The sequence below is a fragment of the Vulpes vulpes genome, chromosome 11, assembly GCF_048418805.1.
Source record: "Vulpes vulpes isolate BD-2025 chromosome 11, VulVul3, whole genome shotgun sequence".
NCBI lineage: Eukaryota > Metazoa > Chordata > Mammalia > Carnivora > Canidae > Vulpes > Vulpes vulpes.
This window is the reverse complement of record NC_132790.1, coordinates 58,016,979-58,557,005: the sequence shown is the minus strand read 5'-3', so window position 1 is coordinate 58,557,005 and position 540,027 is coordinate 58,016,979. Positions and strand designations below refer to the sequence as shown.

Genomic DNA, 540,027 nt, shown 5'->3' with positions numbered 1-540,027 from the left:
CTGATGCGAAGCTCAGCCTCACAACCCTGAGATCATGACCTGAGCTGAAATCAAAAGAGTTAGATGCTGAACCAACTCTGCCACCCAGGTGCCCCAGAGTGATTCTTTTAAAATATAAGTTGGATCATGTCCCTTTTTGGCTTGAAACCTTCCAAGTGCTCCCCATTCCTCCCAGTGTAAAAGTAGAAGCCCTTAGAAGGCCCAGCAGAATGTGGTCCCCATTACTCTTGTCCCCTCTCATTATCCCTCTCCCTTTGCTCCAGCCACATTGAATTCCTTGCCGGTCCTCCAACACACCAGCCATATTCCTGCCGCAGGGCCTTGGCACCGCCTGTCCCCTCTGCCTGGAATCCTCTTCACCAGGTATCTCCAAATGGCCCACTCTCTCACCTCCTGCAGAGCTTTGCTCAAATGCCATTTGCCCTGTAAGATACAAACTATTTAAAATTTAACCCTCTCCCATTCCTGAATTCCCTTACCCTACATACCTTCAATATACTATACAATTCACTTCTTACGTTTATTATAGTGTCTCTTTTCTTCCTATTAGAAGTTAAGCTCCACAAGCGCAGGAATTTGGGGTATATTTTGTTCACTGATGATTCCCAAGTCTCTAGAACACTGCCTGGCACATAGTAGGTGCCCAATAAATATTTGTTGAACAAACAAAATAGCAGAGCAGTATCTTCTTTGCTTCATAGACTTGAGTGTGTCTCCTCCTTCAGAGGAGGGTCTGAGGGCCAGTTTCCTGACAATTTCCCCACACCAAGCACTAGACTCTGCCTGTGGGGTGGGACTGGGTGGGGGTGAGCATTGGGATTTAGTCCATGTTCAAATAAACATCACAGTTACATTCACAAGCAAGTATACCATAAAATTCCACAAATGTAATTCTGGAAAAGTAACCCCAAGTCGTCCCATATCATCCTGGGATAACCAGTGGGCCCAGACACCCTGTGGTCTATCACAGCATCCTGAAAACCCTGCATAGTCAGTACTGTCTTCATGGCATGATGTAAGCATGCACACTTGCCATAGCCACTTCCTTGGGAGAGGCCACCTTTGCTTTTCCTCCGGATGTGTCTGGATTTGGGTCCAGGACCCTCTGGGGGGGGGGATTCAGGTGGGCTTTTTTCCAGCCCTGGCAAGCATCAGGGGCATGCCCTCAGAACAAGAGCCTGAGGCTGGGCTCTGTGACCACCAGGCTCGGTAGAGGAGGCCAGGTAGGGGACATTGGTGGGGACCGTGCATGTCCATCCAGCAGGCACTTATTTGTACCAGGGAGCCAACCTCTGTTATTTCAGGGAATTCTGAAGGAGACTGCAGCTCCTGACTGTGGAGGTCACAGAAATGAAGGGATTTGCTCAAGTTCTCACAGAAAGAAAGAGCACAGCCAGTTTAAACAGCCGCTCATCCTGGTGCTCTAGGACAGCCTCCAAAGACCATGGGGGTGCAGAATAAACTGCCTGCAAGTCACTTACTGGAGCTTGCCTGGGTCTGCATTTCTGGGGGAAGGGTGGGGCAGGGCAAGCCCTGAAGCACTGGGGAGCCTGACAGTCCTGAAAGTTGACATTCATAGCTTTGATCCTCCTCCTCCCCGGGCCTCTAGAGGTGGTAGTGATGAGGGAACAGGGAACAGGGAAGTAGAGGTAGGCAGGACCCTAACACCAGGTCTCACTAGGTCTTCTCTTTCTCCAATCATCCCAGAAGTCCCTTTGCCTGCACCCAGCCTCACACACACACACCAAAGGCAGGATGGTCAGGGGATCCCTGGGTGGCTCAGCGGTTTCGCACCTGCCTTTGACCCAGGGCGCGATCCTGGAGTCCGGGGATCGAGTCCCGCGTCAGGCTCCTGGCATGGAGCCTGCTTCTCCCTCTGCCTGTGTCTCTGCCTCTCTCTCTCTCTCTCTGTCTATCATAAATTAAAAAAAAAAAAGAAAAAAAAAGAAGGCAGGATGGTCAGCTGAGGTGGCAAGATGCCTGAAACTCTACCATAGGACAACACGGCTTTGAGCATGCGTGGCCCCTCTCTGTACACTAACTGAGCCTGCCAAAAGTTCTGTGAGTCACCAGGATCTCAGGGCATCTTGCAGAGGTAACTGAGAACTGGGCTTTGGGGAGGGTAATTAAGGCACCTACCCAGGGCTGGGCCCACAGGGGGCCTTGCTTGTTTAGGGCAGAGGGAGCAGAAGCCAGCAACCCTGTGGTTGGGTACAGAGCCTCTTGCTGGGCCCTCCACACAAAGACGCAGTCATACTCCCTGCAGAGCCTTGCACCCAACAGAAGCAGGCGGAGTGCCTCACGGCCTGTAAGAGTGGGAGGGCCAGACAGAGGAGGTGAGGACAGTCCTGGAGTTCAGTCTGAGCCACAGGGCAGGGCAGCAGCCTGGCCTCTCTGAGCAGGGCACTGCCCAGCTCTCTTTTCTGGCAGAACCTGGTCATATGTGCCAACTCTGAGTCAGCCACACCTAACAATCTCAGGCCAGGGAGGTTTCAGCTTGGGCCAGATGCCAGAAGACGACCTGTGTGGGGAGGGTTCAGGGTATGTAAAGGAAGAACCTGGCTGCAGCCCCCACCAGAGGCATCTGGGGCAGGGGGGAGAAGCTGCGGTTCCACATAATGCCCTAGTTTGGAGCCTGGGGCTCAGAGCTGGGAGGTGACGTGGATAAATAGGAATGATGCTTGAATTGAAGCCAAGGCAACTGCTGGTGTCAGAATTTCTTCGCATTTCTGCCTGGGAAGAGGAATAGGGCTGGAAGAGTCCTGATGTACTGAGTAGAGGGGTTTGGAGGCCCCCAGGAAAGTCAGAGGCTCCCAGAGGGCAGGCCTGAAGGCATATGTCCTAGCCTAGATGAAAAGAGAGAGAGAGAGAGAGAGAGAGAGAGAGATGAGGGCAGAAAAGAACCCCCTCATCCATCCTTCCCCCATCCCATCCCCCTGGCTTGGGCTCCAAAGTCAGGCCTGCCAGTGTGGACTTGCTCATTCCTGACTGGAAAGGAAACTAAGGAGGGTCTGACAGGCCTGCCAGGGCCAGAGAGTACTCCTACTGAAGAACAGGCCCACCAGAACAAGTGCCAGATAAAGAGCTAGACCCTGTATGTGGGTCAGAGAGGGGGCTCTCCGAAGTTCCTAAGCCCTGACCCAGTCTCAGTCCTCAGAACAGGAAGACCTGCTCTGTGGCTTACATCCCTACCTGGGGTATTCAAGACCACCTACACCTGATTGTACCAGAAAGAGGAGGGGTTAAAGCGAGCCAGGCTTCTCCTCCAAGAGAGCTCCAACTGACTTCTGCCAGACTTTCAGGTTGGCTTTATTGGCCCAAAAAGCCCGGGTGATTCACTGGTGGGCCCAGCACCCTTCATCCTGGGAGGCCTTCTGGGGGTTCTTCCAAGGGACTCTCCCAAAGGGTGGTGGGCAGCAGGATTCCACCTGGGGGTATATGGGTACCCTATAAAGAGGGTGTCTGGGTTGCTATAGTTGAGGGGAAGCCTCCATGTAGGGGGCTAGGGGCCCCTTGTTCAGACAGCCCCTTGGAAAGCCACCCAAAGAAGGGACCCTGGAGATGTAACCCACCCCTAGGTCCTGTCCTTCCACTCTGCTGTACAGATCACCAGAGATTTGCGGTGTGAGAGGCTCAAAGGTGAGTTCCCTGCACCCAGCTGCTGTAAGCTTTCCCTGCCTGCGCCCCAGCCCCCACGAAAGGCGCTTCTGGGGTCAGAAACTTCCATGGAGAGAGGAGGGGCCCCTCCTCAGGACAAGATCCAGGCATACCTCTCTGAGGACCTCCTAACCCATGCCCGTGCACCCATTTTGCAGAAGGGAAAGCAGAGATCCGGGGAGCCACAGCTGCACGGCCGGACGCCCGGGCCCTGTTTCACAGCAGCTCTGCCGGGCGTCGAAGTTACGCGGTCCCTCTCCCAGAACGACGCCAGATTCTTCCGAGCATCACCCCAGACCCGAGAGGCGCCCACAGGTCGGGCGTGGGCCGGACCGCCCGCGGTAATGACGGGGCCCACGGCCCGCGGGCGGCGGCGGAGGAAGCGGGAGGCATCCGGCTATTTCTGGCCGGGACGCGCCCACCAGATCCCCAAGAGGGGCGGGGAGACGCGCGGGTTGGCGCGCCCGGGGGGCGGGGCGGCGTCCCGGGCCCACCCCCGCTCTCCTCGCCGCGGTCTCCTCGGGGCCCTCCGCCGCGCTCCGCTCGGCCCCGCGCGTCCCGAGGCGCCCCCGCCCGCTGCGCCCGTCGGGCATGGACTCGGGCCGGGACTTCCTGACCCTGCACGGTGAGTTCCCGGCGGGCGGGCGGGCAGACCCTGCAGGGCCCCCCGCGGAAAGGCGCCTGGGCCTTGGGGACCCCCGCTCCTTCGGCCGCCCTCCGCCCCGCCCCGCCCCGGGCCCGCCTCTCGGCTCTTTGGTTGCATCGGGGAAATCTCGGCCCCGGACTCTCGGGGTGGGACCGCCGGGCAAGACCTTGGCGTCTCCGCGCTTGTCCCCCGGATCTGGCCGGAGGCGGGGGCGGGGGTGGGGTACGGGTGGGAAGACTTCCCTGAAGGCCACCCCCGACCCCCCGACCCCGCTGCAAGGATTCAACCTTTTTCTGGTCTCGGAGGGCTGGGCTCCACGGTCCAGCGGGCACGGAGGGCCGAGGAGGGACGGTACCGCGTCCGTGAAAAGCCAAGTTCTCCGCACCCCGCCCGCGCCCTTGGAGAGGCTCCCCAAAGCCCGGGCTTGCCTGGCCGCGTCAGGCCGCGCGGGCGTGGCGGGGTGGGGGGTGCGGGGGTGGCGGGAGGAGGTGGGAGGTGTGCGAGGTCGGCCGAGGTCGGGCTGGGCGGCAGTAACTGCCCCGCGCGGAAATCCCAGTCAGCGATGCCCAAGCTGGAAGCGGCAGCCCCATCCTCCCTCTGCGCACCCTCCTGGAGGGACTGAGCCAAGTCTCACCTGGAACTGCCTGCAACTCCACCCTGGGTCTGGCCGAGTTCTGTCCCTCCGACCCACCACCCACCGGGTAACAGTCTGGGTGGGCTCCTTGCGGTAACGCCCTCCTCCAGGAGAAAGAGCAGCAGTGGCTTCCCACTGCAGGGCCTGGACGTCTGGCAGGTCAGGACGGCCCAGCTGGTCTGGCATCTCTTCGCTCCAGCCTGGGGACTCACTCACTCGGAAGGATGTCCTGCGCTCCTGCTTCCTGAGATCATCTGCCGTGATTTTGCCTTACGCAAATCCCTGCTTAACCATATCTCCGTGTATTCTAGTATCCCTGGGGTTGGAGACTTCAGTGCCTACCACCTATCCATCTAAATCATACATGGAGGTATTGGGAAAGGGAAAGGCAGAGCTCTCCAGCTGCCCACTAGAGACCCCCTGGAATTCAGGGGAACAGGACATGTTCTTTTCAGACAGCCCCTAGTCTGCCGTGTGTTACCTGGTCTCCATGGCCCAAAGAGATCTTGCTCAGTGCCCAGAGCAGTTATCCTCCCACCAGTAGCTTGGGCTCCTCAAGGCAACCTCGTCCAGCTGGGTCATGGGATCCCTGCCCCTTCCAGTGCTTCCTCTTCTCTCTTCAGACCAGAGGTGTCCTTAGTGCTTTGGCCAGACTGGCAGGAATGGAGTCTGGATGGCTCAGAGGACCACAGTGGAGACCTCTCCTTTCTCTCTCCATCATTTAATTAGTGCTGTCTCCTCTGCTGAGTGCCACCTCGTCTGTGCCTGTCTCACACTCAAATCTCCTAGAAGCCCTCTGGTTTCCTCTGAACCAGCTCATGTTGGAACGGGCTCCATCCTCAGGAGCCTCATCTGTGCCTTTGTCATCTTCCCTGGAGAGGAAGCTATGTGGAGACACTGTGGCGTGGGTCTGGCCACATTGGCCCATTCTGTTTGAGACCTGCCTCCAAATGCCTCACTCTGTCCAGCCTTTCCTGTGGGGCGGGCAGGCACCCTAAGCTCTTTCCCTGAAGGCCCTGCCACTTCTAGCCCAACACCCAGAATTACCTCCCTTAAGTGCCTTTGATCCTCCTGTAGACCAGATCAGGGAGCTCTAAGGACCTGCTGAGGAGAATTGATGGTAGGAAGGAGTGGTCATTGTGCCCTGTGCTATTCCAAGGTGTCCACACTTCCACTGGAGAGTCTGTACCTCTTGCGTATCTGCACCCAACCACGCTATCTGGCTTGGGCAGTCAGCAGACTGCTGCAGAGAGCCCCCCACCCATCTACTGGCCTGGGGGGCTATAGGGCCTCCCTAGTCATGAGATGTCTCTTACATCCTCACCCCAGATGCAGGTAGATGTGGTGTAGTAAATAGGCATAGGTTCTGGAGGCAGACTGAGTTCAAGCCTTCACATTTTCATCTTAGATAAATTCCTTGTTTTCTTTGTGCTTCAATTTCCTCAGTGAAATAGGAGATAAGGACACTACCGACTTCATAGGCTTGCTGTGAGGACTGAATGAGGTAGTACATATGAGGCAATGGGAACAGTGCCTGGTGCTCCATCGGGCCTATATTTCTGCAGGAGGTTCAGCCACAAGTGATCATGCTCTCTGTGTTCTTGAGAGATGAAGGGGCACCATAAGGGAGTCCCTTGCTAGGAAAAATGTGCCCAGAACAGGGCTCAAGTATCAAGGGGCTCCTTCTGGTGTCTCAGAAGCCCTCAGACTGATGCTCCAGTCCCCTGGCCTCCTCCCCCTACTCCACTACCTCTGCTGTCTCCATCCTAGCCAGGCCTGTGCTGGGCTCTCCAGGAGGTCCCCAGATGTGCCCAAAAGGACACTGCTTCCCAGGCCCTCCCCTCACTGAACACAGCCACCTTCACTAACTTTACTTACACCAAATCCACCCTGCCCCACTGTAAAAACTGGCATTTGTAAAAGTGGAAGGCAGGCTGTAGGGGAGGCCTCATCTTGGACCCAGGAGACCTGAGTTCCAGACCTCATTTTGCTTCTCTTTAGGTTGTGACCCTGAGCATGCCCCCTTGCCTCTCTGGGCCCTTTTTTTTCCACCCATGGCATAGCAACACCCAATTTACAGGGGATGTCATGAGGGAAAAGCACAAATGGGCATAGGAGCTCTAGTTTGCAAAAAAGCCAGCGCCCCCAAGAGATCATGGTTCCAGAGCCATCACAGCAAGTTGGGGTGGCCAGCCCCCTACCCATTCAATTATGTTTCAAAACTGTCTCTGGGGTTCCAGGTTCATACCCCACAGACACACACTGATCCACACTGATCTTAACATTTTGTGCCATAGGGCCACTTTGACAGTCAGAGGAAGCCTGTGGCCCCCTCCTCAACGTCATGTTTTTAAATACATAAAGTAAAATACAAGAGAATTCAAAGGACGCAAATTACATTGAGGTGTGATTCTATCCATAGGTCCTTGGCGTGGGGCAGTGTGTGTGTGTGTAGGAGGGTGTTCTTGGTCCTCTGGATGAGAACCCTTGTGTGGTTCCTCTAAAACAGGTTCATCTTACCGTCTGCCTGCCCACCCCTAAAAGAAGAACAACTTGTTTGTGCCTGTATTTCAGCCTATCTACACTAACACACGTTCTCATGATTTATTCTCTGTGGCGTGACCTTAGGCAAGTCACTCTGCGCTTCAGTTTATTGTTAGTGTTGCTTTGCTTGGCCGAGCTAATGGCTGGCTTTGCCGGTGACTCACTGCCAGCGCTGGTGACTGGAGCAGCAGTGAGGCAAAAGGAGGCACTGTTCAGAGGCAGAGTAAAAGAGAGGGGTGAGTCAGGCCTCTGGGTGGCGTCCTGACCTTGGCACACAGTAGGGGCTGGGTGCATGAAAGAGAAGTTGTAACTTCCATGAAAGGTCCCACTGTTTCCCAGCGCACTGGCAGCCCAGTTTTGTATAAAGTTGCAGTGGCTCTCATCTATTTGTCAAAGCAAGCCTGCGTTAATGAACTCATTTTTAAGACCAGCCTTTTTTAAAGAGTTCCATTCGTATTTGGAAGCTTCGAGATTACCCCACTCGGGTGGAGACACTGAGAGAAGGAAACGGGTCTGCCTGTGAGGCAACAGCCAGCTGAATTACAATGAATTCGTTGAGTAATTGAGGCAAAATATTTGGCGGCCTTGGTGGTCTGCGCCAGGCCGGTCCCCCGCTCCGTCTGACCCCGCCCCATCCTGCCCGCTTAGTCTGGGCCACCCAGGCCGCCGCCGCCGCCCCCCAGTCTCGCCTCCTCGGCTTCGTCTCGCTCACGCTTGGGGTCCTCCGCCCGCCCCTACAGGTGTTTCGAATTCGCGACTCGGGCTCCGCCCCCGCTTGGACACCGCCCCTGGCGGGGCACCGCCTCCGGAGCCGGGGTTCAGCCCCTGCCTGCCCGAACCCCGCGTTTTCAGTGAGGGACCCTCCCCCGGCTCGCCCCCGGGCCCCGGCTCGCCCCCGGGCCCCGGCTCGCCCCTGGCCGGTTTCCCGAGTGAGGCTCGGCCTCCACGTGACCTCCCACTCGCGGCCGCCTCCCCCGGCTGCCCCCGCGACCTCCGGGGTCGGGGCTCCGCCCCCTGCCCGCCCTCTGGGCTCGGGCTCGCCACTCCTCCGCGTCCTGGGCTATAGATTTGTCCCGCCTCGCCTCTTGGGTTCTGGCTCCTCCTCTCACCGCCTGGAGGCCGCCCTCGCCGCAGCTCCCGGGGGCAAAGGTCCTGCCCCTCCCGGACCCGCCACGTCTCCCAGGCTCTGCCTCCGCCCCTTTCAGCCCAGATTTCTCTCCCGCCCCGCCTCTCGGGCCGAGGCCCCGCCCCTCCGGGCTGGCCCCGCCCCTCCGGGCTGGCCCCGCCCCTCCCGGGCTCCGACCCCGCCCCTGGCCCGCCTCCAGGGCGGTGGCTCCGCCCCCGCTGCCGGGGCTTTCTGGAGGCTGCGCGGTCCCGGGCCGGGCTCGGTGGCGCAGAGGCTCCGGAGGGCGTCATGCAGTGCCTGGGAATCCCGAGCCGCAGCCGCTCCAGGGAGCGTTACCTGCAGGAGGAGAGCCTCAAGGTGGCCGCGCTCAATGGGCAGAGGCTAGGTAAGGCACGCTGGGGGCTCGGAGCTCTGCGGGGAAAGCAGCTGGGGCGAGATGCAGGCTGTTCCCGAGCCCCGGGCGCTGCCTCCCATCCTTGGTTGGACCTGTTTAGTACTTCTGTGAGTGTGAGACCCACCGCGGGGCTGTGTTTGCAGGGGTGGCATGCGGGATGTGTTTAGGGGGGATTGGTTGCTCCCCTGATCTACCTGAGCCACTCCGAAGCCCCCCACCCCCTTATTACCCCTAATGCCGCCTGTTTACAGATTTCTGAGGCACTGCTAGATATATGGCTCAGTGTGTTACTGGTATGACTGTGTAGCCCAGTGAAATGATTTTCCGAGACCATGTGATCCGGTGTGATGCTGTGCAAGTGTGAGTGACAGGTGTGACAGTGGGTTGACCTGGTGTGTAACCTAGTGGTGAGCCTGCCCCTCGTGTGGTACGTGGAGCCGCTGTGTGGCAATGATGATATGTAATGCTGTGTAACCAAGTGTGTGACATTGTGACACCAATGTGGCAGTGTGCGATCCAGGGTGATGCTGTGTACTGTGTGTGACTGTGGGAGACAGACGGTGGGTGCCCCAGGTGATTGATGCTGTCCTGTGTTACAGTGTGGGTTATGTGGACTTTCTGATACTGCTCTTTGTGACATTACTCAGTGTGCCTGAGTGGTGACTTGCATAAGGTAATGTTAATGTTTCGTAGCACTAACCCTTAGGCAGGCTTCTGACTCCACCATGTAACTTCCTAGAACCTCAGTTTCCTCATCTGTAAAATGGGAATAATGATAGTGCCTTCCTCAGAGGGTTGTTGGGGGAATTAAATACCTGTGCTAAAAACAGTATTTTATTCAAATACTGACCATTAATGTGACGGTGGCTGCTATCATTATCATTGTGATGTCCTGGCACTGTATGTTGAGATGGCAGTGTGTGACTGCGTAGCTGTGTATGGCTGTGGGCTCCAGACCCAACTTGTCTCCATTGTGCATCGCCTTTGGTATAGGGGCAGGACTCCTGGCACCCGCCTTGGCCTCCTCTTAGCACCTGCACACCCTCTGCCCTCCTCCACATGGCCACCTCACTGTGTGCGGCTGCCTGAGCAAGTTGGTGAGGCTACAACGTCAGCCCAGGGGCCCCTGAGGTCAGAGGCTCTGCGTCTCTATCCTTCCACAGGAGGAGAAAGTACTAAAGCTGAGTGAGTGGGGCTGAGCGAGGGGTGCCCATGGACTTTCTGGGTGCTAAGGGAGCAAGGATGGTGGGGCAGGCAGCCCAGAGGCCTCAGAAATAAATGGGCCACACAAATGAGACTCAAAGATGGGGGTGCCTGCCCAGGTTCTCTAATGGCCCAGAAAGCAGTGGCTATTATCAAGGCCCACCTTGGGGCTGAGGTACGTGTTCCGGAAGCCATGTCGGCAGCCGGGGGACTTATCTCTGCCTGACCGCAGACAAGGCCACAGCCTGGCTCCGGGACAGGATGAACATGTCATCTCCCCATGGTGTTTTCCAGAACCGGAGGGTGGGGTTCACCTACTTTCTAGCCCCCTCCCCTGCTACCATCTGTGTCATTGGCAGTGGCTTGTTCTAATGAGTGTCCCGCCTGGGGGTAGGGAGCAGGCAGGGGGTAAGGCGATGCCTTGCCTTAGGAAGGACATGGAATGTCCCAGCAGAGGCTGAGGGACTCTCTCCTAGCATCTGGGACTCCCATCCCCTTCCTGTTGTTCCAAGTGCTAGGGACACAGCCAGCAGTTTAGGGTACCCTGCAGGAGCCCCCTTCTCTTCCACTGAACATCCCTGGCACTGAATGGGGGATGCTCACACTAAGACAGAGGGGTCTCCCAGCATTGTGGAGAGACCTGGGACAGAGGAGGGAGGAGGCCCACAGACGCCTCTTGCCACGTTGTTCTCACCCAGTGCTAGTGGGGGAACAGAGGCACAGGGAAGGGAACTGCCTAAAGCCATGGGGCGGGGCGGGGGGTGGTTGTTAGCACTAGGCTCTGTCTTTAGTGGAGGCAGGAGATTTGAGAGGTATAGAGAAGATATGGGTGGCTGAGGCCTGGGGAAGCGATCCAGAAGGTTCCATAGGTCTTGTGGCTGTGTGGGTTTGGCTGGTCTAGTAGGGGCAGTGGGGACATGGATGAAGCTGGATGGCTGATCAGGGGCTGTAGACCTGGGTTCAGAAAAGAAGAGCTTAGAGGCCTTGTCACAGGGCCCTCAGACTGGACCCACACGGTCCCTGATGTCAGCGCTCTGCTGGAGCCGAAGGACCACATGGTTTTAGTTTTGGGGACGGAATGAAGTGAGATGGCCACCTGGATCCAAAGAGAGCTGGCTGCTGGACTGCATCTGGCTCAGCTAATAGATATGAATCTAGATGCATCTATTTCTATATTATACTGATGAATCATTAAGGTGGGGAGTGGTCTCTCCTGGATCCCAGTTGATACAGGGTCTGCTTGGGGATGAGGGCTCCTGGGGGCCAAGCCCAGTGCCCCTTCAGTTCCTCCTGCTTGGTCCTGTTAGGACAGAGGGCATTGTATCTTTGGGAGTCCATGCCATAGAGACCAGCCCAGGTCTCTGAAGACAGCTGGGCAAGAGAGGCCATGCAGCCAGGGTTCTGGTTGTCACTTGGGGCCCTGGGCTGGGTCCTGCCTCAGACACTAAGAGGGCTGCAGTGTGCCTTAGGACTGTTATACCCTGAAGGTCCCAGACCCAGGACATTCAGAGACAGGGTGGGCAGGGAGAGCCTGGGGCATCCCAGCAGGCCAAACCCAGGCCACAGTGGGCTCATTGGTCTCTTCTCAAGCAGGTGGAAGTCAGGGTGGGGTAGCAGGGGTGAAGGTGGCAGGGATGGGCCCAAGGGTCCTACAGCAACCATAATGTTGACACCAAGAACTACAACTGCTGTTACCTCCAGACCTTTTCTGTTCTGCTCTGCCTAATATTTTGGTCCCAGCTTCCTTCAGATCACTTTCACCCCTAAGTGTGACCAGGAAGGGCACAAACTTTGTTTCGCAGAACCAGGCCATTTCCTAGGTGTCTGGTTCCTCAGGAATTGGATATGCTTGAATTAGCTGCTTCCCCTTGTTCCATTCTGCTGTGGATGGCAGGTCACAGTATATAAAGTGTAGCCTTGAGTGGGGGGGTGTCCTAAGGTTTGCCTGGCCTTAATTGGCAATCAGAGATGACTTCCTGGAGGAGGCAGGGCCTCCAGGATCACGTTGGAACATGGGTGAAGGTGGGAGAAGGGGACTGAGAGCTGAGGACAAGGCTGGTGGGAAGTGGGTCCCTTCTCAGAGAGGGTCCAGAGGCAAGAGGAGCTAGAACAGGGCCTGGGGCATCAGGGACACCAGAGGAAGTGGCATTTCACCAGCCCTGCCCCCTAGGTCTCCAGCACGATGAGGACCTACATGCACTGCTGAAGGGCAGCCAGCTCCTGAAGGTGAAATCCAACTCATGGCGGAGAGAGCGTTTCTACAAGTTGCAGGAAGACTGCAAGACCATCTGGCAGGAGTCCCGTAAGGTCATGCGGACCCCGGAGTCCCAGCTGTGTGAGTGTCCCTGGGGCTGCAGGGTGGGAGCAGAGCGTAGGACCTGTGCTTGCATGGGGAAGCCAATGCTGGTTGGGGCCGGGGCCAAGGAGGTCAGTCCTGGACCAGGACCACAAATAGGGAAACCCAGGCCTGTCCTGGTGGTGCCCAGGTTGGTCACACAACCAGGACCAGATACAGGGAAGCTGAAGCTGGCAGGGTTTGGGCGGGCGGGTGGGGGGGGGGGGAGTTAGTTAAATCCCCCACAGGGAAATTGAGGCCTAGTCTGGGCCAGAGAGGGTAGTCATTGAGGACCAATCTCGGAGATAGGGAGGCTGCTGGACAGTGTTGTCTGAACTCATGGGGTATCCACCCAGACAGATATGGGAAGGAGGGAAGTTGGGTAGATTAGGACTCCAGGTGTAGTGAGACCAAAAGCCAGGCCCAAAGTCCGGAGGCAGATAAGGCCCTTCCTGGTTTCAGTGGCCAGGATATGAGGTGGGGCCACAGGAGGCAGTTCCTCCCTGGGACTGGGGCCATAGCAAAGACGGAGGGTGGAGTAGAGAGAGGCCATAGCTGGGCAGTTCCCCTCAGGATGTTGGGGCTGAGGGTTTTCTGAACCCAAGGCTGAGGCCTGCAAATGGAGAACACCTCCAGCAAGGCCTCACAGAGAAAGCTGTACTGACTAGCTGCCTTTTAACCCAGTGCCCTAAAGATTTTGTAAAATGAGACGCCCACGCTACATCTTTACTTGGTGGGAAAGTTTTAGACAAACACTACCCGAAAGAACTTTCTTTGATAATGGAAGCGTTCTATTATCTGCACTTGTCCAGTAGGGGTGCCACTAGCTACCTGTGGCCATTGATCACTTGAAATGTGACTAGTGTGACTGAGGAACTGGATTCTTAGTTTTACTGAATTTTAGCTACTTTATATTTAAATAGTGCATGTAACTAGTGACTGTTGCATTGAATCATGCAGAAAGATCATTGTAGCTGGATTTCACACAAACCCGATCCCCCTTGGCTGTGATGGGTAGGGGCAGGGGCAGCCCACTGGGGAGTGTGATCAGACACAGATGACAGGCTCTGGGTGGGAAGGGGGACAGGAGGAAAGGGAGGTGCCCAGGAAGGGTTTGCTGGGTAGAAACCTGAGAAAGTATCACTGGCTGGCCCTATGGCCTGTAGCAGGGTCAGAGGGAGGCAGGACAGAAGCAGGGTCAGACGAGGATTGCTGGGCTGGGGCTTTGGGGGTGTGGGCCATGGATGTTTTCTGTGCAAGGCAGGGTAGGGTTAAAGTGGATAGAGCCCGAAGTCCTCTCACACAGCATGGGAGTGACCCAGACCTTGCCTCTGCCTGTCTGTGGCACCAGCCAGGCTGCTTCATAGGCCTCTGCCCTGATATGGGGCTTCCTGTCAGATGCTGGCTGGGGAGGAGGCAGGGGTAATGGCATAGTAGGAGTGGGCATCTTGCTCTCTGGGCTCTGGGGATTCCTGAGAGCCCCCCCACCAGGCAGGACATGTGCATGGTTCCCTGCATGTGCCCAGCACTTGATGGCAGTGGGCATGGGGGCAGAGACAAGAGCAGGGGCCCTGGGCTGGTGCAATGAGCCACCCTCATACTGGGACAGCTGTGAGCGCCACAGGGCAGGAGGGCATTCCAGGCAGGAGACCGGTGTGAGCAAAGGTGCAGCAGCAAGAATGGGGAAGGGGTGGGAGTGAGGGCTCTGAACCTGACCAGAGGGGCCGCCAGGGTGACAGGTGCGGGGTCAGGTAGCAGGTGGATTCAGGTGAGGAATGTGGCTCTCTTCCATGTCGGAGACCCCGAGACGGCTCTCAGGCTGAGCAAACCCGTTGGCTGCTTCCCTTCCCCAGGTAAGCAGTAAGACTGTTGTCCCCAAATACATTCTACCCTTGGGGAAACTGAGGCCAGGTGAGGTGGGAGTGGAGCAACACCCCCAGTTTTCTCTGCATCTGCTCCCTGCTTGAAGTTTCCCCTGATCCTGCCACTGCTATGCTCACCCCGCACTGGCTCCCAGAGGCAGACAAGGCATTATCAGCAGTGTAGGCATCTGGACTTTCTCTCTGTGCGGGTGGGGGTGCTGGCCCGGGCGCTGCCCGGCTCATGTTTCCTCTCCCCCCTCCGAGCCAGCCCCGGGCAGGGCACAGGAGACTGGATGAAGCAGTGATGTCCCCTGCACCCCAGATGGCCCAGGGCCCAAATGGCCCCCTCTCAGAACCTGCCCAGGCTGGGTGCATGCCATACACGTGGGACTCGCAGGTGGCTCAGAGGCCTCTGGGCACTCAGGGTGCAGCAGGCTTGGGGAGGATAGGTGAGCTTGCAGCTGGAGCTAGTCTAGGACCCAGGACAGATGGATGTGGGTGACTCAGGACATAGGTGGGGCAGGGGCAGAGCCTAGAGCTTGATGCTGAGCAGCTTAGCATGAGCCCAGCGGGTGAGAATGGCTCCCTGGAGGAAGGGCTCCCTGGGGGCCCGCGAGAGGCAAGGTCTTGCTTGGAAGGCTTGGGTATGATAGGAAGTCTCTCTCCCAGTTCCTAAGGACAGAATGATGTACTCTCTCAGAGCCCTAAGGGATACCTCTTGGGATCCTAGAGGACGAGATTGCCTTCCCGCAGCTTTCTCGCCAAGGGGTTCCCTGAGGTCAGGACACATCCAGACCTACGCAGGGCAAGGCCCTGTCCGTGATGCAGCACAGGCACTTCTCCCTGTGCCCCCACATTCCAGGGCCAGGGCTGCTGGAGGGGGGCTCCAGGCTCCTGAATGATTGGGACAGGCGCTTGGAGGCTCGCATGGTGCAAAGTCAGGTGCAGTAAAGGAGGCTATCTGGCCTCCTGTCTGTCACAGGCTCCAAGCTCCAGAACAGTCTCTCCCCATCTCTAAAAGCCCTGCCCTGCCCTAGTCCTCTCGCAGGGGCCCTACTCCCTCCAGGCTAGGAACAGCAGGACTTGGGGTCCCAGGTGTTTCTCTAGAGTCAGTCTGTCCCTCTGTCCCCCTGTCCCCCTCCCCGTGTTTCCCTGCCCACCACAGCTGTGTCTCACACTCCTCCACTTCAGTCCTTGTCCTCCTTCCTCTCTTGTGTTCCCACTTATCCATTCTCCTGCCACCCTCCTCGTCCCCAGACCCAGGCCTGAGCTCCAGCCTCGGCTCTGTGTCCCCATGTGGTACCTTGGCCACATCAGGGGCAGGGTCTGGCCTCACAGCTCTCTCTGCCACCTGTCCCTTCCTTCCAGTCTCCATTGAGGACATTCAGGAGGTGCGGAAGGGCCACCGCACGGAGGGCCTGGAGAAGTTTGCCCGGGATGTGCCCGAGGACCGCTGCTTCTCCATTGTCTTCAAGGACCAGCGCAATACACTAGACCTCATCGCCCCATCGCCAGCTGAGGCCCAGCACTGGGTGCAGGGTCTGCGTAAGATCATCCACCATTCGGGCTCCATGGACCAGAGGCAGAAGCTGCAGCAGTATCCTTTTGGTGGCAGTGGGTCCTGACCCAGCCCATGGGTGCTGACTCTGGTCATCCCCAGGGCAGCCTGGGTGTGGAAGATACCCAGCTTGGGCCATCATCCCCAAATGGCATAGGCTGCGTGGCTCCAACAACAGAGATGAATTTTCTCACAGTTCTGGAGGCCGGAGGTCTGAGGGCTGGGTGCCAGCATGGTCGGGTTCTGGTGAGAGTGGTCTTCCTGGCTTGTAAGTGGCTGTCTGCTCACTGCGTCCTCACGTGGCAGAGACACAGGGAGAGACACGAGATCTTTGGTGTCTCCTCTTATAAGGGCACTAATTCTATCACGAGGGCTTCACCTCATGACCTCATTAAGGCCCCCAAGACTCATCCCAAGATGCCATGATATTGGGAGTTAGGGCTTCAACATATTAATTTGGGAGGAACACAGTTCAGTCCTTAGCTGAAGGGAAGCAGAGAAGGTACCTGGGGTCCTGTTTGATCTACTGTGTGCAGCCCCCAATGTTCCCTCTCCTCCCCCCCATAACCAGCACAGAGTTCTGGAATGGCAGCAGCCTGCTTCAATGGGAGACTGTGTCTTGGCATTTTAATCTTGTTTCTTGGAGTTACTACATTTTTTCTCTCTGGGAATTTGGAAAGCCATGTGCCATTCTCTGGGGAGTGATTGATTTTCCCTGGGCTTCATGTGCAGGCCAGCCTGCAGGCTTAAAACTAATTCACCTCCAAATCTGGATGCACAACAACATGCTAGCCTATAATTCAAAGTGATCAGGCTTCTGGTTCATAGGATTAGGGTGGAACCGGCTCCAGCTCCTTTATTTTAATGACAGTTTTATTGACATTTAATTTACATACCATGTAATTCACCTGCTTAAAGTGTACACATCAGTGCTGGTTAGTAGTAAATTCACAGGCTTATAAGTAAATTTACAACATTTTCATCACCTTAAAAAGAACCCATTAGCAGCCAGGCCACATCTCCCCATGATCCCCCTGCCCTGGACAATCGCTAATCTACTTTTTGGCTCTGTATATTTGCCTTTTTCTGAACATCTCATATAAATGGAATCGTACAGTGCTTTGTGACTGGCTTCATTCGCTGAGCATGTTTTTCAGGTGCATCCGTGTTGTAGTATGACTCAGGATTTCCTGTGGTAGTATGCATCAGACCTTCATTCTTTCTTATGGCTGAACAATATTCCATGGTGTGGTTATTCCACATTTTATTTATCCAGTCAGCAGTTGATGGACAGTGGGCTTTTCACTCTGGAGCTTTTATGAATCAATGCCGCTATGAACATTTGTGCAGAAGTTTTGTGTAGTCTATACCTAGAATTTATAAGTCTTAACAGTAACCGTATGTTTAACCTTTTGAGTTACTTCCAGTTTCCCAATGAGGAAATTGACGTTCCCACCAGCAGTGTAGGAGGGTTCCAACTCTTTGCATCTTTGCTAAGGCTTGTTACTATTGTTACTACTTTATGGTAGTCACCTTTGTGGGTGTGAAATGGTATCTCCTTGTGGTTTCAATTTGCATTTCCTTGATAGCCAATGATGTCAGCTATCTTTACATTTGTTTATCAGTCATTTATAGAAATATCTATCAGATACTTTGAAGAAATATCTGTCAGATCCTTTGCCCATTTTCTGTTCTTTTGGGTTTTTTAATATTTTATTTTTATGTAATTTCTATAGCCAATGTGGGGCTGGACAACCCTAAGATCAGGAGTTGCATGCTTGGGCACCTGGGTGCTCACTCAGTTAGGTGTCCAATTCTGTTTTGGCTCAAGTCATGATTTCAGGATTGTGAGATGGAGCCCCACGTCTGGCTCCATGCTCAGTGGGGAGTCTGCTGGAGATTTTCTCCCTCTGCCCCGCCCCCTGCTCACACATGCGTGCTCTCTCTCTCTCTCTCTCTAGAATAAATTAAAAATCTAAAAAAAGAAAGAAAAAGAAATTGCATCTTCTACCCACTGAGCCAGCCAGGCACCCCTGTTAAGCTCTTTTTTAAATGGATCTGTCTTTTAAAAATTTTTATTGGTGGGAAAATCTACGTAAAATTTACCATCTTCAACTGTTTTAGTAGTGTTGAGTACATTCACATTGTCACGCCAGTCAGAACTTTCTTTGTCTTGTAAAGGTGAAATTCTATACCCACTGAACATTCTCATTCTCCCACCTCTAATCTCCACCCCCACTCCTGCCCCGCAACCACCCTCTACTTTCTATCTCTATGAATTTGAGTACCCTAGGGACCTCAGACAAGTAGAATCAGATAGTATTTGTCTTTTTTGCACCTGGCTTATTTCACTTAGCATTATGTCCTCAAGGTTCATCCGTATTATAGCCTGTGTCCAGATTTACATTATTTTTAAAGGCTGAATAATAATATTCCATTGTCTGCATGTACCATATACTGTTTTTTCATTCATCCGTTGAAGGGTGCCTGGTTTGCTTCCACCTTTTTGCTGTTTTGTGAATAATGCTGCTGTGAACATGGCTGTACAAATATCTCTTTGAGACCTTGCTTTCAGTTCTTTGGGGTATATACCTAGAAGTAGAGTTGCTGGATGACAGGGTAATTCTACTTTCACTTTTTTGAGGAACTACCATACTGTTTTCCATAGCACCTGTACTAGTGTACACTAACTTACAGTGCACAAGGGTTCCAATTTCTTCAAATCCTCAACACACTTGTTATTTTATGGATTTTTTTGTTTGATTTGGTTTGAATTTTCATTTGCATTTCTCTAATAATTAATGATGCTAAGCATATGTACTTTCCTGCATTTTCTCTGGAGAAATGTCTATTCACATCTCTGGTGCAATTGGTTTGTGGTTTTTTTTAAAGATTTTATTTATTTATTCATGAGAGACAGAGAGGCAGAGACATAGGCGGAGGGAGAAGCAGGCTCCATGCAGGGAGCCTGATGCAGGACTCGATCCCAGGACCCCTGGATCACACCCTGAGCCAAAGGCAAACCCTCAACCACTGAGCCACCCAGGTGCCCACCCCCCCCCCCCCGGTACAATTTTTAATTGGGCTATGTCTTTTGATTATTGAGTTGTGAGAGTTATTTATATATGCAAGGTACAAGTTTCATCATAATTATGCCTGTAAATAATTTCTCCCATTCTGAGGGTTCTTTTCTTTTTCTTGATATCTGAAACAAGAGGGTTTAGTTTTGGTGACACCTAATTTAGCTACTTTTTGCTTTTTTTTGCTTCTGATTTTTGCTGTTATATCTAAGAAGGGTTTGCTTAACCCAAAGTCACAAATATTTGCTTTTGTTATTTTCTTCTAAACGTTTTATAGTTTTAGCTATTACATGTAGGTCTTTGATTCATTTTGAATTCATTTTTGTGTGTAGTGTGGTATGGGGGATCCAACTTCATTTTTTTCACATGTAGGTAGTTGTCCTTGCACCATTTGTTGAAAAGACTGTTCTTTCCTCATCAGTTGTCCTTACACCCTCATCAAAAATCAATTGACCATAGATACGAGGGCTTATTTTCATGACTGTTGGTTTTATTCCATTTATCTGTATGTCTGTCCTTGCACCAGTACCATATTCTGGTTACTGTAACTTTGTAAGTTTTGAAATTGGGAAGTATGAGTTCTCCAAATTTGTTCTTTTTTTTAAATAAAAAAATCTGTTTATTTATGAGAGAGAGAGAGAGAGAGAGAGAGAGAAGGACCAGGAGAGAGGGAGAGAGAGAGAGAGAAAGAGAGTGAGAGAGAGAGAGAGAAAATGAACAGGAGGGGCAGAGGGAGAGTGAGAGAGGATCTCAAGCAGACTCTATGCTGAGCATGGAGCCTGGTTCAGGATTCAATCTCATGACCTAAGATTGAGCTCTTGGCTGAAACCAAGAGCTGGACACTTAACTGACTGCTCCACCTGAGTGCCCTTGTTCTTTTTTTGCAAGATTGTTTTGACTATTCTGGGTCCCTTGATGTTCCATGTGAATTTTAGGATCAATTTCTGCAGAGAAGCAAGCATGATTATGATAGGGGTTGTGCCGAATCTGTAGATCAATCTGGATAGTATTCCCTATTTAACAATATCAAATCTTGTGATTTGTAAATATGGGTATCTTTCCATTTATTTAGATCTTTCTAAATTTCTTTCAACATTGTTTTGTAGTTTTCAGAGTATAAACTATACATTTAAAAAAATTTAAGTGTTTTGACTCATTTTGATGCTCTTTGCTGGAATTACTTTTTTAATTTCATTTTCTGATTATTCATGACTAGTGTATATCCAGCTGCTTTGAGGGACATACTTTGAGCCCTGTTAGTTTCCTTACTTTGTGCTTTTCAGCATTTCACAGATTTTTAAGTATTTTTTTCAAGTCTACCTCTGACTGATTTTGAGCTTTTTTAAAAGTCTAATTCTGTAAGTGGTGGCTTATCCTTGGACAATCTTGTACCCTCTGGAGGCTTCTGTTGCCCAGCCTTTGAGATCATAAAATCATCCCAGCTTGCTGAATAGTAGTCAGCATGGGAACCTCATGTTCAGCTGGACCACTTTGAATTTGATTTTTTTACCTGCAATTCTGCTATAATTATTTTTTCATGTAAATATATACATAAAATGTGGAGTTTTCTTTTAATTTTTAAAAAAGATTTAATTTATTAGAGAGTGTGTGTGTGTGCTCACGTGTGTGCACGTGGGGGGGGGGGGAGATGGGTGTGTGTGTGTGTGGAGGAAGGGGCAGAAGGAGGAGAGAGAATCTCCAGGTAGACTCCCTGCTGAGAACTCGGAGCCCAAGGCAGGTTTCAGTTTCATAAGCCTAAGATCATGACCTGAGCCAAAACCGAGTCAGACGCTTAACCAGCTAAGCCACCTAGGCACCTCAAAATGACGTTTTAAAGGCCCACAAAACAAAACTCCAATATTTGGGTTTTCCCCCAATCTCCTTTTCTGCATTTCAATTTGCCTAATGATGCATTTGCCAAAATAGTGGAGATCATACATTTGTATCCACTTTCTGTGTACCATTATGTCATAATTATTTCCCAGTGTTAGTATAGTCTCCATAAAAAGCCGTAGTGACTGTGTAATATTCCCTGGAGTAGATGCCCTATAAGTTAGTGATCTATTCTTTTTGTGCTGAACATTTATTTTCAGTCTCTCACTACTATAAGTAACATTGCAAAGAACTATGTTCCTAAAACCTTTAGGTATTTAGGAGTATTTCCTTATCAATAGATTCCTAGAAGTGGAATTAGCAAGTACAATGATGTAATAGTTTCAAGCTTTAGCTGTATCTCTGCATCACATTGCCAAGGGTTGGACAATTTCCTTTGTCCAAATGGTGGATAGGAGTATCCGTGTCACCTCACCCCTACCTGCACTGAGTAGTATGCTTTTATTTATTTATTTGCTTATTTATTTATTTTTAAATTTTATTTAAATTCAGTTTGCCATCATATAGTATAACATCCAGTGCTCATCTCATCATGTGGGTAGTATGCTTTTAAATTGCTGATCTTATAGTTTAAGAAATTGCATCTCATTTGCAATTTATTAATATCTTTGATTACCAAGAACATTTGCAAAAGATCAGTTTGTGTCCTTTTCTCAATTATTAGGGTCATCCTCATGTTATCTGGATGGCTTTATTTCTACTTTACTCAACCCTCAGAATTATTTAAAGTTTTTATGGTATCAGTTATGTTGTTTCCTTTGTGACCTTTAAAAACCTGCTGACTTCTAAAATCCTGCTATCAATTTTTAAAAATTGTTTTTGTTGTCTTTGTTCTTCAATTTCTGTGGAATGTACCGTGGAGTTCCTCTTTCTTGGCTTCTCCAGGTCAAGTCTGAGGGGAGAGGGGCTGGAGGTAAAGGAGAAGTGGGGGCCTAAGTGCCCCAGTGTGACAGCATGATTCAGGCTTTGTTTTTGCCTGTGGTATCCTCACCTTCTGACCTGTGGCTTACAGTTTGCTGTTTCCTGTAAAATAAGTAAGTAGAAAAAAGACCTCTTAATAGGATGTAACATTTTCTCCAAAGAGGCCATCGGGTTGTGTCCCTGGAATGCTGATGTGCAGTACAGTATGCCTGGCCTGCAGGGAGCTTTGTCTATAGGTGATCTCAATCCACCTTGTTCCAGTTGACCCTGGGATTGAAATGTGGTTCTAGCTGGGACCTTGGGGGGTACCAGGGCTCCTGGGTTCTTTCCTTACTTCTTGCCCAGCTGGATTCACTCCTGCTTGCGAAAAGCTGACAAAAACAAGGACAACAAGATGAGCTTCAAGGAGCTGCAGAACTTCCTGAAGGAACTCAACATCCAGGTGGATGACAGCTATGCCCGCAAGATCTTCAGGGTGAGGCAGGGAGTGAGGGCTGGGCCTGGGTGGCTGTGGGCCCTAGAGCCGGGTTGGGACCATGCTCTGAGCCCTGCCCACCTGGCCTTGCAGGAATGTGACCACTCCCAGACGGACTCCCTGGAGGACGATGAGATTGAGGCCTTCTACAAGATGCTGACCCAGCGGGCGGAGATTGACCGCACCTTCGCTGAGGCGGCGGGCTCTGGGGAGACACTGTCCGTGGACCAGTTAGTAAGCTTCCTGCAGCACCAGCAGCGGGAAGAGGCGGCAGGGCCTGCCCTGGCGCTCTCCCTCATTGAGCGCTATGAGCCCAGTGAGACCGGTGAGAGCCTGGCTGCGGTCCCTGGGGTCACACGGGGCTGGGAGACCCCTGGGGAGACTGCAGCCCAAGTGTAGGGAGCTGGAGGGAAGGGGGATGCCTCAGTGGGCCCCAGGGCCTCTGGTCAGCGTTTGCCTGCCCCATGAAGGCAAGCAGATGGGAGACAGGGCCCCAGCATCACTACCCTTCTCCTGGTTCTTCGTCCAGGGGGGTTTGTAGGCTCCTCCCTCAGGAAATAGAGAGGAGGCTAGAAAAGCAAACCCTTTTCCTGCTTCCATCCTGGGGCCCTGTCCTGGGGAGGCATCAGTCTGGAGGCACGGAGGAGGAGGAGGAGGAGGAGGAGGAGGAGGAGGAGGAGGCGGAGGCGGAGGAGGAGGAGATGAGGCCCCACCTTCAGGGCCCTCACAGTGTGGGGGACCGGGGAGGAGACAGGGTCCCAGTCTGATGGCTGACTCAGACATACCCCCTCCGAGGGATATCTCGACCACCAGCTGAGGATGGGGAGGCAGGGACAGCAAGGGGCTCCCCTGCCAGGGCGGCGGCGCCAGGAGGGTCTCCTGGAGGTGGCTGGCCCCAAGGGCTCTGACTGGTGCCCGGCTCCTTTGCAGCCAAGGCGCAGCGGCAGATGACCAAGGACGGCTTCCTCATGTACCTGCTGTCCGCCGACGGCAGCGCCTTCAGCCTGGCGCACCGGCGGGTCTACCAGGACATGGGCCAGCCGCTCAGCCACTACCTGATGTCCTCCTCGCACAACACCTACCTGCTGGAAGACCAGCTCACGGGGCCCAGCAGCACGGAGGCCTACATCCGGTGGGGCCCGGGAGGGGGCGGGGCCGGGCGGAGCTGGGGGCGGGCCTGGGGGCGGGGCCGGGCGGCCTGGGGGGCGGGGCCGGGCGGAGCTGGGGGCGGGCCTGGGGGCGAGGCCGGGCGGAGCTGGGGGCGGGGCCGCGGCCTGGGGGCGGGGCCGGGCGGAGCTGGGGGCGGGGCCGGGCGGAGCTGGGGGCCTAGCCCGCGCGCCTACCCGCAGGGCGCTGTGCAAGGGCTGCCGCTGCCTGGAGCTCGACTGCTGGGACGGCCCCAACCAGGAGCCCATCATCTACCATGGCTACACTTTCACCTCCAAGATCCTCCTCTGCGACGTGCTCAGGGCCATCCGGGACTACGCCTTCAAGGTGGGCGCGCCCCTGGCGGGTGAGGAGGGCCGTGGTAGGGGCCGCCCCCCCCTCCTAACCTGCCCTGGGGCCTCCAGGCGTCCCCGTACCCCGTCATCCTGTCCCTGGAGAACCACTGCAGCCTGGAGCAGCAGCGGGTGATGGCGCGACACCTGCGCACCATCCTGGGCCCCATGCTGTTGGACCGGCCGCTGGACGGGGTCACCACCAGTCTGCCTTCCCCTGAGGTTCGCGGTGGGCATGGGGGCGTCCTGATGAGAGGGCAGGGGGACTGGCTGGGAGGCCAGCTGGCTGGGTCTTGACGAGCTGCTCCTCGCCTTAGCAACTGAAGGGGAAGATCTTGCTGAAGGGGAAGAAGCTTGGGGGCCTCCTGCCCCCTGGCGGGGAGGGCGGCCCTGAAGCCACTGTTGTGTCTGATGAGGATGAGGCTGCTGAGATGGAGGACGAGGCCGTGAGGAGCCGAGTGCAGCGCAAGCCCAGGGTTCGAGGGGGAGCTGCGGGGGAGGGGCAGCCCCGGGGCCTCCGCCGTCATGGGATGTTTGCCTTGCCTCAGTTCTCCGTGGCTGCCACTCAGACCCTCTGCCCCCCTCTCTCTGTCTGTCTCTCTCTCTGTCTCTCTGTGTCTGGGTTTCTGGCTCTCTCAGTGCCCACCCGCCCCAACCTCTGAATCTAACCTGGGCCTCCCCGTGGCCCCCAGGAGGACAAGCTCAGGCTAGTGAAGGAGCTCTCGGATATGGTCATTTACTGCAAGAGTGTCCACTTTGGGGGCTTCTCCAGCCCTGGCACCTCAGGGCAGGCCTTCTATGAGATGGTGTCCTTCTCTGAGAACCGCGCCCTCCGACTGCTCCAAGAATCAGGTGAGCCTCGGCCCTGCGTCCTCAGCGTGCTGGCCATCCCTCTGACCATTTGGACTGGCCAGGGCCAGGCCTGGCTCCACCACTTGGGTCGTGGCACAGAGCTGGCACACTCCCTACCATTCCAGATGGGTGGGCATGGGGTTGGGGGTTGGGAGGGGGGGTGCTTGGGCTCAGCAGGAGGCCTGCACTTCTGACCACCCACACCCTTTTCAGGAAACAGCTTTGTTCGCCACAACGTCAATCACCTGAGCAGGATCTACCCTGCTGGCTGGAGAACGGACTCCTCCAACTACAGTCCTGTGGAGATGTGGAACGGGGGCTGCCAGATAGGTAGGGGCTGGCAGGGGCCGGGAGGAGGCCTGCATGGGAGGGTTTCGGTCCAGAGGGCCAGGGGTCAGGAGGCTCTGGGGACCCAGCTGGGGCCGGACACGGGCTCTGGGGGCTCAGGAGCTAACCGGCCACCAGCGAGTCTGAAATCCCATTGTCAGCACCGTAGTCCTTTGAATTCTGGCACCAGGAATGGAATGTGAGGTTGGCGTGGGGGCCAGTTAGGGTGGCAGGAGGGCAGTGGGCATCGGAGTGGTGCCGGACCACGTTTCTGCCTCCCCACGTGACTCCGAGGCCTTCACTCTACCCCGGGTAGGCTGGGCTCCAGGCCCCGCCCCCCCACCCCGGGGCCAGCCCGCAGCCGCAGCCGTGACTGCTCTATCCTGCCTCTAGTGGCCCTGAATTTCCAGACACCTGGCCCGGAGATGGACGTGTACCAGGGCCGCTTCCAGGACAACGGGGCCTGTGGGTATGTGCTGAAGCCTGCCTTCCTGCGAGACCTGAACTCTACCTTTAACTCACGTGCCCTGGCTCAGGGGCCCTGGTGGACCAGGAAGCGGCTTAGCATCAGGGTATGGCCAGCCACAGGAGGGATAGGAGCCTGTGGGCCTCCCTCCCTGCTACCCCTGCTGAACCCCCATCTGTCCCTTGCCCCTCAGGTCATCTCTGGACAGCAGTTGCCAAAAGTCAACAAGAATAAGAATTCAATAGTGGACCCCAAGGTGACGGTGGAGATCCATGGTGTGGGCCGCGACATGGCCAGCCGCCAGACTGCTGTCGTCACCAATAATGGTACTTGGTGGGCCTCGGTGGGGCCTGACCCCTGGAGCTGGTGGCCATGCTGTTGACATGGTACTGGTACTCCTAGGTTTCAACCCGTGGTGGGACACAGAGTTCGAGTTTGAGGTGGCCGTGCCTGAGCTCGCCCTCGTGCGCTTTGTGGTGGAGGATTATGACGCATCCTCTAAGAACGACTTTATTGGCCAGAGCACCATCCCCTTGGGCAGCCTCAAGCAAGGTGTTTGTTGGGGAGAGGGGGTGACAAGTTGGAGGGGGCAGGGCCTGTTATCTCTTGGGCTAGGGCCATTATCCCTTGAAGCATCCTCATTGAGTGACTGGAACTCTCCTTGTGCTCTTTCCTGCCCATCCACCTGCCAGGATACCGCCATGTCCACCTCTTGTCAAAGAACGGAGACCAGCACCCATCTGCCACCCTCTTTGTGAAGGTGTCTCTCCAGGACTAGGTTTGGGGTTCTGGTTTTGGTGGGGGCTTCCCCAAGCAGGCCTGGCCCTCTGTCCACGTGTAGGGACAGGGCTGGTATAGCCGCTCCTGACCTCTCACTCGGAGCTAGAGGCCCCACACTGCCTTCAGCTCTACATATTGTCTGTGCTGCTGCCTCTCTAGGGGTCCCAGGAGCTGGCCTAGTCCCTGGAACTCTCCTCAATTCCGTTAGGAAAAACACTGCAGCCCTCTGCCCTCTGGCCTGGCCCTGGGTTGAGGGTTTTTATAAAAAATATAAGACTTAGGTCTGTGATCTCCTTATCTGAATGCCAGAAAATCCCTATAAAGAACACATGCGTGTGTGTGTATGTGTGTGTGTGTGTGTGTGTGTGTGTGTGAGTGCGCTGGAGCCCCAGCACCTCTCTCTCCACCTCCCCCACACTCACACTGTGAGTACGAGGGTAGTCTGTCCCCTTGGGCAGGAAGGACCAGCAAGAATAAACCCCTCTGTGGAAGATAGTGAAGAGAGCTCAGTCCTCTGGAATGTCCCAGACCATCCCCATCAATCCCAGAGGCCCCTTCTTCCCAGAGGTGGACCAACCCAACAGAGTGATCCACACTTGAAAGTTCACACATCACACCTTGTGAGGGCTACCAGCTTTTATTGACCGAGGTGGAGGGGGTGATCCGGGAGTCTCTGACTAGGGAGTGCCAGCAGGGTCTCCCCGGGGCTCAGGTATGTGTTGAGAAGGTACCCTTGGAGGTCCCGGCCATGTGGGTAGCACCAGCAGGGGCAGGGCCTGGGATCAGAAAAAGCCAAGTTGCTTTTTCTCCTGCTGCTGCCTCCACTTGGCCATGCTATAGAATTCTTCCTTGGATTTCCCAAAGATATCTTGGAAGTCAGAGTCAGAGAGATAGAACTGGTGGGGAGAGGGTACAGGGGAAGAGTTGTCAACTGATCCCAGAATCCTAGCCCATCCACCCAGTGGTGTTATCCCAGGGCTAACGGCTCTCCTCTCCCACATCTCTCTGCCTGTTATCCCATCTGGAACTCATATCTCCCAGGTAGCCTGCCCATTGCCCACCATCTGTGGGCAGTGCTCCAGGGGCCTCCAGCTCAGTTTTAGATGATGCATCAGTGTTGGGGCAGTGAGCGGCAGGGCCTCAGGCACCCACCTCCTTGTGGGCTGGGTCCACGCCCTCTGGCAGGTCCTCAGCAGCTTGGTGCATTAGCTGCTCACGGGACAGGCTCCCCTTGATGGTGGGTTTGGGGCTGCTGTGGTAGCTGCTGGTGCTGGTGCCACCTCCCTTGGAGTCAAGCTGCAGCTCATTTCCTGAGCCATCCTGGGAGCCCTTGAGGGTTCGTGGGGTCAAGGGGCCTGCCCTGCCATGGCTTGGCCCTCTAGACAGCTGGAAGTTGTTGAGTTCCTGCCCAGAGAGGGGATTCAGGCTGGGGAGATGTGGGGAGAAGTTCCCAGAGGGAGACCACACTGAGCCCACTGGCCCCCTTCCCCCACTGCAAACCCTGCCCCCCACCAGGGCCTGGCTCCTGCCTTGCCCATTCTTCCCTTCTGGATCATGCTGACCAAGCCTAGAACCCAGCAGGAGCCTGGGGAACCCAATACTCACTGCTGTGAGCTCAAATATGGCAGGTTTTGCTCCCAGGCCACCATCCACCACCTCCTCATAGGACTGGTTGTTCTGAGGGCAAGAATCAGGGCAGGGGCAGGATGGAGGGCACCACCAGGACCCAGGAGGGGGCCTGCGGACAAGACCAGGTCTGCTCTACCCACACCAGAGGTCCCCAGGCAGGGCAATACTTCCTTCCAGTTGGCTCAGGGTGGGCCCCTCTCCCTGAAGTAGGATGGGGCTGGGAGTTGAGGCCTCACTCACAGTCCACTTGTAGGGGTCCCAAGTGAAGAACCATCCAGTGAAGGTAGGAGGCTCATGGCCCTGCTTGATCACCACGATTGGCGTGGCAAGGCTCCTCCCTGCCGGGTGGGTCTTCAGGTATTCCTGGCCCCAGGTCACTGCCTCCTTCCACCCACTGGCAGCTTCTCCAAGCCACAGGAAGATCTGGGCCACAGAGGGGGCCTGGCCTTGGGCGAGTGCAGGGGCTGCCCAGAGCTGACCACTTCCTTCCCACCCCTATCCATTAAATGGTCTCATGGCCCCCAAACATCCCAGCCAACCAGGCCCACCCAGCAGGCTGGCCGCCATACACACACACCCACAGACGTGCTGGAAGGTCACAGGTATGCATGTATACATTCACTCCACAAGTATTTATTGAGCACCTATTGTGTGCCAGGCACTGTTCTAGGCACTGGAGATTCAACAATGAAAAAACGGGTAAAAATCCCTTCCTGCTCTTTATAGAGTTTTCATTTTATTGGGGAAGAAAAACAATAAGTAAAATATGTGCTATATTAGATGGAAAAAAATAAGGCAGGGAAAGAAGACTTGAAGGAGGGTGGGGGTGACTATAATTTTACATTAGAATCAGGGAGAGCCTTACTGAGAAGGTGACATCAAGGAGGCCACCGTGGCTATACCAGAGCAAGTGGAGGGGGGCAGAGAGTCGAGGCCACCAGGTCACGTGGGCTGCCATAAGGGCTTTGCTTTTGTCCTGAGATGGGAACACACAAGCCTCATCACCACATTCACATGGTGTCACTGGCACTGACGTAGACACACACACAGTCACTCGCTACACAGTCACACAAAGGAATCACATACACTCACATGGTCAGTCATTCAATTTGCAGCCACTATCACTGCCACAGTAGCCACAGGCACGTAGTCACCTGGAATCACACTGCTGTAAGGCACACAGACACAACTACAGGACGGCTCACAATTGCACTGCAGCCCCAGACGCAGCCAGTCCCCTGCAGCTTCACTGTGACACAGAGGTGTCCGCGGTCATGCAGTGCACCGTCACTCACGGTGTTACTGTGTCACACACAATCACACAGGCTCACCCGCGACCTGACATGGCTAGGAACCCACAGTTCTGCACACTCAACCCCAGCTGTGGTGGGGGTGGCCGCCTCACCTCCTGCCAAGTGTCCAGTAACATGATGTCATACTTGTCCAGGTCCTCTTGGCTAAAGAACACCACTTCTGTGAGGACCAGCTGACCCATCTGGCTGGAGCACTCAAACAGTCGTGGCTGGAAGCTGGAGACATCCTCGGGAAGCCTGGCCAGTGTGGGCAGCCAGGCTGTGAGGGCTGCAGAGAGAACTGCCCCTCATCAGCCTGGACTGAGCTAGCCCTGAGCACAGGGCCCCTGCCCCCAGGATGGGAAACGGCTTCTGGAGCGGGAGGCCTGGACCCTCCTCTGAGCTCCACCTATCCCATAATTTACTCCAGAGGAGGCTGGCTCCTCTCTGGGCCCCAGTGTCCCCATCTGCAAGGGGTGGGAAAGCATGTTATGTGACCTGTCTAGCCATAGCCAGCTGTGACACATGCTGCCCTGGGAATTCCCCTCTGAATGGGACCTGGGAAGAGGATGGCAGTCTTATTGGGACTGGGCCGTGGAGGGTGGGGAGGGAGCCTTGAGGAGGGGTGTTAAGCTGGGGCCCTGGCCACCACAGGAGGGAGGAACCCCTGGTCCTGGCTGGATGCTCAGGGGACTTGCAGGGGGTACAGTGCACAAACCCAGCCCCACAGACACTCACAGTGGCTCTGACTCAGCAGCCTCCTCCCTTGAAGGCCTCACCCTGCCTTGCCTTCTGATCCACACCCTGTCCTTTAACACACTCCATGCATGCTGTTTATTGACACGTCATGTTACACACACACACACACACACACACACACACACACACACTCAGCACCATGACGCCTGGGGACTGTGGCGGGGAATGTGAGAATGGGGCTTTGCCTTCTTGCCCTCTGCCACTGGGAAGGTCCAGGACTGGCCAATGTAGGGAGCATGTTTGGCCAGAAGAGGGCGCCACAACTCTGCTGGTCCTGGCATCTTCCCAGTTACCCAGGACTGCAGAGTGAAGGGTGGGCCCACTCTTCTGAGACCCCCTGGAATGGGGAGCCAAGAGACCTCAGTTCTAGGGTGGCCTCTCCAGCTTTCTGTGTGATGCTGAAGGTAGTCACCCACCCTCTGTGGGTCTCAGTTTCCTCCTCTGTGTAAGGATAACACCCTTCTCCCAACCTTGTTACCTCTTATTGCTGGGGTAGGGAGCCCGGCCCCCCAGGGCCTCCCAGAAGCAGGGAGGCTCCTGACCCTCCAGCACCGTTTCCTTGGTCTCCCCAGAGATGGCAGCGACCACTGTCCGCGCCATCTCACGCTGGTCACCACTGCAGCCCTGGCGGACAAAGCTGGGTGAGGCCCTGAATGGGGAGGGGTCTTCACCTCCACCCCCAGGGGACTCTTGGGGACTGGGCCTGAGACACAGGAGGCCTAGGCTGATGGCAAGGCACACATGAGCAAGCAATCTCCCCTTCCCCATTCCCAGGACTGGGACCTTCTCCTGGTCCAGAGAATGGGATTGGGGACCCCAGGCTCGGGGATCATTTGTGGTTTATTTTGAAGAGCAGAGAAAACTGGACTAGGCCTCCTCTTTTTCCCAAGAGACTCGGTAAGGGTCATGCTCCTTGCTCGAGGCAGGAAAGAGGGGAGGCAACCTGGGCCTGGCCTGACTCTGACCAGTAGAGTCCCAGACCTGCCTGCCAGTCTCAACTCCCTCCCCCCCACACCAGGCTCCACAGGGAACACTATGGCCTTTCCCCTGCTCTGCTCCTGGCCTATCTGAGGCTGGACATGAAGTCTGCCTCCCCTGTGGAGCAGAGCCATCCCTGCCTGAGGCATAAGTCAAGTGGTCAGTGTAAGAGGTACCTTTCCAAACCAGAGGTAACAGATGCTAGCTGTGACCAGCAAGAAGACGTCATTGGAGTTGAGAGCTGAGGCACGGGCCGGCACCTCCATGGTCTTGGTGTTGTAGATGTCAGTGCCTTGCACGTGGAAGAGCCTCATGGCAGATGCTGGCAGCCCCTTCCTGTTGTGCCCCATGCGCCCCTACAAGAGGGCTGGGCCTCAGGATGAGGCTGGGAGCCACCTACCTGTCTCAGTGATGGACAAACTGCCCTGGGGCCCAGCAGACTCTTGCTTAAAGCCACCACTATCTTCGAGACCTTCTGAGTATGGAGTGTGAAGACCTCGTCAGCCTAGGATAGGGAACCAGGCCCTTTCTAAATGAATCCCTCCCCCATCTCCAAGGAGTCAGGTTATGGTTCCTCTAGACCTTGAAGACAGAAAATGGAGACCCCAGGCAAGGTCCCACTCCCTTCCAATTCAACTTCTTTACCTGTGCTTCTGCTTTGTGGCTGACTCTGGGGAGCAAGTGAAGAAACTCAGGCGGGGGTCACCCTTGGAGCTCCTGGGTGTCTGACAGCACCAGGAGACCGGGGCGGGGGGTAGACTAGGTGTTGGGGCTGAAGAGAAACCTAGCCCTTACATAAGGGCTACAGGCACAGGAAGGAGCTGGGGAGTCTGCGGGAACAGCACCAAGGTGGGCCCTACCTGGAAGACCACCAGCTGGCCCTGGAGGATGGCGAGGAAGTGAGGGGGCTCACTGCCCATGGTAACATGCACCCGCACCAGAGCTCCATGGTACATGAGGTCCAGCTCCTCCGCGTTACAGTTCAGGGCTTTGATCTCACTTGTGGTGGCCTGGTGGCCCTGCAGGTGAGGGTGGTAAGGGCCTGGGGCAGCTCTTAGATCCCACTCTCAGATCCTCAGCTCTGGGGCTTGAAGGTGCCTACCACCCCCTCAGGCCAGCATACCTGCCACAGGTACAGAATATACTGGACGCGGCCCATCTTTTGGTATGTATAGAGGACAAGGTAGCAGTTGCCCGCATACAATTGTCCGTGATGCTTGGGGTCCATGGGTTGTCTGCATAAGTCCTGGATGCACCATACCTGGGGAACAGGGGAACAGTGGGCACAGGTGGCTCCTTCATTTGAACCAGCCCGCCCAGCTTGTGCCCAACCAGAGAGCTCTCCTCAGCCTAGGGGCAGGACTCATCTGTGCAGGCAAAGGCTCTGCTGGGCCACAGGCAGGTTAGGGGCGGGCAGGTCCTGGCACAGCTGCTTGCTGTTCAGGCCAGGGCAGAGAAAGCTGGGCAGACACAAGGCTTTGGGGCTCTTGGAAAAATTCTCTTTTCTCACGTGTCACTTAAAAAGACAAAGTTTGTTCAAAGGTTTAAAGGAAAATACTTCCTTACACTAAATAGTGTGATTTTCTGTTCCTGTGGGGAGAGAGCCTGGGCTCTGGAGCCAGGCAGATCCTCATCAAATCCCAGGTAGTGAGACCTTCCAAGCTTCAGCTTTTCCCACCTGTAAAGTGGGTGTAACACCCACCTGACAATGGCAGGAAACAATGCCTGGGCATCCTGTGCCCACACAGAGCCTGACAGCTCTCTCTGGGGAAGATGTCTCCTGGACCAGAGCAACCAGAATCCAAGTACACATGCCCCTGGGTGTCCCTGTGTGATGTGCAATTGTGTGTACGTGGGGCACTTTAGTGGCCATGTGGGTCACCTGAGGGCAAAGCCCACCCCTGTGTGCCTATCTCCTCCCAGCTAAGTTAATGCCCCTCACCTCCACCTGCCCAGAGGCGTCGTCCACCATCCTGAGCTGGGCCGCTAGCTCAGGCTGACTGTGCAGCTTACCCACATCCAGCCTTCCCCGAATCAATTCACCTAAGGGAGGGCGTAGGGTATCACCGGCATCCTCACCCCCGCTAACCTCGCCCAGCCCATCACTCCAGAAGGGCCTCTGGCGGCGCGCCCCACCCTGAGGCGCTTCCTGGGTGCCGCTCCTTGTCCGTCCCACTCCAACCCCCAGACCCGGCCCCGCGTCTGCAGCGCGCGTATCCCCACTACTCGGGCCCCGTCCCGCGCATTCCTCCCTCCGGCAGAGGTTCTGGGTGCCGCCCCGCCCGCTCTCATCCCGCCGAGGCGCTGGGTGCCGCCCCGCGCCTGCCCCGTTCCGCCCGCCCCCTCATCCCACGGAGGCGCTGGGTGGTGCCCCGCCCCGCCCCGCCCAAGCCCCGCCCCGCGCCGGCCCCGCCCCGCCGGCCCCGCCCCGCGCCGGCCCCGCCCCGCAGGCCCCGCCCCGCGCCGGCCCCGCCCCGCAGGCCCCGCCCCGCGCCGGCCCCGCCCCCCGCCCCGCCCGCAGGCCCCGCCCCCCAGGCCCCTGCCCTGGCTCACTCATCCCGTGGAGGTTCCCGTTCTCCGGCTTCCTCGTAGACCAGGCCTGGAAGAGCTGTTTGAACGCGGCCGACTCGGCGCCGTCGTTCACCACCTCCACGTTTGTGTAGGTCGGGTAGCCCTTGGCCTGGATGAAGGCCTGGGGCGGGGGCTCTGTCAGGCGTGCGGCCCGGGGCCCCCTCGCCGCTCCACCCCCAGGGCCCTGCGGCTCAGCCCAGCCCGGAGCAGCATTCGTTAACCGAGTTCATGACCCGCTTAAGAAGTTGGCTCCTCCGCTACCTACTTCTCTGAGGTCCCTGAGAACAGGCAGGGTCCCCTCAGTCTGCACCTCGGGAAGGGCGGGCCATGACAACACCCCCAAACCTCAGGCAGAGCCCTGTCTCCCTCGAAAAGGAGGGGGCGCCCAGTGCAGCAGGCTTCTCGGCCTGCAAAGGGGCCTTTCACATGATTTTGGGGTGCTAACTGGTCACCCGCTCCAACTCCTATCAAGGGTCCCAGGGCAGGCTGCAAGCCCCTATGTTTCCCCTCAGACCCCTGGGCAGAGCTGTGTCTCCCTCTTAAGATGGGGGCGGGGGTAGGGGGGCGCTTTGTCTCTAGGCTCCAGACTTTGTCTCTTAGGGCTCCCAGGGCAGGATGTATCCTCCTCCTGGCCCAAGGGCACCTCCCCTTAAAGACCCCAGGAACGTGGATGGCTCCTAGCTTAGAATGGTACTGCCATTTCTTCCCTCACACCCCAGGGCAGAGCTCCCCTTCCACCCCCAGGCAGCCCCCTTGAGCCAGGGCCCAACAGCTTCACCAGAGCCCGGCTGAAGGCGGCCTTTTTCTCTTGGAGGCCAGACATGCGTCCCTGCCACACATAGATCTTGGAACCGCCCTGATCCAGGATGTAGTAGTCCTGGGAGCAAGAGAGGGACAGGTCAGGAGGTGGTGCAGGCTGGGTTGGGGTTGTGGGTGGGTGGGGATGGATGAGGTGGCTGGGGGCAGGCCGACTCACCTCTTCTCGCAGCAGGTCTTGGGTTAGTGGGCAGGTGGCCAACTCCTGGATCACCGAGTCCTCCTCCTTCTCACAGACACTGGGGACAGGCATCCAGATGAAGGCAGCCCAGCCCCCGTGGGCCCTGCTCCAGTCCAGCCTCCTTTAGCCTCCCCGCCCCACCTCCCTGAGGCAGAAGGCATGGGGTCTGGGGCCCTGAGTTGAAGTCTTGACTTCACTGCAGCCTTGCTGTGGAGCCTCGGGTAGCTCCCTTAGGTAACCCTCCAGTGCCTTAGTTGCCCTATCTGTACAGTGGGTTTCTCAGAAGGGCAGTCATGCAAGACTACAGACTGGGCCCAAAGCCCCACGTGGCTTGGTCCAGAAAGCATGGGCCTTTCCTGGAGAGCTTTCTAGAGACATTGTTATTGAAATAATGATAGACATGCATGCAGACCCAGGCTATTCCACCCACCCTGCCCATTCCCAGGGTCTTCTCACTGGTAGAGGCGGACACTGGCCTTCTGCAGCTGGTTAATACTCTTGTTGGGCACGGAGGCAGGCAGGTTGCCCACTCTGCAGCCCAGCACAGCTTCCATGATCCTCATGAGGTCAGTGGCTTTGACCTCGTCATCAATCACACCAATCTGTGCGCGACCACCACGCTCCCTGTCCTGGAGGCTGCAGGTCAGGGCCAGTCCCTGTAGGACAGGACCTGGCCATCAGGGCTCTCCCAGCAGGCTCCTCACCCCCCTACTGCTCAGATAGTCCTAGATCCCTCCTGTCACAACTCAGCTCCCAGAAGCTGGAGTCGGGGAGGTGTTACCGTATCCTGGCATTCAAGGATACCACCAGTGCAGGGTCTGGACTCAGCTGGCACAAAGTAGGAGCTTCTCATATTGTAGTGGAGAACCAAGCCCACCTCTTGGGGTGGCTGGAGCATGGGCATCTGGAGGATCACCCTTCTCCCTGAGCCCTGCATCCCTTACCTCTCAGGGTAGACACTGACCCGCGCCTTCTCAGAAATGCTGGTCTCGGGCCCATTCCACTGGATCATCATCTTGCCCAGGTCCAGCAGGAAGATGTCACTCTTATTAAAGCTGTTCCAAGAGAGCTCCACCTGCCAGAGCCAGGAGGGATGGCCCAGGAAACAGGGTGTCATACCACCAGCACCGAGGCGGAGGGGTACCACAGCCTATTTCCACCCACATGAGCAGAGTCCACTTGTGTGCACGAAGCTGTGAGCAACTGCGTATATGTGTGACCAGTATTGTGGAGCACAGGCATGCCTCTGTGTGACCATGTGAGACCTTGAAGGTCACTCTGTGGGCGTAGCTGTGTGCATCTCTAGGCACGTGTGACTTTAGGTAATGCTGCATTTCACAGGGTGTATGTGATTATGACACTTAATGCATGTTGGTAGCTGCACAAATGTAGTTGTACATGTGTATACAACTGGGGTGTGCATATCCATTTATCCACATGTGTAGATATGTGTGCACATGTGCATGCGTATATCTACAGGGACACATCAAATGTGAACAAGTGTGTGAGCTCATGGGTGACAATGTATATATGCCTGAGTGGGGGCAGTGTGCTACCTGTGGATGAGGATAGTTCTCATCCAAACAGAGACACTCTGGGGAGTAAAAGGAGGGACTCTAATGATACTATGCAGGCAAAACCCTGCACTGTGTGTTTTCCCTGCAGGTCCAGGGAGATAGGGTCACTGAATCTGTGGGGACAGTGAGTGAGCCTGTGTGGGGGTGTCACAGGGCTGCCGTATACCATATAGACAGTAACGTGCACAAGTCAGGTGTCACCACTGACATCACAGACATCACACATCTGAATGTTCACGATACCAAATCCCTCCCAAATGGCAGCAATGTGTCTTGTTCCAAAAAGATCCCATTACTTGCCTGACAGATGGAAGTAATGGGCACTCTACAGACTAGGGTGGGCTTGGGGGGGGGGGACCAGTGGGAGACGCTGTGTGTGCCTGTGGGTGGTAAGGATGGTGTGTATGAAGAGCATGGGGCTGTGCACTCCCCACCCCACATCATGCTACTTCCCATTGTACTGCTTACAGGGACCATCCAGGTGCACCATTCTCTGCCTTACCTCCCCAGGTTCTTCATATGCCATGGGATGGATGAGAAAACAGGGTCAGAGGAGCCATGGTAAGGTGAAGCTAGAAGCTTGGCTCTGCCTCTGCTCTCCTCTCCTCATTTAAGAGAGGTCATCTGGGAAGGCTGACAGCCCATGGTCTCCTCCCCCTGCCCTGCCTCCACCCTCCACACTTCCCTATACTGCCCTACGCACATCGCACATCCTGACCTGAGCCCAAGGATGAAGTGGCATCCCAGCAGCCCTCACCTCAGTGGCTGATACGTGCTTCCTCCCTTGGATGTGCAGCAGTCGCTGGATGTTGTACATGTTGGTCTCCACATGCTTGAGGGCAGAGGCCAGGCCACCTTTCCTGTAGCTGAGGAGGGAATGGGGTGTCCTGTAAGACTGCATGTTGCTACGTGCAGGAGTGAGCACAGTTGTGAGCACATGTGTACACATATATCTGTGTACAAGTGGGGGCATACGGGTATCTGTCCATGGAAGGATAGACCCGAGTGAGTGGAATTTGGGCAACAGCATACATGTGTGCCCATGGACACATTTGCATGTTGGTGTGCCCACCTACCGGCCCATCCCATAGGACTGGTGTGTTTTCTGCCTGTGCTCATATAAACACGTCCATCTGTATACCATATGCATGTGTGAGGCTTAACTATACAAAACAGAAATGATCAAATATTGGCATTTTCCTATGGTTTAACCTAATCTATTGCAACTATTAATTTAATACAGATTTGAAGCAATTTACAGCCAAAGACATATTTTTACTAGGCACAGTAACATAGAGGCAAACTCAAAACAACATTGGTATCCACTCCTGGGTATATCCCCGAGAGAAGTGAAAACCCTGTCCACACAAAGCTTGTAGACAAGATGGATGTTAACTAAACTTAGGGTGGTGATCACGTCATAATAGCTGTAAGTCAAGGGACGCCTGGGTGGCTCAGCAGTTGAGCATCTGCCTTTGGCCCAGGGTGTGTGATCCCGGAGTCTGGGGATCAAGTCCCACATCAGGCTCCTTTCGGGGAGCCTGCTTCTCCCTCTGCCTGTGTCTCTGCCTCTCTCTCTGTGTGTCTCATGAATAAATAAAATCTTTTAAAAATTAAAAAAAATACTTGTAAGTCAAACCATCATGCTGTATACCTCAAACTATACAGTGATGTATGTCAATGATATCAATAAAACTGGAAAGAAACCAATCCAAAACATGTATACAAATATTCATAACAGCATTATCCATAACAGCCCCTAAGGGTTAGCAATTCAAATATTCTGGAAGTGATTAATGCATACACAAAACGGGTTCCCACATCACGTGTTGTATAATTCCATTTATAAAAATGTCCAGAATAGGCAAGTCTATACAGAGTGAGGGACGAAAGTGTTGGGTGGGGGGAGACAGGGAGTGTTGTGAAGGGTATGGGGCTTCTTTTTGGGGTGATGGTTGCACAAGTCTGTGACTATATGAGAAGTCACTGAATTCATACACTATTTTTTTTTAAAGATTGTATTTATTTATTCATGAGACCCAGAGAGAGAGGCAGCGACACAGGCGGAGGAGAAGCAGGCTGCCTGCGGGGAGCCCGAGGCGGGACTCGACCCGGGAACCCGGGATCACACCCTGGGCCCACGGCAGACGCTCAACCGCTGCGCCTCCAGGCGTCCCACATTCACACTCTAAAAGGGTCACTATGAGACCCGTTTGTAACTCAGGAAAGGCGTCTCCCCCAGCCCGACCCCCAGGCAGGGGGCAGGGAATCCGCCAGGCCTCCCAGCCACCCGCCCAGGCCCAGCACTTACAGGACGCCCGGACGGAAGTAGCTGCGGAAACAGTCGGACTCGTGGCCCTGCGCCTCCCGGTGCTGCACGGCGGCCCCGCCCAGCGCCTCCAGCAGGTGCTGCACGAAGGCGCCCGCCGAGCCCTGCGCCTCCGCGCCCGCCTCCTTCCCCACCCAGTAGTGCAGGTCGCTGGATGCCCCCTGAGTGGCCTTCAGGCTCCGGGGAACCTAAAGCACAGGTGTTTGTGGGGGGGAGGGGGGGTGGGGAGTGCGGGATGGCTTGCAGAAGACCCAGGGGTGGAGTGGACCCAGATCCTGGATGCTCTGACCGCCTTCAAGGGACTGGGCAGGTGCCTCCACCCATAGGAGGTTCAGAATGGGGAGGGAAGGCCGAAGAAGCCTCAAAGGCGGCAGCCCCCTCATGGGATGGACTCTAGGGCAGCCAGCCTGCCTCTTCCCGATGCAGAGCCTCATCTGCATGATCAGACTCCCCAGCCGGGCCAAGCCACCCCTCAGACAGACTCCCCAAATGCTCACATGGAGGACGATGTAGCAGTGTTCCTCAAAGAAGTTCCCATAAGCCCTTTCAGGTACTGGCACCATCCTCTGGTTCTGGGAGAATGAGACACCTATTGACAACTCGGCAGGACAACTCAGCCATGACCCTCTGGGGTGGGGTGGAGGAGGGAGCTCTGAGTTGGCAGGTGGTGGGGGGAGCCCTAGTCTCAGAGACTGCTGTGTCACCATCTCTGCTGTCTGGTGGTGCCCCTCACCTCAATGATCCATACGTGGAGGTCCCTGTGGCTCGCAATGGCTGGGAGGCCTTTGTTGATGTCCATCCTAGGCCAGGCGGGAATGAGGGAGGAAATGACAAAAGCTGGAGTTCTCATTCTCAGGCCCTGGCTGTCTGTGCTCTGTGCTCCAAGCAGGAACTCTCCCCACCTGCAGCTCTCCAAAGCACCAACATCATAGAACACGCCTTTCATCAGAAGGGCTCTATAAATACCCAAATGCCAGCAAACCAGGACAGGTACTGCAGACACTGGCACAGAGGCTTTGCAAGCAGGGACCTGGTTTGTTGTCTGTGGTTATGCTCTTGAAAGAGGGCCAAGCTCTGTGGGCAGGGATGAGTTTTGAACACAGGGACCTCTGCAAACAGGGAGTTAGAAACAGGTATGTAGACAGACAAGATCTGCAGCTAGGGACAGCCATGGGGAACAATGACAGGTTGTGCAGACAGGCAAGAGTTCTGCTAGTAAAAACAGATTCTGCAGCCAGGGGTAGGCTCAGCAAACAGGCTCTTGAAATGAGACTAAATCCTGTAGATTTTGTCTATGGGATTCAAAGCTGCAAACAAGCCTAGGTCTTCCAGTTAGGGGACAGGCTATGCAAAGAGGGAACACACAGGCAGAGAGTGATAGATTCTGTGGATAGAGAAAGGCTCTACATATAAGCAAGGCTCTGCAAACAGGGACGGCTTCCTCAGACTGAAGAAAGAGCTGCAACAGTCACAGGTTCTCCTGACAAAAATGAGTTCTGTGGTCAAGGACCATCTGTGTGTATCGGGACAGCCTGCAAAAAGAGACACAGACTCTATCCAGGGAAATTCAGACAGGCCAGGGAAACAAGCAAAGGCCATAAACACAAAAAAGACTCAAACAGCCACAGACTTGGCAGATATGGAGGAGCTACACAGACTGGGAAAGGCTCTGTAAATTTGGGTGAGGACAAACCCTTAAGATAGGGACTCTTTGCATAAGGGACAGACTGTAGATATGGACAGGTACATAGAAAGGATAGGCTCTGCAAACAGACGAGGCAGGTTCTTTAAGCAAGCAAAGTTTCTAGGCATGGTCAGACGCTGCATCCAGGAACAGCCTTGGAAAACAGACTCAAATCCTACATACAAAGAGATGGGAAAAGCTGGGCAAACACCCATCAATTCTGCCAAGAGACCCAAACTCTGAAAAAAAAGACAGAGGCTCTGCAGACAGAGGCTCTACAGTCAGAGACTTTGCACTTTGTAAGCCCACACATGCCCTGCAAACAGACAGGTTCTGAAACAATGACAGCCTCTTCAGAGCAGGCAGGGTTTGCTGAAATGAGCTGGCAGGGAAATCAGCTTTGTGTTCAAGCCCACGGGTCCTGGATCTTGAAACAGGACTGGGTCTATAGAGAGCCCAGGTTCTGCAAATAGGGACAGAGTTGATAGAGAAAGATGAATTCTGGAAAAGGATACTCTGTAAATAGGGGAAGGTTCTGCTAACAGTTATACGTAGAATTAAGAACGGAGTGTGTGGGCAGGCAGAGGCTCTGCAAACAGGGATGTGCTATGCAGAGAGACATAGCTGCTCCCAGACAGACACAGCGTCCTCTGACAGTGATAACTCTTCACAGGACTAGATCCTGCAGGCAGATATCGTTTCCATTCAGGGAAATTCAAATAGGATGTGCAAGCAGTTAAAAGCCCTAAAAAGATGTCATAGATTGTACAAATAGGGCTCAGATCCTGCAGACAGAATCAGACTCTGAAATAGGAAAAGACTCTGCAAACAGGGGCATAGTCTATGGACAGAGACACTTACTGCAGAGGAAATAGGGTCTGCTGATAGGGACAGGTACTGTAAACAAAGCTTTGCAAACAGGAGCAGTGTCTTCCGGCAGAAAGAGGTATCCCAGACAAGGACACCAGACAAGCTCCGTAGACAGGGATACGTTCTACGTGCAGGGCAGCTTCTGCCATAAAAGTCAATCTTATACATAGCGGAGTCGGGACATACTGTTTAAAAATACAGGTACAACCAATAAAAATTAATTTATTAAAAAAAATAAAAATAAATAAAAAAAATAAAAGGGCAAAAAAAATATACAGGTACTGGGAGACTCAGTCGGTTAAGTGTCTGCCTTTGGCTCAGGTCATGATCTCAGGGTCCTGGGATGGAGCCCCACGTCAGGTGCCCCTGCTCAGCAGGGAGTCTGCTTGTGCCTCTCCCCCTTCTCTCAAATAAATACAATCTTAAGAAGAAAAAAAAGACACATTCTGAAAAAAGACCCTGAAAAGAGCCTCTAGACCTAGGCTCAGGAAAGAAACAGACAAAAAGAAGTTTCTGCAAACTCAGGACAGACTCTGCACACAAGGATCGTCTCTGGAGACTGTGATGGAGTCTGTAGCAAGCAACAGGCTTAGCTAACCTGAGAGGCCTGGTAAATCCAGCAGAGGCGCTCTTAAATTCTGAAACAGAGCTGAACTCAATACAAACAGACCTGTGAACAGACACAGGCTCTGCAAACAGTGACTTGGCTCCCCCTTCACTCAGTACTGTGGTTCTGGGTGTACCTGGGAGAGCAGCATGGACTGAGAGGTATCTGGGGAGGAAGGGGCTCTCGATCTCATTACATCAGCAGACAACTCTTGACTCCCCCCAGGCTTCCCCATAGCAGTGCTTCGGAAACCTCTGTGGGAGGTCTGGTCATTCCTTCATCTGTGGAAGTTCTTTCTTCATCTAACCTAAATCCCGCCAGCTGCAGAGTTTGCTTCTTGCTGCTGTGGGGCTCCAGATTCAGAATCACCACTCTCAGAATTTCTCTTTCCTAGAGACCTATGGTGTCGGTTCCTCTCCGCTCCCCACCCCAGTCCAGCCCCGTCTTAGCAGTGGTAGGAACCCCTGAGGCTCCGCTGACCCTGCATGACTGGGGCAGAGGAGGTAGGGGGAGAGTTAGGGACTTGTAGAATCAGGGGCTTACTGTGACTTACGAAGAGTCACCTGCGTGCCTTGCACCTTTGTCCAGAGCCCCTGAGGGCGGGCTCAGGCCCCGGGGAGCTCGGAGGTCCCTATGGAATTCCAGGCCGTCTCAAAGAGGGTCACGGTGGCCTCTGGAAGCTTGGAGTGGTGAGCATGGCAGGGAGCTGCCTGGAGCAGGCCGGGTAGAGCAGGACCCTGCGGGGGCTCCCTGCTGGAGCAGAGGCCTCCGGGGGCAGGGGCCTGTCCTCTCACTTCCTGCCAGCTCCCAGCTGCCCCATAGCCCGCAGGTACTCAGTGGCAACTATCCATACCTACCCAGGGAGGGTGGAGGGACGGCGGGGCCACCATGGCTCTGAGCCCAGAACTGCTGTTGCAGTACCTGCCACGCTGTGTGACAGTGATGCGGGTGATGGGCAGCCATGGTGATCGTGTAAAGGTGATGACATCGGGGGACAGGCACAGTGACATTCAGTGGTGATGGACAGAAGCATTGTCCAGGGACAGCAGGCAGGGCACAGGTGGGTAGTGGCCAGAGGTATAAACTATGGGCTGCAGTCATGTGACAGAGTGACAGGAAGCCTGGCTGGCCACCGCACTGTGGTCACCAGTGACCCGTGGGGGACAGGAGAGTCAAACTGGAGACCAGAAGGCCGGGACTGGGCAGGGTCAGCATCACCTGCAGCAGGCGGGAAGGGTGCCTCGAATCCAGGTCCAGCTTACCTTGTGGGCTCTGGGGGCCTGAGTCCCTCACCCCCACGTAAGCTGGGTTCTGGGGGCTGGAGAGGGATTCTCACAGGGATCCCGGAGCACCTCTCTCTCCCCTAGGCAGTCTCCTTCTCCCTTGGGGTGGAGGGGGGCAGGGGGCGGGGAGGGCTTCCCTTCCCAGAGGGCCCCCTCTAAACTGCCAAGCCCTCCCACCTAGAGCCCCTCCCCCCTCCTTCTGGAAGCCCCTTCCTCTTCCTGGGGGCTCACCCCCTGCAGCCCAGGACCCCCTTCTCTCCCAGACACCCAGTTCCTTCTCTGACAAATTCCCCTCCCCCTTCCCCCATGCTTCCTCCTTTCCTGGGCCCCCCTCTGTCCCCACTGGGCACTCCTTCCCCCAGGTATCCCCCCTCCCCAGCCCCCTTCCTCTGCCTTCCCGGCCCCCAGCGCTCCCTACACTGTCCCAGAGGCCCCTCTCCCCAACCTCCCTGCAGCACCCCTTCCCTTCCCCAGTGCCCCCTGGCTCCCCTGGCCTCCCCTTCTCTCGCCTGGGCCCTCCTCACTGCCAGGTGCTCCCTTCCTTCTCCAGATGCCCTCTCCTTTCCTGGGCTCCTCCTCTCCCGAGGGGGCCCCCCTCTTCTGGAGCCCGGAGGTCACTTCCTCCTCCTGAGGGACCTGTGGCAGGCGGGACCCTGAGGTCACTCCGCCCGAAATGCAGGAAGTGGGGAGGGGCGCCGCCCACGGGAGTGGGGGTAGGGGGTGCCGGGCCTGGCCCCCAGGTGCTCCCACCCTGGCCCACGGAGCCTCCACCCGTACAGGATCTGCCACCTTCTCCCCATCGGTCGCCGGGGGGCGCCTGCCCTTCCTCTCCCACCGCGTGTCCACTCGCTGCCTCCCCGCGGGACACCCCAGACTCGGAGCAGACCCCAACCCCACCCCCGACCCTGGGCCCCTCACTGCCAGGCCTACCTGCTGCCAGGTGCTCTCTTCCTGGGCCAGTGGGCAGTGCCGGCTGTCCCCCAGCCCGCCCTGCTCTGTAATTCGACCCCTGCTCCACCGCCTGTGGGCTGGGCCTCAAAAGCACTCAGTCAGTCAGTCAACAAATATTGACTCAGCTCCCAGGCCGTGGTCCACAGGGCCACAGCTGGTCGGCCAGGCCTCACCTCCTGGGGACTGGTGGCCAGAAGGGCACGGAGGCCTGGGCTGCTCTAAGATGCGGGGTGTGGAATATAGGATCACTTTCCTGAGAGCCCGAGGAGCCCCTGATCTGCGACCCCCAGAAGGCCAGGCCATCCCAACAAACCTTAGGAGGCAGGAGGACCATGGCTGTTGGGATTGGGGGTGGCAATCTGGCTCCGTGAGACCCCGGTCACTTCAGGAGGTGGGGGAGGTGGCCAGGGCTCCCTCTAGCATCTCTGCTATCCTGGGCGCTCCCAGTTTGGCCTTGCTGCCCAGCACCGTCCCCCCCGGGGGACCCGGATACCCATGGTGGGAGAGGCCAGCCTGGCCCTTTCAGGGAAGACACCTTTCCCACACCTCGGGCTGCTCCCTCCTTTCCTTCCTGATTGTAGGGTGGGGCAGGTGCTGAAAATAGAACATTTCAGAAACTCCAGGAACAAGGCCACCCCTTACTGTCAGCCATCTGTCTCAGTCCTAGCCACAGCCCAGCTAGTGGGGCTCCTCTCCCAGGACATACTGCTGAAGTCTGCCTTTTGGCACCGAGCCTCTTTCCCCGTGTCCAGTCCTCGTTCCTACCTACGGCTCCCTGTCACAGAGAAGGGGGGACTCCAGGAAGTCTCGGTCCACCTGCCTAGTACAACCTCCTGCCAGGACGTGACTGCATTTGACAGAACTAATCAGCCCCTGTGACTGAAGGGATGCCTGTGTCACAGGACAGTTGGTCAGTCCCCGTGTGTGTCTGAACTCCTGTGTGAGCCAATGTCTGTTCAATCCTCTGTTCCTTTTTATGACGGTGTGTGTTTGGCTCTGCTTGTGCTTGTGCAGGCCTGTTTCCTGTTTTCCTGACCGCTTTGGTCCCCAAGCTCAGCAAAATCCCGTGTCCTCACTTCTCATGTCCTCACTGCAGATCCTCCCCTCCCTGCACTCTGCTTGGCCTTTGTTCTGGAACGCCCTGGAAATGGCTCTTTCCTAGTCACCGATGCCCACTCTTGCCACAACAGGTTGTTCCCTGTGTTCATCTTACTCTCCCTCTTACCACCCAGGGACCCTGCCGACCACCCCTTCCTCTGGAAACACCTCACAGGCCAAGAGTTCTCCCCAGCTCACTGGCCACTCTGCCCTCTCAGCTGGGTCCTTGAAATGTCAGTGGCCACACAACTCAGGCCGTAGCTCCTGTTCCTTGTCTGTTTTCTTCCCAGGATGTAAATGCCGGGGAAACACCAGTCTCTTCCACACCCACTCCCTCTCCTTCTGAACGTCCACCCCCAACTCACCCTTCATCCTTCAGCTGTCGGGTCACATCTCTCCCGATGCATCTGACCTCACACTTGACATCCCCAGTCAAGCCCCTCCAAGGCCAATAAATGTTATGAATGTCCCCAAACCTGGGGGCCATCCTGGGTTCCTCTCCTTCCCTCATGTGCACAGGGTGGCCACTAGCCAGTCTGGTTCATCTTGGATCCTGAACTTGGCTGGGCCTCCTTGCTCTGCTCTGGGACCCAGCCTCTCACCAGTTGGGTGGGAGCCTCTCTCTGTGTCTCCTGGTCTCTCTGGCCCCTATGTCCATCCTTGTCCATCCCCCCACAGTAGCCAAAGGGATCTCTTAACCACAAATAGATCACACCATTCCCCTTCTTCAAACCTTCCAGTGGCTTCCCTAAAATAAAGCCCCAAAGTGCCTCTCCCTCTGGCTGCATCTCCATTCACTCCCCCCATTTCCTCACTGTGCTCTAGCTATAATTTTCTCATTGTCCTTTAAGACACCAGCCTCATTCTAGTCTCTGGACTTTGTACTTGCTGTTACCTCTGCCAGAAGCCTCTCCCCGAAACCTTCCCATGCCTCTTTTTCTGCATTCTGGCCTCAGCCAGAATGACACCTGCCCAGAGGGGCCTTCCCTGACCATGTTAGCTAACACAGCATACTCCCCAGCCACCCGCCACTTTCCTCATCTTCCTACTGCTTCCAGAAGCAGATAACCTTACTGATTTGGATCTTTGTTCCAGGTGTGTGTCCCCAACTGCGGTGTGAGGTCCCTGCGAGCGGGGCCTTGCTTACTGCTGTAGCTTGCGTGTAGAATGGCGCCAGGCACACGATGGCTGCTTAATAAATATTTGTTGATAAGCTCCTGTGGCCTGCGTTCTGATCGCCTGGACCCTTTCTGAAGGGGAGGCCTGGAGTCGAGCCTTCCTTAGAGTCAGGTTCCAGCCCCAGTTCAAGTGCCCACTGGCTGTGTGACTCTGGGCACATTTCTCAGACTTTTTCTTGAGCTGACATGTCCTCCTGTGAGAGGGCAGGGCAGGTCACATCTTGTGAGCCGGACACCCCACCTGGTGCAATCCAGCCTCAGCTTAGTGGGGGCACAAGGACCTCTCCGAGGTCCCTCCCCAGAGTTCTCTGGGTCTCTGGAAACCAGAGACTTTGTATGTGCTCGACTGCCCGACTCCAGGATGGTGGGCATCCCCTGTGGCCTGTGATCCTCAGGGCCAAAGAAATGGCAGTGGCCCCCCACTGTGGGGCAGTCCCCGGGGGCCCAGATAAGCGCTCCGCTTTGTGTCTGGTGTGGACAATCTTCAGCTCATGGGATCACACGCATGACCCAGAGAGAGGAAACGAGGCTCAGGGTAGTGCTCCCAGGTAACCAGGGTGCTACAAGGACGAGGGGAAGCCCAGCCTCTCCCCACCTCCTCCCCTAAGCAAAAAGGGAGCTCGGCCGCCCGCTCCTCCTGCTCAGCCAGCACAGCCCTGCTCTGACCCACTCGTCCCACGGACCTCTTCCTGCCTCCAGGGACCCTGCGGCCCACCCCGCTCTCACCCAGCGGGTTCCCAGGTTCTCCCAGGTTGCCACTACTTTTTCCTTCAGGGCTGACCTGGCACCGCGCAGCCCCACGGTGACAGAGGTGGGTGTGGCCCCAGGGTCCCCGAGCCCCGCTTCTCACTTGGCCGTCCCAGCTCTCGTCTCGTCAGTCCCTCGCAGGGTGCTGCCCCTCGTGGACACCAGGTCCTGCAAGGGGTGCGACCCTCCGGAGAGCAGGGGAGGAAGGCTTGGCCGGAGTCTTGGACACGTCCTGGCCCCAGGAGAGCAGCCTCGGGCCCATGTGGGCTCCCTGTGACACGGTCCCTCGGAGGGCGCGGTGGTGGGAACCGCTAGGGCCAGACGAAGAGGAGTCTGTCGCTGTGCCGTGGGGCCACCACTCTGATGGGCCTCATGAGACCGAGGACAGCTCAAAAAAGAGCCCCAGGCCCCTGCAGACGAGGAGGTGCCGCTGCTTTGCGTTCCCGCTGCTGGGGATGTGTCACCCTGGCCAGTCGTGGACCCCCTCAGTGGGGACACCGCCTGGGCCAGGACCGGGGTGGGGGGTGGCAAGGCTCGGTGAGGTTGATGGGCAGTGTGACCCAGTGCTCTCACACGAAGTGGGGGATCCACTCTGCTCCCCACCTCAAAGCAGGGAATTGTCAGCCGGGTGTGGCCCTATTAGGACCCATTCCTCACCCCTGCCTTGAGAAAGGCCCCGCCGTGCCCGTGTGGGGTTTTCTTTGGAACTTTCTGGGTTTCCTGATCTTTTAGCAATGAACACATGTGGCTGAGCTTTCAGGTAAAGCAATACATGCCATTTCCCCAAAACCCTGCCTGTGGCTCCTTTGCCATACCTGGGTGTCAGACCTGAAACACCTTGGGGGACTTTCTTTACCTCCACAGCCAGTCAGAACAGGGGTTTGCAGCCCTTCCTGAAACTTTGAGCCCCTTGGGGCACTTAAAAATGTGATGCCCGGTCTCAGGGTTTGGGGTTTAAATGGTTTGGGGTGGACTTAAGGGATCTGTTTATGTAAGAGCCTTCAAGTGATTCCAGTGGCCAGCCACAGCCAAGAATCACTGAGCTAAGGGATGGGGCTGTAATAGAAGTTTGGGATGGAAAACTCTGGAGGCCACATAACCTCCTGAGTGCTGGAGGGCCCAGTATATTCTCCTTGGAGATCAGGCTGGTGACCATGCCAGTTGGTGGCTCTGGGCCTTGAGCACGGGCAGCCCCAGCACAGGAGACCTGCCATGTGAGCATTCCAGTTTCTCCAAGGACTCAGCTACAAGCCCCCGATGCACCCCCGGTTAGCTCAACCGTCTCCCCAGGCTGGCTTTCCCCAGCCATTCCTCCCTTCTGCTCCCCTCTCGGACTTCCTGTCCATTCTTTGGTCCTGGAATACAAATATGTGCTCAAACAAGAAAACATCAGGAGGTGAAATCTCAGTAGGCCCAAGTCCCAAAGAAGTGACCTCTTGATGACGTACGTTTCCTTCCCACCTATTCGGAGGGCCTATGGACATTCACTGGGACATCTCAGCTTCAGGGGCTGCCACGATTCTCAGCTGTTTGTCTGTCTGGTTGTGGGGCCGGGCTGAGGGCAGTGCCTGGAGTAGACGTCCCACTGTGAGAACGCGGTCTTGGCCATCCTCACTCTATGCCTGGCCATGCTTCAGCTGGTAACCGCAGCATTGGGCCAGCGCGCCGCGGGCTCCGGGTTTAAGAGCGCGCTCGGCACACGAAGCGGGTGGCTCCTATGGGGTGGGGCGGGGGCTGCGGTGCTCTCGGGCTGCACGTGGAAGCCGCCGCGCAGGGAAAGCGAGCCAGGCTGCTTCTGTCTGCGGAGACACCGCCAGGGGGCCTAACATCGAGCGGGCGGGATGGTTTTCCAGCCTCCCCTGGGGTCCAGGTCGGTGGCTCCCGGGATGCTGCGCCCCTGCTCCCATCCACCCAAGCCCTGCAGAACGAAGCAGGGGCCCCAGGAGACCGAGGCGCTGGCTGAGGCTGTGCAGGTGCAGCGGATAGAGCGCGACTCAGAGCGGGAGGCGCAGGCGCCGCAGAAGCAGTCCATCCACAAGAGGGCGCAGTTTCACGTGTTTATTTTTGGCAGGAAGGAAATCATTGCAACCCTCTCACCCCTGGAAACGTGCACATTCCACATGTAGTATTTCCCATGTAATGCTGGCTTGTTTGTCACATTCAAATGTCCAACAGAAATCCACGACTACCCAGGCACCAGAATCTCCACTACCGGGGAGGGGGCTGGGGGGGGGGGTTTAGAGAAGCTCCCTGGAGAAGGAACAGAACAGACAATAGCATCAATTTTACAGTGAGATAGGTACAGAGGCAGCCAACAGATTCTGCTCAGGTAACTGCTAGCACTTCAAGCCATCCACTCCTCTGGAGCCCCGGCATGCCAGCTGTCCATCACAGCACCTTTAAAAGCGGAGGCACAAACGTCACAAGTGTTTGTCCATATAGGGCTGTGTGGTTCTAGATTTTATTAGAGAGCTGTCTTTAAAATATAGGATTGCAAAATGTTGCCAGGTTATAGATTTACAGATTTCTTTTTTATACCAGAAGTTCAAATGCTGCGACCATGACAAGTCAGTGTCATCATAGCCTCTTCACGTCTCCAAAGTCACCTCATCAAAACTGCAGTGTCTAAGGAGCTTCCCCACCAACCATCGGCTGTTGACAAGTGGTCCTCCCCCTTAGGATACAGATACACTGCTTACAAACAGCTAATGGGTGAAGCCACAGACCGATACACAGGATTCCAGAGCAACAGGAGACAGAACAGTGACAACCTCAGATGTGCCCGGGCACCACCACTCAGGCCCGGCCAGAGATGTCATCCCATCATAGGGGCCTGAGTCCACAACCCAAGGTATCTTGGCCCAGATCTTAATGTAGAAAAATACTTGTCTGGGAGACTATATTTTAACCTGGTACACAAGAAACTCAGGAGGCTGGATTTCTCTTTTGGTTAGAGTGGGGTGGTGAGATGGTATTTTGGTAACATGGGAAGCATATGGCACAGAGAAACAGCTAATAGGGTTCATCAGGTTTTAAAGCCCACAATTTAATAAAAGGTAATAATTAAAAACAATACCCGTATTTACCTTAAAAAACATAAATCCCAAACATTCATCTCATTTCTTGGCCTTATGTTAGAATTCTATTGCTTCATTTACATGTAGATGGTTAAAAATATATAGAGAGATATAGATATTCTGATTATGTACATAAAGTAGAATAAAGGGTTAAAATAAAAATGGCATTTTGGAGTATGGTCAAATAAGGTGCACAGAATCCAGAACCCTCAGGGGGTCTGTTGGCCCCCCTGAGACATTCTATGTCTGCGATGGCTGGAACCGGGCTCCATCCCCAACAGTCGTGCAATGGCGCTCACGGTTTCAGGAACTACTAGGTGCAGTGTCTGGCTCAAGCTTGCCAGTGTCTTCACTCCCTCTCTCAGAAGTGGGACACTGTTCCTAGGTTCGATTCCCCTGAAATACTCTGGAATTTCAGTCCTCTCTGCCCCCTTTTCCAGAGAAGGTCTCATGATGCCAGCAGAGAAAGGGCAGGGGGGAGGGTGAAAGGCTGTTCCCAGGACTGATTTTTGTGTGGGTTTCAACACATGACAGACACTTGACTGCAACATTCAAGACATTTAAGGCAGTGGGTTCATTAATGACTAGTTTTCCAAATCAAGGTTTAGGGCATATGCAGATCTGCCATGTAAAACTGCCGTTCCCTGTGGTCATGCCTAGCATGGGGCCGTTTCTACTGGAACTGGCATGGGGATTACTGGATTCTGCACATGCAGAATGCTGGGGCACCTGGTTACCCCTGAATACTTCTCTTCCAAATGCATGGCAGTCCACAGCTGAAAGTGCTGTTTGGGAGGACGTGATTGGCAGCTGGCTTCATTATTTTGTAAATGAAAAGAAGAACAAAATTTTACCTCACCACCCCCCGACCCCCCCATCTCCAGACTTGTTAGTGCCAGTTGCTCCCACAGAACTCTGGCGGAGGCCCAACCCACAGAGGACTAAGGCAATGGTGCCGACATGAAAGGGTTCTTTTAAATTATTTTTAAGAGCAATACTTTATAGACTGTCTTGTCAAACGAGGAACATGGCACTGCTTAAAACAGCTCACTGGGAAAGGCTGCAAGGGAAGCCCTAGCCCAGGGAGGGCACCCTGCCTCTCCCCAGCTCAGGGCAAGGAGTTCCACATATGGACAGGTTTCCCTAACCCCGGCTCAGAAATAGGCTGTGCTTCAAGAGAGAAGTCCAGGAGCAGACCTGGGCCACATCAGTGCGGTGGCTGGTTGAGGCCAGGGGTTCTCAAGGGACAATAGTCAGCTCATCACAGTATCTGATGTTGACTGTGGTCTAGAATGAACGCCACGCCTGTGTGGTGTGCTGGCCCTTGAGTCTTTGTTCCCTTCTGGACTCCCACGGCCAGTGCCAGGGAAGGGGTACACTTGGTGCAGTCTGCAGGGGAGCGGGACACCTACTTTCCTGACCCTGTCCAAATCTGCAGCTTAGCAGTGAGCGGATTCTGAGCATAGGCACAGTGGCAAAGAACAGTGTAACAGCCGCTGGTCAATTCCATTTGGTGGCAGCGCAGTAGCAGCAAAGAAAATTCCCAAACAGCTCCGTGTGTATCCAGCTTTTGGAAAGGAAAAATTTAAAAATCAATACACAGATTTTTTTTCTCTTTAAATATCCAAGGGTTTCAGAGTTTCTTATAACTGCTCCACCCAGAACGACAACAACAAAACAAAAAACATACAGAAGTATGGCAGTAGTGTGAAAGCGGAAGTGACGATGCCACTTTTCAAGGGGGAAGTGTGACCTCAAGACAAAACTGTCACCATCCGAAATAATATAATAATATAAAAGTATCTATTGTTTCCAAAAGTGTTGAGCCACACAACCGTGGATACATTCCAAACTGGGTCAGTGATTAATGGAGACACCGCCATGGTCACCGAGACTCCTATCAGGAGCCTGTCCCTGCAGCACGCCTGTTGGGAGACAGGCTTCTATGACTCACCTCCATCCCTAGCCACCCCCCACCCCCCAGGTTCTAGAAAATTGTCATATTTGTCTTTTTTTAGAGAATCTAAGACAATAAAAGACTAAAAGATGTCTGGAAATATGTTGTGTAGAAAAATTAACTCTCAGCTTAAAATAACATTCAAAAAGGCACTTCATCCTGTAGGAAAGAGATTCTGAGTTGGGTCAGCTGCTCCCAGCTGGGATAGAAAGGGACAGGTTGTCTGCTTGGAGGGGGGTGGGGGTGGGGAACAGTTGATAGGAAGTCTCATAGATATCAAGCTTTTTTTTTTTTTTTCCATTTTTTTCTTTTTGGTATGTTTTACGAAAAGCAAATCCAGTAAAACGCATGTCCCTTTATGAAATCTGTTAAAAGAGTTCATTTTAAAATAGTTGTTTCTGTTCTTAAAAAATAAAACAGGTAGGTATGGCCACGTGGACCTCGTGGCCTGGAGCACAGAGTGTCCTCACTTTCCGCTCCCAGGGAGCTGAGGCTGGGTGGATCCCCGAGGCCAGAGGCTCCAGAGCGACCAGGCGGGAGGCAGGCAGAGGCCGGCGCTACCTATTGCAGAGTCTGTGCAGCATGCTGTACACGTCGTCTTCCCGGCTCAAGCCCTCAAAGAAGGGGATGAGGTCCAGCAGCTCTGTGTCCGTCATGTCATCGAACCAGGACTGCACAGGCACCTGGAAGACAGTGTGTGGAGGGGCAGCGGAACCGTAGCCAGCCCTGGGGACAGCTCCTAGCCTGGCTGGGGCCTCCGTGCTTTTAACTTTTTTTTTTTTGGTAAGGAAGACAGGTATCTTAAAAACCATCACCTGCCCCCCCCCCCATCACCATCATCACCATCACCATCATCATTATCTTGTTTGTTCTCCTGTCCCAACTAAGATTGATCCAAAAAGCAACTTGGTTCAGGAGGAAGGCAAAGTTCAGTGTATTTGCCTTTTATGTCTTAATGCTAGTTTGTGTGCACTTGCTCGTTTTGATTTCTCGCCATAGGAAAGGTAGCCAGAGCACAGAAATATCTGAGAGCTAGCCTTGCTCCTTGCCAATTTCAAAAGCTCTCTCCATTGTAGCCAACCAGCTTTTTCCACCTCACCTGGAGCCAGAGGTTACCTGCCAGCTACTGACACCCAGGGAGCCCACGAACAGAGGGCACAGGAAAGCATCCACTTGGGGTGCCATGTGCCATGCTGCACGGCAAAGAGAAGTGGAGAGCTTCCTCCCATTCTTAGCAGTGATCAGTTACAAGCAGAAGTATAAAATTTCAAGACAGTCTGAGCCATGGGCACAGACAGAATTTTCACTTAGTTTTAGAGGGTGGGGAGAGGTGGAAATGGGTGGTAGCCAGGGGTGCAAAAGAAGAGTGAGTTGTAAAGAGAAATTTGGGAGAAACCAAAGTAGTTCAAAAGTAGTATTTTGGGCACTTTTACAAATCTAAAGACTGCTCAGAGACAAAACAATTCATTGTATAATTTAGAAATATAAACTAGGATTACCCAAAAATGACTAGTCCTAGGAGAAGGGCAGGGGATGAGGGAAAGGGTAGACTTGGACACAAGACTTCTCTAAATTCATCTCTGTTGGTAGTTTTGATGTTGGAATCATGGAAATATGTTACATAATTGAAATAAGATTAAACCATTAAGAAAAGAAAGCAATAAAAAGTGAACCTAAGAATATATAAAGTTGATGACATAACCACACAGAGAATTATTTCAAGTGATTTTAAAAAACCTAGTGTTCTGCCAGACAGTTTTCCAAAAAACCCTACGTGCATTCAATTGTCTTAGTAGTGGTGACAATATCAGTACTGCTATTTGGAAACTACTAGATGTGTACTACAGAATAAATCAAATAGGGAATGATGTTAATATATTTAGGAACTAAGTTTCAGCACAAGAGGAAGAACAAAACTGAAGAAATTAAATAAAAACTGTTATAACATTGATCTGGAAAAACCAATATGATTTTATGATTTAATTTTAATTCTACAAATATGTATACTTCAGTTCTATCCAGTATAAAGGACTGGAAGCAAAGGCTATCTCAGGAACAATAAGAATCCACCCAAACTATCATCTCTAAATACCATTTCCATTAATAGGAAGCAGGCTCCACAAAAGTGGTTGATTCCAGGGCTGAGGCAAGAAATGGACAAGATGAGCATGGAGCATCTTGTTGCATCAGAAAACTGGAAGCATTCAAAGACTATTGTTATATGAAAGGATGGCCGCTGTCCAAAGGTGAACACTTGAGCATACAAAAGAATAACAAATGGATTAAATTATAACAATAAAAAAAATCCATGAGTTCATAATAACACTTAAGACAAATTCACTGGCTACTTTTGGAAGTTTGCTAGAGCACCACCTCACTATCTGAAGAGTGAAGAATTAAAGAAAGAGGACCAAGACTTTACCCTGACTTCCTAGTTCAAACATTCAAAGTGAATTTAGGGTAATCAAGTAATTGATGGGGGCAAGCTTGATTAAAAAAAAAAAAAAAAAAAAAAAACAAGAGTTCCAGCCAACAAATGTGCAAAGAATGGTAGAATTTAGAAATCATCATTTTGTAATTCTCAATGAAATAGTTGATGTAGGCAAGAGTATCATCAACAGCTGTTCACATTTTTAGGTGAAAGGTCGATGCGGAATTTGAAAACAGATGGAATGGGCTAACAACACTTGAATCCAAAGATCAATTCAAGATCTTTAAAAGCGGCACCTGGGTGGCTGAGTTGGCTAAGCATCTGACTCTTGATCTTGGGGTTGGTGCATTCGAGTCCAATGCTGGGCTCTCCACTGGGTGTGGAGCCTACTTAATAATAATAAATAAAGTCTTTAAAATTGGAACAACTTGACATTACAATGCATCTTGATGTGATTTCATGGTCTTGATGATAAAAAATTGAAAGATTTGAAAAACCGAACCTGCATTTAATCAAGTAACAGTGATCTAACTACTTGTTTAAAGGAAATATGGCAATTAGAAAAACACAGTAAAGCACCCCCAGGAGGCTGCAACCAGACAGATCCAGAAGAGAGGAAATTTCTACAGGACAAATAACCAGAATTTCTTCGACAAGTAAATAGGATGGAAGAAAAAGGGAGAAGGGAGGGAGAATTGCTAAGATTATACAAGAATTACTAGACACATTACTAACCAAAGCAGGGCTTGGACCTTGTTTGATTGAGTCAAACAACTGAAATGTAGGACAACATTTTGAGATGACGGGGAAAATATGAACACAGTCTGGATACTGGGTAATATTAAGAAACTGTTAGTTCTGTCACATGTGATAATGGAATTGTGATTATATTAAGAAGTAATCCTTATCTGTTAGAGACACATGACAAAATGCATTAGATTGAATTTGACTAACTCGCTAAAACGAACATGTTTAAATGTAATAAATTTGGAATGTTTACTCAAGTAATCATTGCACACTAGCTAACTGAATCTAGCTTGAACTCATTTTGTTTTAAGTGGAGCCACAGAGTTCTGGCTTCAAGGAAAGGACCCTGGGGAAGCTTCTGTTGAGTCTGAGAAGCCCAGGTTTGGGAGAAACCCTCCCCTCCAGGGCAGGCTGCCTGAGCTGTGGGCCAGTGTGGCGGGACTGAGGGCTTGGCCATCAGCAGCAGGCCTGGCTGGGTTCTCTACCCTTGGAAACAGGCCAGGAGGTGGGAGGCCATCTGTCTCTTGCTCAGAGAGTCATGCTGCACCCAGTAGCAGGTACTAAGGATTGCCACGTTCCAGGGAGTTTTATGTAGGAAATGTTCCCACTGCATACTTTTTAGATATCATTATGAGGTGGAAAAGCCTGGCAGGTTGTCTGAAGACCTTAACTGGGCTCCTTCTATTCATTCTTGTTTAAGAACTTCTGCTGAAGAGGTCATGCAGGCCTTCTGAGTCTATAGGAGTCATGAAGCTAGCTAGCTCCAGGAGGTTACTGATGGAACCCTTCTCAGTAACTAACATTAAAAACACCAAGATCCAGGCTCACTGAGCACTTACCCAATGCAGGCAGTGTTCTAAGGGCCTTCCATGCTCTGCCACACTGAATCCTCCAACCATCCTACGAGTCAGCAGCCCTAGAATCCCCATTTGAGGGGGAGGTAGCTAAGGCTCAGTGAGGTTAGATAACTTGGTCAGTGCCATGTAAGTCAGGGCACCATGCGTGGAGCTGTATGGGGAGCTGTGTTATCCCCCCTGGGGGCTACTTACTGCATTCTCAGGATGGAAGATGTATGAGGCGGGAGAATTGTCCACAATGATCACTTTGCTCAGCTCCCGGCCCAGGCGGCTCAGGTCCTTCACGTAGTTCCCACGATGGAAGACGCATGATTCTCTGAAGAGCCGGGCCCGGAACACACCCCAGCGGTCCAGCAGGTCGGCCACGGGGTCTGCGTACTGAAAAGCAGGGCACGGTGAAGGCAAAATGCCTGAAAGAGCCCACAAACCCTAACTACAGCTCCCAGATCCGCACTGCTTTTCTAGAAAGAGATTTAAATAATTGGATGTGTGTTAGGATCCTGGTTATTTTACTCTCCGTGTGTGTTAGATATCCCCATTTCTTCCACTTCATTGTTTGTTTGTTTCTTTTTTTTTTTTTTAAAAGATTTTATTTATTTACTCATGAGAGACAGAGAGAGGCAGAGACACAGAAGGAGAAGCAGGTTCCCTGCGGGGAGCCTGATGTGGGACTCAATCCCAGGACCCCAGGGATCACGACTTGAGCTGAAGGCAGATGCTCAACCGCTGAGCCACCCAGGCGTCCCTTCCACTTCTTTCACCTCTCATATCCAATCTATCAGAAATTGGTTCCATCTCCGAGAGTATCTTGAGTGCAAGAGTATCTGCATCTCTATATGCATAATTGGCACTTCCCTGGTCCCGACCTGTGTAACCTCTGGCTGGGGTAGGTGTGAGCTTCCCAAAGAGCCTCCTCCTCCCACTGTCTCTGTTGCAGCCTCTGTGCTTCATTGTTGTCAGGCCACTGGAAAACACGTCCCTTCATGCCACTCCCCTGCTTATAACTCCCATTCTCGACCTGCAGCCCCTGGACTGAGGCCTTCACTCCTTGGACCTGCCATACCCTACAGGGCTGCAGCCACGTAATTTCCACCACCCCTTGGCTCCAGCCCGTCCGTCACCTGAGGTGCACTGGGTTTGACCATGGTCAGAACCTCTGTACCCATAGAACATGCTCTCCTCAGATCTCTACACGAATATCTCCCTCTGTCTCCTTCACCTTTCAGGTCTTGGTTCCCTGGCCACCCGTATATCCCTCCCTTTCTGGCTACTATTGCCTCACTCTGGTCTCCTTCATGGAGTTGCTCACCACTCCCCAGAGATTACTGGGTTTCCTCTTCCCTGGTCAGGATGCAGGCCTTATCTGTCATGCTCACCATGATGTCCCTGGCATTTTGCACAGTGCCCACCTTATGGTGGGAGCTCAGGAAATATTAGTTTCATCAAAAATGAATAAGCAGGCAGGCTTTGAATCTGGCTTGTGTGGCATGAGGCCATGCTGCCCCCCATGGGTGCTCTGGGCAGCTGGGCCAGACCAGCCCCTGATGGCCACAGGACAGTGCCCAGACACCGGCTTCAATTTCCTTGGAGCCCAGGTGTTTTATAAGAAGGAGTGTGAGCCCTGCTTGGCCCTCTCTCATGGCCTGGAGAATTTTCCCAAAGCAAGCTGACCTTGATAACTGATAAAGAAATAAAGGGATCATCCCAGAGGGAAAATTTTCATAAATGAAGATGTCTGAAAGACTGGGCCACACGGAGCAGCTGGGCTGGAGGCAAGAGGGTAGAGTTCCAAAGCCAATGTGAGGCCAGGTCTCAGCACTGAGACTGCCACAGCCAGGTGTCACCATGGGGCCTGGCAATTTTTCTGCTGGGGAGGCAGGATGCCCCTCTGAGGCTGGAGGTGTTGGGAAGGCCAGCAGTAGAATGCACAGCAGCCCCCAAGAGCAGAGAAATCTCAGCACACTGAAGGATGCAGGGCTCTAGGCAGCAGCTTGGACTCTGTGGGAATGTCCTCCTTTCCCCGGAGACATCAGGAGCAGGCTGTATTTCCTGCTAACCAGGTGGCCATTGCAGTTTTCAGCTGCTAAGTGAGAAGTGCCCCATGGGTGCTAGGGGGCTGACTCTAGATGGAAACAGTGATTAATTTCCACTGGTGGTGGTGTACATCCTTCCAGGGAATGTCTGAGTCTGGGGGCTCCAGGCCTTGGAGATGGATGTGGGGAAGGTCAGCTCCACAAGGCTTTGTCTCTTTTGTTCTCTGCTGCATCCCCAGTGCCCAGGACAGAGCCCAACATACCGCAGGCACTAAGTAAGTATTTGTTGGGTGAATCCATCAACAAAGGAGACCAAGATGAGGAAGCAGACATTTAAGGGCTCTGACAGCATAGGGTTTCCGTAGGCTCCTGGGCAGTGGGCCAGCATGGTGGTGCTGGCTGGGAGCTAAGCCCAGAGCCAAGAACTGGGGAGTGCCCACCTGTCCACAGAACTTGTGCATCAGGGAGGAAAGGGCTGGAAAGTTGCACCTGGGAGCTGACGCAGCTGAGCCAGGCTGGAGCAGCACTGAGAGGAGGGCCGCAGAGACAGATGGAGGCACAGGTGGGAGCAGTTGAGGAAGGGAGACTGCACAAGGATGTTTGAGTGCTGGGGACAACGCCAAGGAAGAGTGTTTCAATTCTGCCAACCTCCCCCACGACAGCAACCCCCTAACCCTACCAATTCTCCATCTACCTGCACAGGTACTATCTTCCTGTTTATTTCTTTAGTTGTTACTTCAGTCTTCTCAGCACCCCAGAGCACTGCCAGGAGAGCCATCTCCACTACAATACAATTGGTCTTGGTGCCATTCATGGGAAAGAGTACCCACAGGGAAAACTGTCTTCCCTGAGGCTGTTTTTTTTTTTTTTTTTTTTAATAAGGAAAAGGAAGGTCTCGGTTTTGGATTCTCTCTCTACCAGCTCATGCTACAAGGCCTGGCAACGAGCCTGGCAGAATGTTGTGCAGGTGGGGTCCTCTCTCATCTCAGCCATGACAGAGAGATGGCCCAAACCAGGAATGCCCAGTCTGGCAAAGTGTGATGTCTGGGAACCTAGAGTTAGAGTCCCCAGCATGCAGAGGAGAAGGCAGGTGTCCAGAGCCAGGAATTGTCGGGGGATGGGGTGGGGTGGAGCTATATGTGAGTCCTTGCAGCAGGTCTGGAGATGAGTAGACTGTTAACCTGGGCTCCCCAAAGCTCAACTCTGGGGCCAGTTTAGAGTCTCTGAGGTGCCCTCGGAGACACTGGTGGTGCCACCCATAAATGGATGACCCGCCCCCCCCCGCCCCATGCCATCAGAGTCAGGATTTGAGAGATGGTGATGGCAAGGATTTCCTCTGAGGGGTGGGAGCCTATCCTTTCTCCCTTAGGCTCAGGACACACATAATCATATGGGGGGCAGTCCTGTGAACCTGCTAGTTCCTTTAACAGTAGGAGAAGGCAAAGAAACCACTCTATGTGGTTAGAGCCAGTGTAGACACTGGGTCAAAGATGTATTATTTTGTTACCATCAATAATTATGATCATGAAACAATGAATGTCAGGAGCACTTCGATGTGACAGTGCCTGTGGGGCATATGAAGCACAGCAGTTGCTCCATGAATACTTGCTGAATATGAGTCAGGCACTATGCTAATGCCCTTTACATGCATTATATCATTTATGCCACCCTATGATGTAAAGAGAGTTGTCCCTCATTTCTAGAAGAAATGGAGTCGAGAGAAGTGAAGCCATTTGCCCAATATCAGAGGGCTCACTAGGACAGTCAGGACCCTCCTTCGGCCTGTGCATGTCAGTGAATCTTGGACACTTATCCTTTCCCAAACTTGTGTAAGCTAATGAAGGACACAAAGGCTTACGCCTCTAGTAGTGGGTTGCCAGTCAACAGAGGAGACGCAGATGCCCTTTCTCAGTTCCACCGGACACTTTTGTGATATCCTGCATGCAGCAACTTCATGGAGCATTTGTTCCCAGGGCTCCCTGTCACCATGGTAACCCAGAAGCCTTTCAGGCTGGCGCCATGCACATGGCCTGCATCAATCCCATCTGGGGTGGGAACCTGTCACCATAGAAACCACTTCCCCCACCTTAACAGAGGGCTGCCTGACAGATAGGGGGTCGGGGTGGAGTGGCTGGAGGCACCCAGCTGGGAGGAGGATGTACCTTAGCCAAGCTGGCAGTAAAGAGCACACACTCGAAGAGCTGCCCCATCCTCTGGAGGAACTCATCCACGTGGGGCCGCTTCAGCACATACACCTGCAAAGGCAGCAAACAGCAAACTGGTCAGTCATGGCAGCTGCTGGGGGTGGCCTGGGGCCCACACCCACGTAGGAAGAATTCCTGAGAAGGTCACCACTTCCTGGCCCCAGCTCTATCTGCGGCACAGATCTCTCTCTCTCTCTCTCTCTCTCTCTATCTATCTATCTATCTATCTATCTATCTATCTATCATCTATCACCACTATATGAGGGCTGTGTGGTCAGATGTGGCACTTAAGGCCAGACACACTTCTCCGGCAGGGCTCCTGGTCTGAGTTTGGTGTAGACACCCCTCCCAAGGGAGAAAGGGTAGCTGACCATGGTACTATGGGTCTTAGGGATTTTCAGAACCAGTGAGTAGAAGAGTTGTGCCATGTTTGCGTGGAATGACTCATCCTCTCATGTGTTTCTTGGCATACATTCTGGGTCAGGCCCTATGTGGACACAGGCCACAGTCTGGGGGCTGTCCTTTTGGAGGTCAAGGCCTGACCCACTGCCTGGCAGCACTGGGACTGCTCCTGCTGCTAGGAGGAGGACTTCTACCTTTGACTGAACACCACCCTTTTTAAAAAAATTTTTTTTATTGGAGTTCAATTTGCCAACATATAGCATATCACCCAGTGCTCATTCCATCAAGTGTCCCCCTCAGTGCCCGTCACCCAGTTACCCCATCCCCCTGCCCACCTCCCCTTCCACTATCCCTTGTTCTTTCCCAGAGTTAGGAGTCTCTCATGTTCTGTGACCCTCACTGATATTTCCCACTCGTTTTCTCTCTTTTCCCCTTTATTCCCTTTCACTATTTTTTATATTCCCCAAATGAATGAGACCATATAATGTTTGTCCTTCTCTGACTGACTTATTTCACTGAGCATAATACCCTCCAGTGGAACACCTCCCTTGCTCAGAAGGCCTGGAGTGGGAGTGGAGGGCCCAGCAAAGCTGTAAGAGGTGCCTTCCGTGTCAGCTTGGGAAGCCATCTACTTGACACCACAAAGGTTACTCTGCTGGGGCTTGTACAGAAACAGATTACAGGGGACTTGAAGGTACCTATTCCTGGCCCCCAGCCAGCAATCAGGAGGGGCCTTCAAGCAGAGGGGGGCAAAGAGGAGGCTTTCCTAGAGTGGCTGCTGGGCTCTCTGCTCCTGACTGGGGAACCTGAACAAATCTGAGGAGACTAGGGAGATGGGAGAGAAAGCAGAGCTGGTGAGAGAAGATAGGGAAGGTGGGAGGAGGGAAGAACTAATTAAAACTTGAATAAATTCCATTTGAAATTAGCCACTTCCCTAAAATAAATCAAACTTATTAAAATTCAATTCAACTCATATTCACTGAGCCCCAGTTCTGTGCTCAGCCTGAAGAAGTTATAAAAATGAACAAAATGCAGGCCTCGCCCTTGAAGAGCTCACAGTCTAGAGCAGATACAAATAAAAACAAATCAAGATAAGCATGCATAATGGAAGTGGTAGTAGAGGGATATATTAAGGACAGTTAACCCCCTTCTCAAGGGAGGAGGTCACAGAAGGTAATATTTGGGTGAACAGGAGCTCATCAGGCTGATAAGAATGAGAAGCAAGCTTCCAGGCAGAGGAAATTGTATGAGCATGAGACTTGGTCTGAAAATACCTGGGGGTTAGAGCATGGCCAAGCCCTTCGTGATCAGCCCTCTAGAAGAGATGGGAGACAGACGTGGTTGAAGAGGAAGTATGAAAGGCAGCTTGGGAAGAGTATATGTGGGGCTGTGAATGGCAGAGGTTGCCAGCTGTCTATCCTGTGGAGTCACAGTGGGGAATCGGGGCATTCTGTGTATTGCAGAGGAGTTCTGCAATGAGCCAAGGCCTGGTGGAAACTTGTAGCCAAGTGAAAGAGTGGGGTAAGCACCCTCTGGCTGAGGGTGTAGTGAGGGGCCAGAGGAGTAGGACAGCCTGGGGAATGGTGGTGACAACAGGGCTGGGAGGAGCTGGGAGGCGGGGTAGGGGTGAGGGCAGAGCTTGTGGCTGTAGTAGCTCCAGGCCCCCACTTTGCCCATGAGACTTCTTGATGCCAGGGAATGGGTACAGCCTGTGGTCCTCAGTCTCCTTGGGAATAGTACTTGGAAAGCAAGCTTTGCTCTATGCAAACAGCAGGAGACTGATTTGGGAACTCTGATGTTGGTGCCTCTGGCAGACAGGAAGGTCCTGGGCCCAGATGCCAGCGTCCAGGCCCGCGTCCGCGTGCAAGTAACCAAGAATAGGCCCATTGGGACCTGCACAGCCTATCCTGGATTACTTGAACGAGGCCACGGCCTTCGCCAGGGCCTTGGTCCTCCTCTTGGCGCCTGTGGCTTCATTCCCTCAGGAGAGAGAGTTTCTGACCCCAGCCCTGGGGCCCTGGAGTATCTATTGCCATATGAATCAGCACAATCTCGAGGGAAGCTGGGGGTAGCTGGAGTGGCTCCTTTGAGAATGGGCTGGCCATAGCAGGTCAGGCCCTGAAGGTCATGCTTGCAGTTGCAGGTAAGAAGGATTAATTTCTCTCCTAATTCTTGCCATGCCAGTAGGCAGCCTCTCCTTTGTCTCACTACTTTGTAGCAGAAGCCAAGATAATAAATGAAGCCCTAACTGCTTCTTAGATGCTGAGTTAATTCAGCTGATGCTTTTGCAAATGTTAAATGCCCAAGTGCCTGCCTTTTGGCTCCCTGGTGGCTTTTAAAAGCATGAAGTGTGGAGACACTAGGGACAAAGTTGCCTTTCCCAGTACTGGCTTCCTGGCAAGACCTTCTGGGAGAGGAGGGAAGGGACCAGAGCATCAGGAAAAGAGACATGGGCCAGGAGGCAAAAGACTGGAAGTCTCATATTAATTCTTCCCATTATATGACCTTGAACCAACCCTTTCTCTGGCTAAGACTCCGTTTCCCCATTTGGATAATGAGGTGGCAGGGCCAGCTGATTTCCAAGGTGTCACCAATTCTGACACCCCCATACTCAAGGGCCAAAGAGACGACTGGCATCATTAAGGAAAGACATTTCTTTTGGCTCAAGCACAAGAGAGATTTTCCTTCCTGGGATAGAAACACATCAGGTCAGAGACTCTTCCCTGAAGACCCTGGGGTTGACAAGGAAGATGGTCAGACCATCCCTGTGGACCACCTGACAAAACCCCCTCTGCTCCTTAACCTCCAAGGCTACTTTTCCTACAATGTTCCAATATGTTCATAAATGAAGCTATTCCTGGGGAAGTGTCATGCAGATGAGAAAAAAATATCAGAGCAAAGATGCATGCCAATTAACTAGGGCATCTTTATTCAAATTTGTCTCATCCAAAAACACATCCTTCCCCCTTTATCCTTTGGGTTGGGATTTTGCTAAAGATTCATTAGAGAACATGATACAGGAGTGACAAGATCAGTCTGGAGTGGCTGGCATTGGAAATGGACATCTCTTCCCAAGATGCCACCATTAGTGGGTGACTTGTGACATTTTTCTGTTGCCTGCTAGGAGAGTAGCCGAAAGCATTTACAATGAGGAAGTTAATTAAATCATCAAGCTAGGCCAGTGGGGGATATGGAAACTTCTAAAAGTCTGAATCAAATCAAAGAACTATTTGAACTTGCAACCACATGTAATATCTACAAATAGATTTTAGCTTCCCTTAAAAACTCGGTGTAGAAGACATTCATCTGAGTGGGAAAAAAACCAGAAAACCATTGTATTGATTTTACAAAGCCGGCTCCCTTTTGATTCAGTCATAAAATTATTGATGAAATGGGAATTTAGAAATAAGTTTATAGGAAATGTAATTACTAAAATAATGTTAATTGCAACACAAGTTGAGCTTTGATTTCTTACCTGATGTATAGTTCCATCGATTTCAACCGGAACAATAAAATCAGCATTACTAATAGGCTAGAGAGAAAATAAATTATAATTAATAAATCTGAAAGAACAAAATAAAATTGGAACTTCAATAAGAAAAAGGCTGTCTGGGCCAATGTTTTTATTATTGGAAAAAAACAGTTCAGGCAAAGGATGTTGAAGTATGCTTTGGTCCCTTAAAATAAACACAAACAGGAAAGCACATTTTTTTTTTCCTATTCTGAATACTGTTACATTTTCAGCACCTTGGTCCAACCTTTCTGTCATTTTCCTGGCCTAAATGACAAAAGGTAGGGAAGCCTACCCAGGGAATGGGTCTTCCCAGTAACCCCAGCTCTTGCCTAGAGCCCTGACAGGATGATGTGGAACCACTGCTGGCCACAAGGGGGAGGAGGTGAGAACCCAATGGTCCCAGAGAACCGTGCTACTTGGGGGAAAATGATTTGTATGGGACCCACAGATGCAGGCTGCCCTGTGATGGGCTGCTCAGCAGGAGATGCTAAGCACATGGACACAAAGCAGGGCCACAGACATGTGGGGTGAAGTAAGAGGCCACAGGCCAGGACCTCAGGCAGTCTCCTTCCCTCTGGACCTTGGCTTCTCCTCTCTACCACAGTTACAGTATTGGGTCTGATGAGTGACCCATGGCTCCATCAGTCCTGAGCATCAGTGATTTCAGCTTTGCTGGGGACCAGCTCCTGCTCTGAGCAGCCCACCCTAGATTGCTACTGCTCTGCTCTAGGTAACACAATGCACACCCACAAACTTCAGTGTATTTAACAACATCAATGACAACATTAATGACACTTAAAGTCCAAATACAATTCTTTGATAGTCCTTGTGCAAGTCAATGCTGGGCTTACATACAGTTCTAAATGCAATTACACAAACAAGGTGGAAACTACTCAAATGAGAATCAATTACCCTAGGATAGGGAGGAGAGCATGTAGGTGGGGGCCCCTGGGCAGGGTTGCAGAGAGGGGTGTGTGGTAGAGTCTCTGGTTAGAATCTGAACTGGGATCTGTCTTTAAGCCCATCACTGTATACACACACATCATTCTTTGATAAGCAGACTGAAAACACATAGAAAATACTAGATTGTAGAACCATTCCTAAGTACTCAGTAGAGTACCTGAGCCTTAAGATTACAGTTTATTCACTCCTGTGGTTGGAAGGTCAAGGATGAATTCAGTATTTTACAATTTGACAACTGAAATAGAAAATCATGCTAAGAAATCCCACAAGATTGAAGGAAGAAACTCCAGCAAGGCATTAGTAGATTGTGAAATTGTATTCCATAAGGTATATTAAAAGAGAAAAAGCCATTGCCCAACTCAGAGCAAGCCTGAGCCTCCATCTCTTCTCACATGCTGGTGTAAAGGAGGCTGTGCCAAGCCATAGTTTTTAGTCTGGGTCTGAGAGCCTCTGAATTATACACCTGTATATTTTCTTTTCTTTTCTTTCTTTCTTTTTAAAGATTTTATTTATTTATTCATGAGGGAGAGAGAGAGAGAGAGATAGATAGATAAAGGCAGAGACATAGGCAGAGGCTCAAGTATCATGCCCTGAGCTGAAGACAGACGCTCAACCACTGAGCCACCCAGGCATCCCCATACATTTTCAAGGAGTGAGGTTCACAGATTTTGGATTTTCAAAGGCCTCTGAAATGCCCAGAATGCTAAAAACCATACATTTAATAAAGGTGGTTGTCAGAGGGAAAGTGGGTGAAAGAATGGGTGAAATAAAGGGGATTAAGAGTACATGCATCTTGATGAGCACGGAGAAATGTATAGAATTGTTGACTTATTATGTTGTGTATCTAAAACTAACACTGCTCCACTGGCCAGTTAGACCCCATTCCTCCTTTTACCCTTACCCCTCAACTCCTCTCCTGTATGTAAAGTATATTTGAGTAAAAAAAAACTGAATACAATAAAGAATAAGCTGCTTGCAAATATAGGCAGGCCAGGGAGGGAAGAAATGAAGACATGCTGTTCACATAAGCTCATAGTTTAATGCCTTTGGAGGCAGGAACCCTCTGTGCCCTCAGGCAGTCTGGCCAGCATTGCCCATACTCCCAGAGCTGCTTGGGAGCAAGCTGGGTAGGCTGAAAATGGCAAATGGCCCCTGCTCCAAAGGGCTTTCCTCCAGAGGAATCTGAAAAGTCCTGAGCAGCTTGCCCACAGGGGAGAAAAGGCTTCCAATGCTGTTCAGAGCTAAGCTGGGACGTAAGGTCATGGCAGCCATGGGACCAATCCTGGAAGGGCCCTCAAGGTGCTGGACAAGGAGGTGGCACTTCCAGGCTTCAGTGGCCAGAGACAGGTCATTTCCCACTGCTAGAGTAAGTGTGGCACCTCCTCCACTCTCCCAAAGGACTCACAGACAACTGCCTGGCCTTGTCCTGGTAAGGAAGGCTTCTGTTCAGGGAGAAGCAGGCTCAAGGAAGGATGCTTCTGACAGAGAGGTCTTCAGGTACATTTGATGGCTCTTCTACTTCCCAATACAATGGTTAAGGAATGGCTATGGTTCATGTGAGACACATACCTCATCATGGATGGTGCTTTCCACATCTCTTAGCAAAGGAAGGGGAGGAGTTGAGGGCTGAGGGTAAAAGGAGGAATGGGGTCTAACCGGCCAGTGGAGCAGTTTAATCTCCAGAAATATCCCAAGGAAAACAGGACCAAGACCCTCCTTCCTCTCCTCAACATACTAATCCTCTATTTCCAAACCTTTTTTCCAAAGTTGCCTCTTTGAAACAACTTGTTTCATTTCAAAAAATGGAAAGGCGGTTCACAAAGTCATTTCTTAATAGTGTAGCCACAGCTGTTCCTCCACAGATGCTCTCTGGTAATGTGTAATTTTTGCTGTCATTCTAGCAGGGAGGTGGAATGAGGAAGGAGACAGAAGTAAGACAGTGTGACATCACTGCAGCCCTACCCTCTTCAGGAGGAAAGTCACGCAGGTGGATGGATACTCATTTAGTTATGAAGCTAGTAAAAAAACAACCAAAACCCAACCAGCAACCTCCTGTGAAAAAGCTTGAAATACACAGCTGAATCTGTTCAGATGCTGCAACTCTGGAAGTCTTCTTTAGAGTTGGACATCTTTTAAAAACTGCTCTGGGAAATCTTCCAAGGTAGCAGGTTGCTTGACAATTTAACAGTGCCTCTCCTGCCCCTCCCAATAAAACATACAGCACTCTTCTAGCTACCTTGACAAATACACAGTGGCATCTTGGGGGCACTGGTGTATTGATTGCTGCTTGCCACCTGAAAAGTATTTGTAGGGGTTGGAGGCTTAGGGCTAAAGGCTTGAAAAACTCAAATCTCATAAGTAAGACATGTCTAAGTGACACTGGCAGCCCAGCATTTCCTCCAAACTAACCATGTAATATTCAACTACTTCAGTTAATGTTTACCAGAGTTAGTAAGCAACTGTTCTTGAGACTTTTTCATGAACAGTGAAGACATACACCAACAACTACAAAATGTCATCTTTTTTATTCTTCCTTTCCAATACAACTGTGACTGAATCACAAAGATCATGGATTGTTTATGTTGATTTACCTTAAATGAACTGTGCACCAATGTTTCATCTAAGTCAATGACCACACACTTCTTCCCATAGTCAAGCACCGTCACCTCTGGAAGGAGGTATTTAGCTGGTGGCTAAAATGAAAAAAAAAAAAAAAAATCAGTACTATTACCTTTATGTAAAAGACAAAACCAATGCCCTTATTATTGTTATCATATTACGTCTTTGAGGTTATAAATGAGACCAAACACTTAAATTCCTGATTAAGCACATCATGGAATTTTATTAAAAACAATAGAACTAAGTAGTTTGCAATGGAAGTTTTAACAAATACTGGGCCATTGTGTGAATGGTTATTTGAGGGCCTAGGCTTTGGAACCAGACAAGCCAGGGTTTGAATATCAGCTCTTTTTCTTGGCTCTAAGTTGGAATAATAATACCTACCATGACAGGTTGTGGGGAAGTGCCCAGCATTCCACCTGGCACATATATGGTACCTGCTACTATTATTTAAATGGGCTATACAAAAATAAATGCTCAATAGCTACTCTAACCATGCAGGCTCATTTCCTGGGGTCCTATTTTGTCTGAAATTCACTGTGGCACAAAAGTATATCTTACAGCTATACTGGAACCACACTGTTTTGTTTGTTTGTTTTAATGACTAACATTTTCAGAAACTTGAAGAGCACCTACAGACCCACCAGCAAAATGCAATCCAAACTGACTTCCAATAATAGGAAACAGAAATAAAAGTGGTTGAGGTAAAGTACCCTGTCTTGTGTCTGCCCCACTGCAGTATTAATATTGAGCGAGCATGGCACTGTTACCCCTTGGATTCTCAGTATCTGGAAGTTCAATTTTAATCTACACGCTGTGTCTTAATCAGAAAACCTATTTATGTCTTTGTACTAGCTGACTCCAATCTTATGATAAAGAGGTTGTAAAGAGCTAATAATCTGCTAGGTATCTTCAGCCAACTTCATTCTTGATTTAGAGTTTTATTTCTTTGGGCCTTGCCTCATTCCAGAAATGATTTGGTTTACTTTGTGGTGTATTCAGTATTCAATGTTAACTAGTTAATTCTCTATCTTGGAAGGTCAAGCTCTGTTCTATTATTTAATGCAAAACAAAACGCAAAAAACTGTGTCTCTAGCCACTGAAGAGCAGACAATTTAGCATGCTAAAACAAACAAGCGAACCCAAAAACAAGAAACAAGAAAAAAATGCAATCAAGAGGTAGTCCCTTTTAAATGGATATTTCCTTTCTTTGGTGGTGGGGGGAGGTTAAAATGAACATTAGTCAAGGATCCACAGTTAATTTTGGACGACAGGGTAGGTAAATTTGCAAGTGTGATGATCATCTTGTCTGGGCTGACTGGATGAGGCTGCATGTGGGTATTCTAATTCTACAGGGGCTCTCTCCAGTGAGTGTGGGTATTTCCTTTTGTCCAACATCATCCTGAAGAAAAAGCCTTCATGGATTCCAACTCCCTTGGCTCTAATTAAAGTTCACCAAGCAGTACTCCCTCAGCCAGTACTCCAAGTAGCACTGTGAGGAGATGTGCCTTAGACACAGGGCATGGGGTTTGGGGTCCTAGAAATGACTCTGTCCTTCATTACGAATCAGCAAGCAAGCAGGTTGCTAGAAAAATTAAACTTGCAAGAAGAAGCTTTGTATCAAAAAGTGTTTTGAAAAGGCAGGGCATGATGAGCTCTGTAAGTGAACAAAATAAGGAGGATTTTAGTTACTTCTGTTATTTGGGCCATACTAGAAAAGCATGCCTGTGCCTAGAATAAAATTAGTTTTAATTTTTTATTACACAATTATATAATAAAAACACATTCTCATTGTAAAGAACCCAGACATATAACAGACAACTCTTCCCTTTCCCGTTCTCCATTCCTCTTCCCAGATTCTCCCCCCTTTTAGTTTAGTATGCATCTGTCCAGGCCTTTCTCAATGCGTTTATATACTAAAACAACACTTTCACTTTATGTAATTGCTAGCCTGGAAAATAAGGCTCTAGAAATTCTATCCCTAGCAGATCTGAAAACATCAAAGATCTGCCAAAAGTGGCTCAGTTATTTTCCAAACCTGAGAATAAAAATTACTTTCTTAGCCTATTTAACCCATACTTTGCAAGCATTCTCTGAGCTAACAGGATGGAAAAGGCCTCACAGTACTACTGGAAGAGAGAAAAGAGGGAGAAAGGTGAGAGTCCTCTTAAGCAAGCTACTGATGTAGCATTTGTGCTGCAGAGAACAAGGCTGGGCTGGGGGCAATAGACAAGGAGGAGGTTCCATTAATCCTCAGCCTGCTTCCTAAATACATACAGCTTCTGAGCTTGGCTTTAGATTAATGCAAATTCTTCAGCCACTGGTAAGAATTCTTCTGGACAGCTCTGTCCTTGGAACATGCAAGGACGCTATATAATTGCAATAGTGCTTTATTATTTCAATTGATCTGTTCAGGTGATGCTTGAATTATTAACTAAAAATGTCCTGAGGCAAATTTTCTCTCAGGCCACCACAGAACTAGAGAAGAAGAGAAGCATTAGTTATATTAAGAAGAGCCTTTTCTATACAAACCTCTTGCTCCAAAGCACATGGAGGGCATTGCCAGGAGAGTGGAAGAGGTGGGGGTAGGGGGTGAAACCATGTGAGGGGAAGGGGGAAGGAAGGAATCTTGGCTTGCCACCCCAGGTATGGGAAGGGCCTTCATTCCAGTTTTCTTCCTTGTAGTAATAGGTCTGGAATTTCTCATCCTTGGTAGTGAACCCACAGCCATGAACAGTTAACTCTGAGGTTGTTTAGAGTACCCACCCCACTCACTCTCTTTTTGGCATAACAGATGGGGGCCAAGGCTTAGAGTCTGTACACTAGGCTTCCCAAGCCATAGAGTGGAGGGCAGAGATCCCAGGGCTTCTGTGGGAGGGGGCAAAGGAAACTCTAGACTATCTTTAATTACATTCGTTTCTGCTGATGGGTTCTTCATAACATCTGGTGTAAAAAAGTATACAACTGTTTATTGAAAGGCTTAGGCAAATAGCATAGACACCTGTTAGAAAACACATTTCTCTTCTCCCCTTTCAGCACTTTTATGGCTCAGATAGAGGTGAACCTTAGGACGGAGTGAGATTCGTGCAAGAGTGGGCACGGGTAGTCGGTTCACAGCCTCGGTAGCATTCCTCGCTGGGACCAAAGCATTTGAGTGACCACCCAATCTTCAGGTGGTTCTAAACTAGTCTCTCTGCTTTTTTTTCTTACCCTTCAATACCTGACCTTTACTGGACAGCCCATGAAGCTTCCAATAAGATGCATGGAGAGCCCCAAATCCCAGCTTGTGTTTGGGAGACAAACGAGTGGAATGTTTAACATCAAGTCCAGATAAAGATGTCATTTTCAAGAGGGGTACAAAAGCTAGATTAATCAATAGTGTTGAGACAACTGCCCTGCCACTTGGAAAAGGAAATAAAGCTGGATCACTACTTCATGCCTTACATCAACATGAATTCCAGATAGGTCACAGATTTAAATGTAGAGATAAAACCATTAAAATACTAGGAGAAAAAAATGGCTCACAGTCATAGAGTGGGGAGATCTTTCTAAGTATGACATAAAATTCAGGAGCCATAAGGATAAGATTAACACATCTGCCTATGTAAAATGAAACTTCTTTGTGGTCAAAATTATTATAACCAAGGCTAAAAGACATACCATAAATTTTGGGGGAAAGTCCTAATTTCCTTGAAATTAAAAGATAACATGGTATAACATCCAGAAGAAATGAATAGGGAAGAAGAAAGACATATGGATAATAAACCTGTGAAAAGATGTTCATCTTCATTCTTAAAGAAAATGCAAATCAAAGCAATGAACTGATATACCATTCTTTACTTACAGATTAGCAAAGATTCAATATTCAATTATAATTTTTTATAAATTTATTTTTTATTGGTGTTCAATTTGCCAACATATAGAATAACACCCAGTGCTTATCCCATCAAGTGCCCCCCTCAGTGCCCGTCACCCAGTCACCCCCACCCCCCGCCCACCTCCCTTTCTACCACCCTTAGTTCGTTTCCCAGAGTTAGGAGTCTCTCATGTTCTGTCTCCCTTTCTAATATTTCCCACTCATTTTTCTCCTTTCCCCTTTATTCTCTTTTACTATTTTTTATATTCCCCAAATGAATGAGACCATATAATGTTTGTCCTTCTCCTATTGACTTATTTCACTCAGCATAATACCCTCCAGTTCCATCCACGTCGAAGCAAATGGTGGGTATTTGTCATTTCTAATGGCTGAGTAATATTCCATTGTATACATAGGCCACATCTCCTTTATCCATTCATCTTTCGATGGACACCGAGGCTCCTTCCACAGTTTGGCTATTGTGGACATTGCTTCTATAAACATTGGGGTGGTGTCCTGGCGTTTCACTGCATTTTTATCTTTGGGATAAATCCTCAGCAGTGCAATTGCTGGGTCGTAGGGCAGATCTATTTTTAACTCTTTGAGGAACCTCCATACAGTTTTCCAGAGTGGCTGCACCATTTCACATTCCCACCAACAGTGCAAGAGGGTTCCCCTTTCTCCACATCCTCTCCAACATTTGTTTCCTGCCTTGTTAATTTTCCCCATTCTCACTGGTGTGAGGTGGTATCTCATCAATTATTATCATTTTTGGCAATCCCATACACTCCTGGTGAGAGTATAAATTAGGCTTTCAGAGGACAACGTGGCTTTAATCTATCCAAAATGTAATATATATTCTTTGATCTAGTATTTCCACAATTAGGAAGGGATCACAACAGGTACTATAATTCAAGTCCAAAAACATACATACATAGGAATATTCCTAAGAGAAGCATTTGTAATAGCCTAGAAGTAGAAACAAGGCAAATGCCATCAAGAACACATAAAACATTGAGGTAGATCATTACGCTCTAATATTTGGGAAGATGTTCAAGGTATATTGTTTAAAGCAAAAAACATCTTGCAATACTCTCATTTGTGTAAATACAGTTGTGTATAGATTTCTGGAAGGATACATACATAACACATATTGGAAGTGGTCATTCTAGGGAGTGGGACCATGTTGGGAGATTTTTTTTTCTACTTTATTCTTTCAGTGTTTTTTAAAACTATTTGCTTGAATCATTGCTTAGTAAAAAATCAAAAGACCAAGGCTGTACATATAAACAGAGTAGAAAGAAAATGAACCAATATGGGTATGGTGGGAAGTAGAGATGAGGGGCTCCAGCTAGAACTACTCTGGGTACCCACCAACTCAGGGGTACCTTTCATCCCAGGGACTGGAAACAGCTTTTATCCCAGGGGCTGGGAACAGCTTTCAGGAGGCTACAGGCTCTGGTTTGGGAACAGCACAAGCCTGGATTTCTGGTCCTATGATACAGTACCACAAGCTCACATAGGCTTCTCAAGCAGGTTCCCCATGATCTAGAAAGGGCAGGGCTACTGTGTTTATGTGACCTGCAGCCTTGACAGGCGGTGCAGATTCTGCAGGGGATCCCAAGGCTAGAATCCTGTGGCTGAGCTGGCCTCCAAATGGACTTGGGTTCAGCTGTGCATGCTAAGCAGGCAGCTGGAAATCACTCTAAGCCCATCAGTAGTAGAACTGCTTTTCTGGAGAATATCATTTAGTGATGCAAGTTATTTTAGCTAGGTTTTGTTTTTCTGCAAGAAATTTCAGAAACTCACAAGAGTTTCTAGAGTCTCATTTCTTAGGAAGGAGTCAGCGGTTTATTGATCTAACACTGCACTAAATTATACAAGGGATCTTTTTCTCTTTGGCTATTTTATTCTGGGATTTTAGAATATGTTGAATTTCTGGGGAAAGGGTCATTTTCCCTGAGTTTTGCTCTGACAAATGCTTGGTTTGGCACTTAATGAACTTTGAGCAAAACCAGTACCATAGGAGTATCACAGGTAGGGGGAAAGCTACTTTCACCTGTTTAATATAGGTAGCTTTTCAGGAAAAATCTATGTAACTACTATGTATAGTTAAAAGGACACCCCTGATGTCAATTCCACTGGGTAGCCCGCTCAAACACCGGATAAAAAGTCCTGCTGCCTGATCCATTTTTTTGATTAAAGTTGGTTTACCTGATGAAGCCCCAACTCCAGGCATGCTGGTAAAGTTAGAACCACTCTACAAACCCCTGAAACTTGTTAATGGAGAGTTAAAGTCCTGAGAAAAATGAAATTATCAAAAAGCTGGGGGGAGGGGCAATGTATTCCAATTTGTAAGTGACACTCATTACCAAATATGGCGTCAACTTGTACTAATGAAATCCATTCCTTTCAATGTAAGATTGCTAGGTCTCTTGGATGTTCCTAGAAAATACGTAGAGAAGTCCAAGGAGAGTTAGACAAACAGATTTGACTCAAAGAATCTGAATCAGAGACTCTTTATGAATTAAAGTATCAATTCATGGACATCTTTTAAAACAAGACAGGGATGTCCACTCTCACCACTGCTATTCAACATAGTTCTGGAAGTCCTCGCCTCAGCAATCAGACAACAAAAAGACATTAAAGGCATTCAAATTGGCAAAGAAGAAGTCAAACTCTCCCTCTTCGCTGATGACATGATACTCTACATAGAAAACCCAAAAGCCTCCACCCCAAGATTGCTAGAACTCATACAGCAATTTGGTAGCGTGGCAGGATACAAAATCAATGCCCGGAAATCAATGGCATTTCTATATACTAACAATGAGACTGAAGAAAGAGAAATTAAGGAGTCAATCCCATTTACAATTGCACCCAAAAGCATAAGATACCTAGGAATAAACCTAACCAAAGAGGTAAAGGATCTATACCCTAAAAACTATAGAACACTTCTGAAAGAAATTGAGGAAGACACAAAGAGATGGAAAAATATTCCATGCTCATGGATTGGCAGAATTAATATTGTGAAAATGTCAATGTTACCCAGGGCAATGTACACGTTTAATGCAATCCTTATCAAAATACCATGGACTTTCTTCAGAGAGTTAGAACAAATTATTTTAAGATTTGTGTGGAATCAGAAAAGACCCCGAATAGCCAGGGGAATTTTAAAAAAGAAAACCATAGCTGGGGGCATCACAATGCCAGATTTCAGGTTGTACTACAAAGCTGTGGTCATCAAGACAGTGTGGTACTGGCACAAAAACAGACACATAGATCAATGGAACAGAATAGAGAATCCAGAAGTGGACCCTGAACTTTATGGTCATCTAATATTCGATAAAGGAGGAAAGACTATCCATTGGAAGAAAGACAGTCTCTTCAATAAATGGTGCTGGGAAAATTGGACATTCACATGCAGAAGAATGAAACTGGACCAGTCTCTTTCACCATACACAAAGATAAACTCAAAATGGATGAGAGATCTAAATGTGAGACAAGATTCCATCAGAATCCTAGAGGAGGACACAGGCAACACCCTTTTTGAACTTGGCCACAGTAACTTCTTGCAAGATACATCCACAAAGGCAAAAGAAACAAAAGCAAAAATGAACTATTGGGACTTCATCAAGATAAGAAGCTTTTGCACAGCAAAGGATACAGTCAACAAAACTAAAAGACAACCTACAGAATGGGAGAAGATATTTGCAAATGAAATATCAGATAAAGGCCTAGTTTCCAAAATCTATAAAGAACTTATTAAACTCAACACCAAAGAAACAAACAATCCAATCATGAAATGGGCATAAGACATGAAGAGAAATCTCACAGAGGAAGACATGGACATGGCCAACATGCACATGAGAAAATGCTCCGCATCACTTGCCATCAGGGAAATACAAATCAAAACCACAATGAGATACCACCTCACACCAGTGAGAATGGGGAAAATTAACAAGGCAGGAAACAACAAATGTTGGAGAGGATGCGGAGAAAAGGGAACCCTCTTACACTGTTGGTGGGAATGTGAACTGGTGCAACCACTCTGGAAAACTGTGTGGAGGTTCCTCAAAGAGTTAAAAATAGACCTGCCCTACGACCCAGCAATTGCACTGTTGGGGATTTACCCCAAAGATTCAGATGCAATGAAATGCCGGGACACCTGTACCCCGATGTTTCTAGCAGCAATGTCCACAATAGCCAAACTGTGGAAGGAGCCTCGGTGTCCATCGAAAGATGAATGGATAAAGAAGATGTGGTCTATGTATACAATGGAATATTACTCAGCAATTAGAAACGACAAATAGCCACCATTTGCTTCAACGTGGATGGAACTGGAGGGTATTATGCTGAGTGAAATAAGTCAATCGGAGAAGGACAGTGTATGTTCTCATTCATTTGGGGAATATAAATAATAGTGAAAGGGAATATAAAGGAAGGGAGAAGAAATGTGTAGGAAATATCAGGAAGGGAGACAGAACATAAAGACTCCTAACTCTGGGAAACGAACTAGGGGTGGTGGAAGGGGAGGAGGGCGGGGGGTGGGGGGGAATGGGTGACGGGCACTGAGGGAGACACTTGATGGGATGAGCACTGGGTGTTATTCTGTATGTTGGTAAATTGAACACCAATAAAAATTAATTTATTAAAAAAAATAAATAAAAAAATAAAACCTAAATTCTAAAAAATAAAAATAAATAAATAAAATAAAATAAAATAAAATAAAATAAAACCTAAATTCTTCTCTAAGGGCACAGAGCTGTTTAAAAGGCCTTGCTTGATATGGACATCTCAAGTGCAAGTTTCTTTGGAGAGTCAGTCTGATCTGTTTCTTGTTGGCTGGCCTCAGGCGACGCGGCTCTGTTGTCAGAGCAGAAACAGTTGGGGTGGCGTATGTATGTGTATTTATGTGTGTATGTTGGAGGGGTGGGAGGCTGAACACTGGTAGCTACTCTCCCAAATTCCAGGGCTGAAAAGAAAAGCAGTGGCTCAAGGGAGTGCCCAGCTGAAACAGAGTTAGAGCAAAGCCAGCCTGTGGGAGTGGGAGTAAATCCTGCAATTTCAGGGAATGCAATGGGGGCAATTTTTTTCTCATCTCAGAGCCAGGGCCAAGTTCCCAACACTGCTGAGTAATCAGAAATGGTCTGCTCACCTGGGACAGGGCTTGCTGAGCCCACCAGGACAGAACCTGCTATACAATCCTATGTCTGGACAAAAATATGTTCTCATGGCCTATGGAGTTGGGGCTGAGGTGCTGGGGTGGGGAAGTGTGGCAGGTTGCCTTAGGTTATTAGCTTGGTTATTTTCCTTTGCAGAAAGAAAGGAAAGGTAAGAATTTGGGTAATAGATACTGGTTGCCCTGCTGTTCCTGAGAAAGGAAACTCTCTATACAGAACCTCCTGCTCACAGTTTTTAAATGTAACTTCATTTTTTAACAGAATGGAGCTGTTTATACCACATGCCTAAACTCAACATATGCAAGAATGTTTAAAAAAATCTTTTATATCAGTAGGCCCAAAGATACAAGATTCCATGAATGTGTAAATAAAATTGGATAAATATACATACACTTGGTATGGGAATGACCTGCCTCTGGTCACCCTAAGGAAAAAGAAAAAAGAAATCATTGTCAGGTTTGAAGAGAAGTAAGTAGATCATATACTCAAAAGAAACTTCAAAGCACTCTTGAGTACAGCAGCCCTATGATTTCCTGTTCTCTCTACCTTAGTGGCATTTAATGAACAGGAGGAACCCAAAGATTTTCCAGTTAGGGCACTGGGCTCCACTCTACCTCCCAGATACTCCCTACCTTGACGAACCAGGCTGGGTTCCTGAGGCTCCTTAATCATGTTTATTTAAGTGGTGCCTCCCTTGCTCCCAGGAATTTAATCCTTAATTGAAAAATAAAAACAAAAGCTCATATATTACTTTGAACCATTAATCCCTTTAATAACTGGCTTATTTCTTCTTTTAAGTAGGTTTTTCCCTAAAAAGACTGAGCCTTAAGTCAATACAATATGCAGGGAAAGGAAAACAAGTTTATCAGGTTATAAGGAACCCTCTTATACTGGTTTCTTCTAGAGGACTGGGCAGAGGGGACAGGCAAGGCTCAAGAAGTTCCCTCTGAGGCCATAGATGTGGAGCTAGCATTCTTTTTAAGGGGAACAGAACCTGTACTCACAGAAAGTATTAAAAAAATTCAGGTCCCAAGGTGGGGCCTCACCCATTCCTCAGCCTTGGAATGCCAGCCATTCCAAACCTGGTTGATGAAACATTTCATTTTAGCATCATGAAGAAATGCTAATAAAATAACACAGTTTTTCCATTATTGCCACTGGGCATTTCCAGTTTCTGTATTTCTTCTTTTTTAAACAGTGGGACTGGAGGCAATGAATAGCAGCATCCTAGTCTTTGGTGAAGAGATACACTGTTTCCAGTCTCCCACATATAAGGATTTGTGAACAGTATGTCCATCTTTACTGAGGGGGTCACTGGTGACAAAGGTCTCATGGGAAGGGGTCAAATCTGACTGTTGACAGATGCAGGTGTCTGGTACCTTTTGAGTTCTGGACTCTAAGCACGATTTAGCAACTTCTTGATTAACTGCAGCCCTAGTAACCACCTCTGCAGTGTAACAGCAACTACTATTTCCTCTCCAGATCATCTTGACTGCTCTTTCCTTTTTCAGGACACTTGGGGCTTGTCTTAAGGATTCTAAACTGTCCTCTGCCATTATTCAAGGCAGAGCTGTGCTGTTCTCCAACATGACGGCAGAATCAAATCAAATTCCAGTTTCTAAGAACTTCCATGGGGAAGTTCATTTCAGAAGCTCTTAAGTAATATTATATCCAACACCTGGATGTAGCAGCAGATCACTGCTCTTGGTGGGGAGACTTTAACCAGAAGCTCACAAGCCTGTTGGACCATTACAGAGTAGTTCTCAATTCTGGATCTACCAACATTCTGGGCCTGATAACTCTTTGCGTGGGAGCTGTCCTGAGCCTTGTAGGATGCTCGACAGCATCCTTGGCTCTTTTACTCACTGGATGCCAGTACAATGTCCAGTAGTGGCCATCGAAAATGTCTCCAGACATTGTCAAATATGCCCTAAGGGGCCAGAATCCTCTCCAAGTGAGAACCACTGCACTAGTGGGATGCTGCAAACCACCCCTCCACTCAGGTGCATCTTCAGACAAGCTGAGCACATCACTGGTAAAACAAGAGGTAACAGTAAAAACAACTGAAGTGCTTGGCAAAACACAGGCTAGGACTGAAGACACTACTCTGGCCAGGTATTTGGGCTGGAAAATTACCCTGGAAAAGTTTGCATATATGTGTACCTGTGTGCATGGGGTATGCATGTATTTGCAAGTATCCAAGCAATCCCTTTTCTCTGCCCTCTCCCAGAGGTCCCAGAAGTCCTCCATGGTCCTGGCCATTGGGGTCTTCTGGGTGCTGACTTCTTCCTGCCTCTGGCCAAGGCATCAGACCCATTTATTTGGGGCAACTGGCCTGCAGGTCCAGGTTGTAACTGTGATGGTGGTGACTGCTGCCACTTTAGGCCACTGCTGTGGAAGCATTTCTCCAGGGCAAAGTGAATATGTAGGATAGAACCCCAGATGCCACCTGTTGCATTCTGCCCACAGCCTTCCCTCTGCTTCTGACATGCAGAGTTCCAAGAGGAAGGGAGCTGGAGGCCAGCAGTAGGGATGGGCCTAGAATCTGTTTCCACATCTCATGCGCCTGGGCTCTGTGTTCTAGGGGTCCTGACCAAGCTGAGTGTGAGGAAGGGTACAAGGTCCTCTTCTAGGCCTCAGTGCCCCACTTTGACCCCGGTTCTTTCTGTGGTGTCTGGTCTTACAGACTGAATAGTCAAGTGTTACGCAAATGATGCATTACTCAAGAGTTAAACAGTTAATCTTTTAAAAAGCCATTTTGATAAATGTTAAGTGAAGGAAGTCCCATGAATGAACACTGAATCCAGGTGAGCTCAGTTCTGCCAGAAGAACTGCCTTCAAAGGCCTTTATGCTCTCATATATACAGCCAGCCATTCTAAGAAACCTGCCAGGGGTGCACCACCCTTGTCTCATGGCATTTCATCTACACCCAACATGGGGCTTGAACTCACAACCCTAAGATAAGAGTCGCACACTCCATTGACTGAGCCAGTCATGTACCCTGGCAAATACTATCTTTATTTTTTTTTAAAGATTTTATTTATTTATTAGAGAGAGAGAGAGAGAGAGAGAGAGAGAGAGGCAGAGATACGGGCCGAGGGAGAAGCAGGCTCCATGCAAGGACCCCATGTGGGACTTGATCCTGGGTCTCCAGGACCACGCCCTGGGCTGAAGGCGGCGCTAAACCGCTGTGCCACCCAGGCTGCCCAAATACTATCTTTAAATAAAACTTTTACTATGATAGCAGTGATTCTTCCCTTTTATCCTCTACAAACCTCAGGTACCAACTATGGTCCTTTTGCTAATGATGATTCTCTAAAGCAATGACAGTATGAGGAAAGCTCACTGGGGGAACACATCAGAATCTGGTGCTACAAGTGGGTTTATTTATTTTTTTTAATTTTTATTTATTTATGATAGTCACAGAGAGATAGAGAGAGAGGCAGAGACACAGGCAGAGGGAGAAGCAGGCTCCATGCACCGGGAGCCCGACGTGGGATTCCATCCCGGGTCTCCAGGATCGCGCCCTGGGCCAAAGGCAGGCGCCAAACTGCTGCGCCACCCAGGGATCCCTACAAGTGGGTTTACAATAGAATCTCATCATATAAATTCCACTAATAAATTTTTCCATACCAATGTATAATAAGGATTCATCTGTTAAGGCAAGTCATCTTTCATTATTTTTTCCTAAATTTTCTTACCTATTCTTGGATATTATTTCTTCTACATAAATTTTAAGTCTTATCTAGAAATATAGCAGATCTCTCCATAAATAAGAGCTACCATAGCAACACATTTTAATAATTCTATTTTGGAAGTATTTGGGTTTTCTACGTAAATAATCATGTCTAATGAAAATAAAACTAATTTCCAATCGTTTTCATATTTACACCAAGTGTTTCATTTTCTTGTCTTATTGTATTAGCCAGAAACTGCCAAAGATTTTACTATGTTATTTGCTGTGTTTATTGTTTAAAGATTTTATTTTTACGTAATATCTACCCCCAACATGGGGCTTGAACCTGCAACCCCAAGACCAACAGTCACTCCCCTGACTGAGCCAGCCAGATACCCCATATTTTTATTTTTTTTATTTTTTATTTTTTTTTAAATTTTTTTTGATACCCCATATTTTTAGAAGATAGTTTTTTTAAATCATGTTTAAATGGTTTTCTTCTATATATTTGTCTGCACTGTTGTCTGCACAAAGTTTTATGACTATTATATACTTCATGTATCAGACCTATTATTATTAGAAAATGTCCCTCTTTCTCCCATTTAATGTCTTTGACCTTGAATTTTGTTTTGTCTGATATTAATATTGCCACTTTTGCTTTCTTTTTATTTGGTCTTTTTAGATTTTGCCCATCTATTTTCTACCTTTTAAAAATCACTGTATATTAGATGTTGGGTCAGTAATTGGCGCTGGTATCCAAATAATTCCAGTTCTCTTCCTAGACAGTTGGTAGGATTGCATTTCCAAGTTTCTTGAAGTTAGGTGTAGTCATATGAACTGCTTTCACCGTAAGATGTAAGTTACTTCTTAGTGAAAACTTAAAGAGCCAGTGTGACTCACCCTTTTTCCTACTGTGACAAATCAATAATGGAAGCAAGGAGATGGGGCTTTTCTCAAGTCTAGTCTATGAATGAGGATAAAACAGACTATGTAATCCAATAATGGTAGCTATGAGTTACAGGTGGTTACTGAGCCTGTGCAAGGTAGCTAGTGCAAAGTAAGATGTGCTATAAGTATAAAGTATAAGATTTTGAAGAATTAGTAAGATAAAAAGAATATAAATCTTATCTCACTGATAATTTTTTCTATTGATTACATGTTGAAATAATATTTTGGATATCTTTGGTTAAGTAAAACATTGTTAAACTTGGTTTCACCTTTTTAAAATTAGTTTTAAAAATAAGGCTACTAGAAAAACATAAATAACATATGTGACTCACGTTATCTATTTATTAGCAAGTGCCATAGAGCAGAAAGCTCACATAATCCATGCAGCATGAGTGAAAAATATACTCTTATTGTTTTAAGCCTCTGAGGTTTGGGGGTTGTTACTACAGCATAATTGAACCCACACTGACTAGTACATCTACTCAGTAGTCATTCTTCCTTTTTCCTTTGTGAAAGTGCTCTGATTCTGTTGAGGGCAGGAATATGCCAGTCTAAATTCTTCCCCTTTCAGGCTTTCTTTGCTGCAGGAGGGTAGACGCGTGACAAAGTTCTGGCCAATCAACATACATAGAAGTCCCCTGGAGTTTTCTGTGAAAGCATTTACTTTCCACAAAAAGGACAGGCATGAGTAATGCTACTCCTCCTTCTCCTCTTCCCTTGAATGTGGATATGCTATCTGAAGCTTATGACTTTGAGATAATAAACAACAAACATGAGGATGAAGGCAAACATGCCAAAGATGGTGGGGCAGAAAAATGGAGAGACAAGAACAGAACAAACTTGGGTCCCTGATGGCATCATCAGGCACCTAAGCCAATCCCAACAACTGCCAGATGCAGGTCTTTTATGTGAAAATATAATCCCCTATTTGTTTAAGTTATTATTTGTCAGTTTTCTTTTACTTGCTGCCAAAATTGTCCTATCTGATACAGGTCTATTCTTGGAAATAGCATACAGATGAATTTGTCAAGCCAATCTGATATAGTCTTGGTTTTTTGTTAGGAGAATTTGGTTCACTAAACTTGGTTTCATGCCTATTCTTTATGTTAGGTTTACTGTTTTTTCTTTTTTTTCTTTTCTTAATTTTGATGGCTTGTTCACATTTCTGCCCATTTCTCCTTTTACTCCTTGTGAATTTTGAGACTCTGTTTTCATTTCTTTTTTTTTTTAAAGATTTATTTATTTGTGTGTGTGTAAGAGAGACACACAGAGAGAGAGAGAGAGAGAGAGAGAGAGAGCGCAAGTGAGCAAGCAGGGTGGAGGGGCAGAGGAGGAGGGAGAAAGAGAGAGAATCCCAAGCAGGCTCCATGCTCAGCATAGGCCCAACATGGGGCTCAACTGAAGATCTATTTTCTAATCGTATTGCTTGTTGCAGTTCTATTCCTAATGCTTGTATTTATTCCTACATTTCCTATAATTACATCATAACAGAGTATCAATCTCACCCAGATTTCTTTTTTCCCTTCTTTGAATCATTATGTGTCTGAAAATGTACTTCCTTTGCCTTAATAGATAAATGATATCTTGGCCACACATAGAATTTTTGGTTTGGAATTCTCTCTCAGTAGCCTGTAGATTTTTTTTTTTTCCATAGTCTTGTGGCTTTCAATATGGTTGATGAGAAGTCTGGTACTAGCATAACTTTCTTTCTTTTGAAAATATCTTGTTTTGGTAGCTTGCAAGGAGCACATACTTAGATATATGCTGTTGAAATTCTGAAAACGTAAGTGTAAAGAGAAGTCTTGCAGAACTCCTGTTACTTGCTATTAGGTCTCCTGGATGCCTCTTCCCACCCCCCTCAATTATTATCTCTATATCTCTGGTCTCAACTATAAGATATCTTTTCTACTTGCTCTTCTAGAACATTAATTCAGTTCTCAGCAGTGACCATCCTCATTCTCCTTTTTCTCAGTTTTTTTTTTTTTTACTGAATTTTTAAATTTAGACATCACAGGATTTCTTTTTTAAATTCTAAAAGTTACTTTTGTACTCAAAATTCATTTCTCGAAATATCATTTCTTGAGTTGTCTACTAAAGGTCTCTTCAGAGTGCCTGGGTGGCTCAGTAGGTTGGGCATCTGACTTCAGTTCAGGTCATGATCTTGGGGTCCTGGGACCAAGCTGCATTAGGCTTCACATTCAGTGGGGAGTCAGCTTCTCCCTCTTCCTCTGCCCCTCTCCCCACTCATGCTTTCTCTGTCTCTCTCTTTCTCTCAAATAAAACCTTAAAACAAAAAGTTCTATCTCTTCCACTAATTCTACCCCAGTAGGAGCCTCATATTCCAGTTTTTCAACTTGGACCTTCTCAGCAGGGGCAAATGAGGGAGCAATGCCAGACCCCACAAGGAACAATGTTTTCATGGTCCAGCAGAGCCCAAATTGATAAACCACAAGGACATGAAGAAAGTCCCTGTACTAGTGGGCTCCTTTAGGGTACAAGAAGTAAAAGCAACTCAGCTTATCAGTACAGGCCTTCCAAGGACCACACACATTAAGTAGGCAGTGGCCCTTTTCAAGGGGATTCACAGCTCTTGCTGGCTGGTGGACCTCACAAGACTATCTGCTTGAAGTGTCTGTCCTAGAACTCAAAGACAAGCAGGCATTTCCCTCTGTTGGCAGTTCCCTGCTTCTCACCAAGGACTAGAGAGGATGAATCCTGTGCCTGTTCTTTCCCCTGGTGATGTCAGGAAAACTAGAGGCCTTAATACACTTTCCAGGTTCTTCAAGCAGGCTCACCTGCGTTTATCCAGAGAGAGAATTTAAATGGCCAGAGCCATGTGCTCAGGTTATCACCTTCCCAGAATGCTTTTCCTTACACTGATATATACTTTTAAAATGATTTATTTTCTAATCCCAGAAGTAATTTAAGCTTATTTTGTGAAAATTGTGAAAAGAAAAAAAAAAGAAAAGTAAAACACAGAAAAGGGGAGAAAATCCAATATATGATCCCATCAGTCTGAGATAATCTCTTCATATTTTGGCATATACCATTCTAGTCTTATACATGCCCGTGTGTGTGTGCGTGTATGTGTGCATATGTGACTACATGTATACTTGTAAATATACTCCCCTACGAGTTTTTTATCCTGTACATGACATATTGTGAACATTTCCCTATGTCAGTTATATTTATGAAACATTATTTTTAACAGCTGCACATTATTTGATTGCATGGTTATTCTATTAGTTTTTTTATTGTCTATTGTTGCTCATCAGGTTGTTTACAATTCTGCAATATTAAAATCTATGCTGGACAGTACTCTATGGTTCAATCTTTGCACATCTATAATTATGTCAGTAAATAATTGCTAAGGTTTTAAGATTATATTGTCAAATTTCCCTCTAGAAAGGTGTAACCAATTAACATGGCTACCAATAACCCATTTATATCTTCTACCCTCTCCCCTTCTATCCATGCTACCCTCATCCAAATCCAAATATTATCTTTATAAATATCTTTAATAATTTGATAGATGGAAAAGGCCATCTCACTGTTTTAGTTTGCATTTCTTTGATTACTAACCATACCGAACATTTTTTCATGTTTATTGACCAATGGTATTTATTTTGCAAAATGCTTGCTCACGTCCTTTGCTCACACTATTTGGGACATTAAGTTTGATGGGTTTTGTGTCCTCAATCTCAACTATCTTCAGAATGAATAATCTTCTTTGTCTTTTTTTTTTTTACGGTTTTATTTATTTATTCATGACAGACACACAGAGAGAGAGAGAGGCAGAGACACAGGCAGAGGGAGAAGCAGGCTTCCCACAGGGAGTCCGATGTGGAACTTGATCCTCGAGTCCCTTTGCCTTTTTCAGTGATTGTTACCTGAAATTCTTTTTGTATGAATGCTGCAATCCTGCCTTTTTTTTTTCTTATACTTGTGTGACATCTTCTTGCTCATCCTTTTACTTTTAGCTGTTCTAAGTAACTTTGCTTAGGATACGTCCATTAGACAGCATGTGGATAGAGTTTAGTTGTGCTTTTTTTTTAATATATTGTGAAAATCTGACTTAAATTTTGTATCTGACGGATATAAAAGAATATAAAATAAATCTGTTATTAAACAAAGTAGTTAAATCCATTTATACTTATTATTAAGTATAAATGGTTTTTTGGTATGCCTGTTTTTCCATTTGTCTTCCCATGCCTTTCTCTGCTACTGGTTCTTTAGCTTTCCGTTTCATGCAGCAAGACAGAATGTTATAAAAATGTGAAGTGATTCTTATAACTCTCATCAAATATGTGCTTCAGTTGCTAAATGGGAATGACTGAGATATCCTCGGAGAGTGAAGATGACTTTTTTAAGCCATTTTAGATCTGTAAGTTAATGGCTGCACACATACTATTACAGACTCTTATTCAGGATGTTCACGAAGGATGGGACAGCTGTACAGCTACTGAGGCTCTGGTGAGTGCACACCTGTCCTCTGGCACTGACCTTCTGAAGCCCACCGTTCTCCTCCACCAGGGGCGGAAGCACGCTGGGGCCGCTGGCGGGCGGGGCCTCCACATTGTAGTCACGGAAGCAGCAGAAGAAGGAACTGAGGATTCCACGGCTTCTCTGCTTCTTTAAGCTGACGTTGCATTGGGATGCTGGAAAGAGAAACAGCACAATGGCCAACTGCAGCACGTGGTTGTCATGGTTGTCATGCAAGGTAAAAGCCCAAACGTGCAGCTGCCCCCCTAGAGCCCTGATACAAGGAGATCTACTGAGCACGAGAAGAGGAGGAGCCCCAGGAAGTTACTCTAAAGGATTGTTATTCCACATGGGATTCCTAGAGGGCCAACTGGTCGATGGAGTCAGATCCTGCTGGCTAGACAGTATTCCTCTGACCACAGCCCAGTGGGGGCTGCTGGCTCATTAACTGACCCATCCTTAGGGTCAGGCACCATCTGCATTCCTGAACCCAGCATACGGTCTTCCAACCAAGACTAAGCATGACTTCAAAACAGAGATCCTTTCAGGCAGAAGTCAGACTCTATACTCTCTGAGAAGTATTCCTCTGTGAAGGGTACCAAGAAAGAGTCACTTTGAAACCAGGTTCTTGAACACTCTAACTCCAAGACTAACTTCATTAAGAAATAAGATGTAGAAGGGAATAAGAAGACTCCTTCTTAAACTCTGTGGTTTGTCAAGAAATTGATGGGGGGGCTGGAGTCTTCCATTACACTTAAAATATAAACAGCAGATGTGGGACAGCGAACACGTGCTCTGGCTGGAGCAGGGCTGGCCTGGGAAAAGCCCATCCTCCTGAAAACCAGGGCAATCCTGTGCCGTGGACTCATTTCCCAGCCTGGACTAAGCCGCCCGAGGGAGTGATGTTATCTTTTCTGTTATCCATGTCTCAAGACGAGCTGCCACAAGTCAGAAATAAAAGGCAAAAATTAGTATAAGATGAAAAACACACCTTACGGGAGGAGAATGACAACCTGGAGGGCCAGGAACAGTGCCCGGGAATGCAGCCAGGGCTGTCCCACCACATACCATGTCTGGGTGGGTCAACAGTACTGAGCAGAAGCCACAAAGGGCCCGTGCTCAGGGTTAATGGGAAATTACCAATGTAGGAAATCACTGAGTCCACATGATAACTGTTGGGAGTTTATCTCTTCCCAAAAGCAGTTTTGGCATGATTCCGCTTTTTGTGTGCTTGAGGGATTTGTACAGCACCTTCACTCTCAAGGGATCATAAAACTTCTGCTAAATGTCTTGGGGTACTCTTCTGCCAGCAGCAAAACCAAATGCATTTACACGGAAATTCACATGAAAAAGGACTGAAAAATTTCTTGCCAGCAACCCCACAGGTGTGGATGGCTCCAGCCTTGGCTTGGGTGAGTGACTAAGTGTGAGTTTAAGGTCCTGATTCACTAACGAGTTTTAGCACCATAAACTCCTGGAAACGCTGGCTGTTTTATCTTCTTTGAGAATGTGTGGGTACACATCACAGGGCACCAGTCTTCTCACTTGGGGCCCCCCATGGCAGGCCAGGCCAGGCCATAGGGACCACTGGGCACAGAGGCCTTCCAAGCAGCAGAGGGCAAGGAGTGATAATGACCACTGTTTCCTGAGGGCCAGCGTCTAAATTCCAGTACTTTACAATCCTCATCTCACATAACCCTCACAACTACCCAAGGCAATCGACATTCCTGCTTCCATCTTACTGCTGAGGAAATAAACTAGGAAATGCATGTGCAAGGATCTAAACCCAAGGGGGACTGTTTCCAAAGTATGTGTTCTCTCTATGTGCCATGTTGAACAGAGTCTTGACAGACCAGGTGAGATCAATGAGGGAACATGCCAAATGGAGAGAAAACCACTGCAATAAACTCATATTTGGTATAAATGATTGCGGGGCATCTGGGTGGCTCAGTCTGTCGAGCATCTGACTCTTGATTTGGGCTCAGGTCACAATCTCAGGGTTGTGAGACGGAGCCCTGTACCAGGCTCTGTGCTGGGCGTGGAGCCAGCTTAAGATTCTCTCTCTCCCTTTCTCCCTGTGCCTCCCTACCTCTACAAAATAAATAAATAAGTAGTTAATTAAAAAAATATGTATGATTGGTTAAACTGTTTTGCTATTACTTTGAGTGCTTTGGTTGTTATGCCACACTCAAATAATTTAGTCAGAGGAAGAAATAAAACGGTCTCTTCCCTAGCTGATAGCACATTTCCCTGCAAGTAAACAAGCTATTTGTTCATGTCTCAGAGACACTGAGTAGCTAATGCTCAAGCTGGGCAGTAAAGAGCTCTGCAAAAAGCACCCCCCTCAGATCCCATTTTCATCCTCAGGTCACATACATTTTTCCCACAACAAACTAACAAATTAACAAATTAACTTATATGCTAAAAAAACAAAACAAAACAAAACAAAACAAAACAAAACAACCCTGACCCTGGAACCAGTGAGCTATTTACAATTTCTACCATTTGATGGCTTACTCATAGAAGCCACAAACAGAACTGTGGGAGTGAGTCCCTAGGAAGGCCATCACCCCCTGATAGGAAAGTGACAGCCCACTTGGAACCTCCCTTCTGTGCACCAGGAGGTGAAGCCGCCCGAAGTGGTCTCACTTCTAAGGCTGAGGCAGGGGCTCTCTAATTTTCTAATTGCTCTTGGACTGGTCTGGTGCTCTCAAAATCAGGCTAGCAAGGGAAATGAATAGAGTTGCTTAGGACCAGCATCAGCCTTACCCTACCCTCAGCACTCATTTGGTCCTGAAAGGGCTCAAGATGCTGGCTGGCTGTCTGGGTCTTATAACCCTACTGTCTTCCCCTTACAAACTGCTTTCCAGCAATTATCCAAGGCTTGGCCAATCCAAGCCACATGACTGGCTTAGGGTTGGGCATTTGACTCAACCTGGGCCAAGGAGGGTGTGCCCCAGGATTCAGGCTACAGCCATTGGAAAGGATGTTCTCTTTTTTGCTGGTTTGCCAAGTGGGTAGGATGTAAACCTGGAGCCCCTGGTGGCTCCTTTGCCACCAAGTGAGAAGCATCTATCTGAGCATGAGACAATGCAGAGGAAAAAGTAGCTGAGACATAGAGAGGGACAGATCTCTGACAAAACCTTCTGGGGACTTGGTTTCATTAAAGCCAGATCCTCCTGGAATTTTCAGTTATATAAATTATCTGTTTCTCTGGGTTTATGTTATTTGCGCTGGAAAAGTTTATTACTGAACATGTAAGCTCCCAGGCAAGGCAGTGTAGAAACAGTGGTGAACCACACAAGGCACCATCCCCACTTCATGAGCCTCAAGTCTAGTGCAAGAGAGGCTGGACGAGCAGTTTGTGTTTTGCAATGATGGCAGCACAGGGCACTGATGGGGCCCAAAGAAGGGTGCACAGTCCAGATTTGAGAGTGGGTAGAAGTGATTTCTTAGAAGAAGTGCTTTCTGAGCTGGGCCAATAGGTGCATAAAATTGTTGGAGGGGGCAGGGAAGTGGGGAAACAGCAACGTGCAAAGGGCCTGATGTGAAAGACAGCATAAGGTATTTGAAAAATCAGAGCAGTGGCAAGGGGGTTGGGGACATGGTTGATGATGGCCTTGTAAACCATGGTAATGAGTTTGTATTTGACTCTATGGAAATGGGGAGTGGTGTGAGCAGATCTGTACCACAAATGTCACGGTTTGACTTCTGTAACTGGGACCACTGAGCTTAAATTTTAAGTTGACGGATAGAGGCTATCGATTTGCATCAAAGAAAATACTGAATTTGCAAATCAGAGATATGGACCATTTCTGGGTACTGAATGGAAATCTCTTACTTAAAAACTGACTTTAAATACAAGTTACATGGAGATAAAAAATACACAATAAAGTAAAAAATATATATAAGTCACATGGAAAGAAAATGGGCTTTGGAGTTCTATTTGGGGTTTAAGTCTCACCCTGCCACTTGTTAGCCAGTGTGACTTCATCGACTTAAGCCACACCACTAATACAGGAATCTTCATATCTACCCTTGCAGAAAAGGCTGTTGTGTCGATGCAGCAAAAACACGCATATTTGTTCAAGAGAAAAGATCTACCAGTAGCTTAAAATATAGCAACAAAAGATTGATTGATTTTAGGTACTGATCAGTGTCTCACTGTGAACATTTAGAAGTTAGCATGTATCCAGACAACCGTTCTTATAAAAACAGCCTGGTTTAATGAGAAAACATGGAGGCAGACCCGTTTTGGTTTTGGGTATGTGAATTCTAAACTTAGAACTTGAAGTAGCTCCTAAAAATTTTACTTCCTATCCAGTGAAGGTTTCTTTGTATAATAATCATAATCATAATCATAATAATGTGGGAAACTAAACAATAAAAACCAGCTGCACATGTGAAGCTTAACATTAACCCTAGTACTCAGGCCTTTTCTTGGAACCCTTATATGAAATATGGTTAGAAAGAAAGTGTTATAATTAAAAACATGAAATGTTCAGGGGAAAGTCCACCAAGGTGGACAGTGAGGTTCGGTCCTTCAGTGGTATCAAGAGGACTGGTCTAAAGAGCTATTGAACTGTGCTTATGGCAACAGAAGAAAGGTGCAAGTGGATCCATCAGGACTTGGTATGCACCAGCCAAAAGAGGGCATTTCTAGTCATCCGCTTATACTTCCTGACCTAACTGGTCCCCTTCTGCATCCAGAAACTGAAATGTTGACCCTAAACTGCCAGTGTTTCTTAATCCGTGTGATAGCTGTGTATGCACATAACAATGTGCAATTCTTGGGTTCTGACCTGGTTTAGATTAAAGATGTGGGGAGGCTCTGGTTCCATCCTGAACTCCTAGCTTCAGACTAGGACCTCTGTGGTCTACAAAGACTCAGAGCTTCACATATTCACCTTTGTGAATACCGCGACCCATCTGTTCTTATCTCAGATCTGACCTGGAGCTCCCGCTGCCCCACACACATCCCCACAATGAAATAAGGGGTTCACAATGAAGACCAGAGAAGCTGGAATGTAGGTGGAAATGTTTGCTACTCACTGTGAATCCATCCATCCCCAATAATTCAAGTTTCTCCCCAAGCGAAGAAACTGCATCTTGGCCGCTACAGAAAACAAAGGTTTGCCTTTAATTTCCACAGTGTCAAACCAGCCTACATGCCAGCACAGAGGCCAGAAGGCCAAAAACTCAACAGAATTTCTAGGAGAAAAGTGACTTAACACGAAGTCTACTGCTAATGTGTCAAAGCACCAAAACCTGCCCTGAAAACTAGCTCCTTTCTTGTCAAGAAAGGTATTCCACAGCAGGTCTGTATCATTGAGTGTTCACAGCAGAACATTAAAAGTGTGTCCAAGCATCAATGTGGACACCAGTGCTGTTAAGGCCTCAAAACCACATATCGGAGTTTCCCAAGGAAAAGATGCTTCTTTGCACATGGGGATGTCAGAGCACATGAAGAGACCATGCAGCTGAATTCAAAACTATACTACTACAGAAAGAGCTGAACATCATTTTTTAAGGGGGGAGGGGGAGTTCCTCCCAATGGCCCAGCATTTAAATGAATGCACCCTTTCTTCTCTTGTAGGACTGGGCTGCAATCTCTGGAATGCATCCCAGGGCCGTGGTTTGGAGTGGGTGTCTAACAGGAAATTCTGGGCAGTCTATGCATACATTACATTCCTTTCCCACCCCGAAAGAGTGGTCAACAAACACAACTTTCCTCTGTTTGAATAAAACAGGGGGTGTAGGGGGCTGTTGGAGTGGGGAGAGGCCAGGGCACAGACCGCACAGAGTTCAAAAGCAGATGTGGCAGCTGAGAATCCAAACATCCTTTTCTCCTAGAAAAAGGACTTAGTCACCAAAAGAGTCACCTTTTGAGATATCCAGTCAGTCCCTATTCTAGTTCCAAGTGATAAATTTCCCCTGGCAATTGCACCTGGCACTCTGAAAGAAATGCACCTTTGAAAGCTCTTTTCCTGGGGCAGCCTACAACTGGCAATGGTGAGGAATCATAGGGAGGAGCAAGGGTGGATGGCTAAAAGCTGGGCAGGAGGAATTCCAATCTCGTCCTTCCATGATGGTACTGTGTGTTTCCCTTATACACTGCTGGCTCCTAACAGCCCTCATTAGTTTGGTGCCTTGCTTGCCAGAGGCCCTTGACACGGTACTGACTGGCCTTCCCAGTGTGCAGTGCCCAGATTACACCCCATTTTCCAGTGAGGAAACAGAAACTCAGAGCACTTTCAACTGTGCAGTGAGGGTGCTGGGGTTCAAAGCCACAAGTGCCTGACTGCTGCACTCTCAGCCTTCCCACTACCCTTCTCTGCCTCTCCCCAGTCCTCTTCTGGGTTTGGGGTTTACTTCCAGGGAGAAAATAGATATGAGGCCTTGTGCTGCCTGCCATTACTCCAAAGGTTGCACTTCTGAAAATTCCAAAGTGAGCCAAGGATACTCGTGGCAGGCCTATTAGGTAAGGCCCGACACATACCTAGGCCACTAAATTCTCCATGACTCAGGTTCCAAGAAGTGTCCCTGTGCTGGGAACACCCTCCTGGCCTCACCATGTCCCAGACCCCTGGCCAGAGGCCACACAGCTCCTAGGTAACAGGGCTGGACAGAAACCAGGTCTGTCAGAGTCTAGAATCGGAGCTCTCAGCCATCTCTGTACAGAGTTTGTTTTTCATAGCAAGAGCCCAAATAGGTAACAGAATAAAGGGTTTAAACAGAAAATGCACTTAAGAGGAAGTAAAGGTTAAAATTTTACAGTAATCAAACAAATGAACACTTAAACAGTGAAGGCCAGTTTTTTACCTATTAAATGAATAGAAATGATAGAAATAAAAACAGAGAGGCAATGGTGGTGAGGTTTTGATGGCCCAGGCCCCTTTGCTCACACGTGGCTGGTAACTCTGTAAACTGGAACAATCCATTTGAAAAGCAGAGGAGTGACGTGTTGAAGACTGTGAAGTATTCATGTAAACCATGTGAATGTCCAATAGAGTAGGAATGGTTAATTAAAGTCCCACTTAGCAGCTGGATAGAATACTGTGCAGCCACAAGAAATACCACTATGAAGATCTGTGGAGAAGTGCCCATGGTCACTGTCTGGTGAAGCATCTCAGACACTGCACATGCCCTATGCCTGTAACTCTGTCATGTGTTTCTGGACAAGATCTGGAACGTAGGCTCCAGGGGTACAGGCTTGGAAATCATCTTGCTCATGCTTGAGTCCCTAAGACAGAGGAGCATCTGGTATAAACAGGCTTGTTGTGACAGATATTTACTGAATGAATGAATGTATGAAAGGAAACAGAACAGTGAAAATGACTGAGATATTATTAGTAAGGAACAGCTCCTACAGTTGTTCAGAGAGAGGTCAGCTCAAGCAGCTCTACTTCCTGAGAAGCCCTCTTGCCCACAGCAAGCCTCTTCCTACAAACTGGTTTAACCTATGCCACCCACACATGGCCAACCCCCCCATCTGAGGAATCCAACTCTTAGCTTCCAGACATTTTTAGTGAAGGTAGCAATCCCTACTAATCCCTATAAAATAAGTTTATAATCCCTATAAAATAATTAGTACAAATTTTCAGAGAGAGATTATATAAAATTCACCAATATGTGCAGTAGGCATGGCAATCTCTGGATCCTAGGACTAGGTTGTTATTTTTCTTTATACTTTTCTATTGTTTCCCAATTTCTACTATCTACATCATGTTAATAATGGAAAAAATGAATAAACATTAAAAATGCTTGTTTCTACTTAAAAAATATATGTGAACATTTTCCCATATCTGATACTCTTTGACAACCTTACTTTGCTTGGTTGTACTGTATTCTACTGGGTAGATGTGTACCATACCATAATTAAACTAACTTTGGACATTTATGTTATATTCTTTAAAAAGGTGTCATGACAAATACTGCAGTTGGTTTGCAACAACAATGGTAGAACAATCTAGTTGTCCATTAACATGGGACAAAATAGAATAGGATCTCCAGTGTGGAATATTCTACAGCTGTTAAAAAGAAGGTTGCAGTTCCATCTGTACAGATACTAGCTAACACTTATGTAAGATGTGCCAGTTGCTATTTTATGCACTTTCTATATAGTGACTCATTGAATTATTTCAGTAATGTTATAATGTAAGGACTATTACTATACTCTTCATAGATGAGAAAACTAAGGCTCAGAGAAGTTAAGAAACTTGCCTGAGATGACATAGAATAAATAGAGTTTATTCAAGCACAACTACTAAGTAGTAGAGTCTGTTTAAACCAACTAATCTGTGCTTTTTAACTTCTGCTACTGATAATGGAGCACATTCTGAGAGTAAATGAGAAAAGCAAGGTCCATATGGTACATATAACATGCTACCACCAACCTTCAACACAAAATTAAATAGATTAGCAAAATAAAAAGCACAAGCATGTGTTTATTCTTACATGTACAAAGAGTATCTCTAGAAGGATTTATAAGTAACTGATTGCTCCATGGCGGAGAAGTGGAGGATAGAACTGGAAGGAAAGGAGAATTACTTTTTACTCTATTTCCTTTTAGTATCCTTTGAATTATGTATCACTTGTTAAAGTAATAATTCTATGTAATGTATCATGCATTATAATAAGAAACTCAAAAAATATTATGGTGAAATTAGTGTACATAATTTTATGTGCATGTCTGATTATTCCATTAGAAGAAATTCCTAGAATTGTAATTGCTAGGACCAAAGTCTCTGAAAAAATGTCAAGCCTCTTGATACCTGTGGACAATCTGCCACCTAGAGAGGTAGTGTCAAGGTATGCTCCCACCTGTGGGGTGTTCCACTGAGGCTGTGCCAACATGGAGCCTTTGCCAGTCTGAAAGGTGGAAACAGCAACCCTGTCGCTTTCATGTGTATTTCTTTGACTGCCATCCAAGTTCTATAATCTCTCCTATACCTTTTGGCCATTTCTATTTCTTCTTCAGAAACTATGCTTATATTTTTTTTTTTGCCTATTTTTACATTTTTTCTTTGATTTCTAAGAGTTCCTTTGTCCTATATTAGAAACATAATCCTTGGACTATTCTGTACTGGACTGTTCTGTATGTGGGAAATAGTCTGTTTTAGGCTGTTTGCTTTTGTTGATAATGGTTGTAGATGTGCAGGAGTTTTAAGTTTTTAGGGAGTCAAACCTAATGGTTTTTTAACTGATTCCTTCTCACACTAATATGATACATTATTCATTTACATTTTCTTTTAGTTCCTTTTTAGTTAAAAGTATCTTTTAAAGTAAATATTTTTTTCTATTTGGAGTTTATTTTGAACATAGTAGGATATATGCATCTACCTATTTACCCCCAAAGATTAAATATCCTAGGAGATCCCTGGGTGGTTCAGTAGTTTAGTGCCTGCCTTCGCCCGAGGGCGTGATCCTGGAGTCCCGGGATTGAGTCCTGCATCCGGCTCCCTGCATGGAGCCTGCTTCTCCCTCTGCCTCCATCTCTGTCTCTGTCTCTGTCTCTCTCTCTGTGTCTCATGAATAAATAAAATCTTAAAAAAAGATCAAATATCCTAATAATATTTATTTAAAATTCACCTTCGTACACTGATTTGGGCATTCTATTCTATTCTATTCTATTCTATTCTATTCTATCCCTTCCCATCCCACTTTATTCCACTCCATTCCCCTGCTTGTGCCCGTAATACAAAGCTTTGCTACTGTAGGTTTATTGTTTTATATTAAACAAGTCCCCCTTCATTATTTTTTTCAAAAATTTCTTGGATAGTCTACCCCTTTATGCTTCCAGATGAATGTCAGAATCACTTCATCAAGTTCTAAAAAAAATACCATTGGGATTTGGTTGCATTAGGCTCATAAAATATACATCCACTAATTCTAGTTACTTCCATTAAAGTGATTAAAGGAAGGTTAAAATGAAGAAATTAAAAAATCCATTTGTTGTGCCTTATTCCCCCAAATTGTGCCAAGATTAAAAATGGTCTTGGTTATCAGCTTAAAATAGACTGTTGTAACTATAAGATGTTTTATATGACTTCCATGATAACAATAAAAAATACATATAGATGAGAGACAAAAGAAAATGAGAAAGAACTAAAAAGCATGTCACCACAAAAATGTCAATGACATACAAGACAGCTAAAAAGAAAAAAAAGAGACTAAAAGTTACAAGACAGAAAACAAAATGCTATAGTGAACCTTCCCTATCAGTAATTAGTATAAATGTTAATAGGTTAAACTTCCCAATCAAAAGACACAGAGTGGCTGACTGGATAAAAAATAAGATCCAACTATATGCTGTCTGTAAGAAACCCACTTTAGATTTAAGAATACACATAGGCTGAAAGTGACAGGATAGATAAAGACATTCCATGGAAATGGTAACCAAAAGAGAGGAGAGTGGCTATAGTTACACAGTCAAAATAGATTCTAAGTAAAAACTGTCACAAGAGGGGTGCTTGGGTGGCTCAATTGGTTAAGCATCTGCCTTTGGCTCAGGTCTTGATCCTGGAGTCCCAAGATCGAGCCCCATGTAGGGCTCCCTGCTCAGTGGAGAGTCTGCTTCTCCCGCTGCCTGTCCTTCTGTTCCTTCTCTCTCTCTCTCTCTCTCTCTCTCCTTCTCTCTCTCTCACTCACTGTCTCTCAAATAAATAAATAAAATCTTTAAAAATGCTGTCACAAGAGACAAAGAAGAACGTTATCTAATGGCCAAAGGGTCAATTCACTGGAAAGACAATAACTATAAATGTGTGTGTACCCAACACCAGAGCAAGCAAGCATGGGCAGAACTGAAGCAAGAAACAGACAGTGACAAAATAATTGTAGGAGATTTCCATAATAGACACAACATCTAGAGAGAAGACAAATGAAAAAACAAGAGGACTTGAGCATCACAAGAAACCAAAGGGACCTACGAGGCATGTACAAAACACTACACCCAACAGCAGCACAGCACATATTCTTCTCAAGTGCACACAGAACATTCTCCAAGACAGATCACATGTTAAGTCACAAAACAAGTCTTAACATATTTAAGAAGACTGAAATCATACCAAATAACTTTTCCGACCATACTGGAATTAAACAAGAATTCAATAGCAGAGGGGAAATTGGAAAATTCACATATATGTGAAAATTAAACAACACACACTTGAAAAACCAATGAGTCAAAGAAGAAATCACAAATATCTGAGACAGATAAAAATGAAAACATGACACACCAAAATTTATGGGATGTAGAAAAAGTACAAAGAGGGACAGGTAGAGTGGCAAATGCCTACATTAAATAAGATAAACAACCTAATTTTATACCTCAAAGAATTGGAAAAAGAAGAGAAAATCAAGCCCAAAGTTAGCAGAAGGAAGGAAGTAATAAAAATTATAACAGAAATAAAATAAAGACTAGAAAGACAATAGAAAAAAATAAATGAGACTAAGAGTTGTTTTTTGGCATAGATCAACAAAACTGACAAATCTTTAGCTAGGCTAATTAATGAAAAAAGAAGACTTCAATAAAGCAAAAAAATGAAAGAGGAGGCATTAGAACTGATGTCACAGAAATAAAAAAGATTATGACTGAATCATAAAGAAAGAGAAAATCAATAATGAGTAAGGAAACAGAATCAGTAATAAAAAATAAAAATAAAATAAATAAAAAATCTCCCAACAAAGAAAAGCCCAGGGTCAGATGGCTTCATTGAAGAATTCTATCAAACATTTAAAGAAGAATTAATGCAATCCCTCTCAAACCCATCCAAAAAATTAAAGAGGATGGAACACTTCACTCATTTCATAAGGGCAGCTTCATCTTGATACCAAAGCCAAATAAAGACCTACAAGAAAAGAAAAGCATAAACCAATAATATCCCTGATGAATACAGCTGTAAAAATCCTTAACAAAATACCAGCAAATCAAACTTAACAGCATATTAAAAGGATCATGTGCATAAGGTGGGATTTATCCATGGGTTGCAAGGATGGCTCAATATATACAAATCAGTGTGATACACCACATTAACAGAGTGAAACATAAAGACCACGTGATCTTCAACAGAGGCAGAAAGGCATTTGATAGAATTCAGCACCAACTCATAATAAAACACGAAAAAATGAGGATTAAAAAATAATCTCAATACAGTAAGTGTTTTTATAAATATAGCCCATGGTTTTGCTGTTGTTGTTATTATGTTACAGTTAAACATATCTCTCCTATGAAATGCCCCTTCCCCTCCAAAAAGCCCATAGTTAACATCATACTCCAAGTGAGAAACTGAAAGCTTTTCCTCAAGGATCAGGAACAAGGCAAAGATTCCCATTTGCCACCTTTATTCAACATTGCAGTGAAAGTCCTAGCTAGAGCAATTAGACAAGAAAAGAGGTAAAAGGCACTTAAATTATTAAGAAAAAAGCAAAACTGTCTCAATTCACAGATAATATGATCTTATATATAGAAAACCATAAAGATCCCATAAAAAACCATTAGAACTAATAAATGAATTCAGCAAAGTTGAATACAAAATTAATGTACAAAAAATCTGTTGCATTCCCATCTGCCTACAATTAACAATCCAACAATGAAAAGGAAATTAAGAAAACAATTGCATTTTCAATAGCATCCAAAAAAGTGAAATTACTTAGGAATAAACTTAGACAAGGGAACAAAAGACATGTACACTGAAAACTACAAAATACTACTGAAAGAATTATAGAAAACACAAATAAATGCTAAGACAGCATGTGTTCATAGATTCAAAGTCTTAATGTTGTTAAAATGTTCACACTACCCATCTACAGATTCAGTGTAATCTCTATTAAAATCTCAATGGCTTTTTCTTGTTTCTTTGCAGAAATAGAAAAAAAAAACAATCCTAGAATTCATATGGAACCCAAATAGGTAAAACAATCTTGAGAAAGAAGAACAAAGCTGGAAGCCTCACATTTCCTGACTTGAAAACATTAGAAAGCTACACAACAGTATGGTGCTGGCATAAAAACCAAGAGAACAAAACAGAGAGCCCAGAAATAAACTCACACATACATAGTCAAATGATCTTCACAATCTTCAACAATGGAGTCAAGACTACAAAATGAGGAAAGTGTAGTCCCTTCAACAAATGGTATTTCTGGAAACTATATACCATCTACATGCAAAATAATACAGTTGGGCCCTTATATTATGCCGTACACAAAATCAACTCAATATGGATTAGACTTAAACTTAAAACTTAAAATTGTAAAACTCCTAGAAGAAAACATAGGGAAAAACACTGATCTTGGCAATGATTTCTTGGATATTGACACCCAAAGTGTAGGCAACAAAAGCAAAAACAGACAAGTGGGACTACAGCAAACAAAAGAGTTTCCACACAGCAAAGGCAATCATCAGCAGAGTGAGAAGGCAACCTATGAAATGGGAGAAAATATTTTCAAACCATATATCTGGTAAGGGGTTAATATCCAAAATACATACAGAACTCTTATCACTTATTAGCGAAACAAAACAATCAATCTGATTTTAAAAATGGACAAAAGATTTGAAAAGACATTTCTCTTAAAGAGGACCTACAATGGCCAACATGTATATGAAAGGATACTCAACTTCACTAATCATCAAGGAAATGCAGATCAAAACCACAATGAGATAATATCTTACACCTGTAAGGATGACCATTACTTTTTTTTTAAATTTTTATTTATTTATGATAGTCACAGAGAGAGAGAGAGAGAGAGAGAGAGAGAGAGAGAGGCAGAGACATAAGCAGGCTCCATGCACCGGGAGCCCGATGTGGGACCCGATCCCAGGTCTCCAGGATCGCGCCCTGGGCCAAAGGCAGGCGCCAAACCGCTGCACCACCCAGGGATCCCCAGGATGACCATTACTTAAAACACACACACACACACACACACACACACACACACACACACACACAAAGAGAAAATAACAAGTGTTGGCAAGGATGTGGAGAAACTGAACACTTGTGCACTGTTGCTGGAAATGCAAAATGGTGCAGTCCCTGTGGAAAACAATGTGGTCTCAATTAGCAGCACTGTCAGCCCCCAGAGGGCAGTGAATTCACCAGCACATGTTTACTTAGTGTCCACTATGTGTCAGATAGTGTTCTAGGTGGACAAAACTTATAAACACCGCTGCCTTCACTGAGCTTACTTATATTTCAGGGGAAGAGACAGACAGTAAATAAGCATGTATAGAGTATGTTAGGTGTTGATAAGTATTATGGATCAAAGTAAAGCAAGAAAGAGCAGAAAAAGAGGTGTGTGTGTGTGTGTGTGTGTGTGTGTGTGTGTGTGTGATTTCAAATAGCGGATCTGGGGGAAGACCACACTGATAAGGTGACACTTGAGCAAAGACCTGAAGGAGGCAGTGGCAAGCCTTCTAGAGGAAGAGCACTCTGGGCTCTCATGCAGCCAGAGTGGATGATGCAGGTGCAAATATTCTGAGGTAGGGGACATTCTGGCATGTTCAAAACAGGAAAGGGACCAATGTGGCTGCAACAGACTAATTGAGGAGACAGTGGTAGGAGCGGAGGTCAGTGGTGAGAGGCTAGGTCAGGTAGGGCTCTTCCTCTGATTAGGATGGGAAAGTTGAAACAGCCCATAAAAATGGCAGGCGTATGATAGAACTTAAATCTATTTAGGGACAAAGTCAGGTCCTATGGGGTTATCAGCCCTGAGGAACAGTCCTGGCTTTGGAGAACTATTACCCCTATAAGGAAGGAACTTCACAACTGATGTATCTTCTCCACATCTCCTTCTGTTACCCACTTTCCAATGACCTCCACACATATCCCACCCAGCACTCTTTCTGTAATGTTTGCCTACCCTTACCTGTCTATCAGCACCTGCCCTCCTCCCAGGACCAGATGCATACTTTGTAGGACCTGGTGCAAAATAAAAATTCAGAGCCTCCTAGCTTAAAAAGTGAGGATTTCAAGACAGTAACAGCAGAGCATGAAACCTAGTGTGGGGCCTTCTGTGGGGTACCAGAATGCACGCCCACGAAGCGGCCCTGCTTATTTCTATTCTATCCAAGAAGATAGATGAAGGCAAGGCCCTGTGGATGAGCCCTTCCTCCCACTCCAAACACAGCCTCAGTTAGAGGTGCAGGGTGACTGACAGCAGCCCTTACTACATTCTACAAAGAGCTGAACAGGTCTGGGTAGAACAGAGAGACCAGCGCAGGACCAGCAGTGGGAGGGCAGCCTTTCATAGGGCAAGGCAGCTTCCTGAGGGGGAACCTGGGCACTCAGAGAGCCCTAACAGAAATGTTTCCTGAGTACCTCCTGTGCACTGGGCTTGAGGGAACAAGACAACGATGGATGATGTGGGCAAGTATCCATAGTAGTTGGCTAAGGCTTCCTTGGACAGAAAAGTTCCTCAGGGGAGATGGGAAGGCAGGTGGGCCTAGAAAGATGGACAGAGGGGATATGGGGGGACTTTTATATGGGACAAATGGAAAGTTACAAGGGCAGGCAGGCAGTCAGTGTGTCTGGGGGGCAACGGGGAGGCCAATTTGGCTGGTGGCAGAGGATGTCCCACCAGGTAGGACCACAGCAGGGAGGGCCCTTAATCTGAGGGCAGTGTCTGTGTGTGTGTGTGTGTGTGTGTGTGTGTGTATGTGTGTGTGTGTGGTGGGGGTGGTGTCAGTGAATGCTCTGAGGAGGGACAGGATGAGAGCTGTGCTCTTGGAAGGCTTGTCTGGCAGTGTATGAAGGGCAGACGGCAGGCTCAGATCCTCCTCTAAGCAGGAGTGAGGGCAGGGGGGCAGGAACCTACCCAAATTAGCTGGGTAGAGCCTTCCGACCATCAGCAGTGGGTCTGCCCAGATGGACAGACACAAGAGGAGGTTTAGATGCACATTTCCAAGCAAGGAACTACAAATAAGAGAACTGAACATCCCTGAGACAAAGTTCTCTGGCAGGATGCCCCAAACCACGTGCATCCCGCAGAATTCCTAATTTTAGAAACCAGACTGGAACTTGTCTGACCAAAATAAACCTGGCCCTAAATATTTACTTTTGTCATTATTTTGCAATTGTGGAGGCAGGAAGATCAACACAAGCCCAGAAGGTTTTCCAGGTTACCCACCAGGATAATTCCTCATGGTGCCCTCTCACCCTTGCTGGAAAAGCTAGTAACTACAATACAGGGGAGTCTCCAAGTAAAAGGAAAAGCTGTTGGCACTGGGTCACTCGTCCCTGTTTTTTGGTCTTTTAAATATCAACTTTGGACTTCGTAACTATTTCGAATTCCTTTTTCGCATGGATAAACAAGCCTCTCAATCGTGGGAGAGCAACCACAAGGGACAAAAGAGCAAATGGCTGGCCTAGAGAAATTTATTTTCATCACATAAACAGGACACACAGCACTCCTTCTCTCTCTCTAGGCCAAATAATCGAAACAACTTTAGCATGAATCATGATGAACTCTGAATTCTTACCTCAAGAATTTTAAGGCAAAGAAAATTTCACCTTGGATGAGTCTGAAGTGTATGGTAAGAGACCTGTCTTCCTTATGCCCAGTTTTCAAACACAGAAACTCTTCCCTGATTCATTTTAATAAGAGAAAGGTAAAATAGCAGAGTGTGTTTGTGACGTTTGGATGAAAACGGGCATCAGCTCTCATGCATATGGACAGATGTTTTCAGGTTAATTTTGAAATTTCATCATCACACGTGTCATTCCTTTCCTACGATCATAGTTTTCCTGACAGCCTAAGTAAGTGATTTAAAACTGTCTGGATTTTGTTTTGCTTTGTAAGTGTGTTGTTTCATTTTAAAAAAATAGAGAAAAGCAAGGAATACCTAGAAGGCTTGTTCCCATCAACTAGCTAACAATTTAATAATTCAGATGGAAATATGCCATTAAATGTCACTGTCGGCAGCTTATAGTTTTAACCACACATTTTTAATTTCCATAAGTGCATGACTGTATAAGAAATTTTTTTAGTTATTTGCTCCTTAACCAGGAATCTTCTAGGGTGTATAATCTTTTTAAATGGAAAAAATATTAACAAACGACCCCAGGAAACCTCTTGAGATAAAAAATGCTTAAACCACATATTTCAAAATAAACGCCACACTTTGGGGGACTGAACATGGAATAAGTAGTACCATGTGATTCTTCCTACACAGAGTTCCATTCTGCCAAGATCAGATATTTTAAGAACACATTTGAACTATCAGCTGGGATGCAGTCCTCTGGAATTCTTCATGGCATCTTTAGGGTTCCCCCAAAGAAGACCCTGGGGCTCCTTCCTCCAGGTGACTACTTCCATACCTCTAACGGAACACCACCAGCAACATGGACAGTGACCTCAGCTTTCCTTTTCACATCCCCCACAACCAACCTGCTGCTAGGCACAGGCTCTTCTCCCATCTGCTCAGCCATCATTCTGGCCCACGCCACTACCCCACCCTCCCCGGGACCTGTGCAACAGTCTGGCTGATGGCAGGTCTCTCAGCACCCACTCTTGCAGAGCAATCTCTACTGAAATGCAGATGTGGTGAGGTCCTTCCATGCTCAGAATCCCTCAGTGGCTCCACCTAGCCCAGGCTAGGTTGCTGCAGTGTAACAAGAGATGAGGTAACACCAAACAGAGTCAAGAAAGCTTGATGAACTCACCCCTTGCTGTCCCTGATGGAAGGGCAGCCTTAGGTCATCTAATGCCCACAGGCTGGGACAGTCCTGCAGGCTCATGGGCTCTGAGGCTGGGCTGGGATGCAGCCTTGAAAGCAGTCCTTCTGCAGACATACTTCGATGCCCCAGGCCAGGCGGGGGCAAGGCCCTGGCTGGCAAGCAGGCTGTGCTCACAAGCCTCATTTTGCCAATCACTTGTTTGGGATATGGAATGCTCTTTCCCATAAATACCATGTGACAAAGAGTGATAAGGTGCCCATAAAAGCTAATTTAACCCATAACTCAACAGAGGTGCTTTTGTGAGGAAAAGGAGTAGCAATCTATTTAGTAAGGATTTATCTGGTACTAGATATAAGGATGTTTGCTAGCTCCTCCCATAAAATAACATCTTGATCCTCTACCTGGGCAGAGAGGGAGAATCTTTCCATGAGACAGAGCAACTGGGAACTCCCAACCAAATTCGTGTCCTGAGATCTGATTTCACTTTGGGTATCCAACTGGTCAGTTGCCCCTGCTTCAAGTACCTCAGGGTACTGTTTTTCAGGCCACTCAGTCTCAGTCTGGAGACAGACCCTGGCCTTCATGTTCCACAACACTGCAAGTCTGAAGACAGAATTCAAGAATCAAACTCAGGGTAACTTGTAGCCACTGCTAGATGTAGCTGCCCTCACTTTCCTCTCCATGGGAACTCTACGGGGCTGTCCCCAGCTATCTCTCCTCTCTAAGCACAGGTCTTCATTCCCCTTGCTTGACTTGAGAAGAAGTCCCCAAGCACATGTGAACTCCGCAGAGGCAAGGGCCAAGACAACATGGCACAAAAATAAATGGCTGTCCCACGATGACCAGGAGTTGTAATGACCACTCTTATAGGAGGTATGTCTGCTTACCACACTGGGAAGGCCTCAGAAAGTTGTAACAGTGGCACATCAGCTTTAAAGTTGTACACATTGTGTGTGTGTGTGTGTGTGTGTGTGTGTGTGTGTGTGTGTGTGTGAGTCAGTGGGTGGGTGGTGGTGGTGGTGGCAGTCATAGGGGCTGGGACTGCTTTCTCACACCAGCTATATTCCAGATGCTGATGAGGCACTGAGAGCTTAAAAAGAGTTAAAGAAAGAAACATTTCTGTCCTTGGAAAACATGCATACTGACGAGTGGGAGGGGATAGACACACACACACCCAGCTACCTATAACACCGCCTCTAAACGTGGGCATATGGACTATGGCTGGGGTCAAACAGGTCAGGCAGAACAGGCACTGGTCCCACACCCTCTCTGGGTCTCTTTCCGACTGTGAAAGAGACAGTGCCATGGGGCGTGTGCTACACCGGCCAGCCAAGCACAGACAGAGGGGTACTCCTCACATGGGAGCAGTGTATAGAATCCCAGACAGCACCTGTCCCCAACATCCTTTTCCTTAGGAGAGTCACTGAGCCGCTCCAAAGGGAAATTCTGTTAGCTGGTAAATAAAAGGCCTTGTGCTGGCCACCTCTAGAGGATGAGAGAAAAGACAAAATCATGGGTGAGAAAGTACGAGGATGGTGCTTTTGGCTCCCTCTCTCTCTTGCTCCTGTCATGAGGGTTCTGGTTCACTGAGGCTCAGAGAGGCTGAGGGACCTGGATGCCAGCCCATGGCTGGTGGAGCCAGGTCCATGGGGCTCAGAAATGCAGAAGGCAGTAGGGCTCATGGGGATTGGGGCAGGGAAGAGACTAGAACTGGGCTCAACTGTTAGCGTCCCCTTAAACTTGAGCTAATCAGGCCAAAACACTTGCACCCATCCATATGGCAAGGGGAAGGCATCCACATTAAATCCCTAGTGGCTGACAGCACCACAGAGCAGGGGTGAAAGGATGGACAGTCTTGAGTCAGGCGTTGGTCTTCCCTCCCAAAAGGTCACTTGTTGAAAATACCACTGTTCATGAGGACATTTCCAAAATGAAAATGCCACTTGTGCATGGCCCTCAACCATCCACAGACCCAAGTGAGAAAGAGCCCGGGCCTCCCACACATCTCCTGCCAGGGAGCCCAACAGGGCTTGTCTCCCCCTCCACTCTGATGTTAAAGCACCAGGGCAGATGTTCACAGCCTGCGGAAACACAGCTGATATGAGGGGGAGCAAAGTTACAGCACAGCTCAAGCTGCCAATTAAAAGGAGGAGAAGACTGCTTCCTTCCTGAGCAGTTCCAGCAGCTCACACCCCTGCTTGCCGCAGCAGATAAGTCAGCTCTAGAGAGAGCGGCCCTCACGGGTGCTCAGTCTCACCAAGACCTGGCACAGGTCACACAGCACTCCATCTGCTGGAGGGAAGGTCCAGGGAGCTCAATTCTGGCCACCAAGTGGGTTTAGCCCCCAAGACAGGGTGCTGTAGCACATGCTCAAAGACCTCAAATGGAGATATGAATTCCTGTCTTTCATCCAGAAATCATTTCTCAGGATTCAGCTAAATCCTTTCTGTCCTACAGTAGGTTGAAATTGAACGATACTCCCCATCAAAGGCAGCCACACACTGATCCCTGGAACCTGTGAAATGTTACCTCTATGGCAAAGGAAATTAGTATACTTGATTACATTAGGGATTTAGAGATGAGATTACCCTGGATTATTCAGATAGGCCCTGTATGTAATCATAAGGATGCCAAGAAATCAACGTAGGAAGTAGGAGATGTGAGAAATAACAGGAGGCTGCAGTGATGTGAGGAAGGGGTCATCAGCTAAAAAATGCAGGTGCCCCAGAAATCAGAAAAGGTCAGGAAACAGATTCCCCCCTAGAGCCTCCAGAAGGACCCAGCTTTGCCCACACCCTGACCTGAAGCCAGCAAAGCTGATTTGACTTCTGACCTCTAGAACTAGGAGGGAATATGAGTGTTATTGAAGCCTCTAGCAGAGCCTGAGAGAAGGAATCACCTCAGGGCTTCCATAACTCTCCACCCTCTTAGATGAGCTTTCTGGCTCCTGCCTGCTTTTGCCAGCTCCCTTCTCCAACCATCCTGTGGATTCTTTCACTGGGCTTACTCACTGAGGGGAATGCCTGCAAACCAAACTTCCTTCTCTGTCTCCCCTGAGGCCCTGCCAAGCACAGCTGCCAGAACCCAGGAGGGTCTCTGAGGGCAGAGACTGATGGAGAGCCCATCACCCTGAGAAAGGGGAGCCCTGGGCCTCCTTCCATTTGGTCTCTGAGGATCCTTCCTCTGCTGTAGCCTCCCACCAATCCCTGAGCTTCCCCAGGACCTGGTTTTGGATTAGCAAATACATATTGTCATCAAATCCCTCTGTAAAAAAACAGTCCTCCACACCTGCCCCGCCTATTCCTATTCTGGGCTCTATCTCACACTTCACTTTTAAAATAAAGATGGAGGTGAAAACATATTCAGAGATTCTGTCCTGTCATGTGTTAATTATTAACTTGAGGCAAAATTCTACAACTGCTTTTCCAGGGAAGGGAAAAGTTTTAAATTCTAAATTGAGGAAACTGTCTGGAATGTCCTCAGTGAGGGGGGCCTATCTTAAGGCAGACTCCTGGAAACAGCAAGGATACTCTGATCATGAGACCCTAAGTGCAGTTTCCCAAGGGTCCAGAGTCCATAGTAGAGTATCTTCTATAGAAAAGTCTAGTTTCCAAGCTTTAAAATATCAGTGGATGGTCATTTTTAAAAGGTAACTCATAAAAAAAAAAATAAAAAATAAAAAAAACAAATAAATAAATAAAAGGTAACTCATACAAGGACCCTAATATAAAACACTGCAAGCTGAGAAGAGCTGCTCTGTGGGGTGTGGGGGGCAAAAGGGGGCAGGAAGCACCAAATCTGATCCACTCAACCCAAGGGGGTTTCTGAGCCATCTAAAAACCACTGATATCACACATAATCTACTTGTATATTACGTACAGTCTTTTAAATGACAAGTATTCCCATTGACACAAGTCCTATTACAATAAATGGTGCTCCTGCCACTTCCACAGTGTCCCTGAGGGTTCTCCTCTCAACATTCTCTAGGCCCCGTTTCTCCTTCCAGAGAGGTAGCACAGCCTGTAGGAGGGAGGGAACAGTACTTTCTTCATGGTTCTGACTGGCTAACAGCAGCCGATCACATAAAGTTCTTAATGTTTGTTGGGTGAATGACTCAAATTGTTTCCAAGCTCCAGGCACTGTCATTTATTTAAGATCCCACCTGATGCAAAAAGACAAATGAGAAACAACTCTATCATAATTGAAGAATACAATTTCTTAGCGTCACCATAAAGCAATATAAGTTTTGGTCTATTTGTTCGTGATCATATTCAAGCAAGAGAACATGGGATGGAGAACTAGTAAGAGTACATGTTACATGAAAACAGAATGTGACTAGAATGACAGAATGAAGTTAGAATCCTCTAGAAATGTGAGCTCAGATGATATCTCCCAGGAGATGCAGACCACATTTATAGGCTGAGGGTGCTCCAAGAATACATTAAACCCAAGAAGGCTTGGGAACTATTCCACATGTGTCCCTAAAGGTGGTGAGACAATCTGGGAGCAGGGTCATGGCACTAAGAAAAGACCGGGCACATAGCACAGGGGGCCACATGGACCCCAGCCCGCCTAAGCAGACAGACATAGGGACTTCCAGAGCTGGCAAAGCCTTGGCTTGATGAAGTAAGCAATGGGAGCAGACTGCACAGGGGTGGAAGGGGCTTTGACAAGTTAGACTTTGAGGAATGTCCTGATATCACATGGATTTTTGAGTTCCTTACTAAAGGTATAAAGAAATGAAGTGGTCTGCACAAAGTCAGAGTTGGTTAGAGGCTGACAGAGACTATAACTTAGAGCACCAGGCTTGATCATCATCTGTTCTCTTACTCCACAAAGCAAATATGCATGCTAAACTGAGTATACTAAGCCTATGTTCCTTCTGGAGCACCCTTCTGTACATTTCTGGTTGCTCCCTGCCTCCGCCTTTGCTTCTGCTCTCCACCTCTCCTCACTTTATAAACCTGCCAGGCCCTTGCTAGACCCTAGCCCTTTATTAACCTTTTAAGGCCCAGTTCCATGAAACTCCAAAATTCTTCCCCAAAACTCCAACCCATATTTCTCTTCCTTAATTCCCTTTTTTTAAATAAAAATTTTATTTATTTATTCATGAAAGACACAGAGAGAGAGCCAGAGACACAGGCAGAGGGAGAAGCAGGCTCCCTGTAGGGAGCCCGATGCTGGATTTGATCCCCAGAACCAGGGATCATGCCCTGAGCCGAAGGGAGACGCTCAAGCACTGAGCCACCCAGGTGCCCCTCTTCCTTAATTCCTTCCGTGCCTTTGGGCACTTGCTCATCCAGTTCTTTACTCAATTTTTTACTGTCAAATACCATAGCACTGAATTTTACACTTTGCTTATCTGTGCCTTACTCAACACCGTATCCCTATTGCCTGCCTAGACACTCAAATTAAGGTTGAATGAATAAAAGAATGAAGGCTTCATCACTTACAGTTTGTCTCTAGCTGAGGACAGGAACTGTCCAACACTTCTTTTAACACTCCTTTGAAAGTTATAAATAAAAATTTGATGACTGAGTAACACTGTGTACTAAATAGAAACATTTAATAGTAAAACTATATCTAGTAAGTACACTGTGGTCTGGCATTTGCTGTAAGGCTACATTTTCAAGCAGATGACATCAATCTAATAAATTCTAAATTTATTCACCTATACTGTGATATGATTTAGGACAATTTATCAGCAGATCACTTTCTAAATAATTACAATGAGAGTGTCTAACACTTTAGAGCAAAAGATGTGCCATAAATATTAAACAGGATACATAAATGCTTTCTTACATTTCATTTGTATATAAACCAGAGTGGAAAACTCACTTTGCATGAGTAAAATTATTCATACTCTGCTAAGCTCTATTTTAAAAGTTACGATAATTTAGTCATGAAGTGTATCTTCTCTGCCATTGGACCGTGAGCTCCTGAAGAAAAAAAAATGAGTCCTTGTTCTATCCTTCCTGCATTTGTCCTTCCCTGTACTGTGCCCTGATCTCACCCAAACATAGGACCTTAGTGCTCAGTGTCTGCTGAACAAATGAATGAACACAAAAATGGATGTGTACACTGCCCAGTCAAGTAAATGTTCCATTCTTTTCAACTCCAAAGCAATGAACATCAGCCCAGGGTCACTGGGAACCTCTCTTGACCTAGGACACTAGAGAGATGTGATGAAGTTGGATAAAAATTGTGGCATCTCATGGGTAGAAAGAAGCAAGACACCTAGGTACAATACAAACTTTGTGACTTGTGCACCTAATATGTGGCACCTAGATGTTTCCTCTTTGGGCCTCAGTTTCTCTAACTGATCTCACTTGGCACTGCCTACCTGCCCACATTCCTGTCAGGATAGTTGTGCAGAACAAACACTGTGGTTTCTGGGGAAATACTCTGTAAACTATAAAGCAACATATGTGTTTCTTAGAGTTCCCATGTCAAAGCCACTTAAGCTGGGTGGCTTAAAGCAATAGGAATTTACCGCTTCACAGTTCTGAAAGCTAGAAGTCTGAATCCAGGTACCGGCAGGGTCGTAGGTCCTCCTTAACTTGCAGGGAGAATCCTTTGCTTCTTCTAGCATCTGGTGTTTGCTGGCAACCCTTGGTGTTCCTTGGCTTGTAGATGTACCACTCCAGTATCTGCCTCTGTTTTCACATTGACGTCTTCTCCCTGTGTGCCTCTGTCTCTGTATATCTTCCCCTCTTCTTATAAGGACACAAGTCCATTGGATTAAGGGCCTATTCCACTACAATATGACCTCATCCTAACTAATTATATCTGCAATGACCCCATTTCCAAATAAGGCCATGTTCTGAGGTACTGGGGTTTAGGACTTCTCCTCATGTCTTTCTATAGGACACAACTGAATCCACATCAAGCGCCATGTGAATAAAAGTATCACATTTAAAAAAAACACTGAAATAACATTAGGCTAGGTAATTCAGATGGATAACACTCCTGCTGAGAACAATGAAAAAAGCTGGAAAAATATTTTTAAAATTCTGCTAGAAATTATGGAGGATTATCAGGCAATGAAGAATAACAAAGCCAAGATTCAGAAGAAGAGAGAAATCCAGAGAGACAAGCCTGGAGTTTGGGGACACTACCTCCAAGAGTGCCTGTTTCTGGAAGAGCTGGCTAAGAGGCTGAGAGGCTGAGCAGTGCTTTGGACAGCCTGTGGAACTAGAGGATCTAAAATTAGAGTCTTATTCCCAAAGTACCATGCTCTGAGAGTAAAGGTGAGCCACAAGCAGACTGGTTCTCACAGATAGAAAGGCCCTCTCAATCTCGGAGACTGGATGGCAGTGATAACAGATTGCTGATGTGCTACCGGGCCTGCCAGAAGCAAATATAAATTCTCTTGAAAGTTAAGATAACATTGCTGAAGGCCTCAGGTTATTTCTGTAAGTTTTTCATCTATGATTTGACACTCAATCAAAAATAACCAGGTATATGAGTATATAAGACAATATGAATGAATTCTGAGTAAAACAACAGGCAACTGAAACACACTTATAAGGCTAAAAATAAAAGTGCTATCAGACACAGAGCTTTTTTTTTTAAGATGCAGAATTTTTTTTTTAACTATGCTTAGTATGTTCAAAGATAAAACTGAAAAGTTTCTCAGAGAAATAGAGGCAAAATAAAACAAAAGAAAAAAACATATAGAAACCCTGGAACTTAAAATAACTCACATTAAGAATTCAACAGATGCAGGGCCCCAGGGTGGCACAGCTGGTTAAGTGTCTGACTCTTGGTTTCAGCTGTGGTCATGACCTGAGAGTCCTAGGATCAAGCCCCAGGTCGGGCTCCATGCTCTGCTTCGGGATTCTCTGTCTCCCTCTGCCCCCTCCCCCCACTCATTTGCACACTCTCTTTCTAGAACATGAAATGCAAGAAAGTTTCAGGACATTAAAAAGAGAATTCAATAGATAGGTTTAAGACCAGCTTAAATATAGCCAGAAAAGAAAATTAATGAACTAAATGATGGGTCCAAAGAAAATACCTAGTTTGAAATTCAGAGAGACAAAAGGATAGGAAATAAAGATGGGAGAGAGTAAGAGATACAGGGGATGAAGAAGGGATCATAGATATGCAGTTACAGCCATAGGACAGGAAGGAAAGAATTGGGCAGAAGAAATGACAGCCAAAGATTTTAAAACTGAAAAAAAGACATCAAGCACAGATCTAATATCTTAAATAGATAAACCCCACACAAGATGAATAAAAAGAAAGCTACACCTAAACACTTTACAGTAAACTGCTGCGCACCAAAGACAAAGTGAAAATCTTAAAAAGCAGCCAGTGGGGAAAAAGACAGATTATCATTAAGGGACTTAAATTAGATGGACAGCTGATTTCTTAGTGAAAATACTGAAAGCCAAAAGGCACTGGAATATTGTCAAAGTACTAAAAGAAAATACCCAAATGTTTAAAGAACAAATAAGATCAATTTTGAATAAACTCTTAGGGAGGAAATAACACATATCTCACACAAATTCTTCCAGAGAAGAAAAAGGATGGCACTTCCCAGTGCATTTTATGAGACAGACTAAACCATAGCACAGATATTACCAAAGGGTAAAATTATACACAATCCTTGTCAGCAGCACAGATGTAAAAAATCCCAAACAAAATATTTGGAGATGGATCCAGCAATATATAAAAATGATAATACATCACAAGCAAATGGGTTTAATGCAGGAATACAATTTATCAAAGTCAGAAAAATAATCTGATAAAAAATTCAATATCCATTTACGATAAAATTCCTTGTGAATTAGGACTAGATAAGGACTTCCTGAATCTGACAATTGGTATTTATAAATAACTGTAGCACTCATCATACTTGGTGAAATGTTGAAAGCTTCCTGCAGAGATCAAGGACAAGACTAGGCTGCCCAAGTCACAAACTCTAACCTACATCATACTGGGAAAAAAGGAGGTATAAGAAAAGGGAGGAATCTCATTCATGGATTTTCTGACTGTGTGCATAGAAAATCCAAAATAATCTTCAGATAAATTTCTAGAATCAACAATTATTTGGGAGATAAAGTCAGTCTGAAAATATCTTTTGTGTTTCTAAACATCAATAATAAATATTTAGGAAAGGAAAAAGATCTAAAGTCATAATTTATACTGACATCCAAATACAAAATAGGAATAAACTATGATGTGCAAGACATGTAAGACCTGTACACAGAAAATTCTAAAATGTTATTTGGAGAAATTTTAAAGTCCATAAAAAATAGAGGGATATACCATGTTCATGGTTTTGAAGATTCAATACTGTAAAGAAGTCAATTCTCCCCAAATTGGTCTATAGACTCCATGCAATCTCAGAGAAAACCACAGTAGTTTTTGTTTGTTTGTTTTATGGAAACTAGAAACAGATAAGCTGATTCTAATAAGAAATGCAAAGAGCCAGTAACAGACTTGCTTCACTGGATACTAAAACTTAGAGAGCAATAGTAACTTAAGAAAATGCAATTTTGGCAAAAGAAAAGATGAACGGACTAATGCATTAGAACAGAAGCCCTGGGGCAGCCCCGGTGGCGCGGCGGTTTGGCGCCGCCTGCAGCCTGGGGTGTGATCCTGGAGACCCGGGATCGAGTCCCACATCAGGCTCCCTGCATGGAGCCTGCTTCTCCCTCTGCCTGTGTCTCTGCCTCTCTCTCTCCGTGTCTATGAGTGAATAAATAAAATCTTAAAAAAAAAAAAAAAAGAACAGAAGCCCTGAAACAGTTGTGGTCAGATATATATTCCCACACAGAGAGAACAATGTTGGCAGATTCCTAGAGCAACATCATTACTCTCTGTAATCCTGGACAAGGCTCATCCCCTGTCTGATCTTCAGTTTCTTCATCTCTAGCATCTATAAGCTGGACTGTGTCACAAAATTCTGACTTGAAATAAAAATAGGCAGATCAATAAGCATGTCCAGTTTGCAGTGTCTCACATCCACCTGAAAGCAAGACAATCTTCTAAGAAACCATTTCCCCTATGCTTTCTGGGAAAAAGAAAAAGCAGGGATTATGCCCTCTGTTCTGTCACCTACAGATTTTAGTCCTAAACATTCCAGGCAGTCTCAGTATAAAGGGTATAGCTTAGTGAGGTTTATACTATTTGCTCATTTAGGAGGCATACAAGGTAGAGGACAAATCAAGTAGACCTTGGTTTTAAAATACTACTTTTCATTTACATGTCTATCAAGTTTCTAATTAAACTATTTAAGCTCTTTGAATGTCAGTTATCCTTATCTGGGAAAGGACAGTTACTGTGAAGGTTAAATTGAATAATGCTTATAAAGCATTTAGGAGAGTGTCAGCACAGAGTAAGCATTTAAAAAGTAGAAGCCATGGGGATCTCTGGGTGGCTCAGTGGTTTTTTGCACCTGCCTTCAGCCCAGGGTGTGATCCTGGAGTCCCGGGATAGAGTTCCACATCAGGCTCCCTGCAAGGAGCCTGCTTCTCCTTCTGCCTGTGTCTCTGCCTGCCTCTCTCTCTCTCTCTTTATCTCACGAATAAATAAATAAAATCTTAAAAAAAAAAGTAGAAGCCAAAGTGAAATAAGCGGGACAGATAAACACCCTGGTGATTTTACGCACATGTAGAATCTTAAAAATAAAACAAATGAACAGACACACAGCAACAATAAAAAAAGAAACAGACTCATAAATACAGAGAACAGATGGAAAGTTGCCAGAGGTGAAGGGGGTAAGAGGATGGGTGAAATAGGTGAAGGGGATTAAAAGTTACAAATTTCCAGTATAACATAAATAAGTCACAGAGAAGAAAAGTACAGCATAGGGAATATGATATTGTAATAACTGTATGGTGATAGATGTTGGTTACAGTTGTCATGGTGAGCACCGAGGGATGTAGAGTTGTCAAAGCACTGTGTTGCATACCTGAAGTAAATATCAACTATATTTCCATTAACAATAAAAAATAAATAAAATTTGGAAGCTATTGTTGAAAAGATTCTAGGGCTGGGTGTTAGGGCTATGGTGATGATGAAGAGAGAATAACAGAAGTAACAGTGTAGACTTGTGAGGGTTTATCACAGAGTGCCTAATGTCTGGTTAATGTTTATAAAATATTTGTGGAATGGAGAGGTTACTCATTTACTAGGCTCTCCCAAATCCTTCAAGCAGTTAAGGTCCCTTGTTTATAGTGTCAGACACCCTTTGAAATGATAACCAGATTCCTAATACATTTCTGCTTCCCATTATTACTGAAGCCTGGGCTGGTTCCCATGTCCCCAACATCACACACACACACACACACACACCTGAAGACCTGGCTTCAGCTAAGATTTTTTTCCCCACCTTAAACACATGGGTACCCTTCCTGCCTCTTATGCTCAACTCGTGTCTGGGTAGCCTGAAGCCTGGCTAACACCTAATGGATTTACCTTACCCAGAAAGTCCTAATACAAAACCTACCATCCATAAAGAAAATATTTCACAACCAATAAGAGGATAGGTACTCAAACCTGTATTCCAGAACTTACACCTGAGGCCTGAAAACATCTGCCTGAAGGATGGTCAGGGTTGACTGCAGAGGGAGTCGGCCTCCTGTCCTCCAGGGGGAGCCACAGTACTCTCTATCCTTCCCTGCTGGGACAGTCCCATCACCTCTGGACCTCACCCCACCCCCCAAGACGCCACAGTGTACGTGCTGTCGAAGCAAGCACTCCCCCAAGCTACCCTAAATCAAAGTGCTTTAAAGTTACAAATGAATATGCTGAACTGTAATTAACTAAAGAGGTTTTCCTAATGACAGTTTTCCACTTGTAAGCATATCAGAGTCCTGCTCCTCCCTCTCTGTAGAGGGTCACACCTGCTACCCAGGTGTTTGGACACCTTCCTGACTCTCGCTACTACCTCTCCTCTTGCCCTTCCTAGTAAGAGAATCTGAAACCTTTTTGGAAATCTACTAAAATGTTAAAGAAAATTTCTTGACCTGCAAAGAAATCCCTATTATTTGTCAAAGGGTCTTCTTGCTGGATGTTTGGTGGAACAAGAAGCAGGTAATTTGCACCCAAGACAAAGAAGACTGTTATTCCTTCATCCCTCAGCCCACTCTGTTCCAGGTACACAGCTCTACTTTCCTCTCACATTCTCACTGGCCCTTCTCTGTGTTGTTTCCCAGTTCTTGCTGAGTAACAAAAGGGAGGTCATCGCTCTGCAGCCTCCACTCAAGTTCTTAATGCATTGAAAATTGTTACCAGAGCAGCTCTGGTGGCGCAGCAGTTTGGCGCCGCCTGCAGCCTGGGGTGTGATCCTGGAGTCCCGGGATCGAGTCCCACATCGGGCTCCCTGCATGGAGCCTGCTTCTCCCCCTCCCTCTGCCTGTGTCTCTGCCTCTCTCTCTCTGTGTCTATGAATAAATAAATAAAATCTTAAAAAAAAAAACCTTAAAAAAAAGAAAAAAAAAAAGAAAATTGTTACCAAAAGGGACCTTCCCAAGTCTGTGAAACCCAAAGGGTACTCTACTCTGACTTATTATTCAGTCACGTCAGCAAAGCACACTGTGGAAAAGTGAACGCAGCAGTCACCATAACCACATCTCACCCTTTGCTTTGATTTCCTGAGTACAGCAATAAACTGAGTCAGCCCATGATAAACTGTTTTGAAAGAATCAAGGGAATGAAGTGATTTAAATTACCTATATGCTCACTGGAGGCTCTGTGTCTGTCCCAGCACCCATGAAAGACACAGGACAAAATCACCACCTAACAAAGCTCTATTTACAGTCATAAAGCAGGGCAGAGGGCAGGACTTTGCACACAGGCAGGGGCCTCGACCTTGGAACCAGTGGAGTTGAGAAGAGCTATACCCACCGTCTCACCTCCCCCAGACATCAGACCCCACATTCATGTGTGCTGAGCTCACACCTCTCACACAGGGCCCTGGCCCCCACCCTGTGCAGTGCAGTAATTCAGCCTCTATGTATTTGTCTAGGACAGGACAAAGGGACATCTGTTTCAGTAGCAAGCAAACTTTTTCCATGGGAATATAGCACGAAATTTTAAAAATCAAAGCCATAAAAATAAAATATTCATTATATCCTACGACTGATTTTTCAATAATATGTTTGCTATACTATTGATGCACATTCTTTGTAAATACTATCTACTTCAAATGACTGAGAAATTTTACCAAATTACCTTTACACTGACTTTTCAGATCTCTGAATAGAAGAATGCAGTCCAGCCCTGAGAACCATAGATTCAAAGGGAATTCAGTAAGTAAAATCCTAGGGCCTTATGCAAACTATTGTATGGTCACTCTGTGTGGCCTAGAATAGTGTTAATACTTTATTCACACTACCTCATTTAATCTTTTACAGATGGGGCACTGAAGCACGGGGAGGGTAAGTCACTTGCTTAAAGTCACATAGCTAATTAGTCGGGCTGGGATTTGAATCCTGTTCATGACTTAACCACTCTTCCCAGAATACGAAGATAATGGGAATGTGTGGTACATTCACTTTGTGGGAAATGAAAGTTTAATCTTTAATCAGCGTAAGTTTGAAATCCATTGGCGTTAGTTCCTGGGCACCACGGTCTTGAATTCCAAGCGATGGTGACTTGCTCTCCCTTCCTTCCTTTGTTCCCTCCCCACACATGGGACTTGGTGTCAAGCCCTGCTCAAGGTCACACAGCCCCAAGATCCTGATCACAGAGCCCCTGGTGGGAAGGGCCAGACTTTCCCGCTGCAGGAGGAGTTAGAGAACTCAGGTTACCCATCTAGGACTACTCCTTTCCCTCCTGCTGCTGACTGAGAGAATACCGCTACACAGGAAAAACAGGAAGCTGGTAACCAGATATGCCAGAACAACAACCCCACTGTTCAGGGCCACTGGTGAGAAGCACAGACACTGCTGTGAGTCCCTAGGCCGCCTGCCTGGAAGGAAACAGCAGGCCTCAGGGCAGGGTTGGGCATGCCACAAGCAGTCCTGGGTTAGCAGTGCAGCTTTATTCTTCCTAACCAGCCACTCAGCCACCCTGCACAGTCCGCTCAGCCCTAGGATCTGGAAGGCAAGAAGCAGAAAAAGGAGCCCTGTTTACTGGGCACCCACCATGCCAGCGTTTGTTCATAACCATAGCCAGTCCCACACGTGGAAGGTGGGTCATAATTTCCATGGCATCAAAGAGGCTCAGAGAGCTTGTGTGATCCGCCCAGCCAGGAACATCACAGTCAGGGACTGGAGCCTGGTCTTGTCTACCTACAAAGCGCTCAGTTCAGTGCATTTTTCGTTACCCAATGCTGTAAAATTTCTCAAATTTAACAAATAGTATCTTGATTTTTGTTTGACTAATAAAATAAAACAAAAAAACACCAAAGAATCATAGCAGTTCCTATAAAGAAAAACTTTATATAAAATTTTTAAAGGGAAAATATAAAATAGTTGCAGAATTCACAAAAACTAAACACTGGGTAAAGGCTGTATAAAACTGAAAAGAAGGGACGCCTGGGTAACTCAGCAGTTAAAGCGTCTGCCTTAGGCCCAGGGCATGATCCTGGAGTCCTGGGGTCGAGTCCTACATCGGGCTTCCTGCATGGAGCCTGCTTCTCCCACTGCCTGTGTGTCTGTCTCTGCCTCTCTCTCTCTCTCATAAATAAATAAAATCTTAAAAAAAAATAGAAAAGAAAAGCCCAACACCACCCAATGGTAATATAAACAGAAGTACTAATCTCAAACTTGGAAAAATTTCAACCTCTTTATAATCAAAGAAATGCAAAAATAAAATCAATGTATGTGAGCTATAAAATTGGCAATTAAGAACTTTTAAATGCCACCACTGCTACAAGAATGTACTACTGTTGTAAGTGTAAATTGCTACTATCCTTTTGGAAAGCAATTTGGTAATCTGTACCAAGAGTACAGATGCTTTTCATACACTCCTTTACCCAGTAATTCCATTTCCTGAGTCTATCCTAAGGGACTAATTTAAAATATGAAAAGGTTACATGCAGCATTTTCTGCATTACTTATATGTGGGGGATAAGTGGAAAGCAGCTTAAATGTCATTCTAATAAGTGCTAGTATATTCAGTCAATAAAGTATTACACAGCCATTAAAAATGACAGTAACAGAGTCTATATTAGCAAAATGGAAAAATACTGTTAAATGCAACATTAAGGAAAGGTAACTGGGATAAGGATGTAAAGTGTAATTTATGTAAAATGAGGTTATGTCAGCATGTGATATCACTTTTACAAACAACAACAACAACAACAACAACAAATTACCCATAAGAGACTAAAAAGGAAAACGTCAAAAAGAGAAAAGAGGGTGTGTTACTCAAAATATTTTACAAAAGCTCTTCGGATAAGTTTATTTACATGCACTTGCCATATCTTCCACCTTCCCTGGAACATTTTTTTTTTAAACAAAATAGAACCATATTTGGAATAGCCTTGCCTGCTGTGATGGACATTGGCCCACTTGGTGGGCACTTACCAGATGGTGAGTTTCCAGAAGTGAGCCTCAGGGGCGGCTCACAGCAGCTCTTCCTTCATGTGGTTTCTACACAGCTTTTGTGCTGTTTTTGTGTTCTGATCCTACAAAGGTTACTTTTGTTCCATTAAGTACTGTGGTTCAGGGGATATACTGAGGGCTATGGAGGAAGACCATTCAAACGTAACAGTAAAATCCTTTTTAGGTTTCTCTTAAAATCTAAAAGAAAAAGAAAAACTGAGGACTTATTGTTTGTTTTGTACCTTATGAGCAGAGGGTTGCATTTATCACATGCAACAGTTCCTGGTTAACACTGTCTAGGCAAAAGCCCTGTATTTATGTTTTTATGCATTTTTTTCCTTTTATGCCTACAGCCCATTTCCATTCCTCTTGCTCCACAGAGAAATTTTCTAATGTGCCTGAGGTGTATCCTTATATCTCTAACAGTGTTTACAAAATGTGCAATGGGGGTTTCTGTGCACCTATTTTTAACTTATGGAAATATTAGTTTGTGCATCTCATCCTTCTTTTTTCCACTAAGTACTATGCCCTTGACATTCACTCACATTGCTCTGTGCACAGTGCTGAACTGCTGGGTAATAAACACAGTGAGGTGTGTATCCACTAGGGCACTGAATGCTGTGAACTCTCAGTCTGTCATCTCTTCACCCCCTTCCTCCTTCCTCAGCTCTGCCACTTGTCTGCACATGTGCTACATGTGGACTGCAGGGATATGGCCAAACATAATATTGAAATATCAAGTGAATATGAAAATTCTTTAGCCCTTTTATTATTTTTAAAGAAAAAATTGCACTTGATATATGTAGTTTATGAGCACGTATTTTTCCTGTATGCCAAGAAGTCTCTGTGATAGTTTTGATAATTAAAAATGTATAAATATATTCAATTCCCTTATCCTCTCTTAGAACTATTTTGAAGCAGCTGCTTTTAGAAGGGCCATAAGTGGTCACCTAAGACTCTCAAGGCCGAGGTCTGAATTCCAGAAATGTCAAAAAGCTGCTGCTGCTGTTTGATGACATGATTCTGTAATCTGGTATCTCTGAGGTCACACTTTGATCCTGAAATTGACACTCTGGGAGCCACGTATGTCTCAGCAAGTGCACACAGCAGGACAGAGTGAACGGAGGAAGGTTTTTAGCTGGGACAGGAGCAAGGGTAATGTCCCCACTGGACTCTGTACCCTGCCTGTGACCCCTACCACAATAAAAGCTATTTATGACTACAATTCTCTTTAGTCCTGTACTTGATGTTCATCAAAGCAGTTTCCCACAGACTCCTTCCTTTGCACCGCCTAACAATCACGTGCGGGACAGGGTAGGTGTTACCAACTCCTGGTTTGGAGGGAAGGTGCTGAGGCTCAGAGGGTAAAGCCACTTGCTCAAAGTCACAAAGGCAGCAAGGGGTAGGAGGGACAGTCCAGGCTTAGTTGATGTGATTCGCTCTTGCTCTTTCCCCACTACCACAGTGGGAAAGCACACCTGTGCTTTCTTTGGAAATCAGGGTTCTAAAAGCCTCTGCCTACCAAGGCTCCAATGATTCTTATCCTAGTGACTCTGTGCTCAAAAGATCATGTTTCTACCAGTCCCTCCCTCTCCTGATCCTGGTGAACCATGAAAGGAGGCAAGAGTGAAAAATGGGAGCCCCAAAGGGCCAGCTCCTCCCCTGCTTGCAGGCATCTTTTTTCAGAGCTGGAAAAGATCTTAGGAACCGTATCCGTCAGGGTTCTGGCAGGAAACAGATGGCACTCTCAAATTGGGTAATTTGAGGAGAGTTTAATAAAGGGGCCATTTATAAGGGGTAGGCAGGGAGTAGGGGAACCACACTGCAACGTTCTGGGACCAGTAGCAGTGCCACAGTTACATCCCTAGGACCAAAGCGGTGAGGGAAGAGAGGCTACTGGAACCTTGAGACAAAGTGCCCTGCGTAAAGGGCTGTCCGCCAGAAGCCCAGACACCAGGAGGAGCCAGGAGAATCAATACTTTGGTCCCACTCCTCCTCCACTCCTGCCCCCTATCTCCTGTGGGTTTTCCTTATAGGGTAAACAACATAACAGGGGCCAGGAAGCAAGGGAGCCCATTCATATAGTCCCTACTGGTCAGCTTCCAGATCACAGGGCAGGGTGGAGAAGGCTGGAGAGAGGATCTGAGGGACAAGGAGAAAACACCCAGCACAAAAACAAACTGATCCAACCCTTTAGCCTGAAAGGTATATCACTCCCAGGGAAAGTCCTGGCCTAGAAAATGGATGGATGAGCTAAAGAGCTGGGCTGGGAACTCAATCCCTGGGTGCCAGTCCACACTCCTCCACTCTCCATTTGACCCAAGAATTCCTTTTCCTACAAGCATGGCTCAAGCCTTGAAAAATAATGGGCCTTCAAATAAGCTGGAAATGATTTATTTCCCATTTAGGGATTGTGTATTCCAAAGTTACCCCTAATCCCTACCTTGACACTACTCCGCAATAACTTTTGTTCACAACTGTGTGCTACACCTTTGACACAGGAGTCAGAATCCCCACAATATAAAGGGACCAGCTCAGAATAAAATATCTTGCAGCAGGTATAGGCATGCAAACACACATGGGTGAGAACATGTCTGCAGTTCTGTGGTGAAGCCCAGCTGTGACACAAGAGGGGAAGAGCGAAGTCCCTCCGTCCAATCTCTCCATTCAGACAACCAGGCCCCCGACCTTCAGTGAACTGGCACAGCACCCTCCCACTCTACTTACATACAGAAATAGCTGTGCATTGACCCATGCGCTCCCCAGGCCTGGAAAAGTCCTCCAGGATATTTTAAAAATCACATGTTCTTCCAAGCCTTTTAAAATTTGACTAGAGAAGTAGTTGGCTAAAAAAAAAAGAGCAAATATCGAGGTCCTTTTTGGAGGCACTGTCTGAGCTACACATTCAAAATAAAAGATCAAAATGTCATTTGACTCTCAATTTCCTTATTTATTTTATAAACCTAGTCCTCTTTATAAAACAAGACAGTCTCCCCAATTCTTTGGATAAGAGACTTAGCTCAAGAAAACCATGAAAAGATTATCAATGATAAATCTCATGCATATATTAGCATGCTACATCTATATAAAATTAAAAACACCAGACAACTCTTGTTTAGCTTCCTAATTTTTATGTCCAGTAATTCCGTCTCTAAATGTTTCCTGAGTGTCTGTGTTTGGAGCTACTGGCAGAACAAAGTTCAGTGAGACGACTCAGAGTGGCAAGTGGGGACCAAATCCCAAAGGAAGGTTCTCCCATCTTTTTCTGTCTCTTGTAGGCAGTAAGGAGGCACTGAGCACTTCCAAACAGAGAAGTGATTAGACTGCATCACGCTTTGGCAAGTTATGCTAAAAATATGAACAGGGTGGGGATCCCTGGGTGGCTCAGCGGTTTAGTGCCTGCCTTTGGCCCAGGGGTGATCTTGGAGTCCCAGGATCAAATCCCACATCAGGCTCCCTGCATGGAACCTGCTTCTCCCTCTGCCTGTGTCTCTGCCTCTCTCTCTCTCTCTCTCTTTCTCTCTTTCTCTCTGTGTGTCTGAATAAATAAATAAAATCTTAAAAAAAAAAAGAAATATGTACAGGATGATGATGACGTGGAGACCCAGAGGCAGGAAGCCTCGTTAGGCGTCTGTTGTGATATTGCAGTCAAGATGCAAGGATGGACAGAAAAACCAGTTTTCCAGATCATAGAATGTGGAGAAGGAAGTGGCAGAGATTTGGACCAGGTCTACATGATGCAGCAGAGAGATGTGTTCTGGAATGTGGAAAGGAAGGGGACTCATGGCTAGACATGATTTCTTCACAAAAAGGGGGCTGAGCAGAAAGCTGTGAGCTGAGTGCCCAGACAAGGGTGAGCTGTGGCCTTCCTGGTGGCCTGTCTCAGAGTCTGGGGTGGAACACTGCTCTGGCCAGGGACTGGAAGGGGACCTCTCAGTCCTGACAGGCTCCTCCAATCTCATCTCTGTTCCAATGAGTCAGCACTAGGGTGAACTGGTTTTCCTTTGGCATAACTCTTCACACTGTGAAGTTCTTTCTTAGCGTGAGTGAGACAAGTACCCTGGGTCTTTCACCTGCTTGAGTGTCCTCTAAGGCTTGGTAGTGTGTACCTCTCCATCTTCTCCTGGGTGTCTGTAAAGTGGCCCAGTGAGGACCTTCCCCCAAAGGGAATTAGTGCTGAACAGCTGAAAAAAGAGCCACAACCAGCCTGACTCTGCTCAGCAAACTGGCCTTCCTCTCTGATTCAAATGAAAATGTCACATAATCAAGTTCAGAGTTAGTAAAGGGCCGTTCTGCTGGCAAGCTGACAGGCAACCAGACCACGGAGCCAACTTTACTGCCCAGAATTGTTCGCGCTCAGGAGATTTAGTGTACAGCTCTCCTGCCCTGGAGAGGCTGAAGGAGCAGTCCAGAAGCTAGCAAGTGTGTGGTACGGATCTGGCGAGGGAGGGAGTGCCACCCAATGACTTTATGTTGATACTGTTAGAGCTCACTCATGTGCTGCTTCTATGAACCAGTTGCCTGGTGGCAGTGGCTGTGGGAAGCTGGCTGGCGGACCTGGCACCAGCTGGAAGCAACTGCATGGAGTTGGCAAGAACTCTGCCCAGCAGTGGTAGTGCCCTGACCCATCGCAGCTTCTCAGCAGAAGAGGATGGATGCAGGGTGGACAAGAGAAAAGGGACAATGGGGCTTCTGTCCCAAGAGACTCTGAGCTTGTGCCCAGACTGCTATGAAGCCATCGCGTGGCCCACACTGAAAGATGTGATGGGGGTGTGACACACCCTCTGCTGTCTGCCTGCACAGCTTCGTGGTAACAAGGGTGCCCTTGCCTGGCTCTGGCATTCGACCCTTGGGACTCCGTTCTGCTCTTCATCTGCATCAGGAATCACACGAAGACCCTACAGCCACAACTGAGGAGATGGAGCAGCTTCATTCATCCAAGCTGCAGGCCTCTTCCCCACTCTCTGACCACAGGCTCTCATGTCCCGGGCTGCCAGGCAACTCTCCCCAGCTCCCTGTCCCTACCTCCAGGCAGCCTCACACCTCGGGGCTCAAAGCTATTTTGCGGCTGCAGTAGCAGCTGTAATAACAGCAACAAGGAGGCCTCTGGAGTGAGTCACTGATTCAAAGTATGTGCATGCACATTCCCTCATTTGTCCTGATAACTACCCCTCACCTCTGGGCAGCTTGGGACGGAGAGTGCAGCTAACAGCAGCTCCATTCTCCAACCATGTCCTCCTCAGGAATGCCAGCAATCTGACCAGCAGCCTTTTCCCAAGACCTTTCCTCCCTCCCTTCAGAGAACCCACACTCTCCACTCTGCCCTGGCATTACTACACTGGTGGCCCAGACTGGTGTGTGGCTCTCTAACACCCAGATAACAGGAATCACAACCCGCCCACACACACATACGCCCTCACCCCCATCTCAAAGTCTTAAACAAGTCAGGCATCCTTGCTTGGCTCTGGCATCTGACCCAGCCAAGCATCCTTGTCCAGCTCTGGCATCTGAACCTCAGGGCCCGGAGAGGCCCACCTGGGCCTGTTGCTCAACTTTAGGGTAACAGAGTTTCTTCGAACACAACTCTTGTGGTTTCAGTGTGCACAGTGCCCCTACCCCTACAGTTGCGCATGGCTCTGTGCCTGAAACTCTCTGATATAATGTACCAGAGAGGACCTGGGATCCATTAGCACCTGCCACAGCCACAGGTCTCTGTTGAGGAAAGAAACCAAAGTGTGTCCTATGGATAAAGGGTGACTGGGAGAAACTGGGGTGGCCTGGTGCAAGATGGCCTGACTGTGATGTTCCTTGTGAGTGGTGACTGTTTGACTCAAGACATCATCTCTTTAGGGAGTCTATGAGACACAGCAGTGGCAGCAGGGACAGCAGCCAAGGTGAGACAGTAGAGAGGGCAGTAGAAGCAAGAGGAAGAAAGAGCAAAGAGCCCAGTTTTGCAGGCCTAGAAGAATCCTTAGGGGAAGGAGCCCTGTATGACCAGTTCTTAAGTGCTGGCATGACAGTGGGTGCTTAGAGTTCCTGGTACATCCTAAATGATGAGGTGTTACTGGGCCTGCTGGGAAGTACAGAGACCCTGAGTGAATGGGGTGTGGGCAGATGGGACCCAGGCCTCACTTTCTCCTTGTCCCTGGGGATCTGCCCAAAGAGCTCTCATACCCTGACAAACTGGGTACACCTCCTAGAGGCTGAAAAAGCCAAAAGCCAGACTTGAATAGGAAGAATTATTACCAGAGGAACAGCTGATCTTCCAAGATACTAAATGCTGATACAGCCAATGATGGCTGCTCACCTGTCAAACGTTCCCTTGCCTCCCTTTCCAACAGAACTCTGATCTTTTCAGGGATGGCAGTGTGTGCAGCTGAAACTTCTCCCACACAGTCCCTTACACCTATGTGGCCACATGATAGACATCTGGCCAATCAGACATAAGCTAAACCTTTAGGAAAAATCTCCTGCTTTCCTGATCTAAGGATCGCCCCTGATTTCTACTCTACTTCTTCCTGCCTCAGATGTAGCAGCCATCCGCCACCATGAGGAGGAAAGTCACATGCCATGAACAGTGTAGGTAGGAAGGTAAGAGACTGAGTCCTTGATGATACCGTGTGAGCCCTGGACTGGCTCGTTCCAGAATTCTCATTGTGTCTGAGAAACACCTGCTTACTGATTTAAGCCACTCTTGGTTGGGTTTTCTGAGTTTTGCAGCTGAATGCATCCCTCACTGATATACCTGCCTAGTCATGGAGCTGCTGGTAAATGGCGCGGCTGGGTGCCAAGCAAGGTCTGCATAATTTCAGAGCCTACCTTGCTTGTTTTCCACTGGGCAGTACTACCTCTTGCTCTCAGAACAAGGGGTCTGCAAATTAAATAAGATGCTGTTTGTAAAGTGCCGGACACATCACAGCAGATGCCCAATAATTATTAGCTACTGTTATTACTATTAGTATGAGGCCAAATAGGCTCCAAGTCACTTCAAGCTCCTCTGTGTTAGATCTATGGCCACAGTCAAGAGGGAACCGAGAAAAAGGTATCTTTCTTTCTGAGAAAAAGAGAGTAAGGAGGGGTTAGGTCCTTGGGCCTAACGCTAGGAACAAAGGAGTTATCCACTGAGATGGGCTCCCATTCCCACAGCCTGCTTGTCCCCTGGGAAGGGTAGCACAAGTACAGAATGACCCTTGCCATCATTAGTGAATCAGAAGACTTCCTCTTTGTTCCTTCAGTCTGGACCCAGCATCTACCGAAACCAGACAAAGGCTCTGACAAGGCTCAATCAGGGGCATCAGGCATCCTGGCAAACTTATGCATTTCTCTTCCTTCCCCAGACACAGAAGTGTGTTTCCTGAAACCAAGGATATTGCTGCTTTTACAACAGAACATTGAAAATAATCCAGAAGTCTAATAACAGGTACTATTTTAAAAAGTGATGCTATGTCCACAAAAGAGAACAAATATTCCATAGTCATTAAATATGATATTCTTTAAGGGTTTTTATAATTTGGGAAAAATTCTCATGCTATGTGAAAAATAGCTGATATATTAAGTTATACATGTTATATTTCCCATGATCTCCTTATGATATTATACATATACGTATGTAAGAGAAAATTAAAAAGAAAAAGAAAAAAGTTAACAATGATTAATATCTTTAAGTTGTGGTATTATGGATGACTTTTTTATCTCTACACTTTTGTATGTTTTCTATGATTTCTTTAGCTTCTTTTATAACAAGAAAATAAGTTGAAGAAAGGGGAAAGTGTATTAATGATAGAAGTTGTGACATTGTTATTAGTATTTGGACAGGATATCTGTCTTCAAAACATGCTGTTTGCCAAGCATGCTGTTTGAAAGCAGACATTTTAGTGAAATATTTTTAAAATGGAAGACAGTCTCTGATGTGGCATTCCTCATTTCCCAGCAAAAGAAAAACACTGCCTCCCTTACTTGGGGCCTGGGTCTAGAGACACATTCTTTACCTCTTTGAAGCAGCTCTGATCTGAGACCTCTATCACTGGGGTTCCCTGAGAGAAAACCCTCTTTGTAAAAGACCATCTTTGCCAAGTTCACAGAGCACACATATCTCAGATACCTGGAAAGGTGTGGCTAGGCGTTTTGATGAGGTTGGGACATGATTTCTCTCCCTAATATGATGAAAAGTGAACTGATACTGAGAGACGTGTTTTCCCTGCAGTTCAGCTCGCTGTAGCTCCATAAGCATCAAGCTTGAGTCTTTGGAACTGGCTCTAAGCCAGCCAGCAAACCACCACAACCATGGCAAACTTAACTATGGAAGTGCTCTGGCCTACCTTTCTTTCTGTTTTTCCCACCCGAGGCATTTGTGTTCCTACATCACACTTTTTCAGCCTACCATTTCTTTCCTCACATCAAATACTTAAACTCAGTGGTCTGGAAGTAACAGTATCTCCACTAGCTTTCCTTTACATGTGACATAGCAGGTATTGACCTGGACCTGGATGCTTAGAGACGGAAAGTTAATTTTTCATCATGCACCCAATGGTTCAATATATTGTCTGGGACTTTGATCAAAGATCAGAATCCATCAGAGATAATACTAAAACCATTAATGAAAACTCATGTAGTAAAAGATACTCTTTTCATCCAAAGAAATCACGTTGTTCCATACAGTTTTAAGATTCCATTTCCTTGCACTCAGGAATTACCAGAATGCTATAAGCATTCTGTGAAGAGTCTCATTTGGATTTTTGGTATACTAATACAATGGAATGCTACTTAGAATATCAAGGATAATATTACTAAAACATGCAATCTGCATGAAACTAAAAAACTGAGTGAAAGAAGCCTTCCACAAAAAATATGTAATATTTTATTCCATTTATATGAAATTCTAGGATGAGGGGGAAAATCTAGGATGAGGGGGGAAAAGTCAAAACAGTGGTTCCTTACAGCAGAGTAAGGATTTGGATTTTCAGAATCATCTGTGACAGATGTAGAACTCTGTTTGGATTATTCAGAATCATCTGTGACAGATGTAGAACTCCCAGATTCCCATGAAGTGTTGTAAGTTTCCCCCTATAACCCCCATCTGGCTTAACAACACCATCAGTCATTTTTTCAGAATGTGAAAGTTCAACAGTTTTAAATGTTAAAACTCTGTAAAAAGCAGCATTACCACCCAGCAACAGCTCAGAGCTTTGACACTCTGAATATGGGATTTGTAATACATCTAACAGTACAATCCAGACTTGATGAAGAAAGAGTTGGCTAATAGAGTACAATAACATTCCAAGAGGAAATATTTACTCTATTTGAGCAACAACTTTTTCAAGTGGCCATAGGATCACAGACTGTTGGAACTAGAAGGGCCTTGAAGATCCTCTAATCGAACTCCTTCAAGTTGAAGCTAGGGCCTGTGCACCCCTCCAAGGGTGCATGACTGTAATAAAACCTTACAGTGAGGAGGATTGGGGCTCCCATCCAGGCTTCCTACATTTCTAGGTACCACTAAGTAACATTTATGTTAAAGCATCTGTCTCTCAGCCTTGTGCAAAGACACAACGTCTCCCACCTATCTAATGAATAAAATCCAAACCTGGTTTTTAAGGCCCTGGTCTCACCTTTCTACTTTTATTCTACACTCTCCAAATACCTGCACAGGCTCCTTTCTGCACCTGGGATACCATTTCTCCTGCTGAAGCCTTCTGTCATTGGTATTCAATATATTCCCTCCTCCATGCAGCCTTCCATGGTTCTTCTGACGTAAATATGCTGTCATTCTGAACAACCACACAACCACACCAGCTTGTCCCTTACTCTATTAGAGAAGGTATCAAATTCTGCACTCTATTATTGGTATGTTTGTTTTAGATCTTTCATTAGACTGCAAGTTTCCAGAGGACAGGGAAAATGCTTGACTCATATTAATTCATTATTCTATGGTACTTTGCTTATTAGTAGTGTTCAGGAAACTCAGAACAATTGTGCTCATAATAGATATTTCTTGTCTAAAAGACAGATTCAATGAAGGTTCAATTCACTGTGTTGCAGTAATTCTGTGTACAAAGAATTACAAACAAACTTCTTCCTCACTCATTCTCCCCAACACTTTGTTATGAGAAATTTCACATATACAACAAAGTTGTTTAAGGCCACCAAATTCTACCATTAACATTTATCTGACCGTGCTTACTTTATCACATATACATCTATACACATATCTCTTCTTATATTCATTAATCCATTTATCTTTTTTATATATTTTGAAGTAAACTACAGGTATCATTCTATTTCCTCTAAATAATTCAGGATGTGTATCATTAACGACAGTTCAAATTTCATTTTTTTTCTCTTGAGGCAAAATTTGCATTCAATGAAGTGCCCAAATCTTAAATGTATATACAGTGAGTTTACATAAATATACACACTTGGATTAAAAAAATCCTTACTCTGCTGTAAGGAACCACTGTTTTGACTTTTCCCCCCTCATCCTAGATTTTTCCCCCTCATCCTAGAATTTCATATAAATGGAATAAAATATTACATACTTTTTGTGGAAGGCTTCTTTCACTTAGTTTTTTAGTTTCATGCAGATTGCATATTTTAGTAATATTATCCTTGATATTCTAAGTAGCATTCCATTGTATTAGTATACCACTGTTTATACATCCCTTTTCCCACTGATGGGAACACATAGGCTTTATGTGTGTTTGTCAACATATATTTCAATTTCTCTTGCGTAAATAATTATGAGTAGAATTGCTAAGTCAAACAAGGACATATTTAGTTTTATTTTTTATTTTTTTTTATTTTTTTTTTTATATTTAGTTTTATAAGAAATGCCAGAGGGGCACTTGAGTGGTTCAGTTAGTTAAACATCTGATTCTTGATTTCAGTTCAGTTCTTGATCTTGGGTTATGCAAGCCCTGCATTGGGCTCTATGCTAGGAATGGAGTGTACCAAAAAAAAAAAAAAAAAAAGAAAGAAAGAAAAAAAGAAAAAAAAAGAAAGAAAAAAAGAAAGAAAGAAAAAGAAAAAAGAAAAGAAAAGAAAAGCTATAGTTTTCCAAAGTGGTTACATCATTTTACATTTCTACCAACACGGAGAGCGCCAAATTGCTTGTGGGAAAGTTTCTGATGTTGAATTAGAATTTTTTATAGACACAGGGCTATTCAGATTTTCTCTTTCATCAGGTGTCAGTTTTTTTTTAAAGATTTTAAAATTTATTTGAGAGAAGGAGAGGGGGAAAGAGAAAAAAAGGAGAGAGAGTACAAGAAGGGGAGGGGCAGAGGGAGAGGGAGAAACGGACTCCCTGCTGATCAGGGAGCCTGACATGGGATCTTATTCCAGGACCCCAGGATCATGATCTGAGCCAAAGGCATATGCTTAACTGACTGAGCCACCCAGGTGCCCCCAGGTGGATGAGTTGTATTTTTCAAAGAATTTGTAGAGTTCATCAAAGTTGTTGAATTTTCTTGACATAATATTCCCCCATTAATTTTTAATGTCTATAGGATTGATAATACTTCTTTTACTCTGGTTATTGGTAATGAGCCCGCTCTCATTACCTGTGTCTCAGAAGCAGAGACACAGGAGGAGGGAGAAGCAGGCTCCATGCCCGGAGCCCGACACGGGACTCGGTCCCGGGACTCCAGGATCGCACCCTGGGCCAAAGGCAGGCGCTAAACTGCTGAGCCACCCAGGTATCCCCTTATTTGGTTGTTAATAGTAGTTTGTATACTAAGACCCTAAAAATAACTGTTTCCTCTAGAAGTTTTCAAGTCCCATGTCTTCATCTACTTACAGATATAGTTTTCAAAGTTGCTAATCTGAATTAATTATAGGAAGGAGCAATTTACACTTTAAATGTTCTTTAAAAAGCATGCTTTGGGTTCCACCTTTGGTAGAGCCAATAAGCTCCTACAGGACCAATTCTCCCAGAAAAAAGCTATACACTCCAGACAAAATATAGAAACAACTACCTGAGGCATTGTAGAAAGACAAAAAAAAAAAAATAGGGAGATTCAGCAGCAGGGCTGAGATACAGAAGAAGGGAAAAGACACAGATGTGTTTCTCAATTTTATGGCTTTTAGTTTGGTGGCAGGCCACTGCCTGTGCCATGCTGAGTGGTTTAAACTCCAAGAGAAAGCATGCAGTCTTTCAGAGACAGATATTGGGACCACCACAGCCTTGGAAAGTAAAGAGGGAATCCCAGAAAGCATACAGCCAGAAAGAGAAAGCCTCAAATTCTGTGTAAAAACTCTGCCCAAATCTCCTGAGACAGGCGTGCATGGGGGGACTCTAAGCAACCTAGGTAAGGATAAAATAATTGAACCAAGAATTGAGGTGCTGCCCAATAACCAGGGTTTGCGGTTTTAGTTCAACCAAGGTAATTGCTAGCTAAGGTAAAAACCAAAATAAACAATAACCATCCCCCCAACAATAAACCTCCTCAGAAGAATATAGTAGAATCCAGAGTCTCCCTAATGTAGTAGTACAATGCTTAAAACATAATCTAAAATTATTAAACATACAAAGAAATAGGAAAATGCAGTCCATTTTCAAGAAAAAAAAAACAATAACAATCCCAAGATAAACCAGATGTTGCAGTTAGCAGATAAGGATTTTATTTTATTTATTTGACAGAGAGAAAGCACAAGCAGGGAGAGTGGCAGAGGGAGAGAGAGAACCAGGCTCCCCATGGAGCAGGGAGACAAATCCAGGGCTCAATCCCAGCACCATGGCATCATGACCTGAGCTGAAAGCAGACGTTTAACTGACTGAGCCACCCAGGTGCCCCGCAGATAAGGATTTTATTTTTTTAACGAATTTTTAAAAGATTTATTTATTCATGAGAGAGAGAGAGAGAGAGAGAGGCAGAGACACAGGAGGAGGGAGAAGCAGGCTCCATGCCAGGAGCCCGACACGGGACTCGATCCCGGGACTCCAGGATCGCACCCTGGGCCAAAGGCAGGCGCTAAACCGCTGAGCCATCCAGGGATCCCCTGATAAGGATTTTAAAGCAGCTATTCTAATTATGCTCAAAGGCATAAAAGAATATATGAAATATATAGAAAACCTTGGCATAGAAATAGAGACTATAAAAGAGGACCAAGTGGAAGTTCTCTAATTAAAAAATATAATATACAAAATTATAAAAAAAAATCACTGGATGAACTTAAAAGAATGGAAATGATATTGTAAAGCATCAGTGATCTTGAAAACAGACCAACGGAAATTGCCTAATCTGAAGAACAGCGAGAAATAAAGATTAAAAAAAAAACCACAACAGAATATCAGACCTGTAGGATAATATCAAAAAAGTCTATCATAGTGGTGAAAAGACACATGAAAAGATACCTAAGCGGGCAGCCCGGGTGGCTCAGCGGTTTAGCACCACCTTCAGCCCAGGGTATGATCCTGGACATCTGGGATGGAGTCCCATGTCAGGCTCCCTGCATGGAGCCTGCTTCTCCCTCTGCCTGTGTCTCTGCCCTTCTCTCTCTCTCTCTGTGTCTCTCATGAATAAATAAATAAAATCTTAAAGAAAAAAGAAAAAGAAAAGATACTTAAGATCACTCATGATCAGGGAAATACAAATCAAAACTACAATGAGAGATGTCTGGGTGGCTCAGTGGTTGAGTATCTACCTTTGGCTCAGGGCATGATCCCAGAATACCAGGATTGAGTCCTACATCGGGCTCCCCATAGGGAGCCTGCCTCTCCCCCTGCCCATGTCTCTGCCTCTCTCTGTTTATCCCTGATGAATAAATAAATAAAATCTTTAAAAAATACAATGCAATATCACCTCACATCTTTCAGAATGGTTAAAATAAAAAGACACAAGAAACAAGTGTTGGCCAAGATGTGTAGGAAAAGGAACACTTTTATACTGTTGGTGGGAATGCAAACTGGTGTAGCCACTGTGGAAAACAGTATGGAGATTCCTCAAGAGGTTAAAAATAGAACTACCTACAATCCAGTAATCATACTACTGGGTGTCTACCCCAAAATACAGAAACACTAATTCAAAGGAATACATGCACCCCTATGTTTATACCAGCATTATTTACAATAGCCAAATTTTGGAAGCAGCCCAAGTGTCCATTGATAGGTGAATGAATAAAGAAGAGGTGGGATACACACACACACACACACACACACACACACACACGTATATTTCAGCCATAAAAAAATAATGAAATCTTACCATTTGCAATGACATGGATGGAGCAAGAGAATGTTAAGTGAAATAAGTCAGAGAAAGACAAATACCATATTATTCCATTCATATGTAGAATTTGAGAAACAAAACAAATAAGCAAAGGAAAAATAGAGACAAACCAAGAAACAGATTCTTAACTATAGAGAACAAACTGATGGTTATAAATGGGAGGCGAGTAGGAGGATGGGTAAATAGGTGACAGGGATTAAGGAGTGCACTTTGGTGATGAGTACCAGGTGTCATATAGAAGTGCTGAATCATTATATTGTACACCTGAAACTAATATAATGTTGTATGTTAACTCTACCAGAATTAAGATATTAAATAAGTATATCATAGGTATAAGCATAGTCTCTGAAGAGAGAGAGAATGGGGCAGAAAAATATCTGAAGAAATAATAGCTGAAAACTCTCCAATTTTGGTATAAAACCTAAATTTATAGAATCAAGAAGCTCAATGAACTCTAAGCAGAATAAATAAAACCAAAGATAAAGATAAGAAAATCCTGAAAGCAGCCAGAAAAAAAGGATAAATTACATAAAGATAACAATGATCCCAGTGACCACTGACTTCTCATCAGAAAGCAAGGAAGTCAGAAGATGGTTAAAATAGCAGCTGAAAAAAAAAATCCTCAACCCAGAACTCTATATCCAGTGAAAATATCTGTCAAGAATGAAGATTAAGTAAATATACAGTATATTTGTCATATCTTTAAGTCAAAGCTTTTTATTTTGCCCTAAAAGTTGGTTAGCTATGTAGCAGTCAGCACATCAATTCACAGAACCTTTAAAACACATGTTTTAAAATACACATGCTTCAGCAGCACACATACTAAAAAGAACAGTATTTTTTTTTAAAAAATCATGTAAACTGGAGGGAGGGTAGGGTGCAGGTGGATCAACAAAACAACCTATCTTCAGTTTTTCCCTTTATGGTAAATAGTGGGTAAGAAGCTATTTCTATGTAATCTGATCTAAGTCTGGGAATCATTTACATTCCCAAGATTTCCTGGTCTCAAAAGTCTCTTGTCCTTCCTCCTTTCCCACACATGTGCAACTGGGCAAGTGAGGAATAGTTCAATTTACACCTCTTAACAGTATTCAGACCTAGAGACAGTATGTAGAACTATCAAAAGCTCACCTGCTAAGAGTCCAAAATGAAAGGTGGGCAACATATGAGGCACAAGAAAAGAAAACAGGCCAACATAGCCTGAAAGGACACATTCAAATTGGAGAATTAACTGCAAAAGTTTGAGACTGAGTCAATATTTGCATTAGAAAGCTCAACCTGAATTAACACATTTGTTGGACTTGCTAGTCCAGAAATAGTTCCCAAGAGGGCTCTGGAAATGTGACTTTCTCCTACACATCTGCTCTGACTTGTACAAGTTCTCTTAACACTTTTTAAAGCCGCTAAGTGTTAATTTTTGTTCAAAGAAGGATTACCAAACAACCTGTTAGCAATACAAAGATCCCCTTCATACTTGCCCTCCTTAAACCTAGAAGCATAGTTTTCCAAACTGTTAACATCCCAAGCTGACTGCCAAACACAGTTATTAACTAGAGTCTGACATCTAAACAACAGCTGTGTGCTGTCCTGCTTAAAGGACAGCCTCACACAGACAGTGACTCTCCAAAGGTCAGCTGTGTCCTGCAGCAGGAAGTCCACGCCATGGTTAGTGGCACATGCCGGTACAACGGAACAGTCTATGTTTGTCCCAATTCCCTTTCCTCCCTTTTGGCTAATCTTCATTGGTCATAAATGTTCAGCTCGCCTTGCACAGGAAGTGGGGGCCTTAAACTCCATCCTGCTCACTCGCTGCAGATCTTGCTCTTACACAAACTCTTTTCACTGAAGATCAGCTTAGAGTTACCACTGAAAATGGTGCTGATGACAAAGGGCCAGGAGACAAAGTAAAAACACTTGACTCAGAAGCAAAAACATTCAAAAAATATTTACTGTCAGGTACTGTTCTAGTCCTTTCTTACAATATCCCCCATCCTCTACTCCTGTAAGAGTAATCCCTTCAGGTTACTACACAGGGAAGCTGAAGTTGCTCACACTACTTAAATGAACTGCCCATGGTCACATGGCTTTGGAGGAACACTGCCAGACTACCCAGTTCTCTTTAACTCAAGTCCAAGGGTCTTTCTACTCTGGCAACCTTCAAAAGTACAAACACCCTTCAAAATTTCAACTAGATTTTAAAAAAAGAACTTGTCATATTGATGGGATGTAGGTGGAAAGTTGATTTAAAAATTTACCTGGAGGAGTAGATGCATAGGAATAGCTAATGTCATTTTAATAATAATAATGTGGGATTTTCCTTTGCAGATATAAAAAAATGTGTTATAAGGCTAATGCATGAGACTATGGTATTTGTTTACCCACACAGTGCCTAGCTGATAGTAAGTACTCAATAAATGTTAGCTATGATTATTATAATATGCTAAATACATTATATACTATCTTACTTAGCTCTTTTTTTTCATAGGGCCATTCTGAGGACAATTTTTTTTTATTTTATTTTTTTTAAATTAATTTTTATTGGTGTTCAATTTACCAACATACAGAAAAACACCCAGTGCTCATCCCGTCAAGTGTCCACCTCAGTGCCCGTCACCCATTCCCCTCCAACACCCGCCCTCCTCCCCTTCCACCACCCCTAGTTCGTTTTCTGAGGACAATTTTATTCCATATTGCATTATCAGGAAACTGAGGCACAGAGTTTAATAACTTGCTACAGGTTACAAAGTATGGACTATCTGGAATCTGAATTAAGGCTGATTTCAGAATTAAGGATGTTATTTCATGAAGAATATTAATATCAAAAGTCTCAAAGAATTCATATGTTCGCCAATAGGGGGCTTAGATAAATGAAGGTGCATCCATATAAAGAATATTTCCGAACATGAGGTAAATCTATATGAAAAGATGTCTATAATACATGTCAACAGAAAAAACATTGCACCTATGCACTGCATAGGTAAGATCTCATTTTTGTTGAACAATAACCATATATGTTGAGTCATGGTTGTTTGTGAATATACATGTGTATATACATACATTGTATACATGTATGTGCATATATTATATAAAGTTGTATATACATACATATATACCATCCTTATTCCCTATGGATGGGATTAGGATGGGGGAAATTCTTTTCTAACACACTTTGTATTGTTTCAATCTGTTATAAGTATGCATTACTTCTGTAATAAACCAGTAAGATTTTTAAAATAGCTCACTACCTAAAAAATAAAAGATTTTTTTTTTCAAAGGAAAACACTTCCATAAACAGGTGAAATCTTGGCTAACTGAAAGTGCAAGGGGTCCTCCCAAACAAGGAGTTCGGTACAGTCATTTCCACTGTAAAATGGCACTCCAGGCCTACAACAGAAGACAGTCTGGGCTTAAACACAGACCCATGTACACAAACAGCCATGTCCTAGCTTGTGGCTGGCCTGGTGTCCTGCACACACCTGTGTGTAGGAGTAGAAAGGCTCTTTTCTATGTAGTCATTTCTTTCAGACAGTGCAAGTCATCAAGAGTAGAGATAGAGAATTGAATGGCTGCTTAAATAAGGCCACAGTAGTCCAATTCTAACAAGGCTTGGTGAGCCCAGATGTAGATTAGTCTGGACTAGGATAGGTCCCAGATTTACGATAAGATACCTCCAGCAAGCAGTGGTGATACTGGAGAGAAGGTTATCCCTGGAAAGGAAATCTGGTACAGCCCACGTTTTCTAGGTTGACTGGTTGGCCATCCCCAGGTTGGGATAGCCTGGAACCGTAGTACCACATTCCAACATCAACCTGGGCAGTGGTGAAAATGGGAGAGCCTGGTGTGCCCACTAGTTAACTCTACTCCCTAAGGCTGGCCTTGAAACACAGTGAGTCACACCAACAGGCTTCACGTGGTGAAAAAGTGGAATCATCATCTGATGCAAGGTCTAGCTGGATGCATTTTGGATAGAATTTCCCTGAAGCTGTCTCAATAGCTAAGTGGCAAATTGTTTTCTAAATTCATCTATGAAGGGGATTTTCTCCTTCCTTCCTTCCTTTCTTCCCTTCCTCCCTTCCTGTTAAAAGATACACATCCCTCCCTCTGTCTTAGAACCTCACCTGAAACTTGGTATGACTCTGGCAGGAGACAGCCTAGTCACCTGCCAGGGGACAGGAAGGATATCCTGTGACAAGGAACCTGGGGACAGAGGGCCTAGATCCAATCAAGACTTTGTGTGCTGTCCCATAACCCACCACATGGGTGATGCCTGTGCTGGCAAAAGCTTGTTGAAAGATGCAGGCTTGAATTTCCCACTGATGGGCCAAACTTTGGACCTTTTATTATTTTTTAAAATAATTTTCATTTTTAGCAGAGCAGACAAAATCATATGGTTTAAATAAAATTTCTCAAAAATACTGAATTAAAAGAAAAAAGCACTACCCTGAGGTACACACTTCCAATGCTTTTAGTTTTTTAAAAAACCAAATAATATGTTAATATTGCCATTTCTTGGTTTATCTATTTATCCTTCATCTTTTAACTTTGTTATAATAATTTAGGTTTCAGCTCCTTTACACGTACATCCACCACATTTCCCCTTCCTTACGTTATTACAAGAAAGAAAAGCCAAGGAATTTACTGATTTTTTTCTGTGTACCATTTTCTTCCTTGTAGTTAACATTTCCCTTTTTATTTCATTTGTTTAATCTTTTCTGCACTTCTATTTAAATATTTCCAAACCTTGCATGAATTAACAATAAATATTATTTTCCAAATGGCCAAATACGTCAGATAATCTATGAATTCCAAAATGGCTAAGCCTATTTTATACACATTGGGCTTCTCTGCACTGTTTTCCTATGTTGGATTGTGTTTCTCTCTCCTTTTTTATTTATTTCCTCATTTTGCTGAAATATTTATTCTGGTTGTTTCCTAGAAAAGGATCCACAGGAAGCAAACTTTTGAGTCCTTGCAGATTTAAAAGTGTCTTTGTTCTATCTTTGTATTTGATTGAAAGTTCAGCTGAGTATAAAATTCTAGATGGAAAATTTTCCTCAGAATTGACTTTGTTCTGTTGTCTTCTAGCTTCCAGTACTGACGTTAAGAACTGTGATAGCATTCTGATTTTTATTCATTTGTTTGTGACAAGCTTTCCCCCTCCAAAGCTTTTATAATTCACTGTTTCTAGAGTTTTGAATGTTGATGACAAAATGTGTAGGCATGAATAATTTTTTTCATTTGTTGCATTTTTCTTTTTAAGCTTTTATTTTTTTAAGTCATCTCTACACCCAATGTGGGGCTTGAACTCACAACCCTGAGACCAGAAGTTGCATACTCCACTGACTAAACCAGCCAGGCACCCCTCATTCATTGCATGTTTTATTTTATTTTAATTTTTAAAAAGATTTTATTTATTTATTCATGAAAGACACAGAGAGAGAAGCAGAGACATAGGCAGAGAGAGAAGCAGGCTCCATGCAGGCTCCATGCTGTGAGACCAGATTCTGGGACCCCAGGATCATGCCCTGGGCCAAAGGCAGGCACTCAACCGCTGAGCCACCCAGGCATCCCTCATTGCGTGTTTTAATCTATAGCACCTTGACTTGATCATCAGTTCTGAAATTTCTCTTGTATTATTTCTCACATAATTTCCTTCTATTTCTGTGTTTTCTCCTTGGAACTCCTATTAGTCAAACACTGAAACTCCTGGATGTGCCACTAAAAATTTTTAAATATTATTCTTCCCCTATTTTCTTTTTTTAAAAATAAATTTATTTTTTTATTGGTGTTCAATTTGCCAACATATAGAATAACACCCAGTGCTCATCCCATCAAGTGGCCCCTCAGTGCCCATCACCCAGGAACCCCATCCCCCGCCCACCTCCCCTTCCACCACCCCTAGTTCGTTTCCCAGAGTTAGGAGTCTCTCATGTTCTGTCTCCCTTTCTGATATTTCCCACTCCTTATTTCTCCCTTCCCCTTCATTCCCTTTCACTATTTTTTATATTCCCCAAACGAGTGAGACCATATAATGTTTGTCCTTCTCCAATTTATTTATTTCGCTCAGCATAATACCCTCCAGTTCCATCCACGTCGAAGCAAATGGTGGGTATTTGTCGTTTCTAATGGCTGAGTAATATTCCGTTGTATAAACGGAATCTTCTTTATCCATTCATCTTTCAATGGACACGGAGTCTCCTTCCAGTTTGGCTATTGTGGACATTGCTGCTATAAACATCGGAGTGCAGGTCTTCCCCTATTTTCTCTCTTCATCTTTTCATTTTACCTTTTGGAAATTCCCTGATTCTGTTTTCCAGTCCTTCTGTCATACTTAACAGGTATTTAAATTAGTTCTATATTTTAAAAAAGATTTCATTTATTTATTCATGAGAGACACAGAGACATAGAGGGAGAAGCAGGCCCCCTGTGGGGAGTCTGATGTAGGACTCGATCCCAGGACCCCAGGATCATGACCTGAGAAGGCAGACACTCAACCACTGAGCCACCCAAGTACCCCATTAGTTACATTTAAAAAAAAAATTTTATTTATTTGAGAGTGAGGGCAAGCAAGAAAGAGCACACACAGAGGGAGAGGGAGAAGCAGATTTCCCGCTGAGCAGGGAGCCTGGTGTGGGGTTCCATCCCAGGATCCTGAGATCATGACCTGAGCTGAAGGCAGATGTTTAATTGACTGAGCCACTCAGGCGCCTTAAGTTAGTTACATTTTTATCTGCCAATATCTCTTCTTTTCTCAAATATGCTAATTCACTTTTTAAAAACTTTATTATGAAAAATTTCAAACTGGTATTCAAAATAATGCCTTACACATGTGTGCTTACACAGTCATTGTCCTTCCTCTACAGCACAGAGTGGTCCATATCTTCATAGGAGATATCATGTGAATAAATAAAAGTGATAGCTAGCTAAGGCCTCCCAGCTGCTGTCTGCCATCCAGCCATCAAGCTAGCATTCAGATCCCCCACATTGCTTAGGCCACAAAAAATATATATATATAAATATTTTTAAAATACTTATTTTAAAAGACCCTGAGGTAAGACTGTATATTTCAATCCAACAAAATTTTCCTGGGTCTCAGCCATTCCACAGCAGCTTCTTGCTAAGGCAAATGGAAGCCTACCAAGTGCAGAGGCAGAGTCAAGGCTTTCAGCCTGGCCTGGCCCACAGCAGCAACCTCCGGTACTCTCCCTAACCGTGTATCTAAAGATCCTCAGTTTGAGCAACATCTCCAAAATGTATGGGCAACAAATGAACTATTCTGGCTCCTCCTAGGAGATGAGAATGATGCATGGCCTAAAGATGGTTCCAGAAACAAACTGGTTTTCTAGTCTCTAGAAGCGTGAGCCTTACATTGTGACAAACACCAAGCAATCTATTTAAATCAGTCCTCTTTTAAAGAATATTGCACAACTCAAACAGTGCAATCTAAAAAGTATTTTTGTAGCACGGCATATCACTTGGTAGGTTCTCATGGACTAGCATCTTCTATCCCCCAAAAGAAATAAGCCACCGGAACTTGCATTTTAGCACCCTTCTAGGGCTCTCCTGTACTTGGAATCTCAAGTATGGCACCACTGTGTCTGGAGCACCAAGAAAGGTTAACTTGGCACTATGATTACAGCAAGGTGATGCTTTGGCAACCCTATTGGTTGAGTATTTTTATAGAAGAGTTAGAAAAACATATGATTTCAAAGATTAATTCAGATTTGCATCACTTTAGAGACTGAGGCAATCTTACTTTTAGCTTAAAAACATAGCCACTCTGGAAAACTGTGTGGAGGTTCCTCAAAGAGTTAAAAATAGACCTGCCCTACGACCCAGCAATTGCACTGTTGGGGATTTACCCCAAAGATTCAGATGCAACGAAACGTCGGAACACCTGCACCCCGATGTTTCTATCAGCAATGGCCACAATAGCCAAACTGTGGAAGGAGCCTCGGTGTCCATCGAAAGATGAATGGATAAAGAAGATGTGGTTTATGTATACAATGGAATATTACTCAGCGATTAGAAACGACAAATACCCACCATTTGCTTCAACGTGGATGGAACTGGAGGGTATTATGCTGAGTGAAATAAGTCAATTGGAGAAGGACAAGCAGTGTATGTTCTCATTCATTTGGGGAATATAAATAATAGTGAAAGGGAATATAAAGGAAGGGAGAAGAATTGTTGGGAAATATCAGGAAGGGAGACAGAACATAAAGACTCCTAACTCGGGGAAACGAACTAGGGGTGGTGGAAGGGGGGAGGAGGGCAGGTGTTGGAGGGGAATGGGTGACGGGCACTGAGGTGGACACTTGACGGGATGAGCACTGGGTGTTTTTCTGTATGTTGGTAAATTGAACACCAATAAAAATTAATTAAAAAAAAAAAAAAACATAACCAAGGAGTGAGAAAACACTGGCAGTATGGCTCAAATGAGAAAAAATTCATACCTCCCATTGGTGTTAGCCTGATAGTAAATGTCGAGAGATGTTTTTCCTGTTGTCAAGCCAACATGTGCCATAATGGGCATGCATGGATCTCCCAGACCCAAACTTTACAAAGCCTTAACTGCTGCCACGTCTGTCATCTATCACACCCTTCACTCCAGCACTAACACATCTTTTCAAAGCACCCTCTCCTCCACCTTTGGCTCTGCTCATCTGCGTGGTTACAGCCTGTTATGTAACTGCCACTTATCAAGAACTAAAATGCTGAACTGCTGTGTATTTCTTAAATTATGCAAAGCTTGACCTTATTGCTAGGAAATACCTGGCGTATTTTCATTGTCTTCAGGGGTCCAGGCAGCATTTTGAAGAGCTATTACCACCTTATTAGTCATTTCTCTGATCTGCACTCAAGCAACAAGGAAGGAATTGGTAACTCTTAAGGGTGATAACTGTGTTGAGCCATGAATCGTGCCTTTAGAGTCTCATTATTTCATCAGAGTTCCCATGAAACAATGATAATAACTGCAATCTCTTACTGAACACTTACTATGTGCCAAACACTGCTTCAAGTGCTTTACATGCACTCGTTATCCTCATTACCATCCTGTAAGGTAAGAATTATTTTTTATTTTCATAATCTAATAATTTTTTAAATCACTTTTATTCCCACTCTCTAGATGAGGAAACAGGCAAAAGGATGTCAAAGGTCATACTACTAGAAATGGTGGAACTGAGATACAAACCCAGGGAGGCAGTATGCTTCGTGCCTTTCCCTAATGACTATACAGACTGCTTTTCCATCTTGGCATACTGGCCCAGGGCTGCATGTGCTGGGATTTGGAGAGCTCTAGGTACATGTTTGGGTTTGGTTTACTTGGTGTCCTGTGGCACAGATAGTTGGCAGGCTGCAGAGACTGGGCATCTGCACTTCAGAAGGTGCTCAGAAATGCTCAGCAAGTGGGGTGTTTCCAACAAGAATTCCACTACACTTGATATGTTGCCAAGGTGTGCCTAAGAGTATTTTGAAAAATAATTTGGGTCCTGGGGCCAAATAGCCAAGCATGTCAAGGGAGGGCAGCTGCTGGAGCCCAGGCCAGTTTGAGCCTGGGAAGGCATGCAAACTATAGCACAGAGCTGTTGCTATCCCACATTCTGGATAGGAATCTGGTTGTGGGTTAACCCAAACCTACTCCTGACATGGGAAGCTTCAGAAAAGCATGAGTGTCTATAGGGGCAATATCAAGGAACTCAAAACAGAAAGACACAAACTCTATTTCTTAAAGGGTAATCTGAGGATCATCTATATCAACGTCATGTGAAGAGTTGTCTCTGTTTGTTTTGTTTAATGAGGAAATTCAGTCCTACTGGATCCCTACTGGATCAGAGTTTCCCTTACTGGGCTTAGAATTAGAAGTCTGGAATTTTAGAAATCTTCCCAGGTAATTCTAATATACTCTAAAAATTGATAACCATTACTTTGGATCTCTGGGGCTTCATGTCCGGGTATCAGAGAAAAACTGTATTTTATTTTTTTTAAACTTTTTATTTTATTTTATTTATTTATGATAGGCACACAGTGAGAGAGAGAGAGAGAGAGAGGCAGAGACACAGGCAGAGGGAGAAGCAGGCTCCATGCACCGGGAGCCCAACGTGGGATTCGATCCCTGGTCTCCAGGATCACGCCCTGGGCCAAAGGCAGGCGCTAAACCACTGCGCCACCCAGGGATCCCGAAAAACTATATTTTAAAAGCAAATTTCAATTCAACATGTAGTATTTAGGTCTGCAAATCACAGTTCTAGTCTCAGTTTTACTAATAGCTTGCTGGTTGACTATGGGGATGTCCCTTGGCCTCTCTGAAATCTTAGGCTCCTCATCAGTAAGATCACGGGACTAGGTTACTCCTAGCTCCAAATCCTGGGCTTCCACAAGTGTATCCAAGTATACTCAACACATCTAAGTGTTTATTGAAATGCAACTGGTGAGGTCCTAAAAGGGGTGGTCAGATGAGTACCTAGAGGGCCAAACATGAGTCATTATGGACTGGAGTAAGGCAACATGCCTTCAAATGAGGGGATTCTGAAATGGGATGGTCGCCCTAACACGGCATCACAGTGAGGGGACAAAGACCCAGATGTGAGGATGTCAGAAAGTGAGCTGGGAGAGAAATAAAGCATGTATAAGAAAAAGGAAATATTTGGAAATGAGCGTGGGGAAATAAGATGGTTCCATGTTAATGAAGCCCTTCAAAGTCTGAGGAGGGGATGTAGTATATGATGGAACCTACCAAGAGAAGTGACAATGGAAAGTGGAATTTGGGGAATATGACTGTGTTGGCTTAGGCAGGATAGGAAGGGTGGGAGAGGGGCTAGGGCAGGCCCGAGGCTCAGCTAGGGAGAGAGATTTATGACCCAGAAACAGGCTTATTGTAGAGATGATGTGGCCTTGACCTGGATCTATGGCAATAGGAACAGGAGGGGAAGGACATGTCAATGGGAAAATATCCAAGCCCCTGGGATTGTGGGTAATTCGTAGGGGTTTTTGTTTACTTTTTTTTGCTTTTTGCTTATCTGTAGCTTCTGTCCTCTCTGTAGGGAGCAGATATTGCTCTGTGCTAAGAAAAAGAAACATACAGTTCAGCATTTCCTCTGGGAATCCAGCAGACAAAGCTCCTACCCCTTTGCAGCTCAGCCCTTCCTCTTGTCAGCCCACTTCTCTTTAGAATCCCCTTTCTCATACTGTTTGCTCACACATTTGCACCCCTTTGTTCCTGCCTCCTGTCCCTTTACTAAGAGGCTTCTACAGAGCATTCCTTCTTTTCTGGATGATTCCTCTCAGGGCAAGCCAGGAAACTCCCTCTCTCTTGCAGTGGCTCTAGACCAGGCCTCTCCCAACTTTCTTCATCAAGCTTTCTCTGAGGAATTAGCCTTCTTTCTGGCCTGGAACCCAAACTCTTGGTATTTGCCTCAAAACCTTCTTTTGCAGAGTTCCCATCACCACTCTGGGGAAATGCTCCCATTCACAACGAAGACCACCGAAACTCCTGGCATCACAACTCGTACTTTCCCCAACTTCCACAACCATTTCTGATACTCTATGGCCACCTAGCCAACTTGTGTACCTTGAAACATGTCAAACTCTGAAACCCTACTTTGACCATGAACACCTGTCCTCTGGCTTCTTGGATGTTCATATTTCAACTCAATGTCCAGTCCTTAGCACTCTTTCTAATTCACTTTCCTCCCAAGCATCCTGGATTCCAAGGCCAATTACGTATATTGCCCTCATCAGTATCCTGAATTCTGTTATCCTCCAAAGCTCTACTAAGCCTTCTGTACCACCATATAACCTGGCACCAATTATGCATTCTGGTTCAGAAGAAGTGCCGTTCTACTGGGCCCTTTCAAAACCTTTGGTAGGACCCCAGTCAGCTTAGCTGCCCACACCCCATACCTCTCTCCTAAGGCCAACTCTATGAGAGAACTACTGTCCTCAAGACCCCTGTTCCACTTTTGGCACATGTTCTTTCCTCCAATTTCACTAAGAAATTGGCAGCTATGAGTTGTGAATGTTCCCTTCTCTTTGGCTCTGAACTTCTTCATATCTCCAATCAACTTTTCCTCCCTTCTGGGAAGAAATGTCCTGCTCCTTTAAGGTTAACTTCTGTGTCTGAGTCCAGGATCTCCTGTCTTTCTAAGGGATTTACTCAACGGATTGTTCCTTCTTTCTTATAGTTTTGAGCTTTCCTTCCTTCCTGGCTGTTCTCCACCAGGCAAGAAAAATGCTTTGACACTCCCCTCCCCAACCACCCTCTCATCTTGTGACTGCCAAGCTCTTGAGAAAGTTTTGCTATTTTTGTAGAAATGATGCATGTTCATGCAAACATTTTAAACAATACAGAAGAGCAAAAAGAAAATAACTATTACCCAACATTCTACCACCCATAGATAACTGCTGTTAGAAATTTGGTGGCTGGGGTGCCTGGGTGGCTCAGTCAGTTCAGCATCTGGCTCTTGATTTTGGCTCAGGTCATGATCTCAGGGTTGTGGGATCAAGCACCAAGTGGGATGAGCGCTCAGTGGGGAATTACTTGAGATTCTCTCTTCTTCCTCTCCCTCATGCACAAGCTCTCTCTCTCAAACAAATGAATAAATCTTAAAAAAATAAATTTGGTGACTATACTTCCAAATTATTTTCTTTGTATACATTCATATGTAAAAGTATGTATTTAACACAGAAGAGACTACAGTATACATACTCTTCTGTGATTTGCTTTTTTTTTTTTTTTTTAAGATTTTATTTATTTATTCTTGAGAGACACAGAGAGAGAGAGAGGCACAGACACAGGGAGAAGCAGGCTCCATGCTGGGAGTCTGATGTGGGACTCGATCTCGGATCTCCAGGATTACACCCTGGGCCAAAGGCGGCACTAAAATACTGAGCCACCGGGCTGCCCTATGATTTGCCTTTTTTTTTTTTTTTTAATCTTTTTTTTTTTTTTTAATTTTTTTTTAAAATTTATTTATTTATGATAGTCACAGAGAGAGAGAGAGAGACAGAGAGAGAGGCAGAGACAGGCAGAGGGAGAAGCAGGCTCCATGCACCGGGAGCCCGACATGGGATTTGATCCTGGGTCTCCAGGATCGCGCCCTGGGCCAAAGGCAGGCGCCAAACCGCTGCGCCACCCAGGGATCCCTGATTTGCTTTTTATAACCAATAGTATTTCCCTAGCTCATTTCCATGTCAATGTCCTAAGTTTTGTAGCCATAATAGTTAGTCTAGTGAATGTGACTAACATAATTACTTCCCTGTCCCATATTGAGTTTTCAGGTGTTTTCTGTTTGCCTGTTTGTTTTCTGCTGCTATAGATAACACTGTACTGAGTATTTTTGCATTTGTGAAATTATTTATGGCAAATTCCTTTTTAAAAGTATTGTTGGATGAAATATACTCACATTTTGTTTGATATACACTACAAAACAGTCTTCCAGAAAGATGATACGAACTTCAACTCCCATCAATAGTTCTCATTTCCCCAAACCCTTCTAAACCCTGAGTTTTGTTGTGTTTAAAAATTTTACCTAATATCAAGAATGAAAAAGAGGAGAGCATTATGGATTCTATAGACATTAAAAAGAGGATAGTTTGAAAAACTTTGTTTTGAAAATGTAGAGAGACGGACAAATTCCTAGGAAAAAGGAACATGCCAAAACTTATATGAGAAGAAATGGAATATCTGAATAGTCCTACATCTATTAAGTAAATTAAATCTACATTTAAAAACTTCCCCACAAAGGAACTCCAGGATTCCTTCCCCACAAAGGAACTCAAAGGGATTCACCAATGTATTCTACTCAATTATTTAAAGAAAAAATAACACTAACCTTACACAAATTCTTTCAGAGAAAGAATAAAGAGAATAAAATTGTCCAATTTGTTTTTTGAGGCCAGCATAACCTTGATACTAAAACCTCACAAGGACACTGAAAGAAAAGAAAACCACAGGCCAATCTCTTTTGGACATGATGATAAAATTACAGGCACGTTAATACTATAGTGGTTTATTTCCCGTTATCTTCGTAACTGAGAAAAATTCTCAATTTTAGTTAAGGGTCAATGAAAATTAAGAAGTTATATTTTTCACTAACCAAGTTGCTGGATTCTCTGAATTCTATTCATGGGCCATTTGGGGATCTGTGGACTCCAGGTTAAAAATCCCTTCACTGAAAAACCAGTGCTGGAGGCAGCCCAGGTGACTAGGGAACCAGAGCTCTAGTCCAAATGTTGATCCCACCAGTTCAAAGACTTAATGAGTGCCTCTATGCAAGGGATGCCACAGGTCTTCAAACACTTTTTCAGTTGATTTCTTTTAAGATGACTCCTTTTGATTTTGCATTTCACACATTTCTTTGTTCTCCTTCCAATATGATTTTACTTTGCTTAATATAAAGGACTTGACTAAACATTTCAGTTCCTTTATTCTCAAAATAAATTCCCATGATAACGGGGTAGAATTGGCAAATCTAGCAAATCATCTCTTTGATGCTACCCAAGCTATTTGACTACACATTTGTAAATAGAACATTTTAAGCCAACATAGACTTTTACAGCCAGCACTCTACACAAAGCCAACCTGACTCCAGACCAAGCACTCACAACACCCTTTGAAAGGTCACCTGAGAGAAACATAATAGGACTGGGGCGTGACCTGGCTCCAACCTGCATATCTGGCATAGCCTGAGTTAGCACTGAGATCACAGAATCCCCTCTGGAAAGCTCAAGTTTTTTTGGATATCTTCCTGAACACTCTCCTATTGGGAAAAGAACCAATTAAATTCATTAACTGCTTCTTTACCATTCTTTGGAATTTATCTCTATGTAAAGGGGGCAATAATTTTCTAAATTTATCTTAATACAAAAAAAATTTATCTTAATACTCAACCAAACTCCAGGATTAACATTTTTAATTATGAAGTATTTAAGCATAAGAGAAGTACAAAGAATAAATATAACCAACAACTATATATTAGGCTACCCAACTACCCAGCTCTAGCACCTCTTAAAATCTTGCTGTATTTGTCTCAAGAAATAATTCATAGAATACAAAACATTCAGTATACACCTGAAGTTGCTTATATAGCCTTCCTTGATTCCATTCCTTTTCCTCCCTCTTGGGAAATAACCACTATTATGAATTTGCTCATCATTCCAAAAGGATGTTTCTGTAGTTTTATAATATATACATGTATCCATACACTATAAACTATTTTTGCATGTTTTTGAATTTCTGTATGGTATCACACTGTAGCTAGTAGTTCCACATTATGGAATTTGCTTTTTCATTCAATGTTACATTTTAAAATTTTAGCCATGTTAACAGGTGTGGCTCCTGTTTATTCCTTTTAATTGCCTTATATTATTTCACTGTTGGCTTCCTGGGGCATCTGGCTGGCTCAGTTGATACAGCATGTGACTCTTGATCTTCAAGTACAGAGTTCAAGCCCCATGTTGGGTATAGAGCTTATAAAAAAAAAGTGGCTTCCCTTTGTTTCTAGTAGTTTCTAGAAAATGAGCACCTCTTAACGGAGAACAAGTATTGTTACTTGTTCTGATGCTGCTAAGTTAAATTATCAGCAATGTATTTCACTAGGTAGTTCTAAAGTATAATTAAGCCTTTTGCCTTGTCTGTGAAACAGCCAAATCTGATTCTCTGGCAATAATACAGAGCCTACAAAATCACTAAAATCTTTTGACAAACCCCTTTCTGTCTAAAACAGTTCACATGGATTCTGTGGTTTGCCCCTCAGAACTCTGACCAATACAATGAGATTCAAACATCTTTAAGAGCCTTTCTTAGCACTCTTTCTTTCCAAAACACCTCAAAACTCCATTTTTACCTAATTACACACCTAGAATGATAAGAGTGAAACCTATCACTTCTTTCAGAATTTTAGAGAGAAAAACTAGTAGATTCTTGGCCCTTACTTTAACTTCTCTCATTTCTTACTGTTCACAGTACACAAGTGAATATGAAGAGTGAAGAGTTAATAGTAAGACTTAAGGAAACAGAATTTGTTTTATAAATAACAGAGCATGAATTGTAAGAAAATGTGGCCTGTCAACTTGGGTGAGCCCTAGAACTTATCCTGTTAAATATGGTGCCTCTGGCAGAAGCAAGAAGCATCTTTTGGAAAAATATGGTTGCTGTTTTTCAGGATGTAAATTTTTTGAGCTTATGGTATTCTCCAAATATGACCTATGTTGTCTTTTTTTTTTTTTTTTTTTTTTTTATGATAGTCACAGAGAGAGAGAGAGGCAGAGACACAGGCGGAGGAAGAAGCAGGCTCCATGCACCGGGAGCCTGATGTGGGATTCGATCCCGGGTCTCCAGGATCGCGCCCTGGGCCAAAGGCAGGCGCCAAACCGCTGCGCCACCCAGGGATCCCCTACCTATGTTGTCTTTTAACAGAATCACACAGACTAGGTTTAACTTCTGGCTCCACTATTTGGTAGGTCTATATCTACATCATATAAGCAAGTTACTTAACCTCTCTGAAACTCTGTTTACACGGATATAAAATACAGATTATAATACCTACATCTAAAGGTTGTTCGAGGATGAAATGAGATATGCATGTAAAGTACTTGGCATACAGTAGGCATAAAATAAATAATAGCTTCCATGGCACTTTGTATACCTTTTCTTAGAGCAACATGCTTGAACACCTCAAATATATGGGCAGGTCTCATTCATCTGTGCATCTAGGCACCTGGTATGTGTGAACAACTCATCATGAGTGTTCAATAAATGTTTCTGAATAAAAGAATTAGAAATAATATGAATAGTAACAAGAAAAATGTTGATTAGACACTTATGTATTTTGATATGCACTATATGTATACACACATATATTACACTGTTTAATCCTCATTATAATCCTATGAAGTATTAACTACTATAAAATCAAGGCTCAGAGAGATTAGGTAACTTGTCAAATTTCACACAACTCATAATGATGAAGCTGGAATTCAAACCGAAGCCTATGCCTTTGAATGTTACACTGTTTACTGCATCCTACTCAGGCAGTACAGGAGGTGTCAAGAGAAATTGATGCTTGAGCTGGATTTTAGAGGACTAAGAATCCATCAAGCACATAAGGGAAAAGTATCCCAGTAAAGTGAATCAGTACATGTACAATGGAGCAAAAAATCACAGCATGTATGGGCTTAGCAAGTAGCTCATTACAGTGTAGAAGAGGGGTCCCTAGATAGGACACTGTAAAGGCGGTCTAGGGTCAGTCCATGAAGGGGTTATAGGCTATGAAACATTATGTTCTTATCTTGGGGCCAATGGGGTATCACAGAGAAACAGCGTTAAGCAGGCAGTAGCATGATCAGAGCTGTGCTTTAGAAATTTACCTCAAGCAGCCTCACAGAGGAAGAACTGGTATGAGAGCCCAGATAGGGGGTAGAAAGATAGAAAAGGATGTTAGCCCTTTGCTTGAGTTATCCTATCTCTGAGACTCTGATCATCTCTATATCATTTTCTAAGTGGCATGTTAACATTAGTGGCCAACACAGCTGTGATCTCTATACAAACTGGGTCACACTTTCTGGTTGAAGACTTCTTTCTCTTTTTTTTTTTTTTAAGATGTATTTATTTATTTATTCATGAGAGACACAGAGAGAAAGAGGCAGAGACACAGGCAGAGGGAGAAACAGGCTCCATGCAGGGAGCCTGACATGGGACTCAATCCTGGGACTCCAGGATCAGGCCCTGGGCTGAAGGCAGGTGCTAACCTACTGAGCCACCCAGGGATCCCTGAAGACTTCTTTCTTGGGAAAGTTTCACCTTTACTTACCTGGGGGAAAAAATAGAAAAAAAAATGAGGGTACCCAGTGAATGAGCTCAATCTGCCCTTTTGTTTCAGGTAGTATAAGTACTTCTCCCTGGCTCCTCCATCACAAACATCTGTGGATAGCCTGAAAGGTATCCCTCACAGGCTCTAGAGCCCAGGCCCTCTCTTCAGAGCTGGGGCTTCAGTACATTTCTCTGTTCTAGTGCTATTCTACTCCTTTGTTCTCTCAGACTCCATCAAAATAGTTACTATTTTTATACTATTGTATAACTATGGGAGACTATATTTTAAAGAAAAATGCTTATTTATCTTATCTTATACTTTTGTATTAGCTTTTTACAGAAGGATACTATACTCAAGATTAGAAGAAATTCTCAGACCCAAATTTAAATCTGAAAAAAAGAGAAAGATATACCATACAAAATCTGTTTCAGTAAGTTCCTAAAAAAAGACTGGAGGAAGTCATAGGTTTTGTCTTTCAGAGCCCCCCTCACTGCAAAATGCAGAGTAAATCTTCCCTGCCAGATTGTAAAATGTCTTGGTCTTCTCTCCTGCTTACATCATGACCAAAAATTTACTTCTGAGGGATGGCTGGTACCATATTAAGCTTAACACCACTTCACAATAAAGAGGTGATCAAGATTTGAGGAGAATTCAGAATCCAGAAATAGTCCTACATATATGTAGTCAATTGATTTTTAATAAAGGTTCAAAGGCAATACAATAGAGAAAGGGTGGTCTTTTCAATAAATGAGGTGGTAACAACTGCAACATCCATATACAAACACATCTCAAGTTTTGCCCTTTAGAAGACATCAACACCTCACACCCATAGGGTAATTGCTATAAAAGACCAAAAATAACAAGTGTTGGCAAGAATGTGGAAAATTTTGAATCCTCATATACCTGGTAGGAATGTAAAATGGTATAGCTGCTATGGTATACTGTATCACTGGTCCTCAGAAAATTAAACATAGAATTACCATATGATGCAGAAATTCCACTTTTGGATATATACCCACTCACAATGACTAAAAGATGGAAGCAACCTAGTGTCCACTGACAAATGAATAAGTAAGCAAAATGTGGTGGGGCACCTGGGTGGCTCAGTGGTTGAGCATCTGCCTTTGGCTCAGGTTGTGATCCCGGGGTCCTGGTATCAAAGACCCTGCAGGGAGCCTGCTTCTGCCTGTGTCTCTGCCTCTCTCTGTGTCTCTCATGAATAACTAAATAAATAAATAAAATCTTTAAAAAATAAATAAAATGTGGTATGCTTTATATACTATATATACAAAAATTTATACAATATGTATAACATATACACTAGCTATAAAACATATATACATACATATACAATACTGTTGACCCCTGAAAAACATAGGTTTTTAACTGTATGAATCCACTTATACATGGATTTTTTTACAGTAATGTAAGGGTACTTTGTCTTCTTTATGATTTTCTCAATATTTTCTTTAACCTACTTTATTGTAAGAATACAGTATATAACAAATATACAAAACATGTGTTATCTGTTCATGTTATTAGTAAGCTTTCCTGTCAAGAGCAGGCTATTAACAATTTAAGTTGTGAAGTCAAAAGTTATATGAGATTTTCAACTACGTCAGGAGGTCAGTGCCCTTAACCTCTGAATTATTCAAAGGTCAACTGACTATATGTGATGGAATATTATACAGCCTTAAAAGAAAGGGAATTCTAACACATGCTACAACGTAGATCAGCCTTGAGGACATTATAGTAAGAGAAACAAGGTGGCCATAAAAAGACAAATACTGCCTGACTCCACTTAGAAGAGGTACCCAGGATAGTCAAAATCAGAGACAGAAAGTAGAATGGTGGTTGCCAAGAACTAGGGAGAAGGGGAAAGGGGAGTTACTGTTTAATGGGTACAGTTTCAGTGTTGCAGGATGAAAAGAGTTCTGGAGATGGATAGTGGCGATAGTTGCACAACAGTGTGAATATACTTAATACTACTGAATCGCACTCTTAAAAACGGTTAAGATGGTAACTTTTATGTTGTGTGTATTTCACAATTTTAAAAATTGGAAAATAAAAGATATTGCTAAGAGAATGAAAAGACAAACCAAAGACTGAGAGAAAATACTTGGCAAAACATATTCAACAAAGAATGTATATCCAGAATATATGAAAAAACTTCTAACTCAATAAAAAGAAATGAAACCATCCACAGGGAGCCTGGATGTCTCAGTCAGTTAAGCATTCAACTCTTGATTTTGGCTCAGGTCAGGATCTCAAGTTCCTGGGATGGAGCCCTGGGCAGAGCCCCACATCAAACTCTATGCTCAGTGGGGTATCTGTTTGAGGTTTTTCTCTCTCCCTTTGCCTTTGCCCCTCCCTTCATTCACTTGTGTACTCTCGCTCTCAAATAAATAAATCTTAAAAAAAAAAAAAGGAAATGAAACAATCCAATTTTCTAAAATTGGGCAACAATTTGAACCAACAACTTAGCACAGAATCTATTTACATGGCACACAAGCACATAAAAAGAATCAGAATCTCAGCACTACTGGTTGTTAGGGATGGCTACAATAAAAAACTGACAGTGCTAAGTGCCAACAAGGATGCAGAACAACTGGACTGTCATACACTGCTGACGGAAATGCAAAATGGTACTACCACTTTGGAAAATAAGTTTTTTATAAAGTACAACACACACTTTTAAACTGGGGTACTTCCATACAAGTGAATGCTACCCAGCAATAAATACAAAGGAGGATACATGCAACCACCTGGATGAGTTTCAAAAGCATCAGGTTAAATGAAAAGCCAAACTCAAAAGGCTACATATTGCACGATTCCATTTAGTATAATATGTCATTCCAGAAAAGGCAAAAAACAATAGGAGAGAGAACAGATCATTGCTGGCAGCTGAGCGTAGAGGGAGGATGGCTGCAATGGGGCCCAGGGAGGATTTTGAGACTGATGTTAATATTCTCTGCCTTGACTGTGGAAGCGGTTGTATAGCTGCCTGAGTTTGTCAACATTCACAGAAATTTGTAACCTTGGGTTACACGAAGAAGACTGATTTTTATTGTATGCAAATTTGCCTCAGTATAAAAGCAAACTAAAAAACATTTCAAAAAGAAGTCAGCCCTATGGCAGTGACATAGAGTAAACTGTGGAGCAGAAAAATTACTGCTCGCCAATAACTGTTTAAACATCTGACAGTTAATAAGCCATAAGCTACTCAAATTGCACACTTATTTGATGACGGCTATGAAATATGTTTGTTCTAACCAAAACCAAAATGAATGTGTTGAGCTGTTTCCTCAACAAGAAGAAAGAAAATATGGCTCTTACTGAAGTCTATGGAATTAAGGTCAATGGTTTCTGACTTTAACATAAGTGAGCCAAATCCTTAGAACAAATTTAATGATATTCTAAGCATGGTAGCTGAGTCTTGGTCAGAATGCAGAAGATATTCTATACAATGTAAAGTACAGTATACATTCCTATTGGAACACTGACTTCTCTCTGGTACTTTCAAGCCATGTTAACAAGGTGGTGCAGCCTGTACTTCAAGATACCCTGAAATGTTTAAATGTTAAATACTAATTATGAAAAATAAGAATAGTATCAGTCATCAAATGTTAAGCCACTTCTCTTCAGTTTTTAAAATGCTTTAAGTACCAGGATTTAAAAACATTTTGGCAAATAGCCTTAATACAAATAATCACAAAGAAACCTTTCAGTTTTTAACTTGAAGCAGCTACTCAGAATCAAAATGAGCTATTACTTAGGTGATTACATAATCCTTAGCATCCATAAAGACCACTGTTTATTATGCCCTGGTTTCAGAGAACTATGCCACTAGTGTTTTCCGTCCTGATCCCAAATACAAAAATGTCCACATCCCAACCCAGTGCTATAAACAGTTCCTAAGCCTTTGCTCCATTATGTGATGTTATTTCAGAGCCATAAAGGCAAATATTTGTTTATTTTTATTTTAAATATAGCATAGAATATGCATCATCACTTTTTTGAAAATAGGAAAATATATATTAAAATATTAAAGGGAAGAAAACTATTTCAAGAAAGTAGATTTTAAAAAGAAAGGCCACTTAAAATACTGAATGTTGGGGTGTCTGGGTGGCTCAGTGGGTTAAGTATCTGCCTCAGGTTATAAGCCCAAGTTCCTGGGATCGAATTCCGCATTGGTCTCCCTGTTCAGCAGGGAGTCTGCTTCTCCCCCTTCCTCTAAGCCCCCTTCCCCTCCCACTGCTCATGCTCTCTAATAAATAAATTAAATCTTTAAAAAAATGAAAATACTGAACGTTAAATGCCTGATAAATCAAGATTTAAGATCTGGAAAATAAGTTAAAAGGTATATATCATATCTTTAATATCACTCAAGAGACTCCTTACATTCCCTGACCTTGGCACCCAAACAGTACTGACAGAGCAAGTGAAAAACATATATATTAAAAATATATATGTATATTTAAATCTAAAATCATTGGTGGCCAGAGTATTTCCTGACTTCTGCCAATTCCTAGCTGAACAATGAAAATGTCCAGTAAACCCACTGGCACTGTCACATATCCCACTTCCTCTGCCCACAACATCACTAAAAGAGAAAAAGGCTTTTACCTCACTTCTGGGTATATATCCAAAGGAAACAAAATCACCATCTCAAAGAGACATCTGTCCCAGTCTCATGTTGATTGCAGCATTATTCACGATAGCCAAGACATGGAAACAACCTAAGAATCCATCAATAGAGGAATAAAGATGTGGTATATGCCTATACAATGGAAGGTTATACAGCTATAAAAAAAGAAGGAAATCCTTCTCTTTGTAACAACATGGATGGACTTTGAGGGCATTAGCTAAGTGAAATAAGTCAGACAGACAAAGATAAATCCTGGATGATCTCACTCATATGAGGAATCCAAAAAAAAAAAAAAAAAACAAATTCATAGAAAAGGTAATCAGATTTGTGGTTGCCAGACACAAGGAGTCGGGGAGGGGGACTGGGTGAAGGTGATCATAAGGAACAAGCTTATAAACTCCCAGTTACGAGATAAATAAGCACTGGAGATATATCATACAACACGATGACTATAGTTAACACTGCCGTACGGTATATTTCAAAGTTGCTAAAAGAGTAAATCCTAAAAGCTCTTATAAGAAAAAAAGGAAGTTTTCTGTTTTGTAACTACACAAGGTGAAGGATGTCACCTAAACTTATTATAGTAATCATTTCACAGTAGGTATGTACCTAAGTCATCATGCCACATAACTTAAGCTTAAATAGTATCAGATGTCAATTATACCTCAATAAAAAAATTGGAAGGTAGATAAGTAGATAAGTAAATACATACATACCTACCTACCTCAGAATTAAACTCGAGGCTCAGTGGTCCCTCCTGAAAACCCAGTCCTGCCATTCCAAGGGGGGCTACTCTCCAACCTGGACAGGCCAGTCAAGTGCACTGTAGTGCAAGTTTCTGAAGCCCTAAAACCTCCTTCCAGAGCAGCCTAGACTTCCAGAGCAGGCTAGACTGAAAGCAGACTTTTCCAGTCACTGGCCAGCAAGCCATGTCCAGTTGTCATGAGTGCTAAATCCAGAGATACACTCCTTTGTGTTTAACCTATGAAGACATTTCTATATATTTAAATTGATGCTTTCTTGCTTGAGAAATAGTCAAAGCTATGAGTTTGAACATGCCTGCCAATCAAACAGAATATTAGATTAAAAATATATTTAAATCAGGATACTATGAACTCTGATCTAAAATTCTGGTGTTAAGACCAAAACTTATGAATGCATCTTTTTAAGATTATTTAAACAACAGTTGTCACTGAAGCCCTACTGATCTAGCCTTGATTTCATACTGAATTCATTACTATGTCTCTTTTTTAGGGGACAATCAAGATTCTCAAAGCACTAACTCACTTTGACTTTTACATTACACAATGTTGAAATAAACCTTTAAAATGACAACTTTCCAACTCCAGTCTTCCTTAAAATACTGATTTGGATCAGTCTAAAAGCTAATCAGGGGACTTCTGCTTCCAGGTACATGGAGTAGACATATTTTCTTCTTATTCTTTCCAAATATAACTAAAAACCCTGGACACTGTTTACAAAATAAACAACAGAAGACTCTGAAAGGTGGAAAGAAGATAGACCAGCTAGGGACTTTGAGACTTGAAATGACATTGCAGTGATGTTTTCTTTTTTCTAACAGCCCAGACTTAGCTGAAGAAGCTGGATAAAGCCAACACCAACAATTGTAGGCAAGAGTTCCCTCAAAAGACTATTCTTTTTTTTTTTTAAGATTTTTATTTATTTATTCATGAGAGACAGAGAGAGAGAGAGAGAGAGAGAGAGAGGCAGAGACACAGGCAGACGGAGAAACAGGCTCCATGCAGCAAGCCTGATGTAGGACTCAATCCCGGGTCTTCAGGATCACGCCTTGGGCCCAAGGCAGGCACTAAACCACTGAGCCACCCAGGGATCTCCAAAAGACTATTCTTTATAACCAAAGGATTGGAAAAGGGACAGCTTAGCAAGACAGAAAACTTTCAGATAATACTGCTCTACTGTAGCCAACTCCCCCCCCCCCACACACACACACAAATTGTAGTCCCAACCTCACCCGTGCCAGTAAAATCTCATGGGTACCAAGAATTCCACCCTCATTAGGGTGTAAGGAGGCTGGGGTAGTGTCAGAGAAGGCCAAGTAGGGAGCAGGGACTTTAATCCCTGACCACTGGTAAAGAGCCCCAGCCCCCCTCCACCATTCCACCTCCCAGAGGTGTCAGTGGAGACCACGTGGCCAGCTTGGACTTCCATCCCTACCTAGCAATACAGTACTCTTTGTCTCCCACTGGAGTGGTCAGAGGAGGCAAAGGAAGAGTCAGGGCTTTCCCATTACCCGGTGGTAATGAGACCACTCCCACTGCAGTTCAGTGGAGACCAGATAGAAGCCAAAACTCCCTCCTTGCCCAGAAGGGTGTCAAAAGAGGCCAAGCAGAGATCCTGGACTTCTGTATCTATCTGGCATAATGAGACAGTACTCTTCCCTCTCTGCTGGAGCGGCTCAGAGAAAATCAAATAAAACAGAAGGTTTAAATAAGATCCAGAGTCTCATAACATAATATGAAAATGTCCAGGTTTCAACTGTAATTCACTTATTAAACCAAGAACCAGAAATTCTCAAATTGAATGAAAAAGGACAATCAATAGATGCCAACACCAAGATGACAGATGTTTTACTTATCTGATAAAGATTTTAAAGCAGCTATTATAAAAGCAATTATGAACACTTTAAAACAAGTGAGGAAAATAGAAAGTCTCAGAAAAAAAAAATAGAAAGCCTCAGCAAAGAAATACAATATATAAAGAAAAACTAAATGGAAGATTTAGAACTAAAAAATACAAAACTGAAATAAAAGTTCAGGGGATGAAAGATACATAGTAGCATGGAGGGAACCGGGAACAAACCAATGAACTTAAAGGCAGGACAAATAATAGAGATTATCCAATCTGGATTAATAGAAAAGAAAAAAGATAGCATTGATAAATCCGTGGACTATAGCAAAAGATTTAATATTTGTGTCATCAGAGTCCCAGAAGGAGAAGAGAAACAACAATGCTGAAAAAGTATTTCAGGAAATAATGACTGAAAACATCCCAAATTTGGCAAGAGACATGCTCTACAAATTCAAGGAGCTGAGTAAATTCCAAGCAGGATAAATCCAAAGAAACCCACACCAAGGCATGTCAAAACTAAACTTCTGAAGACTAAAGATGATACAGCCACTTTGGAAGACAGTTTGGCAGTTTCTTACAAAACTAAAAATATTCTTACTCTACTACACAGCAATGGTACTCCATGCTGCTTATCCAAATGAGTTGAAAAGTTGTGTCTCCAGGAAAACCTGCACCTAGATGTTTATAGCACTTTATTTGCAACTGCTAAAACTTGGAAGTAACGGAGATGTCCTTTAGTAGGCGAATGGACAAACTATGGTGTATCTGTACAATGGAATATTATTCTGCACTAGAAAGAAACGAGCTATGAAAAGACATGGAGGAAGTTTAAATGCATATTGCTAAGTGAAAGAAGCCAATCTGAAAAGGCTACATACTATATGATTCCAACCATGTAACATTCTGTTAAAGGCAAAACTATGGAAACACTAAAAAGATCAGTAGTTGCCAGGGGTTGCAAGAAGGGAGGAATGAATAAATAGGACACGGAGGATTATTAGGGCAGTGAAGTTATTCTGTATGATATTCTAATGGTGGATACATGCCATTACACATTCGTCAAAACTCACAGAATGTAAAACACCAGGAATGAGCCATAATGGAAACTGTGGACTTGGGGTGATAACAACTGTGTCAGTGCAGATTCATAGATTATAGTAAATGTACCACTCTGGTGCAGGTATAGTAAATGTACCACTGATAGTGGGGGAAGGTTGTACCTGTATGGGGTCAGCGTTGTATGGGAACTCTAATTTCTACTCAGTTTTGCTGTGAGCCTAAAACTGCTCTTAAAAATAGCCTATTTTTTTATAAAATACATTGAGCAGAGTGAAAATGTCACATCAGAATTCGTGGGACATTGCAAAAGTAGTGTTAAGACAAAAATTTGTAGCACTACAAATGTATACGTTAGAAAAGTCTCAAATCAATAATCTAAGCTCTCCTCCAAGAACTAAGAAAAAGAGCAAAATAAACCCAAATCGAGCAGAAGGAAGGAAATAATAAAGAACAGAAATCACTGAAGTTGAGGGTGCCTGGCTAGCTCAGTTGGTTAAACATCTGCCTTTGGCTCAGGTCATGATCTCAGGGTCCTGGGGCTGAGCCTCCCTTCGGGCTCCTTGCTCAGTGGGGAGTCTGCTTCTCCTTCTTTCTCTCCCCCTCCCCTGCTCATGCTCTCTCTCAAATACATAAAGTCTTAAAAAAAAAAAAAAAGAAATTACTGAAGTTGAAGACATGAAAGCAATAGAGAAAATTAATGAATCAAAGAGCTGGTTCTTTATAAAGATCAAGAAAATTGAGAAACCTCTAGCAAGAACAACAAAAATTAACAATATCAAGAATGAAATATAATGTATCATTTCAAACCCTACAGGCATCAAACAGATAATATGGGAATAATACTATGAACAAATCTACATATAAATTTGACAACTTACATGAAATGGATTAACTCTTTAAAAAAAAAAAACCTATAACTTAGCCAATATGAACAAGATAATTTGAATCGCTCTACAACTATTAAGGAAATTGAATTTGTAGTTACAAATTCCCCCCCAAAAGAAATCTTCAGACCCAGATGATTTCACTAGAAAATTAACACCTATTTTGCATAATCTCTTCCAAAAAAAGAGAGAACATTTCCCAATTTATCTTGTGAGCCTGATGCCAAACCAGATTAAAGACAATGCAAAAAAAAAAAAAAAAAAGAAAACTATAGAACAATATCACCCATGTGAATATAGATGTAAAAATCCTTAACAACATATTAACAAATAGAATTCATCAATATAAAAAAGAATTATATACCTCATAAAACCATGCAGTTTATTTTAGGGATGGAAGGCTGGTTCAATATTCAAAAATCCATCAATATAATCTACCACATTAGCAGACTAAAAGACAAAAACTCACATGATCATATCAGTTGATGCACAAAAGTACATGACAAAATAACAACATTCACTCTTGGCAAAAGCTTTCAGAAAAAATAGAATACAGGGAAACTTCTTTAAACTGATAAAGATTTTCTACAAAAAATCTGCTGCTGGGGCACCTGAGTGGCTCAGTGATTGAGTGTCTGCCTTTAGCTCAGATAGTAGTGATCCCGGGGTCCTGGGATGGAGTCCCACATTGGGCTCTCTACAGGGATCCTGCTTCTCCCTCTGCCTCTGTCTCTGCCTCTCTCTGTGTTTCTCATGAATAAATAAATAAATATGAAAAAAGGGGGAAAAAAGAAAAACAACAGAACTAGAACAGCTACAATAACTTTTGAAAGAGAACAAAAATTGGAGGAATCAGTCTATCCGATTTCAAGACTTAATAATAGCTACGGAAATCAAGACTGCACAGTATAGGCAGAGGTCCTAATCTATGTACAGAGGTACACAGATCAGGAGAACAAAATAAAGAACCCAGAAAGAAACCTATACAAACGTGCTAAACTGATTCTTGACAGAGATGCAAAAGAAATTCAAAAGAGGAAGGACAGACTTTCCAACAAATGTGGCTGAAGTAATTAGAGAGTCAGAGGCAAAAAACTGAACCTAAGTTTCTTACCTTACAAAAAAAATTTTAACTCAGAATGGATTTTTTTTTTGCATCAGTGAAAATTCTTGCACATATACCTTTTGATGACGTATGAAGACATTTGTCTAGGAGAAAAACCCTGAAATAGAACTATACCTTTGAAGGAATCACCTATATTGTTGATGGGCTGAACCAACACCTGTTCCCTTCCATTTTTAATCATCTCCTGCCTCCCACAACAAAGGCTGGAAAAGCTGGAAACTCACTTTGTTGCAGCTAGAGGTGGCCATGTGACCCAGTTCTAGCTAAGTAAACATCAGCAAAAGTTTGCTGAGCAGTTCCTAGGAATGTTTTTTGCTTTCCAGGTAAAAGGGGTAGGCACGACTGGCACTGTCTCTTTTTTCTGCCCTGAAGGCGGCAGTGGTGTTTGGAGGGGTGGCAGCCATGTTACAACATGAAGGAAAGCCCAGACGGTCATGGTGATGTCAGTCTTGCTATCAATGAATTGCTGAGCGAAAATCAGCAGAAGCTTACCTCCAGACTATTTGTTGTTACATGAGAAAACACTCCTATTGGTTTAAGCCATAGTATAAGCCTGGTTTTCTTTTACTTGCAGCCAAATAGGTTCCTAAACAATTCAGTACTGAATTACTCTCTAAAAAGTCTGTGTTTATTTTATTCTCTAACAAAAGTCTATAAGAGTGTCCATTTCCCAAATCTTTTATTTACTTTGAATGTTGTCAGTCATTTAAATGTTTAAACAAGCTGATGTATGCAACTATTTCACACGAAGTAGAGGATCATTTCGTACATTTATTGAACCGATTTCCTCTTCTATAACTTCTATAATTCCTTGTTCCTATCTCCCTTGTCCACTCTTCTAGTGGATCTTCTTACTAATTTATAAGAGTAAATTTCTTGAAAGCAAAGCACACTTAGCTGAACTTACCGGGAAATCTGTCTCTGCATCTTTATACTATCAACCAAATCAAACACAACTAAGAAATACATCTTCCCTGACAGGCCAGGCTGACAGTGACAATCATGACAGTCATCTCTAAGTAGTGCACCACCATGTGGCAATGCGACAAGAAGTAATTCAACTCATGCAAAACACCATAGCCCAAGCTTTTTAGTACTTTTTTTTTTTTTTTAAACAAATCTACACTTAAAAGAAATGTTTACAGAGTAGTGGCACACCAGGCAGAGTCCTTAATGTACATCATCTCATTTAACCCTCCTATCAAATCCAAGAGCAGTATTTTTATTTGTTTCACAAAATAACTGATTAAAGTAATCATTCAAAACCAATAGTTTCTTTTCTACCACAAAAAGGTACAACATTCCAGGACCCATAAATAAAAACAAAAAGATTAAATGTTTACCTTAAATTTAACTATGTAAAATACATTGTGCCTATCTAAATATAGATCAACGTGCTTAAGCTAGAAACATTGCTGAACCTGTTTAGTGGTTAAGGAATCTGAAGCTGTTCCAAAGTTTGGCTCTCAAGTTTTTTGCCACATTGTAATTGACCTCTTTTTTTCTATTTTTTAAAATGAAAAACTGAATTGAGCACTATAATAATGCTTCAGCAAGAGGAACCTACTAGCTAGCCACTCCATCCGAGAGCAGCAAGTATTCGTCTGATCAGTTAACAATCTGCCAACCTGACACTAGAAAATAAACAAAATAAGCTGTTAAAGATAATAAAAGGTCGTCATGGGGATCCCTGGGTGGCGCAGCGGTTTGGCGCCTGCCTTTGGCCCAGGGCGCGATCCTGGAGACCCGGGATCGAGTCCCACATCGGGCTCCCGGTGCATGCAGCCTGCTTCTCCCTCTGCCTGTGTCTCTGCCTCTCTCTCTCTCTCTCTGTGACTATAATACATAAATAAAAATTAAAAAAAAATAAAAATAAAAAAAATAAAAGGTCGTCATGAAAAGCAACGTGAAGAGGTTGAATAGAACAAGCATTTGAGTATTGAGTATTTGTACATGGTTTGGATTTTGGTTTGATTGACTCTACTTTAAAAAGTCTAGCAGCTAGAGGAACAGAGAAAGTTGCGGAGGATCCTACTCCTTGACTCAGGCCGGGGGCAGCAGGAGGGCTGAAGCCCTGACAAATATTTCCTTGCTTTTATGCTGCACCTCTCCTCACATGAGCTCTCGATTCTCTCTCTGGCAAAGCACCACACAAAGCGCTCAATCCGGAGTGTGGGAGAGCACAGACATCAAACCACCTTAGTGCCTCCCACTAAACCTTCCTCAAGAGGACACACCCAGCCCAGTGCTTGCAGGCCAGGGCCCCAAGAACTGACAGCTCCCAATGGCAGGAAGGCCAGGCTACCTATGTGTTGCCCGCTTGGGCCCCAGGGAGGCAACCTGAAGCACCTTTTTTTTTGCATAATTTTTTAGCAGTTTTAAGGCACAGGAAAACGTCTGGGGGAGTTTGGTTTCTAATTCTACATAAAAGAAAACAAGTCTGCAGACATATAATGTTTACAGTCTACAGAAGTGCAAATGGGATGATAAAACCCCAATCTGACGGTACCTCTCGCAGTTTCTTGCATTTTCCAATGGGCTTGCCTAGTAGTCCCTGCTTAGAAAGAGACAGGGTCTTTTCTCCCACTCTACCCACACCCCCTTCCTCAGAAAGGCTGCACACCTCACCCCTTTGGCCCAGCAAGGATAACACATGGAAAGAAATGTGATTCTTTGCCAAAGTTGGCTGTGGCCAGATGAGGCTGGATGAGGGGAGGGTGCTCTGGTGGGCTGCCCCAGACATCAGTCTAGGTGTTTGTGGAGCACACATAAAGAGAGGGAGGCAAGGCTTTAGTCACCGGAACAGACCAAGCCAGATTCTTTGGCCCTTCAAAACCTCAGGACAACTGACTAGAAGGACAGTAAGCAGGGCATATGAGAAAGGGGTATATCAAGTCTCAGAGAGGAGCAGAGACACAAAGAAAAAGAACAAGAAACAGAAGAGGGTGATGCAGTCAAATATGCTAAAATCAAACCATGCACTGCAGCACAGAGGGAAGAGACACACCTGGCACCCTAAGGGCTCCCTGAGTGCCTGTTAGAGGCAGGCACTCCCACCAGGCTGGTGTCATTGAGACAGAACAGTCCAAAAGGGGGTAGGCTTAGGTACTTCCCATCCCCCCTTTCCTCCCCCCAGCACTTGCAGCACCAACTAAACACCCAGGCACACAGCCTCGATGGTGCACACATACACAGGACACAGGCAGACACACAGGCTTCAGTCCATGGACACAACGTATTCAGCCTGCCAGCCGGGTAGTGTAGGCACACGATGCACACACACAAACTCCCGTCAGGAGGGAACACACAAACCTTTCTGCAGGCTCACGCTCATGCAGATACACACATACCTACCCCACAGCCTCTTAGCTACATGCAAAACCTCTACAAAAGGTACATACAAAAACTCGTGGCCTGGCAGAAAAACATGCACTCATAACCTCTCTGGTAGGTGCACACACACCCTCACAATCTCACTTGGCGTGTGCACACACACTCACCACCTGTCAGGTGCTTAGCATACTCAGCACCTCTCTGGGAGGCGCACACCCCCCTTAACGACCTCTCAGTCTCCTGCACACACACACCTGCCAGGGCACACACACGCTCACAACTTCTGCGGCGGCCGAGCGCAAACCCAAACTCGCAGGCCGTCAGGGTCGCCGCCGCCAGGTCCCAGCCCGGCCCGCGGGCGCACCCCTCCCCCAGGCCGTGCGGGCGCGCGGCGGCCAACTCCAGCGGCGGCGCGGGGAGAGCGCCGCGCCCGCCCCCGGCCCCGCGCCCGCCCGCGCCCCCGCCCCCGCCCGCGCCCCCGCGCCCGCCCGCGCCCCCGCCCGCCCCCGCCCCCGCCCGCGCCCCCGCCCCCGCCCGCGCCCCCGCTCACCTTTCTCGCTGGCGCCCCGCGCGCGGCCCTCGTCCTCCTTGGGGTTGGTCACCTGGGTGATGATGGCCGGGCCGTCCATGGGTGCGCGGCGCGGCGGCCGCCCGCCGGCCCGGCCCCCCGCAAGCCAGGCGCGCGGGGGCGCGGCGCGGGGGGCGCGCGGGGCCGCGGGCCGGGGGGGCGCTCGCCGCCGCCGCCGCCGCCGCCGCCGCCGCCTGGGCGCGCCCGCCGCCCGGCCCCGCGCTCAGGGAGAGGCGGCCCGGGCCCGCGCCCCAGCTCCCTCCGCCGCCGCCGCTGGGCTGGAGCGGCCGCCGCCGAGTCACCATGAACCCCGGAGCCGCGCCCGGGAGAGCCGCGCACGGAGAGGCGGAGCGGGAGGCCGGGCGCCGCGGGAAGCGGGAGCGGCCGAGGGGGAAGGAGCGAGCGCCGAGCGAGGGCGGGAGGGCGGGCGGGAAGGAGGGAGGGAGCGAGGGAGAGGAGGAGGGCGGGCGGGTGGGTGTGTCCCGGCCCGGGGACCGGCCTCCGCCGCCGCCCGCGCTGCCCGCCGGCCCCGGGGGCGGGGGGAGGGGCGCCGGGTGAGACGGGGGGCGAGTGGGGGGCGCGGGGGAGGCTCGGGCGGACGAGCGGGGACGCCGGGGGCCCGGGGGCCCGGGGGCGGGGGCGTGGGGAGGAGTCTGGCGGGCGCGGGCCGAGCGGGGCCGAGCGGGGGCCCGGGGCGTGCAGGCGGGGTTCGGAGGGCCGAGGAGGGGCGCACGGCCGCGGGAGCGGGCTTGGGCCCTGAGGCGGGAGGTGGCCCCGCGAGGGGGCTCGGGGGAGATGCCGGGACCGAGCGGCCTGGGACGGAGGCGGTCGGCCAGCGGGCCTCGAGCACCCGTGCGGGGCGGCAGACGGGCCGCAGGGAGCGCGGGCGGCCGGAGGGGGCGTCCGCGGTCGGGGCCGGGGGCTTCGCGACCGCCGTGGGCCCGGGAGCCTGCGAGCCGGGCGGCGGGGCCTCGAGGACCACCCTGCTGGCACGTGGGGGGCGTCGGCGTCCAGGGGGCCTGAGCAACGGGCATTTCCGGTGCTCTGCAACCGGGGTGGGGGGGCCGGGGGCGGGCTGGGCCGGGCAGGGCGGCAGGGACCGTGCCGCCGAAGGACAGCCAGCCGCCGTCAGGCCCGGAGCGACGGCCAGAGCGCGCGCATGACGGGAAAGGGCCCCTCGCTCAGCCGGGGAGGGTCGGAGCCCTCGCGCGCTCGCGCCGCGGCGTTCCAACTTGGAAGCTACAGCGACAGCCCTGGACGCCAGGGGGCGGGGCGGGGCGGGGCGGGGCCGCGGGGGCGGGGCGGGGCCGCGGGGGCGGGGCCGCGGGGCGGGGGCGGGGCCGCAGCGCTCGCGCGCGCTCTCCGCCAGTTAGACGCGTCGGCAAGGCTTCGTGGGCGGGCTGCCGCCTAGAGCGCGGCTCCCTGCGCGGGGTTGCGCGCGCACTTCGGGCCTCGTAGGCACGTTCAGCCGCGAACAGCCTTAGGTGATGTAGTCGGTCCCTTCTCGCGCCTTCTCGTCTCCTGGAGCCCGGAGCCGGTGGTAGCGAGGTCGCGTGCTCAACCGGGAGAACCGGCGAACCTCCCCAAAGTTTTAAAGTCCGCTCCCGGAAAAGCCCTCAGGCCGGGGGCAGCCCGCAGACCTCACCTGTTTCTGCGCCAGGTGGAGCGCAGGGAGGGTCCCGCTGCGGGAGACAGCCCAGGGACCGGGCTCCTGAGGCCAAGCAGGTGGGAACTGCTATAAATAGAGTCGGGCAAGCCCCACCGCCCCCAAATCCAAGGCCTCAGGTGACATCCTGGCTCTGTGCGTGTGGTTGGGTCCTAGTGCCAGGTGTCTGGATGTGTGTTCATGCTTGAGTACCTGCTCTTCTAACGGCACCTTTGGGACCCCCAGTGATTGCCTGAGGTGGCCGAGACAAGAAGATTTAAGTGAAGTGCCCTTTTGGTTAGGAAGGCAAGCCCTAGAGTATGTGGCCCAGGCTCTAGGAGATGCTCTGTCTAACCCTCCCAAGTGCAGACCAGATTAGGGCCCCAGGGCATCCAGGACTACACTTGTTCCTACTTCTAATGATCTTCACATTTGTTAGGAGGGCATGGCCAGCTCAGGGCCTGGTAAACTAAAATGTCCTCTGGATTCAACTTTTTGAAAACTACAGAATTCTAAGAGGTCAGAGGGACCTTCCAGAGAAAGCTGTGCAGTGAGACATGGTTCTCTTACAGTTCGTAGTATATAACCACACAAATTAGTATCCCCGCTGCCTCCTTAATGCGGCATCCCATTAGCGAGGGCAAGGTGATGAGAGCATTTGAACTCTGACCCACATGCTTGAGGTCTTGATAACTTTTAGGTTGGGGGACTTTCCAGAGGTTCTGCTCACTTAGCTGAGGCTGGGAAGGAGCTCAGAACTCAGGCACAAGGCCAAAGAAGATAACTTTCATACACAGAGCCTCTCCTGTCCGGTCCTCCCTGAAAGAATGACTCCGTAGGACCCTCCAGTAACAAATTTCTCTTGCCTGCATCCTTCACTGTCCTCAGCTTCCTCCTGAAATGACCTCTAAAAAAAGAAAAAATTACCTTACTCAAGTTTTTGTCTCAAGCTCAGGTAAAGCAGCTTGCTATGTTTTAAGTCCTCCTTACCCTCCATATTTTGTTCATTTAAAGTTTCAGCTTATTTATTTTATAAATATTCATAGAAATTAAAGAGAAAAAACCACCACAGCCCTATCACTATCCTTAAATCAATCTATTTTTCTCTATTTCTCCCTGTCCTTGCCAATATGTTAACATAATTCTATGTAGCTATAAAAATATCATGGTTAAGGGCCGCCTGTGTGGCTCAGTCCACTAAGCATCTGCCTTTGGCTCAGGTCGTGATCCCAAGGTGGTGGGATCTAGCGCCCCCTGCTCAGCAGGGAGCCTGCTTCTCCCTCTCTGCCGCTCCCCCTGTTTATGTTCTGTCTCTCTCTCTGTCAAATAAAATCGTTTTAAAAATGTATCATGGTTAAAATTATAAAGTGAGCATTTTTCCATGCGGTAACATAATCATTTATAACTCCCATAATAAATGATTGCATAATACCTCACTGAATGAGTCTTAGATAAGGTCGTATCTTGGTTTGCTTGATAAAGCAATTCAAGAATTGCTGTTGGTTTAACTGGTTAGTAATGAGAAGAAAATACATTTATCTCAGTCTTTACACCATATCAAGATCAAATAATTAAATATAAAAATTCATAAGTAAATATAAGAAAATAAATATAGGTAAATGTTTTTCATATATCAGTTGGGAAAAGGCTAAGTGTGACAAAAATTACAAAGAAATACAGTTATTACAAAGGTTAAGATTGATAAATTTGGCTACATTTGTTCTTTCAACAAATATGTTTTAAAGATTTGAGGGAGAGTGACAGAATGAGTGGGGGGAGGAGCAGAGGGAGAAGCAGACTCCCTGTGGAGCAGGTCTACAGAGGACTCCATCCCAGGCCCCTGGGATCATGACCTGAGCCCAAGGCAGACACTTGATACTGAGCCACCCACATGCCCTCAACAAATATTTATTGAGTGCTATGTGTCAAGTTCTGTTTTAGACAGGATCTCAGAGTTTTCTGAAATGAGGATTAAGGAAGTGGGCTGTCATACTCTCACATGTCAGAGCTATGGACTGTCCCTGGGAGTAGGGGGGCTTAAAGCCTTCAAGTACGTTAGGCTCTTGAGGAATGGGAGTGAAACAGCCCCAGTGATCTGAGGACAGGTATCAGCCATTGGAGGTCAAAGCACATCAAGTCCCAGAGAGGGATGCCCAGAAACAGTAAAAGGGATCTAAGGGATCTGAACAAAGCACCAAAATGTCTGAGTCACAATTCCCAAACTATTATCATGCAGTGTCCTTATACCATAATGCACTATTTAATGTTTTAACTTCTTTTTTTATTTAAATAGAAAATTAGTGGATAACATTTAAAAAGACAAATGGAGATTGTAGGAAGAATAACAACCCTAAAAAAAGAAGAGTTGCCCAGAGTAGGGGGGTAGAGACCGTTATATGAAGGGCAGGGCACATAGCCCTAGAGCTGGCAAGTGTGGCTCCATGAGGCCAAGGACAGGAGTAGGTAGGAAGATGAAGGGTGTGTGTGAGGGCAGCCTGGCCTGGAGTCTCTGGGGTAGAGCCCCAGTGTGGGAGGGGACAATTGGACCAGAAGGTGGGGCAAACTGGTCAAGAATGATTTGGAGTGAGGGAGAGGCTGCCCTTGACAAAGGAACAGTGGATATGGAATGGGCAACTGAGGAGGCAGAGCAGAATGAGTGTCCCAGGTAGAAGGAACAAGAGCATGATTTCCAGCTTAGAGGCCAGGGAGAGCAGGCTCGGGAAAGAGTCCACAGTGGTTAGAGTTGAAGATCTCTGGTGATGTGTAAGGCTCATCAAGCAGAGGCTTGTGACTCAGGAAAGGTATTGAGGATTTCTGTACTCTGGGGGCAGTGGGAATGACATATTCAGATACATGTTTAGTAAGTTCCTACTGACTAGCAGACTGGGTCAGAGGCAGTGCAAGGGACAAGGAAACCCATGGAATGTGTTGCATTAATCCAGAAAGGAGATGATGGTGATGCTCTCTGGACTGGCCATTCCCAGCCTGGCTGGCCCCGTTCTCCATCTTTGAATCTCTGCCCTCCCGGCTCTGTCCTTGGTCAGCTTTCTCTTTTCTCTGCAGGCATCTCAGTCTTGTGTTTTGTGTCTTGTTACTTAGTTTCTATCTCCGTGCCAGCTTTCTTGGTCTTTCTCTAATTCTACCTGCATGTGCTTCTGACTCAGGGCAGCAAGTCTTACTGGGAAAGGAGTGGAAGTAGAATCTGGGCTGGGGGCACCTGGGTAGATCAGTGGTTGAGTGTCTGCCTTGGGCTCAGGGCATGATCCTGGGGTCCTGGGATCAAGTAAGTCCCTCATTGGGCTCCCTGCAGGGAGACTGCTTCTCAATCTGCCTATGTCTCTGCCTCTCTGTGTGTGTCTTTCATGAATAAATAAATAAATAATCTTTAAAAAAAAAAGAATCTGAGCAGAGATTCCTGATGGTCAGTCAAGTGGATACAAACCTGAGCCCGCCTACAAGTCTCTCTCTTGGGGTCACCTTGGGACCTAGATGAGTTTCCTCTGGGTAAGAGTTCTCTTTTACAGTGGATGGAGCCAGAGTTTTATCAGATCCCAAAAGGGCCTGCTCTAGCTGGGCAGGATAGGCCATACCCACAGAGGTCCTTTATATATTTATTCTCCAGGTGTGTATTTGGGTGCCTTCAGTATGCCCGGCTTGGGTCAAATGCAGGAGACATAGTGCCCTCAAGGGGCTCATAGCCTGATGGATGGGGTAGAGGAATAATCAGAGGGTGGCACAGAGTATAACTGGTTTATTCTCCTGGCAGTCCAGGAGTCCCTACAGAGGATATGATGCTAGCAAAATCATTTTCTGAGTCGCAGTCTCCCAGGTAAGAGACTTTTCCAGCCACAGAGAAGACTCCATTCTGAGGAGCAGTATAACATCATGATGGAGGAAAAGATTGGAATTTTGAAAGCCAGGTTGAGTTTGGCCTTTAACCTGTGAGTAATCTGGAGCCTTCCTGAGCAAGGAACAGGCACCATTCAAGAAACTTGTTCAGATCTGTGAGTAGAGTGAAAAACAATTCGAACCAGGCTAAGCAACAATGAAGCTCATGTAACTAAACCAGGGTTACGTGTCTGGGATGCAGTAGTCTGGGAACAGCACTCCTGACTCGAGGCTGTGGAGCTCCCTACAAGGAGGGTATGAATTTCCTATGACCTGGAGGATCAAGGTGTAGTTAGGGAAGCCAGAGGTCTTCCTTATGCCCAAGACAGCCTGTCTTGTCTTTCCCACGCAGGTTGCCCAGGACATCATTCCTTAAGGGCTCCACAAAAGCGCATCCTTTTACCTTCAACACCCATGTACCCACAACATCCTAATTCTTCCTTTCAAAGACCCCTTCCCCCATTATACATGGATTCCTCCAACCAAATGCCTATTTCCACTAACACTTGGGGCATCCGGGCCATCTTTGTTTGCCTTCTGCGGTCATCCCCAGGGACGTTTTCCATCTGTCCCTATGTGGGACCTGTGCAAAGCATCCTTCCCACTGACTCACAGTTCTCTGCCAAGAAGGCGGCCCCCTGATGAGCCAGAGGTCCAGTAGGTGAAGCCCGCCCCCTGGTGGTCCCCAAGTTGTGAGGTCCTTTTCATGTGCCCAACTGGATAAGAAAGTTGGACTCTCCTTGCCAGCTCCCTGGAGTGTACTGTAGGGCCCAAGGACAGGCTGCTCTCAAATGTGCCATTTTCACATGTTAATTGTTTTAAATAAAAGTTACCTTAGCAACAGCCTGTGTCAGAAGGACACTCAGACTCTCTGTCCCCCTGAAATCAGGAAATAAATCTCCCATGTGAAAGGTACCCTTCCTGTACCAGGGAGTAAAGAGACATCCTTATCGCCAGAGATGGGAAACTTAGAGCTCACAAGGCTGTATAAAGAACCCTTGTTACTTTTTGCTAATTTATTCCTCCAGCCCCCAAGTCGAAGTTCCCAAAGTTAAGTTTTCTTAACTTATCAATTCCTCACAAATGTATTATCTCTTTGTCTAAAAACTATAAGAAACTTTCTGCCTTGGTCATTTCTTTGGGTCTCAATTTCATTATTGGGCCTCCATGTACACATAAGAAAACTTTGGGGTTTTTCTCCCATAACCTGTCTCATGTCAAGTTAATTCTTAGTACAGCTAGCTAGAAGACCCTTGGACCAAGGGAAATTTCTTCCTTTTCTTCCATACCATAGCCACAGTGGGCCCAGTCGTGTCCCCTACTTCACCTAGCTGTCATGATTTGCACTCCTGTTCCACTTTTCACAGGGTATTAACAGAAAAGCCGTCAGGAATGTGAGGATCTGTGTGCTTGTCCCGGGAGCAGAGAGCAGGGGAATTGAACTGGGCCCCACTTGGCAGCCAGCCTTGGAATAGAAGATGAAGTGGCGTTGGTGATGATGTCCACTGGTGATGGAGAATAGGGTAGTCAGCTGGGGTCCTGAACGCAGAGAAGAGGACACCTGGTATAAAGTTGGTGGTTGGAAGCATTTGGAAAATTTGAGAATAAGACACATCCTGGTCTAAGACAGACTCTGGGGCTGTGAGGTTGAGATGTTGCATCTTCAGAGATGTTGCATCATCAGGATACCCAGAAATCCAAGAAGCCTTCCTAGAGGAGGACACGCTAGCGCCTTTCCTTCTACTTCCAAAATCTCAGGCCTGCCCTGCCCAGAGAACATGGGTAGAGTAAGGGGACACAGCCCTGTGCTCACATCCTCCCTGGGAGCTCTGGGTGGAGGGAAGGCAAGGCCTTGCCCTAAAACCCTGTTACAGAGGAATAGCTACTGGTGCAGAATGGGTAAGGCAGCCCTGTGTGCCCTCAGCCCACTGGTGGCAGGGGCTTGGGTTCCTGAAAGGACAGTCAGTCATAGAGTCCTAGCTTGATTTGGTGCCTGGGACCCCACACTTTTAGCCCTCACATGGATTGCCCCTCCAATGCCTCCCCTATGTCCCAAGGCACCTGGCGTCATCTCCCCAGGCTGGTAGAGGCTGTTCTTGCCTCGTTGATGGCATCTGGCTTCTCTTACCCAGGCTCCCCAGGCACTGGGCTCTGGCCTGGCCACAGGTACCCCCTTTATTCCCTCCTCTGTGTTTGCAGAGGCTGAGTTCGAGCTGAGATAGACAAACCCAGACATGCCCAAAGTCTGTGGCATGAGACATTTCATGGGCAGGTCCGGTCACAGACACACATCTTGGCACACACAGGTACAAGCTCATTTGTACTCAGGCTCATATACGTGTTGGGACACAGGGCACACACATGACAAGGCTGTCTTTGCCCAGGCTGGTTTCTTCCACCTTGGCATGCCTCTTTCTCTCCCTCTCTGTAGCCTTCTGGCTCTCCATGTCCCAACCCTGCCAAGCATTACCCTGCCCCTTCAGTTCCCCTTGAACCCCGCCTCCTGCCTCCTGGTGTTTTTTGGACATGATCACAAGTAAGAGCAAGGAAATGTCTGCTAGCAATTTCTATTTTTCACACAAACTTGCCCAGAGGCCTGGGTGGAGAGAAGGCTGGGCTTTCTGCTTTGGAACTGGGAGAAGAGGAGAATACAGGAAGAAAAAACAGATGTCAATAAATCAGCCTGTCCTCTGACACACCCCCTCCCACCCCTGGAGCCACACACACCTCCTTGGGTCCCCCCCCCTCCCCCGCCCGACATACTCAGGTGCACCCTGCTGCTCTTCATCCTTCTATACTGCTGTCCCAGAAGCTCGGCTAGAGCTGACTCTTGGGGCTCAAGACCCAGTGAATTGCTGGTCCTGCTCTGCTGCCAAGCCGGCCATGGGAGGCTCTCCCTGTGCTCCACACCTGAGTGCCAGGCTGGGGACCGGTCTCCACTGAAAGAAGCCACAGGCAAGTGCTTCCTCTCTCCAGGCCTTGCATTTCCTGGGAAGGCCATGCAGCTACATGATGCCTGTTGCCCAGAAGGAATGGGTGCAGACTAGAAGGAGGCACCTAGCCTGGTCTGAGCTTGGAGATGGGACTGAAAGAATAACATTTCCGGACAGTCTGTAATTGTTATAACAGTTTTTAAAATATTCAAATCAAAATGTTTTTGAGAAACAAAGATATGCACCACATGGATTTGGTCAGACCTAGAGAGGCCACAAAGCTCCTGAACATTTACTATCTCTGTAAATCCCCGATACCTCCGGGCAGGTGGGGAGGTGGGTGGGTGTCGGCCATCCTGATTGTTTACTGTATACCAAGCTCTGCATGGGTACCATGTATCCCTGAGGGGCACAGGCTCCTTCAGCTGCAAGGAATGGAGCTGGGGTGAGCATCCCAGAGCAGGCGCTCTGCTCTATCCAAACTTCAGAGGAATCCAGCTTAGATTCTGGAGAAACCCACCACCTGGCAGGCCTTGGGGATCAGTGGGTCCCACTGCCAAGCTCAGGAAACTGAGGCCATTCAGGATCAGAGCCACTCCAGACCAGTCCTCTTTACATTTGTCATGAATGTGACTCCCCTGTGTCTCTATCCCTGCTTTCCTTTGGGTCTGATCACTTGTCTTCCTGCTGGCATTTAACTAATTCTCTTAAACCTCAGTTTAAATTCTGAGGGTGGGGGTGAGGGGCGGAAAGTCCATTTGGCTCGGTTCATTACCATAGTTCAGGTTACTCTGGTTGGATAAAATTTTATTCCAAAGCTTAGCGACTTAAAAGAAACCCCAGAAATGTGTGTATGCATGTGATCTGCAGACATATTTATTTAGGGTAAGTAGCCCATGATGAGGGACTGAAATGGGCACTTTCTCCTACATTCTAGATAACGAGGCCTGAGACCCAGATTCCATTAGACGGCTGTTCACTAGATCATGAAGATATGACCTCAGGAAACCCAACTCACAACTGCAGACTGCATATCTGTGGACTGTTCCAAGAAACCTATGAGGAGATGGAGATAAATGGCAAGAAAATAAGACATAGCCCTAAAGCTACATCTTCCCTATGGTGCCTCTCCTTAGCATATGCTATTCCCTCTACCAAGAATGTTGTTCCCTGCTCTGTGCCTCGAGTAACTTTTCCCTGCCTCCCAAGGCCCAGATAGCAGGGAGCCTCCTTTTCTGGGCTTAGTGCTCCTGGTCTGTGCTCCCTTGGCCTTTGGACTGATTAATCTGGAAAGAGCAATTGCAGAGTGAAAAGGGAGAGGTGGCCTGAATGTCCCCTGAATCAGTCTGCAAACTGATTTAACACCTCCTGGCTTTGGCGGATTAGGCTGCACCCTCAGATGAGACCATTCCATTTGCAGCACGGGGTTCCTGCCTCTCACCTGGCTTCTCCTTCCTACCCACAAAAGCTTGATATGCCAAGAACATTTCCCTTTCCAATGCTGAAACACATTTTCCCTCTTTCAAAAGTTCATTCTAACTTTAAAGTCTCTTCTTTCCCCTTCAGTCATACAAACATGTTTTCTTCAACTGTGAGGCTCTGATAGATTATTAGACACCCCTCTAGTGCTGTGTATCGCTAAGACCAGAAAGCAGGAAGCAAGATTGCTTGAACCTCTCTAAAGGCAGCTAGAGAAATGCAGGACTCCCATGGGGCAAGGCTATCTGGATCACACCACTTTTCTTCATTGTTGAGAATGGAGACTGCATCCAGATTTAAATTGCTTTATTACTAAATCGATTATATAAGGACCATCTCTGTGGCTTCCTTGTTGCTAGTAAGCTGGTTTGAAAGTTCCAGAGGCAGAGGAGCCTGCGTGGCTCATTTTGCTGGATGTCTAACTCTTGGTTTTGGCTTAGGTCATGATCTCAGGGTCATAAGAACGAGCTCTGCATCAGGCTCTACACTAAGCATGGGATCTGCTTAAGATTCTCTCTCTTCTTCTCCCTCTGCCCCTCGCTCTACTCTCTCTTTCTCTTAAAAAAGAGAAAGTTTCCAGATGCAGCAAAATATTCTCCAGCACCAGCAATGGTTGTTATCAACAAGACCTCACTCAAAATAGACTCAGGAAAATAGCTCCAAGCCAGAGACTGCAAACTGGCAGCCTAGGGGTCCGTGCTGGTGGCAAATATGATTGGTTGTTCTTACTGTTGTTGCTTGTTTTCACTTGTACCATGCAGACTCTCAAAATGGATTTTTTAAAATAATTATAGCCTTAAAGAAACATTACAAGAATAAAGAATTCCCATATACCCATCAACTGGATTCCCTAAGTGATCACTTTTTAGCTCCCTATATTGTTATCATTTGAACCATATGAGAGTAAGATTTACCAGTAAACACCAGTAAATACTTCAGTGAATATTTCCTTTTTTTTTTTTTTTGAAGATTTTATTTATTTATTCATGAAAGACACAGAGAGAGGCAGAGACATAGGCAGAGGGAGAAGCAGGCTCCCTATGGGGAGCCGATGTGGGACTTGATCCCAGGACCCCGGGATCATGCCTTGAGCCGAAGGCAGACACTCAACCACTGAGCCACCCAGGCGCCCCTCAGTGACTATTTCCTAAAAACCAAGAATAGTCTCTTACATAACCATGTACAATTACCAAAACAGAAAATCAACATTGAGACAATATTATTTGATCTATAGACCTTCCTCACCTTTCACCAACTAACCTGTCCTGCCCTTTGTAACAAAAGAGAAAGTTTACTTTTTTTTTCTGGTCCAGGAGCCGATGTAGGGCCATGTTGTCAGGTTTCTATTATTTCCTTAATCTAAAACAGTTCCTTGGTCGTTGTCTTTCATAATCTTGCCAGTTTTGAAGAACAGAGGCTAGTTGTTTTGTAGAAAATCCCTGAATAGGTTTGCCTCTTGTTTTCTGATGATTAGATGCAAGTTATGCATGTTTGTCAAGAATGCTCCAGAAGCGTTGTATCCCTACCCGTGTGTCATGTGAAGAGGCCCATCATATTGCTTGTGGCGTTATTGGTAACATTCACTTTGATCACTTGGTTAGGGCAGCAACTCTAGGGGTTTGTCCACTGTAAATTTTGTCCCTGTGTATTTCCCCTTTCTAAATAAAAAGCATTTTGCGGGGAAGTACTTTAAGACATGTAAATATCCTTATTCTCACCAAATGTTTACCTTCCGGTTTTAGTATCTGTTGATTCTTGCTTGAATTGGTTACTGCCATCACATTTTCACAGTTTGGGAAAAGTGGGAATTTGTTTGAGTTGGCTTTTGTGTGTGTTTGGCATCTCCCCATTATTCTTTGAGCCCTTCTTTGATTTCTGGTACAAAATGTTCCAGGCTTATCTTGTCCTTTCCCTGCCCTTGTGCTAGAATCAGTCATTTGTCTAAGGAGCCTTGATCCTGTTTAGTGGAGAATACAAACCAGGATCTGGGTGCTAGGTGCACTCACTGCTACTGGGGTGTTATTGATTCTAGGCTCACTCGGTGGACACAGCTAAATAAATGTATCTGTCTTCATCTGTATCAATTTCTTTATATTAATCAAACTATCAGTCATCCATCTATATTCATTCTACTAAAACCATAGGTTTATAAGTGGTACCTCCAGTTACTAACACTGCACAATTATGCCCCCCCCTCCCATCTCTGTAACTCCCTTCTCTGACAGTGAGAAACTGGACTCCTGCTACCCATGGTCCCTTTATATACTCATGCTAGAAAACCCAGAAAGTAGCTTCAGAATGCTAACCCATTCCACTGCAAAAAACCAGCCTAACCAGAGTTCAGTATTTGTTCCATGTTCTCTCTGTCTTTTGTCAAAATACTTTATCTCACCCCCTTTAGTTCTTCCACCCCCAAGTTAGGGTCATTTTTTTCTCTCCTGTAGAATTTTCCCCATTCTTATTGATTTTTTTCTTTTCTTTCTTTTTTTTTTTTTTTTAGGTAACTCAGACATTAATATGGCCCCCAAAGTCAGAGGTATATGGAAAGGTACATCTAGAGAAGTGTCACTGCCCTATCTGTTGTACCTTCCCCCGAGCCCCACACCTCCACCCTGCTTCTACCTTAGCACTTTGGATAATCATTGCCATGTTTCTGCTCTGTCCTTTCTGTGTTTTCCTCTGCTGTACAAACAGCAAATACATGTATCTATTAATTTCTAATATTCTAAGCAAAAGGTAGCATACAGTAGATACTCACTTGTATCTTTCATTTTCACTTAATATAGCCTGCAAATAATTCCTTCAGTTTATAGAGATCTTCCCCCCCCCCTTTTTTTTCTTTAGCTGCACTGTCAAGGAGTAGCTTAAGGGTACATGCCTGATAACTGGGTAAAAAGGTAAACACATATGTAGTTTTGTTAGGAATTGCTCATTTCCTCTCAGGAAGATTGTATCGATTTGCATTTCCACCAGCAATGTATGCAAGCACCTCTTTCCCCACAGCCACAACAATAGAATGTGTTGTCATATTGTAAATTTTTGCCAATCTGCTAGGAGAGAAATGGTATCACAACATAGTTTAAATTTGTATTTCTCTTATAATGTGAGTTGAACATATTTTCACATGTTTAAGGCCCATTTAAATATCTATATCTATCTATATATATATATTTTAGTGAACTGTCTATTCATGTCTTTTGCCCATTTTCCCATATTTTTTAAAAATCTCACCTCCTCCATGTTTTAGAGCTCTTTCTATATTAAGGATATTGGTCCTTTATCTCTAACATAGATTGCAAATATTTTCTTCCATTTTATCATTTGACTTTGCTTATCGTGTTTTTCTCGCCAAGAGGAAAATTTTTAGTTTCATGTGGTCAAATTTATCAATCTGTTCTTTATTGCCACCAGATTTTGAGGCATAGTTAGAAAGCCTTTCCTGACACTTAGATTATGCAAAGATCCATCCATATTTTCTTCTAGTACTTGTGTGGTTTCGTCTTTTACACTTAGATCGCTGATCCATTTGGAGTTTATTCTCTTGTAGGTAGTGAGATCAGGATCTAGTTTTTTCTTTGCTCGTGGCTACCCTGTTGTCTCAGCACCATTTATTGTAAAAGTCAATCTTTGCCCTAGTGATTCAAGATCCCACCTTTATTGTGTATAAATTTTCCATATGTATTTAGGTTGAGTTTGGGGCTTTTTATTCTGTTCTGCTGGAATGTCTATTCATGTACCAGTATCACACTGTTTTAATTATAGAGGTTTTAGAACATGTTTTAATGTCTCATAGGACTAGTCCCTGACCTCTAGTTAAAGCTTTTTCCCCCCTCATTTTTTCTAGATATTCTTGCACATTTGTTTTTCTATATAAACTTTAGTATCAACTTGTCAAACATCATTAAAAAAATAATTTGTCTCCAAAAAAGTTCTCCAAATTTTGAATTAGCTCCTAAAATATAAGATGGGGAGAAAATATGAATTTCTGGTTTTTCTTGAAAATTGGGATGGTCTATCAACATGGGCATTTTCTTTCCACATGACAGAGCAATAGCTGTGGCCTTCACAAAGACCTGTGGTCTCCAGGGCTACACAGTGCCTACCACTCCCTCTGACCCCTCACCCCCGACCTTCACACATAGATGTTCCTACTGTGGCACTTGAGTTGGTGACACAAGCTTTAAATGACCAGGAAAATTATATACCATGTCTATCCTTTGTTATATATTTCTCTGTGTTACAATAAAAGGTTATTAAAGGGATTTGTGCCTGTTTTGTTCACTGCTGTATTTCCAAGGCCTAAGAAGAGAGCTTTAGGCATAGTTGGCACTTGGTAAATATTTGTTCAATGAATGAATTTTTATAGATAGGAAATAAGAAAAAAACCAAAATGTGTTCCTTCTTCAGGAGACTACTAAAAACAAATCAAGTAGAATCAGCACATTGGTGGGAGCAAGTTGGTACAACACTTACAGAGGGCATTTTGGCAATATTTCTCAAAATTACAAATGCACAGGTCAGTTGTGCTACTCTTCTACTTCTAAAAATTTTTCCTAACATATATTGGTATATGGACAAAATGATGATGTACAGGGTTATTTATAGTAGTAATAATAAAGGATGGGAAAGAAATGAAAATTTCTTCAAAAAGGGACTGACTGGGGTGCCTGGGTTGAACAGGGGTTGAGTTTCTGCCTTTGGCTAAGAGTGGGATCCTGGGGTCCTGGGATCAAGTCCCATATCGGGCTCCCTGCATGGACCCTGTTTCTCCCTCCGCCTATGTCTCTGTCTCTGTCTCTCTCCCTCTCCCTCTGTGTCTCTCATGAATAAATAAATAAAATCTTAAAAAATGGGGGGGGGGGGGGATTGACTACATAACCTATGGCTTATCTATACATCAAAGCAATGGAACACTATGCAGGTAATAAAAAGTAAGAATGTTCTCTTTCTTTTTAAAAGATTTTATTTATTTATTCATGAGAGACACCCAGATAGAGAGAGAGAGAGATAGAGAGGCAGAGACATAGGCAGAGGGAGAAGCAGGCTCCCAACATCCCTGCTAGGAAACTGATGTGGGACTGAAGCCACAGACAGACCTGAGTCAAAGGCAGATGCTAAACCTCTGAGCCACCCAGGTGCCCCAATATGAATGCTTTCTATGAATTGAGGGAAGAACACAAGGTGCAGAATAATACAAATAGCAGGCTGCCTTTTCTGTATAAAAGGAAAAACCAAAGATCCATATTTATATTTGTTTGTAAGTACATAAGGATACTCTGGATGCACTCATAAGGAACAAATAAAATTGTTAGGGGGATAGAGTAGGAGGGAAATCTCTCTCTCTCTCTCTTTCCATGACTCTGAGGAGTAGGTTTAAGCCAAATACTTATATATGCATACATAATGCATGTGTACATATACACACATGTATAAAAGCAGCTATTAAATGGAAAAGATAGCAGAGGAAGCCATCAGATCCTGGAGACCACAACTATTCAGCCAGGACTCTCTGTAGGGACAGCTGTTGGATGGGGTCACTTGCTGGAATTTCATCCAGTCTTGCTCAAAGATGATATATTACACATGTTAATTATATTTTGACAGAAAAGGCAATGAAATATATTTCTGCTCCTACTATCTTGCATTGAGAAACTCCCAGAGAGCACTTTACAAATTGACAGTCAATAAACCACTTCACCCAGTGGAGACATAGAGCAAACTCCAAGATGGAATGCTGCTATTCACGCCACAGAGGATGCCCCTCCCCCACAACGCTCCATGATTTAAAAAAAAAGTGAAATATTACAGCTAGTGAAATTGGGAATTTAGCAAAGAAAGAATTTATGGAGTAACTATAGTTCTAGAATGATAGAAAGCTATATCTTCTGAAATATTAAAATGCAAATTCAGGAAGTCTGCAGAGAATAACACAGATCTTATATATTATATAGGGTTTGGCACATGGCATATGATCCATGTGAAGTGAATTTAAAAAAAAGGAAATGTATTAAGCTGAGTGCTGTTACTCAAATAGATGAATCTGTATCTGTCATAGCATTTATCAAAATATTTTCAATTGGGGAGCCCAGAAAATAATTGGAACCACTACTGTGGCAGATACTAGTCTGGATGTACATACATCTCAATAACTTGCCTTTCCCCCTTTTTTGGTTTATAGTTTAATTTTTTCTGAGAGTGCCAGTTTCTTTGGAGTTATTAGCTTCTTTTAAAAATAATTCTCAAATAGCAAGCCATTATTCTGTTTTATCTCCTTGCAGGCATCTAACAACAAACAAATGTTAACATTCTGGTAGGCAAAATACTGGTGTTTCAGTTCAGTATGCTACACCTCAAGGTCATATATTCTAGGTAGAAGAATATTAACTTTCAAAAAAATTTTGCATAAACCACCTGAGAATAATGATACTTGTGTGCAGTGAAAGGAGTCTTTAGCTCATAGGCAGAGTATACAGTTAAGCATTTATACATTGATACCTGGACATAGACAGGGAAAAGAATCTCCATGAAATAGGCAAGAATGTAAAGAGCTCAGATTCTAAGTATGCCTCTGTTACTTTTCCAAGATACATTTCAAATGATTTGTCCAGTAACTGCAACACTGTAGAGGAAATGTTGTCAAGAGATAGCCATTGACTGAGTGGTGTTTCACCCATTGTTACAAAATGATTAAAAGCGAAATCTCCTTGACCACGGGATAGTTTTTGGAGGAGGAGTGGAGGAAATAGGTTACAAAACATAGAGAACAGCCTCATTTCAGGAAGGGTCACGTTCCCCAGGCCATTCTCTCGCTTTGTCTATTGTCCTGCAACTTGAAATGAGGGCCTGTTTTAAAAATTGCTTTTGTAAGTTTATGGTTGAAGTCTTTTGTTGTTGTTGTTGTTGTTGTTGTTCTTTTAAAAGCTACTTACTGGGGCACCTGGGTGGCTCAGTTGGATAAGCCTCTGCTTTCAGCTTAGGTCACTATCCCGGGGTCCTGGGATCCAGCTCCACATCGGGCTCCCTGCTGGGCGGGGAGTCTGCTTCTCCCTCTCCCTCTGTGTGTGTGCTTTCTTCCTCTCTCTCTCTCAAATAAATAAATAACATCTTTATTTTTTTAAAAGATTTATTTATTTATTTATGAGAGACAGAGTGAGAGAGAGAGAGAGAGAGAGAAAGAGTGCGCGAGTGAGCGGCAGAGACACAGGCAGAAGGAGAAGCAGGCTCCACGCAGAGGTGCCCCACGTGGGACTCGATCCCAGATCTCCAGGATCACACCCTGGGCTAAAGGCGGCGCTAAACCGCTGAGCCACCCGGGCTGCCCACAGATAATATCTTTAAAACAAATAAAAGCTGCTTGCTTTCTTTTCCCATTATTCCCACTAATTGCATAACTTCATTTCTTTGATTGTGCGACTCCTCGGCACTACTTCACTGACGTTTTGGGAAGTTAAATGTTTGTTCTCATGAACACCAAAAATATCCGAACTCCTTTAAAGCAGTTGTTAGACAGGCAGCCCTGACTTCTCCTGACCAGCAGGGGACAGTCGGGAGCCAGATTATTGGATTTCCACCCAATTAATTCATACTCTTGAGGGTTAGCTACTGCCTTCACTTTAGGCCTTCCCTTGACGCTTCCGAATGGGTTAAGGGCTGCTCTCCTTCCAGCCACCCGCTAGCAGTTCCTGGCTCAGCCACTCCTGCTTCACTTCACACTCGTGCCTCTTGGCTACTACTGTCTGGACACTGGGATCTTCTCAGTTTCTTGAACAATCTAGGCTCCTGCCTGCCACTGGGTCTTTGCACCTGCTGTTCCCTCTGCCTGAGATGCTTTTCTCTTCTTCTTCACCGAGTTATTTCTCCTTCTCTATCATCTCTTCCTTAGGGAATACTTCTATGCTACCAGAACAGGAAAACTTTTTCATTTCATGTTCCCATAATACCCCTTTTTTGGTATGATTACCTGTATTATTGTCTATTCGATTATTGTTAGTAACCGTAGTTGCATAGCCTTGCTGTAGTTTGCTGAGGGGTGGGATGTTAGCCTGAGAGACCCTGATTCCTCCCTGTGAGGACCCACTTCCACACCCAAACTCACAAGAAACTTCTGGGCTGATATCATGTTTCACAGTGAGAGCTGTGAGACCCCGACACAGGGGTCTCTTCAGTGACCATAAAAGTTGGGGGTGGCGGTTGAGGCTAGATGCATCTGTTTCCCTTTTCTGTTCAACTTTTGTTTTCCCTGAAATTAAGAATTGTCTGGTTTTCCCTTTTATTTAGTTTTCTCTGTGCTGCTCACTAATTCATCCCCAAACCTAGTTTAGACTGTTTGTATCTCCCTTCCTTATGACCAGACATGTCAGGTGTCCTTCAGCCCTGATTTCTTGATGAAGCAGCATCTCCCAGTCTTCTGACTTGCTCTCTGTATGCCTGGGCTCACTCTCCCGCCCACTACTGGTGGCAATGCAGAATGGCGCAGCCACTTTGGAAGAGAGTTTGGCAGTTTCCTACAAAACCAGACACAGCTGGACACCTGGGTGGCTCAGTGGTTGAGTGTCTGCTTTCGGCTTAGGTCGTGATCCCAGAGTCCTGGGATCGAGTCTCACATCAGGCTTCCTCTGCTTCTCCCTCTGCCTGTGTCTCTGCCTCTCTCTGTCTCTCATGAAAAAATAAAATCTTTTAAAAAATATTTAAAACAAAAACAACCGAACTCACCCTTACCATACCATTTTGCAATTGCACTCCTTGGTATTTGTTCAAATGAGTTGAACGTTTACATCCACACAAGAACCTGCACACAGATATTTGAGCAGCTCTATTCATAACTGCTAAAACTTGGAAGCAACCAAGATGTCCTTCAGTAGGTAAATGGACGTATAAACTGTGCTACATCCAGACAATGAAATGTTATTCAGTGCTAAAAAAGAAATGAGTTGCCGAGCCGTGAAAAGATGTGGAGGATATGTAAATGTATTTTACTAAGTGAAAGAAGCTTGTCTGAAAAGGCTATAGACTGTGTGATTCCAACTATGTGACCTTCTGGAAAAGGCAAAACTATAAAACTGTTAGAAAAAAAAGGAGGAGGAAATATTCACAACCTCAGGTTCGGTGAAGGGTCCATAGATGTGACACCAAAAACATGATCTTTAAAGAAAATAATCAATAAATCAAAAAATGAAAAGACAAATAGTAGACTGGGAAAAAATGTTTCTAAACCACATATCACATAGGACTAGTATCTAGAATGTATAAAAAGCTGTCCAAACTCTGCAGCAAAATATCACACAGTCCAATTCAAAAGTAGGCAAAAGACTTGGAGTGAGGTCTCACCAAAAAGGATATACTGTGGGCAAATAGGCCCATGAAAATATGTTGGGCGTCACTATCTGTTAGGGAAATGTAAATTAAAGCTGCAGTAAGATATTGCATCTATTACCAGCGAAAAGTAAAAATAGTGATGATACCAAATTCTGGTGAGAATGTAGAAAAACTGTATCTTTCCTATATTGCTGTGAAAATGGAAAATCGAACAGTTACTGGAAAGGAGTTTGCAGTTTCTTATACAACTAAATGTACGCTAACTGGATGACTCAGTAATTATCCTTTTAGGCATTTGTCACAGAGAAATGAAAACTTATGTGCCATGTAAACCTGAATACAAATGTCGTAATACATCATTATTTGTAATAGCCCCAAACTGGGAATGACCCACATGCCCTTCAGCAGGTGAATAGTCAAACAAGCAATACTATGTCCATACCACAGACTATTATAGAAATAAAAAGCTACAAACTGTTGATATATGTAACAACTTGGATGGATCTCTAGGGAATTACTCTGAATGAAGAAAAGCAATCTTGAGGGTTATCTACTTTTTTTTTTTACAATTAAAAGAAGTTCAAATATTCTTGTTTCTCTGATTCCAGTCAAATAAAAGTCACTCCCAGTCCATACAATGTTTGGCAAAACAAAATTTGTCTACACAGTTTCAACACAGTATTTGCAAACACCTAATGACAAGTTGTTTCCCACTTCAGACTTTGGAATATAGTTTCTTACTATGGTAAGCAAGGTTATGGATAGCACTTGGGCCAATGGGAAAAACCCCTATTGAATCCATATATTGTATCTATAGGATAGTACTAGAAAACTAGTGTTACCAGTATGGAAGCTAACTACCAAACATGAAATTAGGAATCTTCCTCCTCCCAATCTTCCCACATGGCTGAAGAAGGCTTTCCACACATGGTCATTTGTATGGAAGACTCATATGCAAAGTGGGCATTTCTGCAGAGAAAATAAAGGAACACTTTCTGTGAATAGAAATAAATCTGACTAGAGTGTACCAGTAGAAAGAAAAAAGAAGGTTATGTACTCTATGATTCCATTTATAAAACATCTTCTAAAAGACAAAATTATAGAGATGGAGAGTAGATGAATGGTTGTCAGAGGTTAGGGGTGGTAGGGGAGGGGTAGCATGAACAAATCCCTTTGTGGTGATTAATCTTTAAATTTTTTTTCGATTGAGTTATAACTGACATATAACATTATATTAGTTTCAAGTGTACAAAATAATGTGATGATTAATCTTGATTGTGGTCGTTGTTATGTGAGTCTGTGTAGGTGACCAAATTGCATGAAACTATAGATCACTCACACACACACACACACACACACACACACACACACACACACAAATCAGTGCATGTCTACTAAAGCTGATGAGAGGCGCTTGGGTGGTTCAAGAGGTTAAGCCCCCAACTCTTGATTTCGGTTCAGGTCATGAGAGCGAGCCCTACCTGGAGCTTGTGCTCAGCACAGAATCTGCCTGAGATTCTCTTTTCCTCTGCCCCTCCCCCCGACTCTCTGTCTAGAATCAATCAATGTTTTTAAAATAACTGATGAAATCTGAGTATGGTCTGAGTATTGATACAATGTAAATTTTTCCCTTTTTGATACTGAATGGGTTATAGTTATGCTAGATGTTACTATTGGGGAAAGCTGGGTGAAAGGTCCATGGAACTTTTTTATACTATTTTTCAGTTGCCTGTGAGTCTATAATTATTTCCCCCAAAAGTTAAAAAAAAAAAAGCCGATGGCCCAACAAAACAATTGAAGCAAATATGACAAAGTGGTGGTAGGTTCCCAGGCATTTGTTATAATCATGTTTGCACTTTGCTGAAATATTTCCCGGAATTAAGATAAATGGCATGGGGAAGATACTTCTTTTTTTCTTTTGTAGCAGTGGATTAAAAAATACCTAGGAATTATCCACAACCTTATAAGTCAACAGGATGTCAAAGCTGCCAACGAAACACGGATAAAGATCCCTGTTATTGAATGTAGTCCTAGACTGGCAAATCACAGGAAGGAGGGAAAGTTGAGGAGTTGCTGCATTATAGACTGACAGTTATTTTCCTCTTTATGTCAGAGATGGTGCAGGATGTGGAAACTGTCATAAAAATAGTTTTAGGAACTGGAGGTTTCTTGATGCAGGAAAGAGAAATTTTGTAGGTTATATAGCAGCTCTTTCTCATATGCTTCAAGTGCTGTCATGGAGACAAAATTGACTTTTTTAAAAAGGAGGCTTAGGACATATGGTGGGGAGGGTTGGTGAGACAGTGGAAGAATAGACAAATAGACTGGTGGAATAGAATGGAGACCCAGGAATGAACGCTCATACATATGATCAAATGACTTTTGAGGAGGATGCCAAGACCATTCAATGGGGAAAAAGACAGTTTTTTCAACAAGTGGTACTGGGACAACTTGATATCCACATGCAAAGAATGACATTGGACCCTTACCTCACACCACATACAAAAAGTCAACTCAAAATGGAGGATGAACTTCAAAGTGAGACCTAAAGCAAAAAAGACTCTTAGAAGAAAACATAGGATAGAAGCTTCCCAACAGTGAATTTGGCAATGATTTCTTGAACATGACACCAAAAGCACAGTTAACAAAAGAAAAAATAGACAAATTGGACTCCATAAGAGTGTAAAGATTTTATGTGTCAAGAGGTACTACTCACAGAGTAATTCTCCCACAGAATGGGAGAAAATATTTGCAAATCTTATATCTGATATGGGTTTTATACCCGCAATATATAAAGACCTCCTAAAACTCAGCAGCAACAGCAACACAAAAAACAACTCAATTCAAAAATGGGCAGAAGCCTTGAGTAGACATTTCTCCATAGAAGATGTATAAGTGGCCAATAAGCACATGAAAAGATACTCAACATTACAAATTGTTAGGAAAATGTAAGTTAAACCTACAATGAGATATCATCTCACACCCATTAGGATGGTTACTATCAAAAACAAACAAACAAACAAACAAACAAACAAACAAAAAAACCCAAAGCCCAGAAAACAAGTGTTGGTGAGGAAGTGGACACATGGGACCCCCTGTGCATGGCTAGGAGTATAAGTGGTTCAGGCACTATGGAAAATAGTGTGGTGGTTCTTCAAATAATGAAAAATAGAATTAACCATGTCATCTAACAATTTCGTTTCTGAGTAGGTTCCCAAAAGAATTGCAAGCAGGGTCTTGAAGAGATATTTGTACACTCATCTTCATTGCAGCATTATTCACAATAACCAAAAGGTGGAAGCAAACCAAGTGCTCTGCTGACTAGCAAATGGAGAAGCAAAATGTGGAATATACAGGCAATGGGATGTTATTTAGCTTTAAAAAGAAAGAAAGAAAACTCTGCAATATGCTTTAACGTGGATGCACCTGGAGGACATTATGCTGAGTGAAATAAGTCAGTCAGAAAAAGACAAACATTGTATGATCCCACTTATATGAGGTTCTTAAAATAGTCAAAATCATAGAGACAGGAAGTAGAAGGGTGGGTGCTGGGGTCGGGATGAGAGGAGAACAGGACCTCCTTTATAGGGACAGAGTTTTGGTTTCATATAATGAAAACCAGCTATGGGGATGGATTGTGGTGATGGTTGTGTAACAAAATGGATGTACTTAATGCCACTGACTATACCGTTACAAATGATTAAGATGGTAAATTATAGATTATATATATTTTATCACATTTTTAAAAAAAGGGATGCTTGGGACAAAAGGTTGGGGAGGGCTGGGGAAACAGAGGGGGCTCCCAAAGTTCAGGTAATGCTGACCATTGAGGGGAGGTGTGGGTGGAAATCACATGAATGCTCCATCAAATGGAATGTTTGACAGAAGCTGGAAGAATGTAATTTTGGGGATGTTGAAGAAAACATTTCCATAACGAATGATCTCCAGAATAGGTGACAATTCCAAGATTTAGATTCTAGATGTAACTGATATGGGCCAGACCTTGCTGTTAATGAAAGCATAGACAGAACCATAATGACGCATACCCAAGTACCTATACTTCGGCCAGAATCATTCAACCAAACGTTCTTGAATCCCCTCTTCGGCCATGGTCATGATTATATGCAGCTGCATGATTCCCTGTATCCATCTGGCCTGGGGATCCTGGGTGAGCTTATCTTCTAAGGTCCCTTAGACCAGGTTCTGGCATATGGTTAGGGGGTGGGGGTTGCCTCACCAATAACCAGGGCTCTCTTCTGCCAGTCACTTGTCTCTGGGCCCTGGCGGGGATGGCCCTCTGCGCCTCTTCTCTCCTGCTGGGTGTTGGCCCATGATCTGCCTAAATCAATAGCTCATCTTGTCAAACAAGCCCCTGTACTGTACACCTCACACGTCATCTGTCAGCCAGTTTGGACACGGCATGTGAACATGATAGACATTTGATATCACAACTAGCCTGGGGAAGTCTTATATGGAGAGTCTATGGATGGTCATCATTTCTCAGAAAAGCCTGGAAAACAGTCTATATTTCTGTTGTGGAAGGAGTTTCTAAATGTTTCAGTGATGGATATATAGTGTCTTAGAGATTCCTGTCCTGAAAATATAGGATCCCTCGAGGAAGCTATATCATTCACAATAGCTGGAGTGTGCAGTGTATGTTGTGATTCTCAAGTTGCAAGTCCCCAGACTAAGGGGCTAATCTTGCAGGGACTAAGGAGGGAACAGAGAGATCTGAGTTGTTCACCATTGAGTGCGAACCCTCATGTACAGCTGGTGGGAATGCAAATTGGTACAACTGCTGGAGAAAACAGTATGGAGTTTTCTCAAAAAATTAAGAATAGAGGGGCTTAGTTAGTTAAGCACCCAATTCTTGATTTCTGCTCAGGTCATGATCTCAGGGTTGTGAGATTCAGCATGTCGGGCTCCTTGCTGGGCGTGGAGCCTGCTTAAGATTCTCTCTCTCTTCCTTTGTCCCTTCCCCCACCTCTCTTTAAGAAATTAAAAATAGGGGCACCAGGGTGGCTTAGTGGTTGAGCCTCTGCCTTTGGCTCAGATCATGATCCCGGGGTTCTGGGACTGAGTCCCACATAACATATATAACATACATATATACCACATATATACCATATATAGACAGGTATGTGTGTGTGTATATATAATAGAATATCAGCCATATAAAAGAATGAGAGATTGTGATTTTGCCATTTGCAACAACGTGGGTGGACCTAGAGGGTATCATACTGGGTGATATAAATCAGACAGAAAAAGACAAATACTATGTGATTTCACTTACCTGTGGAATCTAAAAATAGAACAAAAGGACAAAAAACAGACTCTTAAATACAGGGAGCAAACTGGTGGTTGCCAGAAGGGAGGTGGAGGGGGGAATGGGTGAAACAGATAAAAGGAATTAAGAGGTACAAACTTCCAGTTACAAAGTAAAGAAATCTCAGAAATAAAAAGTTCAGCATAAGAAATACTGTCTATAAAATTGAAATAACATTGCTGGCAGATGGTGCCTACACTTAGACTGTGATGAGCATTGAGTAACGTATAGAATCATTGGAACACTATGCTGTATGCTTGAAACTAATATAACTCTGTATGTTAATTATACTGCAAAAGAAAGAATATGAGGGGCACCTGGGTGGCTCAGCAGTTGAGTGTTTGCCTTTGGCTCAGGGTGTGATCCCAGGGTCCTGGGAACCAGTCCCCCAATGGGCTCCTGGCAGGGAGCCTGCTTCTCTCACTGCCTGTGTCTCTGCCTCTCTCTCTCTTTCTCTCTCTCTGTGTCTCATAAATAAATAAAAAATTAAAAAAGCTAAAAAAAGTTATGTACACTCCTCTTATTCCTTAATAACACACTCCCCATGTTCCTTTGTGGGTGGGTGCATTTTGATGACTCATTTCTGGTTCGTGTTCTATGGGGCTTCTTGGAAGGCTAATTAAAAGGGAGGAGGCATGTGCCATCTTATCCTCCTCCTCTACTGTTGGCTTGGAAAGTTGCCATGATGGCTGGTACCCTGGTAGCCATCCGAAACCATGAAACAACTTTAAGAATGAAAACCACATGTCTAGAAAGATAGGAGCTGATCTCCTGATAATTCATGAATCTACTATATGAGACTGTGATGATCCAGACCTGGTCGTCTTTTGTGCGAGAGAGGAACTACACTTCTATCAGGTTTAAACCATTGTTATTTTGGATTTTTTTTTTCCTATGATATGGAGCCAAGTATTCTCTTAACTGATAAGGTGGTTATGAACGGATGTTGATTTGGAGGGAATTTCATTTTTCTTGATCTGTCATTTCTTAGAAAAAGTTTCTTGGAAATACTTTTTAAAATGCGCTCCCTCTCCCTGCTTTTTCATCTATTTGGTGTCTTTAAAGGGTTATACTTTTGTTGAGATTTGTTTTGATTTTTAGGATCTTTTTCAATTATAGAACAATCATATCAAATAAAGTGCAAAATGATCTTGACTAAACTCTGAGGCATAGCAGAGGTCTGGCAGCAAGCCCAGACGGCACAGTTTCAGGTCTTGGCACAGAGCTGGCGATACCCTCTTATATCCACTTCAGTTGGATGTGTACATAGAATGAATAGATGTGATCTCAGGGTCAGGCGGCTTTGCTGATGGATAGCTGCCAGTTGGTTTGATAATGCAGGCAGAGCTCTAAGTGAGCACTTACATTAATTCTGTTACTAAGCACAGTAACTTGATGAACAGACACTTTAAGGACCAGATGTAATCTGGTGGATTGAAAAACTCTTGATTGAAGGGGGAGGGGGGCTGACACAACTAATTGGTGATTTTTCTTCCTCTTAATTTTGTATCTTTTGATTCTTTTGAGGTTGTCCAGGCATTTTCCTGGCTTAAGGAAACAGGTTAGGCAACCTTAGAGAAATGTACTTAATTAGATGGTGGCAGGTCTTGTTAAGCCAGGAAGCATCCGGAATGAAAAAGCTTGAAATTACTCACTGGACCAGTGCCCTCAGAGTCAGGCTCATCAATGCTCTTTGCTGCACACAAATCTCTTCTCTTTCTAGACTTGCAAATTGGGATCTCTTTCCTAAGCAATGCACACTGTGCCAGGTGTAGTTTTACTGAAAAAATAATTTGCATATGCTTCCTTGTTACAAAAGAAATGCCTGCTTACTGTAGCAAACTAAATTCAGATAAGTAAAAAAAAAAAAAAAACAAACAACAACAACAAAAAACAATAAACAAAGCCAAAACACTGACAATCCCATCTACCTAAAGGCAACCATTTTTAATCCCTTGGTGTGTATCTTTTCATCCACCTTCTACACTCTGTGGTGTTTGTGCATGAATTTTCATTATAGGGCAGTAAATTTTAACAAATATAAAGGCAGTAATCAATGAAATAGGAATAAAATACCAGTAGATCTGCTTGGTACAGCCAAAGGCTTATTCTTGAGGAAGGCTAGTAAAGTAGATAGATCTTTGTTGGTCTCATCCAGGGGAAAAAGAGAAAAACACACAAATGAACAACATTTGAGAAAAGAACAGGGACATAACTAGACAGAGATGACAACTCTAAGAGAACACGACTAAACGTCTAAGGATGCTACCAAAACACTTCTCGGAAAATGCTTGGTGACTGGTGGGAACACGTGGAAGAAGTCTACTCATAACAAGGAATCCACCTCATTTAATTTGGGCACTTTTATCTTAATATCAAGGTCCTGGTGACACCTGGGGCCTCAGCAGCTGAGCGTCTGCCTTCGGCTCAGGGCATGATCCAGGGTCCTGGGATCAAGTCCCATGTCGGGCTCCCTGCATGGAACCTGCTTCTCCCTCTGCCTCTGTCTCTGCCTCTCTCTCTCTGCTTCTCTCTCTCTCTGTGTCTCTGAATAAATAAATAAAATCTTAAAAAAAATATCAAGGTCCTGGGTTTGGCTCTGGGCAGGTGAGTGATGCACTGAGAAGGTGGTGGCTATGGGATGGAGGCCAAGGATAGCGGACAGTTCAGCCACATTGAGGGGGTTGCTCATGCATGACTAGATAGACCTGCATATGCTCGTCAATGCTCATGAAGTACTGCATTCAAACTCCATCTTCAACATCCTAAAAAGGTTCAAGTTCTTCAATCAGCAAAGAAATTATAGACCAAACTCCTGAATCATTTGCAGCCATTTTTTTTATTCCAAACGTGTATTTTTGTAAACCTGCATTTCCCAAATAGTGCAAGTGAATTAGAAGTGACTGCATAGACTTTAATACATGTGACTTTGTAAGGGGTGACCCCTCCCACCAAAAGTCCTCAGCAGAAATGTATGTGGATGCATCAGTCAAGTTCTGGAAGTGAAGTTAGCGTGGGTGTCTGCATGCAATTAATCACTCTTAAAGCTTTTAAACTCACTCTGCCCATCACACTGTGCACATTAGAATTTTTTAAAAAAACCTTAACAAAGTCTGAAATCTAGATCATTGTGCTATAAAGCATTGCACCACATGGGAAATTTGTTCATTATCCCTCACAATGTGCTGAAAATCGGAAGACATTCTAGAAGATTCATCTTGGCCCTACTGGCTCTGTATCCTTCCTTTAGCCATTCATTTCAGAAAATATTCTCCACTGTGTACACCGCTGCTCTATACAGCAGGACAGCAGAACACCACATCCTGTACATTAGAGTATTTCTGAAGTGACACTCACTTTCTGCCTTTTCTTCTGCTACAGGGCCATTTCCTCTGCATAACCATCCTTTACAGTGCCTCTAATTCCCAGAAGTTTGAGTCAGGTGTATGTAGGTTTCACCAGATGCACATTTCCTTTGTGACCTATGTGTTACTGCATTCCCCTGGCCATAATTCCTTTTCCAAAAATAAAAGTAGTAGAATAACCTTTAAAAATTGACCCCGCTAGGGTTCTAACAGGTAGCATACAGCACGTGTATCTCTTGGGGGATCTATTACACTTCTGCATTGAAAACCGGTCCCAGATGTTCTCGGGAGGCCTGCTGGGTTTCTGTTTGTTTTTAATCCCTATGTCCTTGGCTCAAAGACCGTAGGCTACTCTTGATATGGTGACGGAGGACTTTCTATTGGATTTTCTACAACATTTATCAAACTTTGGAATACTCCTGGGGATGGAATTTTCACAAAGAGCTGATTCCAGATGTGTGCCTGTGAGTCACCATAAAGCCAGCAGACGTACTTCCCTTTTTCTAGCATCTCCTTACTCCTAAACTTTACAGCCTCTTCATGGTGACAGGTCTCAGACTCACTCTGGGGGATGTCCCCAACTCAGGAGTCCCGTATCAATTAAGCACAAGCAAATCAGTTTTGAACAGAAGGCATTCTCTTCCTAAGTTTTCACAGAGGTCCTTCTTTCATTTTTAAAAAGTGTCTCAATACTTCTGACAGTTAATGCCATACTGAATCCATAATTAAAAGCTGAAGCAGACTGAAGCTGAAGCAGCTGTGTAAGAGAATATCTGATAGGATTCCACAGTGAACCCATATAAGCAGGAAGGTTAGAAACTGGAATGCACTGTGGACTTTTAAAAGAATATTCTGGAGGAGTAACACAGATGCCATTCACCCTGTCTGCTTCCCCTGAGAGCCTCTTGAGAGCTTCTGAGCTGGGGTGGAGCTGGTAAAATGCCCAGTTGAGAGGGCTAACAGTGTGCTTGGCTTCTTTCTCACTGTGTTAAATGGCTCCCTGTTGCCCCACCTACTACTCAGCACCATTGGACATGCAGGGGCACCATCCTGCTCCAGAGAGACTCCTGGAGTGGCTGCCAGTGTTTGCTTCCAGTGAGGCCAAGTACAATTTTTAAAAAGAACTGTCTTATGGAATCTTAGTGATCCTGAGTATATGACTACTCCTGTGGGTCTACCATTCAGAATCAACCAGAGGCGAATAGATCCTGGCTGTGACACTGCCCACAGGAGCAGGGTGCGTCATCCTCGACACTACTGCCAATGTGTCTGCACCCCTTGTGGGAAGCGGGTTAGTGGCTATAAATGCATTTGGTCAAAGCCGCTGATGGAGCTGACCCAGGCCTACCACCTAAGAATCTTAAATGGTTTATTAAAGGACAACATGACACAGTGAACAAGAATCCAGCAAAGGAAAGCTACACATGGGGTCTCATAAAGGCTTTCACTCTCTACACTCTTCTTGAAGGGAGGTCTGGCTTTTCAGGCAAAACATGCCTGTGGTGTTCTCGGGGGACCCCGCAGCACCTAGCACAGCTCCTGGCCTACAGGGCCCCCGTAAGTATCCTTGAAATGAATGACTATGACCCACTCAAAACTGCCTTTGTTACTCTTGATAGAAGTCACAGGTGAACTCTTAGAACTGGTTTCTTTGCCTGCATCTGCCCAGTAGTCACCTCTGTGACTACCTCTGTTAGAAGCAACATCCCTGACTTCATTCTAAGATCAGCCTCATTCATGCCACTGACCCTCTGGGCTTTGCTGTCTATTCCCATATTCACCAGGAGGGGACACATGATACATACATTGTCTTCCTGCATCAGAGTCAATTGCATAATGAGAAACAAAAAGATGCTTCAGTTTCATGCCAGGTTCACAACTGCACGCCCGGTCTCCTCATGAGTCTGCCCCAACTTTAAATGCCTTTGCAAGTATTAGCCAAGTACCTGCACAGAAAAATCCCTTTCCTCTGGAGTTGTCTTTGCAACAATGTTCACAGACCCCCAACATGTTAGTTTCCAGCAAACAAGGCCTTTTGAGAAAGATCTTTCATCTTATTTCTGGCTTCATGTCCATTTGATGCCATCCGTTAAGTACCTGGGGCATCACTGGGCTGTAATAAGCCAGTAAGGACTCTTTGTCAGACCCTGTTCTTTGCCACGTTTTTTTCTCTCATCAGATGGTCTGTGGCGACAGCAGCCAGAGCTGCTACCAGTCACTGACTGTTCACTACGGGCCAGGTGCAGGGCTGAGTACACTATAGCCGTCATGTCACTGCCCTTTTAGAAAACCATTTTGCACTTAAAACTGGGCAGCAGTGCATCTGATAATAAACACCGTCAAATGGGGGGACTGGAAGGCCCCAACTCAGCATTCACACACACAGGGGGCGGGGCAGAGGTCACAGTTATGCCTAGATCCCTGTGCATCATTTCTTTCACAACATTTCTGGATGCCTCCCTGCGCTGGGGGTGCACTTCCAGCTCTCTTTAGAAGACTTCCTCTGGGCTATCAGAGCCATTCTGCCTCCAGGAACTGAGAGTGAGAAGTTTACACCTCCCCTGGGAGCAAGAATATAAAAGCTCAGCTCCCTCACCTCAGGTTGGGAGAACTCTGAGACTTAACTTGCCCTCCAGAGCTCCCTTGTAGGATAAGGCTGAAGCTACCCTCCACGGGATATCCTCTGAAATGGCATCCTTACCTGGCTTTCTCCCCTTCCCTGTCCTGCTTCCCTCATACCCCTACTGCAGTTTTCCAGGGGCACAGACACTCCCTTAATTAGTCACTTGCATGTAAATCCTTCTATCAGAGTCTGTTTTGGGCGAACCTCACTTAAGACACTATTTTAAAAACTAAAGACAGGTTGAATGGTCATCTCTGGGAAGAATCTGCAGTCACCATTAGCTGGGACGGCAAGAATGGTAGGGGAAGTGGAGACCTCTGAAGTCAACGAAAAGGCAACACATCACAGCATTCAGACACAAGTCTTTGCTTGGTGGGCACCAGCTTAGTCCTTGTGGTGTGTGGACTCCAATGCACGATGTCCGGGATGAGACGCCATCCTGAGGTTTACCAGATGACCAAATGGCCTTGCTCCAAGTTCTTATCTATTAATCCAAGTGGAAGGAGGGTGTGATGCCTGCTGTAGAGGTGATGCAGAGCAGACTTGTGCTAGGATCAGGTTCTTCCATCCAAGTTCCTATTGGAAATCTCCCAGTAAAAGGTACATATGAAAAGCTACTTACAGTTCTTTAGCACATTGCTTCAAACCTACTCCGGGCAATAAAGATGTGAATTGTCTTAAAGGTCTCACCACCACCACCGTTTATAATGCAGCACTACCAGCCTGGTGGATTCATCGCATGAGCTTTCTTCAGATTATTTCATCTCCAAGTCTCTTTTAACAGCAAGTTCCAAAGTACAATCAGATTTTTATCCTTTAAAAGGTGTATGAATGCACATGGACTTCCAAGCTTTCAGGCCAGATATCAGTGCTTGAGTGAATTATATAACTATTTAATAGAAATAACAAAACATCGATACAAATATAAAGACATAATCAGTATAAAAGGCTTATATTTATAAAAATACTTTTAGGTAACAGTTTTCCCCTGAGGGTTGACCACACATGTTGCATCCATAAATACTGCTCATCTCTGTAGCTTGCTTTCCAAAGTTCGGAGTTCATCTCTAAAAGGAAATGGGTGGTGGCTGTAGTCATGTGACCTGGCCAGAGTGGCTGCCTCAGGTTGGCTCCTGGGCTTGGTGAATTGAGGAAGAGAACAGCATCAGTGGGGCCTCCGAAAAATCTGGAGAAGATTCTTTCTTCCAAATATGGAAGATACAAAGATCAAGATACAGGCGAATGATTGGGTCACGTGACTGGCGTGGCAGGTCACTGGTTTTTCTGGACCCAGTCCCAACTGTCTTCGTTCTCCTTCCGGTTTTTCTCGGCCTCGATAATTTCTTTGTACCTTCGGCGAAAGAAGCCCATCTAAAAGGCAGAGAGAGGAGAAGCCAGGTTAGAATGTTGGAGAATCAGTCGTTCTGATTCCCTGGGTGAGGAGGAGGTATAACTTCTATTCACAGAGCTGGGAGGGCTTGGAAAATCCCTTAGAGTAGATTGATGTAGGAAAAGCATTATTGTGGAGCAATCTTTCAAAATGCATGGACTTCCTCCAGGTTATCTTATGATTGACTGTTCCTTGTTAAGTGCTTTAAGCGGAGCGTTTCCTGAATGGTGTGCCGGGGAACAGTAGTTACTGAGCGTTACTCAAAGGCATTTGGGAATAAAGTAGGTTTCATTCATGGTCAAAGAAGTTTGGGAAATGTTGCGCTCTTTCTTCCTCTCTGAGCTGTGTAATAATGTACAGGAGAACAGTCAAGGGTCTAATAAACTCTTAGGAAAGGATCTAAGAAAAAAAAAAAAAAGGAAAGGATCTAAGAAACTCAGGGACTTGACATTCCCTGAGCTCATTTGGCTTTCGATAAATCTACTCATATCCTGGGCGACATTCGCCATTGTGGGCTAATTGATAAATACTGCTCTAACATAATAGGCTTTTAAAAGTGTCTTCAGGTCTGCAGTCTAACATGCTGTCCCTCTAGATCTTTCTCTCAGACCTACAAAACACACAGGGCCAGCCTCAGAGCCAGCAACGTGAATTCCCCTGGAACTGGCATCTCACTGGATCCAGGATAGCAGTTCCCTTTAACTGAGTTCTGGAAAGGCCTTTGCCTCTGATGTCTTATGGTTTTTCATATACTGGAGGATGAGTTTCTAGCTGTTCTCACACAAGCATCACAGGTAAAACCCACCAGATATTTGAGTAATTTTGTAGCTCAGAGCTGACCTTCACTCACGCTCAGGGAGACCTGGCATGTCTTGTCCTTTGCTCACTGGCATTAGTGGCCACTGTTTCTAAGGTCAGACATTCCGTCGTGCCTCTGCCCTTAAGCCTGACCAGCAGGAGTAGTTTCCACCAGCTCCCTCCCTGGTGTGACAACCCTCAGGTGCATGGCCTACCAGATCTTCCCAGTGGAATGTGCCCATTTATTCATGAGACACACAGAGAGAGGTCGAGAAGAGGCAGAGGGAGAAGCAGGCTCCCCATGGGGAGCCTGATGTGAGACTCGATCCCAGGACCCTGGGATCATGGCCTGAGTCAAAAGCAGATGCTCACCTAGCCACCCAGATGCCCCTGCAACTGGTCTTACCACGTCTTTATTGGCTTCCTTCTTTTTCCTGTCTCACTTCTTTGCTCCAATTGGTGTTTCCTGAAGTTACCCATGCTCAAACCCCCACTTCAGTCGCCTTGAATGGGGGGATTCAAACAGCCACACACATTCGGTCTGCTGTTGGCAGCTCTGTGGCACTGCAGGTTTGTGGTACTGTTGCGAGCTTGTAACTCCCATGTTTAAAAATGCTCACGACCAGCAATTTCTGCAGCATGCCCATGTTCTCCAGCTCCTTCACCATGAACTGAGCGTCCACAGTCATTCTGATGATTAGGATTCTTTCCCCCCAAGAAGGGGCTGATTGGCCTAGCAGAAGATGAGAGCTGTCAAGGCAGCTGCCAGGAAACATCTCCACCCACACTGCCACGGGAATCCTGAGAATTTGCTTTGAGCAGAGTCAATGAAGTGTTTGGTGCAGTCTGAGTGAATGGGAAGAGGCTTTCTTCAAACAACTGGCAAGGATCTTGTGTTCTGAGCTTCAACCCTCATGTCCAGTTTTGTGGACACTGAGTTCCTAGCGTTTTCATCTCTGGCAGTTTCTTCTAGCATGTGCCAGAACCCCACTTTCTGAGACCCCCGCTCCACCTCCCGTGTGCACACACACTTTTCTTCTCCTTAAATCTCTACCGTCTTCTCCCTTCTGCAAGGAATGTAGAACAGGGGCTTGGTCTGGATGTTTTGGAAAACAGCCTTTGTTAAGGCCACCAAAGCACACCCACAGAAGGTCAGAAGAGCAACCCATGACTTACTGGAAATGTCTAAGAAGTTACTGCTTGAAATACCGTTAGGATAAAAATGCGGTTGACTGGACAAATGTGTCATGAGCACCTTCTGTGCTGGGGAGAACATAATCATGAGACTAAGCTGGATGTGGTACGGATGTAAGATTCTTTAGCTCAGGGCAGCCCGGGTGGCGCAGGGGTTTAGCGCCGCCTTCAGCCCTGGGCGTGATCCTGGAGACCCGGGATTGAGTCCCACGTCAGGCTCCCTGCATGGAGCCTGCTTCTCCCTCTGCCTGTGTCTCTGTCTGCCTCTCTCTCTCTCATAAATAAATAAATAAAATAAAATAAAAATTCTTTAGCACAGAACTCTGCCTGCTGATGGTGTGATGCCTCACAGGTTCAGTTCCAGGGAAGTAACTCATCTCTACTGGGGCACTCATCAAGCAGGGTTTCAACTGCTCCCTTGTTATCTTTCCCATTTGTCTTAAGTCTTAGGAACCCCCGGGGCACCTAGGTGCTCAGTGGTTGAGCTTCTGCCTTTGGCTCAGGTCATGATCCTGGGGTCCTGGGATTGAGTCCCACATCAGGCTCCCTGCAGGGGCCCTGCTTCTCCCTCTGCCTATGTCTTTGCTTCTCTCTGTGTGTCTTTCATGAATAGATACATACATTTTTTTTTTTTTTAAGTCTCAGAACCCCCGACAGGTAGGATTTTCGTATTTTGTCCATGGAACTGAGCATATCACCTGTACTTGGCAGCAGTGACAAACTCCAAAAATGCCCACAGTCCTGCATTCCTCGAATCCAGGCCCTTTACCATGTGACTTTGTGGTGGTTCCCATCCTGAGGCCAGGGCTGACTCCCACCCCTTGAATCTGCACCATGACTCGTTCTGACAACTGGATACTGTGGAGGGGATGCCGTGTCAGTTCCACACTTATGCCTCCAGAGGCCTCACCCCCTTCTGCTAGCTCTCGCAGAACCCTGCCTGGCCTCCATGTGAATGAGCTCCATCTAGATTAGAGTGCACCCAGCTGAGGCCCTGCTAGACCAGCCAAGCTCCAACTGCCTGCAGGTGTAGACATGAGTCCAGCTGAGACCAGAGAGTGGCCCCCCTCACACCCTGCTTAGGCTGAGCCCAAACCACAGACCCATGAACCTCACAGATATTTGTTGCTTTTAAGTCATTAAACTCTGGGGTGCTTTGTTATGCAGCATGAGTTAACTAGATACGGCAGTCTGTTTTTTGTCTGACGTACTGAATGAATCAACACCCACAGGAAGAGACGCAGAGGGGCACCTGATAGTTTTAGATCTAAGGAGCATCATCTGTGCCTTGTACTGCTGCACAGACTTTCCTTGTTCATCTCCAAGCAGGACAAAAGTCGGCTCACTTTCTCATGGCTATGCTAGCATAAGGATCTGAGATAGAGTGCGCAAACCAGCTAGCAGGGATTTGGAGCTCCTGGATTACACTGTCACGCGTAGCTAGCATATGCTCATGTTTCAGTGTTACACTTGTTATCAACAAAGTGAAGGCACCATTGTCTCCTGCAGGCATGCAGAGGCAAGCTCTCTTCTATCAAGTAGTGTGGTGTTAGCATTAGTCCTAAGAATCACCCTCCACCCCACCTCCGGAATGACTGGAACGCTGCTGCGAAATAGCCTTGCAAACTCCGTGCCCTCCTCCAACACCACAGTGTCTCAAGAGCTCTGTGCCCGGCACAACCTGTGTGTAGTCTCTTAGATGGAAGGTTGGAGCTGCCACTGAGCTTTGCCCTCCTTCTATGCAGCCCAAAGACCATTTCTTAAACCACAGCCTACTCTCATGGCTAAGGAGTCCTGGGTGCAGCAGTGCAGGCTGTGCCCCTCACATCACAGACATGTTAGATTTATTACAACTACTTTCCAGTAGATGGCAGTAGAGGGTCTTCTCCCCCCCACCCCCCCCCCCAACCAAATCAGCCGCGGTTTTCCAAATTTCCTGACAGATGGAAGTAAAGTTTCTGGCCGAGGCGGTGCTGTTTACTAGTCTGCAGAGAGGTGCCATAGAGTCCAGCGGTGGGTCTGTCAAAATAATACTGTTTCTTGCACGATCAAGCTAATTCCATTTCAGAAACAGAGCATATTACCTTTGTGCTTTGTTTATTTTTATTTTTTTTTTAAATTTTATTTATTTATGATAGTCACACACACAGAGAGAGAGAGAGAGAGAGAGAGAGAGAGGCAGAGGGAGAAGCAGGCTCCATGCAGGGAGCCTGATGTGGGATTCGATCCCGGGTCTCCAGGATCATGCCCTGGGCCAAAGGCAGGCGCTAAACCACTGCGCCACCCAGGGATCCCTGTGCTTTGTTTAGAGCTTAATTTTGGCTTTTGATAGACCCAAAGCCCAGGCTCTGAGTTTACCAAGCAATGGGCTCCCAACAACTGTGTCACCCAGGCCTGCCCACCCAGTGCCATAGGATCCACTCGGAGAGATGTGGGAGAGGGAGCCGTGGGTCCTGATTATTGCTCCTGCTCCAACTACCTCCCTGCTGGGCCACAGGGAAGCTCGCTGTCTGGCTGTGCCCCAGAGACCCAGGGCATTCTCAGACCTCAGCGGAAACACGACGACGACCCCTTTTTATGTTGGTCCCCAAACCAGACTCAGGATTGCAGCCTGTGGGGCACGCAACCTTGTACCCAGGACTCACGCTAAGGAGGCACAAGGCACAGAGTCCCCACCTGGGGGCAGCTGTTTTCCAAGAGTTTATGGAAATTTTGGAAAACTGAATGTGAACATTTTTATATTAAAGTATGGATGTATAATAAGACATAAAGAGTTATACAATTCCTTAAATGAAGATAAACTGAGACTTCAAAGACATTTCTCTCTCATGCAGGTCTTCCTTAACCATACACTCTCACTCTGGTTAGTCCTCACGATTACTTTGGGGGAAAACCTTTGAGATGTGCTGGGCAAAACCTGTTTTTGCGGTCGACAGAGCCCACTGGGAAATGGATCAGTGATGAGTTTAAGCTGGACCCTGCAGCAGCACCCATCCAGCAGAGTCAATGTTGTCCTGCACTTTTTCTGGAACCTTCCAGGGCCTGCTTTGCCACTTGAAGGGCAAAAGACTGTGTTTATAACTGTTCTGTCTGTAGTGGAGGAAACATTCATGGAAACCCTAGAGGAGGAGTGACTCAGGCCAAGCTTTGCTCAGCGGCAAACAGAGGCAGCAGTGTGCTTTCTGGCGTTTGTCTCTGTTGGTCCTGCTAGGAGCCTCCAGCCCCATAGAGCGGCTCCCTGAGCCCTCCTGACAGACTCACAGAACCTTGTGATGGAAACTCGTACCAAAAACCTCCCAGAAAACAAGGGAAAGATTTCCTTTGAAGAGTCCTAGTTGGGGAGGTACTAGGAGGGCGGCTTAAAACTTAGGAATAAAGGCAGCCTGGTCAACCTCTGGGGCCTGCACCAGCCCATTTCGGGGTGAGCGAGGGCCTAGCTGCACAGCTCCAGGCATCTAGCCTCCTGTGAGATCCCGGCCCCCTCCTTCCCTGGACTGTGGGTTGCCTCTTGGGTAGCCATTCCAAGGACCTCAGCCACACTCCTTCTTTGGACTAACTCGTGGCCTCATGTTTATGGGATCTCTTCAGTTCCCTGAGTATTTACACAGCATGTCTCTCTTGAGATGTTGACGGTGCAACATCAGCCCAATATTTACTTCCAAGCATAAATAAGTCCCCACTGAGTGTCTCTGGCACATGGTTTTGATTGAGACAGTGCGAAGGATGTTTGTGCGTGTGTGTGTGTACACGCGTGTGTGCGTGCATCTTCACCTTCTTTCTTTGGAAGAGAAGCAAGATGGATTCTTACAGCCTGGCTAGAGGAAAGGTGATAACCCAGTGACTCCTGGAGGGGCTGCCAGACCTTACACATCCTCTGGGCCATTTCACAGATTTATTTTCCTGCGTGTTTCTGCTTGAGGTCAGAAGAAATGCTCTCAAATAAAAACCATGAACCCAAAGCCAGCTTTAAAGCAGCAGGCTCCTGGAACAGGCCCAGCAGAGGGTTCAAGAGCAGTGAACACCCACCACGGCCGTCCTCCTCCCTGCCTGGGAAAAGGAAGAGCTAAGGGGTCCCAGCCTTCTGGGGAAGGGCCTGGTTACTGGGCTGGCAAGGTGGTGGCTCTTCCCTTTGCTCCAAGGCATCTGAGCTTGCAAAAGGGGCAGAGAGGAGCGAGGGGAAAGGTTCCTTGGTTGAACGTGGAAGGGGGGGATGAAGAGTGTTTCTCCTCCACTGAGGGGTGGCTTGTGTGTTTTGGCAAACTGCCCAAGGGTGGAGGGAGAGGGGTGAGGAAGGGAGGCACTGAGAAGCCAGGGCCCTAAATGAGGCTTTCTCTTCCAAAGGAAAAACAACCTCGAGTCTTCACTCTCTTGCCACTTGCCCCAGAGGCTGGCCTCGGGACCTGAAGGCACTTCGTAATGTGCATGTGCCCCACGAAGTTGCTATCCCTACTGGACAATTACACTTTCTTCTATCAACAGGCCTTTATGATTGTGGCAAAGAGACACGAGGCCCAGGCCCAGGCAGCTTCAACCCCCGTCAGGAGCTAAAGGAAAGGAGAGGGGAACTCATTTGGATTTTTCTCCCTTAAAAGAGTTTCATATTTCAAAGTTTTCTTCCTGCATGGTGGTTTGGCAGGCTACTGTAATCCTCACACATAAAGTTTAAATTATGGCTCCCAGTGTCTGCTAACATCCCAGCTTTGGGGGAAGCTGATTAGGATCCATTTCAGTATTTGAAGAAGGGTCTGGTTAGCTCGGAACCCCGGTTGTGGATTTTGTGCTGGAGCCAGGGCCTGCTGCCGCCAAGCTTGAGAGCGCCTGGGATGCAGGCGGCGGCGGGCGGACCTTCGGGAAGGTTCTGGGGTCTGCCCTGAGGCAGAGGTGGAGGCTGAGCGGTAGGCAGGGAGCCTGGAAGGGCTTTCTATTGTAGATTGATCGTGGATGAGGGGCATGTTAGTAGCACCATGGTGAGTGCAGGAGGGCCTAGGAGATGGTGGCACAGCCCCTTCCCCTGGCCAAGTCCTGCTCATCAATCTGGGTGCTTGGCTCAGCCACCATGTCTGGTCACTTAACCACATTTCCCAGAGGTCTTCCAGGCTGAGTAAGGGCTCTTTTGTTTACCGCTGTCTCTTTGCCCAGAGTCTCTCACCTAGTAGGAACCCAATACTGTTTGCTGAATGAAGGCACTAGCCATCTTTCAAGGGTAAAGTGTGCTGACCCACAGGCCTGTGTCTTACAAAGAACACATCAGCACAGCCACCGGCTTTGTTCCGTTCTCAGTACCATGCTATGATCTGTGGTTATGTGGCACATTCTGGGGAAGGACCATTTTTGGCTCATCAGCTTGAGGCAATGGCAAGCAACCATAGGTGGCAAGATAAGGGGTTCCTGGTCAGCAGTGGCAACTGGGTACCACTCGGTGGTTTTTCCCCTTGACGGGGATGGAAGGAATTATAGATGAACCATGGCAATAAGCCCAAAACCATAAAGACCTCCCATGGAAGCTAAATATTAGGCTGGTCTTTAGTCCAACTAATCAACAGACTTCTATGCACTGGATTGTCGATACAGTATCAGATTTCTATTCTATACATAAGGCATCATTTTTAGGTTACAGACACAGGAATCACAGTTGATAAGAGGTCTGTTGGTGAAGTTTCAGGAATATGTAGGTCTTCAAAATAATCCTACATTTTGCTTGCCATTTTTAACCTCCTATGGTCATCATACTTACTAGTTCACTGTTGAAGAAAGATGCTTTTCTTTTTTTTTCTTAAGATATTATTTATTTATTCAGACACACACACACACACACACACAGAGAGAGAAAGAGAGAGAGAGAGAGAGAGAGAGAGAGAGAGGCAGAGACACAGCAGAGGGAGAAGCAGGCTCCATGCAGGGAGCTAGATGCTAGACTTGATCCCAGGTCTCCAGGATCACACCCTGGGCTGAAGGCGGCGCTAAACCGCTGAGCCATCCGGGCTGCCCGAAAGATGCTTTTCTTAAAGAAACTCCCTCTGCTAACTTACTTCCTGCATTGTAGCTTTGCCTAAAGAGATTATCCACTCTGCATTCTGAGTGTATTCGTGAATGTTGCACCAAGATTAATTTTTATTCCCTTTCCCTAAAGAAGCTCAATTGTGATTTTATCTATGATACTATGGAAGAGAGGTGAGGTTTCAAATACTTTAAAACAACAGTGACTTTCAAAGAAAAGATTAAGAGTTTGCCCCTATCTCTGGCCATCATGAATGTGGCAGATAAAACGTGGCCCTAAACCCTTTACCCCTCCTCCTATTAGGATGTGGGGTCTATTTCCCCTCCTTTGAATCTGGGTTGGCATGTGACTGCTTTCACCAACAGAGTATGGTGGAATGATGCTATGCCAGTTGTGGACCAGGCTTTAAGAGAACCAGCAGCTTTTACCATGCTCTTTTGGGGCCTACACTATCAGGTAAGAAGTCAGACCCCTCCCTGGGGAAGTTCTGGGTCTACATGTAGAGGGAGTGGGCCTCCCAGTCATCCTCACCAAGTGCCAGCAATGTGAGTGAAGCTGTCTTGAACTCCTCACGCCACCACTTAATGTGACTCCACTTAATGTCATTGGGAGCAGAAGAACCACCTAGCTAAACTCTTCCTGGACTCCTAACCTATACATTTGTAAGAGGTAATATAATGGCTGTTCAAAGCCACTCAACTTGGGGGCAGTTTGTTACACAGCAGCGGCTAAATGGTACAATATAAAAGCCCATGATGTGGGCAACAGCACCACGAACAACCATGAAGCCCTGCTGGAGTGAGCATCTTTGTGGTATCTGCCTAATTTCCTTCTTTTATGAGATTCAGCCCAACTCCCATCCTACCTCCCCAAAGTGCCACCTTGTATCTTTCTCTCACTTAGCTGTTTGGATCAGTGGGAGATATGTGACCCAAGCGGAGCCAAATTCTCTCCCTGCCAGTTTCCTGCCTCCAGCCACAGCAGTATACATTCTCTCCCCTAGACTTGCAGACTGGGATCAGTCTTTGGCTGGGACTAGAAGGTCCCTGCCTCTTGGCAGGAGCAGAGGGCAATCATTTTCTTCTGTGTGCAGGGATGTGTGGAGAGGCAGGTCTGTTTTGGGAGAACATGATGCAGGGCTGTAGAGAGGCAGTAGTGAGGGGCTGCATGGGACAAAGGGAGTGAGGGGAAGAGGGGGTTGTCTGGCTTGGTTTCTGGACACTTTCTGGTTGCAGATATACATGTTTCCTTTGGGGTCTATGCATACCCTTACATCCTTAGAATTCTCTTTCTTGCTTATGTGGCTGTGGATGGATTTCTGGTTTGTTGGTTGTTGTTATTGTTGTTGTTGGTTTTTGCCACTGAAAAAAAAAAGGGCCTTGATGATGCCTGAGATAGTATGTTTAGCCCTGGAAACTGAAGGGAAAGCTGGCCAGACCAGTGAGGTGACAGGAATATCCTTTTGGCAACCTTCCCCCTGCTATGTGAGGGGAGCTTAGAGTGACTCAAGCCCATTCTAGTCTCCTATAGGCACCACACACTCAGAATGTCTCATACCAAGCAGCTCCTTTTCCAAAATGACTTCAGATCCTGCCTTCCTTCCTCTGACTAAGGGAAACCATCAATTGTCTAAGCTAAAAGCAGTGAAGGATGGCTACTTTCATTCCTTCCTGACCTCCCAGCCCAACCAGCCACCAAGTCCTACCTGCTCTAATGTGCTCCCCTCCCCTCCACCATAGTGATGGCCCTAGCGAGGGGAGGGGAGCACAGATTTGGCAATACTACTGCTCTACCTCCAGGCCCCCCATGCTTCCCCTTTCTCCTGGTCAGTGGGTGCTGTCACAGCCCTGGTGGACGATCTCACTGCAGGTGGCTGCCCTCTCATGACACACCTCACAAGCTGCTTGCCACAACACAGCTTTTTCACCAACTCTACCTTCTAGATGGAATATCTCTCTGCCCTTCCCTGCCTGGAAAACTCAAACCACATCCAAGGTCAGACTTGAATGACACCTCATTTGTGAAATGTCCTATGATTTTTCTCAGGTGCTTCTAAGTGTTAATTAAGCTCAGTGCTAAAGATTTTGCCTGTATCTTCTCGATACCTCAGGCTCCAGGTTATGGTCTCCATTTTACTGAGGAGGAGACTGAATGTCAGAGAGGGTGACTCTCCCAAGCTGCACAGCTGGCGAGTGCTAGAGCCCAGTTCTTGTGCACAGCCATTGGCCTAGCCTGCAAAGTGCTCCTCTCACTTTCCACATGGTACTCTATGGCCTCTCACATGGTACTCTGTGGTCTTTCCATTCCCCCTTGGTGTGAGAGATTAATGGTACCTTATTCTCAGTTTCCAGAGAAGCTTGCACATACTCATCATACTCTATTATGTCATAGGTCTGTGTGCTGCATGGTGAAGGGCAGGGAGGAGTCACAATCACTGATGTATCTGTGTACCTACCCAGCATTTGGTTCAAAGCAAGTGTTCAATAAATGTGAGCCAAAATGAAGTATGGCTTTTGGATGATGAGCAAAGTGGTTTTGAGCCCCATGGCATCATTCAACTGCTTCCTTAAAGCTATTTTAGACCACTGTCTTCCACCTCATTAGTAATGGCAAGACTTTGTCTGTGGTAATGCCGCCACTTAACTGCCACCACTCTGCCCTCTTTCCTGGTCCATGGTAGATGGTGGTGTCTGCCCTCTTGGGTCTTGGCTCTTTGGATCACATATATCTGGGTGACATCAGGGTCCTGGCCACCCCATGACAGCCATCTCCTACAACTGCATTCTTTAAATAAACACAGCAAAAGCAAAGCTAAGCAGATGGTAGGTGGAATGAAGCAAGTGCATGTAAACAGAGGTGAGACATACACCTGAGTGGCAGAGCCAAGAAGGGTGGTCAAAAGGAGGGCATTCTTGTTATGAGCGGGAATGGGGCATGGCCACAAAATTCCCCACTCTGGCCCTGTCTGGTCTCATGCACCCAGCTTTGGAGGACAGAGGATTACTCTCATCTGAAGGGCCCAGACAAAGGCAGAAGGAAGAAATACACACACACACACCCCAACCAATGCCCTTACGGTCTCTTCAGATTCCAAACACTGAGCTGGCTTTGTTCTTTGCCCACAGACCAGAGGCAGTCTGGGCAGGAAGTTGGAAGAGAGAAGGGGGAGTTAAGAATCTACTGGCCACATAGATTAAACAAACAACAAATTGGCAGATTAAAAAAAAAGGTTAATATCCACTCCTGGCAAATATATAGGAAAATGGACACATGCTGCAGTGCTTGTGGGAGGGTGAATTGGTATCACCTTTCTAGAGGCAATTTGCAGTATGTAATAAAAGGCGTAAAGTACTCTTTTTCTTTGACTCTGTAATTCCATTTCTAGGGTTTCATCTTAAGCACAAAATGGAGGATTTGTGCAAATATTTGGCTCTTAGGATATTCACTATGGCACTCTTAAAGGAGGTGTGAAACCAGGAGCCACCTAAACTCCTGTATCACAGGGCTGGACAAGGGCAGACCTTGCAGCTTCATGACAGGCCTGAGAGTGGGTTTTTAACAGTATGGACAGATGTTTACAATACTGTGTTTGGGGAAGAATAGGCTTAGACACAGTACATTAAAAGCATGGGAATGTTAGATAAGCTTACTTCAAGTTGTGTGCTCAATATTTTTCATTAAACCTCCAGACCCTTTTTCAGGTGATATAGCTTTAAATTTAAAGCAATGAGTCCCATTGTCAGTCTGAAAAATGTGTAATAAAACACTTTTTTTTCCTGTTTCTAGACTTCTCAGATAAAAGTATATTTAATATGCTTTTTTTCAGATTAATAATTGAACCCACAGTTTTGACTTTAGAGGTCTTGTAGCTCACAATATATCGAGTATATTACTGGAAAATTTAACATCCCTATTCAAAAATAAGTAGGTGCTATGAGAGTACTTGGTCTACATCTTTATGCAGCGAGTAAGGTCAAGAAGAGACAACACTTTCATCATGGTTATTCTGAGATGTGGACTCCTGAGTGTTTTACAATCTTTTTTTTTTCTCTTCCTGACATGCTACAATGTTGGGTCAATAAAAATTATTTTGCAATCTCAGAAGCTAATTATTTGAATCTAAAGCTTTTGTCTATAATGCTGTAAGAGGCCATTTCCGCCTGCCTCTGAAACTGCGAACCCTGGAAAATCAAGGCTTTGGGAACAGTAGGTCCCACCTATGGTTCCTGGTGCTATCCTAGGAGCCAGAGACCCAAGACCACACACGGGCTCCACTCACCTGGAACATTACTGTCCAGTGGAAGAGACATACCTTCACTAGATAATGACTCTGAGGTTGCTACTGATGAATATAGAGGCTCTGAAGTAAAGGGACTCCAGATCTCTGAGAGTGTGAGGCAAAGAAAGCATCTCAGACTTGGGATGAGGACATTCCCTTCTTCTCGAGAAAGTGACAGGAGGCAAGAAGGATGGGCAGGTATTCCCTGGTGAAGGAGGCAGGGGAAATCTATCCCTTGGTTCACCTACAAATGAACCACCAAGAGGTTGGGAGAATGGTCCACTCAGCTCCCCAGGCAGAACTCTGGACAGTTAGCTCATCTCAGCTACCTGAGTAAGGCAGAAGCCCTTTTCATAGTCTACATGGGTAAAGAACAAAGAATTGCCCTGCAGTCCCTTGCTTTTTTTTCCCCCAAGGAAATGGTGAACCATCCCAGGGTCCACTGTGCCTCCCCAGGCTTCTGTTGGTGTGGAGTCAGGCTCCCACCTTCCTGACAGGACCAGTGAAAGAATGGAGTGAGGCTGAGATGTTTAAATGGTTATGAGTGGCCTCAAGAGGAACCAAGATTCCATTCGAGCCTGCAGGGGGCCCTGCCCTCCCTCCACTGTACCTGCACCATGAAGAAAGTCCTAAGAGGAAATTTCTTCCAAGAGAATTTGCCTCTGGTGAGGCAGGAAGACTGTGCACCTATGGGTGGGGGCTCCGTGGGGCCCCCCACAATCGCCAGACTCACCTTCCAGAGCAGCACAGCCAGCAGCAGGAAGATAAGGATTCCCACCAGTAAACTTATGGCAATGATCCACCCCACGACGTAGCCACGGGGCTCCAGATTGTGCAAGGCTTCGAAGACCACCTAGGAGGCAAAGCAGAAGGAGGGGAAGATGCTCAAACACAAGTACTCATCGCGTGACAGAGCCCGGCCTGGGCTTGATGTCTGGAGGGAACTATAGGTGTGTCCAGTCTGTTGTTACCAGAGTAGATTTTGGTTCTATGCTTTTCTACTTATAGACTGATGGATTTTTTTCCCTACGAGCATCAGAAAAGGCACTTGAAATCCAAGCCCCAGTTCTTGAAAGGGTTGTAACAACAAAAAGCCTGACCAATATCATGAAGCGAACATAAGTGTGGTAAAGGTCTCAGAGGACGTGCTCCGCTCTTGATTCAGGCAACAACAGTCTCTCTTTTATTATGGTTTTGCAATGAAGGACATGGACATGCCCTCCATGTAAGACAGGTACTCTCCCCAAGTGTTCACTTCAACAAGTAGCTTAGCGCAATCGTTTGATCAATGCCAGTTTCCTGACAGGCTGTCATTCCACAAGGGCCAGGACACCATCTGTCTCAGGTCTCATGGCAGCACCTAGCACACAGTAGGCCCTCACTACTGAAGCGCCGGGCTCTGGTTTCCAGTGGGAGCCATATGCATCCTGGCCCCTGCCACAGTGAGGCAAGGTTCCCCAAATTTTATGGAAGCCCGGTGGTGTGTGGGTTAGCAGCCTGCAAGAGCTAACCGCGTGCTTCTCTTCCTCGCCCCACATCTAGTGACACTGCAGTGGTGGTCTGAAATGGGCCACGGGCCAATGTTTACACTGCGGAAACTGGCAGACGAGTCAGGGCCTCCCACTCTCCACCAGGGAACTGATTGCTTAATACATATTAATGCTAAGTGTACCCTTCGGCCCTGTTTTAGCCTCACTGGACACCGTGCAGTTTGGTTTTATAGAATTCAAAGCATCTACTGTGTCCTCGTTGCCTGGCAGCTTTCCCTAACATCCACTGCCCACTCGAGCTTGCTGCAAAAGAGACAGGACTCACAGTGCTGGGCGGTCATCATCTCCCTCGGCTGCCTGGTTGGCCCATACCCAGGTCTTTGTCCGAGCTGGGCCATTCCATCCTTGGGGAAAGCCTACCTAATCCTAGCTGGATGCTGGAGGCCAACTGAGGCTCTGCCTCTGCCCGGAAGCCTTGCTTCTCATGGAGGAGCCCAGCGGTCCTGCCTCCCCCTGCTCAAGCCATATGTCCAGCACCATGTATGTCCCCTTTTAGGGCCTAGCTCCCAGCTCTCTAATTCTTCCCAAATAGCTCTCTGTGTCAGGCTCGGTGCTTTACTTGTAACCCCCTGACTAGTTTACACAACAACCCGAGGACGGCTTCAACGCCCGTTTTACAGAAGGGAACCATGGAGGCCCAGAGAGGAAAAGCCTTTTGCTCTGTAGCTTAAGTACAGAGTCATGATTTGAACTCAGGTCTAGCCAACCCCAAGCCCCTAAATCTGAGCTTGCCAATGTCACACCACGGAGTGCCTAAGCTGATGGTGGCTCTTCTTAAAGAATACTCGTTGGTTAAATGGATCATTTGTTGTCTGTGTCTGGGTGATAAGGGAAGCCAATGTGAGCATCTCTATCTCACTGTGTCTATCCCTACAGCTGGGGTAGGAGGGGAGTTGTGCACCGGGGGCTGGAGGAGCTGTGGTCATTCATGAGGCATATGACCTGCCACAGTCACACCTGCAGGCCCTAAATCCAGAACATTATCTCAAGGAAAACCAGGCAGAGCAGAGACCATCCCTTCCTGCATGGGGACAAGTGAAAGATAATAACTACAGACACAGTTGTCATTCTGGGAATGGAAAGGAGGCCACCCTGTAGCACATACTCACTGACTGTGTGACCTTGGGCAAGGTACTTTACCTCTCTGAGCCTCATTTCATCTGCACAATAGGGGTAAAATAGCACCTCCCTAGAGAATTCAAGATTACTATGGACATAAAGCTCTGAATCTAATACCTTGCAGAGCCAATCCTTGACAGATAGAAAGTGATTTTTCTATCAGTGCTGACCAGAAGATGTTTTTGAGGTTGTACACAGTTGGCTAGTCTTTAATTTTTAAAAGCCATTTGTTGATGTCTAAAATACATAGAGAAAAAAAAAATAAAAAAAATAAAAAAAAAATAAAATACATAGAGAAAAGTGAACATAACCCAAGTGCATGGCTCACTGAATTTTTATATACCACATGCTAAACATACACGTGTAATCAGCACCCAGATTAAGAAACAAAATATGACCAGTCCCCCAGATGCTTCCTTCCCCCTCCTTTTCTGCTAACACCTGCACAAGGGTAACCACTAATATGACTTCTCAGGGCCTAAATTAACTGCACCTGCTTTTGTCCTTGGAACATTTGGAACAGTACAGTGTGAACTCCTGTGTCTGGCTTCTTTCTCTTAATGTTGTGTTTTGGGGAGCATCTGGGTAGCTCAGTGGTTGAGTGTTTGCCTTCAGCTCAGGTCATGATCCCGGGGTACTGGGATCGAGTCCTGCATCAGGCTCCCCGCAGGGAGCCTGCTTCTCCCTCTGCCTGTGTCTCTGCCTCTCTCTAGGTCTCTCATGAATAAATGGGTAAAATCTTAAACAAAACAAAACATTATGTTTTGGGGAGTCATCCAGGTTGTAGCGTATTTATCCTTACTGCTGGACAGAACTGTACTGTGTGAACACACTACAATCTATTTATCCATCCTATCCTGTCACCAAGAGTGGTTTTCAGACACTGAGCAGGGGGTAGTGGCTTGGAAAGGAGCTGTGAATTCTGTCTTCATGGGCCCCTATTTCCTATCTGGTTTAGATTGAGAGGTCCCTGTCTTTATTTTATTTATTTATTTTTTAAAAGATTTTATTTATTTATTTTTTAATCATGATAGACATAGAAAGAGAGAGGGGGGGGCTGAGACACAGGCGGAAGGAGAAGCAGGCTCCATGCCGGGAGCCTGACGTGGGACTCGATCCCTGGGCTCCAGGATCATGTCCTGGGCCAAAGGCAGGCACTAAACCGCTGAGCCACCAAGGATCCCCGAGGTCCCTGTCTTTAAAGACAGATTGGTGCCTTTGGGTTCTCACCCCTAAAAAGCTGTAGATTGAACCACCTCCCATATTCAGAATCTCTCACGGTGTCTTGTACAGATGAGGCAAGACACTGTGGCCAACAGGCACGATGTTAGGCAACCAAGATCCTGCTCTCAGCTCCCCCCTTGTGAAATGGGGGTCTGAAAGGGAAAATCAGATATAGTGTTGTGAAAGTAACGCAAGTCTGTGAACCTTCCTGTCGACGGTGAGTTGCTGAGGCAGGCCGTGAGCTCAGTGTGGGCCAGCTGTAGTCCAGCTCCTTGGAGAGCCCCAGTGGCTTCTCAGGGACGGTGCCAGAAATCTGCATCCCCGCAAAGCCGCGCCGGAGGTCTGGTTTTGCGGATACAGACACAGCTGAGGGTGTCCACTGCAGTTTAGTCTAGCAAATTCCACAAGAATGCCCTGTCATTTCCCCAGAATGCGTGTTTAATCCTTTCTTATTTTTAGTGATGCCGTTCATCTTCTCGGGTGTGTGTCTCGTGCTCTGGCAGAGCTGGCCCCCACACGTCAAGACTCTAGTAAGTTCGTGTAGGAGAGAAAATCAGAGTGTCCTGCAGTTTTAAGAGGTCCCATCTTGGAGCACCTAGGTGGCTCAGTGGTTGAGCAAACTGCCTTTGGATCTGGGCGTGAGCCCGGGATCCTGGGATGGAGTCCTGCATTGGGCTCCCTGCGGGGAGCCTGCTTCTCTCTTCTCTTTCTATGTCTCTGCCTCTCTGTGTCTCTCATGAATGAATAAATAAAATCTTAAAAGGAAAAAAAGAAGAAAAAGAAGTCCCATCTTAGATAAGACGATTTCAGGAGCCTTCGGGAGGATTCCCTAGTGTTAGGAGTTGTCTTTCTAAAATGTAGGTCTTCTGTTGCTTCTCTACTTAAGCTATCAATGGCTTCCCTTTACACTGAATACATCATCTGGGTCCTGGGGCTCTTTACAGTCTGGTCTCCCTCCTACCTGGCCAGCCCCTTGCAGAGCAACCATTCACATCCTAGCCAGTCTGCGTCATCTTGCCTCTGGGACCCGTGCTCTCTGGCCTCTCTGCAGGCTGCTCTGGCCATCTGGAATGCCCTTCCATTCTTGTCCATTTAGCAAACTCCAATATTGCTCATCTTAAAAATGTTCATACCCTTTGGTCCATTCATCCTGTACTTGAAAATTTACTCAAAGGCAAAGAAACATAAAACAGAAAAAGTTTTGTTTTCAAAGATGTTCACTGAGTAATTATTTATACTGGTACATAATAGAGATTTCCCCAACGTCTAACAACACAGCAACAGATAAGTAAATAGGTAATTATGGTCAACCACAAAGTGGAATACCATAGAGCTATTAAAAAGGATGATAAATCTGGCTGTCCAAGTACAATTTTCAAAAAGCTGAAGACATGCTGCTCATACAAATAGAGAGCGAACACATGTTAAAGATGGATTTAATTCATTATTGAGGGAACCAGCAGGATGGTGAAACTAGTTCAAAGAAGGATCTGAAAACATTTGTGGAACAGACATGCATATACACACACATATGCGAGTGTACACACACAAGAATGCTGAAATCAGATACAAAACTGGCTAATGTCCCACAGGGCGATGAACTATAATCTTTGGGATCATATTTTCTGCCAGACAGAAATCATTTTCACCTTTATTGGCAAAAGGCTTTATAACTTATTAGTCTTCTACAATCAACTTGTAACTTCAGAGAATCCAGGCCCTAGAGAGTTAGGCAGGCGTGCTACACCTTTTCTCAGATTTCAGTGTGTCCAAGATTCACGTAAGGAACCTAGTTACAACGCAGATGCTGACTCTGTGAGTCTGGGTTGGGACCAGAGATTCTACATTTCAAATAAGCTTCTTGGTGATGCTAATGCCGCTGGTCCATACTTTGAGTAGAGAGGGGCTAGGGAATGCTCCAGTCTACCATTGGAAGGACGTGCAATCATCTTTTTACCTGATTTCCATGTTTTAAATACTTTTGAAAACATGATAACATGGGAAAAATGATAAATGTTACAATGTTAAGTCAAAAAATGAGAATATCAGTTTAATATTTAGAAGGTATCAGCTTTGTAGAAAGATGGTAGGAAGTTTCAAAAGTACACAGGTGCTTTTTGATATGGGCATTTTTTTTCTTTTTGTTAATAAATTTTTTTAAGCTGAGCATTTTTTTCCTTTTAAAAAATTTATTTAAATTCATTTGCCAACATATAGTGTAACACCCAGTGCTCATCACACCACGTGCCCTCCTAAATGCCCATCACCCAGTAACCCCATACCCCCTAATTTAGCATTTTAAAGCGAATTAAAAAAAAAAAAGACGAAAAGGAAAGACACTGCTTCAACATCTCCTATTTCAAGAAGCCTGACCCATTCCTTTCTTTTTGGCAGAATTAGTCATTCTCTGAGCTTCTGGAAACAGCAATCTTCAACTTCTTTTAGCAGAGAAGACCTACTGTGCTATCCCCATGTCTGAAACAGAAAAAAAGTGGAGGTTCTCTGGTTGTAAAGAAGGTAGGCAGCCAGAGTCCAGCGTGCTCGGCCCCCTTCCCAAGTCTGCCTATCTCTACCCCAGAGCCAGTTTTAAAACAGTTTTAAAACCATAGCTGAGTACTTGGCAGTCCTGGCTCCAAGTCCTTCTCACTCTGTCAGGTAATGATGGATCTTCCTGCTGATGGACTCCAGTGCCCTGTGAATTCTTACAGAACACGGTTTCGAATGCATGTCCTCCTGTCGCCTAAACCAGGATCATGATTCATTATGTGATTCATGAATGCACAGATTAATACATTCAATGTCCTCTTGGCTATAATATGAGATGAAGCATGAATGTGATTCAGTCTGCAACAAGACATCTGGGGTTTGAAGCTTGAGTCTCTGAGCGTCTGAGTGTGCTTCCCTTCTCTCTACCTCAAAAATAGAGTTGCAAATGTTATTTCTTTGCAGGGAGTTCTGGCCATCCATCCATCTGCTTACCCACCCACCCACTCATCTGTCCACCCAACCATCTGTCCATCCATCCCATCCATCTGTCCGTCCATCCATCCATCCATCCATCCATCCATCCATCCATCTATCCATCCATGCATCTAACAAATGCGTACATAGCAACTGCTATGTGCCAGGCACTGTGGGGGTTCTGTGATGAATCAAGCAGGTGGTCCAGGCTCTCACAAAGCTTCCGGCTTTTAGAGAATACTGACCAATTAGACCCATAAATGTGAAATTATAATTTTGTAAACTGCTCCGAAGGAGAGGTTCACGGTTATGAAAGATTCTGAGATAGGCATGGCAGTCAGAAAGAGTTCCTAGAGGAACTGCGTGAGTGGAGAGTGACGAGTCAAAAAGGGAGGGAGGGAACAGCATTCTAAGAAGGAGCAGCATGTGCAAAACCCCTATGGCAGGAATATGCTTGGTAGGGGTGATACAGGGCCAGCAGACAGTGGGGTTGGAGCAAACAGAATCAACAAGAAGCCAAAGGAAGATGTTCAAGATGAAGCTGGACAGATAGGAAGAGCTGGAGGCTGTGTTAAGAATCATATGCTTTATCTTAAGAGGAATGGGATTCCAATGCAGGGTTTTGACCAGGGGAGGGACATGGTTCGCAGTATGCCTGGAGCACTTAGCTGAGAAAGGACTGTAGATTAGGAGGAAGAGCTTCACGTGGTGGGGTGTGTGTGGGTTCACGGAATAAACAACCTGGGTAGCAGGGCTGCAGGGGAAATGGTGCTGGGGAGATTTATGGTGCTTTTCTGGTATGAAAGGAGGTGAGGAGAAAGGGAAAGAGATTGAGGATGAGGAGGAGTCTCATGGTGGAGGTTGATAGGAGGCCAAGAGATGGGGAGACAGAAGTTCTGAGCAGTGAAGGGATGGATGATGGCATGGCCATGGACTGAAGCTGGAGGGCTTAGGCGCCAGATGTTAATTAAGAATACATAAGAGAAGGAGGAGTTGAGGATTTGTCTCAACAGAGGTTCTGAGGAGGACAGACGTGAGGCTGGGGACACAGCTGGCCCCGATACCGGGCATCCTGCCTGCTGCTGTAAAGTTTCATGTACTTGAGGTTGGCAGGCTAGTGTCAGGGGACCACCGGGAGCCAACTTCCAGTCTGAGGCAGCTGGCAAACCAGAACCAGAGAGCTCAATTCACTTCTGTGTTTTCTGGAAACTTTTACAATCCTACCACTGCAAATATGCCTAATGTCATAGCTGGCAATGCTCAGGTCTCTGTGTAAGGCCTGAGGACATGACTACAACAGGGTGCCCCGGTCCAGGACTCTGCTGGACAACGGCTGCCAGGGATGAAGGGACCTGCAGTCAGCCCTACCCAAAGGGAGCTTCGACCTCAGACCCAGTCGGTGGAAGGTCAGTTACAATGGCAAGAGGCTGTCTGCGGTCAACATCACACACGTCTCACAGAAAAGGAATTTGAGTACAATAAAAAGTAGAAAGGGAGGAACATCTGGGACAATGAAATGACATTTCCACCTGCTTCTGATTACATCTAATAGCCAGTGAGGGTGTGTGGGAGGGAGGACAGAGAAAGGGCTGTGGGGGCTGGAAGAAGTGCTCCCCACAGAGCCATGCCTTAAACTGCTCTCAGAACACAGTCGTCCGGGAGCACACCAGCTCAGGGGAGCAGGGACACTTATGGAGACAACATCAGTGACCAGAAAACACACTGCTCGTTTGGCAAGATTGATACTGTCCGTCTATGCTGTGACAGACAGACATGCCACGCACACCGTGGCTGCCAGGCGCTGGGTTTCAGAGAAGCCTTGCCCCATTAGCACACGCAGAGGAATGAGCTGGGCTGGTGCTAATTCCTTTGTTGTTAATAACGGGTCACATTTGTTGGGGAACTTACTGAGTTCCCGACATTTCGTTGAGGAGTTTATATCCACTACTGCCCATAATCCTCACCACCGCTCTTTAAAGGGAGGAGGGGGGAAAAATTAAAAAAAAAGAAGGGGATCCCTGGGTGGCTCAGCAGTTTAGCGCCTGCCTTTGGCCCGGGGCGCGATCCTGGAGTCCCGGGATCAAGTCCCACGTTGGGCTCCTGGCATTGAGCCGGCTTCTCCCTCCTCCTGTGTCTCTGCCTCTCTATCTCTTTGTCTATCATGAATGAATAAATAAATAAGTAAATCTTTAAAAATTTTTTAAAAATAAAGGGAGGAGGGGAGGATAGCTCATCTATCTCCAGCTATCTTGATGAGAAGCTGTGCATCTGGTGAGGGCCCAGGCCACAACAGGAAGAGCTCCAGAATCAACAGACCCTCTAGTCTGCACACAATGTGCTTCCCAGGCTCCCGGAGCCACGGGTCGCTCTGAAGACCAAGGGCCAGCTGCTTACCACCCATGACTGTGATACCTACCACCTGCTCAGAATGGTGTTCCCTTTGTGTGTGGGCACAAGGCCATGGGCCAGCATGGGGCAGAGGAGCACGGGATTAAGGAAGACTCAGGACTTGCAAACAGGCGCACCCAGTAGCCAGTCCTGGCTCTTCGACCGACACGCTGTGGCACCTCAGGTTGGAAGGTCTTTCCAAAGCCTCAGTTTCCCCAACAGGAAACAAGAGTCATGATACCTGGTTCAGAAGGTCACCAGAGCTTATCACATCAAACACCAGGCACACCACAGGGATTAAATACCACCTTTCACAGCAGAATTCTCTAGAGACAAGGGGTTCAATGAGGGAGTACAGAGGCCACCAACGGAAATGGGAGGTAAAAAACTGGGGGAATTTGGGGGTACCTCAGCCCTGATTCAACCAAACCATGTTTCAATTTAGGAGTGGGTTCCATTGTTTTCAAAAATAACATCAGTGATGATGATCATGATGGTAACCAGAGAGCACTGATTTAGAATAAACTGGCTGAGACCCTGGAGGTTTTGGAGGAGGGAGAGGCTTATTCTTCATGTGGTTCATCCTGTCCTTGGTCATCTCTTTATGCCATGAGAGCCACTATTAAGTGAATGCCCACATGGATGCTCCAGGCAAGGGGCTTTGTATCAAGATGTCACTTGATCCCTCCCAACTCTTTCGGACAGGCATTCCCTACATGTGACCAGCACAAACTGCAACATCTTTACTGATATAAATCTACATGTCCATTTCCATCTCCTCTGCCACCATCATCTCTTGTCAGGTAACTGTCACAAGCTTCTAACTAACCTTATTTTCACCTTTCCTTCTTCCAATCCACTAACCACATGGCAGCCTGTGATTTTTAAATATACAGTTGACTCTTACATCACAAGAGTTGCAAGAGTTGGTTTGACCTGTGCAGGTCTGCTTCTATGCGGATTTCTTTTCAATAAATACAGTACAGTACTATAAATGTATTTTCTCTACCTTATGGTTTTCTTTTTCTTTTTTTTTTTTTTTTAAGATTTTATTTATTCATTCATGAGAGAGACAGAGAGAGGCAGAGACACAGGCAGAGGGAGAAGCAGACTCCCTGCAAGGACCCCGATGTGGGATTCGATCCCGGAACTCCGGGATCACACCCTGGGCTGAAGGCAGACACGCAACCGCTGAGTCACCCAGGCATCCCTACCTTATGGTTTTCTTAATGACATTTTCTTTTCTCTAGCTTACTTTATTTGCGAATATATAGTATGTAATACAGATAACATAACCACATATGTGTTAATTGACCGTTCATGTTATCAGTAAGGCTTCCAGTCAATAGTAGGCCATTAGTCCTTACGTTTTTTGGAGAGACAAAAGTTATATGTGAATTTTTGACTGCCACAGGGGTCATTGTGACCCTGTGTTGTTCAAGGGTCAACTGTGTATTGGATCATGCCATTCCCTACTTCAAACAGAAGCTCTCAGAGGCTTCCTTTTGCTACTGCCCCCTGGCGTTACATGGCGTGGAGTTGCCTATGCGTTCCCCTGCAGATATATTCACTGTTCCCCGGGGGTCTTGACACACTGGTCTTTGAGCAGTGAACATAGTGGGCTGTTTGGATCTTCAAGAAGCTCTTCCCTCAAGCTGGGGCACCTCTTTCCATTCTTGGCAAGCTAATTCCTTCTCATTTTCTATATCTCAACTTCTTCAGAGAAAGATTCTTTGACCCCCTTAACAGAGAGCAGGTTACTCCCACAGAACTAACCTCAATTTGAAATGAAATCCTTTTTTGCTTCCCTGATTACCATCTGTTGTCCTCTCAGTCATCTCTGGGAGTAGAGGGACCATGTTTATTTTGTTTCCCATTGAATTTCTACTGCCTAGTACAGCACCTGGCTCTTAGCAAGCCCCCAATAAGTATTCATCAAATAAATAAGCAACTGGTACGTTAAGAAGTAGGACTCCTCTTTTGGCAAATGCTGAGATATTACTTAATTCCTTATAGTTAATAACTGAATTCTCACTTGTTGGGGGTGGTGGGTGAGGGGGAGGACCACCTTTGGATGATGGTATATGATGGGGATGGTGGTGACCTTCTTTTTTTTTTTTTTTTTTTTTTAAAGATAGCTTTTTTTTTTTTTTTAAATTTTTTATTTATTTATGATAGTCACAGAGAGAGAGAGAGAGGCAGAGACACAGGCAGAGGGAGAAGCAGGCTCCATGCACCGGGAGCCTGACGTGGGATTCGATCCCGGGTCTCCAGGATCGCGCCCTGGGCCAAAGGCAGGCGCTAAACCGCTGCGCCACCCAGGGATCCCTGGTGGTGACCTTCTAATGACCCTCATCTGCAATGTAACTTGCTGTTCAAGGAGGGAAAACTTTCTTGCCATGTAGAATGTAATTTTAACTGTAACTGGCCACATAAGTGTAAAGCACATGTCATAATCCACTTGGTGACTGTAACAACTGTAAAGCTCACACCAAGAAGCAGTACAACAAAAGGACGCTAAGAGGCATCTTTTGGAGTAATCTCTGTTTACCATGTTAAGTGATGCCTCTCTGGTTGAGATGCCCTGGCTTGCACCTTTGGTTGGGAGGCTGTGGTAGGGTACAGAACAAAGGCAGAAATCTCCAGCAAGTAGAAGCTTTCTCATAGTATGGGTGGGGAAACTGAGGCTCACAGAGCCTACCTGCCACCCAAAGTCACACAGCTAGAATGTGAGGAAGATGGATTTGAATCTGGGCTTTCCTGACTCCCAAGGGGAGATGCAGTGCTCTGTATTCAGAGGTCTGACTTCTCGAAAGGGCCAAGCCTGGGAATTGAACTGAAATGACTTTAGAGAAAATGAACCTGCAACTTGCTGTCCTGATCCATTAGTGTTTGAGAGGGCAGATTTTTTTAGGAGTGAAAGCATGGCTGTGATCCCATGGCTTCATTGTGGGGTCTGATTAGGGATGAGAGGAGAAAGCCCCTACTGGGGTGAGGACAACCAGGTCCAGTCTGAAGGAGCTGGCTGGGTTCCAAGGCCACCTGGGCGGTTTTTAATAGAGATGCTTTAAAACAGGTCAATGATTTCCTTTCCATACTGGATACTTTGCATTTGTCCAGGCCGTTTCACCCCCCTTGGCTCAGTGCCTTCCCCAGGGTCTGGCTGGCTACAATGGAGAAGGGGAAGGAACACCAGGATGGGACTCAAAGGTTCTGGGCACTGTTCTTGGTTCAGTCCCTGTGAGATCTTGGGCAAATCATTTCTTCTTCCGAAGTATCAGAGGCCTTGTGTTCAGTAGAGCAAGAGACTAGTGGCTCTAACCCAGGGTGGGAGGCAAAAGGGAATCTTCGGGCACTTGTTAGAAATCTGACCTATCTTCCCATCTGCAGAAGGGATGCTGGTGGCAGTGAGCTGCGCGAGGGAGGTGAATGCCAATGTGGACATATGGTTCGCATGCACCATGGCAGACGGAGAAGAGCCCCAAACATTTGCCCTATCAAATAAGCAAGGAAACAGCACTCATTCAAGCACACGCTTTCTTAAAAAAAAATAAAAAAGCAAAAGAGCACAAATACTCCTTAACCATCTTTGGAGAAAGATTTTTACATTCCCTCACTAAGGTTGCAGCTTGCCCAAAAGAATGGTCTAAATGATTGAAAAGGACTCTGGCTCAGAGGGATGCCCTAAGAAGAGCTTGGGAATGGTTAGCTGGCCCAATGTTGAGCCTCAAGGATTGGAGAAGCACAGGGGAGGGGACACTTGTCACTTTTTAGAAGTTCCGTGATGACCTCCCTCCTAGTGCTGGGGAATCCTCCTCTGTGTGAGTCTCAGGGCAATGGTGAGGCAGAAATGTCAGTGATCTGCTTTCCCTGGGATGTGGTGTCCTGGCGACAGGGACCTAACCTCAGCTAGTGAAAGCCTCCTGCCTGACTCTGGAGCAAGGGGCCGAGAGAAGCTAGGCACATCTGTGTCCCGGGCACCATGCCAGGTTCTTCCTGTGGCCTGACTGAGCCTGTGGTCCTGGCTCCTTGGGTTTCTTAATTCCTCTCCTATCACTAGTCTGGTTCTCCAGCCTTCTTGGCAATTCTGGGAGCCACAATAGCCTCTGAACCTACTGTGATTCTGCGGAAGAGAGACAGAGCCAGTCCCTCTTACTTGCTCCTAAGATCTCAGCCTGGTACACAGTCCACATGGCAATGACTTATTCGTCTACAGATTTATGTGTGTATCATATTTTCTGCTATTTGAAAATATCAAGGAAATAGGTTTGCTATGTAATTCATAGAGGCTTCTCACCCAGCCTGGGAAGGGAGTTGGGGGCGGTGGCTTGCAGTCGCAAAGCCCATTCTCCAGATTTTTGGTTTGCCCTGTGGGAGTTTTTAGCTTTAGTTGTTGGCAACTCTCCCTGAAAAGTAAGAAGGGCTGGGTGGAATAAGAATACGAGATGCAGCGTACTCTTGGCACCTGGAAACCAGTATGGAATGCCACCTCACTGGTCTCACCTGGAACTCTCAGGTTTGGATCTGCACACAGATAAGCTTGGTGTGGTTGGTCTTGGACAAATGCTAACACATGACCTGGAAAGTACTCCCACGTCTATTTATCAATAATCAGGGCAAATGCTTCAAGAATCTATTACATATTTCTAGGTATTCATCCAAATGCTTTGTAAAGCACCACTCAGACCATAAAAAGAAAAGATCCACAAGGTCACAGGAAAATCATTTCATGTCCCTGTTGATGAAATTTACCACCGTGTACACCTCATGTAGTTACAAATCAGATTTCTCTTCTTGCCCATACCCTGTTCATACCAGCTACAGGTACACTTCCTATTCATTCCAAGGCCATCAAAATTTGGTACCTAATCTAAAATCTTGTGGAATTTTGCTTGGTTTAAATCTGGTGGCTACCCTCCATGGAAATTTCCCCTCAAAAAGACAGTTGACAGAGAGCCAGGCATTCAGAAGACTCATGCAGGAAAGAATGTGTTTGTTCTAAAAAAGTAAACCTTCCTACTCAGAAAAGATTTCTTTTTTCCTGCCAGGAAAGTTGAGAACAGATTGTAGGACTTCATCTTAGCTCATGGATTGAAAAGGCAAAGTCCTGGAAAGGAGGGAGAGTGGGACATTGTAGGATTCTGATGGCTGAGTACTAAAGAAAAATCAGTTGAAATGAGAGCTTCTTCCAAAGAACTCTTGATAATGAAAATATCACCATAGTGCTCAAAACAGAACAGTAATTGATGGAAGTGGTATTTTGGGGGCGTACAGATGACTCAGAAGCCAACAATGGGACGTTAAGCAATGTCTTCCTGGATCCCACCGTTCAGTGTTGTCATCGAAGGCAATGTGCCCAGTGATTTTTTTTCATCTACACAAGGGATTCCACCTGTAGAAAACCTGCTAAATTACATCCATTTGCTCTTAACTGGGAACACTGTGGTCTACCCAAATATTCCAAACCTCTTGTGTTGGGCATGGATTGCATTCTAGAAAACTCTTTAACCAGAGCTATGACAATGAGCGATGAATTACGATCTCCTTCACTTCTCAGGTGAGAGTCTGAATTAGCAGTGCAATGGCCAAAAGGCAGGGAGGGAGAGGCAAAAGCCAGCTCCAAATATCCAACTGCCAGAAAAACTCCTTCTCAAAGGTGAGAGATGCCAATGCCTTTCCTTCTCATCCCATTTGGTTTCCGTTATTAAAATTAGCACCTGGTCAATTCCTTGGTATGAATAGAGGAGTCAAGCTCCGCATCTGATGGATGGCCCTTTCCTGCATTCAGCATGCAATGTCCAAGCCCTGGGGCAGCTCAAACATCCCACCTCCGGAGCTTCACAGATCCACATTCATTCTGTACCAGCCAACGCTCTCATCTCTTGTTCGCTGCACACAGGAGCAGGCCTGAGGTTTTGAGGTGGTCCCAGAGGCTTACTGTTTATGGTCTTATAAGAGTGGGCTCTGGTCTGATCCCCATCCTAATCTTCAGATGCATGGTGTTTCCATTGTTGATGGGAAATAAGTTAACAACCTTTTCTTTTTCAAAAAAGAATTTTTTAAATTGGAGTTCAATTTGCCAACATACAGCATAATACCCAGTGCCCCTCCCGTCAAGTGCTCCCCTCATTGCCCATCACCCAATCACCCCAACCCCCTGGCCACTTCCCCTTCCACTACCCCTTGTTCATTTCCCAGAGTTAGTTAGCAACCTTTTCTTTATAGCTACATAATCTCTATGAATTTATCACATATGTAAATTTATCACAGCAACAGGGATGCTTCCAAGAGTCCCCGAGAGAAGGTGAATTCCAGGGAAGGAGCACAAAAAAGTAATGTCATTGCCTAGCTCAGTGGCAAAACCAGTTCACAGGTTGCTGTTTCCCCTTTCTATCTGCCTAGGATCTGAGTGTGGGTGTCAGGGATGTGCCTCCCTGCCCATCCCCGAAAGCCAGTAAAGGGCAGTACAATCCCAAGGCCACACTTCCCCTCCAGTCTCTCTCACACCCCGACGTCCAAGCTTCCTTGCTGCTGTGCCCTCCTATGTCTCTGAGGCCTGCATCCCAACTGCACTCTATGGAGGACAAGGGGTTAGAGAATGAAAGAAGGTTCTAGGCCTTGGAAATTTGGATGTGACCTCTTTAAAGTTATTTAAACAACTTGTTTTTAAAACATCCAGTGTTTATCCATGAAGCAATGTTATGGGGGGTGGCACAGATGAGATTTCAGGGAAAGGTCTGAAAAAGATAAAAATAGTCTTGGCTTTCTGAATGGAAATTCAAGCCCTGTCAAGGGTACTTCCAGACTATTTTTCCTTTGGCTGGTCATAGCAGAGAGCTTTCACATAATGATGGCACAGTAAAGAGCAATGCTATCACAAGAGCAGACGGCAGAAATTCTCCATGTGGGCCTGGAAGCCAAGGCAGGCATGGTCTTGGGTCTACCACAAATCTTGGCTCAGAGACCATCTTTACCCTCAAATTCTAGCACCAAGCCACCCAGATTTCCCCACCCTCTAAGGAGTGCTGTTCTAGGGGTGGCTGACTCACCGTCATCTCTTCTGGGTTCCCGTTGGCTATCTCCACCACCCTCAGGGCAGGGTCCACCTTGACCTTGGCGCGGGTCATAAACTGGATGACAGATGAACTGTCCTGTGGAGGAAACAATACAACTCAGACTTTTTTTTAGCGATAGTGGTTAGGCCTTAAGGTACTGGGCAAAACTGAAATTCTAAGATTCCATGGGAGACGGACAAAAATGTTATCACTGAACCAGATACCTTCCCATCCCAGGTACCTACATAAGCAGAATTTTACAGTCTCTCTTGAGAATTCTTTCATGCCATGGTGGGTGCTGAAAAATGGAAGTTTTGCCAATCATCAATACATGCAAGCTTGTGTGCTGTGGTTTCCAAGTGGTAAGAGCCAGATACTTGGATATTGATACTGACATATTCACAAAGAGTAGAAAATAAATAAAGCTGTTTAATTGTGTACAACAAATCCGGGCCTGGCATTCCATAGAAGGCATCTGATTTCTATTTCTCAAGCATCTTCCTTCTCTGACCACAACCCTCAAACCCTTTACATGAGTTACTTTTAACTCTTTCTTTACCCTTACAGGAGGGTGTCTGGGGGTCAAATCCATTTCACATGGAGAGAGGGTACTGGGTAGAGGGAAGGAGAAAGGGAAACATCTGGTTTTTAAATCAGGCTGTGGCCTGAGAAGCAAGGGGTCTGGGGTGGGTGTGGGCGTGTCTAAGACTCAGGAAGAGTCCACTAGCCAGATGCCGTCGCAGGCCTTGGTGGGGGTTCAGATCCAGATAATGAGAAAATGGTTCCCAGGCAGGGATGCAGGAGGAATTTAGAAAAGGGCAAAACTCTGGCTCCGGAAAGGGTCACGACCTTGAGCCAGTGGTACAGATGGTGCTATACTGACCGCAGTGGAGGAGCAGCCTGGCTTCAGGCGTGGAAACAGAGTGCAGGCTACTGGAGTGTTCCGCAGCCCACCTGCTGGGGGGAGCTGGAGCTCTGTCAGGAAGGTGTCTCGTAGTTCACCCACCCACATCTCCTCAGCCTGCCTGTCGCACACGGAGGCACAGATCAGATGCCAGCTTCCACCCACTTCTGGCAAAACCTACCCCCCAGAAGTGAAAGCAGAGGACTCTCATAGGAAACCGTTCTGAGGGAGCCCCCCACTCATCTCTGTCAAAGAAATCACAGAAACCTTCCTGGGATGACACATGGGGATGCTACTTTGTGTACTTTACCTGGGACTTACGCACTAGTTCTTATTCTTAAACAGCAATAAAACCAATTTTATTCTTACTTTTATTTTTTTTTAAAGATTTTATGTATTTATTCATGAGACACAGAGAGAGAGAGGCAGAGACACAGGCAGAGGGAGAAGCAGGATCCCTGTGGGAAGCCTGATACAGGACTAGGTCCCAGAACCCCGGATCATGCCCTGAGCCAAAGGCAGATGCTTAACCCATGAGCCATCCAGGTGCCCCTAAAACCAAATTTAAACGCTTCTTGGAAGCTTGTCACTCAAACTGCTCCAGTGAGCTCTCATGAAGCAGTAAATAATTTTGTATGCAAATCGTCTTTTCCTGACTTAACAGTTTTGCAGATTTGTGGCTTTATGTGTCAGGATATACTGTGTTTGCAAGCTTGGATAATCATCATCTTGGATATTTATACAACAATAACAGTAATGACGATGGTAACTGTCAGAGTCAAAGGCCGAGCAGATGAGCAGCCTGCCACAGGACAGGCCCTTGGTGGTTGTAGAACACTTTCAGAGAATCTGAAGCCTCTGTTAATTTAAAAAGGCAGACCTTACATTTCAAATGAAAACTTGTTAGTTAGGATCAAAACAATAAGACCTCAAATTCCCTTGTCTGGTGCTGAATCTTGAGGTCAAAGGAAAATAAACACAACCATAGACACAGGCAAACCACAGGGCTGGAGCAGCTCCATAACCTTTGGGAGGCCAGAGGGCTCCCAGAGCCGGCCAGAGCTCACTCCCCAGGGGAGGTCGTGGCTGGCTTTGGGGCACTGACATTCTGCATGTCAAGCGCCGGGAGCAACTGATGCCCCATCTGGTTCCAGGTCGGCCTCATTTTAGGCTTTCCTCAGCACCTGGAATTTCTGGTTTCTGCAGAAAGGGCACTTGCAGGGAGAGTGATCCTCTAACATCTACATATGACACCCCACAGCTATCTCTTGGGGTGCAGATTGGGCTGGATGGCCCTTGGGAACAGCAGTCCAAACTAATTTCCCTGCAAAGGAAATCAGAGAGAACTGTGCACAGCTTCCCCTGAGTGCGTGTGGGCTGCACCAACGACAGATGGACAGTGGGCGAAGCATCCTGTGTCCCCTCTGCCTGAGATTTCTCAGGTCCACATGCCACTGCCATGCCTAATTTAAAAACTAACGTTGGAAAGACTTTTCTAAAGATATTCATTCAGGTTTATACTGAACACATTTAGTTTTTCCAGAGGAAAATAAATAGAATCTCTGTGGCTAACATGCATATTTTATCTTCACAAGTGATTATTTTTAAAGCATCTTGTTGGATGTGGCCTTTCAGAGTCAGCAGCTCTTATGTTAAAATAAAAATCAGTGAATTCATATGACATTTTTAAAGAACCACTAATTCACTGACTGAGGTATTTTTAAATGAGGCACTTTTGATAAACTCAAAATAGGAAAGACAGAGTCATCTGAAATTCAAAAGTTGGACTTCTCTGAAGGTAGGTGTTGGCCAAACAAAGGACTGGTAAACAACCACCCATGGGTCAAATCTGGGCCTTTGCCTGTTTTTGTAAATAAAGTTTTATTGGGACACAGCCACACCCAATCATTTGAGCATGGTCTATGGATGTTTTCACACTACAATGGCAGAGCTGAGCTGTGGCAAGAGACTGTATGGCCTGTAAAGCCTGAAATATTTACTACTGGCCTTTTACAGAAAATGTCTGCCAACCTCTGATTTAGAATTGGGTCCGGAGAGCAGAGGTACTGGCATCACTTGGGAGCTTGTCAGAAATACAGAATCTCAAACTCCACCTCCCAGGAATTTCCATTTTAATAAGGTCTCCAGGTGATTTGGATGCAAGCTAAAGTCTGAGAAACTTAAATGTGCAAACAAAACACCTGGTGAGCTTATGAAACTGAAGATGCTGTGTCTGAGTCATAGAGCCCAAGATTCTGCATTTCTTTTTTCTTTTCTTTAATTCCACATTTATAATAAGTTCCCAAGTGATGCAGATACTGCTGGTCCTCAGACCACACTTGGAACAGCAAGGATCTGTATCTCCCACCCTCAGCATCCTCCAGCAGTGAATTACCAATGGCATTTGCCAGAGAAGTTTTAGAAGGGGCAGAGTTTCTGAGAAAACCCACTTCAATGCTTTTAAATTCCTCAGGAATCACCTACTTTTAATTTATTTTTAATTTTTAAAAAATATTTTATTTATTTATTTGACAGAGAAAGACAGAGAGATCGAGAGAGAATGAGCAAGCACACACAAGCAGGGGAGAGGCAGGCAGAGGGAGAGGAAGAAGCAGGCTCCCTGCTAAGCTGGGAGCTCTTTATATGGCTCAGTCCTAGGACCCTGGGATCATGACCTGAGCTGAAAGCAGATGCTTAACCAACTGAGCCACCCAGGTGCCCCGGAATTACCTTCTTCAATATTTCTGTGTTCAGCAGCATGTAAATGTCTATAGTACGACTTTCTTCTTTAGCAAGTGCACTAAGGTTACAGTGAATTGTTAGGCAAGAAATTCCTGGTTTTTCACAGTCCTGAAAAGAAAAATCAGAGAACTTACAAATGCTATTAAAAACAAAGACAAATGCACAGCAGTTTATGGAGCAGAGTGGTCCATGAGGTTCTATTCTGGTCACTACAATAGCAGGCATTCCCAGGAATTCCACAGTTAGATGCAATCATCATTCCTTCCTGCCACCAGAGGGCAACAGAGGGATTTCCTGCCCAGCAGGCACCAGAACATACTTTCAAGTCAAGCAAATGGGAAAAAGCCTGGTTTACCCTACCAAAAAATTGGATTTCACAAGGAGAAATAATCGTTTTTAAAAATAAACACATTTACATATTCCGAAATTATTTTCCTTAGAGTTCTGAACACAAGATGTATTTCCTTACGTTATGTAACTTTTGCCTGTGCAGTGGCAATTATACTTTCATGTTCCTTTTTCAGGTAGAGCAAATAAGAGGGTTAAGAAGTCATAGGACTCAAGAAAACATATGAGTAAAGAAAAGCACGTTTGACCAAGAAAACACGTGAGTCACCAATAGAAATCTAAATTCCAAATTAAAGTTACAAAAGTGGAATTCTTCTCTTTTCTAAGGTAGGATCCAGAATGTATATACATAGATTTATGATGTTTCAAGGGTGAGGTAAGACTGTCAGCAGATACAGAGTCCTGTCTAACAACTAGATATCACTGTGCCTAACAATTCTAAGGGCTTTCAAAAGTAGTTGTGTCATCAGCACTAGGTAAGTAAAATAAAAAAAAAGTAGGTAAGTAAAAAAAACATAAAATACAAAACAAAACAAAAAACCTGGGGGGGGGGGGAAGAAAAACCCTCAAACCCAAAAAACCACCCCCATATTCCAAGTGGCAAACAGTCCTCCTTTTTTTTTGGTCAGGAAAAAAAAAGAGAAAAAAAATGTGAGCAAGATGTGCCCAGCTTGAAATAAGGAGCTAAAGAGATGTAACCAAATATATGGGGGAAAGGAGGCTTTGGGAAAATATACAATTCTATCTTCAATACCCTCACTTTAAAACAATGGAGGTAAAACTTATACATAGTGGACAGAATTAATCTTAAGGGCCCATCTTGATATATTTTACATGTCACACCCAGATCAAGATGTAGAACATTTCTGGTACTTAAGCAGGTTCCCTCATGCCCCTGCCTGTTGCTATTCTTTCAAGAGTAACCACTATCCTAACCTCCAACATCACTGCTAGGCTTGCTATCTGAATGTCATATAAGTGAAATTTTATATGTGTGCTTTGGCTCCAGCTTCTTTCAGGCATTACTATGTCTGTGAGATTCCTTCATGTCGCTTTGTGTGGTAGAATTGTTCATTACTCTGTAATATTCCCCTGTGCGGCTATGCAACAATTGTCTACCCATTCTCCTGTTGATGGGGATCTGGACTGTTCCTAGGTTTTACTATAAGAAGATTGCTATAAATGTTCTTATCCATGTCTTTTGGGGGATAGAAATACTCATTTCTCTTGGGGATATACCTGGGAGTGGAACAGCTGGGTCACAGGATAGAGAGATGGTTAGTTTAGTGGATCCTACCCAAGAGTTTTCCGAAATGCTTGTAGGAAAACCATCACTCTTGATTAGACTCATACTAGTTGGAAAAATGTTTTACTTTGTGTTTGGTGGGTTGCAAAGGTTTTCCTTTTGCCAGGCGATGGAATTTGGAATGTAAATTTAACACTTTGATTGAAACCTCAGGCTGAAAAATAGGAGTTGACCGCAGTCCTTGTGACTTTATACGCCAATTGATGAAAACCAGATTTGGGAAATAATAAATGCCAAATAGAAAACTGGCCTCTCATCTCAGACTTGCCTTCCTGGTGAGGACCACCCATGTTAACCCAACTAGTAAGCAAATTCTTACCAAGACTTTTCTTCCAGACTTTGTGAAAAAGGCAAATATTGTATGGAAGATATTTTCTTGCTCCTGAGGGATGATGCAGGGGGTTGGGTTTTTCTGGAAAGAACAGTTTCCCTTCTCTTGGCCCACCTGAAAGTGAAAAGAAATCGATCAGAGTGGTCTGACCCAAGAATGAAATCATAAGCTTGCAATCCCTTCTTGCAGGGGTGATAACAAAGTCATCTCTTCCCCCTCATCCATTGTCCAGGGGACAATATGGCTGCAAAGCTGAAGGGCAGGGTAGTAGAATCAACCAGGCCAAACAATCCTAAGTCCTTAAATAATCAAGATGAGATGGCATACAACATGCAAATGAGGTATGACTAGGAGATAGCAAGACTTTTTTTTCTTATAAATTTTTTTTATTGGAGTTCAATTTGCCAACATAAAGAATAACACCAGTGCTCATCCCATCAAATGCCCACCTCAGTGCCCATCACCCAGTCACCCCCACCCACCACTGACCTCCCCTTCCACCACCCCTAGTTCGTTTCCCAGAGTTAGGAGTCTTTCATGTTCTGTCTCCCTTTCTGATATTTCCCACTCATTTTTTCTCCTTTCCCCTTTATTCCCTTTCACTATTTTTTATATTCCCCAAATGAATGAGACCATATAATGTTTGTCCTTCTCTGATTGACTTATTTCACTCAGGAGACAGTGAGACTTAAGGAACAAACCAACCTTATACTTTACGGTTTCTAAAGCACATTTATAAGCCTCCTTGTAGCTACTCTCTGAGATAAGCTTTCATGCTTTGTCCAGATGAAGAAAATGAGACTCAGGTTAAGTCATTTGCCAACAATCACAGAGTTCAGAACCCAGGTTTTGAAGCCAGGTCTTCTGAACCCAAGCCTTCATGCATGGTCCACTGCCAGAGATTTTCAAACTGTGTTCCATGGAACTCCTAGGGTGCTGTAAAACCCCACAGTCATCTTCCTAGAGAGAAGAGGCACCTAGCAGGACTTCTCTGGGCCCCATTCTCTGCTCTAACTAGAGGAGCAACCACATATAATGTCACTTAAAATGAGGGTTCTACTCCAAAAAAAAAAAAAAAAAAAAAAGGTTGGGCAGTCACCACACTGAGCCATACGGGAGCTTATATGCCCCTGAGCTCTTGGTGAGTTATCTGATCTTGCTTCTGATGGCAGTAGCAAGAGTGCTGAGCAACAGCAACATTAAAAACAAAACACATTGAAACAACAGTGTATGGTCTTCCATGGTGGTTTCTTTAAGAACAACACTATTTTTGATGCCTATACTGAGGAAATGTTGATAAAACCTCAAGACTTCTTTACCTAGATCATCACACCACACTGGTTGTGGCCAAGGACCAGATAGAACTTAAGGTCAAGTGGTAAGAGTCATAATTAGTAATTTATAATTTAGGATTGTGTTTATAACCCCATTTCTAACCAGAACTGTCTGTTTAAATCAAACAGTTGATTATTATTTTTAATACCCTTGAGGAAAACATAGTGTGTTTGAATTTATATAAGAATGTTTCAGCTTCCCACTCATGGTAGGGAGCAAAACTTAAAATTTTTACATAAACTTCTAACTTAGGCCAACAGTGCTAGTCTTTTCATGATGAACTATAAAATAAGACTCCCAAATGTGCTGCATTAATCTCAATTTTATCTTTGGTCTAAACACATATGGCAGGATCTACTATATATGCCTAAAAACAAATAAGATGAAAATCTATTTCCTCAAACTGATTATTAGAAAAGAGAGTGTAGCCTTTACCAATCTCTCATAGTTTAGGATTTATTATTCTTTAAGAATATCTCATAATTTGGGACTGTCTCAATTACTTTATTGGAATCATAAAATCTGGGAAGACATGTCAGTCTGAAATACTCTCAAATCAATACTGGTTTTGGCTGCTTTTAGAGGTCATGAGAGGGAATTAATGGGAAGGCAGAAATGAGATTTAACATAAACTTAGGGATTATTCCTGGGGTGCAAGTGTGTCAAACCGTGCTAAGTATTTTAAAGCTCATTTTGGAAAGCAAAACAAGTAGTGAGGATTATGAATAATCACAAGAAAAATGAGAAAAACTGCTGCAATGTTACACAAATGAGCATTTGTGCTTTGCAATAAAATTTCAGCAAGAAGCCTGGATTCAAAATGTACTACATTTCAAATTAATTAGACAAATTCAAGATGATATGCTCTGGAAAACTGTGGACTAAAAAGTGGCTTCATTGTGATATACACTGATCTCAAAAGATATACATCTGTACAAAATCATTTCAGGAGATGTGAGAATGGGAAGAGTAATATAAATTAGTATATTATTCTTACATAATTTTAGGTATGCAACTGCATGGTTAGGTTAAATATTATAAGTAGAGATTATTTAATTCATGTTTCTAACTTCTTTTATTGAGGTAGAATTTACATTCACAAACATGCACAGATCCTAAGGGTCTGATGAAATTTGACAAATGAAATCACTCACATCACCACCACCCCAGTGAAGGTATAGAATCTGTCACTCACTCCACAAAGTTCCCTCTGGTCTCCTAGTTCATTCCCATCTCCTACCTCCAAGGCAACCACACTTCTCATTCCTACTATGCCGGCAAAAAAAGTGTTAAATGTGCCTCATTAGGGAAGTGGGGGATTGTGTTATTTGAGGGTTACCCTCCATTTAGGCAAACAGGGCACACCGTGGATGGCAAACATTTCATTCATCGAGCATTTGAGAATTTTAACACATTGTGCCCATGTTCTTAATTCCAATCACTTTTTGCTCTGAAGCATCCTCCACTTTCCCTGTCTTCGGGGTGGACATTTGCTGAGAGGCCACTGGGAAATGGTCCTTCTGCAGCCCGGGCAGAGGGTGGGGGTGGGGGCACATTCCTCTGTTGAGATGACTGGGCCTGACCACACAAACACATTGGTCTGGGTTTAGAGAAACAGAATCTCTGAGTCTTGCAGGATGCATTCGTCCTTAATTAAAATCAGGGATGGGGGCAGAGTTTCTCCTGGCTCTGCAGATTGGTGCTTCAGAGTCTCTAGGCTGGGAGAGAAAGTGTAGGATCGAGTCTCAGCTCAGCCAGTTTCACTAGCTTCGGGTGTGGGGAGCCTGGCACTGTGAAGACCCCCTCCCCCCATAGATGGGCAGAAAGCTGAGAATGGCAGGGTGAGGAGGGGGTGAGCAGCTGCCGAAGGCTCAGGGCATGCCAGGTGGGGCAGAGCAGAGCTTAGAGCTTCCCTCTCCTTTCCCCTGGAGTTTCGGGGGCTAGTGAATGGGGTGCTGACAACCATGTGATGTTATCCCATGTGACATCTGATCTGCTCCAGTGGAATCTGGAGAAGGGAAATGGAGACTGAGTCTGTGGTGAATGAAAATCTCAGCCAGTTGTGCTCCCGACTGTGGTTACACGGGAATCACTTCAATGGGGGGGGGGGGGGGCATTTTTCTGGGAGGTTTAGGGGGTTCCTCTTTCAAAGGCAGAATGAAGGTTGCTTCGTGCTACATGGGTCTGATTCCCACCAGCTAATCCTGCTGCAGGCGCTCCCTCAGCTAGAATTGAGCAACTCAGATCCTGGCCGGGTCATAGAAGGGAAGGATTTTTCTATGTTGGATAGATATGTATGCGACAGTCGCAGTAACACCTAACACTTGTGCAGCCCTTACTATGTGCAGGTTCTGAGTGCTTTACACATACTAGCTCCTGCAGTCCTTGCCTCAGGAGGGGAGTACTATTGCTAGCCCCATTCTACAGATGGAGAAACTGAGAGGCAAGGGGAGGCCAGGTGACTGCCTGAGGACCCCTGTTAGCAGGCCATCCAGCTCCAGAGCTGGTGCTTATGACCACCTCCCTGCCTCTCAGGTATAGAGGCTGAGGATGGGGTTGGGGTGGGAGTCATGGATCAGCAAAAGTGGAGGAAAACCAGACCTTCCTGTTCCTACCTAGGTCAAAGGGAAGGAAGCACTAGCCTAGCAGCCTAGAACGCCAAGAATCCTCCATCCTGACCCATTTCTGCCACTGTGGTCCAAAAAACAACTCCTGGCCAGAGTGTGGGAGATAAAAGTGCCTGCTAGCTGGGGGGCCAGGCTGCCTTGGGTTGGAAGGGGAACAGAGTATCCTGGAATGTGGTTTCTGGGAGGCAGCCTGCAGGTCACACAGTTCCTTGGCCTCAGCTGACAGATAAGGAACCAGAGGCCCGGAGTTCCAGACCTCATCCAAGGTCATGCAACTGGTTGCTGGCAGCAGAAAGCACCCAGTGAAGGATTCCTATGGGACAGATGGTCTTGATGAACACTTGACAGTCCCGGGTGTCAGCCCTAGCTCTGCTTCCTGCGAGCCATGCCAGTTCGGGTCTTCAGGGCCTCAGCTCCTCATGTAAAATTAGGATGGTGGCCTAGGTAGTTACTAAAGTTGTCCTCACCTGCTAATTCCATACTTTGAGGACTATCTGTGCATTTTGTAAAAGCACGGGGCCATCCCCTCTCACATTATGCAGACAAGCAACTGCTGATCCCCCCACTAGCTTGGTTCTAACCACGTTCTTTGCTTAAAATCAAGGGGAAGTACTGTTTTCTTTTCATGTTGCAGACAATCCAAACACCACAGTGCTCATTTCCATGGCTGGCCAGGGTCTCTGTGGCCACTACCCCCTGCTCATCTCTGCCCACTCACTTCTCATCAATTTTCCAGACTATCCAAGTCCACATGCTTCCCATGACATGGCTGCTTATCTTCTAGGACCTCTGGGAGCTGGACGAGGTCCATGTCTATTGGAATGTGAATAAAAGGACTTCACCAAAAACACAACACAAAGGACACGACGATGCAGGACACAGAGTCAAGGCTGGATTCTGCCAAGGCAGCTATTGAGGGTTTTCTGCTGGCTTTTGGTCTCCCCTGCTCCCCTCATCCCGACCCCAAAGAAAACATTATGTAAGTCAAAACCAAGAGATGGTGGTGATTTGGGAAACTGTGAGGAGCCCAAGGAGAATGTGGACATCACTTGGTGGCAGGGTCCGGGTCAGTCTCGGTCAGGAGGGTTCATGGTCAGAAGCCAGCATCTAGAGCTTTTACTTTAGTAAAGTCTTTAGACTTTCCAGGCTGTGGTGGTCCGATCAAGGGGCTGGGGAAACAAAGTATTTCCATGTTATGGCCGAGTGATAGAGGCCTGCATAAAGTCCTCAGAGTTGTTTGGTGACCTAGAATTAGAGAAAGGACACAGATCTCCCCCACTGGAGGCCCAGAACAGAGTAGCCCTAATGAAGTCTTTGTCCCTGGGCCTGAAGACTTGAGAGACAGAGAAGTCCTTTGATCTGTCTTCTGAGTCTCATTCCCCAAGCATATCATCCTGGAAATCAATTCCAACTGCTTAAGGCCCCATCCCTGTGCTGAGTTCAGATAAACGGGAATAATACTGGCTAACATTGGTACTATTCTAAGAGTCATGCACTGAATCTATATAATACCCACACAGAGAATACTGCGATCAGTAGGGTGACCATATCATTTATTGTCCAAACCAGGACATTTTTTTTAAAAAGATTTTATTTATTTATTCATGAGAGTTAGAGAGAGAAAGGTACAGACACAGGCAGATGGAGAAGCAGGCTCCATGCCGGGAGCCCGATGTGGGACTGGATCCCGGGACTTCAGGATCACGCCCCGGGCTGAAGGCAGGCACTATACTGCTGAGCTACCCAGGGATCCCCAAAACCAGGACATTTTTTAGAATAAAGTGGGGGAGTCAACCAGATAGACTAGTAAGATAGAGACCTCTATTAGGGATGGCCAGGCAAACTGGGACATCTGGTCTCCTTAATTTTTATCCCTGTTTTACAGATGAGAAGACTGAGGCCCAGAGAGGGTAAGTAGCCAGCCAAGTACCTAGATGGTTCAACTGTGGAAGGAACACCACCTCTGAAGCTGTCCCCAGCTGTCCCTTCCTGTTTCATCATCCTTGGGCACAGGCTGCACAGCCTCTGTTCCCCACACATTTGGATCTTCATCTCACTGTCCATCTGCTCACAGCCCTCAGAGCAGCAGTCCTGCTGCCACCATGACTCTTATCTACAAATTTCTCCCTCCGCCAGCAGTCAGCCTGTCATGATCTGCACTCTGGACTCAGAGGAGGTGGCGCTTCACATGGATCTTGGAAGATAAAGAGGACTTCCAGAGAGCAAAAGTGATAAGGGGGAGGTAATTCCAGGCAGGGAGGAATAGCATCTGTGAAAGCACAGAGGTTCCAACAGTAGACTTGATCTAGAGGGAGCCTAAGAGTTCAACATGGCTTAGGTACTAGATGAATGTTGGGTAGTAGTGGTGAGAAAGGAGGCAGGAGAGGTGGGTCTTGGACACAAAGGAGAATCTTGCAAGCAAATCTTAGATTGGGATGGGGGGAAGCACTTACCCAGATGGCGATGAATATGTCTTAAAATGAAGGAACCACTTTTCATCCTGGGCATGTGGTATTACTGGTTTGTGTTTAATAGGCTAACACATAAATGTCTCGTTTCTACCAGCATCAGCCCATTCCTTGACCATCCCATCCAGGAATGAGAAAGCTCACCAAAATGCCCCTGGCTTGATGTACAAAGTGGACTTCCCTGAACACAGTACACGGCCAATACAAGAGAAGTGTGGGGGATTAAATTGGCATGGGAACAAAACTCAAATGATGCTTGAAGTCTTGACCAATGTGGGTTTTAGGGGAAGTTTGATTTAAAAACTCTGTTGAATTGACTTGGATTAAAGAGGGTACAGGTTCATTTTTGAATAACATGTGTTTCATGTTAACTCACATTTATCTGTTAATCACTGGCTCTGTGTTCTCTGTTACATCCTCGGGCCACTTTTTCATATCGTATTACACCCATCACAGCTGATGGCAACTGGGTAAACATGACCTGTCCTCTGACTTACCACCTGCTCCTCCAGATTCACACGCCCCTTGAGTTTGAAAACCCAGAGAATGTTTTGAATGCCTACTTGACTAATTCAATTATCTACTGCCTAATCTTGGAAACAAGTATCAGAAGATAATAGGCCCCCTTCGGCTACAGGAGGCTCAACATTTACCACAGTGGCTTTGGCGATATTAATTTTAGGATTTCAAGGTTTTAAGTAAAAACAATACTTATATAATGATTGAGCAATGATACCAACTGGTTAATTAGGCTGACCTAAGATGTTTACTGACAGAAAGATAAATAAAAACTATGTATTTTCCATTCAGCAAAATATAAACTGTGATAATAGTCTTTTCCAGTCTTAGAGAGCTCCTTAGCTTATGACTTCTTAAATCATGTTGCTTTGATTCACTATTGAGTGTTTCTTAGTATTGACCAAAGAATGGGAAAAGAGGATAATATTTTACCAATAAATCCTAAAACAAATATTTTTCATGTATTACCATTCATTTTGAGTCTTTGTAATAATAATAAAGATGCAGAATAATGCAGAAGGGGGGCTGCTCAAAGGCTCCATTTATTTACTCTAATTTTTCAACTGCAAGAACAATCTTAACAAAAGGGCAGAGAAACCAATAACACCCTGGGTACTTCCTCCTCACAGATAAGCCTCGCTTTAGGTTACTAATATATTTGAAAGGTTGAAAACACAATTTTTGTATGCATGCATCATTTTGTGTAAAGGAAGGATTTCTCAAAGGCATCCTCTGGGAGACCTTCCTGGAGCATGGATTCTTTTGCTTTGTGCAAAGGGCCCTTGTGTATCAGTTCAAATTCTGATTTTCTGATATTTATGTCTGTGTGTAGCTAGAGAGTCCAACACATTCATACAGACAAACAAAAGGCAAAACACTCGGATGATCACAACAATATGAAGTAAATTAACAGGAGGCTCCGGCTTTGGCTAGTCCCTCCTCACCTTGATCCTCAAATCAAGAACATGCTGTTTCTGAACTGAAAAAGGTAAATAAGAGCAGAGCAGCAGTCTGTAAACAATAACCCACCTCCAAATGGGCAGAGATGGGGATGGAGCAAGAGGAGCAAGGAGTTTAAGAAGGACCTGATGTCAGGATGCCTGGTTGGATCAGTGGTTGAGCATCTGCCTTAGGCTCAAGGCATGATCCCAGGGTCCTGGGATCGAGTTCCGCATCAGGCTCTCCACAGAGAGCCTGCTTCTCCCTCTGCCTATGCCTCTGCACACAGCTCCTGCCCCGTCTCTCATGAATAAATAAATAAAATCTTAAAAAAAAAAAAAGACCTGATGTCACTGAATTTCCAGATGGGCAAAGATAGTCACTTTAAAAAAAGCCTGAAAAGATCATAAATTTCACTTGAGATGTCTCCTCTCTTTCAAATTGAAAATGATCCTCTAAATAAAATGCTTGCTTCTTCTTACCGTCTCCCCAATCCCTTAAGGTCACCACTGCAGTGAAAGGTCAGGGTGTTACTGAGACCAAAACTGAAACAGGAAATAAAAGGGCAAAGCCTCAGAATCAGTCTTCCAGAGTGAAGGGAGAGCGTAGTCCATCATCCGGTTTTGACCTCTGTATGAGTCTGCCACTATTTTATAAAATATTTCACTTCTTATGATAAAAGCCAATGGTTTTTCCCTTTCAGCAGCTCCAGGGTTTGGCGAAAACAATGGTGTTCCCTCCCCGCTCTCCCCACACCCTTTTCCTCTGGGTGTGGCCAGCCCATGGGCTGAGAAGTCAAAAGTGCAGGCTGCCACCAGTGCTGCCCTGTAAAACAGAATTCATTTACATTTAATCACAGCAAGACTAGTCTTCCTGATGAGGCCCATTTCTCAAGCATGGGGATGGCCTTTTCCTGGAGTTAAAGGGATACAGATGGGAAGTACTTTCAGAGAAGCAGTGACACAAAAGAATTTCCAGATGCGGTCAGATTCTCTTTAGTGAAAAAGTGAGACATAAATACATTATCTGAGCGCTTGACATGCATGCCAAAAATGTTTTCCTTCCACAGATAATGAAGCATTTTGGAGAGAGAACAGTCTGTTGATTTGGGTAATAAATGAGTCAGTAGCCCTCACGTTGGACACAACACAGCCCTGGGAACTGATTCAGTTTATCTAGATTCTGGGTCCAGCTTAGACCCAGCTTATGGTAAAGAACAAAGTTCATCTCTAGTTTACATGAAAGGATAAAGTAACACACCTACTGATTCACTGAGTTATTGCAGCATTTATTAGACCTATCACTTTATAATTATCCCTTTATCAAAAAGCAAAGAGGTGTCTGATTGGCTCAGCCTGCTGAGCATCTGTCCGACTCTTGGTTTTTGCTCAGGTCATGATCAGGGTCATGGGACTGAGCCCCACATCAGGGTCTCCTCTCCCTCTGCCCTCCTCCTGCTTGCAGGAGAACTCTCTCTCAAATAAAGAAGTAAATAAATAAGTAAAATCTTAGGGCACCTGGATGGCTCAGTCAGTTAAGTGTCTACCTTTTTGGCTCAGGTCATGATCTGGGGTTCCTGGAATCCAGCCCTGCTTCTCCCTCTCCCCTTGCCTCTCCCCCCAGCTCATGCTCTCTGTCTCTCAAATAAATGAAATCTAAAAATAAATAAATACAATCTTAAAAAAAAGAGTGAAGAACAATTTTCTGATTGCCGTCTGTGTAGCCATCTGTCCTAACCTTGCACACAACTTTCTGAGAGTAGATACAATCAGAGCAGTAAAAAGAGAAACCTTAAATCCAAAGTTTCAAGACTTCATGAGAGGCCTAAATAAAATATGCTGCCACTCCCCAGTTTGGATCATTAAGGAGATGTGTGAGTGAAGCTGGTTCCTGGACAGCTGGGGAGAGAATCACTTCTCAGTGTCTAACAATGTCGAGAAAGTTCCTTCCAGTCAGAAGAAATGTGGTGTGGATGTCAGAGAGGAGTTTTCCTGTTTTGGGGTTTTGGAAGCATCCACAATTAGTCCTGGGCCGGTGACACGAGAACCACGTGTTACCGATGAGCTCTGTTTATCCTCAACGAGATTTCCTGTTAGCAACTTCAGTAACAACCCCTTGCCCAGCAACGACAGGGCTCTGTGTCATGTCGCTTTTAAGGAAGGAGGGAAGTAAACTGCATAATCGTTGACTTTCAAGGGGACCAGAACAACCCCGCACGCAGCACAGGCATTCCAACTGGCCCACACACCGGTGATGGAGAGTTAATGCTTCCAGATGTCACAGCGGCCCCGGAGCACCAGGACCCCGGGCTCCTTGATGAGCTGGCGTCCTCGATCAGCAGGGAGATGTCACTGCTGGCTGGATCCATTCACTCCGTCCACGGGTTAGAGGGCAGCCTCTGGACCACACTGAGCACGGACAGCCCAGGCTGAGCCTTGTCCCCACCTTCCAGAGAGTGTGTTGAATGTAAGCTGTGCAAAAACACACACACTTTCTCCCTCTAGCCAAAACTAAAATTGATCCAAGAGCTCAGGAACGTAACTCTGTCTCCAAAATTCAATCAGCCATCTCCCCACTTTTAAGTGTTTGGCTTCTGTTGAGAAAAAAAAAAAAGGAAGCCAACCTAATCCTGACTCATTTCAGGAACTTGACTATTCGGCTCATATTCAGACATATGCAGAGGGAAGAAAAAGAAAAAAAAAAAAGGTTGGAGGCCACTGCAGAGATCTGAGTACCTGACTGTGTGTGTGTGTGTGTGTGTGCGTGTGTGTGTGTGTGTGTGTGTTGTGAGAAGGAGAATGTTTTCACCATGTCTCTGACCAAAATTTGCAGAGTTCAAGTCTGCTTTTAGAAGCCTTCATTTCTGGTATGTGACTCAGCTCCTGATTTCAAAGTTTTACCTTTTTACTTATTCCCACATTGAAATTAAATCACTTCTGCTGTGAGTTAAGGGAAATTGCCAAAACATCTACACGTGGGATTTCAACTCCATGAACATTTCCTGAATTCCCAAGACATGTGAGATGCTCATTAGATGTGCCGCAGGGTGTGCAGTTGTCGAAGGACGCACACCCTCCGGTAAGGCAGAAATACATACTTGCGTTGATTAGAATCAACAGAGTGGGTGTGACCAATTCTTTCATTTATCTGAGCACAGACTGTGGTTGGGGCACCAGATGTTGGGGATACACAGGAAACAAGGTGGCCATGACTTTGCTTTCATGGTGTTTTCAATCTTGTGGAAGAAGGCAATGAAAAATAGTAATTTCAGACAGTGGCAAATGCTATGAAAAAATAACACAGGAAGATGGGATAAAGGTGATGGGGGTTTGCAACAGTAGCTAAGGTGGTCAGGGAAGATCTCAGTGAAATGGCGAACTTTGGGCTCAGAGCCATAGTATGAGAAGGAACTCCCCAGAAGATCTGGGGAAGGGTGTTCACAGCAGAGGCAGGTGCAAAGCCCTGAGGTAGGACTACCCAGGAAGGTATCTGAGAGGGCCTGATAGAAGAGAGGATGTGTGAGAATTAAGTCTTGAGGAATGAGTGGGCTTTCCATAGCCAGGGGTAAGGAAGAAATCAGGAGGTCAGGAAGCCCAGGGAAATGCATAGTGGGTGGGTCAGCAGCCTTCATAGGGTGGGTCATGAAGCCTTCATCTTCATGGTTCAGAGTGGCTGGAAGACAAGGTCAGAGGCAGAGGAAATTGGAGGAAATGGCCTGGAAAGGTAGATGGGGGGGGGGGGTCATGGTGGGTTTTAGGCCACATGGTTTTGACCATTAAGATCTCCTTGCTGGGGCACCTGGATGGCTCACTCAGTTAAGTGTCTGACTCTTGATTTCAGCTCAGGTCATGATCTCAGGGTTGTGAGACTGAGCTTCATGCTGAGCATGGAGTTTGCTTAAGATTCTCTCTCTCTCTCCTTGCCCTTTCTCCCCCCACTCTCTCTCTCAAAAAAAATCTTTTTGCTATTCTTTTTACAGAGAACCCCAAGGGTGTCTCTCAGAGTTACACAGATAAGTTAATATGTGTAGAAGGCAGTAAGTCCTTGAATGGCAAAGCAGGTCCTCAAGGAAAAGAAGGAATATTACCTACAGACACTGTGTCCCAGGGAGGCTTCTTTTTTAATGTTTTTTTTTTTAATTTATTCATGAGAGAGAGAGAGAAAGAGAGAGAGAGAGAGGCAGAGACACAGGCAGAGGGAGAAGCAGGCTCCACGGAGGGAGCCTGACGAGGGACTCGATCTCAGGACTCCAGGATCATGCCCTGGGCCGAAGGCAGGCGCTTAAACCACTGAGTCACCTGGGCTTCCCCCAGGGAGGCTTTCTAAGCCATGAATTCTTGTTCACAGGAACCTCCCTCCCATGATGAGTGCTGGTTTGGTATAAGCCCTCGGATTTCTACATAAAAGTTGAGGAAGAAGGAGGGGGAATAAAAGAAACATGTGTTCACTATGGAGGAGAGTAATGGACACTGAAAAAAGAAGCAAGTTGTTCAATTCTGGGTTATTCGCTAGGGTGTTTTAAAGTGCCAGACCTGGCTTGTATACAAATTAAGTTCTGACCTCCTGCAAGCTTGCCGTGGGAGAGACTTCTTGTTGCAATCACCCTCCAAGCATAATTAAGTCATGAGATCCAGGGCTCCTCTCCTGCAAAGTGTGCCTTAACCACCAGCCAGCTTTAAAAGCCAGGGTTACTGTCAACTGCTGTTTCCAGCGAATAAGTGATTCCCTTTGTGGCAGAAAGCTCCCCCACGATGAGTCCTAATGAGCACACACACACAGAGGCTCCTGGATGTCCAGTCTGGACACTGCACAGGGCAGCATGGGAACTGGGATTTCACAGGAGAGAACCCAAGCAGGGCTAGGAGCAAGAAGAGAAAATTCTCAGGAAACAGAGACATGCCAAGGCCTTCACGCAAAAAGATCACTGGACAACCTCCCGTGACAGCATGGATCCCCCACCCTGAATGCAGGTCTCAGCCAGACCTGCCCTGACTACTCTTGGAAACTACAAACTTTCCCATCCTCACTCCCTTGTCTCCTTTGTTTTTCCTCATGGCACTTGCCATCATGTAACACGCTATTCTATTTTACTTCTTACTTGTCTCTACCACAATGTAAGCTACATGAGGGCTGGAAATTATTATATTTTGTCTGCTTTTTTTCCCCCTGCAGCAAAAGCCAGTGTGTGGCATATGGTGGGTACAAGGCATTTGCTGAATGAATGGATGAACATGTGGATAAAAGATTCCCCACGACAGTCTTGCAAAGATTGTCATCACTATTTTATAGATGAGAAAAAGGAAGCTTGGAGTGATTTAAGTAATATGCGTTGGGCCAGGGCTTCTTAATATTAATATTAATATTAATATTAATATTAATATTAATATGCAAATGCATCACTGGGGATTTTGTTAAAATGCAGATTCTGATTCAGCAGGTCTGGGTAGAGCCTGAGATTCCATGTTTCTACAATTCTAACTTCCAGGTGATGCTAATGATGCTAGACAGCTCATGTCTGGACAAAAGATGTGGTGAGGCCTTGCAAGTGGCAGCCCACTGGTTAAGAGTGAACACTATCTTTTTTTTAATTTTTAATTTTTATTTTTTTAAAGATTTTATTTATTTACTCATGAGAGACACAGAGAGAGGCAGAGACAGGCAGAGGGAGAAGCAGGCTCCTCCCAGGGACCCCGATGTGGGACTTGATCCTGGGACTCTGGGATCACGCTCTGAACCAAAGGCAGATACTCAACCGCTGAGCCACCCACGCATCCTGAGTGAACACTATCTTAGCCACTTACCAACTCTGTGACCTTGGTACATTTCCCTGCCTCTACTTCCTTGCCAAATTCTCATGAAAATTAAATGAATTTGTTCAGGTAAAGTACTTGGTATAGTGCCTCATCTATAACAAGTGCTTAATAAAAATGTATTATTATTATTACTACTTTTTTTTTTGCTTGAATCTCACAGCTTCCTCTCAGAATCCTAGTGGAATATTATTTTTCTATTTCACCAAAATAGAAAAAGCTTGCATTTATGCTAATAATGACATCAACATCTACTATTAAAAAGTTAGAAATTTCTGCTAGATACATAGTTCTGTGAGAATTTTGAGATAAATTCCTGAAAGTGGAATTGTTGGTATTCATATATTAAATTCTGATGGTTACTGTCAAATTGCCTTTTACACCAACTGTATTTAAGAGTGCTCAATTCTCCTCATCTTAACCAACAATGGATATTAACAATCTTTGGGATTTTGCCAGTTTAATGGTGGGGACCTCATTTTCATTTGAGTGTACATTGCTCTGATTACCAGTGAGGCTAATGTTTTCATTTTTTATGTTTATTTGCCATTAAAATTTTTGTGAATTGCCTGTTCATATCCCTTCACCCATTTTTATAATTTTTGGCCTTTTCTTTATTGCTTGAAGATGACATTTACATATTTGTCTGTTAACTATGTTGCAAATATGTTTCCCCAAATATCTTTGTTGGTGATGCTTTATGATTACACAAAATTTTAACATTCTTTAAATCTGTCAATCTTTTCTTTAAGTGTTCTAGATTTTTATGACTTCCTTAGGAAGAAGAGATTTCCCATCCAAAGATTATGAAAATATTCAGTACTTTCCACTAATACTTCTTTTTTTATATATAACTTTGTACTATACCTATTTTTTTTTTCCAGTGAGGTAGAGGTTTTCTGTAATTCTTTCCAAATGAAGAGCCGATTGTCTTCATTTCATTTTTTTGTACGGGAGTCTGTACACACTGTTTGGGGCAATTCTTTCATAGATATTTTTTCCTGCCTCTTTCCCTCTATCTTATCCTTCTGGAACTCCAATTATGTCTATTTTTATGTGTATCCTTTATGATGTCTCAGAGGTCTCTGAGGCTTTGCTCATTTTTATTATTTTTTTTTTCCTTTCTGTTCTTCAGATTGGATAGTATCCACTGACTTATCTTCAAGTTTGCTGATTCTTTATCAGTTCAAACCTGTTCTGGAGCCCTTCTAATGAATTTTTCATTTCAGGTATTTTACTTTCAACTCCAGAATTTCTACTTGGCTCTTTTTATAATTTCCATCTTTTATTGATATTCTCTGTCTGATGAGTCATTATTATCATACTTTCCTTTAATTCTTTAAACATGGTTTCCTTTAGTTCTCCAAATATATTTATAAAAGTTGCTTTGAAGTTCTTGCTTACTAAATGCAACATCTGGGTTCCTCAGAGGTAGCTTCAGTTGATTCCTTTTCTCCCCTTTGGACACTGTTTACCCTGTTCCTATTTCTTTCCATGTTTCATAAAAATTTTTAAAACTGAACATTTTAGATAAATACTGTGGCAACTCTGCATTCTTACCCCTGATTTGGGAAGTTGTAGCTGTTACTTTTTTTTGTTCTGCTTATTTGTGTCATGCCTTGTTTGGACTTTCCTGTGGAGTCTGTTTCTCCTACAAAATGTAATTTTTGATGTCTGCTCAGTATGTTTTTTACACTTGTTTTATTTTTAAGCCTGGTTTCCTAGGGGTTGTCCTGGATCAACATAGCTTAGTGATCAACCAACGATGGGCCAGAGGTTGGTCCAGTAAGGCTTCCACCCTTAGCCAATGGGCCAGTGTGTGTCTTGGACAATGCATTCAAGGTCAGGCAGTTTATGTGTACCCCAACTTTTACTTTCAGCATTCACAAGACCTCACATTCAATCAGTTGGTTATCTCAGATTTTCTAGGGGGCAACAACATTGTTTGCCATAGGGATACTTCTGTTTCTTTCTTTACAATAAAGGTTATTTATTTCTTTTTATCATTAAGACCTCTTACACTACTAAACCAAAGATAAAAAAGCAGGAACTCATGTCTTGCTCCTCACTTAGGTGGGATAGCTTTTAACATCTCAGTATTCAGTTTCTATATTATAGGTTTTATAGGTTTCTATAGAGGGCTTTTGTCAAGGTGAAGAAGTTTTCTTCCATATCTTCTTTCCTGGGAATTTTAAAAAAATACCATAGGTGTATGTTAAGTTTCATTTTTGTCTTTTTGGAAGTCCTCATCATGATAATCATCTGGTTATTTCATTCTTAATTCTATTAATATTAACAGAGTGAATACCATTAATGTCTTCATAAAGAATCAACATAGCATTCCTGGATTATATTGTACTTTACTCAGTATATATTCTTCTTCTAACAGGAATTAATTTGCAAACATTTATTTAGAATTTGCATATTTGTTTTCAGGTGAGTTGGTCTGCAGTTTCCTGCTCTAAGTGCCCACTCTTCATTTCTAGTTATTGACCCAGAATATGTTAGTCTACTAGGATGAGTTTTTCATCTTTTTCTAGTCTCTAAAAGAGCTCATATAACTTAGAAATTATTCATTCCTTGACAACTCGGAAGTACTTGCCTATATAGCTACCAGGGCTGGTGCTTTTTAAAGGTATAGATCTTTGGCTACTTCTATATTTTTTTCTAAAGTAATTGGTATATTTAGACTTTTCACTTCATTCATTTCTTTGAGTTTTTTTAATGGGAATAAAATTGTGAAGTAATATAAGTTAAAAATCTTTTCCACATGAGTATAGTTCTTCTATCATTTCTAGTGTTTTCTGGCATCATGACTCTTTTTCATTTCTTGATCAAGTTTGGTATAGGTTTGTCTATTGTGTTGGACAACCTCCCCCCCCCCCCCCCCCCCCAGTTTTTGGTTTTCTTGATGTGGAATACTTTTGTTATTGTTCTTTTATTTTCCTATATCATGACTTCCACTTTAACAATATCTTCACTTTACTTTGTTAGAGTCAAATTAATTGTCTCTTTTCTAGAATTTATTTGTCAGTTTAGTTCACTTTTTTTTTCAGTCTTTCCTGTTTTCTATGTATATGTAGTGATATTTTCCTCTGTGTGGGTTTTGTCTGCATCCCATTGGTTCTGGTATGAACAAGTTTCACTGTCCTTTATTTGTAATTTGGTCATCATTTTCTCTTTGATTTCTTCTTTGTCTAAAAGCAGACTGTGTCTTTAGTAATTTTGAAATGCTTTTTTTGGTCATGTTTACTGATTCTTTTGTTTCAATTTTATTTTGCTTGCCATTAGTATTGTTATACTTGCTATCTTTTTGTTAGCGTTTGCCTTTTCTTGGGATACCTTATGGGTCATTTTTAAAGGTGTGTCTCTTATAAGTAACTTATGTTTGTACTTAAAAAAATTCAATATGACAGTCTGTCATTAACTAGGGCACTTATTTCATTCATAGCTATTTTGATTATTGATGTGTTTAGATTTATTCTTGCCATCTTATTATATATAAATGTGTGTGTGTTTATTTATTTTCTTCATGAGTTCTTATAAAATTCTTCTTTAGTGGTTTGGATGTCCTATGTTGTTTTATTCTTCTAAGAAGCCATTAAAATTTTTATGTATTTAAAAATTTTATCAAAGTGTTGGGCTAATTGGTACAGAAACTCTTCCCCAAAGAAGACAAGACTCCTCACTTGCTTTCACTTCCATTTTTCCTGCCTGCTAATTCTTATATTGTGATCATTTGGATCTCCATTCCAGATTTTTATAAAATAATGAAATGATACGTTTAACCGGCTTTTTTTTGGGAGGGGTCCTTTTGTGCTATGTTATTGGGAAACCCCTCAATTCAAGTTTCCAACCCACTGCTTCACTCTTTTCTATCTATTCTACTATATAGATTATATACTGAGGTTTCTGTTTGAGTGATCAAAATTTTAAATTTATGAAACTCTAGCTTATTCTATTCCATGGAAACTACTTTTGCATCTCTCTGGAGACACTAATCTTGTTCATTCTAAAATCTTCTGTCGGCTTCATTATTACACTCTCTGGTATTACTTTTTTTTTTTTTTTTGGTATTACTATTTTTGATAGCAGTTGCCTCACTGTCCTGGGGTTGGTTCTCCTCATTTAATGCGTGATTTTTAGTGGTCTGCTCATCATCTGTCTGTTTTATTGACTAAGTCTGTCTCCGGTGAGTGGGGAGTGGGCAGTGCTCCGGAGAGAGGTATGACATAGAATACAGTATGAAACATAGGAGCTTTGGAGCCAGACAGACATAATTATATACCCCACTCTATTGCTTACCAGCTGTGTGATGCTGGGCAAGTCTTTGAGACTTGGTTCCTCAAAGTGGGATAATGACCTTCGCTTGAAAAGGCTGTGTGGATTTAATCTGACAGCACATGAATACAGCCCATTAAAGCCTCAGGACTGCAGTAAGTGCTATTTGTTTTTTGTTAGTCATTTAGTAGAAATTTCTTCATTCTTTAGTTTTTGATTAAAGGTGATCAATTTAATTGTCACAATACCACTCTCATTAAAAAGCTTCCCCAAATCATCCCAGGGGAAAGTAATTCAGCCCCCCACTTCTAGGTTTAAGCTTCTGTGTGGTTCCTGATATATCAGGTACATCTTTCCTTTACAGGGATATAGACTCATCACAAATTAAGTGAAGTTCCCATATCAACTGACTCACTTCGGCAGAAATTAGATCATGGGCAGACCTGTCTGGTGTGCCTGCATGGACAGGGTGGGAGGGGCGTTTATCATTTACTAAGATACATTCTAATGGACAGTGGTATTAATATCATACTGATATTAGGGTGCCCTATGACAAAGTTATTGATGTGTCTCCCAAGAAAATCATCCCTCATTCCCAAACTTTTTTACCTCCTGGAAATTAGGTCAGTTTTAAGGATTGCTGCCTGAAAGCAAGGACAGAGCTGGTCAGAGAGGTAAGCTTTTTCAGGTGGTTTTGAAGGAAGAACAAAGAATGGGATGGCATTTATTTAATGTCTCTAGATTAATTCTAGAGTTCTTCAAAAGATCTGAACTTGTACCTTGAATATAGTTCCAGCCCTTTACTCTATGTAAGCTGTCATTTAGGACTTTCTTCCTTCTTATATATTTACAAGAGCCAAGCTCCAAAGCCTCCTCTTCCAGCATCAGAAAGCTGCTAATATACAGGTTTTCAGTGTTAACAAGTAAAGCTTGAGTCCTGAGACAAACCTCCCATCCTTGCCCTTGAACTTCATACATTAGGAGTAAAATTTAACTTTGTAGGGGACCACTACCCGAGTTCAAATGGTTTCCCCTTCATGAGCTATAAAACTTGTGACATATGTGCTAACTTGGCTTCTCTGAGGCCTGTGCCCAAGGCTCTGCTAAAAGGCTCATCTGTGCAGAGAGACTACCACAAAGTGAAGCCATTACATTTTCCAGGCCAATTCCCATCAAGCTGTATGAGAGGTTATATCCTCACTTCAAACAGGAACCTTCTCCAAGGAGCAAAGGCTTGCATGGGCTGCCTGGCCTACAGAAGCCACTGTTCTCTGCAGCAGCCCAGGGTCATTTGTTGGCAACATCCATGTGTGGTCAGATGGCCTCTGGTAGCAGAGGGCTTGGCCTTCCCCATTCCTCAGTCAGGAGAAATGAAGGAACCAATTCACAAGCACACAGAAATGATGCACCCCAGAAGGATTAACTGTCACACAGAAATGACTGTGGTATAGTACTTCTTATCACACTGCCTAGATATCTACCTGCAGTACATTCTGGAAAAGTGTAGGGAACAGTTACCTTTGTCTATCTGTATAAGGGCTAGGCACAGAGCATAGAGGACCAGATACTGCCTCCACTGAACACTTACAACTACTGACCTTTCCCTCTGTCTGGAATGTTCTTTCCTTCACATGTTCTCCTGGTGAACTATTACACATCCTCTAAGCCCTGACTGAGAGTCTGCATTTCCTGCACCTTTCCTAGGGTGGGATTTGCACCTTTGGACCATCCCTGGATCTGGGCATGCCTCCACTACCGAGTTTGCACCATGGTATTGCAATGACATTTTCTAGGTCGCTCTCCTACAAGCCCAACTTTCTGGGAATGCTGTGTGACTTATTCCTCGTATTGGAGCCTGGAACATACAGGTGCTTTTTCTGCCAGTGTTTGCAGAAGAAACCCAGAATGATTTATTATTTTCAATGATTTTATCTTAGATGGACTAGAGAAGTCCCTCTTGCTCATACTCTTTCCTTCACGGTTGTTCCATCTAGGCTTCCATAGGCACTGTGGCTTGCTCACACTTTTGCTGTGCAGTGGGAAGTCAGCATGTCCCCACAGGATGCTGTACAGCCCTGAGGGGTGGGAGGGGATAGCAATTAAGCCTTTCCTCAGACCACCACTATAGTTCTGTTTCTATATAGAACACAAGCAAGGTGGAGGGGCTGAGGACATTTGCTATAAGGAAAGATCATGAACCACGGCTGGGAGTATGAAGTAGATATGCTTCCTCTGACTTGCTGGAAAATCTCTCCCAGGTGGGCAAAGACACTCTCCACTCACCGGCAACTGGACCTTAAGAAACCCTTGGGGAAAAACAAGTCTTTGGTGAAACCTAGAGGCAACTCTGTCCTACCCAGGGATCACAGCTACAGCCCCAGAGGCATCTGAATGAATTCTGAACCATCAGTTGGAAAACTGTGTCACAGGTCAGGGCTATAGGTGGGATGAAGGCCCAGGGCCCCTGAGGACAGCATGCCCACCCTTAGCATTCTATACGGATGACGACCACAAGTAGAACAGATATTAAGGGCACTATGGGGGGGGGGGGTAATATATATATAGAGAAAGAGGGATAGAGAGAGAGAGAGAGAGAGAGAGAGAGAGAGAGAGAGAACAATCAGAGGTGCCCACAGGATGTGGGGAGGGATGTCAACGTCTGTTATCTGCACCCAGGCTTCAGTTGGCTTAACAGGCAAGCTAGTGGTTGGCTGCCCAGTAGCTGTCCAAGACTGAGGAATGGTGGTGCTGAGGTTGGGGTGGGGAGGGAATGTCACCAGGCCGTGGGGTCATCTCCTGGTGCAGTACAGGCAACGAGGGCTGGTTTCTCCCAGAAGGAGTAAGTCCCACTTGCACCAAGCCACCCATACCTCCCGAATGAAAGCCCTGCTCCACCCAAAGTCCCAGAAGGCCTAAGTGCAGAGCCAGGAGCATTAGGAGCCACACCTGCCTCAGTGAGTATTCTTAGGCTCTGCTGAGGAAGGGAGGGGCTGAGGCTGGGGCTGAGCTGCTGGATGCCCAAGCTCTCAGCCTTGTGGCTTTAAGGTGGAAGGTGTGCTGCCTACCGGCCTCTGAGACAAGTACCTGGGGCTCTTGCCTCATCACTGCATCACACCATGCATGGCTTTACATTTCCATGGTCACCGTAATCCAGTCTCGATTGTTCCTAAGAACACAATGCTTCACGACTTGCTTCATGAGATTTGCCAGTGAGCTGAATTTTCCATATCGTGAAAATGCTGTAAGCCTCTGAGCATGGGCTGGTGTATCCAACTGAAGGCTTGGCCAGTTTTGAGAATTCTGTTACAGACTTTGTGAAAATTCTAAATACAGTCTTGAAAGTCCAAAGGGTTTGCGTCTGAAAACTCAAACAATGGAATGAAGCCAGCCAATATCACTTGGGCTTGTGAGGGTCCCACTCAGACTAGCAGTCATGCCGTTCTGGAAATCTTCAGGAAAACCACTGCTAATGCCTCCCAAGCAAACCAGCTGTTTATAAATGTGTTCCAGAGTCCGTTCCAGTGGCTCTTCCTTGGTCTGATGATTAGTGCAGAGAAAGGGGGCAGAGCTGGTTCTCAGATACCCTCAGAATCCAAGTGAGTTAAATTTCCTATTTTGGTTAATAAATAATTTTGTCTGTGTAGAAAAAAATTCTCTGTACAACACTAAAGATGTTTTTTTGAGCAACTCTCAGGGCATGCTCAAGAGGAAAGCACTCCTGGCCGCTGGGGAGTAGGTGGAGAGGTTGGTATGATTAATAATATTTAGGAGGGTAGGCGAGAGCACATGTAGCCTTATGCTTAGCTCTAATCATGGTAGCTGGTACAGGACACTGGGCTTATCTTCTTCAGCAAAGCTCATCGACATGGGCACTTCACGAAGCACAAGTGAAATATGGTGAGGGATGGAAGTGACTGAGCAGGCAACCTGGGAGGGGTAAGCTGCTCTACATTCGACATTTCACATGGTCCAGGCTTTCAGGCCATGTGACCCAAGAGGACAGCAATGCCACACCCTGCTATCACCATCACATGATGGTGCCTCCCATGGGCAGTATCCTCTTCAGCTGTAGGCTCAGATGTGTGACATGACCTGGGCCTTGCTGCCCCAATTTCTAAGCTATCAGTGGAGAGACTGTCCCTTTGTCTGGCTAGCTGTCCCTCACATGCCCATATAAAGAGCAATGATTCCATAATTCTCTCAAAGTGCCTGCAGGTGCTCCTCTTGTGTCCTAACTCCCCAGAGCTTCCTGTACCAGTCCTCCCCAGGAGGGGTCACCCTCAAGCCCAGCCACTTGAGACTATGAAGCACTCTGAGGCACCTCTTAAGGGTCTGAAACTTTTCCTGAATTCATGCAGACAGAGTAAACAGGTCCGTCTTATACTGTAGAGTCTTTTTTCAGCCCACACATATTTCCTGAGCATATGCTACATGCCAAGCATTGTATTAAGAGCCTGGAGATACAGCAGTAAGCAGAGAGAAACCCCTGTCCTTAAGCTGTAGGAGGCCAGGAGGAGGGAGAGAAGCTGGTCAAATATGAAAATACATGCAATGTCAGCTTGTGACGAGGGAGAGGGTGAAATATGAGCAGGAAAGAGGCACAAGGAGTGCTGGGACTGAGGCTGAGTAGAGAGGGTGTCCCTGGGAAGCTGATATTTGAGCACGCTGGTGAAGGAGGTGAGTGAGGAAGTCATCATGTGGCTCTCTGGGGGAAGGGTGTCTGCATAGAGGGAAAATTGAGTCCAAGTTCTGGAGGTGGGAGAGTGTCTGCTGTGCTCTGGGACCAGCAAGGGATGGTGTGGTGGGTGTAGAGAGAGTGGTGAAGGAGGAAGAAATGTGGTCAGGGAGTGTCAGGAGAGAAACTGTGGGGCCAGCTTGGGTGCCGGGAGAATTCAGGGAGTAGGTAAGCCACTGGAGGGGTCTGAACTGTGGAATGACATGATCTGACTTGCATTTTGGAAGGCTTGCTCTGCTGCTAGACTGGGAACAGATTGCAGGGGGGCCAGGATAGAAGCAGGGACACTAGCGAGGGGCTCCTGCAATAAATAACTGCTGGTAGGTGATGGTGCCTGGAAGTGGGGTGCTGGCAGGGGAGGTGGAAAAAGTGGCAGCATTCTGAGTTGTTGTGAAGGTGGAGACATTAGGCCTGCTGGTGGATCAGATCTACGAGATGTGGCAAGAGAGGCAGGCATCAAAGATGATCCAAGGTCTTTGACCTGAGTAATTGAAAAGACTGAGTAGGCATTTGCTAAGACGGGGAAGGAGGTGGGAGAAGCAGGTTTGGAGGGGTACTACGGAGAGTTCAGTTTAGGATAAGATGGAGATTTTCAGGCACCTAGGTAGAGATGTCCTAAAGGTAGTTGACTTTCAAAGTCTGGATTTCATGGGAGAGGTTTGGGCTGGAGAGAAACATCTGTGTCATCAGTACATACTGAATATAAAGCCACGAGTCTGGGTGAGGTCTCTGAGATTTAGTACAGATAAAAGGGGGACCCTGAGCCCTATAGATGTTGGTTAGATGAGGAGAAAAGCTAGTGAGAAAGAAGGAACCAAGGGAATGTGATGTCCTAGAAGCCAAGAATGTCTCAAGGAGGTGGGCAGGAATGATCACATACTTGTTGTCAAGCTTCCTCTTGAGACAAAATCTACAGTTGACTTAGGACCAAGGATAATTACATATTCCATATATAAACTTGAATTTCAATGTACTCTTCTATTTTATGAATTAATCCTTCATGTTCCAGGCCTCAGTGACCCTTTGAAACTCTTCATATATACTGTGGATCTTCCCCTCAGAAAAATGCAATCAGATACACCTAAATTTTCCAAGAGTTTCCAGTGCCAGAAAAGTCTATCCCAGAAGTCATGTTCATAACCAAACCTGCCCCATACCCAAATAGGTCTTCTCATGACATTAACCAAACCATCTCAAAGCAGAAATTCAGGTGTTGGGGACCTCTTGGCTTCTCTAGGTATGTCTCCAAAGGTTAGAATAAGTTAAACTTTTTGGGCCCTCGGAGTAGTATACAAAAGATGAATGGGTTGGCTCAAGTCTGAAAGCAACAGTGACAACAAACAAGAACTCACCAGCATCTCCTGAACATGAAACATCTCTGCACCTCCAGATGATAATCGATTAGGAAAAGTGATGCTCACAGACGACCCAGGAAGGGTGCTTGGCCCAGTGTTATAGACCTGTGGGTGTGAGACAGCAATTTTTAATAGAAATACAGACTTTCATTTCATTTCATGACATGCAGTAGATACTCCCACAGAGACTATAGGGTTTAGGATCCAGAGGTCATGACTTCAAGTGTATCAAAATATTGAATAATAACAGATTTTAATGCAACAGAAATCCTTCCAATATGCATTTAAAACCCTCAAACTTTCAAATTACCTTACTTCCTTTTAGCATGTTCTTGTCTTCTCCCTGCTAAAAACTGTATTTCCTTTTACATACCGAGGAGTTGCTTAGAGACTATTATACTAGAGAATATAGACATAATCTGGTCCAGTGGTTCTCAAACTTTAGCATACATCAGAATAATCAGATGGGCTTATTAAAACATACACTAGGGGAGGGCCATGCCTGGAGTTTCTAAAGTAGATCTTGGTGGTGGGGGGGGGGCGGGGGGAGCGTGGTGAGGGGACTTAAGGATATGCATTTCTAGTAAAAAATCCTAGGAGATGCTGATGCTACTGGCCCAGGAACTGTGCTTCTGTGCTTGGAGAATCACTAATTGGGTCCAAGCCCTGTCTTTTACAGTTTGAGGTACCTGAGAAGACAAAGTAGATTGTCCCCAAACCAAATGGTGTAACTGACAGAAAGGGCTGTTCTTACTACACCATCCAGCTAATCAGGTTTCTCTGTAACTTGCAGCTCTTCCCTTGCTAATACTGAGCACCTCTTTTCTACCCCAGTGTTTGGTCCTGTAAAACTTGATCTCCTCATCCTCCCAACAGTCCTCCCTGTTTTCTGTCTCCAGTAACCCATCATCTCCTGAGAAATGAGAGGAAAGATGGTGGCCACCAAGAGACAGATAAGGGAAAGGAGGTGGAGCAAAGACTGGGCAGGAGACTTAAGGAAGAAATGGAATACAAAGGAGAATAAAAAATATGAGTAGATGTGTTGAGGCAAAGAATAGACTGATGGTTGCTGGGGGCTGGAGTCGGGGGAATATGGCTGACAGAAAAATGGCTGCCAAAGATGCCCATGTGTCCCAATCCACAGACCCTGTGAATATGCTACATGGCACGGGGGAATGAAGGTCACTAATCAGTAGCCCTTAAAATGAGATTACCCTGGACTATTCAGGTGGGTGCAATGTAATCACAAGGGTCCTTGTACGGTGAAGAGGAAGACCATCAGAATCATAGAGGTTGACTGTGAGAAAGACGTAGCTGGCTACTCTTGGCTTTGAAGATGAAGGGGCTCAAGAGCGCAGCGGCTTGGAGAAGATGCTGGAAAGGTAAAACAGATTCTCCTCTAGCAGTTCCACAAAGGAACACAGCCCCACTGATACTCTGATGTTAGCCCAGTGAGACCCATGTTGGACTTCTGACCTCTAGAACTACACAGTGATACATTTCTATTGTTTTCAGCCATGGAGTTTGTGGTAACTTCTTACAGCAGCAAGAGGAAACTAATGTAGGGAGGGTATGGAGTTCCTTTTTTGGGGGTAAGGAAAATGTTCTAAAATTAGATTATGGTGATGGTTGCACAATTTTTAAAAAGATTTTATTTATTTATTCGTGAGACACACAGTGAGAGAGGCAGAGACATAGACAGAGGGAGAAGCAGACTCCTCACAGGGAGCTCAATGAGGGACTCAATCCCCTGACTGGGATCACGCCCTGAGCTGAAGGCAGATGCTCAGCTGCTGAGCCACCCAGGAGTCCCAATGGTTGCACAATTCTATAAACACACTAAAAGTCATTGAACTGTACACTTTTTTTAAAGATTGTATTAATTTATTCATGAGAGACACAGAGAGAGAGAGGCAGAGACATAGGCAGAGGGAGAAGCAGGCTCCATGAAGGGAGCCCGACATAGGACTCGATCCCGGGTCTCACGCCCTGGGTCAAAGGCAGGCACTAAACCACTGAGCCAACTAGGCTGCCCCCGAACTGTACACTTTAAATGGGTGAGCATCACGGTATGTAAATGAGATTCCAATAAAGATGCTATTGCTTTTTTAAAAATATGGGTAGAAGCAAGCGAGAGAAGAAGCTGGATGCTGCTCTGTGGTCTGAGGACTAGAGAGAGAAATTGGGCATTTGTGGCATCTCTGAAGTTAAGGTTGCTAAGGGCAGAGCCAAGAGGTGAACAGAACTCTATCTAGCCAGGTCTTCACACGTGACAGAATGTACAAGGATCTAGGCTCCAGCCAGCTCTTCCCTAGAAAAGCGTGTGTTCATGTTTTGCAATAGCTGGATTCTGCTTCAAAGCACAAAAACACGATTGAGTAGATGAGCAGTCCTTGCCAACCCTTGATTCGAAAAGAACAGAATTCACCAAAGACAACAACCGTAAGACACTAGAAAAGGAAGGAATATCTAACCGCAAGTGAAATAACTAATTTGAAGTGAAACCCGAGAGCCCAGAATTGCAAAGAAAACTACTGACATGTCTGGGAAATCCCAGTGAAAGCAGGAGGTGGGGGAGGAAAGAAGAGAGTGGGTTTGCTTTGCATGCTTTCACTTACTACAGCCAGACTGGTGAGAGGGCCTGTGTCACCATATTTATTTATTCTTAACACATGTCTTAACATTTGATTCTTTGCAAATGTTCTTGTGCAGAAGCTGCATTAGTTTTCATGGTTATTTTTCAGGTGAGAAAAATGATTGACTCTTGATGAATACAGAAAAAACCTATCAATGGTCAACACATTATCGTGTTTCTGTTCAGAAAACTTTGGTGGGATGTAGAAACAAGGCCCAAGACTAGGATTTCTGCCTTTCTCCCATCTGCATCTGTGGTGAAGTCTTTAAACAATCACATAGCTTGTTGAATAATAGCCTTTAAAAGACAGAAAAATCACTCTATGTGCAAAGTCCTGTGCTCTTCTTCAGTCAAGGACATATAGATCTACATTCCTGATCCCACCCTCCCCCACTAGCTCTAGTCTTAATCATTATGGCCATCAACCTGGTCCAGGGCCTTCCTGCATGACAGTCATAATAATGACAATTCTATCAGAAAATGAATCATCAGAGCTTTCCCAAGGAAACTGTCAGCTTTGCTGACACAAGAGGATCTCCTTCCAGTCAATGACACACACTATCCATCTTTCGGACCCAGCGGACTCTCTTAATCCTGAATGGAATGCTGTGTACTTCCTCAGGCAAACTGATAATCAAGAGGTTTATCTAGGGGCATGCCCATCACTCATTACCGGCCCCATTCTCTAGCCTGTACCCTAGGTCAGGTCAGATGTGAAGAAAGCTCTTTGCCTGAATACTAAACGTTAAGCTCCCTGTAAAAATGCCTTCTGAGAAACAGGACTTAACCACATACTCTCAAGATCAATTTCTTTCTCTTTCCCTCTTTCCCTCCCTCCCTTCCTTCCTTCCTTCCTTCCTTCCTTCCTTCCTTCCTTCCTCTTCTTTCTCTCTCCCTCTTGCTTCCTTTTCTTTGTCTGACTGTCTTTTCCTCCCTCCTTTTCTTTCTTTCCCTCCCTCTCTCCCTCCTTCCTTCCTGGAGGGTGATAAGAACATTTTTGGATCTCTGGCATAACTCCAACTATTTCTTGTCTTTTCCTTTAACACCTACACCCTCTTCATTACATGGTATGTGTCATTTGAGCCCTTCTGAATCATTTTCTGGATTGTATCTTTTGTTATAAGACACCTCAAAAATTCTAAGAGTGGGTGAGTAATTAAAATTAAAGTGATTTCAGTAATATGCAATCACTCCATCTGGTCTTTATCTGTTTTCTAATTGCAAAAAGCAATGGGGAAAAATAAACTACTTCTGAGCAGCAGTTCAGAAATACAGACGTCCTACGCACAGCAATCACTGTGACATCTCAAAAGCAGGTCTAACCGCACCTTCCCCTTTTCCCTGGAAACTGAGCATGGGGTGTGACAGTAGGAGCTTAGCTGGCCAGGAGGCTCCTCCTCTCTAAGCTGGGGACATGTGTTCTCCATCATGGTTTCAGAGGCCTCCTGCCTGGGAGAACACTTCAGAGAGGGGGAGACCATTGTTTGAGAGCCCACAAATATTTTGCTGCCTCCTTCTCTGGACCCACACCCCATAATTATTTCTCATCCCCTCAGTCCACCTAGGAGTGGCCACGGGGAAAGAAAATAGTAATTATTGGCCACAGCAGTCAATGCCAGACCAGGAAACCATCTTTTCCATGGGGAGAAATGGGGAAGAGGTGGGGGACAGCTCTGAGAGCTGGAATGCAGAGATGCTGGATGTAGTTTATAGTGCACCATGGGTTAGCCAGGCCCATCTCCTTCACTTCCTCAACAGCTCCTGGCAGGGTGCTTGACCATAGGTTGTCCAGTAGGAGCCTCACTAGTTTTTGTCAACTGAGTACAACAGACTGGATGAGGCTAAGCTTATTCTAGCTTAACATGCAAAGATGTTTGTGTCAAACAGTGCTGGCCTGAGAATTTATACTTCACAGCAGGGGTCAGCAAACTATGGCCTGCCACCTGTTTTTTGCATGGTCTGCAAGCTAAGAATGGTTTCACATTTTTAAATAGTTTGGAATATATATATATATATATATATATATATATATATATATATGAGTAATATTTCATGACATGTGAAGAGAATATAATATCCCAAATTCAGTGCCATAACTTCAATTTTGCTTATGTATTGCCTATGGCTGCTTTGGCACTACAGTAGCATAGTTGAATGGATGCTACAGACACTGTATAGCCTGCAAAGCCTAAAATACTTACCTGCTGGCCCTGTACAGAAAATGTTTGCCCACCCTGGCCTGGAGAAGGAGGAGTGTTTTTCCGGATGTCCACAGTCCACACTGAGCGGACCTGCTGAAAATGATGCTTATGTGACTGGGGAGAGCCAGCCATGGCTCTGTGAAGGAGCAGCATGCTTCTCACACTGCTTTGCTACTGTAAGCCTGCACTTCTGAATGGCTGTTCCGCTGTGGGAGGAGTGGGCTCCAGGCGGAGTCAGCACAGAGAACCCCAGGAAGAAGGGGATATGGCAAATGCATGAGGCTGCCCTGCTCATAATGTGAATAATGATGGAGAACTGAAAGGCGCCTTTGGGGCCATTTGCGTTGGGATGCTGGCCAGAGGCCTTCTTGGGATGTTTATCATGCAGTTCTCCTTCTAAGTATTGAAAAGCAGAGGGGTCTACACAGCAGAGTACCAGACAGGGAAGGGATTAATTCTGTGTGGTTACAGAAAATATATACAAGCACATGTACTACACTCCAGCCAATCAGGCTGGGACAAGTTTTTCCCAGGAAGAACCTGGCTCTTCGGCTGCCTTTAGTAGAAGACCCACCCCTGTGGGCCCTTCTGTTGGCCCCCAGTGACAGGAGTCAGTACCTGAAGGGTAATGTTGAGCGGCTGGAAATGACATTCCAGGTCCTCCAGCTGAATGAAGTTGGATGCCTCCACAGACTCGCCATACACAAAGGAGGTTGGAGACATGATTCTGAAAGAGGAAAGCGTTTCATCCATCATCCTAAACCTCGGTCAAGCAACCCATGGTCACGGCTGTCCTGAAAACCCAAACATCTGTCTCTAATCCAGAACCTTGCCCCTCCAGTGTCTTCACCAAACCCTTCCATTCTGGAATTGTTACTTCTTTGTCCCATAAGTGGACAGAGCCAGACCTGCCAGACCCATGTTTCCTAAACAGAGGTGTCCTGGAATGTCTTCCCATCTTAGGGTCAAATCAATAAGCTACATATAAATATGTACTGGGATTACATGTCTAAAATAAGGAGGAAGACAATGGTAGCTTTGATTTCGTTGTTTTCCTTTAAACTGGATTACAAAATTATGTATGTTCTGTTTTATCATTTGAGAAACATTTTGTGGATTGAGGAAGATTATGGCAAGTTTTTAAGAAATAAATATAAGTGAATTATATATTTAGCATCCTGAAGCTCATTCTGTGGCAACTTTATTTAAAAAATTTTAAATTTGTCAGACTACCAAAACCACTAGAAATTAGGTATTAAAGTTTGGGTCTGTTCAATGATAGCATTTTTCTTCAGATTTCAAACAGTGGCTACTTAAGATGTAGTTAAGAATTCAAGCTCCATTTGTAGTGATGCTTTCAATGTTGTCCATATGAACAAGCCCGAGATGAGACCAGGCCCAGACTCACTTAAGTTCCCAGACAAATAATGGATTCTAGATGAGATTCTAGAAGGCTGCTTACTTGCCCAGACACAGTCATATAAAAATTTTGGTACAAAGTATGAATGGTCAGTAATTCATCTACTTTCAACTTAAATGTATTATTTTAGAAATGTCATGAGTTCCTGGTGTTATCAAATGGCAAGAACTAGTTCGTTTAAACTAGCCCTGTTTTATGTTCCTGGAAAGATCAGAGGTTGACTTATGCGTTTAACTGATGGCTTCACTGGGGGTTGTTAACGCCTCAACAATGAGGCCTCCTAGGGCCTGACAACAGGATCAAGTGTTTTGTCTTCCCCCACTAAGGACAGGGATTGGTTCCGGCCATATTCTCACTATTTCTCTGATGAGACAAGTAAATAAACCACACGGTTAAAAATAGAGCCATGAACAGAGGCAAATCTATGCTAATTTGCAAATATATTCCACTGATGCCTCCTGTCCGAAGAATGTGAGCAAAAACACCTAGAGGCTCACTGCAGCACCCAGCAGCATGTGAACTATTGCAGAATGGCTCCTCCTGCAAAGTATTAACATTTCTGCTTCTAGCCAAGGCTGGGACCCAGAAGTACTTAAAGAGTGAAAAATGAGAAATTCTGAACCTCCAGAAAGTTCAACTTGTGTTTGGGGCACGGGTTCAATGGGTCCTCATTTGATCTAAGCTAATTGTGCAAATCCTTTTTCCACTATCAAAGAGGTATGTGCTCTGTTTTCTGAAGCCAGAAATAGGAACTGAGTTCTCATTTTTCCAAGCCTGGGCTTTGGCTGAAAGCTGCTCAGGCTGCTTTGGGGTCCAGCAGCTGCAGTCCTGCCTTCTGATGCCAGTGGCACTGAGTGGCCGTGGACTTTACCCAGGCACATGGTGCACCCGTCCTAATGGGTCCCTGCCCACCACAGACATCAGGTAGAGCCATTGCTGGCTCTGCAGAGGGGGTTAACAGAAACAACACGAAAGCCAGCGCTGACTGTGTAGCTAATCAGCAAGGCGAGCCTTTCTGCAACACCGCTAGGGCGTTGGGACACATCTGGCTGTAACCTCTGGCCCCGCAGCATTTGGCTGAGATCTGAATCCCAGGAATCATGGCCTTCTGGAAGGGAGGGGTGGGTGCTGGGTATATAGGTACATAAAGGTATATAGAATGCTCAAAGAAATTCTGAGGCTTAGCCTTGTCATGGAACTTCTTGCGTCACCCAGCAGGTGGGTAGGTGGCTGGGAAAGAGGAGAAAACAGGAAGCCAGGAGGGCATGAGACGGTAGCTACAGCTTTGCCCTGCATTTTGAAGCCGGCATGAAGGGGAACTGGCAGGACCAAAGACTCCTGGCTACACCTGCAAATAAAAGCATGGCGTTCCAGCCTGGGACACCTTTGTGTTTTGGGGACCCAGCACCGGCTACTCACCCAGTGATGGACGTGTCCACTTCGTGCATCAGCGGCACTGTCAGCATGAGGGTGTTGTCGTGCAGGGACTCGGAGCGTTCCACGTTGCCACTGCATGGGAAGAGAGGGGTGAGTGCTGGTCAGTGCTAGCTACCGGGCAGCAGGCTTCATCATTCTATGTGAGGTCTCAATCTGTCACTCTCCAATGGTTGGCTGTGCACTCGATGTCCCCTTGATTCTGTTTGTGGTTCCTGTACAGAGTCACAGTGGGCACTGTGCTGTCTCAGCTGTGATCCCCTCCCAAAGATGTGAGTCCCAGCAGTGTGCTGGGGAGGCAACCCCAGGAGACACCAGCAGGAAGTGGAGAAGAGATAGGGGAGGCAATGAGGGTAAAAAAAGGCACACAATCTAGGAGGTCAGCACTCTGGGCAACTGGGTTTGGGCTCACTGGGGACATCTGGGATGCAGCATGGAGTACAAATCTTGGTCTTCCCAGTGGAGTTGGGACTTTATCCATTAACTCCTGAGACCTGCTGCTGGGGGGCAGGGAGCACGAATTTCCTGGTACCTGCCCTCTGCACCCAAGTGAGTGGCCTCTGGCCAGAGAAAGCCTGGACAGAGTGGCAGGTGCTGGGAGCCAGAAGCTGTCCGGGAGGTGCAAGGGAAAGGTGGGTGCTGAATGGTTTTGGAGGTACCAACAGCACGTGCTACTTCTGTAAGCGCTTGTTCCATGAATACTGGATCCACAAGGTTAGGGCATTGCAGCTGGGAAGGGGCTTGTTTGCTGGACTCAAGTAGTTACTTCCCACCTGGAGGCATCACCTGTATCCATGGCCAGCCAAGCCTGAGAAAGAGGCCCTGGCCAATCCTGTCATGGTAAAGACCATGGGAGCTCCCCTATAAATTTCTGGCTGCAGTATGTCCACAGACAGGCATCCCCTTTGGAATGAGAAAATGGAGAATGGGGATTGTTGTGGTCTTTCTGGAAAGGGGAATGCAAGGAAGCTGATGCTATTGGGTGGTGGCTTTGCGCCAGGCATACTGCATGGCATGACCTCATTGGGTCCTCAGAGGAACCCCAGTGGGGTGGAGGATTATCTGCCTCTGACAGGTAAAGAGAAGCTCAGATAGATCAGGGAACTTGCCCAGGGATCCAGAGCAAACCAGGTCAGTCAGATTTCCCAACTAGGGCTATTCTATTGTGACCCCTCCAAATCTGATACGGGATTTGAGAGGTTGTGGGGAGTGGGGGGGAGGGGTGGTGGAGGAAGGGAGAGGAGAGGAAGAAGAGGAGGAAGGGGAGGAGGAAGATGAGGAGAGAGACTTGGCTTCTTTTTGCTATTTTGTTACATTTTCAAGATGACTGTGATTATTATTCCACTGGAAGCACCGCCTTGGGAAAGGGCAGGCTGTTGGGTGCAAGTTGCCAAAGCCAGCACTTCCAGTTGGTTCTAACACATGGCATGTATGTGGGATCCCAGTAGGAAGCCACTCCAGGGGTGGAAGGTAGTGGCCCCAAGACCCACTGAGGTTTGGGTACAGCTCACTGGATGGCTCCCCGCTCCATTCCCTGAATGCATGCAGAGTTCCTGTCTGCCCCCCACTGCCTTCCTGTCCCCCCAGCAAGTGCTAAATGCAACAATACTTAAAGGGCAGCCCACATCCCCTCTCCTTCTTTCTCCCATTGTTCTGAAACAATGGTGCTCTGTGACTCTGACCCCTGACTCCTCTCATCTGTCTTCCGCATATGGGGTGACATCCATCACTCAGAGGTCAGCCAGTCTGCAGAAACAGCAGGGTCAGGTGCCCACCAGGCCTAATTCCCTTGCCTTTCCTTTCTCAGGGGGGCAATAAAAGCCTTAGAATCGCTGCTAGAGGGAGCCCTGAGGCAACTACAGAGTGGATGGGACGGATGATGCCCTGGCCTGCTCCCTCCCCACACCCAGCATCCTGCCAGGTCTGAGTAATCGGTTCCTGATGGAAGCACCACCCCTTGCCCTGCCATTTGTCCAGCCACCTGTGGCTGCTGGCAGCTCAGGCCCAACCGTCTCATCTGTCATCAGGGTACTGCTCCAGACTGGCTGAAGCTGAAACATTGAGATACTGAGGCCAAATATCAAAAGGCTCCCAGCCACTCTGCAAGCTCGTGACTTGGGATGCTTTCCCATGGTCTGCAAAGCCAGGCTGCTGAGAGAGCTCTGGAGGACTGTTTAGGCTCAACTTTACGTCCTCCTAAATCCACAAGTAGGCAGGAGAGCTTCAAAGGGTGGTGATGGGGAGGATGGAATGATTGATATTTTAACTGTGGCTTTCAAGATAAGGAGCTTTAAGGATCTTTCTGCCTGAGCAAGGAGTCAAGTGCTGGGGGCCGCCCTCTGGGGCGGTAAGACCAGTTTTCACCAACATCTGGAAAGAAATGAATTCCTGTGATATGCTGTTGGGTGTTTAACATAGAAAACGGCTTCCTTAACATCCATGATTCCAATGTTAGAAGACTCTGCTATTTAATTATTTAAGCTGCCATTATTTAAGCTGCCAATACTTGGTGTCCCCTGATGCGACATGGCAATATTAGTGCACTAAGTGGATGTTCTTGATTTTAGTAAGTTATTAGCATTTTCTTATGTGCCGGGCATTGCATCTGATAAATAGTGCATACTTAATAGATGTTTGCAGAATAGAAATGTGCCCAGTTTAGAGCCAGGGACTGCAGACAGTCGTTCTCAGCTTGGCTGATGAGACTATTTCAAAATCCCAATGCCTAGATCTCCCCCAAGCCAATATTCAAACCTTTGCAGGATTGACCAGGGATTGGTGGTTTTTTAAAGCCTTATAGGTGACTCCAGCAGTGCCCACTGGACACCTACGATGCCTATGGACACATGATTCTAACTGATAGAGGTTCCACTGTGGTATTATTGGCTCCCCCTTCTCTGACACCACTGATCAGCCCTGGGTGGGGTTGGGAGGCAGGTGGAGTTTCCTCTTTTTGACAAAGAAGTCCCTTCCATGTCATTTATTTCCTGCCCAAATATTCCTTCCCAGGATATGGGCGGCCCCAGGTGAAGAGGACCGAGACAGTATACTAATGTATCCGCCCAATCATAGTGAGTTTTCTGTGGATCCAAGAAGCAGCAGGAGAATGACAATTCCCAGGTTTGATTGGCCTTTTGCCTCCCTGTATTAAATTCAACAGTCTCGTGCTCTGTGGGTGAACTGTTGCATGCATCACTTTGCTCTTCAGTAACTTTTTGCCTTTGAATGTAGTGTAGACTGTCTGAGGCTGCCCAGCCCATTCTCCTCTGTCAGCCTATCTTCCACTGCTCTGTATGTTCCCCGCCAGAGATGGCTCACCAATGCCCAATCACCCACAATGCCCACCACCCAGGTGGGTGTCACAGAACAGGCTGTCCTGTGTACAACCTCAGCACTACTCCTCTGTGTCTTCAGCCTGCAAACAGACTCCTCTGTTTAAATGCCATCTCCCCAGTAAAGCCCTTCTGGATTCTGGGAACAAAGTCCACTTTCTCTTTGCTTTGTATGTATTTCTACTAGATCACAGTTGTGTTTTATGTGAATGTGAATTATGTGATCCCGAAATTGTATGAATAAGAAACAACCAAGTCTCACACAATTTCAAAGCTTGCAAGCCCAACAAAATGTAATCTGTGCTGAAATGCTTGCTAGTGCCCCATGATAGGTCACCCTTGCCATGCGAGAAGGTTGTGCAGGATTTCTGGGCTTGCTAGGTTGTATTTTAGCCATCATACTGTTGTCATATACACCAACTTTTTACATATGCTTTAGTGTGTGTTCAGTAAGTCCAATCATGCTGAACTAAAGGCCAGAAAGTCATCACCTCTGGGGTAGGAAGTTGGACACAATAACACAAGGTAAAGAAGGCCAAACACACACTGGGATGTGCTGTGCTCTTATTTTTAGGAGACGGAACAGTCTCCAAAACGTTAGTGACAATGCTAAAAAAAAAAAAAATACAGAAAGCAGCATTGAAGCCAAAATATGCAATCGTGGCTGTAGAATTGAGGGGCTCTGAAAATGTATGCTTCCAGCATCACAGCCATTCCCCAGGGAAAGTGAATCTTCATTCCATGAGCTTTAAATAATGTTGAGATGGAGGAAGGCCTCAAATGAAAACAAAATTAAAGAGCAGTGGGAGATGAGATCAGAGCTTTTTTATGTCTGCATCCCACAGATGTGGCTGCTGCTGCTGTCAGGTTGCACTTGTTGGGGACTGCCCCAGATGCCCAGCGGCTAGAGGGGGTACCTGAGAGCAAATCCATTATGAAGGGGCCAGAACGGACTGCAGAGAATTGAAAGATGGAGAGCTTGGGAAAAATCATAGTCCAAGACTCTAGGGGAACTGGTGTTTCTGTGAAAATTCGAGAATCACTCAGGGGGTGACTATGACAGTATGTTCCTTCAGATGCACATTTTGGCAGAGGTGTAAGAGATGCCAGATCTAGAGGAATGCACCACACCAAGATGTATTATGGTTGGGGGCAAAAGTCTGAGATGTCACATCAAGGATGGAACAGAGTCCAAAAGGAGATTTCTGGAGAAACAGCTTTTAGAGAAGTGTTTGTGGTGGGGGGAGGGTGTCTGTCCTTTCAGGCATGCTTCGGGGCACCCTTGATCATAAGCTGGGGTGGGCTGCATGCCCAGGGAATGAATATAGGGCAAGGCTGCTGGCTTTCCCTCTCCTGGCCCAGGGAAAGAGAAGGGGACATGCGAGAATCCCTGGCATGTCCAGAGACCTTTGGGGCAGAGGCTATTGAGTGGGACCAGTGCAAGATCCCCTTGGTCCTGATCCCCTCTGGTCCTGTCCCTGAGGGCACAGTCTCAGCAGCAGAAGCCGAAAGGATCTCTGGCTGCCATGAGGCTGAGGTTGGAGGATACGATGAGGGACTGAGAGGCCAGAACCCCTAGCTGGGGCTGGCTGTCTGAAGGCAAGAGTCAGCTTGGAATACCCCCGCGGCCTGGGGAGTGCTCACACCAGTACCTATGAAAGTGCTAGCACATTTCTATTTCACTCACACCTTCTACAGGCTCTGCTGTGAGCGTAGGGGGCTTGGGAACTCCTCTAAGGGGAAGGAGGGCGGGCAGTAGCAGCACCACTGGAGGAAAGCAAGATTGTTCCTGAGAGACAGGCAGGCTTCCCTTCTGCAGCTCACCCTCACTGAGGGGAGAGAGGCTTCACTTTAAATCCAGCTTTGATTATTTTGGGGGACACCTTAATTACCAGTTTGTGAATTTGCCATGAGACTTGAAGTGACTCTGCGTTACCCGAGAGAGACCTGAGAACACACAGGATTGTCCTAGACAACCGCCCTGCCTCAAGACAGGGAAAGAACTAACCTCACCCCACGGGCTTAAGGAGAGAGTACAGGACACAAGGAAGATGCTTTATGATTACCAGTGTCTGCACTTGCTGGATGAATCATTACACTCCTGGCTCCCGCTGACACTGTATGGTTCATTTGCTCATTATCTATCCCCCTGCCACCAGCACACTAGCTTCCCCAGGGTAGGACTTTGCCAGTGTCGCCTGGCTTATGGGAAGGGGTCAAATATTTGCAGACTGAACGATGAGCGAAGTGTGCCTGCACTGTGGTGTTTCCTCCCCCCTTCCCTGGAGGAAGCTGTGTGTCTACCTCCATCTCTAGCCTGAAGTCTTCTTCTTGAGATGCTCTGGGATGCAAGACTCGCTCTCACTCATCCAGGATCCCTCTGTCCGCTCCAGCCTGGTCCTTTCCCCATGGCAACCACTTGATGATTATGCATGGCAGTGGGCAGAGTGGTCCAAAGCATGACTCCTTGCTCTATCTGGGGGCCAGAGACATAGCCTAGCTGGTGCCCCTGTTATCCTGTACAGCACATCACCCCAGGGAGCTGGCCCTAGTGGGGCTCATCACAAGAGTCTGGGAAATGGCATTCTTTATAAATGGGAACAGGGGATGAGGAGATCCTTCTCAGGTCCTGAGGGCATTCTCCTCTTCAAAGGAAGGCTTGTGGAGCACACTCATTTCAAAGGTGACCATGCAGGCGGTGGTGATGGTGGGGTTGGGGGGAGGAGTGGGGGCCTTAGATCTATAAAGCTGAGCCAGTGGCCTTACTCTGCACCCCAGATCCCATGGGTCTGTATATCTGAACCCTGTGCTAACCTTGTGACTCCTCAGACCATCTTTCCCTGGTTGACTTGCAGTCTTGGTTCCCACTGCCTGCTCACCTGGTGTCTGGCCTTCCGTCTTCCTGGCCTCTATTAGCCATGCAGTTCCTCGTTTTGTTTTCTCATCATTTTCAGTGGATCCTGCCTGATCTTGGCCTTCAGGGTGTTTAGTTCAGATCTCTAGACCACCTCTGGGATGGACTTAGGATCTTTGGCATGAAATTTTGTGTGGAGGTTAAGGCAACTCTAGATAAGACAAGATAACTGAACACAATAGATGATCCTTGACTGGACTCTGGACCAGTGGAAGAGTGGCTGCAAAGTCATTGGGATGACTGACACAATTGGAACATGGGTGGCAGTTGAAATAATAGTATTGTCTTGGTGTTAAAATTCCCTGCATTTGCTAACTATACTGGTTATTTAAGAAGATGGTCTCATTCTTAGGGAAGGCAGACTGAAGTACTTACGGGAGGGAGGCATAATTTCTGCGACTTATTTTCAGATGGTTGAGAAAAAAAAAACTATACGTAGAGAATGATAAAGTCAACAGAGCAAAGTGTCAGCGTTGGGTAAAGCTGGGTAAAGGCTACATGGAAGTTCCTTGAATTATGCTTTGCAACATTTCTGGCAAGTTTAAAATCTCTTCCAAATAAAAATTCGAATTACAAAGGTAGCCTTGGGTATCCAGCCTACACCCCATTCAAAGCTTGTTTTTTCCTAATCACCCATCTGAATACCTCTCTTTCCATCCTCTGTCAGCCAAGCTCTACCCAAATGGCGCTTCAGGGTGCACATGGGTTCTGGCTTGTGGAGGCAGCTGACAACAGACTTGCGCAGGCCTTCAGACTGCTGTACCCTCTCCCTGCATCAAGGAATGCAACCCACAGGGAAGTCTGTGAACTAATAACCACGTGGGCTTGGATCGGAATCCTCACCTCCCCCGTCTGTTTCTCCTTGGCTGTAAAAATCATTACCTCTGACTGGATGATCCCCAGTCCCTCCCAGTTCAGTCTGACCTGGTAGCTGCACAGGCAGAACCAGACAGGCACCATCCCTGAGAGATCTGGTTCCAGCCAGCGGTCGGGGGCTTTATCACTGAACTGTTTCTTCCTCCTCAGCATCCTGAGCATCATCAAAGCATGACCAGGGAATGTCCTTTCCTGTTCCCATAAATCTTTTATCTTTGAAAAAAAAATTAAATACCCTCCTTACCTCTGAGCAGTAATGATGAAGCTAAGAACTTCCTCTTCCCCAGACAGGTGGCTTGTGTCAAAGATCACGCTGAATTCATACTAGGGGAAAAGAAAATGACATCTGGCATCAGCAAGCATTCCAAACTTAAACACTACAGTTTTCTGCAGTTTACGACCTCTGGAAGCTCATTTGCATGACAAGCTTTATTTTTTATGCATTTCTTTCTGGTTGCCAGGACAGAGAGACAGCTTGAGCAATAAAACCAAGCCTGAAGTGTGTTCTGGTGAGAGGTATACTGTTTTTCAGCAACTGAGGTTCTCTAGGAAGTTAATATGCTTGTCTCTTAAACCAGACCTTTCTAAGTATCACTCACACACCATCTTCCTAATGTTTGTCACAGCTGGTGCCACATCACCTGCGTCATTTACTGTGCACTTTCATTGCCACTTTTTTTGTTTAAAGACTTTACTTTTTAAAATTTTATTTAAATTCAATTAATTAATATATAGTGTATTATTCATTTCAGAGGTAGGGTTCAGTGACTCATCAGCTGCATGTAACACCCAGGGCTCATTACATCACATACCCTCCTCAATGCCCATCACCCAGTTACCCCATATCCCCACCCAGCTCCCCTCCAGCAACCCCCAGTTTGTTTCTTAGAGTTAAGAGTCTCTTATGGTTTGTCTCCCTGTCTGATCTCACCTATGATTCTATTTCATTTCTTAAATTCCACATATGAGTGAAATCATATGATAAATCTTTCTCTGATTGACTTATCTCACTTAACATAATATACATCAGTTTCATCCACATCATTGCAAATGGTAATATTTCATTTTTTGATGGCTGAGTAATATTCCATTGTGTATGTATATGTATATATGTGTGTATATACATATATATCCCCCATATCTCCTCTTTTATCCATTCATCTGTTGATGGACATCTGTGCTCTTTCCATAGTTTGGCTGTTGTGGACATTGCTGCTATCAACACTGGGATACAGGTGTACTGTATCCTGATTACTGATTACTATGATTTGTATCCTTTGGGGTAAATACCCAGTAGTGCAATTGCTGGGTGGTAGGGTAGCTCTATTTTTAACTTTTTGAGGAAGCACCATACTGTTTTCCAGAGCGGCTGTACTACTTTAGAAGGAAAATTTCTAACATGATCATAGGTGGGACTCGGGATCACTTATCAGTAAGAGAAGGTGCTCATAAAAATAAATGGAAACCAAGCATTGTTGCATTCTGTTGCCTGCTGAAGGCTCTGGGCTTAAGGTCCACTCTATTTGGTAAGAGAGAGACTAACAAGTGCTAGGGGGGTGTTAAAGACAGGCTGGCACTATGGGAGACTTTCTTCTGATGTGATCAGGGAGGAAGAGTACTGAATAGGTAATAACTGTGTTGCCGTCAGAGTCAATGCTGTATAGTGCCGTGTCCATGTTTTGCTTAAAATAATCTCAGGGACTGCCTACAATCACTTCAGGTACTCCCCATGGTGAGCATCCTATGACTTGGGAAAGACAGCCCTGAGCCAATGGTTTTCACTATATACATATTAGGCATGTGTGAGAATGTGAGAGGGACCCCAGGGTAGGAGTTACAGAACCAAGCTCTACTACAAACTGAGTATGTGATCTTGGCCAAGACACTTACTCTCTTCACATTTCAATGAAAAAGAAGAGGATGGACAAAATGATTCTTAAGTTCCATCAAGTTCTGAGGGTCTATAACTGTTTTTTATCTAAATACTTGGCTTCCTTAGTGTCTAGTGGCAGCCCCTGGTCTAACTTCGTGATGCTGGGTTCAACTGCACTGAATGCCACCTGAAAGTAATGAACGCTGACCATCAAACACAGTGGACACTGGACACCCCTCTCTAGACTGAAATTTCTATTACAGTGGGGCTTGTCAGTTGCCAGGGAAGGTGGGATGTGGTGACAGGATGGGAAGCAGAGCTGGAGGACACAAGGGAAGGGAAAGTCAAGGGTCTTGTCCCAGCACAGAGTCAGAATTTGGAGGAGATCTGAATTAAATACTCTAAAGCCCCAGGTGAAGTGAGAAGCTGAAATCAGAGAGGGAGGCCTGGGAGAATGGAAAGCCAGGAATCTGGCAGGCCGGTCGTGAGACAGAAACAGAGGGCCACCAAAGTAAGCTGATGGGACCGTCCAGAGGCTCAGCAGGTAGCCTGCAGCCTGATGAGCCACAGGGGCTTTGGCACAGGGGAGGGCAGACCAGGTGTGGACAGGGGCAGTCCCTGGCCCTGCTGGGTCACTTCTTGGGCATTTTCCAGGGACTAAGCCCTAGACCCCCTCCCTCCTGGGTTAGCGTTGCTCTGGGCTAAACCTCTATATGTGGGAGGAAGGTAGTAGTATCACCGAGCTGGGAAAAAATTCAACTTTCCAACGTTCATACTTCCATTAGTTCCATGACTCTTTGAGAGTTAATGAATTTTGACAAAATTTAATGCTCCAGAATTCAATGTGGCTTTGTTTTTGTTGTATCCATTTTTATGACTACCCTCTCTTTATGGTAAGTGATCCTGAATCCGAATGTGAAAGGGATACAATTTTCTTTTAAAAAAATCTTTAAACTAAAACGAGCAAGACACACCTTGGGTTTGATTTGGGATGCAGGCTGGATTTTACTATGAAATGACAACTGTTAACGTTTTTCAATGAAGTCAATTTTCTGTTGCTGGAAAGATTTTCATGAAATGTGTGTGTGTGTGTGTGTGTGTGTGTGTGTGTGTGTGTGTGGTGGTGTGTGTTTCTACAGGCAATAACACCCAGGGTTCAGGGCCTTCCTGAAAGAGTTAGGAATCACGGATGTAAGAGCACCATCCTTCGGAGCAGGCACGTTCTGTGGGGCTAAGAGGTTCAAGTGACTGGCTAGGAAATAAGCGAATCTTCTTTCTCACTTCAACATTCTCCGAATTGGTTTGCAAAACAGCTGTGAGGCACTAGGACCAAAAGGTCTTGAAGATGAAAACAAGCTGATTCTGTGACTTAGGAGAGGAGGATTAAACTTTCATTTTTTTGGTGTGGGGGGAAAGGTTAGACAAAGGAATATGAAATTTCCTTCAAATCATAGCAGGAAAAATAGCTTCCATTTTCAAAGGCAGACCTGATCTTTTAGATTCTAGTTTTGCTTCCAACAATCACATCTTCTATGTATCTTTGCATATCCTTATAATACTGGCACATACCAGAATGTTCCATGAATGTTTGAATATGCTGGACCATATTATTGTTTGAGCTTAGAAAATTTGGCTCCTTATAAATACCAAAGTGAGTCTAATTTCTTTTACTTAAACAGAAATGAAGTGCAATACCATTATTTATGTTTTAAGAATTTTAAGAGGTCTCTTGAGAAAACTGTGAGTGCCCAGGGGGAGTGGCAGTCAGAACTGCAGGTCAGTAGTAGCCCAGACCACATTTATCCTATGTTGTCGCACTCACAGTGGCATGGAATGTCCCAGAGGAAGATTTTTAAGGAGGCCAACCAGATGGTGCTTGCCAAAGTACCAAGGCCATGGTGTGTTCTCTCATATTTGGGGTATGTCAAGTGGATCAAAGAGGAACAGCATGTGGGGAGGGCCCCTGTGGAGTGCACTTGGAGTAGATCACAGGCTTCCGCCCCCGCATCCTCCCCCCCCACAGGAGGTGAGCCATGCCACTGTACAAGGTGGGAGGTGGGGGGGGGGTGGCGGCAGGGGTGGGTAGAAGAAGTCTGGGGGAGGGTATAGCTGACAGGGCAGGTGGCTGGTGGGAAGGGCTGGGGGCAGCTGTGAAGGAAGTGCCCCGTCTCTGCCCCTTACCTTCGATTTTGACCTCATGAAAGGAAATCCCACACTGCATTTGAGGAAGTCTGATTCCAGCAGCTCACAGGAAATGCCCATTTCCTCCTGAAAGAGAAAAGGCACCAAGGGATAGGCTGGCTGTGTGGAGACAAATGTGTGTAAATGGTCTCAGAGAGGCAAACTGAGACTTCAGCAGACACGGTTCTTCTTCAGGGAAGTTCCCAGATGGAATCACTGCTGGCTTGGGGGGAGGGGAGCCTGTGATCAGGCTGGAGTCCGCAGTCCTCCTCTGACACCCCACCCTTCTCATGGGCTCCCTGGGAAGGCAGGTGCCAGAACATTCTTAATATTTTGGCTCTGAAGTAGGCCAAGCTGCATGTGAGCTGGATGTCTCCAAACGTTTGGATGAAAGATAACCAAGTCATCTTCCTGGACATTTTCTCCTAAACCCACACTCTAATCTTGCCTTTCAATATCTTGCTGGTTTGGGAATGACACACTCTAAGAAAATCACACCAAGGAAAATATAGGAGTTCTTTCTGCAGCCTGGGGTAGTAAGGGCTGACTGGTCCCCTGCAAGCCTTCCCAGATACAATGGCAAGGAGAGGTCTCCTAGTGTAGCTCGCTAGGGCTGGGCTCTTACACAAAGTGGCATGAGAAAACCAAGACTGGGGTCATGAGGAGCTGTTGTGTTTCTACCTGGAAACATGGTCTACAACCAAGGTCAAAGCAAAGCCAGGAGGCTCTTCATAATCCACAGGTTCCAAGTTATTGAAATCAAATCAAGACCTCCAAGGGGAGACAGTGTGTTGCAGATTCTGGAGAAGGAGAAGGCACAGAACTCGTACTTGCTGAGTGTCTAGAAGCCATTACATCAAAGTTCAATGAAATCATGTGCCCTCCCCAAGGTTATTCTTGGACTCTAAAGCCTGTCTCCCTCCCCATTCCAAGCTGATTTTATAGAGGGAAAGAGAATATGAATTCTCTTCTATTTCTACTCTGTTTCTATTCTATGAACACCCTTTATCTGGCTTTATTTCTATACTTCTTTTTAAGTTGTTCCTACGATCAGGAACACTTTTCCTCAGTCCTCCTTCCAAGGCTTACTTCATGTATCTTGGCTTCAAATAGTCATGGGTGCTAAGTTCACACACGTAGGATGGAAGTGGCCTAGGATTCAGAATGGACCCTGAGCCTCTCCTGGGTCAGCTGAGTCAGAGTATCACCTACCACGATTAGCATGCAGGGCACAGGTCTGAAAGATGGTAGTCCCTGTCCTTGAAGAGCTCATAGCTTAGGAACAAGAGACCTCCCAGCAGATAGACAGACATCTACACAGAAGTGTGAGGGGATGCTCTTAGAACCTGAAGGATAGGGGATCCCTGGGTGGCGCAGTGGTTTGGTGCCTGCCTTTGGCCCAGGGCGCGATCCTGGAGACCCGGGATCGAATTCCACGTCGGGCTCCCGGTGCATGGAGCCTGCTTCTCCCTCTGCCTGTGTCTCTGCCTCTCTCTGTGTGTGTGTGACTATCATAAATAAATAAAGAAAAAAATTAAAAAAAAAAAAGAACCTGAAGGATAGGAATTGGCAATTTCAAGAAGGAAACCAGAAGATAATTTCTTAAATGCTGTCTGATGACTTGCATGTCCCAAAGACTGGCTCTAATGAGTCACCGTGGTGGCTTTGTTACCATCTCTTTCCTCATATTCCTCCCTGCAGAAGCAATGTCTATAGCTGGCCCAAGGAGAAGCTCCTCTAAATCCTTGCTAATCATCCTGTGGGGAGCAGAGGCAGTGAACTCGAGCCTAAGTGATGTTGGCTCTCAGTTTCCCTGGCACATTTCCCGTTCACATCTGTCATGGGGTATAATGACTCTCAAGAATATCCCAGCATATGTGTAAATTACCTGATTCCTCCACTCAATTCTTCTTTAAAAATATTTAATTATTTATCCATGATAGACACAGAGAGACAGGCAAAGACATAGGCAGAGGGAGAAGCAGGCTCCCTGTGGGGAGCCCCAATGTGGGGCTCAATCCCAGGACCACGACCTAAGCTAAAGGCAGACGTTTAACCACTGAGCCATCCAGATGCCCCTCAACCCAGTTCTAAACTCCCTTTGCAAAGATCCGTACTTCATGGGGAGTCCCTTTCAAACCAGGAGACAGGTTTTTGGTTCAAGTTTAAGGTCTACTTGTTCTTGAAGTAAAGACTCACTGCCTTCTGAAGACTTTTGTAGTTTTTGCATGGGTGTGAAGGAATGACTGTGACTTCAAAAATTGGCTCTGGAACTTGAGAGGACCTCAGTTTACTTGGCTTTGGCTTAAGACTGCTTTTGGTTATTCAAAAGCTGCTGGATTTACTTCTTTTTGTTAATTTCAAGATGCCAGAAAATAACACTTAAGGCAGCATTTATTTCATTATTCCAAGTCTCTCTTCCACCCTACTCAGTCTACTAGAGATTACAAAATTGGATCCTTGGTGGGGCCAGGCAGAGAGTGCAAAAACCACAGACCTCTCTAGGATTGAGAGCGCTCGGTGGACAATTCATGACTCATGCGCTCCTGGTGGTACTACAGGAAGGGATGTCATGCATCACCCTTCTGCTGCCTGTCAGCACCAATAGAGACCTCCTGGGGTTATTTATTTCTATACTCTGCTCTCCTACTGCAGCTGTGAGGTAGCAAACACTATGGCTCCCTGTGTGGATGGTGTGGGTGCTTGTCCTAGAACCCCTTTACTACACGGGTTCCATAGCTCCCAGCTGAATGAACCCTTTTGCCTGGAAGCTTATAATGCCCTCTCCTACCAGCATTCTGCAGGCTAGGATTGACATCCTTCTGGCTCCAGGTGAGACTGGCTCTGGTGTATGGCTTAGGTTCCAGAGTCCCCATGGGATGAGGTAAAGCAGCTTCCAGCTGAAGCACATCTGTTTGGTTCCTTCCTCTGTCCCCTTCTGCTCCCTTCACTCCTCTTCTTTCCCTAATAAACTGCTTGCACAGAAATCTCCATCTCAGGTTCTGCTTCTGGTGAACCTGACATCACACAATGGCTTTTTCTTTCTTTCTTTCTTTCTTTCTTTCTTTCTTTCTTTCTTTCTTTCTTTCTTTCTTTCTTCTTTTTTTTTTTTAAAGATTTTATTTATTTATTTATTTGAGACAGACTGTGAGAAAGAGCACAAGCAGGGGGCAGGGGCAGAGGGAGATGGGGAGGGAGAAGCAGACTCCTTGCTGAGCAGGGAGCCAGATGTGAGGATATATCCTGGGCCCCTGGGATCATGACCAGAGCTGAAATCAGATGCTTAAATGACTGAGACACCCAGGAACCCCCACAACAGCTCTTTAGAGCTGAGGCTCCCTGTACTGAGAGCTGCTGGAAAGTACAGGCATTTGCTCCCAGGTGAAGAAAGACAATGGATGGGGAACATGCACATGCTAATAAATCTGTTTTAGATTCCTATCAAACAGTAGTTTGTAAAATCTGGATAGGAGGCCATCAGGGGAGCAATTGGCCCCAAAGCAGAAGTATCATCCTCTTTGTTCTGGTTTCACATCATACCCAGGGCATAACTGAAAAAACAGGCTCATTATGGAGCCATTCACACCCCTGGCAGTCAGGCAGGCACCCTGTAGGCACAGAGAGACCCAGTGAAGTGGGTCTATTCAAAATAGATCACTATTTTGAATAGTGATCTACTGAGGGCTGCTTATTACTTATGCCAGCTACTTGATACCCACAGCCACCAGGTGTCTCCTTGGCTCTGCCTTTACTTTGGCTTTAGGTTGGAGCAACTTTATCATTGTTGCAAGACATGATAGACATGATGACCAGCTCTCAGCTGACCAGGAATATAGACCAGTGAACAAACTTTGTCCCCGATCACCTGCCAGTGTAGACATCTGATTACCCAATTCAAATACAGTACAAATCTACTGCAGAGGGAAGCTAAGATATTGCTGCAAAAGAAGTAGGCTTTCATGAAATCAATGAAAGTGATGATGGAAAACTGCTCAAGCCACCAAAAGCCACTGTTAAATCTGGACCTGGCCAGGTAAGATCAGTTAGCTGATAAATATCCCTGGATGATAACACTTTAAGATGCTTCTAAAGATAAGGATTTAAATAAAAAAGATCAAGAGAAGCCCTCAGAAGAAATATGCTATAAAAATGACCCTTTTGTGATTACCCTAAAAAAAAAGGCAAAATATGAAACAAAGAATATCACCTTATATTAGGAATATTCACATCCAAAATCTGTCCATCAAGCACTCAATTCCTTCCTTTGTCTCTGAAATTACATACTGTTAAAGATGCTAATAAAGCAAATAAGTTTTTGCCTTGTGTATAAGATATCTTTGACATTATAATCCCAACATTATAAGACCTGTTAAATGTAAAATAATGTAAACTTATTTCCATAATTTTTAGTTTCATTGTTTAAGTAAAGTCCCAATCAAAAAAATTTTTAAAGAGTTAAGAGTTAATTTATTTATTTGACAGAGAGAGAGAGAGCACAAGAGGGGGAGTGGCAGGCAGAGGGAGGGGGAGAAGCAGACTGCCTGCTGAGCAGGGAGCCCCATGTGGGGCTCGATCCCAGGACTCTGGGATCATGACCTAAGCCAAAGGCAGATGCTTAACTGACTGAGCCATCCAGGCGCCCCCCCACCTCACCGCTCCAATCAAATCTTACAAAAAAATTTTTACTAGAAATTTTGGATCTTATTCTAAGAAGATTCACATAACTGGCATTTTGCCTGGCCCAATTTTCCTTGGCTAACAAAGATCTCCAATACCATCAAATGCTATCAGGGCTTCTCCCTAGAGACTGAGTGATTCAATTTAAATAAAATTAATTTTTTTTAACTGACACACATTACTCTTAGAATCAGGAAGACATCAAATGGACACTTTCTAGAACATGTGATGAAATACATATTTGGTTTATGCACATTCACCTCTGTATCCTCAGCCTGGCACTGAGCCTGGCACTTAGTAGCTTCTGAGTTTTCTCTTATTAAGTGAATGGGCCTTGGCTGGTCAAGGATTCAGATGAAGGGACTGTAAGAAGAAGCTCATTTGCTGGTCTGCCTGGCACGGGAGATGCTTGCCTTGGCAAAGTCCCCCTCTTTTCCAGACATACCTCAGCTCTCCCGGGCCTAGGAGTGTGGCCAGGGGAGCCAAGTCCCAGCCCTGTTTGTAACATGCAGTTGTTGGCAAGAAGAATCAGATAATGAAGTTAGGGAGCCCCCTTGGCCTTTGGACTCCTTCCTCCCAATCATACAGCATTTGATTTCATTCTGGAGTGTGCTTTGACCACCAACACAGTGCTCTTAGGGAACAGCAAATCTGCAAAGTCCGACAAGGGCTCGGTGCCAGGAAAAGTTTGAAATTTAACTTCTCATTTTCTAGCTTCCTCATGGGTTTGTCAAACTGAAGAGGACACTCATGTCCTCATGTCTGGCTGCCAGTCTGGCAATTTGGTGTTCATCAAGACTCCCTTCCTTCATCTATGCACTAGCGGTGTGGCCCCTATTGAGTTGGTAAGAGAAGCCGCCGCGTTAACTCAGTTAATACAGAAGTTGGGTAAAATTTGGAAGCACTTTATCCTCAATTCTCTAATCAACTGAAGCGCCACAGGGGTTCCCAATAAGTTGGTCCAGTGACTTAATAGAAAGAGACTTCATTCCCAGGAAATACTTCATTGGCCCCATTCGACCATGAGTCAGCCTGAGCCTCACCAGAAAAAACAGTTCTATTCCCGGAGGGGAATCCTTTGGGATAGGATCCATGAAATTCCTACCCATGAAGAAAACCACATGGGTTTACAGCATAGAAAGTGCACAGGTTAGCATCCCAACTTTTATTACTGGCTCAGGTCTGTAACAGCTATGTGTTGTCAGGCTAATTAACCATCCTTTCCTTAAGCTTCTATTTCCTTACCTGTCAGATGAAGTGGTAACACCTGCTTTGTTTGTTGGCCTGCTAGTGCTGATGGCTTTAAAGATGGAATGCACAGATGACCCCTACTCAATAATGGCTTACTACGTGCCAGGTAGCTCCTCTGGGTGGGAGCATCCTTTTTGATGCCATTTTACAAGGAGGAATGAGAACACAAAATAGTTATATCACTTGCCCAAGGGTTCCTAACTGGCAACATAAAAATAGATCAGAAGGGGCTTGGGATGGGAACACCAAAAAAGGAACAGACGAGGTCCCCTTCCCCCATCCCCACCAAAGAACCCATGGAAACTAAGCCTGAGAGGTGGGAAGCATACCCGATGAACCCAAAACAGCCTTTAAAGGAACATGGAAAGTATAGTGACTCTAATACAGATGCTCAACATGGCTGATGGCCTGGCAAGGCTGGGTCAGTTGTTACAGACCTCCTGCCAGATAGGAGCCGGCAGCTGAGCAGTCTGAGGAACCAGAGGTGATCACTCACACATGTGGGAGATTTGGAAGAATCAGGCGAAGAAAGCACTACAAAGCAAGTTCCTTTCTTAAATTTTGTCAGAACCCTGTTTGGAAGCCAAGGCTCAGACTAAGCTGGGTTTGTTCTTTCCATGCTTAAGAAAAGTGAAGAAAGCAGGAACTATAGTCAGAACATGTCTGAGACAGATGAACTGCATAGCCATTGGAGCAGAATTCCCCTGGGGCATGAAGTATTAGAATTTGGTGAGTGCACTTTATGCCACCCTGAACCAATCTCAGGCAGAGGGAGGCCAGCTGTCAGAGAAGGAGCAATTACCTAATCAAAGTGAGCCAAACAGTCCTCTTGGCCCTTAGAAAAAGTGCTCTGAAAGCTTTAAAATGAGTAAAAATACTACATTTTAAAAACCATTATGAATTAGAAATGAGTTGAATAAACTTATCTGTGTAACATTCCCTCCTTGGTACATTACATCAACCCTGTTTAGAGCTAATCTTTATATTTTCCCAAAGTGCAGACAAATAAAAACACCTCCCCCATGGGACACCTGGTGGCTCAGTGGTTGATCCCGGGGTCCTGGGATCAAGTCCCACATCGGGCTCCCTGCAGGGAGCCTGCTTCTCCCTCTGCCTATGTCTCTGCCTCTCTGTGTAGATAGAGATAATGAACAGATAAATAAAATCTTAAAAACAAACAAACCAAAAAAAAAACACCTCCCCCAGTGCTGATGATGGGTGCCTTTAGGACCACAGGGATAGGAACTTAGAATATAGACAAAGAAATCAACCAGCTCTCACTGAAGAGCCCAAAGTGAAGAGACCAACAATCCATGCCTTCTAAGGCTTAAGAAGAAATTATTTGATTTTCATCTAGGAAGTTTGTCCTCCTGTTAAATAGTGGGAATGTCTCATTCTTAGATTTTAAAACCTGATTTCCATTCTTAGATTAAAACAAAATATTTCCCAAAGCTTGCCAATTCTTGATCAGCCAACTAAGAATTCAACGTTGCATTCTATCTCACAAATCAAATTATTTTGATTTTCTATTGCTCTTTTCCTTTTCCCTACAGGCTGACTGGAAAATCAACAAGGTGGAGACCTCTCCCGAAAGGACACAGGAAAGAATTTAACATCATGGCACAAAAACAATTTATGCATGGTGTTTAGATGAAAGGCTTTGTAGGAGTCAAGTGCTTGAGGAGTACTTATTAAAACCCTGGCCAGGAATCTTGGTGTTAGAAATGTACTAAAAGGAATGCCTGGGTGGCTCAGTGGTTGGGCGTCTGCCTTCAGCTCAGGGCATGATCCCGTGGTCCCGGTATCGAGCCCCGCATCAGGCTCCCTGCATGGAGCCTGCTTCTCCCTCTGTCTCTGTCTCTTTCTGTTGTTTCTCATAAATAAATAAAATCTTAAAAACAAAAAGAAATGTACTAACAGTGAAGAATTTTACCCTACCTACAAACCGACCTACATTCCTGCCCACTCAAAACTCATTTTCAAATGATTTTGTTGCTAAGGGCCTTGGTCCTCAAAGTGTGGTCCTTGGACCTGCAGCAATCAGCCACCCTTGGGAGCATGCCAGAAATGCAGATTCTCAGGTCCCCCTGAATTAAAGTCTGTACTTTACCAAGATCTCCAGGTAGCTCTGATCATGACCATTTGAGAAGCACTGCTCTATATCACTGAGCCCACCCACCCAGGAAACAGGATGTCAACCCATGGAGACCACTGTCTCATGCTCTCTGCCTTCCAGAAAAATATGCACACTACTGATGCTAGTTAAGGGCTACTGTCTATGTGAAGACACACTTTCCTGGAGTTGGAGATCTGCCCGTTCACATGTCCCCGATCTAGGTTCCTCTGAAAGCAGATTCTGGGACAAGGAAGTGACCTCAGTACACTTCATGAAGGAGTGGGCAGGTATGCTACCAATGGGTGAGGAAGCTGGGACATCTATCCTTCAGTATCTACCTGTCCTTGGTTGAGATGTATCAGAAACACTGACTGTCCTGTACTTCCTGTGCTTCTAGCCTTGGTGCTTGACCATAACACACCTGGAGCCTGGAGCCGAGAAAGCCCAAGGCAGAGAGACATAGGTAGGCCTCGGCCTGCAGAGCAATTGGCACAAGTGGTCTCCAGGGAGGTGTCGGGGATATGAAAGGGCCTGGGCTTGGACAGTATGTCCCCTATCCTCTCCTCTCTCCGCAAGCAGCTGGGATGGTCAACTGTGGACTCAGAACTCAGGCAGCTACTGATGAACTTCCCTCAGCCACAGATGAAGAGACAGGCCCTCAGAGAGGACCTCTCCTGAGTACTGTGTCTCCAAAGAGCATACTGTGGCCTCAGGGAGGCCTGTCTCTGGGGGCAGCTGCCAACTCATCTCTTCCCTCTGGTTGGTGCATCCATTTAGCTACCTTTGGACACATCTTAGGACTCTAAGAATCAGCATCCTCTTCTAGAATGATCCCTCTCTTCTTTTTCTTTCCTTGCTGCCACAGCACATCAGCCCTAACCTCCTCCCATCCAGATCAGCACAAAACCACCTTAGTGGATGCCCTGTTCTCAGCTGTTCCCCAGTTTGTTCTACAAGCTACTCTAGGTGAATCTCAACATGCTCCTTTGTTCCCTTTTACTTATGAAAGGACTTCAAAGGTTATTACCAACCAACACCCTTCACTGATCTCTAACTGGAGTGTGCACTGGAGCCAGCTGGGGCCAGAGAAACCATGCACAGCTGTGGACGCTGGTCACTGCACAAGAGACCTGGCTGAGGGGGGAGGGGGCTGAAATCCAGCCATGTGGCTCTCCCCAAGTCCTGCTCCAGGCCAAGAGGCTGTGGCCCACCAGAGGGGGCACTTCTCTCCAATCTGTATGACTGTGCTAGAAAGATCAGAGTCTGTGTGGAAGGCTTTCTTTTAAAAAAGACCCAGATGGAAGCCCTGCCATAGACCCACTGAATCACAGCACAAAGCAAGGGCAAGCATTCGCTGAAATCTCCCTGGGTGGTTCCAATGTACACTCAAGTTAAGAGCCCTCCAAGGAATAGATTACGTTATAAACCTTGTTAAAGATGCCGATTGCAGGCCCTACCCTCTGGAGTGGGATTCTTAAGAGCAGAAGTGGGGTCAGAAAAATCTGAATTTTGAATCATCTGGAGCATGTGTTCCATGGCAACGTCTGAAACACTGACTCCAGGGGCGAGGACAGTCACCGCCATTTTGGAGGTGAAGAGACTGAGGCTCAGCCTGAAGGGAAAAAAGTGCTTTCTCTGGGTTCTAACTCAGGTGAGGACAGGAAGCCTGTCAATATGCGCCCCATGCCTGGAATGGGAGCCTCCCAGACTGGTGTCTTGCCCTCAGGGCGGTAATGTAGAGAGAAGAATTGGAGAGACGGTAGCCAACTCCAACATGGGTGCCCATCTCCCGGTGCCCCCCAAGGAAGCCCGTCCGCTCATTCAACAAGTGTTTCTTATTTTGCCTCTAATGGGAACCAGCTCCTATAGAATGATATGCATGTTTTCTGTTGTCTTTACATTCCTTTGTTTATTCTCTCATTTAATAATTATCTATTGGGCAGCCTCAATGCCCTTCACTGCTCTTATAAGCAGTCTCCATTGTCTCCCAGGGGGTGCTTCCAAGCCTGTGGTGAGGGACAAGGACCTAGCTGCTGGAGGAAAGACTCCTGTATACCCTGTGTGATGACAGCCTGGGTGAGGTGTGCTCAGTGGGCTGACTTGGAGCTTTGTGCACAAGAGCAGCTTAGAACACATAGGTCAAAAGCTATTACAAATGGTAAACAAAAAGCACTATTCATAAAACGGAAAGATCTGGATGAGGGCCCTCTATTCAGGACTGTATCTAGCAGACTAAAAGGTGGAGAAGAGGTCCCTGCAAGACTTGTGGACTTGAGTGGATTAATCTCATGTGCCAGGAGTGGAGGTACTAGGCGAGCTTTCCTGTTCAATGTCGGACATGGAGTGATTGCTTGATGGTGCATCTAACAGAGCAAAAAGCACCAGCTGAGGGCTCAAGCTGTAGGAAATGCCCATGGGAAGGGCAGAGAGGGGAGCACAGGCTGTACTCAGGATGTTCAGACGGCACATGTGCCAAGGAAAAGCCTGATGCCAAGAACCTCGAGGATCAATACCACATTCAGAACAAGAGTAAGTCAATTTTACAGCACTGAATCGAGAAGGACCTCCTGTTGAAACGAAATGTTAATGTTATGTGTCCTGTTTGTATTTCAAGAACAATATAGGGAGATGGGCTTGGTCTCTTAGGATTATAGTTGGTCTTCTCTATATTTAGTTTTAACATTTTCAGTTAGTTGGCCACTTATGTAAACTGACCCACACTACACAAAGCGTAAAGGTAGCTTTTGGTTGTTTTAATGGTTGGGTTTTAAATTCAGTTTTGCTAGAGTTGTTTGTGAAAGCTCTTCTGATTCTTCCTGGTTCTTGGGGGAGGGGGTGGGGGGGAGAGGAGGATGAGCTACAGGTTCATCACATTGCCTAAGCGCCAGTATGTTCTGAACTTGTTGGAATAGATGAAATTTAGGATTATGTCAGAAGCTGGCTTGGTTGCAGGGGACAGATGAATGGACTGGCTTATGACTTCCCAAGCCCTGACGCTGCAAAAGTAATGGACTGATCAGCACTCTATGTGCTTCCATCTGTCATGTGCTGGGTGTCTCCCCCACAGGCAGTTCTGCTCGTTCTTTATTTTCCCTTTGATGACGTTTTCATTTGTCTTACTCTCCACGCTGGTTTTTAGGGCCACTTCAGATGGCTAGACTGACCACACACCACCCTGCTCACAGCAAGCCATGGAAGGAGGGGTCCATGCTGCTGGCAGCATCCCTTCCACATCCCCGTGCATCTCTTTGCATGTGGCCATGTGCACTGATTTCCAGCTGCCAGCACCTCTTTATGAACATGGTGAAATGGAAATGCTTGGGAATTCACATTCCCTTGGGGCAACCCTTACCCAACAGACCCTTGTCCCTGATTGGGAAGTTCTTAGATGTGACCTGTAGTTCCTGCCAAAGTTATCCATCTAATCTTTCTTGCTACCCACTGAGAACTTTGCTTGGCCTCCTTTTCCACTTCCCTACTGGTTTCTCCTGGGAACACTTCCTAGCAAATTACCTTTACATGATGTCTTATCTCAGGATTTCATTCTGGGGAACTCAGAGACCATCACAGACACACCGGGCTTCCCTCCCCTCTCTATGCCCCAGGTAGGGGGATCCTAGCCTGGTGCCAGTGGAAGCACTTCAGACTGCTTCTCAAGTCTTAGAAAACCTCTCATTCTAATGCATGATGCAGAGCAAGGCTGCTTTCCTTGGAATACCAGTTCTAAGGAAACCAGCATCTTTTAAAACAAAGAATTCCACCCACCAAACATTAAGGGTGCAAGCTAACATGGCTGTGCAGACTTACATGACTCACATTATCAATCTTAATCCATTTAAGTGCCTCTTAAACATGAATTCATTTAATTATTGTTCCTAAGCATTTTTCTCTTTGTCCACTTTGGGAAGGAGTCCTCCCGACCTGTCTGCACCAGGCTCTGGGCAGGGGCGCTGAACAGCAGGTTAAAGCCACTCTCCTCTTTATAGAGCTTCCCAGGGAAAGGATCCAGGACCCTGGAAACTTCTTGACTTGTGATTGCACAGTGATTTTTTTCAAACTGACGTGGGTTTAAATCTTAGTTCTACCACTTATCCAGTGGTGCCTTAAATACCTCTGTAAAAACACAAAGTAATACCTAGTCCACAGCCTTGCTACAATGGTTTGGCGAGTGTCTATGGTGGTGGTTGCTACTCAGCTCTATTGAGGGACTTTTCAAATGTTTCCTTTGCTCTGCCACCTACATTTGCTGGTAAATCCAAGGCTGTTCAAAGCCACTCCCAGTATAAGACCACCTCCCCACCCCACCCTGCCCCGCTGGGCCGCCTGAAAAATAAGAGACAGAATTAGTGTGTAGTGAACTCTGACCACATGGCAGACATTGCTCTAAGCACTTTGCTAGGATGGACAGATTTATGCTTCTCAACAATCCTACGAAGTAAGTATTAGATCATCCGCTTTGCAGATGAGGATCCAGGAGCCAGAGAGGGTGAAGGAACTCATCCAAGGTCACATAGCAGCTGGATGGTAGCACTAGAACTCCAGTGTGGCAGATTAACCCCGGAGCCCGTACTGCCTCACAGAGACTGGTCCACAAAGGGGCCTGCAGGGTGCAGGGCACAGGGGTTTTCCTTCCTTTGCTTTGCAATAACCTGCCTACAGCACACTGGTTCTCAAACTCTATCATGCATCAGATGCACACTGCTGGGGCTCACCCCCACCCCCTCTGATTCAGCAGGTCCAGGGAATGGCCTGTGAATGTGCTTCTCTCATCAGGTCTCTGGCGATGTGGATGCTGGTAGCAGGAGACCATGTTTGGAGGAGCACCTACCCAGATTTTCAGAAACACTGGCCCAGGGCCAGACCCACAGTGGAAGACAGTCTCATAGGAGGGAGTAGGACTTGGTCTGCTGAGCCAGTGGCCACCTGAGGTGGTCCCTTCCAGGGATGCTATGAAGTCTGTGGGGCCCCTGCTGCTGGGGCATATGGGAGCCCTTCACAGGCTGTCCATTGTCACTGGGATACCCCCATGTCCGCTTCCTCCACATTGCTTCTGACTCCCCCACTCCTGCAACAAATGGAGCTAGATTAACATCATGATGGTGTGGTGAAGAGATGCTGAAGAGCACAGAGAGGGGGAGGGAATAAACATTTACTGAGTATCTTCTCATTTTGGGATGTTGAAGTGCCATCTTCTTGAAGCCTGATACTGTGAAGGAGGTCTCATAATCCCCACTTTACAGATGAGGAAAACGAGGCTCTGGGAAAGTTGGACAACTTGCCATAATGTGTGTAGCTACTTGGTGGCTAAAGCCAGAGTCACACAGTGCCTACGTTTCCTCTACTCCGAGCTGCGTCCTTGTGCCTGTCTGGATGGTGGATGCCCTGTTTCAGACATAACTGGTGCTGAGCAGACTGCAGAGAGGGGGCCTGTGACCCCAGGTGCTGTTTCTGCTGGGGAAGGAAACATTTCATGTTCACCATTTCTGGCCTTGAAACAGACTCCAGTCTATGTGGGGTTTTCTAAGCAGAAATAAAAGGGTCAGATGGTATCTCAGTGGCCTGGAGGATCCATAACTTGCCCTTACTGCGGATAGAAACAGCAGCATGACTGCAAGTAGAGTGGCCCTGGGCCTTCAGAAATGGCAAGGAGATGCCTTGCTGGCAGCCACTGGGCCCCTTCATGAGTCTCAACCAGCAGCCCCTTCATGAAGAGAGCCCAGCAGGCCTTTTACAAAGACCACAGAGAGTTTTCTTTGGCACAAGATTCAGATTTCCTGCCCTGTTCCAATGACCTCACGAGGGAAGCACCCCTGGACCCCCCTCCCCCACCCAGTGCCAACAGTCTGGGTTTCACAGCTCAGGCTTTCTGCTTATATGGGGAGAGAGCTTGTTTCTTGTCTTCCTGAGGCCCGCCTCCATGGCTCAGTCCACTGCCTTCCTCTGTATTTGGAGACAAAAGGCAGTCCCTCCAACTGGAACCTTCTAGAAGAGGGGATATGGATGAGGGAGACCCCTCTCTTGTAAGCACCAACTCTGCATTTCCTCAGCAGATGCATTTTTAACTCCTGAGAAATGACACAAGGGAGGAGAATTCTGTGTTTGAATCTTATGATGAGCACTAAAAAGTGAAAGGAAAAGTTGGGCAGCCCAGTGGCCCAGCGGTTTAGTGCCGCCTTCGGGCCGGGGTGTGATCCTGGAGACCCCGGATTGAGTCCCACGTCAGGCTCCCTGCATGGAGCCTGCTTCTCCCTCTGCCTGTGTCTCTACTCCCCACCCCCCCGCCCATGTGTCTGTCATGAATAAGTAAATAAAATCTTAAAAAAAAAAAAAAAAAGGAAAAGTCATACGGACCTTGAGAGAACAAAAGCTCCCAGTTCTTTCAAAGGTTCTGAAAGGGGTTTTCCTAACTGGAAATTCTGGTTCCTCCCCTTGGCGGGTATCATCCAATTCACGATCCACCAACGTCATTTTAACCCAGTCACTTCTAGAACCACTGGTCACGTCCTAGAGTTTTAAGGGAATACTTAAGATGGTCACAAAGCACTTAGGAGTCAAGGCTGGGGTAGAGAGAGGACCTCCTCTTTCATCATCCATCTGAACACAAGTAGGATCCCTCAACTGTTAGCTGTGAGATCATGAACAAGTTACTTGCCTGCGCTGAGCCCAATTTCTGCACTGGTCAATGAGGATAACAATGTTGCCCTTCAGCTTTGTGAGGACAGACCACAATTCCCTCTGGGGATCCATCTCCTCCCCACATTCAGCCCAGGAGCTGTGGGTGGCACTCTACCCCCAACCCCTAAGAGGTAGGGCATGTAACCCAGGCTTAGGGCAATTAGACCAATGAAACTCAATATAACTTTTGCTAGGAGTTTTATGACATGAGACTGCTCATTCGCCATGGTTTGACAGCCATTTTGCCACCCTGAGGGGACAACCTGTCTGAGGAATGAGCCAAAGTGAGAAAGAGAAGCTGAGGGATGGACAGACACTGGGGCAACTTTCTGAGGCCTAGTAACAAGCTGTGACTAAAGCCAAAGCTAGTTTTTTTTGGTTGTTTTGTTGTTGTTGTTGTTGTTGTTGGTGGTGGTGGTGGTTTTGTTTTGTTTTTTGTTTTTGGCAAAACAATGAATTGTTTTTTCACCCAAGCCACTTTGGGTTGAATTTTTTATCGCTTGCCACGAAAAGGGTTAAAACGGGTATAAATACCTATCTCCCAGTGTTCTGGGAAGCAAATTAAATAAAAGCCCTTGAAAGGGCCTAGCAGAGGGTGCTACAGTGCTGGGACCTACCTCCCCTGAGGAGGGGAGGACACTCAGCCATGATGGCCCCATGCACCAAAGTGGGGCTGGGAGTGTTCATCAGAGGGACTTAGGAGGATGTGTGTTAAAGTCCACACTGAGACGGAGTCCTCTGGCTACCTGGTCCCACAGAGGAATGACCCACATCTGAAGAAGCCTCAGAGCTGACCTAATTTCCTCAGGCCCTTAGTTATAAAGATGACTCAGGTTCATTCATGCCTGGCAGCCATGCCCAGGCTTACATGATTTTGGACCCTGTCTTGTCCATCATCATTTGGGAATGTTGCTCGAGCCAAGAGAATCTTTGTTTTTAATGAATACTGGGCACTGTTGCAGGTACCTTACAGACAAGAATTAGAAGTCTGGAACATCCATCCTGATCAGGCATAGTGGTTTTCAAATAAATTATTTGACCCTCCTCCCTTCAAAAGGTGGAGCCTCAGTCCCCTGCCCTTGAATGTGTGCCAGGCTTACTACCTCCCTTCCAAGTAACAGAACGTGGTGGAAGTGATTCTGTGTGACTTCTGAGAGAAGGTCAGGGGCGAGTGTGCTGCCTGGCCGCCTTGATGTAAGGACACTCAGACAACCTGTTGGAGGGGCTGTTGTGCAGAAGCCCTGAGGTCTCCTACCAACCGTCACGACCAATCCATCAGCCATGTGAGAAGCTACGTTAGAAGCAGATTCTCCAGCCCCAGGCAAGTCTTAGATAACTGTGCCCCTTGCCAGCATCCTGACTATACTCTCTGAGAGGCCCTGAGCTAGAAGCACCCCAAATCCCTGATCTGCTGTGAAGGATAATAACTGTTTGTTGCTTGAAGCTCCCAGATTTTGAAGTACTTTGCTGCACAACAATAGATGAGTAGGCATCGTTAGGGCTGCTGTGCAGAGATCCAGAATCAGACAGTGGGGGTGGGGAGGTACACTAAGGCCCAACCTCACCCGGCTCCAAGGCCACAGTCTTCCCCTCATGCCCACTCCAGGGAGCCTGCAGAATCACAAAGCCTTCCTTATAGTTTGACGGTAGGTAGGGTGACGGTGAATCGCATTTGCCTGGGACAGTCCCAATTGATGCCTGTTTTCCTGGGGCTATTTATTAATTATTCTCCTGGTAGGTCCTTGAAGTGTCCCAGTTTGACAGATTATATGGTCACCCTAGAAATAAGGAATCTAGCTTTCATGTTCGGGCCTCAGGGTCCCTCTGGGAAGACACTCTGAAGCCGATGTGTCTAGGTGAGAGCCCTGTTCACCCTCCTCCCCCCTAAATCATGCCCGGGAGCTCATCCTCAAACCCTATACTCTTATTACTCTCTATTTTGGGTGGGACGCATGGTGATGGTGAGGACAATATTTACTTCCTGGCAGTTCACTGATGTCAGGGATCAGGCCCTGTCCTTCACCATGAGGCAGGATGGCAACGGAAAAGCTTTGTCATCAGAGAGATGGGAGCTCCAGTGCCAGCGCTGCCACTTGCCAGTTTTGTAAATTGGGGCAAACCACCCTCTTCCTGAGCTGAGTCTTTAGCTTCCGTGAAATGAAATGGAGATGATCATTCTATCCCCGCAGGGTTAGCAGGGGTGCTCCGTGAGATGCTGGCTTGTGGCTATGCCCAGCAGAGTCCCTGTCACACTGGGTGTGTTCCTCTCCCCATCAGGGCTCTGCCAAGTTTTTGTGAAAACCAAGCCAGAGCAGTAAGTACAACACTGCACTTGGTTTTTCCATCACAAGAAAGAGTCCGATGGGATCCTTTCCCCTTCCTGGTGTCAGTTTCATTCAGAGAATATACTTTAGAAACATCAGATTCTCCAGCTCTGCTCCAGACCTTCCAAAACCTTCCAAAAGTGTGCTCTGCTTCCTCCCATTAGGATTCTCAAGTTAAGGGTGAGGAGTGAAGACAATGATGCCTCCCCTCCACCACCCCCTTCTCTCCACACTTCCCTGCCACTGCCCCCAGCACCAGGTGGACGTTTCTCCACCTCGAGTCTGCGCAGAACACATCACTTGTCTGACCAACAGAATGCAGCAGACGTGGTGCTCTGCCTGGCACAGGCCTCATCTCCAGAGGCCTTAGAACTTCTGCTGGCTCTCCTGGAGCCCACGTGAGCCTGGGCCTATCTGCTGAAGGAGGAGACCACAGAGCTATCACTCCCACTGCCCCAGACATTGGAGGGCAGCTCCATGGGCCTGCCATCTCACCACAGATATCTGTGTGAGGTCAGGAGCCCAGCCTGGAGCGGAGGGACTGCTGTCAGGGTCATGAATGACATTAGGTGGTTGCTGTGTTGAGTCACTACATCTAAGGGTGGTTTGTTACAGTGATGGGTACAGAGTACAGAGTTGAGGAATAAATGAAGGACCCCTGTGAGTGACCTAAGTCCTATCCAGACAATGGGAAGCACTCAGGAATGGGTGGCCATGAGGATGGGGTCACCCACCCAACCCCTTGCGAGACCCGTACTGCCAGCCAAGGGAAGCCCTGGCTTGTCCCCACTCCTAGTGCTCAGAAACTAGGATCAGTCCTTCTTTTTTGGTTAGCACCAGAGGCAGAAATGATGTCCACAGATGAAAACAGAGACAGAAAATAAGAAAATGACTGCAGAACTCCTAGTAGCAGGTCTTTCATGAGGCTCTGAGTGGCGAGATCACCACTGAGCCCATCCACTGGAGCCAAAGAAAATGGGGCCCTGGAGATGGTGGATGCATACAAGAAACCCAGACATCACCTTTTTCACTGTACCTGTGTCCCTGGCAGCTGAGGACTGAACCTCAGAACACGGAAGAACATACCAACTCAAGACGGATGACAAAAAAATGGCCCTTGTTTAGTGTCCTTAGACCTTCAAAGCACCAGACCACACTACGAGTAAAAAGAAACAGGAGAAAACCACAAACACAGTAATAACAAGGGATGGGTTTCATAAACTCCTCAAAGACATGGTTTTCATTACCTGCTAAAGGTACACACCCCAAGATCCCACCTAACAGAAGATAACTCACTGGTAAGATGTTCCTTAACTAAATCTTTGTAAATTGTTGAAGCACATTCAACTTCTCATTTGAATTGCACTGCCCTCTGCTAAGACGTTTAAAAATGTTTCTGTATTAATCTTTTTGTAAACAGAAGGAGTCTGTGGTTAAAGCAATCAAGTCCTTATTTACCTTTCCTAAGGTCTGGATTTCATTTGTTTAGCTCAAAATGAGGTTTCTTGCACAGTATAGTTTAAATGTCATAGCTTTTCAGACATTTTCCCATTTTCATGCTTTCTTAATTTATATCTGGTGTCAAGCATAGTATCAGGAAGAGCCAAGGTCTTGCTTTTTTTTTTTTTTTTAAAGATTTTATTTATTTATTCATGACAGACAGAGATAGCGAGAGAGAGAGGCAGAAACACAGGCAGAGGGAGAATCAGGCTTTATGCAGGGAGCCCGACGGGGGACTCGATCCCGGGTTTCCAGGATGACGCCCTGGGCCGAAGGCGGCGCTAAACCGCTGGGCCACTGGGGCTGCCCCAAGGTCTTGCTTTAAACCCCACGCATCTCCCTCTGAAACACAAAGTCCTACCTGTTCACCTCGACTTAGAATGCAGACTGTCTGGATGCCTGGGTGGTTCAGTGGTTGAGCATCTGCCTTCGGCTCAGGGTGTGACCCTGGGGTCCTTGGAGTGAGTCCCATATCAGGCTCCCTGCGGGGAGCCTACTTCTCCCTCCACCTATGTCTCTACCCATCTCTCTCTGTCTCTCGGGAATGAATAAATAAAATCTTAAAAAAAAAAAAAAAAAAGAATGCAGACTGTCTTCCCTGTGGGCTCATGGAAAATGTCAGAAAACGGATTTGGGCCAGGAAGAGAGCTGACCAATGCTTTTGCTCAAATGGCAGAAGGCAGTTAGGGGCTGAACTCAGTTTCTGACAACTTGGTTGGGTTAGAAATGGCTGTACATACGCCTCAGATGCCCTGTGTCATTCGCTCTTGGCCTAACTCTGATTTCAACTCTGGCACAGCAGACAGTTCCAATGGGCACTCACACTCACCTGCACCCTTGCCAGGGCTGGACAATCTATTCCTTTGGAGACAGACCTCAACTGACTGGGAGTGGGCACTAGTGAATGAATGCCCAGCCTCAGTGTCCTCTCATGGAACTTCCTGCATGACTTTCTTTACATTTCTCAAAGGTGCGGATACCACCAGTGGTGACCTGAACACACACACACACACACACACACACACACACACACACACACACTCATATGGGTTTTTCTTCCCTTCTTCCTGTTTTCTGGGCCCCTGATGCAATAAACCACCTGCATTTACATCCTCATTTCAGGCTTGGAAAATGGCAGACACCATTTGCCTGTGGTTGGTAGATCTTAGAGGAAGGAGTGGTCTGAAAAGCATTGCTTTGGGAAAAAGGTGAACCAAAAAGCCCAGTAGTCCAACTGAGGCCTTAAGGAAGATTTCCAGAAGGAGCTCACAGGGAAAAGCCATCCCGAAAGGGTTCGTGGGCAAGATATGCAAAGACATGTGGTTCTTCTGGAGCAGGCCAGTATGTATGCAGTGGGGAGAAGAGCAAGAATGTAAGAAATTAACCTGCCTGGGTTCTTGCTCTGCAAAACCAAACTTCCTCTGGCCTGGCCTCCATCCTTCATTTCCATTCTACCCCAAATGTCAAGCCCACCCCATGGAAACTGCAACCTTTTCATTTTCTGCTGCTTCCATCTCAAAGTCCTCATTGGACTTGGCCTTGCTAGAACACACTTCTTTCTTCCCAAAGAGCAAGGCAGGTTCTAGAAAGCTGGGTGGGTAGTGGCTTTAAAAAAGCCTAGATGCTCAATGTGCATACTCTTTCCCCTCATTGCTCAATTAATTCATGAGGCACAAGCAAAATAAAATGGTTGCTGTATACTTCCAGCAAAGTAAAAGAGGCCTTATTTCCCAAAGCCAAAACTAATATTGCACACTGGGACTGGTCGGGAGCTGATAAGGAGTGCAGGTAGGACGCTTCAGGGACCATATATGGTAACAATGAGCTGGGAAATCAGACCAGGGAGCTTCAGCATCCTCCTGCACCAAGCTCCACTTTCAGAGAAGCTGGAGAAGGAAGGAATTTCTCTAAACCTAGCTTTGGTTTTCCAAGACAAGAACCAAAAAATCGATATGTGGCCTTGTGACATTCAATACACCATTTCCTTTTCCAGGGGCTCGTCCCACCTGGGAAACGTAATGTTTTAGGTCTGTTAGGGCGTGAGTTTCCCTCCTTCTATGACAAAGGTCAGCTGTAGAGCTTGGATCCATCATCTGGCTGATAACCATCAGTGCCAACCAAATGTGTGAATGATTCTTTTATGATGACAATTCTGGGCTCAACTGAAAAGCTTCTACTTTCATTAAGGATAGCTTTTGTTTTTTTGGGGGGTGGGGGGCTAATATCCTAAAGTAAGGAAAAATAATAAAAGCAGATCCTTACTTCTTCAGAAATGAGAGCTTTATAATAAATAAGTGAATAAGCATTTTTATGGCATTTTATAAATCTATTTGGAGGCTCCAACAATAAGGAATTCCAACAATAAGAAGCTGAAATGCACACACAATCTCCCTCCCTGCCACTCACACAGGGACATCTAGCTGTGGAGCTGAACATAGCCGTGGCCCCTGCTAGAACCTCCTGGGCTGACTCATTCCCCTATCTTCCCAGAAACTTCCCACAGTACCCCAAGAAACCTGCCATGACACCCAAGTGCGATACACTCACCATGGTGTCAATCCATTGCATGTAGAACTGTTTTCCTGATGGACTGTAAGCAACTGAAGGTAGGGCTTATGTCTGGCTGGCTCATGCATCGTATACTCCTGATCCACATTAAACACATGAATTTTATTCGCTGAGAAAATGGATGGCACCATGATCCTAGTCATGACTCAGCTAGGTGCCCTTTATGCCATCCTAAGCACCCCGTTTCCCGTTTGTGAGTTCTTTACTGGTAGAATTAATCCCTATAGACCTTTAGGATATAGGTTAATATGGTTACCTCCCAAGTCTCATTCTAAATGATGAAAACGAGGGCTCTATGTTATTCACTCAGCCTTGGTGTTAGGAGAACCAGCCTTTGGTTATTTACAGTAAAACAAAACAAAACTAGAGGCTTTTATCTCATGAAAATCATAGCTGTCTCTAAGACCCTGCATCACTTCAATGTACACATACATCAGGAAATTAGAATGTGTCATAGCATTCCACTTGTTATGTGATATAATCAATCATTCAATAACCTCCTGGTTTGCCAGACTCACTGTGCCAAGAGCACAAAGCCACCAGCGGGTCCTCTTCCAGCTGTCAAATGCTCAACAGGTAAAGGTCAAAGTAGGGAGGACGGTGCTATTTCCACCTCTCCAATCCCATTTAAGGGCAAAGCTTTCATGTGTGATCTTTCCTTTTATGTTGAGTTCACATGAGGACAAATTAATTTCAGAGAGGAAAACCCAAGGGTGAGGCTCCTGCCAGTTTTCCAGGGTCCAGTGTGGAGACATGCAGGCACCACAGGAAAGCTAACTCCAGGAGGAACTGGTCAGGAGCTGGGTCTGTGTGCCAATATCCTTAGGAGGCTGAAGAGAGCCTTGTTCAGACCAACTGCAGCTGTCTCTGCAAATTCATTAATGTTTCCTTGCCCATTACCTCCTGTACAAAAAACTGGAGATGAGCTCATGAGAAAGACTCATTCACGAAGCACCTGGCCCTCCAGAGGGTAACAGCTCCAGAGCCACGTGAGCAGCCAGCACACTGCACTGGACGTGTAAACAAGCCTCTTGATGCAAAGAAGATGCATTTCAGCTCCCTGGAGTGGCCTGTTTGTGCCTGAATTCTCACTCCGCCACTTACCAGCTATGGCTCCTCCTTAGCCTTGCTAAGTCTTGGTTTCCTTATCAGGAAAACTCAGCTTATAACTCGACATGCCTCACCACAGTGAGTGTGAGGCTTAAATACATTAATAAAAGTGAAGTTCAGAGCATGGTCACACACATTGTGCTGCCCACTGTGGTGGCCGTGACCATGCCATGTGCATTCCCAGAGTACAGGGAAAGAATGTAAACTTCCTGCTTATTTTTGTGAATGCTTGCAAAAGCCTGACATCAATTTGACAGAGACCACACAAGAAAGAAAACTACAGACAAAGCTTGTTTAGGAATACAGAAACAACAGTACTAAATCAAATATTAGCAAATGGAGTCCAATGACATAGTGATGATCAAGGAGAGGTGGGAGCTTTTAAAGTACATTTGATCTTATGAAAAGGTAAAAAAAAGAGAAGCAGCATGAATAGTTTCAGAGGCCAATATTTTAAGAATAGTAATTAAAAAAAACAAAAAACGTTGTCATCTCAGCGACCCAAGTTGATCAAAACCTTTAAATCTTACTGACTTGGAAGGGGCCTCCCTCAGAACAAGTAATCAGTCAAAACAAATACTTATAAAGTAGATTTATATTAGGTTGTGTTACAGAGATAAGATACTCCAAATGGGTCATTTGAGGGAAGAGTCTGTGGTCACAGGGTAACAAAACAAAACAGAACTGATTGGTCAGATCAGTAGTTTGAGAAGGTCTGCTGTGATGAACAAAGCCTATTTATAGAAAAAGGGGCCCATCTGCTGTAGGTCTGGGTACCAGAAAGAGAGCCTGAGATGAGTACTCTGGATTGAAAGATGCATTAAAAAAATGTGCTCCCAGGGAACCAATAAGAAAGTGGAGAAGGCAGGAAAGGGGATCTAGGTGGTGGTGGGAGTCAGGCAAGGGTGTGAGCTCAGGCCAACTCCAGCAGAGGGTGGCCTCTCCTGATCCCACAGAGGGGCTCTGGAGTGAGTTACCTCACAGCTGTCCTGATCTGGGGGTGTTGGGCATTTGTAAATTGGTACCGCACAGTCACAGCCAAGGGCTGCCCGGATCGAGGCACTTGCACCTCTTCATGACTACAGGTAAAGCAGCGCCTGTGACCTGAGGTCAGTCTTCAATACAAGAGTCACAATACCTGGGTGTTGAAAGAAAACCAGGGAGGAGTGTGTGTGTAGGTGGAGGGACAAAGATGGCAAGAAGGGCTGGAGGGGACCAGGTGTCACACCAATAGTTTTGACTACATGGAACAACTGGATCATGGACCAGAGTTGCATCCTCGTGTCCCTGGATCCCAAATCAGCAGTGCCAGTCCATGCCTCAGGCCTCAGTAGGTGGCCCTAACCCTTCTGGGAACGTCCATGCAAGTGCAGCTCCAGGAAGAAATCAGAACTGAAGCCAAAATTAGAATCAGACTGGAGATAATAAATTTCAATTTCTGATAACAGCACGTATGTAGTTGGGTGTCAGTGTTAGTCCACTGACTGGTGAATCATGAGTTTGTTAAGTTATTGAAAGCATTTAAGAGAGTCTGAGATTTAAGAAAAAGTTCAAGTATTTAGCTTGCGTTCAGAGCTAAATGAGAAAATCTATTAGGCTGAACCACCTGACATTGCCAATATTTGGCTATCTTTGAGCTACAATAGTTTCAACTTCATATGGTTCAACTTAAACCACTGAAATCCATTTTCTGACTTACAAGTCATGTAAGTACTATGTGAGTATTTGTAAAATGGTAGTTGCTTGAAAGTAAGTGACTTGGATATTAGATATCACACTAATAGAAGTGACCATTCCTTGACATGCATAAGAGCTCTTCAGGTTTGCAAGAATCTTACAAACAGACTTAAAGTATATTTGACAAGATGTCAGTGCTCATCCACATTAATGCACTTCCTTAATATCATTAATAAAACAAAACTCAGGTCTATAACCACCATGATGACCCATTACAGTTGAGAATGAGAAGGATGCTCACTATGCCCACTGCTATTCAACACTGAGTGAGAGGCAGGGTACTCCTCTAGAGGAAGAAGTGAAATTTTAACATTAAAAAGGAGGGGTAAAAATCATTATTTGCAAAGATTATGATTTCTACCTAAAACAGGCTGGGATGAGTGAAAAAGCTAAGGTCCTAGCTCAAAAGCTAAGGTCCAAGTTCAATAAAATCATTAGTTAAACTTACACCAAACTTGAAAGCTTCTTTTTCTTTGTATATATGTAAGAGCCAGTTAAAAAGAGATCGTGGAAATTTTCTAAAAAGTAGAATAGGTTTTCTAAAAAATGTAATATTTACAACAGCAAGAATCCAGGAATAACATGAACAGGTGGGACCTCTGTGGAGGAAATGATGATATCCTTCTGAGGGACAGAAAGGAAGAGTAAATGGACAGAGTAGATTCTTGGATGAGAAACCTGAAAACTGAAAAAATGTGTATGTTCTTCCAAAATTAAAGTACATATTTAAAGTAATTCCAATCACATTGCAATGGAATTTTTCTGAACTTAAAGGAATGACTGAAAAAATAAGCATGTGACATTTGGCGGCAGAAGTTGAAGAAGTCGAGTGCTAAGGGAGACACTGTCTCTTCCAGATGTTAAGCTGTCATAGGAAGCTTCAGCAATTAAAGCTGCATCGGTCTGACCTTGAGGTAGACAGGTCAGGAGGCAGAACACAGAAACTCAGAAACCCAGAAACAGATGCAAATGTAATGGGAATTCAGAATATGAAGAAGATGGTGACATCAAGTCAGGGGCAGTGTGGGTGGGTGATGGGTGTTTAATAAATCTTTTGGAGACATTGTACTATTTGGAGAAAAAAAAGGTTGGATCTGTACATTTTTCTTCTTACACCAAGGTAAATTCCCCCAAAGATGGACTGGAAATTTAAATGTGAAGAGAAAATGAAACTAGGAAGTATGGATACATTTTGGGTAGATATCTGGAGATGGGGAGGAATTTTAAGCCAACACCAAAGTCAGAAACTATGCATAAAGAACAAGATGAATGAATTTGATTATGTAAGAGTTTAAGACTTCTGTTGGGCTAATTGTCATAAGGTTAAAAAAACAAAGGACAAATCAGGGACAAATGTTATTGGCAAAGGATTAGTATTTCTGGTATGATATGCATAAAATACTCCATATGTCCTCTTATGTAATATATATTCAAATGCATAAATAATAACATAAAAATACAAGAGGAAATTTGAGACATATGCCAACAATTCCTAGTAGTCATCACTGTGCTAAGGGATCACAGCAGATCTTTCTGCTAAGCTGAACTGACACCCCTCCTAGGCTTGGGCAGCGACAGGACCCTTCTTATCCCAAGGCCAAGCTCTGCTGTGCACTTTCCAGAGGCAGAGCTGACACCTGCCCCATCTCTGAGTCCTGGGCCTCTCCAGACTCCACTGAGGTGCTCAGTGGATATCTAAGGAATTCTCACACCTCTGTTCAGAGGAGGGCTGGGCTTTCATTAAGGAGATGGGTGGCCAAGTAGGCACCCTGCGATGATGCATTTCCCAGTGTGACTTTCAGGAACATGGCATCCTTAGGAGGAGAGCTGGCCACTCCTCTCCTGCAGCTGACTTCCCAGCAAGGTGTTCTGTGGCAGCTCTCACCCTCCCCAATTCAGCTCCATTTCTCCTGCCAGGACCATCATCTGCTCAGCCCCAGATACCAGCAGCTCCAGTTTTCTGCATTCCCCCTTGGAAAAGCTTCGGAGAGCTGTGTCTGCCTGCTGGGGTGAGCCAAGTGCAAAGGGAACAGAGCTCTCCAGTCAAAGGCTGGGGGCTCCCCGGGGTCCTTCTTTCACTTTCTCTGGGGAAAACTAAAACCTCGGTGGAGACCTTTCAATGCACAGCTCTAACCACCCTACCATGTGCAGGGACCCTTGTGGGGCTGTCGCTGTCACACACACACATCCCCCCAGGTAAAGGGAGGTAAAGGCTTCTCACTTGGGAGAAGCATGAGCATCATGGACAAAACACAGCCTTGGTCTCCAGGCAGACTGGGCTCAGATCCCAGCTGTGCTGCTTCCTGGGACAACCTAATCCTTTTGCAGCCTCAGTTTTCTCCTTTTAAAATGGGTTACTGAGAGGCACCAGTGGGTGATTATAATGACTCTGTGTCATCGTTCCCTGCCACCATCACCAGCCGCCCGCCCCCCGCCACCCCCATCACAGGTACTTCTGCGCTCCCACCATGTACGCCCTTTTGGTGGCTCATGTATAGTGGCAGTCTTTGGTAAAATTAGGCCCCTCAAGCACCAAATAACTCACTCTTTCGCCTGCCAAAAGCCCACCCTGGATCCTGAGCCATACCTCTGGTGGACCACATGCATGTGAGGCCATATTACCTGCCCCACAGACTCTGGAAGCTCCCTGAAAGCAGAGGCGGCCTGCCTCGTGTCTATCAGTGTGACGCCAATGCTTCCAGATACCCCGGGCTATGTGAGGCCTATAATTGCTCCAACCTCCTTAAATTCTACAGCCTGTGGACTGCTGTTCCATCTCCTTCCCTCTATCTTAGTGAGCACTAGAAAGAAATGGGGCCAGCAGTTGAGGAGTCGGAGGCCAGCCTTGGCTGTGAGACTTCTTGTTGGAGTGGAGGCAATCAGAGCAGACCTTGGTCCATGTCTCTGTCTCTGTCTCTCTCCAGCTGGGGTGCCTGCAGGTTTTCACTGGAGGGCTTTCTCCAGTGACAGAGGCACTGTGGCCTCTATGCAAGGCAAGTGAGAAGTGTTCGAGCAGTCCTCAACAGTGACTGTGGAGAGTGTGGATAAGGCCCCAGCCCTCACTCCTTGGACTGCTAGCTCTGAGATGCCTCATCAATGGGCCCAGGACTCCCCAGTGGGAGGGGACCCAGGGGCCCACAGTATACCTAGCTTGAGAACCTATCCTTCATCTGCTGCTTTCTTTTCTCTCACCCCCTGGGTCCCACCCTCACTGCTGTAAATAAATACCTTGCATCTGAATTCTTGTCTCAGGGTTTACTTCTGGGGAAACCTAATGAAGGCACGTGAAAGAACCCATAGCATAGATGATTTTCAAGCCCGTGGGACTGTCACGTTCCCAGGCCTATCCAGGGCCTGCAAACCTAGGGCAGAAACTCATGGACAGAGGACTGCTCTGGCAGGAAAACGATGCTGGCCTCAAATGAGGGGGCGCAGGGCACAGATACTACATGGATCCCTTAGCACCAATGGTGACTTTCTGCACCAAAGGACCAAACTCGCTCATCAGGTCAGGCCTGATCCTACACAGCAAGACTCTCTCGCCAGGTGGGGGTAGCATTGCTCCAGTTCTCTGACTCTTTGTGGTTTGCCTTTCCAGGGAGATAAGAAGCTAGCATACCTCTCCAAGCCACCAAGTTTTTATTTTATTTTATTTTATTTTATTTTATTTTATTTTATTTTATTTTATTTTATTTTATTTTATTTTATTTATTTTATTTTATTTATTTTATTTTATTTTTTTATTTATTTTTTATTTTTTTGCCACCAAGTTTTTAAAAAGAGCATTTAGTACTTAAAAAGTACTAGGGCAGTATAAAATTTAATGATAACTGATAGCCATAAAGTACATAAAAAAATATCTTTCTTCTTTCTATATACCCATTTGCCACCCATTCATTTATTCATGTAACAATACTGACAACTGACTATATCCCAGGTACTGCTGTAGGTGTTAGGGATGAACTGATGAATAAAAAGTCATTCTATACTATATGGAACTTACAGTCCAGTGGGAAGGCTAAGGTAATCAGCAAAACAAATAGTACATCAGATGGTAATAAGTTCTATAGAAAAAATCAGGGTATGGGGGTGTTTGGGACAGTAGGTTATTTCTAATCAGGTGACATTTGAGCCAAGATGGGAAGGGATTGAGGGACTGGGCCATATGGATATCTGACAGAAGAGCCTGTGCAAAGGCCCTGAGGCAGGAACAAGCTTGGTGTGTTGCAAGGAACAGCAAAGGAGGTCATGGTGGCTACACTGGAGAGGGCAAGGGGAAGAGTCAAAGGAAATGTGTGCAGAGAGGCAGCAACTAACTGGTTCTGACCCTATAGGGTCTTACAAGTATTGCAAGGAATGAAGTTTACAGTCAGATGGGAAGCCATTGGAGGGTTCGGGCAAAGGAGTGTAGAGGTGCAAGGGTAGAAGCAGGGAGACTAATTATGGAGGAAGCAACTGCAGTCAATAATCAGGCAAAATATGGTAGCAACTTGGGCCAGGACGGGAGCAGGAGGGATGGTGCAAAGTGGCTGGGTTATGGATATATTCTGTAGGTCTAGACAATAGGCCATTGGTTGAACAGATGCAGAGGTGAGAGAAAGGAGCAGGGGCAAGAGGAAGGGAGTTGGTATTTTCTGCAAATGGAAGGTTTGGAGGGATTAGGATCCCATTTCAGACATCTTCCTGCACTGCTAGAAATGTTCTCATTCTTGATGTGGTGGTGGCTAGATGGGAAGATATATAAAGATTATAGATTATAGTTAAGATGTGTGCATTTTACACTATTTAAATTACATCTCAATTAAAACAGGCTATTTAAGACTAAAAACAAAAAAGGACATAAAAGGTTGGTGAATAACTGTGCTACTAGTTGTGATTGGTCCAGAAAGAAGACTGGATTTAGCCAGCTGGAGCTCTACTTGTCTTGCTATTACAACATAGTTGGCAACAACAACAGTTGATTTCAAGCATAGCCCACTCTTTGGCCCAGGGGACTTTTTTCCTTTTCCTTATCTTAATTTTAGTCCATGAGCAGCTATGCTCACGGTTTGACTTTCTCACCCCAGGAAAGGCACCTCCCTGACCACTATAAACTGTCTTGAGACTTTCTTTGGATCCCTCAAGATCCTTGATTTTGGACTTCTCTGTTTGCTACAGCACATGTACCAGTTAGTTTCTTCTCCTTGAGCGAAGAGCCCACCTCATTGCCTCCTGCATGGGCAGCTCCTAAATGGCTGCCATTTGAACAGTTAATGCTAGGGAGAAACAGCATTACCTCTAACCACAGAGGCAGAGACTGATTTCCCTGGTTAGCCAACCACATTGTTGGCAAAGCATCTGAGAGATTTCCTGGCAGATAAGACAATGAAATCTGGGCCAGAAGGTGATGTTAGCACCAGCTCAGCCACTTTCTAGTGCGATCTCAGTCTTGTTAACCTTTATGAGTCTTGAGCATAAAATGATCATGTTTCTTTCATCTTGTGAGTTTCTCTTCCTTCATCTATACATTGGGAATAGGAGCACCCATCACACAGGGCTGTGGTGAGGATTCAATGAAATAAGCACCCAGTAGAGTGCCTGAAGGATGCTACAGAAATATCTACTTCTTCTCTCCTGGTCCACCCAGCAGCAAGTGGCTCCATGTTTACCTATAGGACATCACACCTGGAGCTCTACCAGGCCCATTACTCCAAGCGCATTTAAGGGTTCTTATTGATGTCTTGATAGGTTACCAAGTTAGATGACCTAAAGTCAGGAACTATGACCAATGTCAAATTTTGCTGTGTGTACAAATACCCAGGGATCTTGTTAAATGCAGACCCTGATTCAGCAGGGTCCAGGGGTGGTAAGGTCTGAGAGTATGCCTATCCTTCTTTTCTTTTCTTTTTTAAAAAGATTTTATTTATTTGAGAGAGCAAGAGCGAGCGAGAGATAGAGTAGAAGCAAGGGGAGAGACAGAGGGAGAAGCAGACTTCCCACTGAGCCTGATGCAGGGTATGATGGGAGGCTTGATCCTAGGACCCTGGAAACACAACCTGAGCCGAAGGCAGATGCTTAATTGGCTAACCTACCCAGGCACCCTGAGATTCTGCATTTCCAACAAGCTAATTGACTAGATGGTGCCATGCTGTCAGTCTGTGACCATATTTTAAGTAGCAAGCCTATAAATGACACAACTAAACTTCCAAATAGCATAAAAAGACAAGAAGAAAAATAGAGTAAATGCATCACAAATGAATATAATTGTGCTGTGGCTGCCACATTCACAGAAATACCATGTTTAGAACTGGGGCAATGCTAATTCTGTGGTGGGTTCACTGGACAGCAGTTTGGGCCTGGGCTCCATATTTTAGAAGAAGGAAGATGCCAAACTAGACACAGCACAAAAACAGAAATAGAACAGTGAAGAAGGGACTGGAAATATGTACACCAAATGGTTAGGAGGACAGGGGTACTGAATGCTGGCCTTTCTAGTGCAGGTTGGCTTGGACAGAGAGCTGTGGCAGCATTTTCGTGGGAGGCCCCCAAATCCAAATCTACCAACGTTGTCATTGGAGTGGCTTCATTTTGTCCAAATAAGAAATGCATATGTCAGTGAAGACAGATAAGGCAGACAGGTAAAGATCATCTGATACATTATCAGGATCTGACATCTACTGGAGTGGATTTCATTGGGCACTGCTTGATAAGATGGAACTGAGTCATATCACCTGCTGGTTCACTCTGGGTGCTCTGTGACACCTGGCCAGGGCCAAACTAGATCTTCCCAATAGGTATTCTTTTTTTTTTTTTTAAAGATTTTATTTATTTATGAGAGACACACATACACACACAGAGGCAGAGACATGAGGCAGAGGGAGAAGCAGGCTCCATGCAGGGAGCCCGACGTGGTACTCGATCCCAGGTCACACCCTGGGCCAAAGGCAGCGCTAAACCGCTGAGCCACCCAGGCTCCCCCCAATAGGTATTCTTGATGATGACTTTAATATATCCTAAATGCAGTAATGCAGAGCCTGGAAGAGCCCTAGGAAAAGGAAGATGAGATGGTGATTGTGCTGGTCATTTGCCTGTTTGTGATTCATTCTCTCTCCGTCCCTCTTTCTGCTGTTTCTCAGAGACACATATTTGCAAACACCCTCTCTCAGGTTTCTGCTATGGCTGACTCCACTGATGCCTCTCAAACACCACTCTCCCCTTCCTCCCCACTGGCAGAACCTGACTGTGTTTGGGGCGGCGATGTGCCCAGCTCAGAAAACTCATCTCTTAGCCTCCACTGTGGCCAGGGGTGGTCAGATGACATGGTTCTAGCCAATGAGAGGTACATGGAAAATGCCAAGTGAGGTTCCAGGAAAGCTATCTAAAAGGGGGCAGGCCTAACTGGACAACTACATGCAAAAGAATGAAACTGAACCACTTTCTTACACCATATAAAATAAAATCAAAATGGATTAAGGACCTAAATGTGAGACCTGAAACCATCAAGATCCTAAAAGAGAGCCCAGGCAGTAATTTCTTTGTCATTGGTCAAAGCAGCATTTTTCTAGATATGTCTCCGAAGTCAAGGGAAACAAAAGCAAAAATTAACTGTTGGGACTACTTCAAAATAAAAAGCTTTGCACAGCAAAGGAAACAGTAAAAAAACTAAAAGACAACCTGCTGAACGGGAGACGATATTTGCAAATGATATATCTGATGGAGGGTTACTATCCAAAATATATAAAGATCTTATACAACTCACCACCAAAAAACTTCAAATAATCCATTTAAAAAATGGACATGAACAGACATTTTTCCAAAAAAGACATGCATATGGCCAACAGACACATGAAAAGATGTCCAACATCACTAATCTCAGGGAAATGCTAATCAAACCACAATGAGATATCATCTCACACCTGTCAGAATGTCTAAAATCAAAACCACAAGAAACAATAAGTATTGGCAAAGATGTGGAGAAAAAGGAGCCTTCCTGCACTGTTGGTGGGAATGTAAACTGCAGCCACTGTGGAAAACAGTATGGAAGTTCCTCAAAAAATTAAAAATATAACTACCCTATGATGTAGTAATTCCACTAGTGGGTATTTACCCAAAGAATAGAAATACATTAATTTAAAAATATATATGCACCTCTGTTTTTATAGCAGGATTATTTACAACAGCTAAATTATGGAAGCAGCCCAAGTGTCCATCAATAGATGAATGGATAAAGAGGTGCTATACACATAAAATATGACTCAGCCACAAAAAAGAATATTTTTCCGTTTGCAACCATATGGATAGATCTAGAGAATATAATGCAAAGCAAGATAAGTGAGTTAGAGAAAGACAACTACCATATGATTTCACTCACATGTGGAATTTAAGAAACAAAACAAATGAACAAATTAAAGAAGAAAAGGGATACAGACCAAACAACAGACTCTTAACTATAGAGAAGAAACTGATGATAACCGAGGGGAGGTGGGTGGCTGGATGGGTAGAGTAGGTGATGAGCACTGAGTACAGATGAATCACTATACTGTACACCTGAAACTAATATAACACTGCATGTTAACGATACCAGATTTGAAAAAAATGAATAAATAAAAGAGAGCAGGCTGTTAGCTTTCCTTTTCTTACTGCCAGGAACATAGCTGCGGCTCTGGAAGTGGAAACCAAGAGACAACATGTATGAAGAAAGGCTGAGTGCAAAGACCAAAGAACTTGGTTTCCTGATGGCATCATGCAATTGCCTACCAGTCCTGGACTGTCCATTTTTAGGTTTATTATTATGAAAGAAAAGTCAAAATGGTTCAAAAATCCCAATGGGTTAGGATCAGCTGCTAAAAGTTGGCCTTTCTTTTACACGCAGCCAAACATATTCCTAACTACTTTTTTTTTTTCTAACTACTTTTAAAATCAGTTGTTTAATGGCCAACATGCACATGAGAAAATGCTCTGCATCACTGGCCATCAGGGAAATACAAATCAAAGCCACAATGAGATACCACCTCACACCAGTGAGAATGGGGAAAATTAACAAGGCAGGAAACAACAAATGTTGGAGAGGATGCGGAGAAAAGGGAACCCTCTTACACTGTTGGTGGGAATGTGAACTGGTGCAGCCACTCTGGAAAACTGTGTGGAGGTTCTTCAAAGAGTTAAAAATAGACCTGCCCTACGACCCAGCAATTGCACTGTTGGGGATTTACCCCAAAGATTCAGATGCAATGAAACGTCGGGACACCTGCACCCCGATGTTTCTATCAGCAATGGCCGCAATAGCCAAACTGTGGAAGGAGCCTCGGTGTCCATCGAAAGATGATGGATAAAGAAGATGTGGTTTATGTATACAATGGAATATTACTCAGCCATTAGAAACAACAAATACCCACCATTTGCTTCTACGTGGATGGAACTGGAGGGTATTATGCTGAGTGAAATAAGTCAATCGGAGAAGGACAAACAGTGTATGTTCTCATTCATTTGGGGAATATAAATAATAGTGAAAGGGAATATAAAGGAAGGGAAAAGAAATGTTGGGAAATATCAGGAAGGGAGACAGAACATAAAGACTCCTAACTCGGGGAAACGAACTAGGGGTGGTGGAAGGGGAGGAGGGCGGGTGTTGGAGGGGAAGGGTGACGGGCACTGAGGCGGACACTTGACGGGATGAGCACTGGGTGTTTTTCTGTATGTTGGTAAATTGAACAACAATAAAAATTAATTTTAAAAAAATCAGTTGTTGGGATCCCTGGGTGGCGCAGCGGTTTAGCGCCTGCCTTTGGCCCAGGGCGCGATCCTGGAGACACGGGATCGAATCCCACGTCGGGCTCCTGGTGCGTGGAGCCTGCTTCTCCCTCTGCCTGTGTCTCTGCCTCTCTCTCTCACTGTGTGACTATCATAAATAAATAAAAATTAAAAAAAAATCAGTTGTTTAATCCACTTACTTAGGAAAGAGGACTGGCCGGCTAGTTACACTCAAGTGCCTAGATAAGAACAATGCCAGTGGCTGTCAGGAAGCAGTGATGCTTCCTGATGAAGTGATGATAAGTCTGGCCTCAAAGGGACAGAATGACAGTTCTGGGAGGCTGGAGCATCATGGGATGTGGCTGTGCATTCACATTCTCTGTGAAATTCCAAGAGCCTCTACAGTTGCTGGTTCCCTAATTCCGATGCTGGCAGAAATATCCTGTGTGCAATTCACACTATTACCTGAGAATACCACACGCACTTCTCACGAGCTGGATCTTTGTCAATAAGCTCATAACCCAGACTTCACAACACAAAGAACACCAGCAGACGGCAGCCCTACTAGAACAAACACTTCCAGGATCCCACCAGATTCCCTTGGGCCCCTGAGGTGCCTACCTCCTGACCCCAGTATGTGTCTTCTTCCAAAAGCCAGCACCCAGGGGTCTTCTTTGGAGGCTTGCCCTCAGCCTACTAGACCACTGTGTCCCCACCTCACCCACAGAGGGCAGAAAGTGCTAGAACTTTTATTCCTCGGTAGGTGGCCTATAACCAATCACTGGTGCTACCGGGGAGCAAAAGCCCATCATGCTGACCTTCAGATGGACCTCGCTGAGTTGTGACTCCCACCTCAGGGCTCCCCTGCAGGATCGGCCGAGGCCACCCTGAGACCACACCCTGCCCTGTCCTGCTTCCCTGCCCCCTCTGCATCTGCTTCGGGGAAACTCAGCCTAAGACACCCAGGTTCTCCTTGATCTTTTTCGTGTTTTCTTGTTTGCCTTGGCTTAGCAGTCCATCTTCAACGCTCTCCTTTTAAGAGGTGTGGTGCTGCTTTATGAAAAAGATTTAACATCCAAGACTCCTCTTTTCCCCTTAAAAGAGGAAATTATTAAATTGCTGTTTTGCAGCGCATTAGAAACAACAAAAAAATTGCAAAGATTTAACACCTGTTTTCTAAACTACCCCCTGCTTTCCCCCCACCAAATAGGTTTACCAGGTCCTGCAGTTCTGGGAAGCGTCCTTAATTGATCCTTGTTGTAGCTATAGCTCTGTTGACATTTCTAAAGCAAAATGTGGCCTTCCTTCCAAACACAGTGAAAACACAAATGAAACTTTTCATATATGTGAAAAGTGAGCCCAGCCGGAATGCCGAGGCCACGCGGTGATTGGAAATGGGGATCTAGGTTTCTCTACCACCTCTTCACTGCCCACCAACACTGTGGTGGGGAGGCAGCCTGGCTCTCAGGCAGGGCTTCACTGGGGGGTTACAGTCTCTCTGACTGCAATGGCCGCAGGCAATCCAGGTGAAGGACCCAGAACCTGGCCTCAGGGTACCTGCTCCTGGCCCACCACCCACTCTTGTCTGCTCCAGGAGGAAGATCAGCGCCGCCAGAAATAGCTCAGAAATGGGGAAGGCTAGGGAACGTGGGGTTGACCTCCGAAGAGCAGGATGGGGAAGACCAACAAGGGAAGACAAGAGAGAAAGAGCTTGCCACTGTGTCAGAGCCTCAGATGGGCTTGGAGCCAGGTGAGGTTTCTCTGCCTGGCATGATGCAGGAAGTTCAAGGTAAAGTCACCAGGGTGCTTGGGGCGCTGGATTAAAAACAGAAAAGGGGCGGAAAAGACTTATTATTTTCTGAGTATCGATATCCACCCTCAGGGCTCCCTTACAAGGGCAAGAAGCGAGTACATTCATCATCTTAATGGCCGGGCCAAATGACTACAAACATCTAAGGGTTGCATTTTACTCGAGGCTACTATTAAGTTGACGAGAGACACCGGAGAAAGCAGAACACAATGAAAATCAGTTCCTGCATGAGTGAGAGCAGTGGCAGAGTGAAGGCAGGATGTTTGAAATCTGCTTCCATGGGTCTTCCCAGCTCCACTGAACACATCTTGTTTTGTTCATACGTACAGATGCAGTTTCTGTGTGGAAACTTCCATCTGAGAACAGGCCAGGGCCCTCCCACAAATATAAAGGTATATAAACATGTAAGTGTCTAATCTTTCCCACTCTATCCGGCTAGAGGCTGGATCACTTTTATCGTCTGGCGCCATCTTGAGCAGTTTGCCTTGAAAGTGAGAAGAGAGAAGCCCTTGTGAGAAAGAGGCTGCCTTTCTATGGTAAAGGTAGATAGAAACTGGAAGGTTCACTTTACAAGTAAAACAAACTTATGAGCCCTCTATGCCTTTTGTCATGAAGAATAAGCCGTGGAATGCCACAAAAGCTGACCTGGTGCTTTTCTGCCCCCAAAGCCAACTAGGAGGCCAAGTTTCATTTGGAATTCACAGCACTCCTCTGAAAGAACAAACTAAGCTTTCCTTCACACAACTTCTAATAGACGTCATTAGGCTTCCCCCACTGGGCCCTGTCACAGGGAGAGACAGAAGGACACAGGCGCCACCCCTCCGTCCTAGTCTCTCAGGGAGGTTAGTGACACAATGCATCAGCCAGAATCAGTGACTTACAACCAACCGAGGCTGAGCACGAACTACGGTTCTTACGAACCTGAAAGTGCAGAAAGCCCTAACTGCATTGTAAGTGGTAGTCTCTGTTTTCCCTGCTGGATTCATGATCCTCCCCCTGCTTACTCACTGGTCCCTTTCCTTCTGGCAATCCCAAGACTGAATCTTACCTTCTGGTGTCCCTGGCCTATTTGCTCTTTCTTGGCTCTTCCTCTAGCATGTCACACCAGCTTCTGTCCTTTCTCTATTTTCTCAATCCTCAGGGAAGAACACAGATGGCCCATCACTGTCTACCTGATAAAAATCTGATTACCCCACCGGGCTTCACGGGGCCTGCAGACCTTTGGGCTGGTCCTCTCCCTGCCCGATCTGCAACACTCAGGGCCTAGCCCTACATTGTTTGGGGAGTACATTATTTCCTCACTCTTTAAACTCTGATATTATTCATCACACATATCACATATTTGAACCATTATATATCTTGGATTTTAAAAAGTCAACATCCCCAAACCAAAACTTCTAATACTTCAGCAAATAATAAGTAAATGAAAAAAAAAAATCAACAGGCATTACTAAATCCAAACAAACAGGGGTCACCAAAGCTGGCTCATTTACTTAACTGCTATATATTTACCAAATATATATATTTTTTAATTCTAGTTAACAAATAGCATAATATTAGTTTCTGGAGTAGAATTTAGTGACTCATCACTTACAGAGAATACCCAGTACTCATTTTATTTACCAAGTTTTTCATTATTTTTCATGTAATTTTATTTTCTTAAGTAAAGGCTATTAAATATAAAAATATGTTCAGTTTAACACTAGTTCTATTTTTGACATTATGAAGGTACACACCCATGTGTGCACACTCATGTAATCCCCTTGGTAAGACCCAAGTCTTGATTTTTGGTTTAAAAAGGCAACTTACATGCTTTTTCTTGTAGTCTTGCTTTTTTCCCTCCTCCCCTTCAGCATATAATCTTGGTCTGGAGTAGGTGACCAATATATACCCTCTGAATAAGTGAATGCATTATAAAGTTTATGCTTGTGTGTAGGGGGGCTACCATGGCAGGCTATGTATCATGTACAAGTAGTTGGCATAGGCCCCAGTTAATCCTCAGCATATCTCATTTTTTAAAAAAGATTTTATTTATTTATTCATGAGAGACACAGAGAGAAAGACAGAGACATAGGCAGAGGGAGAAGCAGGCTCCTTGCAGGGAGCTCGATTTTGGGACTCGATCCCAGAACCCTGGAATTACGACCTGAGCCAAAGGCAGATGCTCAAACACTGAGCCATCCAGGTGCCCCAGCATATCTTATTCAATAAAGAAAGAAACTGAGGCACAGTGAGAAGACCCTTGGCTCAAGGTCACACGGACTACAAGAAACAGTGAGGTTCTGCATCTGCATCTGATGGTCGTGAGAACCTAGCTTTCCTTCTGCTCCACTTTTGCTGCTTGCTACATTACTTCTAAGAACTTCTGAAACACAAACTCCAGCTTAGCTGCTTCTTGCGATCACTGCAAAGTACAAATATTCCAGCCTGTGAAGTTTTCAAAACGTCACTGGCTTTAAAAATGCTATGGATACTACATGTAAATCGACCCTCTCTTTCCCCCAAACACACACTTGCACTTGAACCCCCAAGCTCCAATCTCTTTGGCTAGTTATCTGCCACCCAGGGACAGGTGTGAAATGCAGTCAAGCCTGCACACATGCTTGGTTCTACCACAAATACAGATCCATGTGACAAACAGGCAGGCAGGGGAATGTGCTTACAGCATATGGAAGACAGCTAAGCTGGAGGTCACAAATTGGTAGCCTATGGGCTGGATGTGGTCAGTTGGATGTTTTGTTTGGCCCATACAACGTTCAGAGAACATTTTAATTAGCTGCCAAAGTCATGAGATTTCACATAAAAATGTGGATTTCTGGCTTTTGTTGAAAAATAGGAAGTCTGACAGCACCAGTCCTCACTCCCACCTGGTAACCATTGACTGCTGCAGTGAATTGCCTGCTGTCTCTGGATGAGGCTCCATTTTTCCACAGTCTTCACTGCTTCCTATTGTCCCACACCTGACACCCTTACCCTCTTTACAATACTTGCCTTGCCCCACTCCTTTAAGTCTGCAAAGTGTATGTCACTAGATCTAAAGCTAGAACCTTGGCAAAATTTCATGAAGCTAACTCACAACTTCTGGAAGCCTAGAAAATGAGGTGCTCAGGTTGCAAATGCTTCCAACCCTGTGGGTATCTCCAGCAGGTGCTGGTGAGCCTCACATAGCTGTGTTGCACCTTTCAGGGTGCTCCACCCCAGTTACAGTTGCCAGCAGCTAGGTCTCTGTACCTGAGTGCATTTTTCCAGAACCAGGTCGATTGCTCTGGCCATGCACATTACAGAAAAGGGAGTCCTGGGGAAGGCACACTCCTAGAAAGCTTCAACCATTGATACCCTGGGAGGAGGTGTAAATCTCCCAGCTCTCTCTGCTCTGTGGTTTGTGTTTTGCACTGTCTCCCAGGGTTGTTCTGGGATGAAGTCCCAGTGCCCACTGTGGCAGCTGGTTTAACAACACCCTCTTCATTAGCTGCTTCCACTGGTCTATTCCTGCTCTACCTCCCTCCCAGTGCTCTAGCACCTGCCAAATGAACTGCTCTCAATTCCTCGCTTCAAGGTCAGTGTCTGGGAGATCCAAACCAAGAATGCACTCACACTGTGGAGAAGAGACTAGGTCAGGGGCCTGCCCTTGTTCTTTCTTGTCCAGCATGGCCTCCTCTGTAACTGAGCTGTCAAGCTCCTGAGTCCCCTTTGCACATAAAGGTCGCCTGGGAGCTCTCTTCCAATAGCCTAAAGCTTACAACTGCCCATGTCCCTGTCTGTTTCCATACAGGTCAATACCATGAAGACATACCCATGAACCCAGCCCCTTCTTTGAGCTTATCTGTCTCGGTCACAGGAGGCATTCCTGAGTGCAGGAGTCCTAACTGACAAGCAGCTTCAGCCTAAGACAGCAGGCATCTGCATTCCTAAAATGTCCTAAGGTCACCAGCCACTAGGAACATTGCTGGTCCTTTGACCCACATGGGCAGTCTCTTTCCATCTTGCTGGTTCGCTCCTGTCCCTCTTCCTCTGCCCTCTCACCAGGCTCCAGCCAGCTCTCTCCTTCATCAAATAAACTCACCCACCCTCCAACTTTGCAGTGACAGCAGCAGCCAATATCAACTCTCCAGAGGCCCATCCGTCTTTCTCTAAGCACTTAGCTGGGGACTTTGGGTACCTTGAGACTAGCTGTCACAGTCATCACTTCCAGCAGGGCAACGTTTTAGTGCTGTGGTCAGTAGCTGGCCTCTTGTGCTCTGCTTGCTGACATGCCTTGCACCCCATTAGGCCATGAGTTCTTTGGGAGCAGGGATCAGATCCTACTCATCTTTGGGTCCCCTGGCACTTAGCATGTACTTAAAAACTGCTGTCTGAACAAATGCATTCCTATTCCACGGAGGCAAGAGGAGCCAAAGCCTCTATGCCAAATGGCATCATAGTGAAGAAATTAAAACTCTGCTTTCTTTTGACTCTGGGGCCACATGGTAGTATAGCTCCAGCAGGCACCATTCACGTAGTCTGTGGAGTGGTGCTCTGGGAGTGTCACAGAATCTAATGTGAACATGACTGTGGGATTGTGCGATACAGATGGGCCCCAAATGCATTTCTTCCATTCTTTCTTAGTCTCCCTTTCCACTGTGCCCCTACCCCACCCTTAAGAGATCCTGCACACTGCTCCACAGGTGGCCACTGTATTACCACTGGATGCTGTGCCCCAGCCAGCCCACCAGCCAGCCAGCTGGTGGCCACCAACACTTTAAGTCCCATTTTATAGAGTGTTTTCAAGTTAGCTTGATGGAGGTTAGAGAAAAGTCAGCAGATGGTTATCCATGTGCATCCCACATTTTTTATAAGCCGCCTTCCCTTTCAGGAAAGAATCAGCATAAATCTATGAAAGCAGCTTTGTGTTAGCACAGAAGAGTTCATCTTCAGGGAGATGTTTTGTTCAGTCCCAGAAATAAATACATCACGAACTGTGTGATGACACAGAAGACTGGAGACCTCATAGGTCTAGGGCTGAGTCTCCTGGTGGCTACAGACACAGGGATAGCTCCCACCCTCCTACCCACATCACCTGTGCAGCCAGGTGAGGCACCTGAGCTGAGATCTGAGGGCAGAGCAGTTGATGAAAGAACATGAGGGTGGAGGGGATTCCAGGCTTGATTATAATTGGATCTGAGTGCACATGTGGGGGATGGTGAGCAATGAGGCCGGGGGAAGAGGGAGGGCAGGAAACGCGGGCTCAGAATGGCCTCTTAGGGAACAGCTGAAGAGTCCAAACTCCATTCTGAAGAATGTCAGACAGGAAGAGAGACGAGATTAAGTTTCTTCTCAAATTTTTATGGTATAACTGACATTATAGGCTTATTTTTTAAATTAAGTTTTTCAGTTATGTATTTACTGTGGCAATACTTTTTTTTTTACATTTGCTTACTATTTTAAATGCTTGCAAGATTTGTTTTTGCTTATGTCTACTTTTATTTGGCCTTAACTTTTTTCACAATTGCAATTTTGCATACTTTATCTGTAAGTATCCTATTTCTCAGGAATAGTTTCATGCTTATCAAAGCTTTAACAGTTACTGAAGCAGATGCTGCCTTGCTCATATGCTCTAGAACCAGCCAGAGGATTGGTCACTTGAAGCCAATGCCCTCCAAGCCAAAGGTCTTCCAATTTCTCACTGCTGGAGTTATTTGCTCACTCTAGGGAGCATGGCCCATTGCCAGAGAAGGCTGAAAGTGTCAGGGAGTTAATGCCCTTGGAGTGATTCTCTGTAGATGAGTGGTAAGAGTTGGTATAGAAATCCTCGGGATCCCTGGGTGGTGCAGCGGTTTGGCGCCGGCCTTTGGCCCAGGGCGCGATCCTGGAGACCCCGGATCAAATCCCACATCAGGCTCCCGGTGCATGGAGCCTGCCTTCTCCCTCTGCCTGTGTCTCTGCTCTCTCTCTCTCTCTCTCTCTCTCTCTCTCTCTGTGACTATCATAAATAAATTAAAAAAAAAAAAAAAAGAAAGAAATCCTCTAGCAGCTTCCTTACCCCTGGGGGTGTTTCTGAGGGGTGTTCAAGGATCTTTGAGGATCCTCAGTGAGATAGAACCCGGGTTCCCAAGGCTTGCGTTCCTATCTTTCATCCCTTCCCTGTCTAAACTCACCACTACAACAAAGTGCCTCCTGAGATCACCCCCAAATAAACTACCTATACCTACATATCATTGTGCTGGGGTCTGTCTTTGGGGAAACTCAAACTAGGAAAGTTAACAGACTTTATGAATTCTTGTATATTCAAGGATGTCTTTATTTTGTCTCCACAATGGAGGGCAAGTTGGCTGGGTATAGAATTCTCAGTTCATAAGAGAACCTATTCTGATTTTTAAAATACTGTTATAGAAAAGAAGCCTATGGAACACTGGTTTCTTTGTTTTCTGTTAGGTATCAGTAGTATCACTTTCATAGTTATCAAATTAAAAATCTCATGCAACTGTGTGTTGACATTAAAGTGCTCTAATATTTTTGTCTGATGTTTGCAGAGTTCACTCAAAAGAATGGAGATCCTTCCTTGCTGTCTACTCATGTCTTCTATTCCAACTATTATGGAGCTACTTCTCTTTGCTGATGGGTTTCTACCTTCCACATCTATAGTCCTCAATGTCATCCTTCTTTATTGCTTTGTTCTTTTTCTTTGAATTCTCAGAGACCATCTCAAATATGCCCTGTACAACAATGAATCAATTTGCCATACTGCTAATTTTGCTTTTTCCTGATTATAACATATCTTTAATTCTGCCATCGCTTTCTTGGTTTCATTTTATTTCCTTCTCTGTCTACAATCTTTATTTTTGTTTGCCTCTCAGTTCATTCCTTTTTCATCCCAATTTATTGTTCTACTATCTGATCTTTTGCTGTCTCATTTTTTTCTTAATTTAGTCAAGAACATAAGTGGATGCTCTATAGAATTTACTTTTGTTTTCTACTAATAATCCTTTGAAAAGGTATGTTTTCCTTCTACATCCTGAGTTGCACTTTTGTTAGTTTATGTGTTAGAATCTTTTTGTAGGGTCCACTTTGGTTCTGTTAGGTCTGTGCAGGGTGACTGGGCTCTCCTGGTTCCCCTTTACCAACCACCTGGGAGCTGTGAGAATCTTGCTCTGGACTGAGTAATACCATTTACACCTCCATTTGGAGTTGTGGTTGTGATCACAGGGGATGAATTTTTTGTTTCTTTACCTTCTCTTGCCACATTGAGGGTCATCTCGCCTGTTTTTCTAGTTGGGTCTGCCCTTGTGGCAGCTACATGATGTCTATGTGCCCTACAACATTTCTCACACTGTTTCCCACATCCTGAAGAGCCCCTGATGTCAACTTCTACCAAATTGAAACTGAGGCTCCCTATGCCAAAGGTTATTGGGATTCAATGGAAAAGAGATTAGAACGATTAGCTGTAGTAGCTAATGACACATCTGTGGTCTTCTTGGGTACACTGTCCTTAACTGACTAGAGTCCCTCAGCCAGAATGCTTGAGGGGATACTTACCACCCCTTAAGGTGTGCTCAATGATACAGGAGTCAATATGATGCTCTCCTGCCATTTTAAGAGGAGACACTTCTGCTGAGTGATTTATGCTCTTGGGAATCCCTCCACCTCTTTCCATCCTATCAATCAGACCAAGGCTACATTTTATGACAGCACACCCTTAGCCCTTTCCCTGCCTCATCCTACTTCTTTCACTTCTCTCCCACAGCATTCCTACACTATAGCAGATCCATGTAGTAGGAGAGAATGGGAAATGCATGTAAAGCTCCTGATAGTAGTTATATATCTATATATAACTATATATACTAGGTAGTCAACAAACACTATGTTACATCTCCCAAATAGTTACAAGACTGAAAATACAATGTTCATAGCAATCTCTGTGAAAGACATTCATTACAGTATTTTTAAAGAAGGTTTATTTATTTATTTAAGAGAAAGAATGAGAGAGGAGAGAGAGAGAGCAAGCATGAGCAGGCAGAGGGGTAGAAGGAGAGGGAGACAAACAGACTCCTTGCTGAGCAAGGAGCCTGATATTGGGCTCAATCCCAGGACCCTGAGATTATGACCTGAGCTGAAACCAAAAGTCGGATGCTTAGCCAACTGAGCCACCGAGGCGTCATCATTCATCAGTATTAAAGAGAATAAAACTGGAGTAAAATATCTACATAATAGGAATTTGAGTGTAATCCATAGTATACTTTATGATAGAATATTATGCAGCCTCCAAGCTAAAAAAGAAAACTATGATGAAGGGAAATAACATAAGATATAAGAAGCTACACCTTTGTGAGATATTACTACCAAATCCTATACACCAACTGAGTGGGACTAGCTCAGAAACTTCTAGCAGACAACAGAGAGAACAAAGCCTAGTCACAGAGAGGACTGTGTCTACAGTTAAAAATAAGCAAAGTACTCAGGGAAAACATGGCTATCTCTAATTCTGAGACCAAAGAGAAATTTCTCCTGTAGGTCCTAAGTGAGAGGGATCTGCAAAGTAATGATATGTCACCAACCATATCCTTTCAGTCATCACAGTGATGAGTTTTACAGATCTGTCCTTGAGTGAGCCCCTCTCCTGCCACCCCCTACAGAAATATGGCATAGCAGCACAGGAAATTCTGAAAAAGAGATTCTATATGGAGTCAGAGATACTAGAACACTGCAGATACTTGGTTTTCTCTTGACTGGGCTTAAACCAGGACAATTTTTAGGGTGTAGAAGACAGATGGGAATTATGCTTTTCTCACGGTCCTTCTTGATTGCTTTTGTGCCCTCCCCAACCCTGGTGCTCCTAAAAGCTATTAAGCAGCAGAGAGTTTGAGATGACGTCTTGTAAAGTTCTTGGAGTGTGCCACCAATACAGATCGCTCTACAGAGTGCCAGTTGCCCCCCAAACAGGGCAAGGTTGGTATAATCCTATCAAAACTGTTGAGCTTGCCAGGATCTGTGTCTGAACAGAAGTTTGCCCATTGGCTTGAATGTGTGCTCATCTGTGGGCAGGGGGAAGCTTTCCTCAGAAAGTGATTTTGATTCCATTTAACACAGATATCAAGACACTGTAGTTCCATGTTGTAAACACTTTGGAAAGCTCCAAGAATTGCCTTCAAAACTGCTGTCAAGAGTTAGAGCAACCACTGGGGAGGGTGAGATCTGTCTGAACCTACTCATTCCTCTTGCCTGCTGGAAACTCATTCTTTTTTCTTCCCATAGGTGGTTTGTTGAGTTGGATTATGGGAAAGGAGAAAATACCACCTCCTTTTTCCTTTCTGAGTCATTCTACTTAAACTTCAATTTATTCATATACATGAATTCATGCTGAAAAGCTCATTCAGTTAATGAAAATAATTTAATTTCCTCAATTCACTCAAATATATCATAAATAAACATGCCAAAGCACAGGCTGACATATGTGACCCCCTAATGGAAAACATGAAGTGCACTAGTGCTGATAACAAGCATAATAAGCAGTGATCTGTCCTCATTTCTTATCTTGTTTTTACAACTACTGACATAAAACTGAAATTCTCTAGAACACTCTAGTGTTTGGAGAAGGGGTTAGACAAAAAACAGTAGGGAAAGGGTTCCATAAGAGAGGAAGCATGGGAGACAATGTTAGATATGGATATTGCTGTAGTACTCTGTAGGTATTTATGGTTTCTTCTTGGGTTGTACCAACACACCTTCTAAGTCCCAGGAGAAAAAAATCTCATGGTTCCAAATGATATCCCACATAATGAAACAGTCTTTTCAGAATCACTACACATTGCAAGCTACGATGAAAGTCAGAAAATGCACCAGATGGAAGGAACAAAGACTCTCTTTCAGGGGTGCCTTCCTTACCTTCTGCCACATGTTGATGAAGAAGAGCTCCCGGGAAACATTGAAGGACACATTGGCATCATAGGCATCATCCCCAAGGTTTGAGATGGAGATGTTCAGGGAAATATTCTTCACAGCCCCCAAAGCTAGATATGGGGTTTTTCCATCAACACTGTAATGAAAAATAAACAGCAATGAATTCCCTGAAGCTTTCACTAACATGAGATATCAGAGGGTAGCTGGGGGTTGGGAGAAAAAACTCTCCTGGGGTCAGAGCTACAAGTTCCAGGAACCCCATTAACCAGCCATACATTCTTGGGCAAACAGTTAGCTCCCATGGGCCTCAGTTTCCTCATCTAATAGCCTAACTCGATATGTTCTTCTGGAGCTCACATCAATCTCAGAAAATTATAAGACATTTAATACCCTAGACATGTAATTTGGCCATGTAATCATTTAAATGTTTTTTAGTACCTACTACAGCCACTCACTGCTACTCTGTTTGCTAGAAGAGAGAACAGTGAATAAAACAGTTCTTGCCTTCTTATGGCTTCAGGGAGACAGAAAACACATACACCAAGCAGCAAACATATAGGTCAGATTGTGCTAAAAGCTACAGACAAAACTCACAAAGGGTAAGAGGGGTGGAGAATGATGGATTTGGAGGGAGAGTGGGTTACAATTTTAAATAGGGTAGTTGGGGATGCCTCACTGATGAGGTGACCTCTGAGTAGAAACCTGAAGGAAGAAAAGGAGCAAGTTACATAGACACCTGGGAACTAGCAAAGGGGAAGTCATGCCTGGCTTGTTTAAGGACTGTCAAGGACACCAGAGTGGCTAAGAGCAGTGAGCAAGGGGGAGTGTGGGAACAAATGGGCATGGGAGGCAAAGGAAGTAGGGGAAGACAGACCATATGGGGCACTGTGAGGCCATCACAAGGACTTGGTTTGATTCTGAGATGAAACTCCTGCAGGGCTCTACACAGAGTGGTGAATTTGACTCCCACATCTGAGGGTTCACGTTGGCTGTGATGCGAATGGTCTGTGGAGTGCATGGTCATGGGGGAAGCAGGGAGCCTGTTTAGGAAGCTCTCAGAATAATCCAGAAGGCAACTCAGACCATAGTCATCAAAGCCAAAGTAATGAGAAGAAGTTATGTTCTGGATGTATTTCCAAAGTTATGCCAACAGATTTTGCTGATGGATTGATTGGATGAAGGGTATTAGGGAAAAAGAGTTACGGATGGCTGCAAGGATTTAGGCTCAGCAATTGGAAGGCAAGAGTGTTCATTCATTGAGATGGGAAAGACCACAGATGTAGAAAGTTCAACAGAAAAAAAATTCAAATGCTTATTGGATATTTAAGAAGAGGTGTTGGACAGCTGGATGCATAAATCTTGAAGGAGGGCTGGAGATACACATTTGGGATGGAATGGATATAATTGCTAGGGAATGAGTATAGATAGAGAAGAGGTCTCATACTTAGGAGCTGCAGGTGAGGAAGAGAAGAGAAAGCATGACAAGGGGGGTAGGAGGTAAACCAAGAGAGATGGTACCTAAATGGCCACAGAAGCAATGTTTCAAGGAAGGAACACTCAATTTTGCCAAATGTGGCAGATAGGCCAAAATAACATGAAGAATTAGGATTGGCCACTGGAATTAGCCATCTGGAGGTCACTGATGATCTCAATAAGAGCTGTGTAAGTGGAGTGACAGGGATGAAAGCTTGGAATTGGCTTAAGAAAAAAAGGAGTAGAATAAATGGAAACAGTAAGTGCATTCAACTATTTGGAGGAGTTTTTCCGTAAAGGGGAACAGAGAAATAGGATGGGAGCTGAGGGTGGGGAGTGGGCTCAAAGCAATTTTTTAAAAGATGGAAATTATCATATTTGCACAAATATGGGAAGGATGTTCCACAGAGAGAACAACTAATGACATGACAAGGAATAATTGCAGGATGGCCTGGTAAACAAATGGAAGGGCTGGCCTCAGCTAGTACAAGGTCAGAAATTAGAGCCAATGGCACCAATGTGTTAGTAAATGGGTGTTAGAAACAAAGTAGAGGTTCCTTTGTGATTGCTTCTATTTTTCACTGAAACAGAAGGAGAGTCAAAGACTGGGAAGGGAGAGAAGGAGTAGGGAATGTTTGAGGGGTGAAGAGATGAAGGGAGATGGCATCTCAGTAAAGCAAGGGAATGAGCAGGCCATTAATGGGATGAGAAGGGGTGAGGACGATGATGAAGATGTACATGAGATGGGTGACTGTTAATGTGACATGAGCTGTGGACAAAATAAAACCACATTGGTAGCCAATCTTTGGCCAACCAGTTAGTGGATGATGTGATTAAGCTTATGGGGGCTTGTGTAATGGACAATTGGTATTTTTGGCTGCTCAGCATCCTGACACCTTCCCGTTAGGGAGGAACCCCAAGATAGATGGGAGTGGCACATCAGAAGAGAGGTTGACCCTGCCTCTTCCCTTCTCTTGATAGCTAAAGTTTGGACACCTGATTATGCAGTCATGTGATCTCAGGCTAGTCAGTGGCCTCAGAATGGTGAGCAGATGCTCCCAACCAGGGCCATGAATTTTGAGGGTTGCACAAAGATACCCGGGCCCTCTGAGATCATCTGAGGGGAGCTACAGAGGTATTGAGAGCCCAGAGGTGGCATCCTGAGCTAAGCCTGGTCTCCCCTGTTTCCCGTTCACATTGGTTCTCCAAGCTTCCAGCCTAGGCTCTGAACCAGCCCATATCCTAGCACTAAATTCCTTTTCTGCTTAAATTAACCAGCACGTGTTTATTGTTGTTTGCAACCACTAATACAATGAATAGAGCATGAAAGAAAAGAGAAAGATCTCAAACCTCAGTAGGCTGTAATACTTTGAAACACAGATTGTTGCAGGGGGAACAATCCTCATAACCCATCCGTGAAGAGAAGACCTCACTTTCCTGCAAGCCCTGGCTCATCAGCAAGAATAACATGTGCAACGAGAGATCTGATGGCCTTGCTTTTTGGAAGCAAGAGCTCTAAGGATCCAAACAAGATGTGAAAAATTAACTCAGAGAAAAGTTTCAGATTCCTGAATGGTTTCCAATAAATTAAGACCCTGACCTCAAGCTATTGTGGCAGTTATGTATTATTGTTGGCCATTTTAATTTTAAACAATTGATGGGTTATTTCTGTCCTCCTGTTTGCTTTTATAAGATTACAGGAGTAATCCTTGGGCCTTGAGGAGTTATGAGGGAGTGCTAAGCTTGCTTTCTCTTGAGAAGGAATCACGTAAGCACTTGAAAGCAGCCCAGTCACATCAGAAAGTACCCATAGTTTCCAAAAGGAACATAGATGATACAGGAAAGCATAGGACTGTGGGGGTAGGGAGCTGCCTCCTCATTCCAGTTTTGTCATTTGTGATCAGCCTCTTTTCCTCACATGTAAATGGCAAGAGAACAGGCCAGGCATGTCTAAGCTTCTCCAGCACCCTGAGCCTGGGCCTCTGTCACTTCATCAGGCAGCAAGGACGTTCCTAGGCTTTCAGAGTCAAGTGATGCTAACATGGCTCCATGATGAAGGGAAGGCAGGCGCCTTCCAGGGTGGAATGTGAACTCAGACTTCTTTAAAAAGGGGTGCCTCAGAGCTGTTTTTGCTCATTCTCTACAGTTGAAGTCCTATGTACAAAATGGTCTGCCTCTGCTTCCAATGCTATTCTTAGAAATGAAATTAAATGTAATTTGCCTGATACTGGGTGCTTTGAAACATGTCATCTTTCTGAAACTTTACAACACTGTGAACCGTTCCTGATGTTAGTCCCATTTTTAGAGGCAAGGAGATGGAGAAATAGAGATAAGGTGGCTGGCCAGGATGCTGTATTGGGCTTAGGAAGCAGCACCTCCTCTGCCTTCAAAGCCCTGCCCCCTCCATCGTAGGCCCCTTCAGATCTCCCTCTTGGGGCAATAAATCTCCCTATTATGAGCCCCTCCAGTGCTCACTTTGGCAGTACACATACTAAAGTATGAGCCCCTCCGGCCCCATATGCTCTGTCAATCCTTCATAGCACTTACCAGGTTGGGATGACATATTTATTTCTGTGGTTATCTAATTAAGAAACATCTCTTCCCTATTAAAATCAAAGCCCCAGGGGGCAACGATGCCGGTCTGGTTTTGCTCAATGAACAGACTTGTGTCAGGCACATAGTAGGTGTTCAGTGAACCCTTATGGAATGGTTGAATAAACATGCCCAACAATCCCACAACAGTTCATCAGCTCAACCTTTGTACTTTACAGCTGAAGAAGATGAGCCCACCTCCCACCCCCAAAGGGGAACCCACTTTCGTCAAGGACACTTAGCCATGGAGGGGCTGAGCTGGAGCTAGTGACCAATTTCCTGCCCAACTTCCTTTGGCATGAAGGCCATCTTATGTAAGCTCCATCTCAGTTGAAGAGTTTTGGCAAGAAGTATCTTTTAATGACATCTGAAAAGAACAGAACTCCACAAAGACCAACCTCTCTTTCAGGACTGAAAGAGTAAGACAATCTGGAACAGAGGTTTTCACCAAACATCCCACAGGTGCTTACTTATTAAAGAACTACCTTTCTAATTTTCTGGAAATTTTATTCCCTAAGAAATTTTCCCATTAATTCTAATTTGCTTATTTAGCCTCTTAAATGGGTCTTATTACTTTGTACACCACTCACTGGTGTATTTTTAAATGAAAAGTGTTACTAATAGTCAACATATGATACAAATTGTGCAGTTTCTATAAAGCATATCTGACAGCACGTATACAGCCTGCTGGAAATACACTGCTCATTTGTTATGAAAAATAACACATATATAACTGCCCTAATACATCTCATAGTAGCTGTTTTTGAATATGTTGGGCTTATATTTAAGTTTAGCACTGATCTGATGTTTCTGATGTTACTGCTGCCAAGTTGGTAGCTGTGTGGTGCCCACGGCTCACTGCAGAACCTGTTCCCTGACCTCACTCATCACCGTACATTCAGAGTGCACACCACTCAAAATTCCTCACCAGGTAGATGTGATACATTTTTGTACCAACCATCATATGCTGAACAACTGAGGCCACTTAAGGTAAATTCTTTCCCCTCTGCAGTCATGCAAGCAATTTTATGCAGATATTTTTTTGAGAAGGTGCTACGGGAAGAAACTAAAGTAGCTCAATGGTGTTTAATAATTAATGATGCATTGGATCATTTTAGATATTCCCTAAGTCCTAAAGATAAAAGCTGTAACCTTATTTAAATAATTTCTGCTTATAATCTACCTTCCATAAAATGTAATGCTTTTATTTTCTTTTACTGCTAGCTTCAATCCAGCCTGAGTAAAGAATGCTAATACAGGAGTTAATCAAGTGCATTTTAGTCAACCGTATTTGAGTTTTAAAAACTTGTTATACCATTATTTTCTTTAAGATTTTATTTATTTATTTGACAGAGAGCAAGAGAGCACAAGCAGGGGGAGGGGCCGAGGGAGAGGGATAAGCAGGCTCCCTGCAGAGCAGGGAGCCAGACATGGGGCTCCATCCCAGGACCCTGGGATCATGACCTAAGCTGAATGCAGACACTTGACCAACTGCGCCACCCAGGCACCTCTTGTGATACCGTTATTATTATTGGTGATATACTTGCCAACCACAACTATATTTGATCATGATAACCAGGGTAATAGTATAGGGCAGCCAAATCCATTCATTCTTTTTCTTTTCTCCTTCCTTTTTCTATCCCTGCCCATTCTCCCTCCCTTCCTTATAGTCATTTATCCATCCATTACTTTTTAAAACTACCTTCTCAACTTAGGTGCCAGGGATACAAGTCCCAGGCCCCTAGGAGTTCACAGTCTAATGTATTTACAAAAGACAAAAGTTGATGTCAACATGTGTGAAGTGCTGACCCAGAGGTATGAAGAAACATCCCTAGGAAGTCCCTTAAAACTATGAGAGTACAAAGAAGGGATTTTCTTCAGGGGCAGTGGGGGTGAGGTGTGGGGGAGTGGTGGGGAGTATTTGGCAAGGTATTACTGAGGAGGTGAACCATGAGTCCTACAATAGCATGACAGCCCTGTCAATAAAATTATTGCTAAGTGTGATTATACAGACAGAAACAGACACACACACACATGCACACACACACACACACACACAGAGGCAATCCTCAGTTTTCATGGAAATCATAATAAAAAGGACACTCTGAAGCAGATCATATTCTCCCCAAGGAGAGACGTCAAAATTGGGGGCAGCATTCCTAAGTAAGGATCCAGCATCCAAAAAATCGCAGATATCCTTAACAATGTGTCATAAAAGCAAGGACATAAATTATAGCCACTGCAATTTAAAAGCACAGACAATGCTTCCTATTCTTAAAAAATGGGCAAACATCATAAAACAAGAAATGGTATTGGACAGCTGGATGGGGGCTGACTTGAGTCATCGTTTTGCAGTTAAAGGCCAGAGAGCGAATCATGTCCCTTCGGCCGTCCAGCAGACAGTGGCGAAGCCAGGAGGCCCTTCCAACTCTCGTGGGATGTCTGGTGTTCCTCCCTCTATTCCCAATGCTCTCAAAGTACAGAAACATGCAATTAAACAGACTCAAATTCACAGAAACCTTATTTGGCTCTAATTAGATGAGAAGTGAAATTTTTCCCCTTCTAGCATTTAGAGAGTATTCAAAGTATCGGGAGGTGTCATCTCTTTACAAAAGCTATGTAAAGTACTATTTTCCCCTTGACAGTTTTTATTTATTTATTTATTTATTTATTTATTTATTTATTTATTTATTTATCTATCTATCTATTTATTTATTTATTTATTTATTTATTTATTTATTTTTACTTATTTATTTTTTTCCCTTGACAGTTTTCCTTGAAATTGGTGGAGGTGTTTGGGATGTTATCTTGAGTCACCCATGCAGGCAATGTTGCAAGTAATAAGTGAAAATGAATACTTTCACCAAAGTAAAAGTAATGACAAAATGAGGCTGACTCTACTCTGTCCCCCGGGGGGTCTTATCACTGGAGCCTCTGCTTCTATCTGCCAGATCTCCATCTTTTGCTGGAGGACTTTTCTCTGAAGGCCAGCAGAGTGCCAAAGAATAAAGTAGCCCCGGGGTAGCCCTGAACCAATGACTGATGGTGGCTGGTGTGTAATCACCTCAGCAACCTTGCCTACTGGCTGTGATAGCTCTGAAGTACGTGTTCTAGCCTGGGTTGCCCCATGTGCTAGGCACTAGTCACATGTGGCTTCTGAGTGCTTAAGATGTGACAGCTCTGAATTCAGTATAAAATACATATCTGATTTCTTAGACCTTACACAATAAAAAAAGGATGTGAAAACCTCCATCATTTTCATAGCAATTACACATTTAGATGATTTTTAAAATTTGTTAAATAGCATTTGTTTCATTCGTTTTACTTTAATTCTTCAATGTAGCTACCGGAAAACTTTTAACTGAATATGGGGCTTGTGTTATGTCTCTCTACTGGCCAGGACTCTCCTAGACTTTCAGTAAATTCTTTTTTTTTTTTTTTTTAAGATTTTATTATTTATTCCTGAGAGACACAGAGAGAGAGGCAGAGACACAGACAGAGGGAGAAGCAGGCCCCCCGCAGGGAACCCGATGTGGAACTCGATCCCAGAACCCTGAGACCAGGGCCTGAGCCAAAGACACATGCTTAATCATTGAACCACCCAGGTGCTCTTTCAGTAAATTCTAAGTCTTTTAATTTTAACAATGTGGTTGACTTATGATTCATCTTCAGTGGTAAATATTTGCTTACGTTACTTGCAAAGTAGAGGTCTAGGGAAAACAAAGTACATTTGGGTAAAAATAAATTTTAAAAAATAAAAATAAATAAAAATAAAATAAAATAAAATCGATAATACTTAGCTCCTAAAACCCACTTGCTTTTCAAATACCTTAACATTATGAAATGTCAGAAAAGGCATTTCACATGTGTTCCCTCCTTCCCTACAGAGTAATTTTGAATTTCACCAAAATCAGATGCCCAAAGTTGTACACTGTGCAGATAAGCCTCACTGGTTACATGTGATGTGGTGGGAGAAAATGAAGCCAGCCACGTGGACCTTGGCAATCAGGAAGGTCTTATTAGTCTGGCTCTGTCAGAGACAGACCCTGAGGTAGGTTTGAGAACAAATAAACCATTTATCCATGAGGGGGCCCCAGAAAACACCAATGGATGAGAGGTGGCATGAGGGATGGGAGGGATAGCCAGGGGGTTACATGAGGGGAGCTGTACTGGTCATCTGTGCCTGGCAATTGCTCATCAAGGTAGATACGCCAATTTTCTAGAAATTGTTAACTATTTTGAATATTGCCCCTGCCCTAAACTAGCGCACATTAAGGTAAAACAAACAGGACACCGCTCTTGCTAAATCTGAGGGGTATGAGCGTGTGTGTGTGTGTGTGTGTGTGTGTGTATTTTTTTTCTGAGCTACCCTAGTGCAACCTACTTTGGAGAAAATAATCAGGAACCAACTCGAGAAGGTCTAGATGACAACAAACACAAATTTCTGAGGGCACCTCTGCAGGGCATGCGCTCTGTGAGGGACTTCCCTCAGCTTTCCGGCCTGGGGAGCCAGCGGTCGATACTTTCCAGGCCCAATGGTGTTCAGACTATTTTGTGCCAGAATGTCATTATGGTGTTAACGCCTCAGCCTCTGTTTACCTCTAGGGGCTGAGAGCTCTGACAGTCAAGCCTACTGTTGCTTGCAGGCTTATTCCAAAGCCCCCTGGATTCGTTACTGAAGTGTATGCATTTGAAGAGCCAGACTGGAGGCCTCTCCTCTGTGACACAGGTAACCCTTCTATATAGAAAATGAGAGGTCTAGACCAAACGATATAAAAACCCATTTTCAAAACCCCAACATTTCAAGGTCTCCAAAGACTAAAGCGGCCAACCTCAGCCTTTATAGGTAAGATGCCAGGATGAGTGCCCTCGCCAAATTCTGTACACCCTGAGCCTTGTGCACCATGTGTTCAGATTCTTGATCCCTTTCAGCTTGTATAAGCCGGAGAAGCTATCCTTTTCCCAAGATGATCATTCTCATGTGACAGAACCCTGGACAAGGAAACCATGAAGTACAGTGAGGGACTACAAACGAGTAAGTTCTCATAGAATGTTCTCACATCAGCTCTGAGATTTCTCTTTCCTACAGGGATGGGAAGTTGACTTGCTGGCTTATTTTAGTTAGTGACTGCCTATTTCTTCGGATTCCTGTAGAGCTCACTGATAATTTATCTAGAATCCAAATACCAGTTCTCACTGCTGTAAAAAATCACAAAAGTTTCCTTATTTGTAAGATTCTAGCTACTGTGGCAGATATTCAGGAATTTATGTTACTAACCAAGAGCACCAAAAAAAAAAAAAAATCACTAAGAAATTTCCAAAAGTATATTGTGCTAACAAGGTACAATTCTAAATATATTTAAGAAATCATATCTAGTCTTGTTTTATATTTTGATATACTCTAGGAAGAGAGGACTTGTTATTTCTGCCTATTATTAGTCTTATCCTGCAGTTATCCTAAACTAGCCCCATGCGAACCCAGGCCTCCAACCTCCTGTGGTTTACAGCCTCAGCCCCGAACTACCTACTCCAACCCATCCAATGTTCCTCATGCCGACCTGCTCAAGATCCTCTCATTTCACAGCCTATAATACATATTGCTTTAAAACTCAGTACCACATCTGGGAGCAGCCTGCTTCTCAGTTGTCGGTGCCTCACCTCTGCCACCACTCAGCCTCTCCTCTGGGTGTCCTGTCTTTGGGCTCCAGGGACAAACACCACAGTCATCTGTCTGGGCTTCAGCTGAACCCCTTGGCTGATGTGCTTACATGACTTGTCCCAGACCCCTACCAGCATCTATCTGGACATGTGTCTACTTTCAGATACACTTCAAAAAATCTAAACAGCAAAGACTGTCGACTTCAATTTCTTCTTTCGTTTTAAAATCTGTAACTTTAAGTAGTTTTAATGTTCGTACTGTTTATATTCTTGAATGCTGCATCAACCAGTAACACTATCATGAAACAGAACACACTATACGTATGTATGGATGTAAGTCTTAAACTTCTCCAAAAGTGGGTTATCATGCCATATAGTTTGAGACGTGATTCACATCTCACCATGCTTTATAAACCCCTTCTAATCATGCAAAACAGATCCATATGGTTATTAACTCCAGATAGAGATCATAAGGCACCTCTGGAAGGCACGTCAATTAAAGTTTACAGCAGGTCACCGGAATGATTCCTGGGACTAAGTTTCTGGTTTGAAAATCACTTCTATGAAGCCAGAAATACCCCTATCTCCCTCAAATGTACCCACCTGGGCCAGTTTTAAGCTCATAAAGTGAGAGAAAAGCATTTACTAAGGTGATCTGAGCCAAAATAGTGGTTTCCCTAGCAACATTCAGATAATTAACATGAATATGTGGTACTTTAAAAAAAAAAAAAGTGCCTATATCCTGACTGCGCTAGCATCAATTTGGTCCTAGATCTGGCTCATTTAGCAACTCATGTAGTGGTAGAATCAGTATTTGCTTCAATAGTCATCCTTTCCCTAACAAGGCAAACGTGAGAAGCCAGAGGGTCTGCCCTCCCCCTGCCCCATCTGTTTAACTGTGAAAAGAACTGCTGGTTCTCAGCTAACAGAGGAATTCAAATCCTCATCAGCCTCTACTTTAGTAGTTTCTGGAATCACTAAATCTTAGGACATCTGGAACAAATCAGGTCCACTCACTGTAACAACTGGATTAAAGACAAAGAATACTTGGGGTGGGGGGGAGGGCACAAAGGAATTCCCAAAATCTGTGGGCTGCTCAGAGGTCTGATGTCATAAGACAGCATGGTGTGCAGCAATGTGTGACCCGACCCAGCAATGGCATGGTGCCACCTTATACCACACATAAGCTGCTTCTTAAACCTGGCCACCACGTACTCAACATGCAAGAAGCTGATCTGCATTTCATGGAAGCTGGCAGTCCAGGTAACTCAAGAGAACCCAAGTCGGCAGGGCCACTGGGGTCTTTTGACAAGTAAGTGTGTCGTGGCCATAATTTTTCCCTGCTTCAAGCTCAAGAAGCAAATGGGTTACAGACAATAAAACGTGTTGAAATTATAAGCCTCCCTGGGTTTGGAACCGTTTTTCCTGTGAGGTGAGGAGCCATGGGAGCAAGGAGAAAATAGCCCTGCCTGCCTGGGTCCTCTGGAGCTCCTTGAAGGTAGAAACAAGAATACACACAGCAGACACAGAGCATCCAACAACCACTGGCGTGCCCATTTGGCCACAAAGTGGCTACTGCATTCACCACCCCCCCAGCCCAATTTCTCTGCTTTTGGCCCAAAGCACTAGTTTTCTTGAGCTCATCAAAGCTCTGATGCACAGTTACCTGTCTCTTTAATAAACCAAGAACAAAGAATGAATGTGTACTTTATGATCAGTATATTACAGACCCTAGGAGCCAGAGAGTCAGGGAAACACTTCCTGCGGTGGTTTCAAAGTTTGGTCTTACATTAAAAGAAAGAAAACTATAACATGACAACAGCTTTATAATGAGATCCCAGTTCTGCATATTATAATAAAAATTTTCTGTCTACTCCAGTGAACAAAGCAAAACATTTGCTTTTTCAGCATGTATCCTTCCCATAATCAGGAAAAACTTCTCAACAGGGGTTTTTAGCCTGTTTTTATGCCACCAGATACTCCTGGTAGCCTACTGAAATGAACGGCCCCCCTATCAAAATAAAGTTTGAAAATGCATAAAATGGAAAATCAGACTACAAAAAAAACCAATCATACAAAAATATCATGATAATTACTTTTAAAAATGTGTGGTATAGTAATATGTGCTCTTTCTTTTATGACATTAAGTAGTAAGATTTGGCAGTGGGTCTAGTAACTACCATGACTTTGAAGCAAGTATGAATGTAAACGATATTCTGAAACATCTGCAACACTGTAACCTGATAGGCAACATCAGTGATTTCTATGTGTGACAGTCACAGGTCCTGCCTATATTCTTATGTGTCATTGTCTACATTTATAATCGAATAAGATGCTACATTTCAGTTTGAAGTTAGTGAAAATAAAGACTGTCTTACTATTCAAGTTCACAGACTCCATGAACTCAATGCCCAGATCACTAAGGGGCTATGGATCCAGGGTGGAACATCTGTCCTGTGGGAAATGGAGGGAGACGGGCTGGTTTAATGACAGGAAGGAGAGGCTAAGCTGGGGGAGAGAGGAAAGACGAAAATGTCATTTCTGGAAGGTGTATAATAAAGTGTTTGCAACTGCTCTGGATTTCCTTCACCTTGATTCCAATGCCCCTGGACTGACAATGAGCCGTCTTTAAAACTGATGGACCTGGGGAGGCTAGCCAAAGAGGTGCATATGAGAACTTTCTTCTTCTTGGCATAGAAGGTTAATCTGTTTGAGTTCTTCCACACCAGGAAAAAGAAACAAGCAAAAATTTTAAAATTCATTTTTCATTTTTTTCTCGAAGAAACAACTGTCAGGTGAAACAATGGTATTTACCTCTTGTTCAAATTTCATTTTCGCAGAAAATATTCTATAAAGGAGCCCATTGCTCCTGGTGAGGAAGCCTGATTACTCCACCTGAGTATCCACGTACTAAGGACTCCGGCTGCTTTTGGTTCCCCACCAGTCAGGAGCTTTCCAGTAAAAGCCATCTCTCATGGGGGCACCCCTTCTCCTTTTATCCCTTGTGTCTGCAGAGCCCTCTTTAAAAACAAAGTCCCAGGGATGAAGCCACCAGAAGTAATCCTAAAGATACAAGAGCTTGGGAGTGCCTGGGTGGCTCAGTTGGCTGAGTTTCTGACTCTTGGTTTCAGCTCAGGTCACTGTCTCAGGATCGTGAGATCAAGCCCAGTATCAGGCTCTGCGCTCACTACGGAGTTTACTTGAGATTCTCTCTCTCCCTCTGCCCCTCCTCCTGTTCACGTGTTTGCTCTCTCTTGAATGGATGAGTGAATGAATGAGTGACACAAAATCCCACTCACCACCTGAAAGGACCTCTTACACATCACTCCACAGGCCTGGTTTTAAAAATCCAAAAACCTCTCTAATTCCAAGAGGGCAGATAAAAAGTCCATTGGCAACTATTTCCCCCCAGTGATACCTAATAAATACATTGGATTTAGTTTCCTCTCAAAACTCAGATTCCTAAAAAAGAATCAGACTGCCTGGCCAGGAGATCCAAGAAGGAACAAATAGGATGTGAAGCCTAAGACATATAGCCTCTCAGGTTGGCTTCCCTGGAAGCAATCTCTGATTGGGATTCAGGTGGTTTAGAAAGGGATGTCATGAGGAGCAAGGAGCCATGGAAGGCGGATGGGGCAGGCAAGGAGCTGAGCAAGACTGTGGCCTTGGATGGAGTCGCCTGATTCACATAGAGCACAAACTGCAGCACAGAATTACCTACACTTGAGAAAAGGGGACTAGTTTCTGTGTCTCCCAAATGAGCCAGCCAGTCATTGGCCGAGAGTTGCCCCAGGGTGGGTGTAACCTCCCAGGCAATGTGACTCCCAGAAGGCAAGGGCCATTCTCCAGGCCAGAGGAGGGGCAGCCGTGGGCCCTGAGTAGCCAACACTTAATGACAGCTGGGAACTGGCATCTGCAAAGTAAAAAGGATCTGGGTGTGGTACCAAAAGCATCCACCCAGCCTCATCGTGTTTGGGTCAAGATCACCTGGCATGGAGTCAGAAAAGCAGGATCATAAAATCTAGAAGTTCTTTACATAATACCTCCCTTCTCATGGCAATTGCCATGAACCATGACTTATGAGCAGTCCACCTTATACCCAAGTCTGTCACCTTTGGCCCTGCAGGTGGGGGTCAGTGACCACTAGGGGACAAAGCAAAAGGATCATCCCTTCTCAACAACAGCTACTTGGGTTTTTCATTGGTGGAGAGCACAAGGGTCAATTTCTGATTTCCTGGAGGTCCCATCAGGTGGCTCAGAACAAACTGGGAAAAGATGCTCACAACAGGGCGTGGGCAAGACAGCAAGAAAAGTATGTGTGGGGAAAGACTTACTTCAGAAAACAAAACAACTGCCTGTCCTTGGAATTTAGCTTTTCTTACAGAAATAAAAGTCTGCTTCAGGATGGGTGAGGCTAGTAACAGTGGCAAGAGACCATTGACCCCGCCTCAGAATAAACTGCCAAAAATCTTAGCAAAGAAGTAGCCCTTCTGTTCTGCACTTGAGAAGTGAGGGATCTAGTTGCTACCTTCTCTCATAGCTCCTTTTCTTGGTTTAAATGTCCAGGGAGAAGGAAAGTAACAGCCGTATCATTTGGACCTTGCTGGAAAGATGCTTACACATAAAACCTCCAATGGTTGGCTGTATTTGGAAGCCAAGGAAAATATTACCAAATAAAATTTTATTAGGTACACCCTTGAGGTAGACCGAGACTTCCCAGGTCGCTTAGGAGGGAGGTGGCCTACAGGCAAGTGCTGTCCCAGTGGCTTCTGTGGTTGCCACGGTTACTCGGTTACCCCGCAGCCCTGCCTTCAACATTCCTTTAGGGATTCCCCAAACTCTTACCATCCAGATGGAAAATCCCTGTGTCTGCCGAGCAGGGGGAGGACTGTCCCTGAAATCCAGTACTTGTTGGGATAGATTTCTGCTGTTCCTATGTGTGGGTGGGGGAGGGGGGCAGAGGAAGCTGAAAAAATGAAGTGACCTCCCCTCCATGTTTTCAATCTGTCCAACAAGGAAACATGATCAATTCCTCAGGTGGTGGCCCACTCTCCTCAACCTCACACCTGAGGCTGGTAGGCTATTTAGGAAGCTACCAATCAGATCTGCCCTGAGATAGGCAGGAAGTTCCTAAAGTCATCTCCACTGGTTAGCGGCACAGTAGAGTGGGTGTCAGAGACAGGCCAGGTTCCCCAAGCTGCCATGGCTAAAGACACAGGCCATGGGTCTAATGGCTAGGACACTGGACTCGGACTCAGGAACCTACCAGCAGGTGTTTTTCCTGCCACTGCCATTTAACTTTCTTTTTGACTTCAGAAAAGTGACTCCAATTCCTGCCTATCAGCTTCCCCTTCTGCACCTGAAATGCTATGGCTCCCAGTATGTACGTGCCAATCACCAACCGTGAAGGACCTGTGAGCTGGACTTGTTTCTACCCAACCTGAGTTACTCTGAAGGACAACAGAGAGGGCATCTCAGAGCCATACAGTCACCCTCTGTGCTCATCCCCAGACCGGGCTGGAGCCAGGGCTCCAAAAAAACACAGCTGCTTAGCCCTGCTCCACTCAGGTCCCTCCCAGGACGATGGAGGAGCCAGAAGTCTTACCCTCTTTGCCCAGGGTGTGCTGTGAACACATCTCTTACGTATCTTTCCCACTGCCCTCAGGAAAATGAGAACAAAGCTCCTAGTCCTGTACTAGGCTCATGGGTTTGCTCTAAAACCAAATGCTCTTCATATTTGCTAGAGAAGGGACAAAGGATTAAGATACAAACAAATGCAATAGGAAATAAAGTTTTTTTTTTTAAAGATTTTATTCAATTCATGAGAGAGAGAGAGAGAGAGAGAGAGAGAGGCAGAAACACAGGCAGAGGGAGAAGTAGGCTCCATGCAAGGAGCCTGATGCAGGACTCGATCCTAGGACTCCAGGATCACGCCCTGGGCCAAAGGCAGGCGCCAAACCACTGAGTCACCCAGGGATCCCCAGGAAATAATGTTACCATAGTAATGGAGAATGTTGGGTATTTGGCAAACCATGGAAAGATAGTATTCTCAGAAAGCTAAAGGGAAGAAATCTTAGGGTCAAAAGGTTCTAACACACTTGTTAGAAATTCCGGAATAAATTCTTCAATTGAGATTCTTTGAGAAAGTGGGTGTAGCAGACATAATCCATGCCCTTGCCCCCCTCCTTGGATGGTGCCAAATGCTCTTGCCGACCTCCAGCTGCCAGTGTTTGCATCTTTGTATCCAAGGGTCTCTTTCTAGAACCAGACAAAGCTGTCACAGGCTGGGGGTGCCAGGGATTAACTGTCCCTACCCTCCCAACTCCAGAGCAGCCCTCAACCCATGACCGAGAGTCAAACACTCCAGCCCCTCTGATGGAGTAATTGTGAAAAGAATGTTTTCCACCATGCCTTAGGGTTTTCTTGCAGGGTGTAGCTGCAGCCACTGTGGTAGGTTGGCATGATGAACTGACTACTGGCCTCTCTCCACGGGCATCCTTTGTCATGTGACATCACATCCCCTCCCATCAGGAAGTAGAGTTTACTTCCCCACCCCTTGAATCCTGTTGGCCCTGTTGGCTTTGCTCTGGCCAACAGAATGGGACAATGAAACTAACCCTTACAAGTCTTTGTGCATTGCTGTTCTGGATTTTGGATCCCTGCCACACCATAAGTGTAAGTGTGGACCAGCTGGCCAGAGTATGAGAGACCACGTGGAGGCCAGTGGAGGAAGCCCAGCCACCAAAAACCAATCATCACAAACAGAGGCAACTGGCCAACCTGAACTTGACTGCAGATCCATGAGGGAGTCCAGGAGACCCGAAGATCCAAACGGCTGAACCCACCCTAAACAGCTGACCCACAGAATCAAGAGATAAATAAATAGGGTTTTTCCAAGGCATGAATTTTTGGGGTGACTTATTACACAGCAATAAGTAACTAATACACTAGAGTTGCACAGTGATGCAAGAGATTGTCCCTACTTGCCTTCATCAAGCCTGGTATATCCACAGCAAGTGCTCTGTTACTCTTTGTCAAATAAATGAATATACTAGCACTTTGTCACCTCCTGCCAGATGAGTAGAAGCTAGACACCCTGGAAGGTTACTATATGTTTCGATACCCTTCCCAGTGTGTGAGTGTTGCTTTGCTTACCTGACACTGCTGATTACCTTCCCAGGGGCCTAAATCCTACCCTCTGCCTGGTTAACTCCCAAAGAAGGACCACCCACATGTCTGTTTAACCTTGATGTGTTCCTGAAATGTGGAAGACACACCTGCTGCCTCCCATTAGGGAATCCACATCAGAGCAAAAGCAAAGACTTATTCTGAGAGAGGAGAGGATGAGCAATCCTTTGACTCATTCAAAAACTCCTATACACTGGAGCATTTCATTTTTCTTTCAAGAATACACCCTTGAAAAAACCATTCCTGTTTCCAGAGATTTTAGAAATAGCGACTACACAGCCCAATCAACAAACTTCTTAAAACAAACAAACAAACAAAAAAAAAACAAAACAAACTTCTTTTGCATTTTTCTTCCAGATCTGGGACAGTGAAGGAAAAAAACCTTCACTTCAGTGAAGTAAGTCAACCGGCTAATATTCTGACAAGGGCACAAGTTTTCCAGGTTCCTGATCAGCTCCCACTTGCCTTCCTTCATAAAAGTGACAACAACAATGATGGCAACTTTACATATGAGGAAACTGCTGATGTGCCCATCATAGGCTTGGGGTCAAATATGGCCCTCAAAGGAGAGGAAAGTCCAACTTAGATGAGTTAAGAATGTGTGACTCGGGGATCCCTGGGTGGCTCAGCAGTTTAGCGCCTGCCTTCAGCCCAGGGCATGATCCTGGAGTCCCGGGATCAAGTCCCACGTCGGGCTCCCTGCATGGAGCCTGCTTCTCCCTCTGCCTGTGTCTCTGCATCTCTGTGTGTGTGTGTGTGTGTGTGTGTGTGTCATGAATAAATAAATAAAATCTAAAAAAAAAAAGAATGTGTGACTTGGGATGCCTGGGTGGCTCAGTGGTTGGGTGCCTGGCTTTGGCTCAGGGCATGATCCCCAGATCCGGGACTGAGTTCCACATCAGGCTCTTTGCAGGGAGCCTGCTTCTCCCTTTACCTATGTCTCTGCCTCTCTCTGTGTCTCTCATGAATAAATAAATAAAATCTTAAAAAAAAAAATGTGTGACTCACTGCAGACACCACCACTGACCCATCAGACAGGCAGCAAATGTCTCCAGGGGGAAGAGCAGAGCTTTACATGTCCAACAACACACAAGAGAGCATGAATGGGGATGGATGAAAGCCATCTTGATTCACAGATTTTTTAACCCACCCAGCTCCTTTCTGGATGGGACTTCTCACACAGAGGAGGACTTTTTCCCCAAGGTCCCTTGCCTCAGTACTTCGGGTTCAGAGCCAGCTGATATCAGACCCCCAACAGCAACTGAGGCTAGTGTTCAGGAGGAGAACCAGATGCAGGATTAGACATTCCTGGCTTTAAGGGCTTGAGTGTCTGTATCCTCCCCACTAAAAATAGTATAATAATATTTACTTGTTAGTGTCATTGAGAGGATTAAATCAAATAATAATGCTAACTTTCATTTGCTGAGTGCGTACTATATGCCGAGCACTTTTAGAGACACTTAAATATGTTTTAATTCATTAGATACTTAGAATAACTTTATAAGGTGTTGCTATTATTTCTCTTGTTTTACAGATGAGGAAATGGGCACAGAGATGTTAAGCAACTTGCCCAAGGTTGCACAGCTGGTAAGACACTATGGTGTGTCTATGCATACCCATGACTCTCTAGGGTACCTAGTGCACAGTAGGTGTTCCTTAAATAGAGCTCTCTTCCCCTTTATCAAACAAGACTTTACTTCTACTGCATGATGTGCAGTTGATAATTCCAGTTTTGATAATATAAAAAATAGCCACTTTTGAGAAGAATAATTTTCAGGTTCTAAATAGCTCTTGGGTGCAGCAATCCTCCTCTTGAAGGCTGGTTTTTCATGGATGGAGCTACCTGTCTTCCAGCCAAAAATTTTGGGAAATACACCTGATCCCACACCTCCACTGTGATAATAGCACTGTTAAGACCACAAACATACAAGCATTATATGTGGCCACAAGATGGTTCTTCTAACTTCGTAAGTATTTTACTGTGTCTTTTCACTTCCCTTAAGCGCTCTTTCATTATTCAGGTTGGCTAGCCAGAAGGTACTGCAATGTTCCACTGGTCTCCTATGGGATGCATCAAAATATATACGTGTATTTTTAGATCAACTGCCATAGTCTACATTTCTTTTTATCTTAATCACATGTGCTGTAATCTTAGATACTGTAAGTATTCAGACAGACAAAACAAGACATGTTGCATCATTTCACAAATGGAGTTTTCAGTTCTGTTTAATAGAAACGATCTAAGCAGCTTCATCCCTGTTCCTGGACATTCTGGAAGAAGCGTGTTTTGGAAACAGGCTCAAGCCCGTTAAAGACGATGAACCTTTAACTAAAGACTTGATTGTTTTAAGAGACAACAGGCCTGCCAGAATTCCTGCTCTCTGGAGAGAAAAACCAAAACATCACTGAGTCCCCATCACAGATAGCATTTCCTGGCCTGATCCCTGGCCACTCTGGGGGACCCAATCACTCCCAGATGTCTTTCCCTCTGTCTTCTGCAGCCTCCTCAGTCTGGTGGGTACTTGGCCACTTCCAGCCATACCTTGTCCTTTGCTGTCTGCCCAGTCATCAGAGGGGTCTTCCTCTGTTATGCTTTGCTTCAACTTTTCAGTACAGTGAGTCACAGCTAATACAAGAGTGAGGTTCTACAGGCACTATGGAAGGCAAAAGTCGTGTCCAAAATGCCCTTCTGAAATCTCAGGGGAGGCACTGTGGTGAAGATCAATACAGCATGTCTCATAAGTCCGATGCTGCCAAGGGTACTCCTGCGCCAGGACAAAGGGGCTCTGTGGACCTGTGCCGGGGACTAGGAAATGAGGTGGGTGGGGAGGAGTTGATTCAAAACTCAAGCTTTCGCTGAGCGGAAGAGAGGAACAGATGACCCACACCATGTCACTCTCTCTCAGTCTTGCCACATCTCTCACTGTGTCCTCCTGACCCCCCTCCTTCATGCCAGACATCTGCAGATCTTTGTGGGCATCAGCCCTCCACACCTTCATGCCTCTGCTTACAGTTTCCATCTGCCCAGAAAACCCACATCCTCCCCCTCATGTCTCTTCATTCCTCATCCTGGAAGCTGCTCCCTAGCCCTATAACGACCCATCTACCTTTGTTCTAGCACTGACCAGGTGATGCCATGCCCATTGTGCATGCTGGGAGAGCAGGGCGCACACAGCGTTCATTTCTGCACCCTGGTGCCCAGTGTTTCCCTGACTTGAAAAATCAAGGGATATGCAACCCTCATCCTCCCCTCCCTGCCCCCAGGGCAATAATGAGTCAATACAGTTCAGTGACAACCAGAGCCACTCGGTTCTGGTTCTGACAACTGAGCCTTCGTGAACCACATTCACACCCTGGCTTCCACCAGCAGTTTACTGACTGTGCCTTCTCCTACTTGGTGACTAGCTCTACATGAAGGTCTGGGGAAATCCAGTATACCCAAAGCCACCATTTGATTTTTTATTTCTCCTCATTCAATTACCAATTAATGTTTCTCTGATGGCTCCCTTGGGGACAGCTATGGGTCCAAGATACAAAGAAGGTTTAATGGGGGATCCAGACAAAAGCCTATTTTGAGGGATGGGGGTGGGGGAAGGGAGGGCTCCTGGGAAATAACTCATGCTAAGGAGAGGCTCATAGCTTTCATCCAACGACACTGTTTCTGAGATTGAGAAAATATTCTTACCCAGTCTCTAGGTCTCATGCCTGAGTCAAGAATGTTGGAATTAGAAGAAAGGTTGAATCAGCCCTGAAAACTAAGGTATCAGGAAAAAGAGCATCTAAAAAAAAAAAAAAAAAAAAGGAAAAAGAGCAGTCCTCTTCCTTATGTAGTAATGTAGTAGAGCAGACTGCCATATAGGTCCCAATTCACCCTTCCCTGAACTTATGCCCTCTGCTGTGTGACTTTGCTGTGCCTCTCACTAAGGCGGCACAGAATATTTTCCTGTCCCCTGATTTTGGGGTCTGTCATATGACTTGCTGTGACCAATGGAATAAGGCTAAAGGTAGAATACACCAGGTCTGAACCTCGGCCTTAAGGGTTATTGCCTGTTTTTGCTTGCCCTTTCCACTGTCACCAAGTCATGAGGGCACAGCATATGCCCATGCTAGCTGACTGGTTCCAGCAGGACAATGAAGATACATGAAGCAGAGCTAACTAAGTCACTTGAGCCTAGCCGAGATCAACTTATCCTCTGCTGAACCCCAGATGCTTGGGCAAGTCAGCCAAGATCCAGCTGAATCCAGCCTGGACCAGCCAACCCTCAGCCAACCTGCAGTCCATGAGAATAAATGACTGCTGTTTCAAGCCACAGAGTTTTGAGGTGCTTTGTTATGCAGCTGGCTATAGTGAGCTGATACATATGGGGGATCTGGATCCTGGCTGCCATACCAGTTCTCAAATTATCAATTACTGGGCCCATAAAGCAGAACTGGTTCTGATCCACAAATCCTGAGGGGCCAGGTAGGGGCAGCAGAGGCCATTTTAAGTACAAGGTGCCTTACCAACCATGAGCCTTGGAGTTTATATCTTAATACATGAAAAGTACAGTTGAACAGAGATAGATTTGACTGTGTCCATTAATGGGCAGAAAGAACATCAGAACTTCCCTAACCTAATATTTAACCTTGGAGCAGGTGTACATTTTCCCACCACACAAAGTTTTCTGATCCCAAACAAATTTCCAACATTCACAGTCTGCTTCAAGACAAAACAAATTCGTATATTTTTGTTTTATGTTACTTTTTCCCTAAAACACTTTTTGGAAGACCTATTTAAAGCTAAAAGTAATGACTTGATAATTTATGAACTTTTTAAGAACTGGTTTCTCTAATAACCCCAGCAAGTTCTTTTTAATGTTAAAAAATTCCAATGTCCACTTCATTTGTCTGAAGTAATCTTCTAAGGTTGGCAAAACATGTGCCACTTTAATCTACCACTTTTGTCCTAAGTAAAAGTAATGCTAATTAATATTTAAGTGGCAGGCACCTGGGTGGTTCAGTAGTTGAGCATCTGCTTTTGGCTCAGGTCGTGATCCCAGAGTCCTGGGATTGAGTACTGCATTGGGCTCCCCGCAGGGAGCCTGCTTCTCCCTCTGCCTGTGTCTCTGCCTCTCTCTCTGGGTCTCTCATGAGTAAATAAATAAAATCTTAAAAAAATAACATCTAAGTGTCATGGAGGAGTATTGGTGTGTGTGTGGTGGTGGGGGGGCAGTGTTACATCACCTTGTACCCAATAAATGAATATAAAAGAAAAAGAATCTTAGTATTACTTCCTTTGATGAATAGATTACTTATCAATGTAAGTGTTCCAGTGCAGTCACTGTTTACATTCCACCCATTCTCAACTCTCATGGTTACAAATAAAGGGCACAGCATGGCATTTTGGAAAACAACTATCAAAAGAAATGGTAATAAACCTACGGAGAGACTTTCTGGCCCCCAGGCTAAAACAATCTTTCAGAAGGAACTGTCTTGAAAGGAAACCATTCTCTAAAATGTGGTCAAATGATTTAGGACCAGCACCTAGATCCTACAAAACATCTAGAATAAAAGGCTGGCAGAGAGGAAACAGAAGGCCTCTGTGTGGTTTACCTTTGCCTGGGGGACTCTCATACTGTGGGAGGAAAGCCTGAAACAATAGAGACTGTCTGTTCCCTCTAATCAGGACCACTAGTCCCTCTCCTTCACCCCCTCCCACTGCCATAGAAACCTTCACCTGTTGTGAAAGCAGATGCCATTGTTAAGTGCGTGTGCGTGGTGGTGGGAGAAATTAAAAGAATCTTTTATAATAGTCAAATCATATGAACGGTCTCAATTAAATACTGGCAATTTCTTACGGTTCAACCTAATACAATGTGTAGGTATAAAATACCCCCTCCATCACACAAATCAGAAATATGGGCTAAACCGTAAGATATGTAGAACTGTGAATGAAACAAAAAGCAGATTATCCCCTGCAGATGACAGGCGTTGTTAACATGATCACAGGGGCACTGGGAGGCTCAGTCGGTTAAGCGGCTGCCTTTGGCTCAGGTCATGATCTCCAGGTCCTGGGATGGAGCCCCGCGTCAGGCTCCCTGCTTGGCGGTGGGGAGTCTGCTTGTCCCCCTGCACCCATACTCATGCACAGTATACACGCTCTTTCTAGCTTGTTCTCTCTCACATAAATAAAATCTTTTTAAAAATTAATGTATGATACATACACATCTTTTTAAGCTACAAAATACTGTCGCAACTGAAGAAACCCCCCCTGTAAGTAGGATCAGCCCTAATCCAGAGGCAGCCCATCCAGGTGCCTTCCTGAAGTTTTAGCAACAAAAAGCATTCTGTTTGTGATAAGAAAACCATTTCCCCCCACACCCTGATTGGAATGTCCCTGAATAGGTTCATGTTGACCTTCTGAGAAATCAACCTGGATGCTATGCGACTCCCGCGGTTCTTTTGTCTTTAAGCGAGTTTTTTCCTTTTGCCTTTAAAAGATACCTGTAATTGCTAATCGGGGCTCTCTTGCTCTTCGGAGGCGGAGAGCCCGTTTGCGCAAACGTCCAATAAACCCTCTTGCTAATTGCATCTGCCTGTCTGGGGTCTGAGTCTCTGGGGCGTCCGCCGGGACACGTTGGCACCCGTGAGCCAGGGTCCAACATTTGGGGGCTCGTCCGGGATCCGAGACGCCCCAGGCTCAATCCTAAGACCGGTAGGAGGTAAGACCGAGCTCGCTAAATGTCATATCTGTCTCGTCTGTTTGTCTGACTGGCCGGGTCTGTATTGTGCCGGGTCTGTATTGTGCCTGCAGGACGCTGTACTCTGTATTTGGACCAGCGGGGGAGGCAGACGTGCCCGAGACCCCTGGTCCCCCTCCGGAGTCGGACTCTGGAGTGGTCTGGAAGAGGAACGGAGCCCCGGCACTCCCTCCTCTTCGGGGAGGGTCGTTGTTCGCGACCGCTCCCATCTGAATCCGCCGTGCCAGTCCTGTCATCTGTGTACGTCTGTCTGTTCTGTGTCTTTCTTCCTGTCCTCCTCCTCCCCGCTCACCTCTTTTCTACACCCGCGGGGCAAACTGTAACCACCCCTTTAAGCCTCACTCTAGATCACTGGAAAGAAGTCGCAAGCCGAGAACACAACCTTTCGGTCGAAGTCAGAAGACGAAAATGGGTCACCTTCTGCTCCTCAGAGTGGCCGACTCTCAACGTCGGGTGGCCCAGGAATGGAACTTTTAATATTGATATTATCTTGCAGGTGAAGGCCCCGGTCTCTCAGCCAGGACCCCATGGGCACCCTGATCAGCTCCTGCAGACTCTCCTCACCACAGAGGAGAGACAGTGCGTCTACAGAAAAACATCCCGGGGGCGGATGGGAGGCCGCCCCAGCTGCCTAATGAAATCGAGGATGTTTTCCCCTTGGTTGGCCTGACCTGGGACTACGACACTGCTGCTGGTAGGGAGCGGCTCCGTCTCTATCGCCAGGTACTCCTAGCGGGTCTCAAAGGGGCAGGGCGATGACCCACCAATTTGGCAAAGGTACGTGCTATAGTGCAGGGAAAAGATGAGACGCCGGCAGGTTTTCTGGAAAGATTAATGGAGGGCTACCATATGTATACTTAGAGAGAGAGAGAGGAAACGCAGTAAAGAACTGACTGGGATACTGGCCACCGTAGTACAGGGCTCAGGGCAAAGTAAGTCAGGATAGAGTAAGGACCTGGGAGACAAAAGAAAACCACGGGTTGAACGAGACCAGTGTGCCTACTGCAAGGAAAAAGGACATTGGGTTAAAGATTGTTCAAAGAAGGGCCTAACGCAGGGACCTAAGAAGAAGCCCATTCCCGTACTGTCCCTAGAGGATGAAGATTAGGGATGTCAGGGCCAGGAGCCCCCCCCCCCCCCCAGCCTCGGATAACCCTTAAAGTGGGGGGCCAACCAGTGACCTTCCTGGTTGCTACGGGAGCTCAACATTCAGTTTTAACTGAGGCAGAAGGACCCTTGAGCTCTATCTAGAAGATGCATTCTTTTGCCTAAAGTTAAGCTCTCAAAGCCAGCCTATTTTTGCCTTTGAATGAAAAGATCCTGAGACGGGATTCTCAGGACAACTCACTTGGACAAGGCTACCACAGGGATTCAAAAACTCCCCCACCTTGTTCAACGAAGCCTTGCATCAGGACTTGGCAGACTTCCGAGTTGGCCATCCGGACCTCGTTCTCCTGCAGTACGTGGATGATTTTGCTCATAGCGGCTAAGACGGAACAGGATTGTGTAAAAGGTACGGGGGCCCTGCTCGAGACACTGGGAGGACTGGGGTATAGGGCCTCCGCCAAAAAGGCCCAAATAGGCCAGAGACGAGTGACCTATCTGGGATATCTCCTGGAAGGAGGCCAGAGGTGGCTGACGGAGGGCCGCAAAAAGGCTGTAGTCCTGATCCCAGCACCCACTAATGCCAGAGGGCTACGAGAGTTCCTCGGCAGTGCCGGGTTCTGCCGCCTCTGGGTACCCGGGTTTGCAGAGCTGGCGGCTCCCCTATATCCTCTCACGAAATCCAACACCCCCTACCACTGGGGAAAGGAGCAACAATTGGCTTTTGACAAAATAAAAAGGGCCTTATTGACTGCCCCTGCCCTGAGCCTCCCAGATGTAACCAAGCCATTTGCGCTATATGCTGATGAACACCAAGGAATAGCCAAAGGGGTCCTAACTCAGAAACTGGGACCCTGGAAAAGGCCCGTGGCATACTTTTCAAAAGAAAATTAGACAGAGTGGCTGCAGGATGGCCGATGAAACAGCACGAGCCGCTGCACTAGGCCCACAGGAGGATGGACAGAAGCCTTCCCCACCAAACGAGAAATTGCCCAGGTGGTTGTCAAGAAAATCCTAGAAGAAATTTTCCCCTGGTTTGGACTGCCCAAGGTAATAGGGTTGGACAACGGCCCTGCCTTCGTCTCCCAGGTAAGTCAGTTGGTGGCCAGATTACTGGGGATAAATTAAAAATTACATTGTGCATACAGACCCCAGAGCTCAGGGCAGGTAGAAAGAATAAATAGAACAATTAAAGAGACCCTAACCAAATTGACATTGGAGACTGGCACTAGAGACTGGGTCCAACTCCTCCCTATGGTTCTGTTCCGAGTCCGGAACACTCCCGCGCGCCATGGGCTAACTCCTTATGAGATTCTCTATGGAGGTCCCCCACCAGTAACGGACTTACTAGATTCTGCTATTGACCCTCTTGCTAACACTCCCGGTTTACAGGACAGGCTAAAGGCGCTCCAGATTATCCAGCGCCAGATCTGGAAACCCCATGCGGCTGTCTACCGCCCCGGAGACACAACCGACCCACACCCGTTCCAGATCGGTGACTCCGTCTACATCAGGAGACATCAGTCCAGGACTCTTGAGCCCCGCTGGAAGGGCCCATACACTGTACTACTGACCACCCCAACCGCCTTAAAGGTAGACGGCATTGCTGCTTGGGTCCACGCCTCACACGTCAAGCGCGCCCCATCAACGAGCACCGCTGACGCCAGCCAGGACAGACCGGAGGAGCCACCTCAGTGGAAGCTCCACCGCACCCAAAACCCGCTCAAGATAAGACTTTCAAAAATTGTTCAATGACAGTTGTTATATTCCTACCTCTCCTAGCGCTCTTCACCTCCGCCAAAGGTGACCCTCATGCCCTCAAAATGTTAACCTGGCAGGTACTAACGTCTGGGGGTGACGAGGTCTGGTCTATAACTAAGACCGCCCCCGTGGGAACCTGGTGGCCTAACCTATATCCTGACCTATGCAAGCTAACCATAGGGGCCCCTAGCCCATGGGACCTAGAGGGATACTTGGACACCTCTAGAGCCCCTAACCGAGAAAGCCCTCCAGGGCAACTGGGATTAGACCCATGGGGAGGCTGTGGCACGCCTGACAGAAGGGCCATGCTAAGCACTCTTCCCTTTTATGTCTGTCCCGGGTACCACAGAGATCGCAGGCTAAATCCCACCTGTGGAGGAGGGGAATACTTCTATTGTAAAAATTGGGGGTGCGAGACTAGGGAGACACAGGATGAGAGGCCCTCCTCCTCCTGGGATTACATCACTGTCAAGGCTAACTATACTCACCCGGGGTTACCAGGAACTCTGCAATACTACCGCCCCGATTTTAGGGACTGACTCTTACCTGGAGCCCCAGCCGGGAACTTGGTGGGCATGCAACAAAGGCCTCACCCCCTGTGTGTCAGCTAAGGTTCTAAATAGCTCAAACGACTTCTGTGTCATGGTGCAGATCATACCCAGGGTGTTCTATCACCCTGCTGAAACTCTAGAAAATCAGTATGATGAACATCCCACCCGTTTTTGGCGCGAACCTGTCTCCCTAACCCTAGTCGTTATGTTGGGACTAGGGGTCGCTACTGGGGTGGGTACTGGCGCAGCTGCTCTGATCCAGGGCTCACGACGTTATATAGAACTCCAGGCAGCTGTAAATGAGGATCTATGGGCACTAGAGCAGTCCGTTTCTAAGTTAGAACAGTCCCTCACCTCACTTTCAGAAGTAGGACTTCAAAACAGGAGAGGCTTGGATTTACTACTCCTGAAAGAGGGAGGACTGTGTGCGGCCCTGGGAGAGGAATGCTGTTTCTGTGCAGGCCATTCTGGAGTCATCAGAGACTCCATGGCCAAACTCAGGGATAGGCTAAATAAAAGACAAAGGGACCGGGAGGCCCAGCAGGGCTGGTTTAAAAGCTGGTTTAATCAGTCTCCCTGGTTGACCACCCTAATCTCTACCATTATGGGGCCCTCTAGTTATCCTGCTCCTGCTGCTAACTTTCGGCCCCTGCATCCTTAACCGGCTGCTCCAATTCATCCGAGAAAAATTGTCCATTACCCAAGCTCTGGTATTAACAATGTCGGGCCCTCCAAACTGAAAAAAATAAATGTTCCCTAAGATTTTAAGGTTAAAATCAGCCCAAACAAAGAGGAGGGAATGAAGAAACCCCCCCTGTAAGTAGGATCAGCCCTAATCCAGAGGCAGCCCATCCAGGTGCCTTCCTGAAGTTTTAGCAACAAAAAGCATTCTGTTTGTGATAAGAAAACCATTTCCCCCCACACCCTGATTGGAATGTCCCTGAATAGGTTCATGTTGACCTTCTGAGAAATCAACCTGGATGCTATGCGACTCCCGCGGTTCTTTTGTCTTTAAGCGAGTTTTTTCCTTTTGCCTTTAAAAGATACCTGTAATTGCTAATCGGGGCTCTCTTGCTCTTCGGAGGCGGAGAGCCCGTTTGCGCAAACGTCCAATAAACCCTCTTGCTAATTGCATCTGCCTGTCTGGGGTCTGAGTCTCTGGGGCGTCCGCCGGGACACGTTGGCACCCGTGAGCCAGGGTCCAACAGCAACCTACCAACTCTAGTTATCCTCTTTGTGGGGCTGAGGTGGGGGGAATCTGCACACTCAAGCTTTAGGGTCATGACAAACGCGCCCCCTGGAAGGAGGTGGCAGGAGTGCTGACTTACCTGGAGAGCAACAGCTGACCTTGGAGCTGCAGGTCGGCGGCACAGTCCTCTGAACGGCAGTTCCTCTCAAAGACCGTCTGTTGGGGACAGACAACGGGAAGGACAGGATTTAATGGCAAAGGTGTAAATACCAGCCAACAACTTTCTTCCAAATCAGCAAGCGGTAACTCTTCCTGGGAACCTTCAAGGCCTCCCCTTCCATGAAGCCAGCCCCCCAACAAGGTGAGGGCTCCTCCTCAGGCTCCAAGGAAACCCAGGGCAGAGGGGGCCTGGACTGCAGAGCGCATTCCTTATCGGGTTCCTTTCTCAGTCTACCGAAGTGCTTCTTGAAGTATGTTCCTCAAGAAGGGTACACGGCAGGTGTCCTTTCCACGTTTGAGAAGATCCTTAAATGCTCTCCAATGTGAGTGAATAATCCAGTTGCATAAAGAATTCTTAGATTATAGTGTGGTCATTGTCTTCTGTTTGCTCTCTTGGGGAGGCAGAAAATCTCTGTGTGAGATGGGTTCGGCTCGAGCGATGGGATATTATTATAATGTTTAGTGCCAAAGAGAAACGTCAAAGGCAATGAGGCGAGTAAGCTGAGGACACCACACCCGGGCTGAGGGGACTCTTTCCTACGTCTGGGGGGTGGGGAGGCATAGCCTCTAACCCAGATTGGGCCTCGATGGCCAAAGCTCCTGCTTAGCTTCAGGGCCTAACCCTCTGTGCGCCAAACCCGCTCTGATCATGGGCCTTGTGCAGCGTGCTGAGCCAGGTCTATCTGTGGAGGTTGGCAGGGGAATCGGGAGCAGCATTTTGGGAGGAGTTACAGTTTTCCCCTGTGGTCCACAGCAGGCTGCCAGTCCCTCCCTCATATTGGTCTGGAGCCCTCTGACATGTCTCATCTACGGACAGCAGGCTCCCGGTGTTCCAGACTCACAGACACTCCTCACTACTGTCAAGAGGCTTTGATCATTTTGGATTTTGGAGAGAAGAGCCTGTTGTCATTTTTTCATTGTAAGTCATTCACTATTGAACGTCTCTTCTGTCACTGCTCATGTTTGTGGGTTTTTCCCCACCACAGAACACAGTTCCAAGTGATCTGCTCCCCTCCCACCGGGTCCATCCAGGCGGCTCTCAGAGTGCCAGCACGGACTCCGGTGAACTTGCTGGCCCACGGACAGTCTAGACCTACCAGACGGAGTAATTGTGCCTATGGAAATTCATATTCCTGTGTCACATTTCCGAAAGAATAAAGTGCCCCAGCCAACATTCCCGGCCTTGATTGTGGCAGGGGCAAAACTCATGGAAGGCTTGGGCAAAACAAAGGAAATTCCCAAGTCCTTTTGGACACTACTGGGAGCAAGGGAGACAGCCAGATTTCCAGACTTCCAGATAAGACGTTTGTGCTTGATTTGCCGTCTTGAGCAAGGAGAGAACAGGAGCAAGTGGATGTGGACTGCACGGATATCTCAGGCAAGAGCAGCAGGCTCTGGAGGGTAGGAATGAGGGCAAAGCACCAAAAGCGGCTTCACCTTTGAGACTGAAGCCTGAAGGTCCCTTCATGGGGACTGTCATGCCCTGACCGAGGCTTTGCACCTAACCTTGTTGTAATTTCACATTTTTCTTCCAGCAAACTTTCCACCCATTATCTAAGCTTCAGGTCTCACAATACCCAGCCCTGCCCATGCTGACAAGGCTCCTCCTTGCACATCTTTCCAGTTTCACAGGTGAGAGGGACAAGGTGAGTTCCCCACGGTGGGACATGTGGTGGGAAGCAGGTGAGAAGTTATGGAAAGGACGTGACCTAAGTCCTCCTATGGCACACAGTCTGGCAAGACCTGGCCCCTTCCCTCCTTACCTCTGTCCCTTTGCCTCTCTTGTGCCAGCCACCCCTCAGACTGGCCTCCCATTTTCCCATAGGACAAGCAGGGCCTCCACCACAGCTGGTACCCAGCTCCTCCACCTGGTTCACCCAGGGCATGTCCTCTCATCCTTCCATGAGCAAATCAAAACCATGTCTCTGAGCCCCCTCCACCCATGAGCTCAGGCTTCATTGTAGTTCTTCTCGTTCTGAGTACTTTCTGCAGCTACTGCTCCTCTGGGTTTAAAACTAACTGATTTTTATCATTTTTGGTTTCCTGTTTATCTCCCCTGCTAATATTATGCCTCCACAAAGATAGGGACTGTATTGGTCTTTTTAAAAAAATATTTTATTTATGTATTCATGAGAGACACAGAAAGAGAGGCAGAGACACAGCCAAAGGAAGAAGCAGGCTCTCTGTGGGGAGTCTGATACAGGACTTGATTCTAGGACCCAGGAATCATGACCTGAGCCCAAGGCCGATGCTCAACCACTGAGCATCCCAGGTACCCCAGGATATATTGGCCTTGTTCACCATTGTGCCTGTCCCTGGAGCCTGGCATGTTGAAGTTGCCTGGTCAACACTGGAAGACCGTGTGGTGCTCTGAAAGATGAGGTGACCCTGAAATGGAGAGTCCCATGGTGGCCGCCCCAATCCAGGCCAATGCTAATAATCAATGCCCAAGCTGTAGCAACCATCCCTTAGCGACATGTGAGTGTAGAGCCCCCTATGAAGGGTCTGTTGCTTTGTAAAAATTCATTGTCTTTGGTCTGCCCTCCTCTTGTACTCTGCTATTTCCTATCCCTGGAACTGACTCACATCTTCCAGGGCTGCTAAATTTCCATCCAACAAAGGCAAACACTGAGTCCACCATTTATATATCTTGATGTACACACACGGGGATACATATATGTACACACACACACGTGTTATGTGAGTGCTTATACTCACCAGCTAAAACTAAGCATGACCTATTCCGAGAAGATAAAACACCAGCTTACAAATTATCCCAGGACTCAATTTCCACAGTTATAAAATGAAAATCAGCCATGGCTTTAGGCAAAGATCCTTCCAAGCTGCGAATGCAGTTGTCTTAGAGGTAGAGTAGCAAGACAGAGGAAATCAAGAGACTTGCCTCATGTACTGGGGAGGCTGAAGTTGAAACTCAGAGTTCCTGTGCTTTGGACCTGGACTTGTCTCTCTGGGCAAATAACCATTTTGTTTCCTGAGGAACTGAAAAGCATCCCTCTGGGGCAGAAGGTAGGCAGACTGAGGCCTCAGAAAGCCAGCTGACAACAGAGTTTCCAGGAGCAAGTAAAGACTACTTCTCTTTTACTAAGTACAAAGAGTACAGGTTCCCTATGAAGCCAATGGGCCAAACTCCCAACTTTCCTCTTAGGAACAACCCTGAGCACCAACCAGAGCCTCTACGAAATTCCTCCACCCGCTTTGGCCCCTGTCTGCCTAGTCTTCTGGGCAAAGGCAAGCCTGGCCGTCCGAATCTGACAAATCCCCCACCAGCTTGGAAGCATTCTCTCCTACTGCCCTCCAGCCTCCACCTTCTGGTTGCCAAAGCCCCGTCAATTTCTTTACCCAGAAGAAAACTTTCTGGAAAATGGAAACAGATCTGAGAAGCCACCATCTCTTAATTCCTCTCTGGTTAAAGGAGGTAAACCCTTTCTCTCAGGAGAAAACTGTTTCTTGCCTCAGTCTTCAGAGACTTGCGGACTGGACTCCCAGCGGCCTCCTCAGCCTCACAGACTAAATTTCCATGTTGGCTCCTTCTTCACCCTGGTCTTCACCCAGGTTTTCCTAGAGAATAGTTTTCTTTTTAAAATCCTTTATCCAGCTTCTCCCAAAATCCTTACTCTGCTTCTTTTAAAACAGGATTGGCAGACTTTTTCTATAAAGGGCATCTAGTAAATACTTTTGGCTTTGTGGCTATATGGTGTCTGTCACAACTAGTGGTGTGAAAGCAGCCATATGCAATATGTAGAGACAAAGGCATGGTCACATCTCAGTAAAACTTTATTTATAAGAACAGGCAACAGGCCAGATTTGGCCTGCAGGCTGTAGTTTATGGACTCCTGTTCTAGAATATTTGGCTATTGGTTTCCTCGTTCTCTTCAGGCCAGGGGAAAAAAAAAACCAACAATGAATCCAGCTCAAGTTACATTTTTCTCTGAGCCAGAGTACAGAGGCTGGAGCTGGCCGTGCTTTCTTCCCAACGCAGTGGCCACCAAGGCCAAGGCAGCCTTGGGGATGTGTGGCTTGGGGCTGGCAGCTCAATGGCTGTTCTGGCCAAGGTTGACTTTAGAGAGGAAGTTGTCTAGGGACTCAAGCCTTGGGGTGCCCATTTCTCATATTCAAATCTGCATTGGAAAAAAATCTTCCTTCCTGATCTAATAGGAAGTAGGTTTCTTCACCTATTCTAGCTGCATGTTCATAGGAGGGTCAATTTCTTGGACTTGGTGATATTTGCTTATATATATATATATATATATATATATATATATATATATATATTAAAAAAAACACAAACCAACAATGAATCCAGCTCAAGTTACATTTTTCTCTGAGCCAGAGTACAGAGGCTGGATTATATATATATATATATATATATATATATATATATATATATAATCAATGACATAGATTAGATTCTATTTACAGGGTTGCTGTGGCAACCATATCCATGCTGAGGCCTGAGAAAATAGCACAAGTGGATTGAATGGGAATACATGATTTTCAAATCCCACCCCAAGGGGACCCAACAAGAAGACTATTTTTAAGCTAACATGAGTGAGGCATTTCCTGATGGGCAATGTGACTTACCAGAGGGTCTCTGCCTGGATGACAGGAAGTATATTTCTAAACTGCTGTTCCTCCTACAGTCCCATAGAAGCTCCCAGAGGCTCTGGCCATATGTAAATAATGTCTGCAACCCCCAGCACCTAGTACAGTGTTAAAAAATTGTATAAATGCCATGACCAGAGTGTAAAAGGTTTCTCCTTCCAATTCTGTTTCAACAGACTCTTTTTTTCAGAATCCAACACTGTCTTTAATGTGAGCTCAGGGTGGTCCTGAGATTTTCTTTGTTTAGCCCCATGTCCAAATGAAGAAAGGAAATGTCTCATTGCCCAGTATTTAAAATCAGGTCATACAGATAGAGTTCCTTTCTTTTTTTTTTTTCTTTTTTTTAGAGTTCCTTTCTAAAAAGTATCATGTCCAAAGAAATAAATGAAAGACAAATACTTTGTAAGACTAAAGTGGAGACATTCCTCCTATACCAGGGTCTGTACAAATTATCCTTTTTTGATTTTGAAAGCATGGGAATAAAAACAGTCCCATTGGTCTTCCTCTAAACACAAACACAGAACCAATTTTGCCTCATGTCTTTATGGAGAAATTGGAAGTGACAAGTTCTGTTTGGGGCATCCTTGAGTTTACTCCATGGCCCTGCAGTTCATAGCATAGTCCCCTCTGCCTAAAGACAGCCTTCCCCATGATCCAGTTGAACCCCCATGAAAAAGTGAGAGCTGAGCTGGTCCCTCTGGAACTGCACCTGGCCTCTGGACTCACCTGGATTCCAGGACTGCCTGGGATTGGCTGGCCTTTTACAGGCCACATTTCACATCCCCTTACAACCTTTGCCTTTTAATATCAGCCATAAACTTGCTCCTAGAGACCTTCTGCCTCAAGGGTCAGAAATGCTCTCCCACGATTTTTGCCCTGGAATCTTCTGTGTTCTACACTTCATTTATTTTTTTTGAACAGTTACTACTAATTAGTCACAAGAGGCAGAAAACAGAACCAGCAATAAAGATGCTGGGCCTGTCAGAGAAAAGGAAGAATATGCTAGCTGTATTTATAAAAGCTGCAGAGCCAGATGGAATCAGGCAACTGGGAGACAGATCCCCTCAAACTGGAGAGGCTGCCAGCAAGACCCCTCCCCATGCACCCACAGAGCCTCACCTCAATGGGGCTCCAGGTATAACCTCAAGCACCAAGTGCCTGGCCTCGGACTTCCTCAATCATCTCAGAGGAGAACAAAGGAGAAGTTGATGTTCCTTCCCTAGCCAGAGACTGTCCTCTGGAGTCGAGCCCTCATTTGTTTATATAAATACTCTATGGGCTCACGGACAAGGTTTTCTATAAGGCAGGACGAAAGAAAGAAAACTCAATGGGTCTGAAGATTTGGGGGCAAAACCACGATCTTTTTCTTACAGAGGGTTGTGGAGGATCGGAACAACTCTTTCCATAAGTTGCAGAGATAAAGCACTAAAGAAGAAAGTGTGCAGGCTGTGCAGGTCACTGCTGGGTACAGCCCAGCCTTTGGGAGATGGGAGTCCCCTCTCCTTTTGGGGTTAACCATGGTGGAGAAGCTAGGAACATAGGGATGTAACCAGACTTCTGGGTTCAGTGAGAAGGCTAAACTACACATGCTTGAAGCTAGATGTCTTTCACACGTGTTTCACCATGACCGTGGTGCCCTTTCTGAAAAGATTACCCAGAAGCTGATGCCAAGCCGCTGATGCTTATAAAAGTGGAGGTAATCTGGTTGGACTAGGGATGGGAGTAGAAACTTCTTCCTCTCACTCCCCTCCTACCCTGCCGGGCCAAAGTGCTTCCCTGAATCCAGGTGCCTAATCTGCCCCTCCTCCCCCAGACTGGATGGTCCATGAAACCTCTCTGGCCCTGGTGTCTGCAGTGACATGCTCTCTCTTCCATTCTCCCGACCACTCAGCTTTGCACTGTTCCCTAGACGTTTTATATATGATAATGAAAATAAACTTTCAGCCTGGCATTTTAAGGCAGCTGGGCACCTCACTGGGGAAACCATTACCTCATGTCCAGGCTGAACAAACAGTGAGTTCTCATGGGCTTGGGCTATATTTCCACACATCCAGGCACTGAGAGGTCTAGGGTCGGGGGACAGATGGTGACGATTTCCAGCACAATGGAGACCCAAAGGCTATGATTTCAACATGATTCAAAATTAACAGTAGAGTAAAACAGCTCACTTTTCACTTGAAAGATGACAGGGTGAGTGTTCTCAACACAGGTAATGCCTATTCTTTCACTGAGCATATCTCCTCCAGCTTGTTTTTTGGAAAGGACATTTACACGTGCACAAACGTACGGCGGTTGTTAGGTGAATCACTCTAAATCACACACCATGCTCTCCTGTCTGGGAGGAATTCCCAGAGAGTTCATAAAGCACATTTTTAAAAAATTATACAGCCTTACTGAATCTGTCAGTGGAGAAATTCTGATATGATGTCCAACCTTTGTGGGAAGCCCTAGCTTTGTGTTCTTTCAGAAGGGCTGTCACCCGAGATAGATTTACTGAGCATCCACTAAGGCAAGGCACTGTGTCAGCTACGAGGGATCAACAGAAAATGAGAAAAAATTGATCCCTGTCCTCTTGAGCCTCCATTCAAGTGAGGAAGACAGAAAAGCAATTAGACAAATAATAATAGATTGTGACAGGTTTCATGAAGGAATCAAATAGATAAGTAAGTCAAGGTATACAGGTGGTTGGAGAATGGTTCTTTGAGGAGGTGGTATGTAAGCTGAGACCTGAAGAATAAAGAATTGGCTGTGAGAAAGAGCTTTCTAGAAGAGGTATCAGCATGTGCAAAGGGCCTGAGGCTGAAGAGGGTTTGAGTTTGAGAGTGGTTGGCATGCAGTTTGTAGCTAGCACCCAATAATCCTGGAGAGGTCAGGGCCCCATTGTGCAGGGTCTGTGGGCCTTAACAAGAGTCTATGTGTTCTTCTAAGGGCAGAGGGAAGCTGGGGGAAAGGGGGTAGGTAGGCATTATAAAGAGAAATGACCTGGTGGCCTGGACTACAGTGGTGGCAGGAGAGAGGGAGTATAGAGGCAAGGATTCATGCATCAGTCCAGCTTGTGCTGGAGAGCCAGCTCTCGGGTTCTGGTAGTGTAGATCATCCCCATACCATCCCTCTAGCACAAGGGCATCTCTGGGCCTCACAGGCAAGGACCAGTGCTGAAGATCACGAGAGGTTCATATGAATAACCAGCCAGAGCCCTTAGTGTCACTGCTTCCTACCCAGGGAACTGACACATGGGCCAGCTGAGATTAGACACACGCTCTGCAGAAGGGAATCAGCTTCAGTGGAGCATCTGCTTCCTCTAGTCCCACTTAGACATTCCTGTGGTTTGCCCTATTCTTTCCTCACCACAGTGCTGTGAAGCTGCCTTGTCACCTCCACTCACGGGGGTGGAGACAGAGGCTTCCAGAGGCTAGGTGACTTGCCCTTCCCAGGAAAGGAAGAGCAGAATCTAATGCTGTCTCACCATTTCAATGCTCCTCATGTGTTATTTCACAGAATCCCACAATCTCCCCCAGGTAGGCAGAGCAGACAAAGGTACCCCAAGTGACAGATGATAAGCAGGGCTCTTAGCAGGTAAATGCCCCATGCCACTGGGTGAGTACATTCTGCTCTGGCCTGGGACCCTGATCTTACTTCAAAGACTGTACTCCTCCAGAGAAGCCAGGGGAAGAAAGAAGCCCTGGAGTTCTCTGGGGTATGGAGCACATTCCTTTTCTACTGCTGCAGTAATAAGTTAGCACAAATTGAGCAGCTTACAACACGACAAATTTATCATCTCACAGGGCTTGGCTGGTTTCTCTGCTCTGGGTTTCACAAAGCTGAACTCAAGGTGTCAAGGGTTTGGCCCTTCTCTGGAGGCTCTGGAGGAGAATCTGCTTCTAGGCTTACTCAGGCTGTTGGCACAATTCAGCTCCCCGTGGTTGTAGGACTGAGGCCCCAGTTTCCTTGCAGATGCTCACTGGGAGCCTCTCTCAGCCCCTGAAGGTTTCCTATGTTCTTTGTCAAATTGCACCTCTATCATTAAAACCAGCAACAGTCAGTCAAGTCCTTCTCATGCTTCAAATCTCTGACTCCTTCTTTTGCATCTCCCTGACCTTGTTCCTCTGCCTCTAGCTGGAGAAAGATGGGGCCCACCTGGATTATCCAGGCAACTCCCCCTATTTTAGAACCCATGACCTTAATCATCCCTGAAAAGTATCCTTTGCCATGTAGTTTATTGTATCCACAGGTTCTAGGAATTAGGGTAATGGATATGGGGGTCAGGGGCATTCTGTCTACATGGTGCAAGTCCAGCCCCAGTCAGGTCTTTGGCAGCCTCCTGAGGAAGCGTGAGAGCAATTAGAGTTTTCAAAGCTCTACTCTGTGTATAGGGTTTGAAGACAAGAGCTTCTGTCACAGCCACTGGTATGCTCACCTGACGGGGAAAGACAAGGGCTCCTCAGGTGATAAGTTCAGTGCCAGCCTTCCTTCTTTTCCAGCACACAGGCCAAATGGGGCTTTGCAGGATTCCTTCATTCAGCTCTATACTGCTTCAACAGCTGAGACCAAGTAGGAACTAACGATAAGTCAACTCTCTGGGTCTTTCACACTGAACTTCTGAGAGAACTCATGTGGCAAGGCCTTCCTGGCACTGCTGTGAGAGCTGCCAAGGGCCTCACCAGGCCCAGGCAGACCAGTCTCCCCAAGGCACGTCTCTGACCTCCTTGTACTCAAAAAGATATAATGGTTTCCTGTCCCCAACAGAATCAAGTCCAGCTCCATGGCTGGTGAACAAGGTCCTAGTCTTCATGGCCCCTCCCCCTCTCCTGACACCAGACATTCAGCCACATGGAAGACCATTAGGTTCCATCAGTCCTTCCTCCTCGGTTAGCCTGTCAAACCCCTCTAACCCCAGGTGTCCAAATCCTACTTTGTCCTTGACTCCAGCCCATTCTCCCCTTTCTCCACAGAACACCTTCTCCTCAGTTGCAAGTGGAACACACACACACTAATCCGAATCTATCTTCTCTGTACACATTATTCCTGTACTGTAAGCCTATTGAAAGCAAGCAATGGTTTATCTTTTTTATCAAGGTCTTACATGGAGTAGGCACTCAATGACTGAATTGCTTTTGGATTTACTACAGTCCTTTTAAATACTCTTCTGGCTAAGGGATAAAACAAGTTGCTTTTTGTTGTTGTTGTTGCTTATTTTTGTACTGAATATCTCCTGAGGAGAGGCAGGTCTCTACTCTGCTTACATTTTTAAGGAGAAGTGTGTGCTCATCAGGCTGAGAATCCTGCAGAGTGCCTAGAATCTCAGGTGGTTCTCAGCACTGGTGGCAACTGCACTCTGCACTCACACAGCCTAGTACTTATCCTATGGCCCACATTCTACCAATACTGTTCTTTACCCAGCAGAGGGGAGGCTTGGCCTCCTACCTGTCCCACTTGCTGCAAAGAACTGCAGATCCCTCAGGATGCCTGTACTCACATGCTCTAGTCCTTGCCTCCATGTTATACATACTGTGCAGCTATTCCACCTGAACACAACTACCCATGAGGGCAGGCCACAACTCCAATGGATCACCAGAACTTGGTTCATCCCACTGCACAATCCTGTGTACCAACATGGGCTGGGTGCCTTTTAGTTGAAGAGACTACAGTATATAAATACTAATGTTATCTGGCAATGTGACTTGAAGAGTTCCAATGAGGTTATTTCTTCCTATGAAAGAGGTTAGATGCTCCTTGGGGAATGGTCATAAATACATGGGCTGAATTTTAGCTCAGTGTGATGGAGTGGGCTTAGCTCTCAGAATCTTTCTCCTCAAACTTAGCTAACATCTGGAAGACACATGGAGTATGATCATTAAATTAGTGCGCCCCCCCCCCCCAACTTAATCAGGAAAAGGAGAAAAGCAAGGATCACTTTTCCCAGAATATTTTGACTCCTAGACAATCTTCCCAATCTAAGAACAATATTTTTCTTTCATTTTAATTTCAATCAAAGAATCACATGGTTAAAAAAAAAACAATGACCCCCTGCCACACATCTCTTTATACTGAGTCCTGCTCTCCAGGAGCAACCACTATTACCCATGTCCACATATGTTTCTTTTGATGATTAATCACATTTTGACATCTTATGGAATTTCTGCCACAAGGTACAAGAATTTCCCTCCCCTCCACCTTCCTAATTCTGACGGGCAAATCATTAGTCTTAGCTTCTCTCCTGCAGCAGTTCTCAAACATCAGCTGCATGAGAATCACCTGGTCAGCTTGTTAAAAGACAGACTGTTGGGGCCTACTCCATGAATTTTTGATTCAGTGGGTCTGGGTGGGGCCCAAGAATTTTCATTTCTTACAAGATCCCAAAAGAGGCTGACATGGCTGGTTCAGCAACCACAACTTAAGAAGTAGTACTCCACTGAAAACCTCTGCAATTTTAAGTAGTAAATAGCTATTTCTTGTTTCACTAAGTTTTGCAATATATTTTGACTCAACAATTTAAAAGATATTAAGACAATTTTGGTTGTCCTATTTTTTACCTCTATATTTAGTCAAATTTAATGATATTTGCATTTTATTCCATAACTGAAAACCAATAAATAATTCTAATGTTATTATGGCTACACGATTATTGATCACAGTAGAACCAAAACAAGTATCACGATTACAAATCCTCTTCTATAGGTGAAAACTCCTAGAACACTCAACTTCCACTTAAGGGAGAATATTTCTAGTATCAAAGTCTTCTCTTCCTTATACTCTTTTACTTGCTTAAAATCACATGATATTTTGTTTTATGTTTGTTTAAACCATGATAATTGACCATATTTCTATTTTTCTAAGAGTTTTTGATTGCCTTTATTTTTTTGTTAGAGAAGAAATATATTTCATCTACACTGTATCCTAAAGTTTTGCTACTTTCTGTTTTTCTGCCTATTGCTGGCTTCAGTCCTCCTGAAGTCCATTGATCCCCTTTTCTAAATTGGTTAATTATTTTTTTTAAATTTGCTATTACCCTTTTGTGTTGTTGGAGTGCATTTCAAGTTATTCCCTTAAAAGAGTTCCTAGAGAGGTAAACTATGTGACCCTTGCTTGTCTGAAAAATGATTGTATTTTGACCTCATACTTGAGTGTTAAGCTAAGTATAAAATTCTAGTTTCAAATCACCTTCTCTCAGAACTCTGAAGTCTTTATTTCACCATATTCTGGCTTCTAATATTGCTAATCAGGAGTCTGATGGTCTACTTAGTATGACTCTAATTCTGTTGTAAGCTGACATATATCCCTCACTACCACCATCCATCCTGTATTCTCTGTCCTGGAAGCATTTAGAATTTTCCTTAAATGTTAGAAGCAGAGACACTGCAAAATGATGAATCTAGGACATTTTTGGTTTCTCCTGCTTGTAGTTGGTAAATTAAAAAATAAGAGGTTACCCTTTACCTCTGGGAAATTTTTTCTATTGTCTTTCATAACTTTTTAAATTTTCTCTGTTTACTTTTCCTGGTATTCCTATTAGTTGAATATAGGACCTTGTAAATTGATTTTTAGTTGTCTTTTCTATTTGTCTTTTAACTCTGATTATTTGAGGATTTCTTACCATCATCTTCTTATCCTATTAAATTTTTGTCTCTGCAGCCATATCGTTAATTTTTAAGAACCCTTTTCTTGGGGCACCTGGGTAGCTCAGTTGGTTAAGCATCTGCCTTCAGCTCAGGTCATCCTGGCATCCTGGGACTGAGCCATGCATCGGGCTCCCTGCTTCCTCTGTTCCTCACCCCACTCATACTCTCTTGTTTTCTCTCTCTCTTTGAAATAAATAAATAAAATATTAAAAAGAACTTTCTTTTTTCCTGTTACTTCCCTGCAAAAAGAAATAGAATTCAAACCATTTCCTAATGGACAGAATGCATTCTTAAATCTCCTATGTTTATTATGTACAGTTTAAGGTAGTTTTTTTTAATTTTTATTTATGATAGTCACACACAGAGAGAGAGAGAGAGGCAGGGACACAGGCAGAGGGAGAAGCAGGCTCCATGCACCGGGAGCCCGATGTGGGACTCGATCCCGGGTCTCCAGGATCGTGCTCTGGGCCAAAGGCAGGTGCCAAACCGCTGCGCCACCCAGGGATCCCCTTTAAGGTAGTTTTTAAATGTATATAATGTCTTCTATTCCCTGGATAATTTATTTTCTTATAAGTCAGTTATTCTGTTGTTTATTTTGTTTCTTTCTCAATGTACCACATTGCCCCTTCATTCTCAGGTTTTACTGGCTGTCCATTTGTATTTAAGGCAAAAGGGCTGATCAGAAAATCTGTGGATGTGTCTGGGTGAACAGTAAGAAGGGCAACTAGCACTTACACTGGAGTCTCTAAATGCCAAGAGGTAATAAAGTTTTCCTTTGGGGAACCAGCCAACTCACACCTCAACTAGTTTATTCAATTCTTTACAGAAGAAAAATGCCTGGTTGCCTGCTATTCTGCATGCCTAAAGTATTGGGACAAGGACAGAGGTGAAACGTCAACTCTTCCACTTACCAAATTCCACTTAATATCTCCCTCCCCTATTTCAGTTCCACCTGTCACTCTTTCACCCCTCTGTAACCACTGGCCTGGCCATGACTGTAGCCTTTCTGGATCCCTGGATAGATGGGCACCCAGGCCCTTTATGTATAGTTCAAGGTTCACCCACCAACACTCTTCCATCTTCTTCAGTCACTCCAGAAAATTACCAGACTCTCTCACTGATTGATGTCCCTTCTCCCTCACAGTCTCTATTAACTCATTTATTATCACTGTAATGGGGTCTCAGGAAGCATAAACATATGTGCTTGGTTGATCCAGAAGTGACCAAAAAGGGCATTTTCATATTCATCTGTCCCTGCATCTTTGGCTTTGATTAGGCTGATTCATTGAGACCCCAGCCTACTCCAAGTGTCAATAACCAGTAGGACCTACCAGTCACCTTCCAGGGTACTTGTGTTTTGAAAGAAGTTCATGTTTGAAATAAAAAGAAGGAATTTGCCAGTAGGTTGTGTGTATATGTGTGGCAGGTCCTGGGAGCCTTGCCTACACCCATGCACAACTGCTGCCCATCCCCCAGCTGATGTGTAGGTAGCTAACAGCTCACATCTGTGTCCTTCCCCAGAGAACTGTGAAAAGCTGAAGGGAATCTCCTTCAAGGAGACCCACACCCCCCTTCTACACTGGACAGCCAGCCAATGGTTGACTAACACGGGATACAAAAGGCCAGCCCTCTTGCCTCAAGAAGACAACTTCTTGGTATAATTTATCCTCCTGGGTTCCCCAGCTCAGCTAAGTTAGCTGATGCCACATCCTTACTCAGTCCTGTCCACTTCCCTTACTTCCTTGTTTCTTCCAGTTGCTCCCAAGTCCCTGCCTCAGGCTCTGCTTCTAGGGAACCTGACCCAAGACCATGTGGGAAATACTTTGGTAGAGAACTGGGATGCCTTGGTAAAAATCTCACCACTTAATGAACATCTGGATGCATATCACAAACCTCAAACACTTCTCTGTGTCTCTGTGGTTTTGTTCACAACTCTAATCTGCAAGGCACGGCTCACTGACGTGCTAATTTTCCCCTATGCTCAGTGCAGTCAGCAGGTGGGTGGGGCCGGTGAGTGGTTCCACAACTTTGCTCCCACCCTGCATAGGTTCGTTTGGCCAAAAAGCAGTTTTGCCTGACCGTCCCCTCACCATAGTCTTGGAGCTGTGGTGATCTTGGGTGTTGAGGAAATATTGAAAACAGATTTGGGACTAACAGATTCTTTTCATATTTCCTGGATAGTAGTGGTGCTGCACATTTCACAGATGGCTCAGGGCAGACAAGCAGCACTGCCGCACAGAGTCAGCTCACGGGCTCACTCCAGCCCACTCCTACTTGGAGGGCCTGTCCCTGACGTTGTTCTGAAGCTCTTCTATACAGCAGCACATCCTAGAATCTGATAAGCATCAGACAGGATGGGTGGCCCACCAGCACTCATCATGTTCTAGGCTCCAGGGATGCTTGGGTTGGGAATTTCTAACTCAACCACCAATTCTACAAGATGATGTTCTCACTTCTTCACCTCCCTCATGCCCTCACCAATAAAACATTTAGTGAGCACCTCCTATGTGATCTAAGCTCTGGAATTGGTCTGGGAACAGGTGTCAAGATCAGGAGCCAAGTAACCAGTTCATGACCTCAAAGGGACATTAAGGAAGGCACGTGATGGAATGAGCACTGGGTATTACATAGGACTGATAAATCACTTACCTCTACCTCCAAAACCAATACCTCCAAAACCAATGTTAATTAGTTGAATTTGAATTAAAAAAAAAAAAAGAGCCAGGTTAAATTCAGGTTCTGTCTGACCTCAGATTCTCTGTGCTTACGTCATAACCATTACTTGTAGTGCATCTCCATTCTACACTGTAATAAACTGGGACTGTAGAGGGGGCAAAAAAAAGGATGTATTAAAAAGAAAGTATCATTCCCCAGGTTACTTTTTTTTCCAATTTTAAATCCAGTATAGTTAATATGCAGTGTTATATTCGGGTCAATATTTGTTAATATAATAGCTGTAGTAACCCAGAAGCCCTAAAATCTCAATGTCCTAAATTAAGAGAAATTTAAGTTCTCTCTCAGTCAAATTCCAATTAGGGATTAACAAATGGTCTGCCTTTTGGTAACTCGGATCCTTGACTTTCTTCCATCTTGTGGTCTGCCATCTTCTGGAGCCTTTGAGTCCTTGGCTTCCAGTGGCAAAAGAAGATGATGCAGGTTTTGGTTTTGGTTTTGGTTTTCAAATAACATGCTTTATTGGATCAATTTAAATGCTACAACAAGAAGAAAGAGAATGAGGTAGATAACCAGAGTGAAGAGATGTATACTGAATGTACGATGCAGTGATTCCACGGTTCTAGCTATTATGCAGTGTTCATCGGATGAGTGTGTTCTTTATCCTCTTCACCTATTTCACACACTACATAGTAACTAAAAAGGGGGAAAAGATACTTTTAAAGGAGGGTTCTGGCAGACACCACTTTAGCTAAGTAATCTATCTTAATTATAATGAATAATGGGTCAAACTGATACTGCCTTCTGAAGTGATAAAGTGGAAGGATACAGCATCATCTGTGTAAATAATTTGTGAAAATGTTTAGCCTGAAACTAACTGAGGGAAACAACCAGACAATTCCAGATTATGGGACAGTCTATAGGACAATTTGCTGATAATCTTCAAATAATGATATAATAATATTATTATTAAAATTTTTATCATTATATATTAATGATGGTGAATTACTATGTTATACATTATAATATATTAGTGATAGGTGAATTATTATATTATATATTATATTATATTAATGGTAGGTGAATCTAGGTGAAGGGTATATGTATGTCCATTGTGCTATTTCTTCAACTTTTTGTAGGTTTAACATTTTCAAGATAAAAACTTCAGAGACTTAAAAAAGATAAGTTTATAACCACTTGGGAAGAGACTCCATGTGTTTAAATCATGTCATTGTTAGACGCAACCCCCCAAACCACATATTTTATCATTTCGCAGATCAGGAAAGGGAGGTGCGGTGGGGGGGGTGCCTGTGCCCCCTTCCACCAGGCAGGGCCGCAGCCTCTGCCACAGGCACCTGCCACCCTGGGTCCCAGTCGCGAGCATCAAGGTTCTGACCTGATTCTGTTGGGCAATCTTCTGTCCCTTTTTCCAGCGGAGCACTGGTGTCAGGGCTGGCAGTTCTCTCTCCTCCTCCCCAGTCACATGCTCACCCAGGCTGTAGGCGGCTTCAAACACGATGGGGCTGATGACGTCCTGCACTCTCCGCTGAAACAATAAACAAGCAGTCACATTAATTGCTAATACTGGCCGACACGTGCAGAGCATTTCACAGTTTATAAAGACCTTCCACATGGATTGCCTCATATGATCCTCACAACCACCCTTGTGAGGTAAGATTTTATTGCTCTCATATTTCAGATGAGGTAACTGAGGTGGAGCGCAGGGAACGTCTTGTCTAAGGTCACCTTGGTAATAAGTGGGGGCTTCCCCACTCTACCTTGCGTGATGCTCAATCATCTTCTCTTTAGCATATGGAACACATTACCTTACTCGTCTTCCAAATATTCTCCTCAGCCAGCTGACGGGTAGGAGAGCATCTGCACTCATGCTGGAAGCTAACTCTCTGCATTCATAGTGTTTGGATGACCACAGGTCTTTTGTACAGAGATAAATACGGCTCTTGTGCCAGGACAGGAGATCCCAGGACACTGAGGAGACTCTTGTCTTCCCAGGGTTAGGTATTGGTGGCCTTATGTTCTTTCCTCTGAGACCAAAGGGCTTTGAGACCCAAAGGAATGAGAGGTTGATAGTCACAACAGGAATGGAGAGGGAAGGAAGGGAAGAGAGCAAACAGACAATGAACACCTGCAAGATGCCAGGTACTGTGCCAGGTGTTCTCACCAGAAGAGCAACATGCCCAAGCCCTGTGAATTAGGACTTCTTACCCTCCATCATCTAGAAAAGATCAAGGAAAATGCAAGGATACACTCCCCAGGGCACAAGGCTGAAAAGGATTTGAGTCACATCTGTTCAACCCTGGAGCTCTTGGCCTTCTGGCACAAGATGTCACCATCTCTTGGGGACTCTGGGTCCCCCAGTCTCATGGTCTCTGGTTAGAGGCAGGGTACAGGGTAGGTAGTTCCGCGTTAGGGCCAGCATGCCCTGTGAGAGGTGGGCTTCCAAGTGGAGCGGGGCAAATCTGAGGAGTGGCGCCAATAAGCCACATCCCCACTACTCTGCATCTGTCACGGGCAGGGAACCAGCAGAGAAGCAGTGGCCCTGTTAGGGACTGATAGAAGCTGGGCAGGAGGGCAGAAGCTGACCATGGGGCCATGAGCAGAGCCAAGGACTTCACACCACTCTCTGTGCGAAGTCTGGTGGAATTTCAAACAGATTAGAGCTGAGTTCAAAATAATAGAAAGTTCTAAAGTTCCCAAGAAGTGCACAGTGAGGAACTGGCTCCAGCCCCTCCCTGACACCCAGAGCCCCCTTCCAGAGGCAGACACACCTGTCATTTTTGGAAATGGGTCCAATCTAAGTGTATGCAGGCAAATCGCAGTTCATGGCATACTGCAGTTTATTTTCTTCACATAGCATGTATCCTGGAGGTGGTTCAGTCAATACACAGAACCCCAGCACCTCTTTCTAAATGGCACACGACGAGTTATGGATGCCCTTACTGACCAATGTTTATACCCAAATCTGCTTTAATAAGCGAATGGGTGGCAGCCCATCCACAGATGAGCAACATTCTCTAAGATGGGGGCCTAGGAACCTCAGTTTCCAGGAGGGGAATAAATAAAAGGGTCTGTGATCAGACAAGTTGGAGGGGGTAGAGAGATGCCAGGTTCAAAAAGTTAAAGAGGGTTTTTATTCTGTTTTTAGCACAACTGCCTCTGAAAAAGGGTAGGGTAGTCTGTGGAACAGACACTTAGACACAGTGGAGGACAGAGTAGGACTCTCTCACAGCAGCCCAGGAGAGGAGGTGGCACTGGAGCCAGGGCAGTGTGGGGCGGGGAGCCAGATGTGGCCACACCTGTCTGCTGACTGTGGACCACAGGCAGCTCTGGGGGTGGGGGCCTGAGTGGCCAGGGGATGATACATCTTTGTGTTCAGGAAAGCATTCAGGTGGGAACAGATTCAATCATTCAGCATAACTAAAATATAGGACCTCTCCAGCGTAGTAATACGGAAGCCTTTTGGATAAACTGCTTCCAGAAAATTCTCTTGACCTTCAGATTTGAGGGACAGGTCTTTAATACCTATGTCCTCTCTGGGAGTAAAACCTATACCTGGGAAACAGATCTCCTCTGCCTTGCTGACTTTGCTAAGCAGAATTTAAAGACTGTTGGGGGTGTAGAGAACAATGAGAGTGCAATCTTCATGGTTTTACAAATAAATGCCTCAGTGGTTTTGTTGTTGTTGTTTTAAGAGGGCCTATCTTATGGCTTTTCCTTTAAATCCTTTGTGTTGAAGAAGGTCAGTTACTATGTTTCTATTCTTGGGGGAAAGGTTGAATCTGGGAGTGGGGGAGACAGAAGTGACTTATCATTTCCCAGCTACCAAATGCATGTATTCCAGAGACTCGGCCAAGATGTTACTTTACCTAATCCACATTCCACCTGACCTGGTAGACTATTGCTCCCATTTTGTAGATGAGGCAACAAGAGGTTCAGGAGCTCACATAAATTGCATTTCACCCCAAAGCTAATAATAAGTGGCAGAACCAGACTCATTCTTAGAACCAGAAGCAAAACTCCTTTCCCTGAAGTCCATAAAAAACTATTTAAAGGTTATCCCAACTGCTTTCAGTTCTGACATCACCCTCAAACATCACCTGTTAACTTAAGAGGACAAGGGGCAGGAGTGGGGCTGTTTCTCATACAAGTAGGAATAGGAGTTACTGACAGCCAGGAAACTGGGTCTGTGGGCGAGCACTGTTCCTAAACATGTGGCCATCAAGCCAGACTCACCAAGGAGGGAAGCCTTACTGGTGTCTCTTATTTGGAATGAGTAATGAAGTCAGACACATAGGCGTGCAGATGCTGTGCTGTGGCACTGATTGCAAGAACCTATTTTAATGAAGAAGTTTGGAAAAAAACAGCCTTTAGTACAAGTCCTGGTGGCTCTGGGCAGAAGGGAACAAAAACACACTGAGCCATGGGCGAGGGCAGGGCAGGGGCAGCATTTTTTTTTTTAAATTTAGAAACAAATTTTATTTAAGATCTGAAATACAACCTAAAATATCAACTTCTCCAGAAAACCGTGGCTACACAATAATGCATTGCTTCTATCATGTTAGACCCATGCATTAGACTCAAATACAAAAACCATGAAACAAATCACCATCCTTCAACAATTTGAGCAAAAATAGAATGCCTAAGGAACAACATAGATGGGCTTGCAGAGGATGAGCTGTTTTACTTCAAGCACCATAAAAAAAAGGAGCACAAATGCATGGGTTTTCAGGTATATACATTAAGTTGAACCTTTGGCACTAGGAATCAGGGCATTTTGTCACGTAGCATTAACACATATTAGAAAATTGTGTAGTATCAAAGGGATAGAACCACCAGCATTTAAGCAATGTTGTCAACTAGGCAATAAAATGTTCTACTAAATGTTTCTTCTTCATCTAATTACTGTGTACACTGGTAGCAACTTTGCAATAAGAAAAGGAGCTTGTACTCCTTTCATTTTCTGTTTAAAAACAGAACAGAAAACAAACCGAAACATAAGCCCTGTTATACATTAACAATAATTAACAATCATCAATTATACAAGAAAAAGACTAAGAATGAAAAGAGTGTTTACAGATACCAGACATAACAGTGGGTGGTCACTAGACCCTCACAGGGCTTTGCGGTGGTACTCAGCTGAAGCCACTTTGTAATCACTGGCAGTAAACAGAGATGCAGCACTCTTTGCCAGATATTTTAGGAAATCATGCAAATAGCCCAACAATAATGCAAGGCTCTTCTCATCAAGGGGTGTATATGCCAACATTGCTCCAATTCTTACAAATAATCTCAGTAGGTGTGGGGCTCCATAAACCTGGGACATTGGCGCATCAGGGTGAACCAAGAATATTTCTTTTTTTTTTTTTTTTAATTTTTTATTTATTTATGATAGTCACAGAGAGAGAGAGAGAGAGGCAGAGACACAGGCGGAGGGAGAAGCAGGCTCCATGCACCGGGAGCCCGACGTGGGATTCGATCCCGGGTCTCCAGGATCGCGCCCTGGGCCAAAGGCAGGCGCCAAACCGCTGCGCCACCCAGGGATCCCGAACCAAGAATATTTCAAAGTGATGTTGGGCACTCAGCTGCTCTACAAATTTGAGAGACCCCAGTATACTGAAATTCTCAGGGGCAGCATTTTGAAAGGCGCCAACACCCCCAAGAGGACATCCCCCTCCCACACTCTGTTTATTTTATCTGAGCTGTGAAGGAAAAGTGGCAGCAACGTTTAGTGGTTTCCTTTTCATTTCTGCAAGCCTCCCTCGGATCAGCACTGCAATTAGTGGAGGAACTCCTTAGGATAGAGGAGGCTTACCGTGTTGGCAAAGGCTGTCATCACTGAAATTTCACTGCTTAAAAAAAAAAAAATCACCATTGCTAACTGAAGCTTCTATAGTAGAGCACTTAATCAACAGACCAAAAGGCAAGAATCTACCTTTTCGCACTAAAAATCTACCAGGAGTCTCTTGATTCTGAAAGTGGAAGGAGCCCCATGGAAAACGCTGCCCAGGCTGGTGGCAGACTTGGTAGTGATTGAGGTTTAACAGGAAACTTACTATATGCTCAATTTGAAACCTACTGGGTGCTTAACTTTGTGCCAGGCCATGTGTAGGCTCTAAAAGAAACAGAGAAGAAAGACCCTGGGGGAAACAGGTAAGCAGTGACAATCCAGTGCAACATGCACAGAACAGAAGAGGCTTCAGGGAATTCAAATGAGGGACATCTGATTTGGACAGAGGCTTGGAAGGCCTTGTCTGTGGCAGAGATAGCACAAGGAGCTTGGGAACCCCAAAGAGGCCCCATGTGCCTGGAGAAGTCCAAGAAGGCTTCTTGGATGAGGTAACATCAAGTAGAGGCCTGAAAGACAAGTGGGAGTTATCCAGTCCAAAAAGAGTGCACAGGGAGAGACTTATCAGGTGGAGGGCTTATGGAGAGGAATGAAAACTTATTCCTTCAGCAAAATGAAAATGGCTCAGTGTAGCAGGAGGGCAGGTTTCTGGGGGCAGGAGTGGGGCATAGCCTGGGATAGATGGTGAAGGACAGTGTGGGGCAGAGATGGGAGAAGGATTGAGTCATGTTACACAGGTAGAATCAGCAGGACTAGGTGTGGGAGGGAGAGCTGAGCCAGAGCCCAGTGCTTGGTGACAGGGAGGGAATGTAGGAGGAAGAGGTTTGGGGAATAGCAGACAAATTCCATTTTACCATGTTGGGCCTAGACATTGTGAGATATCCCTCTGGAAGGCCTCCCAGAGGAGGAGCCCCGGGTTCACCTATAAGACAGAAGGACATCGGCCAGAGAACAGGCAGGAAGCAGGCTGGCCCAGCAGGATGGAGAGGACATGGGGTGTCCAATGGATTGCATGTGATTCCCAAAGTGGGGAAGTAGGGCTCACGGGGAGGAATAGGGAGAGAAGAGGCTGCAGCAGAGAACGGATCTCAGAATTCTCACAGGTTGTGCTGACTTCATCCTGTAAGCTGGGACCAATTGCAAGAAGGGTAAAGTGATGATAGAGGCTATGTTAGAGAAGAATCCCTCTGGTTTCTTACACTGATAGGTAAGATGGGAGGCAGGGAGGCCAGTAAGAGGCTGGAGGAAGCTGTATTCTAGAAAGATCCCTCTAGTTGTAGAATGGAAGTAGACTGATGGGGATAGGCCTGGGGACAAGCAGGATAGGAGGTGGCCGCCATAGGGCTTCAGAGGGAAGATTGTGAAGGTCTTTGCCAGGACACAGCAGTGGTGATGGAGCAAAGGGGAGGGACAGGAGGGTAACTCAGGAGGAAAAGGTGGCAGGACCTGGGGACTGGCTATGAGGATGACCTCTCTTCCATCAAGAGTTATGGAGGATGCCCTAGCATTCAGCTTGCATGAGTGAGTGTATGGACACATGCCACTCAACATAGTGGTACCAGAAGGACAGATGTGCAGAGAGCTTGGGTGTAGACATACTGAGCTTTGTTACACTGCAGAAATCCCCTTCCTGAGACAGAACATAAAGACTCCTAACTCGGGGAAACGAACTAGGGGTGGTGGAAGGGGGGAGGAGGGCGGGTGTTGGAGGGGAATGGGTGACGGGCACTGAGGTGGACACTTGACGGGATGAGCACTGGGTGTTTTTCTGTATGTTGGTAAATTGAACACCAATAAAAATTAATTAAAAAAAAAAAAAAAAAAAAGAAATCCCCTTCCTGTCTCCAGACTAACTCTGTAAGGAATCTCCCTGACTAGATCAATTTGGCCCTAAAACTCAACATCTCCTTTTCTCATCTACAAAACCATTTCCCTGCCCCAGTGTCCAGAGTCAGCCTTCCCTGGTAAGGTTCATACAGACCCACCATGGGTCCTCTGCTTATACCACGAGCCCATTCAACCATCTTCCCTGGGATGGGCTTTGCCCTCCTTTGGACGACCACCTTTCATCCTTCCTTGGCTCACTTCACATGCAAAGACATTATCTTGGGACCCCTAGAGAGGGCTATGGGGCCTTGCAAGGTCTGTTAGCAAGAGGGAGTGAGGGCCACAGAACAACATGCCTTCCTATGGACTCCCATTCCTTATGGAAAGTCCTTCAAGGCTTTTCCTTCTAACTGATTACCTCACTCTAAAAATGAAATAGAAGTAACTCAGATGGAAAATCCTGCAGGGGAAGGCCATGGAAGCAGGTGCCACCTACCACCAGCGTTGCTACTGGAGAAGAGGTTGCTCTGCCCCATTATCCTGGGCTGTCTAGTTGTCTGGGGGTCCAAAGTCTTTGTCTCCTTTATTTGTGGAATCACAGAATTTCACCGGTGAGTATAATTAGTATCAAATCACAGGAACCCACATACCTGCCCGAAAGAGGGCATGAGTTACTAGGTGGGGGAAACCCTTACCCCCAAGTGATTCAAGTCCAGCCTTTGCTCCAAGACCCAAAGCAAGCAGTTCCTGAGAACCTGTGCACCCAGACCTGCCTTGTGAATTAGAAACCTATTTCTCAGCTGCTTTTCTCCAAAGAAACAGTTTTCATCTTTCTTAGCTAACTAGCAGCTGCAGGGGTCAACTAAATGAAAACAGGAAGGGCTGGCCTCACTTTAAATGTGCAAATAACCTAGAAGGTCAGCAAATAAGCCTCTAGCATTAAGCCAGATAATTGGTTTCGGAAAAACCCTCTAAGTGTTTTTTAAAGAGGCCTTGGTATTTCTTCTTTTTCCAAACAGGAGATTTTTTTGTCCCTTCCCCAGATCCTTTCTGCCTATTTCTCCCTACAATGGGCTGTACTTCTGTCCATGACTGTCCTGCAGGCATGCCCACGAATAGAGAAACCCTGAAAGTGGAATGAAAGTGGAATGCTTTTTCCTTTATCTATCTAATCAGAAGGATTACAATGGCAGTTCAATGGTTCAGGCAGTTCAAAATACTCAGAAGCTTGAAAATTCTTTGAAAAGCAAGGCGAGGCTTTTACATCTCTAGTAATAACACAGTACACTGTAGAGCCACCCTCAACACAGATAAGAGCAGGGCTGGACACTGCCCCTCCCCCCCCCACACCTGTTTAAAGGTATTAGAAAACTACAGAGAAGCTGGACTTCAGAGTCTAGGGTCTGAAGGGGAAGGAAAGGACCATGAGTGGACCCCAATATGTGGCAGCTAGGTGTGGATTTGGAAGCAGCAAAAATGGGAAGCAAAGAAACTGAATGTGAAGTGGTGGCTCAGAGGCCTAGTTTCTGAGTTGAATTTCTGGTACTCTTATGAGTCTGTGAAGATAAAACAGAGCTAAGGGCTATTAAGGTGGCCTGGACTTGAGAACTAGGATCCCAAAGAGAAGAGAAGCATCTGGAGGCTGATATTCAACATCATATTTCCTCCCAGGCATTTGCTGATTCCATTAGCACTCTAGGGCTATGAGATGCAGAAACCCAGCAGAAGAGAGTGGTCAAGACCAGAGAAGGTCTACTGAAGAGCACACTGGACACAGCAGAAGACCAGTGATCCAGAAGGTAAGGCAACAGAAAATATCCGGATTCGAGCATGGAGATGAAAAAAGATGGAATGTTCAGACACATAAAAGGCCACAAGTGAAAGGGAAAATATATTTCTAATGATATAATACTCTTGATAAATATACAAAAAATCAAGCACCATGACTAGCACCATGTAGGTGAGCAATAAACAGTGCCTATTACTTTTATCATAATTTTTAAATGGCAACTTTGAATGTCTGTAAAAAAAAAAAAACACCCTGCCCTATTACAAAATGGATTCTTATTATGAACTCCACATGTAGCAAGAAACGATTTCTCATTTTATGAGAGAATAAACTAGGCCAAGTGTGATTTCATTTAGAGTCCTATAAATTTAAAAAAATAAATGAAAATTTAAATTAAAGCGGAGGGAAAAATTCCTGGAAATAATTTTAAGCAAAATCTTCCGAAAAGCACAACTGACTTATAAGAGTCTTACGAGATGAGTTTTACCCTGGGAAGAGAGAAAGCTTTATCTTTGGACGAGTTCAGTTATAAACACTGACTAGACAGGGCTCTGAGGCTCAGCTGAATTCAAAGAACTCCAGTAATGCTGTCATGAGAGGCGGAAATAAGTGGTGAGCAACTCAGAACGTCTTGTTTCTGAAAGTTTCTCAGTGAGATTAGAAATTTTAATTATGACAACAGATCCTTTATACATAATATCTTATGGAAATAGGTATCATCATTAGTCTGGTATGTATTATTTTCTGGCTAGCATCCATGCTCAGGAAGCCATCAATGACTCTTCAGCTGACATATTTGCATACATTATGCATGAAAATCACAAACCCACTGAAGCTTTTTCCCCTTTAAAGACAAAACAACCTCTAGCTAGATATCCGGAAAATGGTTTGCTGTTGTGTTTCAGAGTTTCTGTACGTGTGTGTGTGTGTGTGTGTGTGTGTGTGTGTGTGTGAGAGAGAGAGAGAGAGAGAGAGAGAGAGAGAGAGAGAGGCATGGTGGGGGAGAGTGTTGTTTATTTAGCTGTTACGTATGTTGATATGTTTTCTGATTTTTGTTTTGTTTCTTTTTCTCTGCATGCATCCATTCCAAAATATGCCGATGGGGGATTAGGACTTTTGACTGTTTAGAAACAATCTTCTAAGAACATGTCACATCTTTGTGTAACGCTCTTTGCAAAGAGACATGTTAATTACATCACAGATAATTACACACATCATTTGTTGGCTAAAAGACAGCAGACAAAATTGGCCCAGCATGGAGATTATCCAGTCAGCATGTCCCCTAGGGAGAACCAAATTTTGACTTCTAATCTACTGCGCTGCCCTTCTTCTCTTCATTCTCTCTTCTCATCTCCTATCCCCAAGCCCCCACAGTGGCTTAGAAAAATACTTGTAGTTGAATAAGAAACTAACACAAAAGAAAATGCTAAAAACATAATCCAAGAAAGAAAAATGAGCAGAGTTGGCATAGGTAGCTTTTCCTCTCCACCACCCTTTTCCCACATCATCTCAGCCATCAGTTCTGTATCTGCATGGTGTGTCAGCCTTCAGTCCTCACGTCAGGGCAGATGCTCTAGGACCGCCAGGGTTAAAAGTGGCAGAAACTCAGCAGTCTCTGGCTGTTAAGTGAAGGAGACATGAGGATGAGGGGCGGGGACCTACTTGGCTCAGCAGGCAGTTGAAAACCCTGAGATATCAATCTCCTCTCCCTGCATCTTGTGAGGACAGGGATACAACTGAGCATCTGCTCAGGTCTCACCTCTGACCTTTGCTCCCACTCATGTTGTTCCCATGCCTGGAATGCTCTTCTTCCCACAAGATGGGACTTTACCCTTTGAGACTCAGCTCAAAGCTGCTCCTTCTATGAAACTTTCTTTGAGGATACCAGCCCTCCAGTCATGGCCCACCCAGCAACTAGAACCCCAGGGTCCTCATTACCCAATCTGGCACTTGATTATTTTGTCTTCTATTCCTGTCTTTCCTTAATTTTAAGGATTTCTCCTTACCTTCCATTTAAAGTTTCTGAAGCTGGGATGCATCTTAGCATTGAATAATACATTTATCAGGAGAATGTTTCCCCTCCTTAACTCCTGCCTGAAAAGCTGCCATTACATTGCTGAAATGTAGGAAGGGAGGAAATATAGTACCAGTTCTGGGGGTCAGTTAACTCATGGCTGGTAAGTGTTGCTGTGGGAATCGGATGTCAGCTCTACCGTGAGGTCATAGTCTCTCAGACAAGACCAAGCATGCCCTTGTCCAACAAGGTAGCATGTGGCAGCAGTAGGCAGGACATGGCTCTCAGGGATCCTTCAGTGCTAGGGATGACAGGTGTGTGTGGGAGGGAGGTAGAAAGGTGAGTGGACAGACATTATGGTTGGCCCTCCCAAAGACCTTCATCAGGGTTGCCTTCAGCCAACACTTGGTTGCTGTGTGCCTGCGCCAGGCACCGTATTAGGCATGGGGGAGCAGAGAGGATGCAGGCAGGGGGTGGAGGGTAGTGAGCAAAAAGTCAAGATGCAGAGGGGAAGGTACCCACTCCAGAACTGTGAGAACCCAGTGAGAGGGAATCACTTTGGATCCTGAATGGGATGTGGATAAGGGTATCATGATTCCGTGGAGAGGTGGTGACTCTGGAGGAAGAACTGGAAGTTCAGCAGCCTGATAGGGAAACAGGTATAAGGGCTATTATATCAGTCAGTGGAGACAATCTGGAGGTCTAATAGACCACTGTATGACTGAGGAACAGAGGCAACTGACAGGGTGGGAAGCAAGGACTTTGACGTAAGTTCTGGGTCCAAGGGAGTCGCAGCTCTATCCCTTACAGACTGTGTGACATTGATTACTTCATCACACTGAACCTGAACAGTTGTAAGATGGGTTGACACAATCAACCCTTCATGGTTATTGTGAAGACTGGAGACCATACATGTCAAGCACCATGGAGAGCTCCTGGGACTGAGTAACAGCCAGGGGCACCTGTGTTATCATCACCATCATCACCGTCACCATTGGTACTGAAAAGGGGCTGTGGGGCAAGATCACAGGGTGAGGAGCAGGGAGGGGCTGCAGACAGTGAGAGAAAGTAGCCTAGAACCAGGTTGTAGGACCTTTAAAACAGATGAAGGCCTTTCATTCAATTCTTTTTTCTTTCATTCAATTCTGTGCGCAATGGGGACTGTCATGAGTTTTGTAAGCCAGCCTTAAGATAAGAACCACAGAGGTGGGATCCCTGGGTGGCGCAGCGGTTAAGCGCCTGCCTTTGGCCCAGGGTGCGATCCTGGAGACCTGGGATCGAATCCCACGTCGGGCTCCCGGTGCATGGAGCCTGCTTCTCCCTCTGCCTGTGTCTCTGCCTCTCTCTCTGGGACTATCATAAATAAAAAAAAAAAATTAAAAAAAAAAAAGAACCACAGAAGTGATCTAAAGGACTGACTGAGAATGGAAAGGGAGGAGGACAGGACCTTTATGGGGCTAAAGCACCCATCCCCCAGCTGCATGCCAGCTATCACAAGCTCACAGCTACCTCTTATAGAGAAACATTCTTGGTTAGATGGGAGCCATGTTATAAAATAGGTTTTATGTCCCCCTCTCTCCTCACTGGCGATGACTGACTGCCATGAGGGTATAAAAGGGGATACTCCTTGCTGAAACGTAGGACAACTTTGTGGTGTACTTCGTGTCCCAGAGCTCCCTCACAGGATCAGGCTGAGGCTGGTCTCCAGCTGGAACCCCTCCCTCCCCCTCCTACTTTCCTCACTGCCCTTTCCTGAGAACACCCCCTCAATAAGTCCTATGCAAGTGAGTCCATATTTCAAGCTCTGCATCCAGGAACCTGACCTCACATCATAACTGAGTGTTACAAAAAGTTGTGGTAGCAGACATACTTCTACATATACACACACTACTTAAAATGTGGACTTGGACATAGGGAGAGTACTGTCTTGTTCAACATCTACTCTCAACCCCTTGGCATACCCAAGGGGAATTCCTACGCCCCCTTCATGAAAGAGATGAAAACACCGAGGGCTGAGGAGTGAATAGACCCACCGAGGTCATAGCACCAGCACCCCTAGATTCTGTGGAATGTGAATGCAATAGAGTCAGAGAAGTGGAGGGGGCTCTGGCTAGAGAAGTCTTGGAACTGCAGTGAGGATGAATGCCTCACATAGCTCTGTGGATCCTGTGGCTCCCACTCTCTTACCAAGAGGGAAATATGGCCCATGAGGCAGCATTCTGAGAGCTGGGAATGGTCTCGAAAGTGACCCAATCCAGCTCTGCGAGCTCCCAGGGGATGCTGGTCTGTAGGTGGCAAATTCCTCCTTGTTTGCACTCCATCCTGCATGACCACCATGGGTCTACAATGTAATTACTAACCCTCGTGCCTATTACTGCCACACTGTGAGGTCAAAGTGGTACAAGGGGCAGAAATCAATCTCTGGCTGACCAGCTGGATTGTAGTTTTGAGGCCCTAGACAAGGGGACCCAGGTTGGGGGCACTCAGGCTCCTGACCCACAGAAACTGAGATGATAGATGGGTGTTGTTTTAAGCTGCTAAATCTGCAACTTTTTATGTATCATAGAAAACTAAAATGTGCCCCACTTCCCCAGCTGGCTGATATAGAGGTCAGACAGCCCATCCACTGGCCTCTGTATGGATGAGCTCTGCCTCTGTATGGATGTATTCATATTCTAGGGCTTCTTCATGGGACCAGGCTGAGGCTCAACTTCTCTAGAGAACACATCCTTAACCCAACTTTTCCCTGCCCTGTTCTGCCTCCCCCACTTCTGAGAGGCCGCCCCACTGTCAATCTCAGGCAGAAGTCCCCAGATTCTGCTCCTGGGGAAGCAGATATGAGATACCACATAATAAATCCCAAGTTGAATCTGTTGGACGAGAGGCACCTGGGTGGCTCAGTGGTTGAGCTTCTGCCTCCAGTTCAGGTCATGATCCTGGAATCCTGGGATTGAGGCCTGCACTGGGCCCCCCGCAGGGAGCTTGCTTCTCCCTCTGCCTATGTCTCTGCCTCTCTCTCTCTGTCTCTCATGAATAAAGAAAGAAAAAAAGAAAAAGAATCTGTTGGCTGAAATATCCTTAAAGAGATGAGAGAAGGTAGTTGAAGCAGGATGGAGACCTGAGCTCATGTCCGACCAAAACACAAGCAGATCCCAAGACGACGTGAGTCGTGGGTTCTACACAGGCTACCATATTGATTATTGTGCTCCCGTACTTTCAAGTCAGAGTTTCACCATGCCCTTCTTTTGTTTATTCTTTTTCTTTCTTTTATTTATTCTCAAAAAGAACAGAACTAGCACTCTGAAAGAGTCTTGGCGCTTGGGGTGGGTTAAAGATACAGATCAGCCCCAGGCTTCCTCAAGGCAAACTCTTTCTTTTTTTTCTTTCTTCCCTTTCTTTTCTTCCTTCCTTCCTTCCTTCCAGCTGCTCACAAAGCACCACTGTCTCTAGTGCACTCAGCTCCGAGTTTTACAAAGGGCAGAGTGGCAAGAAAGGGATAAAGTTAATAAAGGAACTGGGGCTTGGAGCATCCACAAAATTAATAATGAGTTCCTCATCCCTGAAGAGTTATGGAGGCCATGCAAACTGTAGAATTGTTTTTCTACCTGCAACCGAAATTACATCTTAAGCCAGAGGTTTTCAACCTAGAAGAGAATTCAGGGGTCTGTGAACTTGGATGGAGAGAAAAACATTACATCTTCATTTTTATTAGCCTCTCACTGAAATTTGGCATTTCCTTTCATTATAAATGTAGACAGCAAAACACTAAAGTATTAGAAAGACTTACGACTCTGTCATCAGTAGAAATCTGAGATATTTTCACGTTATATTACAGTTGTAGAGTCCTTGAAATATTGTTCATGCTCATCAATACTTCAAAATTGCCAGATCTCATTATTTAATGTATCAATAAAAAGTAATATAAATGTGGGTTTTCTTTTTAACACTGATAGCTGAATTTTGATATATAAATCTACATATTTTACAAAGTTCTATGTATTTTACTGTATGCACTCAAAAACATTGTTTTTAAAGACTTCTCCCAACTGCCAAAGCAGCCCATGTACAAAAACGGTCAAGAACTTTGGTCTAAATGGTAAATGATACAAAGAGAGGAACCATCTTGTGGTTTCTGAAATGCTTCCAAATATGCTTCTAAAATTGCAGAAAGAAGCATGATGTTGCTTCAGTCTTCATAGGTTATATGAACTCCCCGGTTTCAGCAGTTAAAAATATACTGTCCATTACATTTTATGACAGGTTCAAGGCCTAGGCTCAAAATCATACCAGGGCCCCTGGGGTTTAAGAATTCCATCCTGGACAGTTATTTCAGGCAAGAGTAGAGCAAATCTGCTTCGATGCTGAGAGTTATATGAAAGCATCTGTTTCCCTGTGTGAGGCCCTAGGAGGGCTAGGGGAGAGAGAGTAGGTTCCCTGGGCTACATGTAGTGTTCACTGCTTTTACAAAAGGAATCCTGACCTTCCCAGGGCAGGCCTGCTGCTTCATGAGCCCTGGGAGGGTATCTAGAAAGCTGAGAAGCTTTCCCTAGACCTTGGTGGTGTGTGAAAATCCTGAACCGTGACTAAAATGAAGAAAAGAGTCAACATACTGACCCCACAACATTTCCAAGCTACTCAAACCACAGTGGGCCTATCTGTTCAGCTTGGGGGTTAACTGAACCAGCACAGTTTCTCTGATTAATTTGCAGCTTAGCAAGTGAAGAAAGTAGCTCCCCTCAAACCTGTAATAAAACAAGGTCATTAAAATTCCAGTGAATTTCATCAAAACTTGTGCAGTCTTTGGTCTATTTCATTCTTCTTCTTGCTCTGTTTCCATTGGGTTGGTCAAGATCACCAACAGCTGCCATGTTGCAAGATCCACTGGACAGCACCCCTCTGCTGTCAACTTTCTTACCCCCAACAGGCACTCCTTATTGAGTCTCTTCTTCCTGAAGCTCATCCTTCCCTGACTCACCCAGGGGATGGCTTACTTCTGCCTCCACTGTTCTTGTCCTCCTGAGATGATATCTAAGGCAACACATGGCATTTATTGGTTGACATATTCCTCACCTCCCAAACTAGACTAAAACGCTCTGGGAGCTGAGGTCATATTGCATTCATCTCAGTATGTCCCCATGCATGGGACACAGCAGACACTCAATAAACATTTGCTGAGGTGTATGCATACAGAAATGTACACTCATCCAAAACAGGCGGCATTGGTGAATCTGAGATCACCCCTCCTAAGAAAGCCAGCTTTACTCAGGGGACTGATCCTACTCCTACAATTAATGTGCAATACACAAGACATCTTACTAACACTGACCTGAAACTTCATTGCTTTGCTCTGCCATTACTTCCTTTCAGTGTTTATATATCTCACACCTCTTTATTGCCTTTCTTTTCATATGTCCCTTCTTCTTAACCTTGGCTATTCTAAGTATCTTTAAATTCAAAAGAAGCATGTTATGCTGGTCCACGAAAACCTTTTTAAACCACTTAATAAATACCATTTATTACACCTCTTAGCACTCTGGGGTTACTGGATACTGTGGGATCTCAACCCAGTAATAAAGAAAATGGATACTGCTTTCTTACTTATGGGGAAGGGTTGGAACATTGGCAAAGGGACGCTCTGAGTAAGGGCTCCTTTAGTTCTGGTCCTTTCGGCACCAGCACCTGTCACATTTCAGTGACACTAATCAATCACCAATACCCAGGACTGAACCACATGCTCTTACAGGTTACCTGGTATAACCTATTCACAGGTATTATTTTCCCTCAAGTAGTGAAACTCCGGCTTAGACAAATTAAGTCTGTATGTGTATCATTTCAGAGTTTATGGATATGATCCCAAGAAATTGTTAAAGTTGTCAGGAATCACAGAAGATGCTGAATTATTGTTGCATTTCTGGATTTATCAGGTGTTCTCATTTCTCTCCCTTCTATTTGGATAAGCCTCTTTTCCTTTCCCACCTGGCCTTAGATGGAAACCTTGTACAAATTTAAGATGACATATGAGGTTTTTGTTGTTGTTGTTTTGTTTTTAGAGAGAAAGGGGGTGCAGGGGCAGAGGGAGGGAGAGAATCTCAAGGAGGCTCCACACCCTGAGGCTCCACACCTCTGTAGCCTGATGTGGAGCTCAATCCCATGACCCTGAGATCATGACCTGAGCCAAAATTAAGAGTTGGGTGCCCAACTGACTGAGCCACCCAGGAGCCCCTGACCTATGAGTTTTAATTAAACAGAGAATGAAAAATAAATCTCAACTTCTTGCATAAATGTTAAACAGACCTGCCCCTCAAAAATTCCAAAGCTATCTCAAAAAGAAATAAAGAAAATAAACAATCCCATTTGCAATAATATCAAAAACAATACTTAGGAATAAATTTAACTAAGGAGGTAAAAGATTCGTAAGACATCAATGAAAGAAATTGAAGATGACAAAATTAAATGACAAAATTAAATGAATTAAATTCTGTGTTCATGGATTGGAAGAATTAATATTGTAAAATTGTCCATACTATCCAAAGCAATTACAGATTCAATGCAATCACTATGAACATTGCAATGGCATTTTTCATCAAAATAGAAAGCACAATCCAAAATTTGTCTGGAACCACAGAAGACCCCAAATACCCAAAGTAATCCTGAGAAAGAACAAAGCTGGAGGTATCACACTTTCTGATTTCAAAGTATACCACAAGCTATAATAATGAAAGCCTAGTCAGTCTAGTACTTGGATCAAAGTAGAAACACAGACCAATGTAACAAAACAGAGGTTAGAAGTAAACCTATGAATATATGGTAAATATTTAACAAGGGAACCAAGAACACTCAATGAGAAAAAAGTCTCTTCAATAAATGGTGCTGGGAAAATACAATATCCACATGCAAAAGAATGAAACGGATCCCTATCTTATGACACTCAAAAAATTAACTCAAAATAGATTAAAGATTTAGATGGAAGACTTGCAACTTCTGAAACTCTGGAAAGCTCCCTGACTTTGGTCTTGAAAATGATTTTTTTGGATATGACACCAAAAATATAAGCAATAAAAGCAAAAATAAACAAAGTAGGACTGTATCAAACTAAAAGCTCCTGCATAGCAAAAGAATGATAGACAAAATAAAAAGGCAATCTACAGAATGGGAGAAAATATTTGCAAACTATATATCTGATAAGAAGTTAATATCCAAAATCTATAAGGAACTCAGATAACTCAATAGCAAACAAAAACAATTACAAAAACCCCCAAATGATCCATTAAAAAATGGTCAAAGGAACTAAATAGACATTCTTCCAAAGAAAATACACAAAGGACCAATGGGTATGTGGAAAGGTACTCAAAATCACTAATCTTCAGAGAAATCAAAACCATGAGTAATACCTCATAGCTGCTAGAACAGTCATTATAAAAAAAATCCACGAGAGATAATGAGTTTTGGCAAGGATATGGGGAAAGGGGAACCCTTGTACAGTGTTAGTAGGAATGTAAATTGGTGCAGCTACTATGGAAAACAGTATGGAGGCTCCTCAGATGAAAGACAGAACTACCTTATGATCCAGCAATTCCACTTCCAGGTATATATATCCGAAGGAAATGAAATCTCTATGTTAAAGACATATCTGCACCCCATGCTCACTGCAACATTATTTACAATAACTAAGACATGGAAACAACCTAAATGCCAACTGATGAGTGGATAAAAAGATGTGAGATACACACACACACAAATGTAATTCAGCCATTAAAAAAAGAAGAAGAAGAAGAAGAAGAAGAAGAAGAAGAAGGAAATCTGGCCATCTGCAGTAACATGAATGAACCCTGAGGGCATTATGCTAAGTGAAATAAATCAGAGAAAGACAAATACAGTATGATCTCACCTGTATATGGATAGTAGGCCAGTGGTTGCCAGAGGCAAGTGTTATGGGTGGGGGGATGGGGAGGCACGGTGGTCAAAGGATACAAACTTCCAGTTATAAGATGGATAAGTTTTAGGGATCTAATAATGTTCAGTATGGTGACTATAGTTAACAATACTGTACCATATACTTGAATCTTGCTAAGAGAGTAGATCTAACATGTCTCACCACACGCAGAAAGAGAAATTGGAACTCTGATGAGGTGATGGTTATGACAGCTTACCTTACTGTGGTAATCACTTCCCAATATATACATGTCACATAATTATCACACTGTACACCTTAAACTTCCACAATATCATATGTCAATTATATCTCAGTAAAGCTGGAAAAAAATGTGAAATCTAATTTAGGAGATATAACAGGTCCTTCAACCAGCCAGCCAGTCTATGCCTGTACCTTTTTTTCCCACTAACAAGACTCCTCATCTGTACTTCTTAACCTTACTATGGACCCTATGAACCCTTTGCTCTTCCTCTTCCAAAATTCAAGGGGAATCCCAATATCTCATCCCAAGACATTGTCCCCAAGGGACTCTCTGTCATCTAGTAATAATTACTACCAATTGGGTTCTTACTTACTCTTGCAGATTGTATTTTCCAAAGATAAAAATATCTCCTATTCCACATGTTCTTCTGCCATGTGAACTTGATACTTCCCCCATCAAAAGCTAGAGTCCAATTCTCTTCCTTTTGAATCTAGATGGGTCTCAGGACTCATTGTAACCAACGGAATACAATGGGAGTGATGCTATGTGACTTCTAGCTTGGGGCAGAAAAAGTCACATGGCTTCTACCTAGTGCTCTTGGGATGCTTGCTCTGGAAGAAGCTAACGGCCACCCAAGAAGTATGTTCCCTTTAAGCCCCCAGAATATCATGCTGGAGGGGCCAGGCCCAGCTATACTCAGCCTTCTAGCCACCCCTGTGCCAAGGTGCCAGATATGTGAATGAAGAAGATTGGACATAGCTCTGAACCATTCACATCTCTCCCAGCTGATGCCCCAGCATTGTGGAGCTATCCCAGTATGTTCTGTCCAAAGTCCTTGCCTGTAGAATCTATGGGCACAATAGCTATTGTTCCACACCATTAATTTTAGGATGGTTTGTTACACAGCAGTAGATAACTGAAACACTCATATTTAGTGATAACATAACAAAGCTGCTTACAAGTGCGATGGGTGGAGACCACATCATTCTTTGATAAATCTTCCACTGTACCTGGCACAAGAATGTGCAGAGAAGTGTTGAATAACTCACTTAGTTGGCATCAAAAAGACTAGAAAAAGCCTTTCACTGGAATGGGGAAGAGCCTCCAGGAATTCTAAATGCAGCATTATTTGTACCAAGGGCAAGCTCGTCTAAAATGATTCATAAGTGCCAATGGACTATCTGAGCCCCAAGGACACACCTGTCTAAATTGATTCACATGAACCAGCAACCTTCACATAACTAGAGTCAAAGATGATGACAAAGTTTTTGTTTTGTAAGTCTTAGGTGACTGACCCATTTACCACTAAATATAAGCCTCTCTGCATTGATATTCACATGATCACACACCAAAAAAAGAAAAGAAAAAAACAGTTACCACTTTGGGGGGTCTACCTTTGAAGAGATTTTTCCAAACTCTTTGTTTTCAAAGTAGCTGAATTTTGTGTTCTTGAAATAATATTCAAGCTATATCTATGATTTCTTTTATCTTAACCTCTTCAGTGGGTAAATTAAGAACACTTTTTATATTGGAAAGGGAAACATAAATGCCTGAGGCTTTTATGATAAATCACTACCCTCCCCAATCAACATAAATTTGAAAGCATATTCTGGACATACAGAGCCCACAGATAAATCCATACATATCCAAACACCAATTTATAAGTAGATCAGTTCAAATTCAGGGTGTCAACAAAGATGTGCCAAGTATAGAAAGCCAAGGCTGCCATTAGGATGATTACCTGTTAGTGAGAAGCCCTGCTTGGCTTTTTCATGCCTGGCTATCCCAGCAGGAATAAAAATAGCTATTTTTTGGTGGTGCAGTCAATTGGGTGTCTGAGTCTTGGTTTCGGCTCAGGTCGTGATCTCAGAGTCTTGGGATTGAGCTCTGCGTGGGACTCTGAGCTGAGTGTGGAACCTGCTTGAGATTTTCTCTCTCCCACTCCCTCTGCCCCTCACTCCCCTCCAGCTCTTGTGCTCTCTCTCTTAAAAAAACAAATAAAAAAAAGTTTTGAAGAATGACTACCAGTGGTGAAACAGGGTTATCCCCAAATTAAAGTTGGTTCCCATTCAACTTGATTTTTAAAAAAGAACCAGCAGTCCTTTCATGGAACCATGTCTTCAGGGCCCCAGCCTCCCTACTCTGAGCTGTTTTGGGGCAGTGATGTTGTTTCTACCGGATTCTATGGGCTCTGAACACTTCTTTACTGTAATTGACAGCTCCAGACATTTTAACCCCTTTCTTCCCTAGAAAAGTTATATTCTAAGTCCAGGGCAAGTTGCTCTCCATCATATATTCATCTGTTTTCCTTCAAGTATCTTTTGCTACATAGAATATACATGACTTCCCCCTATGCGGAATGCTGATACCTTAATTTGAGGGGCAGGACTCACACAGTCATCAAATTCCAGAATGGAAGAGAATTAGATGTCATTGACAATTAACACTCATTCAACCACTGAGCTTCCACACGTTATAAATCTTTCTTTCCTCATCTAGGAACTGAAAAAAACAAGGCTGAGCCCAAGTTTTTTGTCCTTACACTACTTCCCCATCTTCCCTGGAGTAACTTGCAACTTCTACTTTGCACAAGTGAGCCACCTGATTTCTACCCTCAAATCCAGAAATGGGTCTTCTGGTTCCTCCACCCGCCTGCCTGCCATTCAGCAAAGGCTTCCTGAAAATGCTCATGTTCTCCAGGGGTGGCCCTCCTTGCTGTTGTCACAGCCCCACCCCTATGGTCACTGTTCCTCAGAAATCTCTCACACAGCCCACATAGTGGGCATATGCCAAGAGACTACTGACTTTCAAGTGTCTATGTTAGTAGGGACAATCTCAACACCAAGAGTAGGAGGTGGCAAGTACCCTCCCTCACTCAGACTTGCTGCCCTACATGGCCACTGCTGGGCACCCAAAGAGACCAAACAGGAGAAGGCCAGAGCTCAGAGCAGCTGTCCATGCAGACAGGGGACATGCATCCCTCTGTGGACAGCCTTCTCAATGACTCCTTCTCAATGCCACTTGATTGATTGATTGATCTTATTTAAACATGAGAGAGATGGAGTGCACAAGTGAGCATCTGCACATAAGCACAGAGGGAGAGGAAGAAGCAGACTCTTCCCTGAGCAGGGAGCCCGACTCGGGACTTGATCCCAGGACCCCATGATCATGACTTGAGCCGAAAGCAGATGCCTAATTGACTGAGCCACCCAGGCGCCCCTCAGTGCCACTTTAATCTCAGCACACAGACAACAGTGAATGCCGAGGTGGCAAAGTGACCCCCTGTGCCTGTCCAACAACAAGTCCGCATTGCAGTGTCACCACGGGAGACACAAATTCTGGTGAGGTTCTCAGGTAGATATCAGAATAGGCTGTGAGCTCATGGATTCACATAACCCTTGGGGCTCAGAGGATGGGTGTTCCATGAGGGGAAAAAAAAAAAACATTTGTCTAGAACCACACTGTCCAATCCAGAAGCCTTTAACTCGACAGGGACTATTTAAGTTTAAACTAATTAAAATGCAGCAAAATTTAAAATTTAGTTCTTCCATTGTACAAGCTGCATTGAGTGCTTGGAAGCCAGGTGTGGCTAGAGGCTACTGTATTGAACATGCCTATGGAGAATATTTCTACCACTGCAGTGCACTTCCAGCCAGCATTTTTAAATTGGTCTCTTTGGGAGCTGGAGAACCCCTTGGATGATAGGGCAGCAAATCTCAGCATCTGTTCAGGGCCATACCAAAAAACTGTGATTGAAACAGGATATTTCTTTGTAACATAAGGATTCCGAACGGCCAGACTCATGATGAAAGATAGAACTGCTTTGTTCAAACTCAAAATAAGTACTATGTGACTTTCCCCTAAAAACATCAAGATTCTTGGGGTATGAGACTTTAGTACTCCACTGGACCAGGGGCAGTGATGGTCAACTGGCACCAAGTGGGCACTAGAAGCATGTAGGCTCCTGTCAGTGGTAGGGTGACCGCAGGAAGGTTTAATGAGCCTCCATCAGGCATTCCATCACACCTACACACTTTATCACACTCGTGTGTCACCCACAGATGGTGAGCAGAGACATGAAGCTAAAGGAATAAAAAGAAAGGTTCAACTATTCCAAGTTATTAGCCCAGTAAATGACTACATATAAATGACCACACTGTGTGATTTTTCACCAGTTGCCCGCCCTTAGAGAGACATTGATGGTAGTAAAGAAACAAAGCATCTTTTTAGCTCCAGGCTGTAATAAGATGTTGCTCATGCAGGGGCAGCTGAGTGATTTTTCCAACATTGCAGGAGTCCACCTCCTTTCAATATGAATCATATTATGGCTCAGATAAGCATATGGTCCAGGTTTATAGAGGACTTTATGAAAACTTATTCCTTCCAGAGACCACATGAGAAAATACTTGTCCCTCTTTTATGAGCGGTGAACAGCTGAATGCCAGAGAGATGAGGAGACCTGCCCAAAGTTGTACAGTAATGGAGCAGCAGGGGCAGAATTAGAATTCTCCCCAGGTCACTGGGATGCATGGCAACTTCTTGCCAGATCTACTATGTGAATCTCCTCTCTGGCTCCCTGCCTGCTCTCCTGCTCCTCTCTTGCCCATTGTCCATGCAAAAGCCAGGGTAATCTTCTGAAAAAGCAAGGAAAACCACATACCCTTGCTGCAAATCATTCAGTAGCTTCCCATTGCCCACCTAATTAGACCCACTAGCTGAGCATGGCCACCAGGCCCCTCGGGAACTGGCTCTGCAGACTTCTCCATCATCACTTCCTTCCACGGCTCACTTGGCCACCACACTGCAGCCATACTGGCCTCCCGGCTGCCCCTCTAAACACCCCTCCCTGCCTCCAGGCCACCACACTGGCTATTCCCTGTGCCTCAATGCTTTCCTCCCAACACTTAGCATGATTGACCCTGGTCATCGTCCTCACAGCACCTGTAACAACCAATTTCTACTCATTTGGTTATTATATGTTTACTTTCTAGAATTCCTATCGGATGCTAACTCAGCAAAGAGTACTTAGGCCCACCGACCAACTTCAATACCCAACCTATAAAAAGACTCAGCAACCGAGCCGATACATTAACCAACTAGATGGATGACTGCCTTTTCAGGCCTTGTCAATGGGCCCCGGTGCTTTCATGATCAGGATTTCCCTCAACTTTCTGAAACCAACTCTCTTTTCAGGGCTATAAAGGGGTGGGGTGAGAAATACTGATCTCTACCCAGGACACCTGCCAAAAGCTACATCTTTCAGGTTTCTGTGCCACAGGGAGTACAGAAGAGAGAGGACATTGAGGAAAGGTGGATCATAATTAATGGCTAAGCGGAGCGAGAGCCATTCGTGATTTCTACACCGTTCCCAAAAGCCACACAAAGCCCTCAGTGTGAAAACCCTCTGGCTAAACATTTGCTTCTAAAAGCAAGCTTCCCCTCCATGTTGTAGCTTGAGCTCCTGATTCTCACAAGGAACCTGTTTTCTGCTATCTTCCAGGCATACGCAGTAGGGAAATTACACAGGTTTCCATGAATTATTTCTAAAACACACCAAAAATGTCAGGCTTCACTTCTAGTAAATCTGCTTCTAGGATTCGGCTGCTATGAAGAATTTCTGCCTCTAGAGCTGAGTCTAACACCAAGTGGTGGGAAGTGGAGAAAACCCAGGAACTGTTGCCAACTAAATGGAAGCTGTGCCTCCGCAGTATTTCGTTAGCGCCTCTCTGAGCCCATTATCCACACCCGGCTGTCTTGCTCTCCCTGATTCTCACCCATGTAAATCTCAGACACTTCAGAGACTCCAGGTGCCACAGAGAGGGAAGAGCCCTCCTGCCGTCTCTGCTGCAGGGCTGAGAGGGGCAGGTGATGGGGGCGGGGGGCAGGGGAAGAGCCTCAAAAATCTCTTCAAACTGAATCAGTTTGCCTTCTGACGGGAATGTCTGCCCATCTGTATCCTTTGCACATTTCCTAGCTGGATAGTAGCCTGCTTTCCAATTCTAGCGCTGGATAGAAGGAAACCGGAGCAGTTAGGACACGCGCGGACACACTTTGGATCAGGTACCTATCTGGTTCTTTCATCCAGCGCTGAGCCTCCTTGTTGCCCTTCCCCATCCCAGCAAGGTGAAATAATGGCAGCATGGTGTGGTGGAAAGAGCAAGGCTCTGGAGTCAGAAACCTCGGGTTTGAACCCTTTCACCGATGATGCCCTAGGTATGGGGTTCAGCCTGAGCTTCCATTCCCTCCTCTGGCAAAGGAAGATGGGTGAGTGGACACGCATCTCACAGCGTCTGGTGCGCTGGGCGAAGGGGAACCACCGTAACATGTTCAGTGAAGCAAAAGCCCCGGTCATGTGGCCCCTTGCAAGATACTTCCAAGAAGAAAACGCAGATGCTCCATTTAAAGCTTCAGAGTACGTCTTAATTCTCAGGAAGCATCGCACATTGTGTCCCTCTTATGGTCACTTGAGTGGAACCTAGCATTAGGTGTGGGAAATACTGAGCAACACCAACCCCACTTAACATGGCCCCAGGATATGAAAGATACTCAGGTGGCTAGAATAAATGATTCTCCGGGAGATCATGAGGAGGTTGAGGAGCTGGGTCAAGAGGGAGAGTGCTTTACACCCTTTGTTTGCATCCAGATCATCATGTCCTGGGTCAAGAGGGAAACATGGCATCATGAAAAGTGGGTGACCCACAGGGAAATTCTAGGACAGCTGTTTCACCCTCATGAGAGACCATTAGAGAATAATGGCTAAATTCACCACCTTTGAAGGAAAATGAACATTTGCCCCAGCTTTCCCAATTGATGGCTTTGTGGCCATGGACAACCTATTTACCCTCTCTAAACCGCAATTCCCTTTTTGGCAAAATCACAATAATGGTATCACCCATGACACAGATTGTGGGTTTTTTCTTTTCAGAATGTGGTTTTAATTAAATGAGATACAGTACACAAAACAGCTGACATCAAATAAGGTCTCAGTAAATACAAAATGCTGTTTTGAAAGAGAAACCTATTTACAGTGACAGCTTGAATCCATGGACTCTATAGCTGACCTCACGTGCAAAAGGCCAAGAAATGTAGAAAACTAGAAAATTATGCCTGAATTAACAAGAATAAAAGAAAAGATACAAAGGAAAGAGGGGAGATTCTAAATCTTTTTTTTAAAAGATTTTATTTATTTATTCATGAGAGAGACAGGGAGAGAGACAGAGACATATGCAGAGGGAGAAGCAGGTTCCCTGTGGGGAGCCTGATGCGGGACTTGAGCCAAATGCAGACACAACCATTGAGCCACTCAGGTGCCCTGAGAATCTAAATCTTTTTTTTCTTTTTGAGAATCTAAATCTTGATACAAAATTTATCATCTAATGAAGGAAGACAGCACTTCAAGAAATATATTTTTAAAAAGATGATGGATGGATACAGGTATCATAAAGCAAACACAGTAAAATGTTCATGATGAGTGATGAGTATATGGTATTCGCTGTGAAAATCTTTCAACTCTTCTGACTGTTTGAGAGGCAGGAAGTGGGGATCCTAGTTTAGAATTCCAGACTTACCAAAAGGTTTGAGAAGTTTATAATCCTTGAATGAACTCCAGTTTAATCCTTTAGGACAGTCTTCAAAAATCATCATTTCCTCTCTGAACTTCCTTCATAGTGTTCCCATAGCATTTAAGGAGTGTGTGCATATTAATTACTCAAGAAATTCATGAATGTAGGTCCTACTAAATCCCTCTTCCTTCCTTGCTCTTCTCAGTTCTCTTTCCACACACAGTCACTGTTAACAGCCTTCCAGAACTTTAAAAATATTTTTATACAAAATATTAAGAAATATATAGCAATGTGGGTTTCTTTTTTCATGTATATGGAATCAAGAAGACAATTTCATTGTCGCAGGCTGGGTTCTGTAGAGCCAACTCTGGGGATGGTAATTAATGTGCATCATCTCCCCTAATGAGGATGGTTAAGGAGTGCCCTTGGGATCCATACTGGTGGAGAAGGTACAACAGAAGCAGACGGAACATATGGAAAAGCTGAGCTGTGATGTGGTCTCAATGGAAGCCTTAGCCAACCTATTACTCAAGAAATAATAATTTTTATTATATTATTATTATTATTATTATTATTATTTTATAGAGTTCTAAAGATGGAATGACCTTTCAAGGTGGTTCCAAGTTGGGCCAAGATCCCCAGACCTCTCTATTCCTCTGTGAGGATCAGCCCTGGATACAGGTTGCTTCAGGAAGGGGGTATGACCTTAGACAAAGTCAACTGAGAGTGATGTGCAAAGGGAGAGGCCAGCTGAAGGCCTCAGCTGGAGGAAGAAGTCCTTCATTCTTGGATGCAGAGCTGAGCTGTGAGCCATGCGTTATGGCATCCACCATATTCCTTTCTTTATTTTTTTTTCAAAGTACGATCTCTGAGAGCTTTCTACTTCAGTACAAACTGCTCTGCAAGTGGTTTCAATTTTTCTACTGCTATGAACAACACTGTAATAAAAATCCTTGCTTTGAGACCATGTGCAAATATTTCTATAAAGGAGAGGTCAAAAAGTGGAATTGTTAGGTTGAAGGATATGAGCAATTAAAACATTTGATGGAAGTTAAGCACACTTGTAACACTGGTAAATTCAAATAACTATTTGCCTAATTTTCACCAACATCTGATATTGTTAATATTTAAAAATTTTTGCCAATACAAAAATGGTAAAAGTGCTATCTCATTGTTTTGTGCTACCTTAATTAGAAGTGGGCATAAATAAATATATTTGTGCTTATTTCTTGAACCATTGTATTTCCTAGACTATTAACTGCCTCTTCATAGCTTTTGCTAATGGTTAATGGTTTTCTTTATTGTTTTTAAAAAAGTTCTTTATGAGCTCCTGCACAGTGAAGGAAACAATCAACAAACTAAAAGACAACTTACTGAGTGGCAAAAGATATTTGCAAACCACATATCCAATAAAGGTTTAGTATCCAAAATACATAAAGAACTGATACAACTCAGTACTCAAAACCCAAATAATCCAAATAAAAAATAGAAGACATGAACAGACTTTTCTCCAAAGAAGACATCCAGATTGACAACAGACACATGAAAAGATGCTCAACATCACTCATCATCAGGGAAATGCAAATCAAAACCACAATGAAAGATCACCTCTCATGTGCACCTCCAAGAATGGCTAAAATAAAAAACACAAGAAACATCAAGTGTTGGTGAGGATGTGGGGAAAAAAAGGAACCCTCTTGCACTGTTGGTAGGAATGCAAACTGGTGCAGCTGCTATAGAAAACAGTGTGGAAGTTCCTCAAAAAGTAAAAAATAGAACTACCCTATGACCTGGTAATCATACTAATGGGTATTTACCCAAATAATACAAAAACACAAATTCAAAGGTATACATGCACCCCTATCTTCATAGCAGCATCACTTACAATAGTCAAATTATGGAAACAGCCCAAGTGTCCATTCATAGATGAATAGATAAAAAAGAAATATGTATATGTAAATATACATACAGTGGAATATAATTCATCCACAAAAAGAATGAAATCTTATCATTTGCAATGGCATGGATGAAGCTAGAGAGTATAATGGTAAGTGAAATAAAGAAAGACAAATACCATATGATTTCACTCACATGTGGAATTTAAGAAACAAACCAAATAAGGAAAAAAAAAAAAAGAGTGAGAGAGACAAAGAAACAGATTCTTAACTAAGAACAAGCTGATGATTACCAGAGGGGAGGCAGCTGGGGGTGGGGGATGGATGAAATAGGTGAGGGGATTAAGAGTATACTTCTCTCGGTGAGTAGTGAGTAATGCATAAATTGTTGAATCACTATATTGTACACTGGAAACTAATATAGCACTGTATGTTAAATATAGTGCAATTAAAATTTTAAAAAATTTTTAGTTCTTTATATATTCTGATTAGAAATCCTTTGCCTATTATATATGTTCTCCACTAGCCATTTTACTCTATTGATGGTACCAATGGTCATAAAAGGAGTTTTAATGTAACAGAATGCTTCATTTATTCTTTATAGTATTGACATCTTATATCCTGTTTGAAAAGTTCTCTCTTACTCCAAGTTCATAAAAATGGTCTTTTTTTTTCTGCTTAAGTTATCTTAGTATTCCTGCTTCTTATACTTAATTCTTCAATCCATATGGAAATTATTTTTGTCAATAGTATGTAGTAGGGATTTAACTATTTTTTCCAAATGTATAACTATTTCTGCTAATAATTAACAAATAGTTCAGCCTTTTCTCCAAGATTTGAAACATAAGCTCAAAAAAAAAGAAACATAAGCTCTTCCACTATTAAAATCTCATATACACACATGTGTTTCTGAACTCTCTATTTCACTGATTTGTCTACTTTTGTAGCAATTTTATATGGTTTTAATACTATTTTATAATATGTTTTGTTATCTGGCTGAGCAATTTCCTTCTTGTAATTATAGATCAGCCTGTCAAGTTCCATGGAAAAAATCTTACTGTAATTGTGTTTGGGGACAACAGATAGATTTGTGTGGTCTATCTATTTAGTCAAATCTTTTAAGTCATTTTTAAAAATTTAAAAGTTTCCTCATATGAGTCTTATTATTTCATAGGTTCATTCTTAGATACTGTTTATTTGTTGCTATTGTGAACCGTGATTTTTAAAAAAATATTTTCTCAGGACACCTGGGGGGCTTGGTGGTTAAGCATCTGCCTTTGGCTCAGGTCGTGATCACAGGGTACTGGTATCAAGTCCTGCATTGGGCTTCCTGCAGGGAGCCTGCTTCTCCCTCTGCCTATGTCTCTGCCTCTCTCTCTCTCTGCATCTCTCAGGAATAAGTAAATAAATCTTTAAAAAAAATTTTTTCTCACTAAATACTGGTACACCGGCAAACTATTGATTTTTTTATATAGATTCAGCCAAACTACTGAAATCTATTAATCTAACAGTTCAATTATTCTGCCAATTTTCTAGGTAGATAGCATTATCTATAAACAATAACAGTAATATCTTTTACTTTCCACTGCTTACACCTATTTTTCTTTCCTTATTACTTTGGCAAGACCCTTCAATAGACAGTAGTAATGACAGCATGTATTCTTGGCTATGGTTTCTTTACAATGAAAATTATTTCTATATTTCACCATTAAATAAAATACTTATGGGGTTCTTATTGAGACCATGTTAGATTAAGGGAATTTACTTTAGTCCTTAGCGTTTGCTACCTATATTTTAGCTCTATAACATATGTAATATTATAATACAATGGGCAGGGACCTCATGGTTCCACTCAGTTTTGTACCTCTAATTCCTAGGACATCATTTGTTTATAAGAGGTTCACAATTAACGTTATTTGAATAAACTGATGGGATAAAAGAAAAATGGGAATTTTTTTAGAACAGTACTTTGAGATATTTTTCATATTTTAGAAAAACAAGGCCATCAATTTTGACTTGAAGAATCTGATTAAAGGGGCACCTGGGTGGCTCAGTGGTTGAACGTCTGCCTTTGGCTCAGGTCATGATCCCAGGGTCCTGGGATCGAGTCCCACATCAGGTTCCCCACAGGGAACCTGCTTCTCCCTCTGCCTATGTCTCTGCCTCTCTCTCTGCGTCTCTCATGAGTAAACAAATAAAATCTTAAAAAAAAAAAAAGAATCTGATTAAAGGACAAAATGCAAGTTCTGATATGTATGAGAGAATTTCGTTCAACTCTGTGTGTACAGAGTTCAAGTCTCATTAATATCAGAGTGAAAGCCTGATATTTTCATGTTGATAGCAGAAGTTATGAAGTCTGAAGTTAATCAGTATTTTATCTGGAGTCCTTAGAAAAATTCCTAAATGTAAGTAGCCTCTAGAGATCTTAGGAAGCTACCTCAGGAATATACTGCTTCTGTGAAATCACCAACCGCTGACTCATGCTAATGAAGTGTTAAAAAGTGGATTGAGATGTTGATACCTCTCCATTTTATTTTACTGCTTCCGAAAAGCAAAACCAACTGGATGACAAAGAAACCTCTGCTCTTATATCACTCATTGTTGTATTTCTCCTGGTCTTAGAGTTGTTGTTGTTGTTGTTGTTTTTAATTTTACTTAAATTCAATTTGCCAACATACAGTATAACACCCAGTGCTCATCCCATCAGGTGCCCTCCTTAATGCCTGTCACCCAGTTACCCCATCCCCCCACCCACCTTCCCTTCTGTAACTCTCTGTTTGTCTCCCAGAGTTAGAATCTCTCATGGTTTGTCTTATAATACCCTCCGGTTCTATCCACATCAGTGTAAATGATAGATATTCATCCTTTCTGATGGCTGAGTAATATTCCATTGTGTGTGAGTATATATATATATAAATTGCTAGAATTTTGGGGGTGGGTCTTAGAAGGGCTGTTGATGGGTAAGAGAGGGGATTCCTGAGCCTCATTGTGGGGCCTGGGGGAAGGTACAGTCCCCGTTCCACAGGGACATGACTGGTATCCTTGGACAACTTCAAGTTCTTTATCCCATTTATTAAACTTGCATTTGTATTGTGTTGGGTCCTGCTCTTCTCATCCAAGATCTGCAGGTTAAGGGAGAAGAGGATGGGGCAAGCTTGGCAGCCTCCCACTCCTCAGACATTCCCTAGAGGTATGGGAATATGGATCTTGGTGTGTGATCTTGGCGGGGGGTGGTTTCTGTCATTGCCCGTGGTACTCCCAGGAAGGGGTGCACTGACAATGGGAGGAAGCTGAAGGCAGAAGAGGAAGAGAGCATTTCTGTCCACGGAGCTCCTACAGGGGGTCAGACTGGTCCACTGACCCACTTTAAGGCAGGCTCTGAAGAGTGGTGGATCACAGTGCATTGTTAAGGCTACAGGAGCATCAGTAAAAGCCTCTGGAGATGGAGGTGACTGTATCATATCTACAGACTCAATCCTTCAGATCACAGCCATGTGTCAGCTCAGGATTCTCACATCCAGCCCAGGCCTCCTGCTCAGCTTGCCTGCTCTTTATTACAGACCCTGCAGCATGGAGTTCATTCTTGCCCTGGGTCTGTTTGGGGTACAGAGAGGAGTCTACTTTGACTTGAGTGTAGCACAAGAACAGGGCATGGAGGGCAGCCAGGTAGCATAAGCTGAGATCAGATTGTGAAGGGTCTTGAGCTTGAGAATCTATGATTTCAGATGCGATGGGCAGTCCTCAGAGTTTTCTGGGCAGGCAGTGAAGCTGAAATCCTTTAGTACAGGGGGAATGCCTTGTTTAGCTGGGTCTCTGGCTCCTGGCATAGCGTCTAGTACATAATAAAGGCTTGTTTTTATTGACTAAATAAATGATTAGAATTACTGTATTTATAATGGTAAGATGTTAAGAAAGTGTGGATGAAGGTTGAGCAATGAGAGTAAATGAATCCCATTTGCCTGAAAGCCTAGAGTTTCCAGCACAAATGAGAGTGCCTCCCTTTCCTTCTCTAGTCTAATTCCCCAAATTTCCAGTGTAGATGAATATCCATCCCTTGTTGTTTTCCAAAATTGAAGTCCTGAGTTTAAATTATGCCACAATGATAGAGGGGACAGTCCTCTCTATTGCCTCAAAGAAGGGTAGATCTACAGAGAGTGCATTTTCCAAAATAAAAAAATGAGGAAAATGCAAAACATGTAACATGCTGCTTGTTAAATGAGCATTTACTATGCATTTACTAGGCATATATGCTTTATCTAATCCTCAAAATGACCTCTGAGGTAAATTCTATTACTGTCCCCGTCTCACGGACCAAGAGATGCTGTATGTGGAGAATCCTAGACTGATGTCTGCATAAGAAATAACAAAGGAAAGGTACCACCCACCAGGCTTAACAGGTCATTGGTACAGCCTTCCCTACAAACCCAGAGATCCCATAAAATATACATGCCAACAGGTGCCCAAGTCCCTAGGTTCAGGTGGAGGGATCCTGGTGTAAGGATCCTCAGAGACTGCTGAGCTTTCCTTCCTTCATCTGCTTCTTCCTCAGCCCCATTATCAGATGGCTTTGATCACAAAAAAATGAGGTTTTGTACAGAGGGGGCTTCATACACTTTGGCCCAAAGAGCAGGTACTCTGCTTGTGGATGGGGGGCCAAATCCCATAAGGTAGCATCATGTCTCAGGACCAGTACTCCTCTTGGCCAACCAGCCTCTCTGATTTCACTGTGTGCTAAGTCTCCTGTCCACCCTGCCTGACTCTTCCACAAGACTGTGATTAATCACTGTTGAACCCCTAGCACCTAAAAGAATATGTTTCACAACAGCAGGTACCAAAGAAATGCTTACCGAATAAAATTAATCCCTTGCTTCTTACAGAATCTTCCATGGTTTCCATGGCTGGCAAAACAAGATCAGGACTCACTGGCACCATACCCCTAGAGCCAAAGACTTCAGCCAATCTTCCTGCACACTCTCTCACCTCTTCATTTCCAGAGCGCTTGTCCTACCTTATCTCCACACCTGTGTGTATGCTACTTTTCCAGCCTTGCACTCCCTCCCAGCCCTCTGACTCTTTCCCATCTATGAAGAGTCTCCTTTTTCTCTTCTGTGCTTGTGCCATAGGCGGAGTCATTTATCCCTTCAGGATGGAACAGCAGGAAGGAGGTATCACTGCTGTTATTTCATTCATGGCCCAGTGAGATCAATTTTCTCAGTCCCATTTTACAAAGATAGACATTAAGCCATAAGGCATAAAATAACTGAAGTCACACGACTAGTTGGTGTCGCAGATGGGATTCAAGCCCGCGTCAATGATTCCATCATCGGCCTCCTCCATTGCCATGAGACCATGCCAGCACTGCCTTTTGGAGGATAAGATACAGGTGGAACACAGCTGCACAGCCACAGTCACCAAAGCCCAGGCCAGTGGAGACCGCCAACAGCCAGCTGACCCCTAGTGATGTGAACAAGCCCTGCCAAGATCAGCAGAGCAGCCCAGCCAAGCCACTACTCACCTGAGATTTGTGAATAGCATGCTTATTTTTAGATGCCAACTGAGGTTCTGAGTTTATTTGCTATGTATTATTGTTCTAACAGATAACTGAAATGAACTCTAATTCTTGTTTTTCTTACTGCACCTTATTTAAGAAACACTGACCAGTCAGGTATTAAGTACCTGTTGTCAGCAGGTACGAATCATAGTCCTGGGTGGGAGAGGGGGAACTAATCAGAGTTCTTCATACAATAGAAACAAGTCCACAGTAGAGACAAAAGGAGACCACAGGAGTCCTACATCACTGTCTGCTGCGTTCTCTGAAGCCTGCCCTCCCTCCTCACCTCCATCACAGACCACTGCAGACATCCTCCCTGTTCTTCCAGAATCCACACTCACCTCCCTAAACCTGCAGCCAGCATGATCTTCCTGAAATGTGACGATGACTGCACCGTCCTCTGCCCCTCAAACCCTGAGATGCGCAGGTTGGTCCCCTTCTCCCTGGTGCCCTAGATGAACTTGTGGGCTGCTCCCATTCCCTCTTGGATCACTCAGATCACAAAAAGTCTTGCAGCCACTTCAGAATAACCTTGTTCAGTACTAGAATGACCAGTCCTGTGTAATAGTATCAAATTTCAAATTTCACCTTAAGTTAAACTTGGCTGTATCCTATCTCAGGCTTGAAAGCTGCTAGGAGGTGAGAGTAGAGGATGGAAAAGCAAAGGGTGGTCACCTTCTCCTGCTTAGGACACCTTCTGGGGCAGGGTGGTGGGGAGGAGCGGAAGACACACTTGGCTGGAACGCACATCATCAGGTGTTGGTTATCTCCTGCCACCACTGCAGATGTTCAAAGCTTCCCTGGACACCTTGTTGACATCTCCCGGCTTAGTGGGTGTTCCTGGTTATGTTTTGAGGAACATCTGAAGGCTCCCTGGAGCTTCTCCAGCATTGGGACCCTCCTCTGAAGCTCCTGAGAGGACAACTGGTCTCCAATCCCTTTTAGATGGTTCAGGAAGACACAGTGGACCAGCTGTCCCTGAGATGCATTCACACATCCTTCTGTGGGAAGGTAAGCCCTTCTCAGGGCTCCACGAACTCCTCCTTAAGGTGTATGTCCAACATCCACCTTTGCTCCCTGAGACTCTGGAAGACACCTGGGCAAGCACTCTGAGTGTTCTGCTTTCTCATGGTTTGAGGGGAATATACCCTCTTTTCTCCAATAAGCTCAGATGGGAAATCACTATACCACACCATCAACCTTCTCCAAAACTGTCTCCCTCTCCAAAGTCAAACTTCCTGGGCTTCGCTAATGGCAATGCCTTTGTACTCTGGACATTGGTCAGGGGCTAAGTTCAAAACTGAGCTGCAGTCTTTCTCTTTCCAAGTTCCTAACAGGTAGTGGAGTATCTGGACTGAGGATGTGGAAAGAGTGGCAACCCTGTGGGGCTTGGTGGAAACTGACAAGAGAATGTCACATGTAAATGCTGGGCTACACTTTAATAGCATCATGTTCCTTCATGGCAGGTACCACAGCTGGAAGGAGACATTCATTCACAGGGTCATTTTATTCATAGTGCAACCTCCTACAGGGCAAGGGCCATGTCTGCTTTTCCTCATCACAGTGCCTACAGCACCTTGCCCAATGATGGCCCATGGAGAGTGCTCAGTAAATGCTTGCTGACTGACCAAGTGGATCAATGAATGAACGGAAGAGGAAAAGCCACCTGCGACCAGGATGCATGGTTCGACTTTCCTGGGATAAGCCGATGGAGCATTTCATCACCTCTCAGGCCCACGCACAGAGAGGTGGCCTGAAACCCCCAAGGCGAGAAGTCCCAGCTATGGGCCAGACTGTCTTTCACTGCCACACACAGGGACGAAGAAAACGCCCTGAAAAACTGGGTGGCAGGAAACCACCCTGTGGCTCTCTTCATGCATACATGGCCACCATGCTGACAGCCCAAACACCGGGCCAGGAGGGGAACAAAGTGGAGAAGCAGAGTTAGCAAGCTGTTGCAACATGAGGAAAAGCCAAGTGGGGCCAAGGGGCCCTGAGTCCAACTCTGCTCTCCCCAGCACTCCCAGTGCCACCCCCGATCATGAAAATAAAGCGATGAAGTAGCTGAATCGGTTTGGCAGTGTTTATGCTTTTCTGCTACTCTCTGAACTGTGCACTCTGGATAAGGGAATAAGTTTCTCAACTCAGAGTCTGTTTGCTTTCCATTTGGGCTGGTTTTTTTTTTTTTTTTTTCTGTGCAGCTTTCAGACTGCAAGTTGGTCACACGCCATCAGAATTCCCTGACATCCGCACTTCTTGCTTCTGAGGCTTTTTCTCACTGTTTTCTTCTTTTCCCTGGTTTGGCCCTTGGGTTGCCAAGGGTACCGTCTGGCCTAACAGTGTGGCTGGCCTCAGAAGGGAGGCTGACCCTGATCAGGGGTGGACAGGCCTGGTTCCTTGTGCAGCCTGGGACCCTCTATGGTCTGTTTTCCCTTGGCCTCCCCAAACTCAGGCTTCTGAGGCTCCCAGCTCCCAGACATGTCTGGGACTCCAGAAGCCTCCTTCTCCCAGCCTGGCCTTCCCTGGACCGTGACACTACTGCTGCTCTTCCCAACGTCAAAAATCTTCTGAATGTGAAACAAGGCAGAGATATTACAGGTGCCTTTTCAGGTGATTCCAGGAGAAGACAGCTTTGTTTGATTCACCAGTTAGTCCTGAACAGGGCCCACATGATGAGAGTTAGAGGGTAATCTGTGAAACCCTGACAATCCGGGAATGGTTTTGGTTTAGTGGAAAGATACTCCCAGAAGTTTCCATTTATTACCCAGAGAACATGAAGCCAGTTTTAAACCTAACTTGGCAATCTTATTATCTTATTCCAGCATCCTCTTCCCACTGACTATACAGAGCTTGCTCTCACCTGTTCCTCCTTGCCCTCTATGTGCTCAATAGCCTCTACTCCCCACTCCCCTTCCTAAATCCTAGCTCAGCCTTCAAGATACAGCCTGCCTGCACACTCCAACAGGGGTGTCTCCCCAGGCCTGCAGCCCCAGAGCGCTCTCCCCAGCAGCACCAGTGCAAAGGAGCCTGGGACCTCACACTGAGGGCCACAGTGTTCTAGGCCAGACCTCAACATGCTCATGCCTCCCATGTCTCAATCACCACCTGATCCATAGCTGTCTATGGTTTTCTGACAGTTCTCAACCTCCTGCTGGTGCTCACAGTCTCACAAACACTTTGGGCTTCCCTTAGAAATTAAACAAACAAACAAAATTTCCTTAATTGTGGCCTCCACACTAAAAAATTCTGTGTGCTTCCCACTGTGGAATCTTCTCTGTAGGCCTTCACAGAAGGAATGGAGAAGGGGCACAAGGATTTGCTGAGAGCAAGGGGAGAGGTCAGAGAGTATTCAGCTGTCAACTCTCCCCTCCCTCAGCCCAGGCTCCCCATCCAGGTAGGGGTGTGAGTCCCATTCTCCACAGCCCCCTGCCAGTCAGGCAGTGCCCCTTCTTGCTCTTGGCATAATAAAAGGCTACTAGTTTGACCTTTAGACAGAAATGAGGCCAAGCCTCCACCCTGCCACCAACTCTGACTTGCAAAGCTTTTCTAAATATCTGCTCCTGTGACCTGCTGCTAACTCAGAGCTCAGGTGGCTTGGGCTGCCTAGCACCTGCTACTGGCACCCAGTAGCAGAGTGATCTGTGGCTACAGCCCAGCTCCTAGCCTGCAGCTGGCTCCCCCTTTCTTTCTGATGAGGGAAGAGAGGGGCAGCCTACTTGCCTCTGGTCAGATACCTAGGTAATGCCAGCTCCCAGTCCTTCTTGGCGCCCTGTCACTAGGGCAATGAGCCTGAGGCCAAGGAGGGCAGAGGAAGCTGTGCTGGCATAAAGCAGGCAGGTGCTCCTCATCTGAGTCAGGTGGACCAGGATCTGGCTTGCCCTCATCCCTCTCCCCAGGCTCAGAGAAACAAGAACCCAGCACTAAAGAGGGCCCGATGCCTGGGGTGATGTCCTCTTCTGGGTTACTGATTATGCCTTTCTTCCCCTGATCTTTTTTTTTTAAGATTTTATTTATTTGACAGGGAGAGAGACAGAGAGAGAGAGAGCACACGGTAGGCAGAGCAGCAAGCAGAGGGAGAGGGAAAAGCAGACACCCGGCTGAGCAGGGAATTGACCAGGGGCTCTCTCCCAGGACCCCGGGATCATAACCTGAGATGAAGGCAGACACTGAGCCATCCAGGTGTTCCATGATTACTCTTATTATTAGCTTTGCACTTGCATACTGGTTGGTCTGATCCACCAGATGCTGTGGTTTCAGGCTATGAGTACAGTTCCTGAACTCCTTTTCTCAACTAGATCTCCATAAGATGGGCAGAAGGGCCTCAAGTCCATTCACTACTATTTCTACTCTTTCCTAAATCACAAAACATTCTTATAGCCCCCAGTCCATGCTGGGCACATGACAGATAGGAGCTTCCCCTCTTGACCTCAGCCCCTCTTCCTGGAGACTTCTTTCCTTGGGTGGCAGCACCATTCAACCTGTTCTCCAAGCCAGAGACCTCAGGGGACCTAGGACTCCCGATCTTTCTTCATTGCCCCCAACACTCACTCATGAAATCCTGCTGATGTAATCACTTTGTCACCTCTCCAGGACACCTCTTTCTCTCCATTTCCTTCTGATGCCATGTGGAGTGATCACTGTGATAGCTCCCAAGCTGGGACCATGTTCCTTGGGGACCAGCTGTGGCCATGTGGCTGGGTCTCACCAATAGAAAGGGATGTGGGTCATTTTTAGGCTGGAGTAGTTAAGAAGTAGATGTGGCTTCTCCACTGGCTCTTTCTCCTCCTGACCCTAAGGAAGCAGATGACCATGGGGCCCTGAGGGAGGACAAAGCCAACAATGGAAAAAAAACCCAGGTCCCAGAATCACCATGTGGAGGAAGCTGCCTCCCCTGAGGAAGAGTCTTATTTGATGGATACATGAGTAATGTACAAATTTCTAGTGGGTTAATACTCTGAAAATTGAGGCTTTATTTGCTGCAGCAGTTGGTGCTGTGTTAATAGACACAGACACATACTGGGTTACCTTGTTCTTAATGTGGCTTAGCAGCATATTTAAGCAGAGAAGTGATGTGAAGGGAGACACCTCGGGCCACATCGGGGGAGAGAGGGAGAGAGGTGGCAATAGAGAATGGGCTTCTTACCATTTCCCAAGATGGAGGTGCAGGGGGGGAAGGCAGGGGCCTTATCCCCTTCTCTCCCCACTGACCACCACCCTGTGTCTCCTCATGTCTAGGCTCTGGGTTCCAAAAACCACTCTATGTCTTTGTCTCCTTTTAAAATCTAGAAGTCAGTTAAACCTCATGATGCAGGTCCCCTATCAAAGTAATCCCCTTTTAGACAGACCAGGTTTCAGAAGGGAAATGAAGGGACCTTGGGCTGGAACTTCAGAGTGGAAGTGGGCTTCAGTGAGGGGGAGGCCCTCAGGCTGACTCTGCTAGGGATCCATAGGAGCGGGATACAGATTCCACAAGCTAGCCTTCAAGGACCAGGCCGGAAACAGCTCCCGCACCCTGCCAAGGCTCAGGCAGAGAAGCTCGGGCTTTATGCTGAGCGCCAGAGGCAGGCAGATGGAAGGGCCTGGGCTACGTACGAGGAGAGTCTACAGCTGGGGAGGAGGCAGCAGACCCAGAGAAGATTTAAGACTCAGCCCCTCAGCCCCTCAAAAGAAATGGTCCTCCTGACTCCATTTGGACAGCTGCCAAGTGCTCCTCTGTCACCTGCCCCCACTCCCCAGCCACATCCCCCCTTCTGGCAGCTCCCAGAGGCAACTTGAGTGTGCAGCCCAGGATGCTCACCCTCACAGGAATGGCTAAGGGTGGGGTGCGCCAGGGGTCCCCAGATGCCAATGGGATTCATTCCATCCCAGGTTACATAACCTCTTGGCTGCAGCCAAGGTCTGAACTGACTATGAAAATGGAAAATGCTCCAGCAAATGAATTCCAGGGGCATTAGGCAAATGGCCCTTTTAAAGAAACAATAGCTTTCATTTTCACATGGATGTGAGGAAAGGGATGTTGTGTGTGGGGGTGGGTGAAGAAAAATGGATCCTGCCCTGATCACAGAGCTGATCCCAAGAAGAGCCCAGGGCCCTGGCATCAGGGGCAGGAGGGTCAGCGGCACTGCCTGGGGTAAGTCAGACTCTTCCCGGGAGCAGGCCTCCCTCCCCTCTGCCAGGGCAGGGTGGGGCAGAGCAGCACCAGGCAGCAGGGGGAGGATTTCCTCAATCTGAGCAACCCTGATAACCTGTGGGGCTACACAAAGGGAGTCAGTGTTTCCACTGGCAGAGTTCTTCCTGAAACAGAGCTACGGGGGGTCTTGGCATCTACTTGGGGTAGTGGTGGGAAGGATGAGCATATCAGTGGCAGCTCTGACTCAATAGGAAACCCTCTGACCCAGGGTCACCCCTCACCTCTGCTGCCCTGAGCAGTGGGTGAGGCCAGCCTTCTTATCCCCATCCTGTGCCCTTGGGGCCCCCCCATAGAGCTGCAAAGGGGGATATGTCACTTGGCATAGGGTCCAGGAGACCCTTCCAGCCCTGGCAAGGCTGCTAGGCTGATGCCAAGGGCAAGGCAGATATCTCTCGGAGGTTGTCTGGGCAGATGTCTGTGCCACAGTCTGCGCCCAGCAGAGCAAGGTCTGGTGTGGCCACAGCTAAATGTCTGGACTGCACCATCCACAGGAACAATGCATCTTCTGACTGAGCCCTGAAGCCCCCTGGGAAAGCCTTGCCTGGGAACTAGTCAGAGAACAAAACCCAGCCCAGCTTCCTGTTGGCTCTCTGACACACACCCCCTCAGTTGTCTGCACTCCACCCTGCCCCTCCACCCAGCCTGGGCTATCTTCTTCCTGTCTGCCTGTCCTCTGCCACCAGATACCAGGACAAAAGCAGCCAGGAGATCAGGGGCCCAGGGTGGGCATGGGCCCTGGCCTCCATGGGAAGTGGGGAAAGAACCCAGCTAAACCAAGTCTCCCAGAAGGGTGGTCATAAGCAGCCCTCTTTAGAACTAAAGTGAGCGCCCACCATCTGCCCCAGGCCTGTGCTCCCACCAACACTGTCACTCTGTTTAAAAGGGTCTCCAGCCTCAATCCCAGGATCCCAGGATCCCAATCTGAGCCGAAGAAAGATGCTTAACCCATTGAGCCTGCTTCTCTCTCTCCTGCTCCCCCTACTTGTGCTCCCTCACTCTCTGTCAAATAAATACATAAAATCTTTACCAAAAAATAAACAAACAAACAAAAAAAAAATAAAAGGGGCTCCAGAATACAGTGCATCAGATAATTGGCTGTAGACAGACGTCTGGGACCTGAAGGAACAGGAGGCAGGGCAAGGGGTGGAAGGCCATGCAACATGGACAAGGGCAGCAAGCCCACAACAGGAGGTGGGGAAAAGGTCTGGGGGCTCAGCCTGATGATGTAGACGCAGCCCGAGGGCCCAAGCCACAGGGCAGGCCATGGGAAGGAGGTGCAGAAGGCCATGTCACTTCCTTGTTAATACCCTGCGGAGGCCCCATCTCAGTCAGAGAATGAGTAGCCCTTTCAGCGGTCTATGAGGCTGTGCCTGTACTGGCCCGTTGCTTCTCCAGCCTCATCTACAATCTGTGTACACGTACATACAACATGCACACTCATTCTGCCCCAGTCATGCCAGCTTCTTGGTTGTCCCTGGAGCAACAGGCATTTCCTCGGGGCCTTTGCACTGTCTGTTCCCTCTGCCTGGAATGCTCTTCTCTCATATCTCTCATGGCTTCTTCCTCCACTTCTTTGCTCAGATGTCCTCTTTCATAGGGCCTACCCCGACTGCCCTATTTAAAACTGCAGCTCACCTTGTTGTGACCAAAGCTTCTTCCCCTGTCAAGTTTTTTTTTTCCTCTCCATGGTACTTATTAAGCTTCTATGCAACTTCCATGGTTATTTTGCTTATGATTCATCTCTGCTTCTGCCTATCAGGAGGCCAGCTCTGCTATGGCAAGGAATTTTGTCTCTCTTGTTCACTGGTGAAGTCCGAGATACCAGAATAGTGCTTGGCACATGGTAAGCTCTCTATAAATATCAGTTGGATGGATGAGTGGTTGGGCAGACATATGGACAGCAGTCCCTTCTCAGCAGGGCCCAGGGCTCCTGGAGAATGGTAACAGCACCCATCACTGTAGCTGCTGCTCACTAAGTGCTCACTGTTGTGCAAAGCCACATGCTAGATTTCCACAAACACTTCATTTTCCACCTGTGCAACTCCACCAGCAGATTCCATTTTATTCCCAATTTCCAGATGAAGAAAATGAGGCTCCAGGAGCTTAAGAAAAATCATCAGGCTAGTTGGTGGTGTGACAGAGGCTATGCTCCTGAGAAGCCTGTCCCCAAAGCTTGCGACTTGTATATAAACTGTGTTTTCAAGTCTTGTCTCTGCAGCAGAGCTCATGTAAGCTGCAGTCATCCATTCGGGGCTGGCCTCAGGTCCTCATACCTCAGAATGCTGCTATGGTGAAGTCTGGAAAAGCTCAGTCTTCTGGAACTGCATGCAAGTGGCACATTTACTTGGTAAGACGAGAACTGGGAAGTGGCTGAGGGAATGGGAAACCGGGGCTCTAGACTCAGCTTGGGATTTATGAGTTGGTCTCATTCGGGTATAACATGCAGCCCCTTCTAGCTGATGACTTGGCAGAACTGGTATCACCTAGGATCCAGGCACAGGGGCCCTTGCCCTGAACCCCACGTTCAAAAGAATCCTCGAGCTATACTTATCCACCAGGGGCAAGGAGTTGGTAAAGCAAGGACAGAATTCACGTTTTCCCCTTCCAGATGCGCTCTGGGTGCCCAGGATTCCCCACATTTCCTGTCCAAAGTCCTGAATCTACTTTCAGGGTCTATTTGGGCTCTGCTCCAGGTTCACCCTGTCAACTGCAAACCATGCCACCACTAAGTGTCCCTCGGGGCCCAAGGGCAGCTTCTGCAGGGAGTGGGTAGATGCAGCCCGGATGTGCATCCACAAGCATGCAGAACTATCCTGGCTGGCATGTGTACGGGACAAAGCCAATAGAAGGGGAAGTGGGGAGCCTTGATCACTCTTCTCAAGCCATCCCTTTCTACACTCAACTCTGAGGCACCTGAAGGTTTTAAATTCCATCCTGGCCTTCCAGGTGGTCATAAAGGTATATCTGCCAAGGTAGGAGGACAGAACAAAGTTTACTTCACAGCTACCTTCACCTGTAACTTTTTAATATTTAGGCATCTGCTATGTGGATCCCAGTTTATACTCTTGTACTGGTGCCATCGTCCAACGACAGGGTGAGTCTGAACAGAGTCTCAAGTTTCCAAGAGACTGGAAAGGGTGAGGTAGAGAAATGAGAGTTGATGGGCTTCCCAGGGGTTCTGTCTTGTGTATACCCCTTCCTCTGTTTCAGTGATGGCGGGAAGATACCCCAGGAAGAGAAGAGGTGACAAACTGGGGACTGTTCCAGTTCTGACCCTGCCACAGAATGCTTACTCTACACTCCCTACTTTCCCAGAGGGTAGGTCTGCATCTAGGCAAACAGAAAAGCCCATGTAATATAAAAGAAGGAAACGCTGCTCTAATCCTAACTGTCACAAGGATGCCTCAGGCCTGCTCTACCTTGACTGGCTTGGTGATCGGGAAAGGTACATTAGCTCTGTTCTCATAAAAGAGTGGGAGATGTAAATTCTTACTTCACAAAGATGCTCTCAACGTTGGAGACTATCTGGCAACAATAGGTTTGTGATACACAAGGTAATATTCTGCTTTTCTATGGTAAGCCCAGCATGTCAACACAGTGCCAGGTACCTTGTAGAAATCAGTAAATGCTGACATGTATGGATGGATGGATAGATGGACAGATGGATGAACAGTAGACCAGTGAGCAGATTCTGGTTTGGATTCTTTAAAGGATATTACAAATTTCCTAGTGTTCATAAAACTCCCCATCCAACATTGCCCTTGAACTGAACCTCAAATAAAACTCCCTTTGTCTTTCAGGAAGAAAAACAATAACGAAAAGCTTGGAATTCACCACTGGAGTTAGGACTTGGACTTAAGCGCATTCTCCTAAAACATGTGGTATAAGGTCATGTGCAGCAGTCATAAGCAACGGTCATAAGCTTAGTTCCAGAAGATGCATATTTCAAGGTTCATGGCCCCAAGGGTCTCAATATGCACCATGGCCTAATCTCTGCCTGTGAACCTTTATTAATATCACAATTATTGTCTCCACTAATTAAGGCTTAAATCTCAGTCCATGCAGAATGAGAAAACAAGTATTGTACTATTTTCCCAGACATGCACTGCTACATATGCTCAACCAAGGATGCTGATAAATCAGCTTAAATCCAGGGTATTTCCATGAATGAGGAGAATGTGCCAACACTAAAACACAAGGAGATCATAGCTCTGCACCCCTCTAAGCCTCTGGGCTTGTATCATTCATTCAATACTGTTACAGATTCCACAAACGGCAGAAGAGAGTGTGGTCTGGGGGATTAAAGCGAGGGAACTAAGTGTTATGAACAGCATGCATGGAGGGAACAGAAATATAGACCACTCAGCCCCATAAGAGAACTCAGCTTTGCCAGCAAGGTATTTCTTTCCTCGGGAGGGGGACACAGAAAAAAATAACCTGATGAGTTGTAAGTTAACAGGCAGCCCTGGATCTCTTATTAAAATGAATGACATGAAGCTTCCCAAAATGTACTAATTAATTAATTAAAGTTTGAAAATTTCCCCTCCAGAATCCCAGAGCATAATCACAGCACATTTGATCCCAAAGGCCGTAAAGTCATCTGGTATCAGAGTAATTCAAAGTTTTCTAGGCATGGCTTTCTGCAGAACTGCTACAGAAACTTGAGATGGTGTTCCTGAAGGCAGGCCTTCTAACCTGCAAGAAGGAAATAGCCCGGCATGCCCTTTTTCAGGAGGAAACATCTGTGCTCCTCTCCAGAGAACAGTCAAATGGGACATGCCCTGCAGGAAAACCCTCTGCAGAGCTTTCTAGAAATTCCTCTTGCAAGATCCAGACATGGGGTGAGGTTCAAAGAATTTTATCACAAAGTCATGCAGTAGTGCTCAAAGGGTTAGCTAACGGCTATTTGCTTGTAGCTATCATGTGTTTTAACATGGCAACTGCTATATCTTTACTCCTGGGGTCAATCAGGATATTTAACAAAAGCCTGCTGGTACTATTCTTCCCATTCGATTATGGGAAAATAATGTTGGCACAGGCAATATAAGACAAAAACACGTCTTGAAGGGGCCAATGTGGTTAGCAAGACAATATATATAAAATCTTGGCAAACTATGGAGTGCTTTCTAAATGTTACATATTCTTGTATATGATCATCATCATCATCATCACTAGATTTCTCTGTAGTCAATAGACCAAAACCTGTCAGAATCATAGCTGGGCACAGTGTATCCCACACTCAATTAATATAATTCACCCAAGATGCATGTTGAAAGCAGATCTCTAGGTACCCACTGCCAACCCCTGCTGGGGACTAGTGATCCAGAATCACTGGGAAACTGAACTTTTAACAAAACATTATCTTGACCAGGGAAGTTTGGGAAATACTCCACTGGTTCCCAAACTCATGTGGAAATTGAAATTCAGGACCCTCTTTTTCCTGCTTAAAAATACCCAACTGCATTACTCTACTGAGATGGGCACAGTGGGGTTAATTACCCCCTCAGAAATTAACTAAGGCTGGGGCACCTGGGTGGCTCAGTGGTTGAGCATCTGCCTTTGGTTCAGGTTGTGATCCTGGGGTCCCAGGATCAAGTCCTGCATTGGGCTCTCTATAGAGAGCCTGCTTCTCCTTCTGCCTGTGTCTCTGCCTCTCTCTGTCTCTCATGAATAAATAAATAAAATCTTTTTAAAAATTAATTTCCAATTATTATTGGAAGGATCTATGTATCTCTTCCTTATGTTGAGAGTTTTTTATTTACAAACATCACCTACATTCCCTTCTTGGAACATGATATGGCATAAATCCCATCTCAGAAATAAAGCCCCCACAATTTATGGAGAAAATGTTGCACTTGAAAGAATCCCTAATTATCCAAAAAAAAAAAAACCAAAAACAAAAACAAAAAACCTCAGAGGAAAAAGCACAACCATACCTATTCCGTCTGATGAACTTACTGGGCTAGGTTCTTGTAGGAGGGGATGGTGGCAGACAAGTAAGGGCTTCCTGACCTGAAATCTCATGGAGTTTTCAAGCAGAAGTGACCTTTTAGTGGTATAAAGGCCAGAGGGCAGGAAAAACCAGGAGCCCTGACACTCACTTAGTCATGCACTCACCAAGTACCTAATGAATCCGTGAGGGTCCCCACCCAGAAGAGGTGGCTCTTGCAAACAGGGACAGAGAGAAGAGCTCAGGGAAGGGACTGTTAATGAGAGAGAGGATCAGGAGACCCCATGGTAAAGCTCCCCAAACCAGCAACAGCAGGGAGTCTTGCTGCCCCCAGGGTTGAAGATTACTAGGACCCCACGGTTATCGGGAAGAGCGACAGGGTAAAGCTATGGCCTTCTATGAGTGGGCACAACTCCCCCCTCTTTTCCCAGTGCTCCCCTCTGACTGAATCCACCTCAAAGCCAGAGGGAAGGCCAGCCTCCCAGGGCACAAGGCACGGAGGATGATGATGTAGCATGGATCTGGAGAGGAAAATGGAGAATATCCAACATACTCACCAAGGCCAGGGACTGCAGTCTGCCCACCCTGGTGCTCTTCAACTGAATCTACTGCTGGTGGTGGATCATCCTTCTATCCCACCAGCTGGTGTTCATGCCCTTTGTTACTGACTCTGAAGTTCATCTCCCTAAAGGCAAACTCTGTTTCCCTGCTTCCCTGATATTGGCTTTGGCCGTATGTACTTGCTCTGACCAAGGGAACGTGGAAGAAATGATGATGCCAGTTCTGAGCCTACCGCTTACGAGGCCTCGTGTTTCTGTTCGCCCCTTCTGTACTTTTGCCCTCAGCATGAGCCTGCCTCAGTAGTGCACTGGTTCTAAAAAGTGTGAGAGACAAAGAGAAGAGCATCCCCCACTAGACAGACCTACAGCTTGAAGGAGACCTGTCCAGCTGACCCTTGGACCTGTAAGAATGATAAATTCTTCTTGCTGCGTGTGCTGAATTTTGGGGTGATTTGTTACACAGAAGTAGCTGATAGATACATCAGTCTAGCCAGGTACATAAGCCATCCTGAATCAGTAACAGGAGCTACAGGGCTAGAGATGAAAAGAAAAGCATGAATTCACCTGATAGAGCCAGGTCCAATGTGGGCATGAAAGGTCGATCATGCCCAGTAGTGAGAGAGACTGTTGGAATCTCAAGGCTTAGATGTGGGGTCTGAACTGATGTGGGAGCCTATTTGTGGTGATAACATTAACCTTCTCTCGAAGGAATAGACACTCTGCTACTGTGTTTTAATTTACACCTACTCTTGTTCCAAACAGAACTGAAGTATGCTTATAAAAAAGCCCATAACAGGGGCGCCTGGGTGGCTCAGTCAGTTGGGCCTCTGATTCTTGGTTTTGGCTCTGGTTATGGTCTCGGGATCATGGGATCAAGCCCCACGTTGGGTTCCGTGCTCAGTGGGGAGTCTGCTTCTCTCTCTCTCCCTCTGCTCACTCTCTCACTCTTTCTCCCACACACACACTCTCTCACGTGGATAAATAAATCTTAAAAAAAATATCCCATAATAAAATGAGCAAGTAAGAACAGCAGAGTGGAGATAAAATGATGGTATGTGAAACCAAGGGCTGAATAAACCAAATGCACACCATAAAGCCATGTCCTCCAACTAGATGTGAGCTGCAAAGTTGTCTCTGAGCTTCCCAACAGCTAAGGTAAAGACAGAAACAAGATTCACAGGATGAGTAAGGCACGGATGGGTCAGATACCCAAAGAAGGGCAATTATTTCCTGGAACTGAGATCTGATAGACACGTCTTCTCCTGGGGCCCCGTCAGATCCTATGTAGTGAACCCTGTCGTCAACAGAACCCTCACAGAAAACACTTTGATGCCATGATGATGATGAAAGCAATGGCTAATGCTTACAGAGTGCTCACCATGCACTGGTAGTCATTTTCTAGGTGCTTAACCTATAAGCAATTTTCTCCTTTTCTTATTATGCTCTAAGAAAGAGCAGTGGCTATTTCTCATCATGACCCACAGGAGAGTTGCCTTTGGAAGACAGCCATCTATGCACAACAGTCTGGGGACTCCACTATCAGACAAAGGATAACCAAGCGTGTATCTTGAGACTCTTCTTGAGAATCTAAAAATCAAGATCTGGAAACAAAATATTCCACTTCTCCATGCTGACAACTGTATAGGACAACACCATGTAGGGCAAGGAAGACAGGACTGAGCAAGATCTGGCTGAGAAACACACAAACAGCATGACCATCAGGCCCCTCACCATAAATATAATTAATTTTGGCCAAAGTTTCGATAAATATTGAAGAGCAGGAGTCCTACTGAAGTCCTATTGATTGACAAATTTGGGGATGTTGATATTAGATTATGTTTTTTTCTAAGATTATTTTTTATGTATTTATTCATGAGACACACACACAGAGAAAGAGAGAGAGAGAGAGAGGCAGAGGGAGAAGCAGGCTCCATGGAGGGAGCCTGATGTGGGACTCAATCCTCGGACACCGGGATCACATCCTGAGCTGAAGGCAGGTGCTCAACCACTGAGCCACCCAGGTACCCCTAGATTACGTTGTTAAGTTATGGGATCCAGAGGACTGCCTAGGCCTGGGGAGAGACAGACACTTCTGTGGGTTGTGGCACAGGACAAAGTTAGTGTCCCTTCCTAGAAACGGTACAAGGAAGGTCCAGGAATCAGACAATCAGTTGAGGAGAATTAAGACCATTATTTCTTCAACTCTGGGTTTATTTCTTCAGCTTAGTGGATTTTTGTGGAACCCACCAAGACCTATCAATTAGACTGCCACCACCACTCCTCAGAGCAGCCATCCTCAAACCCACCATCAACAAGCAACATGACGGACACCATCTGAAATTGTGTCCTCCTGTCCCCCCACCCCAGCAGCCCCCACCTACTCTACTGAGAACACCAAACCTTTCCTTTCCTTTGGAGGAAGTTTGGAGTGATGCAGGAGGTTAGGAAAAGGGAGAGAGGAAAACAAGAAGTGCCATATATATTCAGCCATCTTCCTCCCCTTCAAAAGCAATCCCTATTTGGAAATGTTTGCTATCCCTTCTTCAACAAGACGAGTGACCTCAGGGCTGGAGAAATAAAATCCCCTGCCTGTCTCGGCTCAACAGGTTCCCCGACAAGCTAAACACAGCGGCACTTCAGCTGCTATTTTTAGACCCTATAAATTCTGTTCTCTCTGTCTCCGAAATATTCTTTACAGATTGGCCAAAGACTTTTATCTGGGCTCTGACTCCGTGACAATAAATTCATGAGCACAAGGTCCTCACTGTGCCTCTGTTTGCCATTTTGGTCATTTTAGGAATATACTCATGAAACACGCAGAAGATTTGTTCTTCCTTGGAGGGGACACTGCCTGCCTCTCATCGCCCCCAGTGTCTCTGAACGATGAACAGGAAGAGGAACTACTACCACTGAACTGATTGTTGTTAGAAAGATAAATAAATAAATAAATAAAAGTGGAAGGAAAAGAACCAGAGCAGGAGTCACACCAGGAACTCCTCAGGGTTTCTCAACAGTGGTTCAAAACCCTAATCCAACTCTGGGTTGGCTTTCACTTTGCTCTGACTCTGTTAGCTACAGTGAGGGGACTGGTGTCACCTGAGGTGGTATCAAGATGAATATCAGAGGTCTCTCAAGAGACTGTGTTACTTTCTAGTGTTCCTGAGAGACCAGCTCAATGTTGCCCAACTTGATTCTAGATGATGTTGTCTGAATGGATGGACGGTCAGAGCAAATGGCTTCAAATGCAAGAGCAGAAGTGGACCTTGGCCAATTCCACTGTTATTCATTGTACACCACTTCCAAGGGCAGGCAACCCTTCTCTGCCCCAGGTACTCATGAATCTGGCCACCCAGCCAACACTCTGTAGCTGTCATCCATGTGCACAGTCCTATGCCAGGTTCTGTAACAGGCACCACTGCACTCCCCAACCCCCCACAAACCCAGGATTCCCACTTGACTGTTCTCTTACCTTCCCTCCCTGTCCACATCTAAGACTTCAGCCACTATCTCTACCATCAAAAGGTCTCCAGGCCCATCTGCTTATCCCTGACCCCAGCCATCTGGTATACTGCCCTTACCTTCTAGCTGGGCTGTCCACTTCTACTCCTCCTCACCCAACCTCAATGCACTCTCTCCAGAGAGCTGGAGTGACTGTCTGAAAACACCTATCACATCACGTCACCGACCTGCTTCCCAAAGCACTCAAATAAAATGCACACTCTCAGCATGGCTTATGCAGCCCAACACAGTCTGGTCTTCATCCACCACTCTGGGCTTGTCTCATACATGATTTTGAGCGATTCTCCTAATAGGTCTTTCAGGCAGGAATTAACCTCAGTTTATAGATGAGATTCAAGAGCTTCAGCAAAGTGAAGTAACTTGCCCCAGGTCACACAGCCAGTAATGGTGAGCTGAAGTTATTAACATCTGCGTCTTTCAGACACCAAAGCCCATGCTTTTTTTCTACCTGCCCTCTGAGCTCACATTAACCAGATTCAGGAACAAAAAGATGGCAGGCAGCCCCCATGGCTTGCAGTTCATTTATTTCCAAAGATCAGATCTGAGTTAATTCAGGAAGAGCAGGATGGCAGCACATAGGGCCACCACTGGGGGTGAAAGAGAGTAAGAGAAAGAGATGCGAAGAACAGAAAATGAGGAAGAAGAAATGGGAGATGATGCTACGAATGACATTTTATAAAGAATTACAAAATGTAGCTGCAAAATTCCATCTGCTTTTGGCCAGAGCTCTGTTAGGTTCCTAATGCCAGAGGATTGGGCCAACAATGATATTCCCCCTCCCCTAGAAGTTGCAGTCCCTGGTTACATCACCTCCTTGGGGAACTAGCAGACAGTGAATCAGCTGGTCACATGGGGGAGGGCTCACCAGAAGCACTTTCCAACTGAGATGTCCGGCATAGTCAGAGTTTCCTTCCCTCTCAGAGCAAAAGGGAAAGCCCTTCCTTCCAACCATGCCAATTTCTTTCCGTCCATTTATTATTTTCTTTAATGTGGTGGAACATAAATTAACGTAACTTGATTTTCAGGATTCCCTGCCTTTTACAAATATGAAGTACTGACACAAGTTTTCTCAGTATAATCCCATCTTCCTATATCATTGTTCAAACTCACATAAAAGAGCCAAAATTTTTCATAAATATTTCCACCATTCTACTAATATTGACTAGTGGTGAAACTCTCATCTCTTGTTTCTCTAACAGCTGTAGAGTACAATTACATTTTAAAACAGATAGCAAGGCACCCCGGTGGCTCAGCGGCTTAGCGCCACCTTCAGCCCAGGGCCTGATCCTGGGGACCCAGGATTGAGTCCCACATCAGGCTCCCTGCATGGAGCCTGCTTCTCCCTCTGCCTGTGTCTCTGCCTCTCTCTCTCTGTCTGTCTTTCATGAATAAATAAATAAAATCTTAAAAAAAGAAAAGAACCTTAAAACAGATAGCAAAACTATATATTTACTAATACTGCTAGTTTTCATGGCCTAGATTTCTCTAATTTTATTTATAATTATTAACACCTTTATTATTAACATTTAAACTGGTAATTATGTAAAACCCTCTGGGAAGAAGTTAATCTTTAAAAAATGCTTATAAGTGACTTCTTCTTAACTACAGATCCATGGAGGGAAGGGGGGGGGGCAAAGGTGAATCTGATTCAAATCCACAAAGATGGGCTGAGAATTTACCATGCATGCCCCTGGGTTAGTAGCTATAAATGGTACAAAGAGGAGGAGGATATGCTCAGGGCTTCCAAACAGCTCGGGGTCTGAGAGGAGAGTTAGATATTCTATAAATGGCTAGAATGCCAGGTGGAATATATTATGGTTCACACATTGACGTACTTCATATATACTAGGTCATGGTAGAGACTGCTATTTTCCTACCCATTCTCAAGATACTTCTCCCTTTTTACTGAACTTAAATTTTATTCCAGTTTGCAATGAGCTAAGCTAAAGGGTAACATTTCCTAATCTCCCCTGGACCAAAAGGTGGGCAATAGGATATAAGCAGAAACCATGTGAGGCTTCTATTGAGGGAGACAACTCCTCTGAGACATGTACTCTTGTGTACTCTTCTCTCTTTCTCATGGTTCTTATTTGGATGTGACAGCTGGAGATACAACAGCCATACTGGGTAATAAAGCAGCTTTGAGGCTGGAAGCCACCGTCTGAATATGGTGGAACAGAAAAAGAGAATAATTCTGGATCCTTGATGACCATGAAGTGACCAATCTGCAACTTCTTTTGCATGAGAGCAATAAACCCGAATCTTATATACTTCTTGTTGGGATTTTCTGCTCCATGCAACTGGTCTGGCCTAAAAGAGTGGTAGCCACCAGGGGAGGAATCAAGAGGAGGATGCATGGTGAGAGTATCTCCCTGGGGTTGCAGGCACTGCTGGCAGACTATGGCTCAGATACCAAAGGATGGGTTCACAGAACTTCTCTTGGCAAGGACAGGATACTCCATGATAAGGGAGGGGGGGCAACAAGGCAGGGGCACGTCCCCTGTTCTTAACAGAATCTAACTTCCACTCATCAGTTACAAACCACCCAGGACAGCCTTCCTTCTCACCTCTCTGCTTGTTCCCCCTTCATGGATCTAAATGACTGTTCATGACTACAAATGATGGAACCTCAAGGGCAATGGGCAGGAAATCCTGGGACTTCCTTCTTGCCTTCCTTTTTCCCTCCCACCACAATGAGATCTCTTCCTGTAGCTCTCTCAGGGACACCGAAACAGGTGGGCATGTGCCAGGAAGAAATATTCATGAGACTGTAGATTATGGGAGGTAGGCTCCTCTCATATCTTTCTCTTGCTCTCTCTCTGGACAAAAGGATGCCCAACAAAATTCCTGATTCCCTCTAAATCCAAATCAGAGCAGTGGGCTAGAGCCTAGGAAATTGGTCTCTCTTGTTTGAATTGGCAGGTGTAATAAACAAGGCTGGAAAGTCATGGGACCTATAAAAGGGAAGCATGTCCCTAAGGGACCCCAAGACAAGACTGAAGAGGGGACAGCTGCAATCTTTGAAAATTCATCCAAGGGCAGCCCGGGTGGCTCAGTGGTTTAGCGCTGCCTTTAGCCCAGGGTGTGATCCTGGAGACCCGATATCGAGTCCCACATCGGGCTCCCTGCATGTATCCTGCTCCTCCCTCTGCCTGTGCCTCTGCCTCTCTCTCTCTGTGTGTTTCTCATGAATAAATAAACAAAATATTAAAAAGAAAGAAAGAAAATTCATCCAAAAGTAGACCAGCCTTTACATGTCTCACCAAAAAGTGGCAGGTCATCCCATGTCCCTCCAAGGATGCAGAAGGAAGTAAGCTTTCCCACTCTCTACCCCTACACTAGTTCTTAAGACAACATAAATATTTATGAAATGAACTCACCCCAAATTTCCCAGCAATGAATTAAAATTTAACAATACCAAGCAATATACTTAAAAGTTCCAAAACCTAATTTTCTCTTTCTTTTTTTACCAAATGCAAATTTTTAAGCTGTTCCTTAACAGAAACAAAGAGACAAAGTATCTTCTCACATTAAACCTTTCTTCCATCTTTTATTTTTTTTTAATATTTTACTTATTTATTTGAGAGCGAGAGAGAGAGAGATTGAGCATGAGCTGGGGGAGAAGGAGAAGCAGACTCCTGACTGAGCAGGGAGCCCTATGCAGCTCCATCCCAAGACTCTGAGATCATGACTTGAGTCAAAATCAGATGCTTAACCATCTGAGCCACCCAGGCACCCCACCTTCCACCTTTTAAAGATGCATCTCATCCCCACCCCTACCCCTATAAATTCTTTCTGGAACTAAAAATACCAAATTTATATCTTTTCCTCACTAGGAACCATATTTGGGCTTGAGATTAAATAGCAAGAATTCTTTAAAACTACATTATTTTTAAAAAGTAAATAATGACCGAGGGAAAAAGAATCTCACATTTTTCCAATACAACATGAAGATGACAGCTCAAGATAATACTGAAGGCCTCCAGGAGGAGAGACCAATGTGAGAATCATTTATGGCCCTATTTATACCCCAATTGACACTCGTTGCTAAATAAAAATGTGTTTATGTTTCCACAAATCCACTCAGATTTCACATGTTCTGCTCAGCCATCACTGAGCAGGAAGAAGTTACACAGCTTCATGGTAGATATGGAAATAGAAAGCTTTATTAACTCTTCCTCTTATACTACAACCTAATATAAAACAAGACTGAACAAGAATTCAGGACTTCTACAAGATTTAAAAAAATTCTACAAGAATTATAAAAAACAAAACTGATTATTCCAAAATTAAAGAGGCCCCTGAAAAAGACTTAACCTTTTCAGCCATATCCGTGCCATTTCTATATGCTTTTGTAAGGACACATTAAAACTGAAATGGCAGACAGGGCTAGAAAAACCTGCTTGGATGATCCACTTGAGGCAGAAATAGTTGGTTTCACTGCTGGTCCTGGGGCTCTCTGTGGCCACATTTTATGGATCTCCAGGGAGGCCTCAATCCACCCTGAAGTAAAAGGACTCTTCTACTTGCCTCTGAAGGACACCAAAAAGCCTGCTGTCCTCACAGAAGTCAGCCATCATGGTGTGAACACCACCCTTGGCTAAGATGAAGCCGAAGTCATCATTTGAGTTTTATGTCTATAGTTACTCCATGTCCAGCCAGGATTCCTTTTATACTCAAGAAAACTAAGACAATTAATTGAGGCTTGAGGCATTCCTATGCAAGGAAGGGATGGGAAGAGAGGGCAGTAAGGCTGAGGGGCTCAGGTGTGTGCAACTCTAGACACAGGGGACCCCCTCTCACAGGGCACTGTAACAGGTGGCATCATGGAAGCACATGACTTCCCCGGATGTAGCCCTCACTGGCCTGCTCTTCCTACCCCCATGACCCCTTACACCAGGTCAGAGAACAGAGCTCAGGCACCACAATGCCCCAGGACGTGGTTCTGAGACCCAGGGGCCAGCCTCTGCCTCCAGCCTCTGCTGGAATCCCAGACAGCCTCTGCAGTGCCTGGGTTCTGAGCTCAAGCACACCAACTTGATTCGCTAGTTCCTGCTTCACTTTCTTGAAACAAGAGCTGTGGCTGGGCCTGTGTGTTTGGCTGTGGCTCCCAACAGCACCACACCATGCTCCAGGAAGGCCTCTGTTTCCTGTCTTCTCACCTCAACTTCTGCAGCAGGGCTTTTCCGCAAGGGAGATGATCCTCATGGGACCTTCTCCTGAATCCTCCTCACACTGGACTGCAATTTCTCTAACCAAATGGAGATCTCAGCACTTAGGTGTAACTTGCATCAAAAGCCTTTCTCTTGTAAAGGGGAAAAAATAAGAGTTCCTATTCACAAAAAGTACACTGCAGGAAGGCTTGAACATTTCTATTAAAAGATCTGAAGACAGGGGAGCCTGGGTGGCTCAGTGATTGAGCGTCTGCCTTTGGCTCAGGGCGTGATCCTAGGGTCCTGGGATCAAATCCCACATCGGGCTCCCCGAGGAGCCTGCTTCTCTCTCTGCCTATGTCTCTGCCTCTCTCTGTGTCTCTCATGAATAAATAAATAAAATCTTAAAAAAAAAAAAAAAAGACATGAAGACATTGCCCCAGGCCAAGGCCAAATTCACACTTTTCTCCCCTCTGCTTCCCTCGCCCTGTATGCCTGCCAGAGAAGGGCTCCATCATATCCTGTCCTCTGGGAGGATGGGATCCTTGAAGACAGGGGCATGGCTGGTTCACCTCTGTGTCCCCGGAGACCAGCAGGGGACCCAATAGCACCCATGGCAAGTGCTCCACAAACAGCAACAGAATTAAAGCCACCCGAGTGTCCACTGGCACTGGGCTGCGGGCCTTCCCCAGAGTCAAGGCTGACCCTTTCATCACTTCTGAGAAGGCTTCCTTCTAGAAGAGTCCTTCTACTTGACTCCAGGTTTTGTTTCTTGAGAAGATTTTCAGATGGTCTAAAATTAGCAACCCCTCCAACTCAATTAGGAAAACCTTGACATTTTATGAAGTAAAACAAAACAAAACAAAACAAAACAAAACACCACTTGGTTTTAATGACTTGCTTCCACAGTGCACAAAGCACTTTCCGGACAGCCCTACTTCTGGTGAGCAGATAATCAAGCTGCAGGATTATCTACACAGCTGCGCTCTGTCACCCAGGTCACGGAGCCCACCCTCCAGCAGGATGGCCATGGACACTGAACAAAAGAGCCAGGCCCCCCAGGTAGGAGTACAGCTCTGGGATCAAATACACTGGGCTTAGGGCCTGTCTCACTGCTTTCTGCTTCTAAAAGCATGGGCTGAGTCACTTAATTCCCAGCCTCAGTTTCTTCATGGGTAGACAGGGAATGACGATAGCATACCTCAGAGGGCTGAAGTAAAGATCAGGAGACAATTTGAGTTATGAGCTTAGACTAGTGCTTAGGCATTCAGTAAATTCTAGTCATTGTCACCGATGTGATTTTTGTGACTTTTGCTACATGTATTTACGCTTAAATAGAAGACAGCAGATAATGTCAAATAAAACAGCAGCCTGAGCAAAACACCAGCAGGTGTTTGCTACACATTTGGTAGCTTATGCTATGGAACATCTGCTCGAGGCCCACCAGTCATGTGGGGACTCCCTTCTCTCCACGGTGCTCTGAGCCACCTCCACACAGGCAAAAGGGATCATCTAGAATCTGCTTCTGAAAACCAAGACAGATGGCATAAAGGTTCAGCTGCACCAGTGGCTTGGGCATGAATATTCTAGGTGACAGCAGTCTGTGCCTGGGTGCTGCCTCACCAGCAAGATCCTCACGAGAGGGTGTCGTCCTTTTACCACCAAATGTTCACACGCAACTGTGTACAGCTGCTCCCCCTCACCTCTATTAGCCATCACTCAAGGGTTCCTTCAGGGGAGCCACCTTCAAGGAAATAGACTCTGTATAGATTCCAAGGCAAGATCCACTGGAAGGTTCTGAGAATGTTCCAGAAGGATCCCTCTAACTCTGGACCAGGTGGCTCAGATTCTGCTGAAGCCCCAGTGCCGACCTGGATCCGTTCTCCAATATGACTTCATACTTGCCCCACCAGGAAGGGGCGTGCGGCCCCACCCAGGGAGCTCTCCCACTTAATTGAAGGAACACAGCTGGAGAGCCCGTAGCCTTATGAGGTTTGCATGGCTAAGAGTCCCCCTCCAATGAGAAATGGCAGTGAAACATCAGGGACCTTTCCAAAGGCTCAATAAGAAATCAACTCTGGGGCTAAGAGACAAGTCAGGAAGTTTAGGGAAAGGTAACCACATCCCAGTGGGAGTTCAATGCCTTTATAGCTTATTGGTTAAGACCTTGAGTTTTAATTTCAGATCGGATCTTAATGTAACAATCCTTGGCTGCAAGAGCTGGAGGAATATGGAATAACAGGAAAGAATAATAGGAAAAAAATCAGCAAAGGTGACTCTTGGGACTGATATTTTATTACACCACACTTGATCCTAACCCAAAGGTCAAACAGCAATAGGATTTTACTCTCTACTTAACCTGGAGCTTCTCCAACCATTATTTAAAGTTAGTCGTTCTGAGGATATGAAGATGGTTCAAAAATCAGAGAGTTATTCTGGTGGGGAGTGGCAAAGGAAAAGGAAATACACTATTCACAGTCTTAAAAGAAATACCCTGTGAAGAATACCAGCACCAGAAATAAACCCCACACAATGTAAAATAAACTTTTACAAGCAACCTTGTCCTGGTACCGATTTTTTTCTTCCCATCTGAGTTAAACATAAGTGAGACAGGGCACTGAAGGAGATGAACTTTTCTCTTCTTTACAGAACTCTGTAGGTCCGGGGATCCCTGGGTGGCTCAGTGGTTTAGCACCTGCCTTTGGCCCACAGCATGATCCTCGGGTCCCAGGATCGAGTCCTACATTGGGCTCCCTGCATGGAGCCTGCTTCTCCCTCTGCCTGTGTCTCTGCCTCTCTCTCTCTCTCTCTCTCTCTCTCTCTCTCTCTGTGTGTGTGTGTGTGTGTGTATGTGTGTCTCTCATGAATAAATAAATAAAATCCTAAAAAAAAAAAAAAGAACTCTCTAGGTCCTATGCTAAATATAAATAAATCTTAAATGGTCTCCAATAAGGTCAAGTTTTCAACAGGATGAGCCCATACTACAGAGTCCTTAGGTTTCCTTTGAGAAATGATTGTTCAGGAGCCCTGCTCACTCTGCTTGGCTCCAAGATAATCTGCACAAATATTTGTGAGGTGAATGATGAGCCACCAGTCTCTTTTCTTCCTCTGCTCCCCACCAAATCTGAACTTACCTGACCTTGCAGTCAGGGTCCTCACCTATGGCTCCCTCTCTCTGCCTAGTATTGATCAGCTCATATTTTCTACTGGCAATGTAAAAAAAAGAAAAAAAAGTATTTCCTTCCTTTAAGTCATCCACTTTTCTATAATGTAGCCTTGACACACTTCCCACTGAATGGCAAGGTCTATCTGCCTTCCCTTTGAGCTCTGGCAGGTCATAAACACGCCATGCTCTTCCACCCTGCTCTCCTGACACTCCCCATTAGGAATAGTGCACCATGTTGTGAGGAAACCCGGATCAACACACATGGAGAAACATGCTGGGAGGCCACATGTAGGTGTTCTGGCAATTAGCCCACTTGAGGTCCCTGTCTCAGTCAGGTAGCTGGCAGACGTGGGAGGGAAGATGTCCCAGATGATACGAGCCCCAACACTTGCATCTTCCCTGCTAAGGCCCCAAACATCATGGAACTCTGAGAAACCATCCCACTGTGCCCAATCTGAATACCCCACAGAATCCAAAGCAAAATAAAATGGTTGTTTCACTCCCTCTGGCTTGTTACAGAGCAAGAGTAACCGAGATACCATCCCTCAGTGAAGAGAGTCACAAATGTGAAGGAGAACCAAAGTAACCAGGTGCTAGACACACTGGGAAGAGAGTGATCTCAGAACCAGGAGACAAGGTTATGACCTAGCTGTCGCTAACCACCTGTGGAGCCTGGCCAGTCATTTCTCTGAGGTCTTCATTGTATGAACTGTAAAATGGGACTACAGAACCTAGTAAGACCATTGTAAAGATTAAATGAAACACAGCATACAAAGACCCTTTGAAAGGGGTGAAGTGTGAGGCATTATTATCACCACCACAAGTGAGGTCTTATGATATCATATGCATCTTCATTTTAGATGTATAAATTCCATTATTCCATGATACCCATCACAACCTAAAAAAGTAAAGTGAGGGACAGTAATGGAGTAGCAGGAAAAACTCAGATGAGGCTGAAAGAATGTTGTAACACCATTTTCTTCCCTCCAGCCGATTTTCCTTAGAATGCACGTAATTGCTCTGTGAAACAATCTTGGATAGGTAGGAAGACTAAGAATTCCATTCCTAAAAATATACATATGCAATAGCATACTTTATAGGTCTTATGATAGCTTAGCTTTCCAGGAATAATAACTAAAGCGTGTTGACTTTTTTTCTAATAGCACAATTCTAATTGTGTGACAATACTTTTACATTGCAAGGACTCTTACAGCAATACTATTAAATAGATTCTAGTATTATCTCAATTTACAGGTGCAGGCACTGAAGCACAGGGAGATCACATCATGTAGTGTGAAATGGCAAAACCAGAATTCAAACAGGAGGCTTTTGGAACAAGGCCATGCTTGCACCCCTGCATGATTTTCTTTTTTTTTTTTTTTTTAAGATTTTAATTATTTATTCATGACACACACACACACACACACACACAGAGAGAGAGAGAGAGAGAGAGAGAGAGAGAGAGAGAGGCAGAGACACAGGCAGAGGGAGAAGCAGGCTCCATGATGGGAGCCTGATGTGGGACTCGATCCCGGGACTCCAAGATCATGCCCTGAGCTAAAGGCATGTGCTAAACCACTGAGCCACCCAGGGATCCCCCATGATTTTCTTCAGGGTCAGATGTGAACCTCACATTAGGTTTCCCATCTAGTTATCTGGGAACTTAAAACGTGCTGTTAATGATATTGTGTCACTGAAGCTCCCTTGAAGAAACATGAGGGAATGACAAAAAGTACTTTCTCTATCTCACAGATGACCTTTGTGCATTGGCTCACTGCCTCCAGCTGAACCCCCACGCCCGGGGCTGACCCTCGTGCCCTGGGCTGACCCCCGGCCAGGAAGCAGCTGCCCCAGGCTCTGTGTCTTGCTGCGCATCCCTCCCCTTCCCTTAGCAAAGGCCTTTGAGGAGATGGATCCCAACAACTAGCTTTCCCAGGGTCTCTGCACAAGGCTTGTTCTTCTGCTTTAAATCATCACATCTATATGAACAGTCAATTTGTTTGACAGAGATTCAGTAAATTCTTACCAGCAAACTATTATTTATAAATCAAATTTCATGAAGCAATCTACATTGTAGGAAATATGAAAACTAAACTAAAATATATATATATCTATTACCCAGGAGTCCACGTTTCCTTCTCCAAAAAAAGTGGGTCATACGTTTCTGGCCTGGAGAGCTCTAGTTTCTTAGGAAATTGGAGAGTAATGGACCTAATATCCAGCCCACTGCTGTAGGACACACTCCTAGCATTCAGTACAAACAACTTCATCTGAGCCCTGATTTGAATGACGGAAATAGGGTTTTTAACTTCTGTCCACCTCTCACCAATGGGTTCTCATAACCTGGATTCATGTCCAGCACTCATGAAACATCCCAAAGTGAGTCTGAGAGATGATACCAAGGGGCAACGAGCTGGGGGAAAACAGGTACTTCCAAAAGTACAAAGCCTCTATGTGGTTCCAAAGAAATCCGTAAAACAATCTGGTCCCCAAACTGTTCACTGCAGTTCATAGCTGTATCATTCCCCCACTCCTGTCCCAAAGGGCCCACCCAGCTGAGATCCGGTTTGTGAAGCTTTTGGACACTCAACACAGAAGAATAGCGACAGCCAGAATAGCTCACAGGACTCTAAAGCTGTCCAGCAAAAGCTGCCAAACACTTAAGAGGTGCATCCCTTGGGTCTTTGCTGTACCCTTGAGAAGGAGGTTGGCCAAGGACAGGGGTAGCCCAGCCCAGGGAAGAAATGCTGAGACTCTGGGGGATCAAGGCAGCTGCTTCAGAACCAGGCAAAATCACTAGCCAACCACACTTTGGGGAGCTAGTTTCTCACAATTGCATGATCCTTAAATAGTTTAAAAGCTCTCACTGGCATGACTCAATAATACAATTCTCAAAGCCCTTAGTGTACTGACATTTGCTATCCACATAAAATAGCAGCCGATTCTAATCTGGCTTCATGCTCAAACACTATGTTCCCCCTAGAATCTATAATCTGTCATACCAATATTTCTCCACATCTCCCTTGCATACGAAGGCCATGCCATACGACCTTTGCATGTGCTATCTCTTCTCCCTAGAATGTATTTTCTTTCCTTGATTCTACCCCCAACTCCTCATCAACCCAGCAAATTCCAGCCCGTCTTCTGTGGTCTAGCTCCTCTCTCAAATTTGCACCTGGCCTTGTAGATATTGCACAGCTACTTCCCCACATCTGTCAGTATTTCACATCTGCATGCCCTTGGGCACTTATCTATATTATGCTTGTGTACCTGTATCCATCTTCCCCACCATATACTGCCTTGCATGCACAATATTCTCTTCATCTCGATACTCCAAGACCTGGAACATTGCCTGGTATGTAGAGTGCCAGGATTTAATTCATGTGAACCAAGTAGACTACGGCCCAGAAAGTTAATCACTTTGGCAATGACATCACATGGAATATCAGTTGATTCATAGTCTAATCAATGTTAGTTGCAAACTCTGCCAAAGCAATTGAGAATGACAGGATTCTTCTCAAGGGTTAAGGCACTCAAGGAGCATCTGGTCCAAGTTCCCTCTTAGTGCTGGGGACAGGGATCCTAAGGCTCATGCTTGAATATCTCTGGTGATAAGAAACTCACTACAGCCTGAGATAGTCGATTCCAAAGAACAATCTTGATCAGCCACAAGCCACAGGAGATAGATAAATACAAGAACCCCATCTGGTCCAGATCCTGTGCCTCTGAGACCAAGCTTTGCTGAGGACTGTGGTTAACCCACCTCAGGATCCCAGGCACTTATCTCACCAAAATGCAGCTAAAATAGGCAACTCAAATAATTGTGCTGCAAATGGATTCCTAGTCTTGAGCTTGACACTCTTTCCAAAGAAAGGAAAAGAAAAAAAACTATGGTATGTATGGTATTATACTATGTCCTAGTTTTGATAATGTACTATAGGTAGGTAAGACGTTATCAGTATGTAAAGGATATGTGAGAACTTTCTACATATCATTTTTCTAACTTGTTATAAGTCAAATGATTTCAAATTTGAAAAAGACTAAAAACAAATTTTAGTAAGTTACTAAATTAAAAATTATATATATGTATGTATGTATAACTATATATAATGGATATATATATATACGCACACACACACATATACACATACATACATAGAGAGAGAGGGAGAGGGGAAGGGGGAGAGAGAAATATGGGAGGCAAGGTCACTGTCTTGATGGTACAAGCGCATAATGGAATGCTCTGGGTATGGACTCATTTCTCTGAGGTCCTTACTATCTATCTATAAGGTAGGGCAAATTCCATCATCTCCACGGCCTTGTCTTTTCACCTGCTGCTTTATCCGAATCTTGAGACCAGAGAAGTCTGATGAGTTTATTGCCTGTCCCTGTAGTGCCACCCCAACCCAAGACTATCCACAATACGAGGCCTGTCCCTGCTTGCATCGGCCAGCCTGGCCTTTACCTAGCAGCCCAGGGAATACCCAGGCTCCCCAGGAGGCCAGGGAAAGGAAAAGAAATTGATCCTAAGGAGCACCAGCTACATACTGAGCACCCTCTGGGGTGCTCTGCAAGCATTACCTCCGTTAATCCTCCCTAGGATCCCATGTTGTGCCCATTCTACAGAGGAGGAAACTAGGAGGTCCAGTAGGGTGGGAAGTGTTCCTAGGCTGCCGGGCAGAGTAGTGCAGAGGTAGAAGGCATACAAGTTTGGTCCTTGCTCACCCACAGCTCACTGCAGGACAGCTGCTGACCCTTGGGTCAGCAATGATACTGGACAGGTTTACAGAAGCCCAAGACCCAGCCTTTCTTGGTTTTATTCAAACCCCTTACCTTCACTCATGCCTTGTATCCCAATACCCATTTCCACTCCTCTGTAGGGTTGGTCTCCAGGAATGTCTGTTAATCCCAGGGGCTTCTTTTAGCCTGTTTCTCTTCATTAAGTCTGGGTGGGGACGGGTGTGGCTGGAGCTCTGAGGCCCTTCAGCCAAAGCATGAGGGCCCCAGGCCAGCATAAGGTTTGTACTCCTAGGCATTCAACAGATGCAGGTTGAACTACAGGGGCAAATATGTATCTATCTTGGTGATGTGTCACATTTTTAAAAAGACACCCACTTATCCAGTGGCTGCTTCCTCTGGTCATAAATCAGTAAAAATTTCATGATGGGGAGTAGGAAAGAGGATCACATTTTCTTCCATTAAGACCAGCAATCAATCAAGCCTGCTGAAAGCCAGGCTAAATTTAGCATGAGATATGGGCTTTCAGAAAGTCCTTCACAGTGTACGAGGCCACTAAAAATATAGCAAAACAATTAAGTCATCACAGGATTGACAGAGGTCTATAAATGGTGAGGGTACTAGGGCCTGCCATACCTTTAAACAGGTCCTATCAATGAGAAGGACCAGAGATTCTGGATGTGAAATATCATTCAGTTCTTTTATCATTAAAAAGTGAAGCTACAGAAGGGTAACTGTATGGGTAGGGAGAAAAGGCACAGGAAGGTGTAAAGCCAAGTTATTTAGAGAAAACAAATCTACAGGGTAGCAAAATCTTCTCAACTTCAGGAGAGGAAAGCATTCTGTGGAAATGCCTCAGACTGTATCCCCCTTGTGCACATGGGCTTCTAAAAGCTCTAGGAGGTCCAGGAATAAGCAAACCTGTCCATTGTTAAATGCAGGATTTTCCAAAATTTATTTGAATACAAAACTTTATTTTGTTATTGCATAAAGCTTGTTACCATCCTATGGGAAAAAAAACACTTTAGCTTTGGGAAATGTTGGTATAAAACATAATATTCTTCGTTGTCAATGTGATGTAAACAGGGGCCTGGGTGTCATCAAAGATTGTTCCATAAAAATGATCAGCCTGTGCACTGCTGCTGACCTATAAAATGGCAAAAATGCCAGGACTGTCAGAAAAAGTGTGAGAAACCCAGCCAAGCCCACTCTCCTCTGCACACCGGGCTGAACTTCTAGAGGGATGGGACAGAGTAAGAGGACAGGAGCACTAGTGACCAACGCCAACATCAGTGGGCTGGGAAGGGACTGGAACGTTGACCTAGCAAAGCCACAGGTAGGATTTATCCTCCAGAACAGACTGTCGGGCACCCAAAGACATTCACTTCATTCTGACAGTAAGGGGGGGGGTGGGGACGAGGAAGTGGTGAGACCTCTAACAACAGCAGACAGCACATCCAAAATGGGGAGGTGGGCTTTTCCACCTGCAGATGCCCTAGCTCCAAGCTGAGCAGTGTCAGTTGAGCACTGCCCGCACCACAGCCCCAAGCATGGCCTGTTCAGACTGCACTGCTTCAGCCCATGATGTAGCAACGACAATCCCATATTTGGTAGGGGAAGTCAGGGATCTGCCGGCCACCTTCCCTGAAGCCAAAGTTGAAAATGTAGCACCCATCAGGGAAGAGTTTTTCAGGCTTTCAGGCCCTGTGGTCATTTACTTAGTCATAATCAAACAATATTTTTATTCATACCTGTTTTATGGTATCTTTGGACACCACACAGAAATGAACTCAAAATGGATCACTGATTTAAATGTAAAAGCTAACACTATCAACTTCTAGTAGCATACCTTGGGCATATGTTCATCTTAGACACAGCCCAGGTCCTTCTCACACTCAGTGAGTATTGAGTGATAGCCAACGTCAGTGACTCTGCCTTGGTGCTGGGTATATATGGTGGGAGCAAGCCAGTCCCTGATGCCAAATGTCTTATCGCCTTTCAGAAGCTCATTACGGCTTTGTATTTAATAAAATTATCCCAAACCTCTTTGAATCCATGTCTATTTCTTGCCAGCACTATCTTGGTTGTAACCTAGGTTTATGGAACTTTTTGGCTCATTACCTAACCAGGGAAGGATATCACCTGCTATATGCTGACATTTTCTTACTAGGATGGGAAGGAGGACATCCAGCCTGGGGAAGTATAGGATGAAAAGGGAACAAATGGCAGACCTCAGGAGAACCTAATGGATACACATCATGGTTCAACCTGGCCCAGTACAGACTCCAATGTGCTGGAAGAGTCGAGCCAGCTGGGAGACCAGGTTAGAGGGTAGCCACTGCTTGGAGGAAACAGGAACAGGCTAGCAGGAAGGAATTAGCACATCCATTTAACCTCCTTATTACAGCATCTTCCCCACACTGTTATGGATAAACAGAAAACTGGCTGCTTTGAATGTCTTCTCCTTTGTTTTTCCCTGACCTCTGGGGGGAGGGTGGGGGGTGGGGAGCACAGATTGGCTAACAGGATATAAAGGAGGAGAAGAATAAAAACAGAGTGGAATAACAAACTGGAGATCCAAAGGCACAGGAGACACTAAGACCCTGAGGAAAGAGGAAGTGGGGGGTTGGTGGGGGTGGGGGGCGGGGGCAGACAAATGCCTATGGCCACTCTGGGGGGCACAGAACTAGGAGGAGGGTGTGATTACACCAAGGTGGACTCTGGTTCAGTGTGAGGAAGGACTTTAGGGTAATGAACACCACCCAAAGCTGGATGGGCTGCCAAACCCAGTGGAATCCTCCCATAGCCCGGGAGGCCAGAGACACAGAACACCTACAATGGCCACCCTCCACCCCTACCCTGGGCTCTATTCATGGCTCTGCTCTGGGAAGAGGGGAAACCCCACCAGCAGAGCAGCTGTAGGCAGAGAAGGCCGCCCAGAGCTTCATTTCCCAGGCATTCCACACAGGTGGAGAGCATTATTTGTGGCACACAGGAAATGCTTACACCCTGACTTCAACACAGGAAGCACTTAACCAGTAATGATGCTGGCTTACTTCATCCACCTTTTGTACCCTCCAGGGCCTCTGAGCGTTAACAGGCCTGACAAATGAGTCCCAGGAGGATCTGTCCTTGAGCTGTGGGTGAGAGCACTGACACTGGAAACATGGGCTTCTCCTGTCCCGAGAGCTTCTTTACCCACTCCCTCAGTCCCATGCCCTCCGGCGTGACCCCAGGAAGCCTGACAATGTCATCAGAAGCTAAGCAGCACAGGCGCACCAGAAGCTGGGCGAACACCCAGGCTCAAAGCAATGACACCAACATTGTCAGCAGCTGGATGGCAATCACTGGGCCTCCCGTACGCTTTCTGAAATGCTGAAAAGATTTCACAGGCCCTCACCACCAGGTTTATGGACACTTATGCTCCAGAAACTCCAGCTCAGGAAACAGAAGCAAGCATGCTTCCTTCGAAGCATGAGGGCAACCTCTACAATATTAAAGTGTTTCTCAGAACCTCAGGTGATAGGAGCTCTACTTGTACTATTTGTTGATTGAGGAAATGTATTCACACATATGAATTCACACTCAGGCCCCTGAAGCAATCCCAATTAAGAGGTATGATGCTAGACATATAGACAATATGGCAGCTGTGCAGTATGGCAGCCACTACCCCACATGTGCCTAGTGGGCATGGGACAGTGGCTAAAATACACACCGAGTTTCAAAAATCTGGTATAAAAAATATATGTATTTCGTTAATAATGTTTCTATTGATTACATATTGAAATAATAGTATTTTGGATATATTGGGTTAAATATGTTGTTAAAGTTAATCTTATCTGTTTAACTTTTTCAACATGACAAGTAGAAAATTTACAATTATGTATGTGGCCTACCTTCTATTTCTATTGGGCAGCACTGCTCTGGAGTTTCCACTCTGGGGACAACTCCTCTTCCTGGATAGAAGTAAAAAAGCCGCCACTGCCTTAGGGTCCCTAGGCATGGCTCCTTGTCAACTAAATCAACTTCTTGCCAGGAGGTATCCCAATGAGCCACAGAGTTGACTTTTTATACAGAGCAATAGCTCTTTTTGGCTTCCTAAAGGATGATGTAGCCTTGGACTACTTTCTGAAACTGTTGGGGTCCCTTCCTCATTCCCTCCAAACCAGATTAAGTAATCTGAGAAGGCATGGAGGATAGGGTGCACATGTGACTCTCCAATCAACATCTGGTGAGCCTTTGGTATTAAATAAAAAGCAAAATTACAAAGGACTAAAAAAAGGTGATAAGGGCACCTGCCTGGATTTACCTCAATGGATTTACATAAGTCTTTTACAAATGTGTTTGTGTATTTTCCAGTGTGCTAGGTTTAGCACATTACAAGCAAGGTTTCATCTTATCCTCACACTAACAGTGTGGGGTAAATAGCCAGGCCCTGCCTTTTCCCAGTATTACATTTACAGCCAAGAGAGAGATTATCCAGAAAGCAACTCCTTATTTATTTTTTTTGTAACAAATGACCCCAAAATGTTAATGTTGTGCATGTATGTGTTCATGTGGTTTCATCCAGCAAATTTTTTCCAGGATCAGAGAAGTTTGATTTATTACATTACGAAAAATAAATAAATCTCTCCTTTGAACTTCAGTCCATGAACCCTACTCATTCCTTGAAATGGACAGTAAGGAAGAAATGAGGCTGGAACCTAATTAGTCATTTGACAAGCATTTTGGGGGTCCTACTCCATATTAGGCATGGCCCAGGGTAACTACACCCCATGTCCTAAGCTCCCTGCCCTAAATAATAGAGACAAACAGCTAGTACCAAAGTGTGAGAGGTAAAATTGTGTCCTTCCTAAACTCCTATGTTGAAGCCTCTGGTACCTCAGAGTGTGGCCGTATTCGGAGGTAGGGCAATTAGGTTAAAATGAAGTCTTTCAGTTGGCCCTAATCCAATATGACTGGTGTCCTTATAAGAAGAGGTGACGAGGACGCAGACAAGCACAGAGGGAGAACCAAGGGAGGGCACAAGGAGAAGGTAGCACCTGCAAGCCAAAGAGAGGGGCCTCAGAAGAAACCAGCCCTACCCACACCCTGATCTTAGACTTCTGGCCTCCAGAACTGGAGATATAAAATCCCTGCTGTGAAGCCACCTGGTCTGCGGAATTTTGTGATGACGGCCCAAGCAGACTAGGACACCAGGTAACAAGGGGGAAGAAGGCCTTGCCCCACCTGAGAAATGGGGATCGGGGAGAGGAACTGAGCAGCAAACAGTCATTCTGGAGAGGAAGCATGGCAGCTGGATCTGGAAAGGGGAATCTGGTCTGTGCAGGGGGAGGTGGTGGGAAGAGAGCAATAGGAGCAAGTGCAAGGACATAATTTGTCCAAGGTCCCAGAACTATTTAGTTGCTAGATGGGATTCAAACCCAAGATTTTGCTGGGGACCAGTTATGAGGTCCTGAGTAGATGAAATACTTGAGCATCCGATTTGACAACACTAAAAGGGGATTTTATTTTGTCTGTATGTGTCTACAGAATTATGATACATGTAATTCTATGTATAAAATAATATTATATGTCACTGGGTTCTCAGTCCATACATTAAGGACTAAATTTACATGTAAAACACTTAGCACATAGTAAATGTTAAATAAAAGATATTATCATTATCACTGTTACCATTACTGCTTATTTTCTTCTTTTTATTTGCACAGCCCCAGTGCAGTATTTAGAAAAGGAAGCAATTTCCTGTTACTGTCTTTACACAAAATGAGTGGGACGCATATGGACAGACTTTTCTTCAGGACCTTCATTATTCCAGCTAGAATGCAGCAGGTCTGGGGCACCTGGCTGGCTCAGTGGTTAAGCATCTGCCTTCAGCTCAGGGCATAATCCAGGGTCCTGGGATGGAGTTCTGCATCAGGATCCCTACAGCGAGCCTGCTTCTCCCTCTGCCTATGTCTCTGCCCCTCTCTCTGTGTCTCTCATGAGTAAATAAATAAATAATCTAAAGAAGTAAAAATAGGTAGGTCCACATGTGTATTGGGAGAAGAGCCTAAAAGCTGCCTGCAGGCAGCCACTTGGAAGGGGTGGGTTTTTTCACTGTGGGGGCTTCCCCGGCTGGTTGTTATGTGAGAGCACCCTTTCTACCATCCACATACACTCCAACCAGCAAATCCCCATCCTCAAAATCAGAGGTCACCAGAAGCCCATGAGGAAAATGCACGTGACCACCATTTTCTCTCAAACATGGAAGAACCCACACAATCTAAGTTGTTTCTCATTTTGTTTGTTCCAAGAGAGCAGAACCAAGGAAAAGAGAAAGAAAGAAAAAAAATTTTTTTTAAATTATGCTGCTTTAAAAAAGCTTGTACTTTAAGAAGCTCCTAGTCTTAGGGAATAGAAATGAATTTCTGACACGGTTGTACCCAAAACACGCCAATGAGGTTAAACAGAACTTCCAAAAAGGCTATGCTCAGTAAGTTGACTGCTAATGCCACCATCCTTCAAGCAACAGGCAGCAGGTGAACAGGAGACGCTGCAGCTCACCCCGGCCCTCCTATTACCGGCAAGCACCAGCCTGAACCAGTGCGTGACACAAGGTCACAGTCAAGCCAGAGTGTTACAAGGAGAACTATGTTCCGTCCTCACTGACAGGGGACTCTCCCAACAGCAAGGTCAGGGGAGAGGCAGCTGGCCCCTCCAATGCCCCTTGGCTTCTGATTCTTGGGAAACTGCCAGCTGATGGCCTTCCTCCTTTGACTCTACTTGTAAATCTTGGCACCTATTTGTTCTGGCTCCTTGCTTTGCGGAGCATGGTCTGTGGATCAGAAGCATGGGTGTGATGGGGGAGCTTGTTAGAAATTACCCCAGATCTGCTGCAGCAGGGTCTGCACTCAACACTTCACATAGGCCCTTGGTGACTGTGCACACACTGAAGTCTAAGAGGCCCTTGCAAACTGACTCATGAAGGTGTAAGTCGGCCTTTCGCCTAACTCACTCTGCTCCAGGGGAAGGAAGGCGTCCCTTGTGCTACCATTTGGCCTCCTCTCTTCCCATGTAGATTTCTTGTTTGTGCCATACTTTTTAGTTTCTTTTCACCATCTGCTTCTAATCATTAAAATAAAAATCCCCTGAACACCTATGAAATGAGTCTTGACCCATTCCAAACAAGGCAGCAAGGTAGAGTCACAGATTTATGGGCTAGTGAAGGAAAAAGGGGCCCCATGTTTCCCGGCCCCCTACTATGGAGTGGAGACTCTCCTTCCCATGTTCGGGCTTAGAACTGGAGGCTTAACAATAAAGGTGAAGCAGGTTGCCCAGGACCACGTGACAGACCAGCCAGACCTGTCCCTTGTGGCCTGTGCCACACGGGAAAGTGCTTCACGAATGGGAGCTCAGGAGCAACTGCTCCCTCCAGGACTTGTGCAAGCAGCAGGAATGAGGGCCTTTATAAACTACAAGGCAGCTCTGTAATGTGTCTCAAACCTTAAAATGCTCTCCCTCTGGACAACAATTGTGTCTCTATCCTCTATATCGCCACTGTGTGTATAGTTTCATGCCACAGAAGAGAAAACAGATGCAAGACTGTGACATTCCTTAGATGACCTACTCAGGGCGAACATCTGATTTCCTCAGCGCTAATGCTCTTCTCTGCCCCCCACCATATATGGCCTACGGACACTATGTTTGTGGATACAGGGTTGTGTGTGTGTGTACGTGCATGTGCTCCAAAGGAACACTGGAAAGAGAGACTATAATCTATGGCATTCCTGAAACTCAGGTTTTAATCAGCATATGTAAGTACAAAGTGAAACAGTCAATTTGATTTCAACCCTGTTATTTATGTTTCCATTTGCCTCCTGAGGCTTGACTTCTGTGATCAGTGTCCTGTGAAGACTCCATTTGCTCCTGTCACAGAATCTGCAAGTTGCCTGCCCAGTGTGCCTCCCTCTTCCTCCTGAAATAATCAAACTTCAGTATTGGCACTGTCCCATATGGTAGCTACTGGCCACATGTGGTTATTTAAGTTTAAACTTAAAATAAAAATTCATTTCCTCAGTGATGCTAGCTCCATTTCAAGTTCTCAAGAGTCCTTTAGTGGCCACCATATTGGACAGGCCAGTTAGAGCACATTTCCATCTCAGAAAGTTCTACTGGGCAGCAAAGCTCCACTGTTAAAAGTCTGTAGGATGTCCAGCCAAAACCAACATCTCTCAGTCTCCCTTAAGATATGATCAGTGATTTGGTAGAATTCACTGGAGACTCTTTAAAGGGCCCTCAGATCAGATGGCAAGACCTTTTGCTCTTCTCCATTCATGGAGAGCAGACACAGTAGCTGGAACTCAGCAGCCATCTTGGGACCATGAGGAAAAGTGCTTCTAATGTTCTAGGAGTGTCTTTGCTTCTTCCCCCCCTCCCTCACCTCGGTGACTTCATCAAATCTCACAGCTTTATTTTATTTTATTTTTTAAGATTTTTTTTTAAATTGGGATGCCTGGGTGGCTCAGCAGTGGAACGTCTGCCTTTGGCTCTGGGTGTGATCCCAGTTCAGGGATCAAGTCCCACATCGGGCTCCCTGTGATAAATAAAATATTTTTTATTTATCTACTCATGAGAGACACAGAGAGAGAGGCAGAGACACAGGCAGAGGGAGAAGCAGGCTCTTCACAGGGGGATTGATGTGGGACTTGATCCCCAGACCCGGGATCACACCCTGAGCAAAAAGGCAGACGCTCAACCACTGAGCCACCCAGGCGCCCCAAATCTCACAGCTTCAAATACAATCTGCCACTGAATCCCAATTTTATACCTCTAACCCAGACTACTACTCAAAATGCAGACTCATATATACACATCTATACTTCACTATCCAATGGACCCTTCTAACTCAATGCATCTAAATATGAACTCCAGAACTTTCTCTTAAAACCTGGTCCACCTGCAACCTTACCAATTCCAAAGAGAATACCATTGACAACTCCCTGCTTCCAGTTAATCAGGCTGAAAATCTTGGAGTCACCTGGGATACCTCCTTCCCTGATACGTGACCATTAAAATCTCAGGATCCACCTTTGAAATGAATGCAGAATGCAACCACTTCTCCCCAGCTCCACGATTATCACCCCAGGCAGAGCTACCAAGCTCTCTTCCCAGATGCTTGAAGAATCCCCTACACCTGTTATGCTCCTATCCCATCTCCTACAGTCCATTTCAACATAGCAGCTAGAAGAGTCCTTTCAAACTGAGAGCCCTTACTTCAAAGTGGAAGTTAAGACCATGGCACTGCTCTGCTCAGATCCTCAGAGAAAACACAACAGCCTCCCCATCTCCTGAGGGGTGTTATGTGGTCTGCCCCATGCCCATCACTGCCACTTGGACTCCTCTCCTCCCATTCCCTCCCACAGTCCTCCTGCTCCTCCTCAAGGCTGTCTCATACCCCGGGACCCTCTCTGATGGGTCCCTACAGGAATCCCACCTTGCTAGCTGCCCCCTCCCCCCTTCTCTGGAAGGTCGCCCTGACCTCCAGAAGCCCAACCCTGCACTCCAACCAACTTCACCTTGCTCTATTTGTTTTCTTTCTCCATTGCCCTCATCACCTAACACAATTTCAGTTATTGCTTTATTATCTCTATTGTTTGCCTCTCTCCACTGGCAGGTAAGGTCCCAGAGAGCATGGATTTCTGTCTGCTCTCAGACGGACGTGAGGGTCCACACAACCCAGGACATAGTAGGCACTCACTACACATTTCCTAAATAAGTGAAAGTTCATGAGAATTGCACCTTGAGCATTCAAAATAGAACCAGCAACTTCTCTTCCTCCTCTAAGAAGTCTTATAACATGGTTAGAGGTCAAGTGATATGTTTAAGACCCTAGAGGCGGGTCTCCACTCCTGGCAGCTGAATGAATTCTTGTGAAAACCAAGGGTGTCATGCTGTATCCAGAGTGCAGGGAGACCTGGAAGCTCTTTGCAGAGGTAATGGTACTAGAAGCCTCACTTGTGACCCAATCAATAGATTACCTCCCAGGAGCTGAAACTTGCCTATGTTCCAGGGAGCAGAGGAAACATGGTGAAGCAAGGTATCCTATTATTAGTGTCATCTTCCCCAAATCCTTAGCTGGCTAGGAATTTTCCCAGAAGAATTCTCTGGACATCCCCTTCCCCCCACTGCCCCTACCCAGATAACAGTCACCACCCTCTGACAGATGTCTTTATCCATATCTTATTTTGACATGCAGCACAGCACAAAGGCAGCTCTCTTCCCCCACTTCCCTCTTACTGTAGCTCCCACCCAAACACAGGACTCTTGTTATCAGTCTGGGTTTGAGCCCTTCTCTCCAGGCACCTGCAACCACCCTGCAGAAAGTGCCGGGTACCCAGCAACCTGGTGGCATGGTTCACTGCCTTTGCGGGTAGACACTAGCTGGGTCTGCTCAGCCTTTCCACCTTCATTCAGAGACCACTGTGGGCCCTTCCACATGGAGCTGGACATGTCTCAGACACAAATGCTCACTTGGGAAGAGATAGGAAGGTTTGTGGGGCCTTCTGGACCAGCCACTACACAAAGGGTGGCTTCTAGGCCTGCTGCTTCTTGATTCATGTGGCACTCACTTATTAGGCCAGAGAACTCTCCAGATGGCTTTGGGAATGGATGCCTCAGGAGGGACAACAAAGAAAAGCACACTAGTACAATTTGGGCCACCTTAATATGCTGCTTCTAATTAGCACAACTGGTAAGGAAAGGGCAGGACCCGGCCAAAGTTTCTACTTGATCAAATCACCATGCAAGAAAACCTCACGGAGCAGCCAGCCCACCCCACACTCATCAGGACAGGGCCAAACTCAGTCTCTAGAAGTAAGGGGATTGACATGGTTTAACGGCCTACTGGAAGTACTCTCGCCATCACCAGGCCCCTTCCTCCTCCAAGACAACTCAATAATCAGCCCATTACTCTTTGGTGTGTAGAGCACTGCTGAACAGAAGAATCTCAGCGTGTATATGGGGGAGGGAGGGAGGAATGGCTACCTCGATAAATTTAAATAAAATCTTTTTTATTATTCTATTTTATTTTATTTATTATTATTTTTTTGTTTATAAACATTTGGAATTTTATTTAAAAAAAAAAAAACATCACAACCATGAAAAACTCTAACCTGTTACAGTTAGAGACCCTCTTGGTTCTCCACAATGATACTGAGCATGCTCACAAGGGGTTCCCATTGTTTAGTCTTTAGTTAAACAACCATCTTTAAAAGAAGGAAAAAAAACTCGGCACACTACCATTTAACTTGTTTTAATGTTTCTTCACAAATGGTGAAAAATACTAATACAGACAAGGAATAATCATAATGTTGTGGCCAACATTATAAATGTGGGATTATAAATTTAAAACATTTTCTGGTTTAAAAAATAAATCTGGTAGTCAATGCAGCTCTGCGGGGTCTCTGCGTCTAGTAGGGCCGGTCTCTGCGCTCCTGACAGTGCTCGCCTTTATCCATTTTTCCAGGTCCTCCACGCCCGCCTCTTCTTCCTCCCATCTGTTCCATCAAAGGTCCAGGGGGCCCACCAGGACCACCTCGTCTTCCTCCGCCAAAGCCACCTCAGTCCATGCTCCGGCCACCACAGGGGCCCCCTCTGTCTCCACCGCGGCCACCTCTGAACATCCCACTGGGACCACCGCGGTCCATGAGGCCACCTCTTCCTCCCCGCATGCCACCAGGGCCGCCTCTGCCATGGTCACCGCCTGGGGGCGGGAAGGGTGGTGGAAGGAAGCCTTCAGGCTTGGGGCCTTACACTGGTTGCATTCTGTTCTCCAGGCGAAGTTCTGGTTTCCACACCCCGGATTGGGGCACTGCCAGTCCCCAGCTCGGTGCTGGACGTTTCCTCCTCCAGATGGGTTCCCTCAGGAACCCCGGGGTCCTCTTGGGGGAAAGCCACCTGTCTCCTCCACGGCCTCCCATGCGACCCATGGGGCCCCCAGGACCTCCTGGGCCCCCTGGACCTCCACGGAGTGGCGGTGGCATCCCTCTGCCCTCACGAGGAGGCATACCACCCTGCATGCTGTTCATTGGAGGTTTCTTCCGAGCAAGAGAAACCTTAAGTTTGCTTCCTTGAAAATCTTTTCCATCAAACCACTCCACAGCCTTGGCAGTTGGTGGGTCTTCATAGGATACTGTAGCATCACCTTTGGGCTTTTCTGTTTCCTTGTCCAAGTAGATATGGATCATGAGTTGTCCGGTTCTCTTGTTCATCTTAACAACTCCACACTGCTTAAAGAAGTCAGCCAGATCATCTAGAGTCACATTGTCATTTAAGCCTTGAACATAAATTGCACTGTTGTCAGAGTCTTCATCTGGATCTACAGGTGGGCCTAGATCAAGATCTGGTCCTTCATCCATGGGTACACCAGGCTTATTGAAGCCACCTCGCTCTCCAGCGCTGCCCATTCCACCGCGTCCTCCTCCCCGCCCACCTCTGCTCATGCCTCCACGATCAAATCCCCCTCTTCCCCTGTCCCGGTTATCAGGACCACTCATGCTCTGGTTCTCTCCTGGTCCGGAAAATCCTCCAGACTCCTGCCCATAAACACCCATGCTACTGGGGTGGTCCTGTCGGAATGAACTCTGCTGCCCGTAGCTGCTGATCTGTTGGCTATATTGACTTGGAGCCCGGCTGTAGGATCCAGTTTGGGGGGGATAACTAGTGGGCGGCTGCTGCCCATAGCTGCTTTGTTGACCATAGCTACTCTGCTGTCCATAGCTGCTCGGCTGCCCATAGGTGTTCTGCTGAGAGTAACTGCTCTGATCATAACTAGTCGGCTGTGTAGAGGAGTAGCTGGTAGGAGGATAAGATGGTGGTGCTGTGACTGGCTGCATGGGATAGCTCCCAGGTACCTGGGGATAACTGTAGTTACTCTGTCCATATCCTAGGCTGGGCTGGTTGTAACCCCCTGTGCTAGATTGAGGTTGACTAGTCTCAGTGGGTTTGTTACCATCCTGTGGTCTTGCAGGTGTGGTGGCTGCTGGCTGCTGCCCATAGGCTGGGTAAGCAGACTGAGTGCCATATGCAGACTGAGCTGCATAGGAGGCCTGGGTGGTAGTGACCGTAGCAGTGGTGGTATCATAAGCACCAGTGCCGTACCCCTGGACAGGCTGACTGTATGCCTGGGGGGCAGTTGGGAGTAGTGTAACCAGCAGGAGGCTGTCCATAAGAAGTTGCATAGGCGGTCTGCCCATAGGTCGCAGTGGTCTGAGCCTGGGTATAGCTGACATCAGTGGGCTGTCCATAGGTTCCATAACTCTGCTGCCCATATGCCTGGGTGGTCTGTGCATATCCTGGAGTTGGTTGGGAGGTGTATGCACTGTAGCCCTGCTGGGCTGCAGCTTGGCTGTAGGTACTGTAATCCGTGGACACCATTTTCTCTCCTTCCTTCTCGTTCTCTCAACATCCATCTCCCTCTCCTCTTTTTTATTATTTTAAATGGAAACCATTAAACCATCTAATATTTTCAATCAAAATGCAGAGTGCTTACAAACCAAATGTACAAATATAAAAGCTGTGGTCTAGTGGTTAAACTAACCTCACAAATTTAACTTTCCTATTATTTGTCAATCTAAAAAAAAACCACAGGAAACAAGAATGAAAGACTGATATCAAACATCTGTGTGTAAGGCAGGACTTGAGTGATATGATCAACTTAGAGACAAACACAGCAGACACAGTGGTCACAGCCAGTGGAACGTTCTGCAGTAGGCTTACAAGAGCCAACTGTTCAATTTTCAGAAAGTGCATGAGCCAGTGGTCATAACAGCCATTATTAAATTGCATAAGCTTATAATCAAATGAATTATATTAAGTTAAAGGTGGGTAATAAATACTCAAAACTCATCACTTCCGAATTATTGTATCATTTATTTATTTATTTATTTATTTATTTATTTATTTATTTATATTTATCTTCAATCATGTATTTATATCTATACTGTTATCTATGTTCTTAAAGTTATCAGATCTACATAATCTCTCATGCACGGTCCAGAAATACTATACAGTAGTATGCTATGGTGCATTTCTTCCTAATGCTACATTCAGTGATATCCCATTGACAGAATGAGATCAGCCATGGTGGGAATATTCACACCAGGGAAACTGGCAAAATGCTCTAGGTCAGGTCCCTTCCCCTAAGTACCAGCACACTACTGCGCCACAATATGCTCATCAACAGCTGCCACCTGTGGTGGCCATGTGCTGATCCCAATAAAGGCTCTCGCTAACTCTGCAACCATGGGCAAATCACATGCCCTCTTTACCCAGGCAATGCCCTTAGAAGAGTAGCTGGCATATAAGTGCTTCATTAGGGCAGCCCGGGTGGCTTAGCGGTTTAGCGCCTGCCTTCATTCAGCCCAAGGCCTGATCCTGGAGTCCCAGGATCGAGTCCCACATCGGGCTTCCTGCGTGGAGACTGCTTCTCCCTCTGCCTGTGTCTCTGCCTGTGTGTGTGTGTGTGTGTGTGTGTGTGTGTGTGTCGTGAATAAATCTTAAAAAAAAAAAAAAGTGCTTCATTAGTTGTGGCTTACACTTACGAGAGGGGCTACAGTGTGGTAGTGAAGAGCCCAGCCTTAGGAACCATGCTGCTGGGTTCAAATTCCACCTCTGCTCCTTGTTGGCTCTAAGGTACTGAGCAAGTTCCTTCACACCTCTTTGCCTGGTCTTCTAAATCCCCCAAAGAAGGCCAAAATTAGGAACTATCTCTCATGTTAGTATGAGGAGAAAATTAATAGTAAAAGTAGTCATGGATAATAACTGGCACATACTAAATAAATGCTCGACTAGTGTTTGCAGCTTCCATTATTACTACTCCAAATATCATGGGAATTCTTTTAGTGAGAAGCATTTTTAAAGGGGGTTTACTTACCAAATTCTTTACTAATTTTGATATTATCACACCTCATTTTTCTCCCAGACTATTACCTACTAGAGAGGATCACAGAGAAATCCTGCTGCTTTTAAAATTCAAGTTAATTCCAAAAGTTTACCATTAATTAAAAGTGAATATTTAAAAACAGAACTATATTATCCAGTAATTCCAATCCTGGGTGTTTACTTGAAGAAAATAAAAATACTAATTTGAAAAGATATCTGTAACTCCCACGTTCACTGCAGCATTATTTATAGCAGCCAAGAGATGGAAGCAAGCTAAATGTCCAGCAATGAATGAATGAATAAAGAAGTTGTTGGTGTACACACATGTGTGCAGGCAAACACACAAGAATATTACTTGGCCATAAAAAGGAAGGAAATCCTGCCATTTGCAACAACATGCATGAACCTTAAGGGCATTATGCCAAGTGAAATAAGTCAGAGAAAGACAACTACCTTATGATCTCACTTATATGTGGAATCGAAAACACACAAACGAAACTCATAGAGAACAGACTGGTGATTGCTAGAGATGGGGGGCGGGGCAAGTAGGTGAAATGGGTGGAGGGGGTCAAAAGGTACAAACTTCTAGTTTTAAATAAGTAAGTCCTGGGGATGTAAGGTACAGCATGTGCTATAGTCAATAATATTTGAAAGTTGCTAAAAGGGTAAATCTTAAATAAATTTGTAACTGTGTGGTGACAGATACTGACTAGACTTACTGTACTGACCATTTTGCAATGTATACATAGAGAAAATTGTTATGAACACCTGAAACTAATATAATGTTATATGTCAATTATATCTTAATTTTTTTAAAAAAGTGAGTAAACCGTGGAGGAAATTCCAAAACAGGAACTACTAAAAGATGATTACTTTGAATGAAATCACTCTTATAATAAACATGTAAGCTTTAGGTTTGAGGAGTAAAGAAAATCCTTCTTTAAAATTCTTTAAAATCAGGGCAACTGGGTGCCTCAGTTAAATGTCTGCCTTCAGCTCAGGTCATGATCTCAGGGTCCTGGGATCAGCACTGCATGAGGGTCCCTGCTCAGCAGGGAGTCTGCTTTGCCCTCTTCCCCTCCCCCCACTCGTGTGCTCATTCTCTTTCTTCCTATCTCTCTCTCTCAAATAAATAAATAAAATCTTTTTTAAATCCTTTAAAATCATATCTCAAATACCAGGACAAAACCAGTAAGACAGAACACATTATCATGTGCGACTTCAGAAAAATATTAGTGTTATAAGGGTATGCATAACATACTAAACCCAAAAAGCTGTCTCTTAAAATGAAAATTTCACTCACAATTGATAAAGTACAAGAAAAAAGCCTATGATAAAACTTTTAGTGTCAATGCCATGGCTCTGTATTTATACCAGCCTTTTTTCCAGGGAAAAAAAGGTGAGGTGGGCAAAGCCACTATATTAGAATGATTGTACCTTCCTTTACCAGTCATAAGGTCTTCTGTGGCACTATCCAAATGCAGACTTCATTCGACCCAACAAAGAAATCAATAGCCAAATGTACCCAGAGAGGACATCAACACCCATGTAGAACATCTACCCCTCTACCCCCTAAATTCGAGATCCCTCCCCAGTTTGCTCTCCAACTATGCACGACGCAGTCTCCTGGAGGAGGTGGTCAAAGTATCCACACTCTGGGGGTTGGCTTTAGGCACCGTCTCCAGAGCCCCACCTCCAGTTCCTTAGTGACATCTGGATGACCAGAGTGCATCACATGAGCAGCTTTACAACTGAGCTCAACAATGATGGCAGCTCCCCATAGATCAGTTCAACCCACCTGAGGTTGAACTCCCCACTTAACCTGCCCTACTTTCTAGCATGACTTTAGCACACATTTGGGCTACCTATGCCACCTCTGGCCAAAGAGGACCTGCCAAAGGGACAAAGCTAAACTGCAGGAATGAAGAAAGATATCCCCAGTTTTCCCTGGGCACTCCACAGCTGAAAGGCTCATCCTCCCTAAAACATATGTCCAAGGCCACCTCAGGGACTACCAAGGCCCCTCCATCTGTCCTCTTCAGGGTCCCTATCAAACCCTCAACCAAAACACTACAGGCCTGAAACAAGGAAGACAAAATGGCTGAAGCTGGAAGGAACATTTCATTCCTGTTTAAGGGCCATCCCCCTTTCCAAGGCAGGTTAAGGGTTTTCCGAAAAGGGATCTGAACCACATCTAGAGAAGGAAACTGAGATTACTAATCTACAGACTCCAGGTGAAGTCAACGTGAAGCTGGCATTTAGAAGATACCCTGGGGAAAAAAAAAAAAAAAAGATCCCCTGGCCAGGTTAAATAAATAAAGGGACAGTCTTTCAACAGGATACCATACAGACATGAAAGAGAACAGGGAAACTGCAGACACCAATATGGAACAACTCTCAGGATCCTTTTTTTTTTTTTTTTTTTTATGATAGTCACACACACAGAGAGAGAGGCAGAGACACAGGCAGAGGGAGAAGCAGGCTCCACGCAGGGAGCTTGATGTGGGATTCGATCCCGGGTCTCCAGGATCACGCCCTAGGCCAAAGGCAGGCGCCAAACCGCTGCGCCACCCAGGGATCCCCCCCTTTTTTTTTTAATTTAAATTCAACTAGCCAACATATAGTACATCATTAGTTTCAGAGGTAGAGTTCAGTAATTCATCAGTTACATATAACACCCAGTGCTCATCCCATCATGTATCATCTTTAATGCCCATCACCCAGTTACCCCATTGCCCCCCACTTCCCCTCCAGCAACCTCAGTTTGTTTCCTAGAGTTAAGAGTCTCTCATGGTGTAGTCTCTCATTTCTGGGTGGAAAGATGTACCAGATTAGATATATCTGTTTAAAGGAAAAAAAAAAAAAGAAAAAGTTACCACCACAACCCCCTTTCCCATCTTGCACTGTTTGTTTCAGATTGGGCTTGGGGGAAGAGATGTTTTTTTTTCTTAACCGTCTACTTTGTTTGAACACTTTTTTTGTGGTTCAAGTGCTGTTTTGTGTGTTGGGACCAAACAGTTGTCAATAAACTTTACAAAGCAAGCATCTAAAAAAAAAAAAAAAAAAAAAAATCTCCCTCTCCAATGACTTCCCAAGATCCATTAAAAAAAAATAAGTTTGATTGAAATATAGTTTACATACAATAACATTTACCAATTTTAACTAAATGCTTTGATGAGCTTTAATAAATGTATTCAATCATATAACCATCACCACAGTCATGATCCAGAATATTTTCAACACCGTGAAAAGGTTCCTCTTGCCTCTACGCAGTTAATCATTCCCAACCCTCCCCATCCCTGGCCCCTAAAGCCACTGATCTGTTTTCTGTCTCTGTGGTTGGCCTTCTCCACAAAGTCATATAGATGGAACTGTTATACTACTAGCTTTTTACGTCTGGTTTCTTTCACTTAGCAGAATGCTTTTGAGATTCATCATGTCATTGCACACATGTGTGTGTGTGTATATATATATATATATATATAATCGCATGTTATATACATGTGTATATACACGTTATCGTGTACATTGGTAGTTCACTGTCATTGCTGAGTAGTACTCCATTGTACAGATTTACCAAAATCTGTTTATCCATCTAACTGGACATTCTAAAAGAAAAAAGCAAGTTGCACAACAGTGTGCCACGGCATGCTGCCATCCATGTATAAAGGGGATGTGTGCACACAACTTTGTGTATTTATTGACAAACATGCAGAAAATTGGGATCGTGGTTGTCTCCAAGTGGCTAAAAGATATCCCTTCTCTGTATATCGTTTAGTACAGTTAAAAATGTTTTTGACAATGCACATACACTATCAATTCAAATAAGTTTTAAGATGACTTCCTCCATCTAAGGTCTGCATCCCTTTTCTCCAAATATTAGTCTTTTTTTTAAAGCTATTTCTTTGACTTATCAAGATGAGGTTTAACAAATCACTTTCCAGATAAAAAAGGAAATTTTTGTTTTCCTTCCTCCCCTTCCTCATGAAGTTCTTACACACTCCAACTTAATCTCCTTTTACTATGTGCTTCATAAACTTAAGAAAATTAGAGCCTCTGATATCTGACCACTGCATTCAGTAGAGCAAAGGCCCTGCAAACTCCCAGCCTGTCACATGAAGCTCAGTCCAAAGGCATCTCATCTCATTGGGTGTGAAAACAGAAACAGACTGGACCACCTGGGCAGAGCCCGAGGCACGACCTCTGGGGAGACCTGGTGGCCCGAGATGCCCTGCCCTTTGCCAGGCCAGACCCACCATCTGTTCCCACAAGCAACAAAAGAGCTGCAGTACGTTAGGTCTGAACTCCCTTGAAAAACCCTCCAGCAACATAAAAGCACAACTGCATGAACATCTGCAGCTACCCAGGAAAGTCAATGCGCACTCATATTCCCTTGTCTGGTGTGGGGTGAGGGGTGGGGGTTCCCCTTGTTACATTAATCCTCATTCTTGGCTCTTTTAACAATGTCTGACACATGGCTTTGCTCACTGAAAGTTTTCTCAAGGCCTCTAGAGGGGTCGCTGATCCTCAGAGCTGGGAATGACGTAACTGAACCCATGTTCCATCGTGCCTGGGCTTCTCCCCACCATCCCCGTAGAGACTCAAGCTGCTGCCCTGCTCCCCAGCTCCTGAAGAAGTGCTCACCTGCCCAGCACACATGAGCATCTGGCTCACAAGGGCTGACTTCTCAAGGCATCGTGCAGGACTTGAGGCCAGAGCATGGCTATCACCCTAGTAAACACACACAGGCCGGAAAACAATGGAGCAATGACAGGTCATGCTAATTCAGTCTTCAGCTTGGGCCACGCATCCACAATTCTTCCATCTCACACCACCACCTCCCAGCAGCAGCAGGTTCCCAGGGAGGTGGGCAGGACCCACCCTGACCAGATACCCCCTGGGACCTCTCTCTCCAGCTAACCAAGGAGTCACTTCAACAAGGCGCACTTGGACGAGCATTTGTTTTGTGCCTATCATCCCCAAAGCAGGAATCAGGCGGCATGGAGCACGTTCCCAGGAGACAGGCAGCTGACAGTGGCATCTCTGGGGCCCATGACAATGCCCAGCTGTGGACTGCCGGGGCCTTCAGCAGGCAAGAAAGGTGAGGTGCATTCAATCAAAGCAGAGCATAGCCAGTCCTTCCCAGACAGGGCTCAGGACATGGCTTTCCATGGCACTATATCAGGACCCACATATATGGAAAGTTATTGCCCAGTCAATACCCTTCCAGTCCCTCTGATTGCATCAGGGGGAAAGTTCAGTACATTGCCAGTACATCTTTAACACTTCCCTAGCACTCCATCATCTCCCCTTCTCACACACAGGAAGAGTGGGTGGCTTGTCCACAGACTGGCAAACAATGAAATCCAGTTAGAGTTTGAGGACACTGTTGTGTCTTCAATGCGTTTACTTTTATAGTTACTTTCTGTTTGGCATATAGTAGTTGGTTTCTGCCTACAGGAGGGTACAAAATTTCTGTTTCAAATTATTTTATTGTAGACAAAAAAGTCAGCTGATTTAAAGAAAAAAATATGAAATAAGATACCAGAGGAGCTGTGTGTTTAAGATTTTTTTTAAAATGCAAAAATCATGTAAGGGGTATGTGGTTGTACATACTTCTGACAAAAACTGGGCCTCTGATCACTGAGAGGCCAGGGACACTGGGGTTCTTGGGGGTGAGCCCGAGAACTCTGGAATGGAGTCAGTCTACCTTGACAAGAGCCCAAGGCATGTGTGATGGTGTATGGAAGATGAGGCTAGATGTGTAAGCCAAGGCCAGTCTGTAGAAGCCCTGAGGCTGAGTAGACATGTGAGGGCTTTCCCCTGCAATTGGGGAGACCCCCGCCCCAAGACACCTCCAGCCCACATCACTAGAAGGAGCTGATTTACAAAACTGGGCTGGTCTGGGGAGGAGAGAAGATAAACTGGGGCACATGGACTCTGAGACAGAGAGGCCAGGGAAGAAGCCTACACTACGTCAGCTCTGTGGGCCACAGTGAGCCCCTGAGAATGGACCTGGCACCCCCAGGAGGATGGGGCTTATTACAAAATTCTGTACGTCCTGAAGGCCCCATCAGGGCTGAGAAGGGAACAAAGCATGGGACAAAACACAGCTAGCCTGGGAGGCAGGTGTTAGCTCAAACAGTCTTCTACGGTAGAGATACTTATCACCATATATGGAAGGAAAACTTCTAGGGAAAAGGAAGGGAGAGAGAGAGAGGAAAAAAAGAGGATTGGAATAGGCTTAAAGTGTGTGGGGGGGAACCCTAAAGATAGCCTAAACAAAACACACCCAGCCCCTAGCGCCTGCCTCACAGTCTGCTAGCCATGTGGTATGTGATAAGCCGGAGCACTTTTATTTACCTTCCGTCACTGTCTACAAAGCCAGCCCATTGAGAAGGCTCCACTTGCACCAGAGGCTACACCATGCCCTCATGCTCAGATGACCAGCTCCCAGTCCAGTCCCCAGTCCCTGCTCTAGGAAGCCACCTGCTGCCACTCCCTCCCCACCGTGTTGCCTGCCTCAACTCCCACAAGAGCCACCGCTTCCCCAGCTGTTTTTCCACAATGGACAAACCAGGGCCAGGCCTGCTGCCTCCTTGGTGAGCTGGGCCATTGGGCCACACCACATACAGTCAGCCAGCTCATTAGTGTCTGCCTTCACTGGTTGCCTCGGCCATTCACCAGGGACCTCTGCTACAGCCCAGACAACAACTGGTCAATAAACTTTCCTGGTGGCCATAAACACTCAGCCACCTGAGCGCCACTTAACAGGGATACTTCCTCTTGAACCACAAAGGCCACAGAAGTGTGTGCCTTCCTGATGCATCCCACCATGCCCATGTATATATACCGGCAAGCACCAGCCTGAACCAGTGCGTGACACAAGGTCACAGTCAAGCCAGAGCGTTACAAGGAGAACTATGTTCCGTCCTCACTGACAGGGGACTCTCCCAACAGCAAGGTCAGGGGAGAGGCAGCTGGCCCCTCCAATGCCCCTTGGCTTCTGATTCTTGGGAAACTGCCAGCTGATGGCCTTCCTCCTTTGACTCTACTTGTAAATCTTGGCACCTATTTGTTCTGGCTCCTTGCTTTGCGGAGCATGGTCTGTGGATCAGAAGCATGGGTGTGATGGGGGAGCTTGTTAGAAATTACCCCAGATCTGCTGCAGCAGGGTCTGCACTCAACACTTCACATAGGCCCTTGGTGACTGTGCACACACTGAAGTCTAAGAGGCCCTTGCAAACTGACTCATGAAGGTGTAAGTCGGCCTTTCGCCTAACTCACTCTGCTCCAGGGGAAGGAAGGCGTCCCTTGTGCTACCATTTGGCCTCCTCTCTTCCCATGTAGATTTCTTGTTTGTGCCATACTTTTTAGTTTCTTTTCACCATCTGCTTCTAATCATTAAAATAAAAATCCCCTGAACACCTATGAAATGAGTCTTGACCCATTCCAAACAAGGCAGCAAGGTAGAGTCACAGATTTATGGGCTAGTGAAGGAAAAAGGGGCCCCATGTTTCCCGGCCCCCTACTATGGAGTGGAGACTCTCCTTCCCATGTTCGGGCTTAGAACTGGAGGCTTAACAATAAAGGTGAAGCAGGTTGCCCAGGACCACGTGACAGACCAGCCAGACCTGTCCCTTGTGGCCTGTGCCACACGGGAAAGTGCTTCACGAATGGGAGCTCAGGAGCAACTGCTCCCTCCAGGACTTGTGCAAGCAGCAGGAATGAGGGCCTTTATAAACTACAAGGCAGCTCTGTAATGTGTCTCAAACCTTAAAATGCTCTCCCTCTGGACAACAATTGTGTCTCTATCCTCTATATCGCCACTGTGTGTATGAGAAAACAGCCAGGTACCAATCATATCCAAACTTCTCCAGGTCCAATGTACTAGACTGCTCTCTTGCTCTCCCTGAAAAGGACTCAAATCATCACATATTGCCATGTGCTTGCTCAGTGTTCCTGAGTTGCCCTCAACCCTCCAAAATCTTCTGACCACACTACCTTTCTTCTTAAAAGCCACGGTTCCATGTGTTTTTAGATATTTTTATTCTTTTTTGTGTTCTACACAGTGACACAGAGGTAGAGGGAAGTGATGCTTCAATATGAGGGAACCCTTTACAATTAAATCTGCAACTATACACATTTATCTCACATGCTGGTAAAAAATCCTCCACATTTATGGAATAGGACAAATCATATCATGGAAGAACTAAGAAAGTTCACGAAGAAATATAACTGAGTATGAAAGTATTATACTCTTGGAGCCTTTGCATTCTTCTCTTCTGCGTGTTTAGGTACGACTCATTGTCTCCTTGGAGAAACATGTCCCTTTCCATCCAGGAATTCTGCTATCTGTTCCAAGGCTGTGCTCACATAGCCATCCAGGCAAGCCACTCCAGAATTTCATTCTAGCACAACTGGTGTCCAGTGATTTGCTTTAAAAACTCCTTCAGGGTGGCTTCCACAGACTCACCCTCAGGGAGCAAGGAGCAGATCTCCTGGCATCCTGGATGCCAAAGAGCGCATCTGCGTGGGGATGTGTGGGGGACCAGCTGCCCCAGAGACTCAAGAGTGTGTCCCCACCTGGCCCCTTTGGGGGCTGTATAGCTCACCCAAGGGATGGGAACCCCTGTCAACCATGTTTTGATCAAATGGAAAAGTATTAAACTGTGGGGTGAAGGGTATCGGGATGGTTGAATCTTCTAACGGATGCTCAGTTAAATCTGAATTTTCAGATAAACAACAAATAATTTTTAGCATAAGTATATCCCATGCACTATTTGGGCTATACTGCTACAAAAAAACATTTGCTGCTCATCTGACTTTGGGATTTAATGAGGAAGCCTTATGTTTATTTTCTAGACTCTGGCAGCCCTGGCTATCAGGAAGTAGCAAGACCTACAGCCTTGGGCAGCCCTGCTCTTCTTCCCGCTTACCCTCAGAAGGCACCACAGAAACAGCTCTGCCTCTGGCCACCACATTATTGCTGTTCCCTGAGTGAACTCTGTAAAGGCCTGCAGGCACTTGGGGGCCCTATCTTGAGGTCACGACAAGAAAGTGAACCCTTCAGCCAAAGTGAAAAGTCACAACAAGACCTGAAGGAAAGCATCTGTGGAAGAGACTCAGCATGAGGAAGCCCGAAGGAAGATGCCTCACCACTGGGAAGTATGGAGACATCCAGCACAGGCACTTAGAGGTCTCGCAGTGTTCAGATGTGAGCCTGTCCTGGGCAGCCTCATGCTTCCAAGGGCACCCATGAACCAATGTAATCTAAGACCTAGAGGCATGAGTGGCTGGTTGACGTAATAGAAGCACGGACCCCTTTATAAATGGCCTTCACCAGGGCCAGAGGGCAGCTGGTCTGGGCAGGCCCCAGCACGAGTCTTGGCAAGAGACATAGGCCAGCCCCAATGAAAAGCATCTCAGAGGCACGGACTCATGGGCTCTTGGCCAGACCAAGTGCCATGGATGTGTGTGGCATTTCTCTATATCCAATCCAGAAGTATCAAGAAGCAGCTGTTATTCTCCTGCTCTGGTACTAACAGCTCAATAACAGAATAAGATTCTAAGCTATGGACTATTTTTACTCTCGGCCAGAAAGCCACTGGCTAATATCAGGTTGAACTACATGAAAATACATTGTCCTAAGTCAGCAATGTTAGAATACTGACCATTCCATATGGCCCAAACAGACAGTAATGCTGACTGCCTGCTGTGGGTCAGACTCCATGTCAGGTCCTTTAAGTATATGTGACCATTTTAGTTTTTTAAAAGATTTTATTTATTCATGAGAGACACAGAGAGAGAGGAAGAGACATAGGTAGAGGGAGAAGCAGGCTCCATGCTGGGAACTCGATGTGGGACTCGATCCTGGGTCTCCAGGATCACACCCTGGGCTGAAGGCGGCGCTAAACTGCTGAGCCACCCACACTGCCCTATGTGCCCATTTCAGAGATGCAAAAACCAAGACACACAGATGTCAGAGTACTCATCCAGCTGGACACACACCAGGGTCTGTGTGACTCCAAACCCCACATTCGTCTTAAGCACCATGTGCTGGGTACATGTAGGTCCTTCTATCTCCTGTGCTCTCTGCCTGTGGGTCAGTGCCTGGCTATCCCTGCAGCACCAGGCACCATCAGGATTCCCATCCTGCCAGCACCTGTCTACACAGAGGCCACTCTGTAGCTAGTCAAAGCCTGACCTCCCAAATTAGCAAAGTATATTTAACAAACAATCTCAAGAGGGAAAAAACATTTGAAAGTTTATTTAGAGTAAGAGGGGAAAAGGGGCCAAAAAAAAAAAAAAAAGCACTCCTAAAATAAACAGAAAGTAATCAAGGGATAAAAACCTAGTTTTTAAGTCCAACTAGTTTTAAAGCGCCTTAACCATGACTATGAGCTAACATGTAGTAGACCACTGAGAAAGCCATCAGGTGCAGTGTGATCTAGCACCACTGCAGACCCAGACAATGTACTTCTGTGGTGTCCTCCAAGAAGACTACAGAGCTTCAAAGAGGGAGGAGGATGGAGAAGCCTCCCAAAAGGACAAACCAAGGTCAGGGAGTGTCACTGGTCTCCTGGCCCACCACAACTCCCCCTCAGATGCTGAGGCCAACACAGTAAGATAAATAAAAGGGCTGTCAGGCTTCAACTTCAAAAGAAGAAACGAATGTTCTCCTTGTGAAATAAAATGTTAGAAGTCAGAGCATACATAACACACAATAAAGGTAGCTTCCACAAGTTCTAAATAAATATCCATCCACAGAGATCAAAGCTGGAGAATGAAAAAGAGGACTGACCTTCACGTGGGCCACGTAGTGATGACACGTCTCCTCCATGTAGACCAGCTGCAGCTTCTCTGTGATCTGACCCACGGACTCTCCCGGTAACACAAAGTAGACTCTGGGCAACTGGCCCTTTGCCTTTTTGGCCACATCAGCCGTCAGAATGTAATTGAGGCCTGCCAATAAATAAGGTCAAGACATCAGTAAGGACTCACGTGCAGTGACAAGGCCACCTGTGCTCCCCTCCACAGGCTCACAAGCACACTTCATATGCTACCTGGCCCCCCAGTGCACTGAGGACTGTAGCCCCAAGTCAACACCTTCTTGGAGACAAGCATGCAGCTAGCATCTTCACAGAACCAAGAGACAATGAGGCCACCCCCTGCCTTCCTGGTGATGCTCCGTGTATCACATGTCATGGCTCCTCCCTGCCATAAAGCCCATGAGTTACCAACTGAGTCACCATTATACACATCAATAATTAGCTGTACCCAGCACAGTCGGTGTCCTGAAAAGGAGACACCATGGTGAACCTACAGAATATTCCTAGAAGCTGCAGAAATTATCACGGCTGTTCATAATCCCAATTCTTATAAAGCAATGGGAAAAATGCCCAACACAAGGGAGCAATTACCCAACAATTCACGAATGTTGAGTTGTGCTAGATAACCACGACACCCCTTGGACCATGTACCACCTCTCCCCCAAGCACCAACTATGTGCCAGGCACCATTATGGGGGCACAAGGCCTATATGTATGAGCAACCCAGGTGGAGCCCTGCCCTCCTGGCGCTTACACTCAGGGAAACTCCGACAGAGGCTAAAGCTGACTTTATTCCCAGGGGCCTGTGCTAGGTGTACTGTGCTGCACTCCTGAAGAGAGAAACCCATTGCCTCTTCCTGAAATGGGTAATGTCAGATGGGAGAACCTACTGTCACACAATCTGAAACTTAAAAAAATAAAAATAAAATAAGTCACATTAGATAAACCCAAGAGGTTTGACTTTCTTAATTTCAGAGCCAGTCACCCTCCCTACAATGATGTGCTTTATTGGGCAAATGGGGCATTGGTGTTAACAGACCTATTTCACTGCCTTTCTGTACCACAGCAGGGATCAGCCCTCTGTGACCCTTTCTATTTTTCATTGCTTTGTGGATTCAGGGGAATGTGGCATTTTTAAAGGGCGAGAAAGGGAACATTCTGTCCCCAAGATGACCAGATAAGGCTGCAGAGCTATGGGAAAACAGATGACCCTGCCCTGTCTCCAGAAACCAGCCCCTTAGTGCTGGGGCTCTTGCACCAGTAAAAAGCCGCTCACACCTGCCCACACTGAAGTATGAGAAGCAGGGCAGCAGGGATGGCTCCAGCTTTTAATAACATCAAAGGGATCAGCCACCAGGGGAGATCCGAGCCAGGAGGGAGGAAAGTGACCAGGACAGGCTTTCTGCAGCTGCCACAGGGTGTATTTTGGATGCATTTAATGGTTTTCCTGGGTCTCTGCCATCTCAGGGATCTTGCCATGCCGAGCTGGCGGATTCCTGGTCAGCAAGGGCTGGTCTGCCCCAACTTGTTTACTTCAGCCAACAGCTGATTGCCAAGGTAAGGCGGGGTTACCAGGGGGACCTGAGACCTGGATAGTCACAGGAAATGTAACGAAAAAGAAAAGAATGCATGTGGGAAGGTAACATGACAGAGAAAACACGAGAGCCGGGATGAGAGTCACACATGGACTCCTTTGGTGAGTGACACCAGGTAATGGAGCAGACACATAGAATGTGAAAGCTTTAGAGCAATCTAGGGACCCTCCGGCTCAGAACCTTCATTTTTCAGATGAGGAAATGAGGCCCCAAAAGGAAACCAGACTTGCTCCACATCAACCAGACTTGCTCCAGGCCAAAGGGCCATTCACCACAGAGCTGAGTCTAGAACTCTCCTAACCTCCAGTGTGGGGCTATTCATTCCTACCACACTGGTTCTTGGTGCACTTTTTACATTTTTCGAATGCCCAGACAGCAGAACCAAATACATGCAGTTTTCCAGAACTGAACTCTGGCCTGTTTACTTTCTACTGATCACAATTTCCCCAAGCAACAGCCAAACAGTAAGAAAGGATTATAAATGGACTGTGTTTTCAAGTTCTGTTTGGCAAGTCCAGAGCTAGAGATGGACATTGCTGGAAGACCAGCCAGGCCACAGCTGAGCAGGGGTAGCTTCTGAGTGGGCCTTCCTCTGAGCAGCCCCTCCCTGGCCTTCTTCCCAGGTGCAAGAGCTGCCCTCCCTCGGGAAGGGTGGGCATGGAGAGAACAGAGGGTGTGAACCCTCTTGCCAGTGATGAGCTAGCTGAGCTCAAAAAAAACTGGGGGTAGAAATGATCACAGGAAGACAGAGCAGATAGTATCAGCGCACCACCCATATCCTCTCAGCTTGTACCATTTCTCTGTTGTCCAGCCCAATTTGCAACTGCCAGCACCCACACCCCCTTTCCTGAGAGCTTCTCTGGTGGCTCTACCCATATGCATAACTGACTAGAAGTGCCAGAGAACCAAAATCGCTGCAGCAGACCTCAACACTGCAGGACCCCAGCTCCCTCATCCCTTAGGTGGAGTAACTCTAAGGGATGCTCTACATGGACTCTCAGGATTCCCCAGCAGGATTCAAAACAACACACCTTCTGTTTGGCTGCTGTGATGGTTTACTTTATGTTTCAATTTGACTAGGCTGCAGTACTCAATCTGGATTCACTGCAAAGGTATTTTTATTTTTTTAAAGATTTATTTATGAGAGAGAGGGAGAGCAAGAGAGCATGGCAGGGAGGTGGCAGGGAGGATCAGGAGAGAGAGAGAGAAAGCCTAAGCAGACTCCACACTGAGCAGAGAGCCTAACATGGGGCTCGATCTCACAACCCTGAGATCACAAGCTGAGCATAAATAGTCAAACATGTAACTGCGCCACCCAGGCACCCCTGCAAAGGTATTTAAATTGAGATTATGTTTAAATCAGTAGACTTCAAATAAAGCAGATTACCCTCCACAATGTGGGTGGGCCTCATCTAATCACATAAAGGCCTTGCGAGGAAAAGACTAAAGTCACCCCCAAAGAAGGAATTCTGCATTCAGGATGCCTCCAAACTACAATGTCAATATACACACATCTGATGGGTTCTATTTCTCTGCGGAACCTGACACAGCTTCCTTCTCTTCCTGTCTCACTGTCACACTTTCCTACTGGTGCTTCCTGGGATTGACCACAGCCTGAATCAGCCATGTGCACCAAATCCTTGCCTTAGACTCTGATTCTGGGAGAACCTAAATTAAGATAGGGAAGGTCAGGAAAAGGGAATGGATTCAACCTTCGGTATGTGCCAAGCTCTGTGCTGGATACTTTTCAAACATCACTTTAGTCCTGTAAAACCCTGTATCACTGTAGAATCTCTGAACCAATATATCCCTCTTACAGCTCAAAAGAGGGCAGAAACAACTCACAGTTACTAGAAACTGAGCTGAGGACCACAACTACTGCTCTGTTCCAGGCAGAGCATGGGCATGCCAACAAGTTTACCCATCAGATTTTTCTAAAATGTTAAGATATACAATCACAGACAGGCCGAATTAACCAATTCGCCAAGCGCAATCATTCTGGAAGCTTTTCACATCTTTGTAACTGCCTGTTTAAAGCTTCTTTATATCTGCCTCCTTGATTTAAAATTTACTTTGACATTTTAAATCACACAAAAAGAAGTCACTTCCGTATCAAACTCTTTCTTCTAGAAGAAAGCCACCAGGAGACTCACGATGGGAAACAGCCTGAGAAGGGTCTCATAGCTGCCAGGGTGGCAAGAGTGCAGACCATGCTGGAGTCCTGAGTTCAACGGGCACTTTTAAACAGTACCTACCCCAAGAGTGTCTGAAAGGGATCCCCTAAGAAGTGGAAGAGATGCTAGAAAAGCAGCCAATCAGCTGGCATGCTCCAGCAGCCCAGCCCTGTGGGAGGATGGCTGCCCCTAATGCAAGCCAGGCCAGCCAGCCCCTGTCCAGGGAGGGTGCTGGTTCTGATTATCGCCTGCTCCCACCGCAAAGTCCACATCTTCAGGTTTTCCTTCTGGCAGCTTGTGTCCATGCCATGTCGAATGATGTCATGTTGATGGAAAAGCTGACCAGCCCCAAGTCATGTTGCAGCCTCCTCCTTTCCCTGCCCCCAGCTGGTTCCCAAGGGCCCCCCATACTGGCCTGTGCCAGGAGGGAGCCAGCTGTCTTGCATCAACTCGGCTCTAGTTGTGTCCCAGAAAGTTTTTGATTCATTCCCATTCTGTATCACAACATGATTTCAGCTGTGAAATTCTATTAATAAATCCTCCTCCCAAACTTACTGAGCTTCTCTTAGAGTCTCCCAAGAGAAGGGGGTAAAAGGATATTTTGCCCTTTACGAGTTCTCCTGAGCTTTCTCCACCCCCCCCTCCCCAAAGGAACAAAGTGGTAATTATTAGACTAGGTCACTTCATTCCTCATATAACTTGGATTTGCCTCATTATCCCATCTCCATGCTGCTCAAGAGACCACAAGGAGCTCGGAGAACGTTCTCTGTGTGTGAATGCTCTCTGGAGTGGAAATGCACCCCTAAAGCCAGAGGAAGGGTTCTGAGGACAAGTCACCTGGTTTTAAACCTACTTCTGCTACTGGCTTAGATGACTTGGTGCCATCCCTCGGGATCTAGCTCCACTGCTAGTCCCCAGGCACAAGTGGGCACCCCTGCTTGCTCACAGCTCTGCTGGGCTGAGAGCCATGGAAATGAGGGGTGCCAGATCAGAGCACAAAACACAACCACTTAGGGCTCATCCCTCCCTGGTTTTCATTTAGCACTCTGGGCAGAGTCCAGGACTGCTGGCTGGATCCCTAGCCTCCAGAGGCTGATGAGCACATTTAGGCTTCAGCCTGGTCAGGAAGCTGGTAGAGGCTCAGCCCATGGGTACGGGGCAGAACCTTCCAGGCATGGTATTCACCACCCTTAGTTATGGCAGCCAGGAGGCTTTGAGGAGTGACAAGCTGCTTCCCAGGCCAAGAATGAAGTGCCTAATAAGACTTGGGATGGGCAGAACTCTTGTTTTAAACTGCTTGGTGAAATGGGTTATAAATCTATTCTTTGAACCACTGCAGTTGGACACATGCCTGCACCCCAGCGTGGAATGTAGGGCCTACCACACAAAGGGGCCGGGACACATCCAGGAGGAGCGATGGGACATCGGTGGCTTTTCTCTGCCTCCCTTCCTGCAGAATGCAAGCTCCATGAGGGCCAGGGCTCTGTCTGGCCTGGCCTCTGCTTGGCGTCCGAGGAGCACATAGCCTGGCACTCTTAAGAACTGTTTGTTGGTTAATGACTCAACAACAGGCGCCTCCATAACTCTGCGTGACTGGCTACTTGTGGTGCTGGTTTCTGAAGTTATTGTCTCTCAGCTTCCAGCCCACTCTGCTCTGCGAGGCTGGGTCCGGGGCTCTGCAAACCTCATTTCTGCATTGCCAGCGGTTCCATGGGAGGCTATACCCAAATGGACAGCCTGAGGGAGGCTGGCAGAGGGAGGAGGGACTGCACCTTCCTGTTCCCATCAGCCCAACCCAGCTTTAGTCTTCCCCAGCAGCTGGTTCCAACAGTGGCTAATACCAGTTGTCGTTTTTTCTCTCTTCCAAGGTTTAGGTCCCAGGTTTGCAGGGTCTCTTCTCCAAGTTTCTAGGTTCTGATCACCCCAAGTGTGACCTCTTCTCTTTGTCCTCTTGACCAGTGATCTCAAGTCTAAGCCACCCAGAGGCTTGCTAAAGTACAGAGTACTGGGTCCCCCCCTCACCGTCTGAGTCAGTTAGTATGTGCATTTCCAACATCCCCACATGTTGCTGCTGCTTGCAGCTGGACTGGGGACCATGCTTTGAGAGCCCCAGGTGCCATCCCAGAAGTGGGAGTTTCTTTTTAAAGCTACTACCAGGGACGCCTGCGTGGCTCAGCGGTTGGGCGCCTGCCTTTGGCTCAGGTCCTGATCCCAGGATCCCGGATCAAGTCCCGCATCTGGCTCCCTGGAAGGAGCCTGCTTCTCCCTCTGCCTGTGTCTCTGCCTCTCTCTTTCAGTCTATGTCTCTCATGAATAAGTAAATAAGTCTTTAAAAAAAATAAAAAATAAAGCTACTACCAGGTCCTCTACAACCTGCTTTACCAATTCCTAAAGTCAAATTCTGTCAAAATAACTGGTTTCTGTTTTCCTAACTGGATCTTGCCATTAGAGGGGCCAAGGCAGAGTCATCTTCTTCAGAAAAGCTCTACAGTTCCCACGGTACTGCCAGAGGCCACAGCTGCCCCTCCAGTGGTTTGGTAAATCAGCTGGCCCTGAACACTCCTGAGACCAAGTGGGAGCTGTGGTTTTCCACTGCTAAAGCAGAAGATGAAGAGGAGAATAGAGTCCCTTCCCCACCAGGTCCTAAAGGAGAGAAAAAAACCAAAGAGGCAAGACTATTAATAAGTAACATGAAGTGCCTATTGCTCCCCAAACTATCCCCAGGGAGGTCTTGTGGCTTAAGATGCCAGCAGATAGAAAGTGCTTCTGACAACTGTTCAGAAGTACCTAGCATGCCACTGGTGCCTCTTTATCGCACCATGCCAGGCACACCACACCAATGCAGCCATTCTACAGACCAAACTCAGCCCTGGATATGCAGACATTGAGAGGTGCCTGGAAGGTCTGCCCAAGGCTTTCCATGGCCAAAACCACCACCATCAAGGCTCCTCTGCAGCTGCCAGCAATGGGAGAGGAAGGCTCATCACCAGAGCCCCAGCCTTGGGTTCCCAACACAGAGGCCTGGGCAATGACATTGAACTGGTCATCCAGTCTGCTGAGCCTGGAAGACAGCGGAGGAAGGTGGTGCCCCCACCCTCCATCAACTGGAGATGGGGAACTTGATCTCCCTGACCATGCTGAGCCAAGGCACTGCCTTCTACGCCCAGGGACACCCCACCACAGCTAGACCCACAAGAGCTACCTTTCACTGATTTCTATCACATTTCCATAACAGCTGCCCATTTTCCCTTCCTCAAATCTCTCCATATTCCAATGCTAGCTCCTATTTCACCAGATTTCTGCAAAGATGGAAATATAACACATTTCCCTGAATGTCAGGGGAGGACAAAGAAAAACAGGTGGATAATTTTCTGCACTGCCCTACTGATACTAAAATTCCCCTGTTATCATTATCTTTAGGCCTCCATCTTAAATATATGTGGAGAAATACTGCTTAGATAGTCAAGGGATGTTTGATTTCAACAATAAGCCCATGTGGCAGATGGAGGGTATGGAAGCAAGCTTTCCTGCTCAGTCCACCACCCCCATGAGGGAGGCAGCCTCCCCACTCCATACTCCCCCTAGAGGCAGTACCATGTGCTACCCAAATGCCTGTCCCCTTATTAACTAACACTTCAAGGGTCATGGTTAAGCCTAGACTTCATTATAATTCTGCCTAGAGGTCAATGAAAGGGGCTCCAGTGACTGGGGCCCAGAAGGCCCACTGGTGGGGAGCAATGTGAGAAGACACCCACCTCTCCTCCAGCCCACAACCCTTCACATCAGAGTATGCTCTACCACTTGTCTTATGCTCTGAAATCCCTCTTGCTTAAAACTGGCATTGTGGGTTTCTTCTCACCTGCCCCTGCTATGCCAAATCACCTTTGTTACCACAATAGTGATGTCATTAAAGAGCCTGGAAATTGTGTACAATGGTTCAGATTCAAAATAATAGAAACTGTGGAATTCCCATTCAAAGCTCCACGAGGATAAGCTTGGCACATGTAGGCACACAATAAACATTTGTCAAATGAACACACGTGAACTATTAATTACTTGCTTATTTTAGAGTTCTAGAGTAGTTCTGCTTATTTTTATGCTCACCAATGTTAACCTTCAACTCAATAATTCTTTTATAATGTATTTTAATGGAGTCCAACTACATCATAAGTTGGTATTTGACAGAAGACATGCCATCTAATTAGGCAGAGGACATATGAGTTGCAGGACCAAGAGAAAAAGTGTTTTTCCCCAGAGAATGATCTCTTAAATAATCAGGGAAGAGGTGAGAAGTAGTTTGTGGAAAGCAAAACTATTATGACCAGGATTCAACTCCTGGCTTCACCAATAGCTATGTGACCCTGAGCAAGTACTTTCTCACTGAGCATGATCTTTTTCTCATTGGGCTATCCATAAAGTGTTTGTCAGTCCTTTCTCACTAACCAAGTCGTGAGTTCACAGTGTTTACATTTAGTTTTGAAATTTCTAATTTTTTTTAAAAAAGACATCTCAGTGAAAAACTTCAAAGTTTGATTATTGAACTTATTTAATCCACCTGAAGATCAAATAAAGTATCAGTGAGACTGTTGGCCTAGGGTTAGCACACTGTTAAATGTACAACATTCAATATGCAGCTGAGAAATAGACCACAAGTGAAAGTGTACTTCTGTACCTCTGGGTGTGCACACACACACACACACACACACACACTCCAGAGCAGTGCTTCTCAAGCATGAATCTGCACATGGGTCCTGTAGAATCCTGTTAAAATGCAGATTTGATTCTAAGATCCAGAGTGAGGCCGGAGATTCTGCATTTCTAACAAGCTCCTGGAGGATGCTGGTACTGCTGCATCCAGGAACCACTGTGAATAGACACCTAACTCTAAAAATGTCTAAGAAAGGCACTATGTCAGGTCCTTATTGATTTTTTATTTTTTTAATTTTCCTAGAACTCTATTTTCTATTATTAAATTAGCCTTTCAAGTAAAAACAAAGCACTTAATAATCTGCACAAGTGAGGGCACTTGGATGGCTCAGTCGGTTAAACATCTGCCTTCAGCTCAGGTCATGATCTCAGGGTCCTGGGCTCGAGCCCCACATTGGGCTCCCTGCTCAGCGGAGAGCCTGCTTCTCCCTCTCTCCCTCTCTGCCCCCTCTACTCATGCTCACTTCTCTCTCTCTCTAATAAATAAATAAAATATTTTTTAAAAATCTGCACAACTGTTCCAGATTCATTTCCTTCAGGTGATCACACACACACTCTTGAGTTCTACTCCACACTGATCCCATCCTCTTCCAGGAATTGATGCAGTCTCTGGAGCTGGGCTGGCAAGCTGGCCTTCCCCAAACAGAGAAACAGCAGGGCCAGCTGTCTCTTTTCAATCATCTGAAGCCGACAAAGCAGCTTGCTCTCTTTTGCAAGACTAAGCCTTCATGAAACTTAGCATCCCAACCCTACCATCCATCCCTGCTCTCAGATTCCACAGTAAAGGGCTTAAGGCCCTGACATCTGGCTCGTGCTGCAGGCTCAGGGGAAGCCTCCAAAGACTCACCACTTCTTTTTTCTAACTGAATGGAATGTTCTGCAAGGACCAGGCTCCAGTCACTACCTTTCCACAAGTTCCACTGGCCTGTGACACCTGTGGCCCCGTGAGGTTTCAGTATGGTCACACATCTGGGGGAAGGATTCTTGGGGTCACATATTCTTTGTTCTAGAACTGGAAGTTACATTAAATTGGGAAACTCCCAGAAACATAAAAAATCAGGAACCACAGAGGGAAAGGGTGTCTGGCCTGTGTGTCTGCTGCCTGCAAAACCAGCCAGAATGCACAGTGAGAGCAAAGAGTCCAGAAGAACCCATCATTAGCCACAATCTCACAAGCCCGCCCCAGTTCACATGGCCATCCCGAGCCCTAACTCAGTGGCTCATTACCAATTTCTCCTGGAACATGCTTGCCGTGGAAGCTAAAGCAGGCGGTGACGTTCAGGCAGTTCACAGGCTGCAGCCCATCGTGACACTGAGGGGCTGTGATGTTGATGGAGGCTGGGAGGAAGATGGAGACGTCCACCGTAATGATGGGTCTCGCCCTGTATGTCAAGAGAAGGAGGTGACTTAGACATGCTCTCAGAACCAAACAAGAACTAAGCCAGCAAGAGAAATCCTAGGCCTTCAGCCCAGCGTTTTACTAGAGCATGAAATAACCCGTGAGAAGGGCCAATGTGCCCTGTAAATGCTTTTTCCTGGTCTTAGAAGTGGCTTATTTCCTAATAAATTAATGGTTAGCTTCCCAATCATAAAGGCTAGTAAGTTGTTAATAAAACACATCTGGTTGAAGCCATAAATGAACCACCAGATGTTGGATGATTATTTAAAATTTCACCAATTAAGTTCTGATTTCCATTTTATTAGGAAGATAGTAATATATTTAAGAGGAGTTCCTACAGAGGATGCCAGGACTTGAGAAATAGATGCACCATCCGGAATTCCCCCCGAAGCATTTGCTGTCTCTGTAAGCACAAATGGCAGATTTCCGGTCCCATCCAGTGGGTCAAATGTCCCCCCTTCATTAAGTCCTCTCAATTCATTAAGTACTTTTCTCAAAGAACTTGATTAATAGAGTCCCAGATGATAACACCCAGGCACTTCAGAGCTGAAGAAATCAACCCACCTGGCCTCAGGAGCAGGTGAAACCTAATAAATATCTGCACACTTATCACCAACATGGACTACCACCACCCCCATCACCACCCCAACCCTGTGCCTGATAGATGCAGAGCATCTCTATTGTACCTTCTGTGGATCCCCAGGGTTGGCCAACAAAAGCTGACAGTGACTCACACCATTCTGCTCTCATTGCAAACACCTGCTCAGGGATGGGTCACCTAAGCCAGGGCTTAAATTTCTCCCCTCCAGGCCTCACAAAGAGACCCTTTTACCTCTAGGTAGCCTAGGCCTTCGTGCCACTGGAGTGATATAACAAGATTAAGGAGCATTAGTGGCTTGAGAACAATGACCTCTCTTGTGTACAATGACCCCACAGAGCACCTATGGTGACAAGACAGATGGGAAAAAGGAACACAACTCTCAGAGAAGAAAGTATTAAGGAGAACCTTGGAAAAAGAGGGAAGGAAGGAGACACCGGACCTAGATGGGGGGAAGGGTCTTTACTGCTGCCACCCCTGCCATGGATGTGGGTCAAGAATGGGAGAGTTGTGACAAGTGCAAGGGAACTGTGAGTCCTTCAGAGCAAATCCAGCTGTAAGGTCAATAGAAGTCAGACAACAGTAGTGCCTGAAAGAAATCCAATGTCCTGGCCTTCCAATTTTCTTCTGGTGCATCCTTAGAAGATGCTATAAATAACACAGAAAACAAGTAGTCTGCTCCTGGCCAATGTGATTGTACAGATGCCAACAGACACTCTATAAAGCCCCCAGGTGCCCTTCAACAGCCAGCTTATGTTCCCCCTCCCAGAGGGCCAACTCCAAGACCCCTGGCAGGTTGATACCCTCCTCCATGGCCCCAGCACTATATTCACACTTCATCTTACTTATTATCAATTTCCAAGCCTGCCCCACCAGCCTGCAGGCCCCTCAAGGACTAGGATTCTGGCAAATTCACCCTGATATCCTCAGGATCAGTGTTCAAAAGCCCTAGGTGTTGAATGGGTGCCAATGTCACTCCAGGCCAAGGGACTGAAAACCACAGCAGTGCCCAAAATTTTACAAACAGACCGAGGCACCAGGGAGAGCTAGTCTCTGCCCTGTGAGAGCCTCCACCCTGCCCAGAGCACATCCTGCCTGGTCACCACACGGAAGAAAGGCCTCACCCCCTCTCACCATCCCAGAGGCCACTGTGTTGGGGAGGCCACATGGTCCCCCATCACAGCAGAGCCCATAAAGAAGACAAGGTGAGAAGCCTAACAAACTGACGTCGATGGAGGCCATCAAGACCGAATCCTCTCAAGTGAGGACAAGAGCCTTCAGAAGGTGCATGTCTCACCAGCATCAATCACATCAGGCCCTTGAGCCTGTTTCAATTCCAAGAACTGTTTTTGGACCAGGGAAAGCCCAGAAAGCTTTCCTAAACTCTCTCATCACTTCCTTTGAACTCCAATGGCACTGCACCAGGTGTCTATCACCCTAACACAGAGCTAACCGGAGAGAGAAAAATCACCAAGGGCAGTGCTGGGCCAGCCCACAGTCCTGCCCACAAATGTGCCAGCCTCGGTGAGAAAAGCAAAGGGGTACCTAAGGACAGCACCTGCAAATGCCTTCAAGACTTTATTTTTTAAAAGCTGGGAGCTAGAATACTTCTTTCTGATGACTCTGACAGTTCAAATCCTGATACAGACAGTCCCTGACTTATGACGGTTTTACTGCACAATTTTGCAACCTTATGATGGGTCGACAAACATTTAGTAGAAACTGAACTCTGACTTGTGAGTTTGGAGCTTTCCCCATCCTGGTGCTATGCAGGATGATTCTGTGGTGACACTGGCCAGGGGCCACAGTTTTCAAGGTCAGCCAACCAATCATGAGGGTGAATCACCAGCACACTGACAACCTGTCTGTACCCACATGGCCATTCTGTGTTACTTTAGGTACAGTATTCAACAATTTACATGAGACAGTCATCATATTATTATCAAATAGACTTTGTGTTAGATAATTTTGCCCAACTATAGGTGGATATAAGTGTTCCAATACAGTTAAGATAGGCCAGACTAAGCTATGATGTTTGGAAGATCAAGGGTAGTAAATGTATTTCCATTTATGATATTCCCTAGGTCAAGGTAGATCGGTACTTCACCTGTATTTACTTCCCAGTAAAACCAGTCAGGGTGCCCTCTAATGTGGTGTAACTCCCATCACCCCAGCCTTCTGCGCAGGCAGTGCTGCTTGCAGGAGAGACAGAGGTGGGCAGGTGAAGATGGCAGCTACTAAACCAGCCCCAGAGTCATCTCCAACAGGCAGCTAATTAAAGTCTATGTCCTTAAAGCCATTATCAGCAAGGTTTTCCCTTAACAGTAGCCCAAAGGATTTCAAACCCATACACATCTGGACACTCTTCCTTGGGATGTTTAAGAATGGGAATGGTGCATTTTACCTGCATTCACGTGCTTGGTTTCTTTTTCTGGTCCCACCCAAACTCTGAGGTGACTCAAAGTCTACCTAACTTTCCAGTCAGCCAGGCCAAGCCAGATGCCCACCTAGCTTAGCCAGCTGACATCTCCACACCTTCCTGCCCATAGTTGTTCAACCACGTCCAGCACTTTATCCACAGATGCCACTGCCAATGACCACCAGACATACTCAGCAGTCTCTCTGCCTGTTCCTCCCTGTGCCTTCTCTAAGGGGGTCCAACTTGCCTTTAAGGCCTTCCCTGTACTCTGAGTCCCTTACACTCCCAGCAGAGACCTGGGATAGTCACCCATACCCATGTTCCATGCTGAACCTTGCCCTGCGCCTGTTCCAATCTTGGGACCTGGCTCAAAGACAAGGCCCCTGCTACTCACAGCCTATACACCACATCCCATATCCCCCCCGTCCCTTGACCCTCCAAACCTCATTCATCCTCATCCCCGTCTCCCTCTGTCCCTTCAGGACTCAAGACAGGAGTAGGGTCAGGGCAAGCTTTGTATGGCTGAGGATGAAGCTAAAGGTAACCACTTCTGATTCTTACAGGACAGTAAAGGACCCAGGAGAGCAGGAGAGGTTTCAAAGACTCTCAGCTTTAATATCTGAGCCACCTGGCAATCCCATTTGCTCCTTTATAGCCAAGCTTCTGGAAAGGAGTCAAACTACACCATCTGTTTTCTTGCTTCTCCTTCTCTCTCCCACCCACAGCGATCTGACTTCTGCACCTCACTTCTCTACACCTGCCAGAGTCAAGGGCACCATTGGCCTCACGCTGCCACCTCCAACAGGACTATGTGGTTTCTCTGCTGGGCTTGATGTGGGTGGGTGCCCTTGACAGCATGACCCTGCTTTATTATCCTCATGGTATTGACCACCATCTCTAATTATCTCCTTTGTAAAATCAGTAAATTTCAATGTCACTTAGTTTTCTCATCTATAAAATGGGAATGATAGCAATAATATCTATGTCCTGGAGTTGTTAAGAAAACTAAGAATTAAAATATGTTTTATTGGGGTGCCTGGATGGCTCAGTCAGTTAAGTATCCAACTCTTGATTTTGGCTCAGGTCATGATCTCAGGGTTGATTCTCTCTTAAGATTCTCTCTCCCTCTTCCTCTGCCCCTCCCCTCTCTAAAAAAATTATGCTCTATCAACAAAAGAGAAGAACAAACTACAGTATATTTAGTCAGTGGACTACTGCTCAGTAAGGAGGAAAAGAACTGAACAACACAACAGCACAGATGAATCTTGAACACACTGTATTGAGTGAAAGAAGCCAGAAGTAAGAGTGTATACCATATAATTCCATCTCTGTGAAATTCTAGGACAAGCAGAACTGATCTATGGTGATGAAAATGAGGCCAAATGAGGCCATCAGTAGCCAGCATAACTGGGAAGAGACAGGAGGAAACTCTCTGGGGTGATGGAAATGTTCTTTATCTTAACAGAGGTGGCAGTCACATAGGCGTATACACTGGTGAAAACTCATCAAGCAGTGTACTTAAATCAGCAGGCTCTACCATATGCGAATTATGCCTCAATACAAGATGAAGAAAATAACCGAAAAGAGTTAATTATGCAGGTGAGTGCCTAAGCAATGCCTGCATAAGGCAGGCACTTAACCAAACACTGGTTATATTAGTTACTTGTATAATTGTTCTTCAAGGGGATCTGGTACATCGTTGCCCACAACAGGTCTAGGACATAAGCTGAACAAATGAAGGAACAGATCTCTGATCTCCACACTCCTCCCCAGCCATCAGGGCCTTCTGCTGAAAACCTTATCCAGACAGAGCCCTACAGCCCCTCTCCTAAAGCCTCTTCTCTTGATAAGTGACCCCTGACGTTTTCTCCAAAGGACCCTGCCTTTGTGCCTGGATGATCTCCCCTCACCAGAATCAACTTCCACCCCAAGTTGGGGGCTGGGGCTGCCATCTTCCATATAACTGCCCCACTTTACATCTACAGCCACGTGTGGGCAAAACTCCCAGAGAAGGCCACCACAGAGTAGAAAGAAAACCCCTTTGGAGTTGAAGCTCACAGCTGGAAGCTTATAAAATAAAAGAATGATGAAAAAGCAGAATCTACAGGATATACCTTAAGCCAGATGCTCCTGGTTTTAAGAGTGCCTGTTTTCAACTGGGAGAGCAGGGAAAATGTGTTTTGATCCAGGGGAATTGTGACGAGCTAGAGCAAGCTGCTTGGGGACAGGACACCACAAAGGCAGCAGGTAAGCCCAGCTTCCGAAGTATCACCTGAGTTGTTTGCGGCCTTGTAAGCTGTTTTACCTGAGAGGAAATGGCCAACCCCCAAGGCGGGAGGGGATCAAGAAGGGGAGACCCAATCATGGCAATAGTGAGGTCCCTGCCTTGGGGACACACATGCCACCATCCAATACTGAAGGGCTGCTATGGGCAAGACATAGGATCAAGAAGCAGAATTGTAGGGAGGCAAATTCAGCCCAAGTTATCTAAGAACTGCTAGCATTTATTGACCATCTACCTGTTCTGTGCATTTGCGTGTAGTACTAACTCACAGAATTCTATGAACCCAGTGAGGCAAGTGTTACTGTTCTCCTGTTTAATGGGTGCGAACCCTGCAAAACAGGTTACTTGACTCACCATGGGAAACCCACCTTCCAGCATCAGAATGGGGGTTCGAACCCAGGCCTCCTGGCCCTGGAGTTCATCATCCTAACCTAAGGTGATTCTGCCTCCTTCACAATTTAACATCTTGAGTTAGCTGGGGGTTAACTGGTTCCCTCAGAAGAGACTAAGCTCCTGCCCCCAGGGGTGCCTCACTCAGGCAAAGGCCCAGTGCCTTGAGCCAGAGGCTCACAGGAAGGCACTGCTGAATGAGAAGAGTCTGGGATGTGCGACTACATGGCCTCCGGGACCCATTCCAGCTCCAAGATCCCACTGGTCTATTTTAGAAAGTTCTGCCATCAGGTTATTAACAAAACTGAAGAGCTGGCTCCCACTCCAAAGGGTAATTCCGCCTCCTCTGACTCATACAGACAGAAATACTTGGAGATGGTTCATGGTGGGATGGCAGCCTACAGCTTTTGTAGGAGAGATCCAGGCTCCAGGGGCTCTGGGAACCCTGGGCCCAAGCTCCCATCCCTCATCTCTGCCTCCACAGGCAAGGAAGTGCTGCCCACAGGGTAAGAGGCTCCCAGCCCCTGGGGATCTAGGCACTGACAAGGTGGGGATGAAGTGCTAGGACAGGCCAGAGCTTCAGAGCCCCTGGGTGTCCTGGTACCCTTGGAGATGATGACATCGTGTACACACATTAATGAAGCAGCTGTTCATGGCAAAAGCAAAACCCTTAGGGTTGAAAGCCACCCCAAGCCCCAGGGTGCTACCATCTCATAGCTGCAAGCCACTTGAGGCCCACCCCAGCTGGAAACTGCAACAGGGCATAAGGAGAACAAGAAAAGAAAGAGCATTCCCACTCCCCGAGCACCCCCAGCCTCCAGGAACAGGACAGAGGGAACTGCTGACTACCGGTGAATAACTCCCCCTGTCACCCCATCACCAAACTTTAGCCTTCACCAATGAAGAATGTAATCCAGAAAGCAAGAGGGAAACATCTCACCTCAGAAGAACCACACTGTCAGACATGAAGGCTCCAATCGTTACATCTGAAAACCAGAAGTTTACAGCATTCAGAGATGTGTAGAAGCCCATCCCACCCCACCCACCTCTGGCAAGGGCCACAGCCACGGGGGCCCAGCCCTGAGGTTGGGACCCCTGACAGGCTTCCTCTGGGTCATACAATTATCTTGTAAGAGTTAGAGCCACACTGTCCCACGTGGCAGCCAATCACTGGGTGTGGCTTGTTGAGACCTTGAGATGTGTCTGATATGAACTGAAATGGTTTGGTTCAGATGTGTTCAGGCCAGCAAGGGTGAAATACAGACCAGTTTTCAAAGACCTGGTACAAAAACCACAAACGATCTCAAAAACTTTTATATTGATTATTAAAATTAATTTCACCTATTTCTTTTTATCTTTTCATGTGGTTACTAGAATATATTAAATTAAATATGTGGCTCATATTATGTATCTTTTGGACACTAGTGAATTAGAGAGATGGAGACTTAAAACTAAATGACCTGGAAAAAGCTCTAGGTTCTGTAGAACATGTGAATCATCTCTGCTCCACCCCTCATTCTGTGTGACCTCAGAATCTCTTACAGTGTCCTTGTCTGTACCGTGGACGTAATCATCCCTAGTGTCTTCTCCAAAAGCTGATAACATTTCATAATATTTAAATAAGAAGACATCTATTAAATATCTATTAAACATAATGTTAGTTGTTCAATATAATATTTTTGATATTTAAATACATGTTAACTATGTTAAATTACATATTTAAGTCAGAAAATTCATGAAATATTTAGCACACTACCAACCAAGTTGCAAGTGTTAGCCAGTAATGTTTATTCTTAAGTAACTTTAATTTAGGAAGTGTATACTCATCTAATAGCTCTCTGACTTTCTTCCCCTTGAAAGTAAACTTTTTAGTCCTGGGGTTCCTGTTACCACTTTACAGAACCAAGCATCTGAATCCCCGAGTCTATACAGTGCCCTCATTAAGGAAAAAGAAACAGCAAATCCATGAATTGTAGTGCTGCTAAAATTTCTGCATTTGGGTCTGGTCATTAATTTTGCTGTTTTCCAAGTCTTTTTGAGTTGACTAGATATCTGAAAATAAAAGAACCTGAGGAATCTGTTGTTTCTTTTATGAAAAATGTAAGAAATTCAGGGACACCTGGGTGGCTCAGTTGGTTAAGGGTCAGCCTTCGGCTCAGGTCATGATCCCGGGGTCCTCCGATCGAGCCCCATCTAGGGCTCTCCATGCTCAAGGGAGAGTCTGCTTTTCCCTCTGCACCTCCCCCCACTTAATTTGTGCTCTCTCTCTCTTCCTCTAATAAATAAAAATAAATCTTAAAAAAGAGATAAAGGTAAGAAATTCACATGCGTCATAAAGCATGAACACACCCCCTCACTGTGTGTGTGCATCTCTGCCCACCAAGATGTGACCTCTGGCCAGTCCCCTAAGTTTTCTGTGGCTCAGTACCCTTATCTAGAAAGTGGGGGACACCCCATCTCCACCTACCTGTCACACTACCTATAAGACATCTACTGCATGTGGAAGCATTTTGCATATGTTAAAGTATGAAACCAACAAAAGGTATTATTTCAGGATGGCCACAAATTACCCAAAACAAGTCTTGCTTTCTCCGATTTAAGAAGACCCATGATGGTCCACAGGCCCAAAAATTTCAGCAATGACCCTTTCCTATTCCCTCCTCCTGGCTCTGTAAAGTCATAAGAAATTACCAAAACTGCTGCCTGGGGCAGCCCAGGTGGCTCAGCAGTTTAGCGCTGCCTTCAGCCAGAGATGTGATCCTGGAGTCCCAGGATCAGGTCCTGCGTGGGGCTCCCTGCATGGAGCCTGTTTCTCCCTCTGCCTGTGTCTCTGCCTCTCTCTCTCTCTCTCTCTCATGAATAAATAAATAAAATCTTTTAAAAAAAAATGCTGCCTGTGTGAAACTACAAACAATGGTGCCCTCGTACAGCACTGCACTGGATGCCAGAGGTCCTTCAGGGGGGCATTGTTCAAGTGGCCAGAAATACTTCCTCAAGACCGCAAGATGACCCTTACTATCAGGGAGATGTTTTCTGAATTCCAGGATGATTTGGGATTTTTTCCAAATTCTCATCTTAGTTTTGTTACCTCGTCCCACTCCTCAAGCCCCAGAAGAACTACCATCCCACTGACTAGTCCTTTTTACCTAAGCCAGACACACTTGAGATTGAGGTGGGAAATTGTACATTTTTATTCAATTAGCTTCAACCACCACAAGGCATTAATTAACCCTGAAGACAGAGCAGCCAGTCTTTAATGGTGAAGGTCTGTTTTGTCCATCAGGGACAGGGCATGCTTTTCTTTTCTGCTCCAAATATTTCAATTTTCTTGCAGGGGTTAGAAGGTGGGGAAGGTGCTGCTCAGTTATTTTTCCCCTCTGAAGTGTAAGACACCTCTTCAGATGGTTAAATATCAAGGAAAACATGAGGTTTTGCTATCATTTTTAATGTAGACAGTACTTCTTTTTTTCTTCATTAGAACTACTGCCACAGAAATCATGATTTTTTTGTTTTTCTTTTTCTGTTTCTTTTGAAATCACTGTTAAGATCTACCCTTTTGGTCCTTCAACCCTTCAGAATAGATCATTCTAAAGCCACAAAATAAACTTCAACACCGTAAAATCAAATACGAGGCAAAGCATCCCATTCTGTTGTGGGGATTTTCCTAATCCTAAATAGATGTTACCACTGCTCAACCAGATTGGAAATTACTCTACCTCAAGTATTTATCTTCATTTATCTCCAAAGCTTTTAAAAGAAAAAACAGCTTACCAGGATAGCCATTTCCATCCATATCAATGCCTCCTGATATGGACTGACCAAACATCCGCAGGACTGGACTTATCTTCTGGCCAGACAGTTTCTGAAACAGATAATAGAGAAATTGAGTCACCAAATAGGAGCACAGTCATAAATAAAACCTGTGACTTTTCTATGCAGCTTCTGTAGGACACTGGGTCCTCAAGTTGTGGAAAGGGAAAATTGTAATTCTGATTTGTTTTTATTTTTTTAAAGATTTTATTTATTAATTCATGAGAAAAACAGAGAGGCAGAGACATAGGCAGAGGGAGAAGCGGGCTCCCTGCAGGAAGCCTAATGCAGAATTTGATCCCAGGACCCTGTGATCAGGACCTGAGCCAAAGGCAGATGCTCAAGCACTGGGCCCTAGCCTCCCAGGATAAGGCTGTTCCATCTGGTAAATCTGGAGCTCCATGGTCCTGAACCTTCTATAAACTGTAAGAAATCCAAATTAATCAGCTGAAGCCACCCTCTTCCCTAAAAAGCAGCCCCCCAGTCAAGCAGTTAGAGTGCACAGCTCTACCAAGGGACATCTGCACTTTTATTCATCATCAAGTTTAACCTATGTTAACACATGCTGCATTGGCTCAGGGCTATTTATGTACAACCGGCTTTTGTCATTCATCGATGTCTGCGTGGCACAGTTCCTCAAAAGATATCAAACTTCCTGAATCAGAAAAGTCCCATCTCCTGGGATCTGACCCGTTCCTTCTTCCCTTTGTTTATACAGTCTCTTTGGGGAGGCTTACCTCCCAATGCCCTCATTTTGGATGACAAGAAAAATGCTTTGTTTTCATACCATACAGCACAATCCCTGTCGGAACCAGGTTTACAGATATCCAGGGGGCTCACTTTGGACTTTCTTTCCTCATCCTTTTCCTTCCTGAGTCACCCTGCAGGAAAGTCACGAGCAGGGGGAGAGGGGAGTTTCCATAGGATCTGCAGAGGGAGATGCCAGGGACCACCTCCACCCAGCCCCTCCCAGGAGCCCATTACTGCGATTAACCTTCCACTTGCCATCTTCAGGTAAGCCATCCAGCAGAAAAGGAGCAAGCATCATAGTACAAATCCCAACACTGTAGCAAAAACTCAAGAAATGTTTCTTGCTAACAGGCAGAGCTTCCTGTCCCACATGGCTCTGGCTAAACAAACATGTACATATGTCTATTTCTTAAAAGCCACATTCTGAGGCAAACCAGCTCAGCTCCACAGTCTAACATGCTAGCAGCAGCTTGCCCTGGGTCTGCATTTCTGTCTGAGCTCTGCTGTGGCTGGGACAAGGGGGAAGAGTGAAGGGGTGGTCCATTTGGGGGTGGCGATGCGGGCTTAACATCTGCAGGCCATTAGGCCATAAAGCCAGGAAGATAAGTCTGCTCGGTGCTAATAACTCTAAATGAAAACCAGGAGCCTTGGAAAACCTCCGCTTGACCAGGTTTACAGGCAGTGTCCTTACGGCAGGAGAAGGATCACAGGGGCCGCCACGACATGCCCCGGGGGGCTCTCAATTTGAGAAAGGCACACAAGGATCTTAAAATCAACACTTCTCATGGTGAACTCAAGAAAGAGGAATGAGTTAAAGAGTAATGTGGACGCACTTCAGCCCTGATCTCACAATTTCTCCGGCAGAAATAATACCAGTCTGGGCCAAAGAAAAGCAACTCCTTTGCCCAGAGCTGTTTCTGATTTCTTCCTCTGGTTCACCCACACAATGCCAGCTCTGTCTGGACCCCAGCCCTGAAGAATCTATCGTTAAAGGATTTTTCTTTTTCCTTTTAAATCACTGACCTTATTGTATACATATTAGCAGCTTGGAAAAGTATAAGCATAGCTGTTTCTTTCTTTTTTTTTAAAAGTGCCCCAAACCACTTCTCTTTGTCAAAGCTAACAAGCCTGCCAGCATGCTGACAGAGGCAGGAAGGGTCCAGCTGCTGATCCCCGCTTCCTACTAGAGACACTCCATGTTAACCACAAAATTTGTACTTCAGTTCTCTGCAGGGATTCCACCCAGCAACATAACAAAACACTGGAGGGCACCGGGAGGAGGGAAAGTGAGGGGTCTCTGACAGGTTGCTTCTCCGTGTGATTTGCTTCCAAGGTCCTGGAACAAGCTTCCAAGAGGATGCGTGGACGGTGACCCTCGGCAGCTGCCTAAGGACCGGGCTCCCTGGATGACTTCCCGCTTGTCACATTGTGAAGAGGGTCCCTAAGTCAGACCACAACAGGTCTCATGACATGGATGTGGCCCCCAACCAGCTCCCGAAGCCTTCTTCCTCCTGCCACATTGGCTGAATCACCTAAGAGCTTACTGTCACCATGATTCATTTCTAATGGGAAGAGTAGACCCATGCCCCTCGGAGTACGTGTGCTTCAGAACAAAATCAGTTTCCAGATTTCTAAGTTTTCCAACTGAGCTTCCCTGAGTGTTCCTTCCTCCCACGTGGAGTTGTGGGCGTGTTATAAGAAAAGGTTGAGAGTCAGACAGGCAAAGTTTCAGTGGCCTTACTGCCACTTACTACCCAGAGACCTTGGCCAAGCAAAGTCCCCTCCCTGGGCTGGAGGCATGTCATAAAGACACTGTGGATAATAAGGACACCATCTCACAGGACTATGACAAGAACTAAAGAAAAAAAGAGCAGAGCAGTCCCTCCTCTCTGCCGTCTGCCTCATGTGGGAGTTACTGAGCTGGGCTGGCCCCAACACAGAGGATCCTGGAAGCCGGTGATAAGCCAAACCTTAACCTTTAATCAGCTTACTTGTATTTACTACAAGAAGAACAATTATGAATGCACAAATTGAACTTACATTTATGTACTGGCTCTTAAAATCAGCTTGTAAAGTCTCTTTCTTACCTAGAGACTTCGGCACATGAACAGGACACTTTACTAATACTTCATTTTATAAAACAGTTGTAGAATATTTTAGAAGAACACATTCCACATTTGCTTCAACGTAGATGGAACTGGAAGGTATTATGCTGAGTGAAGTAAGTCAATCAGAGAAGGACAAACATTATATGTTCTCATTCATTTGGGGAATATAAATAATAGTGAAAGGGAATATAAGGGAAGGGGGAAGAAATATGTGGGAAATATCAGAAAGGGAGACAGAACATAAAGACTCCTAACTCTGGGAAACGAACTAGGGGTGGTGGAAAGGGAGGAGGGTGGGGGGTGGGGGTGAATGGGTGACGGGCACTGAGGGGGGCACTTGACGGGATGAGCACTGGGTGTTATTCTGTATGTTGGTAAATAGAACACAATAAAAATAAATTTATTTAAAAAAAAAGAACACGACTCAGTTAAAAGTTGTTTCCTTAGAGATAATCAAGATATGAGACCAGCTTTTTTGTGATGAGAAATAAAAGCATGAGTAGAAAGTGGTAAGCACCTAAGAAGCACTCAATAGATCAATATTTGCTGATTGAAAATTTCTCAACTTGTGCTCAAATCCCTTCCTGTCATTGACCCACTCACTGGGAGAATGATACAGGCCTGTGCCACTCTAGACAGAGACATCCACAAATATCCTGACGATGCTTCTATCGAGAGAGTGACTTCCTTTTTTCCCATGGGTTGGGCTGGACACATCAGCAAGACTGAACACCAAGCTGATATGGCAAAAAAACACAACTCACCACTTCCACGTTCCCAAGTCTGGGGCTCAAGGCCAGAGCTTTGACCAGCTCCTCATTTCAATGCCAATTACAACAATCAGCCCCATGACAGCCTTCAAGCCCCTACCCTGTGGACCATTGTGTCTCTAAATTAAATTTTACAACATAATCCTTAAGCTTGCATAGATAACTAACAATAAAAAAGGAAAGCCTCTTTTTCTGCAAGAAATAACTCAAACTGCGGGTAAGGATGGGGATGTAATCCTTCCCAGGCAGGATGCATCCCTGACCATGAGCAAACTTGGAAGTCTCTGAATAGGTTTTTATACTTAATAAGCAATACCAGTGGTCTCTGCCTTTCCCTGGAGGGCGGGAAGATTGAAGTCATAGAAACCATGTTGTGTTTTCCTCTGTACCCCAGGGTGTGGCACAGACTAAAGGTTCCCTGCGTGTCTGTCAGATGAATGTATGGACAGTTACCATGTCATTCTCACAGCAATTACCATTGAGTACTGAGGGACTATCCCGCCAGCATCACCATGATAGATATAGACGGCCCCTGAGAAGTCGTCCTCCTTGGGTGCACCAATGGCCACATCTGAGGAGAGAAACAGCTTTTGGTTAGAAAGCCACATGGAGTAACACAAGGACTTTTCCTAATTCCTGCCATCATCTGGGTCCCTCCACACCAGAAATTTCTTGGTCGCTGGTTGCTCAGGCATTAAACTAGATACCCAGTCTCTTAGCAGGAAAAAAAGTAGAAAATTATTGAGGCTGTGAGGGTTTAGTTTCCAGAAAAGTTCCTACCTCATTCTCACAGAAAAAAAAAAAATCATTGACTCACCCAATAAAAGAAATGCAAATAGAAACCACTCACCCAAATTTCTGTCAGAGAGGGGAATTCCATAAACTAAGGCTATTGCCTGAAAAAGTCGACTCTGTTCCTGGAGAAGGGACTGGTACAGGATGGCACTCACTCCCCCCCCCCCCCCACAAAAATTGTTACCCTCACACACTGACAACCCTGGAACAAAGCTGAGATCTTCCTGACTTTCTTCCCTCTGCTTCTAACAAAAGTCATGTGTTTACAGAAGTGAGGTCAAGGGTGAGGGGCATACGCTCACATGACCTCGAGAGGCCCTCTGTGGCCAGGGGCGTGAGGGTATCAAAGGAGCCTGGATGTCTGGCCTGAGGCAAGAGCTGCCCCCCAGCCTGTCTTCTACCACAACCATCACCCCAGAGACATGGCTCCCACAGGTCCTGATGTCCATCTACTGCATATACAGTAAGCAGGGGGGGCACTGAACAGGCCAGAAACAGGAACCAAGAGACTGTGAAGGTATCTGCAGTCCAGACAGAATTGGAAACTGGGTGCACACAGCTGCAACCTCTCTGCAGGGACACATGCAAGACTATCCCCTTGCTGTCGCTCTCACGGCTGAGAATGTCTCAGTCATCCCTCATTTGTTGTACTAACAACACCGTAGAGCCAGAGAGGCTCAGACTGAGGGCTGGTAGCAGGAGAAAGCTGGTTCCACTTCCTCAAACACGTCTGCATCAAGAAGCCCCGGCGGCCCGGCCCCAGGTGCGTTCGCGCCGCAACACTCAGCCAAGAATTCCGGGCTGACAAGAAGCTACCGCACAGAAGCAGAGCCCAGCCCTGAGTGCCTGCATGGAGCACATCTTCTCCAAGGGCGGCCCTCCCTACGGGGGCCTTCCAAGCAGGCAGGCAGATCCAGCAGCACATCATGTCAGGGAGAAGCCAGAGGGCAGGTGCAAGCTCACTGACCTGGGAACCCATCGTCGTCAAGGTCACCCAGGCTGGCGATGCTCTCCCCAAAGTGTGCGTTGTAGGCGCCGTCACCACTCAAGGCCAGTTGCTCCTCCAGGGCTCCCTGGGAAGCAGGATGGAGGAAAAAGTGGAAAACAAAACACAAACAGAACCGAAAAACAAACAAACAAACAAACAAACAAAGCTCCGAATGTCACCCTGAAAGTGCACCCATCAACAGGAGACACCCAGGCAGGACTGCAGGCACCTAAACTTCTCTTTCGTTGTGGCAAAAGGAGTTCCTTTCATTTGTGCAGCAGGAAAGATTCCCACAGCCTGAGATGCCTTTTAGAGGGAAGAGGATTCTCACAGTGACCAGCGACCCCACCTCTCCCTTGTCCTGACACTCCATAAACCCACCTACCTACATACCTATCACCACTGAATCTTCTCAACTGCCCTGACCTTTTCCTCTGCAAAGTTGTTTTACATGGGCATGCATATTTCTATTTTTTCTCTTCTGTGACTTTTAGTACAAAGTTGCTTTATAAGGTACGTGTGATTAGTAATCCAACACCCAGTAGTTCTTGGCCAGGGTGGGGGGCATACACAACCATGCCTGTTCTCGTTGGACTCAGATTTGCATTTCTCGAGCAAACACCAGATAACAAAGGGAGGGAGCTAATGGTGTATGGTGGCAGTAAAAGCCATTTGAGGATACCCACTCTACCCCAAATCACTGACATGTCAGTATCAGAGTATTAAAGTGCAATCTGAGATTTTGAGGCATAAGAATGTCTAAATCTGCCCTGGCATAGAGGTACCCTGGACTCACTGCACACCCACAAGCCATCCCAAGGAGTGTCTGGCTTTAGATCAGACCTCGTGGCTCCCCCACTTTACAGATGAGGAAACTGAACCACTAATTTTAAGTTATTTGTCCACATTGCACAGGCTAGAAAGTGGAAAACCCAGGATCCAGGTCCATCTAACTCCAAAGTCACCATTTTCCCATTCCTCTGCACTGCTTCATAATCATTCATCAAAGAGAGGGAGATTCAACAGATATACTACCCTTGTACTTAGGGAAGCCACACAGGCATTAAGATACATTGGTTGGGTGTTGGAATGTGTGGGCACAATTTGTCTGGGGAGTTATCCTGCTCTAAGATTCCACACCCTGATTTAGACACACTGTTGAGCTATTGAGCTGATCACCTTGCTGCCTGACAGGTTCATACCTATGTGAATGTTTCATTCTCCTACAAATAGAGTAGCCAGCAGCCACTGACTGTTGCTGAGCTCATCTCCATAATGACCACCTAATTTCTCCCCACACCAGCCTGTCCCTTTCCTGGAATGTCAAGGGGGCTGCAAGTGCCAAGCATCACTGCAGGAGGCACCAGGAAGTATCTTCGGTCCCAGGTTTTAGATTCACTTCCTTAAAAGAGTTTACAAGCATCTGAGAAAGCCCACAGCTCTAACATTCCCTGGCTCCTCTTCACATGGCTGCCCTTTCTTTCTGACATCTGCCCACCTATAGTTAAACACCATTGTCCCCTCCAATTGAATTAGTTATCCAACTAGGATAACTAGCATCTTGGTCACCACTTAAAAGTGTATTTTTTTTTTTTTTTACCATGAAAGAATTACATTCTTGCTCTTTGAGTAAAGATAAAACTAAAAATCTATCCAAGGCTTACCACCCACAAAGATCTGTTATTAACATTCTCTATGCATTTTGTGTATTTTTATAAAGGTTGTTTGTAGAGCAAGTTTTCATCCTGCTTTTCACTGATTACCGCATAACCATTTTCTCATGTTTGGTGACAAAATTGATGCATTTAACTCTCTTGTTGAACATTCTTAATTCTAGATGCTGAAAAGATTCTGCTTTCTCACTGGTCTCCCACCTCCACTGTGCATTACTCCCCCACTCTCTCCCCCCAATCCTCCACTCAGCTGCAAAGGGGCAGAGACATCTTTCTGACACCATCACCCCCCCTTTCATGGTCCTGCAGGATAAGGGCACCACGATCATGGCTCTTGGCCACTGCACTGGTCCCCCCAGAACTAAGTGGTCCTACTGCCCCATGCCTCATCCCACTTGCCCAGCTCCCAGCCCACCCCTGCCTCTCTGCCTAACTCCTACTCCTTCGGATTCATCCCAGCCATTGCGTCCTCCAGGAGGTTTCTCTGCCCCCTTGGGCATGTGCATAGATACTTCCAGGGAGGTAGCACAACTCTCAGGGATCCAGCTGGCCTAGGTTCAAATTCCAGCCCACCACTTCTAGTTGTGTGATGGGGGGCACATTATCTAACCTCTCTGGGCCTCGTTTTTGCATCTGAGAAATGGGACCCCTGATATTACATTGAAATCCTTTATAGAAAACAGGAGGCACAGTTTCAGGTACATAATAGACACTCAAAATCAAACAACAGACATTACAATTTTTTTCAACCCCTGTATGTTTGCAGTGATAACACTGTGTACAGCTTTCCATTAATGGAATGTTGAGCTTTCTGAAGGTAGGAAGCGAGTGTTTTCACTTCCTCTGGGTTATGGGGCCCAGTGCCCAGCCCAGCAGGGTCTCAGTCACTCTTTGCTGGACAGATGTCCCCCCACACACACTCATCCACATAGTGCCCAGCACTGTACTCACATTTCCTCTGTTGATGTAGACGGTGACCTGCCCCTCATCTCTGATCTCAGAGAACATGGGGGCCCCCACCAGCAGGTCAGAGAGGCCATCTGCGTTCAAGTCAACTGCGCATAAGGAGGAGCCGAAGTAAGAGCCCATCTGCAACCAAGTCGAGTTGCAACAAAGCGTTCAGTGTCTGCCCTCACACAGGAGGTCCTCACTTTCCTCTAGCCCGCTGCTTTAGGAACTCTTGCTCCCAAGCCCCTCAGAGGCTGTGAAGGCTATGCTGCCCCATAAGCCAGAAGGCCCAGGCCAGTGGTGAAATGCCTGATTTCCCTGGCTCCTGGCAGCTATGCTGGGGCCCCGGCAACATGAGACCAAAGCTAACAGGCTCAGAGGCCCCCTCCTTGGAACCCTACCAAGGGGAAAACAAGTGGACCAATCCCAGGAGAATACAGTATGGTTTTTAAAAATGCAAGCCGAAGTTGCAAAATGGGTTACAACCATAGTAAAAGTGCCTCATATAACAGACATCTGACAGGGCCAACCATGTAGGAATATGAAATTTTGTAACATAAGGCAAGCTTGAAAAGAAATGATACATGGGGAAATAGATTCCCCTCCCCTGGGCCTGCTCAGAGCTAAAGCTAACCAAGAAGGCATGAACTCCAATGACAGGAAAAGGTACAACTCCTAAGACTATGTAATGGATAAGGGAACACAACCAGGTTACGGTGGCTCTTCCAGTATCACGGCTTACTCCAATGCCTATTACTGTAAATCAGGGGTCTTAACTCCAAATGCCAAAGGGATCCAGGCAGGTGACAGAAAAACCATAAGAAAAAACATGTAACATTGTAAAGTTGGTCACAGGTGGCAAGTGACACTTGGTTTCAGTCTCTAACAAACAATGAGTGGTACAGACTGTGGCAAACAGGAGCCCACAGAGCCAGCTACTAGACACGCTCCTACCCAGCCGCAGCCAACTGCTGTCATGAAGGAGGCTGACCCAGAGAAGACCAACCTTCCTGTTTTTTAAGAGAAGCCAAAAATCAAAAATTGTATTTGAGGTGCCTCTTTTTAAAACACAGGCAACTTGGGGGCATCTGGGTGGCTCAGCAGTTGAACGTCTGCGTTTGGCTCAAGCCGAGATCCTGGGGTCCTGGGAGCAAGCCCTGCATTGGGCTCCCCACAGGGAGCCTGCTTCTTCCTCTGCCTATGTCTCTGCCTCTCTCTGTGTCTCCCATGAATAAATAAATAAAATCTTTAAAAAAATGTGAGCAACTTGTTCAGAATAAAAAAACCAAACATACCGGGCAGGCCAAACAAAGTTTTACAGGCTGCATCCTTTCTAAAGGCTGCCAGTATGCAACCTCTTGGAAAGGGAAAAGAAAAAAAAAAAAGCCATTCTTTTAAAATAAATGTTTTCAAATAAAAGGCCTCTGGTTCTGCTGATGGCAACAAGCATTTTCTTTTGGAGTTGCAGTTTGCAGTTTGTTGGCTACTGCCCCAGGGAGTGTGAGAGTGGAGGGCACTCCGGTACATTTCCTGCAGTGAACCGGGGGACTGGCGCCCCTCCTCAGTCACATGCCACTTGTGCTCAACCCACCCCACCCAACCACCGCCCATTCCCAAAGGAGAAGCATGTGGGCAATGCCTGGATTCACAGCTGAGACCAAGTTGCCAGTCACTAATTCGGTGGCCTTGCCGATCTTTCCATCTGGACTTTAGTAAAATAAGCAAACAAACAAGCTGGTAAGACCCACACAAGGCCCCGAGGACCAAAGCTGCTAGCTGTTCTCTCTGGCTGAGCCCCATGGGAACAATGTGCTTCATTCCAATGGGCTATTTAACTTGGCATCTTTATCAATGTTCAATCAGAAATCCCTGAACATGAAGTTTCCTATCTAAGTTCTGACATATAAACACTTCAGATACCCTGTTAACTTAATAAAACTCCTATATGGCAATGACATGCTTTCAGGGGTGGGGGGAGGGTGTTCCTTGATCAGAATTCTCCCATAAGTCTGGAAATACAGGGATGTGTGTCTATATTAACATCTGGATTTTGCACATATTGATGATTTCTTAGATGTACTATATGAAGGCTGTCAATCGAAAAAACCCAGAACTTTGAGGTTTCATTTTATTTTGTTTTGTTTTTAGAGTAAGGCCAGGTGACAGGACTACCTCACCAAATCCTGGCCGAAAAAAGCAGAAGAGGGCCAGTGGTTGGCTGAGTCAGAACCCTCCCCTGTGTGTGTGTGGCTCCGGACACAGGGGTAAAGCTACAGACATCCTTTGAAAGCCTGGGGTCATGTCCTTTCCCTCTGAAGTAATGGAGAAGTCAGAGAGACTGGAATTTCTCTTCTTCTTGCAAAAAGCAGAATCATATGTATAAAGAGAGTGATCATCTTTTTCAAAATCGGAAAGCTTATGACGGGGTTAAAGCCAGAAAAAATGGGAGAGCAAGATTGAGTGGTGTAAGAAAGGAATGACTCTACCTAGGATGGTGCAAAGTGAAGGCAAGTAGAGCCCTAATGAAAGTGACAAGTGACAGAGCCATGGAACTGGTGGGTGAAACACCTGGCCCTTCCATCCCCTCTCAGGGAGCCCCAACACATCACAAGGACATTCAAGCAGATACGCAAACCAGTCTGTCCTGGACTCCATGGCGTAAAGTTCTCGGGAAGTGTGCCCAAGTGGCTCCTCAAATGTTGACCTCTCCCACCACCTGCTCTTAAATCTGTTGCCCGAAACATGACCACAGCCAGTCACAGATGAGTGGCCATGTAAATTGTCATTTGCACCAGGAGGTTTTTGAGAAGGAGGGGGGCACAATTATAGGCTGTTAATTATACCAGGATGACCACCCTGGGCACAGGTGGCTGGTGGGGGTGGTGGGCAGGAGGCATGGAGACACAGGTGGAAATGAACGTGAAGATACTCTGAAAACTGGATGACAGGTGTGCTCCAGCTCCACACATCACATTAGAGTCCTTAAATAGTATTTATGTGAGGTGATGGGTGTGTTAACTAGCCTTACTGTGATGGATCAAATCATCCATTGAACACCTTAAGTTCACCCAGTGCTATAGGTCAATTATATCTCAGCAAAGCTGGGAGAGGGGGACGGTTCCTTTAATTTTATGCTGTCAAGCCCAGGTATGTTTGCACGGGAGAGGTGGGGGTCTGGGTTTCCCACAGTAGACACACTCACCTATTTATTATTTTTTTGTAAGAAAAATAAAAAATGTTAGGCTTAGGAGCATTTACATCCTACTTGCTCTTTGGGGCTCTTTCACAAATGGCACTGAGTTACTTCTTGTTGAACTGTCAGGGGTGCCTGGAAAATCTTTTTTGCAGAATTGCTCACAGTCCTTTTCCAGTGCTGTTGCTTTGGGTTTTTAGAAATGTTAAAATAACATAGGCCAGTGCAGTTCCCAGGGAAAACTTCACAAAACTGATTTGGTAATGCATTTTTTTTTAATGGAAAGGATTATGACAATTCTATACCAAGTACACACGTTAACATTGTTAAAATTGAAAGAGAATTCCACTTGTGAGTGGGATTTGGGGAAATGAGAATATCCACCACCAGAACAGTGTGTAATGGTGCCAGGCTGGAGGAGAGCAGGTTTAACCCCACACTGGGCTGGGACACACACCCTGCCCCACAAAGGAAATAATCGCTTTTCACCCTTTCTTAAGGTGGCGGGAGGTAAAACAACCTTCCACATTCTCCTATCTCCTGGAATCTCCCTCCCAGGCCCCAGGGGTCCTGTGCTTCTTCCCAGAGCTCACTGAGGCCTCCACCAAGACAAGCCTCCAAATTACTTTGTTGGCCTCCCAGCCCAAATATGTGTCCCCTGAGAGCAGCCAATCTCCCTCAATAATCTTGTTGGTCTGAGCCACACTAAGGGGTGCAGGACTGATAAGCCTGTAAAAAAATGCTGCTTATTAATCAAAGCACTCTCTACCTGCCTTAATTTCAGACTATGGTGCAGCATAATGGAAACATGCAGGAAATGGAGAGAGAATTAGGGCCAGGATTAAGACAAGACAACCCAAGCAGATCAACCTTGCCCAGGACTAATTTCAAGGCAGCCTTCCCAAGCTATTTCTATTTCCAGGTTCCCAAAGGAGCTGAGTGACTTTTTTTTGGTTTCTCTGTGTGACAATAGTCCCTGTGACGATGGTGGAAGGGAGCTCAGGATGACGAGGAATGGTGCTGGGCCAGGGACACAGGGAGAGTGAGAGCCATTTGCCTGCGTGCCTACTTAGTTAGCTATCATGGGTTTGCCACCGTACTAAACTGTGATCTCTGGGGTGTTGATGTGTAAGGTACAAGAGAGCAGCAGATGGAGGAGAGGTAGCAAAAGGCAGAGAGACCCCGCGAGTCATAATTTTGATGAGTATCTGAACTATGAAACTATTTTGAACTCTGTGATGTAACTTGGTCATGTCCAAATGCATCTTGCTTCCTATGTCCTAATCAAGCAGGAATTCCACAATCTGCAGGTTACACACAATGCTGAGGAGTTTAAGGCAACTGCATGTGGAGCCACCATACAAACTTAAGGCCCAGGTAGGACCTTTCCACCAATTTTCTAAAAAAATGAACTGATTCCCACATTATGACATCTCATAAGCAAAAAAGAAGATAACAGTGTCAAGAATCTCACCTTTTTACCTGATGCCTGAAAAATCTTAATTAACGTGCCTGATCTTCGATCAGCTCTAAAAATATAAACCTACGGAATGAAAAAAAAAATCTAGTTAAGATAGAAGCCAGGATCAAAGATATTTACCAGCATCCTCCTGAGAGTCCTACTTAAACCAAGGCCAATGAGGCACAGGGCAAGTGCACTTAAATTAGCTGACAATTAAGAAGTCAGCGTTCCCTGCACTTTACCAACTTTGTAAAAAGAATGTCCTTCAATTCCAAGGCAGAAATCACATCCTCTGCTCCTGAACCACACCATTCATGGAAGCCATGCGCAATATGGTCCAAGGAGCTTACAAATTACTAATAAACAATTCAACTCTTGGATGAAGTATGCATTGTCTTCCTTGAAATATTTCTTTCATTCCTAAGAGTTAGAGCTGCTGCAGGTAGAGCAATGGAAGACAGAGGAATGGAAGGGAGTGTTTCAGACAGAGCAGTTTTCCAAAGTGATTCCACAGAATATCAGAGCCTTACGATCTGCTTAAGTAAGCAGGAGTTTAGTTGGGGAGACACCAGATTTAAACATTAAATCAATTCCTCTACTGCAGGACTTTGAGAGCCTTCAGTATGCACCATGCATCGCTACCACAAGGAAGATTACTCACAAAGGACTTCCCAAATGCCAAGACTATGGAAGTTCTTTTTCAAGTTGCATCTTATAGGAAGTGTCCCATGAGGACCAGGGTAGGGGACCCTCCTAGAGGGTAAGAAGCCTCTACCTTAGTGAGAATGTGTTTATGACCTGACACCAGAAACAAATAATCCTGCAGGCCAGAGGTCTATTCTAGGGTTCCCGGGAATGGTTATAGTTGAGCAATTTTGTCAACTATAACCAGTTTCCCCAGCACCTCTCATGTGATCCAAGTGAAAGAAGCATTTTCAGGTTCTTTTTTGTTAGTTGAGTCCAGGATTCTCTCTGTCTGGTTCTATCAGTTATAAATACTGTTCTCATCCTAAGACTTGACTATCTTGAAACTATCACAAGCATATGCAGAGAAAACAGCACCGATCAGATCAAAGTTTGTGTAACTGGTGAGAAAAGGAAGCACTGAGGCATCTGCATGGCTGTGACCCAGGAGGCAGGCGCTTTTAACAATGCTAGAGATGCCTGGTCACATGCAGGCAGCTTCTTTCCCCGGTGACATTATCAGCTCCTGATGCTTCTTCCCTCCACCATGTAGAGGAAATTGTGTGACCCTGAAGGACCCACCTCTCTCCTGACATTATCAGATTCATCTGCCTGCCTCCCCCTGCTCAGTACCATTGCATTTTTATCTGGTTTCATTCTCAAAGATCCTTTCTCCCTAGCACCAGTGGTAGCAGGGAGGGGGGAGGTACAAGTTCCAGAAATGAGAGCTACGGTTCCTAACTCCTACCCAGGGGGATCTGAGGAAATGATTCTCATGATGTACCTGTAAAGCCCAGTCAGCTGGCCAGACTGACATGCTGGCTCAAGTCTCCAATTAACAGTAGTTTGGGTCCATCTCTAAAATCCAGACCCCACTTCTCTGAGCCCCTAGACATATCGCCATACTCTATCCCAGGTCCACCCTATTGCCTCAGATACAAAGATTATTCCTTTGTTCAGATTTTTCTATCAGAGAACCTATGGAATTTGTTAAAAATTTAGGTTCCTGACTCATGTAGACCTACTCAATCTAGATTTCCCATGTTTTGGAGCTAAAGAACCAGCAAGCATAGTTCTTCATGCTCTTGGACCCATAGAGGCCACAATTCCAGAAAGCCCTGGATCCATGGGGTCTTTCCCATACCCTGGGAAGATCCTTTAGGAGAACTGATGCTACATATTTCCAGTTCAGCCTTTGGACTGAACCAGTCTTGGCTCTAAAACACTGGGAAAATAAATATGATCCTCTAGGCCTCAAGATAAGTAAAGTCCCAAAGATACTTGGGACTAGACCTGATTCTGTTACATCAAAGTCAAAATTGGGGAAGGCTTGACAGAGTGGAGCCTGGACAGTGCTGGATACCATTCCTTTGGAGGACACCATGATGCCAATGGTCAGTCTTAATAACATCACACGCAAAGTGAGCTGCCAAATGCACTGAGATGAGAACAGTGAGCAGCATTCACTCTCTGATTAAGCTTTCAGGGTATGCTCTCAAAAGTGGTCAGAGGCTGATGGGAGACTCCTCATGGCTTCATTTACCTGCCAGCCACCTAGCAGAATGTTCACATCAAATAAGTGACAAACCTCTATACCAGGGGCAGCATGCTCCCCCCCTCGTGTCTGACTCCATGCTATTCCAGACTTTACTCCTCACCTTCCCAATGCCTTCATCCTGTGGAGCACCTCCTACCACATCGGTGGTGAACGGGCGAGAGAAGGAGCCGGCAGTTACTGCATAGCCTGTAAGGAAGGGGCGTTCACCGAGAAGAGAGTGAGAGGGCAGAGAAAAAAAGACCCATCAGAGGAAAAAGGGTCTCAAGCATCCCTTCCCTGGACACCTGTGACCCAGCTATTCTTGAAACATAACCTCCCAGGGAACAAATGGATCTTTCTATCAGTCTTCTCACCCTGAAATGGCTCATCTCACAAAAAGTCAGGTTCACAAAAACATCAGGGCAGGAAAGAGTGTTTTCTGGGAGTCCTCTTTAAAACAGGTACTATACTGGAGCCTGAGTGGCTCAGTGGGTTAAGTGCCTGCCTTCAGCTCAGGTCATGATCTCAGGGTCCTGGGGACGAGCCCCACATCAAGCTCCCTGCTCTTTGGGGGAGTCTACTTCTCCCTCTCCCTCTGCCTGCTGCTCCCCCTGCTTGTGCGCTCTCTCTCTCTTTGCCAAATAAATAAATAAAATCTTTAAAAAAGAAAGCAGGTACTGTGCTAAATACTTTATGTTTTTCTTTTTGAGATATAATTTTTATATGGTCAAGTGTATACATCTGAAGTATAGAACTCAAAGTGTCCAAATGTACACAGCCATGTGATCATCACCCAGAGTGAATTTAGGCACAGACCCCAAACTAGAAGGTTCCCTCCTACCATCTCAAGTCAATGCTCTCCTACAGGCAGCCACTACTCTTTTTCTATCACTATATATGTATATTTTTTAAAGATTTTATTTATTTATTCATGAGAGACAGAGAGAGAGAGGCAGAAACACAGGCAAAGGGAGAAGCAGGCTCCATGCAGGGAGCCTGACGTGGGACTCAATGCCGAGTCTCCAGGATTCTGTGCTGCGCTGAAGGCAGTGCTAAACCGCTGAGCCACCCAGGCTGCCCTCTATCACTATATATTATGTTTACCTATTCTAGAACTTCACTCAACCTAACACCTGTGACATTCATCCATGCTGAGTATAATAGCAGCCATTCCTTTTTATTGTTGAGCAGTAGTCTACTGTATGAAGAGTACAGAACATCTTTATTCTCCTGCTGGGCATCTGGCTGGGCTGTTCCCAACAATCCCAGCATTACTATGAACAAAACTTCTGTGAACATTCAGACGTGTGATTTTGGATGCTGGCAAATTTTAATCTCACAATTCTACAAGGAAGGCCTGATTATTTCTTCCACTTTATAGATGTAGGAACTGAAACTAAACATAGTCAAGTAACATGCCCTAGATAACAATGCAAGATTCAAATCCAATTGGGATGCCTGGGTGGCTCAGTGGTTGAGCCTTTGGCTCAGGTTGTGATCCGGGAGTCCTGGGATCAAGCCCTGCATTGAGCTCCCCGCAGGGAGTTTGCCTCTCCCTTTGCCTGTGTCTCTGCCTCTCTCTCAGTCCTTAATGAGTAAATTAAAAAATCTTAAAAAAAAAAAAAAAGATTCAAATCCAATCTGTGTGTCTCCAAAGCCTCTGCTGTTAACCACTGTGCCATCTTCCCTCCTGGGAGAAGGCAATAGGTGAGTGGGTGAATAGATGAGGAAAGAATCTGGATGCAAAAGCAATCTAGAAACAAAGGTCAAAGCTGTCTGAGCTTAGTCTAAATGTCTCCTGCTTTCTGAGACAGGCTTGTGGGCAGGCTAAAAGTTCTCCTTTAGCCAGCAGAAACCCATATGGGTGGCCATATATTCCCCAAACCTTGTCTTTGCCTTCAACCTTAATGCTGTGATCACAAGCTGTTTGGATTTTGTGATGACACCATATTGTGGTCAATTCTTATGGACCCTGTGGCCTAACCACATTACCTAAGAGTACTGAGTGATCTCAAAGCCTTAAGTGACCCTTGGAAGCCCTGCAGCAGTAAAGGTCTCTGGTACAGAGCAAGAAGCCACGGGTCCCACAGGTTCAAAGGACTTACTCTGAACCCTAAAGCCATACCCAAACCAGGTTCTGGGCTGCCTTCTAGACACGTGTCAGGTCTCCCTGCTGTGCACTGGGTTCTGTAGCAGGTCCTGGAAATGTCAGGCCCGCTCTGCGCCTCTGAGGTGCTCCCAGCTGACACCAGAGGTCAACGCTGTCTCCACAGCACACATATGGCAGGCAGCTTCAGGTTTGGAAACCGCAGGTTTAAGCCCCCACTCTGCTATTTACAAGCCATGTGACCTTTTCAAGTTACAGACTTCTATATGCCTCAGTTTCTTTACCTCTAAAATGCAGGTAATGATAGTTGCCTCATAAGGTTGTTTCAGGAATGAAACGAAATAGTATCCAGAACTATAGCATTTAGAACAGGTACTAAGGAAATGAGCCACACAAAATCTTCAGGTCCACAAGCAAAGACAGGCTATCTCTGTCCCTCAGTAGGTACACTGTCATGCTTGCCTGGTGGCTGTTGTGTCTATTTTCTTTCTAGAAGGTTGAGAAAATAAGAGAAATTTTCCTGAGCCTGCAATTAACCTTCAACATTATGCTGCCATCTGTCATGCTAATTTCTCGTTCTTACTATTTCTATTTGCAACCAGTGGTGTGACCAGGAAGCAGAGTCCACAGCCAAGCAACTGTCAAGGGAAACCAGGATTCCACTGCACTCATTTTGTATCTGAACTTGAGTAATTGCTCAAATAAGAAATGAAAATGTTTGCTTCCCTGGAGGTTCCACTGTCAGCTCTGTGATTACACCACAGTTTTAATCAGACCCCTCCATTGTTCTCTACCTGCTGGGTGAAGGGCTCCATGTAAGGTACCCTCGCTAAGAGCCCACCTAATTAGAACAATAAATGTAAAAGCCAAAAAACTCTTCTTTCTACCATACAGTCATAGTTGGCGAGCCAGGTGAAAACTGTTCCCATTTCCCCTCCTTATCTGTCACATCCCTGAGCTACTCACCCAGGTAAGTGTACCGCCTGTTCATGATCACTTCATCGTTCAGTTTGAAATAGGTGTTGTCTGTAAGGTTCAGCACTTTGACTGTCCCGGCCCAATAAAATGAGCCTGGGGCACCCATCACCACCAGCTCCTACAAAAGATAGACCCAAAGGTAAATAAACAGGAAGGATGCTGAGGAAGGGAGCAGGTGATATAATAAGAACCACAGCTGCATCCAATGCAAAGACACTTCACACCAAGGACTTTATTTGGCTGAGCCATGAAAAGTACTTCACCAGATTCCCTGGCATGATGGAATCCATCACATACACAAGGTCATCAGGAGTAAAGACAAGGATAACGTACCAGACCCCTCTGCTACCCATGGATAAGCTCACATGTACTTCCTCACTTTTACAACAGGATCAGACAAGGAAATGACAAACATCGCACATTGTCCTAAATCACAGAATTCCGGGAAACAGTGCTCGTGAAAAGATACCACCTCCCTCCTGGTCCCCAACCCCACCTGCTTCCTACAGAGCAAGGAGAAAACAAAGATAAGAAGCATCTTTGCAAAAAAAACAAAACAAAACAAAACAAAAAAACAGGTACCAACACTCCAAGGAAATCGTCCCCAGTCCTCACTCAGGACATTCTTCTCAGGGATGGCTCTAAAGCTTGCTTTTGGGACACTGTGGCCCCTGGCAACCTCATAATGAAATCAAGAGAGCAGAGAGGAGCACTAAAGAAGAGGACAGAGACCCCTGGCAGCAAAAGACAGCACTGCTCTTAAAAACAGGCCCAGATGGGATCCCTGGGTGGCGCAGCAGTTTGAAGCTTGCCTTTGGCCCAGGGTGCGATCCTGGAGACCCAGGATCGAGTCCCACGTCGGGTTCCCGGTGCATGGAGCCTGCTTCTCCCTCTCCCTCTGCCTATGTCTCTGCCTCTCGCTCTGTGACTATCACAAATAAATAAAAAATTAAAAAAAAAAAAAAAAACAGGCCCAGAGAGAGGCATCTGGGTGGCTCAGCAGTTGATCATCTTGCCTTCGGCTCAAGTCGTAATCCCGGGATCCTAGGATCAAGTGCCAAATTGGGCTCCCCACAGGGAGCCTGTTTCTCTCTCTGCCTATGTCTCTGCTTCTCTCTGTGTGTCTCTCATTAAAAAAACAAAACAAAACAAAAAAAAAAAAAAAAACAAAGAAAACAGGCCCAGAAGGACATCCAGGGGGCTCAGTCACTTAGGCGTCCTACTCTTGGTTTTGGCTCAGATTAGGATCTCATTGAGCCCTGTGTTGGGAATCTGTGTCAGTGGGGAGTCTGCTTGAAATTCCCTTCCTCTGCCCCCCTCATTCGTTTCCATGCTCACATGCATGCGCTCTCCCTCTCTAAAATGAATGAATTTTTAAAAATAAATTTAAAAAGAATAAATAAAATAAATAATTTTTTTTAAAAAGACTCAGAAATACAAGACATGGCAGTCTCCAGCATTTGCGTTAGGGGCAAATGGCCCTGTACCCTCAACGGGGTCGAGAGCAGGTCTGTGCTACAGACCTATCCCATGAGCAATCCTGATGAGAATTCCAAGTGCTTCCAAATGATGCAAATACCTAAGGAAGTCAGCGTGGATCCCTATGTGGATTCATCCACAAGGAGAGGCATTGTCACTGTGCTAAAGGAAGCTAGAAATGATCTAACCGTCTAACAGCTGACATTCTAAATCATAGTACGCCCATTCAACAGAATCCTGCAGCAGTAAAACTGCTGTTGCTTAATAGCACTGAGACAGGGCAGCAAAGTGCTGAGTTAATGAGGAGAGGCCAAACAATATGCATACTACGATCGCATTTTATAAAAGGGGGGGAGGAAGCATGTACAGACAGACAGACATGAAACAAAGACCAGAAGGATTAGCCCTGAATGTTTATGGTTTTTTCCCCACTGTGTAACAGGATTACAGGGATCCCTCCTCTGCCCTCCCTTCTATCACTCTGTCTCTTTCTCTGTGTCTCTCCCTGTCTCTCATCCCCAAAATTTGTGTTTTACAAAGTTATAGAACAACGATTAAATGCTGACAGGAAGTCACCTCAGAAAACACACAATGTGTTAAAAATGGAGCACAGGCTGTGTGTAAGCTGTACTGAGGGTAGGTGTCCACTGCCTCCCTGAACCCCCTGGGTGACCCTGGCTGAAGCTTTCATTCCTTCCTTCCCCAACAGGGAATCCCTTCTTTGATTATCTATATTTCCCAAAGTACCTATGTTGCAATAAGAAACACTATAAATTATTTTCATAACAAAATCACTAATTTTGCATTCCATAATATTAAGCACCTATAATTTTGTAGAAAAGCTGACAGATCAATAAAGTCCTTTTGTATGACATTCCCAGGGTAAGGCAACACGGAAACATACAAAATATTTTAGAAAAAGTTGTATCCAAAAGGGTCCAAATAAAGACAATTTTAGGGGAAACCTCTCAGTTGTACAAAAACCCCAAAGGTGCAGGCCAGGTAGAGAGTAGACACTAGACACCGCAATGTCATCAAGGACTCTCAGGGACAAAACATACCCACCTCGCCCTTGGCCCTTAGAGTCCCCATGGTTTTTAACATTTTTTTTTTAAGATTTTATTTATTCATTCCTGAGAGACACACAGAGAGAGGCAGACACAGGCAGAGGGAGAAGCAGGCTTCCCGCAAGGAGCCCAATGTGGGACTCAATCCGGGATCCTGGGATCATGCCCTGAGCCGAAGGTAGATGCTCAACTGCTGAGCCACACCGTTCCGTTTCAGAAACATCCTTTCAGGCTGACCCCTCTCTGCAGAGCTGGCCTCACTGTCAGAAGCTGCTGCTTTCCGACAAGTCCCTGAAAGCTACATCTTGCTACAAGGACTCTGAGTTTCTAATGACAATTCATAAAGTCACACTGAATTCCCACAGAGCAAACGTCTGAAAAAGCCAGAGCCATCTAAAGAAAAGAAAGAAGAAAGAGCACCTGGGCAGGAGAGCAAGCGTATGACCATGGTGGCACTGGGACAATGTTCTGAATGCCATGTGCGCCGTGGTCCATTTAGAAAGAAATTTAAACAGTAGAGTGTGAGCACAGCCAGAAGAGAAGCCACCAGATCCTGCCTGAATGGCATGTTCCTGGTGATCGAGGAAGGTGGAGCCCAGGAATGGCTGTGGAGGAATGCTGCATTCAGATTCTGACGTCCCATCCACCTCCAAGGGAGCAGGTGAGAAACTAGACACTCTGAGGCATATCGCTGTTTTATAAAAACATATCACTTGCTGCACTCGTAGCTCATCACTAAAAAAAACACAGGTGGGGAGTGCATTCATTCACTCCTGTCCCCTACACTCATCTGTTCTGTGTAAGGGGCTATACTAGTTCTAGAAGGGACATTAGACAGGGGCACCTGGGTGGCTCTGTGGTTGAGCACCTGCCTTTGGCTCAGATCAAGATCCCAGGGTCCTGGGATCGAGCCACATCAGGCTCCCTGCAGGAAGCCTGCTTTTTTCCCTCTGCCTGTGCCTCTGTCTATGTGTGTGTCTCTTGAATAAATAAAATTTTTTAAAAAAAGAAGGGACATTAGACAAAGGACTTTTTCCTTGGACTTGAGCTCAGAAAGGCATTTGGAATGGGGTGTCTAAAAGCATAGGGCATGGAAGAACATGATAATCAATAGTCTCCATACCAGTGGTACACACCATATGTAGAGCTTTTTCTATCTGCAGCTCTTCATACGCCAAAATCCTGAGCAGTGCCAGAGACACAAAAGGCTCTCTGGGATACTAGGCAGTAGACTGTGTTTTCTGATGACTTAAATCAATCCAGCATAAAAATTGAGAGCTGTACATCCAACATATCCCCGCACCCAGTCTCTCAAACATTGCAAAGAGAACAAGACAAGATAATCTATCTCCTCAAAAACCTCCAACCAAAGCTTTTGTCTGTCTTCCTTCTCCTCTTTGTGCTCAGACTCCTCCCTTGGTTCAAACTAGATGACCTGAGACCTGCATGGCTGGGGCCGAGGGGTGGGGAGTTCCAGGAACTCCCTGTAGTTGATTTTCCCATTCACTAGGGATGACGCCTACATCTTTTTGATGCTGTTCACAAGGGTCAGGAAGTGGCACCAATACTTATTAGCTACCACCCAATGCAGATGGCGCAGAGGAACACAAACTTCTCTGCAAGCCAAAGGCCACACTGCCTAACTCACGTGTGGAACCCCTTCCCTGAACAGTACAGGCCTTTTCCCAAGGTGCATTTACTAGCAGAATCTCCGTAAGTACGGAGGTGTGTGGGTGTGTCTGGTGAGCCTTGGACTTCTCTCTGTATGCCCCTGCAAGGCAGCATAGCAGGGGGGGCAGAGGGGCACTTGGCACCTACAGCAGAAGTCTGCGCCCCGGGCTCCCACATTAGTGCTCCAAAGCTGGCAGGGTGCTCTGTCTTCTCTTGCTACGCACAACTGTCTCTATCCTCCTAGGCTACAAAAATAAAGTTCCCAGGAAGCTCTCCTTTACCCTCAGTGACAGGCTAAAGCTTACATGGCATCTGTAGCTCAAACAGCTTTGGTAACCCCTAGGTCACGACCTTCAGGGCAGGCAGGCACCTGGGGCCAGAGTACTCAGGGCCACATGGCCATGTCCGAAAGGCCACAGAGACACATCCAGCTGGAAAGGTAGCTGCCTGCCCTGTGCAGGGACCGTCAGCCCACAGCCAAAGCAAGCCCAAGTAATGAGGTCACCAGGAGGGCATGGGAGGGGAGAAGGGTTGCCTGACCCCCGCAAACACATTTCCTGTTCAGTCTCCAGTACCTGAAGTTCCAGAAACGAGAGACAGCGAGTTCAAAGACCTCTTGTTTCAGAAGGCCAAAGCCCAGGGGAGCCAGGAGGCAGTGGCTGGGTCAAAGGACTGAGCCTCCCACTTGCTGGCCTCACAACCCCCCATCTGTGTACCACGACTGTCCCACTGCTCTTTGTTCAGCCAGCACATGCTGAGGTTCCATGGCTTCCAGAGCCTGGAGTTCTAATAGGTCCTCTTATTCCTCTGGTCACCTGGAGATTGCACAGCCACCTGGATTCTCCTTCACCTCTGCCCCTTCTGCTCCTCCCACCAACACCCCTTCCACCCAGCCCCAATGACACCTCCTCCCTGGGAGCTCCTTCTCTCCTTTAGCTCTTCAACAACATCTCTGATGAGTTCTCATTTCTGCAGTCTACTTTTTCTCCTTCCACTGTCGAAAGGAGGAGCCCTCTCCCCACCCCACCCCAACTCCATGCTGAGCACACCCAGTCCCCTCAAAGAGGTACTAGCAATGACCAAATCAGAGTTTCCAACTCAGGTGGGGTTCTGGTCCCTATATCCAAACATCTTCTAAAAACACCTATGACACATGATGAGATGAGCACTGGGTGTTCTACTATATGTTAACAAATTGAATTTAAATAAAATATATATTTTTAAAGATTTTATTTATTTATTCATGAGAGACACAGAAAGAGAGAGAGAAAGAGAGAGAGAGAGAGAGAGAGAGAGGCAGAGACACAGGCAGAGGGAGAAGCAGGCTCCATGCAGAGAGCCCGATATGGGACTCGATCTCGGGTCTCCAAGATCACGCCCTGGGCTGAAGGCGGTGCTAAACCACTGAGCCACCCGGGCTGCTCTAAATAAAATATTTTTAAAATAATAATAATAAAAAATTAAAACACCTATAAGTGTCCCATCTATCACCTCACACTGCACGTGTTGAAAGCAGGCCCATTCGTTTACCTCCCCCAGTGATTCTTCTCTAGACGGCCTTTTTGCTACTGGGGCCCCCCTGTTTTCTAGAACCCTGGCTCACAACCTACTTCCTCCAACCCACAGGCCTCTAGTAACCCAGCCCACTGATACTGTCTTAATAGTCTCCAATTCCCCTGAGCATTTTTTCTTCCTGCCCTGTTGTTTTGTAGCTAGACCACATCACAGCCTCCCCCCAGGGCCTCCCACTTTTAAAGTCCTGGGCACAGGAGCCCATACAACCTCTCCCTCTCAGCACTGCCATCCATGGTGTCCATCACCTGCTTGTGGACTTAGAGTGGTACCCTCTTGCCTCCTGGGCTGAGTCAGACTTTGCTAGACCCTACCAGAGAAGTGACAGCCACACAAGTTAAAAAACCTAAATGTGCATACAGATGGAAGAAGAGTGTGAGCCTGGCATATGGCAGGATGGTATTTCAAATCAATGGGGAGGAGAAAATAATCACCTACACATTTAGGAAAATAATGGAGTTTGTTTCTACCATATAATGTTTGCAGAAAGAAACCCAAGATGTACTAAAGAGATAAATCTTTCTTTAAAAACCTATAAAAGTATACCTATACTATAAAACTATAAGAAAACCTATAAAACTATAAGAAAATATAGGTGGATATTTCGTATTCTTAGGAGAGGGATGACCTTTCTGAGAAGTCTAGAATCCAGAGAGAAAATGATTGATACATTTGACAAACATGAATGTGTGATGGCAGTACTATAAAGACACCATAAGCAAACTTGGACTGGTAAAAAAAAATTTACAATACATATAAGAGATGAGAGATTAGTGTTGAAACTATCTTACAAGTTTCTAAAAATCAGTTAATCAAAAAAAAGAAAAAAATGGGGTGCCTGGGTGGCTCAGTTGGTTAAGTATCTGTCTTCAGCTCAGGTCATGATCCTGGGGTCCCCTTCTTGCTACCTCTGTCTATCAAATAAATAAATAAATAAATATCTTAAAAAAAAAAAAAGAAAAAAAGAACAGAACAATGAACCAAGAACAAAAACAGCCAATTTCTAGAAAAATACAAATGGCTAACATTTGAAGAATACTAAACTACATTAATACTCAGATAAAGGGAGATTAAAGCAAAATGAGGTACCTTCTCATTATGACAAAAACAGATACTGGTGAGAGACTGTAGGATCAATGACACAGCAATGTGGGGGGTGGCTGTTAGCTGGCAAACACTTCTGGAGTACAATTTTTCAGAATGTACCCAAATTCAAAGTTTGAATAGCTTTGGAGTCCTCTACCACATTTCTCTTCTGCAGAAGTGTGAACTTGTGCACAAAAATGCCATGTGGGGGGACCTCCAGCCCAATGCTGCCAGTGAATCTGGTATGTTCCAGCATAAGTCCCAACTGTCTGAGGCTGGAGGCAGAGAGACCAGGAGGCCAGATAACGGGTAAGGCAGGAAGGGTAGGAAGACCTGGGCAACCATGTAGAGGAGTCTGGATCTTATTGTAAGTATGAGGGGGATACAAAAGGTTCTGGGCAAAGGAGCACCACAATATTTTTCTCATTTCTAGGAGGTAGTTGTGGCAGTTGCGTGGGAAGAGGCTGCCTCGAGGCAGGGTGGGAGCAGGAAATTAGGAGGGTCCTGCAGTGGTGCCCTAGGTTTGCAGGTGGCAGCAGAGATAGAGAGAAATGGAAGCCTCTGGGATAGGATTGGGGAGCACAGGAAGTGGGATTCCCTGATGGTTTGGATGCAGGAGAGGAAATAAGAGAGGAATCTTGTTTTTTTGGGCCTGAGCAGTGAGGACAATGGGTGGCACCATCCACCAGGCCTCCCATGGAATTCTGTGTAGATGGTCATAAGGATCTTACAAAAGTGGCAGCGAATGGATATAGTAAGAATTAGAGGGTGCAGACTGCAGGAACAGAAAGAAGCATCTCGTATTTATTGGTCTGAGAGTGAAAGACAGCATTTCTGACTTTTCTACCCTTTCCACGTTGCTTTGTGAATTCAATGCTGCATTGCTATTTTCTGAATTTAAATAGCAGTAACAGAAGTCAAGGTGGGCAGCTTTGCTTCAGATCAGAAAGCTCTGGACACCGGTGGGTGTCCCCTCCCGCAGCTCTCTGCTATCCTAGAGCAAGAGGAAGAGAGAGAATGTCAGAAAGCCAGGCCCATGAGCTAAGACACAGAGTTTGGATTTTAATCTACCATGTGATGGGAAGCCACAGAGTCAGAATGATAGGGTTTGATTTTGAAAGATTCCTCAGGCTGGTGTGCAGAAAACACAGGGTGGGGGTAGAGAACAGATGCACATGGAGGTGACGGGAATGTTCTCAAGCTAGAGCGGCTGTGGTTGCACAACACTATGAATGTACTAAATATCACTGGATTGTTTGCTTCCAAATGGTCAAAATGGTCAATTTCATGTTATGTGTATTTTATTACAAAAGCAAAAAAAAAAAAAAAAACAGACACAAAATGAAACAAAACAAATGCAGGTAGATCAGTTCGAGACCAGAATATATATCTCCAGGTGATGACAATGGCTTTTCCAGAAGGATGATGGTGGTGGGGAATTAAAGCTGTCACATTTGGGATATGCTTAGGAGGTTAAAATAATAGGATTGCAGGTGAATCAGAAATAAAAAGTACTTTTTTGAAGGGCCTGAGCAACTACATGGATGCCAAAGCCACTTATAGGACCTGACATGGAGCTTTGTACACAGAAGGCAACTTGAGAAATCAGGGGTTGATGTGAAGAGTGAACTCACAGTAGGTAAGCATCAGTAGGTAAGTACATCAGTAGGTAAGTAGGTAAGAACAGTCCCTAACGTTGTACCACCAACCAAAGATCGTGGTATGACTGCACAGGTACAGAAGTATTCAAGTCCACAGTCCTTTGGAATGTGGGGAACGGGCTGGCTGAGTTATGTATAAAACCATAACATTTCTCCACCTAGGAAGGAAGGATGGTAGGAGGTGATGCTTAATATATCCTCCTCACTGCCAGCAATGAGACACAAAGGTGACTGAGCACCCTCTCGCCTGCACCCTCTTGAATCAGTTCCTTCCATGGGTCTCAGGGTCAAGAAGACTCTTTAGAGAAACTGTCCAAAGAGGTGCATCCTCCAAATGAGCCCACCCATTCTCCCCCCAGGGGCCTCTGGCCAGCAGGTGCCCACCAATGTCAATAACCTTCCCTGGAGAGACAGAACATGAAGACTCCTAACTCTGGGCAACGAACTAGGGGTGGTGGAAGGGGAGGAGGGCGGGGGGTGGGGGTGAATGGGTGACGGGCACTGAGGGGGGCACTTGACGGGATGAGCACTGGGTGTTATTCTATATGTTGGCAAATTGAACACCAATAAAAAATAAATTAATCATTAAAAAACAAACCTTCCCTGGATATCACATCCGGGGATCAGAATCCACCCCCACTCACAGCTCAAGTGTGCGGGGGCATCAGCAGGCCCAGCTCAAGAAGCTACCGAGACCACAGCCAGGAAATGAGCAGCAGCAGGGAGCAGAAGGCCGGAGGCCGACACCCACCTCAGTGAAGAAGCCTGCTATCCCAGCCTGGCAGGAGCCGTGTTCCTCGCCGTACTTCTTCTTATACTCTGGAGGGCAGGGAAGGGAAGAAGCAAACCACAGCCTCGTCAGTGTGTGCCAGTCGTGTGTAGGAGCCGCGGGCGCTGGCCACCTCCCCGTGCGCCGCCGCGGGCTGGGCCCAGGGACACCTTCCAGACCGGGGCGCGGAAGGCAAGTCTCGGGAATCCACCAGACCTCAAAAATCCAGGCTCTGGTGCCATCAGGCCGTGAGGCTGCCAAGTGCCCCGGCCGACTTCCTCCACACATGTGGGGAAAGGGGAGCGGCAGCCGTGGTCATTAAGTGGGAGGCTGGTGACGATTATTTCATTTACTTCAGAAAGGATGGAGAGCCTCAGTAGGAAAAGGAGCCGAAACCATGACCCAGAAAGGGCATGATGTGGCCATCCCTGTGTGGAGTCTCCTGGAAGATAACCTCGCCTCCCAACACCACACTCCACAGGGCTGGAGGCAGGAGGGTTTCTTCCATCAGAGCAGAAACCAGCCAGAGGAGCCTGGGGCCCCAGGGAGATGGGCCCCCACAACACCTGCTCCTGGACTGGGTTACACTATCCCCCACGGTGTATGCAACATGCTAACACCTCCATCTTCCGTAAAAGGGGCAATCTCTCCAGGTCAAGATAAACACAAATGGTTAAGTTCATGTCCTCACAGTTCCCAACACTCTGACCCGACAAAGGAGCATTCGGTGTCACTGTTTTATTTTTAAGTTGGAAGGAAGAATGATTAGCTACATCCACGCATGCCATGTCATCAATCCCTTTTCCCTGGGAACCCATATTGCTATCCGTTAATAGGTAAAACCGTGAGGCTCAGAGAGGTTAGGTGAACCACCCAACGTCACAGAGCTAGTAAATGGCAAAGCCTAGATTCACCTTAGTTCACCCCTATGGCCTATCAAAGGATCTACGGAGTGAGTGATCACGCAAAACCAAGGATGTGACCAGCCAGCTGAAATAATTACATGGGTAAAGACATAGAGACAGAGGGATGTTCAGTCAGATGACTCAAATTAATTGCATTGCCAGACACGGGCTCATGGCTGTCCCTCAGCACCTGCAGGCCCCGGGCGACCCAACAAAATAACCCAGTGATCCCCCCATGTCACCTCTGTGCTCTTGGCAAGTGTCTGGTACCATTAAAGGCAATATACTTAATTTTGAAACAAAATAAATAATATGAAGGAACAATGAAGCTGTGATTGCAACACAATGCCACTTCCTGCAGCCCCGAGCTTCTCTAGGGGATCCTAGGGAAATATACAGAGTAACTCAGTTTCTAACAACACTCACCACAAAGCCTGGTAACATTTTCCAGTAAGTGGCCATTAACCGACTGCTAAATTACAACGGAATGTCAATTGAGTTACTCCTCTTCCCTGCAAGGGCTAAATCAGTTCCTCCCGCCTTGTCCTGTTATTACAAGAACTCAGGCCTTGCCAGAAAGCAACCTAGGGACGATGGAACTCGCCTGTTCTCTGCAAAATCTTGCACCCGGGCTGGGAGTGGGGCTTGTGCAAAGTCATAAAGAGATCGTGCATCAAACTGTCTGATAGCAAGAAATAATAAAAATTAATAATAAACCTACATCAAATAGCATAATGGCAAGAAGGATCAAAATGTCCCAAACTGAACAAACAGTTATATTAAATTTGGAAGGTCTGGCAAAAAAGCATATCCACCCCCACTGACTTGAGAGGTTAAATACTCAACTGTAACTCTCAAGCAAATGAAACAAAGAAAATTCAGACCCCACCAGCTGAAGGAAGCTACAGTGCAGGACACACCAGTTTAGGCCTCATAAATTTATGACATGAATAAGAATTCTGTAGGAACCTTTCATGTTTTAAAGGAAACAGTCTCAAGGTCTCCTTTGTCATGGGGACTCCAAAAATAGTAGATATAAAACTTGTCTTTCTCTACCTCATCCCTGGACTGTGCTGGCCAGCTCTATGCCAGAAGCAGGAGCCAGGACTTCTAAGGGGGGCACAGCCATATTGGAATCTAGGAATACCCCACTCCTGGCCCCGCGAGAAAGTCCTGCAAGGTAAAGCCCTACTACCAGCCCCCTGCCCTTAGCCAGCATCAAGGTACCGTTAGAAGCCAGCCCCAGTGTCCCTGAGCTGGGAACACCTCATCAGAGGTCCGAGGGCCAGGGACACAGAACAAAGGCATCATCCCACTGGCTTTGACTTTCTGAGATTCCAGGGCCTATACCCACCTTCTCAGAGTGCTCTAGGACAAAGAATCAAATCCAACCACGTGGGGCTCCAGACTAGTACCCGTAACTCTGACCTCCCAGAAACTTCTGTAACTCTTGATTAACCACTTCAACTTGGAACAGGCTCCAGTCCTAATACTTCCAACCCCACTCCATCCCACTACACATGCTTTGCGGTGAGGGGAGGCAGTAGTAGCAACTCTAGTCTGGGAAGGCTCAACTGGTGTGACTGGATTAGACCCTTTCCTATCTGAGCCATCCACAGCCTTCCAGAAGTCCTCTTCAGCTTCTCTGAGTGACCTTGCAGGTAAATGTAAATGATACCCTCTCCCCGTCACAAAAAGTGTTTGTCCCTCACGGTTTATTCAACAGCAAGATGAATCATTTATTTCATTGTCCCCAACACCAGCCTCGTGTCAGTGACTGGGATGTGCTGGTGCTGGAGCGGTAAGGGAGGGTGTGCACACATGTGGCTCTGTGCATAGACCCAAGGCCTGGGCGGCAATGTAAGAAGATTGTACATTCCTCCGGCCACTAAGCACCCGGGTTCTCCAACTTCCCTTCCCTTGGACCATTGTGCCCTGTGCTCTGCTTGCCCTACCTTCTGTCTTCCAATCAGTCAGGCTCCCTTACCTTCACCCCCAGCCTTGCTGGGAAGGGAGTCCTGGGTACCAGGAATTCTGAGTTCTCTACCCAGAGCCATCATGAACCCCAGAGGCCTAAGGATGGTGGCAGTTGCGATTGGAGTAGGACAGGGACCCACAGGATTGATGTTTCTGGGCTTTCCAAACTTAGGTTGGCTGATTCTACCTTGGGCAATCCCATCTCCCCTAGGGCCTCAGGAGGAACAGGACAGAACACGCAGATCCAGTTCCTGAGAAGGCAGGAAACCCTCTATACCAGAGCTTTGAAAGGGGAGGTAGGTATGGAGATAAGATAAGAAGCTGCCCCATCCGGGGTCCTCAAGGAACCCCCCAGGTCACAATCCCTCTTCCACTGAGAAGTCCAGGCCGTGCAGGCTGCAAGGATGGGGTGGGACTTCCTCCCATCTCTGGTGTTCCCAGAACTTGTCCCGCACACACACAGGCTGCGGCGCTGCCATGGGCAGCTCCTGGACACGTCCACGCATTGTCCAGCTGCCCCCAGGATGTGGCCAGGTGGAGAGCTACAAGCTGGTTCCCTCCCTCACTGCGTGGGACACATTTATTCACCTTGAAGCAGCAAAGGGGGATCAGGGTTGTCATGACAGCAGCCTATTGTCCTTCCATAACAAACCTAACACTGTTAAATCCACAGGAACCGAATCTTGGAAGAAAGATGTGGTTGAACGAGGAGACCTGCAAATCACCTGGAAGAGGCAGAAACAGGTTGGAGCAAAGCCCTTTCTCTCTGCTGTGGGCGGGTCTGAATTACTTGGCCTGTGTCCCACACGATCCATTAAGTTGTATGGCTCCTCTGCTCTAAAAATGGTAGTATTTTCCTTGGTTTAGCTGCTGGTTTTACTAAACCCTGTCTAAACAGAAGGCAATTCAGAAAGGGAAAAAATGCTAGTTTCCAAATGTTCACAACCCACAACTCAATACACAGAGCTTACACTAATGAATTTTAATTCATTCAAGAATTAAATGGGGTGGGGTCACTTCCTGCACTCTTCCAGAAATGCTGGTGGGATAAAACCAACCCGTGGAAAGATCAAGATTTACAGACAGTGTAACATATTATTCCTACTAATCTCTCTTCCCATTTAAGAAAGTTTCCTCTTTCAAAGAGAGTCTTTTTAATGCATCAATTTTAAAATTGTTTTTTTCCATAGCTCCTGAACTTAGCCATGAAATGGGAGGAGGGCAGCTTTCTAGTCCTAAATTATTCCTGAATTTTTGCTCAATTTCTGAGTGAACATCAAATAATTGGTCATTAAACAATTTAGAGGACAATGAACTTGGGCAGACAGATCTCTACTACTAACTGGGGCATTTCAACATATAAAACTGAAAAGACAAAACTGCCTGCAGTTGTGAGGCACGACAGTCTAAATGGAAAAATATATATATAAATGACCTAAATAGCTAGGTTAGAGAGCAAGGGAAAACATTTTCTCAAAATAATGGACAATTAAGCTATGGTGGGCATTAAAGGTAAACTACATAAAGCCAGTAGCTTCCAATTATGTGAAAGCAGCTTTCAGAGGGGACAAGATCTTGTGAGCACATCTATCACCTGAACCTCATCTCTTTCTTTTACAGATAAAGCCACCATCGCTCAGAGAGAGCAAGCAGCTTATTTAAGGCCACACAGCAAATTAGCCTGAGGTAGGAGTAAAGGGCAGGCTTGCTGACTGCCAATCTGCTTCAGAGACACCATCATGCTTCACAGAGCACACTGGCGGTGATAACATTCTTAGCCCTAGGAAAAAATGTTTTCCATCTGTGGATGAGTGGATATACAAAATGTGGTATACACATGAATCCCGTGGAGTATTGTCTTAATATTAAGTCTTAATGAGGAAACTCTAACACATGCTATAATATGGATGAGCCTTGAGGACATCATGTTAAGTGAAATAAGCCAGTCACAAAAAGACAGAGACTGCATGATTCCACTTATATGAGGTCTCTGAAGAAGTCAAACTCATTAAGACAAAGCAGGATGGCAGTTGCTAGGGCCTAGGGTTGGTGGAGGGTTCGTAACAGAGTTGTTTCATGAGGACGGAGTATCAGTTTGGGATGATGAAAAAGTTCTAGGGATGGGTGGTGGTGGCTGCACACTAGTGAATGTATGTACAGCACACTTTGAAATGGTTAAAATTGTAAATCTTATGTTATGTATTTTTTTTAATTTTTATTTATTATTTATGATAGTCACACAGCGAGAGAGAGAGAGGCAGAGACACAGGCAGAGGGAGAAGCAGGCTCCATGCACCGGGAGCCCGACGTGGGATTCGATCCTGGGTCTCCAGGATCGTGCCCTGGGCCAAAGGCAGGCGCTAAACCGCTGCGCCACCCAGGGATCCCATGTTATGTATTTTCTTATAAAAAATGTTTTTAAAAATCTGTAATGTTTTGTGATCTTTAAATAGTACCAATTTTGCCAGCTCCCTACTTCAGAAACAGAAACAAGCAACTTTACAGGCACAAAACAGTATACCTACATTCAACGTACTGTGTGTTACAGACTAAATGTGTGTGTCACCCCAAAATTCCTAAGTTAAAACCATACTCCCTGGTATCAAGCAGTGGGGATTAGCATTAGATGAGGCCACAGGGGCAGAGCCCTCATAAATGGGATTAGTACCCTCTTGGGAGTCTAGAGAGCCTGCCTCTCTCTGCTCTCCACCATGTGAGGACAGAGAAAAGGGCCCTCTTCAGACACTGAATAGGTCAGGGCCTTGATCTTGAACTTCCTAGCCTCCTGAACAGTGAGAAGTAAATGTTTGTTGTTTAGGTTGCTGTTACAGCAGCCTGAAATGCCCAAGACACTGTACACTGTATGTTATCTTTCATCCCTCCAAAAACAGTGACTCTGAACATATAGGCACATCTCAGTGGCAGTCTCAGCTCAGAGCTGAGTAGACTTCACATGATGCAATGCCTGGTGGCTCAGTCGGTTAAGCATCTGCCTTCAGCTCAGGTCATGATCCTGGGTCCTAGGATCGAGTCCTGCATCAGGTTCCCTGCTCAGTGGGGAGTCTGCTTCTCCCTCTCCCTCTCCTTCTCTGCTCTCCCTCTCTCAAATAAATAAACAAAATCTTAAAAAAAAAAAAAAAAGAATTCACATGATGACCAAAACTAACACTCATAACTACAAGTTAAAGAAACACCTAGGACATAGAGCAGATAGTCCTCCAGTAAAATGTCATCAGGCTGAGGAGCCTCATCTCCCCTTGCATCTGCTAGAACTTGTCTATATTTTGTGCCTACAAAATATAGACAAAACTGCAAAACTGCAATACAGCTTGAGGAGCCTCTAGTACAGTGCCCTAAAAATTCAGAATAAAATTTTGACATAATAGGAGATTTTGCTCAGTGAGAGGCCACAGCATCCCAGTAATCACAAAAACCAACATCCGCCGAATAGGTGGTACAAAGAAACCTGCTCTGAATTTCAATGCCAACAATCCTTTTTCTGCTTGATAAGCCTGTGACCTTCACCAACCTCTCCAAGTCTGTTTTCTCATCTGTACAATGAAGTTAAGAATTCTTACTCCCTAAATGGGGTCGTTACTCAGTATGATCATAAATGTTAAGTGCCCTAGCACAATCCCTAGCACCCGGTCAGTAAATCTGAATCTGTCAGTTTCTCTGAGAGGAATAAAACCCAAGGAATAAAAACCTGTCATACAGATTAGCAATTTTAGGAGATGAGATTAATAAAATTTAGACATCTGTAAGGATAATACAGATGTATATAGATATATAGATGATATAGTTTAAGCAATCAATAATTCCATACAATGTATGGAAACATGTTTGAAGTACAGACTATATTTGTGCCCATGATAAAAATTTTTGGCACCAAAATTAAAACTTGATGGGGTTCCCTGAACTCCAAGAGCCACTACCAGAGACTTGGTTACCTCCACTAGCCCTGGTTCTTCCCTCCAGCTACCCTCCCTCCCTCTCCCAGCCTCAGGGTCCCTTCTCCACATTAACTGGCTATAATACAGAACTACATCTGTTTTTAAATTTGCTGTATTTACTTAAATGAGATAATGTTTATGAAAGCTCTTTAGAAACCATAAAATCCTATGTAAATGTAAAGTTCTTTATTTAATAAAAATTTATGGGGCTTGTTCTTAAATTTTTAAATGGATCAACTCAGCTTCTTATGGTTCTCTCCAAAACAAAACAGAAACACAACAAAACAAGACAAAACCTCAAATCCTTTTCATTTGCAAATGGCTCTTGATTGATTTTTATTCCCTGTGGAACTCCAGCACTTCACACTAGAATGGGGGGGGGGGGGGATACCTTCACATGTGAATGTGTGATCTATGTGATCTATTTTCTTTTCTAGAAATGAACCTTGTCTTGAGAGATGCAAAAGCAACTAGGAATAAAAGGCCACTCACTCTCAAATAAAGAAAATGGCACAGAAGTCTTTTGAATCAATGGAACAATTTTAAAGCACAGTGAAATTTGATAAATTCAGACCCCAACAATTCCTAGCTTGAGAACGTTTAAACATGGCATGAATTAAACTTTAAATCATCTACAAAAAGGAGAGAGGAGAGCTTACCAGCAAATAAATTGTGCAAATAGGATCTTTAAAGATATTTATGAAATTGTCATCTTTTCATGGAATCTTTTTTTTCGATGGATCTTAAAATCATTTTTGTAATACCCAATTTTCTACCCTTCATTACCTATTCATTAAAGCAAGATCTGCTAGTAACCTTCTCTGAAGGTTTAAGGATAGCATTAAGGCACTCAAGTTAGCTAAAAAATTCATACTCGTCGAGTGTTCACTCTAGGCTAGGCACCTTATATACCTCAAATACCTCTTCAGTGGGCTAATCTCCCCATTTTATAGATGAAAGAACTGAGTCTCAGAGGGATTACTCAAAATAACCCAGACGTAGTAGGTTCAATCACAGTAACCAGTGAGTGTTAAAGCAAGATTCTGAAACTGGGTCTAACATACAACAGTGCTCTAATTGTGCTTCTTTAAAAAATCAGCATTGCTCCACAATTTTTCCATATTAGTGAGGCTCTTTTGTCACAATAAAAAAAAATGACCTGAGGGGGGCCTGGTTGGCTCAGTCGGTTGGGTATCCAACTCTTGGTTTTGGCTCAGGTCATGATCACATGGGTCATGAGATGGAGCCCTGAGTGGGGCTCCATGTTCAGCAGGGAGTCTGCTTGAAGACTCTCTTCCTCTGTCCCTTCCCCCACTCACATGTATGCTCTCTTAAATAAATAAATAAATAAATAAATAAATAAATAAATAAATAAATAAATAAATAAATGACTTGTTTACAGCCCCCCTCCTGCCAAGCTCTGGCTTCTTGTCTCAGTAAGCTCGAGGGCAAAGGATGAGAGAAATCTCCATGCCTGATATTAACAATGCATGAACTTCACTTTGAGGAGCCTAAACTGTGACTTGGTCAATAGCAACAGGTTTCATAGCACTTGTTCTTCAGTTTACAAATAGTTTCCCCCATGTCATCCCATTGAATTTCTTGTTTTCTCACACACTCGGATAAAACCAAACACCATATGGTAGTAATGATGCTGTTTTCATATCAAACATAAACGGCTGACTTAATGGTATGCTCCATTGGTTTATTTTACTTTGTGTTCGAAATTCATTTTTGTTTCCCATTGCCTCTACATTTCCTGGTTCCAAACAGGATATTCTGATAGCATTTCCCACCCAACCAGAAACAGGAAGCACCTGAAAAGTCATGAGAAAAATGTCTTTGTGCCAAAGACTGATGTTTTAAGAATTCAAAAGTTTGAGACTGTCTGGACAGGGGCCTACAGACTTCGAGGCTTTTGTCTACTAAACAGACCTGGCAACATTCTGAAGAGAGCACAGGTGACCCTCCAAGAACTCTCAATAAGGCCACAGTGAGAGAACAATGCATGGTTTTTCTGAGCACTTCTGAATTTTCTCCGGAGCCCTTGATGGTAATCCTTAGAGGTAATGCAATGGAGACCCAGCCACAGGCCTGGGGCCATAGAGACAGATGGGCAAAAGGGCAGGACTCAACCAAACCTTCCACACCCATCAGTGGTCCTTCAGCTATTCCATAGCATGCACATTCAGAGGAGGCAGGGCCCCTCCCTTCCCAGCACCCACCACCATGACCAACGATGGATTCCCACCATTCCTCTTCCGGAAGCCCCACTTGGCTGCAGACTCTAAGTGGGCATCCATTTCTCCAGCTGGAAAATGAAATAAGCTGTCTTAATGCCACTTAGACCTTGGATGTAGGTTGGGCCCTTGGGGAGAGGTGCCCTGCAGGACACACTGGCATGAAATTCTCTCCCCACACAGCTCTCCCACTTGTGAAAGATCATGTTTCCCCTGTTTTCCCCTGTATATGGAGAACTTCTTCACACCGGGAACAGTGTGTCACTTGGGTTTTATCTATCAGGCACTTAAGATTATGTGGACTCTATCCCTAGCAGACAAATTAGTCACCCCACAGTGATTAACAAACATTTGCCTAGCATACAGTACATTAGCACAGAATATGGAATATCAGAATATTCATGTTTACCACGCATGCACACACATGCATGCGCAAATGCACATGTTGGGCACTATTCTAAGAACTAACAAGTTTTAACTCACTCCATCTTTTTCACAGACCCCTGAGGTAGCTTAGGGGAAAGCCAGGACTTGAAGTCTGGCATGCTGGGTCCAGAGTCTATGCTCTTAGCTACCATGCTACTTTGCCTCTCCATTGTATGACATATAAATAACAGAAAGGAAACAAAAACTTGGCCTTGAAAAAGCCACACCACATCCCTAGACCTCAATAAAGATAGGCTCGTTAAGATGATATCCAAAAGGTCCTGTTGAATTCTGAAGTACTTCTATTGTACTGTACTTGCTGTAATGTGATCCCTCACTTGGAACATAGAGTTTGAGTCACCGAGTTTTTCCACATTAAGAGAAAATATAGTTGCCTGAAGACCCAAAGTAATCCACAAAACTGAGAGGTGGATATCCCCAAAGTTAACAGGGCACAGGCAAGGCCCCTCTAACTATGGCCGGCAACATGCATGTTGCCAAGCCAGTCTTCTAGAGAAATCTGAGTGTCTGCCACCCCTTGCCTCCTACAGAAACAAAAACCACAGAAACATTCTCCTCAGTGCCACATTGTTCTAGGGGCTGCTCTTATACTCCAACACTCCCTTTCCCAGTGAATGAGTTAACATACAGAAGTACATGTGAGCCCATGGAGGAAAACGATTGGGCAGGGGCACTGCCATTTTGCTAATTTGTTTGCTGGCTCTGTCTGGCCATCATTAAGTCAAGGAACAGTCAAAGAGCAATCCTGCCAGCCTGGGTTGATGGTACATTCACTGTTGTGTAAGGAATCTGGGATCATGAGACGAGCTCGATGTCAGCTATTACTGCCTAACAACCATGAAATGTCTGTGACAAATAACAAATACTCATTTCCCACTCCTCCTCCCACAGATCAGCTGGGCTTTGGCTGATCTAGCTGGACTCAGTCAGCAGGTTCAGTTCAGGTCTGTTCCACATGTAGCTCTTCTGGGACCACTGAGCCACAGGGGGCACGTTCCGTGGTGAGGGTCCCAAGCACCCAGAGGGGGAAGAAATACATGACACCTCTTAAGGCCCAAGCTGAGAGTTCACATGCACTTGGGAATGAGGGACATGTGGAGCAGACCTGAGCCGACCTGTCATCTGGCCCAGCTATGGCCCTCATCGGCTCACACGGGCTTCCACCTTCCTGCCAAGCATCAGGGGCCTCCAGCACCATCACCATTTCCAGGATGCAGGCTGGTGGCCAGCATGTGCATCTTTCCATGGCGGGGGGGGGGGGGGGAGGGGGCTTTCCCTGCCTCCCCCTCACAGGACAGAACAGTGGAAAGACTCCAGCCCCTACACACCACAGGTGGTTAATCCCAAGGTGTGTTCTGTGCTGGCCCCAGGGCTCCCCAGAGACTGTGCCCAGCTGCCCAGGATAGGAACCTGTAGGTAACATCCCTTATAGGCTGCCTTCCCTTCCCTCTCTTGCTTCCCACGCCCCGACTGGGGTCTTCTGAGATGACCTCCAGAAAACTACCCATATTCAAACTCAAGTGAAGGGAGTTATAAAGATTAAATGACAGATGGTGTAAAGTCCCCAAGCCAACACTGGCCCAGCACTGATCTCACAGCCACTTACCAACACATTAGGTTCAAGTGTGAGCCATGGGGGCTATGGGCTCTAGCAACCTCTTCAGAGGTCTGTCCTTTTGCATTCTGATACTTACGATGGCACACAGAAGAGTCAGTGGGCACAGCAACATGTCCCCATTTCACAACACGTCTTCTGGGAAAAAAACCAACCTCCTGGGCTATTGCATAACTAGTTTGGATTCAATATCCCTGGATTGATCCCTTCACCTCCCCCAGGCCAGCAGGCTACCCGAAGACTTATTTCAGGGGCTTCCCCTTTTCTTCCATGGGGGTAGGGCAAGTGAGGAGTAAGCTGGGGTGGTCAGAACACAGTCTTGACCCCTTATGGATGCATTTATACTACCTGTGCCTCTCCGTTAACTGACTACATCACATCCATTTTTCACATGGAGGTTTTTGTCTGCCTGGGGTAACAGAGAGATGAACAGGGCCAGAGTTCCAGTTCCCCCATGGTCCCACCACAGCTCATCCAATGCTGACACAGAAGGAAAGCATAAGCCTCGCCCCCACAGAAGGACAGGGTTCATGCCTCCTGCTGGGCCCCTGCCAGTTCTTCTGTGAGGCCGTTGCAAAGAACACCTGCTCAGGACACCCAAGTCCCTTTCAGGGCCCTGAACGGTCCTCTGGGGACTGGACAGAAAAATGCATGTGTCCAGACAGCATTTCTCAGAAACCTCTTTGGTGGCCACAAAATTTGAAACCTGGGAAACCCCAGGGAGGCCCAGAGGAAATGTGGACACAGGCTAGTGGAGACTTCAGTCCAAGCAAATAAATTAGAGGGGGAACTAAAATACTAACAGCATAGCTCTCAGAGGGAACAAGTGCTAGCTCACTCAGAATTAGGCAGAGAAAACCTGAGTGTACAATTTATAAGACTGATGAAAAGGGGAGTATTTCCTGAATCCTTAAAGCTCAAGTTCAACCAAACTAAATAATGATCAGCTCAAAAAAATTAATTAAAAAAATATAATAATAATCAGCTCTGTTTGGAGGTTTTAAGCAGGAATCCTGAGAAAATACATTTCTTTCCAAGATCCCAAGCGCCCCTTGGCAAAGAGGTCTTCAAACTTACATGAGAGCATGTGGACCAGATGGGAAGGAAAATCAGCCTTGAGGTATCACGGAATTACTGAATCTGGGTTTCCTTTTCCTGCTGCCTCAGGACATTTGTCCACAGAGCTGCCTTGGGAGCCTTAGGACCATCTGGGGAGCTGGGACTGTGGAGACCATCTGAGCCAACCTCTGGGTTTTCAGGAGAGGACATCAAAGTCCAGAGAGAAAAAGTAGGTTTCCCAGGGCTACAGAGCATGTGGCAGTGCCAGAAAACCAAATTCTGCTTAATCACTTGGCTGAGGCTTAGTGAATTTTGCTGAGACTTCATATAGCTCGGTAAGCACCCTGGGCTCTGGACAGAGATGGGGAGGGCTGGGGCTGGGCAGGGTCTGAAACCATGGTCCTCTGCTCATCCCCATTCCCTGGGCAGGCCCATGGGTGCCAAGAGACAAACCAGGGATCCAGGGCTGCCCCCCAGTTAGTTTGGAAAGCTGAGGGAAATGGAGATGATGGGAGTTGTTGGGGGTGCTGTGGCGGGGGCAGGGGGCAGGGATCAGCAGTGCTCACCTTCATAGCAAGGGATCAGCGTCCTGCCTTTAGCCTGGAGGTTGGACGGGATGATGTAACAGAAGCCATGGGGCAGGATGTGGTCTGTTTCATAGTAGATGTTCTTCCAGCGGTGGGCACAGGCCTAAAGGACAGAGACGAGGTCAGAGCAGGGAAGTCAGCCCCAGAAGGTCCCAAAGCAGAGCTCTGGCAGTGCCAGGTTCTTCTTTGTGAGGAGACAGAGGGGTCAGAAAGCCATCCTCCCTCCTGCCTCCCTCCATGGCTTGGCACCAGGTAGTATCTGGGGCATCAGCAGCCTCTTTAAACAAGAACAAGCCCCTGGAAGGCTACTAGGAAGAGACAGGAAACATGTAAACTAACAAGGGTTATACCTGGAGCTGAGCCCTGGGAGGGAAAGACTGGGGTTATGGGATGGAGACTCTGTGGGTGGGAAGGACAGAGGTCAGGGAGAGAGGAGAGCCAGCCAGCCACACTAAGCATGACACAGCGGTCATTGGGAACTGAGGAAGCAGTGAGAAAGGCCTGGAGGTTGGAGGGAGAGGAGGGCCGTTGGCGGGAGGGAAGGGGTCAGAAAGGGGACAGAGCTAGCCCATGGGGGTCTAGTGGACCTTGAGGGCTATTATTTTGGTGGATGTGCAAGGGAAGCTGACACAGGTAGGTGGCATGATCTGCTTTATGGTTCAGAAAGAGAACAGCCACCATGTGGAGGCTGCAGGTGGGCAAGAGCAGAAGTGAACATCAGGTGGGAACAGATACTGATGTGGCCCAGGATGGGGTGGTGGGGCAGAGGAGAAGAGAGAGCTTCAGGGTATGTGCTGCGAGTAGCATGGATGGGCCCTGGGGAACCACCTAGGAGAGCAGGAAGGCAGGAAAAGGAAGCCAAGTGAAAAGGAAATAACCCCCAACATGGACCTTGAGGCCCTCAGGCCAGGATGGCTACACAGGCCTCACAGGTGCATCTGATCACTTAGTCAACTAGTTCTTGAGCACCCACTGTGTGCCAGGCTCTGTGCTGGGCCTGAGGATACAGCAATGAACAGCCAGAGCCCTGGGTCAGTCTGAAGGGTCAGTCTGAAGGGAGAGACACACTCTAGTCCTCCTGAGGCTGCTGGGCCAGGGCACACTTTGGGAAGCTCCTGTTTTGAGCTGGTTTGGGGCAAAGGTTGAACCATTGCCCTTACTTGGCTGTTGTTGCCTACAGAAACATTTCAGCGTGCACATCATTAACCAGAATTAAATGTTGATGGTTCTATTTTCAAAGTAGATTTACACACAGCAAAATGCTCAAGTCTCAAGTATACCATTTAATGCACTTTGACAAAGGTGTACATTTATGTGAACAGGCCCGAAGCAAGATATAAAATGTTTCCATCTCACCCCCAAAGTTCCCTCATGCCAGAAATCAGCTGGTTTCGATAGAAAGGTCAAGAATGGTGACTCTGAGGAGGTGCCATCTGAGCAGAGGCCTGAGAAAGTGAGGGAGTGCCTGGGAGGGCACCTGAGGGAGGCTCAGGGCAGAGAGGGCTCTGAGGCAAGCGAGAGCTTGGCGTGTGTGAGATGAGGCCGTTAGGGACAGACCCCCTAGTCAGCATTCTGAGCAGCTTCCCGGCACTGGCTCCAATAGACACTGGAATGGGAGCCAGTGGGAGGAACGGAGGCTGGGTGCACCCTTCCCCACCCACCAAAGAACACCCCCAGCCTCACCCTCAGACATAACTGCCCACTTGATGTGAGAAGGCCTATCCACATCCAAATATCCACAAGTTTGGATTAGGCACCGATCTGCTTACTCTGAGGACATGCCCGGTTCTCAGGGACATGCCCCACTCACTTCTGCTACCAGTTCACCTCACTCTGGCCTACAAATCTGTTTTCTTAAAATACCACATTTTAAAATAATCAGAGTGTTTAACCTCTTGCTTTCTTTCCTTCAAATGTACAACAAGCCACAATGTTCAGCATTTATATGGCCCATATTCTTCTACAACTCTAGAGGGTGCACAAAGGAGTCTTCAGAATTCCTATTTTCCACATGGGAACCCCAAGTGGGCTCAGAGCTAGCAAGTATTATAAACAGGCCTGGAACCCACTGTTTCAGGGTCCTCCTCATCTCACTAGAAAACATTTTCCATTTAAAACTTTCTATTCCTGCCTGAGCAGCCATCAAACCCACCGCCTGAGACAGATCTAGTAGCTGTTGGGCTACCAGCCTTACCCACAGGCTCCAACACCCCTGAAATAACCACTCTGGAGCCCAGTGAAATCCCCAGGTCACCAAATGAGAGAGGTGCCTCTTTGGGGTCCTCAGATCATCCTATGATGAAAATCACTGTCTGCCAGCCTCTCTGCTCTTCATTCCTTCAAACCAACTGCCCACAGGACCCCTAACAAGGGCACTCTCTGCCCAAGAACAAAACTACTGGAAATAAGAATGTGCCCACACACTCACTGGCTCTTGCCCTAGGACATGAAACTACATAAAATAAATCTCTTGTTATACTGCAAACCATCTTCATTTCTCTCCACTTGATAGTTTCACATTCACAGCATGTTTCTCAAGGGGCTATACCAATCTGTCATAAAGCACATCATCGCTCCAACCCACTAAGTAGTTGATTTTTAAAATGTTTAGTTCTGACTCAATTCTGATGCCTTGCAAGCCATTGAATTGGCAGGTAAATTACTTCTATTTTAACTTATAGACTTAGCAAAGCCCCTGGCTTCCAGGGCTTACTGCATTTTATTGTCTTTCTGGGCTGGAGAGACCATAAAAAGAGGCGGATGTTTATCGTGGGGCATGCTGACTCTTCTAAGGAAGGACACTCTGCATTTAATGTCTAGTTTATTGTCTCCTCATTTGTTTTTATTTTGTTTTTTTAAGTGCCATAAACTGTTTAAGGAGTGATCTTGGAGAATTCCTAGAAAATCCAAATATTACATTTCACAGTAAACTAAACTGAAATTAAGGCATTTTGTAAGGTCAGAGATCAAAGTGTCAAAGGCAGTATGCATGTAGGAAAACAATGAAGAGTATTTCTGAATATAAATTATAGAAAGAAAAGACTGTTTAGCTCTGATTATCATTATGTATACACACGCATGTCAATCTGACTCCTGCATTAAAAAAAATTCCTAGGGACTGTCTCCAAAGGATTACTAACCTCATCAATCTCTCCAAATGAGTTCTGCTGTGAGGGAGGAAGGGGGCCAGAGCAGGGAAGAACAGGAAAAAGAGTATTCTCTAAAAATAGCAAGACTGGCCAAACTCAGATTCCAAATAATCATAAGAACGGGGAGGGTCATCTAGCATCACCCCAAATCTTAGAATCTGACATCTTTCCAGTTAGTAGGGCTGTTTTTTTTAATTCCAAAAAAATAAAAAGGAGAATATGAGCAATTTTTATTTCAAAGGTCTTTTCTGTTGTATGGAAACAGCACGTCCTTCCCGGGCAGGCAGTGTGTGGGGCGGGGTGTAGGGGGTGCCTCTCCCAATGGCTCAGCCACAAAGGCACATAGGCCCCCATCTCCACCCTCTTACACAGATGTCCAGAGCTATTACCACACCTCGGGTCCACCCTCCACAGCCAGGGCCAGGCCCTGGGCCACCGAGAACAGTGGGTGGAGGGGGTCAGGGACATGATGCCACAGATCTCCCCCTACCCAAGAAGGAAGCCCCCTGCCCTGCTCCAAGGGAGGATGGAGTGGCCTCGGAGGCACAGGGAAGAGGTCCCTGGGTGCTGGGAAAGTCCATTCTGAGAATGTTGACCAAATGACAATTCATCAGAGTGAATACAAATTATGTGTGTCCTTTCTTGCATGTGTTATAGTTCATTAAAAGTTCTCTAACCAACAGCCAGGAAACATGGCAACAGAAGTAAATGCAAAAATGGACTCTGCAGCTTTGAAAACAGCAGACAGGTGAGAAATGGTGAATAGGAAGGGACTGCCCTGTCACTTGGAGAGGACACAGCACACAGCCAAGAACGCCGCTGCCACCAGAAGTAATCTAGACGCTTCAATTACTTGTCATCTGAGCCTTGGAGACTACTGAAAGGCAGAAACATCAGATTTGAACATTTGGAGGTGCCTTCCCAAGTCCAAGAAAAGAGTCTATGCCTATGCTGGCGGGGGTTGGGTGGTGATGGCAGGAAACTAATTCTTTTTCTCCATTTCTCTGTCATCTGCACACTAGGGGTGCCAGGGGACAGCGTAGAGAGGAAAGGGACTTGCCCCAAATCCTGATGCTGTGTTTGCACCTGCTATCATTTGTTCGCTGGGGAAAACAGGAAGGTACCACAACACCGAAAGTCAAGACCCCGGCAAAGCTAGGGCTGGATGCCGGGTTCAGGGGTGAGAAAACATCATTTGTCAATGAGACATTTGACGCCCTGTCACAGCTTTTAAATTCTCCACCTCGGGATCCCTGGGTGGCGCAGCGGTTTGGCGCCTGCCTTTGGCCCAGGGCGCGATCCTGGAGACCCGGGATCGAATCCCATGTCGGGCTCCCGGTGCATGGAGCCTGCTTCTCCCTCTGCCTTTATCTCTGCCTTGTCTCTGCCTCTCTCTATATATATGACTATCATAAATAAATAATAAAAAAAATTAAAAAAAAATTCTCCACCTCTTCTTTACTTTTAATCAGTACCAGATGCCATTTTTAAAAAACCCACCCACCTCCCCCTCTTCAAACCTGCCCTGGAATCCAATATTATGTTCCCTAGGGATACAGGTCCTACACTCACACCCCAGGTACCTCTTGAGCATTCAAAAGGTGTTTGAAAAACACCCACCTTCCTGTGTGTAATTTTCAAATAAATACTTGCCTTGCAGAAAGCCCTGACAGGTAGACTTGACACATTAAAGAAAAAGCAAGTGGATAAAAGGTCTCCATGTAAATATGGATGACATCACCATTCCCTGTACCTTGGTGTCACTCTAGGGCCATTTTATAGCATTTTGCCTGTCTACCAGTCAGCCACCAAGAAGGGATGGCAACTGATTTCCTTTCTAGTTGTTTTAACAGTGACACTCAGCCCTTATATTATTCAAACACACTTTTCAACACCCCTCTTTGGAGAGATCATCTCCAAGCACCGACCATGAGAAGGGTAAAAGATGTGGCCTCTCCCCAAGCAGCTTCCATAATAAAGGAGACATACACACAAGATAAATTATACATACAGAAGTAACAACATAATGCTCAGTTCCTAATGAGCCCAAAGATGCTAAGCTTATTCCAGAAAGCACTGTCACCAAATGACAGGCTTCAAGGAGGAAAATGAGTCTCAACCAGGGAGGATGGAGGGGGCTGGGAACAGAGAAGACTCAGGACAAGCCTTTCCTAGCAAGATGGCACATGTGCAAATGTTTCTCATGAATGACTAAATAAAATCTTTTAAAAATAAATAAATAAATTTTTAAAAAGAAGGAAATACTGTCATATGCTACAATATGTATGAACCTCGAGGACATTATGCCAAGTGAAATAAGCCAGTCACAAGATAAATACTGCATGATTCCAATTACGGGAGTTATTTAATACAGTCAAACTCTTAGAAACAGAGGAATGGTGGTTGTCAGAGGCTGGGGGCAGCAAGAAGGGGGCAAGTGTTCAATGGTACAGAGTTTGTTTTACAAGATGAAAAACTTCAGAGATCTGTAGCCCAACAAAGTACACACAGATAATGCTACTGTACTGCACACTTAAGAATGGTTAAGACGGGGGATCCCTGGATGGCTCAGTGGTTTAGCGCCTGCCTTCAGCCTAGGGCGTGATCCTGGAGTCCCAGGATCGAGTCCCACATCAGGCTCCCTGCATGGAGCCTGCTTCTCCCTCTGCCTGTGTCTCTGCCTCTCTCTCTCTTTTTCTCTCTCTCGCTCTCTCATGAATAAATAAATAAAATCTTTAAAAAAAAATAAAAATTAAAAAATTAAAAATAAAAATGGGTAAGACGGTAAATTTTACGTTATATCTTTGACTACAGTAAAAAAAAAAAAAAACATGAGGGAAACGAATGCTGTTGGATGCTTCTTCTTCTCTAAGACTTATGGGTGACTTACTGAATGGATGAAGCAGTAATTGTATAAAACATGAGAAAAATAGCTCTGCATGCAATGAATGAGAGCAGGATTATCACAGTAGATTATCGTATCAGAGCACTATCTCCACTAAGCACTGGCTCTGCCTTCTTGGTTTCCTTTGCTAACTCATTCCTGTAATCGTTACCACTGATCACATCTCCAGAGACAGCTCCCTCCTCAGACTGATTTGCAGTGACACAGAACCCTCTGGAAGTTAAGTTCTTGGCCACACAGAGGTTATCCTTCTATGGGAGGAGGAAATGTTTTAACAGGATCAACCTCTGGCTCTAAGCTCCAAGCACTCTAGAGCATGGTGTGTTATACCACCACCAGACTACCACTTCCTCTATCCTGAATTTTGACCTCAGGCCATCCTGATTTAGAGATGGATCAGCTTCTTCCCTCCTTTCCAGAGGACGGCACACAAGCATTTGAGCCCTCCTGGGGCCAAGTTGTCCAGTCAGGGTCAGGCTCAGTGTCTGGAGGAATGTAGAAGTTTGGAGATGGTCCAGGAAGACCGCAACAGTGATTAAAGCACTGGACATAGCGACACACAGCAGGGTTAGGGCCCTCAACAGATATACAATGGTTCCAGTAGGGAGGCCCCTCCATACTGGTGATAGCATCCAGCTGCTTCCTCCTTCCCCATGGGGCCTGGCAAGGGGCAGATGATAAATTTGTGGTGAAAAGGCAGGCCAAATTCACATGAATAGCCTCTGCTATGGCGAAGTTTAACATAAAGTGGGCTCCTGAAAGAGGGGAAGGAAACATTTTGCCTAGATCTGTACAGAAAACCTACTTCCCCTGGGATAAAATATAAATATGTAAAACACTCCACTTTATAGCATGTAGCCCAAAGGAAGCCTCCAATGAATGGCAGCTGGTAATATTTTCCCTCCTTGATCTTATGTTTTTATAAGAAAAATCTTCATAGAGCTTCCAAGAAAAGTCAATGAAAAGAAAAGGCCTATGAAGTCAGAATACTGGTTATCTCAGTGGAGAGGGGCACAAGGGAACATTCTGGTATTAGCAACAAGGATGCAGGAGTGTGGTTAAGAAAAATTCACCAAGCTGTTCACATCAGGTTATGTAAGTACTTTAGTGTTCTACTGTAATAGGAAGGAGTAAAAGAAAAAGAAAAAAGTAGACAAAATTTCTGAGGTAATTACAAATTCCTTTTTTGTTGAGTCTAATAAAACCTTCTGGAGTGATGGAAATGTTTTCTCTGTGTGCTGTCCAACATAGTAGCCAGTAGCCATGTGCTGCTACTGATCACTTGAAATGGGTCTAGCATGACTGAAAACCTGAATTTTTAATTTAGCTAAATTTAAAGTATACTGACTCCATGTGGCTGGCAGCTACCTCCTTGGATGGTCTAGCTCTGGGACATCACAAGTCTCAAGGGTCAAGACTTCTCTTTGTACCTCTGCAAAGCACCCAATGAACCTGCTGAGTATATCATATGCACTTTGGGAACTAAATATAGTAAACCCTTGAACAACATGGTGGTTTGGGGGCAGCAGTCTCTCATGCATTTGAAAATCTGCATATAGCTTTTGATTCACCCAAAACTTAATAGTCTGTTGACCTGAAACCTTATCAAGAACCTGCCGATCTTCCCAGCAGGTCGGAGAGTCAGTTAACACATACTCTGTATGTTGTATTTACTAGATACTATATTATTACAATAAAGTAAGCTAGAGAAAAGAAAATATTAAGAAAATCCTACAGAAGAGAAAATACATTTTACAGTGCTGTAAAAAAAAATCCACCTATAAGTGGACCCATGCAGTTGCAACCCGTGTTGTTCAAAGGTCAACTGTAAAGCACTAAAAATAACATGGATTTCATAACATATAATACTATGTAGGAATAAGCAGGAATAAACTACTACACACAACATGGGTTAATTTCAAAAGTATTTTGAGCGAAAGAAGTCTTACACAAAAGAACACACATGGTAGGTTTCCATTTATATGAAGTTCTAGAAATATAAAAAGTAATCCATGGTAGTACTAATGATAACAGTGGTTGACTCAGGGTGGGAGGAATGGACTAGAAAGGAACACAAGAGAACTTTTGGGGGATGGAAGAAATAATCTATAACTTGATGGAGACAGGGGGATTACACAGGAGTCTACCAGTGTCAAAAGCCAAACTAGAATCTTAAATCCTGTGCATTTCACATACCGCATACCTTGAAAAGCACACACTCACAAAAATGCTTACGTAATGAATAAGATTTCTGAAGCACTCTTCACCCACATTTTGTCATGTTTTGACACCTGTACCTCTGCACCCTGGAACGGATGTTAAACATTTGACAGATAAAGAAAATAAAATGGTTAGTCATTTGTCCAAGCAGTAGTCCAGAGCAGGCAACCTCAAGGCCATACCCTTGTCACCGTGCCATCCAGCCTGCCTAAGGAATCACAAAGTCATTCATCCTCAGAGTGCCACCCCTTCTCCACAGCACCCCCGGAGGCCTTACCAGCAATAGGCCATCAGCCTTGGGCTGCCGGGCCAGGCTCACCCCCATCCACTCATCATCCCGGTCTTCCCGGCAGGTCTTTCCACATGGCATGCCCCGATTCTTCCCTAGATGAGAAAGAGAAAAGCCAGACTTCCTTTTAGAAATGATGTTCTGCTGGCTGCTTTTCAAAGGGTGGTCTACAGTCCAAACGCTGGTCACCTGCCAGTGAGAAAATGAGGAACTTGGAACAAAGTGTAAATCAACTCTATCACGATGCACGGTTGACTGCTTAATTCAGCCAATATTTTTTTCATCGCCAAGACTTTTGCTCCATGAAGGAAGTGGTGCAGTGATTTACATTCTGAAGCTAGCTCCTTACTCTGCTATGCACCAGGAATCAGCAGTTCACAAACCAGTCATTTTGAGTGGCACTAAAGAACACCACAGACACCTCTGCTTTTCAGCTAAAGAATATCTTAACAATTCTTTGTTTAAAAAAATATATAGCTAGGATTTCTTGCTGGGAAAGAACTTTGGAGAAAGTGAAGACCTGAAGGGATAATAAAGCAGCTCCCACAGTGTGCCAAGCACGGATCTATGTGACACTTACCTCACTTAACTTTGTCAAGGTAATTGTGTAAGGTAGGTATCTTAGTCCTAACTTTACAGGCAAGGAAACTGAAGCCAAAGAGGCTATGGAACTTGCTCAGTCCCAGTAAGTCCCAACTAGTAACTGGCAGAGCTGGGCTCTGAACCCAGGCGAGTATATAACCTGATTCTAAAGATGACGGATCATATATTTTCCACTGGACCAAAGTGAGCTTTGTAAGACCTCCACCTATCATATCTTTCCCCTACTTGAAATATAAAGCCTAAGATTGATTTTAATGGCCTCCTGCTTCATGCAGAACATAAAATCTTAACACCTTACCCCAGCCCGCATTGTCAACCCCCCATGCTCCCATCCTCCCGCTCACCACTCCAGCTATACTGTCCTCATTTGGTGCTTTAAAATGGCACAAGCTTTCCTCTGCTTGGAGGTTCTGCCTCCCACAGCTGCCCAGCTAACTACTGTGAATCTTGTCAATCATGTGTAGATCAACTACCCACCTCCCCTCTGGTCTTCTTGCACTCGACTATTCATTTTAATGTCTCTTTGCCCACTAATCTGTATGGCCCAGGAGGGCAAGATCTTTGCTTTGTTTCACTAGTAGATCTCAGTGCTTAATAAGTAATATGCACTCAACACATGATGGATGGATGGATGGATGGATGGATGGATGGATGGAAGGAAGAGGGGATTAATGATCAGGCCACCCTGAGAAGACAAAGAAGAAGTGTGAGGGTATGGAACCCATTTTCACCTTGGCAATGACATCCACCCACCTCGAGCCATGTCCAATTCGGTGCATCTCCGGTCAGGGTTGGTGTGGACACGGCACTTAAACACAGCCCCAGGGGACTTCACTGAAGCACTGTATTTGGAGTCTGCCTTTGGTGCCCCCACGAGGACCCTGCACGTGAAGAAGAAAGGACATTCTGTCACAACCCAGCACCAGGAAAGAGGAGGCTGATGGTTAAATCCTCACCCAGCCATGGGTGCGTTGCCTGAGCGCTTATTGAGAAACTCTCCTCCAGCATTAAAGTGTGCTAGAGGGCCTAAGGGGAAGGGTCCCCTGCAGTGAACCTATTAGATTTTTCTCCTGGTACCTTTAGAGCTTAAGACTGGCTGGGAACACATATAACCAAAGGGCTCATATCTAAAACCTATAAAGAACTCCTATAAATCAATAAGGAAAATACAGACAACCAATACAATAGTAGGCCAGATACTTGATGAAAGAAGATAACCAAACCACCAATAAACATATAACAAGACGCTCAATAACATTTGTTATCAAAGAAGTCCAAGTGAGAAATCCATGCCTCCTAGAAGGTTACAAGTGCTGGCAAGGATACAGAGGAAACAGAACCCTCATATACTGCTGGTGGGAGTGCAGACCATGACAACCACTTTAGAAAATTAGCAGTTTTTAAGAAAGCAGAACATGGGCCTACCCGAGGGCCTGGCAATCCCATTTCCAGAAACACACCCCACAGAAATGCATGAGTCTACCAGGAGACATGGACAAAAATGTTCACAGCTGCAAATGTCATGGCCAAACACTAGAGGAGACTCAGAGGTCCACTCATGCCAGAAGATACAGGTAAATGGTGGCACAGAAATACAACAGCATTCTACATGGCAACGAAAATCAATGAGCACGCAACTACTGCCACACGATGAATCTCACAAATACAGCACTGAGCAAAAGACATCAGGCACAATAGGCACTCACTGTCTGATTCCATTCATCTTAAGTCCAAAGCAGCTGGAATTTAACTGGTGCTAAAGGTCATGCTACAGGTTACCTCTGGGGAGGAGCAAGGGGGGTTGTAGCTAGGGAGGGGGGGTTCCAGGGGAACTTGTGATGTTCTATTTGCAACCTGAGGAGTAGCTAACCCAAATGTGATAACTCATTGAACTGTATATATGACATGGGCCTTTTCCAGATGTGTGTGACACTTCAGCAAATAATAATAATAATAATAATAATAACAAAAAGTAGGAAATTTAGAGATGCCATTTCTCTTCTGTGTCCCCTCTTCCCCTTGCCCTCTACCACACCCAAAGCACCTATATCTAAGAGGAAATAGGAAAGAAATAGCAGGAGGGTAGAATTATAAACCATATCCTTTACACCAGTGCCAAACCAGAGGTAGAGTTCACATATGAACAGGGGCAAGAAGGAAGCTCAGCATCCCTTCTTCATCATGAACCAGAAGTTGCTGTGGAGATGAGCTCCCCCTGCAGTCCCCTTCCCTGCCATGGAAAAAAAGAGTGAGAATTCTAAGATGACAGAAGAGATACACTTAGGGCTGTGCAGGCACGGAACATGGGGACACTGGCAATAAGCTCCCCTGCAGGTGTTGCAGAAACACTTCTGCCTCATATGTTTATGTACTGTTCCCAGAGAGCAGTCCAGTGCCGAGCTAGAGTGAAGAATTCTAATGGCACCAATAGGGCACAGCATGTGCTGAGCCATATGCCATTTGGAAAAAGCCTTGTCAGGTGAGACTCTGAACAAGGTCTACACCTGTGTCCAAAGAGTAGAAAATTCCAAGCCACTTCTGAAGGAGAACATGAGCTGCTTCTTATGTGTAGCAGCCTGGAAAGGAGATGCGATTCACCCTAAGAGGTACCAGGCACATTGTAAAGTACACCATTCCCCACTGGCCTTGGAATAGAATGCATTATCTACTATGTATGTGTGGAAAAGCAGTCTAGCAGAGGTTGGAATGACCCCAGACAGCCTCCCCAGAGATGTGGAAAGCTAGCCCAAGCTCCCCTCACTTTGTCCTGAAAGCCACCTTCACCTTGGGAATCATGACATTCACCCCACCCCCACCCACAGAATGACACTGCTCCCTCCCCAGCACCTTGGCTGAAAGGAATGGAGATCTATATATCAGACAACAAAAGTCTGGGACCCTCAGCAAAGGCCCAACAGCCATACTAATCTGGCTTAGAGATGTGGCATCAGGTTCATGAGAAGGCATGTGGGTCCTGTCTTCATTCCCACTGCCTCTGAGCCCAATCCCTCAACACCCAGAACACAGAGGATCTCTGAGGACACAGTGAGCCAGGGAAACTCACCCTCACTAGACCGTTTTTTTCTAGGTAAGTCTTGAGAGTCTATACTTGAGAGTCTATACACAGTGGGGTATAAGAGGAACAGGCCTCGAAGCTTCCCTGCAGTCCCTCGGTAGCACCCCAGGAAGCTGTGCTTCCAGGTGCTTGCTGGCAACTCCCACTCCTGCAGCCCCCCCACAGTGGGCCCCAGCTGCAAAATCCTTAGGCAATGGTGGGGCTGGAACCCACAGCCTTCGGAAATCTTTGTAAGCGCTTCACCACACAGACCACACCAGGGCAACTCGCGGGCTCCCGGCTGCTCTAACTCAAATGCATGATGACACTCAAAACAAAACTCCAGTGAGAAGAAAGCCACATTAAGGGATCAATTTCCCCCCCTGGCTTCTGGCGCTGAGCTTCAGAGCCACCAGGGCAGGCCAAGGGTTGCTCTTGATAATGCCAGTTGTGTTTTCACAGGTGAGAAGAATTAGCAGTTTGACATGTCTAAACTGCCGAAACATCCACTGCCTTTCCACATGTCAGGTTGTAGGAGCTGCGGAACATAAAATGCCTCCTGCACTCAAAAACCCCAGTGGGACAGGGCTTGGTCCAAACATTCCCACAAATTTCAAATTTACATTAGCACAGTGAATAAATGCCACTTGCAATTCATTTGGTAAAAATTACACAAAGGAGAGAATTATTCCCATACTGAGGAAGGGAAATGGCTGCAAGAAACAAGGTGCTTCTGTATCACATCCTCCCAAATGGCACTAGGACCCTGGTCATGTCAGAAGTGCCATTGTGCCAAATTCACAGATCAAGGCTCACAGGTTATTCCAGGAAGGGATCCCGGAGGGCTAAAATCCCAACTGCGGCTTCATCCAGCCTAGAGCTGAGACTGAGAAGGGTGAAGTCCCCATCAAAACCTAAGATAGAAAAAGGATCCACTGGTTTATTTTTCTCTTCCAAGCCCAAAGTACTCAGGGGTTCTACCAATGGCTGATCAAGCACTGATAACAACCCTCTGCGTATAGCTCTTCATCAGCTGGCCAGATGAGAAGGTTCTTCCCAAATCCTTTGTCATGGGAAATGAAGCAAGAGATGAGGGGTGTGTGTACACACATACACGCTCACTGGGGTGGCACGGTGGAGAATGAGCTTGTATCTCTGTGTTTACAGAACGCCGTGGCTTCCTCCACAGCCTGGTGCTGTTCTTTACCTAGGCTGTCTGCCAGCAAGACTGCTGCTGCCGGCCAGCCGATGAGCCTGTCTCTTCTGAAGTTGGTTCAGCTGGCTCTCCGCCAGGCCAATCCCAAGAGATGGAGAGCATGCAACCGCCCAGGGTTCAGGACAAACCACCAAAAAGATGCCATCTGCCTTTTCTCTCATTGTTCTCTGAGTTATAAAGAGATAGCCCAGACACTTCAAAGATCCCCCCAAATCTTCCCTGTACTCTTGACAAGACCCTGAGATGTTTCTTTCCCTCGTACTGTTACCATATGAAAGGGCCCAAGTGTTCCCACCAACAGGCTCCCATCACTAAATCATCAGGCTGATTCTCACCTTTGCTGGCTACTTCAAGTGTGGTCCTCAGACCAGCGGCATGGGAGCTAGATGGAAATGGAGAATCTCAGCTCTCAGCCTGCTAAATCAGAACGCACATCTTAACCAGCTCTCTGGTTGATATATAACTACCAATGCCGATTACAAATCATGTTCCATTTGGAGCCAGTATGAACAGATGACTCTTGAGAAGTGAGACTCTCCTCCTATCCTAGCCCGTTAAAGATGCACCCAAACTTCCAAGATGTTTTAGAGTTCCTTCATTAATTCATAACTCTAGATTTCTAATTACAAGGACAACCAGGGTGTATCAGGCACTTAGAGTATGCAGATGCTAGGCTAGGCTCCTTAAAGGCAGAATTGCATTTAATCTTCAGAGCAATTCTGTGGAAGGCACTCCCATCCCCATTTTACAGATGGAGGAACAGGTGGCCAAAGGTAGTCACAGGCTGTACCCAAGCCCACAAAGCACAGTAAAAAGCAAAAGCAAGCCCACAAGTACAGGGCCGTCTCCCCTCTCTGCCCACCCCACATGAGCCAGAAAGTAGGAAAAGGGAGCCAAGTGAGGAGCGACCCCTCTGCTGCTAGCCACCACATGTGATCTTGCCTAAACAAGCACTCATGAGGCTCTGTGGGTGGCCCCCAGGTTAGAACTTTGATTTGGAATTTCTGTCATGCCAAAGGACCAGGGTTTAGAATAGAAAGAAGCCCTTTATCCTCCCGCAACAGGCTGTGTTGATCACTTTCTTGCTTTTCTAAAACGTATACACTGTTGGCACAGTGATGCTCAGAGGTTTGCCTCTCCTAATGTATAGTTCAGACACCTGTCTGGAGAGCTGGGCTCATCTGCTCATCTGCCAGCACCAGTTATGCTCACATGTGGTCTGATTTCTTGCTCAAAGGTAACCCCGTTGGGCAGCTTCTGGTGTGCACTTTACTCAGAGACTGTGGGTTACAAACTGGTGAGCAGTAGAGCTTGGATTTACACCCTGGGCATCCATGTCTGAGGGTGTGCTCTTTCCAGTCCTCCAAACTCCCTGATTGTGGCAGTTTAAATGCCCTCCCTTTTTCCAATGCAGCCACCTCCTTGGTTGACATGTGTGTGGTCAAGCTGGCTACAAGGGCTCCACTCCTACCACCCATCTGCTCTGAACCCATCCCTAACATCAAGAGAGCAAACAGCAGGTAAATTCCCTAGCCAGCGGGCGACAGAGAAGGACCAAGCTGCCTCCCTGGGGAAGGCTCCCTCCCTGCCCACTAATTCCACAGCAGCAATTCCTCAGGGTGAAATTACAGTGAGTTCGAGGGCAGCAACTGGGAATTGAAAACCTTAAATGCATTAGGTTTGCTTCTGTGCATTTGAACGCAATGTAAAAGCTTCCCCAGGGACCCATGTGTCAGTTACATGAGTGGAATTCAATCATTGCATGTCCCTCCACACTGCCCAGAAACCCTAAGAATCACTCCACCTCCCTTACTGGGCAGAAAATAGCCAAGACTTGAACAGAGAGAGAGCTGGTTGCTGCCAGGGAGCCACCTCTGACCACACAGAACCCTTAACACCCAGAGAGCACAGACTCTCTAGGGCCAATGCCTGCCAACAGAGCTGGCGAACCTAAAAGGCCCCAGAAGCTCCTCTTTTTACATTTGGGGAAACTGAGGCTCAGGCTCAAAACAGGGAATACTAACTGCTTTTTAGGGGTTTAAAACTAATATTTCCACTTGAGTTCTAAGCTTTGAGGGCAAGTTATTCAGGGGGGGAAAGTGTAAGAAACACAGGGATAGCACAGGGTTCAAGTTCTGCAACACTGATAAGTGTCCTATCTGAGGCCACATAGATTCACTACTCTGGGCCTCCATTTTCTTCTTCTGTAAAACAGGAAGAATTGAAATGTACCTAGTAAGGGTTCTCACAATGTTTAAGCTAATGTTTATAAAGTACCTAGCATGGTGCTTGGTACAAAGTTGGTGCTCAATGAAACATGAGAATGTTAGACAGTAGGCCAAACACCTGAGCACCCAACTTGTCCCAGCTCCTCATCTTCGTAGCACTCTCAGGAGCTCCTCAGACCCAGGAATTTATTCAGACCCTCAGCTGAGCTCATAGAAATCCAGGAATGCCTAGGGCACTCTCACCAGTACTAGCAGACTGCAAAAGGAGCCATGCCCTTCTCAATGGGGCTCTGCAGTTTCTTCCATTAGGAAGTGACGTCTGTCCCCACCCTCTACCCCCAGCACCCCTTAAATGTGGGCAGGCCCAAAACTTGCATTGGCCAACAGAATGTGATGGAGGGGAAGTGGTTTGACTTCCCAGCTTCGGCTTCAAGAGATCATTCATGCTCCTGATTGCTCTCTTGGCACCCTGCTCAGCCACCATGTGTACAAGCCATGCTGCTGGGGGGTAAAAGACACATGGAGAGGAGCCATCCCCAGTGAAGCCATCCTAGACCAGCCGGCCAACCAGCCTAACCAGAAGTTAACAGCAGACACTTGCATGAGCCCAGCTGAGAGAAGAACCATCCCGCTGAACCCAGCCTAAACTGCCAACTATAGAGTCATGAGCTAATAAATGGTGATTGGTTTAATCCCGAGTCATAGAGTAGTTTGTTACACAGCAACATTGTGGTAATAGAAAACAGAGCATCAAGGCAGGACATGCCACTTTTGCATGGAAGTGTACTGTGGTACCTCCACTGTCCCCCAATTGCTCCTCAGTCCAGCCTATGGACCTGGCTCTGCAGCTGAGAACTGCTGCTCCTGTTCCTCCAGCTGTCTGGTCTCCTCTCCTTCCCCCAAGGGAAATCTTCTTGCCAACCAGGACCACAAACTTTTACTGAGGACCCTGCTATGTGCAAGGCAGGGTGGGGTGGGAGATACAGCCCTGAAGAATGTGCTCCCTCACCTCCACCTCTGTGATCTCAGGCAAGCTCCCTGGCCACTCAGGACTTCGTCTTTAAAAGATAATACAAATGCACAGTCCTCTTCCCAGGACAGCAGTGAGGCACAAAAGGAAATAGCAAAGTATGTGTGCATGTGTGTGGGGGGGGTGCATTTAGGATGGCCAGACTTTTGAGAACAGGGTAGGAGTTTTCATCCACCAAGGCCAGGGGCAGACAAATGCTCCCAGAAGTAGCATCAGGGCACTTTTTCTTCCTCCTTAGGAAATGAATACCTTGGACAGGGGCTTGATGGGGGAGGGCACAGTTGCAAGGCTGACCCTGAAAATGGCCAGACCAGCACTAAGTCAGGCCCATCGAGGTTCAAATCACAACTCTGCAATCTACTTGCTGGGTAACCTTGGTTTTGGCTTCTGCACCTCACTAGCAGCCCCACTGCTTCAGAGTGACGATGAACATAGCCCCTCTGGCACACAGATAGTACTCATAAAAGACTGGCAATAATATTTTTATTCTGGGAACTTTAGGCTGGAGTAAAGAAAGGGAAAGAGGGAGGGGTTCAATCCAAATGCGGAGTCAGAGAATGAAACAAGTGGCTTCTATGCCCAATTGGGACAGAGCAGAGGCGCAGGCAGGGTCCCCTCCGTGGAGAGGACCGTGGAGAGGCCTCTGTCAGGGAGTGAAGTGTCCTCAGAGGCTGCTATCCTGGCCAGGGCCTCAGGTCTTGGCAGATGCACCGAGAAGCAGCCACTGGAGAAGGGAGCATGGTAAAAGAGCCAATGCTTTCCTTCTTCACCTGAGAGCATCAGGTAAACATTAAAATCCAAGAGAGGCAAGACTCTGGGAGATGTGAATAAAAGCCATGAGGTCTTTCCAGTGCTTTCTTGCAAGAATTTTTTTCTCCAAGAACAGGTTAGTACTTTTACCTTTATACTTTTTTACTAAAATTCTCACTACTACCCCCCAACCTTAGAACTACAGACCTACCTCTCAGACTTATATGGAGCCCAGGATGGGGGCCAGAGCACCCCACCACAGGGGTGGCATCCCACCTGCTGAGAGAAGAAAGCAGCATGCAAAGCTCTGGGATGTCCAATCCCACAGGCCTCCAATTAAAGAAGCCATCTCAGGGACGCCTGGATGGCTCAGCAGTTTGGTGCCTGCCTTTGGCCCAGGGTGTGATCCTGGAGTCCCAGGATCGAGTCCCACATTGTGCTCCCTGCGTGGAGCCTGCTTCTCCCTCTGCCTGTGTCTCTGCCTCTCTCTGTGTCTCTCATGAATAAATAAATAAAATCTTTAAAAAAAATAAAAATAAATAAAGAAGCCATCTCAGAGGCCTTCTGGAAGCAGAGAGGATGTAATGGAATACACAAAAATGCAGATTTACATAGAGTATGACCAAAATTTTAAAGACCACACATAACGAATGCACCTTACACAGGTCTATCACATTCATTTCTGCATTGAGTATAGACACTTCGATTTTGATAAACCAATAAAGGAGTCAATAAATGTCCTGAAAGCAAACTCTTTTAGTATCTCAAGTTGGGATGAAGAGGACCATTAGTTCCAAAGGCCAGATCCAAGTAAAAATAAAAAGAAGTACTAGTATTTATCAAGGGTTTCCTAGGTGCTGGAGGTGGTATTCCAGGCTTTGTGTACATCACCTCATTTAAGGCACCCAAGAATGAGAAGAGGGAGAAACTCTTTACTCCTCTTTTCCAGAGAACACACACCAGCTCTGCCACTTTGGCCACCTGACCTAGGCAAGCAACATCTCTGTGTTTCAGTGTTCCCCTTTGTGAATGGGACTAGAATGACAACCAGCTGAGACTCAGGAACATTAAATGAGTTCATGCATATAAAGCATGTAGAATAGTACTCAACACATGCTAAGGACTCAGTATGTATGGCTGCTGCCACCATGTTGCTTCAGCTGTGAACAAACTCACAACACAAGGCTTTTCTGTTCTCTCAGAAAGCAGAAATTGGGGACCCAGAGAGCCTGTGGTTTCAAAGACTCTAGATCTTTCCCAATCTTGGATTCACTTTCACTTTCTAGGGCTCCCTCTGGAAAAAGGAAGGTCATAATAAAACACTTTCTTTTGCTTGGGCTGGTCACCAATCCATGTGGTTTAATGGCTTGTGGTTCACAAGGTACCAGGAATGAGGTCCCACTGCTCCCTCTGGTCAGGAACTCATAAGTTGCCCAATGGTTCAAGGTAAGGGGGGGGCCTCTCCCTCTTCCATCCTTCACCTGTGACTTCCTTGAAATCAGGAAGAGGTGCCCTGGGCATCAGTTAGCAGCTAGAACACCCTGGAGTTGGCTGTAGGCCAGAATCCTAATGTTCCCCATGCTGACCCAGTGTAATAAGCAAAGGCACAGATAATCCCCAGCCACAACTGCTGGCCAAGGAGCACATCTCATACCTTCCTAACACAGCGATTCACAGACGATGGGCTCCATGGCAGCCATGGAGGCGTGCATCCCCTGCGCCACCTTATGCTGCTCAGCTACAAGGGGGCAGTGAGCTGACAGTCCCCAAGGGCAGCCTCTTCAGGGTGGCAGAGCAATCAAGCTGAGGCCATGCTCCTCCCAGGCAGGCACAGCCAATGACTGATCAGGATCATGGTGGGGGCGAGGGGGAGGGGTGGCCCTGCTGAATTGATGGACACCTTAATTAGATCTACAGCACAGTCTGAACTCTCCTTACTCCCTCCATAGCCCTTACCCCCCACACTTCTCTGGTACTCCTATCTCTGCCCGAGCATCCACTCCCAGAGGACACAACACTGACACAAGCTCCCAGTCAATGTGCACTGATCACCCAGCCTGGGGCCAGCTTTGGACAAGGTAACTCTAAGCTGCAGTTCTCCAACTGGCAAACTGGAAAACCATGCAACCCAAAGATTGTCCCAAAGATTCCACTAAAGACTATGATGCCTGTGAAAGCATTTGACCCCTTACAGAGCGATGCCCAATCAATACTATCTGTTGGGATGATCAGTTTTCATTTCTTAAAGTTACAGGCTACTCCCTTGATTTCTGAGAACACAGTGGCTCCTTTTAATACACATGAAAACAACATTTCCCCCCAGACAAATCACAGTAAGAGTTATCAGAAAAAGACCATTTCCGGACTAGCAGCAAGTCAGCAGGGAGTCAGAACTGGCTGGGGCCCAGCTCTTCACACCCTCACACCCAGAGCTGTAAGTGACTTGCTTGAGAAGAGTCGTCTTCTTGCCCCATAACGTTCTCCCCTGGGCAAGACGGCTGCCTCTGCCTCTGCCTCTGCCCCTGCCAGCTTTCAGCACTAGCTCAGGAAACAGCACCCCTGCCAGCTTCTCCAGATCCGCAGAGAAACACCCCAGAGACCCCAAGAGACACTTTCTGGGTCCCTTAGAACTCAGGCCTCACACACACACGCCATGCCTTCCTGAGAGCTTGAGAAAGCAGGCTTTGCAGGGCAGTAAGAACCTGCAGGTGTGAAGAACAGGGTCTGAAAATGTGACTTCCAGAAAATCCTTCTGGGGAAGTGGAGCCACACTCCCACCCAAGGGCCTGGTATGGGCCAGAACTCAGCCAAGACATGCCCCATGCAGCTTAGAAGAAGGTGCGGCTGCCACTGCCATTTCTGGACGCCACCTCCCAGAGACAGGCAGTGGGCTACTGCAAGGTCCTGGATCCCAGGGTCCCCCTTTTAGAAGTTTTGCCTTCATGGGGGTCTCCCCTTTGCCCCTCTGAACCACCTGTGCCATCCCAAGAATGAGCCTCTCCCCATCAGAGCCCACATATTAGGCTGTGCCTGAGACACAAGACAAGAACCCCACAATGTCATCCATCAGACAGGTGGTGGGGTTTCCACTCCTGAATCCCTCCACCTTAGCAGAGCACCCACTCCAGTGTCTGAGCAGGGAAAAGACAAAGAAGTCAGCCTCCCTGGCTTGTCCACTATTAATTCGGAGTTAGACTTAACCACCCGAACTTGTTTTGATACACAGATATGCCAAGGGCTGATTTTTTGTTTTTCTTATGTCACCGTCTGATCCTTGTCTAGCCCTTGAAGACTGAATTCATTGCTCTAAACACCCACACTGCCCAAAACTCTCCACGGTAAGTATTCTACATACCGTCCAGTACACTAGTCATTATCCACGTGTGGATGTTGAGCACTTGAAATGTGGCTCGTATGACTGAGAAACTGAATTCTTAATTTTATTTGATTGTAATTAATTTTAATTTAAATAGCAATCCATCTGGCTAATAGCCACTGCAGTGGCAGTGCAGAACCATCTAGCTTGTTCTTTTAATCCTCAACCTTAATGCAAAAGGAGAATGTTATGTTCTCCTTGGCTCTGAATTACCTCCTATTCCTCACTGAATGATGCTCTGACAGCCTTAACAAAGCAGAAAGCCGGCGCGTCTTCCATTTCCGAGCACTTGCTCTGCGCCTGAGCACAGCCGTCTTGATGTGTCCCGGGAGATGGGGCAGGAAGCACGTCGCCAGAAAGGAAGCCAATGCACCCAACCACCTTGGACTCCAGGGCGTCTGGGGCAGAGAGGAAGGAGGGGAGGGGAAGGGAGGGGTGTGAAAGAAACCCACTCTGGGGGCTGGACGCCAGCCGGGCTGCATTTATTTATATCACAGGGTGTTATAGTTGTCTGCCCTGCAGCTGAAGAACCGGTACACGTCTAAGCAAAGGGGACAGAAATGGGCTTTGTCCATGTTCCCTGGCACCTAGTGCTGTTGCTCAAAGGATGCAAGAAGACCCGGGGCAGAGGGTGTGGGGAGAGAGGTACAGGAGAGGAAGCTAACTCTGGCAGGCAGACACCCTGAGTGTTGCTGGCAAAGAAGAAACTGAGTCATTTGTATGTTTGCACCCAAATGACATCTGTAACACTGTCTGGGATATTCTGGTCCACCTGCCCATGAGGACAACTCTCACTGCCTGGAGCACAGCAACAGAGGGACCATTCAAGCCAAACACTGGGTCTGGGGCTCTGCTCTGGATGTGATGGGACCAGAGAAGCTGTGTTCAAGCCCCAGGGTTTAGAGAAGCAAGGTCACCTCTAGGTCTTGCAGAGATCTAAAACTTTCTGAGCAGTGACAGGTATGCTCAGTTATGGGATTCAAGAACAAGTGTTAGCTCTACTGGCAGAGCACATACACGTGCTTTGTGATGTGCGCCGGGAATCACGTTAACACCACGGACCCTCAGCTCTGCGGCAGAGCCCACCCTGACCCTGGTGCCTGGGCTGTATCCCCGGCCCCTCCAGCACATTCTTCTTGCTCCTCTATCCTATCTGCAACAAATCCTTCTACCTGTAAAACAGTGTTCAATTAACATGAAGCCAATTTACTAAACCACTAATACTGAACTAAGAAGCTCAGTAGGAATTTCTTAAGAAGACAAACTCCAAATACAAGGCTTAATTAACATTTTCCTTCTTCTCAAAAGTTTCAATGTCTTTCTTTTCCTTTTCATGTCTATCACTTACTTCTCACACCCATTTCTGCCTATTTGTGATCTTTTTAATTCCCCTCATAGAGATGGCAAAGCTCTTCAACTGCACGGGATCAGCCCTGCAGCAAATCACTCCAAAACCCCAGGGTCAGAGTTAATGCATTCCTCTAAAGTACACACTTTAACTTCACTGGCACTTTGAAGATGCATAGAAAACGTCTCAAGCCTCCCTCCTCTCTGACCCAGCAATTCCAAGCCCCGGAATTTATTCAAAGGAAATAATTAAGGATGTCCGCAAGGCTTTAGTTACAGGGATGTTTACCCCTGCTGTTGTTTATAATCATGAGTAATTGGAAACAACCTACACGTCCCTCCAGTAGGAGGGGATGCAGACTCCTCAGTTTTGAGGAGTCTGCATCTCTAGTGGCCCAGGGCCCAGGGACTGCCTAGTAGGAAGAGACCAGCAATTAGTCGCTAAGTCACTCAACCAACCTCAGAGCTAAACGTTTAGAGACATTGGGTAGATCCAGATTCCACAGAGCCTGGATCTCGTAAATTTAGGGTGACTACCTTTAATACAAAGTTAGGACTATAAATTTAGGGGATCCCTGGGTGGCTCAGTGGTTTAGCGCCTGCCTTTGGCCCAGGGCGTGGTCCTGGAGTCCCGGGATCGAGTCCCGCATCGGGCTCCCGGCATGGAGCCTGCTTCTCCCTCCTCCTGTGTCTCTGCCTCTCTCTCTCTCTCTCTTTCTCTCTCTCTCTGTCTATCATAGATAAATAAATAAATAAATAAATCTTTAAAATAAAATAAATTTAGGCACAGGGTCTTGGTGGGGGCCCATGTGAGTGAGGGGGCTTTGGTAGAAGTTTCCTTGGCCTCATGGGGAGTCTAGTTTCCAGAGAAGAGAAAGGAGGTGTGGCTGGAAGTCTATTGCTTCAAGAGCCACAGTTGACAAAGTCTGGGCAGCAGAATCAGCTGAGAATAACATTCAAGATCTAAGACAAAGAATATTGGAGGGAAGGGAGAGGAGAGAAAAGGCTAGGGAGGAAAATGCTGGGAAAAAGCAGCAAGAGGACAGACATCAAGGACATAGCAAAACTATGATAAAGGGACTCCTGGGTTGCTCAGTGGTTGAGCGTCTGCCTGCCTTTCCTCGAGAGCCCCCTGCCCAGAAAAGCCCTCCAATTCCTGACCACTGGCTCCACATACTTTGTGCCAAAGCCACACAGTCCAAGAGCCCAGCGTGGGGTTCTGGGATGCGTTCTCCAACTGCTCCTGTTGCATTCTCTACCAAATCCAAAGCCCACAGTGGACTGGGACATGCGGGACATGGAAAAGGCCTGCGTGGCTTTAAAAGGGGGATTTGAAAAAATAAATTTAAAAAAGGGGGATTTGGCAATGCAGAAAAAGACAATCTAGCCTTAAACTCAGCAACTGGAGTAAACTGTAGAGAAGGAGATGCAGGACTGGACAGGGGCCATAAAGGACTTTAAAAACTGGTCCTCTTGGAGGCAGTTCTCCTAAACAACATGATTGTGAACATGCTGGCCGGTCACGGAGTCACCCTTTCCCAGGAATGCTCAAACCTACAAACCCACCTTTTAAAAAAAGATTTTATTTATTTATTCTGATAGATGCAGAGAGAGAGAGGCAGAGAAAGATACAGGCAGAGGGAGAAGCAGGCTCCATGCAGGGAGCCTGATGTGGGACTCGATCCCGGACTCCAGGATCACGTCCTGAGCTGAAGGCAGACGCTTAACCGCTGGGCCACCCAGGTGTCCCCAAACGCACCCTTTTTCAAGATTTTTTTTCTAGATTTATTTATTTATTTATGATAGACATAGAGAGAGAGAGAGAGAGAGAGAGAGAGAGAGAGAGAGAGGCAGAGACACAGGAGGAGGGAGAAGCAGGCTCCATGCTGGGAGCCTGACGTGGGATTCGATCCCGGGCCTCCAGGACCGCGCCCTGGGCCAAAGGCAGGCGCCACACCGCTGAGCCACCCAGGGATCCCCCAAACGCACCCCTTTTGATCAGCTTCCGTCCAATTCGGAGCAGTGACCGTCTCACAGAGCTGCATGTGGAGAGCACACATTACTGACCTCACCTTCCTAACCTGCATCCCCAAAGGATACTCACACTGGTGCCCACACAATAAAACCAACTCCCAACTCCAGACTTGTCTGTCACCCGGGGCCCACTGGGCCATGACCTTGAATAGGAGAACTGTCTGTGGTCTAACTCTCTGATGAAGAGGTGACCCTCGTGTGCTGTGGGACTTGCACGTGCCTGGGGAAGGAGTCAAGGAGGAACCAGCCTCCTCTCAGTGCCACTCCGCAGGGGCTGGGCAGTCACGCTCTGCGCCTGTTAGCTGAGGCACTTAATGGAGGCAGGTTCCTACCCTCTGGGACTCTCCAGGAGCAAACTAGACTCCTTGAGCTCTAGAGAACCACATCCGTCTTCTAAAACCTCAGGTGCTTGTCTCCGGGTCAGATGGCCCGTGGGAAAGGAGGCCCAGGCTGCCCCAGGAGTCGCCCACCAGCCTTGGCACTTAGGGTGCTGCGCCACCCTCCTGTCCGGCATCCTGGGCCCTCGCAGCTTGCTCCCTGGGAGGCCGTGTAGGGGGGGGGGGGCTCTGGGCCGCAGGGCGCAGACACTGACCTCGGGGCCCGCGCCTCCCCGACACACACGTCCGGCACCACGCACCAGAGTGGCCTGGGGGGGGCGGCGTGGCAGGAGCTCCCCGGCCTGAGGGCGGCCGCGGCCCTCGGACAGCGGGCACTCACCAGCGCGTGTGGTCGTGGACGTGCTCCAGCACCGCGTAGCCGAAGAAGGAGCCGGCGGGCCCCTGGAAGCGCACCGGGCGCTGCGGGTCCAGGCTGTAGGCGTCGGCGGGCGGCCCCGCGGCCACGAGCGCCAGCAGCAGCGCGCGGAGCCCCCCCGCGCCCGTCCGCGCCGCCGGCCCACCCATCCCCAGCCCCAGCCCCAGCCCCAGCCCCAGCCCCAGCCCCAGCCCCAGCGGCCGCCGCGCTCGCTGCCCCCGGGCCGGCGCCGAGCGCGAGGGCGCGGGGCCGCGGGGCCGCCGACGGCCGGGAGGCTCCGGGGCGGGCCGCGCTCCGAGGTCGGGACTGCGGGCGGGCGGCGGGCGGGCGGCGAGGCCGAGCGCAGGGCGGCGGGCGGCGGGCGGCGGGCGGCGGGCGGCGGGCGGCGGGCGGCGTCCAGGCTGCGGCCGCGAGGTCTGCGCGCCCCGAGCGAGCGGTCCCGGCCGGGCGGCGCTGGGCTGCGGGGAGGCGCGCCCGCGGGGTGGGCGGCCCGGGGCGGCGGGGGGACGGCGCGCCAGCGCCCCCTGCCGACCGCCCGGCGGCCCGCGACCGCCGCGGCCCCGCCCCCCGCGGGCCTCGCCCCGGACTCGCACCCGGACCCCGCACCAAGGACTGCGGGTGCGCTCCCGCCCGGCCGGCGCGAGGTCTCCGCCCGCAGCCTCGGCCCGTGCGAGCCGGCTGGCCACGCGCATCCGCAGGTCCCACCGCAGACCGGAGGAGCCAGAAGCCCCGAGGTTGGGGCGCTCGGGGACGGGGCTCCGAGGTGGCTCCGGGGGATGCGCTGGCCCAGGGACTGAGGCCCGCACCGGGGCCCCCAGGGAGCCCGCCTCTCCCTCTGCCGAGGCCTCTGCCTCTGTGTGGGTCTCATCAATAAACAAACACATAGATCTTAAAAACAAAACACGAAGAAGCTCTGAGGGTTGGGCCCAGCCGTGTGTGCGGAGTCAGGTGTTACTGTGATAAAATATACACAGTATGAGACTTGCCATCTTAACCGTCTTTGAGTGTACAGGCCTAATGGCATTAAGTACACTTAGGTTGCTGCGCATCCACCACCACTCACCTCCAGAACTTTCCTGTCTTGCAAAACTGAAACTCTACATCCATTAAACACCAACTCCCCAATCCTCCCCGCCCCCAGCCCTTGGCAACCGTCATTCTACTTTGTGTCTTTGAACTGGGCTGCTCTCAGGACTTCGTATGAGGGGAATCATATGCGGCTGGCTTACTCCACTTAGCAAAATGCCCTCAAGGTTCACCTATGTTGGAGCAGGTGTCAGCACTTTCTTCCTTTTTAAGGCTGAATAATATTGCACATACATGTTTTCTTTATATATTGATCCTTTGATGGACACTCGGGTTGGTTCCACCCTCTGGCTACTGTGAATATGCAAATAAGACTGCTATGAATGTAAGGGTACAGTTACCTGTTTGAGATCATCGCAGTCAGGTCTTTAAGGTATATGCCCCTGAAGTAGGATTGCTGTTTCATATAGCAGTTCTGTATTTAATTTTTTAAGGACTACCATAATGTTTTCTACAACAGCTGCATCATTTTCCATCCCACAGACAGTGCACAAAATTCTACTATCTCTATGTGCTCTTAACACTTATTATATTCTGGGGGTTTCTCTCTCTCTCTCTCTCTCTATATATATATATATATACACACACACACACACATATACATATATATGTGTGTATATATATTTATTTATATATACCCATACACATACAAATATATACAGTGACATATACACCTCACATCCTATTCTATAGATACATAGATATAGATATACACACACACACACAAAAATAATCCCATGTCCCAGATAGCAAGTACCTAAACTCAAAAAAAAGCAGCACAATTAAACAGAGAAAGGTTATTTCTGCCTCATTTCCCCAAGCTTGTTTCTCTACGTGAGCTGCCCAGACTCACCAATGGTGCTCCCGGCCACACAGTCACCTAAGATAAGAGCCTAACACAAAGTCCTATATCTATTTCTCTCCCACCCCCTATCCAACCAGTCCTGTTTATTCCACCTCCTCAAACTCTTAAATCTATCAACTCATTCTCATCTCTGCTGCCTAGGCTTCGAGTCAAGCCCTTGCTTTCCTTGACCCACAGTGTCATAATTATTATCTTTTTTATTTCTACAGTATCCATAGGGATGTCCCTCATTTCATAGGTAACTTGTGTTTTATTTGTCTTGGTGAGAGTTATTAATTTTATTAATCTTTTTAAAGAAGATTTCCTTCTTTACTGTTTCTTCTAATTTCTTTGGATTTAATTTGCAATACTTTTTTCTAGCTCCTTGAGATAGATACTCAGATTTTTAGCCTTACTATTTTTCTAATTCTTTTCTAATACATACGTTTTATAATATATAAATATATATGATATATATTATATATAAATTTCTATACACACACACACACAAATTTCCCTCTAGGCACTATCTGACTTGCATCCTGTAAGTTCTGCCAATATATTGTATTGTCATTATCGATCAGTTCAAAATATGTATGTATGTATTTATTTATTTATTTATTTGACAGAGAGAGAATCTTAAGCAGGTTTCATGCCCAGCACAGAGCCCAATGCAGGGCTTGATCTCACAACAGTGAGATCATGACCTGAGCCAAAATCAAGAGTAGGTCCCTTAACCAACTGAGCCACTCAGTTGTTTTTTCCTAAAATATTTTCTAATTGTTGTTGAGTTCTCCTTGGTCCATGGAATATATAGAAATATATTCTTTAACTTTCAAGTTTGGGGAGTTTTTTTCTTTTTACTAATTTCTTTTTATTTTTTTAAAAAGAAGTATTTATTTTAAGAAAGAGCGCCTGTGGGGGGGGGGGCAGAGGGAGAGGGAGAGAATCTCAAGCAGACTCCCCACTGAGTAAGG

The 540,027-nt window shown here is 45.8% G+C and overlaps 4 protein-coding genes, 2 long non-coding RNA genes and 1 pseudogene across 20 annotated transcripts; 3 read left to right on the top strand and 4 right to left on the bottom strand.

Moving 5' to 3' along the window:
- The first annotated feature begins 4,128 nt into the window (after nt 1–4,128).
- Nucleotides 4,129–26,532, top strand: PLCD1 (phospholipase C delta 1). 3 transcript variants are annotated; one of them, XM_026001022.2, is made up of 15 exons: nt 4,129–4,282; nt 12,375–12,539; nt 15,770–15,998; nt 22,199–22,328; nt 22,422–22,653; nt 23,259–23,460; nt 23,678–23,822; nt 23,900–24,049; nt 24,145–24,303; nt 24,520–24,679; nt 24,893–25,009; nt 25,400–25,578; nt 25,666–25,798; nt 25,875–26,024; nt 26,165–26,532. In XM_026001022.2, exons 1-15 carry the CDS (start codon nt 4,249–4,251, stop codon nt 26,248–26,250), a joined length of 2,271 nt encoding a protein of 756 aa, XP_025856807.1. In that variant the 5' UTR covers nt 4,129–4,248; the 3' UTR covers nt 26,251–26,532. The 3 variants fall into 3 exon arrangements, with proteins under 3 accessions (XP_025856807.1, XP_025856806.1, XP_072582579.1); XM_026001021.2 differs by lacking the exon at nt 4,129–4,282 and adding an exon at nt 8,824–8,992; XM_072726478.1 differs by lacking the exon at nt 4,129–4,282 and adding an exon at nt 9,995–10,186.
- Nucleotides 26,533–26,873: 341 nt separating this feature from the next.
- Nucleotides 26,874–43,834, bottom strand: VILL (villin like). 10 transcript variants are annotated; one of them, XR_011995223.1, is made up of 21 exons: nt 43,759–43,834; nt 39,118–39,184; nt 38,882–38,956; nt 38,367–38,572; nt 36,813–36,921; nt 35,443–35,553; nt 34,935–35,134; nt 34,458–34,536; nt 34,260–34,358; nt 33,464–33,602; nt 32,853–32,953; nt 32,034–32,171; nt 31,771–31,929; nt 31,087–31,266; nt 30,411–30,556; nt 29,287–29,431; nt 28,747–28,857; nt 28,122–28,304; nt 27,858–27,990; nt 27,405–27,656; nt 26,874–27,148 (listed from the first exon to the last, which is right to left on the bottom strand). XR_011995223.1 is itself a non-coding variant. In XM_072726470.1 (21 exons), exons 2-21 carry the CDS (start codon nt 39,181–39,183, stop codon nt 27,035–27,037), a joined length of 2,685 nt encoding a protein of 894 aa, XP_072582571.1. In that variant the 5' UTR covers nt 39,184; nt 43,759–43,834; the 3' UTR covers nt 26,874–27,034. The 10 variants fall into 10 exon arrangements, 8 of the variants coding, with proteins under 8 accessions (XP_072582571.1, XP_072582572.1, XP_072582573.1 ...); XR_011995224.1 differs by having other exon boundaries at nt 26,874–27,028; XM_072726470.1 differs by having other exon boundaries at nt 27,858–27,929.
- A 5,012-nt stretch (nt 43,835–48,846) lies between these two features.
- CTDSPL (CTD small phosphatase like) lies at nt 48,847–165,348 on the bottom strand. Of its 2 annotated transcripts, XM_072726455.1 has the most exons (8): nt 165,167–165,348; nt 85,771–85,925; nt 77,034–77,066; nt 67,579–67,680; nt 63,986–64,042; nt 60,067–60,159; nt 56,064–56,249; nt 48,847–52,519 (listed from the first exon to the last, which is right to left on the bottom strand). In XM_072726455.1, the coding sequence occupies exons 1-8, from the start codon at nt 165,243–165,245 to the stop codon at nt 52,394–52,396; spliced, it is 831 nt and encodes a 276-aa protein (XP_072582556.1). In that variant the 5' UTR covers nt 165,246–165,348; the 3' UTR covers nt 48,847–52,393. The 2 variants fall into 2 exon arrangements, with proteins under 2 accessions (XP_072582556.1, XP_072582555.1); XM_072726454.1 differs by lacking the exon at nt 77,034–77,066 and having other exon boundaries at nt 165,167–165,340.
- A 27,242-nt stretch (nt 165,349–192,590) lies between these two features.
- ITGA9 (integrin subunit alpha 9) lies at nt 192,591–537,312 on the bottom strand. 3 transcript variants are annotated; one of them, XM_072726452.1, is made up of 28 exons: nt 537,085–537,312; nt 522,085–522,212; nt 520,717–520,823; nt 512,145–512,268; nt 499,365–499,432; nt 490,066–490,195; nt 487,114–487,199; nt 484,784–484,852; nt 480,120–480,257; nt 477,475–477,580; nt 476,189–476,283; nt 472,046–472,136; nt 469,215–469,260; nt 462,412–462,566; nt 452,681–452,841; nt 364,437–364,586; nt 348,046–348,122; nt 319,636–319,786; nt 274,281–274,367; nt 270,471–270,550; nt 263,090–263,179; nt 260,869–260,977; nt 255,412–255,519; nt 231,334–231,459; nt 229,349–229,468; nt 225,709–225,810; nt 210,151–210,270; nt 192,591–197,129 (listed from the first exon to the last, which is right to left on the bottom strand). In XM_072726452.1, exons 1-28 carry the CDS (start codon nt 537,267–537,269, stop codon nt 197,031–197,033), a joined length of 3,108 nt encoding a protein of 1,035 aa, XP_072582553.1. In that variant the 5' UTR covers nt 537,270–537,312; the 3' UTR covers nt 192,591–197,030. The 3 variants fall into 3 exon arrangements, with proteins under 3 accessions (XP_072582553.1, XP_072582552.1, XP_072582554.1); XM_072726451.1 differs by lacking the exons at nt 192,591–197,129; nt 210,151–210,270 and adding an exon at nt 215,677–215,785 and having other exon boundaries at nt 537,085–537,302; XM_072726453.1 differs by lacking the exons at nt 192,591–197,129; nt 210,151–210,270; nt 225,709–225,810; nt 229,349–229,468; nt 231,334–231,459 and adding an exon at nt 247,075–247,225 and having other exon boundaries at nt 537,085–537,303.
- Nucleotides 343,133–347,851, top strand: LOC140594435 (uncharacterized). The gene is made up of 2 exons (XR_011995219.1): nt 343,133–343,262; nt 343,798–347,851. It is a non-coding gene; the product is annotated as an uncharacterized lncRNA (long non-coding RNA).
- On the top strand, nt 403,706–407,191 carry LOC112921664 (uncharacterized). The gene is made up of 4 exons (XR_011995218.1): nt 403,706–403,809; nt 405,629–406,216; nt 406,904–406,963; nt 407,080–407,191. It is a non-coding gene; the product is annotated as an uncharacterized lncRNA (long non-coding RNA).
- Nucleotides 438,315–440,414, bottom strand: LOC112921663 (RNA-binding protein EWS pseudogene; annotated as a pseudogene).
- Nucleotides 537,313–540,027: the final 2,715 nt, after the last annotated feature.

Coding starts and splice junctions, on each gene's coding strand:
- PLCD1 (XM_026001021.2), top strand. CDS start 8,896: ATGCAGTGCCTGGGAATCCCGAGCCGCAGCCGCTCCAGGGAGCGTTAC. Junction 15,999..22,198: donor CAGAGGCAGAAGCTGCAGCA/GTATCCTTTTGG, acceptor CTTCTTGCCCAG/CTGGATTCACTCCTGCTTGC. Junction 26,025..26,164: donor CTTGGGCAGCCTCAAGCAAG/GTGTTTGTTGGG, acceptor TCCACCTGCCAG/GATACCGCCATGTCCACCTC.
- VILL (XM_072726470.1), bottom strand. CDS start 39,183: ATGGACATCAACAAAGGCCTCCCAGCCATTGCGAGCCACAGGGACCTC. Junction 32,172..32,852: donor ACGCCTCTGGGCAGGTGGAG/GTGAGGGGCATT, acceptor CCTGTTCCCCAG/GTATGGTGCATCCAGGACTT. Junction 31,930..32,033: donor ATATTCTGTACCTGTGGCAG/GTATGCTGGCCT, acceptor CCTCACCTGCAG/GGCCACCAGGCCACCACAAG.
- CTDSPL (XM_072726455.1), bottom strand. CDS start 165,245: ATGGACGGCCCGGCCATCATCACCCAGGTGACCAACCCCAAGGAGGAC. Junction 67,681..77,033: donor AGGTCATTCCCATACCAAGT/GTATGTATATTT, acceptor TTTTCATTTTAG/CCACCAGCTAAATACCTCCT. Junction 60,160..63,985: donor TCGATGGAACTATACATCAG/GTAAGAAATCAA, acceptor CTGCCTTTGCAG/GTGTATGTGCTGAAGCGGCC.
- ITGA9 (XM_072726452.1), bottom strand. CDS start 537,269: ATGGGTGGGCCGGCGGCGCGGACGGGCGCGGGGGGGCTCCGCGCGCTG. Junction 522,213..537,084: donor GTCCACGACCACACGCGCTG/GTGAGTGCCCGC, acceptor CTTCACGTGCAG/GGTCCTCGTGGGGGCACCAA. Junction 499,433..512,144: donor GCTGATCCCTTGCTATGAAG/GTGAGCACTGCT, acceptor CCTGCCCTCCAG/AGTATAAGAAGAAGTACGGC.